This window comes from Marmota monax, unplaced genomic scaffold (assembly GCF_021218885.2).
Source record: "Marmota monax isolate L192 unplaced genomic scaffold, Marmota_monax_Labrador192_F-V1.1 WCK01_AAM20220418_F8-fsc00010, whole genome shotgun sequence".
NCBI lineage: Eukaryota > Metazoa > Chordata > Mammalia > Rodentia > Sciuridae > Marmota > Marmota monax.
Window position 1 is genome coordinate 17,649,078 of NW_026692321.1, and position 576,716 is coordinate 18,225,793.

The following is a 576,716-nucleotide window of genomic DNA, read 5'->3' on the forward strand; positions in this document are numbered from 1 at the left end:
AACAAATAGTTGAAAAGAATAAAAATGCTATATGCATAATCATGTTCATATGGCATTATTGGCAGTAGCTAAAAACTGGAAAACAACCTAACAACTGAGGGAAGGAAACTGGCTAAGTAAACCATTTTACACCCTCAAGATGGAATGCCAGGCCACCACTACGCCATATACAAAGGGCTGCCGAAACTTGTTTGTAAAATAATCTTCCTGGAAAATTGTTCAATATAAAATGGCACATATTTGGGGATCACAACTCCTTCAGAAACGGTTTTCCTTTCAATTAAAACAAATTAGATCAGTGTGGATTCACATGCATTTATAAGGAATAACATAAACCAGGCACAGCGTCCCACACACCCGGAATCCCAGCGACTCAAGAGCCTGAGGCAGGAGGATCACAAGTTCAAGACCAGCCTGGGCAATGTAACAAGACCCTGTCTCAAAAAATAAAAAATTAAAAAGGACTGGGGATGTAGCTCAGTAGCAGAGTGCTCCCAGGTTCCAGTACTGCACAAGAAGAGAAAGGAAGACAGGGAGGGAGGGAGGAAGGAAGGATTAACCTGGTGGGATTTGAGAGTTTTTTTTTTTTTTTAATACTGATTTTTTAGTTCTCGGCGGACACAACATCTTTGTTTGTATGTGGTGCTGAGGATCGAACCCGGGCCGCACGCATGCCAGGCGAGCGCGCTACCGCTTGAGCCACATCCCCAGCCTGAGAGATTTTCTTTATAATGTTTCTATGTTGTCAATGGAGGGAAGGTTGAGCAATCCAAGGCAGCTAGAAGAGAGGAGGGGTCCCTGGTGCATCGTGGGGAAGGCCCAGGTGCCCTCCCAGCCACTCTAGGCCTGCCTGTGTGATTTGGGCAAATCAGGGCACACCCCCTGGGCTGCAGTGTCCCCCAGCCGAGTGGCTCTACCTAACAGGGTTACTGTAAAGTCATATTGGCCAAGCTCAGGCAGCGGCCATCATCTGGGCCCGGAGCACAGTTAACTCACTAACCTGGACCAACTCACGGACATCTTCCACCAACCAGAAGAAGGACACTACAGGGGGCCCTTTGGCATCTCCCATCTTTCCCGGCCTTCTGGGCCTCACAGCCAAACCCGCAGGCTCACAAAGCAGGCGGGAAGGACTAAGCCCAAGCATGCCCTCAGAGTATCTTCTCCACCCCAGGAGGCCACCGGCCTTCTGCAGGGCTTCCTTACTTCTGCCCAAAGGAAGCATCTGGGTGACTTCTGGGAAGAAAGGATCCCTTGGTAAAGAGGCAGGGAGCTGGGGCTGGGTTCTAGCCATCTCACTGAACACCTGATATAGAGATTTTTTGTTTTTGTTTGTTTGTTGAAGGACTGGGGATTGAACTCAAGGCCTCATACATACTAGGCAAATGCTCTGTCTCTGAGCCACATCTGCCTCCCTTTTTATTTTATTTTGAAACTGTAAATTGTCCAGGCTGGCCTTGAACTGACTATCTTCCTGCCCCATTCTCCAGAGCAGCTTTGATTACAGGTGTGCATTATTGTGTCTGGCTCTAATATACAGATCTAAAGCCTCACAACAACCCTGGGGTTGTGCACATTTCATAGATGAAAAAACTGAGTCTTGAAAAAGGTTGATTGTCACAGGCAAGAGCTAGGATTTGGACTCGGGTCTGTTTTTTTTTTTTTATTCTGCTTGGCTAAACTATGTTCCTATCCCTGATTAAGATCCATACTCCTAGGTTTGATTCCTCTGGCTGCTGCAGTCTTGGAAATGTGAGCTTATCAGTTGTAGAGTTGGGACGTCAATGTTCGTGTTCTAGTTTTTCCAAAAGTCTTAAAAAGTCTGAGGCTAGCCAGCCAGTAACTAGTTCTTTCTATTGACTTTTGTTCACAAATCTGAGTCCCCAACTAGCCTGTGTGCTCTTTAATGCAGGCCCCGCAGCCAAAATCTCTGTCTTCCAGGGGCGGTTTACTGCTGTGGGTCCTGAGCCCTTGGACCTGCAATGACACCTCAGACGTTTATGCTACAATGCTCAGGTAGGGGCACCTAATAGTAGCTCCTTTAGACTGTGCTGCCCACCAGGAGACCTCAGCTGCACAAGGCTGAAAAGCCACATCGGTGTGCAGGGCCCGCCCAGGTGGGGAGGGACCTTCCTGAGCCTGCGGACAGCCCAGTTGGCTGCGAGAGGAACCGGCGATGCTGACCCCGAGGCTCCATTCCGGCGGAGGCTGGCGCGCATGCGTGCGAGGGGGGCCAGAGGCGTCCCTTGGGCTGCGCAGGCGACCGGTCTCGCTGAGTCCCTTAGTCGTGTGACATCGAGGGTCCCCACCAGCACCACCCTTTGCTGTTTTTCTTCCAACTATGCTGGGAGGTTTCTTTTTTTTTTTTTCTTCGTTTTGTTTTTTACAAAAATATATGTAAGTGAATGTTGATCAGTGAAGGAACATGCTAGAATGTCCACTCCAACAGCTAATGGCGCCTTCTAAGGAATAGACAAAAAAAAAACCTAAATGTCTTAAATTGTAGTCCTTCTAGGCAATAGAGTAGTATGCAGCCATTAAAATGTTTTCATCGCATCCCCTAAAAAATCTTTTAACAACACCATAAACTTTTTTTTAGAGATTTAATACAGGGGGAAAATGTTCATAATAAAATACACATGAAAATAATATCTGGCATGCGAGTAATCATTGCAAAGCAAAATATTAATTATCAAAAATCAATTAACAATATGATTTTATTTAATTAATTATGTTTATGGAGGTATAAGAGTGGTCCACTTTATGCTTTGAATATAACCCTTGCTGCTCTGCCATTGCAACTTATTTTTCAAGTGGAAATGTCTCTTTCCCTGCTCCTCCCTAACCTCTCTCCCTCACTAATCTCAGGGGAAACAGGGTTATCTTTCTTCCCCCTCCTAGGCAGAGTCTCTGTCCTTGAGTACACACCTACTATAGGAAGAAGTAACCCAGACTTTGGGGATGGTACCAGAAGATCTCAGAAATGACTATCTTCCAAATTAACAAGCAAATTATAACTTCAGAAAGACCCGTTCCAGCTGATGAACAGAATCACAGCTCCTGGGACAGGAATCCCCTGTGTTGATCCTTTGCTAGAAAAGCAATACACCTTCTTTTTCCTTTTTCTCCAAACCATGTCCTCATTATTGGATGGGCATCAGGGACATGGACAGAGTTTTCTATTACAACAGTGGTGCCAAGGACTGAACCCAGGGCCTGGGTCGCATACTAAGCAAGTGCTCCACCACTGAGCTATACCCTTGGCCCTAATATGATTTTATTTTATTCTAATATTTATTTTTTAGTTTTAAATGGACACAACATCTTTATTTTACATTTATGTAGTGCTGAGTATCGAAAGAAGTGCCTCAAGCATGCTAGGCGAGCGCTCCACCACTGAGCCACACCCCAGCCTCTAATATGATTTTATTTTATTTTTTAGTTTTTTTTTAGGCGGACACAACATCTTTATTTTTTATTTTTATGTGGTGCTGAGGATGGAACCCAGCGCCCCGCAAATGCCAGGCGAGCGCCCTACCGCTTGAGCCACATTCCCAGGCCCCCTAATATGATTTTAAATGAGTAAAGTTGTATATGTATCTAAATGAAGAAATTCCAACTGAGTATCTCCAGGAATTGGGACTTTGACTCTTACTGCCCTCTGTTTTGGGGTAGTTTTTAAATTACTGTAATCATTAAACACTCCCCCACCCCCGAGTTTGAGGCCCGTGAGCTAAGACCCCAACTCTTTTTTTTAATGTTTATTTTTTAGTTGTAATTTGGCACAATACGTTTATTTTATTTATTTTTATGTGGTGTTGAGGATTGAACCCAGGGCCTCACACGTGCTAGGCAAGCGCTCTACTGCTGAGCCACAACCCTAGCCCTAGACCCCCAACTCTTAAAAGAAAGGCAAGGTTGATTTTTAATTCAAGTTCAGGGACAAAAGTTCATGGTATATTGATTTTTTTTTTAAGCCTATGGCTCACTCTCATAATAGATGTTGCCTTGAACGCACAAGTCACCCTCCCTGTGGGCAGAAGCTGGGTGGGTGGAAACAGCCTGGTGGACTGGTAAGTCCTGCCCTCTGGCCAGCTTCTACCTGGAGGTTTACAAAGACTGTATGGTCCTCAATTGTTTCATCTTCAGAATGGACCTAATTGCCTAAGCACTGGCCTTCTCCTGAGAATTAAATGGGATAATTCCTGTAAAGGACTTGGCACAAGTCTGGATTTGGGAAGTTGAGCTGCTGCTGGCAGCTGCAGGGGGGCTGGCATGTACTCAGTGGGCGCGCAGTGACGGCTATTGCTTCCTTTCTCCTGGCCTTTGTGTGCTGAGGACATAATTAGGCATTTCTGCAGCTAAGTGGGAACGAATGCAGAGGTCCTGGACGTTAAGCAAATCTGAGCACAGTAGCCCCAAAATGTGAGAGGGAGAGTCAAGTGGGTGATTTGCAGTGCCCAGACAAGTTCTGAAATCCAGGCATTTTCCCTGTGCACCCTGTGCCCATAGCAGGGCTCAGATCAATCTGCAAAATGGGATAAGTGTTTCTAATGCAGAAAGTGGCGATGATTAAGTTGATAGGAATTTGGAGGTACAGAAAAGGAAAGATAGACTGAAGCTTAAAACGGGCTAGGGTTGTGGCTCAGTGATAGAGTGCTTGGCTCGTACATGTGAGGCACTGGGTTCAATCCCCAGCACCACATTAAAATAAATAAATACATACATAAAACAAAGGTATTGTGTCCATTTACTATTTTAAAAAATTTTTTTAAAGAGGAGGAGTTGGGATTCAGAAAATGCCCATGCACCTTTGAAATGCAAAACAAGCATTCCTGAGTAACCTAGCCCAAGTCCTTCACCTGCGCCCTTGACCTGCATCCTTGACTTTGATGCACAAGCCTAGAGAACTGGCACCAAGTTGGTGCAACTCTCCCTGGCTCCACCTCTAGTCTAGCCCTGAGCAACCCTCCCTCTATAAATATTACTGCTCCACACCAAAGGGTTGCATTGCTACCTCTAGAGAGCCCCCACATTGTCCCTTGAATGCAACTCTGCTTCCTTAGGTACATCTGTCTGTCTCTGATTGGCATGTGCTGAAATTCTTTCCCAACACATATTTCAAGGACTCCACTTGTCTTGAGTCCCCCTGTCTGGGAACTCCTTCAGACCTCCAGTGACAAATGAGTTGATACAGAATGGCTTCTGTGCACACGGAGCACCTGATGACTGCATAACAGTCATACCTGACCCAGCCAGCCCTGGGCACACTGTGGAAACATGGAGAAGGCAGACTGTAAACAGTAAGCATAATAATCAGTAGGAATCTCTGAGGTTGGCAGTTATGAAAATAATAAATAGACTAGAGAGCAGTGGCCATAGAGTATGTGGAGTAGCCAAGGAGTACCCTTCATGCTGGGCGCAGTGGCGCTCACCTGTAATCCCAGCAACTTCGAGGCTGAGACAGGAGGATCACAAGTTCCAAATCAGCCTCAGGCACTTAGACCCTGTTTCAAAATAAAAAAGACCTAAATGCAATGGTACACACCTGTAATCCCAGAGACTTGGGGTGGGGGGGCTGAGGCAGGAGGATTGCAAGCTCGAGGCCAGCTTCAGCAACTTAGTGAGGTCTTAAGCAACTTAGCAAGACTGTCTCAAAAGGGGCTGGGGAGATGGCTCAGTGGTACACCACCCCTGTGCTCAATCCCCAGTATCCCACCTCAAATTAAAAAAAGAAAGAGGGGTTGGGAATGTAGCTCAGTGATAGAGTCAGTGGGTTCAATCCCCCAATAACTCACACACACACACACACACACACACACACACAGAGTGCACCTCTCTGAGCTGAGACTAGATGATAGGAGGCAAGCCAGGGAGAGCCAGGCGATGAGCAAGGCCTCCAGGCAGAGAGCCCAGCATGTGCACAAAAGCCCTGCAATGGCAGAATTTGATCTGCTCACAGGAAAGAAGGCCCACGTGGCTGGAATGTTGTTGAGGACAGTGGGCTTCATAGGACAAGGTGGGAGGGCTTCCGCTTGTTGCCATAGCACACAACTAAAGGGTTTTTCAAAAAAGGTTTGATTCAGGCTGTGTACTTGCCCTGCATGTGCAAGGCCCTGGGTTCTAGCCTCAACTCAGCTAAAACAAAGAAACAAACAGAGGGTTTTGGGTTTTTTTGTTTTTTATTTTTATTAATATTTTTTAGCTGTCAATGGACCTTTATTTCATTTATTTATATGTGGTGCTGAGAATCGAACCCAGTGACTCCCACATGCTAGGCAAGCGCTCTACCACTGAGCCACAACCCCAGCCCCTAGGGTTTGGTTTTAATGAAATTATTGTGTGTTGAACAGATTGGAAAGGATGGGAAAAGAAGGAAGGAGACCTGTTGTGGGAGGATGGGGACAGAGACCAGTTGTAGGTTGTGATATTAAGAGGGGATCAAGGATGAGACCCAAGGTCCTGATGCCAGTTAAGTACAAGCTGCTAAAAGAACCGAAGGCTGGGAGCAAGTTGGGAAGGAACCCAGCGTTTCCGTTTTGACAGTTCACATTTGAGATGCCCACCCAACACGGGAGCCGAGAGGCCACCCAGGCCTTGGGTTTCATGAGCCGGGGCCTCCAGAGGAGGGCAGGGGAAGACAGGCCTGAAAGCCCTCCCACATTAGAGAACAGAAGAACCATGGGGTAGGAAGCCCAAGGAAGCAGGGGTTTCAGGGAGGTGAAAGTCGCGCAGGGCCCAGCGCCTGAGCAGTCAGGTGAGAGCAGAGGTGCAGGCCCAGGGCCTGGGGAAGGCACCCAGAGGGGAGGACCTCAGTGCCCTCAACAGAGTGCTGTCAGGTTTTGCTGAAAAGCGGAACAGAGAACTAGGCAGCGCCTGGAGAGGGCAGTGCTCCTCGTGCATGTGCATGTGCACGTGCATGAAGGCATGCTGGTGTGCTCCCGGGAGAGAAATGATGGCATTAGACAGAGGGAGGCGCCGCCTGAGAAGCAGCCAGGGAGGGAGAGCTGAGCTGAGCTGAGAGCTGGGGAGACAGCAGGCGGGTGGGCTTGGAGGGGGAGGCACAGGGAGATAAGGGCCTGGGGGACCAGAGCTGGCCTGTTGCTGTGCCAGGCAAATGGTGGCCTTTCTGGGTATTTCGCTCTGCCACCCTTTTCATAGGTGATGGGGAGGGCGGCACATGCAGGTGATTCCAGCAGGGCCAAAGCTTCTCTGGAGGCTCCGAGTCCCTCTCTTGACCCACGTTTGCCAGAATGGACCAGAGCCCTTGGTTGAGGGAGACAGGCTCCAGTGCTACCTCGTCCCCAGATCCTGGGTTACAGCCACCACAGGCTAAATGCTTTGGGAAAGAAGACAAAACTCAAGTTTCCTCTGAGAGGACTGAGGCCCAGGGTCACAGGGTTCAGACGGGGTAGGGTGGGGGTCTAAATGTGAGGTCTGTCTTCTAGGCAAGACGTAATGCAGGCACCTGGGCCCTGGGGTTGAATATTTAGGGGCTGGCCAGGTTGGTCTCTGAAGTTCAAGTCTCTATAAGCTACTATTTTAGTTGCCATTCCTCGGAGACCTCCCCACTTAACCCACCCCCAAACCAACAGGAGGGAGAATGTCACCAGGGGAAGGGCTGCATCTTTTTTTTTTTGGTGGTGGTGCTTGGGACCTCACTCAGGACCTGGACCATACGGGTCAAGTGCTCTGCCACTAAGCTACATTCCCAGTCTGGGCTGCATCCTTTCCAAGTTCATTGGAGCCAAGGAGATAAGGGAGCATTGTGGGTACACTAGGACTCCTGTCCCCCTTAGAGGTACTTTCCTGTGTCCTCACCTGCAACACGGCAGCTGTTCATCTAACAGCACCCCCTGCCCCCTGTCATCACCCTGCAGTTATACCCCCTGCCCACGCTGGGCTCCTCTACCCTGCTCTTTGCGGGTTTGGCCTCACAACCCAGCTGGCTCCCAGGCAGCCCTTGGTGACCCTCCCACCTCTGTTCCACTAGACCCCCAGGCAGCCTTACTGAACCCTAAGCCAGGCCTGAGTGTGCGGGATCCCTGCCATGGTCCCTGCCATACCTAAACAGAGTGCTGGGGCAGTGGGGGTTACCCACCTAGGCAGTCTCTGTGGACCTTCATGACTACCTTGACTCTTGCCAGCGCTGACCCTTACCGTGTCCTCCCCACCCCTTGGCCATCAAGTGACGCCTTGTTTAAACAAGCTTCACCAGACGGTTTTTACTAAGCAAATGACCCAGCTGCTCACCCACCGTAACTTCTCCCACCCCTGGCTCAGATACATGGCAAACCCCACCTCTTTCCACCCTCTCATCTCTCCTTAGTCTTGGAACTAATCTCGGAGATCCAATCTGAGTTCTGTCCCCAGGATTCCTCCAGGTAAGCTGATTTCAAAATCCAGTGACTAAATTGTGTTGCTGCTTCTTCTTGTGTTTCCCTAATTTCTAGTTTAAAAAGTCTTGAGTCTTCACTTCCCCCATGGCATTAATATGCTTGGGTTGACTAGGTTCCTCTCCTCTGAAACTCAAGTTGACATTCATTGCTATGTAGCCGTGCTGGAGACAGGGCCTTCAAGAGATGATTAGGTCATTCAGAGGGAGTTAAGCCTTTCTGGTGGGATTGAGTTCACTGTCATGGAGTCTGGCCCCTCCTGTTCTGTCTCTTCTGTATGTGGACACATTATGACAACATGAGGGCCTCACCAGATGTGGCCGCTGATCTTGGACTTCCAGCCTCCAGAACCATGAGCTAACTAAATTTCTTTCCTTTATAAATTACCCACCCTCAGGTATTCTATTGCAGCAACAGAAAACAGACTAAGACAATACATTTCTGAATTGGTGAAACTAAAGACCAGGTTTATTTCCGAATGGAGACCCTCAGAGCTGAAGCTATACTGCCTGTCTGCTAGCCTCTTGGAAGAAATCAAGTAAATGTCAGGAACCAATCAAAATATCCATCTATTTTTCTCCATTTAGTCTCATTTCTGGGAATCCATTTTAAAAGAAAAAAAAATACAAAATATAGGGGGGAAAGCCAAAACATAAAGACGTTTATTGAAGCTCTATTTATAGCTAAAATAAAATTATATATATATTTATATAGAAACAAACACTCAACAAGAAAACACCATGCAGCCATTTGAAAAAACAAAAACAAAAAAATAGTTCTACATCAACATTGAAAGATATTAAGAAAAAAGTAGGATAAAAGTTAAATGTACACTTACAACTTTGTAAGGAAAAAACGGAGAGAAAAGGTGCCCATGACAAAGCCGGTTAGTCTGGTTGGGGTCCCCTCTTTTGTCAAACTTTCCCCTAATGACGTGTTTGCTGCCAGGAGAGCGCTGCCGTCCTGAACCTCCCACGAGTCTGGTGAAGAAAGAACCTCAAGCCGCCCTCCTCAGGAGCCCAACCATGGCTGGGCCCACCGGGCACTTGGGAGACAAAGCCCAGCACAGAGTGGCCGAGGTCCTGGGGCTGAGTGTGAGGGAACAGTCCCAGTCCTTACAGTATTCAGACTGTCACTTTAGACGGCTAGGGTAGGGGCCTAGAGACTGAAGCAGAGTCACAAGGGGCTCTGCAGGCCACACAGCACTGGCCACTTGCAAGTCGGTTCTGAGGGCCAGGCAGCAGGGGAACCCAGACGTGGGTCTGAAGGGAGACCAGCAACCCCTCAGAGGGCCACCCAGTTCCTCTCCCTAGCCAGGGCTCCTCTGCACCCAAGGCACCTCCTGCACTGTGGGCCCGGGGGACCGAGGTCTGCCTTACACTGAACTCACACTGGCCACCAGCAGTGTGGCCCAGCCCTGCGGGTGTCTGCAAATATGTCCTCCCAATGCTGGCTCCTAAGACAAATGGCTGGGTTCCTCCAGGAATCCTCCCCAATCCAGACTGTCTACCTCCCTGGCTACTCCCCTCTGGACTCTGGTTTGTTGACAAAACCCTGTTGAGAGGGCACTGCTGCTGGTGACCAGGGGTCCTCCCCCACCGCCATCTGAGCAAGACACTGTCCCCTTTCTGCTCTGGTCTTCCAACACTGATTGCTCCACCCTCTCCCTCTAGTTATCTCTGAGCTTCAGATCCATAGGCCTCTGCCACATGGGGCCCGGGCCTCTGTGACACCCAGGCAGGGGGTGATTTAAAGAGTTGTCTGGGCCCAATGCGGCACCTCCCACTGAGGTACTTAAGCCCTCTGGAGAAGGGCTGTGAACAGCCGCGTCAGGGAAAAGGAGACGCAAGACAAAAGGACATTATCGGTGCTTTTTCCGTTTTTCTTTTTGCACAAAAACAGTCCATTTATTCAAGTGTTCTCCAGCACAAGTACATTAGAAAGGAGCTTTATTATATTCTTCTGGGCACAAAAAAAATGTGATGAAGGCGGAACTGACAGACTTTCTACATCTGCTGTACGCATTGACCTCTTTAATTATTTCATAAACAGCTATGTCACGAGCAATCACGTACACAGAGATACAACAGAACGCCGGGCGGGCGGCGGGGCCCTGCGGAACCCCCCGCGCCCCTCCCAGCTGTCCCAGAACCAGACTGTGAAATGTACATTATTATTGTCAATAAATAGAGAAGCAACCCTAAAAAAAATACAGTGGTGAAAAGGATGCTGGAACCAGGAAAAACAAAAACAAAACAAAGGAAAAGAGAGGAACTTAAGAGAAAGGAAGGAGGGCCAAGGAGGGAAGAATCTGGAAAGTCCTGCATTTAGCTGCGTGGAATGTGGAGTAGAAGTGCTCTGCCACCGGGGTCAAAGCGCAATCGTCTGTAACAGTAAAAGTTATTACCAAATCAGCTACGGAGTTTATTCTTCAGTATGAATACATGATTTCCCACAAATAAGTAAGCACCCGCTACTTCAATGCCTCAGCTAAAACACGTGAAATCGCTCACTTAGTTTTCAAGTACAAAGTTAAAATGCCTTTTTAATAATAATATATCAGAGTAAAATAATAGTCTCTTTTAAACTCCACTACAAGAAAACAAAACAAACAGTCATTGTCCAGACAGCAGACTTAATTTAACAATATATATTTTTAATAAAATGTTTTAGCACCTTGTTGAGTCACCTCCTCCCTCTGCGTATTCTAAGGAATTTCGGCATTTTTGTCGTCTGTTGGATTCTAGGGCTGTGCAACCAAATCGGTCTGTTAGTGAATGGGACTACAGTGACGCTTTAGACCGCTGCTCACGTCCTCAGGCACAGGCTGGAGCCGGGTGTCTGGGGAGTCCCCCTCTGCGCCCTCAAGGGAGCAGATCCCTGGAGCTTTCCAGTTGCTGGAGTTGCAGACGCCCAGGGGGCCTCTGGGAAGTTAGGGGGGAGTCCCCCCAGCAAGGCCTCCCTCCTTCCCCTCCCTACTCTGACCTGCTTGCTTCTTGCACTGCCCCAACTCCACTGCCTAGAGTTGGAGACAGGTCCCCAACCAAAGGCCCACCTTAGCCGGGTCTCTGAAACCCAAAGGTGCGAGATCCTCACTTCTCAAAGACCCCAGCCCTTCTTTACCAAAACGTAAAGATCCAAGAGCTTACACTAGAACAATAGGGTTCATCTATGTCCTTTCCTCTCCAGTCCTCCTGACCCCAGCACAAGGCCTGGCCACCTGTAGTTAACCCCAGAGGGCCACTCCAACTCCAGCCATCCCTTGGTAACCCCTTCCCCGTGCTGGGGGGAGTGGGAGGCACAGCGGCTCCCTGCCAAGAGGGACAACTCCTATCATATTCTAGTCACAAGCACTGGGAGCACGCAGACTAGAAAAAGATGAATGCAGATTGTTACCTTCCCAGGATCAATCAGTGGCCCTGCCTGGAAACAGTCTCCAGAATCACATCTCTCGGGTTCCCCTGACCAGAGCAAGCAGCAGCAGCAGCCTCCTCACAAGAGGCGCCAGGCAAGCCCCACAGGCCCAGCCTACAGCTCACAGGGCTCCTATGAAATGACAGCTCCAAAGACACTAGTCACAGCAACTCTGCGCCACGCAGAACAGCAAGAGGAATTCAAGACCTACTGATATAGACTTACATCATAAAAAATATGAACACTAATGATTGCAGTTTTCCTGTTAGCACGTCTCCGAGCAGGCTCAGCTGAACCACACTCCCTTGCTCCTCCTATGGACTTCCCTGTGCTAGAGATGGCAACACTCAGAAGCTCCCCCAGAGCAGCTGTGGCCTGGGGCCAGCAAGCAGGTGAAGGGAGCCAGCTGACTAGTTAGAGACTTTCAGCATCAGCCTGCCTTCCTGCTGGGGTCTGCCTTTCCCGACCACACCCCAGCCACTCACCAAAACCTTCATCTCCACCTGCCAACCATGCCCAGGCCTTTCAAAGGCTAAGAGGTCCTGGATGTTTTTTGGGGAAGTTTTTTTCTGATAGGATGTCAAACAGCAAGGAAGCTCTGAGGCCAGAGAGCAGACTTCAAGAGCCCTCTGATCCTCACCTGCGGGCTCCCCACTAGCCCACTGTTCCAGTCGGTCCCACAGGAAAGGGGTTAGCACCAGCCAGCCTGAGGCCCTTAGGCTCGCAGCCATCTGCTGGGATTGAGTGCCTCCTTAGGCGGGAGGCCAAGGCTTGTGACCCTGGCACTAGCACCCAGCTGCCTCCCCCATGCAAGGGCCATGGATCTCTTTGGCACCATGCTCCACTTGGCACCCTCAGGAGGGAGGCTGTCACCTGGGCTCCTAGCACCCTGGTTTCAAGAAGATGGGCCTGCTCTTTGGAAAGGAAATCCCATAGGGAACACCCTTGGGGATTATCCCCAGGCCCTTCTGGTTTCTCCAGATCCACTGCCCCCGCCCTTGGCTTCTTCTACAGCAAGCAACACTCCCCACCCCTAACCCTCCCATGGCCCACTCGGCTGAGGCCCCTTTAGAAGGTACCAAATACCTGTCCTCAGAAGTCCCCCACAGGGATGGAGGTGGATGAAGGGAACACCACTTGGACCAAGTTGGCACATTCCCCAAGTTCCCTTCACCCTACCAAATTCTACTGTAAGACCAAGCCCACAGGAAGGGCTGGAAGAAAAGCTGGTGATTAACTCCTGTCCCTGTATGGGGGCACCATGTCCATTTTGGGGGCCTTGGCAGGTTACTAGAGTGGGAGAAACAGGTGCTAAGTAGTCAGGCACAGGCCAATGTGCCCAGCACTCTCTCAGAACAAGCTGGCCAGCATGTGCTGGCCCCTGGCTCTTGCCACATTCACAGGTTCTTCCTGAGTCCCCATGCCAACCTTGGGGGAGCACCAGCCCCAGCTAGGGTGGAGCTGGGGCCACTGGGAAAGGCTGACTCCTTCACATAAGCAGTGGACAGAGGCTCAGGAGAGCCAGCAGTGCTGGAAGGGGAAAGCCCTGATGCAGATCTGGGAAGACCTTGGTGTTGGCCAGCAGGGGAGGGAGCACCTTGGACTGCTTGAGGCAGCCCTCCTCCCCTCAGCCCTCTGGAGCAGTGCTGGTAGACTCCAGGTCAGGAGGGAGCCCTGCAGAAGCAAGGAGGGACTCTGCTGGGGCAGGGGCAGGCCTCCCCCTCTCCTAGCTGCTCCAGCTACCACCTGCCATGTCAGGGAAGTGGCAGGGAGCAACTGGGTGTGATCTTATGAAATCCATCTACCAAGGAACTGAGTAGACTGGGGCCAGGACTACCTGCCCCAGCAAGGAGCGAGTGGCCACAGCTGTGAGCTTTACTCCTGAGCAATGAGCAAGGGGTTCAAAGCCTTGGTGTAGTTTTGTCACTAATTACTAATTTGCTTTATTGAAAAGGCGAAGTTCACTGTCCCATCATTATTACTTTTTTCCCAATGGAAGCCCTGTGGCCAAGACAGACAGGGATGTCAATTTGATTCTGTTTGGGGAGAATAGGTAGGGGGAGTAGAGGGCTGACTTGACTGGTGCCTAGAGTTGCAGGTCAGTATCACAGGTTGCTAACAGAAGAATCTTTGACATCACCAGGGGCAAAAGGGATAGAACACGACCTGCTAGAGGAAGCACCTTCTCCGGATCAAACCACCTCCTCTTCCTACCTTCAGCACCTAGCAACTTCTGGGATCGACAGTCTACCTGCAATCAGGGCAACAGAGGTAAAGAGCTGCTCGGGCTGACTCCACAAAGTCCTGAATCCTGGGGAGAAGTAATGGGAGCTCCCTGGTGAGTGACTCGCTATGCATCCAAATAGAAGTAGGTTCCTGTGCATGTGAGACTGATTGGTGTGGGGTTTATGCCTGCAGTAGGGACCCGGGCTCAGCACACCGAGCCCGTTTCCCCCCACTCCCCACTACATAATATTTCTTATACATGACCCTATCTATGTATTTATATAGCGCCTATCACCATAGGCCCCATCTTTTCTAGGGATGCGGACTTGGGACCATGTGCTTGACGGCACACCTCCCAGCTCTGCCGGTCCCAGGAGGTGCCGCCCCCCCTCCCATTATAAAATATATATCTCTATATGCCACATATCTACACCCCATCCATCCAGGCAAGCTCTGCCGGTTGGGCCCTCACCCTGGAGCCAGCAACGCCATCCCTTCCCACCGCCAACGCCAGGCCAGGCCAGGCCAGGCCAGCTGCCCCTAGGAAGCAGAACAAAGTGCGAGCACGTGGGGCCCCAGGCGCTGCTGACTTGAGGCAAGAGCACAGCTATCATCAGACCAAACACTAGAAAAGAAACGCACACCACTCCAAGCACACACACAGGAGAGAGACCGCAGGCCTCCCCCGGCCCTGACACACCTGACTCAGAGGAGGGGAAGTAGAAGAGAACAGCAAGAGCGACCAGCCCGGAGGGCAGGCCTGGGGGACTCCCTGGCCGTCCAGCTTGTCACCACACTGCCCAGTGGCCCACCTGGCCCAGGGGGAAGGGAGCCAGGGCACCAGAGCCACCGCTAACTTAGAAGCACCCTGCTCCCGCACCTTGGTTTGAAACCTAAAGGGTGTTGGGTTTTGTTTTCTTAAAGAAAATCTTAAAACAACATAATTATAACCAGAACCATAAGAATAATTATAATAAAAGGTGTCATCAGCCTCCCAGTATAAAACTGCAGCCTTTGGAGATGACCAAAAACATCACATTCCAGGGGCCCAGAGCCGCCTTGTGCACAGAGGGGAGGATGGTGAGGGCCTCATAAAAGAACACACAAAAGGCGACTTAGACAGGAAAGCACCAGTACGTTTTGTATGTTTTTTTATTTGCTCCAGGTGGGGTTTTTAACTGTCAATTTCCCACACTCTGGACTATTTCTGATCCCACAAGGAGCCCTCAACTCCACTAACATGAGCAAATCAGGAGGAGACTCCTTACCCTGCCATCTTGCTAAGGGAGTCTCTTTTTAGAAAAAATTCAAGTTATTGCCTGAGTCTGGATGGACTCCATGCTCAGCCTCCCAGGATCCCAACCACCTAAGCTGACCCCCATTTTGGCAGGGAGAAGTGGGAGAACGACACACCAGTTCTCCTCCTTCATCTTGTTAAAATCAAGGGGAAACCCCACCAGACAAAGCGCCATCTTCGAGCTGAATCCCTTTCTCCATCCTTGTTTAAAACCCTTTGCACATAAGGCCAGGTGGAAGCTGATGTTTTTACTCATCTCGCTGTTTTAAAGCACCATTATGAAGTCAGGTTGTACAGTAGTTAACAGTACCTTTTATATATATATCTCATATCTATCATATATATATAAACTGTAAACAAGAGGTAACAGCGGCTTCTAGAAACTGGTATTCTTCAAGGTTTCCTGTGTGTAGGCACCTGAAATACTGTAGAAAAGTATCTTATGTGGTGTTCGGTCTCCCTGCTGCTAGCTGGGTTCTGTCTGCATGACCAGGAATGGTGCTGGTAAGACAGCTCAGGGGCTGGGAGAGAATTCTGCCACCTGAGTGTCTCTTTTCTGTCCCCGCTTGTGCTCCTATCTGACCAGGCTAGAGACAACAACAAAAAAAAAAGATTTAAAAAAAATATATATACCCAATATATAGATTTCTATTTCCTTTTTCCCCTCTCTTCCACCTTTCCTCTGCAAGGTATTGTTACTATTTTTTTTGTCACTGATTTTTGCTGTAATAACCCTCTTGTTTCAGTCACAGCAAGAAACAAAAACCCAAACAAACAAAACCCCTCTGGAAAGAGTAGAAAACAAAAGGTTTTACAAAAAAAAAAAAAAAAAAGAAGGGGGAGGGAGGGGACTTGGTTTGTTTTTGTGTTTTCTTTTTTTAAATAGGACTGAAGATTAACATTGAAAAATCAGGAGATGATGTCCAACCCTTTTCGCAAGGCAAAGCCCTCCGGTATTTCCGTCTCTGTGGTTTGTTTTAAATTCCTTTTTCTCTTCTGGGTGCTGATACTTCTCTCCATCCTCACGTTCTTGGTGTTTTATTGTGTTTTGTGTTTTTTTTGTTTGTTTGTTTAACTTTGTGTCACTACCTCAGTTTGCCCCCATGTCCCTTACACACAAGCAAAATATTCCTTCAGCGGAGCGAAGAGGTGGCGGATGACTGGCACGCTCCACGACCGGCCCAGCAGTCTCTGCCTCGCCAAGCGGCTCATGTTGGAGACGTCAGTATAGTGGACAGGGAAGCCAAAAACCCTGGGGAAGAGGAGGCAGACAAGGCAGGGTGAGCAGGGGCAAGATCAAGCTGCCCCCAAGCCATCTGACCACATGCCAGGAGCACATGACCAGAAGCTGTCCACAACACCTGGGAGGGGTCGATGTGTCACCCAAACACTCATGATGGTGCCTGTTCTGCTGACTCCTTTGTTCTCTGTAACCAATTCCAACATTTGGATGGGTCACCAACTGTGTGCCTCGCACTGTGCTAGTCAAGTAGTTACTGTCGTCCCTGCTGTGAGCTTTACACAGCAGAAACAAAGCCAGGGTGCCAGGGGTGTGGCTCAGCAGTAGAACACTGGCCTGGCACGCGCAAAGCCCTGGCTTCCATCCCCAGACCACCCCCCCAAAAACAAGTCTTTCAAAGAGCACCCCCAAAATGCCTCCTAGACACACTATGTAGTTCCCCTGCACATGAGATCTAGGTACAGGGTGGACACAGCACAAGTCTGAATGTAACACACTCCACTTCTTGATTCTCCCCTGAAAGAGACAGGAGTTCCAAAAGGAGCTGAACTCCTGCCCGACTTCACAAGTTCAGGGATTTCCTGTTTGTGAAAATGTTCTCTCTGCCTGGCTAAATTCTAGTTATACCCAGAGAATGAGGAACTGATTCAGCCCCTTGCCTTAATCCCAGTTTTCACCCAACCAGGGTATAGAGGCTGTGCAGCCCACAAGGTCCCAGATGCTGTGCTGATTTACCCACAGTATAAGTTAAGGAAGCCTCCAGGGTTGCAGCATTTCTGGAGGGTGCAGCAGGCTCTCTCTCTCAGGCATTAGGAGCTGATTCCTAGACCCCTCCTGAGTTGTGACCAGCCAGTCATACCCTCCCCAGGGTCCTGCTATATTGGAAATGCCCAGCAAGGCCCTCCCTCACACTGAATCTATGGGAAACACTAGCCTGGTAGGAAAAGTGAAGACCCTTCCCTCAAGCACAGCAGTCAGGATGCCTCACTCAAAGGCCAACACAGTACCTTTCCATTTCAGTGCACCATAGGATGTCCTCTTTCTCATTCATGAAGACGGGGAAATGCTGGTCTTTGCCCTGTTTTATGGAGTTTGACCTAGTAGTAATGGTCCTCACTTTGCTGAACTAGAAGATGGAGAGAAAAGAGGAATAAGCACACATCCTCTGCACCAAACACTAGCGAGGAAGGCGAGCCTGGGTCCTGGCTGGCTCTGGAGGACCTGGGTTTGCAGGGAAGAACCTCCCCATCCCCATGGCCCTTCTCTTCCCACCTTGATGTCACCTGGCCACCCTGGATCCAATCTAGCTAGTCAGACTTAAGAGGCAACAGCTCTGGCCACTGTACTCTCTAAATCCTCCAAAGAATGGATTCCTTAGAGATATAGTAATTTACAGGCAAAAGCATATCATATGACCCACATGACCAAAGTTGGGCTCTGGGTGTCAACAGTCCTAAGTGTTGGAAGCTGCTGGCACTGGAACCTCACCCACGCACACAAGATTTCCCAGAGAAATCCACATTATAGGGCGTACCCCTCTGCTGTGAAGGCTCTTGTAGTAGGTTTCAACTAAATACAATTTTTTAAAAGAACACAGCAGGTCCCAGAATCTTGTAAAGATCCTTAGTGTGTCACTCCAAGAGAAGGTGGGAGGTACTCTCTAGGGATGAAGGGCTAAAGGTCAGTAGCTTTGGGCTGTCCCCAGCTGACAGGCTATGTGACCCTGCACCATCTCCTAAACTGTGTTCTCCACACTGGCTGTGCTCTGAGGGGCAGGCAGAGGGAAGGAGACAGCCCTGTCACTGTCCCACCCACCCCTGCCCCCTGCCCCCTGCCCCTCTCCCTGGAGCACAGTGGAGGGCCTGGGTGGGGGCTGACCTTGGCTATTCTGCCATGTTCCAGACACTCCTGCAGCTCCAGCTTATCATTCACAGTGGATGCCAATGGCCTAGGGGGCAGAAGAGAGCATGTGACAGAGACCTGGAGAATAGCAGGAAGGTCCCCAGTAAGCTGCTAACCCCCAGCAGCAACTGACTAAAAGGCAGATAAAAAGCCCACATCCTCATCATGTGTGCACACACACTGTAACCCTCTTCAAATTTCCCAACCACCCCCCCCACACACACACACACACAATGGCCATCCACATACACAAATCAACTGAACCTTCATCCAACAGGCAAATTCAAAAGTGGTCTCAAATTTACAGTAGACAGATAATACCTAGCCAAAAGGGGGATTGAACTCAGGGGCACTAGGCCACTGAGCCACATCCCCAGCTCTATTTTGTATTTTATTTAGGGTCTCAGTGAGTTGCTTAGGGCTTCACTTTTGCTGAAGCTGGCTTTGAACTCATGATCCTCCTGCCTCAACCTTCCAAGCTGAGAGATGACAGGCATGCGCCACTATGCCCAGCAGCACCTTTCTTTTTTTTTAATCGGTTTTTTTAAAATATGCCAAGTTTTCAGAATTCTACCACAGGTTTTGGGGATGACAGAATATTCTGATCTTACTTGAGGTGATGATTATATGGGGTGTGGACATAAGATGAAATCCATTGGACTGTATGCTTTAATGTACAGTGAAAGATTAATTATTGTTATTATTTGTGGTCCTGGGTATCTGACCCAGAGCTTCATCCATGCCAGGCAAGCGCTCTACCACTGAACCACAACTCCTGCCCTTACTCCCCTTTTCTGGCACTGGGGATTGAACCCAGGGTCTTGTGCTCTACCACTGGGCCACAAGCCTACACCCTATTTGTTTATTTTTTTGTATTGGAAATTGATCCCAGTGGTACTTTACCATTGAGCTATGTCTCTGGTCCTGTTTTAACTAATTAATGTTTTTAATTATTATTTATTGCAGTTCTGGGAGTAGAACCCAGGGGCACTCTACCTACCAGTGAGCCACATTCCCAGGTCTAGTCTTGTTAATTGCTCAGAGTGACCTCAAACTTGAGATCCTCCTGCCTCAGTCTGCCAAGTCTCTGGGATTATAGGTATGTGCCACTGCACCCAGCCTGTTTTATTTATCTCACTAAGTTGATGAGGGTCTTGCTAAATTGCTGAGGTTAGCATTGAACTTATAATGCCCCTGCCTCCACCTTCCGAGTCACTGGGATCATATCAAGGGTATGCGCTGCTGCACCCAACCATTTTATCTTTCTTATTTTTTCAATTTGAGATAGGGTCTTGCTAAATTGCCAGGTCTGGCTTCATACCTGTGATCCTCCTGCCTCAGCCTAGGACTCTAGTTTCTGAGATTACAGGTATGCACCAAAGACTTCAGGTTCTACACAGGCCTTGAAAAACTAAAATACTCTGACACTGAATAATATGTCACTTCTCAGCAGGTAGGTTGATGACTAAAGATCACCTTTAGTGCTGTCCTTTTCTGATTATTTTCTGAGTATTTCACGAAGGTTTCCCAGAGTACTACAGAATCTAAGTAGAGAAACAGGGGGCTTGAGGTCAAACCAGATGCCTCTGTTAGGGATGTACCATCCATGATGCCTTTGCTCCTTCCAGAACACTTCAAGAGTTCTGTATTTTATAGTTGGAAGAAACAGGTACAAATAATCGCATAGAACTAAGGTCAGCTAGGAGATGGTTCTAGAGAAACAATGGACCAGAAGCCAGGTGTGGTGTCACACACCTGTAATCCCAGGGATATCAGGAGCTCAAGGCAGGGGGATCACAAATTATGGGACAGGCTTGGCAATTTAGCAAGATCCCATCTCAAAATAAAAATATAAAAAGGGCTGGAGGTGGCTCAGTGGTAGAGTACCCCTGGGTTCAATCTTCAGGACAAGATGGGAAAAAAACAGAGAGAGACAGAGAAACACTGGACCATTTAAATCCACACTTTTCCAACACACACACATATCTTGGGGGCCCTGCAGGGGCAGTTTCAGGTAAGCTGCCTCCTCACCCATCTCCTCCTCAGCAAACCCTTGCAAAAGATAGCAGCTTTGCAAAACTGGTATGAAATAGGAAAGGCCCTACAACTTCACAAGAATGGCGAAGAAGGACCTTAGATGACTAAAGCCAAGCTAAATGATATTTTTTATTTATAGATTTAAAATCCCTGACTCAAACCTTCTGGACAACATATCCCCCTAGACTGGGCCTTGAGAGCAGGTGGTCATGGTTTTGCTTTTCAACTGCTAACGCTGGAACAGTTCCTTTCTTCTCCAAGGCCTTCCTATAATGCAACCATGACACCTAAAGAAATGAAATTTTGGGGTGGGGATGTGGCTCAAGCGGTAGCGCGCTAGCCTGGCATGCGTGCGGCCCGGGTTCGATCCTCAGCACCACATACAAACAAAGATGTTATGTCCGCCGAAAACTAAAAAATAAATATTAAAAAATTCTCTCTCTCTCTCTCTCTCTCTCTCTCTCCCCCTTAAAAGAAAAAAATGCTCCCGGATGCTCACTGCTCTTAAAAAAAATTCAGCCTCTTGTCTTTAAAAAAAAAAAAAAAAAGAAATGAAATTTCCTCTCATCCGGGAGCAAGAGTAGAAAATTCTTCCAATAAGGGGCCTGCAGCCAACCAAGTACGAGGAACACAGAATCCTCAAACGGGAAGGGTGCTGCTCCAGATCCTCTCTCCCCTCCACGTCCACCCCATCGTCCATGGCTTTTCCTCAGGACCTAAGGGACAGCTGGCTCTGCACACATAGATGAGGGCAAACCAACTAGAACTCTGCAGCACAGGACTCTTTTTGTATTAAAAATGTACCTTTAAAGGTCTTGGACCACTGGTTGCTGGCTTTTTTCTGGGACTTTTTAGATTTTGTTTATTTGTCTGTTACTAGGGATTGAATCAAGGGGCACTCTACCACTGAGCCACAACCCCCAACCCTTTTCTTGTTAGTTGCTGAAGTTGGCCTTGAACTTGTGACCCTCCCACCTCAGCCTCCTAAGTCACTGAGATTACAGGTATGTACCACCATGCCTGGCTGCTAGTTTCTCAAGGCAAGTATTTTCTATATCCAGATTTCCTTTTTTGCTCAAGGAATAAAGAACATGGCAGAACAGCAGGCATTCAGCAGAGAAAGCTGGCCTGGGAAGGACCCTCACTAACCTCACCTTGCAGACACCCTCCCACAGCCCCCTGGGCCCAGGAGCGCTCACCAACCTGTTCATACCGGGAAGGTTACCCCAGAAGTAGCGGGCCCTATGTGCGGCTGACACTTCTTTGGCATCAATCATCACAGGGTTGGACTACAAAATAGGAGATAGTTTAAAGATGAGCAAAGGAGGAAAATTAAATAGCTCTGGGTAATTTTGCTGGTTGAGAGCCTTAAGGCCTCAAAGCTTCTTATGACTCTCTGAGGAGGCCACACACTGGAATAGCCTGAAGCCCCTAGGAAAAGCTGGAATTAAACCTAGCCACAGTCCATATGCTTTTGCTGGATTATTCCAGGCTGGCATTGTCCGCCTGAACTTTCTGCAAGGATGGGAATTACCCTCTATCTGCATTATTCACTGCCATAGCCACTGGTCTACTAGCTACAGATATTCACTTTGTACTTGAAATGAGACCACTGTGATGGGAGAACTGAGAATTCTCATGTCAACGTAAATGGCCACCCATGGCAGGTATTGGACAAGGCCGCTCCTGACCACCCAGAGGCAAAGAGAGCAAGCTCCAATGAGCGTGGATATGTTCGCTGTGTCCACTTGATAAGCCAAGTAGATGCCCACTCACATTTAAAGTGGCAACAGCAGTTGGAGGTGTTACTGGCCCAAGATTTGGGAATGTGGACTCAAGCTCCCAGACAGCCCAACCACAAGATGCGTCTGGCTATGGAAATCCTGTGTGTGGCTCATGCTTGGCTCAGAGCTTAACTGGGACTCACATCATAGGAAATAAAAGAGTAAGCCATGTTTTTTTCCCAGGTGCCATAAAGCACCCATCATGGTACCAGGGAATAAGGACAAGTCGTTTCGGTCACAGAAAATTACATGTGCATCTCGAAGGTCTCATAAGTGTTAGCATCACACAGAATCCCTAACCCCAGGAGTCTGCTACCTCACCAGATTTAGAGACAGGTCCTTCAACCAGAGGTCCATGTCCACGCTACCACCTTCTAGAGCAAGCATACCCACTCCTTCACGCAAGGTGGGGGTGGGGAGCCTCCCTTTCTACTTGGGAAGCCCAGAGCTTCCCAAACAGGCCCCTTGCAAAGTGAAGTCACCAGTCCCCAGCTCCACAATGCAGATGAGACAGGGATGAAGCAGCAGTCCAAGGTAGAAGCCATTAGTGAGCTGGCCAAACCAAGGTTGCTGGCTATACCTCGAGAAATCGCGAGATGTCCCTCTTGTCACTAACGCCCATGGCCACCACATTCTCAAAGAGCCAGAAGAAGGGGCGGTCATCTCCCTCCTTGGGCCGCGCATCATGCAGGAGGCGGTAGAACTCAAAGAAGAGCCGGCCAGTGCCCTCTGAGAGGTCGGAAGAGAAAGCCATCAGCTGGAGCTGTCTGCATCAGACAGTGGTATGGCTTGGGCATGGGGAGGGCAAGGGAAGACAGGGTCATTGGGAGGAGCTGTCCCAGGGTAGAAATATCTAACGAGGAAACCTAAGTGCGAAAGCACCAGCTCAAAAGGTAGCGGAGTGAGGATAACACCTACCGTAGAGTCCCTTGCGGGCAGGGTTGACGATTGAGAGATCATTGCAGGGACTGCCCCCAATCACCAGATCGAATGGGCCCCACTCCTGGATCTGGGAAGACAAAGGCAACATGATGGGTCTGCTGCCCAGGAACAGAGGCAGAGGAACAATCTGTGGATGCGGCAGTCATAGAGGATCTCTGGGTAAGCAGACCAAACTGGGACCATCCCTGAGGCTAGCAGAGCAGGCTGTGCCAAGCAAGTGAAGCAGCCCCTGAGTGGGCAGGAGCCCCAGGAAGCTGGGCAGGGTGTCTGTGCCATATGAGTGCCCTCCAGAGGATTCCTGAGGTAGACCCAGAAAACTGGCAGAACAGAGGATCTTATGCCAAGATCCTGCTGAGCTCTCCTGGAAGTGGAAGCTGGTAAAGCTATCTGCCCAAAGTACTCAGAAGATGGGAACCCTCCTCTTCAATTTGAAGTGCTTTACCATAAAGGGCCAAGAAATCAACCCAGAGAGCAACTGAGCCCCAAAATATAAGCTTCCAAATTCCATTCCTACACCTGCTTGGTGCTAGGGATAGAAGCCAGGGCCTCTTGCATGCCAGCAAGGGGTGCACCACTGAGCTACACCTTCAGCCAAGTTCCCATTTTCAATTTGCCTATTTCCTTTGCAAGTCAAAGACAAAACTGGAAGATAAGGAGGCTGGGGGAAGGGTGAAAGGGAAACAGCAGATGAAGAGAAGGAAAAGGGAGGATGGGGGCTGCCTCCAGGAGCTGAATGTGCAGGGGCAGAGAAGAGGGGATGTGCCCCGCAGCACTGACGTACATGCTTCTGTGTGACACTGCGGACGTCCCCGACGTACATGATCTTCCCCTGATGTCGCACCATGCCCACTGTGATGGAGTCCTCACACACCTCCGAAGCTATGTAGCGGTCCACCTGGATGCCCAAGTCCTTCAGCACCAGGAGCCCTGTGCCAGCCAGACAAAAGGGATCAGCTGCAGGCCCATCTCTGCCCTACCTATGCACCTGTCTGAAATCCTTTCTCAACCAAGGGCGTGGTGGTTCTATTTTATACCTAGTTTGGCCTACTAGGAAGGTGGTCAAACAGTAGTTGGTTTGGGGATCCTGGGAGAACCATTTAGTTTTTGGTGGCCTTCTAATAGTTTCTACACTTAGATCTTTGTCCTTCCTCACCCCTGTATCATCTCCACCTGAAATTCTATCCCACCCTTCAAGACTTAACAGGAGGCCACCTGGTCTACAGAGGTTTTTTGACTCCACCTCCTGAGTCAAAATTACAGTACTTTCATTTGAGGAAATCCTCTAATGCCCCATCTCATCAACAGTCCCCTGGAATCACCTGCCCCTCATCTGGAATACCCTAGCACTTTCTATACTTCAATCTCATTAGAGTATTTTTCTAATTCAGTCCCTCTCTTGGTCTGCAAATGTCCGAGCCAAGTAAAAGGGTTCACATGCTGTATCTCCTCCTGAGCTAACTTCCTGACAACAATCCCTCCCCGTCAATGCTGAGATGAGGAAACAATAAGAACAGACCCAAGAGCTTCAGGAGAAATGGAGGACGGTGACACCATTTCTACTACTTCCGACAGGTCTCTCCAAGGAGCTTTTATAGCTTCTTGGTTGTGACATAATTTTGGAAAATCCCGAGGGTCTAGCCTGGGAAACTCAAATTGCATGTGAATTTCTCTATATTTGTAGGATATCAGCAGTGAGCTGAGAACAGAAGACAAACATCTGGGTGGGATGTCACTCCCACCTCACCCTTTGGCCAAGGCCCTCATGCTTATACCACCTGTACCACCCTCCAATCACATTTAGACACAAATTCTAAGGGTTGACCCAGGGCCTTGTGCATGCAAAGCAAGCTCTCTAGCACTGAGTTGCATCCCAAGCCCAGCAATTACATTCTTAGAAACAGAGAGGCCCTCAGCCTGGGGAGAGGGTAGGGGTGGCTGTATATATGTCAACCTTTTAGGAGAGTTTTCGGTGGGCATCAAGAGCTGCATAAAAATGATGATGATGATGCCGCCTGACCAAGACCCAGCGTTCCCTAAGAATTTCTCCTAAGAAGATTATGGCTTAAGTGAATAAAGATGTATGAAGCTGGGCGCAGTGGTACAGGTCTATCACCCCAGCAACCCAGAAGATTGAGGCAGGAAATCACAAGTTCAAAGCCAGACTCAGGAATCAGTCTGTCTCAAAAAATAAAAAGGACTGGAGATATGGCTGAGTGGCTAAATGCCCCTGGGTTCAATCTCTGGTACCAAAAAACAAACAAAGAATATATTTATAAGGAAGTTTGTCACACCACTGCTTATAATAATGAAAAAAAAAAAAACAGGAAATAACCTAATGGGGATTAGTTAATAAACTGCAATAATTTTATTTTTTTCCCTGCACTGGGGATTGAACCCAAGGACATTTTATCACTGAGCTACATTCCCAGTCTGGTTGAGTTGCTGAGACTAGCCTTGAACTTGTAATCACTCCTACCTCTTGCCTCCTGAGTCAAAATTACAGTGCTTTCATTTGAGGAAATCCTACATAGCACTAACGATATAGCTCTACATCGGCTGACGTGAAAAGGAAGCTGACGTGAAAAGAAGTTATAAGAAATGACAAGCCAAGCTACAAAACAGCACGCGTTGACAATCTTAATGTAACTAGAAAGGCGTGATTACATAAACATACACATGCACAAAAAAACAATTCTAAAAGGACATACACCAAAATGTTAAAGAATTATGGGTAATTTAAATGGCCTTCTGTAAATCACCTAGTTTATCCTGTTTTATTTATTTAATTTCTTTGTTTTGGTATTAGGGATTTAGTCCAAGAGCACTTTTACCACTGAGCTACATCCCCAGCCCTTTATTTTTTATTTTGAGACAGGGTCTCACTAAGTTGCTAAGATTGGCCTTGAACTTGGGATCCTCCCATCTCAGCCTCTTGAGTTGCTGGAATTGACTCTTTTGTTATAGCAGTCACTCCTTACTCCACTGCAGGATCTCTTTCCTTAGGGGAAGCACCACTGGGCAGGTTGGTTTGTCTTATTTTACTTTTTAGTTTTGGCTAAATCAAAGTTTTCTCTTTAGGATAATTCTCCCTGCAGTCCCGGGGATTGAACCATGGGGTAGCATTGGGCTACATCCCCAGCCCTTTTTTCAAAAATTTGAGACAGGGTCTTGCCAAGTTGCACAGGCTGGCCTTAACTGCTGACTCTCTTGCCTCAGCCTCCCAGCAGCTGGGCTTACAGGTATGTGCCACTGCGACCAGCTAGTGTAGGATAACATTTTATCATCTTTCTTTTTCTTTCTTTTTTTCTTTTTGTACTGGGGATTGAACTCAGGGGCACTCAACCACTGGGCCACATCCCCAGCCCTTTTTGTATTTTATTTAGCAACAGGGTCTCATTGAGTTGGCTTAGTGCCTTGCCATTGCTGAACTCGCAGTTCTCCTGCCTTAGCCTCCCGAGTCGCTGGGATTACAGGTATGCACCATGCCCAGCTAGGATAACATTTTCATAGCTCTAATGTCAACACACTTAGATGTCTCTCCTGTCAAAGGACAAAGAAGCCAGCACCTTTTGGAACCTATGCCACTCACCTGTAGCAATTCCATCAAAGAGAGACAGCACCCGGATGGGCTTCCTTTTCTCGGCTGGGACAGGTGGGTAAACCTTCGGAGGATCCTAAGCAGTGAATTCGGCGGTCAGGTCTATACCCACAACCATCCCACAGACCCCCACCCTGGGCTGGCCTTCCCAGCTGATGATTAATGCATTAGGTCTTATAGGTCTGAACACCCTATGCGTCGCTTGACCACTTCTGCTCACTGTCCAGGGGCCCTGCTACCCACTGAAGTGCTCTGCCTGGGTCAGCTAAGAGGATTTGAGACTACATTTTAGGTCCAGCACTCACAAATTCCTGGTCGTGGTTATTGGCGAAGAACATCTGAAGCCGTGAGGGCCAGTCGTCCCGCCGCCGCAGCAGCCCATAAGTGCCCTTGTGCCCGCACATGTAGCAGTTCCAGGGGTCTTCCTTAATGGCTGCTTGGGCAGCCCCCGGCCCCACCAAGAGATCCACGCACTCCACACAAAAACACCTGAAAGGAAACCCAGTGAGCAGGTGGGGCCTCTCAGTCCCAGCCCAGGAGACCAAAGTGTGCGACCTGGAATGGACACAGATAGTCCAGAGCGTGGCTGTTGGAGCACAGCAGGACAGCTTCAGGCAAGGAGGGAGGACCCCATATGTCTGAAGTGGGGAGCCTCACCTACAGCAGTTGTTGTTCCCACACATAAGCACCTCACGGCCCCCACAGCAGATGGTGCAATAGGACTGATAACCGTCATCATCATACTGGTACGCACACTCCAGGAAGCAGTTCTAGGAAGCAATGCAGAGGGTCAGAGACCACCGTGGTACGGCCCAGCACAGCCAGGGTCAAGGCAGGCCATGAACCTGGCCTCTTGGAGCCTTGACTTAGCCCTAGAGACAGAACCCTGCCACCCAGGGTCAGGCCTGAATCCCAGAACTAGGAATGGGAAGCCTCGTCTCCCCACATACCACAGGAGACAGACCACAGAAGGCTCAAGAGCAAGGCCAGGGGCAAAAGAGGGCTGCCCACCACCCTGCTCCATCCAACCTACAGCTTTCCTCCCAGGGCTCCTAAGGACACAGCAACCCACTGGGTCAGCCTGCTTGACCCCACCTCTCTGCTGCCTACCCCTTCAAACTAGTAACTGCCACTTAAGTCCCCCCCACCCCGCCATGCCCATATCTCAGGCCTAAAATGGGGCTTGAGAGGATCTCTGAAGACAGAAACAAGAACAAGCCAGAGCTTGGAGCCCAAGAGTCCCTTCACTCAGGACTCTGTTCCTGGAATTACCCAGAGTCTACAGCATACCCCCCCACACACTAGATGCTAGCCCCCAAGAGCCAGAAAGGCAGGCAGGCTCTCCTACCTTGCAGTTCTGGCACATTCCACCAATGAACAGAGGATGCTCCAGGGTAACATTGAGGCTCCCACAAGAAATGCAAATATCTGCAAAGCAGCATATGTTTTGTGAGCAACTCCAAAGCCCCTCACCAGAGCAAGGCCCAGCTCAAGAGACATTCCACAAAAAGGGGTACCAGGGCAGTAGCCAAAAAGGCAGGCAGAAAGAAGCCAGAAGCCCCCACCCTATAGAGCAGCAATGCCACCACCCAGCAACAGGGTAATGTGGAGGAAAACCCACTCGTGAGAAGAGGTTCCTTTCCTGGCTTTATTGTTCTGGAATTATTCCAGGGGCAGCCTGGTCCCTGTCCCCAGTCCTTCCAGGGCTACCATCAAGGTCACTATCATTATGGCAAGGAGATGGATTGGGATGACAGGCAGGGAAGGATTAAAGGCCAAGAGGTCATCCTTAGACCACATTCAATCAAATCCACCAAGGCCACACTTCTGACTCACTAGGGTATCACAAACCCCAAAAGCCAGACCATGCCATTGACAGAAAAGCAAATTCATGGCACTAAGATGACAGATGGCATGTGAAGCAGGCTGGCGGTGGCAGGACAAGCAGACAGGCCTCCACACTGAGTGCTGATGTCATGGGACCCATGGTATTCCAACCTTTCCAAAAACCTGTGCCAGTACCACTGTGTGCCCATGCTACACAATCAGCCAGAGTCTCCTGCCTGTGCGAGGAGTACCCTGACCCCAAGAGACAGACTCACCCTCAATGTTCCGGCATTTCTGCCGCACCTCATACACCAGCCGCTCTGCAGAGGGGAGAGAAGGCTGCATAAGAAGAGGCCACCCAGGCTATGACTGCCCCATGGCAGGCCACCCTCCTGAGGGAGGCCACCCACCTCTTGTGCGTTCATCAATAATCTCCTTGACCTTGGGCTTCTCAGTTGTGCTCTTTCGCGGCTTTTTGGCTGGTGGGGGTGGTGCATAGGCAGCTGCCTCGGGTTCAACCCACATGTCTGTGTAAACTTCCTTGTAGGGATTTTTCTCCTCTGCACCAGGAAGGCAGGTGACCAGGTCAGTTACAGGCTGACGTGGAACCCCAACTCCCTTGCCATGCCACCTATGTGGAGTGTAGCCTGGTCCTCAACTGATTCCTACCTCCCAATTCTCAGGGTCAGGCAAGCCAGTGCAGAGCAGGTTATTCTCAATTTCCAACACAACCCTGAATCCAGGTGAGGGAGGCCATGGCCACTCCTCTGGGCCCCTCTGTGGGACCTTGACAGCTCTCCCCAACAATGGCTCTCCCAGCCCTGGCAGGAATCTGGCTGGTAGGGGTGCCAAAAGGCTGGGCTGAGTACCCATTTACCTTCTGGTGGCTCTAGGCCCTTCGGGCCAGAGGGCTGGAACCCCCCGAGGGCCCATTCAATCATCTGCTTGTTCTGCACCTCCACAACCTTGGCAGTGTCACTCTCGTCACTGTCATGGCAGGCTGGGAACAGCTTCCCGGCACGGCTACTGGCCACCTGGAGGGCAACATATGGGACATGGGTCAGCACAGGCTGGATGGCAGGTGAGGCCTACTCAAGGGCGGACTCCAAGAGCAGCGAAGGTGGGCAGGGGTGGGGATGGGAGACCATCTGAAGAGGCAGAGCCTAGAAGCGGGAGGTGAGTAAGTAAGCTCAGAAGGAAAGAAGTCCCCGCCAAAGGGTCTTAAGCAACGCCCAATTTCACGGCAGCTTCCAGGCCTCCTGGTGGCCCCGCTGGCTAAGCTCTCTCCTCTGTGCCCCTGGAGGCACAGCTCACCTGGAGGACTTCGTAGATGGCTTTGCGGTACATGGGCTGCTTGTTGTAGGTGGCCTGGTGGAAGGCGCTGCAGAACGAGCTCAGCGGCATCAGCTTCTCTACACACACCTGGGGACGAGCAGACCGTTTGTTCCTCTCCCACTCCCAAGCTCCCTCTGAATGCCTCGCAATTATCAGGGCTGGGAGTACCAGAGTCAGTCTGGGCCTATAGGGCCTGAAGTATTGACAATTAATGACAAATGAGCAAAAGCGGGAAGACCACCTGAAGGCCGGGAAAGCAAAAGCGGGAAGACCACCTGAAGGCCGGGAAAGAAATTCCTAGGAAGGGACTCCTGGCAGCTAACAGGCTGGCAGAAGCACCCACAATCTGAGCCAGGGGTGCCACTTAGTCATCTCCAGGGTTTCTTCCATTCACCACATGCAGGTAAAAAGAGCCTACTTCCACCACCCCAATTCTAGACAAACTGCTACAACTACAGGCCCCGGGTCTGCGACCCCCCCAACACACTCCAGCCAACCCCACACTCACCACTGAGAACTTGCCGTCTCCGAACCACATGACCCAGCGGGTGCCTTCAGCTGCACGGCTCCGGCCCGTCATCCACCAAGACACAATGCGGCCTGGCCACCAGGAGAAGCCCCGCAGTTTCCCCCACACCAGCTCCCCAATGCCAAAGCCCCGGCCGTCCTGGAGCCCCAAGGAGCAGAAATAATTACACGGCGGTCATGATGCCCTGCCACCCTGATCCCCCCATGGCAACCCTAGCCCTGGCCATCTGGGGGCAAGACAGCCAGGAGAAAGCTCCACATGAAAGGAGGGAGACAGCAAAATCGGGGCAACGATGAAGACGAGGCCCGGGGTCAGAGTGAGCGGCCAGAGGGAGATGGAGAGCAGGATGGGAGGAGCTGGCAGGAGAAGGCCCCAGGAAAGAGCTGGACTAGGCTAGTGAAGTAGCAAGCCGCTCACCTCATACTCTGGCTCATCATCGGCTGATTTGGTGGCATTTTTGTCCCCAGCGTCAGCCCCCACGGGCTCGGGTGTGGTGGCCACAGTGGGAGATGCTGGGTCAGTGGGCTGCTGCACAGCAGGAGGGCTGGCCTCCTCCACCTTCTGAGCCTCCCCGGAGCCCTGGTTCTCTTCCACAGCATTCATTACTGCAATGACCTTGGCTTTCTTCTCAGCCTGAGGAAACAAAGAGCAAGTCACCTTGACCCCTCCAGGAATCAGCAAAGCAATGTGAGATGGAGGGGCTCTTCCCGTCTGTGGTCTGGAGACAGTGACGGGAGGTAAGGGGCCAGAGAGAACAGCTCTTCCCTTATCAACCCAACTGGCTCACCATGGAAATGGAAACAGCTGAAGTTGGGAGGTGAACTCAAATAACTAGATTCCATTCCAGCCTTTTTTTCTGCCTCTCAGGAAACCTCCCTCCATGGCCTAATCCTTGCCCTGGCCAGCTCATTAGTTGCCCACCCTCTGATCTGGAAAGGATGATTCTATTCAAATATTAATTATGCACCATTGTTCAGGCACAGATATTGGCTCCAGTCTCTCCTTTCTTCCTTTCCAATCAAGAAGGGGATCTCTCATCTTTTTCTCCACAATTTCCCTTGGCCACCATCCCTTCTTTTCCTAGTTTCCTAGTTTCTACATCACAGTTATAGTTCTGTGATGCCTACAGATTATTTATAGAGCACATCTCCCCCCAAAATCTGCTCCAAGTCTATAGAATGCTCAAGAGCCTGCCTGCTCCCATGCTCAGACTTCACAGCTAACGTACTGTATGCTGTTACCTTCTATGTGCACCTTTCATAACCGTAAATACATTGATTCATTCAATTATTTGCTGAGCACACAGATCAGGCATTCTCTGCCATCCCACCAACAAATTAATAATCCAAACCCCAGTTATTTTCCCATTGAACAGTCTCCAATCTTTCACCGTATCACACTCGTCTTTGAGGCTACGATCCACACGCCCATTCCTTCTCAAAACCTGCTCCAGGAGCCCTATAAAGGAGAATGAAATCCTTGATACTTAGTTCTGAGAACCATTCAACTTAATCTCACCCCCACTACTGAATCTAGCACACCCGGAACTCAAACTTCAAGACTCTGCAACCATTTTCCAGCACACTAGATTCAGAGGGAAAAAAAATCCCATTTCTGTGTGTGTGTGCGTGTGTGTAGGTCCTTGCACATGCCAAGCACATGTTCTACTACTGAGTTCCTTTTAGGAGAGAGTACCGGGCACTCAACCACTGAGCCATATCCAAGCTCTATTTTATCTTTTACTTAGAGATAGGGTCTCTCGAGTTGCTTAGCACCTGGCTTTTGCTGAGGCTGGCTTTGAACTCTCAATCCCCTGCCTCAGCCTCCAGAGCAGTTGATTAGAGGCGTGCGCTGCTCGGTCGAAATTCCATTTTCAACACAGCTTTCCCCTAAGAGCCTGAAGTTGCTAGTGCAAACCCACCCTCAAGTTTTCAAGTAATCAGAAAGCAAGCTGGAGAATAAGAGAACTAAACCAGAAGTCGGAACAGTCCATTCCTGCCTTAGCCTGGCAGCTCATTAGTAGCTGAACGGCCAGAGTCCCTTCTTTACAGAGTTGCCCCAACCTGAAAGGGCATTTGAACTGCAGGGTTTCTGGCCACCTGTTTAAGAATCTTGATGTACACACATATCAAGGATCCCAAGGACTCTTCCAAAGCCTGTCAATGAACCCCACATCCAAGGGTCCCAGATTAAGAACCTCTGTTTTAAGGTCAAAGATCTAGTGCATTGACTGGTAGGTTCACTTTATTTCGTTCAATCTTCAAGTTTTTGCCTCACGGCAACAAGTCAAATCTTTTTCTTGTGGCGACTCCTAAAACACGGATGATGTTAGTCATAGCTCTCTCTCACTCAACAAATTCTAAAATGAGATAAGGTATCCTCTGCCCCCAGCCCACAAACAGCTGGGAAAATGAGCTCAAGGTAGCCTGGCAGGGGTGGAGGAATGCAGAGTAATTGCTCAACCCACCGGCCCCAACCTCACCTGGAACTTCCTTCCCCTTCCTTCCAAATCAATGAGCTATCACCTCCTCCCCCAAGAAGAGGTACCCAGGCTAGATCTCTAGGAAAGCCACTTCTTTTCCTGGAATCACCAGCTAGTTACTCCAAATAACCATCCTGTCCTCCCCCCCACCTCCCACCCTGGTGTCTGCTCCCTCTACTGTGTTTTCTTGACCTTCAGGCAGGAACGACTGACCTAGATTGGGAGTTTGCCTGGGAAGTCCCAAAGACCCAGTTTGTAGGACTGATAGGCCCGTCAGCCAGCATAAGGCAAGCAGGTGGCAGGACAGGAGGGGAAGGGACCCCCTCTAACATCCACAGTAGGCAGCAGCCAGTGGATGCCAGCTCCCCACCAGGTTCCCAGGTCTAGAAGGGAGTCGTGCCTGCCACCACCTTCAGTACTCCCCCACAGCCCCTTTGTCTCCCTCCTCACCCCCTCTACAGCAGTTCCTGAAAATTCTTCTTCCCCCACAACTTCCCCCAGCTTGTCAGATGCTGCCGCTGATAGCTGCTCCGCATCCCCAACCCACTTAGTGCAGGAGAACAGGCGCCCAGTACGGTAGAGGCTTACAGAGGAGGAAGGGGGCCTCCACCAGGACCAGGCTGCAGAGGAGGGGGGTTACCAGCAGGAGGCCAGAGGAAAGGGGAAGGAGGGCTGGAGCAGCCGGTGGGGGAGGGGCCTCACGAGAATAGTCAGCCCAGGGCAAGAGAACCAACCTCCAGTCCTCCTTCACTACCCCAGGCCTTCTCCCCAGGGGAACAATAGGAGAGGGAAGGGTTAACTTGGGGCTCTCGACTTTGGACTGAAGGCTCCTCTCACAGAGAGCAGGCCGAGAGTCTGGGCAGGATCCAAAGAGGGACACTACGCCATCCCCCACTACCCCTGACTCAAGGAAATCACTTGGCCAGGAGTCTGTCCAGCCTGGGGAAAGCCACTGGTAATTCCACTGACTACCGCCTCCCGGCCCAGGTCCATTTCCTAGGGCAGCTGTCTGCCTCCAACTCCTCCTGCAATTCCCAGTCCAAAGGTCAGAGGTCTTAGCGCCTGTACTCCCAAGCCCACGAGGTCTCGGGCTATCCCTGTGTCACAGGGCATCAGGCTGCCCCCACAGCCCGTCAGGGTTGTATTGATCCCCGCCCCTTCTTCTGGCAGCCTGCCCTGTGGCTCCCAGGAACTTCATGGGGGGAAAACTATCCCTCAAGAGGCCACAGCTGGAAGGTCCCTGAGGGCAATGTGATCCCCCAACCCGGCACAGAGGTCAACGGGAAATCGCCAGGCACCATCTGCCAGCAGCTCAGCCCAGGCTGCTTCCAACCCAACTCCTGGTCACAGCTGCCCTCGGCCAGGCCGCCTGCTCCCCCAGCCTGCAGTTACCACTGCCCGGGGTGATCTTCCTGTCCCCTGAGGGCGCCAGGTGCCACTAGAGCCCGGGCCTTGGGGCTCCTGAACAGGAGTGGGCGGGACGGCACTAAGTCAGCATCTCCAGAACTCTAGCCGGCCCGGGACGCCGCGGCAGCTGCGGACCGGGGAGGCATACTTGACTCTTTTGAAACACAGAGGGCTGCGGGGATCCTCCCACCGGCCTGCCGCCTCCCCGCCCCCAGTCTCCCCAGGGCTCCGTCCAGGAACCTACCCATAAGGCCAGGTGCAGCCCCTCTGCGGTCCGGCTCAGGTGTGAGCCCCGGCCCTGAAGCTCTGTAAGTAGCTGCCCGTCTGGGGGGAGGGGAAGGGGGCGATGGGGCTGGGGGCGGAGGGGGCCAGAGTGAGGGGGAGGGGGCGGTGGGGGGGAGGGAGGGAACATTTTCTTTGTCTAGAACTCCAGGTCACGTGGGCCCCGCTGGAGTGCCTGGTTGGCTGTTGGCGGGCCGGGGGAGGGGGCCGGCCTCCGACGCTGGCAGTGGGCCAGCCCCTCTCCGGGGTCCGAGGGGCGCGGGGGCCTGGGGGCGAGGCCGGCCCGCGCCCGTTCCCAGGGCCCCGCCCCGGCCGGCCGAGCGCTCCCCTCCTCCGGCCGGCCCGCCCTGCCCCCGCGGCCCCCTCCCGGGAGGAGATTAGCGGAGCCGGCCCGGCGGGGAGCCGCGGGAGCGGGGAAGGAGGGCCGCAGGGAGGGGCGGTGTGCGCTGGCCGCGGGCCCTCGGGGAACCTGGTGGAGTCCAGGGACGGGAGCGGAGCTTTCGGACGGTCTGGAAGAGCCGGGAGAAAGTTGTAGAAAGTGAGTTTCGCAGAAGCACGACCGGAAAAAGAAAGAAAAAGCTCACAGATAAGCGAGTCCCAGGCAGTTCAGGGAAACTCCGAATACAGATGGAGGGACAGAAGGCAGCCGAAAGGAAACTGCGCGCTCCAAGACGAGAACTGCTGGGGCGTCTCCCCTTCACGCTACAGGTGGACAGAGAGGGTGCTTACGAAGAGTGGTTGATAGATTCGGACATTGTGAGCCTCTAACTGGCCAAGTCCCGGCAGCCCCCGGGTGGCTCATTTTCCTATTTGTAATGTTGAGTTGTAAAGTAGAGCAATGCCTCCGTTCCCAGCCAAGCCATGTGTAGCTTAAGACGACATTATTGTCGCCAGGAACCTCCAGGTGTAGCCTCCGCCATTTCAAGCTCCCTCCTAAGCAGAGGCACCTACCCACAAGGTGACACAAAGTCTCCACCCAGAGCCCTCCATTAGATGGGCTGTAGCATCAGATCCAGGAACAGACACTTGGCCCTGCCCTCAGGGAGCTGCCAGATTCCACTAGTCTTGGGGAGACTGGAAAATCCACTGAAAAACAAGTGTATATAAGATAACTGTACCACAGATCCCAAGCAGATGGCTCACAAGACAAAAAAATGGGTGGTAGGAATGATGAATGAGGTTACAGAGGTCAGAGGATGAATGGGATTTGGAATGAGGTCAGTCAGGCAGGATAAGAGATAGAGATATTAGGCAAATGAAGGAGGGAGAACCATGCTCACCTCCACCCTCCCAGTTCCACTAAAGCTAAGAGGAAGAAAAATATAAGGATAGATTGTAAGAAGGGTCAGGCATGTCAATGGATATATTCTGTAACAGTGAAGGATATATTCTGACAAGATAAATGGGTATTTTAGAAAAATTAGTCCTATTTTGAGTTTGCAAGATGAATTAAAAAGGACAGCAAACTGAAGGTGAATGCTCCCAGCAGGAGAGGGCTGTCTGGCTGCAAAATTGGCAGAAACCTGGACTTGAGTTCTGATGCCACCAACATGACCAACATAACCCCAAGAAGTCTGTTTTCTCATCTGCAAAACAAGAGAGATGACATCAGCTCTCTCAAGCTTGGAAGACCAGCATCCTAAGGACAATGAGATAACTCCCCAGGTGCCTGGCCCCCAGCCATAGTCAACTGGGACATACCAGCTGGAACAGGTATCAGAATAATGAGGACAAGAAATGCACTGTTAAGGACAGCCCACATCTCTTCAGGGTCTCAGCTTATCCTTCCCAGGGCCATCAGAACAAGTAAGCCCTGAAAAGAATGGAGGTCTCCATATCAGAGGACCTTCTGCATATAGGACTTGAGTTACAAGCTTCCCTCTCAACACTAAACTTGTTCACAAGGAAAAAGCAGTTCCATCAGCAACAAAAAAGTCCTCTTTCGTCCCAATCCATCTTTCAACCTAATCAAGTTATCTGTTTGAGACATCTTTTCAGGAGATGCTCCAGCCATCATGAGAAGCCCAGAATTTGGGGCTAGGTGTGTAGGTCAGTGGTAAAGCCTGTTCCTAGCATGAAAAAGGCCCTGGGTTTGCCCTGAATTTACCCCTCTTGCCTGCCCCTGACATTTAAGGAATGTGAAATGATTTGCTTAGGTGCTTGCCCTTCTGCTGCCTTCTTAGCATCTGGGCCCTGTCAACAACCACCTTAGACCTTCACCCCAGGCCTCCTCTCAAAAGGAAGTTTTTGATTTCTGGCTTGGCTCTTCTTTTCATATATCCTATCTCATCTGTGATACCTCCTTTTCCATCATAATACAACTGAACACCTCAGTCTGTTCTGTGGTCCTAGGACTTCTCCAGACAGTAATAAGGCCTGAATGTGCAGCCAATATTGAAAAGTGTCAGAACTGACCATTTGCTTTTCTCAAATGGCCCACAAAGAAAGTAGCCACTCTCCCCTAGCTGTCAAACTTATTTATTTTCTTCCTTTAAAATTCAAGTCAAGCCAGATGTGGTTATGGACACCTGTAATATTAGCTACTCTGGAGGCTGAGGCAGGAGGATTGTAAGTTTGAGGCTAGCCTCTGCAACTTACTGAGACCCTGTCTCAAAATAAAACTGAGGGCCCGGAGTTGTAGCTTGGTGGAAGAGTGTTGCCTAGCACTTGAGGCACTGGGGTTCAATCCTCAGTAGCACATAAAAATAGATAAATAAATGTATTGTGTTCATCTATAACTAAAACTATTTTTAACATAAATAAATAAAATAAAATTGAAAAAAGGGCTGGGAATGTAGCTCAGTAGTTGAACACTTGCTTAGCAAGTGTAAGGTCCAGGATTCAATACCCAATGCCACAAAGTTAATTTTAATTTAATTCAAGTCAAATCTTAGCTCTTCCACACAGCTTCCCAACTTAAGAAAAAGGAAGCCCAGACTCAAAAGTATCCCCTAACAAAATGAGGGCATCTTCCTTTCCTGTGGCCATGCAGACAAGAAACACTGCCCTTTTACGGACTGAGTCATGTAACCAGGCATGTGTCTTCTTTAGGATCAGTAGACAAGAATCAGACCCCAAAGCAGAAGAGACCCCAAGATCTAGGATAAGTAAGAGGTGATTTTGGAAAAAGGTCAGATATTTAAAAAAAAAAAAAAAAAATACAGGGTAGCCTTTAAGGAACCTCATGTCACATATGCCTTTGACCTTCCGGGTAATTCCTGAGATAGGTCTTTTGATTGAGATAAAGATAGTCAACTTAAAATAGCAGCTTAATGTAAAATAAGCCCTGTCCTTGGAATTATCATCAAAGTATGTTGAAAGGAGGGACTCTTGGATGAAAAGAATGTGGTGGATGTCAAGAGCCTAAAAGAGGTGCTAGAGAGGAAGGATCCACCCTGGCCCAACAGAGAGGTGACCTCAAAGACAGAGCATATTTCCTCTCTGGCAGGCAAAGGCAGCAGTGACTCAACCGGCCACAGAGATGATGAAAACCTCTTGGGGACACCTGACTCTCAGCCCTATGCTGTATTCATCAAGCAAACTCCTAACTTTAATTACATTTTCCAGTGGCGCTCATACCTTTTATGTTGCCAGAAAACCACAGGACAAGTATTATGATCTATGTGACCAGAACATGTCCTATTCTAAATTGCTAAATATACTCTTCTGGTATATGTCACTCTCTGGGGACTTTGAAGAACATTGTCATAAGAGTGCACCCTTGCCAGGCGCCTGCCTATGATGCCAGTGGCTGGAGAGGCTGAGGCAGGAGGATCGCGAGTTCAAAGTCAGTCTCAGCAAAGCAAGGCACTTAGCAACTCACTGAGACCCTGTCTCTTAATAAAATACAAAATAGGGCTGGGGATGTGGCTCAATGGTTGAGTGTCCTGAGTTCTCAAATCCCTGGTACAAAAAAAAAAGGACTTTCAGGCCCAGAGAACTGAGATGAGACCCTAGGCCAGGATATTGAACCAAAGAGCAGTAATGCCTGGAGGTCCAAGCTGCAATGGCCACTCCTACTTGCCTTGTTTTAGCTCAAGTTCAGTGTTCTGTAGCATGTCTTAAAGTGCCCTGCTGGCAGGGTGAAGGCAGTCTATTTGTTGCCATAACCAACAGGACACTTAACACCTGTGTCCCTTTACTCAAAATCAGAGAAGCCACGACCCTAAAAGCCATCTGCAAAGCAACACACTGGGGAGTCACTTCCTGTCCTCACTGACCCTACCAAACAAAAGACCGTGAGGTCAGGTTGGGTGTTCAAACCTGTCCTCCTGCCCCCAGCTTAAAGGCCTCAGTGCCAGGTGATCAATACTCTTTGCACAACACTCAAGGCCCCCACAAATCTGGAGGCCTCTGTGACATATCACGCAGCCCATGCTCTGCCACCCACTTGCCACTCCTCATGCTGCTCCTCTTGGAATGCTCTTCCCCTTCAACTTCCACCAGCCCAGATCCTGCCCATCCGTCTACGCCAGCTCACCAGTTACCTCTACCAGGGAAATTTCTCTAGCCCTGTGCTTTCCACTAAAGTAGCTACTAGCTGCATATAGCTATTGAAAATAAATAAAAATTAAAATATGGTTGTTTTTTGCACTAGCCACATTCTGAGTATCCAAGAGAACCACAAGTGAATGGGGGCTACTGTACTGGATAGCACAGATTATAGAACAGTTCCCTCCCCACAGAAAGTTCTTTTGGACAGGGCTGCTCTGGCCCTTTACCCTTGTTCCCGCTATTGTCCCTACCTTCCCCTATAGTCCCTTATCTACTACCTTGTCTCTTCCTTCTCCTGCTCCTCCTCCTCCTCCCTACCATGTGTAACCCTCCCTTAGATCTGCTGGTCTTACAGGAAGGCAGCTGTGTATACTCCTTTTCTCTGGGAGATAAATATCAGAAGGCCTGAACTGGATCTTAATTCAGTTTGATTTGGAAGCTCTGTGGACAGGGCACCTTAATGGAAGACTCAAACATTGGTTCCTGAACTGAAGGCAACATTGTCTCAGAAGCTTTATCCTAAGCCACCCAAGTTCCAGGTTGGGGGACAGATAACTTTCCACTGTAGAAATTCTAATGGTTGCCGAGGGTCTGGGTCTAGGCTCCCCAAAGCAGCCAAGAATCTTCATTTTCCTATTCCCCTGCAATCCATGGGGGGTTGCAAGCAAATGACCAGGACTGGGCTGCTGGCAGTGAAGCTAAAAATAGCCACAGAGCCAACAGCTTGGAGTTAGCAGGACTTGTTGCTAAGGAGACGGCCGCAGAGAGAGCAACTAAGCTGGAGAAGGTGTCAGACGTGCACCCAGAGAGCAGAGGCCATGCTGGGGGACTTTAAGTTGACAGGGGGGGTCCAGGGCTCCCACCTAGGGATGTGCAGCCTTCTAGCAGCTTCTGACTAATACTCTAAGTGGGGCAAAAGCCCCCCCCCCATCCCTCAGTACCTCATCTCCATGGAAACCACCATGACTTGGGTGAAGCACCAGCCCCTGGAAGGGAGGCCTCTGCCTGGAGCTGGTTGTTATGGCAACATCCCCCCCTTCCTGTCATTCTCTCTCTCCTGGCTTCTCCTGAGGGAAGAGGTGGGGGCCGGACTTGGCTTAGCCAGCATGACCAGGAAACACTGGCTTCCTGGCACAACTAACCTGCCGGGGGTTCCAGAAGCTCCTGGGAGCCTAGAAAGGCCAGTCAGCCCTCAGCCCCAGGTAGAACTTCCTTTTCTTTCCACGAGGCCTCTGCAGGTCATCCTGCCAGGAGAACCCCAAAACTTACTGGGTTTAAATGCGATTAGGATCACCCAAGGAGGATTTTAAAAATAGAGATTCTTGGGCCTTACCTATCAGCAGCACCCTTGGGGAGGGGCCCAGGACTCTAGTAAAACCTCTCTAGGTAATGCTGATGCCAGCCAGGTGTGAGAACCAGAGACTCTTTGTTACAAATGAGGAAACTGAGGCCTAGAAAGGACTGTGCCCACCTGAAGAGCCAGAATCACTAACTGAAGAGGAAGTGGGGTGGAGAGAAGACTGTAGGAAGGAGGACATGCGAAGGTGTGTGCCCATGCCACACTTCAGCCACTTGTCCCAGGCCAGCCACTTCACCTCCAGGGCCTTCCCCTTCTGCTCCCTTTCTGGTCATATCCTTTATTGCCTGATATTTGGTCATGATTTAAAACCGCAGGGCTGGACTAGCTTTGCCCTATGGAAGAAAGCAGAAGGCAGTAGGCTGGGAGTCTGGTTCCCAGAGTGTACAGAATGGTGGCAGTCCAGGCAGATGATTTGGACTGAAAAGAGAAATCCATCCTCCCCCTCCTCCTGAAGAAAAGCAAAAGGGTCACCATGGCAACTGCAGTGTGCTGGACAAGTTGGGCTCCATGCCACAAGCCCAAACCTGGGCCCTGAAGCAGAATCTCTCCCTGCAGTTCAGGAGAGGCACGGCACTTGTGTGAGAGCCACTGGGCAGGGACACCCCCACCCCCACTTATCAGATTAATTTCCTGAAACCAACCTCAGTGAGCCTGCCTGAAACACACCTAGGCCCAATATGGCCCCAGGGTGAGTCCCAGGCACCTGCTGGGTTGGCAGGCCCTGAGGAAGGGAAAAAGAAGTGGAGAGATGGGCCTCCACCTTCTGTTACTCACAGCCTAATTGTGTATCACAGACCCGCCACACATAAACCACAGCCCACGTTCAAGACAACCTGCAATTAGATGGCAAATTACTTGGTAGTGACGCTTCCTACATGTGCCCAGGGAAATCAGACACTCAGGGATCAGCAAAGGCAGGAAGATTCAAGGGAAGACAAGCAAGGGTGTACCAGAATGGGCATACCCTCTCGCTTTTCAGGCAGGAATGGCCAGATTTGGGAGTCGCCTACTGCTGCATTAGCCCCAGCAGATGAGGGGAAGAAACAAACACAGGCATAGTCACTAGCGGATCTGGTAAGAGGGGCTGAAGCATGGGACCTGCTCTGCCCGGGCTCAATGGTGCAAGCCTGTAATCCCAGTGGCTCAGGAGGCTGAGGCAGGAGGATTGCGAGTTCAGAGCTAGCCTCAGCAAGTTAGCAGAGGCACTGAGCAACTCAGTAAGACCCTGTCTGTAATAAAATACAAAATAGGGCTAGGGATGTGGCTCAGTGGTCAAGTGCCCCTGAGTTCAATCCCGGTAACTTCCCAAACGCACACACACCACCATCTCCCCCCCCACCCCCGCAAAAAAGAAAAGAAAGATAGAGGCCCTTGGTTCCATCCCAAACACCACAAAAATAAGTAAATAAGATGCAGGGTAGAGGCCCTGCCAGAAAGCCAGTCCTTCCCTTCTCACTGACCCACCTCCCCTCCCTGCCACCCCAGCTCTCTCCCAAGCAGCCCTCAGCCCTCCTCGCTCAGCCCTATGCTTCCCTAATGGCTTATGCTTGGAAGCCAGAGGGACCAGGGCTGCAGCTAGACCTCCTGCCTCCCTCTGCCCACCTGCATTCTCTTTCCTGAAGCTCCAGGGCTGATCCTCCTGTCCTGTCACTTTTGTCCACTAACAAAGAACTGCTGGGTCTGCATTGCTTCACCTGAGCCTGGGGACCTGGGCAGGCAGCAGAGATGACATTACAGGGGTGAGGTGTAGAAAGCTGCACTGACCCCAGGACTTACATGCTCCTTAACATGAGAATTAAGGGTGGGGGCAGGTGGTGGGGGGAGAGGTGTAGTCTGGACTAGGCAAGGTATAGCTGATGACAAGACCTTACCTCACCACCTAGCTTCTCTGGACCGGTTTCCTAGCCAGCCAACAGGACTATAAATATCTGCCAAATATCACAAATAAGATCAAAGGAGGGCTGGAGTTGTGGCTCAGTGGTAGAGCGCTTGCCTGGCATGCGTGAGGCCCTGGGTTGGATCCTTAGCACCTCATAGAAATAAATAAATAAAATAAAAGATCCATTGACAACTAAAAAATATTTTTAAAAAATTCAAAGGAAATCAGAGTGGGCAATACTTGGAAAGCAGAAAAACCTTATGACAAGTTTGCTTTAGAACATGTGGATGTTTTCACTTTGTTTTAGAAGCCAGTCCCGGGGAGAAGTGCTAATTCTATACTGGGAGGAGGGGCAAAGGAACTGGTACACCTTAACCACCACCCTTCCCCCACCCTGTATTCCAGAATCTGGGGGCCAAGGGGAGGGGCTAAGGGACCACCATTCAGATTCAGGCATGCAGACCCTCTCAAGTTTCAGAGTCCAAAGAGAAAGAAGACCTAGCAGGCCCTGGGGACAAACATGGCTACTGCCATCTCCATCAGAAAGGGAAAATTTAAATTCCTGTACCCAGCCCTTTTCCGGTCTTCCCCCACAACCCTGCCCAGGCTTACAAAGTGCCTGCCTCCAAGCCCATCTTTTTTCCTCCGCTGGTCCTTCCAGATCCAAGAGCCTGCATCTGGGCCTACATCAGAATGACCTGGAGGCCTTTAGCAATGCCTTGAGCTGGCTGCCACTAAATTCCCGGTGTGATTAATCCAGGCAGGTTGTACAGTTTAAACAAAATTCCCAGGTGACCCTACTGTGCAGAGGTCCCAGATGCAGGTTATACAATATTTCAGGGAATTTCTTCAGGTTTGGTTTAATTCTAAGCATCTGAAGCTTGGTGGTTCTCAGACTTTAGAAACCCCTGGAACCTTGTGGGGGGAACTGGTTGATATCCAGACCCGTCAAGCAATGCCCTGAGATCCTGCTGCAGTGGCTCGAAAAGGGACCTGTCTTTGGATACATTGCCCAGGTGATTCTGAGGGGTGATAAACAAAGCCACCTCCAGGGAACACTGAATTCTAGTAACACCTTCATCTTTGCTGTGTATAGAAAGCAGGTCTAACTCAATTTTCATTTTCTGATTTTTGCCTCACAAAGGTGCCTTTCAAACACCACCAAGATTCAAATACAGGGGAGTCTCAACGGTTATTCCTATTTTTGTTCAATCCATCTGAGCTGGAAGTGAAAATATAAATATTCGTACTGCCTACTCTTCATTGTTAAAGTGGAAGAAGGGAAGAGCCATGTTATCTGTAAAGTGTTGACATGAAGAATAGCTACGTCAGAAAAATGGTAAGGTGGGCAGGTGGTGTGGAGCGAGTGCAAAGTGACCAGTGACTGATGAGAGGGCTGGGGATATGGCTCAGCTGGTAGAGTGCCTGGCTCACATGCACAAGGCCCTGGGTTCAATCTCCAGCACCACCAAAAAAAAAAAAAAGTGACAGTTGAGGATAAGGGACAGACCTTAGGAAGGACTCCACAGATGGGTGAGAAGGGGGCTCAGTAGACCTTAGTCTTCTAGCTGTCCAAGAAGTCTTAAAGCACGCTGCTCTACCTTTCCTTCCCTTAATTTTTTGCAGTATTGGGGATTGAACCCAGGGCTTCACACAGGCTAGGCAAGTGCTCTATCATTTACCTATACTCCCATCCTTTTTTACTTTATTTTGAAACAAGGTCTCACTAAATTGCCTAGGCGAGCTTGAACTTGCATTCCTCCTGCCTCAGCCTCCACACCACTGTGCCCAACCCCAAAAACAAATTTTATGAACATTGTTTCATCAGAGTCCTTATAAGGATGTTTTGTATAATGTACCTCTAGGAAAAGCCTACGGGAGAGGTCTCAGAATTTGCTGATGTTTGGAGTTTTTGTACAAGGTAGTAGGGGTGACAAAGCGAGCTACAGGTCATGATTTAGTCCTCTTCACCACTGTAACATTTTAGAATCCCTGGAGTCATGGAGTCTAATTCTGTCCAGGGAACTCAAGTGCAGAGAGGAGAAAGAGCTCCTCAAATTGATCAACTAATCAGGGGCAGAAGCTAAGACCGGAAACCAGGCCTCCTGAATCTCATTCCAACATTGTCTTAATCCAATTTCACAATGTCAGACAGTCAGGAGAAAACAGCAAGTCAAGGGCAGGGCAAGGAACCAAGTGGAGCTGGGAGGGACAGGTCACAAGAGCTAAAAGGACCAGAGCCTCACAGAGTCAGGCAGCACTGGAGGGTCTCTTCTAAACCTGCTTGAATTCATGACAACCCACGACTGGAAATCAGGAAAACTACCTGCCTGCAGAACAGAAGTCTGAGATCTGGAGTCTGGTTTTGCCCAGAGGCCTCTCCACTGGGATATCCATCTGGCTCTCCCCTACTTATCTCGGGAAATCTTAGTTTCCCAGTGGTAAAAACAGGGATGAAGTGCTTTTTATAGGACTGGGGGCGTATCTCAACAGGAGCATGTCCTAAGCATGTGCTAATCATGCATGAGGCAGAAAGACCTAGTTTTAGTCCCCAGTACCAAAAACACAAAAACAAAAAATGAAAAACAAATGTATATAGTAATTGGGGAAAATATGTTTTAGGGGTATGGTGAAAGCTAATACTCTGGGTGTAAGAATGGTGCTCAATACAGTCTGCCCTCCACCCCCAGCTTGGGCTTTGCGGTGGCAGGCCATTGGATGCTGGATACATTGTGGATATATTACTAACCCCCATATACTTATTTTCTCACTACTAAAAAGTGGGGGTTGTTCAGAGAGCTATTCTCTCTGTGCCCCCAGAAGTGAATACTCCATTGTGCAAACAGCTCATCCACTTAAAGGATACTGGAGAGTTCCTTTGTGGCAGTTTTCACAGCTTAACACAAAGGTCAGCCCTGGAAGCCACTCTTGATTATGGGCTGTCACAGGAGCAGCTTTAAAAGGTGGCCAGCCTTTTGGTAAAGTGTACTTGTTGTGCCTGCTTCAACTGTCACTGGCTCCTCAAAGGGTGATGTTCGTTTGGAGGCACTTTTGCAGGCAAGGCAGTATTGTGAGGAATGTCTGCCTCAAATGCCCACCTCGGCTCCTAATTTGGTTGTAGCCCTTATTGATCTACTTTGCAAAAGCCCAGGAGATCACACCTTGGTCACCTTCTCTTCCCATAGCTCCTTGCACAGACGCCTACACAGGGGGCGCTGAGCAATTGCTTATTAAATGGAATATGGCCCAGCAGGAGGTAGTCCTCTAGACTTTCTCTCTAGAAGGCTGATCTTCCCAGGGCAGACAGGAAGAGCGGTCTTTTGGGACCACAGGTTGTAAAGCAAGAGGAAGTAACATTTGCTAAGCTTACCAAAGCAGCAGCACCACAAATGGCCAATAAACATATGAAAAGATGTTCAATCTTGCTTTTTAATCTGGGAAATGCCAATTATACTCATAATCAAAAAACATTCCCCTCCCATTTGATTAGCAAAGTATTGATGTTGGCAAAGGCAGAAGTCATCTCTACTCTGTTCTTGGAGCATAAATTGGTGCTGCCCTTTTTAGAGGGCAACTTGCCAAATTTTATAAAATGCAAACTGCACATTCCCTTTGAGTAGCAGTTTCTCTTTCTAGGTATCTGTCTCATAGAGACGCAGATGCAGAAAGAGACAGGATCTAGGATGTTCACTGCTGCAATAACTAGACAGCAAAATATTGTGCACAACATAAATGACCACTAATAAGAGGCTGGGTGAATAAAATCATAGTGATCTAAATGATGGAATGAAATAGGAATTACATGGTTAGACTGGCCAGGCTTATTGTAAATGAAAAACCAAGCTGTAAAATGGAATTAGTGTGGTTCCATTTATATAAAAGAAAAAAATCTGTGAAGAAAAATTATGTATTTGCATGTAAATCTAGATGGATAGGAATAATTGTGACATTTGTACACCAACCCAATAGCATGAAGCCCTTTAAAAAAAAATTTTTTTTTCCCCTTCATTGTAGTACTGAAGATTGAACTCAGGGGCACTCTACCACTCAGCTATATCCCCAGCCCTGTCCACCCCCCACCCCACCCCACCCCCCCCCCCCCCCCCCCACCCCCCCACCCCCCGTGACAGCATCTCACTAAGGTTGGCTTAGAACTTGCAGTCCTCCTGCTTCAGCCTCTCAAATAGCTGGCATTACAGGTGAGTGCCACCATGCCCAGCACCTAAAGTATATATTTTTTAATATTTATTTTTTAGTTGTAGTTGGACAGAATACCTTTATTTTTATGTGGTACTGAGGATTGAACCCAGGGCTTCACACTTGCTAGGCAAGCACTCCACCACTGAGCCACAATCCCAGCCCCCTAAAGTATTTTGAAGAAGTTAAAATTGGGGTGTGGGGGACAGAGTTCTCATAACATGTATTTATAAAGAGATTGTATAATACTTATGTAATTTAAAATACTTTTTTTTTTTTTTGTTTTGTTTTTTTGGCAGTGCTGGAGATTGAACCCAGGGCCTTATGCATGCAAGGAAAGCACTCTACCAACTGAGCTATATCCCCAGCCCCTAAAATACTTTTAAGAAACTTATCAATCTCCTATTACATGCTAGCTCTGTGCTAGGAGTGTTAATTAAGGGTTGTTTCCTCTTTAATGCACACATCTGCAGGACATCTTTGCCCTCTTGGTAACTCCTGCCTGCCAGCCCTGGGGGCAGAGGTGCCCAGAGGACCTGCACTTAACAAACTGTGGTTGGGTAGAGGCAGTAAACAAACTGTTGAGTGCTGCTCCCATGGATTTGAGATCTACGCAGAAGAGCAGCACTTGGCCAAGTCTATCCACAGAGGGACTTTAATTTAGTGGTGAGTTACAGTGATGTCTAAGGTCTCACTACCAGGAAGCCAGCATTTGAACTTGCCCCCAGAGGCCATAGTGAACAGCACCCTGCAAAACTTTGCTCCTTGCTGGACAGTCTGAGATAAGGGCAGGATTGTGTCTGAAGGTAGTAGGTGGGGAAAGAGGAGGAGAGACTACGATATTTGGGCCACAGATGATTCATTTTCTTCACTATTTGGTATTTATTTTTGTGGTGCTGGGCATTGAACCCAGGGCCTTGTGCATGCAAGGCAAGCACTCTACCAACTGAGCTATATCCAGTATTTATTAATATATTAATATATTCAGTGTTTATTAAGCTTCTAATTATCATAAGGATGAATGAGTTGAGGGTCCCGACCTTCAGGTTGGAAACCAGGAAAGAGACTAGGTCTTAGAGCAGTAGGACACGGTACCCCTGCCTTGAAGTAATTGATAACTTGGTTGGGGTAAAAAGATGAATGAGAGAGTTACAACATCGACAGGCTATAATGGAGTGCTAAAACCACTGGGTTAATGGTGGAAGTAACTGGGTTGAAAATATGAGAAATAGTCAGAGGCTATCTGACAGGATGGTGGACACAAGGGGGAGCCACTGTGGGTTCTAGGAAGGTCCTGGTCATGATTAAAGCAGAGGATTAGTAAATAGATGGAGGGAATAGGACATGGGACAAAACAGAGGACATCAGCTTCCTAGTTCCTGCATGAATCCCCAGCCTGAGGGATGGAGAAAATGTCATATTTTCCTCACCTACTTATTTTAAATTTCATGATTTATTTTGTGGTATTCTAAGTGTTTTTTAAGCCTTGGGCGGTAGGTTGGCTTGGGTAGACTGAAGAGAAAGGAGTAAGCCTTGCTCAGTAACTGTGGTCTGATTGACAAGGGAGGTCAAGGGAAAAGGAAATTAAACTAGAGGTGAGGGGAGGGGAGATTTTGAGTGAGGGTCTCCCAGGTGTGGCATTCTGACCAGGGGAACAGGCAGGCTGGGGTCTGGTAGAAGCTCCCCAGCAGGGCACACAAGCCCTTCAGGCCTGACCTGCTCCCACATTCCCAGTTGGGCTCCACCAGCACCCCCTGAATTCCAACACAAACCTCCAACAACAAACTTCCACTCTTAGAAGCCTTGGGACCTCTGCACCTGCTGCTTACCTTCTTCTGATATGCCTTTCCTCTCCACTCCCCAAATTCCAGTTCACCCTATACTTTTTACTTTTTTTTTTTTTTTTTTTGGTACTAGGGATAGAACTCAGGGGTGCTCTACCATGGAGTTATATCCCCAGTCCTTCCCCAGGACTTTTTAAATTTTTCATTTTAAGACAGGGTCTCACTAAATAGCTGAGGCTGCTCTTGAACTTGCAGTCCTCCTGCCTTGGCCTCCCAAGTCTTTGGGATTACTGCCACTAGGCCAGCCCAGTTTCATCCTTTAAAAAGTCTAAAGCTGTCTCTTTTTGATGCATGATGACCCCTGGAAGAATCAGTCAAAGCCCCTGTTCAGTACAATACACTTTCTGCAGGTACCCTGAGCCCTCCTCCTACGCTTCCAGTATTTTACATGGTGCTCAGACAGGAAGAGTTCTGGGAATGGGTTCAGTAAAGATGCCTGAAGGAAGTTTTGTTTGGTTGGTTTGTTTTTGTATTAGGAATTGGACCCAGGGGCACTTTACCACTAGTGGGGAGCTACATCCCCAGTCCTTTTTATTTTGAGATAGGGTCTTGCTAAATTGCTGAGGCTGGTCTTGAATTTGCAATCCTCCTGCCTTAGCCTCCAAAGTCACTGGAATTACAGGCATCCGAAGTTTTGAAAAGTGGTATTACACTCCCTGGTTGGGAAATGCTGGTTGCACCTTGAAGTGGCAGTGCCAGAGAAATAGGTGTAGCTAAGTCCTGGAGCCTGGGGGTTTTCTCAGGAGGGGAGATATCTTTCTGGGGAAGGGGTAGGTATTTGGATCTCTGAGACCAGATGAGTGGTAAGTGGATCAAGACTGGCAGAGGGTGGCATAGAGGTCTGGGTTGCTGTGGTTTAGGAAGTACAGAGGATGCTGCTGGGAACTGTAGCTGCCAAGAGATGGGAACCTGCAGGGTCATCAGGAAGGCAGTTTCAGAAGAAAGGGTCAAATGCTGAAGAGCTAAAATGAGACTAAGAAGATGGATTTCTGCACCACCTAGAAATCAGGTCTGATAGTAACCGTTAACTGCTCTTTAGTGTGGCAGAGTACGTAGGATGGGGGAGGTGTTTGAGCATCCTAAATCTACCTGTGTTTCCCCAACATTCTTGCTACCTGCAGCTGACCCTACCCTCCCCCCTGGATAGCCCAGGAAGACAGTTTGGGATTCAGAGCTGGGCCCACAAAGAAACAGGAAACCTAAATGCTAATTCCATGCCAACCCCAATCCCCATTTGCTATGTGAGCTGCGGCCAGTCATATAACTCTCTGGCCCAGTCCCCTAATCTGAAAATGAGGGGATCAATAGTTTTAGAACCTGACTGGAAACTACAGCATTCTTTATGACATCTTTAATTATAGCATAGGAATAAAGAACAATTTTACTGGCAGAAAAGATATTTTGTTTGGAGATCTCACATTATGAGACCTGTAGTATTTCATTTTTTTTAATATTTGTTTTTTTAAATATTTATTTTTTTTAGTTGTAGTTGAACGCAATATCTTTATTCTATTTATTTATTTATACGTGGTGCTGAGGATTGAACCCAGGGCCTTGCACATTCTAGGCAAACAATAACCCCAGCCCAGAGACCTGTATTATTTTCAATTGTGTATACCTTTATCTCAGCTACTAGGGAGGCTGAGGCAGGACAATCACAAGTTTAAGGTTAACCTGGGCAACTTAGCAAGACCATGTCTCAAAATAAAAAATTAAAAAGGGCTGGGGATGTAGCTCAGTGGTAGAGTGAAGCATGAAGCCCTGGATTCAATACACAGCACCACAAAATTAATCAATCAATCAATTAATTAATTAAAGAACTTGTAAAACTTTTGATTAAAGTTCATTGTCACCTTTATTGGTTGGGGTGTTAAATCTGCTAAATTTTAGTATCTATTTTGATACTAAAATTTAGCAGATTTACTAGAAAAATAATTTTTGGGGGGGGTGTTACTGGGGATTGAATCCAGGGATGCTCTACCACTAAGCTATAGTGGTAGAGCTTTTAAAAATTTATTATTTCAAAACCTATTTATTTTTTGGTGGTACTGGGAATGGAACTCAGGGGCACTCTACTGCCGAGCTACATCCCATCCCTTTTCAATTTTGAAACTGGGCCTTGCTAAATTGCAGAGGCCTTGAACTTGTGATCCTTCTGCCTCAGTTTCCTGAGACACTGGGATCACAGGTGTAGGCCACAGTGCCCAGCCCAGCAAATGTTCTTAATAAAAAAGGAAAGAAAAAGAAAAAAAGTGTTAACTTTTAGTAGAAAACTTATAATTTAAATATATATATTTATCCTTATTCCTGTGAGCTGAGAAAACCCTTTTCATTATTGTAACTGAGGGAGCCCAGTTTGAGAAGCTCTTCCAAGTCTAAAAGTCATAATCTCTACATTTCCTGCCTCAGGGCTTAGTGAGAACAGAAAAAAAAATGCATAAAATGGGTCAAGAACCAAAGCCCCTGTGTTTGAGTCCCAGGGTCCCAGGAGCGAAGCCAGAGCTGAGGAAGAGAGTCTACTTCCTGAATCCCCATCCCAGAGCCGCTCAGGGCTAGGTGGCTCTCCTCTCCTCCACCTGGTGCAGGCTGCTGCCCTTTTCCCAGGCTCCTTCAGGGGAGTAATTCCTGCCTTCCTGAATCCCAAAGGAATTGGGAACAATTGAGGAGCCAGGCCCCCCCCCCCATTGTTTGGAACTTTCTCCAGAGCCAACTCTCACACAATGGCAAATGGCCTGGGGTCAAGATGATGGAGAGCTAAGGTGAAATGCCCCACGTGGTGGCAGTTTCCTCTCAGCAACCCCACAGCCCTTTCTTTTTGTACTTTCTCTTCTCATCAAACACAGGAGACAACCACGCAACAAATTATGCTTGGCGGGCTGACTTCCCTCCTTGGTCTTCCGGTCTCCACTTCCTCACCTGCTCTCCTGGTTGAAGCCCTCGTGCGCTCCCCACACCCTCCTACCTTCCCCCACAGAAGCTGCTCTTAGACAAGCTCCCTTAGGCTTTCCCATGCGTGGGCAAGTCTCCAGGAGCTGAGTGTCACAGGGCGGCCAGCCACTCCCCCAGGAGCCTTCTGTTTTCTGACACAGGCCTTCCTGCTCTTCACCACTAGCCCTCCCTCAGGCCTCTGCCTGGGCGCCTCCCCCTCTCTGCATGGCCCACAGAGGTTGCTGTTCCTGGACAGGATTCTTGCTCTTTCTCTCCTCTCTGCTAGGTGAGCTCCTTGGTTCCTATGGATTAAAATGCCAGGTTTCTTTTGACTCCACCTTGATACCTGCAGCCTGTGCTTTCCTAAGCCCAGCTTTCAGGCACCTCGCAACTCATGCTGAACCCCTAAATCCCACCTGCCAACACCTCTTCCTCCCCTAGTGCTCCTACCAGAGTAACTGGCCTAACCACGGCCATGTCTGTGGGCCAGACCCCAAAGGTGGCCTTGCGGGTCAGTTCCCCATTCCTCCCTTCTGTCAACAAGCCCTACTGATTCTGTTCCAAAAAACAACCTAAAGCTGTCTGTCCTCTGTCTTCAGTGCTGCCACTTGAATCCACATCGACTCACTCCTCTGCACAGGTTCCTTCTATGACTCCCCAGTTCAGTCAGTCATCAGCTTTTGCTGGGATCTGCAAGGCCTGGATGACTGCAGCCTGCTCCTCTCCAGTCTCATCTGGCCCCATTTTCCCACTTGCTCACCTCTGGGCAAACGGTTTGCCAAAAAGCCAGCACCTCCTCGTTTGTACCATTTCCTCTGTCCAGAACATTCTCCCCCACCCCACTTCCCACAGACCCAACTCTTCAGTTCCTTTAGAGCTGAAGTGAAAAGCAACCTCCTCTGGGGTCACCCCACCTAGAGCAGGCCTCTGTTACCTTGTTTGAGCCCCTTGTTTGTTTCCTCGTCCCCCCCATCAGAATGTCAACTCCATGAAGGCAGAAACCATATACGCACACACAGCCTAGTACACTGCCTGGTATACCATAAGTGCTTAATAACCATTAGTCCAAAGAACAAATGAATCAGTCACTACCTAGAGATCAAGTAGTTCCCTGGAAATTCTAGGGGTAACTTGAGGAGGAAGGAGGCTTGACCAGAGGGTGGGGACAGGTACATGGGACAGGTGGGGGCTCAGGCCAGAAGGCACCTCACCTCCCTTTTCCAGCGTGCCAGCCACTCGTCCCGCTTGCGCTTGCTGATGTAGTAGGGGTCCCCAGCCTGGAAGGTGAGCCGCGGCATGGGCCGCTGGCGGAGGCTGGACTCCCAGCCCAAGCCACCCCGCAGCCGGCCCCGGGAGCCCTAGGACAGAGAGACGGCAGAGAGACAGACAGGCATTAAGGTGGGCACTGTTGCCCCTGTGGGCCCCTCCTGGAAGAGGAACTGAGGGGGCACTCACCTCAAACAGAATATGAGAATTCTGGCTGCTGGCCAGAGGGGGCAACCAGGGAGTGCCGGGCAAGCCCCGTCTGGGCCAGAGAGTGAGGGATGTGGGAGGTGGGGGCATAGAGACAAGGCCACAGGGAGAGTGCTCCTCCACAGGGGGAGGATGTGCTGGCTGCATGTCTGGGGAACCTCCAGCTGCCACCCCCATTTCCTCTCCTCCTCACAGGGGGATGTCAAAGAAAGAGCAGGGGTCCACCCTCAGGATCCCCTCACACACACTCGCTACAGTCGCTCAGAGCGGTGGCTTTCTTCTAGAATCAGGATCCACAGAGCCCCTGGGGGTGAGGAAAACACTTGCCTCCATTTTCATGGATTCGATGTTGGTCTCCTTCTGTTCTTTGCCTGTGGAAAGGGAAGAACAAGGGGACTGTCGGCAGAATTACAGGGGTAGCTCAGAGGTTGCACCTAGAGCCGGGGTCACTGCCTGCCACAGAGAATAGCATTTGGTCATTCAGGTGTTAACCATGTTGGCCAAACAGACTCAGAGGAAGGCCTAGAGCACAGAGAGAGAACTGGGGCCAGTTCAAGGACAAAGTATACAGAAATAATAGAAATTGCCAGGTGTAGTGGCACATGTCTGTAGCTACTTGGGAGGCTGAGGCAGGAGGATCTCTCACATTTGAGGCCAACTTAGGTAACTTAGTGGGACCCTGTCTTAAAATAAAAAGAGTTGGGAATGTAGCTCATGGTGAAGTGCTAGACTAGCATGAGCCCCTGCATTCACTACCCAGAACTGAGAAATAAAAGACAAAAGCTGGGTCTGTGATTTCTGGCCCACTGATTCTGCCTCAGGTACACAGAAGGGGCCTAAAAATATCTCCACTGTGCAGCTCACATTCAACAGAGTTCCCTTCCAGAGCAGGGAACAGGAAAGTAGAGAGGGCCCCAGACTGGTTGCCTTCTGAGGCCCTGCAAGGGAGAGTCTGCTTCTATGTGTAGAGTAGGAAGAGGTGCCTGCAGGTAGGAGGACGTGTGACCTGGTGAAGCAACTTGTGTCTGTGATTCTCAGTCTCCTCATCTGGAGTATAATGATGCTGGAGATGATTTCCAAGATCTCCCTGAGTTCTAGCTATGGTGGTGCTGTTATTAATATCTACCTGTGTCTTCACTGCCTCCCATTCTGGGTTCCCTGAGCTCAGTTTGTAATCTACAACTCTTGGTTTTAGATTCCAACTTTCCCAGTGTGACCTCCCTAACCTCTCCTGACCGGTTTTACTGAAAAAAAAAAAAAAGTGGATAACCTTCTGACCATTCTAACATGATTAATTTAGTGAAACTCGAGCCTAGAGCCCAGCTTGGTATATAGTAGGTGTTCAATCTGTGAATGTTGTTCCCCTTCCCTAAGACATTCCCTGGCACGCAGCATCTCCCTGCTCCTCTACCCCTGGCTGTTCTGGGCCTTGATTCCAGTTCTTTGAAGGGACATCTGGCAGGGGGAGCAGAAGCCCCCTTCACCCCTGTCTTTAGAAGGATCCTCCCTTCTTCAGGGCCCCTCCAGGCCACAGAAGAGGGCAGCCGCCTGCACTTCTGCCATGGTCCTCGCCCCTCAGAGGCCCTTTCAGGGTCAGCACAGCAGGCAGTTTTAGGGGGTCTGGCTGTGGGTTTGGGTGACAGCCTTCCCTAGCTTCCTGCGGGAAGTGGGGCCGGGAGGGAGCCCCCCTGTTGCCAGGGCCCCTGAACTCCTTCCTCTAAAGCCAAGAGACTGTTGAGCTGGGGCCAAAGCAGGAAGGTCACTAAAACAGGCTGTCGGGCCGGGGGCGTGGGGTGGTGGTGGAAGGAGACAAAAGGCCCAAAACGGAAAAAACAGCCCCTGCTTCATCCCCCGGCTCTGGAGCGGAAGCCCGCAGCGTTTAAGGCTCTGGATCCTCAGCCCGGGGGTGCTTCCCTCCCTCTCGCCCTGCACCTGCCCCACGGAGCCCAGGACAGCCATGTCTGTCCCCAGAGGCTCTCTTCTGGGTGACAGCTGGGGGAGGCAGGAAGGGCCAGCCCACCCTGCCGCCCCGTGGGCCCGCGGCCCGGCGGCGCCTGTCACTCGGCGCGCGTGGAGGCGGCGCGGGGGAGGAGAGCCGCGTCTGTCACGGCACGTGTGTGGGTGGGCGAGCGCGCACTCGCGGCGCTGTGTACGTGACCGGCCTTTTAAGGTATGTCTCATCCGTCACGTCTCTGTCTCTTCCTCCCTGCGTCCTTTACGTCCTGACTCCCACCACAACCAGCCCCCTAACTTTTTGCGGGGTTCCCCTTCCGCCAGCCCAGGGCCCCCTCCTCTCCGGCTAAGGCCCCGCCCCCCTCGGACCTCCGCGCTCTGCCGGCCAGGCCCTGGGCTGCCAGCAGGGGGCGCCTGCTCTAGATCGACAGCAGCCCAGCCACCGGGCTCCAGGTGGAGCCGCAACCGCAGTCACCGTGTCAGCCCGGCGGCTGGGGGCTGGTAGTGCGGACCCCCGCTCTGGCCCTGGGACCCAGAAGTCGAGGCCCTCAGCTGCATTCTCTCCCAGCCTCCCTTTGGCCCTAAACATTTCCTACCTGGGACCCTCCATGGCTTGCGATTACATTTACGGAGAAACATTTATTCATCAGAATGGAAGAAAATCAGGGCTGAAATGAATTGTAGAGATGTTTGAGTCCAACCCCTAAATTTTTAAATGAAGAAATAAGAAACTGAGGCCTGGGAAGTGGAGCGACTTACAGCCAGAGCTGTGGTCAGATTTCAGGGTTCCTAACTCCTAAACCAGTTCCCTTTCCAATGAACCACTAATTTTATTTCTTGAAGTACCCCCTTCCTGATTTCCAGTCCACAAGTTCCCCCAAACAGAATAACTTTTCCTTATGCAGTTTCCAACTGGCTTCTTTCTGGAATTTTCTCCCTGACAGACTGCGCATGCCCACTTGACTGATCTCCCCGCATGCCTCTCCCTCCCTCTCCTCTCTCACTCTCCCTCTCTCCTCGCTCTCTCAGCGAGCGCTTGCTCTCTCGGCGCTCTCTCTCTCTCTCTCTCTCTCTCTCTCTCTCTCTCTCTCTCTCACACACACACACACACACACACACACACACACACACACACACTTTCCAGCCTGGCCCAGCAAACAACCACCGGGCTGCCTCAGAATGCGGCACTTGTGGTGAGGCAGGCAGTCGGCTGCTCTCCCAGCGCTCCCTCTGCAGCCCATCTGCTCCTGGCCCAGTCCCAGGGTCCCAGGCAGGGCAGGTGGCTGTGCGCCTTCCAGGGTGGCCCTGGCAGACTGGAACATGACCCCCCACCACCACCGGGCATCTCAGGTCCTGGGAGCAGGGGAGGCCAGGGGCTTCTAATACTTACCTGTGGTTTCTGAGGCTATGCTCAGCCTGGTCACCCTAAGTTCTCTTTGAAATGAACCCAAATCCCCATGACAGGGCTGAGCCCAGGTTTACTCAGAGCAGTCACTAGGCCAGTATTGGGCCCCATGCTCTGTCTGACCAGAGAGAAGCTTTGTGCTGACCCTAATCTGGTCCTTTTATAGTTACATAATCTTGGGTATTTTAACCTTTCTGAACCCCTTAGTCCCCCATCTGTAAAATGTGGATAATAAGAATCTTCCAACATGCTCACAAAAATACAATATAAGAATAGGGTGCTGGCACATGCCTGTAATCCCAGCTACTCAGAGGCTGAGGCAGGAGGATTGCAAGTCAACCAGCCTGGGCAACTTAGTGACCCTGGCTCAAAATAAAATAAAAATTTAAAAAGGGATGGGGATACAGCTCAGTGGTAGAGTGTTTGCCTAGCATGCATGAGGCCCTGGGTTCTATCCCCAATGCTGCAAAGAAAAAAAATCAGGGCTTCTCAGACTTTACTATGCATAGATCTGAGGATCTTTTCAGATGTAGAGCCTGCTTTAGTAGGTCTGAGGTAGAGCGTGAGATCCTTCATTTTAGCTCCCCAAGCAATGCTGACACTGCTGGTTGTGGAACACTGAATAGTAAGGTAGCAAAGCACATCAACATCAGCTTGGTGATAGACAGAATGTTCCCTTGTCATTAGGATCCTCTGTGACATCAATGCCAGGAGTGCAGGTACAGTCACAGGGCCTGCGGGTGGCAGGCTCTTGACCTCATTGCTCATCTCATCATTTCACCTCTTCTCGATTCTTTCTCCTGGCCTTACTCTCAGGATCCATGATCCTTGCTCTCGGGATCTGCTGGAATACTGCCTAAAGTCTTCCGTTTTTTGCTGTATAGGAACTAATAAAAGGGGTACCAGGAGAGATGGGTGGGACTCCTGGAACGAGGGGAACTGAAAGGAGACCATGGCTGAGTCACTTCCTCCCTGGGGCCTTAATCTCCTTCCTCATCTGAACCTACCAGCTGAGTGTGCTCTGGGTCATCTGACTGCTGGACCAGGGGAGGCCTGCACACCCGCTGCCCCCTGGCAGAGCCTCCAGGAGGCCACTTCCTACCCCTCTCGGTAATGCCTCACCAATCTCAGCATTCTGGCTGCTCTGCAGTGGCCTCTGGGGATGCCATGGCTCTGATCCCTACCAACATTTCCACTTCCTGGATAGCTGAAGCCACTCAGAAGTGCCCCAAGGTCAAATTTTGGAGGTGGAGATGTCCAGCACTTGTGCCACCATCCATTCTAGCATTAAGATTCTGATGAAATCCTCCATGTCTGAAAGCCCCAGCCTAGGAATAAGGAATAGTCCTTAATATTCCCTTACCTCTCACATTACTGGCTTTCATCACCTCCTCCCCCTCTCATCAGAGCCAAACAGCTTCCCTTCAATGCCTGCAGCTGCCTCCTAACCTCCTTCCCAGACACTTCCCTCCACTGGGGGTCCAGGCAGCAAAGTGATCTTTTCAAACTGCAGAGCCTCTTGGGTCACTCTTGAGAGGCCTGCCTAGTCTGACATCTGCCACCCACTGCCTCTTACTCTTTCCCCTGGCTCTGTCCACTCCAGATTGGTGGCTTCTGTCAGATCCTGGGGTGCCCTACTCCTTCCCACCTGGGAGTGCACCTGGGAACAGGGATGTACTCACTCTGACTCTATCAGCCCTCGCCCGTTAGACTCTAGCTCATCCTTCAGCTTAGACAGGACAACCTGGGCCACTTTAGATTCCTTTGTCATAGCTCCTCAGGGCACCAGGTTTCCTTACCCTTACAGCATTACTTTCCACACATTTTAAAGGGTGTAGTCCCTTGGCCCACTGTGATGTCCTTGGGGACAAGAACCAGGCTTTTGTTCATGATAGCTTCCCTGACCAGCACAGGTCCTGGTACATTCTAAACAGTTTAATGAACACCTGTTGGCTGACTGAAGGAGCTCCAGAGAAGAACTGGAAATGCCAACAGGGAGACCCCAAAGTGAAGACAAACCCTCAAGGCTAAAGAGCAGCCTTGGAGCTCTATCTCATCGCTGGCAGGAGGGGCTGGCCCAGCCCTGGGCAGCAGCATGCTGCCCATCCTGGTGTGATCCCAGTGACCTAGAAGTGGAGCCACCACATCTGCTTGGGAAGGGCTGCTGGCTGTCTCCTCCTGCACCTCTGCACTGAGAACCAGAGAAAGGGTGTCTCTCTCCCTTCCCTCCTTTTCACTCTCCCCAGGCTCCCCCAACCCTCCCACAAAGTATGAGATAGACATTGGGAGGCCTGGGCAGTGTGGGAACGACCTATGACAAGCCCCATTCCAGAACAGCAGAGAACGGGAAGCAGAAGAGCAAGAGTCAGCAAATCCTGGCTCTGCCACTCTCAGGCGTGGGGGCCACGAACAAGGCACTTTATCAGCCACAATTTTCCCCCTTAGGATGGGGATAATAATACCTCTTGAATGAAACTGTTTGGAGCAGTAAATAAAACAACAAACGCAAAGTGCCTCAGAAAGTGCCTTGCACACAGTGGAGCATCATAAATATTTGTTGAATAGCAAATGAAAGATATTTTAAAATAAGTTTGGAAATCTTTTCTGGAAATGTTCTCTATTCTGCATAAATATTAGGTTTGGATGCATGCAAAGTAAGTTAAGCCAATTAATCAATTTACTCATTCCATCAGACACACTTGGAAGGAAGACTTTTTGAAATTAAAATGCACATATGCAAAACAACCTGGCAGGGCCCTGGGAGGAGCAAATGTGATAATGTCTGAGGAAGTGCAGTGTAAGCTGTGAAGCCCCACACAAATGCTAGTTGTCCTCATTACTAACTTGTTTACAGCTCGGTTGGCCCTGAAATCTCTGGCTTAACCTGAAAGAGAAAAGTGGGCAACACTCCAGAAATCCAGGACGAGGCCAGAAAGTCCCCAGATGAAGAAGCCTAGGCTGGCTGGGCAGTGCACAGAGCCACCCCTCCCCCACCCCGCCCTCTCCCATGCCCCATTGCCACAACCAATTTTCCAATGGAATCAACCAGACTGTGGTAGTGTCAGGGGTGGGGGTGGGGTGGGGATCAGGAGCTCTGTGCTGGGGGAGGCAAATAGGCTATCTGTTGCACTCACATTCTCAGGTCAGGGCAGATACACACACACATGGCAGTCCCCAAGAGCTGCCAGTCATGTGGAAGAGTAAGCAGGCCAGGTGGGGGCTAAGGGAAACTGAGGCACCTGGCCAACCGAGCAGGAAGGGGGATGCCCATTATTCTTGTCTAGCCACCCTTGGCATTGTGCAAACCCACTGATGCCAAATCTAGCTTTTTTTTTTTTTTTCCTTCCCATGAAAAGCCAAAACTCCAGATTTTTATGTGAAGTTTCTTGATTTTTAAATACTGGTAACTAATTTTTTAAATGTTTAAAGCACTGTGTGGGCCAAATAAGCCATGTGTGGCCGCTGCATTCAGCCAGCAGTCTGCAGGCCACAGCTTGGCAAGCAGAGCCCCCATCTCCCACCCTGGCCCATCCTGCCGGGACCTATCTGCCAGGGAACTGGTCTTGGCCCTCAGGGGATCAGTGGGCCCAGAACAGACTCACCCTCTTCTGCAGAGGCTCCCCTGCCCTCCTTGGGTGCACAGCAGCCATTCTCCACTGCTCTGGAGGCTTCAGGCGGGGACTCAGCTGCACCCTCTCCCTCGGCTGGGGCCCCGCCCTTCTGTCCACCAGCGGGGCTCCCTTCCTCAGGCTGGGGCTCACTCCGCTTCTCCAAGTCCCCATTGGGTAACAACTCTGCAGGGCCGGAGTCCTGGGCCATGGACAGGGACTTGGAAGTGGCCGCAGAGTCCTTGGGTGTGTCACTGCTTTCCACCTGGAAACAAAGGAAGATGCACAGGGAAGGGTTAGGCCAGGACCTTGGCCTCTTTTGGGTCACAGACTCTCTGACATTCTGGTGGAAGTTATGCACCCTCAGTCCAAGAACTGACAAGCAGACACACTGTTTGCTTTCGACATCAGAGGGTCTGTGGCCTGACCCCCACATTAAGGGGTCTGTGGACTCCAGTGTGAGATAGAGGGTAAGATGCAAAGCAGGTTGGCCAGCCTGGTCCTGCTGGCACCCCTGTGGACCCCAATTCACTAAGGTTCCTAGGGCTTCCAAGCCTTCTCTGCAGTCCCTTTTCAAAACAAATAGCATTTTCATGTTATTTGTCATCAAACCAGGACCCTTCCCTAGAAGATTCCAGTGCCTCCAGATCAGTTCTGGGAACCCCAGGCTGGCCTGACTTCTGTGGTGAGAGCATCCGCAGCTTTCCTCCTGGTGTCTCAAAGCTTGAGAGTCAAAGGAGGCCTCTCAAAGAAGCATTTCCTGGGCCAAAGCCCAGTACAGCTCTCTGCCCCTCAGATTAGGCCCCCATGGGTTCTGGGAGAGCCAAGGCCCCAGCAAGCAATCTGCAGCCTTTGCAGCAGCCACTCCTGAGCATGGGAGTCTCACTGCCCCCTCAAAAGGCAATGCAATGCTTCATCCCATGAAACCTGAGGACTGAGTTTGCTCAGGTTCCAGCTAATAGAAACCAAGTATGGAGTCATCCTAATGGCCCTCGCACGCCCCATTACAGCCTCTCAGTCTTCCTGGGAAGCGGGTGAGGAGCCCAAGACTCTGGGAGAATTTTATGACTTCTTTAAAGTCACTTAATTTGTAAAGACAGAACAAGTGCAGAAAAGCCAGTGTCCTTTGTGCTCTGTGCATGCATGCTCTGTCCTCAGCCATCTGAAGGGAAGAGGTCAGGACATCTTGGGAAGAATGCTAGTGGTCAGCTTGGGGAAGAAAAAGGCCAGGGTCCCTGCACTCACTGCTCTGCCACCCTCCTGAGCACCAGGTTGTACTCAGCTGCCCTCCATTACAGGATGCCCGGGGCCAGGAAGTAGAAGGCCAGGGGCAGAATGGGCTCAGCAAGCCTCCAGGAAGGCACTGCTCTCAGCAGGTGCATTGGTTTCCTCACCTGTGAGGTGAGACGACTAGGATCAACCAATGGGAGTTTTGTTTAAGTCTCCCCCCCCCCCATCATAGTCCTGAGTCCTGGGCCATGGATAGGGACTTGGCTGGGGAAAGGTTGATGGAAGGGAACTAATTTATAGTTAGAAGTAAGAAGCTATGGTGTGCAGTTGCACAGTAGCGTGATGATAGATATGGTACCCTATGTGTCAAAAAGAAGAAAGAATTTTGTATGTTTTTAGCATAAAGAAATGATAAATGTTTAAGAACAGAAGTATGTTTAACCTGATTTAAACATAATATATACATTTATCGAGATATCACATGGTACCCCATTAATATGTATAACTTTCTTTCTGGACTCAGGGGTTCTCTACCACTGAGTTATATCCTCAGCCCTTTTATTTTTTATTATTTTACTTTAATTAATTAATTGCAATACTAGGGATTAAACCCAGAGGTTCTCTGTCACTGAGTTACATCCCCAGCCTTTTTTATTTTTTGAAACAGGGTCTCGCTAAATTGCTGAGGCTGACCTTGAAATTGCAATCCTTCTGCCTCAGCCTTTGAGTTGTTGGGATTACAGGCGTGTGCCACCACACCCGACTTTATTTTTAATTTTGAGAAAGGTCCTCATTTAGTTGCCAAGGCTGGCCTTGCATTTGTGATCCTCCCACCTCAGCCTCCAAAGTTGCTGAGATTTTAGGCAAGCACCACTGTACCCATAATGTGTATAATTTTTATGTATCAACTGAGAAAAATTAGTAATAAAAAGACATATATTATTAAATTTTGGGGCTAGGGATGTGGCTCAAGCGGTAACGCGCTTGCCTGGCATGCGGGGGCGCTGGGTTCGATCCTCAGCACCACATAAAATAAAAAAAATAAAGATGTGTCCACCGAAAACTGAAAAATAAATATTAAAAAAATTCTCTCTCTCCTCTCTCTCTCTCTCTTTAAAAAAAAAATTCAAACTGCACAAAAATGAATGAGGTTAAGCAACCTCCTAATATAACTCCCCATGCCCCAATCACTCCCTACAAGGTGAACCATTACTAAGAGTTGGGCAAGCATCCTTTTTAGACTTTTTATGGTCGTGTGTAAGTCACACGTTTAACCATACATATTCACAGTGTATCCAGATTCAGAATCATGTTTTTATCAAAGGTGCGACTTGTAATGTTTTGCAACTCACTTTTCCCTTAATAAACAGTGGGCATTTCTCCACACAGTGCTTATGGATCTGCCTCCTGTTTAATGGGCGCTCCAGGATTTGTGTACCAGGTGGACACTTGGGCCCATTTGCTTTCTGCTGCAGTGAGCACCCTGGCACTTGCGGCTCCTTAAATGTGTTTGTGTCTGAGGGCAGAATCCCAGGAGTGGACTGGCAGGGTTAAGGGCATGCCTGTCTAAGTGCGAGGAGAATGGCCAAGTTCCCTTGAGAAGGTCGTCTTGCCTTGAGGAGAGCAGTGACTCCAGCCCCTCCCCTGCATGGCAGCTTCTGCAGTGCAGGTCTAGGACTTAGCCTCTGAGCCCACTGCTATCTGGTGAGGAAGTCTCAAAGGTGGCAAATAGGGGCCAGGGCCTGGAAAAAAAATAGCAAAACCAGGGTCCTCCCAGGTCTGCTCCTCCCCTGGCCCGGCTCCCTAGGTGAGCTCTTTCCTACGCTGCTCAGAGAGCTGGGGCAGACTTGCCTCTGGGAAGAGAGAAGTCCCCAGGAAGCTGTGCTGCTGCAAGCCCAGGAGGCTGCAGCAAGCAGAAGAGCAAGCACCTGGTAGGAGAGAAGGCTCCTCGGGGCTCGGCAGGGGCCGGGCCAGCAGAGCAGGGCAGCCAGACATAGAGTGACAGCAGAGCATGCAGACCCCTGTCCACGGCCTAGGCAGCACGACATCCTGTGTCCCTCCCTGCCCAGGACCCAGCCTGTCTCTCAACTCCAGTCTAGAATGCACCTCCCTAGTGTAAATTCTGTCACCCTGCAAGCTCAGTCACATGAGTGAGGAAGTCATACTGCCCACACAGCCAGGAAAGGGGCACACACTGCTGCCCCAGTAGCCACCTTCTGTGGTCCAGCTATGCCAGGCACCACAAGGTCCCCAACACAGCACTACAGGGCAGTGGCTGTGGGTCCCTCCTGGTCAGAGCCAATCTCTCACTGTGACTGTGTCTTCTTTTCCTTTAGCCACCTGCTGCCCCACAGAACTGCTGGAGGCCACTCCACTGTCACTTCCTGCTTTGGGATCACAAGACCTCCTCTTACCCTGGGACTCACTTCCTATTGACTGACAGCCACATAGCATAGGGACCCAGGAGTGCCAGCTCTGAGACCTAGCCCGGGCCCGACCTGCTGGGTCATTCAGGGACACTGAGTAGGCACTGCCTCTGCCTTGCCAGGAGAACCCCAGTCTGAAGCTGGCACACTGGGCACATGAGGAGAGAGGGACTCTGCACAGCTTCAGGCCTAGATATAGCTCAGCAGCTGGCCCCTCCACCTCGTCCCACTGGTCCACAAGGTCCCATCCTTCAGTCCACCGTCTCTGGGTTTGATGAGTCCTGAGTCAGCCAGAGCTTTCAGATTAGGGCAAGTTGCTGGTTCCTGCATGGTCAGCTGGATGTGTTTTGGAACCCCTCAAGAATGCCCTGGGCTGCCCCAATGAGTGACAACCTGTAATCCCAGCTACTCAGGAGGCTGGAGGCAGGAGGATCCCAAGTTCAAGAGCAGCCTCTGCAACTTAGTGAGGTCTGTCTCAAAATAAAAACTTAAAAAGGGCTGGGGAAGTAGCTCAGTGAGGTCCTGGGTTCAATCCCCAGTATTGAAAAAAAAACAAAACAAAAAAAAACGTGGGCTTTATGTGGCCCCTCACTGAGGCTCTTTGGAGCCCAGTCTAACTGGGCAGGGCAAATCCAACAGAGAAAACCACTGAGGGAAAGGAAGGAGGTGAGAACACATGGCCTGAAGCAGTTTTCCAAGTCTGGGTAGGAGCTGGGTGCTTACTCAGGTGAGAAGCCTGGGGGACTCACCCACCCAGCCAGGCCTGGACTCTTCTGCAGCCACCTCCGTGCCTGCCTGGCTGTTCCCACCTCTCTTCTTCTCTTCCCCACCCTTCTAGTTTGTGGACTCCTGGAGCTCAGTGCCTCTGCTTAATCCAGCCAGATTTAGTGTGGAGCAGGGCATCTGGCAGGTGCTCAATAAATATTCACAACTGACTCATTGATGGCAAAGACAAGGTTAAAAGTGTGAACACCCTGCTCATGATCTTGGAGGGAGCTTCAGCCCCATTACCATGCCAGATGGAAGAGCTGGAATTGTTTGCTCCATCCGCCAGCTGCCATCCTTGCCGTCCTGGGGACTGAACCCAGGGCCTTGCCCCTGCTTGGCTAGTGCTCTGCCATGGAGCTACTGTTTGCTTTTATTTTGACAGTGCCCTAGAAGGAGACACAGCACACCCCTGAGAATGCCATCTCAGATGGCACCCACAGCAGTTGCAGATGATGGCTTCAGAATGGGAACAGTGGCAGTGTCCACTGTTCAGGGACCACTGCAGGTCATGCCACTAGTATCCCAGATCTGAGTGAAGCTGGTCCTGTTGTCCAGTGCCTGCCTCCCCCACCAGGCGTGCCTCGTTTTGGGTATTCAAACACTGTCCAGCACCTCCAAGGTCCCTCAGAGTTCGCTGGTCTTTGTCTTCCTGCCAGGCAAGCCCCACCCCTACTGGACAACTGCCTCCTGTTCCCTGTTGCCCACCAGCTCCTCCTCAGGCCTGTCCTGTGAACAGCTCATTCCAATACACCAGGCTGATGGTTCTCAACTGGGGGTGACTTTGCCACCTCCACCCCAGGATATCTAGTAATGTCTGGAGACATTTTGGCAGGGGGGAAAGGAGTACTGGGGATTGAACCCAGTGACACTTTACCACTGAGCCACATCCCCAGGCCTTCTTATTTTTTATTTTGATGCAGGGTCTCACTAAGTTGTTTAGGGCCTTGTTAAGCTGGCCTCCAAGTTGTGATCCTCCTGCCTCAGCCTTCTGAGCCACTGGGATTACAGGCATGTGCCACTGCACTTGACTGGAGATATTTTTTATTATTAAGTGGCTGCTGGCATCTAGTGAGTAGGAGGCCAGGGTGCTGCTCTGCATCCTACAGGTGTAGGACAGCCTTTTTGACAAAGGATTAACCCCAGTGTCAAAGTGTCTTTGAAAAATCCTGAGCTGAGGCTAGGGGAAATGACTGGGCCTGCCAAGTATACACAAAATTTATCGTTTTAACCATTTCCAAGTATACATGAAGTTCTTTCCCATTATTGTACAACCCTCACTACCATCTATCATCTCCAAAATGATTTTGTCATCTGGAGCAGAAATTCTGCACCCATTAAACAGCAACCCCCGCCCAGTTCTCCCCTTCCTTAGTGACCACCACTCTACCTTCTGTCCTCTAAGGAACATTTCAATCTCTCCCATCACTGGGGGCTTGTGCTGGGCCTCCTGTCCTGGCAGCCCCAGCCTTACCCACATCCTCGGTTCCCAAAGCCCCCGCCATGTAGCTGGCAAGTGTGAACAGCTGCTGGTCCCAGCTTCCCCTGAAGGAGGGGGTGAAGTCCACGCAGCAGGCACTCCTGTCCCCAGCCCACAGCACGCCACGCTTGTTTGCAAAGCGCTTTCTCACCCGATCTCATTACACTGCTCATCACGCTGCACCTAATTATTTGTTTACCGTATGTCTCCTGCTAGACCGAGAGCTTTGCCTTATTTATCTTTTTTATTTCTCTCCACCTATAGCTCTCCAGCATCCAGCACAGGACCTGGCGTCCCTATGCTTATAAAATTAATAAAGTTAATGATCACGATGACCCTGAGGCAGCCAGTGTTGTCCTCACTTTTCTGAGGAGAAAGTCTCCAGGGCTCGCCTCGGAGCGCACACCTCCTCTGATGACCAAGACAGGCTTTTGAAGCCCCTGGGCTGGGTCCTAGGAAAAGCCCAAGCAAATCGCAAGGGTTCCAAGAAGGAAAGCAAGCCCTGATGTGCCCCAGAAGATAGCCTCTGTCTGGAGGAAAAGCAGGGCGAGGCAGGAAGGAGCTTCTGAGGGAACCCAGCCAGACCCAGACCAATGCCCTGCGCTGCCCCTCCTCCACTCCTGCTGGCCAGACGCCTGAACTCCTGACCTCTGTTTCTCCAGGTGCGGCCATGTGTCCCAAGGTAGGGCAGAGTGCTCACGATCCTAATGGGGGAATGATATTGAGACCGTCTTTATTCTAGTTTACTGTTTGCACGCAAAACCTAAAAGCCAGGCACACAAGAGGCAAGGGACAAGGGAGCTGGGGCCCAAGCGACTGAGGACCAGTGCCGGAGGTGGGGAGGCTGGGCAGCTGTCACACACACAGGACCACCGAGAGCCACCAGGATCCCCTCCCACCTTCTCCAGGACGGCTATTGTGCCTTTAAGGCGTTGGCAGGGTTCAGCCATCCGGGAACCCTGGCATCTGGCCAGCTATGGGCTCTTGACACACAATCGTGCACAGACACACACGGCGCTCACCCGGCCTGGCCAACAACACACACCCGACCGTGCTGGCAGGCAGGATGCTCAAGTGAAGGCCGAGGAGCAAGGAAACAGAACCCCACCCTCAAGCCCCCCCTCGCGCACTGCTGCCCCTTGCTCCCTCCACTCCTGAGCTGCCCCAGCCCCAGCAGCCCCCACCCAGCCTGGATTTTTCCAGGTTGACTCCAGTTTCAGGAAACAGCCACATGTCCAAGTAAGCCGGGCAGCCCCGCCCCTGAAGCACTGACCCAGGGCCAGCACTGCCCCCCATCCTGCCTGCAGCCCCTTCCCCTGGCAGCCCTCCCCCAGAGATCTTGCAGCTGGAAGTGGCCTGTGGCAGCAGGGGGAGCCAGAAAGAACCTCCGCCCTGCTCCCAAGAGAGGTTCCAGAGGCTCACCTGCTTTGCTACTCCCGGAGTCAGTGCAGCAAGGCTCCAACACTTGGGAACTAGGACTCTGACTCCTCCACTTTCCTTTTTTCCCAGTGGAGCAGCTTAAAGGGCCACCAGAGGGGTAAGGGAACAGCAGGACCAGTTGCCAAAGACGGCTACTCTGGAAACTCTGGCACCAGCCAGGGCAACTCGGCCCCACCTGGTCCTTCTTACCACTTCTGCTGGGAGCTGCCTCCTCCTCCCCAGAGATCTCTCCACCTGTGAGTATCAGGGCCGGAGCTCCAGGGCTTGGGAAGCCCTGGCCAGGCTGCCCCTAGCTATGGCAAATGGCTGCGAGAACAAACTGAGTGGCACGTGAGTGACTCAGCCCACTGGGTTCCATCTCCAGCAGGGACACCTGTCCACCTGAATGTGGGCCTGGCTGTGCTCTTTGAAGTCAACCTCAAAGGGTTTCGGGGTGAGCTGGAGAGCTCACATGTACCAGAGATCCACCATAGTCAGTCTCTATACCGCTACCATCCTGGAGGCGACCAACGTGGTAAGAAGGGAACCCACCCTGGCGAATGGTACTTTCTTCTGAAGTGTCAAGGGCTGTGATGGTCCTGCCCCACCTGACAGGGCTTCCTAGCCGGATCTCATCCCCACTTGCTCAGCCTCTGTGCCTGCAGACTGGAGAGCCCTACTCTCTTGGCAGCCTCGCCTTCCCTGGGTCACTTTAGCTGCCCTTCTCTGGGGCTTTCCCAGATCACTTAGGTCCTTCCTGAGGTGGAGAGCCCAAGTGCAGGAGCTTTCCAGATGGGAGGAGGACAGGGAACTGGGGTTGACACTGGTCAGTCAGGGCCTGCGCAGCAGCAGGAGATGCAGGTGCCACTGGCTTCTAAGAGGACACGAGGCCAAAACCTGTGGGTACGAAGGGCTTACTGGAGGTGGCCTGAGAGCATGTGACGCTGGGGAAGGAGTCAGGGAGGGACGCAAGTGGATAGAGGGATTTTTTGAAAAGCAAAATGTCGGTTCTGAGAACTCACTGGAATGCCCCTGTATGAGCAGCTAGCCAGGGTGGCCTCCAGCTGCTCCCTTTTAGGAGCCTCAGTGTCTGACAACAGCCCTGGCACCGATCCTGTGGTGCCATCACTGGGGCCTGTGGCATCGCCTTCCCTTCCTTCCTCTCCTCACTCCCAGTGGCCAGCAGCACAGGCCTTGCTAATCTGAACCTCCACTGCCACTCCCTTGAGACCCTGGGGTTGTTTTGGGGGTCCCCCACCCTCTCTTCCATGCTCTGGCTGCATGAGCTCCACTGGGCTCCTGGATGCCAGAGTCAGCCTCCCCAGACACCCCCACATGGCTTCACAGCCCCTCCTAACCTTCCTGATAGACACGCGCTTCTGAAAGAATAAGAAGAGTGAAACTCAGGCTGCCGGCTAACTCCCTTTCTAACCTGGACCGGACACAGTGTTAAAAAAATAACCCCCAGCGCACCCGCACGGCCAGGCCCGTCAGCTCTCAGTGCCTGCCTCTGGCCTCCCCACAATGCACCAGGCCACATGCACTCCTTCCTCACACCTTGCTCAGCAAGGTCACAGCAAGTGTCTGTCACTTCCCCCCTTAACTGCCACACTCTTTTTTTTTTTTAAACCTCTGAGCTACATCCCAAGCCCTTAAAAAAAAAAAAAAAACATTTATTTTTTAGTTGTAGTTGGACACAATACCTTTATTTTACTTATTTATTTTTATGTGGTGCTGAAGATGGAACCCAGGGCCTCGCCCATGCTAGGGGAGCACTCTACCGCTGAGCCACAAGCCCAGCCCCATCCCAAGCCCTTCTTATTTTGAGCCAAATTCTCACTAAGTTGCCCAGACTGGCCTTGAACTTGTGATCCTCTTGCCTCAACCTCCTAAATCACTGGGATTACAGCCCACCACCCTCTTTTAAGGCCCTTGGTACTGGATCCCAGTGGTGGGGGTAGACTTGACTGCTCAGGCTGGGGAATCTGCAGGGAAGAGTGCAAAGTCTTGACCCTCATGAGCTACAGTTTCTTCACACCTTCCACAATGTGAGAAGACAGGAGAGAAGGCAGCAGTGAACTGACCCTGCTGCAACGAGAGAAACTGTCTTAAGAAGTTTGGGGCCTAAAAACAAGGGGTTCTAAGTTAAAAAGTCACAATTGAACAGGTTAGTGCAGGAGCAATTCTGGAAAGAAGGGGATTTGAGCTCTGTCTTAACCTGGAGAAGAATTAAAAGGTCCTATTAGAAAATTTGCCCATACTATAAACTTTTTTTTTTTTCCTGTACCAGGGATTGAATCCATGGGTGCTTAACCAATGAGCCACATCCCCAGCTCTTTTTATTTCGAGCCAAGTTCTCACTAAGTTGCCCAAACTGGCCTTGAACTTGAGATCCTCCTGCCTCAGCCTCCTGAGCTGCTGGGATTACAGGAGTGTGCCACAGACCAAGCCCGTACTATAGACTCTTAAAAGTTGAGTGGAACTGCTGAGCTGACCTAAGTGGGAGCTCACGGGTTCCCAAGCCTCCAGCAGTTGGCATCTGAGTCTTCTGTCCTGACAGGGGGCAGTTTTGCCCTGGCAGACTCCCCTCCTCCTGGTGTGCTAGAGGGTGGGAGGTGGAGTAAGGAACCCCAGCTCGGCTGAGCTCAGCGCCAGCTCCCAGTCCCCTCCTGCCCTTTCTGGGCTATTCTTAGCAAGAGGTGACCTCAGAATGCTCCCTCCAAGCAAAAATAACCCTAGAGGAAGTTGGTGGGTATAAATCTTCAATGACAAAACGCATACAGCTAGTGAACAAGGCAGGTCGCTCCCCAGGGTCTGTGGGCAAGGGCAGAAACTGTCCCTCATATGCTCCAGCTGGAACCACCTATGAAGGACAAAAGGTTTTGAAGTGCTGTCTGGGCTTGTGACCAGGCAGGATCCGGCCTCTGACAGCTTCACTTGTCACCCTGCAACATCTCGGGCGCTGGTGGATAAGAAGATGCCCCTTCCTGCCCACACTGACACATGCAGTCCCCTCCTCCTCTTCATGGGCACTGGCCAGCCTGCAGTCCCTGGCCCAGGTGCCAGTTCTCTTCCTAAGCCCCGCCCAGCCTTGCAGCTGGCTTCCTGTTTCCTGTTGTCGGCAACATCCTGGCTCTGCAGCCAGAGCTGCCGGCAAGCCGGGCGCTGCCTGGGGTTAGGAGGCCCACTCTCAGTCCTCAGGCCACTGCAGCCTTCCCCACTTAAACACGGGCTTCCTGGCATGTGGTCTGATCACCTATATTTTTCTTGGTATGCACAGTTCTGTGCACTTTTTTTTTTTTTTAACCTCCTTGCATTCGTACACTAACTTACCCTTTGGGAACCCAGTCAGCCAGGCTGAGTGGCTGTAGTGGTAAGGAGGAGAGAGCACCGTGAGCCCCGCAGTTGGGAGGCATGGAATTCAAGTCCTGAATCCTCTCGGAACCTCAGCCTCTTCATCTGAATGTTGGGATGGTAATGATGGAGATCCCATAAGCCTTCATTCATGATCTGTGTCCTCAGGGGGGTGACTAGGCAAAGGGCATGACACCAAGGGTCAAAACTAGCAGAAGGGACAAGCTCTCTCCACCTGCTTTTCAGATTCTTTGAAGTGAAAGGCCAGGTTTTGGTTTTAGATTTTTAAAAATTCTCTAGCCACTGAGAAGTTAGACTTTTTGTAAAATCAAAGTCAGGCACATGGATGTGGCAACAATATCAAACTGACTAAGAAAGCTCCTAGGGCTGCAGTTGGCTCAGTGGTGGGACGCTTTCCCAGCCTGCACGGGTCCTGACTTCATCCCCGTACCCCCAAAACCAAACTCCTATATACTCATTCTTGAGTTCTGTACAGACAGGTAACCAACCAGCACTTCTCAACGTGAGGTCTAGACCACTGCTGCCAGCATCCGGTCCCTGGACTTGTCACTTGTCTTTGATTCCTCAGCAGTTCATTTGTACTAACTTACAGACAGGGCAAGAAGGGAGAGGCCAGAGTGGGTGACAGTGGCTGAACGGGGCTTCATTTTTGAGCCAGGCTTGGGCGGGTGATGGCTCTGGGGCAGGCTGAGACCAGGGAAGGCTCAGAACAGGAGGGGCAGCAGGGGAAGTGAGCCAGGCGCGTTCAGCAAGATGTGGTTTCTGTGGCCAAAGAGGAGGTATTGGGCACTGGTGAGGGTGGGGGTGGGGGTGGGGCAGGAGAGATCAGATAATAATGAGCTGCAATGCCAGACGGAATATTCCAGATCTTGTCCCATAAGAAAGTCCCTAGGACCTGTGAACAGAGATATGCTGGGCAAGATATTTAATATGACTATGTGTGGCCTCTTCTTTCTAGCACAATAGATTGGAAGATAAATCTTTTTTTTTTTGTACTAGAGATTGAGCCCAGGGGCCTAGGGACATTTAACACTGAGCTAGAGATACACCAACAGCCCCTTTTGTTTTTTTATTTTGAGATAGGATCTCACTAAGTTGCTTAAGGACCTCACTAAGTTGCTGAGGCCGGTCTCCAACTTGCAATCCTCCTGCCTCAGCCTCCTGAGTAGCTAATAGATGTGCACCACAGGACCCTGCTGGGAAGATAAATCTTTTTCTGGGTTTCTCCCCTACCTTGTGGTAGGTGCTCAGTAAGTGCAAAGTGTTCCTTGTGAGGGGAAGGAATGGGTGGGGGGTTCTAGAAAGCATGCTGTCCTGGGAACCCCAGGAACAGGTGGAGCTGGTTTGGGAGAGGGTGTAGCTAGAAGGCCAGCACAGTAGCACCCATAGTAGCATCCTGCTGAAGGCACAGACAGGCCTTGGGAGCAAAAGGAGGAGCAGTCCAAGACTTCTCAGCCTTGGGGCTGGAGAGGATGCCGGTGATATGCCTTTTCCCTCCCTGTCCAGTGTGGACAGTACAAAGTCTGCACAAAGGACCCTCCTGCTGTCCCCCATCAGGGCTAGCTGAGCTCCCTGCTCCCTCTGGGCTTAGTCCTAATCAGCTACTGTAATGGTCCCTGGCAAAGCTATTCTCAGAGCCACAGCTGAACCAGGACCCAGCGACACTCCCCCTGCAGCGCTCCTGGGGAGGGGAGGAGGCCCAGAGCAGCACCTGCCCTCCCAGGTGCTGTGTGCTGAGGCCCTAGTCAGGACCCAGCAGGCCAGACACGGGCCAAAGGCTGCCCCCTGGCTGCAGGAGGAATTTCCCCTGCAGGCTCCCAGGGAGAGAGGTGCTGCCGGTGTTCCCTGGCTGTGGTTCCTCTGTTCCCGAGTGTGGAAGATGTCCTCTCCAGCCACTGCCTCCCAGGAACGCCCCTGCCCAGGGCCTTTCCTGAGAGTCCTGGCAGCTGCACGTCTCACCTAGGACATGGCTGGACCACATCTCACCAGGACTCGCAGGATGCACATCGCCTCCCATGGCAGCTGCTCAGGGGCTAAAGCTGGGTCCCCCTCCAAGGCCTGCACCCCAGTCTGTGGACACTGGTCCCTGCAGTGATGCAGGGACTCATTGCACTGCCAGCTTAGCGTATTTGGAATCAGCTTTACTCTTTGCTTGTTTGTTTTGGTTTTTGGTGCTGGGATCGAACGCAGGGCCTTGTGCATGCAGCTTTACTGTTCGCAAAGTACCCCCGTAGGCAGACATGGCAAGTATTATTTGCAGCCCTTTTTTACCAATGAGGAAGCAGCTCAGAGAGGTTAAGTAACTTGCTCAAGGTTACGCAGCTGGGAAGCAGTAAATTCAAGTGCTGTTTCTTCTGTGAAACTGATTTCTGTGGCCTCTTAAAGAGGAAAGGCTGGTCAAAGGCAGGCCTGACATTGCTGAGCATCAGCTGGGTAGTGCTTCAGCCCATTTCATTGTCACTGTAGTCTACAAGGAATGCATCCTTATCACCCCTATTTTTCACAGAAGAACCTGAGATTTGGACCTCCTTCATGGTCACAGGTAGTGAGCTGTGGGGCTTGGCTTTGAACCCTGCTGGACTCCAAAGATGGTGTCTCTCCTGTGCTGGAACCCACTCTTCTTCCCCCTCGTTGTCCATTTGTGGGCCATGTCCTGTGCCCTCTGACCCTTCTCAGTGATGCCTTCCCTCTGATTTCAGAGACTTACAAATTGGAGTCAAAGAGTTGCTGGGTGTTTATTTGATACAGGTGGTGGTTCTTGTCCCCAGCAACTAGATGGGGAAAAGGAAGTTAGCTCTGCAGGTCTCAGCTGAGCCTCAGGAGGCAGGCAGGGCCCATGGGGAGCCAGGTGCGGACTCTGACTCCAGTCTGGCTCCCCACGCACCCACCCACCTTCTCCTTCAAGGTGCCCTGTGGCAGAAGAGTGTGCAGCAGCCTCCCAGGAATCGGCCAGTATTGCCCGCTGCAACTGGGAATTCTTTTGAAGTCCCAGTTTATCTTTCATTGCCATGTGAACTTTTCATTCCAAGCCATACAACATCCATGTTGGTTTAATGTTAAAGTGTTTACAGGTGCTTAATTCTACCCCTCTTGCCTGCTCGAGCAGATTGGTAGTGGTACACTCTATCGCGTGGCAGGTGCCCAAATCTCCCACGTCTAAGAACCTACCTCCCCAGCTCTGCTGTGCTCTCCCGGGCTCCCGGCCCCGCTGAGAGCATTTCCTTGAAGGGCTGAGTTACACAGCCAGAGCCCCTGACTCCCCCTCACCTTCTTGCTCCAAGTTTACCATTCTCAGCTGGAAGGGACTAAAAGAAAGGAACCAGCTGTCTTTGGTGCTGGGAAATAATTATCCACCTCTGAGTTTAAGCCCTCAGGGAGGCAGACCCTCCAGCCCACAGCCTTGCCCTCCGAGCTCCCTTCATCTTGGCAACCCCAGCACTCCCCCATACCTCAGCGGAGCCTGGTGCTTGCAGGGCAGCCTTGCAGCCTCCACCCCTGCGGGACTTCAACAGCGCCCCGGAGCTCCTCTTACAAAGAGAGGAGCTCAGCCTGGGTCCTCTCCTCTCCCTGAACAGACGCCCAACCTTAGGTCCCACTTGGAGTCCTCCTGTTGGAGTCTGAGGTCCAGGGTGGATCATAGGGAGGGGCCCGAGCAGCCAGGCCAGGGGCTCAGTCCAGTCCGGGGAATCCAGCAGACTCTTTGCTGCTCTTCCAGAGGGAGGCTGGGAGTCAGGGGCCTGTTTGAAATCCCAGCTCCAACACCCACCAGCCAAGCTCCCTGGCCTTGTAGGACCTCCAGTTCTCAATACTAAATAGGGAACTGTGCGGGTGGCTGTGGGATTGAAAGAATGGGCAACGTGAGCAAGCTCTGGAGCTGGGCTTAACATCCGCGGGTCCTTGCAGGATGTACATCACTGCTACCCAGGTCGTGTGTGTGTGTGTGTGTGTGTGTGTGTGTGTTGGGGGATGCATAGGACAGGACACTCACGGGTGGGTGCTTCCGCTTCCGGCCAGGCCTCCCCACCTTCCGGGCCGTGGCACTGGGCTCCTGGCGCTCCTCCTTGCCACGAGGCTCCTCCTGTTCTTCTCCCTCCTGTGGGCACAGACGACACAGCCAGTGAGCCAGAGCTAATCTAAGAGGCACTTCCTTCCAGACCCATCTGGGCTGGCTCTGGCCTCCTCCTATCCCATCCCCATGACAGCCACACTCCCAGGGCTGTGCCCTGCTGCCTGCCCCCACAGGGTGAGCGCCACCTCTGGCGGTCTGGCAAAGCTGATGCCACCCTGAATGCCACACTTAAATGTATCTGGGGGGACTTCAGGGGACCCCGCTGTCTCAGCAAAGCACTATTCCCTCTTGTGATCACAATTTCTCAACCACGAGATCATAACACATGCTTTGATAAAGGATTTGTTTCTGAATTAGGAGCTTTATTTATATGAAAAAAAAAATCTTACGCAAGTACAAAAAGTCAATGAGTAACCTATTTAATGAATCTCCTGAAAAGTATAAAATCACACGAGAAGTTAAATTGAGTGGTGCCTGTTTATAATGCACACAATACTTGAAGTGGGGGCTACTGTACAGGATGCAGGACTTTTATAGCTGCTGTCAATACCCCTGCCTTAGAGCCGGGCCACATGGCACTGGAACTGCACGTGGGAGGCACCCGGGGAGTGTCTTGGGGACCACATCTTGCCTCTTTTTTCGAGACCCTTTTGTCATCCTCCCCCCTGGCAGCAGTACCTGTGCAGGGCCAGGCCCTCTTGCTAAGTCTCCTGGGGCAGAGACATAAACCTAGAAAGTCCTGCCTCACTGCTCCAGTCTGGCCACAAACCACCCACAAGTCCCTTCTGACTCAGCCAGGCTCTGGCATGACTAATCACCACCAGAAATAATGTTGAGGAAGGAGAGAGAGACCCCGGCCCAGCGGAAGGGCAACAGGCTGCTCCAGAGCCCTGCACGCTGTGGAGCTGAGTTCAGGGCTCTCCCAGGTAACAACCAGACAGAGAGACAGCACCGCAGGGGAGAAGAGGAGGGTGCCCAGGTTTCCTGGAGATCCAGTTGAAATGGCCCTCGGTTTCCCACTCAACTTTCATTTCCTGTGATTTCAAAATAGCTTGTGGTTTGCCACATTAATGTTCAGGTAATGAAGGGACATGAGAATGAAAACCTCCTGCCACCAACTGCAGACACCAAGCCCAGGGGAAGAGTCTCGCTGGCCCCTCTACCTGTCCCCATCCATCAAGGCATGTCCCTGAGACAGACCATCACAGCTCAAGTCCTGGGGGGCCTCCAAAGACAGGCAGGGGAGGGTGACAGAGGCTCCAGGCCTTGGCACCCAGCGGTGGAAACGGTCATGCTGGAGAGAAGGCCATGCTCTTAAAAGAGATGGAGAATGGTCACCCATGCACTGTGGGAACAAGAAAGGTGACAGCTGCCACCAGAAACCAAAGTCGGCTGATACAATGATGTCAGGACAGAGATGGGCCAGAGCTCATAATGCTGGCCTTCAGGAGCACTGTCACCAGAATGACACAGCAATGAGCACAGAGGGCCTGGAGAGGGCTGGAGAGGACGATTTAAGGAGCTCAGCCCAGAAGGGTCTGGAAGGGGAGGAAGCCAGAGGGTAGAAGGGCCTGCACTGTCCGGGTCCAGTGTGGAGGGAGAGGCGGGCCCGAGGGGCAGAGGTCCTTGAGGGGTTCTCTTCAGGAAAGCACAGCAGAGGAGCAGTGCGACAGCAAGTCCCAGGGGTGGCAACCAGCTGGAAAGGGAGCTTTTTAGGGCCCGGAAGGCCCAAGCCACTGGAGGTCCGAGGGCATGTGCCTGCGGGAGGCCAGGTGGCTGGATCTGAGCCGTCCCCCAAGATCCCACAGACAGCCCCGCTAAGAAAGGATCGTGCACGGTGGTGTACACCTCCCGTCCCAGCTACTTGGGAGGCTGAGGCAGGAGGATGGCAAATTCAAGGCCAGCCGGGCGACTCAGTGAGACCCTGTCTCAAAACAAAAATTAAAAAAGGGCCGGGGGGGCTGGGGGGTCTGGGTTGGGGCTCAGTGGCAGAGCACTTGCACGTGTGAGGCACTAGTTTGATCCTCAGCACCACTTAAAAATTAAAAAATAAAGGTATTGTGTCCATCTACAAGTAAAAAAAAAAATTAAGACAGAAGTAAAGCACCCCTGTACCAAAAAGGGGGAAATGGGGGGACAAAGGTGTCCATTCTGCCTGCTTCCCAGGTTTCTCAGGAAACAAATGGTTTGTCCCTGATTTGTTTTGTTTCCTGCTGAATCCCCTGAGCCGAGGATAGATTCTGGAAGAACTCCTACTGTCCAGAAATTCTGGGCTTTGAACTATTTTTACAACAAACAACATTTATTACAAAGGGCCTTATTTGACTCTGTCACTTTTATTCTGAACTAATCAGAAATGTGAAAGCCAATTTGAAACTCTGATCAGCAAAAAGAAACCACGGTCACCACACGGCAAGGACTAAAAACAAGTACACTTGACGTTTCAGGACGGGCAAGCCCCAGCTCCCACCAGGCACAAGGGCAAAACCTTTGGGGTCTCTGACCGGCAACCCCACGCCATGAGCACCCACTGTCGGTCCTCACAGCACCTCTGTCTGTCACGCACGCTGTCCAGGCAGGCCGTCGGTGCTCAGCACATTTTTTCCCCTGTTGGATTCAATTCAGGGCAACCCAACCCAGGAAGAAGGGGCGGAGCCCCCATGCCAGGCCACCTCTCCAGGATCCCGCCCTGTCCAGAGAGGTGGAGAACGCTAGGCAGGGTGCTGTGTGCCCAGCATGAGGCAAGGTGCACTCAGGTCACATGCACCTCTGGGTTAGACTCGAGGAAACCAAGTCTCCATGGGACCCTTGCTCAGAATTCACAGCCAGGTCTGGCCCTTGCCCTTTGCATTTGGCCCTGAAGCACAACTTTATGAAAAGCACATTATCTTCTGCCAACACGTCCTTCTTCCATGATGGAGCCCAAGCACAGGGCAAAGTGGAAGGAGGGCTTCGGTCTCTGGGCCTGCTGTGGTTCACGCTGCCGGGCAGGGGCTGATGCACCGAGCAGGGTGAGCAGATGGCCGGGGCCATGCCCTCAACGGCTCCACGGAGGCGTATCAACTGGTTTATTTTCACATCTGTCACGGGGTCTGTTTTATTCAATATCTTTGCTGATGGGTTGAGCAAAGGAATGTAAAATATGCTTATCAAATCTGCAAGTAGTACTGAGTTAAGAGGCATCACTAATACTGTGAAATAGAAGAATCTGATCCACAGCAACTTGAGCAGCTGGGAAGCAGCAACGCGTTTAGCGGGAGCAGATTTGGGGCCAGGTTGGTTTCCTCGTCTGTCAAGTAAGGGACTGAATTAGCCCTTCCAGCAGCAGTGAAGGAGGAGGACTAGAGACAGGTGGGCGGGGATTTCTGCTCTGCCCTCTCCTTACTAGTCACTTCAAGCTCCTTCTTCTCTCTGTGCCTTGTTTTCTTCATCCATAAATTGGGGGTAATGATACTTCACAGCAGTGGGATACGTACGAACGGAGGTAATCAATCAAAAGCTGGCACGTGACAGTCACTCAGAGCTGCTCACTTCCTCCCTGCTCCACACGTCTGACTAGAACATTTCACACAAGCACGGCACTCCCACCCTCCTCCGGGTCCCTCCCTGCCTCTTGCAATCCCAGCTGGTTGCATGTGCAACCATCACTCAAGGCTCAGGCCCAGCCCAACATCTGGCTGGTGCCATGGCGATAAGATACTCCGCGCACTGGGACGCCTGATCTTTCCAAAATGAAACGCTGATTATGTCACTAAACACAGTGTTAACCCAAGGGGGACCCCAGGGCCTGCAAGTCAGGCCCACTCCTCAGCTCTTGTGCAGGAAGCTCCCCAGGATCACCTGGGCCTCCTCTCCAAGAGGGCCCAACAGACTGCAGCGGGCGCAAAAGCAGCTGCTCCCCCTGGCCCCTGGGCCGACTGTTTCCTCTGCCACCTTCCCCTCAGGCTTCCCAGCAAACCCAGACTCCCCTTTCCAGCCTTGCATCCCTTCCCCTGCACCCCCTTCCCCATCCCCTAGCTAGACTGGCCTGATAAACTGCTCCTCTCCCCCAGCACCCCATCCTGCATTCCATCTCTGAGCACTGCGCTGGCCAAGCCATGAGCTCCTCGACAGAGGTGACAGGCCTTCATACGGCATCATGCAGCATGAGACAGACAGTCCAAAACACTGGATGAGGGGCTGTCCCAGAGTAGGTGCTCAACAAATAACTGAGTCTGTACACACAGATGAGGAACATGAACAAGTACACAAATCCAAGCAAATACAGTGTGCCTGATTTCCCGGCGCTACTCAGAGCTTTACATCTCCAGAATCAGGAAACAGGATGACTAACGCGCACTTTCTAGGCTTAAACGCAATTGTCACTTTACATTTATGTAATTCTTTATGGCTTTCAAAGCACCTTCACATTTGGGTGCCTCTTAGATGAGGTGGTTCCCATCAGCCTCTCTCTAAACTTCTGAGGCTATGATCTGACCTACATTTCAGCGCAGCTCACTGGATGGATTATTTTAAGCCACATACAACTTCTCATTCTGATGAGCTGGGCTATGATGATAATAATCTCTCACATTCGTACAGTATAGGGTAATTAACAAAGCATTTCCACGTATGTTGTTTCATTTATTCTTATGCTTTACAGCAAGCAGAGGTGGTATTACTTTTTTCCATTACATAAATGGGAAATGAAGCCCAGAGAGGTTATCTGACTCTGAGAGATCAGAGGACTAGGGAGGCCTTCAGAACCAAAATTCAAATCTTTTCAGGGCTAGGCCTTGAAAACTGCAAAACGTGTCACTACAACCCACCATACTGTGTTATACACACACACACACACACACACACACACAAGACACAAACATGCAGGGAATGCAAGGGGAGGGCAGCCCCCAGGCCCGTCATGCCAGTCCCCTCCCTTAAGAGATATATGTCCCTCAGGATCTTTGCCCAGAGACAGTCAGAGAGACATGTGTGCTCCCTTCAATATTTAAACCGGATGCTACTGACCCGGCATCCGCTGAGCAGATGTCTCAAGTTGGTGTTTGAGTCGAGGGGATGAACTTGCCGGATCTAGTCAGCCACTTACCCGGGGTCCCCTGGGACAAGAAGCACGTACAGCCTCTGCCAGCTGGCTGGCTGGCCTCCCAGGGACTGTCTGTGGTTGTGGAATTCAGCGAAACGAATTGGCTTCTGCAGCTCACGGAGCCCTGGGCTGCCTGAGCACCAAGTTGCAGGAGCCACCCCCTCGGGATCTTGGACTCACATAAAGCACGTGGGACATGGGCAAACACTCGTATACAGGCGTGCCCAGGCCCACACTGCAGAGGTGGCTCTGGCTAGAGAGGCCAAGGGCAGAGGCTGCAGTGGTTGAATTAGGAATCGCTGGAGAAAGCTCACTTCCACAGCCCTCTAAACCCTTGCTTTACCTGACCTCAGTCACCCCCCAAAGCTCATCAGGCCTTTATTTCAATTATTCAATAAATTCAGCAAACATGCCAAGGGCGGTGGCCAACAGCTGTAATCCCAGCTACTCTGGAGTTTGAGGCAGGAGGGTCAAGTATAAGGCCAGCCTCAACAATTAACAAAGGCCCAGAATGCAGCTCACTCGTGGAACGCACTTGCCTAGCAGGCACGCACACACCCCTGGTTCAGTTCCCAGCACTACAAAAACATAAAATTCTGATGATGATGGTATTAAAAAATTCAGCAAAGATTCATTGGCTTCATATTATAACTACCAATGGACATCTTCGCTTTGCCCAAAGGCCACAGTCCTGGAGGACAGGGATCATGTCTTAGTAGACCCTTTGAGTCCCTCAGAGCTTCTAAGTATATGCACACAGCAGGTGCCTTATAAATGCTAAATGATTGAAAATGGTCATGCCTGCTGACTTCCACAGGTCACCCCACCTCCTTCCACAGCTGTCTCCTTGCTTGGAGGCACCCCACCTTGCTTGGAGGCACCCCAACTCCCTCCACAAGTTGCCTTCTTGGCCTTTGTTAAAACATCATCCGGTCTTGTTTTATTGACTACCTGGACAATAAATGTACAAAGTTGCTGAGTGAATGCCTGAATATTTTCAGCCTTTGTTACAGCATTAGAATAGTTTACAGTGTTTACCTATATTGTTCTGCAGCAAATACAATGCACATGGGGTGGGGGCCCTCACATTATTTTGGAAAGAAAATAAACACAGAGTGGGCAGGGCCTCAGCCCCACCAAGAGGCCAGACACAGGGGTGTGCTCAGAAAAAAAATCATTGAGTGCCTACTGTGTACTGGATAAAAAGGTAAGCAAACAAACGGAACTCAGTCTAGAGGGAGAGACAATACGTAAACAAGACCCAGCTGAGCCATGCTGAGGGCCAGAGGGGAGCGTGCCCACTGCTTGCTGGCAGCCAACTCCATGGGCACCCGGCCCGTTCCCGTCCACTCCTTCAACAGCCCACCCAGACTCTGTGCTGGCCTTGCTCTACAGAGGCAGACCAGAAAAAAGCTACTTCGTTTTTTGAGACACTTGCCAGGTATGTGAACCTTGCTAAGCCTCTCTTGCTCACCTGTAAAATGGGGTAACGACAGCAGGTGCCTCCGGAGGGACTGTGAACATTAAATACAGTTAATTGCGGTGCAAAGGAGACTCCTTTATGAGCCCTTTCCCATGGCCTGTGGCTCAGAGAGGCAGTTACAGGGCAGAATCAGGCCTCCTGGGCCCAGCTCAATTGCTAGAAATCAAGGGCCTGATGGTCCAGGGACACCTGCTCCACTTGGGTCCCCCCCTTCCCCTCTGCACATCTGAGTCCAGCCTTTCCCACTCTGTCCCTAGAGGACCCACCTTCTCAGCAGAACATGCTCTGACCCTAGCTTGCACATTAAGAGAAGGAGGAATCAAGTGACTGTGGACTTAGCCCTGGCCCCTCACCTGGATCCCTGAAGGTATCCACAGCTCCTGTCATCAGAAGGTGGGTCTCACTGCCACTTACCTTGGTTTTGCTTCTGTTCAATGGGCAAAAAGACCTCAGCCCTCTCGTACCTGTAGACCTAGCAGGAGGAGCTTCCCTCCATGTGCAGAGCTCACAGGGGACTCCAAACCCACACCAATGACATGCCTATCTGGTTCCTTGAGCTTCCCCACACCACAAAGGGGTAGGTAGGCAGACAGACAGATGGATAGATAAAGTGAAAGTCATCCAAAATAAAGTATAAGGCTAACTTAATATATATACCAGCTCCTTGCGTGAACAGCTCGCTCACACACACCATCTACTTAAACACCTCAGGCCAGCGAGGAGCCCTCTCCCTGCCCAGTGCTGGCGCTGCTGAGTCATGCACCAGAGGCCAGACTCAAACACGGGTCTGTCTCCAGAGCCCCACTGGCCCACCAAGACCATACCAACTGCAAGGCTAACTGCAGGTGACATTCAATAAGGTCTGTTTCAAGAAATGTCTAGACAATCTGAAACCCAAAATGTAGGTCCTGGGCAGGTCACAAGTGGTCAGTATACATCACAGACCTGTTGAATGTACCTGGGCATCTAATAACTCCATGAGTAAAAATGTACACATCATTATCCATGTGCTGTGTTCCTGAAGGGGAAAGTGGCTTTTTCTATTTAAATGTCCCCAAGGTTGCTTTTTTTTTTTTTTTTTTTTTGCAGTACTGCAATCCTCAGGGTCTCCTCGCACACACCAGGCAAGCCACAGAGTTACAGCCCCAGCTGTTTTCTCAAATTTTGAGACAGGGACTTGCTAAGTTGTTTAGGCTGGCCTGGAACTTTCAATCCTCCTGCCTCAGCTTCCCCAGTAGCTGGGGTTATGGGTGTGGGCCACTGCACCTGGCAGGGGCAAGTTTTTTAAAAGACTCCAGTGACTAGCCCAGCCCCAGGTGACTATGCAGGGGCATCTGAACGCAGTAAAGGCAGATCCTGCCCGGGAAGACCGCTTTCCTGCAGACCTGTGGATCTGCAAGAACCCCTGAGATTGGAGCTGGTGGAAACCCTGCCCAGGGACGCCCTTGAGTTTAGGTGCCAGGGCAAGGAAGTGCTCAGGGCCCAAGGGAAATCAATGCTTGCCAGCCCTCTGGGCTGGACTTTGACGGGGAAGGGAAGGAAGGAGCTCCAGCCCCAGGCTGAATGCACGCGTGCGGTGTGTGTAGACAGGCACGCAGGCGCTCCTGCATGCTCCCAGCACAAGGACACAGCCCTGCTGCCTCTCTACACAGCAGGACAGGGCACGGGTGTGTGTCGTGGGGCAAGTGCCCCAGAGTTCCTGCCCACTGCTGCATGGCCCAGCTGTCTTGGTATCTTCCTAGCCCCTGTCCTTTGCAAGGCCCTCTGAGAGTGCTCATCAGTCCACCTGACGGATCTGTGGAGCCTACTATCCCTTTCCCTGGAAAGGGATCTGAGTCTGAAAGAAAAAAGAGGGAGGGAGAGAGGAAAAGAGAAGAGAGGAATGGAGGGAGGAGTGGTAAGAAGCACTGTGTCCAAGGTGTTCAATCAGAAGAACCTATGGGGAGCAGATGTGCGCATGTGCAGACACGTGCAATCCTGCACATGAGCCTGAATATATGAGCTCCTGCTGCAGGTGAAGTGCCCTCAATGTCCCCCCCCCCACCCCACCCCAGGGCAAGAGCATGCTGCACAGAGACAGGCTTCTCTGAACACCCTTTCAGTCTAAACAAATACCCTTAAACCTGTAGCACCAGAAACCCGAGCAGGACTATGGTGCACCACAGCGGAGAGGCACTGTCCATGCCATTCCCTTTCACACAAGAGGCAACCAGAAGGGCACAGAAACCAAGAGCAAGGCTGCTGGGTTCCAACCTCTGTACTACCTCCTATAGCTGTTTGACTTTAGGCAAGTGACTTAACTGCTCTGAAACTCAGTTTAGTCCTTCGTAAGAAAGAATAATAAAAATAATAGTGCCTACCTTATCGGGCAATTATAAGAATTAAATAAGAGGCTGGGCGCAATGGCACACGCCTATAATCCCAGTAGCTCAGGAGGCTGAGTCAGGAGGATTTCGAGTTCAAAGCCAGCCTCAGCAATTAGAGAGGTCCTAAGCAACTCAGCGAGACCCTGCCTCTAAATAAAATACAAAAAAGGGCTGGGGATGTAGCTCAGTGGCTAAGTCCCTCTGGGTTTAATCCCTAGTACCAAAAAAAAAAAAAAAAAAGAAAAAGAAAGAAAGAAAATTAAATAAGGAAATGCACATACAAAATACCCAGCAGTCAGTGCTCAGTGCATCTTGGCCATTGTTTCTGAGGTAGAGGAAAGAAGAGGGCCTTAAGACCAGGGAGACGGCCAGAGGATCTGCACTCCTGCCAGCTCCAATGCTTATGTGGGGATCTGAAGAGATCCCCGAAATGTTCTCGGTCCCCTGTCCTGCTCCACTTGCTCCTTGCCCTCTCTTCACACAGGGCTGGCCCTCTACCTCCAGGTCCCCTCTAAGCTATTGGCCTCCGTACTTCTTGCTTCCTGGCCCGTTCCCCTCAAGGCCAGGCTCCTTCCCTCTGCCGTGTTACATTTACCAACAGACTCACCCTGACCACATCCCAGAGATTGCCCCCTCAGCCTGCTCCCCCTGCCCACCCGTGGATGGCAGGGGGTGGCTGGCAGGTGCTGGGGGGCACTTACATCCAGACCTGCCCGTGCACCCCCAGCCAATGTGTCCACTTTGGCTCCTCACCCCACCTTCCTGTCCCTGGGCCCTAGGTAATGACTCCCCTGTGGCGGGGTCTTAGCCACTCTCATTTTTCTTTCCATTGTATCCGTAAAACACTTCCTGAGCACACACTGTGGGCTATTGTCGGCCCTGGGGACTCCTACAGAAGAAAGGGCTGAGACCCCACTCCCCAGGGGCACCAGACATTACCCACACCAGTCATCCTCAACTGTTGGTGGCCACAGACCCCCTGCAGGCTGCTTAAAACCTGGACAGTCAGAGTTCCTGACTCAGCAGGCCAGGGGTGGGGCCTGAATGTCATCTTCAACACCCTCCCAGGTGGTGCTGATGAGGCTGGTCAGGGCATCACATTTTGATCACTGCTGTCCATCGCAAGCTGTAATCCAGGGCAGATGGAAGCCAGGGCTCCAGGGCGGTCAAGATCCAGACAAGGCCCGCAGGCAGAGGGAACAGCGTGAACAAAGGCCTGGCACCCAGGAAGTACTCAAGTGGTATCTGGAGGCGGAACTGGGACAGGCTGGAAGGGCAGGTGGAGCCGGTGATGGAGGGGCCAGTGGGCAGCCACACCCCTTCTCTCTGGCTCACCAAAGAACTCCTTTGTGCCAGGTGCCCCCGACAGCTTCACCAGGCTCTTGGGCTACAGACCAACCCGTGTCTCCCCTCTGTAGCACCCTGCCCCAGGGCTGGCTTTAATGGCAGCTGGCAGTGTCTCTACCCCCCCGCCACAGGCAGCTCCCTGGCTCTGCTGGAGCCAGCCCAGAGGTGCCATGGAGGTGTGCCAGGTGAGCCAGCATGGTGGTGGGGAGGAGGCACACAGTGCCAGGGCGCTTGTCTACCCGGATCACTGCCATCTTTTGGCATAATCACCTGCCCTGCTGCCTGTGAGTGCGCCTGCTTTATCGGCACCAGCATCTGGAGCTGGGGTGTGTTTGTTGCCATTGGAGCCAGAGCAGTTACTATGGGTAGATAATAATAGCAATCGTAATCCTTCATAATTGGACCAGACTTTGCTGTCTGCAGGGCACTTCCATGCCCATGACCTCATCTGACTTCCACAACTGCCCTGTAAGACAGGCGAGGCTAGAGTTACTATCCCCATTTTCCAGCTGAGCAAACACAAGCCCAGATGGCCTGAAGTCACTTCTCCAGTAAGTGGCAGACTTGGGATTGGGCAGGGGACTTTTGACTCCTGGGGCGGTGCTCTTTCTCTACCCATAACTGTCACAATGCAGAGCTGATCTGCTGTTGTCTGGGGGGATGGGGGAGGAGAGCTCTGTGGTCCGGTCACAGGAGGAGTCTGTCCACCTGTGGGGGATGGCTGGCCAGTAACTGCAGGAGCACTGGTATGAAGGTGTGCTAACATCTGTCAGGACATGGGACTCAGGGTAGGAGGAGGCTCAGAGTCACCCAATCCACTAGGAAAATGAAGCCAGGCCCCAGGAAGGGAAGGAATCATCCAGAGCCACAGCCAGCCCTGAGCAGAGGTGGACCCAGGTCCCTGACTTTGCGGCTGCAAGCTCCAGGTGTCTGTCCTGAGCAGGAGCACCCTGGGGAGCCAGGTGGGTGGTACTCGCCTGTAACCCAGTGACTACAGAAGCTGAGGCAGGAGGATTGCAAGTTTCAGGCCAGCCTGGGAACTTAGCAAGACCCTGTGTCAGAAAATAAAAAGGGTTGGGGATGTAGCTCAGTGCCAGAGCACCCCTGGGTTCAACTAACAAAAGAGAAAGGAAGGGTACCCCAAAAGGTCCATAGGACCACCTGGACTGTCAGTTCTTTGCTTGTGGGATTAGAAAGAAGGGAATGGACCTGTAGTCCCAAGAGCCCTGCACAGGGCCACAGCACACACTGACACCCCTGCATGCTCTGCCTGACTGTGCCCACACGCCCCTGGGACTCAGCAGGGTTTCAGGCTAGGAATGCAGGTCCCTGGGCTTTGTTTCATTCCTGGCCGCATGTGCACATGTGTGTGTGTGTGTGTGTGTGTGTCCACAGCAGGAACCATGCAGGTGGCCTTGGAAGGGCTCAGATCCGGGGGGCAGGAGACCAGGCTCTCATTTGGACCCACCACTGACTAGTTGGGCTCAGTGTCCCTATCTGGACATCAGGGCCATCTGTCGTGCCCTGCTTGTTTCAAAGGTTGTCCCTGAGGACAAATGGAACAATGGATGGAAACCACCCAAACCCAGAAACACACTCTAAGAACAAGCAAGTCCAGGAAAGAAGTGAGCGTGCGAGGGATTTCTCAGCACCGCATGCAAGGCAGGCAGAGCTGCCCTCCTTGGGGTGGGTGCCCAGGCTGCCTACTCGGGGGCCCCCCATACCTGGTGCCAGGGGTCCACCCTGTGGACAAACTGCTGCCCCCATGAATAGGCCCTGCCACTACTAGACACCACCCAGCATCCCAACCCTTCAGAAGGCAGAGGGAACTGTGGAGACAGGCCAGGAAGGGCCACTGTGGCTCCCTTGGAGGGTGACCACGGAGTTGACTACCCACTGACAGAGGGAAAATAGGGTCCCAGTGTTGGAGTCAGAAGTCTTTTTTCCCAAGGGTGGTCACAGCTTAGGAGGTCCCAAGGTGGCCTGTGAATTCTGATGAAAGCCCCTTCAACCGATTCAGGCTAAACCTGGAGTTCAGCAGAAGAATGACGAGGTTACCCTCGTGGGACTCTGAAACCAGGGGGCCACCAGCTCCATGGCCAGAAGCTACATCAAAGATCATGCAGTGACACTCTCTCGGAGCCCGGGGGGTGGGTGAGGAAACACCACCTCTAAGGGATGCTGCTGTCCCCAGCCACTGAGTACCTGAACATAGCAGTGTGCCTGTGTGGGTGATGGCCCTCGGGAAGTCACTGAGCACCCTGGGAAGCAGGCAGCTAAAACAGAGAGGTGGAGTGACTCACCTGAGGACTCACAGCAATAAAAGGCAGATTCTAAAAGGGAATCGGGCTGTGGGACTCCCTTGAAGACCAGCCCCTCAGAGCTGCTGGGACTGGGGTTTGAGTCTGTGCCCAATCACCATGGTGGCTGAAAGCTGGGGCCCTGGAACCAGGCTACTGGGTCCAAATTCCTGTTCCACCCCCAGATCTTCACCTCTCCAACCCTCAGCTTCCTCATCACCAAAACAGGGCCGTCAAGGGTCCAGACCACCCTGTGGAGGAGAACCGAGGGAACTGTGGGCCTGACCGCACAGGAGCAGCACTCAGCACAGCCGAGTGGTCACTCTGTGGGGACAGGGTGCTCCTGCTCCCCAGGCACCAGCCAGAGGGTGTCCTGGAGAGCCACTTGCTCACCTTCCGGTCTTCCTCGCGCTCCGGAGCGGAGCTGCTGGTGTCCCCGGGGCCGCTGGAGGGCATTGCGGGCAGCTGGGCGGTGGGAGGCAGGCTGGGGCTGCGCGGGGCTGGGGGGCTGCAGGGCTTCGGGGAGGGAATTATCGTGGCCTTGGTCAGCGAGAGTTGAGACTCAGCATAGATCCCAGAGGGAGCCTCGGGGAGACGCGGCCTCAGTTGGCGTGTGGGTCTGGGCCTCCGTGCCTCCACCTGTGGGGGGAAGAGAGCGTCAGCAGGGTGGCGCACCAGCCCGCTCCCACCTGAGCCCCGGGGCCAGCCGGGCCTGCGACCCCCTGGCCCTGCTCTCCCCTCGCAGCCTCACCAGCACCTCAGACGCAGGGACACCGAGGCCGACTGGCCGCCAGCACCTGTGCCCCCTCGGGCACCTCCCAGCCAGGGTGGCCTCCAGGCTGCTGTGGCCGTGGGTGCCACTTCTGGGACTTCCAGAGGCCTCCTGCCTCCTCCTCCTCTGCTCTCACATCCGTCCTTCCCTTTGAAAGCTTCCCGCACCCCCTCCCACTGCGACAGCCCTGGGAAACCCCAGCCTCCCCAGGCCCCCGGCCCTGCCTTTCCCTTCTCCTCTGTCCTCACCCGACCCCACCCCCACGGCTCCTGCCACGTGGAGGAAGTGAGTGGCAGTCACAGGATGTAGTGAAATGAATGTCACCTCACGTCGGGGGCTAGCGCCTGGGGGGGGGGGGAGCGGGCCTGGGCGGGGGGCCTGGTGCAGGCCAGGCTGGCGGTCCAGGGGGCCAGGTGAGGGTGCGGGCTGCCCGCTGGCCGCCCAGGGACAGGCCCCATCTGCCTGCAGAACTGGTGGGCTCCAGTGAGCCCCAGGCTGAATTTTAGGGGCTTTTCTTCCTCCCTGTTCCAGGTGTGGGCTTCAAGCCAGTGAAATAACAAAGCCTGGTGCCTCCGCCACAGCTGGGGTGGGGGTGCTGTGTCAACCCCCTCCCGCAGGGAGCAGAGGTCTCGCTCCCACCCCCGGAGGCAGCGCCAAGCCCCTGCCTCGAGTGCTGGCCCGCGGGAGGGGACTGGCAACAGCAGGAAAGTGGGAGGCAGGCTGGATCGGGGCCACCCACACCCTTCCCCTTCCAGTTCCCGGCTCTGCTTCCCAGCTCTCCTCCCTCTTGGGCTTTTCCTCCCTTCCCCCTCCAGCCAGGGCTCCCTGGAAAACCAGGAACTGGAGACAGCATAGCCATGGGCCCAGCTTCTTCAGGGGGCTGGGTGCAAAGCCTGAGAGGTGGGTGCCCCCTGTCCAGCTCTGCCCTGGGGTAGCATGAGCAAGCCGCAGGTGGGAGGAGCCTTCTTGGGGCAAGGACAGGAAGGGTCCCTCAGTTACAAACCCAGACAGGATGGAAAGCCTGGGTGCAGGGTGGGTGGGCAGCTGTGCCCCCCAGGAGGCCTCGGGGGCAATGCACCCTGTCTCCCACACCCGGGAGCTCGGCACCTTGCTGGGCTCCATGAGGGTCAGCTGCTGGATCCCTGAGAGTGTGGATGGCAACCGCGAGTGCCCCCCCCCACCCCGCCCCCCGTCAGATCCTGTGCTAAGCCCAGGACGGCGCTCCTCATGTGGGCAGCTGCCAGTACCTCCTGGTCTATGTTGAATCTAAGGCTCAAAACAGCAATGGATGGCAGGAGGCAGGAGGCAGGAGCCAGATCTCTTGACTCCTGTGTTCTGAGGGGTGGGTTTCTCTGGGAAGCTACATCCCTCAACTCACACGGCCCCGCAGAAGCAACTGCAGAGTCCAGTGGAGAGCTCATCCAACCCAGAGCACCCTGAGTCTTCAGCCATTATCAGTCATTGACTAGTCCTCAGTCATTGATTAGTCCTCAAGCAATCATCTCCAATCACCCCCAAGTCAAAAACTTCAAAGGATGCAGAGTCTGGCTAGAAGGAACATTTAGCCCAAAGCTAGCAGATCAGAGCCCGGTTCTGCCTGGGCTTCTCCTCTGGCCCTCAGATCTTCATCAGTGAGATGGGGAAGCTAGACTGGCTGACCTCCAGGATCTCTTCTAACCCTGACCTGTCACGCTGTGGAGGCCCCCCGGGCAACAAGGAGCACCCGTGGGAGGCAGGCAAGGCCAGGCACCTTGGGAGCCCCAAAATGGAGACAGGGAGACCCAGGCACAAAGTGAACAATAGGAGTTAGTCTCAATACTGCTCTGGGGCCCAGAGACACGAGGGAGTGGGGGCCTGTGACACCAGAGGTGCAGTGAGAGAAGTCCTTTCAGAGATCCTCTGTCCCCAGTGGCGAGGAGGGCAGATGGGAAAGCAGAGCATCACAGGGCACTGACCCCCGAGGGAGACATCCCGGAAGGGAAGAAGATATTTCTTCCTCCTCATCTTCCTCCACCCAAGTCCCTGACATCTGAGCTGCATAAATTGTCCTCACAGAAAATGCAGTTTGACTAGGTCAGATTCAGTCTCTTTGTGTTGCTCAATGGACCAGCCGTGACCATAGGTGGCTCTCAAAATCACCCAGCATGTGACCAGACCAGGCTTGTACTGCACAATCGAGGGGCCCCTGGGTGGCCCAGGTCCCAGGCCTTCACGCAGCACTCAGACCTTGGGAGCAATCTTCTCCCAGGCAGTCTGGTTGCCGGGAGCTCCGGGGCCACTGTCCCAGCCCAGCAGCCCGTGTCCCCCATGCTTCACGGCCCTGCTGCCCCCAGCACCAGAGCATGCACCTCACCTAGGCCCAGAGCTACACCACAAAAACCACCACCACAAAAAAAGTCCTTGCTAAGACCCCTGCCACCACAGCCAGCAGCTTTCACTTTCTCTCTGGCACTTTCCATTTCTACAGTGACCCTATTAATGTTTACGACAATGACTTAAAAGAAGTATAAAGAATCCCATCATGGAAACATCTCAGCGATGCCACTAACCCAGTCACCTTCGGCACCGCTTCAGTTACAAAGCAGCTCTGCCAAAAGATCCGGGACTTTTTTTTTTAATATATATTTTTTATTTGTAGATGGACACAACATCTTTATTTTGTTTATTCATGTGGTGCTGAGGATCGAACCCAGTGCCTCACACATGCTAGGCAAGCGCTCCACCACTGTGCCACAGCCCCCCCGCACCAAGATCCGGGATTCTGAAGATACACACTTCACCACCTTCTTCCGTCCAACCTCATAGAAAGGTTTTTTAAGAAGACGTAAAAAATCAAAAGATGGGGCTGAAGGAGAGAAGAGACACTACTAACAAAATCTGGGGATCTAGAAAGCAGACCTGTGACAGTGAAATTTAGAACAGGAGAGTGAAAGCCACTCTACAACACAGAGTCCTCAACAGACACGTGAAGTGATCACACCAGGTACTCTGGGACTCGGGTGAAGGGATGCGTGTGTGAAAATAAAGGGTCAATGAAATAAGTGAAATCCCTCCCCCACCCCTGAGAAGTCTGAAGGTCTAGAGCGTATAATAAAACAGGGGGCCTTGGCACAGATAGTTGATTGGCAGTACAGAGAGCAAAGATGGTATATGAAGCCAAAGAAAAGAAGGTTAATGGAAATGCTGATGTAGGATCCCTCAGGCTGTTCCCAGGCTGGGCTGGAGAGCAGTGGGAGCCTGACCCTGACCTTCTCCTCTGGAGAATCTAAACTGACCAAGAGAAAAAGGCCTAAGGATGCCAATACTAACATCAGTATCAAAATGGGCTCCAAATGTCTTGCTCAGGTCAACCAATGTGGATTTCAAAATTGTCAAGTCCCACCATCGTGCTGAGAGCTTACAATCAGCTTTTTTCAGTTCCCTATTCTTAACCCAGAAAGGACAACCAAGGACTACCAGACATTCAAGGGAAGTAGAAGATAGAGACCAGAACAGATAAACCAAGACTCAGCCCAAACCAAACATAACAATAACAAAAATCATTTGGAGGAAACAGACTTTATGCACAGAGAAGATACTATATCCATGAAACAAGACTGGGATGCTACTAAAAAAGAATAGTCAGAGAACTAAAAAAGAACCCCTAGAAATAAAAATCATACTAATAGAAATATAAGACTCAAAAGAAGACTGGAAATAGAACTACCATATGATCTAGCAATTCCACTACTGGGTATATAGCCAAAGAAAATGAAATCAGTATGTCAAAGATATATCTGCACTCCTGTGTTTATTGCAGCACTATTCATAATAGCCAAGATACGGAATCAACCTAGGTGTCTACCAATGGATAAATACACAATGTAGATACACAATGGAATATTATTTTATCGTACAAAGAACAAAAGCCTGTCATTTGTAGCAACATGGAAAAGCCTAGGGGACATTATGTTAAGTGAAATAAGCCAAGAATAGGAAGAAAAATACCATGTTTTCATTTATATGTAAAAGCTAAAAATGTTGATTTCACAGAAGTACCGAGTAGACAGTTGGGTGCAGTGGTGCACACCTGTAATCTGCAGGAGGATCACAATTTCAAAGCCAGCCTGGGCAACTTAGTGAGAAATTTTTCACATCTGAATAACAGGAGTTACAGAAAGAAAGAATAGTGGGGAGAAAATCACCAATGAAATAAAATAACTGTAAAGAATTTCCCAAAACTGAAAGATGGGAGTTGCTCCCTTGAAAAGCCTAACTGTCCAAAACACAGATGAACACAGCCCCACACCGAAGCCACACTGTGAACTTTCAGAACACTGAGACAGAGAGAAGAGCATACCCCTTACCAGAGAGGGAGAAAAGTGATATAAAATGGGTCAGGAATTAGAATGGCTTCAGATTGCTCAATAGCAATCTTGAAAACAAGATGATAAAGCCCTCCCCTCAAAACTCTTTTTTTTTTTGGGGGGGGTACTGGGAATTAAACTTAGGGGCACTCGACCATTGAGCCACATCCACAGCCCTGGTTTGTATTTTATTTTAGAGACAGTGTCTCACTGAGTTGCTTAGCACCTCGCTTTTGCTGAGGCAGGCTTTGAACTTGCGATCCTCCTGTCTTAGCCTCCTGAGAGCTGGGATTATAGGCATGTGCCATCATGCCCGGCTCCCTTCAAAAACTTTAAAAACAAAAATATTTACTTTTTAGTTGTAGTTGGACACAGTACCTTTATTTCACTTATTTATTTTTATGTGGTGCTGAGGATCGAACCTAGGGTCTCGCACGTGCGAGGCGAGCGCTCTACCACTGAGCCATAACCCCAGCCCCCTCAAAATTCTTAAAGATGAAACAAACCTTAATTCTCCAGTTAAAATTCTTTCCCCTGACAAATTATCTTTAAGTGCGAGTGGAATTAGGACATTTTTCAGACACTCAAGGTCTCAAGCCCTTCTCTCTGGAAGCCAGGGAAGATGTCCTCTGAGCCGCAGGAGACACAGCACAGAGAAGGAAGTGCATCTGGGGAAGAAGGTGAGGAGGCTGCCTGGTGCACAAGCCGTCCACCTAAGCGGTGTGACCAGTCTGAGGCCTGTGGGGTGCGACCATCACCATTCCCTCTGCTGCAGAACCTGGCAAAGCACAGGGAACAGGGAGTCACAGAACAGCAGCTACCAGGTGGCAGGTGCCTAGAGCGGCTGGCCGGAGAGAAAGAGTGAAACCTAGAACCGAGACCTTTTCTTAGCTGCTGAGACTGTCCTTGTGGACCACCAGACTGAGGCTCTTAGGTGTGGGAGGAATTAGCAACAGGTACAAAGAAAACAAGGCAGGGGAACAAACAAGGTAACGATTAACTTCAGGGGGTAAAAGGCAGCGAAAGACCAGAAACCACCCTACTACACCAGGAGGCTCCGCTGTGAACAGTGCTCGTACCAACACGAGAGTGGAAACACTGCGCTGATCTAGCAAACGTGTGTACACATGTGAGTGTATATGTACACACACATACATGTTGCATGTGCCACCAAATTAATGGCTTAATTCAAGACAAGATGATTATCTTGCAATTATTCTGCACGTGGGAGGTACAGCGGTTCTCAGTGCTTCTCCTGGCTAGGTGAACGTCCAGGTGTTCTCTTCTGGAGGCTCTAGGAAGAATCCATTTTCCTGACTTTCCCAGCTTCTAGAGGCCGTCCCTGTTCCTTGATTTATGGCCCCTCCCATCTCCAAAGTCACTGATGGCCATTCTCTACCCCATCATGCCACTCTGTCTCTACGTTTATCACTTCTTTCTGACTTTCTTTATGTTTCATGTCTTTCTTTCTTTTTGCTTCAGGGGATTGAACCCAGGGGCAACTCACCACTGAACTACATCCCCGTCCCTTTTTATTTTTTAATCTTGAGACTGTGTCTTGCTAAGTTGCTGAGGCTGGTTTTGAACTTGTAATCCTCTTGCTTCAGCCTTCAGAGTCACAGGAATTACAGGCATAGACCACAGTGCCTGGCTTCTTTATCTTTTATTTTTAAGGACCCTGTGGCTCCACTGACTCACCCAGATAATCCAGGATAACCTCTCCGTCTCAAGAGCCTTGATTTAATCACATCTGCAAAGGCCCTTTGGCCATGTAAGGCAACATATTCACAGGCTCCGGGATCAGGATGAAGCCATCTTTGAGGGGCTCTTATTCTGCCTATTACATGTTTACACATATATACTTCAATATATGCATACACATTTTTGAAAGAATATTGGAATGAGACTGTAGGAGTAAGCCTACCACAAAAAAAAAAAAAAAAAAAAAAAAAAAAAAAGCTATTTAGGAGGATGGCTGGAGGGGAAAAAGATTGGCCATGTCAGAGAATCTACCAAATAGGAAATCAAAGGAAAACGTCTACATAGATTAATTGAAAATGGGCACATTACTCAGAAATAGGAGATGTAGCCAGGCCACCGCTTATGAAAGTAGCTACAGCCTCCCAGTTAGTTACTCTGGAGGCTGAGGCAGGAAAATTACAAGTTCAAGGCCAACCTTGGCAACTTAGTGAGACCAGATCTCAAAATAAAAAGGGGTAGGGGTGTAACTCAGTACTAGAGTGTCCTGTGTTCAGCCCCCAACATGAAGGAAGAAGGAAAAGAGATTAAAAAAGGCAAACAAACAGGAGACGTAAAACTACTAGCAGAGCAGGCTCCCAGGGTTGAGAGTGGCCACTCTGAGAAGGGCCAGAGGAGCTGCGTTCTGTTAGGGCGGTGAGCACCACTGGACTCCTTAGATCGCGCTCTTGTGCTGCTGTAAATACAAACTAATTTTTAGAAAGAGGGAATGGGGATGGGAAAAGGCTTCACCCCACCCAGCCACGGTGGCATTTGCCTCCGCTTCCTCCCCTATCAATACGAAAGTGGCCACGGCCATCGCCCCTCCGTTGCTCTGTGAAACCAGCACATCCCACAGAGGCACCTCACCAGCTCCTCAGCCTACGCAGAGTTCCATCACCAGCTCCAGGAGAGGAGCCTCCCTCCACCCCCACCCGCCCCCTCATGAAATATTCACCCCTCCAGTGACGTCACTTCCCCAGGGCAGCCCTGCTGAGCACCTCCTTTCCGTTCCTCCCAAACTTGGTGTCAGGGCTGCGACGTTCCAACCACAAACTGGCTCCCTCACCAGCCTGCCTCAGGCCAAGGACCCGCCATTCAATGGCCCCCACCCCCCACCTCAGGACTGTCCCACTCAAAGAGTCAGCACCCACCCACTGTCCCCAAGGTCAGCCACCTTCCTCACCTGCCCCAACCTCCTCAGCACAGGCAAGCTGACCGTAGGTTGCCCCTCACAGCAGCCTTTGGCAAGGGCCCGCACATCATGACCCCTGTCCACCGTCAAAACCATCAGTGCCCACAGGCCAAAAGCTTCGCTGCACCAAAAAAAAAAAAAAATCCCAATGGCATCATCCTAAGGGCCTCCTCCCCATCTCCAGGCCTCTTTGGGAAGGCGGGTGAGGACATTCTCTGGGGGTTTGGTTGTGCCCCGCTGAGCCCACGCCACCCCATTGCAGAGTCAGGGCCTGTCCAGGCGCAGCCAATCAGAGGCCTCCCTGGAACTTCTTCACTGATGCTATGAAAGATGCTAATAGGGTGGCACGTGAGCCAGGGGCTACCAGCAGACTTCCTGTGGCCACATGGGCAATCTGGGCTGAGGACAAAGAGCAAAGAGGTGAAGACAGGGATCAAAGGTGGCAGGCACGGGGGGGTGCTGCACCTGGCTGTACCTGTGGTGGCCATCCCTGAGCTCCCGGCTGTGGGTGTCCTAACTCTCACACTCGGTAGTGAGCGGACCCGGGCCTGACTGGGGCTGATCACCACCTTGGAGTGTGCAGTGTTCTCAGCTGTAAAGTGGGGGCATAATAGCACTGCCTCACAGGGCCATGGGGAGGGTCAGCTCAAAATGCACTGGGAGTGCTCATGAGAGCACCTGGCACAGAGAAAGCACCCCATAAAGCTTAACGATTATTAGTGCCTGACTCATCCACCCACAGATTCCTCTCTTTTCTCAAAATCCCTGGAGTGCCTGTAAGTGGACGTCGCTCAAGCCGGAGCGTGTGTGTATTATGCTCCTGGTTGTGCCAGGCGTGAGCCGTGCTCTGCGATGTCAACAGTTTACTTATGCCTCACTGGTGCCCTCTGAAGTGGGTGCTATTTTTATCCCCATTTCCCAGATGAGAAAAATAAGGTACAGAAAGGTTCATAAAAACTGTTTTTTTGAACACAGTAAGAGGCGTCACAGTAAGAAGCTGTCCAAACCCAGACCCAGGCCTATACTGTTCAGAAGCCAGTTCTCCCCTCCATCTCAGTCCCTCGTGATTGCCAAGTGACTGGGGAGATGTATTAACTGTGGGCACGGTTGGTCAGAACAGTTTCCAGCCAGCCCCCTTCTGGGTAGGCTGGTGTGCACTGGGGCAGGGAAGCAGGTGGTGGTGGGCTTGCCACCTTCTAATCACAAAACCCTTCTAAGCCAGTGAAAGGTTTTGTCTGTTTGTTTGTTTTTGGTGGTGCTGGGGATTGAACCCAGGGCCTGTGCATGCAAGGCAAGCACTCTACCAACTGACCTATATCCCCAGCCCCAAGGAGTTATTTGTTCATTTATTCATTCAACTATTCACTGAACACCTACTGTCTGCCAGGCACAGTGCTCCAGGACACGCTGTCCCATTTAATCCTCATACCAATCCTATGAAGCCTAGGAAGTACGCCCCATCATTATTCCCATCTTACAGAAGAGGAAATGAAGAGGTTTATTACCTCTCTAAGATAGCACAGCTAGAGAGTTCCAGGGCGAGATTATGAATCCAGGTCCATCCAATCTGGAGCCCTTGCAAACACAGCGGCTCTCAGATGGGGACGTTAAGCACAGACCTCAGAGCCACTTCCACAGTGCTCTGTGCCCCTCGGATGACCCCAGCTCACAAATAACAGCCTCATAACAGAGCTTTCTATTGAGCTGGGAAGAGGTACAAACAGGTCCAGTGGGTGATGGAAGGCAGGAAAGCATCGTGAGTCCCCTCCCCCTACCTGTCCCATCGTCTCCCAGAGCAGTGACAGGCTCTGGGGTTGCTGTAAACTGGGGGCCAACAGAAGGCTGAAGGGGACCCCACGGACTTCTAGAGGGAGATGTCTATCTGCTAACACCCCCTCCCTCTGCGTCTTGAGTCAGGCGGGTAAGGAGGAGGGGCAAGGGGAGGCTCAGTGCCACTTTAGAGTGAGACGACATCATCACCCATTGCTCTTTCAGAAATACCACTTGTATCCACCCACCCACTGCCCACGGAACACCAAGAGTCACCGGTGACAGGTTAATAGTCCTGCCAATCTGTCCCAATTTTGGAGCCCATTAGTCTGGCTTGGGAGTCCCAATAAGGTGACTTTGGCTCTCACACACCCCTGGAGGCCAGGTCACTGTGCCTGCACAGGTACTGCCTGCAGGAGCATTTACGACAGCTCCACACCTGCGGCCAGGATGGCCGCCACGGGGCGGGCTGAGTCTGAGTCAGACTCCTCTGCTCACGCTAATGGTTACCATGACACAGCCCCAAAAGTGTGTGTGGGGGGAAGTTTATACCCAAAATAGATGCTGTTAAGGAGTTGGAATTGTTCTCAGGAGCCAAAATGAGCCACCAGAGATTTCCATAAAGGAGCCTCCATTGCCAAGGGTGTACCCACAAGGGGCCATGTGTGCTGTGGTGGTCAGGTGGGTTTCCACGGCTCAGGCATCAGGGGCTGAAAGTCCATGTGAAAAATCAGTCATGTGGTCGTTGGCAAGCTTCGTGGCAGTCATGAGTGCCAATCTGACCTTATCCTCCCCAGGAGGTGTGGCCCAGGGGCCACCCCATGTGCCTCTCTGGTGTAAAGAATGTTCCACACCTGCCAACTCCAGACCCTCTTCATGAATTCTCCCCTTAGCTCCCTGGGTTTGGCCCCTGCTCCCTACCCCATACCTCGGAAACCCTGTGGGGACACAGACTGCCTTCAACCCCCAAAGGAAAAATGCTTCCACCAGGGAATCCCAAAATGGTTCCATTGGAAAGTGAGATATCTTCCTGAGTTTTGTTTTTGGACCCCCTGGCCACTGAAACAACAGATAAAGGAGTTACTCTACTGTGGGGAGTGACGATTACCAAGGAGAAACTCTATTGCTGATACTCAGTAAAGCCAAAGAAGGCTAAGTCTGGAACCTGGGAGGTTCTCCCACGTGACTCTTAGAACTTCTGTGCTCTAAAGTAGGGATTCATGGAAAACTACAGTAACAACAGGATCAAGACAACTGGCTCAGATCCTTCAGGAATGGAGGTTTGGGTCACTCCATCAAGTTAACGCAGCATGACTTGCTGAGACACTGGCTGAGGGCAGAGATGCAGAATAGGAATGGGAGAGGGAAACCGGACAGCCAGTGTGGCCTTGTGAACAAAGGCAGAAATGGGAACTGTGGCATTTGTGCATATTTCCTATTTATTGGGATGTGTATTCATTTGCATATATAGTTACCATCGTCTTCCTCTTTTTTCCTTCTTCCCACTGTTTTCTATGTAAATTATTAGCGGTTAACTTTATAATTTACTTGTTAGGTAACAAGAGTCAGGGGACTCTGGCTGAGTTTGAGAAGTTATTTCTGTAGCCAGGGTTGGTACACCGATTATTGGGACTCTACCTGGGCAAGAGGATGAGAATGTCACAAGGATAACTATGTCTTGACAGTAGATATCTAGTCATTTTGCTGCTGCACAGGAGTTTGGATGAGTGTAAGGGGTGCAGAGGGAAGCTACATAGCCAAAGGGGTGGACTGTACCAGTCCACCTTTGTGAAAACATAGGCGGGCCCTTTAAATACCTTTCCCCTTTCCTGGCTGGCACAACATTAACTTTGTCAGTGGGGGGCACTGCAGAGACATTGAAGGAGGAAGGAGATTTCCTTCCCAGACCCAGTCTGCTCTCCTGGAGGGCTTCCACATTGTACACAACTCCTCCAGCAGCCAGATCCTGCAGCCTGGATGCTTTCCAGCATTAGGTTCTTGCAGGAGGTGAGCTCCCAGCACCCTGCTCTACTGTTGCAGCTGCTCTGGCACCTGGTTCCCACAGCCCAGCTTCTCCAACACCTGATTTTAGCAGTGCGTGCTAACCAGCAGCACCCCACAGCCAGCAGCTTCACCCAGCGCTCCCCTGGGGAGTTTAGGAGCAGTGTGCCTCTAATAAGATCCTTCCCCTTGAACAACTTCCCTTGGGACTCAAAGGATGAACTTCCAATAAGTCCCAGAGTGCAGATTTCTAGAAAGTTCCACCAACATGGCTCCAATGACTTTTCTGCCATCCAGGGAGCCACAGCATGCCCTCTCCATCCTGGTCTGAATCTGAGCCCTGGGGGCCTCTTTCTTGGGCACTCTATGGCAATGCTAGGGGTAGTGGCTATTTTTATATCTTCTATTTCTGTATTCTTTGGAGTTCCTGGCACTAACCAATCTCTCATTATCCCAATCCCCTGGTACCACTGATCATTCTTTAAACTTTCCTTGTTCAAAACACCGTGTGGTTTCTGTCTCCTGCATGGGCCCTCACTGAAGTCACCCACAGCCTCCCAGGGCTTTTTTCTATCCTTGTGGTCCTTGAGCTCAATTCAGGAGCCCTGGTAGCTAATGATGCCCTGCTTCAAGCACTTGCTCACCAATCAGATATCTAGTGCCACTGCTGTGTCAGGCCCGGGGTGAACAAGGGACCCCTGCTTCTGGAAGCTCACAAGCCAGTGGCCGCCTCCTCCCCCTTCCCTCCACCCTCCTTTGGTGTCTCCCCCTCCATTCCAGCGGCTCAGCGCAGACAGTTCACATGCAGCTTCCTCAACCAAACACCTGATGCCTAATGAGAAGTTTCTAAAATTGACTGTGACAATGGCCACACAATTCTGTGAGTGTACTAAGACCATCCAATTGTACACATACATGGGTGATTCGTATGGAATGTTCTTATAGCTTCTATTTCTGTACTCTTCAGAGTTCTTGGCTCTGGCCAATCCCTCATTATTCCAATCCCCTGGTTTAGCTGATCATTCTTTATATTAAACTTTCCTTGTGCAAAATCCCATGTAGTTTTTGTCTTCTGAATGGGCCCTCACTGATAGAGACAGTGAATAATATCTTTTTCTTTTTTGTGGTATTAGGAATTTAACCCAGGGGTGTTCTACTTCTGAGATACATCCCCAACCCTGTTTTTAAATTTTATTTTGAGAGGGTCTCACTAAATTGTCAAGGCTGACTTTGAACTTGTGATTCTCCTGCCTCAGGCTCCAGAGTCACTGGGATTACAGGTGTGCACCACCACACCCAGCATGAATTATATATTAGTAAAGTTGATATATATCTCTAGCTCTCCATCTCTATTTATTTGAACTCTGTGATGCCAATATTTTCCACACACGGTAAGATCTAAACTCTGGTCTTGTCTTACACCAGTGGGTGGCTACAGAAAGACTTGGCCTCCGCCTCTGGCCTCACCCTCCACCTCTCCCAGCCAACCCCCTCATTCCATGTCTAGTCATAGTTCTCAGCTGACATCCCCTGCTCCACACAGTGTCTGCCCACACCACTCTCTCCTCCAAAAGGGGGCCCCTCCCAGAAGTCCCCCAGTTCCTCTCTCCCTGACCCTTAGTCTGACATCTCTCCTTCCTTCATTTGCCCCCTTCTCCTTGACTACCCACCTGGGGTCTTTAATCAGCTTCCGTGGGGGGGTTGCTCAATATGTCACATGTATGTGGATGTTTCTATTTTCCCAAATAGATGAGGTCAGAATTCATGTCTTGCCCTTTCCTGGTGCCTTCTCCTCTCCCTGCAGCCCATAGTTGGGGCTGCTCCTGCCCCCCAATTCCGGGTGACCCTTGAGGTGGAGAGGACTGTGTGAAGTCACTCCCAGGCAGCTGCAACATCCCCAGCACAGTGCTGCGGTGCCTAGAGTGACCCCCCACAATCCCCATTCTAGGGGTCACTTGGCAGGGCCCCCCAGGCACTGTACCAATGGAAAGGCCATTTTCAGGAACCCAAGGACAGAACTGACACCTGCCAAGGAGGGTACAGGTTCTCCTATCCCCAGATGCAAAGCTGAAGGGGGTCATGATGGTTCCAGGGTGCCGGTGATCCACAGGAAACAGAGGGCAGGTGAGTCCCTTTCTCCTTCGACCACCCTCTCCCACAGTACCCACGGACGCGCTTCCCCGACCCCGACTGTGTCATCAACTCCCTAGACTAAGTGATACCCTCAATCACCCAGCTGACCCACTCCAAGGTCAAAACTAGGAGGTCCCCAAGGGTCTTCAGGGACTGGAAGCTGCTGCTGGGGCTCAGTCTCTCCCAACCCACTAAGGTAGAACGGAGCTGCTGCTCTCAGAACTACCCATGGCACCCTGAGCTGCTTTCCCCTCACCTCCACCCCAGCCATTTGTGGAGGAGATCAAGCAAGGAGGAAGAGCTCCAGGATTCTGAGCGGCATGTCCCAGAACCACCAGCCCCTCCCCCAGACCCCTGCTACAGCTCACCCAACCTTCCACCCTCAGGTGGCTCAGCCAGACCCCACTCTGGCTCTGTCACTCAGAAGTGTGGACCTCAGTTTCCCAATCTGTAAAACAGGCACAGTGCTGGCATGTGGTAGGCACTCAGTAAATGTTCATTTAAGACATTACATGGCTCAGGAAGAAAAGCCAGTATGGTTCTCAGGAAACCTAGACTCCCGCTTAAGACTCCATCCAAGGGTGCTGGCACGTGCTCCTAGAATAAAGGCTGTGGCTTCACCCAGAGCGATGACTTTCCACCCAGCAGTGTGGCCTAGGAGTCTCTCGCAGCCACACAGACTCACACACACACACACAAGCACACAGACAAATACCCAGCCATAAACACACAGACACAGATGCACACAGAGACAGACACAGATACAAACACAGACACAGATGAGCACGCAGAGATACACAGAAACAGACACATGAGCACAAGCACATGTGCACCCAGCTACAGAGACACACAACACCCGCAGACACACGCAGATGCACGTGCACACGCTGAGAGCAACCGACAAAGGCACGCACCCCCCTGGAGCCGCAAGCCTGGGGGCACCTGGAGCAGGGGGCTGGTGGCCACCCCCACACAGGCACATGCTTGCACATTTCACCTACTGTACGGGCCAAAGAGGCATTTGGAAACCAGCTTGGGAAGCTCATAACCATTCATAACATTGTTCTGAGAGAAAATACAAAACATTGCCCTATAAACAAACATTTGCAATCGAATTCCTCCAAAAGCTGGGAATTGCCTGTACCAGAAAACTAACAGAGCAAGAAGAGAAAAACCACATAAACTTGGTTTGCCTCTGCAAAATTAATACCAATTACAAAAACATTTATGTGAACTGCTTACCATTTACACCTAATTACCATGCAGCACAATTATGCATATCATTAAGGGTATGCCAGATTAATTATGCTGTACATTTCATTTGATTACAGCACCACACCCTGGGTTCAAATAGGCCCAGCCTCCAGAGGGGCAGGCTAAGGCCTGGGTCCTCTCTGTTCAAACCAGAGAAAAATGGATTCCACACTCAAATAAGCAGCAGTCCCCACCCAGGTCGCAGCCCTGGCCAGAGACAGCCTGATACTTGCCAGGCCTCCTGGCCCACATGGCCAGCACAAGAGCCCCTGCTGAAAAGCCACCCCCCGAAACCCAAACCTCTGGAATGCAGGGATGCTTCAAAGATCTCCCCCATCAGAGTGGCTGCAGATCACAGGTCCACAACACAGCAAAGAGCCACCATGTGTGTCCCTCACAGAGGATTCTGGCCCCACTGTTTCCTGAGATCTGGCTGCACAAGCAGGACAGCCCACCCCAAGTCCAGGCCAAGTCACCCCCAATCTCACCTCCCCAACCCCACCAGGGCTCTCACCCCTTTCCCCTGGTACACTGAGCCAGCTGCAGCAGGAGGTCCCAGAGGTGGTCCCACCGAATCTTGTGAGCCCTGGCTCCCCCGAACCCTCTGCTCTCCACACAGCCCTAGGCAGCTGTGCACCGACGCTCCCTCTCAGTTATTAAAACGAGAAAGGAGCTGACTCCCCTTCCCATGCTCAGCAAAAGCTCCTCACACACCAGGGTGACTCAAGTCGAAGGAAAAGAACTGGGAATAAGAGTCACTGGGACCTCACAAAAGGATCTTTGCAGGAACAGGGAGCTCAAAACTGACTATGAGTATGGGACTGGGGATGAGGAGGGGGGACAGGCCTCTTGGGAGGCAAAGCACCAGAGGAAACTCAGCTAGAGAGAGGGGAGGGAGGGGGAGGGAGGGGCATATACACCGACTCTGCTAAACAGGGAACCTACATGGCGGAATGTTAATCTTCTTACACCTGTGAGGCCAACTGGATAAGAATTCTTTTAAAAGATGAGTGAAATAAAATATCCAGGTTTAGCACAAGATGCAACATTCGAGCAAACAAACAAACACACACACACAAATCTGTGATGTTACATCCGCTCAAAAGATGGCAACACCAAGGCCCACAGAGGTTAAGAGGTCTGCCCAAGGATACACGGCTGGGAGGCGGCACAGGGAAGGTGATACCACTGCCTGTCCAGCCCGAGACTGATGGCACCAGCATGATGCCACGCTGGCCCTTGCCTCTGCCTGGCTTCGGTGCTGCTGATGTGGCTCAGGTCATTTTTCTAGAAATTCTTTGGAAACAGCTTTCAGATTATACTACATGTGACACACAAAAGACTCATTTCTATTTGAAAGAAACAGTTTTCATATCTTCTCGGTTCGCTTAGCAAAAATGCTGTCCCCAGCTTGTCCCCTCCTATCTTGGCCAAACAACCTCTCCATGGAGAGTGGCTGGAAGGCCCGACAGCTTTACCTCAATTTCCAGTTTACAGATCATTCTCACAGGGTGGTGGGACTTACCCATACACGCAGCCAGAGAGTGGAGTGACAGGGTCTAGGCCTTGCTGCTCATCTCTGGAGGGAACCACAGAGAAGCAGAAGTCTCAGCACAGGTCCCCAACATCAGCAAGTGCCTGGTTAAGTCACTGCCTCCCTAAAGCATCTGCAGGGCTGCCTACCAGTGACGAACCACATGCCCCTTTCTCAGCCATCCCACTGGACGCCCCCTCCAGGCCTGTGATTCAGGCTCTCTCCTCCTTCTGCAAGCCTGGCCCCTGTCCAGGCTCCTCTGAGGAAATCCCACCCACCCTCCAGCCCCAACTTCAATGCTGCTTCCCTGGGAAGCACCCCACCTCTCTCCCACGCAGCTGGCTGAGCTGCCCCCACTCCCATCAATGAGCAGCCCTTCCTGACTCTGCTTCCTGAGTGTCCCTCAAAGCATGCCCACCTCTAAGCCCACGCTACTGCCCCTACTTTCCTGCATCAGCCTTCCACCTGGGTTCCCAGTCACCAAACTTACCTGTCCCATTTCTCCACCTTGATGTCCCCAAATGATCTTTCTCACATATAAACACGAAGCTCCTGGCCCAACATCCCTCATGGATAACACCCCAGCCCCGGTGGCCTGGCCCAGCCCAGCCTCGGGCTTTCTTCCTGGCATTCCCTACACTCCAGCCACATCGGGCCAGAACATGCCCTTGACCACCTAACTAATTGCTCCCTGCTCTTCAATTCAGCTCAAGTGTCACATCCTTCAGAAAGCTCTTCCGGACCTTCCCTCCCCTCTGAGATCCAGTCAGGGCTTCTCCCAGCTGCCCGCACTGTGACTGGCCTCGCCACACTCCCACCTAAGCTACTGGCTCCTTGGGTCTCTCCTCTGTGTGGCCAATGCCCAGTACCCAGAGTTTCCTCACAAATGAACTGATGGGTGCTCTCTGTGGTCTGAGGCAAGGGACTTCCAGAGGAGAAGCTCAGGAGCCGTCAGGCCTGCCACTAGCTCTCAGATGCTAGGCTGCTGGGAGGGTGTTGACAGAAGAAGACTGAGAGGCACTGCCCAGCCCCAGTGGGCTTTGCAGCTGAGCTTTCAGTACCAGGCAGGGCCCTCAGGCCACCACCAGTCAGGCTGGGAAGCCAGGCCGCGAGTGCATGGCAACAAGCAGCGCATTGTTGCCGGTAATAAAACCATTAGGAGCCATTGCTGAGTGCCGCTGCCAGGCCGCTGTGGTCTAGACCCTCCCATGCCTCCAGGCCGTGGCACAGCCAGCCCTGCCAGCAGACCCAGAACCCAGAGCAGAGGCCTGTCTGGCCCCAAGGAGACCAGGGGACAGGGAGGGAAAGAGTGCCCAGAGCTTGCAGATACTATGTGGGCAGGGGTTCTACACAGTCAGATCCTGGCTTTGTGGAGGAAGAAATGGAGGTCCAGAAAGGCCAAACTCCTTGTTGGCACTGGAAAAAGGGACCTGGGTCAGACAATGAAAGCTGGTGGACAGAGATATCTTTCTCTGTCCTTGCCACGGCTCTCCCACCAGCCCAGAATCCGCTGTGGGCTTGGGGATCATTCTCAACGTGACTCCCTCTTCCTTTCACCTAAGGGTGATGAGGACAGCTCGCTTTTGCACCAGAGCCTTCACAGAGGTTGTCCTCACTCTTTGCCACCCAGGAACTACCCCTACTTGAAGAGGTGCGTACCTCCTTGGCAGCTTACTACATTCGGGCTGTTTCCATCAGCGTTTGCATTTTGTTCAACTCCAGTAAGATGAGGACACCCTTCTCCCTGAGCTACAGATGAAAACCCTGCATCTCACAGCTGTTCAGGGCTCCAGCAACTGAGCCTAATACAATATGATAATCCCCTGGTAGGGGAGGTCTGTCCCACTACCCAGTTCCTTTTTTGCCCTGCACATCTGTCCCTACCAGTCTAGAACTAAGGGACTGTTCTGCAGAGAGACCAGGGACTGGCTCTGCTTGCCTCCCCGCTGGGAGCCATTCATTTCTCCTCCTGCCTTCTTCCAGAGGAGGCTGGCAAAGACCCTTTCTTGTGCTGTTTAACACGAGGAGCTTCAGAGAGGAAGGGAGTTCTAAGACACACCTATGGCTGGGGAGGAGAGAAGACTGTAGAAGGGGAGTGGTCTGATATCTCTATGCCTGGGCTGGGTCACCTGCATGAACCCCTGGGCCAGGCCCCAGTCGTGTCTTCAGCTCCTGGAGAACATCTGGGCCTCAACAGTGCACCAAACTGATGTCTTTCAGGAAGATCCTCAAATTTTGTTTCTCACCCTGGGTAGGAACAGAGTTTCGAGTCACCATTCTAGAAAGCTAACTCTGTCCACTGTCCCTGGGGGACAGGGTTCAGGCAGCTGCCTATTTTCTGCTTATAGTCCCTGCCAGTCCAGGTCTTTGCCCTGAAAACTTTCTAGAAAAGATACTCCCTGCAAAGGTTTAGTTTACTCCAGTAACCTTGACTTGTCTCTAGATCAATTTCCTATCCGTTATGAAAAACAGCTCTGTTCTCCCCGCTGGGATGACTTAAAATTCTTTTTCACAATAATATCCATAAACTTTTAATATGTGTGATTTTTTCCCCTTGATATCTGATCATTGTCAATAACTCATCAAATTTCTCATTCCCATCCTTGGTATCCAATCACCCTGGCTGCCTTTAGCAAGAATCCCATTATCCCTATCTTATCCTGACTCCTAGCCCTGCTCCTGGCTAAGAATCTACACTGGTTCGGGCTATGGAGCCCAGTTCTACACTATGGACTCAGTTCTACACTATGGACTCTTTCCTCCTGCTGCAAAAGTTCCCAAATAAAAATCTGTTTTTAACCGCTTTTATTTTTTTTAAGGTATAGTTTTATTTTTGTTGTTATCATTAAGAAACAAACACATGTTCATTTACATTTTTTCAAAGAATACAAAAATGTATAAAGTAAAAAGAAGGCAAAATCCTTGCTGACAGATTGGGTGTATATCCTTCCAGGACAACTTTTTTATGTGCATACTAGTCCACGCATATATGTTAATATTTGTATTTATTTTAAAGGAGTTTTACAAAAATGAGAATATACTATGCATGCTGCTTTTTGGGTAAACCAATACCAATTCATGGGCATTTAACAAGTCAGAATAGACACCCTTCCTACATCATTTAAAAGGTTCTGGAGGATCTATTTAGATTCCTCTTTATCTATAAATTTATTTAGCCTTCCAAAATCTATAAAATTAATCACACAAGACCATCCCTTCAAGAAGCCTCCTTTCCAAGATTCTGCTTGCTAGCGTGTTGGAGGATTCCCTGGTCTGGCACAAGTTGGGGCACACTCCCCTGTGCCTCCCAGGGTCCTCTGGGGAATTGAAGGGAGGCACAGTCCAGGGCCTTGCAGACATCACGATGACATGGTTCATGTCCTGCCAATAGCTCAGTCAACCACAAATCTAACCCCTCAATCCCATAATCTTCACTCTAAGCATCTTTTTTAACACTTTCAAGTAAGGGTCATTGGAACGCTGTGATCTAGCTGAGTAGGTCTGGAGCATTTTCTGTACTGACCCCCAACTAATCTATAACAAGAACACTGATCTAGGACCCAGGAGACTCGAATCCCAGCTTCCCAGTTGCTGGCTAGAAAAGATGGTCCTCCATCCATCCCTTCTTTGCACCCAGATGGGGTGCTAACAACAGGCTGAGAATTAAATATGACCTTGACATTTGAAACAGAAACAGAGGAGCAGGATCAATACAGATGACCGCAGGAAAGAGAAAATAGGAACCTGGTCGTATATCTAAATAAGGTCGGAAAGGCTTAGGGGTCAGAGAAGAGCAGAGCAGAATAGGTGGGGGGACCTGCAGACACCTCTGCTGCTAGAAAATTAATCCACTCCCCACCAGGACTTGGCCAGGAAACCTCCAGGCATCTGCATCTCCTCCCCCACCTCTGTCCTCCAGACAGGCAGTGGCCATGGATGTGATCAGCAGGGGAAATGTGGCCTGGCTGGACAGTGGGCCCTGTCCATGGACTGTCCTCAGTAAAGGCTGCTAGGCACCTGCCCCCACACCTGGGGGCACTGGCTGCCTGCCCAGGCCCCTCCCCTCTGAGTAGGCAGCTGAGCTCTTCAGAGTGTGGGGGAGGAAGAAGAGGGCAAGGGGAGTCTGCATGTAGAGGCGGGAATCTGCCATTCCAATCCCATTTCCCTCCTAGCCCTTCATAGGAATGTCCTGGATGCTGGGGTGTCTAGACCTGGAGAGTGATCAGTGGGGGATATGGAAACCTTTGAAAGACCAGAGGAGGGACCCTCTGCCTCCAACCACACTGTGATTGCCATCGCAGGCATGGACACTAGCACTTGCCCTGGCATTCAGTGGCCATGACCCCCTGGGGCTGTGCACTTCAAGCCTGCTCAGCTCCTCTCCAAGTCTGAACTCTTGGGCTCTAGTCTATGGAATATAAAGAATCAATATCCTATTCCCAAAGAGCAGCTCAGTCAGCCCCTCCAGCTGCCCCCTTCTGTTCTGCCTTCTCTCCACCCTGCCCCCACCCTCAGACGCAGGCTGTTCAGAACTGCTCCAGGGGCCACACAGACTTTAGGAGTCCCAGGAACCTTCTCTCCAAACAAATTCAGGGCCTCAATCTGACCTCCAGCATACCCCAGGCCCCAGCCACTTCCCCAGGGGTGCTGTCTCCACACTGTGGCTGCTTCAGATGATACTCTTCCCCTGGCCCTTCAGAGCTCTGAGACCCTTCTGAAGTGTCCCCTCCTCCAAGAAGCCTTCCTTGACCCCCTCGGTTACTTATGGCCTCCCTCTCCTTTGAGCACGTCACTTCTCCCAAGATGTTCATGCTGCAGCGTTAATTAGTTGGGTACATATTCAGCTCAATGTTCCCTCAAAGCCAGCACAGGGCTTGCTCACAGGAAATGCTCAGCAAACCTCTGAAAAAAGGAAGCAAATGTGGGGGGGATAGTATTGACTTCAAGACAAAATAAGAGGGGCTGGGGCTGAGTGGTAGAGCACTCAGCACATGTGAGGCACCAGGTTCGATTCTTAGCACCACACAAAAATAAAAGAGGTATTGTGTCCATCTACAACTTAAATATATATATATATATATATATATATATATATATATATATATATATATATATATATGAATTAAAAGCTGGAGCGAGTGTCCGGGATTGAAGGTGGCAGCATAACAACCCACTGCCCCAGCACTTTGTTAGACCCTGGAACAGGTTGCTAAGTGGCCCTGGGGAGGCTCCCATCCCTCCAGATTTTCAATCAGAATCAATATTTGGCATATCTGACCAAGACTTTGCAAAAGAGGCAGAAGGGCAGACAGGACTTCTAGGAGACTTCCCATGGTGTCGGTCCCTGCCTGCTGCCCAAAGGAAGAAAGTGGTCACAACCTGCTCCCATGCTACAGCTGGGAAGTTCAGCTCCTTCTGACTTCAGGGCTCTCCCTTAACATTGCCTTGAAACCAGCTCATGTTGAAGCAAGTCCTGTCTGTCCACAAGCAGCCACACACCACACGAACACAGATCTGCACAGACCTACGTGCACGCACACTTCACCAAGTGGAGACAGCTCAGACACAAACACAAATCTCAGGTTGAAAACTGATCTGAGATTTGGTAGTTTTTATGGGAGACATACTGTACTCAAAAAGTCAAACAATTGACAATAAACCCTCCAAGTTGAAGTAGAAAGGAATCCGTACTCTTTATTTACAATTAAAGCCCACTTCGGAGCAGCACAGTCCCAGTAGAAACCCAGTCTTGACAGGCAGGCCAACGGCCTCTGACACCTACTAGACACCAAGATGGAAGTGGACACGACTCTCAAGAGCAGTGCCCTGTCCGTAACTGCTAAAAGCCAGACACATGCTCAACTATCAGCAGTACATGCAGGGTAGAGGGGACCTCAGGCCAGTAAGCTAGAGGCCGCAGAAGTGGTGAGGGGCAGGAGCATGTCATGGTACTCAAGTGGCTCTTCTGACTCAGGCTCTGTACCAACTGTAGGAAGAACTGGGCCTGACCCTCCCCACAGTCCTCAACCAGGTCTGAGTGTTGTCAGGGCTTACAGTTCAATCCCAAACTCTAAGGCCTAGAATCTTAACGTAATAGCTCAGAACCCAAGGGTGGAGAGACAAGATCCATTTTCAATCTACTCTTTAGAGACAGCAAGGCTGCTCTCAGTTTCCCTTTTCTATTTGCTTCCGCACGGAGGAGCCTCTAAAGGAGTATGGGAAGAGCTGACCTATAAGTAGGTGATGGCCACTGGACACAAGGACAGCAACAGTAGGCAAAAGAGAGTTGACCATAAACCTGCCTCCTGAGAGAGGGCAGGGACTTCAAGTAAGATTCTTTTCATTCGCAGAATACCCAGGGAGGCTACACTAAATGTCCAACAGGAGACTCAGATCGGCCAGGCAAGATGCCTTCTCAAACTGATAGGGGACCTGGACCCACAGTGGCAGCCCAGGACACAGCTGTGGTTGGGGCAGCCTTGGTCGCCCAGAGTGCAAGCCAGGGTCTCATGGCTCATCCTGTCTTCCTGGCTGGCTTGTAAGAGGACCAACGGCAGAGAGGTATGAAAGTGATAGTAAAATATCCTTCATGGACTGAGGGGCTTACAGTAAATTGGACTCAGGAAGGAAGGAATCTCAGACATCACCCACACGCAGATTTCCACAGGAGCCTACAGAAGGACACACACATATGAGGTCTTAATGAAGCTGCAATCTCACACCCTCTGCAGAGTCGGATGTGACAAACCTGTCTCCCTGCAGCAACCCTCCTTTCCAAGGCCAACCCCCTGGGAGGTCCTGCTCTCTCTCTTATACCTCCTCTCCAGGAAGTCTACCCTGACTACATCTGTGGTGAAAAACAGACCACTCCACCCCCATTCTGGGTCTGAAATTCCACCGCCAAAATCAGAGCCGTAGAATTTCAAAGTTGGAATGGGCCTCCAAGCTCCAGTCCAACCCCCACCCCACAGAGGAATCCTGTCCGCAGACACCCTGACAGATGGCCACTGGCGGCCTCCCCTAAGCTCCTCCAGTCCTGGGAGGGCAGCCCTTGCTCTGTGGCAGGGTCACTCCTTGAATCTAGAAGGAATTCACCTCCCCTGAGGTCAGGCTCTCACTGAAGGCACTGGAGCCTCCATGGGATAAGAAAGCAAGCCCAGGGCAGCTGCATATTTGATGAGGAGCTGAACACAAGCGCCAAGGAGCAGGAGGAGAGGCTGGAGGGAACTTCAGGGCCCAGAGTAGAAGGGAGCCAAGGAAAGGGAGCAAACAGGTGGCACACTGGCTGCTTGGCTTAGCCTGGAGTCCCCCTGCACACCTACACATGCACACATTGTGACAGAATTGCCTGTCAACAGTCCCACCAGCGCCTCAGTGGAGCCTAGAGAAGCAGAGGGGGCCATCTTGCCCCAGAAACGCAGCAGGAACTCTAGCAACCTAACTCTCCAAAGGCAAGCAGCCCCTGCCAGCAGAGGGGATAGCCCAAAGAGGGTCTGCCTGACAGCTGGGCTCCCCAAATCCCACAGGCCAGTACTAACATCCCAGCAACTCAGGGAGAATAGTTCCCTAGGCTGCAGCTGTCACATCTGCCTGGAGGGAGGAGGCACACTGGAGCAGCACACTGGAGCAGCACCTGATCCCAGGATCCCTTCACGGCCTGCCCAGGAGGCGGTTCAGCCTCTGGCAGCCCAGGGTGAAACATGAAGACTGAACTGTCCCCAGGGATGCTGATGGCAGTCTCTGGGCAGGGCAGTGAGGGGCAAGCTGGGTCACAGGGCGGAGGGTGCTTCTCCCCGAAGTCTCCTGTTCCTGCTAGTTTGAGAGGAGGCAGTTACGTGGTGGCTCCCGTCTCCAGCCCTTCCGCTCCTGCCTGACGCAGGCCTGAGCTGCCCAACTGGGTGCTGAACGCCATCTTGGGTCAAGGTGCAGCCACAGGGGGCTACACTTGGGAGCCTGGAAGAGAGCCCCTGAGAACTAGCCGCCCCCTACTTCTACCCAGGGTGCCCACACCTTGCACCTTGGCTTTGAAGCAGCGAGAGAGAAGGAAGGACAGAGGGGATTGTGAGAAGGGGGGAAACAGCAGAGGTGGGGAGGGAAGGGAGTGGGTGCCCCCAACAAGGCAGGCTGCAGGAAAGCAAAATGCAGTTTGGCAGCCGGAGGACCGCGGGCCCCAGCGTTGAGGGGCTGGGGGAGGCCGGGGGCGGGTCCTGGACACCGGCCAGCTTAGACCGCGCCGAAGGGGAGGGAGGGCAGGGCGGCCTGGGGAGCGGAGCCGGGGTGAGGGCGGGACACGGACCGCGGCCGCCTGCGGCTTGGAGCTCGGGGTCTCCCAGGGTGCGGGGACGTGGGGCCGAAGACCCCGATCCGCAGCCTCGTGAGGCCTCGTCCTTCACTGTACAGATGCGAAGCTTTCAAGGACACGTCTGCACCGGCCCGGCGGGGGTGCGTGTGCGTGAGTGTGTCCGCGTGCCTGTGAGTGTGTGCGGGGGTGCTGCTGCAGGGGGCGACCCCGGCGTCCCCACCCGCGCGGTTCCCAGCCCCGATGCTCCCACCCCCGCGTTTTCCGGCCCCCGCGGCCGGCCCCGGGATCCTCGCCCGCCCCCGCCCCGCCCCCACACTGCGGCGCCGCCACCACCGCCGCCCCGGCTCCCACGGCCCGCAGCGGGGGCAGGGAGGAGCCAGCCACGACGCCCCCCACTCCGCGCCGCCCGGCCCTCGGCTGGAAGGTGTGCCCCCCGAATGGGCACTCTCCCCACCCTCGCTGCCCCTCCCAGATCTCCTGGAGCCCCGCACCCCCAGCCACAGGTGGCCAGAGGAGGATCGCTGCGCAGCGCTCCCCGGCCCGGCCCCCCGGATCGCCCCCCGGCCCGCCTCCGGGGGCCTCCCGGGTCCCCCGCCCCGCCGGGCCGAGGAGGGCCGGGAGCCGGGGGGAGGGGCGGGGGGCCGGGTCGTGCCAGGCTGCCATTTTCTGCCGCCGCCGCGGAGCCTGCGCGGGGCCCGGCCCCCGCCCCCTCCCTCACTCCCTGTGGGCCGCGGCGGGGGCCGATTATTCCGGGTCGGGGTCCGCGCCCTCCAGCGCCCCGGACTCAGGCCCTAAGCAGGGCCCGGGGCGGGGGCAGAGCCCGGAAGGCGGGGGCGGTCGGGCCGGGGCCCCTGCGGCAGCGCGGAGCCGGGCACCGCGGCTGAGGCCCGCGGTGGAGAGGGCCCCCCGCAGCATTGTATAGACTTGAACTTGAGCCCGGAGCCGGGCGGGGGCGGGGAGGGGGGTCCGCGCCGGGAGCGGGCAGGACGGGAGGGGGCGCCTGTCGAGCCCGCGGGGACATAAACAAACCCTCAAATCCCCCGCGCCGCCCTGGCCAGCCTGGCCCGCCGTCCCCGCCCGCAGCTCTGGCCCCTCCGGCGCCCGGTGCCGAGTTGCAGGGGTCCAGGAGCGTGCCCCGAGCCGGGCACTGCCCGCCACCGTGTCCCTCTCCCGGCCTCCCTCTTCCCAGCCCGCCTCCGGGCCGACCTCCCGGGCCGCCACCGGCGGCGCTCATTACCGTGTGGCCGGTCGGGTCGGGCCGGCCCGGCTGCGCGCCCTGGTGCCGCGGCGCCGCGTCCCCGCTCGTCCTCTGCTCTCGCCGCCGCCGCCGCCGCCCGCGCGCCCTCCTCCCTCCCGGCCCGCCTGCCTGCCTGCCTCGCTCGCTCGCTCCCTCCCTCCGCTCGCTGTCGCGCTCCCTCTCTCCGCCTCCTCCGCCGGGTCCCCCCCTCCCACCCCTTCTCTCCGCCTTCCTCCTTCCCTCCCTCCGGCCGCCCGCGGGCCCAGGCCTCCGCCCGCCACTCGCCCCCCGCGGCCGCGCTGGCCCGGGCCCCGGCGCTGCGGAGCCGGCCCGGGAGGCAGCGTCGGCTGGGGGGCCCCGGGGCGCCGCGGCGGGAGCGGCCTGGGCGTGCGGCCGGTCCTAGCGCCCTCAGTCTGACTTCCTGGCCTCTGCGGCCCCACCGGGGTCCCCGCACGCTACGAGACCGAGTGCCAAACCCCGCATCGCTTCGACGGTGCGCCGGGCCTGAGCACCCCGCCACTGACGCGCTCGCGACCACTCAGGGCCCCTTGGGTAGGAGCTGAGCCCAGGGCCTTGCTGCAGCCTCCCCCCGCAGAGCGCCCCGCTACCTGGCGCTGCTTCTGCGCTGGGTCCCCGCATCCAGCACTGGCCGCAGGGACAGCGGCCCCTCCTCTCCCGGGCCGGTGTCAAGTGCCTCCCCCCCGCAGCCCACTGAGCCCCCGGCGGCCTTCGCCCTGCAGTTCTCCCGACCTCCACCAGAGCCCACTGCACTCTGCCTGCCTCAGCACTGGGGCTGGGGACAGCAGCGCTGGCCCGTCCGAGCCGCAATCCCCAGCCAGGTGCCGCCGCCGGAGTGGCGTCCGGTCGTTTCAACAGGGCCAAGGTCGGCGCGCCAGCCTCCTCCAGGCTTCCCCAGAGGCTCAAGCACCTCTATCAGATGCGCTGCCTAGAAGAGAGTGAGCTCCCCCTACCTTGAGGTGTCCAAGTAGAGTTGGGTACCATCAGGTGGGCACTGGAAGACTGAAAGATCTCGTGGGGTGGGAGGTTGGACTAAATGACATTGAAAGGTCTCCCAGCTGTAAGATTCGGTGTATACCTACACTCTGCCCTCACCTCTTCACCGTGGAGGTTGTTCTCAATCCCCAGACGGCTCTCTGAGCTCCAGGCTTCTGACTTGGGGCATCAGTCTAATGCCACCAGCACAGCCACCTTCTGCTCATCTTTCTTCCAAAAGTCACCTCTAGGACTTGGCGCTGGGCCCTCAGCTCTTCAGCTACCTTGCATGACTTCTCTGTTCTGCCTATCCCTCCATAACCATCACCCACTATGCACCTGCATTGGGCTCCCTCCAGGCACTCACCATCCCACCTGCTGGGGCTACTGGAGATGGGTGTCCAAGGCCCTCACTGCCAAAGCTGGTTCTACTTTTCTCTTGTCACCATGTAACATCCCCTCACCTACCAACTTTGCCCTTTTTAGTGTTAAGAAAGAGCTAATTTTGAAGAATACACAACTACTCTTTCATCTAAGAGAGCTAGTTTTCCTTCAGGAAGCCCTCCAAGTGTTTCCAGGTCTCCACCTGCCCCCCACCCTCAACCCCCAGGCCTCAAGACCTGAGACCCAGGCAACTGAATTGCCCTGGCTTTTTCATGTCACCCCCTCTGAAGTGACCACTCCAGGCTACTGATGCTAAGCTCTGCTATCCATGATCTCCACCAGGCCAATTCCAGAGACTCATAATGATGCTCTGTGAGGTTAGGGACCACATCTCTCATCTCTGTAGCCCAGCATCTGATGCACAGTAGGTCCTCAGTATACCTTGGTTGAATGACTATGTGAACTGCAGGTTTCTTTTCTTCATGGCTCTCTATATCAGGTTGGGCCTCCACATACTACATGATGCTTCCAACTTGGCTAAAGGGGAGGGCATTTTAGGGAAATGATTGACATGCCTCTGTACCTTTGTCAAGGGCTCATATAACAGTGCCCCCAAAGAGCAATAGTCACTTACTGTTTACCAAGTGCCAGCCACCTGACATGGCACTTTCCCCCTAGTCATCACTACCCTTTCAGGTAGTTTGAATTGTCCTCACTCTCCAATGAAAGAATTGAGGTTGGGGCTGGGGGCTGTGGCTCAGTGGTAGAGCACTTTTCTAACATGTGCAAACCCTAGGTTCAATATCCAGCACAGAAAAGAGAGAGAGAGAAGTGGCAGAATCAGGATTCAAAGCTAGGTTCATCTGACTCTGAAATCACTACACCACAACACAACCACAGCTTTAACACATTATAGTTGCTCTTATCAAACTGAAATTCTCAGTACCAAGATGGGCAAATGCATGTTACTATTACTAGGACTATTTATGATGACATCATTGAGAACCTTAGATGTGTGTGACTTTGGGTGTCTGTGTTGCTGGGGTCCAGGTGGCAAGGTGAGGGAGTTTGTGTTCAATAAGAAGCAAATGTGGCAACAGGTTTGTTCAGACCCTGGCCCTGCTATCTTTAGTCCCAAGAGGAGGCATATCGGTGCCAGCTAGCCCTCCTCACTGCACATCACCCTGAGTTCAGCTCAAATTGGATTAATGTTTAGGCTCCTACACCCCCCACCACTTGTATCTGCCCCTCTGTGGACTTGCCAGAATATTCAATTCTAGATACTGTGGGGTGAAGGGCAGTGGCAGTCTAGATAGACTAGGTTATCCTGCAGTAAGAACGCCAAATGTCACTGACTTAAAACCCACAAAATTCCTATGGAAAATAGTATAGTGGTTCCTCAGAAGAATTAAACAGAACTGCCATATGACCCAGCAATCTTTGGGGTATTTATCCAAAAGAATTGACAACAGACTCGAACAGATATTTGTGCACCAGTGTTCATAGCAACACTGTTCACAATAGCCAATAGAAACAACCTGAATGTCCATCAACAGATGAATGGATAAACAAAATGTAGTGTATACACTGAAATATTATTCAGCCTTAAAAAGAAAGGAAATTCTGACATATGCTACAACCTAAATGAACCTTGAAGACGTGCCAAGTAAAATAATCTACCCTCAGAAGGACAAATGATGTAGGATTTCACATACATGAGGTACCAAGAATAATTAACCTCAGGGAGACACAGTGGAATAATGGTTACCAGGAACTGGAGGGAGACAGGGATGGGGAGTTAGTGTTTAATGGGCCCAGAGTTCCATTTTGGAAAGATGAAAAAACTCTGGAAATAGATGACAGTGACATTTGCATGATGATGTGAATGTACTGAATGCCACCAAACTGAAAAATGGTGAAAATGGTAAATTTTGTGTTATGTATATTTTACCAAAATAAAACAAACAGAGCACTGTGCATGGTGGCTCATGCCTGTAATCTCAGCAGCTCAGGAGACTGAGGCAGGAGGATCACGGGTTCAAAGACAGCCTCAGCAACCCTGTCTCAAAAAAGAGGCTGGGAATGTGGCTCAGTGGTTAATCACTCTTGCGTTCAATCTCTGGCCCAGTGGTTAAGTGCTGTTGGGTTTAATCTCTGGTACCTAAATAAATAAATAAGAATAAACACACACCAGAGTATAGTGCAACTGTAAATTTATTATGATAATCAGTAGAACTGGCATATGACTCAGTGGGCAAGGGCTTGCCTGCCATGCTTGAGACCCTAGGTTGATTCCCAGCACTAGGAAAAAAAAATCTATACGGTTCTTGTTCAATTAACATGTATCCTGCATATCTGCAGTGGGGTGGAGGTAGGAGGCTGGGTCCACTGAATATTCAGGGACCTGAGCAGTAGATAAGCTACCTTCTCATGGAGAGATCTGGAGGGTATCACTTAGAAAATAGTTATTTGTCACTTGGTGACTAGAACCAGTCATTTGGTTCCATTTAACTCCAAAGATCCAGGAAGTAAATGCCACCATTGGCCTCAAAGATCCAGATATATTTACATCAGTGACCATCAGAGGCATCCTTCCAAACCTCTCGCCGACTTTGCCATCCTCCTCCCTGACTTCCAGACCTGGCTTACCTACCCAACCCTCCTGGTGACATCAATCTCACAGTGACTCACCACTTCAGTCATCTCAATATCCTCTTCAGGTCCCTCCTGGGACTGCTACATCCGGACCATTGTTAGTGCAGGTTCTTCATCTGAACCTACAAATGGTGATACTTCTATCTTCCTTCCAGGGAAGATTGTTAAGCTAGTCAAGACTCTGTTGCAAGAGACAGCGTCCCAGCCTGGGCCATCTTACACAAAGGGACTAAGTTGTTTAGAGTTTAGACAGCTGGGATCGCAGGTTGAGTTTTCAAGAGTAGGAAAATCCAGGAGTTTTAATGGCACTTCCAGAGGGTGTGCTCATTCTCAAGATATTTCTCTCTCTCTCTCTCTCTCTCATCACTCATATCTGCTTCCCACTGTGTCCACATCTACTACTTCACTACTTCAAACAAACCCCACAAAGCTTTGGGAGATGGCGGCCAGCCAGCAGGCTCAGGTTCCCCCAGCTTAGGGTTCTAATGGTAACAAACCACTTTCTTTTCCTTCAGGAAGCCCCCTGATGTCTCCAGGACATGAAGCTCCCAGTTCTTTAACATCCTCACAACCCTGAGCTTTAAGGTCTGAAACACACAATGTCCTTATTTTGTTTTTTGTTTCTTGGTCAGTGTTGCCTTCACTCCTGAGGCCATCCCTACCAGGAAAATCCCAAGAATTACTTCAGTTTTTTCTGGCTTTGGTCAAAAGCCCACCCTGAACCAAGTTCTATGGCCAGTGGGATGACATGGATCACATATTCATCCCTGGAAGTGGATAAAAGACATGACACATTGGGATGTACAGAACCAGTCAGCACCCTATGAATCAGGGGTGGGGTTGTTCCCCAAAGTGGCAGCTTATCCTTCTTCAAATGCACTTTCAAAAATGATCCTGCTACTTGACAGTGAGTGGCTGCACAACATTGTGACTGTACTAAATGCCACTGAATTGCACACTTTAAAATGGTTAATGTTATGTGAATTTCATCTCAATAAAAAGATATTATTTGGGCTGGGATTGTGGCTCAGTGGCAAAGTGCTAGTCCAGCAGTATGAGGCCCTAGGTTCAATCTTCAGCATCACATAAAGATAAATAAATAAAATAAAGGTATTGTGTCCAACTACAACTAAAAAATAAATTTTAAAAAATATATGATTTGTAATGCTCCTGCTGATATAAAGAACCCACCCCATCTGCAACCTCTTTCCCAGAGAAGGCTAATCCAATCCCAGTGGACTCTAAGATCAAGATCTCTTGAGTAATGTGCATTCTTGTCCATGAGGTCTCCATGTGGCTTCTTGTCATCCTGTACCCTGTGGTTAAATTATCAATTCAACCACCCCAAAACACCAAATATACAATGGTGTGAAGGAAATACATTATCCAAATGAGGACAGACTTTGGAAAAGAGAAGATAGGAAAGAACGCGCAGGGCTGCTGTCCCCTGGCCGGCACCATACCTGCTGGCAGGATGGGCGAGGCTCCTCTTGGCAGTGGAGCCAGGTCCTGTGTGACTTCCTAGTAGTATCTCTCTGGTTCATTGTCTGTAGCTGCACCTGGGGGCTGAAGGGAAGAATTCCCTTTAGGGAGTTCCTGCTCACTCCTCCTGGGGATTCCTTCAGAGGCTGAGTGTCCCTGGGGCTGGAGACCACTTCCTTCAAACCCTATCCAAATGCTAGTCAGCCCATTTCCTGGGAAGTTATGTTAGTCGGCTTTCTATCACTGTGACAAAATATCTAAGATATACAATTTAAAGGAAAAAAAAGGTTTATGTTGGCTCACAGTTTCAGAGGTCATGACGTCCATGGTTGCTTGTCCCTGTTGCTTTGGGTCTGTGGCAAGGCAGAACATGAGAGTGGACAGCACATGGTAGAGTGAAGCTGCTCACCTCATGGTGGCCAGGAAGCAGAGAGAGACCAGGAGCTGGGGTCCCAATATACCCTTCCAGGGCATCCCCCAGTGACCTAACTCCCTCCAACTATGTCCCGCCTCCTAAAGTCTCCTCATCCTCCCAATAGCACCACCAGCTGAGGACCAAGGCTTCAACCTTTGGTTCCCAGCTTTTTTGTGGGGTGGGGTGGGGTACAGGTACTGGGGATTTAACCCAGGGGCACTCAACCACTGAGCCACACCCCCAGCCCTATTTTGTATTTTATTTAGAGACAGGGTCTCACTGAGTGGCTTAGTTTAATCCCTCACTTTTGCTGAGGCTGGCTTTGAACTCATGATCCTCCTGCTTCCCGAGCCGCTGGGAATACAGGCGTGTGCCACCACGCCCGGCTTGGTTCCCAGCTTTGGGGGGACATTTTGACACAAATCATAATAGAAGTCCACAGACTAGTAACTAGAGTTTTCCAAAGACTCAAAGACACCAAGTTAATTACTCGGCATGCACCAGTGTTGGGAGAATTAAAACAAGGAGTCGGTATGGAAGTGCTTTGTCCCCCATAAAATGCCATATTGTCGTTCACAGAGGAAATCATAAAGACACAAATTCATTCCATATGGTTTTATATGTGAATGTACAAAGTCCTTCTCTTCAATTATTTTTATCCTCTTTATTGCGTTTCTCACAGCAGCTTCAATAAATGTTCCCTCACTTCTAAGCTGTTGGTTCAGCCCCTTCCCCAATAGATACCTCAGCCCCTGCCTCTCAGCCAAGTAGGAGCCTTCATCCTGTAAGAAAAATAGAGGTGGAGCTGGGGGCAGGTCTCAGTGGTAGAGCACTAGATTAGTGAATAGAGGTAAAATGTGATGTGAGATATATATATATGTATATATATATATATATATATGTGTGTGTGTGTGTGTGTGTGTGTGTGTGCGCATGCGCACGCACACCCATGCATTTGTGTGTATACCTCTCCACATACATGTATATGTGTATGTTGGTATATGTTCCCTTGTTGTCCCCTGAGAAGGCTTGAAATCAGTGAAATCTCAATAGCAATGAGCACACCTCTTATCCGGATCTTGGTTTCTAAATACCATTCTTTACTAAAAAAAAACTGAGTCAGGTAAGGAACAACCTGAGCTCAGAATATGTCACATGTAAAAGTAAAGAAGTAGTCAAACAACGATGGTATACAGAAGGGTCTCCCACTGGTGGAGCACCAAAATAAATAACAAGAATATCAGATTCGAACCCACAGAGCCAGGTGCCATGGCACAGACCTATAATACCAGCAATTTGGGAGGCTGAGACAGGAGGATTGGAAATTCAAGGCCAGCATGGGTAACTTAGCAAGACCCTGTCTCAAAATAAAAAATAAAAAGAACTGGGGATGTAGGTCAGTGGTAGAGCACCCCATGTTCTATCTCCAGTGCATGCACGTGCACACACACACACACACACACGCACAGATTCCATACAGACAGCAATAACTGTAGTAGTATGTTGTTTAATGAAAGAGACATGTTCTGAGAAATGCATCATTAGGCATTTTTTTTGTGGGGGGCACACTTTTTTATTGATTTCTTTTTATATATGACAGTGGAATGCATGACAATTCATATTACACATATAGAGTACATTTCATTAGGCAATTTGGTTGTTGTGCAAACATTGCCAAGTGCACTTATGTAAACTCAGATGGCTATGATATAATCTGGGTGATATAATCTTATGGAACTACTGTCATATATGTGTCATATATGCCATGTGCTATTGACTGATTTGTGGCCTACGACTGTAATGAACAAGACTACAGGTTTAATGAGGAATGCAATATTCATGTAGTCTCAAAATACTTCCCCACAAAATGCATATTAATTACAAAGAGGAAGAGAGTAACTTTACAATGGAAAAGACGGGAACATATCACTTTAATCAAGTGATCAAAATCAAAGTTAATGTCATCAGTCAGGTCATCATCAAAGTGGTGCACTAGGGGCTGGAGTTATAGCTCAGTGGTAAAGCGCTTGCCTTGCACGCAGGAGGTCCTGGGTTCGGTCCCCAGCACCACACAGAAATAAGCAAAAATAAAGATATTGTGTCCCTCTACAACTAAAAAATATATATTTTTTTTAAAAAATGGTGCACCAGCCAACAGGATACCATAACGACACAGCAGCATTTCTGTGATGTGCCACCACAGGTGTATCTGAATCTGATCTTGAGGAGACATCAGGCCAACCTAAGATGAGGGCTATTCTACAGATGAGCTGATTTGCACCTTTCAAAAGCGTCAAGGTCAAGAACATCAAAGAAAGGTTGAGAAACTCTTCAATATTGAAGGAAGCTAAAGACACATGAAAACAAAAAGTGCAAAAAATAAATGAAAAATAAAAGATAACAAAGTATGATCTTTTTGTTATAAAGGACATTATCTGAACTACTAGAGAACCCAAATGGGCTCAAGGGTTAGATAGTAGTAATGGACCAATGTTACTTTCCTGATTTTGATGTTTGTACTATAGCTATGAAAGAGAAAGTCCTATTTGCAAGAAAAATATGCTAAAATTTTTTGGTGGTCGGGGGGGATGCTGGAGTATCTGGTTAACAACTCGTTGACAAATGATTCAGAAACAAATAGTACTTTGTACCATATCTGCAACTTTTTTGTAAGTTTGAGATTGTTTTGCCAGAAAATATTTTCAAAATCATAGGGATTATGGCATTTTGCCTTTCCACCAGGAATATATATGAGTCTTACTAGCTGAGTACGCTGTCACACTCCTGGAGGTTTGCCCGTGTAACAGGTGAGCAGTGCTCTCTTGCTGTACATTTTCATTTGCATTTTTCTTATTATGAGGCAGTTGAACATCTTTTCATATGGCTAAGGGCCATTTGCATTTATAAACAGAACAATCCGTTTATATCTTTGGACGGTTTTCCTATCAGATTGTTGGGCTCCTTCTCCTTGATTTTTCGGATCACTTTATAAACTGAGGCGGCTCTTCCTGGACTGAGACAAGGCCACAATCGTTGTTGCACTTTTGTATTCTGTGCCTAGCATTGTGCCAAGGAAGTTGGTGGGTTGGTCTTTGCCAGGGGGGGTTTAAACTCCATCCAGAGAAATGTTAGCCATTTTCCCTGAGAGCTGAGTCGTGGTGCTCTGGAGAATGGTCTTGGTTGCACTGAAAGAGGAAACGGATCTGAGCTGGGTCTGAAGCTGCTTGGTTTTGACAGCCAAGGGCATTGAGGATACAGAACAAGGAGGCAGGCAGAACAAGGGCACGGCAGGGCATGCCTGCGGCTACCCCTTTCCCCTCTCTCCCTCTACTGCCTGCCCCACCCTGGGCTTGGTTGCCCTGTTGGACAGAACTCCCCCTGTCCAACTTGCCCTGTGCCCACCCTCCGTCTCCCTAAGGCCCCTCCCACTTCCCACTGCTCCTCCACAGAGAAGGAGGAGGCCTGCTGCCTCCGGAACCCGATCTCATTGAATCTGCGCCAAGCAGCAGTGCCAGGGGCTCATGGCTGGCAATCTCACTGTCACCTCACTTTCTCTGGGGTGTGTGCCTTCATGGCAAAATAAAAGATTAGAAAGCTGCCATTGTGCTCCTACTTTTCAGGTATACACAGTGCCTTGGGGGAATGCAGTGGAGTTTTTTCCCCATGGTATTCTTCTGGTAGGCAGTGTGTGCCTCCTGGGTTCTAAATTGAGTTTCATGTAATTCAATCAGGGGGGTGTCATTTTTTAAAAAATAAACGTTTTATTTTGAGATAATGTTGTATTCCTGTGCAGTTATAAGAAACACTGCAGAAGCCAGCGTGGTGGCACTAAATACCTCTAATCTCAGTGACTCGGGAAGCTGAGGCAGAAGGATCGCAAGTTCAAGACCAGCATCAGCAACTTAGTGAGGGCCTGTATCAAAAATGGGGGGCTGGGGGGTGGGGCTGTGGCTCAGAGGTAGAGCGCCCACCTCTCAAGTGCAAGGCCCTGGGATTGATCCTCAGCACCACATAAAAATAAATAAATGAGATAAAGGTATTGTGTGTAACTACAACTGGGTTCGATCCTCAGCACTGCATACAAATAAATAAAATAAAGGTATTGTTCCCACCTACAACTAAAAAACATCAGTGGTAGAGGGCCTCTGGTTCAACCCCCAGTTTCACAAAGGAAAAGAAAGGAAGGAAAGAAGGAAGGGAGGGAGGGAGGAAACACTACAGGGAGACCCACATATCCTTACCCAATTTCCCCCCGATTATGAGACCTCAAAAAACTGACATGTAACATCACAACCAAGAGTTGACATTGAAATGAAGATTTACCTCAACGCAAGATTCCTGATGTGGCCCTTGTAGAGATGCCCTCCTGTGCTTCCCATAACCCTGAGCAACTACCAATCTGTTCTCTGTTTCTGTAATGTCATCATTTCAACAACATTATATAAGTGGAGTCATATAGTGTGTGGCCTTTTTGGAATGGGATTTTTCACTCAGCACAATTCTCTGGAGATTCATCCAAATGATTAATTGTGTCAATAGTTCACCCCCACCCCTTTTGGTGTGTGTGGTCCTAGAGATGGAGCCCAGGGGCATTCTACCACTAAACCCATCCCTCAGCCCTTTTATGTTTTATTTTGAGATAGGGTCCTGCTAAGTTGCTGAGGCTGGCCCTGAACTTGTAATTGTCCTGCCTCAACCTCCCAAGTTCTGGAATTACAAGTGTGTGCCATGGTGCCATTCACTTACTAAAGGATATTGGGATGTTTCCAGGTTTTAACTGTTTTTCAGTTTTCATGGTTTCTAGGGTTAGAAATCTGAGACCAGAGAAGTGGACCAACTTGCATCAAAGGCCACAGGCCCCAGACAGGATGGTGCACACCTGTAATCCTAGTGGCTTAGGAAAGCACCTTGGCAACTTAGCGAGGCCCTAAGCAACTTAGTGAGACCTATCTCAAATTTAAAAAGAGCTGGGGATGTGGCTCAGTGGTTCAATCCCTGGTATCAAAAAGCGGGGTGGGGGACAGGGCCACAGGCAGAACTGGCATTCAAAGCCAGGCTCATTTACTGCAGTCACATGGGGCCCTGGGTGGGAAACAGACCAGGCAGGCTCAGTGGGAAATATGGAGACCTGAGAGTCATTCACAATCTGATGGCTTAGGGCTGGGGTTGTGGCTCAGCAGTAGAGCACTCACCTCTCAAGTGCAAGGCCCTGGGTTTGATCCTCAGCACCACATATAAATAAATAAATAAGATAAAGGTATTGTGTAACTACAACTAAAAATGATTTTTTTTTAAAATCTGATGACTTAAAAGTCATGTAAGAAAGGTGAGTTGGAATTGGAGGGAGGCCAGGAGATCTGTGGCCAGCATTGACCAGGGATTTGGGGAAGTTGTCAATCTCCTTCCAAAGGGAACAGCTATTGTTAATGGGAAACAGAAATGAGAAGGAGGGACATATTGGCTGATTTGGGTTGTTTGGATAGCATTCAGATGAAATGTATATTCGGGGGCCAGAGGAGAAATGGAGCCGGTTGCAGATAAGCTGGTGCAATGGAGGAAACTTCTAGAGAAACGTCACCATAGACATAGTCATCACTGAACCATGAGGATGGATGTCTAGGGGAGTGTGGAGACCAGAGATGCTGGGAAAGACCAGAACTCTCTCCCAGCATGGTGGCAAAGAAGAAAGAAGGAGGCTCAGGGAGGCAAAGAGGCAAAGGAAGAGCCAGATGAGTGAACAGAGGCCACAGAGGACAAGGGGACTCAGCATTGCCTAGGAGCGGGGTCCAGGAGAGGGGAGCGTGTTTGTTGGCAATCGCTGCATGAAGAATTGACCCAAATCTTGGTGGTTTAAGCAACAATTACTGTCTCACTGTTTCTGTGTGTCAGGCATCTGTGAGTAACTTAGCAGTGTCCTCTGGCTCCAGGTCTCTCACAGGTGGCAGTCAAGGTGTCTAGCTGTCATCCTCTCGGGGTCATCTTTTCTGGTGGGGAAGGGTCTGTTGTAGAGCTCATCCACATAGTAGATGTTGATGGGACTGAGTTCCACAGATGTTGTTGGTCCAGGGGCTTCAGTTTAACACTGGCTGTTGGCCAGAGGCTGCCCTCAGTCCCTCTTCAGATGGGTCTTTTCACAGCGTGGCTCACAAAATGGCAGCTGGCTTCATCAGAGTGAGGGAGCAGGGCAGAACCAGAGAGAGCGTGGCCAGGCGGGAAGGACAAGTCTTTTATAACAAATCTCAGAAACTTTTGCCCTAATTTTCTCCACTAACAGCAAGTCACTGGGACCAGCCCACACTGGAGGGGAGGGGATTATACAGGAAGCTCCCGGGGAGTGAAGGCAGCCTAGCTGGATGTGACCTAAGATTGTTCCAAGGTGGCCCACGACCAGACAGGGTCAGGAGAGTATGAGGGGACAGAGGACAGGGTGGCAGGCAGTGAAGTGGTGATCCCAAGTCCCAGCTGCCCTTAGCACCTCAGAGACCCCACTGGTTCCCAGAAGACCCCAGCTCAGTCACCTGCCTCAGTTCCTTCTTCCCACCCCCTCCCCCGGCTCCACCAGCAGAACCAGGAATAAAAGAATAATAAATAGCAGGGACCAGGCTGTGGCTTGTGGTAGAGCATGTACCTGGCATGCCTGAGGCCCTGGGTGCAATCCCAGCACCATTAAAAATAAATAAATAGCTGCAAAAATGCCCTCCCAGTAGCCACAGGAGCACACACCTGACTTGTCATCTCCGTTCCCCGTTCCACCAACAAGAACCTCTTGAGGGCACAGGAAGAGGGCACCGACTCCATGGACGTTTCCATGTGCCAGGATTGGCATCCTCTCAGCTGCTCGGCCATCAGTCCCCTGTCCCTTCAGGTCAGGGAGAGTCCCCCTTCCCTGGGAGCTCTCTCTCCACAGAGCCTGGACGTATTTCTTTGTCACCCTGAAGCTGTATGGATAGGAGTGACAGATGACATGGGAGATGCTGAAAAGGTGGCACTGAGGTCCTCCTACGAAGGATCTAGCACCACCCTTGCCTGGGGTACTCAGGGGGCAGGAATGAGGGGGAACCCTCAAGGGCTGAGATGGGGCTGGACAGAGACTTTTTGAGGAGGTCACAGAAGAGAGTAGCAGGTACAAAGTCCCATCTGAAGGCCAGGTGCAAGATGTAACCATTTGCAGAAGTCCCCTTGTGACAAGGGGCACAGGGTGGAAGAATAATGGCCCTCCAAGTCCTCCATGTCCTAATTGCTGGACCCTGTGAACATGTTAGGTCACATGTCAAGGGGAATTAAGGTTGCAGCTGAGTGAAGGTCGCTCCTCAGTGACCCAGAGATGGGGTGACAGCCCTCAATTATCTGAGTGGGTCCTCACCAACAGAAGAGGAGGCAGAGAAGTTGGGTCAGAGCCACACTGGGCAAGAAGGACTCCACCCGCTGTGGCTGGCTTGGAAGACACAGGACGGGGCCAGGGCGGAGGAGTGTGGGCAGCCCCTCAAAGCTGGCCACAGAGGGGCTGCCCATGGCCAGGAAATGCATCGCTCCAGAGCTGTGAGGAAGGCTCCCACATGCCCTCCCTACTCTTCTGCTCCAAGCCGGGGCCTGAGCCCAGGGACCTGGGCTAAAAGTTGGGAGACCTGGATTCCAACCCTGACCCTCCTTCTAACTTGCTCTTTGACCCTGAGAAGTCATTTTTCTTCCTCTGGCTCAAATTTTTCTGAAACTTGAGTGACCTTGGTGACCACCCACTGCCTCCCTCCTGTGGCACCCCATGCTGGGGGAGGCTCCCAGCCTGGGTGAAAATCCCAACACCGGTTTTCAGGGCCAGGTCCTCCCACTCCCGGTCTGACTCCCCATTTGCATTTTTATTCCTCCTCTAACTCAGCACAGGATTGGAACCAGGGATAATAAAAATGGCTCCCAGTGAATGAATGGATAAAGAAACCATGGTATAGACACACCATGGGATATTACTCGGCATTGAAAGAAAATAAAATCAAGGCATTTGCAGGTAAATGGGTGGAGCTGGAGAATATCCTGCTAAGTGAAGTAAGCTAATCCCCAAAACCAAAGGCCGAATGTTTTCTCTGATCAGTGGATTCATAATGGGGGTGGGGGGAGCATGGGAGGAAGGGAGGAACTTTGGATAAGGCAAAGGGGAGGGAGGGGAAAGGAGGGGGTAGGGGGGGAGGAAGGACGTGGAATGAGATGACCATCATTACCCTAGGTACAGCATGAAGACAGAAATGGTGTGACTCTACTTTGTGTGCAACCAGAGACATGAAAAATTGTGCTCCCTTTGTGTGGTATGAATCGAAATACATTCTGCTGTCATGTATAACAAATTAGAACAAATAAACAAATTAATTAATTAAAAGAAAGCAATGGAATAACACCTTTAATATGCTGTAAATAACTACAGGTCCATAATATTACACACAGCAAAGATATCCTCAAGGAGTGAAGGCAAAAATAAAGATGTTTTCAGACAAATAAAAATTAAAATTAAAAATGAATCCCGGAGGACAAACTCCTTGTTAAAAGAGGACATGGAAGACCAGAGAAGTCAAGTAAATTTTCCAAGTCCACACAGCGAATTGGGGCAGTAGTAAACTCAGGTCAGATTTCCAACTAGGTTATTTTCCCCACACTAGGGTGTCTTCTTCAGGGAAACGTTTGTCCCAGGATAGTGTTGGGTTCAAGGGCAGGGGCTTGCTGTAGGCAGTTGTGGATTTGCATGCTGGGCCTTCACCACCAGAGGTTGTAAGCTTATGTTGATTTGGAAGCCATGGACATGTCTAATTCACAGGGTTATTTGGAAAATTAAATGAAATAGTGCCCAATGGCACATAGCAAGCACTCCACACACGTCAGCTAACAGTACCGTTACTGACTGCCAGTGACTCAGGAGGCTGAGACAGGAGGAACTCAAGTTTGAGCCAGCCTGGACAACTTAGTGAGACTCTGTCTCAAAAATTAAAAAAGTAAAAAGGGGTGGGGATGTAGCTCAGTGGTAAAGTGTCCCCAGGTCCAAGGTTTATCCCTCAGCAGGTTTGTGCGTGCACACACACACACAAAATGAGCTCTTATTAGATCCTAAAAATCCCAACCACAAACCTGAAAGTGAACAAGCTTGTGATTGTTATGTCCATTTTAATAATGAGGCCACTGAGGCCCAGAGAGGTCTCTTGGAGGCAAGTCAGTGGCAGAGTGAGGATTTGCACCCTGCCTGTTGCCCACACAGATTTTTCCAGAGGGACCAGTGTTCTTTTGTGCATACGAGAATGGCTGAGAAGCAGCCAGCTCTCTGCCCACCTGCTGCTGCAGGTACTGGGTGTGGAGTTTGGGGCTTGCTTCTCTGTCTCTAAGCAATCTAACCCGGCCTCCCCTTGCAGTATGCACCTGTCCCCATGGTGTGCCAGGTCCCTGTATTCAACAAACACCTGAAAAACCTGCCTGTCCCCAGACATCTGGTGTCTCTCCTGGAGACCAAGCCTTTCATTCCACGTTGAAGGACTCGCGGGAGCTAATGAGCCCTGCAGCCCTGGGGAGATGGGGAACCATGAGCAGGGCAGGAGAGCTGTGGAGATGGGAAGAGAGGCTGTGGAGAGGAGGGAACCCGGGTCATGGGCACTCATGTTCTTGAGCAAAATGGGTCAGTGTGTGCCTGGGGACAGGGAACTGGATGGGAGATGGAGGCCAGGTGTTAAGGCTACACTGGAACAGGGAAGGAAAGGGTGGCCTCCGGTACTTCTCAGTGGCAGCCTCAGTGTCTCCCTAGCACAGGCCACAGTGAGCCAGGGTTGGGCCTTCTGGCCCAGGAAGTGGCAGGGAAGGCCTGTCTTACGTCCAGGGGTGCCTGCCATCTCTGCCAGGGCTAACTTGGATGCCCAGGAAGGAAGTCCTCTCTGCAAGCCCCAAGGCCATCCGCAGGGGTTTTGCAGTGTGCGACTCCCCACTGTCCTCTTGAGCCCCAACTCAGCAGATTTCCTAGCTAACATGGATCCTCGGTTCCCAGAAGCCAGCCCTGAGCAAGGCCCATGGGTTGCCCTGTGCACTGCCCCCTTGGCAAGGCAAATCACCCTGGAATTTCCACAGCAAGGTTTTTCCTTGCCCACCAGGGTGCTGCTCTCATAATCCCCCTGGTGCTACTCAGATCAGACTTCCTCCCACACCTCAGCCTTTCCGCCCTCCACATCCTGGTCGCCATTCCCCTCCACCGTTTCTTTTTCTGGTCATAAAATAGGGAAGCAGAGTCAAGTAATTTTGTACTGGGGATTGAATCCAGGGGTGCTTTATCACTGAGCTAACTCCCCAGACCTTTTTATTTTATTTTATTTTTTGTTTTGAGTCAGGGTCTCACTAAACCGCTTAGGTCTTGCTAAGTTGCTGAAGTGAGCCTTGAACTTGCAATCCTCCTGCCTCAGCCTTCTGAGTCGCTGGGATTACAGATGTGTGCCACTCTGCTGGGGGATACATTAATATATTTTGAAAACCAGATTTCTTGAAACTTTGTGAGGAGGATCCTGTCCATGTCAGAGATCTGTGACAGTGGCCTACAGTGGGTGCTCACCCCCACTCCTACTGGGGAGGAAGTCCCCAGAGCACCTTTACTTTCCAAAGTACAGGGGCCTGAGGCTAGGGGACAGAGACAGTCTGCCCTCCTGAGAGCTCTCAGACTTTATTAAAAAAGAAAAAAAAATGAAATTAGGATTGTTGTTAAAGACTCAACACACCCAGGGAACATGCCAGAAAAAAAATGTATCAGGACACACACACGCAAGGAGCATGAGATGAGCAATGGTTAATTTTAGTAGCACCCTGTGCAGGTGAAGAGGAGCGGGCCATTGCCACCCCACTCAGTCAGAGCCTGAGGTCTGGGTGCAGCTCGGGAGGTCAGGGGCTCCTACTGGGATCTCTGGGCCACTAGCTGGGGGGCTGGGGGTGGGAGCAGCCCTGCCTCATGGATTGGGAGCCAAGAGAAAAGGTGCCAGCCCCACCTTGGGCATCTGCTGTGTTTGATGGGCAACGTCCCCCAAACTGCTACATTTAAAACCTCTGTTGTGTCACTTTTCTGAGCCATTTTTCCTTATCAAATCCATTCTTTTGGCCAAATAGGGCTAATATGCCACACAGACGGGGAAAGCGATGGGGAAAGTGATTTGGGCCGGGAGGTTAAAATGGGTGATGGCAGCTCCCGGAGGCCCCGGGCCAAAGCCCTGGGTCCGACCTCTCCTCCCGCACCGCACCTGCGCTCCTCAACCTCCAGATGGCGCTGGAGAGGCCGCTCACTGTCACTCATGGGGGGGTGGGAGCTCAGAAATACTGACTTCTGATTGGCTGAGCTCAGTCTTGGTTTCTTTTCGCGTTCCAGCGGGTCTCCGGGAGGGCACCCGGGCACCCGGGGCTGAGCTGCGCGGTGCAAGAGTGTGAGTGTGTGTGTGTGTGTGTGTGTGTGTGTGTGCGCGCGCGCGCGTTGTACCTTGTTTTCTGGCATGTCCTCTGGGTGTGTTCAGTCCTTAAAGGCAATCCTAATTTTATTTTTTTATTTTTTTAAAGGCATTTTGCTAAATGTCTAATTAATTGATTTTCCCATTTTCATACACTTACAAGACATTTCATAAACTTACCCACCAGGGAAAATCCTTGCTGGGACCTGTTGATAATAAGGACATGGTTTCTTCATCAGGCAGCTGAGGTTCAGGGTCTCCCAGGCCTTCCCTCTTCACCTGTCCCTTAGTCTTTGACTGTACGTGCATTACCAATAGAATTGTATGTGTGGTTGTGTTTTGTTTGCACGTTGGACAGTGTTTGTCAAGCTTCCACTATTTGGTGACACTGGGTAAGGCTGCTTAGGGTCAGGAATGGAGCAGATATGGGCCCTGCCTGGCCTGGAGGAGCTTACAGACCACAGCACAATGGACACACACACACATTAAATACTTTAGAACCCTGCTAAGAGGAGGGGTGTGGTGGTGCATCCTGGGATCCCAGCAACTGGGAGGCTGAGGCAGGAGGATCCTACATTTTTAAGTCCAGCCTCAGCAACTTAGTGAGATCCTGTCTCAAAATAAAAGGACTGGAGATATATGGTTCAGTGGTAGAGCACCCCTGGGTTCAATCTCCAGAATGGAGAAAAAAAAATAACCCCCCTGCTGAGGGCCCTAAAGGAGAAGTGGTGCGAGAGCAGCGGGGTTCTGAGGAAGGGCTGTGGTAAGTGCAGCCACAGCTGGAGAGCAGCTCTGCAGTTAGACTGACCTTAGAGCAGAGGGCCCAGGGGCTTCTTTGGGGAGTTCCAGGCTGTGGGGCAGACCAAGGGAGAGGCTGTCGGGGGTGCCCATGGCAGCTGGGGGGGGGGGCTACTTGCCTTGTGTCTGGTCAGTACAGAGAAAAGCATTGGACCTTGTGTAACTTCCAGAATATTCCTTTCTTCCTCCTGATAGAAAGCCATGTTTGGGACTGGATGTGATTGGGGACTGAAAACCCAAAAGGTTGTCAAAGGAGGACTGGCAAGACTACCAAAGACTCCAGGTGAAACAAAGGCCTGGAATCCAGAACATGGTGGAGTCCAGAGGGCAGGAGAGAGGCAGGATGGTGTTGGCCGGAGAGTGGATTAGCCGCTTGGAGAATCTGGTGCAGGTGGCTGGCCGGGGTGGACCAAGACCCAGAGAGTCATACACTGTCCTGGATTGGAGACCTACCAGAGGAATTTGCTGCCAAGTAAAATTGTGTGTTTCTCTTTGCTCACCTAAAAAAGTTGCCAGTTACTACAGAGGAGGGGCAGAGACCATGACCAACGAGAGCTCACACACTGGTACCCCTCCACTGTCCCCCACTCCAGGCCCATGACTCAACTCTCAAACTTCCACATGCTTTTCCCCAGAGCCCTTCCCACCTCCTAGCTTTACACAACTGCTTATTGTCTATCTCTTGTATGGGAACGAAAGCTTCCTGAGGGCGGACGCCTGTCATTATTCTTTGCTGTTTTCCTAGGGCCTAGAATATGGCCGGCACATAGTAGGTGCTCAAGGAAATACTCTTGAATGACTGAATGAAGCAGATGCTTCCTGGTCTGCAGTGAAGGCTCCCTCAGTCTAGTGTAGGGTGCACAGAGCACATGATCCCTGGCAAAGACAGGGCTGTCCTTAATTTGGGGCAAACTAGCCCATTTGTCCTGGAAAAAGATTGGGATAGGACCTTGTGCTTCAGAGTCTGGAAATAGTAGACCCCAACCCCCAGTGAGGAGCAGCCAGGCCAGGGAGAGCTACATGTGTACGTGGTGATGGGGCTGAGTTCTGGAAGGTGGCCCTCCTGGGCCCCATCCTGGCCCTAACCTGGTACTCCTGGACAGCCCCAGGGGTGTTTTTTCCGCCATCTGGGGCAGAAGTGTGGCTCAGGGCTCTGGGCCTCTCCGTCCCCTGAAGGTGGTCCTTCCGTGTCTGTAGGGGAGATGAAGTGGTGCCCCGAGCCTGAGCACCCTCCCCAGTCTGAGGAGACCCCACTGGGGTGACTGAGCCACTTGGGACTGGGCCCGGGGCTCAGTCCCCAGCAGCACCAGGAGCCTGCATGACATCAGTGCAGCGTGGCCTTTGAGTCATGAGGCCTGGCCAGTGTGGCTTGGCGTGGCCTGACCTGAACTGCAAGCTGGAGGGGGAGGCAGACACGAGTGTCAGAGGAAGGAACGGGAGTAGCAGGGACAGAGCTGAGCATTTGCTGTGTGCCCAGCCTGGTGCCTAACAACTGTCTAGAGTGGAATGAGCTTTGTTTTATAGCTGCAGAGAGGAAGGCTGTGCCCTGTCTGAGGTCACACTCTTGAGAGGAGCAGCAGTGTCAGGATTTAAAGGCAGGCCCAACTGTCCCCAGAGCCCAAGCTGGTCCACTGAAACCCACAGCTGGGTAGGAAGCTCAGGGAAGTCCCCGGCTCCCGGCAAGGAGGCCGCCGGCCTCTGAGAGAGCAGAGGCAGAGGCACAGCCATCCTGGTGAGGCAGAGAGGGCAGTCTTAGCAGGGGCCCTGCAGCTGCAGGGTCACAGGAAGAGGAGCAGAGAAGGTCCAAAAGGATAAACTGAGGCGTGAGGTGGCAAAGATTGGCCAGGCTCAAGGTGGCCTGAGGTGGATGACTTGGGGACCAAAGCTGGAGCAGGGTCACACAAGAGTAAATACCCCCAGGAGTTGGACAGGTCACATCCCAGGGCAGGTGAGGAGGAGGGCAGGAGCAGACAGAGGGACAAGCAAGAGGCTGGAACCGAGAGGACTGAGCAGGGCCCGGAGCCCACAAGCCCAGGCCCAGGGCACGCTGCCAGGACCCTATCTTTCTAGGCAGCTGGAGAGGGGTGTGTTGGGGACACCAGATAGTCATAGGCCCTGGGCTCAGGCACTGGCTCCGGTGTGGATATCATGTGATCTTTTGCCTCCTCAGCCTCTTGGAGCTCCTCCTGCAGATGGGCATCCCTCTGCACCATTCTAAACCACACACCATTAGCCGCACTGGAAAGCAGCTTGGACTAGTCCACATGGTCATTAGGTTCTGCGTCTCATTTCCAGGCCAGCGCACCCCCTGGCATTGGCTCACTCAGGATTGTCCAACACGACCTTCCAGTTCCTTCCTCCATGTTTCACTCCGTGGGCACATCTGGGCACAGGTATAGCTCTTTGGGGTGTTCCCAAGTGAGAAGATCCTCCATGGTCACAGCCACAGAATGTAAAATTTCTTCTGGGGACCACGGTGATTGGCCCACCTCCCGCCCACCCAGCCAGGGCCTCACGCAGCCTGAGGTGATGGCTCCTTGCTCGGGGTGTACAGCTCCAGTGCCTCAGCACTGGGCAGAGTGAGTGGGGTGTCACTCAGGAAACCAGGTGTTGGCAAGTGGATTCTTCTCTTTTAAAAAAGCAGTGAAATACTATTATTATCTGTAAACTTTGTTCAGACACTATGGTAGCTTTCACAAGTGTTGACAGAAATTTAATCTACTCTATGTGTATCTATATTTAATGAACGATTTTGCTTATAAGCACTCATTTTAGTCCCCAGGGAGCTTAGAGAACATAGTATTCCATGTTGTGAGGACACCTGAAGACTGTCACTACCCCTGCCCTGGGGAGCTTGCAGGAGGCTCAGGGAGCGAGAGGAACACCAGGGCCTAGCTCAGTGGGGATGAAGCTCAATGGTAGGACACAGGCCTACCACACTCGAGGTCCTTCATTCCATCCAGAACCAAAACCCAAAAAACAACTCCAGGGCCCAAGTCCTACGTGAGGGAGTGCTCAGTGACATGAGTGACAGGCGGGGCTATGTACAGGCTAAACTCACAACTGTGACCATGCAGAAGGGTGTCTTTACCCCATGCTCTTCCTCGATTGCCCGCTTCTCTAAAACCACCTCTCCTTTCTTGCTTTGAACACAGGGTCACCCTGGACAGTCATTACGAAGCCTGCTGTCACTATGGGGTAGCCCAAGGACACATCTTCCAGGAACACCATCCTTCGGCATTTACCTATGCAAATTTTACATTAAGCAAAGTAGCACGGTCCGCATGTAGATTGGGGTGTGGGGCTTTTGCCACTGGAGTTCCCCCGGCTTGAGTGATGGCAGCAGAAGGATCCAGTGAGCAGGTGCCGGGAGCAGCTGACGGGGACCAGAGGAGCTCTGACTCAGCATCGAGGCTCTCCTGGTCGCATGCAGAAGCAGCACAGTAAGGGGGGTGGGTGCAGAACAGTGAGGGTGTGGAGGTTCCTCAAGAAGTTTGGTTGTCTCAGCTGAGTTCTCCTCAGAGCCCGAGGGCGGCTGCCTGGGAAAGGCCAGGGGTTTTCTCAGGTGTGGCCTTGAAAGATGCAGTGAGGGCCACAGGGAGGCAGCCCTGGAACACAGGGCGGCAGGCAGCAAGGCAGGTGGGCATCTGAGGGACTGCAGAGGGTTCCCAGCTGACCTGTGGGAACTGTGGGAGCAACCGAGCTAACTTTTCCAGGGATCCTGTAGGGCTGGATCTTGCTGTGAAATTTTCTGCTGTCTCACCATTTACAACCCATTAAATTGTTTATAAAACCCCTTTGAGGCCAACAAGTTAAGACTTTGGACCACACTCCAATGGACAATCCAGGAAGCAAGCAGCACCCGCTTCCCTAGCCTGCTCACAGCCCAGCTCCCAGGGTGGCGGACCCTAGGCACTCCCTCCCCAGAGGGCAAAGCTGGCAAATGACGTAGGACAGAAGCCAGTGCATGGGGTCACCTGCATACCCCCAACCCCGTGAGATTTCAGCTCTACTCTTCCCAGCCTTTGCCACCAACTTCTTTTGTGGCTAGACACCCTTCCCAGCCTGGTGTCCACGGTGGCCAGGATGAGGAGCAGGCGAAGTAATGCCTTTGCATTAGGCCACCCCAATCCTGGGCCCACATTGCCACAGGAAAGAGCCCAGTTTTAAGCCCTCCAAGGCCTGGCTCTGGTTTGGAGAGTTGAAATAGAGCCCTGTCCTTCTCCCCCAGTGAGACTGTGGGCTGCATCCTGAGCAGCCCTCTGCGCCTTGCTTTGCCTTTGTCATTTTTAAGGTAAATCCACAAAGGGATGTATTTATTTGCTTTGCGTGTGCTGTGGTTGAGTTGATTTTGTTTTGACATATTGGTTCAAAATAAGACTGACCCTTGGAAAATCAACTTGTTAAAGCCATTTACTCAGCTTCAGCTGGAGGGGCTTAATTGAAAACAGCTGAGGCACACTGACATCACCACAGGCCTCCAGACTGAAAGGGACCTCAGAGTCGTGTGGGCTTGCGAGTGACAGCACAGCTTCAAAGGCAAGAGCCAGCGAGGCGAAGTTGTATCCCGGGAGGAAGGTTTTCCTTCAAAAATAGTTCCTTTGGTATATATATATATATATATATATATATTTTAAATAAAGATACTAAAGGAGCTGACAAGGCATATTTAAGACCATGCAAGAAGAGCAGGAAACAGGAAAAGAACTCACTGGAACTGTCTAACAGCAGCCTTGGCAGAGCTGTGGGTGAGTTCATATAACTGGACAGCATGGTTTCTGCTATTTCGTATTTTGCTACAATTTTATTTGCTTCCACTTGGATTCTTCCTCCCTTGGCACTTTTCTGTGCCCTGTGCTTGGTAATTCGCAAGCATCACTTGCATGATTGCCTTTTACACCCACACCCCGCTGCAGACCCCAGAGGGCGTGGCAGCCACTGCTCACTGGGGTCCAGGATCTAGTGCTCTTGGTGTGGAGGCCAAGAACACTCTCATTTCAGTGCAAGTGCCTGCTTACCCCACCAACTTTGCAGAGGTTCCCCTCTGTTTGGCCAGATTAGTCCAGATAAGTTACTGGATGGCACACTTCTGGGAAGTTGAATGCCACGTGTATGGGGGGCATGTGACACGAACGTCACAGTCAGGTATGGGGAAAGTCAGGTAAGTAGAAGCAGCACCACTATCAGTTAATGAGGATGCCGGGAGTGGAGGGGAGTGGGCAAATGCTCATTTAGCTGGAGGCCAGGATACAGTGTGCCATCTGGGATTTTCTCCTGAACCTGTGAAGGTTCAGGGTGATCCCAAGTAGCAGGACCGGTTCCCTAGATGCACGTTGGCAACAGGAAGCCTGAAGGAGCTCCTCTGCCCCTCCCTGGTGGCCTTGGCCCCTCCGACTGCCTTGGAGTCAGCTCCCTGAGCTGTCCAGATGGTTCCTTCACCCTCTCACATCCTAGGACTCCGCTTGTCCTAACCCTGGAGAGGCTGGGGAAATGTCACAGCCTCTCTGGGGCTAATGATTACATTCCTATTCTCCCCTCACAGGTGTGGGGTGGGGTGTTGGTAGAGCCAGCAAGTGTGAAGCCTTGATTAGGGCTGAGAGATCCCTCAGAGGGTAAGGAGCCCCAAGCAGTTGAGGACCCTGGACGTTAGCATCGGTCCCTGTGAGTGGCTTCCTGAGGCACAGTAGGCCTGGTGAAAGACCACCTTGCTGAGTGGGAGGCTGACAACCTCCCCACCTTCCCCCTTCCTACTGAAGGGAATTAATATGCAGAAAGAACTAAGGACAGTGCCAGGCCCAGAAATCCTGCTCAATCAATGTCTACTGGCCATGGAGACGCACTGTGGTTTAAATATGGAAACTCACGTTGAAATGTGGTCCCCAGTGTAACATGTTGAGAGATGGTGGGATCTTTAAGGTGATTAGACTGCTAAGAGGGATTAATGCCGCTCTCATAGGGCTGGATTAGGTGCAGCAGGAGCAGGCTGGCAGACAGCAGGGCTGCCCCAGTGAGTGTTTGCACATACTCCTGGCCCTTCTGCTCTGCCCCCATGTTAGGAAGCAGCAGGAGGCCCTTGCTAGATGTGGCTGTCTGATCTTGGACTTCCAGCCTTCAGGACCATGGGATAAATCTTTCCTTTATGAATTACCCAGTCTAGGTATTCTGTTACAGCAACTGAAAATGCACTAAGATAAGGCAGTATTTCCCAGTGGGTCAGACACCTGTGGTGACAGCCCGTCTGGATTCAAACCACTTCCTGAGTCCCTCATTTCAGTTGCCTAATCTGGTCATAGGGGACTCAGGCGAGGTCGAAACACTGCTGGCATATGTAAGTGCCACCTGGGTCCTCTGGGGCTATCATTTCTACCTTCTCATAGCATTTGGTTTCCTAGAACCCATATTTTGGGAAAAACAAAGTCAAAATAAAGTCAATTGGCTGACATGTACAGGTTGGGTTGCACAGGAGAAGGGTAGGCCCGAAGGTAGAGGTGGTGCTGGGAATTAGAGACATTATCTTGGTTAAGATTTAAGAAGTACATCAGTGGTGTTCCTCCACCATTGTGGCCTTCAAGATGGAAAACCAGGCTCCACTAAACAAACTGGCTGCACACTGCACTCTTTACCTAAGCCGTCTCCCTGCTCTTCCCCCAAATTGGAATATTCTTTTTCCTTGAAATTTTGCTGAAATTCGACTACATTAGCAGTTGGGGGTTGTGAGACATGGGAACATCACAGTCAAGCAGACAGGTGCAACTGTGTCATCTTAGGGAAGGCACCTATCTCTCAGAGTCTTGTTCCCCTGGGAATTGATAAGCCTACATCTAGCTTTGTGAAGCAGATGACATTAAATGACACCTGGCACACAGCAGGCACTTAGCATATGCTCATTTCCTTCCCGTTGCAGCAAAAGCCTTTGAAGAAGCCCTCTTGTTCTGGTCAGCTAGCAATACTCAGCAAACCCGAGGCACACACATCTCACAGGACAACTGTGTGTGAGTCTCTCTCTCTCTCTCTCTTTTTTTGCTTTGGCACTGGGAGATTGAATCCAGGGGTGCTTTACTATTGAGCTACATGCCCAACCCTTTTTATTTTTAAATTCTGAGAAGGGGTTTTCTGAGTTGCTGAGACTGGACAGTGCTCTCTGGCTTGGGGCCTTGGTACTGGTGGTAGTTTCTGAGCCTCTAAGTCCCCCCAGGTCCCCACTGGGTGTGAGTTCCTGTCCAGGGTGTGCCCAGGTGTGCAGGGAGGGAAAGCCTTTTCTGATGGGAGTGTGTGTGCACAATGTGGCTAGAGTGACCTTGTCCCAGGGAGCTATCACCCCTCCACAGGACAAGCAGGGGAATAAAGATCCAAGCTGCATCATAAAATGTGAAGAGGAAAAGGCCAGCGAGGAGCCAGGCGGGGCCATGGGCAGGTTAGGGTGGGGGCTTCGGTAAATAGGAACGTTAAACAAGGCCCCTCGCAGCTCCACCTTAGCTTATCCTGCAAAGCTTGGCTCCAGAGGCCTCTCAGTGACCCCAATCTGATTCTCCCCACTCTCCCGCAATGGCTGAAGGCAGCAAGATAAGCGGCCTCCTTGAACGACGCGACCTGCAGGAAATCCCGTCAGCCCCCTGAGGGTGCAGCTGAGGGCGGGCGGCTGGAGCGAGGGTGGGTGTGGCGAGGAGGGAGGGGCCGGGCAGATAAGAGCCTTCGGGGGGAGGAGGCGTGGGGGGGAGGAGGCGTGGGGGGCAGGCCTGCCCTGGGAGTCCGAGGAGGGGTACCCAGGCCTAGATAATGAAGCCCCTGGTGGAAAGCAAGTGGGGATATAATTAGGGTAAAACCCAGAGCTAATGAGCTGTGGCAGCAACAGGACAAAGGAATTAATTGTGCCGAGCCCAGGGTGCAGCATGAGGGAATGCGCCCGACCCTGCCTCCCGGCCGGGCTCCCCTCGCGGGTCCTCCCGGGTACAGTGCAGGCCGGCGGAACCCTTCCTCTCGTCTTCAGCTCATCCCTTTGCCTTCTCTCCGTCCTGCTCCCTGTTTTGCCCGTGCCCCTCCTTTCACCCTGCTGTTCCCTTCCTCAGAGCCGGACTCTGGGCTCCCAGGGTGGGCTGGGTGGTGAAGGGTGAAACTAGGATGGTTGCCCAGGCAATGAGAAAAATAGGACAAACACCAAGCAGAGACCAGCGGGAAAAGAGGGACCAGAGGAGGGCAGGCGTCCCACCAGCTCCCTCCCAGCCAACACCGGCGGCTCCTGCTCCTGGGCCCAGAGCCCCCCTCCTCCTCCTCCCTTGGTGCATGGCCTCCTCCTCAGCAGATCCAGAGCGTTTTTTCTTTTAGGAGACCAACCCGGCACCGAGCCCTGAGGAGGCAACACTTAGCAAGGCCAGGGGCCACGGAGGCCGCTTGTCCCCTAGGCGCAGCTCTCCGACTTCACAACTAATTGTTGCCAGGTTTTGTGGAGAAGGGACAGCTGTAGGGCCTACTCTGGGGGGTGGGGAGCACACCAGGTCTGGGTGCGGAGGCTGCAGACCCAGGACCCAGACAGGATGTGCTCTCTGTTAGGGGGTGGGTGCCTGGTATGCAGGATGCCTTTTTTGGAGGGGAGGGCAAGAGACTAAGGTCTTGGGACCAGGCCATGGTGGTGGGGACAGTGATTCACGAGCCCGTCGGGCTAGATACTCTGTTCAATTCCAAGGGTCAGGTCCTGGGTCTAAAGCTTTGCTCGCCTCAGGCAAAACTGCAACTGCTGCCTACACTGCCCAAGCCAGAGGGCCTTAGGGGCCTCACCTGTGTGTGTGTGTGTGTGTGCATTCGGGCCCACGATGGGCCTCACCCAAACTGGGTGGGCCTTAACTGCCCTGCCATCCCCATAGGCCCACAAGCTCTGAGAGCTTGGCAACAGCTGGAAGGCCAGCTTGCTTTCGGGCAGGTTTTCTGTTACCTAGTTAAGGACTCTGGTTGCGCTGAAGCAGATTCAGGCTATCATTGGTTATGAATGGTAATTACTATGAATTACTAGTGAGCAGCAAGCAGAGGCTCCGGGGGCCATGGAGTCTCTGTTAGCCATGACTCTTAAACTCTCAGGGCCTCACTCTGCCCAAGCTGCCTTCCTTTCATAAGCCCAAAGACCAACACTTGTAAGTGACTGGAACAGACTTAGTAGTGACGGTGTCCATCTCCTCCTTTAAGTGGCCTCACTTTGCACCTACTGTCCTGAGTCTGAGGTCAGGGCGCAGTCCCAGCTCCTCCAAGTTCACCCCTTGTCTCAGTTACACGTTCAGACAGGGCTTCAACCTTAATCTCTAATACCCTGGACTCGGTGAGGCCTGAAGACTTGAGGAAAGGCTTTGCACTGAGCACAGTTTGTGCTCATTAGTATCCTCGTGGGCAGATGCCAGCCCTGCTTCCTCTTTTAGTAGTGACAGGCCTCATTCACTATGAAGACAGCTATCTGGTGTTGGCCTCTTCAAAGGCTCCAGGACCCTGGCAAGTCTTGGCTCCCTGAATTTCAAAATGAAAGAACCCATCATCCATCCAAACTTTCAAACTGGTAAACTAATTCTGCTTTCTAGAGCTGGTACCCACTCCTTGTATGCCTCAGTCCTACCCTGGTTGGCTGTCCCCTTGGAGTAGGTGGAAGAGAGATGGCGCCAGTAAACTCCCTGTTTGCAGATATGCCCATGCAGGGGACACTCCAAGCCCACCACCCGCAAAGACTTGCTTTCCCAGGCTTGGCTTAGTATGCAGAAAAGGCATCAGATCCCCGGGCCTGCTACTATTCCTAAGTGGGCGGATTTGTAGCATATAGCTTAGCTTCTCTAGAAATCATTCTCTCTCAGCTCATGACCAGGGGAGATGGAGTCCAAATGTTTTTCAGTGTGAAAAATAGTATTTTATTCTGGGGAAAGCACTGTGGAGTAGAAGCTCTAATTGTGAGGGTTAGGCACCTACACACCCTCTCTGTTATCCCTCCTATGCCAGGCATCCATTAACATGCCCCATGCTGAGACTGCAGACTCACAAATGACCTGCCTGTCCCTGGACATCTGCGATGGCATTCTCTGCAACTTAAAGGCTTTGCCTTCATGCTGCCCCCATCCTCTTTCATGTCTGAGAAGGTATTATTGATTATTGGAGACCAATAAGAGAGTCTGAGGGCCACCAGGACCAGAACACATTCCCCCAGGGCCCTAAGTCAAGAAATGGGACTTACTCTTTTTTCTTCTTCTAGAATAGACAACTGACCCTGGCCTTCTGCTTGACTGGCGATGTCTTCTGCACAAATGTGATCTTTTTATTTATTTATTTTGTCTTCCTAAAAATGTCGTGCAGTGGTCCTCCCACTGTGGTCTTTTAGATCAACAACACAACATCACTTGGTAACTTGTTAGAACTGAAAATTCTTTGGTTTCAGCCCAGAGCTACAGAATCAGAAATTCTGGAGGCATGACCAAACTGTCTTTGTTTCAGCCCCCCCAGGGGATTCTGATGCATGCTCAAGTTTTAGCACATTGCCTAAGAGCTCCAGGTAGAAAAACTTATTTCATTTCTGATCCACACAGAGACCTTGTCCAGGGCTATGTGGTTTGTAGCCACAGTGTCTTCCCAAGTCAGGCAGGCCACCTACCAAGCTTCTGACCCCTTAGAGTGCAGAGACCATAAGCCAGACATGAAGAGTGACTCTTCGCGAGCCCTTGTCTTCCAGGAGGTGCAGCTGAAGTCAGATTGCCATGGCAACTTCACCTTTCTGAAACTGTGGGCACCAGGAACAGGAATTAATCGGTGTGGGAGAAGAGAGTCTGCCATTGGATAAAGCATAATCAGCAGATGAGGTGTGACAATAAATAGCTCAGGATGGCTGGGACTTATGGTCCAGGGTTTGCCAGGGGGTCGTGCTTTCTCAAGGCCCAGGATCCATCTGGTTCCTCTCCAGGGTCTTCACAGTCACAAAACAGCACCAACCCCCAGTGCTGCAGGACAGCCTGACTCCCCCAGGGTTCATGGAGATGCTGACAGTAAATGCCTCTCAAAAGATTATCAACCTGGGTTAAATTGGGCTCCTAAATGGCCATGGAGCAATTAAGAAGAAAAGTGCTGCTACATCAGAATGACCACCTGTGTTCAGAGTCAGGGCCGAGGAAAGGAAACCAGCTTCAATGTGGATCTTGGCCTGAAAGCATATGCCAAGAAGCCATGAGGCACCTCAGGGGCATTAGACAATAGTGGATATTCTAACTAAAAGAAATCAACTGTGACAGAGAATTTATACAACAATGGCATGTTCAATGTCCAAAATACTGGCATCAGGGTATCCTCGACCCCAGCATTACCCTCCAGGGCTGGTCAGCAGTAAGTGCTTAGGAGATCTGGGCTTCTCCTACAGGCAAACACTGCTCCTTCCCAGAGACAGGAAGAGAGCAAGAGAACCTGCAGACTGGTCATTGGCCCTGAGGGGCCCAGGGGATGCTGCCTATGCACCACACACACCTCAGCTGGCCTGAGCACTCAGCTGCTCTGGAGACACTAGTGTTTTGAGTCTGAGTGTTCCTTTAACTCTTTCTGCTCTGGAAGAAGGAAGCAGCTCACATGAGGAGTCAGGAGATGGGACTCAACCCTGTTCTCAGGGAAAAGGTATATAGTGTGAGATGTCAGGATCATAGGGGGGAAGCAGTCCCTCAAGAGTGTCCTCTCAGAGACTGTCATATCTTCATGCATAACCTCACACTGGTGGGCACTGAGTGTCCCCAGAACTTTCCATATGTTTGTGTTCACCCTTCCCCTCTGTGGCCTTCCAGGCAAGTTAGGATGCCTTTCCCCTTTTTCCTGAAAGTGTGGAAACCTTTTCTTTACCCAAGCCCCTGCCGGCTCCTCAGGCCCTCAGTTTGGCTTGCCCACCCAGTGTGGGAGAGGCAGAGCTTCCTACTGGGGCTTGGAGGAATGGTGTCTTTTTCACAGATGAGCAGGAGCCATCTCCCAACTCCTTTTCCTCTTTGCCCCCAGATGGCTGCAGCACCCATGCCCCTCATACCTAGTAGTAGGACATCAAGAACCTGGGCCCAGCAAGGCACCCCACTTCCACATCTCCAGCCTTGACCTCTGTTAGAAATGGGAATAACTGAGGCAGAGACAGGTGAGAGGCTGGGAGTTAACATCCACCCTTTGTTCTATCCCAACGGGTCCTTTACGCGGTGCTCTTGGGACTCTATCCATGTGTGGTCACAAGTCCAGCCCAGTGGCTCTGCACATACCTCAAAGCCAGGGCAGGGGTCTGCAGAGGTGGTGGTGGGGGCAGCCAGTGGTGGGGCCTCTCGCTCCATTCCAGTCACTGCCCTTTATAAATATTTATAGCAACTCCTCTACTAAAAATAACATCCTGGAGCCCAGGGAGCAGAAAAATATAAATGAAAATCACCGGGAATTGGACTTGATCATGTGTCCCTGAGCCGCCTGGAGCCCCAGGGACAGGCTGCGCCTCTGGCAGCGCGCCCCCTGGCGGCCGCCCCCCGCGCTGGACTCTCCGCCCCGCCTCCTGGCTGCAGAGCCGCAGCATCTCCTTGGCGGGGCGGAAGCCTTAGCAGTGCAAGAAAGGAAGACGGCTATTTTTAGCACTACCATTGCGGCCAGGGTGTGAACGTCTACAGCGCTGAGCAAGGCCTGCAGCTTTCTTTTGCATAGACGGAAGAGAACCTGTTGGTTTTTAAAGGTCAAAGGTAAGGAGGAAACTTGTGCCTCCACTCTAGGGCGCGTACCACGTGTTGGCCAGACGCCAGATCCATCAGGTCACACACACACACAAGGGCTTAGAGCTTTTCTTTTCTCTTTTCAACCTCCTGATGCAGAGATGAGACCATGCCCGGAGGGGAGTAATGAAGATGCTAGTACATGCAGGGCTGCGCAGGGGAAGGCCCACCAGCTGCGGCTTTGCTCCAGGCAGGCCCTCCCCACTTCCCACCGGTTTGGCTCCCCTCTCCCTGGCGGTGGAGTGAAGTCTGACAGCCTGCAAGCTGGGTCCAGGTGTGCAGCAGAAAGATGGATAGGAATATGCCTCTGGGGGAAGACCGTGCCTTGGTAGTGTTGGTGCCAGCTTGCCACGTCCTCTGTGCCTGTGCAAGACAGACTTACCATTAGTCACCCGCACCACTTTGGCCTGGGGCAAACACTGCTAACAGCTGCTCTGAACAAGCTCATTTGCAGGGAGGGGCTGTGGGGCTCTAGGGGTGAAGTGGATTCTCTAATGGGGCCTAGTGTCTTCTGCAATCATTGCTTATGTCACAGAGTCAGGCAACGTTTCCATGGAAGAACTAGGTTCGCAATGACAGGTTTGGAGTGCGGTTGATTTTTGGGAAGAATTGTGGCTGAGCAAAGTAGAGAGGATGCCAAAGCATCTAGTAATACTGAGGAAGACAGGAGGGAAGGCTTAGCCTCTGTCCAGTAGAGAGCAGAACTGGTAGCCTTTTCATCTCTACATCGGTTTTTCAAAACTCCTGATGTGGGTCAAAGAGGACAGTGGCACTGAGCTCCTTGGTGTAGGCCTTGGTTTCCTCTTCTGTATCAAGAGGGGGTAGGCCAGGCGACGAGAGCACACGTCCCTTCTACTCCAGTTCCTCTGCCCCAGGGAGAAGGGCTCTGGCAGGCTCCTGCAGGCTAGTCAGTTCCTGACTTCCCCAGGGAACTGTGGTGCCCGGGCTTGTTTTGGAAGGGCCTCACCTGCATGTGCATGGCAAGTTCAGGGAGAAGCTGCTCTGCTCTCCAAGACCCTGTAGCTGCATTTCCAGGGCACGAGAGAACACCAGATGCTTGGGGACTGGCATCTGCAGCATGCACGGGCTGACCCACGCAGGCTGAAACTGCAGGAAGGTGTGTGTGGGGAACGCAGCCCCTGGGGACCTGGTCTGGGTGGGAGGGAGAGGTTGGGTCTGGCCTGGAGGCAGTTCCAGGGTGATACTACTTGGAAAGGTCTAAGGAAAACTTCTGGATCCTGGGACTGAGGCCCTGGCTTTTTTGCCCTGGAGATATGTAACTGAAGATGATGTCTAATTAAAAAAAAAAGGGGGGGGGAGGGGAAGAGAGGGCAGAAAAGAGCTCAACAGTAGACAGCAGTTTCATGGCTGCTCCACTTGAATGGATTCTTCTCCTGAACTGCTGGCTGGCCTTCGTTTCGATCCCCCTGCCTTTTTTTGGGTGGGGTGGTGTGGTGGTGTAGTTCTGGGGATTGAACCAGGGGTGCTCTACCACTGACTACATCCCCAGCCCTTCTTATTATTTGAGTCAGGGTCTCACTAGGTTGCTGAGGTTGTCACTGACCTTCATAAGCCTCCTGGATGGCTCTTCCCCTCCTTTTAGAGAACAAACCCAGAAGCAGCAATATCTTGGAGTTGGGACCACAGTGAGTTGTGGTCTCAAGATGGAAAAATAGGAGACTCATTCCTTAAGGCAGTGGGTGTACTTTGATTCATTTGTTCTTTTGGGGAAGTGGGAAGGTACTGCTTGGCCAGGCTGCATGGGAAGCCGGTTGGTCTGCTCTGTAGTCAGTGTGATCTGCATGGCTCCAACATGTGCCTGGGGTCAGGGCTATGCCAGGGGATAGTGCAGGGTGATAGGATCCCAGGGGTGCTCTGGCTGTCGTGTGGTATCTGTGGGAAACAGGAGCACTGGAGGCAGCCCAGGAAAGTGCCTGCTTCAGCCAGCAGCATTGGTAACACCAGACCTGTCTGGGGGCCAGGCCACACGGAAATCATGACCTGAGCAAAACAGGGCAAAGTGGGCTCACTGGCAGGGCTGGGGGAAGAGGGAAAGGTACACCTGGGCTCTTTCAAGAAAATCCTGATTGTAGCTTGGCTTGTTAAGATTGCTTTGGCTTGGGACCCACAACTGAAGAAAGAGGAAATGAAGCTGCTAAACAAGGAGGGGGAGGGGCTGCGGGAAGGTGGAGGCTGCGCTGGCTGCAGGCTCCCTACTCACCTGAGCGTCCTCTGTGTCTGGCTCCTTGGCTAACCTGGGGCAGCATGGGCAGAAACAACACCAAGGTCACACCCAGGCTCTTCTCAGCCCCTGGATCCTCCCCAGGGGGCTTTCCTGATCCATCCTTCCCAGGGGCTTCTGGATTGCCTCTCCCATGTTACCTTTTCCTGACCAGGGCCTGATAATGGGGAGACTGACCATCTAGAGTCAGCAACCACATCTGACACAAGACCGAGTGAGGACAAATGTTTCACAGAAGGAAAACAGTAATATGGAGGCCACCTTAAATCTAGGGGCAGTTACACTGCGAGGCAAAGCCCATCTAGTTCTGGAAGTGAGCAAGGTGGAAATTAACACCTTTGATCAGGGCAGTATTTCCCTCTTGCCTCTGTGTTAGATTGTCCAATCACGCTCCTGCTCCTACTGGGAAGGGCCTGTGTCTAACCTCATAGAGGGCCACTGCTGTCAAGACATTCACCAGGGTTCCTTTGGTGTGCAAATTGGATTGATAGCCACCAACCCTGGGAAGGCAGTTCCAGGAGAGGGGATTCTGAAGGACACAGGAGCATAAAATGAGGCTCTGGAGTGGCTGAGATGAAGTAGGCTACTGACATAATAGGGGAGAAGCGATGTCAGTCTATGCCTCATCTATGTAGTCTTGGTTATACAGAGTGAGGGGACCCACAATAGGAAGGGCACCCCAGCAGAGCAGAAGCATTCTCCAGAGCGTCACCAGAGAGCCAGGCAGAAACATAAGCTAGGGGTCGATGTGGCTGGAAGTCTGGCTTGGTCTGAATTCTTCACAGGTGCCCATTTGTATGCCTCATAGGGTGCTGACCAAATTGAACTTAAGATTATCAGTATGATTTCAACCCAAAGAAAGGAAATAATTCTCCCTCTTCCCTTTATGGTGGGTACTTACTGACCTTTAATAGCCAGGTGACTACAGTTGGTGCTGTCAGCCTACAGTAAAACCCCAGGTCTTAATCATGGCAGCGAATGGGAGGTCCACCCAGATAAACCCACAGAAAAGCTACTTGTAGCTACAGGGACATAGCCTAGGGCCAATGCAAGATTAAGAATCAAACATTTCAAAAAACTCTACCCATCTTTCACCCCAACACTCTTGCTGTCAGGGATGACATGTAAAAACCACAGAAATAGAAACGCAGGCATTCTCACGAGAAGAGCTCACAGACGTACAGAAACTCTAGTATGAGCATCAAAAGAGGAGAGACTGTGAACAAGAGGCAAAGAAAGAGAGGTGTTGACAGGGTAAGTCAGGTGCAAAGACAGAAAGTCCCTGAGTCAGGAAGTCCGGGATCATGACGCTGTCCCCAATTCCTATGGGAGATGTGGCCCACATTCAGGCCTGAACCAGAACTCTGGGCTAGGGTCACAGTCAGCGCAAGGCCTCAGTGGCTGGGGCATAGCTCTGGGTTTACTTTAGGGAATTGGAGGAAAGCTAGGGAGAGACCTGAACAAAGTTCCTGGGGCAGGGAGGGCACATGGGAAGGCAGGCCAAGGCCACAGCTGTTATTGCCTTCAGCCAAGAACATTCCAGAGGAATGCTGGGATTTGATTGGAGTGTGTGTGTCTGGGATCGGGAGTGGGAATTTCCCTCTGTAGCTCCCCTTCTCTCCTGCCTGGTTCCTCTTAGCATTGGATGTAGGTCTCATCGGGACGTCTGAACCGCGGCTATCCTGCTGACCACCGTGCGGCCCCATGCCATTGGCACCAACTCATCCTGCTAACATCCCTTGCTCCCAGGCCTGCCCTGGCTCCTGGATGGTTTCAGCACCTGTACTCTATTTCCCCTCTTCTCCCAGTTGCTCCCATGGCAATTTCAGTTTCTTCAGTGGCAAATTCCTTGCTCTGAGTCTCCCAAGACCTCTTCTCTAATCACGCTCACCCCCGTGGGCGCATGCTCCCAACCCACTGTCCAGGAGCTGCCCTCCAGCCATGGCTTCCTTACTATGGCTCCTTCACTGCTGCTTGCCCTTCCTGCAACTTCCCCACTTCAATACCTGTTCTGCTCAGGTGAAAGCCTGGAGGTTGGAGGTGGAGATTCCTGGGATAAATCCAGCTCTGCCACCCTCTACCTGTCCAGTTATTGCACCCCTCTGAACCTTGTCTAGAATTCTTCCTTGTGAAGCTGTGAAGCCGGGTGAGAAGGCAAAGTTATAATGGGCGCAGCACCTAGTAGGCACCTGGGAGTCAGTGCTGGCCCTTTCTCATCTTCCCTTCCCCACTCTCTTGGTCTCCTAAGGGTGGCTGACCACTTTTGTTCTCTCCCCTGACCAGGTCCTCTCTATTACATCCTATTTACTGCTACAGACTGATCATTTACTGACATCCTGCTAAGTGCCAGGTGCTGTTCTAGGCACAGGGAAAACAATACCAACAAAGTCTGTGCTTCAGGGGGCTTGTGTTTTGGAGGAATCCAGCAATAGACAGGTTACTATAGGACATAAATAAAAGGTAACTCTCATATGTTGCAAGAGAATTTTGTTTTCTGATTAGCATAACATTGAAGGATGAAGAGTAAGTTTGGAGTTAGAAGGACCCAATTCAAGCCCAGTGCTGCCATTCCATGGCTATGTGAACAAAATCTCCAGAGCCTATTTCCTCACTACTAAAATGGGGCTGTTATTATATATATATTTCACATGTTAAGGATTAAATGAGATTATATATGAAAATCATTTAGCACAGCTCTTTTCCCAGATAACAAGTTATCAAATAAGTTTTATGGATAACAAAATTAGGAAGGCATTACTGTCCTTTGCTGACACTGTGTGTTCCTGGTTTCTATTTTTTCCAATAAGCCCGAAAACTTTTCGCTATTCCAGCCTACAATGATCTCTTCCTTTCCAGAAATGCTTATTGTATATTCAAGTTTTGTGATGAACTTTCTGTTGCTTGTTTGGTCTCCTATTTAGTCTCCATATCTTAGTCTTGCTTTACTAACCTGATTACCAACTCCTCAGGGCAAGGGATCATGCTCTCTGTATTGCTGAATCTATTTCCTGTATCCCACCCATCTACCACAGTAGCAGGAAACCATGAAGCTCTGTCAGTCAGCTCACTTGACTACCTGTAGGTAAAGCCTGACTGTCAGGTGGGAAGCAGTAAGAGGAACTGTGGGGCTGGAGGCTTTGGGAAAGGAGGGCAGAAACAGAGGGGAGACGCTGATGTTCATCAGTGCTACATCTCAGGTGCCCTGTTAAGCCAGGGCTCCTGTAGAGCTGCCGTTACCTCTGTCTTTCCCATTCTGCATCTTCTCTTCCTCTTCCTCTGCACCTTCCTCTGCTGTGAAAACAAGTCCAAGGAGGCCAGTGACCCTTCCGCACAGCACAAGCATGGAAGGCAGGTGAGCAGAGTAACTTAGGAGTCTTGGGAAGAACTCTGGCTAAAGGCTCACAGTGTAGACCTCCAAGTCTGATGTCACCCACCCTGCTGCTGGCTTCTTTGGTGACCAGGGTGGGAGATGGGGAGTGCCTGTTTTTCCTAAGGTGATAACATCTGCCAGAGATGCAACTAATATCTCGCATTCGGGTTCAGGTTTAAGAAAGCGACAATGTAAGTGCATAGTGGAGGAACACCTAGGTTAACATGGGCTTCTATAAAACAAAATCAATGAACAACTAGAAGTTTTAGCTAACAGCAAACTTAAAATGACTTCACAGTGTAAACTGACCCTGTGGAACAAAGCTAATGCCACCTAATGTTGCTCTCCCAGGGGCCCCCTGTAGAACAGTCACAGATCCCCTATGCTTTGTAGGGACAGTCCCCCTATGATATGGAGCAGTGTGCTCAGCCCTGGGTGTTCACTTGAATTGGGGCTTTGGAAAACTGAACCACAGGACAGTAAAGTGAAGATCATGTTATATTCAGGTAGGTGAGGGAAGGGGTAGAGTTGTTTAGAGAAGAGAAAGCAAGGAAGAAGCCACGTTATCTGCCACCAGACACGTGGGAGGTGACCTGCAAAGGAGGGACTGAACTGATTCTGGGTACCATTAGAGAGGGAACAAGCGCAAATCAGCTATAGAAAGGCATATTCTGGTTCCCCAATAAGAACTCTCCAGTGACTAGAGTTGGTCATGAAAAAGTTCACTGGGAACCTGCAAATAGAGGACTTTTATATTGGGCAGAAGTTGGATTAAATATCCTCTCAGACCCCTTTGAATTCTAGCATTCCACTATTTATGAAACTATTCTTAAAAGATGAGGAGGACAAGCTATGGATATCTGTTCTACATGTGCACTGTATACAATATGTGAAAAAGATAATCTGAATATCTACTCTGATCCTAATAAACCCCTGTGAAATCAAGATCAAGGAGAGGTTAAAAATGTGATGGTGCTGGGCAAGCCTCTTCATTCATTGAGAAACTGTCACCTTTGCATGTAAAGGGAGTTTACTTCTGCATTTTTAAGGGACACACTGTGCCACATGAATTTAGTCCATATCTACAGGCTTAAGTGCTGGGGAGAAAAATGGGTACTGGGGGAACCCTGAGTTTGATGCCTGCCTTTTGGTGGGGCAAGAACACTGGCTTCATATTCTACAGACCTGAGTTCTTGGACCAGCTTTGTCCCTTCAAGCTCCATGACTTTAGGCAAATCACTTCTCTTTTTCTTTTTTGCAGTAATAGGGATTGAAACCAAGAGTGCTCTAGCACTGAGCTATATCCCCAGCCTTTTTTATTTTATTCTGACACAGGGTCTCCTTGGGTTTCCCAGGCTGACCTGGAACTAGTGATCCTCCTGCCTGGCGAGTCACTGGGATTATAGGCTTGTGCCACCGTGCCTGGCAGCAAATCACTCTTTTGATAATCACTCACCACATTTCTAAAATTAGGGTACTGAACTATATGATCTCTGAGGTACCTTCCAAATGACACTGCATAATCATGTTGTAATCATCCTTTGCTATTATAAGAGATGAATAACTATCCCTGTAAACACCTCATCTCTGTGACACTATTTGGTCTCTGGGTGCTTTATGTTTACTGATGTCCAATTACCCTCAGTTAATCGCACTCTCATCCTCGTGGATGAGCGCAAGAGCAACTTATTTTGCATAAATCTTAACAAGAAGCCCAAAGGAACAAGTATAGTTCATCTTCATGGCTGAAATTCCCTCTGTAAGTGGGATTTCTGGCCACTGTAGGAACTATATTCAGGAAGGGATCTTCTAATCAGCTGTGAAGTCATCTCTGAAGGCCACCACCTCCCCTGCTTATGCGTGTGTGTGTGTGCAGGGGGTTTTGTTTCACTAGGCATGAGAAACAGGACTAGATGGGGACAGGGGCACCATAAAGTTCCCTTGCCAAGGCCTGGGAAACACCCTGGGCTTGCCTCCCCTACAGGGTCTGAATAGTCCATGGAGGAACTCCTTCCTATTTTTATTTAATAACACTGCTAAATTACTGCTAGGTACTTACAAGCACTATGTTAGATGAAAAGGGACAGAGGAAGGCCCTCGTCATGAGGGACCCCCAGCCCTCAGGAAGGGAGCCCACTTGCTTAACATGACACATAGGGATCCCACCGCTGGAAAATTCACAAGTGTCGGGCGGCTATGTCACTGATGGAGTCGAGGGGACACTTGGAGGTATGATGACATGTGAGAAGCCTTTTATTTTCTCTTTCTTTCCTGGGTTTTATGTAAGGGGGAAAGCCATGAGGCAGAGGTCTCTGGAAAGTCACCTCAGTGGCCGGGTGATGGAGAGACGGAGAAAGAAGTCAGAAAAGACCAAACATGAGGAGCAGAGGAAGCAGCAGGTCTCGAACTTCAGGTGAAATCACAGCCTGGTCACGGACGAAAGGAGAGGAAAGGGTTTCAAAATCAAGTAAGAGAGCAGAAAGGCAGCTGGAGGGCCCAGCGCTAGTGGCTGCCTTGGCTGCCGACATCAGGACAGGTTCAGGAGGAGCTGGCGACAGGGCCTAGGGAAAGAGCTGCTGTGGACAAAGGTGCACGTAGGAGAGCAGTGGGGTGGGGTGGGGTGGGGGGCTGGCTGCACTAAGAGCTGAATTTCTTTAAATTGAGAACTACCCTTGCTTCACCAGGTATCTTAGGATAAACCTAAACGTGTGACTGTCCCGCTGTGACCACGTGTGGGAGGGAGGTGCACTGGGTGAAGATTCTGCACGGTCCTAGAAGGCAAAACCAAGTGGTGAAACCAGGGGGGTGCGAGTGGTGACCTTCTGTGGCGAGGCAGTGTGGGGGGCAGAGGGTAGGAGTGGTGGGAGCTCTGGGTTTCACCTGAATGGAGCTCCTTCACCAGGGATGACATGGTGTTGGTGATGGAGTCAGCAGCCACCAGCAGGTCATTGCGGAGGTTTCTCCTCGAACCTGAGGAGAGTCAGAGCAGATGGCAATGCCAGGGTGGTGGGCATGGAGAAGAGGGAGCCAAGCAGATGCCTGAGTCTGCAGGCCCTAGGACACAGGTGCAGAATAGCTAAGGGGAGATGGGGCCACAGCCGCTCCACTTCCTCCCAGGTGCGTCGGGAGTCCGCTGTTCCCACTCTCTGTCCTCTCTACCTGGAAGTCAGGATCTGGTCAAGTCCATGCTTTAGACACCATACAGTGAGAAAAGTCAGGTTCCCATCGAGGTGCTCAGCCTCAGAGGCGGCTCTACTCCACAACACCCCCCTCCCAACGCCTAGCCCCAGCTCTCTCAAGACTTCCTTCCCAACCACTTGAAACTGTGGGTCCCTGGATCCTCAGATGGTTGTGGCAATTCCATGCTCACTGTGCCGTTAACCAGGTTCCCTTTAGAGAACCACACTTCCCATGTTTGCTAGTCCTAAGGACCTTCTGGGACAACTGTATGACTGGATTATTCCATCTAATTCCTCTGAAGAAGGCACAGCCCGGAGAGCGAAGTACCTTCTCAACCCAGAACAAGAACACAGAACCCAAGGGGCCTGTTCTGCACACACCTGAAGGCAGACAGGGCTCCCGCAGAAGACTGGCTCAACTCCTAAGAAGGGGCCAGTATGCACCTGATTTATTTATACTGTCAATCTGATATCTACAGCTAAGACAGCAAGAGCACAAAAGGAAAGTAACTGGAAAATTTCAGCAGGAATCTTATACATGCTCCCAACCCCTTCAGCTCCCCATTACACTTGGGCCTGGAAACTCACCTTGGGCGAAGGCCTCCTGCACGTCTCCCCCAACCCCGCTCAGAGAGTCCTGTGGGCCATGGGTGGGGGTGGACCCGGCAGATGCAGAACGGACAGGCATGGGCATGGGACGGCTGCCTGCGTGAGTGGGCGATGTATGTGGCGATCCTGTGGCCTGAGCCTGGGAGATCAGAGATAAAATATGTCATCTCAAGGGTCCAACTTCTTTGAGGAAGGGGGAAGCACTCAGTCTGAGCCAGCCAACAGTCTGCTGGGGCATGATCCTATTTGAATGGATGGAGTCACACTGCCTCCATGACGAGGGAGACGAGGGAAAGGAAAGGGAACAGGGAAGAAAGGGAGATTGCAGTAAGAACGGACTGAGAATGTTGGGGGAAAGGCCAGCAGGGAGAGACAGGAGCCTTCGGGTGGACAGGCTGGGCAGGGCGGCGGCGTCAAGGATCTGGGAGGGGTTGAAAACACCAGAAGAAACAACACACAGATATCCTCCTGTTTGCAAACACATCCACATACTCGTTCTCGCCGGATTCTCCAACAACTCATGGGTAGAATGACATCTGTTTATATCAACTTTAAGATGCAAAGAGTGTGAGGCTGCACGGCTGGGCAGAGGCAGAAGTCAGAATAAGCTCCTGGACTCCAGGGGCCCCAACCCCGCACCCCAGGTCTGAAAGAATGGACACATAATGGAGAGAACAGATGCATGTTAAGCAGGAGGGCTTTATGTGTCATAGTTTTAGAGGGAGCTTGGAGCAATGGGGTAAAACAAATGAAAAGAGCAAAGGACGCGTTCAAAGCAGCTCAGTGAGCCTGGGCCCTTGGGAGCCAGGAGACTGGGTGTGGCAGGTCGACTGTAGAAGCAGGACTGGGAAAATACAAGCTGAATGTGAGAATGAGTTCAAATAGAGACCACTGTCCTGAGGGTCCAGCTCAGAAGCCCCATATCACCACAGATCACTGAGGCTGGCCGACTGCCCCAGGACGGCACCTCCCAGCACAGCAGAGAGTGGGCACCGAACGGAAGCCATGGCTTATTCTCTACCGTTCTTAATTTGAATCATTTGTGTGTGTGTGTGTGTGTGTGTTTATTTTGAGAAATACAAATGAATAATTGTTAATGTTGTGTCAAATTTGTTTCAACCTAAAAATAGTTCAGATAAATCTCAAGACTCCTTTTACTATCATTTTTTTTCCAAGCCTAGTTCCTTCCTTTTATCCCTACAGAGGTGACTATTTTTCCCCCCCGAGGTGACTATTACCAGAAATTCTGCTGTGAAACTTTTAGCTATGTGCACACATGTAACTATGAAGAATACACAATATCTTCATGATTTAAAATTTTTATGAACGATATTGTACTGAAAATATCACTTTGAAAGTTGCTTTTATCACTTAATTTACTCTGAGATCTACCCATGATATAAATAAATGAATTTAGACCCTACCTCAGGCCAGATAAAAAAAATAAAACAGAACACAGTATCTGTAAGAGTGAAAAGTACAAAATTTCTCAAACACAATATAAGAAAAACCTTATGACCTAGGGTTAAGGCAAAGATTTCTTAGATATGATACCAAAACCATGATATGTAAAAGAATAAATAGATAGGAGCTGGGCAGGCAGCAAGTGGTAGAGCACTTGCCAAGCATGCAAGAAGTGCTGGGTTCAATCCCTAGCACTGGGTGGTGGGTCCGGGGGAGGTGTTTATCAAGAATCTAAAACTATTTTCTTTTTTGGTGGAGCTGAGGATTAAAACCAGGGCCTCATGCATGCTAGGCAAGCGTTATAATCACTGCACTTCATCCTCAGCTCAAAAATCTATTTTTTTTTTTTTGCCAAAATAGCAGGAAGAGAGGATTTTGAATGTTATCTTTACAAAGAAATGAAAAATGTTTTTGATGATGGATATCCTGAGTTGATCAACACACAATGTATAAATGTACCCAAATATCACACTGTGCCTCATAAAAATGTTACAATTATGATCTTTTAATAATTAAAAAACTATTTTATTCTTTAAAAAATATCATTAAGTACCATATGGACAAGTCAACTCAAAATAGATCAACAACCTATATGTGAGATGCAAGAGCTAAAACTAAAACTTAGAAGATAACGTGGGTGAAAACTTTATGACGTGGATTAGGCAATGACTTTTTATATATGACAGTAAAAGCACAGCCACAAAACAAAACAAAACAAAAAAAATTATCAACACTGAACATCATAACATTACTTTTGTGCTTCAAAGGATCATCAAGAAAATGAAAGGACAATTCACAAAAAGAGAAGAAAAGTTTTGCAAATTATATATCTGATAATGGACTTCTATCTATCACATATAAAGAACACTTACAACTAAATAATAGAGACAAATAGTATAATTTAAAAATGGTCAAAGCAGGGACTGGGGATATAGCTCAGTTGGTAGAGTGCTTGCCTCACATGCACAAGGCCATGGGTTCAATCCCCAGCACCAAAAAATAAAATAAAATAAAATAAAAATGGTCAAAGCATCTAAACTGGTATCTCCATAGAAGATACATAAATGTCCAATAGGCATGCAAAAAGATGCTCAACATTATTAGACATTAGGGAAATGTCTGATAATTATAATAATTATAGCCACCTACTAAGATGACTATATTAAAATGACAGATAATAACAAGTATTGGCAAAGATATGGAGAAATTGGACTCCTCATACAATGACAGTAGAAATGTAAAACTGTGCAGTTCCTCAAGAGATTAATCACTGAATACCACCTGACCCAGTAAGTCTACTCCCAGGTATATACCCAAGATAAATGAAAACATGTTTGCATAAAAATCTGCGTCCAAAGGTTCACACCAGCATTATTCAGGGTAGTCAAAAAAAGTAGAAACAACTCAAATGTTCATCACCTGATGAATGATTTCAATAAAATGTGCTACATCCATACAATGGAACATTATTTAATAATAAAAATGACTGAAGTACTGATACATGCTGCAACATGGATGAACCTTGAAAGCATTTTGCTAAGTGGAAGAAGCCAGTCACAAAAGGCTATATATGGTGTGATTCTATTTATATGCAATAGGTAATCCATAGGGATAGAAAGCAGATTAGTGGTCATCTAGGCTGGGGTTGGGGATTTGGAAAGGATGAGGAATGATTGCTAATGGGCATGAGGTTTCTCTTTGGGATTGATGGCGTGTGTTGATAATGATAGTGGCTGCATAGCTCTGTGAATGTATTATAAAATGCTGAATTTTATACTTTAAAACAGTGAATCAGGGCTGGGGTTGTGGCTCAGTGGTAGAGCCCTCACCTAGCATGGGCGAGGCCCTGGGTTTGATCCTTAGCACCACATAAAAATAAATAAATTAAAATAAAGGTACTGTGTCCAACTATAACTAAAAAATAAATATTAAAAAAACCTAGTGAATTTTATGGAATGTGAATTATATTTCAATGAAATAATGAAAAAAGGACACCATTAAGAAAAATAAAAAGACACGGATTGTGGAAATATTTGTAAATTATGTCAAAAAACAAAACAAAACCCTTGTATCCAGAACATATAAAGAACTCCTACAACTCACTAAGAAGACAAACTACCCATGTTACAAAAGAGGCAAAAATTCAAAAGGATATTTCACCAAAGAAGATGTGCAAACAGGCTGATGATCACATGAGAAATGTGCAGCCAAGAGAAATCATGAGGGAAATAGAAACTTAAGTCACAATGCAACACCACTTAATGCCCACCAAAATAGCTACAACCCAAAAGAGTGACAGGGAGGCTGACACCCTGGACCCTGTCAATGAGACTGTAAAGGGTGTGTCTACTGTGGAAAACTTCTCAGCAGTTTCCTAACCCAGCAAATTCTGCTCCTGAGTATTGCCCAAGAGAAATGAGAATGGGTCCACTGAAAATAGAACCAAATATTTATTTGCAACAATTTAATAGCCAAAAAGGAGAAACAACTCCAATGTCCATTAACTCATGAATGGATTAACAATGCCATGTATCTATACTATGGGATATTATGGAATCTCTTTTTTTGCTATGTCAAGTATTTTACTATTAACTTTTATAATCACTTTCCACTGACAATTATTCTCTTCTATTTTTATCAGTGGTTCTAAAACATTTTTACGACTTTTTCAGGTTATGTTATCTTTTCTTAAAAAGTGGTTTACAAATCCTGTTTAGCCAGTTAATATTATCATATACTAATCACTGCACTTTTGGTACTTCCTCTACCTTTTATCCTATGATCACCATCACCCCCTATTTTGGGGCTATTTTTATAGGAGATGTGGTAAATAATAATGAACAAAATTCATGACTCTAAGATTTAAAGGTGCTGCCCTCTGGGCATAAGACAGAGCTGGGAAGTGCACACAGCCAGACCTGGCAGGTTCAGCCCCAGTCCACACTGAGTGAGGGAGAGCGGGAAGAGCATCTATACAGAAGGCAACCAAGTCTGATGTAGACAGTCTGGCAGTTGGGGATGGGAGACAATGGGTGGACACTGGCAGAGCTCCACTCCAGGGTCCCAGGCTCCCTAGCTCTGGTGGTTTTCCCACAGGCTAACAAAAAGTTGGTGGTAACTGTGTAGATGGTGAGCCTAGTGGTCTCTTACCTCAGAGAGGGATTAGACCCTTGAAGTGGCCACTTGTGGACTGTGGGAGCCGGGGAGCCTGGGAGTTCAGATGTATTGTCACAGAGCTCTTAGTACTGCCTGAGAGAAGTAGACCTCCCTGCAACCAAGGACATGACCCAACCACCCATGGTCCAGGTCTTAGCATCCATCAAGTTGAAAACACTGACATCTCTCCGCTGAGGTCACAGCACCACAGTTTAAGTCCCTGAGGCTCAGCATCACTCTTAGGTGCAGGGGTGGGGGATGAGAATCTCTGAGTGACTGGCTTCATGAAGAACTAGCCTGGAAATACCTGGATTAAGTGTCCAGTTCAGACAGAACGAGAACTTGAGATGGAAATTAGACCCAGTTAAAGAAAAAATTGGTCTGTGAAATTCAAACTCACTTTGCTATATGACAGTTATATGTTGTCCCCTCAGAGGGCTAACCCAGCATGAAGCATGTGGTAAGTCCTTACAAATTTCCCACGTTTTGGGCCAGACGTTGGACCTGAGGCCCCAGTGTCAGAGTCACAAGCCCCAAGATGGACATATTGCTTCTTTTTAGTAACATGAAACTGAACCTCTGCAAATATTTTCGTATGAGAGTGATGACAGGGAAGGGGACAAGAGGTGGGCAGCAACATGTGGTAGGACTCTTGGTCCAGGAAGTGACATCTACTGTCTCTTTTCAGTGTGAAAATCATCAGACCTTTTTCTAGGATTACTGCCTAGCCTGTGCCTTCTGAAGCAGAGAAAAACCAGACCCTTGAAGTTGTTCAGAGCAGTTGACAGAGCAAAGCTAAGGACACTGAAAAACATTTCCCCGTAGGTCTCACAACCCCAGCCACTGGCTTTAGGATCTTACTGGAATAAAACAGTGCCAGGACAGAGCTGCTAGGGGACCATGCAGATGATGGTCTGGGCAGAGTAATGCCACTTTAGGATCCTGGGTGGGTCAAAGAGACAAGGTCCCGTCCGCCAATATGTACCTGTTCTGGCCAGGTCCAAAGCTGAGGGTCAGAAAGCCTAGAGGCGAAGTTGGTCCTGGATGAGGAATACATGGGTGCAGGGGTGCCAATGGACTCTGTTACTGGCTGATTTTGATAAAAAAGCTAGACACTTCTTTCAACCTGTTGAAAGGGCTGTGCCCTCTCTCTTGCCCTCAGGCCCTTACCTGAGTTCTCTGCCAGGAGCACTATTCAGCTCAGCACTAACCTGCTCCAGATGGTCCTCCAAGTGGCAGTGAGGCTGCCCCCTCCTCTAGGATGAGGTTGCATCTGTCTGAGATGCTCCTACTACACCCTGCGCTTTTGTCCCAGCCCTATCTCGCTTCTTAAATTTCATTCTTGGCATCATTGTGCTCAGCACAAGTAAACGCTTAATAAATACTTGTTAAGTGACAATGAGGAGCATCAAGTTTCTGACCCTTTTTCTTCCGTAATGGAAAGTGGGAAAGTAGCCAGAGTAGGCAATAATCTCCAGGAAGTAATAAATCTATAGCCACCAGTAAATCCTTATATGAAATACTAACTAGATAACGAAATGTGGTAGCCAGACATCTGATGGCCCCAAATGATCCCCTCCATTCACATCCTGATCTAATTCCCTCTCCTGGAGTGTGGGCTGGACTTAGTGACTTGCTTCTAATGAATCAGACAAAGGGGATGCCACTTCTGAGATGAGGTTATAAATGAATGTGACTGTACTGCTCACATTCTCCTGCTTGCTTGCTCTGGTGAGGTCAGCTGCCATCCTGTGAGTGACCCCATGGAGAAGCACTGAGGGTGGCTTCTGTCCATCAGCCATTACTGAATGGAGGCCTTCACTTCAACAAACCATGACGAACTGAACCTGCCAACAACCACATGAGCTGTTGAGCCTTGAACTGACTACAGTCTTGGCCCACACGCTAACTGCAGCCTTGTGAGAGGGTCTGAGCTGAAGGACCAGGAAATTGCACCTGGGTTCCTGGCCCACAGAAGCTGTGCCATAAACAGCATTTGTTTTGCTAAGTCTCTAGGTTTTGGGGTAATTTTTTATGTAGCAATAGATAATATATACACTAGCTGGGAGCTATGGCAGATGTCTACAATCCCAGCCACTTGGGAGGTTGACACAGGAGGACTACAAGTTCAAAGCCAGTCTCAGGGACTTAGCAAGATCTTGTGTCAAAAATAAAAAAAGAGGGGCTGGGGATGTGGCTCAAGCGGTAGTGCGCTCGCCTGGCATGCATGCAGCCCAGGTTCGATCCTCAGCACCACATACAAACAAAGATGTTGTGTCCGCTGAGTTCTTAAATATTTTTTAATATTTAAAAAATAAATATTAAAAAAAATTCTCCCTCCCTCCCTCTCTTTAAAACAAACAAACAAACAAATAAAATAAAAAAAGATTGGGGATGTAGCTCAGTGGTAAACTGCCGTTGGGTTGAATCCCCAGTACCAAAAGAAAAAACAAGGTAATACATGCACTAGGGTTGATTAGAAAAAAACATCAGCAGATCAGTTGTATGTGATGGACATTTGATTGATAGCGAGAGAAAGGAGAGATGCAGGGATGTGAGACCAGGACCAGAGGCCCTCATGACAGGCCAAAGACCCCAAGAAAGATGCCTACAGATGAGGAGAGAGGCAGAGATTGATAATCAGGAAAACATTTTCCTAATGAGAATAAGCTAGGGATCTGAATATGTTAGTCTGTCCTGACATTGAACTTCTTTACTTTGTCAATAATTACCAGGACCTAGGGGTATTTCTCTGCTTTCCAAAGAAGAGGGGGAATTGCAGGCTCTAAGGGGCAAGCCTAGATGTTCCCACTGCCTTAGATGAGTGTTGAGGGAGGAAGAGCGCTTCAACAACAAAGGCATGGACCAGAAGCCCTGGCTTCTTTTCTTCACTGTGTAGCAAATATACCTTACCATTCCTGGGGCTCAATCTGCTGGTTTGTAAACTGAGGGAGGTCAGCTAACTGACTGTTGAGGTCTTTTTCAGACAGAACATTCCTTGACCTATCATCTTCACCAAGTTATATCCTCTCAGAAATGCCAAAGGAGCTCTGCTTTTGGCTTTAGCTGGAATCACTCTGTAAGTGAAGGACATGCTTTTGAGTGCTCCACAGCCATTTCACGGTCACATGATGACATATTCTACTTGCAACCTATACCTTCCCCATGAAAGGAATCAATACCAGAGATGCTACTCACTGAGGGCTCTTGCAAATGCAGTGGATGAGAAGTTGCAGGGAGCAGGCATTATGCAGAAAAGGGACCATCTCTCTCCACAAGACAGTATGAGACAGGTCCTTCTAATTACATAGGTACAAGCTGGAGCGTATGGCACACAGTTTGACACAGCGCCTGCAGTGCAGAGCAGCCCCCGCAACATGCTGACCCTCACTCAGGAATCTGGTACGTCTGTTAACTCTCTGCCCACCCAAAAGGCATGGGCCACAATGTGCAACTGCACCTTGCCTCAGAAGCACAGACGGGTTTTTATGCTGGAGAGGCAGGCCTTCTCCATGGAGACTGCCAAGCGCTCAGCTCAAGGCAAAGGAACCCAGAATAAGTGGCAGAGTGGGAGGCTGGGTTGTGCACCCCACTGTAGGCACTGAGATTATGGGAAACCTGAAAATCACACAGAAATCTGTATGGTGGAGGAATGAGTCAGGTGGCTCAAGGGAATGGGGATAAGGCTTCCAGTGGTCGGCATGAAAGCACTGAGTGATTCTGGGTTGCAGCTGTCAAGAGGGAGCATCAGCCTGGTGAAGCAGGGAAGCGCTGCAGCACGCCACTCAGGGTTTTAAGATTTCTTGACACAGGACAGTGGAATCTTGTGGTAACGCTACCTATAACTACGGCCTGAGTACACACAGGGTAGTACTGTAATCCCAGTTCTTCAGAGAACTTGAGTTACAGGACGCTATTGTGTTTAGTTCTAAGGCGCAACACAATACACGTCCTGTAACTCAGGTTCTCTGAATACAGAGGTCCCTTAGAGTGGAAAACAATTCTGCTGGGAAAGTAGAGCCAGAGATGCACTGCAATCTCTATAACTCCCTGAGCTGCTGGCTCTTCACTTTTCAAATCAGCAAAGACTCTGAGAACCTGAGAAAGGCGTGGATCACATTCCAAAAACAGTACTTAGAAATTATGCTTTCAATTTTAGAGGTTCATGACCACAGGAAAATAGCCTGTCTTAGGTCGATGTTCATTTTTTATTTGAGGAGACTGAGACCTAAAGAGTGACAAGGTCAAAAACAAATCAGTAGAAAGACTAAGAGGGTGCACAGATCTTCTAATGACATCAACTGCTAGGAGAAACCTAAGCACACAGGTCACAGTCCCACCTTCCTTCCCACCCCCCTCTCAGTACTGGGGATGGAAACCAGGGGTGTTTTACCTCTGAGCTACATATTCAGCCCTTTTGATTTTGAGACAGAGTCTTACTACGATGCTGGGATTATAGGCCTGGGCCACCATGCCAGACACAGCACCAGGTTTCTCAGGCCAGAAGGAATATGAACCAACCAAGACTTCTTACTGCTGAAGCCAACTATGATTTTCTTTCTTTTTTGGGGGGGATGCTGGGGGAGGGTACTGGGGATTTAACTCAGGGGTACCTAGTCACTAAGCCAGATCCCCACCCCTGTTTTGTAATTTATTTAGAGACAGGGTGTCACTGAGTTGCTTAGCACCTCATTTTTGCTGGCTTTGAACTCTCAATCCTCCGCCTTAGCCTCCTGGGCTGCTAGGATTACAGGTGTGTGCCACAGTGCCCAGCTGAAGCTAACCATGATTTTATAAGTCAATTTCATTTCCAGAGCTGAGCATGGTGGCACACGCCTATAATTCTAGTGACTTGAGAGGCTGAGGCAGGAGGATCCTAAGTACAAGGCCAGCCTCAGCACCTTAGCAAGGCCTTAATCAACTTAGTGAAACCCTTTCTCAAAATAAAAAATAAAAAAATGGCTGGGGACTTAGCTCAGTGGCAAAGCACCCCTGAGTTTAATTCCTAGAATAATAAACAAACAAACAAACAAATAAATTCCCAGTAAGAGCAAGACATGTGAAAGGAGAATATAGGAACTATGACTTACACCCTTATCTAGAACACAGATCTAACAGTGGAGCCAAAACAGGTACAAAGAATGCCAGAGAAGGTGAGCTGAGGACACAGTGTTTCCTCCCTAGCCCTCATCTGAGCACAGAGAGGGACTCACCTGCTGAGGCAGAAAGAGTTGGCCAGAAGGCCAGATGCACGCAGAGAAGGTGCTATCTTTAGCAGGAAAATGATATGGCACAGCTCTTGGCCTGGCACATAGTAGGGGCTCCATAAATAGAACTTCCTTTCCTTCTTCTCCCTCATAGAACAGGTAAGAATTTTGTCTCCTTGGTACACATTATACTCAAGTGATGAATCCCAGACAAGAGGCTGTGGCAAAAGCCTGCTGTTGAGAGTTAAGTTCTCAGCGGGGCAGCATCAAAAACTCTCAGCCTGGCTGTTATCATGGCAACAGGACGGAGGACACGTCAGTCTTCATCTCTCTCTCTGACACATGGATACCTGCCAGGGAGCAGATGGCCTGTGTGGACAATTACCTCCATTTTGCTGCAGTGTATTTAAATTAAACAAACTGGCTTCTGTATTGCCTATTTTTAGAGGTCCTCTCAGAAAAGCAAAAAATGATGTTGGGAGAAAGAAGTCGCAAGTCTGAAGTTTAGGCAAAGCAACCACGACTGTATGAAGAACTGGGATGGATAAAGAACAGACTTTGATGGGCTGGGGATGTGGCTCAGGCGGTGGCGCACTCGCCTGGTGTGCGTGCGGCCCGGGTTCGATCCTCAGCACCACATACAAACAAGGATGTTGTGTCCGCCGAAAACTAGAAGATAAATATTAAAAGATTCTCTCTCTCTCTCTCTCTCTCTCTCTCTCTCTTTTAGAAAAAAAAAAAAAAAGAACAGACTTTGAACACTTTCTTCGGCAAGAAGAGGTGACAGTCTTCAACAAATGGTGCTGGGAAAACTGGAAATCCATATGCAACAAAATGAAGCTGAACCCCTTTCTCTCGCCATGCACAAAAGTTAACTCAAAATGGATCAAGGAGCTTGATATCAAATTAGAGACTCTGTGCCTGATAGAAGAAAAAGTTGGCTCCGATCTACATATTGTGGGGTCGGGCTCCAAATTCTTTAATAGGACGCCCATAGCCCAAGAGTTAATAACAAGAATAAACAAATGGGACTTACTTAAACTAAAAAGTTTTTTCTCAGCAAGAGAAACAATAAGAGAAGTAAATAGGGAGCCTACATCCTGGGAACAAATCTTTACTCCTCACACTTCAGATAGAGCCCTAATTTCCAGAATATACAAAGAACTCAAAAAATTAAACAATAAGATAACAAATAACCCAATCAACAAATGGGCCAAGTACCTGAACAGACACTTCTCAGAGGAGGACATACAATCAATCAACAAGTACATGAAAAAATGCTCACCATCTCTAGCAGTCAGAGAAATGCAAATCAAAACCACCCTAAGATACCATCTCACTCCAGTAAGATCGGCAGCCATTATGAAGTCAAACAACAATAAGTGCTGGCGAGGATGCGGGGAAAAGGGTACACTTGTACATTGCTGGTGGGACTGCAAATTCGTGCAGCCAATATGGAAAGCAGTATGGAGATTCCTGGGAAAGCTGGGAATGGAACTACCATTTGACCCAGCTATCGCCCTTCTCGGACTATTCCCTGAGGACCTTAAAAGAGCGTACTATAGGGATACTGCCAAATCAATGATCATAGCAGCACAATTCACAATAGCTAGACTGTGGAACCAACCTAGATGCCCTTCAATAGATGAATGGATAAAAAAAAAAGTGGCATTTATACACAATGGAGTATTACGCAGCACTAAAAAATGACAAAACCATGGAATTTGCAGGGAAATGGATGGCATTAGAGCAGATTATGCTAAGTGAAGCCAGCCAATCCTTAAAAAACAAATGCCAAATGTCTTCTTTGATTTAAGGAGAGCAACTAAGAACTGAGCAGGGAGGAAGAGCAGGAGGAAAAGATTAACATTAAACAGAGACGAGTGGTGGGAGGGAAAGGGAGAGAAAAGGGAAATTGCATGGAAACGGAAGGAAACCCTCAATGTTATACGAAATCACATACAAGAGGTTGTGAGGGGAAAGGGGGCGGGAAAAAACAAGGGAGAGAATTGAACAACAACAGATGAGGTAGAGAGGGAAGATGGGAGGGGAGGGGAGGGGGGATAGTAGGGGATAGGAAAGGCAGCAGAATACAACAATCACAAATATGGCAATATGTAAAAATGTGGATGTGTAACTGATGTGATTCTGCAATTTGTATTTGGGGTAAAAATGGGAGTTCATAACCCAAATTGAGTCAAATGTATGAAAGATGATGTGCCATGAGCTTTGTAATGTTTTGAACAACCAATAAAAAAAAAAAAGAAGAGGTGAGAGCAGCACACACTGTTGCCAGCCATGCTGCCGCTGAGCTGTATCTTGGGGGACCCAGCTGCCTCATCAGCTGTGGGAGAAGCAGGAGCAAGGGGACAGGTTATCTGCTACCACACTGTATGTCCTGCTGCAAGATGAGAAATGATTGCCTCACCTGACAAGGGTTCAGACTGCTGGGAGTAAGGGCTGGAGACAGGAGCCACAGACAATAGGAGGCGACAAGAAAGACAGCCATGGGCAGCAAGCGAAGTGTAGGCTGTGGTTCCCTCTGGGCTGGATCGGATGCAGGGAAAGAAGGCACCTGCAGAGCTGTCTTAGCAAGGTGTCACCTGTGAGCTTGTGTCAGCAGATTTTTTTTTTAAATATTTATTTTTTAGTTGTACATAATATCTTTATTTTACTTACTTATTTATTTAAAGAGAGAGAATTTTTAATATTTATTTTTTAGTTTTCAGCGGACTCAACATCTTTGTGTGTATGTGGTGCTGAGGATCGAACCCAGGCCGTACGCATGCCAGGCAAGCGTGCTACTGCTTCAGCCACATCCTCAGCCCGTGTCAGCAGATTCTGTGGAAGATGAACCTGGCTCCTAAACACCCCAAATGGGGCTGAAGAGAGCCTCACGTCTTGTCAATGCACAGGTGTCTGATAGAAGGGTGAGGTCCCTCTGCAGAGGGCTGCCGCCGGCTTTTCCTGTATCACATCAGGAAACCAGAGCTCACACATGACCTCACTCTCTGTGGTGGCTTGCTGGTGTCCCAGGACTGACAATGTTGGCAATGACAGAAGGTGATGGTTCTCAACCCACAACTGTATCTGCTGAAGCCACACTAAATTATATAGAAGAGTGAGCCTACTCTGGGATCAGTTCTCGGCCAAATGATCAGGGACTTCACCAAGAGAAAAATCTCTATAAAACGAATATCAAACACTAAGATTCCATATTATAAAAGGGGTGGGAGGTAAGGTGTTGACTTAACTTTCTTAGTGAAGAGAGATGGCATACTGAATTTCTGGGACAAAGAACAACCTATTAAAATTTGCCATAAGCCCAAAGATCAAAAGAAAGTTTAAATTTGAACTTTCAGCTAGGGAAGCTCATAAACCCAACACTAGCATTACTCTTTCTACTTGTTTCTCTGGGATGCCCAGTACTATTTGGATTTGCTCTCCCTATTAGTCCTTACTGCAGTATTTCAAAGCCAGTTCTCAGCCAAATGATCAGGGACTTCACCAAGAGAAAAATCTCTAAAAATGAAGATCAAACACGAAGATTCCATATTATAAACAAATACTAACATAGGCTCCAGGAAAGCGTGGTCCTCATTCAACGCTAATCAGTTACCAGACCAGCAGCAGTGGTATTTTAAAATTCGGTGAGTGAGTGGTGGGTCCTTCTAGGGGGTGACATTCAGCAGGTCTTTTGGGGCAATGGACCTTCTGCCCTAGGACCATGGCCCAGTTTGTGTGTAACCACTCAGAGAAGGCCCTCGCACTGGTGAATGCTGCTGTGACTTACTCAAATCCTCAACTGGCCATATTTTGGCATTTTGCCAAGGTTGAGCTCTTCCTCCAACCCCTGCTGAGATCCCTAAGACTACTCAAGAGCCTGAAAAAACAAAAACCACCACCACCAACAACAAAAAACAGACAACAGTGCTCAAACTGGTAGCTTCAAACAGCTCACAGTTAAGGAAGCTGTGTTGGATGGTTTGGTGGCTACTGAAGTGTGGATGTGGTTTTATATTGGAGAGAGCATAGCCAAGCATGGCATCATTGGCTATAAAGTTTGAAGACTAATCTGTAACATCTGATTTTATTTGATTTATTGTTTGGGTTTTCTTGGACCATGTATGATTCGACTGCTATCTGAATAAAATCAGATGTGTCAGAAAAAAAAATTCAGTGAGTCAAATTTAACTGCATCTTACAAAACCTATGTGGTGGAGTATGGCATCTTCTCCAACAACACTCCACTCTTTGTTGAGTGCCTGTTTATATAATGTGGTGGTTGCCGTCCAGGCTTTGCCATTAGGTGGACCTAGTCTGGATTCCATTTACTAGCTGTGTGCCCTTGGGCAACTTAACCTCTCAGCACCTGAGATGCTTCATCTGACAATGGGGATGATATCTACTTCACAGGCTGATGAGGATAATTATGAAATACCCCACACAAATGGACAGTGGAGTGACCTGTGGGGAAGGAGACCAAAAATCTCTTCATATTCATGCCAAACCCAAATATCAGAATGGGGATTCTGAGTGTCTTGGAGGCTCACGGGAGGATCACAGAGAGATGCTCTGGGTTCAGTGCAGGGCTCCTTAACTGGGGCAGTTTAACCAGCTGAGGGCCTGAGGGTGGGGGCATTTAGTGGGTGAGTTTAAGGTTGCTGCTAAACATCCTGCCATGCCCAGGACAGCTCCTCCCAAAAGAGTTATCTGGCCCCAGAGTTATGGTCAGCCATGCCAAGGAGAAAAACCTGCCTGGAGATGACTCAGAGTCATGCCGTCCTGCAGAAGCTGATCCACGCAGTTGTTGTGCTGTGTTGTTGTTGTGTTGCCCAGGATCAGGCCCAGGCCTTGCCCATGCCAGGCACTGAATTACACCCCTAGCCCTGTCCTGGGCTTTCCTTCTAGGCAGTGAGCTGCTGTGGAAGGAAGGGAAACTACCAGTAGTCTCAGATTTAGTTAGAATCTTCAAGGCCAAGGATAGACTCCTGCACATTTGTCAGATGTGGCCACAGGTCTGAGAGAATTCTAGATTCTCTCTTAGTTTCCTGTTAAACTAGGAGCTAAAGTTAGTAGTTTCCTGGCTAAAGGCATGAGCTAAATTTTGAAGTGAGGAAGCAATTAATAAATAGCAAATTTCCTATCATTTTAAGTTACTAATAATATATAATAATAAAGGTACTGAAGGTCTCAGCCATCTCTACAGAGCAGGAGTGCGCAGCATGCACTCTTACTGCCTGTCTATTCTACATAACCTAATATGTCTCAAGTCAGATCAACCTCCGCTTCCTAATCCGGATCATATCCCTCCCCCTTTTTTAATGGACACAATTCCTCTATTTTTATTTGGTGCCAGATAGAAAACAGTGCCTCGGCACTCTACCACTGAGCCAGCCCCGGTCCTCCTATCCTCCTTTTACTTCTTCATTTTTCCAGGTTCTCAGGCTCCAAACAGAGATGGCATCTTTCACTCATCTTTTTCTGTTAATCCTTTGCTGAGATTCAGACTGGGGGAGTTTGTGTGTTCTAGAAGTTCAATATTCTTCCATGGAAAGAGAATTTCTCTAGTTGGGCGTGGAGAGAATTTTCCTGGAGACCTTGGAGCACAATTTTCATATTTTGTGTGCATTCTGGTTAAGGGAGGGAAAGTTAGGAATATAATACAGAAGGGAAATAAAAAGTAGGTGCGAGGGGCAGGAGGGGAAGCTCAGAGGTAAATCACTTGCATAGAGTATGTGAGGCCCTGGGGTTCCATCCTTAGCACTGGGGGAAAAAAGTAAATGAAAAACATTTTAGGGCTGGGGTTATGGCTCAGCGGTAAAACACTTGCCTATCAAGTACAAGGCCCTGGGTTTGATCTTCAGCACCACATAAAAATAAATAAAATAAAGATATTGTGTCCAACTGCAACTGAAAAAAAAAAAAAGAGAGAAACCTTTTAGCTTGTCTTTGATGAGAGTGATGATAAACACTGTACAGATGCCAAGTACATTTCCCCTTGTATCTTCATACTGCAAACTCCTCGTGGATATTCAGGGAGTTTTGGGGGTGAGATAGACATGGTAGTGCACACCTGTAATCCCAGTACTTGGGAGGCTGAGGAAGGGGGATTGCAAGTTTGAGGCCAGCCTCAGCAATTTAGTGAGACCCTGCCTCAAAGTGATAAGGGCTGGGACTATAACTCAGTGGTGGAGTGCACCTGGGTTCAATCCCTAGTTCCCCGCAAAAAAAAAGTTGAGGGAAAAACTTGGGGGAGTGACATACAGATATCTACTTTTGATATTGTAAATAGTATTTCCTTTTTTTTTTTTTTTTTTGAAAACAAAAACAAAAAACCCAAAAAGGAACTGAAGATGCCTACAGTAAGCACAGGTGCCAAAGAATGAACACACATGGCAGACAGAAGCCTCGGCGGGCAATTGGACTTCTGGACATATGTACATATCCTGGGACTGGGACCCAGACTAAGGGTTTGTGGGACAGTCATGTAAGATAGTACACTTACCAAAGAACATCCATGCATTGCAAACACAGGAGGGCAGCAGTGATGCAGAAGGCTCAGGAAAACATGAGCAGGCTTGAGTTACTACATTTAGGGCACTGTGTCAGCTGCAAAATTACTTTCATACTACTTGAGGGTGATATTATCCTTTCATCCTCTGAGAGCCCAAGCTTGTTGCCTTGAGCACATGTGGTAAAACACTGCTGAATAAACAAAGGAATGGTAACTCTTTACCTCTCAGGAAGAAGCAGAGTCAAGCTTCTAAGTCAGAGCATAGTGGGGCCAGAGAACCCCGACTTCAGAAGCATGTGAATCTGGATCACTTCCTGATGAAAGGTGAACAAAGGTGAAAGGAATCAGGAAGGGGAAATGACCGTGAGGCATGCTAGCATCAAGGGGTGCACCAACAATCTCTTTGATGGAAAAAGAGGAGGTACTTATTTGTTGTCATGTAGGGTGATTTTGGGGGGGACTTTCTCTCAAATTACAAAGTGAGTTTCATGAGGTTTGTGGGAGCCCTTGTAGGTTGGCCATGGGTTACTAAATGCTGAGTGTCCTTCCTCTGAGGCATATTTGGTGGAGCCATGATCAAAAATGCACACTTCTGGGAGTCAGCCCAAACCCTGCTTGCTTTGTTGTTGTGGACTGTCTGGGGCTTGGAGACCAGAGAGGGCGTGAGGGCAAGGTTCCACTTGATACCCCAACTACTGACATAAAAAGAGAGGTAGGTCCTAAGCATGGAGACGTCCTAAGCAGGGCAATAGTCTCTTAGCAGCCCCCAAAGGTTCCTCTAATTACATCATTTCCAGGGTGACAGCTACATTACCCCACTACTAACCTGGGTTACGGTCACTTCTGTGGCAGCCTCCTCTATCCTTAAATAACTTCTACTATCTAAAGCTGCCATCTTTGAGCCTCGTGTTCCCATGGATATGCCATGCAGAATGATCTGTCTAAGGAAACACAAACTTCATGAATAAACTCAACCCCTTGCCTTGGACAGCTCATTTCATTGGCTGCAAGAGATCCAGCAATGAAGTTTGATGATGTACTGAGTTACTGGGAAAAATGGAGCCCTGAGACATTCCTAGAGTGAATATGAACAAATTAAATTGAGATCTTGTTTGATCTAGAGTCAGGAGAGCCAGGGTTCCAGTGCACACACCAACAGTCATGTACATTACGGCCAGTAGGGTCCTCTTCAGCATGCTGTTGCATTAGTGTGTCCTTTGTAACATGCTGGCATTGAGCAATGATTAGAATATTCCCAAATGACTATAGATATCCTGCTCTTTATAGATTATCTGTGTTAGGAAAAAAGAGGGCAATTTTATTCTACATAATCATTATCTGTTCTTTAGGCAATAATAATAGAGCTAATAATACTAATATTTTACCTTGATGTTCCTATTTGTTTAGTAACACTGAATTTTGTTTTCCTAATTCCTTTATATATTTCTGAACTATAGTTTAGTTTCCTGAAAGGGTCTACCTATCATGTGAGAGTATCTTGAGCAAAATCAGTTATAGGTACTTAAAACCAGTTTTGTTCCTTACAATTAATACAATTATTAATTCATACAGTTTTTGGTTATTACTGGTTATCATTTAACAAATATTTATTGAGTATCTACTATGGGACAGGATGAGCTAGTGACTGGGGATACAACAGCAAAGAAAGCAAAGTCCTTTAATTGTATCCTGATGATGATCTTGAGCCTGACTGACCCTGTCCCATCTGACACAGTCTAATCCCCAGCCTCTTAAACCACAGAATGGGCTGGATACTCAGTGGAGTCTTATCTGACATAGGCCATTCTGTCCTTCATCATGACCCTTAGATCTAAGAAGGGAAAGGGAAGGAGAAAGGCAGGAGAATCACCAGTCCTGATGACACTCAGAGCACTTGGCTGAGGCTGAATGTAAAACTCTAGCAACAAAGCTTTTTAAAATTTGATTTATTTTTTAAAATTTGTTTTTGAGTGCTGGAAATTGAAGCCAAGGTTCTACGCTGAGCTATGCCCCGACCTTTGGCCTCAAAGTTCTTAAAGTAACAGTCATTCCCATTATTCTCAAGTTCCCCAAAGCCAAAGCAATCTGTGATTCTGTGAGACAGTAAGTATGCATTTGATCTTCTATTAGGACTTAGATTTGAAGGAGGTATCCCCAAAAAACTCATGTGTGAGATAATGCAAGAAAGTTGAGAGATGAAATGATTAGGTTATTAAGGCCTTAATCTAATCAGCGTATTAATCTGCTGATAGTTGTTGTTTGCCGGGGTACCAGGGATTGAACTCAGGGCATTCAACTACTGAACCACATCCCAGCCCTATTTTTATTCTACTTACAGAGTCTCACTGAGTTGCTTAGCTCTTCGCTTTTGCTGAGGTTGGCTTTGAATTTGTGATCCTCCCGTCTCAGCCACCCGAGCTGCTGGGGTTACAGGCATGCACCACTGTGCCTGGCTGCTGATAGCTATTAACTGGATGGTGACTGTAGGCAGGTAGGGCGTGGCTGCAGGAGGTAGACCACTGTGAGCATGACTTTGGGGTTTATATTTTACTAAATATAAACTCTAGTGAGCAGAGTCTCTCTGCTTCCTGACTGTCATGTTCTGAGCTGCTTCCTGACTGCCATGCCCCTCTGCCATGATATTCTGCCTCATCTTGGGCCCAGGGCAACCAATGTGGTCATCTATGGACTGAGACCTCTGAAACTGTGAGCACCACATACATTTTTCCTCTTTGTTGCTTTCAGATGTTTTTTCACAGCAATGAAAAAGCGGACTAAAACATCTCTCCTCTCAGATTCTTAGCAGAAGAGCTTCTAAAAAATCCTTGAAATCTCCAGGGTGAAGGGGGGTCCTTTACATTCTAATCAGATGGCTGGTGGTCAGGGCCCCTTAGACAGCTCAACATGGGAGGTGGCTGCCAGAAAGACCAGGGCACGATTACAAAGCTGGAACCTTCAAACCTCACGAGACTTCTGAGGAGGGGAGAGGGGCTGGAGATGGAGTTGGTCACCAAGAGCCAATGACTTACTCAATCCTGCTTATCTAACAGAACCTCCATAAACCCTCAACAAAGAGGCTCTGGGATTAGTGAAGGCACTCACAGCCCAGGAGGTAGAGAACTACAACACCACAGGGATAGAAGCTCCCGTGCTTCTGGACCCTTCTGGACCTTGCCCTCTTCATCTGGCTGTTTATCTGTATAATATCCTTTATAATAAATCTGTTAATAGCAAGTGAAGTGTTCCCCAAGTTCCAGGAGCCATTAGAGCAAATTATTGAACTTAGGGAAGGGGTCACGATTTGCAGTTAAATCAGACATAAGTGTGTGCTACTTATAGTTGGTGACGGAAGTAGGGGTCAATCTTGTGAGATGAGTCCTTAACCTATGGGTTCTGGGTAAACTCCAGGTAGTGTCAGAATTGAATTAAATTGTGGGACTAACAGTTGGTGTCTGCAGTGAACTAGAGATTGTGTGTCATGAAACCCCCATAAAATGTATGTTAGAAATGTTCTGTAAATAGGATCATGGTAGTAATAGTAAATCCCTGGGAAGGGGAGAAGAAGGTGGGCTATCTTAAAAGTTCACTATAATGTATTTATAGAGCCTGTTTTTGGAAGCATGTCTAGTAAATTCATTTAAAAAGTCTTTTATAGCTGAGCGTGGTGGTATGCACCTATAATTTTCGGGAGGCTGAGGCAGGAGGATCTCAAGTTCAAGGCCAGTTTGGATACCTTAGTGAGACCTGTCTCAAAAAATAAAAAGAACTGGGGATGTAGTTCATTGGTAGAATGCCTCTGGGTTCAATACCCAGTCCTGAAAAAAACAGGTTTTCTACAATTGCTTTATTACCTATATAAGATAATGTATTTTGATAGGAAAAAAAAATCAAACTATGCTAGCCAGAGTCTGGGATAAAGAATGGGTTACATCTTAGCCCGGTGTTTAATACTCTTACTTTTTTGTCTCTCACTCTACAATGATGTGGGTTAAAACAAAATAGCTAGGATATCTTCTCCCCGTAGTGGGGATTGAACTCAGGGGTGCTCTACCACTGACCTACATCTCAGCCCTTTTTATTTTTATTTTTGAAACAGGGTCTTGCTAAGTTGCTGAGGTCGGCCTCAAACCTGTGATTCTCCTTCCTCAGCCTACTGAGAAGCTGGGATTACAGGTAGGAGCTTCCATGCCTGGCTTATTCTAAAGCTTTATAGTCTTTTCAGCCACACAAGTGAAAAACTGCACTAAATTATGTAAAATTAGTCATTTAGTCCAAATTAGAGCCTCAGGGCTGAGCCTTAGGTGGGTCCAGTTTAAGCCTGTGAGGTGGACAAACGGGGATTTCTGCCTAGATCAACAGTGCAGCATCCCCTATCTCATACCATGGTGGCGAAAGCCATCTGTAGTGAGGACAAAACTATCTGTACCCATTGGTGTTACGAACAGACTTAGGAGACTGGGATGACTATGACATGGCTCAGGACCCTGTCTGTGGAGAATTCATAAGACCACATACAAGAGGCTTATGAGTGGCAGTCTGCAGCAATCCGTTTCCCATTTTGCCCACTTTAAGAGGATGATGATCTCATGCAGAATAAAAAGTCACTGAAATGAGTGTGCTTAATTTAATTCTCTCTCTGCTCAAGGTTATTGTTGTTGTTGTTATTATTATTATTAATATGGGGCTGGGGATTGAATCCAGGGCTTTATACATGCTAGGCAAGTACCCTTTCACTGAACTATGACCCCAACCCCCAGTGTTAGCTTTAACTTGGCCTAAGAAACACCCACAATGATGCATTCTTAGATTTCTTAGATTACATGTTATTCCATAAAATTTGAAAAAAACATACTGTAGGGAAGCTCTACTACTAGTGTTAAAATAAATATTCATGATGTCTACCCTCTTTGAAAGAGAGGTCTCAGATAATGGAAGGGCACTTCCCATTCTTTCACAGAGTGAAATCAGGAGATGCTAGTCTGGAAGACTGTTGGAAGTAGATTCCCAGCAAGTAGCTTTAGCTGTAAAGTGCATCTCTGCAGCTGTTGGGGGAGTGACACTTCAGGATCAGCACGAAGGCCATACTGCACAAGTGGGGATGAGACTACTAGGGAAATGGGAGGGGAAAAGGAGAGGAAGGATCAGTGGTCTGCTTCCTTCCCTCCACCCAGCTCACTCATTCTCCTACTTGGGAGGGGGGCTTTAAACTTCTGCTCTCTCCTATTTTTAAGCACACTTGAAAACTATACCTCCCTGCCCCTTCCATGAAGGTAAGTGTGGTCATGTGACTTGCTCTGAACAAGGAAGTGATGCATATCACTTCCTGGTAGAAGCACAGGAAGCCTGGGATTGAGCCTCTGCTTTGTAAATGTACATTTGTAAATGGAAGTGCCAAAAGATGGAAGAGATAAAACTTTGTGTGAATCAGGGAAACGGCAAAACCAATTCCAGGCAAGAACAAAACCAAACCAGTTTTTGTTACATTAAAGCTGTTGGGTTGGCGGCTCCCAGCCAGGGCCTCCTCCTTCTCCCTGACTTGCTGTCCCTTTTCACCCCCCTTTCCTGCCCCTCCCTCATCACCTGGCTCTTCATTTCCTCTCCTCTGCTCTGTGCTGATTCCACTGCTCTCCTAACTGGAAAAAAATGAGCATGTTTTATATTCTCATTCTTAATCTAAAACAAGGACAAGTTTGTGTTTTTATTAAAAAAGTGGGTGATTTTTAAACTAAACATTTATATTTCTTGAGTTTTAGTTTCCCTGAGGTAAACTGAGCTTTAGCTTATGTGAAAATGTATGCATTGAAAACTGGACTATTTTATATAAACAAATTAAGTTACTCCTGTGTATAGACCCTCAATTGGTTTTCTTGTGTGGCTATCAGGAAAAAGAAGAACATCCACCCTCCCTGAACATCATGCAGTGACAGCCACATAACTCAGAAACCCCAAGGTCCCCCTGCAGCTGCTCTGAGCGACAAACCACTTTCTGTGCAGTTGTCCTCAGTAATTTTGTTAATAGGGCTGGAGGAGCAGGAGTGTCCAGCAGCTTATTCAAGATTGTCAGACACCTTGGGTTACCTGAAGAACTAATCATTTCCATGCACATTCATTCATGCCACAGCATTTAGACCCAAGGTCACCCCCACCACCCGGAAAGTTGGTTCAAGCAATTAAAGTCCCTCTAGACATAAAAGAGCAGAACAGGAAAGGGCAGGAAAATGCAATGATAGCCTGGCTAATCATGCATATTTAAATAAACACAGCAGATGTGCACTTAAAAAAATTTAAACGAGCTCTGGTTTCAAGTAAGAACATGCTCCACTAGGTAAACAAGACCAGGACTTTTAGGCCATTTTAGACACCATGGAGGAAACTACTGAGGGTTTTACACATGACCAATTCCTCAGAGTTGATGTGGTACAGGAAGGGGAGAGGGAAGGAGGCAACATTTATATTAGGAACAGAAGAACATGCACAGGAGCAAGAGTCCAGAGGAGAATTCTGAAGTGCACTTACTGCCTGCTTTTGCTCTTCTTCCTAGAAGTGATGAACAAAAAACAAGGCAGAGGAGAAAAGGAGAGAAATTAATGCCATCACCACAAATGTTGGGAAGAAATGATAGAAGAAATGAGGCAAACCAAGCCAGACCCTGGGTTCTGAGATCAAAGGGCCTGTCCAGTAGAAGAGCATCAATGGGACACAGCAAATGGCAGGCCTCTGCCACAACCAGTTAATTCAATGCTAACTTATAGAACTGAAAGGAAAGAATCTCAGAAACCATCTAGTCCAGCTTCCTAATTTACAGATATTAAAGGCCAAGAGAGCCTCACTTTCTAAGGTCACATAACTATTTAGGGTAAACTGACAGAAGAAATTCAATCATAGCTTAAGATCCTAACCATTATTCTATGTCACCATTCATGATTTACAAGTGATTTGGTACACCTATCTAGTTCCAAGGTGTGGAATATAGGCCAACAGCATCAGCATCCCCTGGTAACTTACCAAAGATACAAATTTGGCCAGACCCACTGAATGAAAGCTCTAGAATGGGGCACAGCAGTGTGTTCCAAGAGTCTTTCATTCGAGTTTGAGAACCATTGCTCTCTAAGTTTCCAGGGAGCAGTTCCATTCGATCTTGGTCTGCTTCTTTTCTAGTTCCCTCGCCCCACTAAACATGTTGGAACTGCACCCGCTTCCAATTTTTTTTTTTTTTCAGGGGAGCACATGCCCACTTCCCCCAATAAACCGCAGATTGCTTCAGAAGGCCTTTCAAAACAGAATTCTCAGTCTTGGTTTTTCATTAATATAATGCAGGTCTATTTGGTAATTTTTATGCAGAAGGCATAAAGATCAGGTCTGACTTTTAGAACCCTTTAGTGATGGCCCTTGCTAATCCCAGCTGACCGACAAAATGAATGCACCATCAGACACTGCAGACAAAGTTCAAAGATGAGATAAACACTTTCGAGTTTCTTTCTCCTCGGTCCTTTGCTCTTTGGCTACCCTACTCTGTCTTTTAGTGGATTTCTTCTTCCTCTTTCTGTGCCTCATTGTGGGTGTCTGTGGTCAGGGAGCATCTGCTCTTTGCTCCAGTATGTAAATATTAAAGTGGCTGCAATGGCTCTACTTAAGTTGGATCCACATGTGCAGGCCATCTCCACTGAACACAAGTCTGGGAGTCTTAGCAATGGACATGTATTCCTGCTGTCACAAAGTGTGCAGGTCTAGGTGTGACAGCAGAGTGATTTTAGTTAAGCAAAGGAATTGCGAAAGAGAGAGAGGGTAAGTAAAAACTTGGGAGACAATATTTTTCACTTGTGCAATGGCCAGACACGAACTAGAAATTAAATGAACAGCAAGAAATTCCTTGAGGCAGTTCTGGTTCTGCCCAGGGAGGTGTTTTTCTTATCAGAAGTCAGCTGCCAGGTACTGACCAAATCTAACACCCAGGGAACCCAGACAGGTGGCCCTGAGTACCAGCTCATTCACCTGAAGAAGGCAGAGGCTTCCTGCCTATGCATGTGCACATAGGGCTCTAGTCCCAGGGGAGTTTTTCAGTTGGGAAGTTATCTCCCTTTGCAGCCAGGCTTCCCGCTGGTGCTGGACAATGCTTACATTCAGCAGGCAAGGCAAACAGCCATAGGAGAGTTATTAAACAATCTTAAAACATGTTTTTTATTGCTGCTACCAAGTATTGAAATGGAAATTGGGATGGTAGGGGAGAAATGGGGCAATTCTCACAGCCTGAAATCCTTTCTCAGCTCAAAAAACCAGTTTGTAATCTCTTAGAACTACTTCTCAGATACCTCCCAATTGTCACTGTTTTTCCAGCAATGTTTTATGCTTGCTCATGTGGTGACTCTGCTATATATGTTTGTTCAAAGACATGAAACCATTATGATTGGCAGTACACACATGTGTCACATTAGGATGGGGTTGGTGGACAGGCTATCATCCTCAGGACTTCAAGGTCCCCATGTGTACTTGTGGACTTTGGCAAAGTATTACCTAGGATGGAGCTGTACAACTTAAAACACACACAGTTATTCAGATAAAGTCTTTAAGGCTCTGTCAACACTGTGAAAAGGTTAGATATAAGGTCTTAGAACTTTTTGTTATCAATTAGTCAGCAGGAATCAGTAAACATTGACTGATGACAACGGACAGAGCCCAAACTTGATTTAAAGGGGTCATAATACCTTAATTTTAAAGTGCAAATCCTAGAACTGCTTATGATATCTAAAAATTTGAATTTCTTCCACATGGGGTAAGGTCTGGCCCGGTGGCCAAAGTAATGGCATAGTTTCTGGGATCATCTACACAAAAATATACATTCTAGCTAGATAAACATTTGCAAATGAGGTTGAAATTCAAAACATCAGTATTTATCTGTATATACATCTATTTATCTGTATATTATATATTTATCTGTATATAAGTGTATTTCAAAAGCAATATTGGAACTATGAGCTGGCACAGTGGTACATACCTTGCAACTCCATCTACTCAAGAGACTGAAGCAGGGGCTGGGGTTGTGGCTCAGCGGTAGAGCCCTTACCTAGCACGCGTGAAACAATGGGTTCGATCCTCAGCACTACATAAAAATAAGTAAATAAAATAAAGGCATTCTGTCCATCTACTACTAGAGAGAGAGAGAGAGAGAGAGAGGGAGGGAGGGAGGGAGGGAGGAGGGGGGAGACCGATCTGAAGCAGGGCCATCTCAAGTTTGAGTCCAGCCTGGCCCCCTTGCAAGACCCTGTCTCAAAATAAAATATATAAAGGGTTTGGGATGTAGCTCAGTGGTAGGGTACCTCTGGGTTCAATCCTCAGTAACACATACCCACACACACACACACAGAAAAACAAGAAAGCATGCATTAGAAACAGAAATACCAGCACACAACCATTTCTAGATTAAATAAGAAATTTGAGCACAGGTTATTGATATACTCACTAATCAAGAAAAAATGTAGGGAAAAGATATGTAGAGAAACATGGGTATTTGAAAATCAGTGTATATTATATCATCAAAATTAAAAAACAACTGAGAAGAAAGTCCTTGACACTCCTTGGTGATGGGGATTGAGTCTCTTCACCATCACTTACCAAAAACCTAGCATGCTAGGTTTTTAGGAACTCAACACATTTTTGTAAAATAAACATGTAGTTAGTTTTTACCATGCCTTGTTCCCCAAAAAGAATATTTGAGGAAAATTTTTATTGACTGAATTAATAAACAATGGTGCAACTTTTTATATATACTTACTTACATGATCACTTTTTCAGATAAAAAAATGAAGTACAAAATATTTTACTGACGCTATGGAGTGAAATAACTCCCTGTGAAATGGAAATTCACTGTGTGATGTATGTTAATTTATGAGCCTCCCAGACCATGTGTCTCAACTGTCCATTTGACTAACTGCTTACAGCTGTTTTATGAGCGAATTAAATACTAACAGACTGAACATCAATGAAAGGAGGACAGTCATTTGAAATTAAAATTAGGAGTCCAAAGGGTGTTTTTATTATGGGTTGGTATAATTTTTTTAATAGTAGGAAAACATCTTTGAGATTTTAATAGAAGCCACTGACTTCTATATATGACCTTTTGGGAATGTATATAATACACAAATTAAGATTGTGCTGTAATTCCTTTAGGAATCTGGACATTACTAAAGACATCAGATTTTCAACTGTGAATTGTGTTCCATGGATAAAAAGACAACATTTCTAGGCTTGTGTTTACAAATTCATCTAGTCTGAATGGCCTCAGCCCTGTCAGGTGGGTAAATGATAAGGCATTTAAATCTGGTAGGGGATCCTATAAGATGGGGTGGCAGGGTCCTGTTTGTTTTGCTGAAATTATAAGACAAAAGTTAGAAAGAAATTCGGGATTTGGGGTTAGGGAAAAAAAAGAGGAAAGGCAAACTTGCTCTCTCTTCTGGAATTGGGGCATTCATCTCTTCCTGCCCTTGGACACAGGAGCTCCTCTGATTCTCAGGCCTTACGATACCAGGACTTATGCCAGTGATCTAATACCCACTCCTCCAACACACTCCCTAGTCTGGGGGCTACACCATCATATCCCCTGGTTCTTAGGCCTTGGGACCCATGCTGGATTATACCACTGTGTACACAGAGAGCATATCATGGGACTTCTCTGCCTCCATAATTGAGTGAGCCAATTCCTATAATAAACCCCCTCTTCTATAAGTCTATATTTCCTGTTGGTTTTGTTTCTCTAAAATCACTCTGATACAGTTTGCTTCCATACTACTAATTAAATTGGACATGACATTCATTAAGGATTTAGGTGGAATATCTGAAAAATTATCTTAAGAGAAACTTCAGTTGAGAAATATTCCTTTATACATAGCTAATACCCTATTTATAAACATCCTTGTTTGTTTATAAAAGCAACTATTCAAGAACATTACCCTATTTCCAGTTACTAAATTTTTTTCATTGTTGATGAACCTTTATTTTATTCATTTATTTATATGCAGTGCTGAGAATCAAACCCAGTGCCTCACAGATGCAAGGAAGTGCTCTACCACTGAGCCACAACCCCAGCCTTTTTTTTTTTTTTTTTGTCTTTTATAGTACTGGGGATTAAACCCGGGACCTCATGCATGCTCTGCAAGAGCTCCACCACTGAATCACACCTTCAGACTTTTTATTTATTTTTTATTTTGAGAAAGGTTGAATTTGAGACTTAGTAAGTTGTCCAGGCTGGCCTCTCACTTGAGATGTTCATCTCAGCTTCCCAAGCAGCTAGGATTATAATTTCTGATTTCTCCACCGGGAACAAAACTTTGTTGTATTAACCTAGCTGAGAATTGGCAGTTCCTGGATTTATATACATTGATCAAAATGCCCGGCCGCTCCAGTTATTGACTTTTTATAATCAAGCTTTGAACCAATTTTGATAACTTTTATACCTAATTTGTGGAGATTTGCCTGAACACAGGTTCTAGGCCTGGCAGCCAAGCCTTTTAGCCTCCATGCTATTCTGACACCAAGGGCGGTCGCAGCTGCGACTGTGGTGGGAGGTAAAGCAGAAGACTGGTAGGAGGAGAAGCCCAGAGGGGCCCCTCTGCTTACCTTCAGCAGCTTCATCAGCCCCTCCAGCTGGACCATGAGCTCCCGCCTGCTTTCCTGTAGTGCCGACATCCTCTGCTCCAGCTCGTCTTTCCTTTGCCTGCATTAGAGGAAGAGTCCACCGGGAACAAAACTGTTGTATTAACCTAGCTGAGAATTGGCAGTTCCTGGATTTATATACATTGATCAGAATCCAAAGGATGTCAAATATTAACAAATTAAACCTGCCCTTTATGTGTCTTCCAGTGAATTAAAGTTCTCAATATTATTGTTGATGAATTTACCAATTTCATGGTTAGTAATTCTGAGAGATTATTTTCTATACCAAAATCCTAAAGAAATTCCAAGTGTTCTGGTGGTCTCAAAGTTGCGCCTTTGTGTTCACTCTGTTGGTGTTGGTTTCCGTGTCGGATGGAGGCCCAGTGTCTTCTGAACACTACCCAAGTGTCCTCCCTTCTTCATGATACAGAAGCATCTTACAAAGTCAAACATTCCTGATTTCTCAAGCTTGAAAATCCCTTTGGACTTACATAAATTCCTGCTTTTTGCTGCCTTATGAACACTCCTGGACTCAGCCAACCAAATGCACATTTTTCAGATCCTTCCAGCTTAGCACTGAACACTTTAATAATAATCCCATTTCCAGCAACAGTTAGATGCCAGGAGGACAGTTTTTGCTTTTCTAGATATAGAAATAGTTACTTGTGCCTGAACTGAACTAGGGAAGGAAAAAGATGTATATTACATATTATATAATTCTCTGCTGGAGTCAACACTCGTTTCCCCATCCTTCCCAGTATCACTCAAATCTCACTAATATCCCAAATATGGCAGAGTGAACACAGAGCAACCAAAATTTCCACCTGACTACATTTAGAAACTAAAATGAATTTTTAGGAGATGGGACTCTATATACCTCTAATGATTCTCACCTGCATAGTTTCAATTCTTTATTACTAATTATTGAGGATACAAATTTTAACAATAGGATACCTATGCAAAAACAATAATCTCCATTCTCTAGGAGAAGAAATCATGGTTAAGAGGCTAAGTGACCTAAACCAAAGGAAGAATTAAAAAAAAAAAAAAAAGGTATTCAGCTACACAGAATCCCAGATGACAAAACATTAGAAATTGATTGCGGAATGTCAATGCTACAACCTAACAGAAAAGAACTGCTATTTGGGAATTGAGAGTTTGGGTGGGAATCAATGGTTCCTCTAAAGTCTCTACTCACAGGAGGGTACACACTGTTTCTAAGGTAGAAAGGAAACAAGATCCTAGGTCACGTTCTTCATTCCCTCCAAAAGAGCATCAAACTCGAAGCTGACCTTGCTCTCTGCTCCCATGCTGATCCTATGTCTAGCTTCTCAATCTTAAGAGACACTCTATATTTTTGTAGAAGTGAGAAGGTACCATACATAGTCAAGGTATAAGGGAGGCTCCTGTGGTTTCACATCTCCGCTGAGGTGCACTGGAAGCATCCTTCTCCTGCTCTATGAAGAGCCAGGAGAATTACTCACAGGAAAGGGAAAGCGGGATGCCCAGCCAGAATCTCTAAAGCCAGACAACTCAGCAAGAGAAGAGGAGGATGGCAGTACAACAGTCATTTTAAAATAATCCCAGAAGTACAGACACTGCCCAGCTTGTCCTGGGAATTTAAGGAGATCAACTGGTATTTACCAGTTCTGTATTGATGGCTGAATTCTCAGCGTGATCAATAATGGACCTCCTGGGCAGGTTTTTCTAACGGGACTGCCTACCTACATGGCAAGAGATTCTAATTCACTAGTTTGTTTCCACTGTAGATTATAGCGTGGGGACAGAAGAGCAGTCTCACTGCCTACCTCAGCAACCGCAGCTCAGCCAGCAACGTGGGGTTCTGCTGGGCCTTCTCAGGAGTGGGCTGGGAAGCCTGCTCGTGCTCCAGACGGAGACGCTGGATCTCTTGCAGGATCTCTCTAGAGAGGAGGATGAAAGAAAGACAGCTGCCTGGTGCTTCTCAGCTCTCCTTCACTTTTTCCTGTTAGAACTTTTAACCCTCACAGTGTCTTATTCTGATTGCTTCCACATGACCAAAATGTGAAACAGACCTTTGTGATGGAAAAGTCAGAAAAACACTCTTCCCAATAACTTGCAAAATCTCCAGGGAAGGGAAATGACAATCAGAATGCTTTATTTACCCTGCTCCTCTCTGGGGGAAGGAAAAAGACTCCTTGCAACCTCCTCATGCAGGTCCCTATGCAGGTTTTCAGGTCTCCAGCCCCTGACCCTTTTCTCCTGAAGCCATGCGTGTGACTCTAGGTCCAGTCTCTGCCCTGGTTTCTACCAGTCAGTGCACAGTAGCCTGCTGTCAGGTCTTTATGCCTTTGAAGCGTTTTTTCCTAACCCAGAGACCAGTCACATGCAGTGCAATGGGCCAGGACAAGATGACCACACAGAGCAAAATTCTGCAGGGAAGCAGAGTGGAGAAAGGAATCCAGGAAGGGGTCACACTGGTGTGGGAGGGGATCCGGAGAAAGAATTCAGGGAGCACAGGAGAGAAGCACTTTGCACAGCCAGAATCAACAGCATGCAGATGTACACGAGGGTCCAGGGCATTCCCTGGGCTTCAGCCAGCCTCTGTGCGCTGGGGTGGGATCTTCCTGTGTGGTCGGAAGCCATCTAATCTGTGAGAAAGATGAGAACCAGATACACATGTGCTAATCCTGGACTTGAGAAATGGGCTTGATTTATGCATCTTACCTGTTCTTGTTTTCCAGTTCTGCAATAAGTTGTCTCTGCTGTTTGTTGGCATCAAAGTTAAAGCTCACATCAGCAGGAGGACGAGTCTAGAGGAGGTAGAGAGCTGTTTTTTCCTGATTCAAATGTACCTAGGGTCTGAGACTGACTTGATTTCTTAGAAACTGTTGTGTTTTTTTTTTTTTTAATTATTTTTTAGTTGTAGTCGGACACAATACCTTTATTTTAACGTGGTGCTGAGGATAGAACCCAGCGTCTTGCACGTGCTAGGCAAACGCTCTACCACAATTTACATACCATAAAATTCACCCATTTTAAGTATACAATTCAATGAGTCTTAGTAAATTCAAATGGTTTTGCAGCCAACAACCACAGTCCAGTTTTAGAACATTTTCCATCACCACAAAATATTCCTTCATGATAGTCTTCAACCACCACTCCCACCCCAACCACAGGCAGCCACTGATGGGCTTTCTGGCTGGTTTTGCCTTTTCTAGAAAATTCATATAAATGGAATCATACAACATGTAGGTTTTAATTCTGGTTTTCACTTAACATGAGCTTTTTTTCCCTATACCTTTATTTATTTTTATGTGGTGCTGAGGAGTGAACCCCAGTGCCTCACATGTGCTAGGCAAGCACTCTACCACAGAGCTACAACCCCAGACCCAACATGAGTTTTTTTAAATGATTAAATTATTGCTTATTTTCTTAGGTGTGTCAATGACATTTTGAATACAAGGAAAATATCTCTATTCTTAGGCAATGTATGCTGAAGTATTCAGGAGACATAATTAGGACATACGCAACTTATATTGAAGTGGTCAAGTAAAAAACATGGTAAAATATTAACAATCATGTAATTTAGGCTGAAAGTATGAAAAAATTCACCATACTACTCTTTGAGCCTTTTTGAATGTTTTAAAACTTTTATAATAAATGTAAGAAAGGGGCTGGGGATGTAGCTCAAGCGGAGCGCGCTCGCGTGGCATGCGTGCGGCCTGGGTTCGATCCTCAGCACCACATACAAAGATGTTGTGTCCGCCGAAAACTAAAAAATAAATATTAAAAAGATTTTAAAAAATAAATAAATAAATGTAAGAAAAATGTGAAGGACAAATAACCTGGTAGAAAAATGGGTAAAAGATATACTCAGACATTTCACAGATGAGAAACTATTCTCAGCTATTATTCATAATCAGGAAAATGTAAATTAAACCCACAAATGGCATTTCACATCTAATAGAGTAGTTAAAAAGAATGAAAATATCAACTGTTACTAAAGACAAAGAATAATGGGGTATATGCTGCTGGTACGAGATAAACTGGCTTAAAGACACCATAACTTCCATGCAACGGTAATGCCTTTTCGGTGGAAATACCTTGGAAAAACTCTTACATGTGAGCATCAGTTACTGGTACATAGATTTATGTAATCCTTGAAGTTTTCTATCCATTTTTTGGGGGGTGGGGGATGCTAGGGATTGAACCCAGGGATTTGTGCATGAAAGGCAAGCATTCTGTCAACTGAGCTATATCACCAGCCCCATCCTTTAAGTTTTATTGTAGCAGCACGTTTACCAGGGGGCTGCATTTCCCTATCTAAGAGATACCATATTTTAGCAAAAGTGGTCTATAGCTGGGGTGCCCTAGAGGAACTAGATGTTTCCCCACTGGCAGCGCCAGCCATCCTTCTTTAACCAATAACATGTTTGTTTCTTTCCTTTTTTATTTGGTGGAAGAGGGTGGTGGGGAGGGTTTGAACCCAGGGTTGCTTTACCACTGAGCCACCTCCTCAGCCCTTTTTATTTATTTATTTATTTTTTGAGACAGGGTGTCAGCTAAGTTGCTGAGGCTGGTCTTGAAGTTGGGATCCTCCTGCCTCAGCCTCCCAAGCATGTGCCACTGTGTCTAGCTAATATGGGGTTTTTGAAGTTCATCTGTATTGCTTCATGAACCAGTAGTTCCTTTTTTATTCTTTTTGTTCCTGAGTAGTATTCACTGTTTCCAGCTTTGGCTATTACAAAGGAAGCTGTATGAGCTTTCACTTATAACTCTATATCAATGTTTCAATTTCTCTTGAATAAATGCATTGTTGTGAATTGCTGAGTTATATGTCTCTCACTCTTTTTTTTTTGTGGTGCTGGGGATTGAACCCTACTAGGGCCTTGTGCATTCGAGGCAAGCACTCTACCAACTGAGCTATATCACCAGCCCCACTGAGTTAAATGGTAATGGTATACTTAAAAATATTTGAGAACTGTCAACTGTTTTCCAAAGTGGATGCATTATGGTACAGTCCCAATGATAATGATTGGGGGTTCCAATTTCTCTCACCTATACCAACACTTGGTATTGTCCTTTTGCTTTTAATCATCCTAGTGGATGTGAAATTCCCAATTGTGAGTTTTTGTTTTTTTTTAAACTGAGATACAATTTACATTCTACAAAATCTACTCTTTTAAAGTGTACAATGCAGCAGTTTTTAGTGAATTTATGACTTGTGTAAAACCGTTTCACAAACCTAAGTCCCCAAAAGAAACTCTGTGCTCGTTAGTAGCCATTCCCTATTCCTCCCGTTCCCAACAGACACCATTCTGCTTTCTGTCTCTTTGGTTTTATTTATTCTAATTATTTCATATATATCTGGCTTCTTTCATTTAACAAAAATTTTCAAGGTTCATCCATGTTCTACCATGTATCAGTACTTCATTCCTTTTCTTCTTTTTATTATTTTTTTAGTTGAAGATGGACACATTTGTTTTTATGCGGTGCTAGGGATAGAACCCAGTGCCACACACATCTAAGCAAGTGCTACCACTGAGCCACACTCCCAGTTTCACTTCATTACTTTCCATGGCTGAATAATATAAGTAAAATATAGATGTTTTATCTATTCAACAGCTGATGAACTTTTGAGTTGTTTCCTCTTTTTGGCTGTTTTGAACAATGCTGCTATGAATATCTGTGTACAAATTAAGTTTTCTTTCTCTTGAGTAATATAGAGGAGTGGAATTGCGGGTCTTATGGTAATTGCCTTTTGGGAAACTGCCAAACTGTTTTCCAAACTGGCCACATTGTTTACTCTCACCAGCAGTGTATGACATTTCCATTTTTTTCAAAATCCTTGCCAACAGGGGGTACTGTCTACCATTTTGACTAGTCACCCTGTGGGTGTGGAGTAGGTCTATGGAATCACTCTGCATTTTCTTAATGACTATAGCCTGAGCATACTTTTTTTTGGTGCTTATTAGCCATCTGTGTATCTGCTTTGGAAAACTCATGTGGGTTTAATTTGCATATCGACTGATGTTTCTGACCCTTGTTACGGTCTTGGAGAATACAGTAGCCAATTATCAAGAAAGGGGAAAAGGGACAAGGACGTGAGGTTTCCCCTCACTGAGAGCCCTGTGGTGGCCAGGCCTCACTCACACTCTTGGTTCTGCCTGAAACATGGCCTACAGCAGCAGAAACGTTGTTACCTTGTTCCTACCTAGAGTTAAGGATTTAATAAGTAACTCTTTTCATACTGTGTTTTCTAAATACACACCAAAACAGCAGAGCAAATCTGGGTGGGAGAATTTTGACCAAATTACAAAAGAATTTTCTTTTTTAAAAGATGATCCTTCTTCTTCCAAAGAAACATGGACCAGCAGCCAGCTGAGTAAATTTTCCATATTGTAATCAATCTGTGACAGCCCAAGCTGACCCTCAGAAAAATGCCTTGTTTTGAGACTGAATCTAGCAATAAATAATAGGGTTGCAATTTCCTTCCTTCCTTCCTTCCTCCTTCCCTTCCTTCTCTTCCTTCCCTTTCTTTCTTGTTATAATTTCTGAAAACAAGAGTTACAGGGTACATATAGTTGAGGAAATAAGCGCTACAGGAATTTGCTTCTTATGAAGACAACAACAAATGACTAAAGAATCCTTCCAGTTTTGAGTGTCCGACAGTGAAGCTGAGGCATCTTCCACAATGGAGGGTCAGCGTGGGAATGAAGTCATTATCTATAGAGATTGTTAACTAGGTACTTCTTTGCCTCCAGAAAGCACTACTACTAAAAAATATGAAGAAACAGGGTGTAGGGCTGGGCTCCTCCAGCTGGGTGCACCAACAGGGAGAAATCCCTCACCCCATTTTCAGGATCTAACAAGGGCTTATTTTAATCAGTGAAAATATAAACAAGCCAGGCTGCCATGGTGTGAACATCCCCACGCTTCCTAAGCTGAAATTTCATCCCCACACTGAGGTGCTGAAGGGGTAGAAACTGTTCATGGGACCTTTGGGAGGTGACTAGGACTAGGTATGGTCCTTGTGGTAGAGACCCCGTAACCTGGTGATCCGGCAAGTTGTAATCCAGTGGTGTGCATTTCTGCAGACTCGTAAAAGAGACAAAGGCTCTCATCTTTATGAAACTGGCAGGATGAGTCCTAAAGAAACCTCTTAGATTGTCTTTACACTGCACGGCAGTCTGCCCACCATCCAAACTCACAGAGACTAACTGAAGGGCTGCGGATTATTAATAGCTCTCAAAAACCCAATAATGTTGTTTAAGACAGTGGTTATAGCTAACTGTTAATCAGAAGACTGAACTTGACTCTTCTTCCTTCTTTTCAATAAAGATCGATGAGCCCTAATCCTAGAGGTTCTCATTCAGTAAGTGTGAGGCAAAGCCAAGGATCTCTATATTTATTAAATGTTTCATATACAAATGTAATATGTAGCCAGGGCTGACAATGCCTATTTTTAAAATGTGTGCAAAACACTGCATGGATACTGTTAATCTCTAATTCTAAGAAGCCATGAGGATGTTCCCAAGATGGTATGTGCCTGCAGCAGCTCAGATAGTGGGGCTATGAAGGCTGGGATACCCGGAAAAGCCTAGCACAGATGTTTTAAATGAGCAGGGTGTGGTAGTGCATGCCTGTAATCCCAGTAGCTTGGGAGGCTAAAGCAGGAGGATCACAAGTTCCAGGCCAGTCTCAACATTTAGCAAGGCTCTAAGCAATTTAGCAAGAACCTGTATCAAAAAATAAAAAATAAAAAAATAGGGCTGGGGATATAGTTCAGTTGGTAGAGTCCCTGCCTTGCATGCACAAGGGCCTGTGTTTAATCCCCAGCACCACAAAATAATAAATAAATGAAATAAAATGGGCTGGGGATGTAGCTCAGTGGTAAAGTGCCCCTGGGTTCAATCTTTGGTACCAAAAATAAATGAATAAATGAATGAATGAAGAATAAATAAAAGTTTTAAATATGAGGGAGTATGACAATGGGTGATGGTTTATCCTTCCTGTCAATTTCCTCCTAAATTTCCCACAGTGAGTTTTAATTAACACTTTCCAAAAAGGGGGTTGTAATCCAGTGGTGCTGGGGATTGAACTCAGGGCCTTATGCATGCAAGGCAAGCACTCTACCAACTGAGCTATATCCCCAGCCCCAAGGTAAACAAATATATGATTTAAATCTAACTCTGGTGACCTTTGTGATGAAACTTGGAGAATCTGCTGTTATTACTATGATTTATTGCACATTACAGTTTTTTTAAAAGATGGACACAATATCTTTATTTTATTTATTTTTATGTGGTGATAGGGATTAGACCCAGTGCCTCACATGTGTGAGGCAAGTGCTCTTCTGCTAAGCTGTAACCTCAGTCGCCACATTACAGTTTTTTGTTTTGTTTTCCAACTTTGTTAAAAAGGAATTTAGTATTTGAGAAAAAAGAAAAATGAGCTCTCCTGGTTCATCTAAGCAGCCTAAAATGTCTTTCTTCAAGGGTCGGTCAGCCTGAGTGGGCATGTTGGGCGTTTGGGGACAAGTCCCTGGGCTGATAGGGAGGCACTCTACAGGGTGCTTTGCTGACTGCTCAAATGATCTAACTGGCTCTCTTTGAAAAAGGTCTTTGAAAAAAATCAATACAAAGCTTATCTGGCAGGCTATAAATAAATTCTTTTGAGCAGTACACCCACTTTATGCAAAGCACTTGTATAGTTGTTGAGATTAGAGGATTAGGAGTCTTCTGTTTAACAGAAATCCAGTCAGGAGGAATCCTTCCTGAGAGGCCCAATACTTGTGAGATCATTGCACATGGCAAAACAAACACAGAGCGAAAGGCACCAGAGGCAGTACTCACCCTCCCCATCCTAACAACCATTTCACAAGAATTAGAGAACTGGTATCAGGAACTACCAGGTGTAAACAGCCTTATCTTGGTTCAAAGTTAGGGAGTACGGGGACCTCAGGGTCAAATGGCTTTGCAGTTTTTATTTACAACACTTTAAAAGCACGATGTGAGGTCAACAAGGCTATTTAACGGCATTACACATACTAAATTACTAAAATTCAATCGGTGTAGCCCATCTCAACAAATTTATCTATATATTTTTAATTTCTAAACTAGTGGTTGGGAATGACTGAAGACAGGTGTAAGGTTTAACTTACCTCATTGTACTTTTCTTTTTCCCCAGGCTTTTTTCTATTTAGTTCTGTTTCACTAACCTTTCCTGTTAAGAGTCAGACATGCAACCTGTTTCTAGCTTCTTGGGAAGAGGATTTGGAAATCTTTGGAAGAGGAAATTTGAAAGATTTGGAAGAAGAAATTTTAAAATTACTTCCTTGGGGAGAAACAAATCAAGAATTTCCATCTGCAGCTTTTGCAACTCTATTTTCCTATGAAAGCATAAAGTGGCACGCCTTGTTAACCTGACAGACTGTGTTTGTATGACCTGCTCCTGGGTGAGCTGTCCTGCCTGGCTTCATTCCAGTGCTGTTCCTGCACTCTGGTCCTGCAGCCTCAAACTTCAGGACTTACATTCGTTTAAACACTCCACTGGGCCATATTCCATCCCCTGCACCTGGTTAACACTTAGAAAGTCTGTGGTTTGGGTTTCAGATCGTCCCTCCTATCATCTCCTTTTTTGCTTCTAGGTTTAATTCCCTTCCTCCTGGATTACCATTTAAAACTATGCAACATGGGTAGTTTCTTTATCTCTCTCAGGCTTAGTTTCCTCACAAGATTATTCTGAATAATAAATTAGCTAAGACATATGCAAAACACTGAGAATAATGACTGGCACATAATAAATATTCAATAAGTGTTAATTATTTGTACTATTCTTTTAGCATGTTACAGGGACCTTTCCAGTCCTTGTCAGAAAGCATCTATTTCTCATGTTGACAGCTAAGCTTGTTTCTTTCAGTATGTTCAAGATATTCAATTGTCTTTTATTCGTGGAGAAAATTCGTAAAAGTTTTATCACAAACATCTTGCAGCACTGGATGTAATCAGATATTTTATTTGAAAATAAGGGGTTTTGACCAGTTGTGGTGGTACAGGCCTATAATCCAGCATCTTGGGAGGCTAAGGTAGGAGGATTGCAAGTTTGAGGCCAGCCTCAGGAACTTAGTGAAGCCCTAAGCAACTCAGTAAGACTCTGTCTCAAAATAAAAAATAAAAAAGGGCTGGGGATGTGGCTCAGTGGTTAGGTGCCCCTGGGTTCAATCCTCAGTACCAAAACAAACAAACAAAAAAACAAAATAAGTTTTCTTTTCCTTTATAAAGAAATTGTTCTATTATTGTTGTAGAAAAACTAATTGCCAATACTTTGCAGGAGGAAATTTAGAGATTTTCTCATCTCTGTGCTGCATAAAGCTGTCTTTTATACCATTCCTTCTCCAAGGAAACGATGCTTCAGTGGGCCAGGCTCAATATAAATTTGCATTCCTAGGATGAATCTCACTTGATCATGGAGTATTATCCTTTATACATCTTGCTGGATTCAATTTGCTAATATTTTGTTAATGATTTTTTTGCACTGTGTTTATGAGAGAATTTAGTCAGCAGTTTTCTTTTTTTGTAATGGCCTTACATTGTTTGGTATCAGTGGCCTGACAGAATGACCTGGAAAATCTTCCTTCCTGCCTTCAGACAGAGGATGCACTAAGATAATCTTATTTCTTCTTTTAGCATGATAGCAGTAAACAGTTAAGCCATCAGGGCTGGGGATTTTCTTGGTGGAAAGTTAATTATAAATTCAATTTCTTGGGCTGGGGATGTGGCTTAAGGGGTAGCGCGCTCGCCTAGCATGAGTGCGGCCCGGGTTTGATCCTCAGCACCACATACAAAGATGTTGTGTCTGACGAAAACTAAAAAATAAATATTAAAAAAAAAATTCTCTCTCTCTCTCTCTCTCTCTCTCTCTAAAAAAAAAAAAATCTCTAAAATAAATAAATTACATAAAATTTCTTTAACAGACATAGAGCTATTTGGTTTTGTTTGTCTTTTAAGAACTTTGTCTATTTCATATAAGTTGTCAATTTTATTGGCAAAAGTTGTTCATAATTTCCTTTATCACCGTTTTAGTGTAAGATCTGTAGTGATAATCCTTCTTTCATTCCTGAGACTGGTCATTTGTGTTTTTGCTTAATCAGAATTGTTGAGTTTATTGATTTTATTGATCTTTTTAAAGAACTCAACTTTGATTTTCTCTTCTTGGTGCCTTTTTTTTTTTTTTAAGAAAGAGAACACTGTAGAAGACATTATAGGTTTCTTCAATCTCCCCCCAAACATCCTCCCTGCTTCTGTCCCTGGGGTAATTTCTCTCTTGTTTCACGTTTACATTCCCCTACACAATGTGTACATTAATCAATGCTAATTTCTACCACACTGCTGGGTGGTAGAAATTACTCACCGTGTTTCCTGCTTCTGCAGCCAGTCGGGCAGCATAGCGGGCTATGAGTCGGTGCTCCTCATCCAGCCGGCTAGGACTTTCCAGGACACTGCCAATGAGATAAAAATTCAACAGGTGTCTATTAAGCACCCCCAATTGTTGTTCCATCCTTAAAAAGAAGACACAGGAGAAAAGCTTATAATTCAGAATAATAACAAAAGAAATGCAGGCCTGGATCGCAGGCAATAATGGTCTCCTGAGACAAAAGGGGACTCAGAGATGTGAAGCTGCACGTGTCACTCTTCCCCAGCGTATACCACACTCTCCCGCACCATCAAAGGGACACTTCTTTTTGAATGAAGGGCTAAGACAGGGTACTCAACAAGTTCTGAGTTAGGGATTTCTAACCAAATGTTGGGAAAAATTCATGACTTTTTAGACCTAGATCTTGAATTCAAAAAGACCAAGAGAAAACTAGAATATCATGAAAAAAGAAAGAACTGAGAAAAAGCATACTTGACATGGCTGAGCAAAAGTGGGGAACCCCGGTTGGAGCCAACCAAACTACTGTAAAGCCGGAGAAGAATCCATGGTATTCAACATTCCCTTTTAATGCCTCTCTCTTATTTTACTATGCTTATTCTACAACTTTAGCCCTTAGATTAGGCAACTAAATGAAAGAAGGGTTCTTGAGTAGGTTAGTCCTATGTAAATGGTTGACTTTTTTATTTTAGTAAGCTGTTGTTTACTCATACCAGCCCAGTCCTAGATTAACAGGGACTCTGTCAGGCATGGTGGTACACACCTGTAATCCCAGCAACTTGGGAGGTTGAGGCAGGAGGATCGCAAGTACAAGGCCAGCCTCAGCAATTTAACAAAACCCCGTCTCCAAATAAAAAACAAACAGGAACTGTATCCACATAATTATCTTTAAGACTGGAAGAAGCTTTAGGACAAAAGTGACAATGATGACTGACCAGTGAAGGTTTCTGTGGCTTGTCTCTACTTTGGCCCTAGTTTCATGAAGTTTCCAAACCTCTTGATCAGAATTTGGCGGCATGACAAGTAATATTTAAGAATTTAAAGATATGAGTTCAACACTCCCCCAACCTTGTTACAATGACTATGGGGATGCTGGGAAGGTCCAGGTTAAATCAAGAAAGGGAGTCCTGACTTTTTCTTGCATAGAAGCAACTGCATTTTTTCTATTTAAAAAAAAAAACAAAACAAAAACTTTCTATGTTTCTATTTCTGTGGCCAATTTAACCTTAATTTAGTCTTTCCTCTAGGATAGATTTTTTTTTTTTAAACATGTTTTAAGTCTTCTGGCTATAACCCCTATCAATGTTTTACAAAGTTTTAGGTGTGTGAATGTTCATGTTACTCAGTTGGCTGTAATATTTCAGGGTCAAGACCCCATAGTCTGAGTTGAACTACCATATTTGTGCCTTAAAGGTGTTTTGTCAGAAACAAGAGAGCTGTGTGTTTTATTTATTGACTTATTGCAGTATTGTGGAATGAACTCAGCAGTGCTCTCCCACTGAGCTACATCCCCAGCCCTCACTTTTTCAAAAAATATTTTATTTTGAAAAAGGGTCTTACTAAGTTGCCAAGGCTGGCCTTGAACTTGGGATCCTATAGCCTCAGCCTCCTGAGTGGCTGGGATTATGGGTTTACATCACCATGCCCAGCAAAAACTGTATCTTTTAATTAAAAAACAAAAATGAATGATTAACAAAACAAGTGAAATGACATTACAGAGGGAATGGCAGCCTAAGAGTGGGACCTCTGTAATATGGCAAGGCTCTCTGGCACAGAAGCTCCTTTTCCTCTATCACACTCCATCTCTGTAGGAAGGTTAATCTTACGTGCCATTTACACACAAGCATGGATGATAAGACTGCTTTAATTGGCTATGTTTTCTAGACAGAAACTAGAACTGTGTGTTAATGAGAATATTTTATTCTTGTTGTTACTGGGAATTGAACTGAGAGGTGGTCCCCAGGCCCCTTTTTAAAAGTCTGTCTTTATCCCCAGCCCTTTTTATTTTTTATTTTGAGACAGCATCTCAGTAAGTTACTGAGGGCCTTGCTAATTTGCTGAGACTGGCCTTGAACTTATGATCCTCCTGTCTTAGCCTCCCATGTTGCTGGGATTACAAGTATGTACCACTCAGCTAATGAGAAGTTTTAAGGTCAATGAAAATTATTTGATGGTAATTACAAAGGTTCCTTACTCTTCTGTTTGACTTACATTTTCAGAATTAGCCAGGAAATGCCTGACTTCTTCAATGAACTATGAGGCTCAGTTCCTCAGACTATAAATCAAGAAGAGATGCAGCATTCACTACTCATCATGTTCTCCCAGGACCACAGGCCACCAATTTTTGCTCAGGGAGTCTAGGACCTAAGCCTCGGGACTTGAACACCTTGGCAAAACCTACCATAAACGTTTGTGGGCTGAAATATCAGACAGCTGTCTCTGCCAACATCCTGTTGCTATTTTACTGTGGCATCTTTAAGCATCCTAGACAACTGCCCTTACTGATAAAAAGTAATTTTTCCTGCCTGGGGTAAAACAACTCAATTTCCAAAAACCAAGAGGCTGGAATGAGTGCACAGAAATCAGGTGTTGGACAAGAAGATGTTCTCTGTACTCAGCGTGCAATTATCAGCCTTACTTCCCCTTCCACAGAATAAGCCCCTTTGGACCCAACTGGGACTCCAGTGGATCCTAGATCTTCTATGGCTTTTGAGAGAGGAAAATGCCCCCAAATCACAATGCTTCTTAGTCATACAAAAAAAAAAATCATGGGAAATAGTGTGGCATACCATAGTAAAAACAGTCCTTTTCAAGTGTACGTTTCCCCCAATGACTACTAATTTATTCCTGTTAAAATGGGGGATGATGAGTGAGGTCAAAGGACCTTCCCAAGGAGCCATGCATGCTATGGGGAAAACTTGGATCAAATTTAATGTTCTACCTATTATATACATAGTTTATATATTATGATTTTCTCTTACAATAGGCTTCTCAAAGCAAGGCTTTACAAGTTCTTTGGCATCATACTCCTCTTTGCTGCTATGTAGAGGGAAGGGGTGGCTTTAGGTTATTTAAATTTCACCTGTCATCATCCTTGGGGAATGGTGTAGGCATGGAGTAGACAGGAGGCTGTGGTTCTACCTGAATGAAAAGTGCTTTGTTTGGTATTAACTTTTTTTTTTTTAAGGGATTAACTTTGCCATAGTTAGTGGTTACCTAATATTTTTCCATCTCAACCCACTGAGGGATCAGTCACATTCCCATATTAACAGTAAGTCAGAACTCTAGATAGGGAAGAGGGGTTGAAGGGCAAGGGGGGTGGGACATGGGGTTAGAAATGATGTCGGAATGTGATGATCATTATTATCCAAACTACATGTATGAAGACATGAATTGGTGTGAGTATACTTTGTATACAACCAGAGATATGAAAAATGGTGGTCTATATGTATAATAAGAATTGTAATGCATTCCGCTGTCATATATAAATTAAAAAATAGTAGCTTTTATTTATTTATTTGTTTTGCCATAGTAGTTTTTAGGGTAAGGAGCATGGAGGATTATAGTACATGTAACTATTATAATATGAGGAGGTATATATAGAGTTCTAAAGAAGCCTCTTAGGTGACAATGATCCAATACCACTATTGAAAACCAGTGGTTTAAAGAATCAAGAATGACAGATTTATGCCAACATGCTAAAGATGAAATAGGGTGATGGTAACAAAGCACCCATATTAGACAAAGTGAGATTGATTGGCCTTCACCTTCGAGTATCAATAGGAAGATTTCCTTCTTTAGAAGGAGAGAATGCATGAAATACTTCTGTAAACGATATCTGGAACTGTAGATCTCTAGGAGGTTTTATGCACTCTTCAAGTGCAATCTGAAGGGGTTAAACCCTACTTCTGGGGACTTTATAACTCCACGTTTAGGTAAATGCTGGGCTTGGCAAGGCTCCTTCTCTTGTGGAAGCCAATGCTTCAGCAATTGTTTTAACTCTGCCAACCATAGCTGGCAAGTTTTCAAGAGCACCCCACATGCAGAGCTTTTCCGGCTGGCAACCCCAGGTAACCCAGCTCTCACTCCCCTCCAATCAGCCCTGGCCACCCGCCTGGTGCTGCTGCTCTACCACTAACCGTGCACAGTGCTGCAGACGGGCCACATAGGAGGCTATCAGCGCATGCTCATCGGCCAGCGAGCTGGGTATATCCTGGCTATACTGAAACCTGGGAACGATGCAGGCAAGGACAGGAAGTGTGACACAAACACAGAAGGAAAAATGAACATGGATTAAAATGAGCAAACTTAAAAATAGGAAAAATAAATCACGATAAGGAAAATAATAAAAAACCACAATGCATAATGGGATAAGGTATTAGGCGATCTGGACTCCATCCCAGTCCTTTAACACAAGCAACCTTTTAGGAGATGATGTTGGCCAACTGACAACACAATCCTTGAGGAGGAGGACTGTGCTCTCAGATCTGTCAAGGTTCTGGGCTTTGCAATGGGTGTATGTTTTAGGGAGGCCCTCTGGCAGAACTTGAGCAGAATGAATCTATTTCGTATTACTAAGTGATTTCTGATCATTTTGCTTTTATAGCTTTTGTCTACCCTTAAGCATTTTCAATGTTAATGCACACTGCTATCTAAATATTATTTGTCAGAAAACCTCCTTTAGCTTCAGTCTATTTTCTCCCATAAAACTTGTACTTGAAACAAATTCACTGGAATTGTATCGAATAATAAGACATCTCTGTGAGGCTCTCAGAGATATGTGAAAAGTTCTTAAGCACATGCTCTTTTTAAAAAAATTTTTTTATTCTAATTTGTTATATATGACAGCAGAATGCGTTACAATTCATATTCACGTATAGAGGCCATTTTTCATATCTCTAGTTGTATACAAAGTATATTCATTCATATCATTCCACCATCATTTCTGACTCCATGCCTCTTCCCTTCTCCTCCAACCCCTTTGCCCTAACTAGAGTTAGTCTATTCCTCCCACGCTCCCCCTCCCAACCCCACTATAAATCAGCCTCCTTATATCAGAGAAAAACTCGGCATTTGTTTTTTGGAATTGGCTAACTTCACTTAGCATTATATTCTCTAGCTCCATCCATTTACCTGCAAATGCCATAATTCTATTATCTTTTAATGCTGAGTAATATTCCATTATGTATTTTTACCACATTTTTTTTATCCATTCATCTACTGAAGAACACTTAGGTTGGTTCCACAATTTAACTATTGTGAATTGTGCTGCTATGTGGCATGTTTTTTAAAAAATTTATTATAGAAATGCTAAAATTTGCATAAAATACAATAATCTAATGACTGCCTCTCAGGTACCCATCAACAAACATGAACAAATATCAACATTTCATCAATCTTGTGTAATCTATTCTTTCTTCTTTTAACTTTGGTGCAGGAAAGGTGGCTACAGCAAATCCAAGGCAATTATTTCACTTGGGAATCCTTGAGCTTATATATCTATCAGTGAATACATTTTACATGACCAACATTATCATCACACTTATGAAATTTGGCAAAAGTGTTTTAATATATCAGCTATTTTGAAAAATCTCTTCAAACCCTAAAAGTGTCCCTTTCCTGTTAAAATCAAGATCCAAACAAGGTTCCCACTTTGCATTTGGTTGATAAACTTATATTTGATGGATATATTTCTGTCTTTAGTCCATAATGGTTGCATCTTTTCCTTGTTTATTTTATGACATCTGTTGTGAAGAAACCAGAATACCTCGTAGAATACACTACATTCTGGATTTGACTGTTTCCTGTGCAAGTTATAAGACATTATAACTTATTTCTCTATCCCGTGTTTAGATCTAGATACTTGATTACATTTTTTGCTTGTTTTGTTCATGAGAAGTGGCTTGAGTCTTTGTATGTTGTACTCATAAACCAAAAAGAAGGCACATAATGGAATGGAATACAGACACTGATGAGTGGACTCAGATGTTATTGGTCATCTCTCTCCATTATGAAGCCCTTCTTTTAAATTTTAACTTAATGGTCTTTTTTTCCCTCTAGCTGCCTTTAATATGTTCTCTTTCTCATTACTTACTGTTCAGCAATTTTATTCTGATGTATCTTGGTTGGTATGGTTGATGTCTCTATTTAGCCTGATTAAATTTATTGAGCTTTTCTGTTGTTGTTGAGCCTATAAATCTGTAGATTTATAGTTTTTTTGCTTGACATTGTCCCACAGGTAACTGAGCCTCTGTTCATTTTTTAGGAATTTTCTTCCTTGTGCTCCATTTTGGATAGTTGTATCTCTCTGTCTTTAACTTCAATGAACTATTCTCCTGTGATTTCTGATCTTCTGTTAAGTCCAGCCAGCCACTGACTTTTTCAATTCAAGCATTGCCCTTTCAACCCTAGGCATTCCATTATTCTTGTTTAAATTTTTTTTTTAATCAAAGTAGAAAATATATTCAGAAAGTTTCAATTACATTTGGTTCTTTCTTATTTCTTCCATTTTGCTCATTATATACATATTTTTCTTTATATTCCTGATATTTACCATTACTGTTTGAAAATCCATGCCTGCTAATTGCACCATAGATTATTTCTAACTCTGTTTCTCTTGACTGATTTTTCTCCTGGATAGAGCTCATATTTTCCTGCCTTTTCCTGTGTCTTCTAAACTTTTTTTTTTCCTTCCTGAATCATGGAAATGATGAATTTATATTATAAATGTCTGGATTTTGTTGCCTTCCTCTAAAGAATCTGGCAGTTTTTTTTTTTTTTTTTTTTTTTTTTTTTTTTTTTTTGGTACTGGGGATTGAACTGAGCCACATCCCCAGCCCTAATTTTTATTTTATTTAGAGACAGGGTCTCACAGAGTTGCTTAGCACCTTGCTGTTGTTGAGGCTGGCTTTGAACTCAGGATTCTCCTTTCAGCCTCTCCAGCCACTGGGATTACGGGCATCTGCCACCTCACCCCACCAGGTAGTTAATTTTGAGGCTTGTTTTAAGCTTCATCAGCACAGATCTACAGTGGCCTTTATCAAGGACAATTTTCACCCTGCTCCTAAGGAGTGGCCTTCCTGATGGTTTTTACAGAGTAATGTTCAGTTTTCAATGTCGTCTCTCTACTTTGACTGGTCGGAACTCAAAATATTTGTGTGTCTCAGGTAATTACCTGTTCCATTCTCAGATTTTCAGGATTTGTTCTTTCCAAGGTCTTAGAAAGTCTCATTCTATACAAATACAGCTTAGTTTTCAGAAAGATTCAAGGGAACCTCCATGCATATTTATAGAGCTCTTTCTCTGCATGGCTTCCTCCCCTCTGGTATTCTGCCTGGGAAATTCCAGCTTTCTTGAAGTCTGACTTCTATCTCCACATCTCAGAAGAGTGCCTTGCTCTGCTAGTATCCATTGCACTATGGACAAATGCCTCTGGGCAGGATGCCAGAGCAAACACAGGGCTATCTCCACTTGCTTCTCTTCCCTCAGGGATCAGTCCTGTAGCACTTACTATCTACTTTCTGAAAACAACTGTTTCTTATATTTAGACCAGTTGTAGTTCATACTGGGAAAGCTATAATTTAATAACAGTTACTTCACCACAACCAGAGTGGAAGTTCCCTAATAACTCATTTTTATCATACCTTTGTAAAGTATTGATCCACCTCAAACTGGAAATGAAAACTTAAATAAAACTGCTTCTTCGTGGTGGATAGGTTGGGAAGTACTGCAATATAACCTTGCAGGCCACTATCTGGACATAAGCTTTTACTTTGATATAAGAAGCTATAGGAGGGTTTTGAAAAGAAGCAAGGAGGGCTGGGGTTGTGGCTCAGTGGTACAGCACTGGCCTAGCATGTGAGGTTCGATTCTCAGCACCACATACAAAACAAAACAAAACAAATAAATAAAGACCCATCAATAACTAATAAAAATATTTGTTTAAAAAAGAAAAGAAGTAAGGAATGATAAGATTTACATTTTAGTAGGATAATTTGTTTTGTGGAAAATAAACTGCAGAGAACAGAAGCACTCAAGTAGATTATTGCAACATTCCTGAGGGCATGGTGGTGTACACTTGTAATCCCAGAGACTCTGGAGGCTGAGGCAGGAGGATCACAAGTTCAGGGTCAGTCTCAGCAACTTAGTGAGGCCCTAAGCAACCGAATAAGACCTTGTCTCAAAATTAAAAATTACAAGGGCGGGGGAATGGATGTGGCTAAGTGTTTAAGCATCCCTGGGTTCAATCCCCAGTACCAATAAAAAAAATAAAAATAAAAATTCTGCAACATTCTAAACATTTCAGATGAGAGACAGGGTGTGTAGAAAAATAGTAATAGCAGAAGTGGCAAGAAATAGTAGGATCTTGGTGTTTTGTTTTGTTTTGTTTTGTTTTTTGATAGAGTTGATCTAATAATCAAACAGTTTAGATGGATGTAAGAGAATGACAGGAATCAAGATTTTTACTGAATAACTAAAAGAATGAAATTGCCAATAACCAGGAGGGGAAGACTGGGAAAAGTAGATTTATTGGGGAAGATAGAGAACTCAGTTTGGGACATGCACATTGTAAGACATGTATTAAACACCCAAAGAAAAGTACTGATCAGGAGGTAGACATAAGCAATTAGAGCTGAGGAAAAGGTCTGGACCAGAAAAATAAGACTAGAAGTCACCAGTATGCAGACAGTAATCATTATTTAATTTTTTTGGTAGTACTGGGTATTGAACCCAGGGCCTTGTGCATGTGAGGCAAGCACTCTACCAACTAAGCTGTATCCCCAGCCCTAAGACAGTAATAAAATCTATGAATACAGATGAGACTACCTATAGGTAAGAGAATGAAGATAGAAAAAAAAGTGGTGTCTACTGCCATACCACCCTGAATGTACCTGATCTTGTCTGATCTCAGAAAAGAAAAGCCATCCAGGCATACTACCATTCAGAGTTCAAAAAGGTATGAAGCACTAGCAAAGGAAGCCAGGAAGGAATGAAGGAAAACGAGCATGACACCTGTAAGCCAAGCATGACAGTGTTCCAGTAAAGCAGGAGAGATGATCCGTGCCAGACGCCACTCAGAGACCAAGCAAGGCCCTGAGCAGTGACCACTAAAGTCAGTGCCGTGGAATCCAGGAAGTTTCCATGACAGCGCTAGTTCTAGCAGAGTAGTGGGAGGTGAACATCTGACTGGTGTACATGGCAGAACAAAAAACAAAGATGCTTACTACAGATAACAAGAAGTTCTCCTAAAATGGTAGAGAGAGAGACACAGGGATAACTGGAGGGGAAACTGAGGCCAAGATAGGACTCCCCCCACTAAAAAAATAAGAAGAATGAGATGTATAAATTGACAGAAAAGATTCAGTTGAGATGAGGGCAAAGGATGACAGAGGAGAACTGCTTTACCAGAAGTCCTTAACTGGCCAGTGACGATGAGGCCCAGTGCACAGAGGGCCCTCTAGCCATGCACATGGGTAGACACAGGCGGAGGAGTACGTAAGGTGGGAGCTTAGCGGATTTTTTCTTTCTAATTGTTTCTTTTTTCTCAATGATATGGATGTGACAATCTGCCAAACTCCATTTTAAGTTTATAGAAAGACTGTTGTTTAGAACTAGTGTTATTTGTATTTGCCAGATAATTAAGCTCCTCCTCCTTCTCTTTTTTTTTTTTTAAAACAGTACTGGGGATTGACTCATGGGTACTCTACCACCAAGCTACATCCCTAGACATTTTTTTTTTTTTTTAAAAGACAGTCTCACAAAGCTGCCAGGCAAGGCTTGGGCTTCAAACTTGCTATCATTCAGACCAGACTCAGCCTCCCCAGTCACTGAGATTACAGTATGTGCCACTGTGTTGACTCCTAACTAAGGATCTAGACCGAAATGAAAAGCATTATCAGTAGCTGCCTGCAGTAGAAAAGGAACTGAAGTGTCCATGCATTTTCTGATCATTTTGCTTGATAGTATGCTCACCTTGAAAGCTGCACCTGTTTGAACAGATTTTTAACTCTTCTTTTTGACAAAATACAAATATACGTATGACACTAACTGAAAAATAGGTTAGAAAACTGTTTTTCTAAAGCCAAGTCAATAGTTTACAATTCAGTATGTATTTTCCTATAAATAATTATTCTAAGATGTCAAATATCAACTCAATCTATAAAAGTAGGTGATTTTCATGCCTAAATATATAATAGTTCTAATAGCATTTCTGATGGAAACTGGACATTTGAAACAGTGTGTGGAGCACCTAAGAGGTATCAGGCAGAGATGGGGACACCATAGGAGCATAACCCAGGCATGGCTACTGTCCTGTTGGTGCTACAGTCTAGGGGAAAAGACATGACCACAAAAATAGGTGCAAAATTGCAAATATAGCTGTTGAGAGGGATATTCTCTAAGAGGACCTAACAGAACTTTAACCAGTCAGGGAGATTAGCAAAAGCAAGGCCAGGGAATGAGCCTTGAAGCCACGATGGGATGAGCATACCCTCCCAGGATATGCACACAGCAGACTTTCACCCAAGACTCCCCTAGTGCCAGACCAACAGTAATGAGAACCAGCGCTGGGACAGAGGGCCCTGGTGGGACGCGGTAGGGTCTAAAGTCATTTTTCTAGTACTGCGTTTTCCCAGACTACCTCCTCCAGAACTTCCTGGCTTTTCTACTAGATCAGACTCTCTGGGAAAGAGGCTTGGGAATCTGCACTGTTTCATGGTTTCAGCAGAACTTCTTTTCCTTTCCTCCCTTTCCCTCTTTCTCTCTGGACTAGGGATTAAACCCGGGGTGCTCTACCACAGAGCTATATCCCCAACCCTTTTTATTATTTATTTAAAAACCATTTTTAGTTGTAGATGGACACAATACCTTTGTTTACTTATTTCTTATGTGGTGCTGAGGATGGAACCCAGGGCCTCATACATACAAGGCAAGTGCTCTACCGCTGGGCCACACCCCCAGCCCTTAATTTTTATTGTGAGACAAGGTTTAGCCAAGTTGTCCAGCCCAGTCTCAAACTAGTGATCCTCCAGAGCTGCTGGGATTACAGGTGTGTGCCACTGAGCCCAGCTCAGCACAGCAAAAAGGCACATTTGTGGGAACAGTTAAAAAAGAGGCAGGGATTTGTGTGGGGAAAACAGGGATGAAAGGCAAACAATGTGTGGACAAGGTCAGAAGCAGTAAAGCATGCTGGAGGTTGGGTGTGGAGCAGGGGTGTGGAGCCACCATAACGGTACTCTGCACCAAGTGGGAGCAGTGTAGAAAAGCACGAGAGAGTGTGGGCTTTGGGTTCTAATCCACACGGATGCTTGTCTGCTATGAGGACTTGGACAATAACCTTTCCATGCTTCAGTCCCCTCATCTGTAAAACAGGAAAGTTACATAAAGTCTATCTCCTGTAATGTTTATAGAGTGTCGGGAGGATTAAGTAAAATAATGTTGACAAAGCATCTGGAATACATCTGTAGTCACTGTCAACAAGGTACCTGAGATCTATCAGATGCTTTTATATGTGCTTTTTTTCCTAATCTCAGGACAATCTTACAAGAAATGTATTATTATAACATCTTTTGAGACAGGGTCTCTTAATTTTACATTTTCAGCCCTGACCTCTTTCCTAAGCTCCAGAATCATATTTTTGATGGCTTCCTCAGCTGCCTAATAGTCATCTCGAACCTAACATTCAAAACAGAATTCTCCATTTTCCCATCTTACTTTCTCACCTGCTATTCCCACATGTACCAGTTTAAATAAGGAGCATCATGTTTACCCAGCCATCAAGCCAAAAATGGAGATTCCCTAATTCTCTCTTCCTCTCACACCACATGCCATCTACTGCAAGTTCTGCTGGCTGTTTTCTCACCACCTCCCCTGCCGTCATGACACATGGCACAGTTTTTCACCATGCCTTATTTAGCCAAGGTCAACAGCCTCTTTTTTTTTTTTTTCAATGCTGAGGATTGAACCCAGGGCCTTGTGCCTGCTAAGCAGGGGCTCTACCTCTCAGCTACACCTCCACCCCTTTTTATTTTTTAGACAGGGTCTAAGTTGCCCAGGTTGGCCTTGAATTTGTAATCCTCCTGTGTCGGCCTTCTGTGTAGCTGGCATTATAGGAATGGGCCACCATGCCTGGTTCCAACAGCTTCTTGTCTGGTCTTTCTTTTGCCACTCTTTTCCTCGGCAGCTGATTTTTTGCACTGCACTGAGTGATCTTTTGGTAATAAATCAGTTCCAGGTGATGAAAATTTTTCTAAAATTGACTGTGATGATGATTGTACAACTGCATATACTAAAACCACCAAACTTTATATTCTGAATGGATGAATTATACAGTATATGAATTACATCTCAATAAATCTGTTTAAGAAATTGAGGAATCTAACTAACAATTCTGAAACTGCTACACATGCTTCTGGGACTGGAAATGGCTGTTGGATGAAAGGAATCAGGTTTCTCACCACTGGAGAGGAAAACTGCACATAATCAAGGGAGAAAAGCTAGAGGGAAACATGCAAAACAGAACTAGCAACAGACTCCTCGGTTTAACTCACGGATGGTGTGATGTAGACACAAGTGGATAAAGGACTTTGGATGCCTATGTATACAGACACTGATTTCTAATGTCATTCTCTAATAAAAGGAACCAGGTTCTGTAGAGAAATGTCTCATTCTAAGGTGGGGGTAGGACTGTATAAGAAAAGCAAGAGCATGTTGTATGCCAGAAAGTGAGGAGGTTCTAAAGAAAAGAAAAGGTATCAAAGGGACACAGGATCTGGCTTGAAGAAGTCCCAGTGGTCAGAGCCCCGGAAAAATTTCAGCAATAAAATGATGGCATTGGATTATAATCCAAAGTAGAAAATAAGTTTCCAAGAGTCTAAACTGAAATAAATAAAAGACCGAATAAACACATGAATGGGAGATACAGAGGACGTAGACACTTCCCCCAACTCCTGACCTTGTGTGGGTCTGTGCTGGGTGACCTGCTTCCAAGGAACAAAGTAGGAAAGGAATTAAAAAAACATACAGACACCTACTTGGGCAGGTGAACGGACGACCACACCGGTGGAGTCTGTCGATGGTATGGCCCTCTGACAAGAGAAGGGCACCTCACTCCTGTGATATTCTTCCCTGAAACCCAACCCCAATCTAACCATGAGAAAACCATGAAAAACCTTCTACAAAATATCTGACCAGGACTCCTCGAAACTGTCAAGATCCTCTGCACCTCCTAGAGGAAAATGTAGGCCCAACTCTCCATCATGTCGGCTTAGGAACCGACTTCTTCAACAAGACTCCTAAAGCACAAGTAAAATCAAGAATCAATAAATGGAATGGCATCAAACTAACTTCTTCACAGCAAAGGGAACAATCAAGAATGTGAAGAAAGAGCCTATAGCATGGGAGAACATCTTTGCCACCTGCACCTTAGACAGAGCATTAATCTCCAGAATACATAAAGAACTCAAAAAACTTGACACCAACTGCCCCCCCCCCAATAACCCAACCAATAAATGGGCAAAGGAACTGCACCTGCACTTCACAGAAGAAATATGAATGGTCAGCAAATATTTGAAAAAATGATCTTCAACATCTCTAGCAATTAGAGAAATGCAAATTAAAACTATGCTGAGATTTCACTTCACTCCAGCCAGAATGGCAATTATCAAGAATACTAGTAACAATAAGTGCTAGCGAGAAAGCAAGGGAAAAAGTACAGTCATAGATTGCTGTTGAGACTGCAAACTGGTACAACCACTCTGGAAAGCAGTATGGAGGTTCATCAGAAAACTTGGAATGGAACCACCATTTGACCCAGTTATCCCACTCCTTGGTACATACCCAAAGAAGTTAAAATCAGCTCAATTCACAATAGCTAAGTTACGGAACCAGCCTGGGTATACTTCAACAGATAATTGGATAAATAAAATGTAATATGTTTTTTGACTAATATTCCATTGTGTATATATGATATAGATAGACATGTATATATACACAATGAAATATTACTCAGTCATGAAAAAAGAATGACTTTATGACATTTGCTGGTAAATGGGTGGTCTAGAGATTATCGTGCTAAGTGAAATAAGCTAATCCCCAAACACCAAAGGTCAAATATTCTCTCTGATATGCAGATGCTAACATACATCAAGTGGGGGTGGGTGACAGAAGTTAAGTGGATTAGCCAGGCATGGTGGTATATACCTATAATCCCAGTGGCTCAGGAGGCTGAGACAGGAGGACAGTGAGTTCAAAGCCAGCCTCAGCAGTTTAGAGAGATCCTAAGCAACTCAGTGAGACCCTGTATCTAAATAAAATACAAAATAGGACTGGGTATGTTGGTCAGTGGTCAAGTGTTCCTGAGTACAATATCTGTTACTCCCCCCATCCCCAAAGAAGTTCAGTGGATTAGACAAAGGGGAGTAAAGGGAAGGGAGGGAGATAGGAATAGGAAAGACAGTAGAATGAACCGGGAAAATCTTTCCTATGTACATACATGAATACACCACAGTGAAACTCTACATCATGTACAACCACAAGACTGGGATACTAATTAGAATAAGTTATATTCCATGTATGTATAACATGTCAACATACACTGTATTGTCATGTATCTCTAAAAAGAACTAAAACATACTTTTAAAAAACTGTCAAGGTCATAAAAAACAAACATTAAAAAATTGTTACAGATCAGAGGAGAGAGACCAAGAAGACATGATGACTGAACACAATGTGGTACCCTGGGACAAAAAAAGGACATCAGCGAAAAAACTAGTGAATTATGACTAAAGTCTGGAGTTTCTGTCACTTTCTTAGAAGTGACTTGGACCAAGCTGTCAATATTAAACACAGTGATGGGCATATTGCAACTTTTCTTGAAATCTAAAACTATTTAAAAATAAGGTTTATTAAAAATATTTTTAAAAAATCAGATCACGTCTCCTTCATGGTCGGGCCCCTAGCCACCTCAGGGAACTGGCTTCCGACTGTTGATCCCTCTTGGTCACAGAGCCCTTCTGCTACCCCAGGAAAAGGCCAGGCTCGCTCTCCATGGGCCTTCACTCCTCCTGCTCCCTCAGTCTGAGCCTGCCTTCTGGGGTCCTTCATGGCTCTCCTTTTCCTCACAACATTCAGTTTCCTGGTCAAATGCCACCTCTTCAGACTCCTTTCCTGGACATCAAACTTGAAATCTAAAACTCTCCAACCCATTTATGCCCCATTTTTCTGCAAAGTATTTATCACGACCCTTTATTATATCATGAATTTACTATTTTTGTCTTCTACTCTAGGATGGAAAATACATGAAAGCAGGGACGGATCATCACCTCCTACAATAGTGCCTGGCCCATACGAAGTGCTCATCATAAATCTGCCGAATTAATAAATTGCTACTTTGTCATTAATTTATTAATTAACTACTACCCTGAAGGAGGCGATTACATATATGAAGCTCACATAACAGGTAAGTGACAAAGTTCGACCCTGAAACCTAGGCCTACTTGACCTTTGAACCGATGATCATTCATGCTGCACCAGGTTTTCTTTATCAAAGGTGAAAATGGAGTGGACAATGAATCAAGAGATGCAGGGGGGCACAGAGAGCAGGAGATCTCCTAAACCTGTCATGCGGCAGCTAAGTTGCTGGCTGGGCAGCTGTGAGCACGGAGTGCAGAGAGTGCTTCCTGGCTGTGCCTGGTAATAAGCTATTTGAGGCAGAAGTCTGAATTAAATTGACAGGTAAAGGTGAGTGAGATTTTTCTCATGGTACCTCAATTTTTTCATTTGTTACATATTGAAAGTACAGAATCAGGATTATTACAAAGTATTGTTATAAAAGAATTTAAGAAAATAATGTTTTCCAACTCTTTAATTTCTATTCAGTGAGAGTAATTTTAGCAACTACTGTTTCAAAGTGTCAGACATTTAGGGGTCTGACCTCCAAAGAAGGCTAAACAGCATCATCTGAAGGCTCTGGATGCAGAGGCAGGGCCTTGCTTGGACAGTCATTCACTAATGCCATCTTCCTCAGTGGAAGCGGTTCTTCCCCCAATTACTAGTTACCAACTGCTCTCTGTTCTCCTCTTAAGTTTCTCAGGAACTCCCTCGGCCACACTCATACTCCCCATTACCAGGCCCCTGGGCATGCTGAAGTGAAGTGATGGGGACTCATCTCCATATCTGATATTACAGATTTTAAAGGGGCAGAATTTGTTCCTTTGATTTTTGCTACCGCAAAACTCAGAAAGAGATGCTACTACTAATGAAACAGATGCAAAGTCTTACTAAACCTGCTATAATAGATCTCATTGTTTTCTATGTTGAGGCCAATAATGAACTACAACATTCTGATTTCTAAAATATCATTTATGGGCTGTGAAAATCTATGAGTCTATTGAGAACAATTGAGAGCTACATCTCATCTTTCTAATATCCTATTCTAACTCCAAGAAGAGGCAAAATGCTTGTTTTTCTTAAAGAGCCAGGGAGCAAATATTTAAGGCTTTGTAGGTCATAGGATTTCTGTTGCAAATATTCAACTGCCATTGTAGGGAAAACAGCTATAAACTGTATGTAAACAAGTGAACATAGTTTTATTCCAATAAAACTTTATTTACAAAAATAGGCTGCCACCTGTAGGCTGCAGTTTGCCAACTACTTCTGTAGTGCAGACCACAGGGTAGCTGGAAAGTATTCTGAGGCCAGGCAAATCACCTCTGTATCACACCAATATCTGGGTAGAATTCAGGAATCTTTGTCATATAATCCTGAATTTGGGACAAGGCCCCAAGCCATATCAGTGTTGACTTTGATTCCCAATTGGTTCTAGAGTCCTTCAATGTCTTGGATGAGTTTTAGTTGGTACCAGGGACTCATCGTAATGTTGGTGAGGAAATGATGACAGCTATACTCTTCCAAGGTGATGTAATCCAGAGAAGAGAATCTCTAGAATTGGCACACCCTTCTCCCTAGTGAACCCAGCCCAGGACCGACTCTGCGGTACTCCTAACCTAATAAGACTGCTCTAGGCTACAACACCAGAGGCCCCTGAGTGTAAGCAGGTGACACGCTGGGAAACTGCTGTTGAAGAATGACTCTCTGAGTGTAAAAAGCAGACTGGAGCAAGGTGAAAGAAAAGACAGGAAGTTCTGTGAGTAGACGCTGCAGTGTCTAGGTGTGAGGTGGCTCTTGGTGGCTTGTACCACGGCAGAGAGAGAAATGGTTGAATTAAAGAGATTCAGGAAGGAAAAGCCATAGTGACTGAATGAATTATAGGCCTTGGTCAAAACTCATCAAGTTGTATTCTTAATTGGTGAATTTTATTGCATACAAATTATAACTCAAAACAGATGAAAAAAAAAAAAGTCTGTAGTAGTGTCTGGCTGGTTGTGGTGGAAGCAGAGGTGAGGTGAGGAGACAGAAGGATTCCCAAATTTCTCGCTTCAGTGTGAAGGGGATGGTGCTGCCACTTCCTGAGTTGGAAGAGTGGAGGAGGACTAGGTACTGTAGGCCCAGGCTTACACGTGTTGAGTTGTTGGTGTCTGTGAAACATCTACCTGGAAATGTCAGGCAGCAATTTGATAAATAGTTCTCCAACCAGAATTTGAGATTGAACTGAACTGAGAATGAATTGATTTGGGTTGGAGATAAAATGCAAGACCACTAAAATGGGAGTCCAAGATGGCCCAAGACAGAGTCCTGAGAACATCAGCATTCCATAGATGGTACAGCTACAGGAATTAATGATGGAGCCTGAGGTCCTAAAGCAAGGAAGAAGGGGACCAAAAATTCACAACACACTGGAATTTAGGGTATAACAAAAAAGTTTAGGTTCTTCCAATCTAGAATTCAATTGGAGTGTCATTGTTTTCCTTTTCTGCTAAAAGGTAAGCTAGGAGGACAAACGACCATTTGGTTAAACACCTTCAAAAAGAGACCTCCTAGAAGTCTATCAGAAATGGTATATGATGAACTCAGAGTCCTCCATGATCAAAGTGGAAAGCCCACTGAATCCAACAGTAAATCACAAGATAATTCTCTGGCTCTGGAAAAGCCCTGGTATTTTGAGAAATGTCAGTACTGTTGTTACACTGGGAGAAACTTGTGGTGGGGTTCACCAAAGGAATGGAAAGACATCCAGAAAAATTCTAGTTAAAATCTCAATATCCATGACTCACTGACGTCAACAAAAGAGCCCTTTTAGAAGTGAGTATAGGGTAGGGATGCGCAGGGTAGGAGTTCTTGTAGAAGATGACAGCTTTGGATCACTGTGCCAAGCTACGTCCTGTTAAATCAATACAGTAATATGCATAAGCACAATTATTAATGTGCAGTAAGCATAGTAACTGGCTTCCAAAGTCTGAGACTCTCAGATCTATAAGGCAAAAATGTCATTCTTCTCTACATGTCACCATGCAGCACACCATAAATAATTCTGGGAGCAAATCAGTTACTTTCCTTCTCTGTCACTAAAATGAATCAAGGCATTAGTGTGGAGAGATGGATTTACAAGATGCAAGGTTGTTCCTTTTCTAGATTATCTGTCCTCAAAGGACCGCAACCTAGAGAGAGGACAAAGGAGTGGGGGAAAGACATCCTACTAACAGCTCACTGCCTCTGGGCCCTTGCTATATTACAAGCTCAAGAGAAAAAAATGCTGTGTCCAGTGAGAACCGTAAAAGAAATAAGCTCAACTATGCGCACAATTCTCTGGCTCCACCAGATTACAGAGAGGAGGGAGTGGTTGTTGGAGCTGAGACTTGTTCAACACTGTTCACTTTTACCCATGGAATGCTGAAGTGATGATGTTAGCTGAATTTGTCAGATTACCTCTTTTCCAATACTAAATGCATCAAAAACCTTTATTAAATAAAAATCATAATAAAAGAAAAAATATCTGATTCTTTCTCCCTCCACATTCCGTTTTTCTGCATTGCCACCAGCCACATGCAGCTGCTTAAATTCCACTTAATTCCAATTAAACAAAATTAAGGGGCTGGAGTTATGGCTCAGTGGCAGAGCACTTGCCTAGCATGTGTGAGACACAGGGTTCGATTCTCAGCACTGCATACAAATAAATAAAAAATAAAGGTCCATCAACAACTAAAAAATTATAAATAAATAAATAAATAAAATTAAATACATTTCCTCCATCACACTGGTCACATTTCAAGTGCTCAACAGCCACACATGGCTAGTGTCTGCTGTACTAGTAATGCATAAAATATGGAGAAACATGGGTAGCATGGAGATGCCATGACAAAGTGCTACAGAAAAGAAGAGCCTCCAAGAAGATTCAATTAAGGATATCACCAAACTTACATTTCAGAAAAGTCCCTCGGGTTGCAAAGAAATGTGGGGACAGAGAACATGGGATCCATGAGAAAGAAGGAACTGCACCACTGGACTGATTTGCATTGCGTGTTTGCTTCACTAGCTAGAGCAAGCTGCAATATTTTAATGGTTTGATACTAAAAGAAGTGAAAAATGTCTCTGGTTAAACATAGTAAGTTTAACTAAGTGGGATCACCACAGGGATTTCAGCTCTGTGACAGAGATGTTCTTCATATGCATCAGGCCATGGCACACCACTACCACCTGGAAGTGGCACTGAGCCAGCTCCTTAAGAGGAAATTAATTAAAAGCCTCTGTAGCATATGAGAAACTGCAAAAAGCAAATGTGTGTTCAGGGATGTATTAGAGAAACAGAGATAGGGAATGTGGATATGAGAGGAAGACAGTGTACTGGAGGGGGCAGGAGAAAATCTGTGAGTGTTTGTGTAGGGAGGGACGTTCTATCGGTCATTTGTCAGATCTAAGTCTGGATGCTCCCATGTCACCACCAATTCACTCAATTCTTTGCAACCAGAGGGACTTTTCTGAAATGCCATCTGGTGATGTTATTATTCTTATTAAAACTTTCCAGTGGCTCTTCTTTTCTGTAGAACTTTGAAACAGCATCTCCATGCTACCCATGTTTCCATGTTTTGTGCTAAAACCAGTACAGTTGCCACTGGCCCCATGTGGCTACTGAACACTTGAAATATGACTAATGTGACAGAGGAAATGAGTTTTTAATTCTATTTAACTGGAATTCAGTGGTTCTGCCAGATTAGGAGAGGTGAGACTGTGAGGAAGCTGGAAGAATCTGAATGATAAGAACTTGTGCTCTGGTCTTCCACAGCATCTCTAGCTCCACATAACCTGGTTGTCTTCCTGCCCAAATCTTCCTCCTGTGCATGACCAAAGGTACCTCAACCCAAGCCAGGAAGGAACCCAGAACATTATCTCTCCCTCTTCCTCAGCCCCCTGGGCCAGAATCTCCACAGCCTGCCTTCACTCCCACCACCCCACAGCCTCTGCAGTGAACATGGCAACACCATGGAGTGATTTCTCCCAGATCTGTTTCTTCCACCCTGCTCTACTGGAGTCCCTATGGATGGGACCTGCTCTCGCTCAGGACCCCAAACTCTACTCAGTGCAATGAGGAAGAAACTCTCTGTTTCTATACTTCTATCAACTTTAGTTTTTCAAACTTGGATTTTTAAGTATGGGCTTGGAAATATTCAAGTGTTCTGTTTGTACTAATTGGAGTTTGAATTGGTGGAAAGTTTACCTTAAATGCTTGAGTGGAGGTGAAATCTAATCCAAACCCCCAAACAGCTGAAAACTGGCAGTCTGCCCAAGCCCAGACGGGCCTTGGGAATCTGCCAACACTGAGGACCCTGCCATTCCATAGATGATGTGTTAATTTTCAACTATGCCACTTTTCTGTCTTAAAAACCAAAACCAAACAACAACAAAAAAGAGAAACAACAATTCCTATATTGACTTGGAGAGATTCTCAAAAATTCAAACAAGCCATTTTTTCCTGAAACCCTCATTAATTCCTGCTTTTCAACCAAATTCTATTTCCCCCACTTCACAGGTAAGAAGATCAGTGGCTGAGTTCACGGATGGTTAGTTTTTGACTAAAACAGTCTCATTTGCCTCATTTCTCAGTTTCTCTAATATCTCTGCTCCTCTCTATCTAAAAAGCTAACAGATTGCAGTTTTTATCATTCTACTTATTTTTTAGATAAACTGATAACCCTACCACAACTCCCAGTCAGAAGGCCATTAATACCATCACAGTATAATCTTCTCTTTGCTCAGTCACGTACACAGTTCAGGAACTGCATTCACACTATGGCATCTTCTTGCCTTTAAAAATGGCTTTTTCATGTGAAGTACACATTGAAGAAAAAAAGTTCAAATGATAACATCTGCCCTAACCTAAAATTTCTAGCAACTGGTGACTACCCGGAATTGATGTTCTGATATTTACCTGTTACCCTTCTAGGATAATATATATCAAAACAAAACATCTCCACACTCTGAACAAACAGAATGGAAAGCATTTTTTAACCCTTGACAGAAATAAAAATGAGGTGGTAGGCAGGTAGTGGGGGCAGTCTGACTGCTCTGTATTCTTCCACACGTTTCCTGTTCCTCCTTGAGGGGGCATCATCCATATGTCATTCTTATCTTCTACTTGCTGGTTCTTTCCTTTCAGTTTATTTCCAATAAAGACAATATATTAAATCTTTACAAGAATCCATAAGTAGAAATAAATATTTCAGGGAGAGCCAAGGAATACAGAGGATAAACTCTTATAGATAAAGAGTACCCCCATGTCACAGATTTAGAAAAATTGAAGCTAAAAACACATGTTCACATCAGGAGAGAGCTAGGATCCAAACTCAAGGCACTCTGGCTCCAAAGTCTGGGACCCAGTGTACAGCACCACGTGGCTCTGCGGAGGGGGAGACTGGTTGCTGCCCTGCTAGGAATGTCCCAGTGGGGCTGTACGCAGGGACTCTTACCTGGTCAGGGTCCTGAGTCTCTACAAAGATATAGCTATATCAAAGTTCCTCTGATTTATTCATTCCCTAAATCCTTTCTTCCAGGGTAGTCTACACATTGGTCTCTTGCTGCCTTCTAAGGTCATTTCCCTAACCTGCTTGATGGAGAGAAACACCTGGAATGTTTGTTAAAAATGAAACTGCTCAGGATGCTGTCCTTTGAGGTTCTGATCTATGGGGTCTGATGTAGTCCCAGAAATGCATATTTTAAACAAGTGCCCTGGGGAAAGTCTTCTCATCAGGTGGGTTTGAGAAATGTTGCTCTAGATGTTTTAGCCAATAGGAACAAACGCCATTGGCTTTAAGTATTATAAATTAAGTCAAAATATTATTAATTAGTGACATTTCTGCAGCTGAATTAATCCAAAGCAAATAGCGCATATGGTACAAATTGTTTGTTTTCTTCCAGTAACGACATGCTAGGTGGGCTGGCATGTCTTTGTGGCTTTTTCTTATTGAGTGATAACTATTAGAGAGAATTCTTTAATGGTGTGCCCTTGAGGGAGTTTCTGCATTGCTCTGGTCATGGAAAAGCTTAAATTAAGTAGAAAGCATGCTGTTTTATACAGTTCTTTTAGGTTCTAAGAGAATTTCAGAGAAGAGGAAATTTTAAAAGGGAGAAAAGAGTACAGAGTTCTTGTTCCTTGAAGGACTCTAAAGTGAATTCTTTAGAGAATTGTGTAACTGAGAGAGAAGGATTTAGGCTTTTCAACTTAAATGTTTATGAATCATATACAGAATGACTTATGAAAACATTTTATAAGGTTGTAGTTCAATTTACATAGTCTATCAGAAGCAGGGATGATCTTTGACACTTATATCAAATGCAAAATTTTGAAACTTGTGATTATTAAAATACTGTTTAGTGTTAATAAAAGATCTCAAATGTGCCTAATTTGCTCTGACACAGTGTTTGCTGCTTGTCACAATGAAGTTTCCACCTGAGGCACTACTCAGAGCGAACTTCAATTACTGTATGTGTGAGTCATTAGGGGAAAAAGAGGAAGATGAAAGCAGAAATAATACTAAAAGACACTCAAAGGGGGAGATAGAAAGCTGTCCTCTCTGCCCTGTGGAATGCCTTGTTTCCAAGGGGGCCGTTGCAAATCAGTGGCAGGGGACTGTTCCCAACTCTTAGGCACAAGACACACATACCTCTTGGTGGGGGTGGGCACTCCAGAGGACATGTGGCTAACCATGGTGTCATTCATATTGGTCAGAGGGCGAGGAGGGCTGAAAGAAAACACATTTAGGTTTATGTTAATAGTTACCAACACAACTAGTGAAACAAGAATGACAAGGGCAAAGGAACCAATTATCCCTGCTGACAGGCACAGTGGCACCATGGAAAGAGAGACCTCCAGCCTACATAAATCCATCAAGAAGGGGTTCTCTCTTGCAAGGCCATAGGGCTGTAGGGCTACAAAGTACCTGGGGAACAACAAAATATACCACCACCACAACCAGTGGAACCTCAGTGGGTTTTGCTTGTGGTTTTAGTGCACAAGGATGTGAAGTCTGCTACTTAATTTTGATTAATTTCTCTACATGTTATGTAGAGGACTGCCAAGTGTTTGGCAAGTGTATCACAAAGTTCTCGACATTGAGGCATGGACTTTTCTTGAGATTTGTTTACAGCTCACTGTTCTCCCTCACACTTAGTTTGCAAACTCTATTATGTAAACAATTAAGTGGTTAAACACAAAATTTAAAAATAAGACTCTGAAGCAAAGTTTTATTAATCCTGTACTAGAATCTTAATAATCCAAATTTTATACCTATCCTTCAATTAGAACGCTGTCTTTTGTAACCTACTCAAATTTAAAGGTAAAAGCAAGCATTTTTATAATTTGTCTTCCGGGGTTGGATTTCTATACTCAAATCCCATTCCTTCCTCTTGTGAAAGTGCAGAGTGAATGAATCCAGACTTATCAAAAAGAGTCTGTCATCGAAAACTTCAGGCCACTCCAATGCTTCTCCCTCTCTAGGGGCACAGCTACAAAAGGTTTCTGTCTTGCATCTGGAACATGACAACTACTTTCTTCTTGGGAAATCTGTCAGTTTCACTCCTAAACTGAATGAAGTACTTCACAGAAAGACTAGTCCCTCAAAACAGGAAAGTGAAGCCAAAAAGTCCTCTTATGTAGGTGCTGATTTCTCCTTACTTTTGAGAGACGTGCTGATTAGTATACTGCTCTTGGAGGCTATACTAGTGAGTGTTAAAGGATGTCAGCTGGGGCTGGGGCTGGGGTGGTGGCTCAGTGGTAGTGCGCTCGCCTAGCAGGCATGAGGCACTGGGTTCAATCCTCAGCACCACATAAAAGCAAACTGATGTATTCACCTAAAACTAAAGATACATAGTAAATAAATATTTTAAATAAAATAAAAGATGTCACCTATTGTTTTGCATGTTTTCTACTACATTCAAATAAAGACTCAGGGAAATACTTCAGGGAGAGCCAAGGAACTCAGGGTATAAAGAGGAGTTTCTCTCTCTCCATCTACCATGCACTCCTATTTTCTAAAAAAAAATTACATTTCTGGGTAGGGAGACTTTTAAAAAAATGACATCCCATTTAACAGAGAGGATCCAAAATGGAAAGCAATTTGCAGAGAACAGATTGAGGTCTCTTGATTTTTAAGCCACAGTACCATGCTTATTGTTCTACATTGCTTCCCTTGGGTGACAAGTCCCTAAGTAAGACATTCAGAACAGAAATATGCCTTCCTGGCTAGAGTTCAATTCCCAACTATTTGACTGCCCGTCATTCAGACAGATACCCAAACTTTCAAGCCTATTTATGTTGTGAGTTATAATCAACACATCAATTGTTTTAGGTTGACTAATGATGGAAGAGAAAACAGAGATTAGCTTACTTTTAGTTCTAAATTTCTAATTTTGCCTCTGGTTCTTTTAAATCAATTGTCCAGCTGAATCAAGGAGAAAATTCCTATGAAGTAACAAATTCAGCAGAACAGCTTTTCACACTTAAGGGCACTAGAAATTTTCTGGTCTTGAAATAGAATGGCTTTGCTTCTTTAGTACATTATTATTAGCAATCCATTTCCAAAATAAGATAAGAACACTCTCATGTTGCTTTCAGAACTAACACAGTTATCCAGATCATTTCAATATTATGGACACTACTGTATTCAATTTCCTTTCTGATATCCTCAGAGAAATATGACAATAGAATTTTTTTAAATTCCTTTAACATGGATCCACATGATAAAATTTTATGATTTGTAGCATTCTGTTTCATCTGATGTTACAAGTCTTTATAATCACCTCCATCTCAGCAAATATAATGTTCAACTATCATTTTAACACACAGAGAAGCCTCTTCTCTAATATTCAATACTAGGCAGTAATGATTACATTGTAGTCTGTAAACTCAGCAGAACTTCCTTCACGCGGCATAACCTTTCTTGACTTCTAATATGTTTTGCTAGAGATAAGTTTGTGTTTGCAAACCAAAATGGAAGTGGCCTTTGCAAACATCAAGGTCTTTAGTATAGTATCTTCTCCAGAGCCACAGTTTACAAGAAAAACCAACAGCTCCAATGCATTCTTAGAAGATGCAATACACCGAAAAGGATTTCAGGCTTAAAACAAAAAAATCTTCATGAAGACATAGTTGAAAACATCTTCATGTCCAATGAGCTGGGCACATGCATGCCTGTAATCCCAAGCAGCTCAGGAGGCTGAGGCAGAAGGATTGTGAATTCAAAGCCAGCCTCAGTAACTTAGCCAGGCAACTCGGAAAGACCCTGTCTCTAAATAAAATGTAAAATAGGGCTGGGGATGTGGCTCGGTGGTTAAGTGCCCTGTGTTCAATCCCTGATACCAAAAAGAAAAAAAAGAATATATAATGAAATAGCCATTAATAATATAAGTTATGGAAACTTATAAGACAGTAGAATTGGCAAAATCAGATGGGTTTTTTGATCTTTAATACTAAAACCCAGCTGAATACTCCGAACACATCACTAGCTGGTCCATGTCCTCCTTTAGTGTTACTTTTAGACAGTAACAAGTTCCATCTATGAATTCCACACTACAAAAAGGCTACCATAGTTTGGGAGGCTCCTTCTTTGTTAAAAAGATATGTTTTGTTTTTTAAAAAATAGGGCATAAAAGCAGATGGGTGAATAGGTAGAAGGTGGTAAGTAACTCACTAGTCACAAGAGGTGGCTTTTAAAAGGCTTGGAGAGGGGCTGGGGATATAGCTCAGTTGGTAAAGTGCTTGCTTCTTAGTCAAAGGATAAGAAACACACTTCCTGAAAGCCTGTGCAAGATAAGAAAGACCTTTATCTCAGTGAACTAACTATACAGATATGGAGACAGATCTGCAAACAAATAATTACAATGCCCAAGAGTGAGTGCAGGGGAGCAAGCACAGGCAGAATCCTGAAGAGCCACAGTTTACAGGGAAAGCCAGTACCTGCAATGCATTCTTAGAAGACGTAATACACCAAAAACGATTTCAGGCTTAAAAGAAAAGAAATCTTCATGAAGACATAGTTGAAACGTTTTCATGTCCAATGAGCTGTGAACATATTGCCTGGAGAAATGAGGGGGAGTCAGGGAAGGTCCCCAGAGGTGAAGTAATGGGGAGTTTTCCAGATGCAGAAAAAAGCTAAGTGACCCGAGATGGAAATGGTATGTAAAAAGGCACAGAAATACAAAAGTGCACGGCACACTGGGTCTAACTCACTCGATAAGACTCAAAGGGCCTGAAGGGGGTAAGTGAAAATGCACCTGGAAAGGTGGTGATAGCCAGGCTTATTCTCTCATGAGCTAAGACAGCTAGACTTTATATTAGAGGGCGAGGGGGAAGAATTGAATGTTTTTAATCTAAAGAATGATATGATTATAGTTGAGTTTTTAAAAATATAATTATAGGAGTTGTGGGATACTGGTTTTTATAAGGGTTATGCACAAAAATCATCTGGGAAGCGTTTTATAAAGCAAGATGCCCAAACTCTACCCTCAGTTTAGCAGGTCTGAAGCTTTAGAGGCAAGGGCAGTCTTTCTAAAGCACTTCCAACTAAAAATCATTAAGTAGGGTGGATTTGGAAGGAGGAGGGAATGGAAGCTATGAGACCAGGTAAGGTCTTATGGCAAATGTCCAGACTAGGGCTTATGAGGGTGGACAGTGGTAGTGAAATGGGGTAGAGACAAAAGGAAAGATATTGCTGGAGTCAGACAGACATAAGACATGGTGACTGCATAAGAATACAGGGTTAGGGAGTGAAGAATAATGGAATTTTTACCTGGCTGCGGGGGAGGTAGAGGTATCAATATCTGAACTAGGTAGTGGACACAGAATAAGCAGGAAGGTAAGGGTGAACAGGATTTTAGCTGTGAAACTGTAGACTCTCTAGTGCCACTGACAAACACAGGTAACTGGATGTCTAGAAAGCAGATGGAAATAGGAGAATGAAAACTAGGTGAAACGTCAATTTGAAAATATTAGAGTATCTTAAATGCTACCAATTCTTTGAGTACTATGAACACTAGAGAGGCACATCTTTATTTATTGTTTCTAGGTGGGACAGGATAGGTTTGGGAAGGTGACTTAGATAACAGATACAAAGCTTCCGGTTATTGGGAAGACCCCTCTCTCCTATAAAGTGAAAATTTAGTTTACTGGCACAAACCATTTTCATGTAGTTCTCTGCTACGTTTATGTCTCCTCTAAAATTCATGTTAAAATTTAACTGCCATCAAGGTGTCTGAAGAGGAGGTCCCCTCAAGCAGTGATTAATGCCATCACGGCAGGAGTGGGTTAGCATGGTGGGAGTGGGTTGACAAGAGGGTGGGCCCCACTCTTGCACTGGTGCTTGAACCTTCCACCAGGGGATGACACTCGAGGGCCTTTGCCAGCGGCTGGCACTGTGCTCTGACTTCCCAGCCTCCAGAACCCTAAAACAAACACACTTTTATTTTTGATGCATTACACAGTCTCAGATATTCTGTTATATAACAACATCAAAGAGACGAAGGCACTCTCTTAGGACTACACTATTGAAATTCATTCTGGTGGATGTTCTGGAATATACAATAATTCTAAATAAAATTTTCCACAAAATCTCTCTTAAGGTTTTAAAATTCGAATCTAAGACTAGATGATAAATAACTTGTGCCTTTAAAGATCTTCCAGAACAAAGGGTTGGGGATGTAGCTCAGTGGTAGAGCACTTGCTGAGTACATGTGAGGCCCTGAGTTCAGTCCCCAATACTGGGGTTTAAAAAAAAAAAGAGGTAGCTAAAAATCTTCCAGGACAGATTATATGCAAGTGTATATTTGATTCATTTTTTAATTGCTGTGTTTCTATGAAGTCGTTAGTACTGTGCTAATTTCTGGGGATCAAAATTTAAAAAATGAAAACTTAGATAAGAAAAATTCAGAAAAGAAATAATCATGATATAGTAAGCAATTCACACAGATTTATAAGAAAACAATTAGTATTTTAATCAAACAAATATATAAAATGGATATATATCTTTAAAAAGAGGTAACACAAATAACTCAAAAGAGATTCATATTAAATATTACCAAACATTTTCCCTTATAGAAATAATGATTTTTTAAAAAGGAAATCTTTAGCACTGGAGAGGATTTTGACTTAGGTCCTTCATTTACTTTACTAGTAGTCAAGAGTGAAAATAAAACGTCGAGCCAATTTGGCAATACATCCATCAAGACCTTAAATAGTGTTCAAACACTTTTGAATCAGGAATTCTTCTAGGAATTTATTCCAAGGAATTAATCAGAAATATAAATACATTTACTTTAACAAATAATCAGAGAAGTAGTATTTATGATAATTTGGAAGCAGATAAAATATTCACTATGGGGAAAGGAAAAGAAAACAATGGTATGTCCATAATCATAGGGTATTTTGCTGTTATTGAAAAATAATGCTGTGAAGAGTTCTTAATTTCTTTTTTTTTTAATTTTTTATTGTTGGTTATTCAAAACATTACATAGTTCTTGATATATCATATTTCACCCTTTGATTCAAGTGGGTTATGAGCTCCCATTTTTACCCCATATACAGATTGCAGAATCACATCAGTTACACATCCATTGATTTACATATTGCCATACTAGTGTCTGTTGTGTTCTGCTGCCTTTCCTATCCTCTACTATCTCCCCTCCCCTCCCCTCCCCTCCCCTCTTCTCTCTCTGTCCCCTCTACTGGCATTCATTTGTCCCCCTTGTATTATTTTTCCCTTTCCCCTCACTTCCTCTTGTATGTACTTTTGTATAACCCTGAGGGTCTCCTTCCATTTCCATGCAATTTCCCTTCTCTCTCCCTTTCCCTCCCACTTCTCATCCCTGTTTAATGTTAATCTTCTTCTCATGCTCTTCGACCCTACTCTGTTCTTAGTTACTCTCCTTATATCAAAGAAGACATTTGGCATTTGGTTTTTAGGGATTGGCTAGCTTCACTTAGCATAATCTGCTCTAATGCCATCCATTTCCCTGCAAATTCTATGATTTTGTCATTTTTTAATGCAGAGTAATACTCCATTGTGTCCTAATTTCTTGGAAAAGAGCTTAGCCTGAAGGAGGTTAAAAAAAAAAAAAAGGAGGCCAAGGGCTGAGGGTGTAGTTCAGTGGTGGATCTTTCCCAGCATGTATGAGAAAAAAGGGCAAGATAATTAGGGACAGCTAACAATTACTGAATATTGGTATCTACCTTTCAGACACTCTTTGGAGCTGTAAGTACACCATGTGTCTTCACAGCAGCCCTATAACATAAGACACAACTATTCATACATACACACAGCATGGTCTCAGCTGAGTAATATAAGAAGCATAAACCAAGGGAATAGGCCAAAATGTTAAGTGGAACTGTGAGCAATTTCTCCTGTTTGCTTATACTTTTCCTATACTTGCCTGATTTTCCAACTTTTTTTTTTTCCCAGAGAGAAAGGTGCTTAATGTAAGAAAAAAATTTACAAAGTACAGGGGAAAACAGAAAAAAAAAAAAATAACCTATAACGACACTGAGTCAAGTTTTGTAAAGTGAACCTATATTGTTTTTGTTATTAAGAAAGCAAAGTGAAAGTGTAATACAAAACACAGACGTGCATGCACACTCACACATGTGAGATGGTGCTGTACGAGTTCAATACCTGAAGAAGCCCAGTAAAACAGTCTGAGTAGATCCCAAGGTGTACAACCTCCAAGCATCCTCCCACCACCATCCCTCAGGAAAGGAGGTAAAGAAAACACCTCGGATCATTCTGGATTATCTATTCTCTTAGACTGTAGACATTTATGTGATTTTTTTAAAAAAACTGTTATATATTAAGTACACAGCATTCATGGTATGAGTCATGGTGTAGGTACTCAGTAATATTTGTTGATCATGAGTCACACCATGTGTGGAATATACAGTAGTGTAGAGAGTACAGAGTGTCATTTTTCTGTTATATTTCACTTTGGTGAGACTGTTCTCAATGAATGGAACCCTGACATTATTAGCTGTTGTATTTGGTAGATGTGTCCACAGTGTTTCCAGCTAGAGTAGGCCTCCCCCAGCCCTCAAATCGCAGACAGTGTATTCCTCTCTATTTAACTCTATGAGTGTCAACTACTTGATATATGTAATTTTTTTTCTTCTATTCTACCATCTGTGACTTAGTAATAGAATCAGCAGTGGAGTGTGTCTTTAGTAACAACAGCAATATTTACTGAACATTTAATATGTGTCAGACTCAGTGTGACTATTTTCCAGGGATTCACTCATTTAACAACCCCAAAAGGTAGAAACCATTATTCTTATTTTACAGATGGAGAAACTGAGGCATGGAGAGAAGTAATGTTCTTGTGGTCACAAGGCCAAATTATGGAATAACTAGTATTGAACCAAGGCAGTGAGGCTCCAGAGTGTGTTGTCAGTCATGATAATAGAGTCACTTCGGGAAAAACCTTAAGGCTGTTTACTTAAGTTTATAAATTAAAATTGGCAGCACAATAATAATTCTTGTAACCTTTCCATAGAAAGGTAAAACAATAACAGTCATAGAGTATAGTTTTTGGTGATTTATTTTTCCCCATCACACCATTAAAATACTGTATTATAAATGCCTATCCACATTCAAATCAACTTGTATGAGCTCTCATTTTTAATTATTGCCAGGCTGCCCCAAGGAAAACTAGATAAGTCAGAATAAATTGTTTCCTTCAAAAACATGTTTCCAGTTTATTAGGATGACTTTAAAATCTAATCATAACTTCAAAGATTTTCTAGGTTCTTAATCTCAGTCTAACAGCATATATTCATTTAATGAACAAGTTAACTATTATATCAGTCAGACTGCTGACTTAAAAAGAAATGCAAGCTTAACACTGGGCACAGGACCAATAGTAAGTGTTGTGACTTGCTTTGGCTTTCTGAGTTGATTTAGATCCAGGGGCAAGCACTGTCTGCATAAGACTCTAACCAAGAATGTGAACGTATGTTATCAATGTTGTTTAAGCAAGACTTCTACATGAAAATGGGCAAAGGAATAAATGCACAAAGCCCACTCTGAAGCCTGGGGTTGGGGCGAGATCTTGGGCACCTGTCAGAGCTAGCCCTTCTCCTGAGGCCCCTGGACAGAACCTCTTCTGTAGGAGGCCAGGGGATTTCAGCTGTTACCCCTGCCCTTCACATTTTAAATGGTTTGCACATTAGCTTGTTCTTTCCACCAGAGCATATTTTTAGTTGTAGAGATGGGTTACTGTCCTGCAATTCACTCTCACCTGGACAGCTGTCTGCCAGCCATGTACTTGGGCATTCTTGGCAGATTTTTGGTCTGTTTATTACTGTTAGTGTAACATAGAAACAGATTTTATTATGCCCCAATGCTTTCATTTTTGTGATTACTTCTTTTTTGTACTCCCCACAATAATGCTTTTCATAGGGGGTATACATGTAGTTAATACATTTAATCTCATTACATTTTTTTATAGCCAGCTATTTTGACTAGACTCTAGATACCTATGATACTTTTAAAATATTTTATTTATTTATATATATTTTTAGTTGTTGATGGACCTTTATTTTACTCATTTATATGCAGTGCTAAGAATCGAACCCAGTGCCTCATACATGCTAGGGAAGTGTGCTACCATTAAGCTACAATCCTAGCCCCCGTTACCTTTTTTTTTTAATATTTATTTTTTTGGTTGTAGTTGGACACAATACCTTTTATTTTAATTATTTATTTTCATATGGTGCTGAGGATTGAACCCAGGGCCTCACACATGCTAGGCAAGTACTCTACCGCTGAGCCACAACCTCAGCCCCCCCCATGTTACTGTTTTTTTTTTTAATATTTTTTAGTTGTAGATGAACACAATATCTTTATTTATTTATTTTTGTGGTGCTGAGGATCGAACCCAGTGGCTCATGTGTGCGAGGCAAATGCTTTACCACTGAGACACAACTCTAGTCCCCCATGTTAAGACTGTCTTCCTGATTCACTTGGATCACACTTTTAAGTCATGTAGCAGATTTTATCATACTTCAAAATAAAATAAATGGGGGCTGGGGATGTGGCTCAAGCGGTAGCGCGCTCGCCTGGCATGCGTGCGGCCCGGGTTCGATCCTCAGCACCACATACAAACAAAGATGTTGTGCCCGCCAATAACTAAAATAAATAAATAAATATTTAAAAATAAATAAATAAAATAAATGCAAAGCCCACAATTATAGACTTCCTCATTCTTTTACCCAGTGAACCACTCCAGCCCATCTCTCCAGCAAACTGTTCTTGCTTCATTTGAGCCCCTGCCTTGAGCTCTTCTCCCAGGTCCCCTTCCTGGAATGTCCTTCTTCACAGACTTGCCAAAATTTTCACATCTCTTATCAGAAAAACAGCTCCTGAAACTTCAGCATCTCCAGGAACTCCTATGATTATAAGCTCCATTTAAATAAATATGAGCCTCAAAACACAAACAAAAATCTATGCTTATCACACCTAGCACTGCTAGCTTTGGAGAAAACACAAAATAAAACAAGTTAAAGACTGTCATTGCCCTCAAGAAGTTTACAGTCCTGAAGCTGGGGCTGGGGCTCACTGGTAGAGCATTTGCCTAGCATGCATGAGGCACTGGGTTCAATCCTCAATATCACATAAAAATAAACAAATAAAATAAAGGTATTCTGTCCATCTACAACTACAAAAAAATAAAATAAAAAAGAAGTTTTTGTCCAATCATTTTCATAATTGTCACAGCAACAATAGATACTTAAGCTCAGTGTAATATATGATGATTTTCGGATCAAATCATACTTGACAATAATTTACAATCAAAATCATGTAAAACATTTAAAAACATTATGACTTAGTCTAGTTATTTCATTTGATATAATCAAAGATGAATACAATAAAAGAATATGAAAAGTCCTATGAAGGTAACAGTGAAGAGAGTTGTGTTATCTGCATATATTTCTTCACTTGGAGAACCCTGGGGAGAGCTGGAAGTAATGTCTGCATCTGTGGAGCATGAGCAATGCATCTGTGCTCAGTCAGGCCCTTCAGACACACATCTGAATTCCTGCTGCTACTCATGGTGGGATTTCTATTTCACAAATAAGGAAATGAAAATGAAAGAGGATAATCAATGTGTTCAAGATTATATGGTAGGACCAGTACTGGAACCAATTTTTATCTGGTTCTAAAGCCATAGAAGGGATCTAATCCATAGATCCACCCCCCTAATTCAGGCATCTCTGTATTAACCAAATTTTTCAGATCAGAGTTCTCAGGGGAACAATACATTCTCAATTTGAGAAAAACTGCCCTAATTTAGGATGACTGGCTTGAAATCTAACTTGAAGTCACTAAGGAAAAAAAAAAAAAAAACAGGAAGAATTAAGTATCATAACTGATAACTAAATCCATAACAAATTTCACAAAGGGTAGGGGGTGGGTGGCTTCCAGGATACTGGAATTTCATTAGGACACTTGCTGTTACCTTTGCCAAGCTCTTGTTTTGGGTCAGTGTCTAATAGGGCTCACAGCTGTTCATGCTTAACAAGAATGTTTCTGCCCAATATCCCACAGCTCCACCATCAACCCAGGCAATTACTCTGAACTACCCTTTGTGGCAGATGCTGAAATGTCAGCATCTACAGGAAACTCCTCTGATTATAAGCTCCCTTTAAATAAATAAGAGCCTCAAAACACAAACAACAATCCATGCATATCACAACTAGTACTGCTAGCTTTGGGGAAAACACAAAATTGAACAAGTTGAAGACTGTCCTTGCTCTCAAAAAGTTTATAATCCAATCATTTTCATAATTGTCACAGCAACAATAGATATTTAAGCTCAGTATAATATATGACAATTTTGGGCCTTGGTGGGTTAAAGAACAACACACTGAGATTGGAAGAGGATCAGGTCTCCAGAGAGACCTGTGAACCTCTCCAGCAAACTGTTCTTGCTTCATTTGAGCCCAACTTGACCTCTTCTCCCAGAGAAAAGGAAAGCTGCAGACCAAATCAACACAAAATGTTCACTTAGATTAACTTTCCTCAAAAGTTGGCAGCATTCAGGACACAGATATTTCTGCTTCATAAGGCTTCAGGATGTGTTTGTTTTTCTTCAAAATTTAATAGACCTATTCATGGACCCCAAATGTAACCAAAATATATTTGAAAACAACATATATTTGACTACTCAAGCCAGCTTATTGATTATGATGAAGAGGACACATAGGATTTATAGTGATTTATAATGTTGATTTTATTGGTGAAATATTAAGGAGGGCAGATTCTAAATTCCTTTTATTGCTACGATTCACCCTTCCCTCAAAGAGCACTCTGACTGGAGCAACAGTTAGGTCAAGTGCAGAGCACCTCTTCTTCCTAGACTAGAGTGAAGTTTTCTTCTGTGCAATGGCAAATTACCTCCTATTGTCAAGGCAGGTTCCACGTTTACCTACTGAAGCAAGAAGTTAAACAAATAAGGCAAACCATCTTTTGGGAAAGTCAAAGGTTAAAAAATAACTATTGCTACTGTGAATGCAGCATAAATATCATGCTACATATTTACAATGAGGTTTCTCTGACTTTTAGCAAGTACATTTTACTCTATTGGTCTTTCATAATAATTAACAAAGAAAAATGCAAAATTTCCAAAATGAACTACTAGTCTGAACAGGTTACAATTAACTTGTTAATAGAAAGAAACAAAAACCAAACAAAAAAAAAAAAGCCTTTCACCAGACACGTTTATAGCAATTTGACATAGCTATTTGTGGTATGGGCCTTATTTAATGAGATTTTTTTTTTTTAGGAAGAAAAGGTTTACCACAAATGAATTCTTAAACTTTCACCACTAAACAGGGTCTAAATATTTGCAGAGGAACCCAGGTATCTTTCTCTAGCTCTAGAAAAGGACAGAATTGTAAGATGACACAATGATCAGTAAATTAACTATTTAATAGTATTGCTCAGATTAATATGAGTTCAATATGTTGAAAAATCAGACAAGGATCTTACAAAACAGATATCCAAATCAACAGAAATGTACTATTTTATTTTCAAAACCTTTCAACAATGTATCTCCTCTTCCTTATTCTCCTTGTTCATTAAACTTAGAGAGGCAGTCCATACTACTTTATATAGATGTCTACTTCTGTATTTAAGAAAACTTAAACGCTTCCACAAGTTGCTGCTCCCAGAGAAGTTAGAGACACCTGTCATGCAATGTCATTTCCCGATCTATTTACATAGTCACTACTGAAATCTGTTTTCAAAAATAGAAACAAATACATTGCTAGAGAAAACAGGCTGACTCTTAAGTATTTCTACTAGACAAGGAGGATAGAGTGGGCTGTCCCTTATACAGTGACTCCCTGGAAAGTTCCAGGGGCTTTAGCACCTTATCAAAAAATGAACACGAGTATCTTCAACACAGCAGCTAAGGAGCAAAAACATAAAATGGCAAGGAAAAGGAAAAACTGCAACCTCTGTGTTCTGTAGCAAACGCTGCTTCCTTCTGCATGCACCTGGCATCTACCTCACTACACTGCTACTGTCCCTGAGGAAACAGCAATCACACGCTGAGGGCTCTTCTCCACAAGGTAGTTTACTTCACAGAGCACCTTGGGAGAACAGGTCTGAAACACAGGTCTGCACTGTGCTAGCAAGCCCATGCAGGAGGCAAATGCAGCCAACAAACAGGAAGGCAGTGCAGCGCACAGGTGCTACTCAATGGAGTTTAAAAAGGAAACACTCACCTGCAACAGAATCCAAGTCTTGCCATTCAGTGACTCAGTGAACTCAGTCAGCAAATGTATCCTGATGGGGACTTAAAGGACCTCCCCAAGGTCCTTTCTTCTTTGCCAACTGGGGGATAAGAAGTCGTGTGTAGGGGCTGGGGTTGTAGCTCAGTGGTAGAACACTTGCCTCACAAGAGTGAGGCACTGGGTTCAATCCTCAGCACCATATTAAAAATAAAAAAATAAAAATAAAGAAAATAAAGGTATTGTGTCCATCTACAACTAAAAAAATAAAATTAAAAAAAAAGTAGTAGTAGTAGTAGTCACCTGCAGACTGCATCTGCCAATCCACCTAGGGAGGTAGCGACTGGCAGAAGAGCAAGGCTTAATTTTTTATTGTTTGGCTGAAGAGAAGTTAATAGGAACACAAGCAGGACGAAAAAATAGGACAGCAGTGTCTATCTAACCCTTTGAAGCAAAGAGCTCCCTAATTCATAAAGGCAGCTCGTCAAGAGGGCAGCTGAAACACAAGAGCCCAACAGCGTGAGCTGCTGAGCAAGCTTCAGGAGGCACCTCTAGCAGGACGATCTGATGAGACCGTCCCTGCCACTCAGACTTATCCTGTGGTCTCTTGTTCTTTCATCTCATCCACAGCTCTTAAAACCCCTGTGCCTAGTTTCTGCCTCCTTCACATTTCAGCCCACACTTGTCTCGAGTCACTTGAGTACTGTCACACCTTTCTATTGGTTTGCTGGTGTCCAGAGAAGAATTCTGTTGTTATTAATGCGCATCTTACTCTTCTGGGCTGGCGTGTCTTTCTGCCCCAAGCTGTCCATCCTCCTCTGTGCTCATCTTGATTTTCACCACATCCTTAGCTTTCTAAGTGTCCCAGGTAAAAACTCTATTCAAACACGGGACTTACATTCTGGACTTTTCCACCACAATAAAACAAAATAATAAAGTATATAAAAGCACTTCCACCGAAAACAGAGCTAATCAAGACAAATCCCACACTAACCATCTAAATACCTGGGAAAGAATTCTATTATTTACTTAGATAAACAAAGAAGTGAGAAAAATCAGAGGACTAACACTGATTTTAATTTAAACACTTTGATGTAAAAAAATGCCTAAAAGATAAAGTGAATACACATACTAGAATGAAAGAGTTGATTTATTATTTCAGAAATATAAAACAAATAGTGAATAACATCTTTCAAGACTTCAAGTTCTAAGAAGGACATAGTTCAGAATATGAAGGGCATTTGAACAATAGGTAAAATTAACTTCATGGGGAAAAAAAGAACTACACTGGGCACAATATCTTTATTTTATTTATTTATTTTTACGTGGTGCTGAGGATCAAACCCAGGGCCTTGCACGTGTTAGGCGAGCGCTCTACCGCTGAGCAATCCCAGCCCCTGAAATACCATAATTCTATAATAAAAGTGCATCAAGAGAAAAAGGAGCAGCAAAGAGATGAAAGAACACAATCTTTGGAGAAACAGGTTCACGTTCCGACTCTGGCACTAAGCGGATGATGAGACCTGTGTGACGTGGGACAATGCATCTTTTGTGCCTCAACTGTTTGTCGGTGAGGTGAGGGGGCTGGTTCTAAAGCAAGGATCTTCACATGTTGCCCTGGGATGGCGGGGGGCAACTCAGTAACCAGGGTGGACAGAAAGGGCAGAACAATGCCGTGAGGCACCACCTTGATTCAGTAAGAAGCTCTACCTCAGATTTCAGATGAATAAAATATTCCACTGCTTATTTTAAAACTATGTGAAGTCCTTTCCTGACTATGAAATTTAAATGAGAATCTCCTGCTATATTCTTAGTATCCTGTTACCTTCTTTTATAGTACTTATCAAATTTGCAATCACATAGAACTAACGTTGTTTGTTGACTGATTTTACTCAAGAGCAGGAGCCACAGGGTTTGTTCTAGCTCTGTGTTCACTGTGTTCACACTGTGTATTTAAGACCATGACTGGAACCAGTGGGTGCTCAAGAACTATCCATTCAACAGCGAGTAAGTCCCTTTCACATCTGAGATTTTTCTGATTTTACTTACTGCTCTCTTCTACTTTGAACAACACATCAGCTGAAACCCCCAAAGTGCCAATGGGGAAGGGCTCACCTAAACTGAATTTTATTTTTTTTTAATTTTTTTATATCTTTATTTTATTTTTATGTGGTGCTGAGAATTGAACCCAGTGCCTCATGCATGCTAGGCAAGTGCGCTACCACTAGAGCCACATCCCCAGCCCCTAAACTGAATTTTAAATGGGACAAATGCCCAGACAGGGAATCCAAAGGCGAGCGGACAGACAGGACATTCAGAATGGCAAAAATTCTTGAGTGAGAGGAGTCTTGAAGACTAAATGATCCTCCAGTAGAACACAACACCTGAACATCGGGAGCGGCAGAACTGCTCATGTGTACTGAACATCTCAGGCCGAAACTGCCTGTTAAGTCAGCCTTGGTATTTAATTTCTGGGCCAAAAGAATCTAAAAGCAATTTTAAACATCATCATGTATTAGGGAATTTGCCAGGGGTGGAAAGAACCATCCTGCATTTCATTAAAACATGTATCAAAGCTGGGTGTGGTGGCACAGGCCTGTAATCCCAGGTACTCAGGAGGCTGAGGAAAATAAAAAGGCCAGTCTTAGCAACACAGTGAGGCCCTGTCACACAATCAGAAGTAGAAAGGTTTGGGGATGTATTCAGCAATAGAGCACCCCTGGGGTTCAAGTCCCAGGTACTATAAACAAACAAACAAACAAAATCCAAAGCCTCAGAGCCATTGGGAGACAATGCTATCTATGAGAGTAAACTATAAATCAGCTGCAGAAGTATTCTAGGAACTCCTGGTTCAAGGTGATAGGCTGTGCACATGCTGGGAATTCAGCCTCCTCTACCAAAGAAAACTGATTTAAACATATAAAAATAAATGGATGCATGCATAAGTAGAATACAAACAAAAATAAACTCTCTTTAAGAGAAAAAAAGGGGGGTTGGGGCTTTAGCTCAGTGGCAGAGTGCTTACTTAGCATATGTGAGGCACTGGTCCGATTCACAGCACCACATAATAAATAAATTAATAAACAAAGATATTGTGTGTCCCTCAACAACTAAAAAAAAAAAGAAAAGAAAGGTATGTCCAACATGAAAGAAGATAAAAAGGAAGCCATGGTGCTGGGCCAGGCTGCCTCTAGCTGGCATCAGCCACACACAGGAGGACAGGCCACCATGGGACTGGAAGATCTTAAATCCTGCCCCTACCCCCTTCCCAAAACAGCATCTGAATGGGTCTTTAAAATGAGTATATTAACTATCCTGTGGACCCTAGATGTTAGAATAAGAGCATAAAATGACCAATTAGAGACTTTAAAAGTGAAAGTCACAATTATTGAGTTTTTAAAAAGTCCACAAATGGACTTAAAAAAAAAACAAAAAAACTAAACCACCTAAAGACTGACAGAGGATTAAACTACCAAAAAAAAAAAAAAAAGTTAGGAAACATGAGAGACAGATCCAATAATTTTAAAGTCTACATCTTGGAATTTCGAAGAGTCCAAAGATCCCAGAGACTAAGAAACTTGGATATTAAAAAAGTAAAAAATTCAATTACATAAAAACTTAAACAGCTTATATCCAGATAGAGTATGGTAAAACCCCAGATTACCAATTCTATGAAGAAAATCCTAAAAAACGTTACCAGCAAAATATGAAACATTCAACAGAAAGGAAGAAGAATCAGACTGTCTTCAGCAAAACAGTTTACGAGTTAACAGAAGAGTGAGATCCTCAAAGGACAAAGGGAAACAACTTTTGGCTGGATTCTAAATCCAGTCAAATGATCATTCAAGAGTGAGGATGCACCACAATAATTAGACAAGAAAAATAAAGATATCCATATTGTAAAGGAAGAAGTAAAACTATCTCTATTAGTAGATAACATAATTTCACGTGGAAAATCCTGAAGATTCCACACAAAAAGAATTATTAGAGGTAAGCTCAGGACGTTAAGATCAATACACAAAAAAATAAGTTGTATTTCTACATATCAGTGATGAAAAAGCTGAAAATAAAATGTAAGAAAACAATGTCATTTACAATAGCATGAAAAGGAATAAAATACCTAGAAATGAATTTAATCAAAATGTTAAAAACATTATGAAAGACAAAAAGTCTAAGTAAATGGAAAGACACCTCATGTCCTGTCCAGAGACTCAAAAACTTAAAATTAAGATGGCAGTATTCTTCAGAGTGACCCTTGCATTCCACTTATAAAATACAGGTTTCAGTTTCATGACTCAATTTCCTAAGATCCTTGAGGTTCTGAGCAGCACATGATTATTCACACAGCCTCTTCCATGACATCAGGCCAGCTGGCACTTTCACCTATCATCTTTTAAAGTATTTTTATTTTTAACAAATAGTCAATAATTTCAATGCAATGTGCATGTGGAGAAACACACACTCAGCAATTTGATACTATATTTAAACACACAGGGGATAATTAGGAAAACTATTCAGATACTTGGCCCTGAAAGAAATCACAACTCTACTGAAGAATCATTATCTTACAGAGTACCACTCCAACCAACATTCAATAGTATCAGAGAGCATCAAAGAATACTAAAAAAGTCTCATGTGTTTGGAAATTTTGAAAACTGCCTTAACTATGTGTATTAGAAAATTTTTTCAAAAATCAATTAAATAAATAATCATCTAAAGAATAAGAAACAGGGGGTTTGATCCCTGTGTACTTTCTCTTCTCTACCTAAAAATCTATAAGTTGCCAATTCCTAAATTTATACTTTCAAGCACACACACACACAGACTTACATCAACTGCCTACTTGATATTTCTCGTTTCATGTCAAAAATAATTCAACATGTCCATAGTGGAGCTCTTCTGATACAATTCAAATTGGCTGTACCTATAATAATCCTCTTCTCTGTCCTTGTCACTGTTCATACTGCTCTTTCCCTAACTTCATGTCCAACCTGTCAGTAAACCTGTTGGAACAAATACATCCATTGATCATGTATTTGGTCACTTCTTGTTACTTCTATTGCTATCCTGGCATCCACTCATGTTCACCCCTCAGCTGGATTTCTTCAAAACAGTCTAACTAGTTTCCTTCCTTTCATCCTGACCCTAGGTCTTTCAAAACTGTCTAATTAATTTCCTTCCTTCCGTCATATCCCTCCTCTGTCTATTCCATAAAGACCCTCCTTTTAAACGGAAGTGAGAAAAGTCAAAACTGTCCAAATGCTACCTCTTCTCAGTTCTTACAATGGCCTATAAGAACTTATGATGCGGATCTCTTATAACATCTTTGATTTTATGTCCCCTTTGCTTATTTAATTTCCTCTACACCAGATTTCTTGGTGTTCCTTGAATATGCCAGGTATTCCTCCACAGCAGGGCTTTGTAAAACCTGTTTCTTCTGCAAGAATGTTCTTCCTCAGTTTAGCTATTTTGAATTGTGCTGCTGTAAACATTGATGTGGCTGTGTCCCTGTAGTATGCTGTTTTAAGTCCTCTGGGTATAGACCGAGGAGAGGGATAGCTGGGTCAAATGGTGGAATTCCAAGTTTTCCAAGGAATCTCCATACTGCTTTCCATATTGGCTGCACCAATTTGCAGTCCCACCAGCAATGTATAAATGTGTCTTTTCTCCCACATCCTCGCCAATATTTATTATTGTTTGTCTTCATAATAGCTACCATTCTGACTAGAGTGAGATGGTATCTTAGTAGTTTTGATTTGCATTTCTCTAATTGCTACAGATGATGAACATCTTTTCATATATTTGTTGATTGATTGAATATCCTCTTCAGCACAATTCACAATAGATAAACTGTGGAACCAACCTAGATGCCCTTCAGTAGATGAATGGATTAAAAACATGTGGCATATATACACAATGGAATGTTACTCAGCAATAAAAGAGAATAAAATCCTGGCATTTGCAGGTAAATGGATGCAGTTGGAGAAGATAATGCTAAGTGAAGTTAGCCAATTCCCAAAAAACAAATGGCAAATGTTTTCTCTGATATAAGGTGAATGACTCATAATGGGGTAGGGAGAGGGATCATGGGAGGAATAGACAAACTCTAGATAAGGCAGAGGAGTGGGAGGGGAAGGGAACAGGTAGGGGGTTAGCAATAATGGTGGAATGTGATAGACATAATTATCCAAAGTACATGTATAAAGACATGAATTTGTGTGAACGTACTTTATATACAAACAGAAATAGGAAAACTGTGTTCTATATGTGTAATCAGAATTGTGACGCATTTTGCTCTCATGTATTTAAAAAATAAAAGCAGTTTTAAAAAATGCTCTTCCTCCAGATACCCTCAAGGGCCATCCCATCATCTCCTCACAGCCTGTGCTCAAATATCACCTTTCTTTAACGTTTAAATGTAAACTATTAAAAACTGGGACTCCTCCACCTGCAGTACTTCTAACCCCTCTTTTCCTGTTTTAGTCTTCTCAAGGGTACTTCGTGACTTTCTGAAGTCCTCTATGCTTTACTATTTATCATTTGTGTCTATCTCCCTCCACTAGAAAACAAGATCCATGAAAGCAAAGTTTTTTTGTCTGTTTTTCTCTGAGTGGTGCCTGGAACATAGTAAGTGCTCAATAAATATCTGCTGAATTTCTTAGAAAACTCTAAAAAACAGAATAAAGACAAAAGCAGAAACCAGTAATTATTTTTCTCATTTCATAATTACTAAAAAATAATTTTGACATGGAGATGAGAAAGTTGTTAAAGATGATCTGTTCTGGATGCCTGGTATATCACTGGCCTTCTGACTTAAAAACATACTATCTCCTTATTTATTTGTGTCTTTTAACTTCTCTTTTAGCAGTGCCTTGTAGTCTTACATGTGTTTCATTATATCTATTCCTATGCTATCTTTGTGCAATTATAAAAGGTATTGATTTTTCTGCTGTCCTCTAGCTTTACCACAGGGATGGCTTTTCCTTTAAAAGTCTCAGTTGGAATTCATTGACATCTGCCACCAATTTGGGACAATTCACACTCATTATTTTTTTGCCTTGCCTCTAATTTTTAAATTTTGTCTTTCTGGAATTCCAATTACCTATGTGTTGAGAGCCACAGCTGAAGGGGCCCCAGCAAACTTCCAGCTGCCAGCTGATGATTGGCTCACAGCAGCCCCAGCAACTTCTAGCTGCCAACTGATTGGCTCCTCTGCGGTGATGCTCATTGGGCTGTTTCCCTGCCCTTTCAGACCATGGAGCTGCTCATTGGGGGACTTTTTTGGCTCCGCCCACGCGACCCAGCCAATGGCCTCAAGAGCAGGAGGAGTGGGGGAGGGAGAGAGGCTTGTGGGAAGCCGGTGGTGGCAGTTGGGCTCTGAAGGTTTTCCTGAGGAGCTGTTTTGTTTGGCCTGTGTGGTTCTAAAAATAAAGTTCGTTTCTTTTGACAAGTGGCTCCTGAATCGTGCCCAGCCAGACTGCGGCACCTATGTGTTACAACTTTCCCTTGTACACCATAATTTTTATCTCTTTGTCTCTGTGTACTGCATTCTGAATAACTTGTTTGGATTTATCTTTCAAGTTCACTAATTTTCTCTCTATCTATGTTTATTTTACTATTTACCTTATACTACTGAGGTCTGTGATTCCTCCCGTCCCCACCCAATTCCTAAAAGTTTGATTTGTTTCCTGTGGTAAGCCATTCTTATAGACCGTGGCCGCCATTAGAAGATGGCGCCGGCTTCCACTGTGGCCTGTGATAAACAACTCCTTTTTTGGAGAGTTGGCACACAATCCCTTACCACCCTATGAGAGAGATCCACGTGGCAGCTTGGGATTGGTATGCGGGAGGCTTTATTAGGCTGTGCTTGGGCGCTCGGCGGGGGGTCACTAGAAGATGATACTTGAATCAAGGCCTGAATAAACTGCTGAAAGAAGAATCCTGTGTCGTGTTTTCCCTTGCCGGCGAGGGGTCGTGACAATTGGAGGCCCGGACGGGGAATTATATTCCTCGAACCCAGGATCCAGAACTTTCAGCAGTTAGGGTGGTGCACCGGTAAGTTCCCAGGTAAAGTGGGAATCCGCAAGCAAATAGCGGGGTGCTCTCTCTGTAGATAGAGAGCGGGAAAAAGGGACGCTCCCCTGTAAAAGGAAGAGAGCGGGGAATTCATAGAACGGAACACTCCCCTGTAAAAGGAAGAGAGCGGGGACTTTTGTACTTTCACTTTCTTTATAGTTCTAAAAACATTATGGGCGCTACCTCTTCAAGCCCAATTTTGTTGGCCCTAGATGGGTTGTTACATTCAAAAGGACTTAAGATAAAGCAGAGTACTTTGCAGATGTTTTTAAGAGAAGCTGATATAGCGGCTCCTTGGTTTGCTTTTTCAGGGAGTCTTACGATTCCTAGCTGGGACAAATTAGGGAAAGATCTAGATTTCGCTCGTGAGCAAGGCACCTTAGAGGGTGGCGTTATACCGCTTTGGAAGTTAGTTAGAGGATGTATAACAGATGGTAAATGCCAGGAAGCTGTGAGTGAGGGTCAAGCTATTCTTGAGCAACTGCATGAGGAAAAATCTGAAGGATCATGTAGTGAAGTGGCAGAGAGTATTAAAAGTAACAGTAGTGAGAAGGCAAAAGAGCCTGAAGATAAAAATAGGAGAAGGCTCTACCCAGACTTGACCGAATTAAAAACGCCTGAGAACACAAGCGACTCAGAGAGTTCTGAGGACCTTGATATATTGTTACAACAACTACATAAGATAAAAATGAAAAAGAAGAAAAAGGAGACACAGGGCACACAGGCCTACTGTAAGAAGGGGAAGGGAGTTAACATCGGTCAACAAAACTCTGAGGAGGAGGAGGTAGAATATCTAGAAGAAGATATGGTGCCGATTGCCCCACCTCCGTATGTGGGGGGGAGCCAAGGTTCCGGGAGATCTTTTCATGCACAAGTTTGGAGGACAGTTAATACAGATATGGGACTTGCATACCCTGTATTTCAGGACAATAACAGGGGAAGATATCATGAGCCTTTAGACTTTAAGATAATTAAAACCTTGGCAGAATCTGTCCGCACTTATGGCATAGATGCCGCTTTCACTCTCACTCAGGTGGAGGGACTTACTAGATTTTGCATGACTCCCTCAGATTGGGCTAGTCTAGTCCGCGCTTGTGTTTCCCCAGGGAAATATTAGGAGTCCAAAGTTGGCTGTTTAATGTTTCTGGCAGTACCCAAGACTCGGAGCGAGGTAGGAGGCTTAAAATTTCTGCAAATAATTCACAATTATCTAATGCTACATTACCCTCCGCAGCAGTCTGTCTCCAATCTCCGTTCCTGTTTCTTTTGGCTAATGATACATCACAGGGGATGCTTAATTGTTCTAATATTACCTGTTATTTGTCTGAGTGTTGGAATGGCTCCTGGACTACGGCAGTGGTTATGAAAATTCCAACTTTTGTCCCGATCCCGGTTACTGCGGATCCAGAGTCATTTCCTATTGTTGAACTGATTAGAGTCCGTAGGGATTTTGGAATCACGGCAGCTATAGTGATAGCTGTGGCAGTGTCTGCTGCTACAGCAGTTACAGCTGGAGTAGCCATGGCCAGCCAGGTTCAAACTGCTGCCACTATTAATCAGGTCATCCAACAAACTTCCAGCATTTTAGAGTCTCAAAGTAAAATCAATCAACATATTTTATCAGGAATTTTGGCCGTTAATCAAAGGGTGGATCTCCTCCAAGCTCAGATTGAGGAATTGTCAGACCTAGTACATTTGGGTTGTGTTGATCATCGTGCACATCTATGTATAACCTCTGTCAGATTTAATGATTCCAGAAATACCTCTCAAATCATCGGACAGTACCTGGCCGGAAACTGGTCCATGGAAGCAGAGAAGTTGATCCAGACCCAACTGACACAAATTGCCATGTTGAACAACACTCGTGTGGACCCTGTGACATTGGGCCAATTTACGAATTGGCTGTCTTCTGCTTTTTCTTTCTTTAAGGAATGGGTGGGAGTAGGCATTTTTGGAGAGATGTGTTGTTTTGGGATTGTCCTTTGTCTGTGGCTTTTCTGTCGCCTTAAAACTCGCCATGCGCAAGAGAAGGCTATGATCGTACAGGCTCTTGCGGCCTTAGAAAATGGCATTTCTCCACAAATCTGGCTTGCACAGCTTAAATAGTGATTTCTGGGCATGGCCATTGCACCCCAAGTTAGTTTCACATTGCACTGGGATTGGCCTGTCCTCTTCCTTATTCTCTTCCAGTGCTGAATAGCCCTTGCACTCTGCAGGTCTTGTTACCATTGCACGCAGATGGGTTTCAGGATTGGTCTTTCTTCTCGGCTACAGACTCTTTACCTTCTTCTAGGGCTTGGGGATGGCGTTGCCAATTTAAATTTTGTCATTACTACCAGGCTACCTGTGTTATCCTACTTCTCGCCGTCGTCACGATGCAGGATGCGAGGCAAAGCACTGCACTTGAGTGATCCCTCAATGGACCTCAAGGAAAGCATGTCCTATTGCATGCGGGTTTGACGTCCACGCCCCGCCCTACGAAAAAAGGCGTCGGCTGATATGGGACCAGGTCTAGGGAAGGGCCCTCCTTAGGACTGAACCATACACTGCAGCCACTTCTGCACAGTGGGATAGGACCTCTACTTTCGCCTGCATTGTTTTATAAAATAGAAGGGGGAACTGTGGTAAGCCATTCTTATAGACCGTGGCCGCCATTAGAAGATGGCGCCGGCTTCCACTGTGGCCTGTGATAAACAACTCCTTTTTTGGAGAGTTGGCACACAATCCCTTACCACCCTATGAGAGAGATCCACGTGGCAGCTTGGGATTGGTATGCGGGAGGCTTTATTAGGCTGTGCTTGGGCGCTCGGCGGGGGGTCACTAGAAGATGATACTTGAATCAAGGCCTGAATAAACTGCTGAAAGAAGAATCCTGTGTCGTGTTTTCCCTTGCCGGCGAGGGGTCACGACAGTTTCCTCTTCAAATTTTTGGGGGAATTTTTATTGTCTTGTTTCTTCATAATAGTTTACTTTTAAACATATTCCTATTCTTTTTTAAAAAGATACATAATACATACATAAGTTCTGTATTTGACAATTCAAACTCTTTATGCAACTTTTTTATATTACTTCTCTTAATTCCTACTCATGCCATCATACTTTTTCTGTATTTTGGGGAGTCTTGAGTTCCTTGGAACTTTATCTGTGGACACTACTTGAAGCTCGGGCTTTTAAAGGCCCTTCTCCCTAGAAGATTTCTGTTTGCTTCCAACAGGCTTCTGGGAATGATACCCAAAAAGAAGAGCTTTAAACTTGATTTGAGCTGCGATTTGGGGGTTAAAAGTTTCAAATCCATGTTATGATGGGCTTGTGGTTAGGAAGCTCTCTTTTAGGCCTTTGCTATTTAGAGTTAATTATGGTATGTTATGGTTGCTGATTTCCTCAAAGGGTCAAGAATAAAATATTTATGTTTCCTACCTAACAACTTGGCAAATGTGAGAGGGAATTTGAGATAATCAGCCTATAAATCAGGATGCCCTTACAATCAGATAAACAGGACATAATAATGTCCTAAATCTTATGGAAACATGAAGGATACTTAAAATGTATTATTTTATGCAGCACCACACCATTCCTTTGTATTTATTCATTTTATGTGCAAAATGAATATGTTATAACATTAGTATAAATTGGTTTCATGCATTAAATTCATGCTGGCTCAATTTTGAGGGTACATTTTTTTGGGAGGTATCAGGGATTGAACTCAGGGTCACTCAACCACTGAGCCATATCCTCATCCCTATTTTGTATTTTATTTAGAGACAGGGTCTCACTGAATTGCTTAGCACCTCGCTTTTGCTAAGGCTGGCTTTGAACTTTCGATCCTCCTGCCTCAGCCTCCCGAGCTGCTGAGACTAGAGGTGTGCACCACCACTCCTGGCTTGAGGGTACCTTTTTTATCCTCCTATATAATATATCAATTTTAGATTTTTAAGTTTTTTGAAGGGCTAAAGTCACAAAGATAAATCAATAGCAGTTTAACAAATTTTTCAAGATTAATATGTTAAATATCACAATGAAGTTGTGATAATCTGGACATAGGAAATGAACGGAAAGTAACAGCTGGATTTACACAGAATTAAACATGAGGTGGTGGCAGCTTGGAAGAAATGACTAATGAGAAAAAAGAAGTCCCTTAAATTCCAAAAAGCATTTTACTAAAAAAGTGAAAAACCAAGGAGGAAGATTATTCAATATAATTTAACAAAATATTTCCTTAAATTCATGATTAAAATTAATGTTTCTAATTTTATTCTTACAGTTATTTCCCTAATGCTATCCAAAAGGAAAAAGATAAATGAGAAGAGCCACTGTATACCAAAGGAGAAGATGCCTTATTATGACCTTATGTTGACTTCCAGGATTATTTCAAGAAGTTAAAGAAGGTTTCTCTCCAGAGGATCATTAAAAAAAAAAAGGACTTTTATAATATAGTAACCTCTATTTGATTGCCTTCCAAGGCTTCAGGAAGATGAGTAAAGGCATACTGAATAAACAAGCAAGGTACTGTAATGTGGTCTTCAGCTAGAATTTACAATTATTCTCTTACTCCAGAGCACAAGTGAGTAGAGGCCCATAAACTGCTGGGATTTTCCAGGCACTAAGGGTATACAATCCCACCTGCTTAAGAAGCTGATGGTTAATGTTAACAGTGGATACCAAAGCCCTAGGTGGGAATAAACCAGGAAAACAAAAGGGCACTTAGCTTATAATTAATAATTAATAAATTAATTAATAATTAATACTTCTAAATATTCTTTACATATATCTAACATATGCTTTTGTAATATTTATTTTTTATTTTTTTAATATTTATTTTTTAGTTTTCAGCGGACACAACATCTTTGTTTGTATGTGGTGCTGAGGATCGAAACTGAGCCGCACGCATGCCAGGCAAGTGCGCTACCGCTTGAATCACATCCCCAGCCCTATTTTTTAATTTTTAGGTGGACACAATATCTTTATTTTATCTTTATGTGGTGTTGAGGATCGAACCCAGCGCCTTGTGCATGCCAGGTGAGTGCGATACCACTTGAGCCACATCCCTAGCCTATCTAACATGCTTTTAGAAACAGTTAACTTGTATATTAAGTTCATACAAAGAGGCACATCTTTGAAAGACCTCAAAAAGATTTTAAATTAACATTATTATCTATAAAGCAGAATATAAAAAGGAGACTGAATCACAGGGAATATATTCAGGGTTGTAGTTAAGATGACTGTGTCTAAGACAGGATTAGCTACTCAAAAGCAAACACAGAAGACAATAAGACAAAACAAAGAACAAACAAGTACCAAAAAAATGAGGGAGAAGGAAGTTGGAGTATGAGGAGAAAGAAGACTGATTAGTAGGCTCAGTGGAAATCCCTGTCAAAATTCCAGCAGAGGGGCTGGGGTTGTGGCTCAGCGGTAGAGCACTCGCTTAGCACGTGCAAGGCCCTGGGTTCAATCCTCAGGACCACATAAAAATAATTAACAAAACTAAAGTTGTTGTGTACAACTAAAAAATAAACATTTAAAAAAAAATTCCAGCAGACTTCATTACAATTGATAGGCATACCCTAAAATTTACATGGAAATAAAAAAAGGGGTTGGGGTTGGGGAATAAAACTAAGAATTTTGAAAACGAAGAAAATTTACACAGCTTGGGAGGTTGAGGCAGGAGGATAGCAAGTTCAAAGCCAGCCTTAGCAACAGTGAGGCACTAAGCAACTCAGTGAGACCCTGTCTCTAAATAAAATAGAAAGTAGAGCTGGGATGTGGCTCAGTGGTTGAGTGCCCCTGAGTTCAATCCCCAGCACACACACACAAAAAAAGAACTTACATGAAATTTCAAGACTTACTATTAAGTTACAGTAATGAAGACCATGTGGTGCTGGCATGAAAACAGAGAAACACCAGAGATTTAAAAAAAAAAAAATAGAACTGGGAGCCCAGAAATAAAACCATACATTTGCAGTCGATTGTTTTGACAAGGCTTTTCAACAGAGCAAAGGACAATCTTTTCAACAAATGGTGCCTAGACAACTAGATAGTCACATATCAAAAAGGAAACCTGGACATTTACCTCAAACAAAAAATTATCTTAAAACTAACCCAAGAGCTGAGTAAGGTAGCACATTCCTGTAATCCCAGAAACTCAGGAGGCTGAGGCCAGAGAATCTCAAGTTTGGGGTCAGCCTCAGCAATTTATCAAGGCACTAAGCAAGACCCTTAGCAAGGTGATGGGGAAGTTCGGGATGTAGCTCAATGGTTAAATGCCTCTGGGTTCAATTCACAGTTTGTAAAATTAAAAAAAAAAAAAAAACTAACACAAAAATTGATTCAAGACTGAAATGTAAGAGTTAAAAATATAAAACTTCTATGAGAAAACCTTTTTTATTTTGGGTTAGGCAAAGATTTCTTAACAAAAATACATTACATAAGAGAAAATATTGATAATTTTACTCCCTCAAAACTAATTAATTTTTACTCCTCATAATATCACTCAGCAGTAGAGCGCTCGCCTAGCACGTGCGAGGCACTGGGTTCGATCCTCAGCACCACATAAAAATAAATAAATAAAATAAAGGTATTGTGTCCAACTACAGATAAAAAATAAACATTAAAAAAAAGATGACTAAGAACCAGGTGTGATCCCCGCTATTCAGAAAGCCTTCTGAGGTTTCAGTTACCTGTGGGGTGTGAAAATATTAAATGAAAACTTCTAGAAATAAGTAAATTATACATTTTAAACAACTTTTATCACATTATTTTGTTATAATCTATTTTACTGTTAGTTGTTGTTAATCTCTTACTTGCCTCAATTATAAATTAAAATCTATCAGGTTTGTACATACAGGAAAAAAACAGTACAGAGTTTGATACTATCCAGTTTCAGGCATCAATCACGGGACACCTCCCCCACAGATGGGGGACTACTGTCTAATGTTGTTTGTGTTGGGCTGGAGATGGGAGCTGGGATTCATTACAAAGGGTAGGAGCCTCTTTTGAATGATGGAAATATTCTAAAACTAGATGACAGTAAAGAATACAAAACTGTATGAATTTAGTAAAAATAATTTAATTGTCACAGTGGGTAAATATAATGGAACATAAATTGGACCTCAATAAAACTGATGCAGGAAAAAAGACAAATCAAAATTGTAATATTACTTCAAACCCATTACAATGGTTGCTATAAAAATAAACACAACTACATAAAATGTGTTGGTGAGCATGTGGAGAAAATGAAGGCTTGTGCACTGCTAGAAGAATTGTAAAATGGTGCAACCTGTGTGAAAAAAAAAATTCAGAGGTTTCTCAGAAAATTAAGAATAGAACTACCATATGATCCAGCAATCCCAGTTCTCAACACATAATCTAAAAGAATGAAAAGCAGGGTACTTGCCCACCCATTTTCATAGCAGCACTATCTACAAGATCCAAAACACAAAAGCAACACAAGCCAAGCACCCATTGACAGATGAGTGGATACGCAGAATGTATAATAAATATTCAATGGGATATTATTTGGCCTTAAAAAGAAAGGGAATCCTATAATGTGCTAAACATGGTTGAACCTTAAGAGGACATTCTGCTAAATGACAAAAAAAGACAAATACCATATGATTTCATTCATATGAGGTACCTGAAGTAGTCAAATTTATAGAAACAGAAATTAGAAAGGTAGTTACCTGGGCTGGGGGAGAGGAAAAAGGGCATTGTTCTTTAATAGGGATATAGTTTTAGAATTGGAAAAATAAAAAGTTGTAGAAATCTGTTTCCTAACAATGTGGATACACTTAGCACTCCTGAACTATTCACTTACAGTGGACAAAAACTTAGATATTGTGCTTTCTAATCCAATTTTTTAAAAAAGGAAAACCAAGAGATGATGACTTTAGGCCATGTGAGAGTAAGAGTTTAAAGTAGGTGGTAAACAGGGTGAGAAAATCTCAAGGGCATGGTGAAGCTCAGCAGAGCAGAGTCACAGACACTTGTAAACAATTACTCTCCTAGGATTGGGCTTTGAGAGGTCTGAGTCAATTTGATTGGGCTTCAAATTTATGATAGCAAAATACAATAGAGTTAATAACAGACGAGCCAAAATCGTCAGAAACACCTCAAAATTATAATCTTCCAAATAGGTTCAGTCTCAAGAAACCAAGACACCCAGAATGAATGTGATACTCTTCTTAAGTGACTGTAATATCAGATTCATCTGGTGATCTAATAAAAGAATCATCAGTGTCCTCAGAGGAGACTCTGTCCCCACACCATACATACAGCCCTGCTCACAACACCTTCAATAAATACTTGTAGAAGACTGATCATTATTACAGGTTCTATAACATCTGTCAATTTTTCTTTTAATATTTTTTTGTCATACATGGACACAATATCTTTATTTTGTTGTTTTTATGAGGTGCTGAGGATCGAACTTAGTGCCACATGTGTGCGAGGCAAGTGCTCTGCCACTGAGCCAGAACCCCAACCCACATCTGTCAATTTTTTACAGATTTTTATTTACTTATTTTACATGTGACAATTTGTTCGTGAATACAGTTGAACTCAGTTAATAACTTTGAAAAAATCTGACTTTTAAAAAAAGTTGCCAAGAAGCATTTGGTTTGATACATTACAATTGGCTAGAAGTGTCCTTGTCACAAAAGGTACTTCCAAACACCAAACTCAGTCATCATCTTAAAACAAGTGACACAAAAATGTGCTTTATTAACTCAACACAACATAAACAAGAAGTAAGCCCTATTCATAGGGTTACAAATGGTTCTACATGCTTCCTGATCTAGTAAATTTCACTGATCTACTTAAAGTCATGAAAGACAAGTATAAAATAGGCAGATTTATTGTACTATCCTAACCAGTTCACAAACACGGAAAGTACAAGTGTTTAAAACATAGTTGTCTAAAGTTTAAAAAGAAAATCCATGAGGTTGGTGTAGTGGGGAAAAAAAAGATATTTTTTAGATCAAATCAAAGCAATGCACATATATAGAGTTCAAGTCAGTGTTAAGCAGAAGAGTAGTTAATAAGAGCAACACTAAAGTATGGCTTTAGTTATAATTTTATAATTGTAGTATAATTTAAATAACATTAGTTTTCAACTGTCTAGGTTAATTAAGTTTTGATGCAAGGTATGGAAAAAAGTGGTTGGCTTAGCTGTGCAAATATGCTATATATTTATGAATGCAAAGGTAGTAAGAAACAAATGAAGGAGCTCTCTCAATAACAGGCAGTCTGGTTCTAGTAAGAAACCTAAGAGATTATCAATTATCCTTCACCCTTGAGTGGAAAAAATCTGGACCATCCAACCAAATATAATACCATTTGGAAAAAAGAACATCAAGAAGCAGAAAGTCCAGTTTTTATGCACTCTTTCTTAAGAGCAGAGGTCAGCAAACTTGTCCTGTAAAGAGCCAGACAGTAAATATTTAGGCTTGGGCAGGCATGCGGTCTCAGCTGCGGCAAATCTGTTCTGCCAAGGTAGTACCAAAGTGCTACAAACAAGACATAAATGGGTAAATGTGGCTGTGGCCCAATCAAGCTTTGGATATGAACAGGGACATTTCAATTTAATATAATTTTCACTTCACAAAATATTACCATTCTTTTATTTATCTTGAACCACTTAAAAATATAAAAGTCACTCCTAGATCATGGGCCATACAAAAACAGATGACTGGCTGGGTTTACCCTAAGGGCTACACTTTGGCAACCCTGTCAAGAAATTAGATGAATCCCAGGTGTATGTGGCAGGACACGGTCATGCTCTTTCTCTCTGGAATTTAAGAATATAGACACTAAGCCAACACCAGCAAGTTTTGCTTTCTCTCAGTAATAAATAACCACAAACTGAAATGTAGTGGTGACTAACCTCTAATTAAAGAAATTAGGTTTAAGAACTACGTGGTTAAATAATTAGATCCTAAGCAACAACAAATTGCTTGAATTAGAACAGAAGAGAATCTATCAGAGACGTCAAAAACCAGAAATTGTATAAAAATATTCTGGCCAAAAGCAGCAACTAATTTTTTCTCTTAGAGACTTGGACTTAGTTACTAGTATGCTGGTAGGAGAATCTTCAAATCTTTGTTTTGAAGATAAGGCTTGAGATTTATTTGACAAACCTCATTTACTCAATATTGTCAACTCCCCCAAAGATCAACAGGAGGAATTGTACCTGACATCTAGTGGAGGCTTCAGGAAACTGAAGGGACATGTAAGACTCTCTGAAGGGGAAAACAAAAACAAAAACAAAATGCAGAAACACAGAAAGGGGCAGGGCATAGTCACCTGTCCACAGGAACCAGGCTTGCTACCCTTACTTCACTTCATGCTGTATAAGAAGCTAACATGCACTGGGCAGCATTGAAGGCACTAGGGATTTGGTGGAGATATTTATAACTAAAGGTTGCTGTGAGGGTTAAATGCTGGATATGAAGAAGTGAGCAAAGGGCCTAGAGTACTGTGAGTCCCAAATAAATATCAACAACACTTCAATCTCAAACATGTGAGGGTCTGAATAAATGTCTAGTCTATGTCAACAATGAAACATTAATGTATATTTTATCTCATAGTTTCAATTTCTGTCCCCAATTTCTATTGGGGTTTTAATTTTATTTCTTGGTATGCAATAATGGTACCACATAAGGTTTCTTACATGTTTATAAACTTCTCTATGGCCACCATGACAGTTCAAAGCACCATGGTCCCTAACCTGGTCTTTGAAGATTCTCTAGCTGGCCTCTTCCCTTTCAAGGGTCTGGGCAGTGGTTTTCTTTTCTGTTTTTGCACTGGGGATTGAACCTGAAACACATTACCACTGAGCTACATCCATAGCCTTTTTTAATTTTGAGACAGGTCTCACTAAATTGCCCAGGTTAGCCTCAAATTTGGAATCCTTCTGCCTCAATCTCCCAAAATGCTAGGATTATAGGCCTGCGCACTGCACCTCGCCAGGCAGGGGTTTTCTAAAGTGGCAGGTCTGCCATACCCCTCCCCTCCCCACGACTCCTAACTCAGGCTAAAGTCAACACCTAGCAGCTGTCCTTCTCCTTGACAGCAGGCCCTGGCTCCACATGGCTCTGGTCCCTGCTCTCTCTGCCAGAGTGTCCCATCCACCACCTTCCGCAGGTGAATTCCTGGCTACACTCTGGCTTCACTGTAAATGCTGTTCTTCACAGAAGACTTCCCTGGCCAGCCAAGAAGGTAAACATATCTTGTTAGAGAATAATTTTGTGTAAACAGGAAAAATATGTGATTTATATTATTTTTCAGAGCTTCAAAATGAGTAGGATAGTTCTTTGAGATACAATAGTAGAATCTTGAAACTGGTCAGAGAGCATAGGAAGAAATTATAAAGAACTTTAAAGAAATCCCGAATGTTAAAGTTTTTAGAACAAAACACAACTGAGGATTATTTAAACTCAATAATGCTATTCTTTCAAGTAAAACTACTATTTCAGACCTTTTTTGAAGACATTTATTGCTCCAGTTATCTGGTACAAAATAAAACTTAATGTTGAAGTGACAAATGCCACAGAAGGCAATTTCAAGTTGTACTGTCCAAGTTGTTACTGTAGAAATTTTTAAGGAAACCTTCCAATGATCTGAAGAGAATTTCTGTAAGTGGAAAATATCTGATTTTAGAGCATCTAAGAAGACTGCAGATTCCAGATAGATGTTAAAACTCATGGAGATTAGTATGCATGTTTGTTTTTGTACTGGGGATTGAATCTGGAACGTTTTACCACTGAGATACATCCACAGGTCTATTGCTAGAAGAAATAAAATATCATATTTACATACCACATTTATATAATTTACATTATAGGAAAATCACTTTCCTATACCTGAAAAGGTTTAAGAAACAATTATTCAGACCACCCACTCTTCTCTAAGGGGAAGATAACACCCCATTTTTTCAGAGGAAGAGTGTGATCTCAGTGGTTCAGGATCCATAAGTACTGACGGGGTGTGGGGAGGGGGACCTGGGATTGAACTCAGGGGCACTTGACCACTGAGCCACATTCCTAGCCCTATTTTGTATTTTATTAGTGACAGGGTCTCGCTGAGTTGCTTAGTGCCTCGATAAATTGCTGAAGCTGGCTTTGAACTCACGATCCTCCTGCCTCAGCCTCCCGAGTTGCTGGGATTAGAGGCATGTGCCACCGCAACTGGCCTCACTAAGGAACTTTTAGGTGTAGACTCTCAGGCCACCCCAGAATAATAATTAAATTGACCCAGAATGGAAGTAATGTGTACTTTGCAAAGCTCTCTGAGTTTTAAAATCAGCTGAGATGGGAAACCACTGACATGTAGTGAATGTAGAAAAACAAAAATCTATAAGACATACAAAATCAAAGTTGAAAGGAATTTTAAAAGTTATCTAGCAAATCCAATTAGGAGTAACTGTTCCGAAATTCATTAGAATCTAAAAAAGAACCTATCACTGCTTTTTTTTTTTTTTTTGGGGGGGGGGGAGACCTGCTAACCATATTCTTGGTTTGGGAATAATTCAGATTACCAAATACTTGAACTGTAAAATTTAGTCTAGGTGAGACCAGGTGGAGTTGAAGACACTTACAGAACACACTCCTGAGCTGACCATCTCTGACTCTCCTCCCCAGGAACCCAGAAGACTATACACTGTTGAATCTGGTGGGGGCACAGAAGAGCTCAGTGAGCTCAAATTCTCTCAATTTGAATCTGATTGTAATGAATGATGTTAACCATAAACACTGTTACTGGATTCTCAACTTTTATGCTTATACATCTTGGAACACTTTGTTATAGACCAGAACTATTATCCATATTGGCAAAGTGAAAATCATGGCATAGATGACAGATTAGGAGGCAAAAAGAGAAATAAAACACACTGATTTTCTCAGTTTATGCAGTAGAAGTTGAAGGGAGTTCAAAGAAATTGAGTTTTAAGAATATTATTTAAAATCACTAAGGAAGCCAACTTAAAAATGGTGATACAATTATGAAAAACTGGGATGAGTTAGGGTTAGGATTAGGATGGCATCTATTTATAAATGAGGTTGATTCCTTACACCCTTGATGAAGTTCAATAATATCTAAAACTGGTAGGTCAAGAAAAATGGTCTTATACATATAAGACAGAGAAACATAGAGGTAACTACTGGTAGACCTAAAACCCAGGCAAAGGAAGGTCAAGTGTTGGAGGGTGTGTTGTGTTAAAACAAGCAGTTCTGTATTACTGAATTTGTAATCCACATGCATATATTATTTTAATAAATACCAAAGTTTTTAAGATATTTAAAATTATTTTAAAAATTATTTGATATCCCCAACAGCTCATTTGGTCAAACCATCTTCCATCAGGTAGGTAAAAGATAATGAGTGCTGACTATAGCAGAGAAACTTCCACACTCGTGATGACGACTAAAGATCCCAAACCTGCCAACTTTATTGACCAAAGTATACTTACTATCACCATTTAATTCAGAATGAAGAAATCATTTTAGAGACTGAATCCTGTGCTTTTCTGTCTCTCTTCCTCCATACCTCTGGTCTTTATTTCTCAAACTTTTTGTTCCCCAGTAGCTTTGCTTTATTTACCGTGCGTGCGCGAGTGTGTTTGTGTGTGTGTAACAGCCTTATATACACATACAGCGCCTAATTTTCTCTCAATTTGAAAAGGGAAAAGTAAGTTGGTTTTTATTTCCATGTCATGTAAACTGACTCAAGTCCCTGTGGGCACTACTGCTGAGGAGAAGAGGTGACTTCTATCACTAATTTAAGGGCAGGACATATAAAGAGCAAAAGGCAACTCAGCTCAATAGCACAAACACTCCTCTTCTAGGTATTCCTGTTCTGAAAATGCTGTTTCTTAGGCTTCAGGAATCAGGAAGCTAGGCTTCCATGTAGATGTTTATGGTGATTTAAAGAAATTGGAGCTTGGCGTCTAAAAAGGGCAATGTTCGTGTTAGGAGATTCTTGGTTTTGATCCAAAGGAATTTCACAAGACCTCCATTTCAGAAGGGTCCATATTCAGGTGCATACTTACACTATATGTGCAAGGTCAAGTGGTTTCTCTGGTTGCTCAGGAAAAACAGGATGTGGGGGTTCTCTGGAGGGCACACACCCCAAAGATTTACTAATTGCATGGCTCAGCTTCTTTGCAGGGGATTTCTGTGTCAAAGTAAAAAATAAACAAAAATAAGGAATTAACTCTTCAAAATAATGATAAAGAACTTCAAAAGAACTTGGTGACAACAGCACAGAAAATATCTTTTCAAGTACAAATCAAGTTTCATTGTAGTCAACATTATTGGGCCTTGCAGGAAGGAACCTGCAGTGGTCCCAAGGTCACTGTGGTTCCTTCATTTCTGTGGCCTCCCTCATTTCTATTCTAAGGTCACACTATCAAGTTAATGTTAACTTCCCTATTGGCCATCACTACATGCCCTTGGAATGAATTTGCTCTTTTGATGCTTCTGGATTATTTTTGGAGAAATGTTAAAAAGTTAATTCCTCATCAAAGTCAAAACTTTTTGATGGCCACAATACTCAAAGGTTAAAATAATGCTAAGACCACGTGGCTTTAGGGATGTTAGCAAATAAACTAACTGAGACACATCCCAAAATGTCAGAATACTTCCAAATAAATGTGAGGCAGAAAATTTGGTATTAAGGGTCTGGCTATACAGGCAGATACAAACTCACATACACAGGTCAGCATCAAACCTATGATATACTAAAAGTACAAAAATAAGTTGGTATACCAACCATTCCTCTGAAAGACAGAAACAAGAAATCCCAAGATTATTAAATCTAAGTAAATAGTCACAGAAGCAACAAAATTAAGTTACATAAAACACTTCTAAAGCCTCTGTTTACCTTTTTTGGCTTCTGTATACTTTACTTTTGGTGCTGGGGGTCAAATCCGGGACCTCCTGCTACCGAGTTATAACCCCAGGCCTTTTAAAACTCATAAAGGAGGCTATTCATATAAAATTTTGTTGTCTACTCAAACCCCTTTAAATAACACCATTATCTGAGATTTTGGCAGGTTATCACCTGCAAAAAAGAAAAAAAAAAGTTTAAAGATTTCTTTCTACTGTCTCTGCAATTTATTACAGAATGTGCCACTTGAATTTCTCATCAATACCACATCTCCACTTGACTTTTATATGCTGCTTCCTATAGTAAAATAATACAAAATAAGGGCCAGGGTTGTAGCTCAGTGGTAGAGCCCTTGCTTAGCGTGTGTGAAGCACTGGATTCAATTCTCAGCACCAAATTAAAAAAAAAAAAAAAGGTACAACAACAACTAAAAAATAATGTAAAAACATAAAATAAATAAAAATCTCTTTGCTGTTAATATAAGGTAAGGTTAATTAATACTTGTTTATCAATAGACTGAATAATATCAATGTCTTCAGCAACTTCATATGTTGGCTCCAAATCACCTACTACTATCTCCTTCAATGAATTAAGTTCTAGGAAAAGTCAAGATGTAACCTAGCTTCCTGCATATCCTGAAAACTGAAACAAAGCAGAATCTCTCCCCAACTGCTTCCCACTTCCCTTTGCCCAACAACCAGCCATAATGTGACACTTACCCTCTAACCCATCTTCTGCACTGCCCCAGAGAACATAACATGACCCTCTTCTGCTTAAGAGCTCTCACAGGGTGATAAGCCGTAGAGGATAAGATCTAAGAAAAGACCATCACACTCCACATGGAAACCCTCAAGACACCCTCATATCAGGTCCTCAACCCTCACCTCCAATGACGAGCTGCTTGCTCACAGTTAACCCAATACGCCTCGTCCTTTTAGGTTTCTGTACCTTGGCATGTGCCTTTCCCAGGTGTCCCTTTCCCAGTCTGTCATACTGTAAATTTTCTGCTCATCTCTTAAACCTCCTTCCAAGTGCCCCTTCCTCAGTGAAGAGTCCCTTGCTCTCCATGGTCAGTATCGCCTTCCCAAGCTACCTACCAACTTACACATGCTCCTCTAAAGCACATACCATGCTGTGTCAGGTTTTATTTTACTTGCCTATTCTTATTAGGCTGGTGCTTCTGAAGGAAGGACCCATATCTTATCATCTTTGCATTACTAGAGCAGTTTCTACAACAGAATATGATATCCAAACAGGATTTTCTAGATTGCTTTTTCCTAACAATACCACATCAGAGTTTTTTTTTTTTTTTTTTTGAGAATTACAAGTAAGAGACAATCAAAGGGAATCAAAAGAATGCTTTTTTTTTTTTAAAAAAAAAGAGAGAGTGGGAGAGGGAGAGAGAGAGAGATAGAGAGAGAGAGAATTTTTTTAATATTTATTTTTTAGTTCTTGGCGGACACAACATCTTTGTTTGTATGTGGTGCTGAGGATCGAACCCGGGCCGCACGCATGCCAGGCGAGCGTGCTACCGCTTGAGCCACATCCCCAGCCCCAAAAAGAATGCTTTAATTCACCTTTATATCTAAATATTACATGTATAAACCACACAATTTCATGATTTGTTGCTGTATCTGAGAACCATTTCGGCCATGAATTCATGCAGTCTATGTACGACTTATATTACCTTCATCTAAGAAATAACAGCCATGAAATCACAGGTTTCATGAGTGTATTTTATAAAAAAGACTAAAATAACTAGGTGACTATTAAAAATTATTTGCCTTGGGGCTGGGATGTGGCTCAAGCGGTAGCGCGCTCGCCTGGCATGCGTGCGGCCCGGGTTCGATCCTCAGCACCACATACAAACAAAGATGTTGTGTCCGCCAAATACTAAAAAATAAATATTAAAAAAATTCTCTCTCTCTCTACCTCTATCTCTCTCACTCTCTCTTAAAAAAAAAAAAAAAAGATGTAGGTTCTCTACTCGCCTCATAGATTGTTTCTTTTAAAAAAAAAAAAAAAAAAAAAATTATTTGCCTTTGTGAGGCTGGGGTTGTGGCTCAGCGGTTTAGCACTCGCCTAGCGCATGCAAGGCCCTGGGTTTGATCCTCAGCACCACATAAAAATGAAGAAAATAAGGTATTGTGTCCAACTAAAAAATAAATATTTAAGAAAAAAGTATTTGCCTTTGTAGTCCCTGATATTCTTAGCAGTATGCTTGTGATGATCTTGGAAATACTGCTTTAAGTCAAAGTTTCCGATGAGATCCAATTTCAAGCCTCAAAAGCATAGATATAAAGATAAAAATCAATATATTGGGTTCAACTGATACATATGGGAAGGGTAACTAAAAAAATTGGAATGCATCAGACATAGTGGCACATGCCTGTAATCCCAATTACTCAGAAGGCTAAGGCAGGAAGATCACAATTTGGGCAACTTAGCAAAACCCTGTTTCAAAATAAAATTTTAAAGAAAGGTCTGATAAAGGATATCTGGGTTCAATCCCCAAATCCCCAGTACCAAAAACAAACAAACAACAACAACAACAAAAAAAAAAAACCCAACATTGGAATAACTATATGTAAGAATTAGGCTATTATCTAAGATATAGATCCAGATTAAAAAGGATGTTATCCTGAAAAATTTAAAGCCGTGCATTTCATTAGGTTTGTCTAAACATATAAATAGGGATTTATTTTAAAAGATCTCAAAGAGTGATTATAATATGTACCTGAAGTGAATTTTGATGAGTTAGTTTAGGAAGATAATATTATCAGTCTCTAAACAAGAGTTTAAAAAATGTTTTAAGTGTCAAGACAGGAACATTCCCTGATTTGTCTATTCAGCTCCTAGGACAGGTTTGGTAATTAAAGAACTAAATATTTAAGGGAGTGAGAAAGGGAGTGGTAGAGGAAGAAAACCAATCCAGGTCGAGGACGTGTGTCTCCAACACTTCCCTTACACTACCACACCAGAGATGTTATTTTAGGTCTCTACACTCTCCCTGAATTTGCATTCTAAAACTGCTAGAATAGAGAGGCCTTAACTTAGAAAATTAAATCAATCTTTTTGCATTTTAACACCTTAATTCATTTTACCTAATTTAAAAACATCTCCTATTATCTCTAAAATTACTACAGGTTATATTTCTCTTAAATGTATCAAAAAAAGGTATAAAATGTGCCATGCAGGGGCTGGGGATATAGCTCAGTTTGTAAAGTTTGCCTCACATGTACAAGGCCCTGGGTTCAATCTCCATCACCACCACCAAAAAAAAAGTGCCCATTGAGTTTTAAAAGTCATAAACCCCATCAAAGTTATAATATTCACCTTGCACCATTCTGCCTGAGAAACAGAACCATGACAGTCACTTTGAAGCTTCCTTGTGCACCCTTATGCCAATATACCTGACTCCCACACCTTCTCCTCTCCTGGCAATCACTGCTGGAATTTTGTGTTAATTATTTCCTGAATTTTACTAGTTCCACAATTATGTATAAATAATATATCTTTAGACTGTTTAAAACCTGCACATATACATATATTCTTCTATAACTTGCTTTTTAAAATAAAAAATTGTTACAATTCACCTACGTGGATAAATATAACTTTAATCCACTTGCTTTACTGCTTGATGTATTTCATTGCTTAATGACTCATAATTTATGTATGTATTCTACGGCTGGTGAACATTTGGGTTGTTCCCACTTTTTTCCCTATCATTCATAACACGCCTATAAACGTCCTAGTCTGTGTCTCTTGGTGTCCACGTGTCAGAATTTCTTAGAGTGAAATTACTGGATCAAACGGTTACTCACTTTCAATTTAACAAAGTATTGCCAACTTGTTTTTACAAATTGGTTACACTTTCCCCTCCCATCTGAGGTGTGAGAGAGTTCTTGAAACTCCACATTCTGGCAAACCCTTATTATTTGTGTTTCTTCTGTGAAAGGCCTGTTCCTGTCTTTGCCATAGTATTGCACAGATTGTCTTTCTCTGGTAGATTTGTAAAAACTCTTTATGTTTTTATTATTTTAACCCTAAGAAAGTTATGTTGTAGAAACAATTCTTGCTTTAGGACTATTTTTCAAACTATTATGTTTTTGGTGAACAGTCATCTTTAAATCTGGGTAGTCCCAAACCAGTAACTTTTCTTTAATTTTTTTTTGTTTTTGTATCTTAACAGTTTCCTTCTTGAAATTATAGAGTCTCTCCCACATTGTTTTCTAAAGTTTTGTAGTTTTTACTTTCATATGTAAGTTTGATTCTACTTAGAACTGATTTTTTAACATATAAGGAAAGATCCATTTTTATCCTATGTGCATAAGGAACTGCCTTAATGCCATTAAATAAAATTCTGTTCTTTCCTGCTAGATATTCTATTTCAACCCTGTACTAGTTCCACAGTGATTTAATTACTATAGCTTCTTCTTATCTTTTCAGAGGCCAATGCCCCAAACTTACATTTTTCTTCAAGAGTGTCATTATTCTTGATTCTTTGCACTAAATTTTAGAAGTCAGTTTGTCATTTACCATTAAAAAAAAAAAAAAAAAAACCCTTGTGGGATTTTGATGGAAACTGATCAAATCTATAAACTTTGCAGAGAATTGACATCTTTGTGAACTAAACTTTGTCTGAGCCTTCTTTAAACATGAAGTTTTACATTCCTCTATGCATTCATTATTTATTCCTATTTTATAAATAGATTTTATCCAGCACAACTGCTCTTTTATTTGTTTGCTTATGGTGAGATACATATAACACAAAATTTACCATCTCAATCATTTTTAAATGAGCAGTTTAGCTGTTAAGCATGTTTATTACACTGTTGTGCAATCCATTTCTAAACCTCTCCAACCTACAGAACTGAAAGTATACACTCATTAAACAACACCTGTCCTTTGCCCCATCTCCCCAGTCCCTGAGCACTACTGATGGACACCTAGTTGCTTCCACCTCTAGGTTACTGTGAATAGTGCTGCCAGGAACATGAGTGTACAAATTCCTCTTTGAGACCCTGCTTCCAATTCTTTGGGATACATACACAGATGCAGAATTGCTAGATCATATGGTAATTCTATTTTTAAGTTTTTAAGGAAATGCTCTACTGTTTTCCATAAAGGTTGTACCATATTACAATCCAGTAACAGTTCCCCAAAATTCCAACTTCTCCACATCCCTGCCAATGTTTTTATTATTATTATTATTATTATTATTATTATTATTAGTTGTTGTTTTAATAGTAGCCGACATAATGAGTGTAGGTGATAGCTAACTGTGGTGATTTCCATTTTCCTACTGATCACTGATTTTGAGCATCTTTTCATCTACCTGTTGGCATCTATATATATCATCTTTGGAGAAATGTCTATTCAATTGTTTTGCTCATTTTTCAGCTGGACCATCTGTGAGATTTTTGTTGAGCTGTAGTTCTTAACATATTCTGAATATTAAACCTTGTCAGATATATGATTTGCACACATTTTCTTCCACTCCACGGGTTGCCTTTTCACTTGCTGTGTATTTAATGCACATAAGCTTTCAATTTTGATGCAGTTTATCTATTTTAACTTTTGTTTTATCTGATCCCTTTTCATTTTAATGGTTAATCCAGACACTCTGCACTGATAGTCATCATCAAATAATAATTTTCTTTTCTTTCCTTTCAATTCAAACCCCTTTATTTCTTTTCCTTGTTCTCTATGTGGTTTAGGATTACCAACAGATTGTTGAATAAAAGTGGTGATAGTAAGCCTCATTTTATTTTCAATCTTTAAACAAAGAGTTTTGACATCTCACCCATAAATATAATGGATACTACTAGTTTTTATAAATATACTCTATTAGGTTAAGGAAATTTCTTCTACTTCTAGATTAAGATTTTGTTGGGGTGTGTGTGTGTGTGTGTGTGTGTGTGTGTTCAAATTACTAATGGATGCCAATGGATGTGGTCTTTTATGAAAAGTCATTTGGTCTTGTTTGTTTCCTTTGTGTCACCAAGTAAGTTTCTTTAATGACTCTGCTTCTATTTGGGTTTTCTATTCCATCTTGTGTAAGTCTTGGTAAGCAATGTTCTTTTAGGAATATTTCACAGCTAATTTTTTTTTTTTGCACACAACTAAACTTTCAATAACCAATGTACGGTTGTTTTTTATTGTTGGATTTCTCAGAGAATACAGTCTATTGCAATTAATTCTTTTTTGAGACTTCCTTTATGTAGCGAATTTTTATATTTGAAAAGAATGTGCAATCAATAATTATTATTAAGTACAAATTTTTTACATTCTTCATTTTTGCATAATGGTTCAAACAGTTGTTGTAAGAGATGTGTTAAAATTACATATTTCAATAATGTATTTCTCAATTTCTTATGGTGCTCCAACTAATTTTTAATTTATAAATCTTTATACTTACATTACTAGGTATATACATTAATAGGTGTATATTAGTATAGAAGTGTTCATTTCCTCTTTATAGCTTTGGTAATTTTTTAATCTCTGGAAGAACTTTTAAAAATTGTGATAAAATACATGTATCACATAAGATCTGCCATTCTAACTTCCCTGGTAAAGTTTTTTTTATTTTATTTTAACCAGAAATCCTTTAGAAATCCTTTTGGAATTAATATAGTGTCGGCAAATGTTTTTTATTAGATTTTGCCTGGTATGGTTTTTTTTTTATCCTTAACTTTCATTTGTCCTTACCTTTCATAGGTCCTTACCTTTTAGCTCTCTTGTAAACAGCCTAGAGCCAGATTTTTTTTTAACAGTCACTAGTCAAGTAAAAAATTCTGTTGATTTGTTCATTATTAACATTTTTATCTATCTCTGTAACTTATTGTGCCACTATTTGTCCTTTTTAGGTTTTATTTTTCTCATTTTGTCTTCCACTTTAGGTAATTTTTCTGAGTTGATTCTTCTAGCAACTGCCCCTTTTTTCTTTAAATAAAAGTAATATTTATTGAGAACCTACTAGTGTCAGGGACTCAACAGGTACTTTTTGCACATACACAGGCTCATTTAACCCTCAAAGTAGTCTTATCAATTAGATGTTAACAGTGTCAGTCTTATAGATGCAGAAATTAAAGTTCAGTGCAATAACTAAAGCTCATATAAGAGGCCTATCTTAATTCTTTTCAGGGTCATTTTCGCCTTGACAACTAAAATTACTTAGGAAAGTTCACATAGAGATTTCAAGAGACAGCCCAAAGCAATGGGACATTGAGGAGGAGCTACAGGCACAGACACCCACGGCTCAGGGTGGGAACACATGAAGGTGATGGTTGCAGGACACAGAGCTTCCACTGGATGGGCAGACACCAACTGGGGGAGTGGGAGGTGACTTGGGCTGCAACCGTTGCATGGTGTGTTCCTATGCCAGGGCTGGGACTTGTTTTCCTCACATAACCAAGGACCAGGCACTAAGACACACTGAAATAATTTTTTTCTTGAGCTCAGATCTCTGTATTTTCCATCAGCCTCAAGCTAATTCCTTGCACAGCACACTCCTCAGCTAGGGTACATGCTGACAGGCCCTGACACCTGGGAGCACAACAACCGAATAGAAAAAGCTCAGGACTGCTGCCTTTGAGGCCATTCCTGTCATCTTCACTCCCATTACTCTAAGTGCATCACCCTACGCTCCAAGCCACAACATCTGAAGGGATTCATGTAAAAAATTACCCCTCAGTGGAGGGCTTTTAATTCCAAAGCTTACTGAATCCTCACAAAAGGAAGGAACCTTCTCTATTTTAACATGAACACTTAACTACAATCTTAATCAGTATTTCTATCCTCATCCAGGAACTTAAAATCCTTTACATCTAATCATGCCTCCACCAATCCCAAGTCACAGTCTCTGAGTGCTTTAGCTGTACCTTGTCTTAAGTCCATCAAAATCAGTCATTATTAGGCAATGACCATTATTATTATTTACATTTGGTGCTTATTATACTTACCCACATTTATCAATTCCACTATATACCGTCTCTTCTTGCATCCCAATTCTTCCTTCTTGATTCAGTTTATTTTTTCCTCTAAGTATCTTTTTTTTTCTTTTTTTTATTAGTTGTTCAAAACATTACAAAGCTCTTGACATATCATATTTCATACATTTGATTCAAGCAGATTGTGAACTCCCATTTTTTACCCTGTATACATATTACAGATTCACATCGGTTACACATCCACTTTTTTACATACTGCCATACTAGTGTCTGATGTATTCTGCTGCCCTTCCTATCCTCTATCCCCCCTCCCCTCCCCCCCACTCTCCTCCCATCTTCTCTCTCTACCCCATCTACTGTAATTCATTTCTCTCTCGTTTTTTCCCCCTTTCCCCTCACTTCCTCTTATATGTAATTTTGTATAACAATGAGGGTCTCCTTCCTTTACCATGCAATTTCCCTTCTCTCTCCCTTTCCCTCCCCCCTCTCGTCCCTGTTTAATGGTGATCTTCTTCTCACGCTCTTCCTCCCTATTCTGTTCTTAGTTGCTCTCCTTATATCAAAGATGACATTTGGCATTTGTTTTTTAGGGATTGGCTAGCTTCACTTAGCATAATCTGCTTTAGTGCCATCCATTTCCCTGCAAATTCCATGATTTTGTCATTTTTTAGTGCTCCTCTAAGTATCTTTAATTTGTTTCTCCAGCAATGTTTTTTTTGGTGACAAACTTGTTGAGATTTCTTCTGAAAATATCTTTGTTTTTTGCTCTTGAATAGATTAGATATAGAATTCTAGGCTGATCTTCCCATTCTATTCTTTGAATCCTTTAACTGCCTTTCATATCTTCTATCTCCTTACATATGTTCACAGTATTCTGTATCCTGACTAATTTCTTCAGATCTATTTCCCATTCCATAATTTTTATTATCTCTAATTGGCTATTTAACCCCTTTAGTGAGCTTAATCTTTTTTTTTTTTATTTCCAGAAGCTCAAATTGGTCTTTTTCCATATCAGCTTTAATTCCTAACTATACTTAACTTTACTTTAACTTTTTTTTAATGGACCATTTTTTCAGAGTTCTTGGAATGCTAAACATACTTTTTTGTATGTTTGCTGACTTTCCCTTAGAATGTTTAGTGACTGGGTTTGCAAGTTTTTATAATGAGCTCACCTTCAGGAGTTATTGTTTTCTGCATAGGAGCCCCATTTGACCAGAGCATAGAAATTGGATTGCTGTAGAGGGATTTTTGTCTGCTTCTAGTAGGTACATAGAGCACTGGTATCCAATAGAACTTTACTGAACTGTTTCTGCATTGGCCAGTATGGTAGCCACTAGACACATAATTATTGAGCACTGGCAGTGTTGCTTCTGTGACTCAGGAACTTCATTTTAAATTTCATTTAATTTTAAAATTAAACACCCACATGTGGCTAATGGCTACCATATTGGACAACACAGCTGAGGCTTCTCTTCCCTTGAATGTTTTTTGGTTTGGGAATTTCCATGCAATTTCACTGGTAGAAATCTGGATTGAATACTTCTGGTTAGTAAACATCATGGCTTCAGTTTTTCAAAGTTGACTTTGTTTTTTTCTCTCAGAGCCTGGCAGTTACATATTTCTTTGTACCTTCTCTAAGCCAGTGGGTTTTTCCCTCTAGTCCCTCTTTCTTAAGGAGACAGCTCTTTTAAAGTCCTAGCCTTTATAATATCATTAGTTCTACTTATGTTGAGTAAACCAAAGACAGATTTCCTGTGTCATGAGACAATAACCCTCAATCTTGGGAACCTAAATCTACTATCCAGTCTGACTGACCCCTAGAACACCAGTCTGGGGTTTAATTCTGATTGCCAGGGATTTCTCTGACTTGTATTCATGCTCAACTCTGCAATTCAATCTTGTATTTAATCTGGCACGCATGTCTCTGTTACTGGGGAAAGAAGATATAAATGCCTCAGTTTAACAAGTTGCTGAAGTTAGCAGTTAGGTTGCTGCAATGAATAGAACTTCTATTCAATTATCTTAAAAGCAACTTGAACTATTCTTGCATATCCAGAGTAAGTGCTAATTGATCACGCTTAAGTTAATTCTCCATTTTTAAATGTAGAATTTTTGCATCTATATTCTTAAGTGAGAATAGCTTACAGTTTTATTTTTTGGTGCTTTACTTGCCTGTTTGGAGATGGAAGTTATACTAGCTTAGTAAAATTGGTTGAGGCGTTCTAGTGTTCTGGAGAGGTATACATAAAATGAAAATTATCTGTTCCCCTTGAAGGTCTGAGAGAATTCCACCTAATAAACAGTCTGAGCTTCCTTTGGAGTGCAGACCTGTGATTCTCATTACAATATTTTTAACCTACTTGTGTATCATTAAGATTCTTTTTATTCTTCTTGAACCAAATTTGGTAATATCTATTTTCCTGGAAAATAGTCCATTTCACTTAAATCTTCCAGTTCATTAGCATAAAGTCATTGACTCTCTAATAATCACCAAAAAAGCAAGATTGCTCTGTATACAAATTCCTATTTTCATTTATGACATTTTCAAAAATATTTTTTAGTTGTCAATGTACATTTATTATTATTTTTTAAACTGATATTTGGTGCTGAGAATTGAACCCAGTGCCTCACACATGCTAGTCAAGCACTGTACCACTGAGCTACAACCCTAGCCCCATTTATGACATTATTTTTGTTACTTTTTAAAAACTACTCGTTAATAGATCTATTTCACCATTTTTTCAAACAACGATTTTTTTATTGAATTAATTTCTTATTTCTATTTCAATAAGGGGTAATTTTATTATTCCCTTCTCCTTCAGATTTATCAGTAGTTCTTTTCAGTTTAGAGAGTTAAAAATCTAGTTTCATTTCTTTTTAATCTTTTTTCTCTAGACTACATATAGTTACCATTTTTCTTTTGAATATCATGTGAAATGTAAGCATAGGTTTAGACATGTTATATAGTTTTCCAGTTAATTTGTTAAATCTGATTATGAATTTTCCTTATTCCATAAAGTTAGAAGTTGTTGTGGTTTCTTAATTCTAAATGTGTGTTAAGGTTATTTTTTTCTTTCTGTTGATGACATCTAATTTTACTGCACTGTGGTCAGGGCAGCTTCCTTCAGAGTAAAGGCCGGAAGGAGGTGAGGCAGTGAGGCATGTACACATCTGGGGAATGAGCTTTCCAGGCAGAATGAAGAGCAAGTGCAGCTCTAAAAATGCAAGCCTGCCTGATGTGCTGAAGGACCAGCAAGAAGTGCAGCATGCTTGATGTGGAGTGAGGGGGAGAAAGCAGGAGATGAGGTGAGAGGTAAGGGAACGGGGAAGGCGGAGAAGCAGGGCCCTTTAGGCCACTGTAAGGATTGTGGTTTTTATCCTGAAGATGGGCAGCCCTTGCAGTGTACTGAGCAGTCTAGGGTCTGATGTGCTTAAGAGAATCATCTGATTGCACGATTTATTTATTTACTTACTTATTGTGGTACTGTGAATTGAACCCAAGGGCCCTCTACCACTAAGCTACATCCCCACCCCTTTTATTTTTTATTTTGAGACAGTGTCACTAAGTTGTTCAGGCTGAGCTGCAATGTGATGCTCTCCTGCCTTGGCCTCCCAAGTTACCAGGAAAATACAGGTGTACGTCACAGGGCCCAGTTGGCTGCATTATTTAAAAAAGACTGAAGAAATGAGGGAATAATTAGGACCATCATTTAGGAAGCCTCTAATAATTATAGACACACACATACATACATATATACACAAATATCCAATATTGTTGAGAACAAACAGACTTGCACTGATTCTTGGTAAATTCTTTTTTTTATCATTTGGAACTCTTCCCCTTATCCTTCTAATGCTGACTGCCTTGAATTGTCACTTCATATTAATATTTTAGAACATTTATAATATTTGTAATAAAATTTATCAATTGTTTTTGTCCTTCTCTAAAGCAGCATATATATGGGGTTTTGTCATTTTTTAAAAATGTTTTTCTTCTAATAGTTTTAAGTTTTCTATTTTATTTCTTCCTATTGGACTATTGTTAACCTTAAATTTTGAATGCATACTTAAAATCATATTTTTACAAGATATATTTTATATTCCTTTCCTGATAGTTTGAGTATGTTTTCATTCTCTCTTTTAAAATTTTTAATTTGTTACATGACAGCAGAATGCATTACAATTCATATTACACATATAGAGCACAACTTTTCATATCTCTGGTTGTACACAAAATAGAGTCACACCTTTGTGTCTTCATACATGTACTTAGAGTAATGATGTCCATCTCATTCCACCATTTTCATTCCTTTTATTTAAAATATATTTTTGTTTATTTATTTTTTCATATGACTACTTTCCTTTCCCCACCCTGAGCCATCCCTGACTTCCTACATTATCTTTACATTAAGAACGGAAACTGAGGAGCTGGAGTTGTAGCTTAGCCTTAGAGCACTTGCCTCATCTGTGTGAAGGACTGGGTTCAATTCCTAGCACCACATATAAATAAGCAAATAAAATAAAGGTCCATCAACAACTAGAAAATATTAAAAAAAAAAAAAAAAAAAGGACGGAAACTGAAATGTATTTCTATATCCACAGTGCCAAGCTCAAACCTGACATGTCCTGGTACTTAACCAGGTTTGCTGGAAAACTTCATCCCCTTTGTGTTCTACCTAGCCACAAATTCCATGTTGCTAGCTATGTTGATTTAAATTACAACTAATTTAAAATCAGTTTACATTTTACAGACAATATTTACTTAGATGAAATGATGTTGCTTTCCTGATTTCTCTGCCTCTCCCTTTTTCTTTGTATCCCCTTACTACCTTCTGGGCTAATTTTTTCCTTATTGCAGTACATCCTTAAATAGTTTGCAGTAAAGAACTTTAAAGGTCACTGAGATCTGAAAAGGCTACTATGGCATACTTGCTGTTAAAAGACAGAGTGGAATAGAACTTGATTTTCTCTCAGCACCTAGAAGATATTGCATATTGTTTGTTTGTTTTTAAAATCAGTAACTGTCAATTGAATTTTCATTCTTTTGAAGATCACCAGCCTTTCTCTCTAGTGTTTTGTAGGAATTCCTCTTTACTACTATCACTATGATGCATACTCTGTCTGAAGGCTCAGAGTTTTTCAGTTCCGGAAAAACTTAGAATGTTATTTTTTCAAACATTGTCTCTTGTCAATTTTCTTCACTTATAACTCCTATTAAACACTGGAACTTCTGTGCATCCTAAATGCCTAACTTTTCTCTCATACTCTATTTCTTGGCTCTTGATGCTGAGTTTTGGGAGAACTTCTCGTCTTGATCTTTTTTTGTTGCTTATTAAAATATTTTTGGGGGGTTGTAGATGAACACAATACCTTCATCTTATTTATTTATTTTAATATGGTGCTGAGGATCGAACCCAGTGTCTCACACGTACCAGGCAAGTGCTCTACCACTGAACCACAGCCCCAGCCCCTCTCACCTTGATCTTTTACTTCATTCTCACTTGTTTCTCAACTGCATCTAGTTTGCTCTGCAGCAAATCCAATGAGTTTATCTCAACAACTGTATTTTTTATTTTCACTACTACCTGTTTTTGTACCTTCTAGTTCTAGTATTAAGCATGAAAGTCTCTTTCTACTCCTTGGAGGCCATTAAACTTTCCCTTAAAGTTTCCTTTTGCTTGCTCTACAGTTCGTGTTTTGTAAGTTCATACTACACATGGTGGTGCTAGGCTGCTTCCCCCACATTTTCATGGTCCTGGCCAAGCTTGCAGCCCTGGTCAACAGCGGTCCCTGATGAATTTGTTCTAAAAGAGCTGGCAGCGTAGCTCCAGGGTCCCAGAGGTAGTACAGGCAGCTACTTCTGCAGTGTCTCCTTCATTGGAAGATATCTGATACATTTAGGTCTGGAACATTCCTTTTCTTCTTTTCAATCTTGAAAGGAGATTTATTAATCTAAGTTGGTGTTTTCTCTCTTATTAGATGGAACTCCTCAGTCTTTCTTTCATGCCTTAATATCATTTCTATTTTACTTTATCCTTATGTGATGTGCTTAGGAACAATGCTCTTCAGCTATAAACACTGTTAATCCAGCCCCAAGGTTAAACTTCTTATTTTGACCATCAATTTTTCATTTCCAGGATTGATAATTAATTGTTTTTAGTAGGGAAAAAAATGTTCTTATCTTTCCAAGGACTGAACTAGATTTACTGTAAAATCCAGTTCCTCATATTCTATGAATTCTATTTCTAAGACAAATTCTTTTGCTACCGTCTCTGCATCATTGTGTTTCTCTATTCAAGGTGATTTTTAAATTTTTTGGGGGGGGTGCCGGGGATTGGACTCAGGGGCACTCAATCACCAGCCACATCCCAGCCCTGTTTTGTATTTCATTTAGAGACAGAGTCTTACTGAGTTGCTTAGCACCTCACTTTGAACTCATGATCCTCCTGAGTTGCTGGGTTACAGGCGTGCACCACCGATCCCAGCTTCAGGGTGATTTTTAACTAAGAGCTTATCTCTGCAGTCAGGACTTCCTGCTCAGGCCTTCCACCCTCTCAGTTTGCAATGCCTCCTTGGAGGGGAGGTGTGGGAGCTGTTCTTAGTGAGGTGGAGGGAAGACAGAAAGTGCCACCGCATGGAAGAGCTCTGTAGTCTCAGCAAGGGAACTCTGCCCTGTCTCTTCAGCACAAACTCCTCCATTCATCATACCTGCCTGATACCCTCTGCCCCTGGAAGGCCACCAGACCCATCTTCAGCAGCACTGCTCTCCTGCCTTGCTTTGGATCTAGGTCTTCTTCTCATACAAATATCATATGCTTTTCAGAGATTCTTCACAGTCTGCAGCTTAATAAGGCCTTCCCTTTCTTTTTCACTCCCTTGAGTATATTTTCAGATAATTTTAAAATTTCTTTCTTTTTTTTGCAAGCACACTACCAACTGAGCGATATCCCCAGTGCCAGATTATTTTTAAAATTCTAATCTATTATTTCTAAGTATCTATGACATGATGAAAAGGCTAGACAGCGTGTCCTCATCCCACCACCCGGAAATGGAATTACTATCTTTTTTAAATTAGAGCTAACAAAAATTTATTTTGAAAAATTTGTAATATCTCTTGGGATATATTATTTTAAAAACACTTCAGAATAACTGCTTTAATAAGTGAAAAATTAGAGAATTGATAAACTCTTGGTTAACTTAACTGGTGAAGCTATTTTTGATTGATTGATATATGAGTAAAAATAATTCATGTAATTTGTTAATCTTCCAAAATTAAAAAGTATTAGCTCTCTGACATAAAAGTATAACTAGGAACAATAAAATGTAATTGGTTCACACATGGCTTCTGAAACACGCCTATAAATTACAAAACCCCTTAATGCACACAAAAAAGAAGCCACTACTATTCCAACTGGTTCAACCACAGCCAAAGCAGGCGCTATAATAAAGAGAGGAGTGATATCTTGTACTGAATAGCAAACAGCTTCAGTTTCCCTCTCAGGAAAAAGAAGAAGAAAAGATTTGTTGGAATTCAGCCTCAACAGACATTCCTATGCCACGAGAGCCAAAATAACATTTATGATTCTACACACACCAACCCTGGGGACAAGGGACACCCCTGAAGTAGGAACAATTGGTACATTACAGGCTGGTAATTTAGACTGAAAGAGTTGTGAACACATACAGGTTAAAAAAAAAAAAAAAGTTTGAGGCCAAACTTTGCTCCTAATTGAGTTGTCACATCAATCTGGCCTACATTGGAAGCATTCAGTCAAGAGGGTGGGGTGGCAATCTTCACAGCATGTACAATAGGGAAATAAAACAGTTCATTTTCTCATTTTCTTCAAGCAATTTGTTTAGAGACTTATTGCTTTATATGAGAATTAAAAGTAACATATTACTTACAAGTGAGAAGTGAACAAATAATAAATTTCCTACAAGGAGGGAGTGTGAAGTAATAAAGTAACCTTGAAGAGCATTTTAGCAACACCTAGGAAAATTAAAAACACACATTCCTGTTGTCCCAGGGATCCCATTCCTAAAACCATGCCCTAGGAAAACTCTCCATTCTGCACAAAAAGACCTGTCTCCAAAAATCTACCGAAGCTATACTTGGAAAAACAGAAAACTAAACCCACGCTGAGTGTATATCACCAGGAGAATAAATAACCTTTAGGACATTCATAGAAATAAATTCCATATGGCATTTAAAATAACTATACCAACATGGGCGATCATTCTAAAACAAAGTAGGTAAAAGCAGAGAAGTTATAATAGGACACATGCACTATGACGCTATTCTAATGAGGTTTAAAAATGTGAGACACAGCATTGTAGACTGCTAATGGTCACATACACATAATAAATAAAAAGTACAAAAATATGAACGAAATTCACCAAATTCAAAACACAGGTTTAGGGCTGGGGTTGTGGCTCAGTGGTAGAATGCTTGCCTAGCATATGTGAGGCACTGAGTTCAATCCTCAGGACCACATAAAAAAGTAAATAAATAAAATAAAGTTATTATAAAAAAAAGAAAGCCTTTTTAAAAAAAGAGGTTTATCTCTGAAAGGAGAGGGAAGTGGGTTTGCAGGATATATATGGAATTCAACTTTTTCTGTTTTATTCCTTTAAAAAATATATAGCCAGGTGTGGTTGCACATGCCTGTAATCCCAGAAACATGGGAGGCTGAGGCCAGAGGATCACAAGTTTGAGGCCAGCCTCAACATCTAGTGAGATACTGTATTTAAAAAAAAAAAAAGACTTGGGGGTTGGGTTTGTAGCTCAGTGATTGAGCACTTGCCTCGAATGCGTGAGGCACTGGGTTCAAGCCTCACTACCACATTGAAAACAATAAATAAATAAAATAAAGATATTATGTCCATCTACAACTAAAAAAAAATATTTAAAAAAAAAGACTGGGGATGTAACTCTGTGATGACAATCTGTTAAATCCAATATGACCTTCTCTATGCTTAAAATATTTAATTGTAAGATATTACTTATTACTTGCTAGTTCAGAAAAGAACAACTTAAACATTTGGGGGAAAGAAATAGCCAAATTATAGAACCAGCCTAGGTGTCCATCAACTGATGAAAGGATAAAGAAAATGCAATATAAATATGTTACACAATAGATTTTTATCCAACCCTAAAGAAAAATGAAATTGTGTCATTTGCAGGAAAATAGATGAAATTAGGACCATTATGTTAGGTGAAATAAGTCCAACTCAGAAGGTTAAGGGTAGTATATTTTCTCTCATATGTGGAAGCTAGAGAGGAAAAAGGAAAACAAAGGTAAAGCAGATCTCCTAAAAAATCAAAGGGAGATCAGAAGAGAAAAGGGACCAAGGGGTGGGGAAGGAGGGGGAAAGTGCTAGGGAGGGATACTGGCCAAATTATATTGTTATACCGTGAATTGTGTGGATGAACAAATATGTAACAACACATCCCATCATTATGTACAACTGTAATGTACCAATTAAAAAATGTATGGGCGGGGGGAGTCTTCTTCTCTATACCCTTGCCAAAACTGAATATTATCAATCACTTACATTTTTTGCAAGTGGGGTGGACATAAAATGAATATTTTCATGATCACACGTAATTTAAAACTGAACAAATGATAAATGGCAACTTTCATTAAAGTTCTTTAATAAAAATTGTGCACATCAAATAAGTAATATATTAAGGCTAAAGGCATACAAAGGACTAATGATCTAATGGTATATACATGACAGGAAACAGAGGAGATAGAGGCAGCTAGAATAGCAGATTCAAAAACATAAAAGTAGAAAATACAATATGTCAGGTAACTACAAATAGTCTCATAATGTTTAGTGTTGCCTGTGAGTGGAAGACATAAAGAAAAGTTCCAGACCAAATACATGACTATAAAAGCTTTCAAAACATTCCTCTGCGAGGTAAAACTTCAGTGTGCTATTAGCCATCTCTGTTCTGGAAGGTGCTTCTAGCATATGCTGAGTGGACAGTGTTCTGGCACTCACAGATGCACTCACAGATTACATGGCAGGAGAGAACCAGGCAGCAGCGTGACCAGTACTGCAGGTCTGGCAAAGGTACAGCCAGTTAAAACAAAAGGGAGCAGAGTACACAAGAACCATGGAAGTGGCCACAGGCAGGCACTGTCTCAAGAAAGCAAGGCTGGTGGGAGGCCTGGAGAGTTGAGGGTGCCCAGGTGCATCTGCATATGAATACCCGCTCCAGGGCTGCAGAACCCAGGCTCCAGTTTACTGAACAGATAACAGTAAAGAAAACTTGTCTGGGTCAGGCTGTCCACTGTATGACCACACCTGGGCACACAGTCTCTCCAAAGCTGTCACAAATACTGCCACAAGAAAAGCTCAAGAAAGGGATTGAGTTAGCAGTCTAGTGACATCAACATGGTACACCAAAGTCAGCAACAGAACAGACTCCTCTGACAGAGTCTCCCAGTACAGTCTGAATATAAGAAATTTTTGGACACTTGTTTAAAAACAAAACAAAACAGACTTCTCTGCCTCAACCTGAGCCTACCAGGTTAAGATCCCCAGGAGTGGGCCTGGTGCTCTACATATTTCACATGCAGTCTGGGGAAGATTCTTTTCAAGAACTGTCGGAAGCATTGCTTTAAAGTTCTTGTCAATATAAAGAAGTAAAAACTAGATAAAACTATCAGAGAGTGATTCAGTTCTTGTTTCCTAGAAGTGACACACTTATCTACTGAGAAGTCCAAGGAAATGAACTGGAAAATTCCTGGAACTCTGTTGTTAGAAAGCGAGCGAGATTTCAGGATGGAAGAGTCCAGCAAGTCAGTGAACGAGACAAGCACCAAGCACGGACTGGAATTAAGAACTGGAGACACTTGTCAGTGCCTGGGGCAGGGTGGGGGCATCTAAAATCTGGAAGTGTGTGCAGCAGGGATGTGCTTCAAGAGAAGACAGCTCAGGAAAGGGAAGACAGGGGAGCACAGCAGCCAGTTGACCAAAGGTGATGGAAAGGTCCCACGGGTAAGTAACCTGTGAAGTTTCATAATTGGAAACTTTGTAGTCACTAAATGGAGATAAAGTGTAATTAATATATAATACACATTTATTAAATTTATTGAGAAAGAACTCTGCCCTAAATCTGTATCTACAGAACTCAGAAAGCTCTAGGCAAGAATCACTGATGTATTTGAGAAAATGCAGAGACAAAGCAATTCAAATGACTGGGTCGCATTAAGACCCCCTGATCTTCCTCACACATGGAAGGAGGGTATAGGCCCTCCAGTTCAGCTCTGGTGACCACCTGTGAGAATACAAAAAGATCTAACATTGAAGAAAGGGTTGTGGGTGAGTGCTGACAGCAAGAGGAAATTGCTCATTTGAAGAACTGTTGGATTTCAGCCACACTTCCCTGCAATGGCTAAAACTCCCTGTCATCTCTCTGTTCTAAGAATAATCAGGCTACAAATGAAAAAAAAAAAAAAGCCTTATTATTTCATAAAGAACACACCAATTCTTTCTTTGATAAGCATCCATCTTTTGAAACAGCTGGGTCCACTTCAAATATTCTGTTTTCAAACTCAGCACTTTTGCAACTATAAATGGGTTTAAGAATAAACAGTAAAGCCAAATACCACAGGAGAATTGGGCAATGTTCAGATGGTTGAAGGGGCAACATCTAAAACACTTCAAGCTATAAATGTTGTCAGGAGACTTCTAGCCTATTCCCTCAGACAATGCTAGAAAGCCAAACATTTCAGAGGAAGGCCTTTGGTCCACAAAATGATCTCATCCCATAAGATTTGTACATCCTCTCACATGACCCATCTCCTACTAATGCTCAAGTTTCAAAACGCTCCTGCTGGTGTGTGGACATATATTTTTAATTCTAAAGGGTATGTATTTAGAAATTAAACTGCTGGATCACATGGTAACCCCACTCTTAACATGCTTAGAGCTTGCTAAGCCATTTTCCAATGTGGCTGCACAATTTTACACCAGCAATAATGTATGAGGCTCCAATCTCTCCACATCCTTACCAACATTTGTCATTGTCAGTCTTCATTATTTCAGTCATCTTGTGTGAAATGGCATCATCTCATGTGGTTTTGAGTTGCATTTCCCTAATGACTAATTGGTCATTTTATATCTTCTTTGGAGAAATGTGTATTCAGATCCTATGCCCATCATTTCCCCTGAGTTTATCTGCCTTTTTAAAATTGGGGTAAAAGAACATATAACAAGAAATTTATCAATGAACCCATTTTTAAGTACACAGTTTGGGAGTGTTAGGTGTATTAACACTGTTGTGAAACAGATCTCTGGAACTTTTCCATCTTGCAAATCTGAAACTCTGTACCCATTAAGCAACAACTCCCTCTCCTCCTCCCTATAGCCAGTGGTGATCTCATAATCGCCATGCTACTTTCCCTTTGCCCAGTTTCATATAGGGTTATTTGGGGGTTTTCATAGTTGCTGCTGGGTTTCAGGAGATCCTTATAATTTTGGATAAAAGTCCCTTTAATATGCAAATATAACTTACAAATATTTTCACCTATTCAGTGTTTTTTTCTTAGAGGGGGTGGTTACTGGGGAATAAACCCAGGAATGCTTTATCACTGAGTTACCACAATATTCCAAATTTATTTACCTCACTAAGTTGCCCAAGCTAGTCCCAAACTTTTGATCCTCCTGCCTCAGGCTCTGAGGACCTAGGATTAGAGGTGTGCTACACTCCTGGCTCTTTTTCACTTCCTTAATGGTATCCTTTGAAGCATTGAAATTTTTATGTTTTTTTAAATACTTTTTTAGTTGATGATGGAGCTTTATTTTTTATTTATTTATATATAGTGCTGAAAATCAAACCAATGCCTCACACATGGCTAGGCAGGTGCTCTACCACTGAGCTACAATCCCGGCCCTTTTATGTTTATTTTTTTGTATTGAGGATTGAACCCAGGGATGCTTTACCACTGAGCAAATCTCAAGTCCTTTTTTAATTTTGCAATAGGAGCTCACTAAATTGTTGAGGCGGGTCTTAACCTTGTGATCCTCCTGCCTCAGCCCCCTATTCGCTAGAATTACAGGCATGCACCACCATGTCTGGCTATAAAGTTTTTAATTTTGATAAGGTCCAAAAATGTCCATTTCCTTCTGTTGCTTGAGCTCTTGGTGTCCTATCTAAGATGTCCCTGTACAACCCAAGGTCTTGAGGACTTACAACTGTTTTCTTCCAAGAGTTATATAGTTTGAGCTTTTTTATACTTGGGGGTCTGTGACCCATTTTGAGTTCATGTTTCACGTTGTATATGGAAGAAGTCCAAATTCATTCTTTTGCCTGCGAATATCCAGTTGTCTCAGCCCCATATGTTAAGAAGACTATTCTTAGCTTGGCATGGTGGTGTACACCTGTAATCCCAGTGGCTTGGGAGGCTAAGGCAGGAAAATTACAAGTTCAAGGACAACCTTAGGAAGACCCTGTCTGAAAAGAAAAGAGAAAATCAATTGACAATAAATGTAAGAATTTGTTTCTGGATTCCCCCTCTACTCCATTACTCTATACTTCTATCTTCATGATAATACCACACTGCTTTGATTACTGTTTTTCTGAGTAAGTTTTGAAATCTGGAAGAGTGAGTCCCCCAACTTTGTTCTTCTTTGTCAAGTTTGTTTTAGCAATATAGGGTCCCTTATGCTTCCACATGAATTTTTTTTTCAGCTATAGATGGACACAATATCATTCATTCATTCATTCATTCGGTGCTGAGGATCAAACCCAGCGCCTCACACTTGCTAGGCAAGTGCTCTACCACTGAGCTACAACCCAGCCCCTTCCACATGAATTTTAAGAGCAGTGCACATGGTCATACAAAAAAAAAGCAGCTAAGATTTTCATAGGGATTACAATGAATCTGTAGGTCAATTTAAGGAGTACTAACATTTTAACAGTATTAAGACTTCCAACTCATGATCACAGAATGTCTTTCCATTTCCTTAGGTCTTCTTTAATTTCTTGCAGTTTTGGTAGTTTTCAGTGTCTAATACTTCTTTGGTTAACTTTATTTCTATTTTGTTCTTCTTGATGCTGCTAATAAATGAAAATTTCTTCTTAGTTTCATTTCCAAATTATTCATTGCAAGTGTATAAAAACAATTGCTTCTTTCTTTCTTTCTTTCTTTCTTTCTTGTAGTTGTAGATGGACAGAATGCCTTTATTTTGTTTATTTTAAAAAATATATTTATTTATTTATTGTAGTTGTACACAATCACTTTATCTTATTTATTATATTTTTATGTGGTGTTGAGGATCTAACCCAGGACCTTGCACATGCAAGGCGAGCACTCTACCACTGAGCCACACTCCCAGCCCTTATTTGTTTATTTTTATGTGGTGCTAAGGATCAAACCCAGTGCCTCACACATGCCAGGCAAGCACTCTGCCACTGAACCCCAGCCCCAACCTGAAACAATTGGTTTTTGTACATTGATTTTATATCTTGCAATCTTTCTAAACTTTATTTCTAACAGGTTTTTTTTTGTGTGTGTTCCTTATGATTTTCTTTTTTTTAAGAGAGAGAGAGAATTTTTTTAATATTTATTTTTTAGTTTTTAGTGGATACAACATCTTTGTTTGTATGTGGTGCTGAGGATCGAACCGGGGCCGCACGCATGCCAGGAGAGAGTGCTACCGCTTGAGCCACATCCCAGCCCCCTTATGATTTTCTATATAAGACACCATGTCATTCACAAACAGAGAAAGTTTTATTTCTTTGTTTCTAACATGGATGCATTCTATTTCCTTTTCTTGCTCAATTTTCACCTGGCTAGCACCTCCTGCATAATGTTGAAAAAAGTGATGAGAGCAGACATTGTCTTATCTTTATCTTAGAGGGAGAGCTTTTAGTCTCTCATCATTAATTATGATGTTCACTGTGGGGTTTTTATAGATATTCTTTGTTAAGTTGAGGAAGTTCCTTCCTTCCTGTCTGTCCATCTATCAATCATCTAACTAGACAGGTATTCATTACGTTGCCCAGGCTGGACTTGAACTTGTGTTCCTCCTGCCTTAGCATCCTGAGTAACTGGGATTATAGTCACATACCACCCACCATGCCTGGCTGAGAAATTCCCTTCTATTCCTAGTTTGTTGCCTTTTTTTTTTTAAATCACAAAAGGGTACTGAGTTGTTCCCAACTCCTTTTCCACATTTATTGAGATGATCATGTGTTTTTTTGTCCTTTGTTCTATGAATAGTGTATTATGTTGATTTTTTTGCCTATTGAAAAAACTTGCATTCCTGGGACAATTCCTACTTGGTTATGTTGTATGAGACTTTTTATATGTGGATGAATTTAATTTGCTAATATTTTGTTGAAGGTGTCACCACTTAAATTCATAAAAAACATTAATCTGTAGTTTTCTTTAGGTATCCTTTTTTCAGTTTAGGTAAAGCTGCCCTTATAGAATGAGTTGGAAAGTTCTGTTTCCATCTATTTTGGGAAATTTGTGAAGGACTGATATTAATTATTTAACTGTTCAGTAGAATTCACCAACAAAGCCACATAGGTCTGGCCTTTTTTTTTTTAGAGATGATTTTTGATTACTAACTCCATCTCTTTACTAGTTATAGATCTATTCAGATTTTCTATTTTCCTGATTCAGTAAAAGCAATTTGTTGATTACTATATCTTTGGTAGCTAGTCATCTTTCTGTCATATCACTACATTTTACTTTTATCCACAGAACTTATCATCACTTGATATCTTTTTAGTTCACTTTTTTAGAACTTTTTTTAAAAATGTTTTTAATCCAACTACTCTCTTTTCAATGTGAGCTCTATGAAGGACAGGCTTTGTTCCAGTTTATTCTAGGTAACCCCAACATCTAGAACAGTGCCTGCCACACGGCAGGTACCTAGTAAGAATTTATTAAATAAGCATATGTACCTATGAGTAACCCTGGAAGAAGAAAGTCAAGGGAGCTCCTGTCTAATGGCTGTTTGCTCTGTAATAAGAAAGGAAGTCATCTGCTTAAAGAGGAAGAGGCAGATACTTAAAAAGAATGGTTATGCTTAAAAGAATGATTACTTAATCACTGCAAAAAAAGGGAAAGCAAGGTTATAAGAGAACTGCAAAAGGATCATAATGCTGAAGCTAACTGAAGCAAGTAATCATGAATGTATGTTAACATTAATCTGCCCTATTAATCATTTTCTTCATAAATACTTAAAAGAAAGCAGACCAGTTCATCTATGAATTTGTTTGATTAAAAAAAAAAACTGGCTGTATAAGAACAAATGGTCATATCTAAAATGGATAAGGAGAGAAGTATCAGCATACACCTGTAATCCTAGCAACTTGGGAGGTTGAATCAGGAGGATCACAAGTTTGAGGAAAGCCTCAGCAACTTACCAAGACTCTGTCTGAAAATAAAAAATAAATAAATAAAAGGGTGGGGATGTATCTCAGTGGTAGAGCACCCCTGGGTTCAATCTCCCAGTACCACAAAAAAGAAAAAGAAGAGGGGGAAAAAAAGGATGCTGGACAGAGAGAAAGCAGCTAATGGGTTCAAAATTGGAAGAAGATTAAAAGATAAAGTGAAAGAAGTTGAACGAATCAGATCAAATGATAACAGGATGTCAATAGAAAACAAGATGTCTAAATCACAGTGTGGTAACCGAGCAGTCAGAGGTGGTGAAAATGTCCAGGGTGTAAGTGGGAACAAAGGTGTGAGGTTCAATGAAGGAGATCATCAGAACTGAGGAAGTCAAGAAATTGCATGGCCACAGTGTTAAGACTGCAGACCCTGAAATCACCCATGAGATGACCAATAAGTCTAGTACCAAACCATCTGACCCATGGAGAGAATAGTCATGACCAGGAAGTTAGGAGATAGCTGCAATTAGGAAAGGAGGGTAACAGAATTAATGACATAAGCCTTAGAGTTAAGTATCTTGCTTGCTTTTTCTTTTTAACTTTTATTTTAACCAAGAGATTCACGATATAAAATTGTAGAAGTAGCAAGTTGGAAAACAAGAAGTAAAATAACCAGGGTGACTAGCGTAGGCAGATTTCTAAATTAACCCTCAGTAACTCTCATCCTTGTATAATGGCTTCCCCTCTGAGTGTGGGTGGAGCTTGTAAACATGATAAGCTATTCAAAGCCCTCTGAGTATGTTACATTACATAAGGCGAAAAGGAGACCACACTGGGTGGACCTGGTCTGGCCAGGCATTTTGCTGGGGGCTGGGGCTCAAGCGGTAACACGCTCGCCTGGCATGCGCAGGGCGCTGGGTTCGATCCTCAGTACCACATAAAAGAAAAATAAAGATGTTGTGTCCACCGAAAACTGAAAAATAAGTATTAAAAAATTCTCTCTCTCTCTTTAAAAAAAAAAAGAGCATTTCGCTGATGGGCTGCAGAAGAGGAAATCTGAAAGACGCTCTCCAGACTGGAAGAAAGTGAATGTTCATACTATAAACTGCCTATGGAAGCCACATGGCAGGGGAGGCCTCTGAGAGCTGAGAGTCAATCTCTCAGCACCACAGCTGCAGGGAAAGTAATTCCCTCAACAATCAGTGGAGCCAGCTAGAAGATCTGCAAGCCCCAGACAGTAAACCACAGCCTCAGGGGCACCCTGATTGCAGCTCAGTGAGACCTGGTACAGAGGGAGAATTCGGTCATGCCACACCTGGCATTCTGACCTACTGAAATCAAGATGGTAAATTTTCTTTGTTTTAAGCCACTAAATCTGTAGGAACTTGTTATGCAGCAATAGAACATTCAAGCAGTGAGCCCAGTCCCAGCTAACCGCAGATAATCCTGGTCGATGCATGTGGTCCCTCCATAATCAGCAGTACTCCTTTCCACTCTCAACAGGGTCCAGTTCACATGGTAAGTTACCTGGTTCTCTTATCGATTTCACATCCCAACCCCTCAATATGCAAGTAGGCAGGAGAGCATTAACAGCCACACCTGCAAGGGGGCAGAGGAGAGGAGCTCTTAGAGGGGGCCAAAGTTCAGCTCATCCCAAGGAGCTTGAGATGAGGAGGATGACTGGAGGAAGCTCAGACCAAGCTTGGAACTGGGAACATTGGTGCCCACAGGACAGAGAAGCCAGGCAGCTGCCCCAACATGGCCTGATGAGGCAGAACAGGAACCCAACCTTAGCAGTTTCTGTGAGGAGAGATGAGTAGCGGGCAAAAGGACCAGAGTGCCATCAATCACTTAAAAAAAAAAGGACCGACTTCACAGAGTTTGGGTTTAATTTGTGTGTGTGTGTGTGGTGGGGTATGGGGGTGTGTGTGTGCGCGTGCGTGCTCTTTCTGTCCTACCTCCTGCTTGCTACAAGTGGAGACACTGTCTTATCTTTAAAAAAAAAGAATCCTCCTTCCCAGTTTTGTGCTATGTTCAAAGTAGTTATTTAATTGTGACACTTGACAATTTAAACTGGACAGAAGTGCAGTGACAGCACACCTTTTTCTTACTGAATATATATTATCTTTTATAATTTGAGAGATGCGAGGAGACAGATGCTAGTTACAAGAAAGTTAAACATCCCCTCTAAAAAGAGAAGTCAACAATCTTAGCTATACCAGGCCGGTAACAACATGATTTTGCACTCTCACTCATTAAATGATTTAAATTATGTCATCACCAACTCCCCCCAAAACTACACTGGACATAAATGATATGCTCGTTAACATTTATTTTAAAAATTAAGCATTAATATTTGTTTAACAGAGCGCTTCCTCATTTACAGTGGATTCTGAAGAATGGGATAAGTACCATGGTTCAGAGGTGGAGTCTGCCATCTGCTGGGAGGAAAGGTGAAATTTTTCTATCATCAACCAGTCAATTGTATAACTACCTCCACTAAGGCACTATGCTAACAGACTACCTGTATTACAAGTGTGTTTTTATAAATAAACAGGCACACATACACACTTCCTAAAGGGAACAGCTAACCGGAATCAGACTTATCTTGGTAGAGAGGTCTGATGGAGACAGGGTCAGGGAATGAGTAGCAGGCTGTGTCTCAGGCCCTCCTTAAGAATTTCAGTTTGGGGGGGGCTGAGCGCTCGCCTAGCACCTGTGAGGCCCTGGGTTCAAACCTCAGCACCACGTAAAAATAAAATAAAGGTATTGTGTCCAACTACAACTAAAAAATAAATATTAAAAACAAAAACCTGTAAGATTTAAAAACAAGAAGAATTATGTCAGTTTGGGAAGAGGAAAAAGTTCCGCAGATGGACAATGGCAATGACTGTGCGAGGGCTTAATGTGACTCAACTGTACACCCACAAAAGGTTAAAGGGTAAATGTTGTGTTATGTATATTTCACCACAATGAAAACAAAGGAAGAACCAGTGAGAATGAGCGAGAAGAGAGGAAGGTGAGGGAAGAAAGAAAGACTGGTTGAAAAGGAATCAGCAAAGTATTTCCAGACCAAGGAAAATGAAGAGTAGAGTTAAAGATCAATTAACAGCAATTTAAAACAAAAACAAAACTGTATCCAAAATATTTTACTTGAAAAATCTTTCCCCAAATCAAAATCACTTAAAGAAATAAAAATCCTAGAGGATTAGTTGTTTTAATAAAGGTCTTTTTTAAAAGTATGATTAGTATAAAAAATGAAAACCTCTGTGGCTAAATTAACCATTGACATGGGAACCCCGGGCTCAGATGACAGGGTCTCTCTTCCTGTGTGTCGCAGGCTGTGTTTCCCAAACACACTGTGGTAAGAAGTAACTCCAGCAGTTTCTGGCACCACAAAGGCGCCCCTACAATATGACTGCCTCATGGGATGGGGTCCAGGCCTCCTCCCCTGCTTTGGGCTGGCCCTTGACACCCCTGGAAACCAGAGGGCACAGCGGGAATGGCACTAAACACCTTCTGGGGAGGCAAGAAAGGCTTGGCAGCTCTGCCCAGGGCTCTGGCATCACTTGCTCTCTAGAGGCCTCTGCTATGACACTCTCCCCTAAAACACAGCCACCAGGCTGTGAGAAGCACACACCAGGTGAAGAGGCCACACATGGTCGGCTCCAGGCCACCCCTCTAGTTGAGCTTGGCCTTCTCACCATACCATGGCAGGCAGGCAGTGGACATGGCAGTGAAGAAACCTCTGGTCCCTCGAGTCACTCCCACCCCACCCACCCCATGTTTTAGTGATCCCAGCCGAGGCCCCAGACAGCATGAACAGTCACACCAACCCCTCTATCCTGTCCAAATTTCTGATACATATCCATGGGTGTAATCAAAAGTTGGTATATTATGTCACTAATTTCAGGTGGCTTATGATGCAGCAAGAGAACCCATAACCTGTCATCTGCCTAATTCCTGGCTGCAGTCTTGGGTGGGGAAAAGTGATATGGGATTAGAGGCTCCTCCAAAACCCAAGAAGAACTGCTATTAGAAATGGTGTTAGAAATAGACGTTCGCTGGACAAACCCTCTGGACTTGCTGTCTTCATCTCCTTTCCTTCTTTAACCCACTTTAGTCAGGTTTTTGTCTTGACTGGTCCGTGAAAGCTGTTCTGAAGGCAACAATCCCCACAATGTTGAACAAAGTGCCAGTTCTGTCTTCCTAGTTACTATCACAGCATGTGACACAGCTAATGGCTTTCTCCTCAAAACACTTCCTTTACATGTTTTCCAAACTCTATACTTTCCTGGTCTTCACCCCCTATCCCTGGGCCCCAGGTTCTCTTTCAGATCTCATCATGGTGGAGAACTTAGCTCTTAGTCCTCTCCTCTTTTTTTCTTCACTCATTCACTTATCATCCAGTCTCCTGACTTTAAATATATGCCAATGACCCCCAAATTTATATTTCTATCTCAGACTTTTCTCTTGAACTCTAGACTCATACAAAATCGCCTACTCAACAACTCCCTACAGACATCTACTAGCAACTTAAATTCAACATGGTCAAAACTGAACTCTTGATCTTAAGAACTAAGCGCACTCTATCCACAGCCCTTCCCATCTCAGCCAATGGCAATTCCACACTTCTAGCTGTTTAAATCTTAAGTGTCTCCCTTGACTCCTCTCATATACTCCAGCCATATCCTACTCATTATGCTGATTTATAAAACACATCCTAAGTCAACCCTTTTTACAACCTCTATTGCCTCTACCCTATGGTGTTTTAATTGCAATAGTCATTTCTCCTAAATGATGTCTCTTCTCCTTCTGTTTACTCATTTTTTAAAATTTTTAGTTGTAGATGAACCTTTTTTATATTTATTTATGTGGTGCTGAAGCTCAAACTTAGTGCCCCATGCATGCTAGGCAACCGCTCTGCCACTGAGCCACAATCCCAGCCCTGCTGTTTACTTTTTATGTGGCATCAAATTGATAATTTTAAAATATAAGTCAAATCGTGTTACTCTTTTACTCAAAATGTTATGAAGACTCCACATTTTTTGAGCAGAAGTCTCTTTACAATGGCCAACAAGGCCTTCTTAACATTCTGACCTCCTCTCCCACAATCCTCCCCTGTCTAGTCCACTCAGGCATTATTGGATTCCTTTTTTTTTTTTTAATTTTTTTTAGTTGCAATTGGACACAATACCTTTATTTTTATTTTTTTATTTTATTTTATTTTTTTAATGTGATGCTGAGGATCGAACCCAGCACCTTGCACATGCTAGGAGAGCGCTCTACCACTGAGCCACATCCTCAGCCCCTTAATGGATTCTTTACCTGGCCCAGACCCTGATGCTGAACACTCCTGTTCTTTCCCAAAGTCTCCTGGCAGACATCTACATCTTTGCTCAAGCATCACTTTCCCAACAAGGCCTATATGACTTCTGTACTGAATTTATAATCTCCTCACTATGTACTCCTGATTTTTCTTCCCCATTTCTTGTTCACATCAGAGTCTGAAGTAGATTGGCAGAGGAATACCACTCCATTCGTTAGGTATCCAGCCTCATTTCATTAAGGGTTCCTGTCTCAACTAGTTCTTTGGAGGCCTTTCCATTGGGCCAACAGATATCAGCAGCAGGAGGATAAAGACAGAGAGGATGGAGAAGGTGCAGCTGCTTGGCTGAGAAGAAATATGTATGTCACTTCCAAATAAATTCCTCTGGTGAGACCCAGTCACATGGTCCCTATCTGGCTGTAAGAAAGATAGATTATATAATCTGGCATATATCCAGAAAGAAAAGGAAATATGGATCTTAGTGAGCACTTCAATTACCAAGTATCTTTTTGCTCCCTTTTTTATGCTTAAAGCACATTCAACACTTCCCACCACACCATACATGCTCCAAAAGAATACCTGTGGTCATTCACTTGGTGTATCCAGACTATCTGGACACAGCAGTCTCTTCATCAGGATGGCATGCCAATACCTTACATGTAACCCATGAACTGCAAGGGTAAGCGACTTGCACTTCTTTTCTCACTCTCTATACACGATGGTAGAACAGGAGTTTCTCCCTCACCCAGGATCTTCCTTGGTCCAGTGGACTCTGGCATACCCTCCTTTGGGGTGATATGACCTCCTCAACACACCAATGCACCTGCCACAGAAAGTTCTGGGTTTTCTCACAGCTGTTGTACAGTTCAAAAGTCAAATCAAGTCAGTCCAGGCACATGGATTCAGTGCTAATATAATTCCCTCAGTCGCTTAATAGGCCTTTGATCTACTTGTTTCCCATTAGTTCCATGTGCCAATAACCACAGAGTTCTTTCCTGGACACAATTCTCAAGCCTGATTGATTTCTTTGCCTCCACGCCTCTTGGTTTCAACTGACAGAAGCCACCTGGAGGCCATATGAAACAGGTCCTAACTTTGGCTGCACAACAGAATCACTTGGGGAACTTTGAAAAACTGACTGTCTAGGTTTCCTGGACCTCAGACCAATAACTCAAAAGCTGTACAGGTGAGATCAAGAACCCACACGCTCAATCTGATCTCTGCCACAGAACTAGTCACTTTTCTCAATAGACAAAGTTTTCCAGGACATCCTTACTTAAAGCCTTTCGCAACTCCATCTCTTACTCCCTAGGGTCTAGAAGTAGCATGTTCTTCCTCTCACTGCCCAAGTGTCAGAACTTTCTCTATTCCCTTTCATTTTTCGCTGGCATACTAGTCAATCTTTCCTAAGCTGTCTCTTTCTCTTGAGACCTTAGTTAACATTAATAGACTCTGATCCTTTCCAACATCTAACCTTGGCTCAGACGGTGCAGTTACGGTCCATGTTATCAAAGATGACAACTTTACCAAATTGGTTATCACGGTATAATATGGGTTTCTGTCTTTCTCCTCTCCATATCAATTTTTTCATCAATGTGCCACCTGATTGCTAAGCCAATGCAATGAATTTTAAGGTTTTAACAGAACTCCATTTCTAATATTATTGTAGAAACAACTAAAACTTAGTGACTTAACACCAAAGTTTTTATCATTCCCCCTCCCGGTCAAGCAAGTTGGCAGATATTCTTCCCTACCAGTAATTCAAGGACCCAGTTTTCTTTTGTTTCATGCCTTCAATCTCCCCTGGGTCCCAATGGAATTCTCCCATCTAAAGTATCAAAGAGGGTAGAAAAGGCAATCTGGTAGTAACTGTCTAATTCTGAGAAGACACATATCACCCTGTTTGCATTCCACTAGTGAGAACTATTCACATGGCCCTACTTAGATAAGGGGGGAGGGCTGAGAAAAGTAGCCTAGATGCCCAGAAAGTGTAGGAAATAGTAGTGTTAGCAAGCCATAGTGGTCTCCTTCATATTCTTTAAAACTTAAGCTGCAAAATGGAGGAATCTTTGAGGGGTTCATTCACAGATGTATCCCTGTTCCTATTACATTGCCTGGCACACAGAAGGTCAAAAAAAATACCTTTTAAATGAATGCAACGATGAATGGATAAACAGAATGAATCTCAAATTCAGTGCCAGATGCCACTTTTGGAATAAAAGCAAACTAACTGAATTGAGGATTAAAAGAATATTAAAAATTATACACCATAGTTACTTACATAAAACATTAAACAGAACCTTTTGGAAAAATCAGAATAAATTCCCAGGTACCAAAAACTACAAAGATCACATCTACAATGTAAATTCATACACAAGCTGGTTAAACACACTAAATTCATCTGTTGTGAACACAGAGTCACAGTCACTCAAAATATTAGTACAGACAACACAATGGACAACCTTCAAAGAAATTACCATTAAACTGACCACTCATCTTTCTGTTAGATGGAAATTTCTTCACCCAGACTCAAATTCACCCACATCTTCCTCAAAGGGCTGTACTGTATACACACAGTCTTAATTTTGAAAACAGTTACATAAAGACACACAAACTGCCAGTACACACCCACCATACACAATGTACACATCCACTGAAATTCAGAACTGATACGTATCTGGTATCAGCTTCAAAACTATGCCTGATGATAAGAGTAGATTTTTCATAGAGTAGTACTCAGTCGCTTACCTTTAAACAAACGTAAAATATCCCCTTTTGAAAGGGTTATATATTGGCAAAAAGAGCAAGTTCAAACTAAGAAGAACAAGAAATTCCTCATTCTCCTCACTCCAACATCAGAATGGGAACTGTCAGTAGAAACACACCAGTGAACCCAATCACTGTGAAACTTAATAGAGCAAAAAGCTACCTTAGCATCAAAGAATTAGACTCTAAACAAATAAACAGTAAGAAAACATGCACACACCACTTAACACTGTGAGTACTTCTACTTCACGAAAGGAAAAAGAAAAAAGTTGAAAATCTGAGTCTTCTTACTCAATGAATAAGAAAAATACTGGAGTTCCCCTCTCCTTTATTTTTTTAAAGACTTAAAAAATGACCCTTCAACCAAAAAAAAAAAAAAAAGTGTTAGATTTCATAACACAAACAAGACCCAGGGCAGGATGTTCAGTTTAACATTTTATAGTTAATTATTATGAAAAGCCTATCTAATAATAAAAAAACACCTCACTAATACTTTGTCAGAGATGCAAGAAACAGACTTAAGTATACAAGTGGATTGAAGTTTATTTAACTTTTTTTCTTTAGCTAATCCCTGTTATGAGCTTATTTGCTTTTTCTTGGTTGAGTTTTAAGAAGACTAAAGTGGGAATAGGGGGTGGTTATGAAGGCTTTTTAATACCTGAAATTCGAATATTAAAGTAGGATGACCAGGGTTAAGAACCAAGATCCAGAATTTTATTTCTGACCTACTATTTTCTCTTAGCAATGCTACCAACAAACCAACCAACAAAAACTAAAGAAAAGGTTTTAAAACAAAAACTTGAGCAACTTTATGGAAAGATAAGGATGACATTTTCAAACCCCAGAAACAAATTGATATACACATTACATGATTTATGAATACCTCAGGGGAAAAAAGATATCAACCTCCACCCAAATATTGCTATTTTAAAAATACTTTTGAAAATAAAGGCATATGTGGCATTGATTATAAAATACAATATTTCCCCCAACACAGGAAACCCCAAATGTAACTCTTTTATTTACATCACTTGCTTTATAACATGGAAACCCTTCCAAAGTGAAGAAAATTTGCTTGAAAAGAGAACTTTAAGCCTACTAAAAGCTCAAATGAATAAGCACTGGGGAAACACCCTATGTTTAATTCTAAATGCAGAAGAAACTTTTTCACTTTGGAAAGGGAGCATTGTCACATTTAATTTTACTGAATAAAAAAGACCATTTCAAATGTAATAATATCTCCACTTCCTGGAACGCTTTAAATTTCTGCTTTTAAAATCAAGTGAGGGAGCATAACACTTCTGCGACCCAGTATCACCGTGGAGCTACTTCATTATGCCGTCCCCTCATCCAGTAGGGCAACCTTTAGGATGCTGGCCCAGGTATCACTACAAGTGACAAGATTCCTGGTCTGGGGCACAGACTGAAAGACAAGGCAGTTACCCAAGAGGAATGCTCCTTCATCTGGTGCTGGTTGCTGTGCGGGCCGCTGGCATGGCCACGCCAAAAGCAGTTCTGGCAGAGCTGGTAGTTGTGGCACTGCTGGCATCGGTAGCGGAAGCCCATCATGCTCTCGCAGCGGCAGTAGGAACACTCCACAGGATGGAAGACTTGTGGCCGGTCAGACATGGAGCAGGGAAGGGAGAACAAGGACAAAGACACAGTTCACCTGGAGAACAGTCGATACAGAGGAAAAGCAAACCTAATAGAAAAGCCAAGCTCAAACCAAACTTAGAACCAAAAAATCTCAACTGTCTGCTTTTTGTCAACATAGTTTGAAGGAATAACAAAGTGCCCATAAGAGTTTATACTAAAAATTAAAAGCACACAATGTGGTATAGTACCTCCAGACAGTATCAGTGTAGCCAATATATATAATTCTAAGTAAAAATTTGGGTTAATATGAAATGTATTTATAATTCTAAGTAAAAATTGGGTTAATATGAAATATATAGGTATATTGGTATTAATGAATGCATTCTGATAATTTTGGTTGAACATATATATGTTTCTGTGATGTTCTTCTATTCTCTTCTAAGCCAGTCAAGAGCCAGTGCTCACTTATACTGGTAGAATAGGTGGGCAGGGAGGAAAGTGAGAACCAGGGAGGAAGAGGGAGTACACTGATTAGTTACTGATAAGACAATGACTGGGGCTGGGGATGTGGCTCAAGCGGTAGCGCGCTCCCCTGGCATGCGTGCGGCCCGGGTTCAATCCTCAGCACCACATACAAACAAAGATGTTATGTCTGCCGAAAACTAAAAAATAAATATTAAAATTCTCTCTCTCTCTCTCTCTCTCTTCCTCTCTCTTTAAAAAAAAAAAAAAAGACAATGACTATTCATGACAATACCTGATGAAAGTATTATTTTGCTAAAGTGCAGAGAAGTGAGAAATTGTGCTATTTGTGTACAATGAATCAAAGAACATTCTGCAGTCACGTATAGCTGATTAGAATAAATAAGAAAAATTTTAAAAACTTAATGACATATTGAAAATGTTAATGTAATGGGAAGGATGATTTATTCCTAGATATTTCAGTGGTTTCATAATATTTCTCTGTCTCCAAAGAAAAGTAATATCACTAACCACATAAGAATACAATCAGGGGCTGGGGCTAGAGCTCAGTGGTAGAGAGCTTGCCTCGAATATGTGAGGTACTGTGTTCGATCCTCAGTACCACATAAATATATTTTAAACAAAATGAAGACATCATGTCCATGTATAACTAAAAAAAAATTTTGAAAAAAAAAAAAGAATGCAATCAATACATAATATACCACACAAAATCATAACAAAATATTCAATATGGATAATAATACATCTTGACAAAAGAGGTTCCTTCTACTTCTCATAGCAGACACAAAATGATGTTTATGAAAATGAACTGGATATGAAATTACTAAAACACTTAAGGCAAAAGAAAGCATTGCTCCTCAAAAAAACAATAATATTCTGGCAATTTAACAATTTAAATCTCTATTTGAAATCCTATTAAAGAGGTTAGCTTTTTTATCCAGTCAAGAGAATCTGGTCACCGGGCATGGTGGCACACACCTATATAATCCCAGAAACTCCGGAGGCTTAGGCGGGAGGATCGCAAATCCAAAGCCAGCATAACTACTTAGCAAGACCCTATATCTAAATAAAATATTAAAAAGGGCTGGGGATGTGGCTCAGTGGTTAAGTGCCCCTGGGTTCAATCCCCGGTACCAAAAAAAAAAAAAAAAAAGATTCTGATACTTTAAGAAAATACTCCTGAATCTGAGAAATAAGTGAACTAAAGCTATTATTGAGCAAAAGCCATGAAGATAGAAAAAAAAGTATGCATAGAAGGGACAGGTATGAATACAAGGTATGGACAGAAGGGACAGAGTATGAGAAGGTGGTGGTGGAGGGCGGGGGCGGGGGGAGGCTGTTTTTTAGTGGCTTCTCAGCTCCTCCTCAGTCTTTTTTGTGTAATGGAGAGAGCCAGACAAGAGCCTGAAGAGAAGGGAGGCTGCACAGAAAGCTTCAGCCTTCCCTTTAATAAATCCCAACAACCTAAATGTAAACTGATGGTGATATCAGAAAACATTAAGAATTTGTAAGAAATTAGTATCATTTCAATACAAAGCAAAGAGTCAAGTCACATGACTGAGAAGAACACTGAGGGGACACTCAGGTAGATGGTGAGGAACAATGGCAGCTGTGCCACCTAGTACAACATTGCATCTTAGCGATTATCTTCAAATTATTCAAAAGTAATTATAGTTTTAGTGGTTGATAATGTAAAAATCCATCTCTTTAGAGCTACGATTTTGCTAAATTAAAGAGGAAACAAAAAGGAAGTCACGGCAAAATCAGGCCAGCTCAAGGGTCAACCATCCTCTGTGATCTCAGGATGAAAAGGCCCAGTCTAAAGCACCAAGTCTCAAGACCTGGTACTATTACTTCTTGAAATCCAAGCTGAGTACTGAGTCTCTCCCTCAGAAAACTATTCCTCTTTTGAATGCTAAAACCACAAATTCAAATAACGGTGTGCCAGCAAATGTCAATTATGATTTTCAATAACAGCCAAGGATACTGTACATAATCAGTTCCTTATTCCCTACAGCACAAAAAAAAAAAAAACTGAACAATAAATTTTCCACTCACCATTCTCGACATGGGCAAGCCTGTGCATGAGAGGTAGCCAAACAAGGCACTGTGGGGGAGGGTCTGCCATCATTGTGTCTAAAAACATATTTAGCATTATCTTTTTCTGTAAAGAGAAGAAAAACAAATACACTTCATATCTTTCAAATATCTCTAAACTCCAATATTAAGTTAACAGGATTCTCCCAAATAACCATTAGTAATTTGCATGTGACACTGTAATAAATAACAAAGTAATATTCTGCACTACTAAAGTCACATTACCACTATACTACACATGACTACTATATAAAATGTATTTCCACATGCAGTATTTGAGTCTTATAACAACTGTATCAGATAAACAGATCAGGTGTTACTATCTTCCTTTGACAGAGGAGAAAATAAAGAAGCAAAGCATTTAAATGACTGGTAACGGTCCTACCCAAATCAGACACAGAGCTAAGACTAGAACTGCAAGTCCTTCCAACCACTATTTTTGCTGTCCAGTGGGGTAGACAGACATCCCACACCCCACATGAATGTCTGGTTGCCTCCATAACTCCAGCATTCCTAAAACAGTGCCTGGTACTCAACAGGCACTTGATAAGTAATTGTTGGATAAATAAATAATAAAGTGAGAAGCAAATACGCTTAGATATCATTTAACAACTTTCTCATTTACAGGTGAGAAACAGAAGCTCAGTGCAGTTACATAACTTGACAGTCACAGAGACAGTTATAACAGAGATGAGACCAGAACCTAAATACCACATGCCCATCACAGCACTCCCGCCAGCTCCATCGCAAGGCTGCACTTTTCTTTCTAACTTTATTTCTCTCCAACGGTAATCTTCCATTGTATGTGCAACACTGACATAATTATGTCCCACATAGAAAAAGAAAATCAGAAAACAGTCCAGAAGGACATGATAGAATTATATGATATAAACAGAACAAATTCTCAACAATATTTCAAGTTCATGAATTTTCTTTTTTTTTGTTTGTTTGTTTGTTTGTTTGTTTGTTTTTCCTTCAAGCCATAAACTTTCCAGTTCCAAAGGAAAAGGAAAAAGGAGCTGAGATCAGTGCCATGCGCTCAACACAGGGTTTGTTCTGATAACCTGAACACACACAGCCCCATTTCAAACTCTACTCTGAGAAGAGCACAGACAAAAGGCAACACAGTAGATGCTGCACAGCCTAAAGCCCTGTCCATGCCCTGGTCCACCACATTGGGTCAAAAGGACCCCAGAATTTCATCTCTCACTTACTTCCTAGTAACTGTGTTCTCAGCCCTACCAACAGGCTGTTAAAAATGGATGTTCAGCAATAAAAGCTTAAAATAATTTCCTCTAGAGGGAAAAAAACAGAAAAGATAAAATTGGTTTGAGCCAGTTCATTGCAAAATAACTTGGATATTTATCTCTAATATATTTAACACACACTGAAAGGAAGGAATGAAGGCACCAGGGGGCTTAGGACAGAGAATACTAGGACTGCAGCTGGGCCCACCATGATCCCTGCCCACAATGGTCCCTTAGCAAGCCAAATGCAAGGCCACACATACTCACTCCCACATCGTTTGGCAACTGTGAGAATCCCGACTCCAGAACTTACTGAGGATAACTTTGAAGGAAGCTAGGAAGTAGGGCTTGGGAAAGGGAGGCAAAGCAGAAGGCAGAGCAGGAAAGAAGTGCTGCTAGAAACCTAGAAAAGATTTAGCAAGCTGAGGGGAAGTCAGATCCAGGGATGAGTGGAGCTATGGGTGGGGACTGGGATGCATGCAGACTAAGAGGGCAGTGGGGAGCCACATTCCCAGGACCTCTCAATACCAGTGTGCGCCCAATGCCAGGTGAGAGAAAGGCCCACCCAACCGGGCCTCAAAATGGTGTCCCGAGTGTTTTCCATATCAGTATCCAAATTTCTACTCTTTTTCTTTATTTGAGGTGGGTACATATTAGCCAGGTGCTCTATCTACTACTGAGCTACAACCCTGCCCCCAAGTTTCTGCTGTTTCTGAGACTCTGGTGGAATATAGGAATGATGAGATGAACACCAGAATGCCACCCAACATCTGAATGGAGGACCAGATAGAGAAAATACCCCAAACCACAGACACGGGAAAAACCAACAAACCAAAATGAAACCAAAGTGTCTCTTTGAAATAACTGAGAAAAAGATACTACCAAGGATTTTTTTTTTTTCAGCTAGTAAGAGGCAGAAGGCTAAAATTAAACTGGATCTTACCCTTTATTACAAATCTAGTTTAATATTTCTCTTTATGTTTGTTAAAATTACATTTTTTACAAACCCACTTATAATTTTAATGCTACTTTCTCTAAAAAGTAGTTTGATTTTTTGAAGAGTTTATAAACCACAGAGTTCTTGGGACTGGGATTGTAGCTCAGGATCAGAGCACTTGCCTAGCTCATGTGAGACCTGGGTTCGAACCTTAGCACAACATAAAAATAAATGAAATAAAATAAAGGTATTATGTCCATCTACAACTTAAAAAAAATAAAAACGGAATTGTCTAAAAAAAAAAAAAACAAAAAACTTCAATCTGTGTGTGTTGTTGCATGCCTATAATCCCAGTGACTCAGGAGGCTGAGAAAAGAGGATTACAAATTCAAGGACAGCCTCAGTAACTCAGCGAGGCCCTCAGCAATATAGCGAGACCCTGTCTCAAAGTAAAAAAAAAAAAGCTGGGGATGTAGCTCAGTGGTAAAGTGCCCCTAGGTAAAATCCCTAGCACTAAAAATAAAAAATAAATAAAACCTTCAAAATGAAAAAAAATCTCATCTTGTCTACATCCCTCCGGATACATATTTCTACATAATTATGAACATAGAGTAGATATAAATTTATCAACTGGTTTTCACTCAACAATTTATTAAGTATCTTGTTTTGTATAAGGTCTTCATTTCTAATCAATCTAATAGTTGCCTGATGCACTAAGGAAAAACACCATGATTAATTTATGCTTTCCTCTGTAAAACATTGAGGCTGTTTCTATCCTTCTACGTGGTCTCATGTTTTTTTCATAGAAATGTATGTTTTTATGTGTTGTATCTTGTTATTCTGATCCTTGATGCTGGCAATTATTATTCTATATTCCATTCCCATTTCCCTTCCTCCAACTCCCACTATCTCTTCCTTTTCTAAAATGGGGGCGGAACCATCCCTTTAAAAATTATAAATCTAGTATTACTAAAATAACATTAAGAACTAAATTAAGGGGCTGAGGCTATAGCTCAGTGGTAAAGTGTTTGCCTCACATGTGTGAGGCACTGGGTACAATCTTTAGCACCACATAAAAATAAATAAAGATACTGTGTTCATCTACAACGAAATAAGTATTTTTTAAAAAAAGAATTAAGTTAAATAACTTAGCAACAGCTAATCATTGCTGTAATCGCCAAATTCATTTTCAATAAAAATTTCTATTTCCTGATATATAACATGTAAATATTTTCTATTCACTGTCCTATCACTTAAGCATATATGACATTTAGTTTGCCTCAGAAATGGCATTTTTGAAAGTTTTCAAATTAAAACAGTCTTATACAAACTTCTGTGTAGAGTTGTAGTACAACTTTTTCCTGGCAAGGAAAAACCTACACTAGAGTTATAGAAACTGGTGTTGTGGGCTGCCTTTCAGTTACTATTGGACATTGAATTTGCCCATATCACGGATTTATTTTGGACTCTGAAAATACAAGTGTGTTTTTTTTCGAATATTTATTTTTTAGTGGTAGTTGGACACAATACCTTTATTTTATTTATTTATTTTTATGTGGTGCTGAGGATCAAACCCAGGACCTCACACGAGCGAGGTGAGCGCTGTACCGCTGAGCCACAACCCCAGACCCAATACAAGTGATTTTTTAAATGACACAACAATATGATGGTGCTGTGCTTTTTTTTGGGGGGGGGCGCCCTCCGGGGCACGCAACCTCTGAGCCATATCCCCAGCCCTATTTTGTATTTTATTTAGAGACAGGGTCTCACTGAGTTACTTAGTGCTTCACTTTTTGCTGAGGCTGGCTTTGAACTTGCCATCCTCCTTATCACTGGGATTACAGGTGTGCGCCACCACACTGCTGAGCTTTTTTATAAGAGATTTTTTATTAATTATAGCTGAAAGAAATATTGTGAAAGCTCTTTTAAGAATTCTGAAATACTGTATTTCCCTATTTGCACTGACTATTACATCTGAGAACACCATGGCATAATATGGATAAAATTAAGGTTGCACGTACTTTAAACTTTCAGTTAGAATTCAAGCCAAAAATACTAATACAAAAATACTAATCTTGTTTCATACATGATTTAAAATCATTATTCAACTAATCCAGCAAATATTTAGTAAGCACTGTTCATTTTATAAGCATTCTGTCATCACTGGGAAGTAAAGTTGGAGCCAGGTCTCTCCCTCAGGACATCCCTAAACTATGTACATGCCTCCAAGTGCAGAAGGGGCACAAGTCATCCCACACTGAAAGACTCAGAGCACTAAGAGGAGGGGATATCTTAGCTTGGATCTGAAACAGGAGGCCTTGATGAAGGGGAGAAGGTCAGGGGTTTGTAGGCCTTTCATTTTCATTGAGCACTAACAGCATAAACAAAGACAAGAAGTGTGACTACCTGATCAAAATGCAGGCTACTCCAAACAAGAGAAATGAAAATCACTGAGATAACATTTCTCACCTATCAGATCGGCCACCATTCACAAGTGTAAGAACATGAGTGCTGGCAGGTACCTGTGGAGTGGCTGCAAGCAGCACAGCAGTGGAGGAACCTGTGGTCTAAAGAGGGGTAAGAACAGTTCAGGGCTGGGGCAGGGGAACCAGGAATGAAGGCTGGGGTAGGGTGACAAGAACTACCATGTCACACCAGGAACCTTATCCAGCAGGCAATAAGGACTTAATAAATTTTTTAAAGAAAAAAAGAGACAACAACAGCTATATAGCAGTATCTGAGCAGCAGAGTCCTCTTCTTTAGAATGCCATTGAGCCATATAGGGATCAGGAGCCCAAGTCCTTTAGCTTTTTTTTTTTTTTTTTTTTTTTTGGTGGTGGTGCTAGGGATCCCTTGGCTTTTTGAGTAACAAGGTTTTCTGCTTTCCCTGAAGACTAGAGAACCACAAGGCAGAAGGGCAGAAAGGACTCCAGAAGGGGAGTATCTGCTGGGTTGTGCCACCAGCAAAAATACCAGAGAAGGAATAAGGCCAACAGCTTCCACCACTTCAAGCCTGGCAGCCTCCCTCCCTGCCCATGGCCTTTAGGCAGGGACACATGACCAAATACATCAGGGCTTGCATTCGTCTCATAAGCAGTAACTGAGAGGGGCCTTTTCTACAGCATGCAGATAGCAAGCACTGCTGACAAAAATGCTTCTCAAAAAAAGAAAATTAGCCAGGCATGGCGGCACATGCCTGTAATCCCAGCAAATTGAGAGGCTGAGGCAGGAGGATCACAAGTTCGAGTCTAGCATTGAGGCATTAAGCAACTCAGCAAGACCCTGTCTCAAAATTAAAAATAAAAAGGACAGGGGATGTGGTTCAACTGCTTCTGTGGGATCAATCCCTGGTACCAAAAAAAGGAAAAAGAAATCATAGAGTCACCTGTCATTTCTAAGGATTCGTTTAGTAAGACATTCCTCACCACAGATCAAATTAAAAAAAAAACCCAATGCTGTTTAATCTAATTGATGCCAGTGAGAAAGTCCTCATTATAGTAGATCTTATCATAATAAAACCCATTCTGTATACTGCATTCCATCCAACCTAAGATGCACTTGAAGGATCACTTATAAGATACATTATATTTTTTCAACCATTAGTAAAGAAAAACACTCAATTAAACTAACTCAATGGCTTAATTAACTGTGCTACTTCATGTGGTGTGAATCCATCACACATCCTCTGGATGAACTGAATTTCTTTCATCTATTCAGAGGGATTAGGCAGTTTTGTCTACCTTCAGATGCACTGTTTGGTTTGACAAGAAATTATTTAAGTCATATCTCAGTAATTAAAATAATATAGTTTCATCAATTTGGTGAAATCCTTCTTTTAAAAAAGATCTGGAAACACCTGCTGTTGCTTTGCAAGAAAATATGAAATTCCTCTAATGACGAATATCTGTTTGACCAACACCAAATATATTCCCCTCTGCTCCATGTTCATTCCTTTCTGTGTTTACACAAACTATTTTTTATTGCCAGATCACAGTTATATTCTTAAGAACACGTGAAATGACAACACATATCAAAAATGGACCTGACTCAGATGAAGTGACAATCTGATTGGCTATGATCAACTTCACACATATGCAGGAAATGACAACCTGTCAGACCACTGCCTACCAAGTGCCACTTATGATGCCACTGGCTACATGAAGTATCTCAAATCTGCCTCTGAATCACTGAAACCAGTGGGACTAGTCCACATCAGTTTACTGGAAGATGAAGGGTCACTAACAAATGCTTAAAAAAGCTCCTTAATTAGAATACCTGTGAAATAACACAGATACCCACATACTCATGCCAGGGAATTCCTACCAAACTTTCTTCAATGTCCAGAGAAGCAAAGTGAGGACATCCAGAAAATGTCTCAAAGTGAGAACAAAAGTTATTTTGGCACATAGCCAAAGAGAATAGGTTGGTCAAAGTGTAATCAGAAGACATTTCCAGATATAAAATAGTCTTGTTTTTCTGAAAATCAACCAGAAATAATATAATCCCATCTCTACCTCTTCCCACTTCCTCTGTGAATCAAGAAGAGTGTGACACAGCATCCAATACAGTGTCACCCTGCAAGACTGCACCTACTTCCCTGTCACTCTACCTGCTCCACTCTGCTCACTCAGGTTTCTCTTTCAGGCAGAGAGCAGTGAACCTAAAACTACTGGAGGGCAGGTGGAACTCTTCAAATTAAAGTCAGATGAAGAACTAGAAAACAAATGGTAAAACAGCCTTCAAAGCAGAAATACAACCCTTCCCTAAAATTCTGAAGTTTGGGGGAAATATGGGAGAAATTTAAATATATTTACTGTTTATTTTTTTAAATATTTTTTTTTTAGTTGTCAATGGACCTTTATTTTATTTATTTATATGTGGTACTGAGAAGCAAACCCAGTGCCTCACACATACTAGGCAAGCACTAGACCACTGAGCTAGGAACCCAGCCCATACTGTTTATTTTTGATAACTTTTAAACCTTTAAAGTCCATCTTTTAACTCAAAGACACTGAAAAAAATCTTAATATATTTGATCTATTTACCCAAGTATTAGGCTTGGAGTGCTACATTAATATTGCAATGAATGTACAAATGGAATTAATTTTTCTATTATTATTTTTTTAAATCTACCACAGTAAAGAGAATGGAATAGTATGCCTATTATCCAGCTTCAACAATTCTCAACATACAACTAATTTTGTTTTATCTATGCTTTCAAACTCCTTCTACCTCCATTATCTTAAAATTAATTCCAGTCACAGTATCTCATAAACATTTTATCATGATAGATACCGAGGATGGCTCCAATTTGGGGGTATTATGGATAAGGTTGGTAAGAGTATTCTTGTAAAAATCCTTTTGAGGACATGTTTTTATTTCACTTGGCAAAAACCTTGGAGTAGAAGGTCTAGGTCATGGGTAGGTTCTGTTTGAGTTTATGAGAAATCACCAGGGCTTCTCCCAAAGTGGTCTATATGCAAGGTCTGGTTGCTCCAAATCTTCATCAACATTTGGTGTCAGTCACTAATTTTTATCTATTCTAATGGGTGGGTTCTGTTGAGCTAACATAAATACTTTAACTTTTCTTATTTTAAAAACTACTAATTTTCCAGAAAACTTGGTCCCAGTATCTGAGGACCAGCCCCAAGGTGCTGTGAGACCAAAGGAAGACAGGTAGACAGATGCAGGACTGCAGAGTGCAATCTACTGGGGGCCTTACTGAAGTTTAGTCCTGGGTGGCAACTGGGCCAGCCAATCCCCAAATTTTGGGTCAGAAGGAGGGGCATATTTATGGATTAGGAAAAAAGTGATTTTACCCATCTGGAATGTACCTGGTTTATCTTAATACTGATGAGTCAAGTACATCTCTGGAGCCATGGTCCCATTATAAAGTCCCTCAGATGGCTCTAGTGGCTTTATCTACTTTTGATTTGTTGGGAAACTATGCAGGGTTTCTAGGTCAGTCGTGGTGGTTATGACTCAAGATAGCTGCACTCATGTCAAGCTTTATCCTTAAAACTAAACCACATGACTCCATACATCTTCTATTGGGTATGAAAAACAGGAACAAATATGTTTTTTGTTTTGGTACTGTGAATTGAACACAGGGGTGCTTTATCACTGAGTCACATCCCCAGCCCCTTTGCATTTTTTACTTTTGAGACAGCGTCTCACTAAATTGCTAAGGCTAGTCTTGAACTCAAGATCCTCCTGTCTCACCTTTCTGAATCACTGGGATTACAGGCATGTTCCACAGCACCCAACTACAAATATCTTAAAAATGAATTAAACTGATACCTGGAACTAGGGATATGGTTCAGTGGTATAGTGCTTGCCTAGCATGCATGATGCCCTGGTTTCTTTTTTTTTTTTTTTAAATCTCAGGACTGTCTTTTTTTTATTTTATTTTTTATTTGTCAGTGGACACAACGTCTTTGTTTGTATGTGGTGCTGAGGATCGAACCCGGGTCGCATGCATGCCAAGCGAGCACGCTACCGCTTGAGCCACATCCCCAGCCCGATGCCCTGGTTTCAATCCCCAGCACTACAAAAACAAACAAGAAAATACACCAAAACCAAAAATCTATTAAAATAAGCCAATATGTAATTATCTTCATTTCATTTTTTTAAAAAAGCATTTCTACAGCAATGCAACACACATATTTCTGGAAACAGAGACCAAACAATAATAATGCACTAATGATACCAGCCAATTAGACCTCCGCAGGTACTTTCACCAGGAGTCACCCTCAGGTATCACCTTTCAGCCTTAAATCCTGATATTTTCCTGCTTCGTGATAAGGGCAATACAATTTCCAACACAGATCAGTCTTACAAAAACTACACACTGGATCCCAGGGATAGCTGATTTCATCAGTTATTTTAGCATGGCAGGGGTGCCTTCACATATTATTTATCACTTGCAGTGCAGCTTCGTTGTTACAAAGCTGTGGAAAGAGAAGCAGTTCATGAATCCTCTAAACCTATTACTTCTTTCTCTACAGGATTTCCGGTTCTTTCTTAAAATATTTATATTTTTCTCTTTAATTGTAGTCACTTCTCTGTTCATCACAGAACATCAGCATGCTGAGGAAAACTGTGTGTAAGAACCAGCAAAGCAACTTCCACTTTGTCTTGGTTCAGCTCTGTCTGGCAACAATATGATCCAGCTCACTTGAAAGAAGCACTGCATGAAACAAACTGTGCAGGAAAGGCCCACTTTCAAAAAGAAACCCAATATTCCGTGAATTTATTCTTGTCGCATCAAACTTTATTCAGTCTCATTTTTTGGTCATTCTGTTCATAGTTTATATTTCTTCAGAAGCTTTGTTTAAACATCTTCAAGAAGTTAGGAAAACTCAAGCTTCTCTAAACGGAGAAGAGCTTCTTAGACTTCTCCAAATTTGCCATATTTCCTTTTTTAAAAAAATATATTTTTTTAGTCATACATGGGCACAATATCTTTATTTTGTTTGTTTGTATGTGGTGCTGAGGATCTAACCCAGGGTCTCACACATGCAAGGCGAGTGCTCTACCACTGAGCCACAACCCCAGCCCCAAATTTGCCATATTTCAAAATGTAGATTGCTTTTTTACAGGAATCTGAAGCACAATCAGGCTGTGAGTTGGAAGGCCTCACAATCATACCCTTCATGAGGTAACTTGCAGAATCTGGAACAGCACTCTCAGAATTAACAATTACAATTTTTAAAATGTCTTTAACATTTTAAACTGTTATTCCAACACTGGATTCTTCTCATGGCATTCAGATTACAATTTACACCGAAGGCCACTTTAGAGTTACCACCCATAACTGTCACCCACTTGTCAGACGCTGTACTTCACTGTGTGTGAACACCCTTCTCCATTCTGATGCCATTTCACTCAAGAGCAGCTTCCCAGGATTTGATCACCATGCAGCCTCCAGGAAGCACCCTGAGAGGAGAGCCATGTGCACATGACCCACAAGTTCACCCCAGGGGCCTGGTGGACAAATATGCAAGGTGCTGGGCCCACTTCAGGCTATGTTTTGGGTTGAACTTCGTAAAGATCCCGAGAGCAGTTTATCTCTTCACTGGTGATAAGCATTCTGATCACTTGGTTAAAGTGATGTCTGATAGGCTTATCCACCTGTAAAATCACTGTTTCTCTAGGTAATTAGCAAGTATCTTAATACTTTCACACTATGTCAATATCCTATTTCCATTAACTTTTTTTACCATTAGTTTTAACGTGTATTTTTTTTATTAATTTCCCACTTTCCAGAACTGTCTAAGGTAGTTTTAAGCTTCTTTTATCTAATCTGAGCCTTCACTAGTGTCTACTCTAACCCCAGTCCTTTGAGGCACTCACCCCAACGTCTAGGCAAAGGCCTCAGGAGGAAGTCAAATCCATCTTCCTGTCATGAGAAATTGGCAGCACACTTGAGGGGCAGGTGCTGGCAGCTGAGAGCTGCATGGCTCTCCCATCTCTGGCCCTGCTACAGTTTTATGTCAAAACCCTGCATTTCACAGTTTAAAAAACCCACATGGAAAAGAACAAATGTCCAGTGGCAATAATATAAACACTTTTTCAAACTTTTTTTTTTTTTTTAATATTACAAATGTGATCCTTTTTTCAGAAAAGACCCCCTTCCCCACAGGAGTTCTCAGGTGGTTTTGCCCCTGCTGTACTCGCCCCACCCCTACCCCTGCCCCTGCCCCCACAAAGATGCTCCTCTTCCCCTACACAAGAGATGACATCCTAGGCTGGAAGAATCTGGTAGAACCTGCTAAGTGGTAGGATGGAAGAGAGCTCTGCTAGCCCTAGAGTCTATCCATCTGTCCTTACCTGCTGTGGAAAACAGGTGCGGACTGAGTGTTCTGTGTACCCAAAAGATGGCCCTTCAAAGACAGCTGTTGGGAGCTTCAGAACTTCCTTCAGAAACTGGTCAAACTTGCTAAATATCATTAAGCCATTGGAATCTGACATCTGGGAGAAAATATCTATGAGAACAAAACCAAATAAAGTCAAACTACAAGAAAACATTAAGTTTTTTCACTCTGTCATCTAAAAAGAACAAATTAAAAAGAAAATATTAGATTTTTTAAATAAATGGTGCTATGTTATCTCTATACCAGTAAAAAAAAAAAATCATTAAAAAGTACCATAAAGTCATGATTCTTAGTTAATATTAAAACTATTCTCATTCTTATTCACACTGTGTGGTTACTTTACTGACAGGTCCCCTCAATCCCACTCACTTAATACTCCACCTACCATTGTATACAATAACATTCAGGTGTATCTACCTACATACTCTTTTTGAATATGAAAACTGAATGATATATAAACTTAAATTCAATTTATGACTCACTTTATTTCAAGAAAGATTCACAACAGACTGTCTTTATCCCTCAGTGTCTGTGTTTATATAGAACACATACATGTTAGGTTACATGAACACAGTAGTATAGTAGTGATAAGACATGACATGGTACTGTCTTTACATATTCATGTATAAATCAAGGAATCGTATACATGTGAGGGAATAAATTTGACAAAGCATGGAAAATGTTTAAAATATTCTATTTAGTGAATTCTAAAGTACAATAAAAAGGACCCATATAAACTCTTCTATCCCAAAATACTTTAATAATATAAACCTTATTTTTACATAAAGTCCAGCTAAGCAAAGTAAAAAGAAATTTCCAGTAATATTACTCTTTCTTTACTTTCATGCAGAGTTCGTGTCTCTAGTTATCCCTCTCTTTTCATCCACAGTTGGAGAGAAAAAGACAAATGATCAGGAAATCAAAACAACACAATGAATGAAGAAACATAACCTAAACTGTTTTTCAAGTTACTGGGCTTCCTTACCCCCCCCAAAAAAAAATTAAAATAATTAGTGAATTAAATATGCACAGAAAATCATTCCCTTAGGATTTTTCAAACAAAGCATTTTGAAAATTTATGTCTATCTATTCATAGTGAACAGGTGTATGAGAAACCTACATATATATATATGAAATATACATTACTATTTAGGTTCAATTTGGGGAAGTTATCTCAAAGCACAAGGTAAAGAAAAAAATATTTTTAAATACATATATCAAAAAGAGACAAAATGCTAGATTGTCACTTCATAAGATAATTTTTTTTTAAAATATTTATTTATTTATTTTTCGGTGGACACAACATCTTTGTTTGTATGTGGTGCTGAGGATCGAACCCGGGCTGCACGCATGCCAGGCGAGCGCGCCACCACTTGAGCCACATCCCCAGCCCCATAAGATAATTTTTTAAGATATGAGAAATTATCAAAGGAATGAAAATCTACCCTGTCACAGGCCCCCCCAAAAAAGGTTTAAGCCACACCATGTGGCAGGCACCACACTGAGTCAGCCAGCAGCCACTCATTATTTATTATTTTATTATTTTTCTCTTCGTTAGTGACAGAACAGACTAAATTTCCCAGCCTCCATTTGCAAGGTGTGATCATGTGACTAAGCACTGGCCAATAAAACTGTAATCAGAAAGATGATGAGAGACTTCCAGGAAGGCTAAATAAAGTTAACTGACTGGAAATCATGCCTTTTTCCCCCTATTCCTTTCTTCCTTCTGCTGATAGCTGGAGCTCCAGCAGCCACTTTGGACTATGTGGTCATCTTAATATAGGAATCATGCATCAGAACTGTAGATAAGAAAGACAAAGAAAGCATGCATCCTAGAAAAACATAAAGCTTCCAAAGTAGCCCTGGACTCCTTTTATGTTAAAGAAAAATAAACTTTAAGACACCATTATATTGAGTTTCTGCTTTCATGCAACACACCCTAATCCTAAATGCTACTATATTTTACCAAACATTGCCTTGTTGTACTTTTATAAAAGGTTTATGTATGAACATATACATGAGCACACACACACACACAATTACTTAAATTTTATGGATGAAGAAATTGTAGCTTAGAAAACTTAACTTGTTCAAAAAGTTAGTAGGTGGCCAAATCAAGTTTTAAACCTACACTTGATTCCAAAGTAAATTTCATTATGCCATGTTCCTTCAAGATATAATTTAGGGGGCTGAGGCTATAGCTCAGTAGTAAAGAGCCTGCGTCGCATGTGTGAGGCACTGGGTTCGATCCTCAGCACCACATAAAAATAAATAAAGATGCTGTGTGTTCATCTACACTTAAAAAAAAAAAAGGTAAACAAACTGTTCTTTAAATATTAAACAAAAGGTATAATTTAGACTAGATATGAAAATATATAGGCACAGGAATATAGCTACCTTGAAAGATCAACAAACAGGACAGCATGTATAGATTTTGGCAACATATATACTAGAACAAATGGGCTAAGAACTAAGCATAATAAACATATTAAAAGGAACACTATCTATATGAAACAGAAAACAAATCATAAAAAAGAATGAATCAGAATAGAATAGACATTGTGATTGCTGTATGTACATAGGTGACTGTATGACCAATGTGATTCTGCAATCTGCACAATCAGAAAAATGAGATATTATACCCATTGATTCAAATGTATGAATTGCCAAGATCATTGTAATGTCATGTGTAGCTAATAAAAAAAAAAAAGAATGAATCAGATATATCATACAACAGCTACAAAGCAAAATGACAGGTGGGGCTCTCATGTTCATTCTACATAATAAACAGTAGCCTGGCTCCAGACGAAGGGCAATTAACAAAGAGAAAAGCAGACAGATAAATGCTCCTAAAGGGAAGTAGAGAAATGTAAAGAAATTGAACCATATGTGAGAAACACCAATAGATAAACAGAATAGATATGTCAGCAATCCAAAAGAAAGGAATTTGAAGCTATGCCCTGAAAGCTGAGGTCTGGAATGATGAGGTAAAAAGAGGCTGATGTGGGATGAGGAATCTCAGTAGAGAAGAGCAGGACCAGAGTCTCTGACAGGAGAATGCAGGGTCAGTCTTCACTGCAAGGAGGAAGCAGGGCACAGAGAGCACATTCTCTCTCTGACATTCGATTTATGTGGAGAAATAAAGACTGAATAAGAAGAATACTTCTGTTAATGAAAGAAAATTCCTAAAAGATGAAAGCAATTTGGATTTGGTATTCAAGTGGGATGAAATGTTTCGAAAACAGGTGTCAGGAAGGTTAGAGTGGCCAGGTGCAAAGGCACCTGTGATCCTAGCAATGCAGGAGGTAGAGGCAGGAGAATGGCAAGTTCAAAGCCTGCCTCAGCAACTCAGGGAGGCACTAAGCAACTTAGCAAGAACCAGTCTCAAAATTAAAAATAAAAATAACTGGAGGTGTGGCTCAGTGGTAAAATCCCCCTAGGGTAAGTCCTCAAGAGGAGGAAGAAGTGGGGGGGGGGGAGATGATGATGATGATTAGAGTGTAAATGACTATGACTAAAATAGGAAGAATGGAATTGGAGGTGGGGGGGAGCCAACAGGTCTCAATGCTAGGAATTGTAGTTGGTGGGAAAATGGATTAGGAAATAAAGGAATTTTAAAAGTTAGGATTATTCTTTAAATTTCTACCTTGCGGAAATGCTGACAACCCTCACTAAATCAACAAGTCAAAACAAAGCTTTGAATTCAACTATATTTGGACCAATCAGCACATTTTCAAGTGGAACCATCCTAGTATATTGGGCCACAGTTCAAGATGGACAGCAGATAGACAGGTCTGAAATGTTAACGCTGAGGTGAGCACTCGATGCTCTTCAAATGAGGGAAGAGCGTAAGTGATCCAATCTTTGGGCAGCTGGTTACTGTTCTTATGATGAGGAAAATGATCCTCCACTCAATCTGAGTGAAAACCATGGAACACAGCAGACACTTCAAGGCATCCCCTCAATACCTGTAGCCCCTCTTGCTCACTAAGGAATGCTGAGTTCAGGATGCCAGTGTGCCTGCTTGAAAAATGACTTCCCAGCCTCCTATGCACATTGTAACAGAACAGATTTCTGAAAAACCTTCAGCTTTCCTAATAGAAATACCTTTCTTCTTTCTTCCCAGAATGAGTATATGAGGCCTATGACAGAGTCATCTTAATCGTAAGGAAGAAAGCAGAGCAGGAAGAGGGAGGAAGGGGTCTTTGACAATATCCTTGGGTCATTGTACCAACTTGGAATTTACCAGCCCTTGGACTTATTATTACATGACAAAAATAAATCTCAATATATTTAAGTCTCTTTGTTAAGTTTTCTGTTCCTATTTAATTTATTCATAACTGATAAGCAAGTAATTAACTTATAGGCACTAATGGTAGAAATATTCAACAGAGAGTTTAGCTATCAAATATATTAATACACATATGTATAGCTTCATAGTAACAAAAGCACATATGTATAGACCCACATCAATGAGTCTACACTCAGAGTAACACATTCAGAGTAATAAAAGGGAGTGACTGGATATGACATGACTAACCACACCCAGTAAAAAGTATTATTTTCAATTATACTTAGTTGCTATGTCATATGAAGAGATCAAAAGTAAATTTTCTAATTCATGAAAAAAAAAACTATGATTTAAAAGGCCATGTTGGAAGAGAACAAACAGAAACATCTATATTTGTTTTAATTTTTTAAAAATTGCTAGATCCAAAAATTAAAGGCAATAAAAGAAGAAAATGTAGGCTCAAATCTTCATCATGTCGGCTTAAGACCTGACTTCCTTAACACAATGCCTAAAGCATAAAAAATAAAATCAAGAATCGGGTTGGGGTTGTGGCTCAGTGGTAGAGCACTTGCCTAGCATGTATGAGACACTGGGTTCAATTCTCAGCACCACATATAAATAAATAAAATAAATAAAATAAAGGTCCATCAATAACTAAAAAATATTTTTTAAAAAATCAAGAATCAATAAATGGGATGGATTCAAACTAAAAAGCTTCTTCTCAACAAAAACAATCACGCAAAGAGAGAGCCTACGGAATAGGAGAAAATCTTTACCACATACACATCAGATACAGCACTAATTTCCAGAATATATAAATAACTCAGGGGCTGGAGTTGTGGCTCAGTGGTAGAGCACTTGCCTTGAATGTGTGAGGCACTGGGTTCGATTCCCAGCACCACATATAAATTAAAAATAAAGGCCCATCAACAACTAAAATGAATAAAAATTTAAAAAAAAATAACTCAAAAAACTTAACACCAAAAAATAAAAAATAACCCAATCAATAGATGGGCTAAGGAACTGAACAAGCACTTCACAGAAGATATACAATCGATTAACAAATACATGAAAAAATGTTCAATATCTCTAGCAATTAGAGAAATGCAAATCAAAACTATTCTAAGATTTCATCTCACTCCAGTTGGAATGCAATACAAATAGCAATAAGTGTTGGTGAGGATGTGGGGGAAAAGGTACACTCAAACTTTGCTGGTGGGACTGCATTGATGCAACCACTTGGAAAACTTTAAATGGAACCACCATTTGACCCAGCTATCCCTGGGTTTATATACCTAAAGGACTTAAAATCAGCATACTACAGTGACGCAGCCATATCAATGTTTATAGCAGCTCAATTAACAATAGAATCAACCTACATGCCCTTCAACAGATTAATAAAGAAAATGTGACATATATACACTATATAATTACTCAGCTTTAAAGAAGAATGAAATTATGGTATTTGCTAATTAATGGATGGAGTTGGAGAATATCATGCTGAGTGAAATAAGCCAACCCCAAAAAAACAAAGGCCAAATGTTTTCTCTGATATGCAGATGCTGATCAGTAAGGGGAGTAGGGGGGTAAGGAAGAATGCAAGAACTCTGGATTATGCTGAGAGCCATAGCCAAGTTGGAAATGATGCATGGCATTTTTGGGTTGAAATTGTTCAGAAAGGTGACCCTGCTCAGGGATTAGGGTGGCTCCAGGTTTAGGGTGGATCCTGCTGGATTAGGGTGGCTCCCGGTTTAGGGTGGATCCTGCTGGGAATAGCCCACTCCTTGAGTTCTGAGAGTATTGGTATGCAGAGCCCAGTGGAGGGAGTGTGATTTTCCCAGAAGGTGCGTGTAGAGAGCCGGTGAGAGTTCGGGAATAAAGAGTTGCTGTTTGAATCTACAAGGCTTTGTGGTGGCTCGGTTGTTTTGTGCCCAGCCAGACTGCAGCAGGATTGGGCAGAGGGGAGTGAGGAAAGGGGAGGGCGTGTCGGATGGGAAGCATGGTGGAATGAGACAGGCAATATTACCCTATGTACAGGCATGACTGCATGAACGGATATGACTCTGTATCATGAACAGCCGGAGAAATGAGAAGCTGTGCTCCACTTGTGTACAATGAGTTGAAATGCATTCTGTTGTCATGTACAACTAATTAGAACAAATTTTTTTAAAACTTAAAGGCAAAATGAAGTAATCTGTTATTTCTAATTACTGGTTAAACTTTTTTTTTTTAGAGTAGGCTTATCTATAAGAAAAACAGTACAAAATTATTTGCAAATTTTTAATCTTTTTTTTTTTTTTGTACTGGGGATTGAACCCAGGGGTGCTTAACCACTGAACCACATTCCAAGCCCTTTTTTGTTTAAGATACAGGGTCCCACTAAGTTGCTAAGTACCTCGCTAGGTTGCTGAGACTGGCTTTGAACTCTCCATCCTCCTGCCTCAGCCTCCCAAACTGCTGGGATTATAGGCATGCTCCACCACACTGGGCCAATTCTTAATCTGAAGCATAACAAATAATGCATCTAACAGTGTAATTTACTACATGCATATAAGATCTAAACAAAGATATAAATGAGACAATAAAATTTAATTAAAAAAAATTTTTTTTTGTACCAGAGATTGAACCCTTAGGCCTAACCACTGATCCACATCCTGGAGACAGGGTCTCCTGAGTTGTTTAAGGCCTCGCTGAGTTGCTGATGCTGGCTTTGAACTTGAGATCCTCCTGTCTCAGCTTCCAAAGCCCCTGGTATTACAGGCTTGCCCCACCACACCCAGATAAATAAAAATATTTTTTTTAATGTTTTAATTTTAACTAGAACTGGGGACAGCTTTGTGGTAGAGCATATGCTTAACATGCTGGGTTCAATCCCCAGAACTGCCCCCCACAAAAAATTAATTTTTACTTTTTAAATAGTCCTCTAATTAAAGCCCCACACTCTTTTGGTATTAAGGGACTAAGTCATTTCCTAGATCATCCTTAATTCGCCCTTTAATTCTTTTTCTACTTATATACCTGTGAAAGAAAGAATGCCAGCTCCTTACAGCTGTTTGCAGTTAAAAACAAAGTTAGGCTTTCTCCCTGGTGAAAACCCAACAGCTGAGCCCTTATGTACACACATGCATACAATCATTAAACTATTCTATCCTTTGTGAAATAAGCAAATAATACCATCATCACATGTTTCTTTTTTCCCACTGATAATGACCCTGGTTTTCCTGGTTACATCAACCCTCCTACTTCTTCCCCTTTCACCCCAACGGACCAACCCTATACTTCTGCAAGGTGATAAGGCTGTTCAGACTGAGTCAAATCTATAAATAGAACCCATTTTCTTTTATGTTAGCTTTCCCTAGCAAATGACTCTCACTCATCATCCTCCAACCAACTGAGCAACTTAACCCAGAAAAACATGTACACATATCTGCATGTTTGTGGATACCCATACACATCTAACTCCAAGCTCATAATGCCTTCTCAAATGCATTAAAATTCTATATCATTCATTAGGTCAGAATGAAGCGGCAGGAGAGCCTATCAGGATGCCTGGAGCTTGTGGAGCTGCTGCAGCCAAGGCTACTTTACAAAAAGTTCCAGGTGCCTTTGGCCTTTGTTTTTCCTTCTTATTATTTTTCCTTATTTATGAAAATGCAAATGTGGGGTGTACTCCTTACTTTCTTCCAGTTCTTAAACATTTTGGTTATTCAAGAAATATAAACATGGGCATCACCCGTCAGATTAACAGTCACTTCCATCTGCTGAGGAGAAGGGGTGGCTAACAGAAAACAGAGAAGGTAAATCTTCAGTGACATATTTAAAAGACATAGCAGAGGCGGCTAAATTTACACAGGTGAAATTTAATTGTGACTTCAAAGGAAGCCCCCTCTACAGTCTTCTAATGAAACATTAAAGAGCAAAAGATTGATGTGTCAGTGAAAATAGTCAACTCTTGGCAAAAAAGACAGAAAGAGCCTTGGGGCACCTTTTCTGAATACTCAAAATGTGGTCTCTCAAAATCATGCAAAAATATAAACAATATATATTATTACTATTATAAAACCATTGTGCTACAACACAGAGAAAATCCCCATTAGCACATAAGTATATTTTATTTACTTATTTTATTTTTTTATTTCTTGTTTTTCTATGTGCATAATCAATTATTGTTGAAAACCACACTACATTTATGCATTCTGATCTATAACATATTTTTAAAGGCATTATATTCAATCATGTGAATGTCTCAAAACTTAACTGAGCTCTCCCTTTTGAACACTAAACTGTTCAAGTTTCTGTGTATTATAAAAAATGTTCCAACAAATATATCTAAATATATCTAAAACTTAAGCTGTGTACAGTGGTGTCCACCTGTAGTCCCAGAAGCTTGAGAGGCTGAGGTAGGAGGACTACTCTGACACCAGCACGGACAACTTAATGACATTTTCATCTCAAAAATAATTGTATTTATACATGTAAACGTACACACACACATACATATACCTAAAATTTAAGGTGCACCTCTGATTATTCCTTAGGGAAAACTGCAGAAGCAGACTGAACAAAGGGATCTGAATATTTTTACAGCCTTCCCTGCACTCTTCAAAACGGTAACACTAGTTTTTTAATGAATTTAAAATAACTTTACAAATCACCCAGTCCTATTATTTAGTGCAACTAGATGAGATTTGCATAAGAGGTGATTAAATTAAATTTCTTATAAAACAAATAGAATTGTCAGGTAACTAACAATTAAGTGTTGCTTAATAATAGACTTTATATTCTGAAAGTTTTGTTCTCATTAGTTATATTTTGGAATTCTGATATTACTGTTTAAATTATACTTTAAAGTTTATATTCTGATTATAAATCACTGCTATTTATAATCCTGATGTAAGTTAACTTTCACTCTAAGATACAGTCCCTAATAGTACCAATACGGAACCATTTGTGCAAATGAATGACACCCATGGACAGAAATGCTTTTTGGGGGGGGAACTGGAGGTTAGAATCAAGGGTTGCTTAACCACTGAGCCACATCCAGGCTTTTTTTAATTTTTTAATTTGAGACAGGGTCTTGCTAAGTTGCTGAGGCTGGCTTTGAACTTGCCATCCTCCTGTGTGTCACTGGGATTATAGGTATAAGCCACAAAATCTAGCTCAGGGAACAAAATGCTTTTAAGAGGAATCTAAAAAAATCCAATCAGCAAATGTTTCAGACTAAAGGCACAAGTCATTTCAAATGCTACCTTGACACTAAAACAAACGTTAAGAAGTCAAATGAAAAAGATGGGGGGAAAATTCAAAGTTTTTAAATTCTAAGAGGTAAAAACTAAAAGATCAAAGTAAAAAGAAAAAAAAGTACACATGCTAAGGTGTATTCCATATACTAGAAAACCTAACATAGTGAAAACATGAATAGAGATAGCAGTAAAAAAGCAGTGAGGAGGAGGAGGGTGGAGTAGAAGAGAGTGAATAAATGATGTGTCCTTCTGTGATGTTACCAGCCAGAGTTATAGTTCACTTTGGTTGCCTCCTTATTCAGCCACCTCAATTAAAAACCAAGGGAAAGATTCTCACAACAGCCAAAACTGACAACCAGGTGCTTCTCTCATAATGGAGAAATCACTCTGAATCTTTAGCTTAAACAGATACTAAGAAATTTCATTATGATTTTCTTTTTCAGTAGCATATGAAAAGTAGTAAATCAGAAGCAAAAAGACTTCTAGAGACTAGTATACTGTTAACATCACATTAACCAGTGATAAAGGATACACGCATTCTACCTCCAACAACAATCAAGAATTTACAAGGCACAGTACAGCTGACCCTGGAACAACATTGGTTTCAACTACTCAGGTGCACTTACTTATTTATATACAGGATTTTTTTTTGTTTTTATACCTGGGACAATTTGAAAAAACTCACAGATGAACCTCATAACTCAGAAATACTGAAAAAAATATGAAAAATGTATAAAATATATGTAGATAAGTCTATTTTGTCATTTATACTCTATACAAATCAACTATGAAAAGTTAAAATTTATCAAAGCTTTTACACAGACTACACATGGCACCACTTGCAGTGGAGAGAAATGTAAACAAATGCAAAGACACAGTATTGAAACACACTGCATAAAATCAACTGTAGTACATAGTGTGCTACTACCATGTTTTGTAGCTACCTCCTAGTGCTATCAGAGTGGGCAGGTGAGCCCATCTTGCATCACATGAACACGTGTGATACTGATCATCTCCGCAGGAGCAGTCCACTTCTCCAGAGAACTGCATAGCCATCTCTCACCATTCTGGCCTATTTCCTACCATACAAAACACATACAGCATACAAAGTGTTAATCAATCGTTTATGTTATTAGTAAGGCCTTTGGCCAACAGCAGGCTACTATCAGTTAAGAACTGAGGAGTTAAAAGCATTTTGTGGATTTTCTACTGAGGGGGGGGTCAACACCCTTAACCCCATGGGCCAACTACAGTCTCAAGAGAAGGGACTAAACAACCCTACACTTTACTTATCCCTAAATAGACTAAAGAATGACATCACTAACAAATGAAAGATGCTTAAATTATGATCAGTGAGTTCTGGTAAACAGAAGAAACTGGCCTCATTTTAAAGGGGTTTACACCCTGGGTGGTTGAAATTTAAAACTGGAGACAGGCTTTCAATACCCAAAATGTCCACTTAACGTTGAACAGCTAATTCCCAAGCAAAGATAATTACAGTACAATAAAAATTAAACAGAGCTACATTGGTAGAAAAACCATAATTATGAGAATAAAGAAAATGTATCTTTATGTATCTGAATAAGATAAACATGGTGCTTAAGAGATCAGTAATCAAGTACAACTTGTATCATCTCAATCTTTATTCTAAGTGTAATGAAAGCATTTTGAGCACACCAACACATCCCATTTGCGGTAGCATGCATGTTCTTGTGCCCCCTGAATCTTGGTCAATTTGTGTTTTTCCAAGAAGTTCAAAGCCACACCAAAAAACCTGCTGTCAAGTGCTTGCCTAACTAGCATGCTTGGGGCTGTAGGTTGGACCATCAGCATAGAAAACACAAACTGCCACCACATGGGTCCTTCCATACTTTATATACTAGAGAAATTTGCACTTTTTCACTAAACAGTTAACAACAAAAAATTGTTGTGATTTTTTATTCGATCAATAATTTATATCTGGCAAATTTCTAAGTACTCACAATGTGCCAGGGGAGCCGACTACATGTAAATGTAGCAAATTTAATCACAGAAATGTAAAGACTCTAGGATCATCTAAAATATGCAGTTAGGGGCTGGGGCTATATTGCCTAGAATGTATGAGGCACTGGGTTTGAGCCTCAGCACCACTAAAAATAAATAAAATAGAATATGAAGCTAAATAAAATCAATCAACCTACTACTATTGTCCAACCAGCCTCTTCATCTGGTAACATCATCAATTTAAAACTCAAACAAGATTCCAAATTTCTTGTGTATGTCAATGAAATATAAATTCATCTATATATTATCTTCCTCAGAAAAACACCATTCCACATTAAGAAAATATGAAAGATTTCAGTCCCAAAGAGTAATATTTTCAGATATCATGTTTTAAAAAAAAAAAAAAAAACCTTAGAAAAGTATCTAAATAAAAAATTAATTTTTATGACCACTTTACGTCATTGCAGCCAATTTTGAAATGAAGTTAAACAGGACAAGAGTTGATCAAATACATGATCTAAGATCGTTCTTTAGAATATCTAAATCTGATCTTGTGGGTGATCTAACTTTCCAACTTTCAATGTCAATGCCTCACATAAAAAAAAACACAGAGAGAACAAATGTGCCTATGAGGCAATCTCGTCCAAAGCTCACTCAAATCTGAGATGATCAAGCCTCTGTTTTTTCAATTAAAAAAAAAAAAAAAGCAGAACCCAAAGGAATATCCCAAGGATGCAATCATCAAGACCCAGCTTATGAGACATGCTACAGCACAGTTGAATTCAGAGAGTATCTCAACACTTGGTTAAAACACACAGATTCAACTTCATCTCCCTGAAACCTGAGGCAAGCTCCTTTGTCTCTGGTGCTTGTATGGAAGCACTTGAACATGGTTCTGTAACATGTGCGCCTCACATTACAGTACTGGCGTGGGGGGAAATGACACAGTAGCCTAGACCAGTGCTCTGAATTCAGATGAAATCCCAGCTTTCCCCCATTAAAAAAAAAAAAAGCCACCTTCTGCTTGAAGGAATTTTTAAGGATTTCATGGGAAAATATATAAAGAACACTTAGCACAATGCTTGGCACAGTCCAGAAGCAAAAGTCACCTAATGATCGAATAAATACAAACCACAATCAGAAAAATTAAATAGCTGTAGTTCTTGTCTTCACTGATTTCATCTAGTCACATTCTTACAATATCTACTGGATAATAAAATGCCAAACTGGTCAACAGAAAACCAAAACAACAACAAAGAAAAGATAACTTGCAGGAAGGAAGGCTATCAATTTCCAAATAGCTGAGCCTGACTATAAGTACTGAGAATAGTTTAAACACAGCAAATACCACCTGACCAAATGTTGTCATCAAGAAAAGGCTGGGCTTGACCAGACCCCTCAAAGGCAATCAAATTTATTTTCTAATTAGGTAAAAGTTCTCAACATAATCATCTTCAAGCACATTTTAGTAACATGGAAAACAGTTTTTGAAGGATTTTTAAAATGTCAACATTATTATTCTGAACCTCTTTGGTTTTTTCACTTTAAAAAACAATTAAATCAACCAACTTCTCCATTTGAACAGTAGGTGGCGAAACTCACATACTGAGCCAGCTGCTGCAAAGAGAGGAGGTAAAATAAAATACAAAAGCTCAATAAGGCATCTTCCAAAACATTCATCAAAACTGTTTAAAGCTCCTAATTTGAAAAGAAAAGTTTTCAAATAATATGAAAATACTTACATCTCAATTTGTCCAGCATTTTTCCACCACACATGGTTGCTAACATAGCTTTAACTGAAAATACGGTCAACTTGCCTCGGCCCTCACTGAAAAATAAATATTAGAAATAATTGCTATCTGGAACCACAAAAGCAATCAAATGTATAACTAAATATTGAGCAACCAGTAAGCTGATTCCTGCCGTTACACGTTACAATTCGGCAACATTTGAAAGCCTGGATTTTTTCCTTTGTATAATTAAGAACTTCATCTGTACTAGATGAAGAACGCTAAAGCTAACCTGAATAATCTGGAAATGAGTTTTAGAAACTACATAAAAAGTAACTTCTATTGGTTCTGTAGGCAGAGGCCAGATGGATGAACCCGAATTGTTTCCTACCCCCTAAACCCATTAAATCCACCACTGAGGTGTTTTAAAGCAGTCAAAACTGAGGGACCATCTGGTTTGAAAATAACTCAGAAATGTGTCCTTATTTCAGGATAACAAGCTTATTGTTATGCCCTAAACAACAGGGTGCACACTGCTTTAAAGATTTTATAGTACATTCATCTTTGTTTTTACTGTAACAACCTTTGTCACCACAGAAATGTTTATTCTAAAAATCTTAATCCTGCCTCTCTCAGATCTTCCAATATACCACTGTGAAAAAAGGGGAGAGGATGGTAATATTAATTCTTTTTTAGGAACTGGAAAAATGAATTCCTAAAGAAATGGTGCACACCACCAGCAGAACCAAGTAGCCCTGAGGCTCCCTGTCCATGGCTGCGTTCCACCCTGTCGGCTATGCCCTGGTCTCATTCAGGTAAAAACGTCACCAATTGATTGTTAAATTTGGCATACGTAAGTTAAAGATGGGTCTTTGTGTTAATTTTACAAAGCTTACGCTCATAGAGCTTCACAGTGACTTAAATAAAATATTTTTACAATAATGAGAGCTATATCACCTTGGTCTTGAAAAGCAAATATCATTCATTTATATTCACTAAAAGAAGCCCTAACACAGTGTTTCCCCTTTCCAAACCACCTTTGTACATATAAAGATCACATCTGAGAAAAACAAATGGTCTATAAAACAGAAGATTCTCAGTAAAAACACAGCCAGGAAATACAAATTTTTGTTACACTCAGATTTTTCTTGGGGCTGAGTTTATTCATCAGATAAAAACATAACTCTTCAGAAATAAAAACACTGTTCCACATAAAGACAATACAGCACCTGGAAATGATGAAGAATACCTCATGGTACAAGAAAGGCAAAAACCAAAGGATTACTATGTTAGGAGGAGTGGAATTTTAGGAACCTTAAAGAGCTATCAGTGAGTCAAAGTCAAACCAGTGGCCTAAGATCTGGCAAGATACTAAAGACTACACGCTGGGAATGCCAGGAGTCTGAGATAACCGTAAGGGAAAAGCAGGCACCTAGGAAATGCCTTTGCAAGGAAAAGCCTTCCTTCCTACTGACTTCCAAGGTGATTATCACTGATGGCTCTGATACTACAGGAAAGGAATTATGTCAAATGTGAATTATGTTAATGATAGGTGAGGAGTCACCTCACACCTAGACCAAGCACAAGAGCTGGTGTGGAAACGCAACAATTTTATTCTCTCTGTGGTAACTGAGCCCTTTACAAAAGACAGCATATTATCTAGACACAGTTAAAGCAGGAAAGCAAAGGGAGGAGAAAACTGTTTCCCTCCCAAATAATTTACACACTCAAGAAGTCTAAAATGATGGCTTCAAATGTGCATATTCATAGTCATTTATTGAAGTATTTTCTAAAGGCAAAAGACTGGAAATTCCCAAATGTTCATTAACAAAAGACTGACTATGCTGTCAAAAAAGAATAAGAACAGGGCTGGGGTTGTGGCTCAGAGATAGAGTGCGTGCCCAGCATGTGTGAGGCACTGGGTTAGATCCTCAGCACCATATAAAGTAAAAATAAAGACATGTGTCCACCTATAACTAAAAAATAAGTATTTTTTAAAAAAGATTGAGAATAATATATGAAAGCTAAAGAATAATATATAATACTGTTAAATTTTTTAAAAAGCAAGCAAGAATGTATACATGTATAGAACAAAATAGTTAGAATATTGTCTAGCAATCATGTTTAAAAGGAAGAAGAAAAATATATCCTCACATACTATTTGTACATGTATAAACCATCTGTGAAATAGTAAGAAAGCAAGAGCACTGGCTGCCTCCAGGGTATGAGGAGGCACTTAACAAAGAAGAATTAAATTCAGCCTCAATTCCTAATACTTTCAGAAAAGTAGGAAAAGAAATTTTCTCTATCTGGCATCTTTAAGAATAGTAATAACAGCACCTAACACCAAACTTACTTTTGAAAAACTGATTGCTTTTGCCCTAAGATCAAGTCAAGAATGACTGCTCCTTTTAAACATGATACTGGAGAACCTAGCTGGTGAGAGAGGACAAAAAAAGGGAAAGGGTTAAAAAGCATGCAGATTGGAAGAATAAAACTTGTCTATTCCAGAAAATATGACCAGGTATTTATAAAATCCCAGCAAACCTACCAAAAGGGAGAAAAAAAAAACTATAAAACTTGGTAAAAACACTATAACACATGAGGTTTAGCAAGGTTGCAGAATACAAGCTCAAAGCACAAATTCAATTTTATTTGTAAACTAAAACATACTAGCACATAAAATATAAAATACTTTGATAAAAAGCCTTTTAGGGGCTGGGGCTGTAGCTCAGTGGTAAAGCGCTTGCCCTGCATGTGTGAGGCATTGTGTTCGATCCTCAGCACCATATAAAAATAAATAAAGATACTGTGTGTTTATCTACAACTAAACAAATATTTTTAAAAAGGCTTTTAAAATATTTTCAAGATCCATATGCTGAAAACTACAAAATACTGGCGAAAGAAATCAAAGAAGACTTAAAGATATACCTAAGATATTCAAGTTCATGAAACAGAAAATTCAATATTGTTAACATGTTAGTTCTCCTTAACTCAATTAGAATCCTGTTGTTATTCAATGCAATCCTCAGAGGTGAGGAGGAAAGATACTATTTTTCCTGCCTTTTACACAGCACTTAATTTAGCACATCACTCTGACACCAGATGTGTGGGGATATCTTCCCATACACCAAGCAATTCTGCAGCAGACACTAGCTCTTCCAAGTCAATTCAATTCTGCTACTCTCTACTTGGAGATGGATCAGATCTTGAAGTAAGATAGAAGAAAGAAGAAATGAGTACAAAGGAGACATAAAGAAGAAGAACAGGAAAAAAAATATTTTATTTCATAAGTTCCACATACTCTTCCAAAGCCCGTCACACCCAAGCCAGTCTCTTTTTCAGATGTGTTACTTCCCAAATTTCTGGGAAATCTGTAATACCTGGGCACTGTTAAATTAACCCCGTCCCCTGAAAAATAGATTAAGAGACATGATATTTCAAAAAACCTATAATTTAGGAGACTTTCCAATGCTATCTCTTGATCAAATAATGAATACCACATCAGCCTAGGAACCCTGAGACTGACCACACTACCAGGAGCTATCGTGAGATCCCCAGAATTATATCATTTCTACATGGCTGTCCATATCCACCCCCAAGTTTCCTTTACAAAAATTGGGAACCCCCAAAATGCATCTCTCACTCTCAAGACAGCTCTCGTTCTCCCTTGAATATGTACTCCTTGCTTTACCCCAAAAGACTTCTCTGGAGATTGCCCTCATTCTCACTTGAATGTGTATCTACTTTCCTAAATTAACCTCTGTTTCTACCTTTGATGAGCACATTGAAATTCTTTTCTGTCACGTATGCCAAGAACACTGCTGGTCCTGAGTCCAGTTCCCCTTCTCTCCAGGAAATCCTTGGACCCTTCTTCAGAGACCCCTCATCTCCCATGATATCTTACAGATTGAGGGCTCAATCCCACAACACTGCCCTTACTTTCAAAGCCAGCTGAAGTTGTAGGTGGTCATTTACACTTCTGACCATCCAGCTATACATCAAGGATCCCCACAACCCGTTCCTTGCATTCAATTAATTTGCTAGAGTGCTTACAAAATTCAGGGAAATATGTCTACTGTTTTTCACAAAGGACACTACCAAGCACACTGATGAAAGAGCTGCATAAGGGTGAGGTATGTACATTTGGGGTTTTTTATACAGCTTCAATGCATGAGCATGAATGATGAAATCACTGATTAACTTAATCTTCAGTCCCTCTCCACTCCCCAAAGCTGGGAGATGGGGCTAAAAGTTCCAACCCTCTTATCACACAGGTCAGTTCTCTTGGCAACCAACCTCCATCCTGAGGCTATTCAGGGAGCCCTCCTAAAATCACCTCATTAGAACAAAAGATGTTCCTAACACCCAGGAAATTCCAAGGGATTTAGAAGAGTTGTCAGACATTCCTATCATCAGGAAATTACCTAGGTCTCAGGAGTGCCCTGCCAGGAGGCAGGGTCAAAGATCAAGAATCTGAACAAAAGATTCCCCTATTGACACTATTTACCCAGTATTAAAAGCTCAGTCTCAAGAACCAGGGCGGAGACCAAACTTTAAAGCTGAAGCTTCTCCTAGTATCCCATCTCTGAGAAATGACAAAGGTTTCAGAAGCTCTGTGCCAAGAACTGGGGACAGAAACCAATATGTATATTTCTCTGGTTTTTTTGGAAGGGGGGGGGGGGGTACTTTACAACTTGAGCTACATCTCCAGTCCTTTTTATCTTTCATTTTGAGATGGGGTCCACTAAGTTGCCAAGGTTGACCTCAAACTTGTGATGCTCCTGACTTGACCTCCCTAGTAGATGGGATTAGAGAAATGTGTTACTGTGCCCAACTTACATTTCTTATTATTTCACAAATCTTAATAAAACTCACAAAAAGGGAGCCGGGCATGGTGGCGCACGCCTGTAATCCCAGAAGCTCAGGAGGCTAAGGCAGAAGGATCACGAGTTCAAAGCCAGCCCCAGCAACTCAATGAGGCTCTCAGTGACTCAGTGAGACTTAGTGAGCCCCTGTCTCTAAATAAAATATTAAAGGGATGGGGGTGTGGCTTAGTGGTAAAGTGCCTCTGGGTTTAATCCTCATGTTTAAAAAATTCCCCATGTAATTTTAATATGGTCCAGAGCTGAGAATCGCCAACACAGAGCTTTGAATGTGATACTAAGACTTAGTTCTTATTTTGTTGTCAATAAAAAAAACTGAAGATTTATCATAATGAAAGATTTAAGAAAATTAACATATGTTTGTATAAATCTTTCTGGTTCCAAATCTCACTTTCTTCCTTCAAAGAGACCAAATAATATCTGTTCCTTGCTATACAGAAGAAACTAATGACACCTGCACAAACAGGAGAGTGTAAAAGAGCCCAACACAGTAAACAAGGGAGCCAGGCTGACTTTAAGCTCCTCAGTGAAAAAGGTGGTGTGACCCAGGAATGGGTATCTGTAAACTCCTTACAACAACAGGTCTTACTGGGTACTATGATATCTTTACTTCTAAAAATTATTATAATAATTAGCACTTACCCAACATTCTTCCTAATCTTCAAAATATTTTAGACACTAATATTTTATACTTCCCAGTCTTTATTCAAAACATTCTCTAATTGGACTCTGATGTTACATATAATAGTCCTAAGATTTGGTCTTATATCCAAATATAGAATAATAGATACAATTTTCAATTAACCTGAAGCAGAAAAAAACACTTTTATTCTCTTCCATTCATTAATATTATTACTAGTCTCCATGGCTGGTCTTCAATCAAAGAGTCTGTTCATTTACATAATAAGCTAGATCAGGATGTTTACAGTAAGAGGACTCACCAACCCCTCAATTATTACCAGCAATGTATGGTCCTTTAACAAGTTCATCTCTCATACCCATGTTTACAACCATTTCTCTTGTCCACAACAGCTAAATGGCAATCTCCACATAACCCTCCACCCAACAAACCACAGAGCTCCTCTCCTCTCTGCCAGTGCTTAATGTAAAATGGTTTATTGAGGGTGAAGGGATATGCATCAAAGTGTCAGTGTGTACTTCCATGAGACAAAGAGAGTGTGTGTATATATATATATATAGCTGAAGGAGTTTTAGGTGTCAGAAATTAAAGGTGAATTTACCGACAGAAGAGATTTGGGAAAATGCTAGTGAGTGCTTAAGTTTAAGAATCTGTTCAGCTGGCATGGTGGCACTCATGTGTAATCCCAGCAACTTGGAAGGCTGAGGCAGGAGGATCACAAGTTCAAGGCCAACCTTGGCAACCTAATGAGGCCTTAAACAACTTAGCAAGACCCTGTCTCAAAATAAAATAGGGCTGGGGGTATGGCTCAGTGGTAAAGAGCCCCTCAGTTCAATCCCTAGTACCGAAAAATAAAAATAAAAGGCCTGGCTTCAACACTGAGCCCTTTGCCATGAATATTTTTCTTGTCAGTAAAACGTCAGTCTACCTTAAACCTAACTGCAACTTCCTATACAGACACAGTCCCCAAACAAAGCAAAGGGAGAGTCTCACTTTTACATTTCTAACACTTTTCACAATTCCTGCATCCTTCCTCTGCAATTAGGAGCATGCAGAGAGAAACTGCAGTCATCCAGCAGACCAGTGCCCCATGATGATGCTCTTGAGCTAACTGATTCTTCCTGGAAGAATTTATACTTGATCCTTCCCACCAGACATCTGACATTATTCTTTATACACTGGTCAAGTTGCACTTAAAATTGAATAGTCAGTTGCCCCTGGTCAAGGCATTTACAACCACACAAATGCCTATGTTTTCACCACTTCCTATGTAAATAAGAGCCTGTACAGAATCAATTCAAATCAAACAAAGTTAGGGAAAGACACTTAACCTGATTTCATCAAAAATAATATAACTCACTTAACATGTGACCTACAATACCCTGCATAGTTGATTAGTAAGTCAATATTTAAAATGCAGCTCAACTAACAGGGAATATTAACTAACCCCTATCCAAAGACAACAAAATCAAAGGAGAAAAAGGTACTATCTGACTAATTAAAACATAAAATACATAAATAATTTTTAAGAAGGTACTGTCTGTCAAGGATGGCTATACACAGGAAACTTGCTATGTTAATATTTCAACCCCACCCAGAGGGAAGCCTTCCAGGGACACCCTCCCCCAAGGAATATACAGATTCCCAGACTTCTCTGCATGGTTCATTTCCATAGACCTATCATTTTACACACATAACCACTCACATGACTTCTAAAAAGAGTTCTTATTATCCAACACAGAAAACACCATCAGCTCTGCGCCAAGTAAAGCAAACAGTGAGTCACTCTGAATAAACACGTGTATCTGAACACACAGGTATCATCAGAAGCCTCTGCAATCCTCGCCTGTGCCCTGTGACTGGGAAATTGTTCATTTCAGTTTAATAAAGTCCCAAATTCTGCCTTTTGGTATTTAAATTAACCTCGTCTTAACGATTTGTTTCTTGGCTGTGCAGTGCCAAATATGGGCTTGCGATTCAAATTAATACTTTTGAAAACAAGGCTATGGGGAATGTCTTTTTACTTAAGAATACAAGCTATTTCGACATCTTTAGCAAACAGTTGTGGATGCTGCCAAGCATAAATAAGTAATTCTTGTATGAAAATAGACTTCTACTTTAGAAACACTATTACCAGTCCAATTATCACACGTTGCTAAGAGGAATAAGCATTTCTCTTTGATTTTCAAAAACTCATATTTTTCCAATTAATCTTAATTTATAAAATTCCACAGTGAATAGATTATGCGATAATCAACTGCAAATCAAGAACCCACTTGGCAAAAAAAATGTCAAACAGCTTAATCAAGTAAAATCAACTTGGAATATTATTCAATTTTGCCACAATCAGAACGCCTGCTGCTTTTCATTTCTACCTCAGACATTTATGAAAAACCCAGCACTGTACTAACTGAAGAATCAAATAAATACAAAAGAATCTGTACTCTCAAAAACTTTCAGTCTCATCTGTACACTTCGGATGTAGTTCAGAATATCATATAATCAAAAAATCAAAATGATATAGACAACTATAGGTCATCAGAGGGGTGAAAATGAGGCTGGTGATAATAAGGAAGGCAATGCCATAGATAAAAACTTGAAGCGAACCCTGAAAAGGACAAAAGATTTGGATGACAGATGAAAAGGAGATGGTACTCCGGGCAGAGTGGGCAGGGGTGAGGTTGGGAGCAGCCACATGCAAAGGCGCCAGAGATGAGCATGTCCAATGGAAAATCACAGAAGCACCTCAAGGAATTTAACTGAAGCCTGGCGAGCAGGAAGGTGAGGACCAGTGCAGTCAGACCCACAGAGGAGTGGCTTAACGCAAAACCATGAGAGCCTTGAAGGCTTCTGAAGGGTGAGTTACATGATAAGAGTAGTGTCTTCATCAGATTATCTGGAGGTGATGCACCCTGTGGCCTGGAGAACAAAACAATGGCAAGGAAAAGGCAATACCTCAGAAAAAGTATCCTCTGCCTTTTATGAAAAAAAAAATACATATATATACACACACATACATACACACACACATATATATATAATACACACTATAAAAAGGCAGGATGAAATAAGCACAAAAAATAAACATAAAGAAATCTGAAATATTAACAAATAGTCAAACTCTCCCAAAGGTCTGCCTATCTTGAAACCAAAAGATTCTTGTTTGGAAATTGGCACAAACAATGACTTCTTTGAAGAAAAGCTACAAACCACAGAGTAAGGTGAAGAGTACACCCCTCCTTCCTCTCTGCCCCCTGATTCCACCGATGGGCGGCACTCCAGAGGAGCTGCAGGCACACATCCCATCACATCCTACAGTAGTACGCAGTCACCAACCCTAAGGAGAGATGCAGGCCCCAGGCTCCACTCCTGTCCTCCTCAGAGCAGCAGTTTTTCTCCATTTTGTACTAAATCCCCCCACTTAGGATTTCACTATTTTAAACATTCAAGACCCCTAGCCCATTCCCTATTATTTCTTGGAAATGTCCTAAAACAGTTGTGATCAGAACCTAAAGAGTGAAACCTGCTGCGGGGGTGGGCGATTTCCCATTCAGCACATCACCCTAATTTTATTTGGCTGATATTTTTCTTGTCATCTTGAACACTTCTAAGAACAAGCAGGGACATAAGTACATACTGTAACCAAACACATAAAATGTTTGTGCCGCCTAGGAAATTATAGTTTTGTTTGGAAATCACTGAGGCAGACTGTAACCTGATATTATCATTTTTTCAGCCATGTCTACTCTGTACTCCACTAGTCAGGCAGATTCAGAATTCAATTTGCTTCGATTTTAAATGGACTAGTTTATTTCTGCTTTGCGCTTTTTAAATAGACTAGTCTGTTTCTGCTTTGCGTGTGTGCGTGTGTTGCTGGAAATTGAACCCAGGGCCTCACACAGACGAAACACACACTGTTTTATACTATTTTGTTTTAAATGTCTACTATTAAAAGGCAACTATAAAATCATTTAAAGGTATTCAAGGGGCTGGAGTTATGGCTCAGTGGTAGAGCGCTCGCCTAGCATGTGCAAGGCCCTGGGTTCGATCCTCAACACCACATAAAAATAAAATAAAGATATTGTGTCCAATTACAACTAAAAATATATATATTTTTTAAAAAGTATTCAAATTAAACTGCTAAAAGAAGACTATAAAATTATTGCTAACCATATTTTCAAACAACAGGAAATATCTCATATAACTCTATCATAAATTTTAAAATAAAATAGATGGTCCCCAACTTATAACAGTTTGACTTAAATATTTCTTGACTTTGTGATGGTGTGAAAAGCAATACACAATGAGTAAAAATCATACTTCCAATTTTGAACTTTTTAAAAATTTAAATACTGGGGACCAAACCTAGGGGCACTCTACCACTGAGCTACATCCTAGTCTTTTTTGAGACCTCACTAAGTTGCAAGGTTGGCCTCAAACTGGCAATATTGTTGCCTCAGCCTCCTAAAGATCTGGTGTTACAGGGGTGCACCAAATTTTCAATCTGGATTGAAATTAGCAAAATGTAGCCAGCTCAAATTTTCAATCTGGATTGAAATTAGCAAAATGCAGTAGGTCATGCTCTCTTCATTGCAGGACAGAGTCTCCAGCTACATCTCCCAGTCACGTGATCAGCTCCTGGTGGGCCATGTGGTCATAAGAGTAAACAGCAGGTACTCTAGGTGCACTGTGTTGCTCAGCTAGGATGTTTAGTAGTTTAGATGTATTAAATGCATTTTCAACTTATGATGTGCTCATTGGGATATAACCCACAGTAAGTTAAGTTAAGGAACATCTTTATGTATAAGTTATTACCCTAAAGGAATCTTTAGGTTGTTCAAATTAGCAAAGATGTTTTCTATTAAGTATTATTTTAGATGGCAAACACTAAGCCTGGACTGTTCAACAATAAGTTCAATATTCACTGTTTATAGATTTTATCCAAACCTAGTTTCAATAGGTATATTTTATTTTCTTATAGGTTTGTTTCATCTTTATTTTTCTTATAGGTTTGTTTCATTTTTAAGGTGGAATTTCATCATACCTCTGAACTAACACTTTTGGCAAAGGCCACAGACTCATTTATAAGGCAGAAATTGATGAAAAAACACAAGAGGAGGGCTGGGATTGTAATTCAGTAGTAGAGTGCTTGCCTCGCATGCGTGAGGCCCTGGGTTCGATCCTCAGCACCACATAAAAATAAATTAAAATAAATATATTATGTACATGTACAACTAAAAAAAATGCTTAAAAAACACAAGAGGAAAAAAGATATTCAATTGTCAGAAATAAAGTATAAAATAAATTTCTCAGGAACTCATGAAATATTATCCTCTCCTACACAGGAGCAAAAAAGAGAAAAAGTAGCTATCAAAGAAGAATGCCCTCTCAGAATTAGTATATGAAAATTTTAGAACAATAACTCACAATAAGATAGGTCTACAGCTGCATGCAACATGAATGCATCTAAAATAATGTCAACTTGAATCAAATGTGTGAAATATGATATGTCAAAAACTATGTAATGTTTTGAACAACCAATAATAAAAATTTAAAAAATAAAAATAATGTCAATAGGTGAAAAAATAAAGCAGATAATAGTATATACAGCATGATGATACCTTTTTATTATTATTTTTTCTTCTGCAGTACTGTGGACTGAACCCAGGGCCTTGCACATGCTAGGCAAGTGCTCTATCCCTGAGCTATGTATCCCCAGCCCCATAACACCTTTCTTTTTTTTTGCTGGGGAATTGAATCCAGGGCCTTGTGCATATGAGGTAAACATTCTACCAACTGGGCCATATCCCCAGCATAACACTCTTTTTATAACTAAATAAAAATAATTAAAACAATAATCAAGCTGAGTGCTGTGCTTTGGATATGATGTATCCTCCAAAAGCTCATGTGTGAGACAATGTAAGAAAATTTAAAGGTGAAATGATTTGGTTATGAAAGTCTTAACCTACTCAGTTCCTTAATCCACAGACATGGATTAACTGGGTGGTAACTGAAGGCAGGTAGGGTGTGGCTGGAGGAGATAGGTCACTGTGGGTATGCCTTTGGGGTTTATATTTTGTCCTTGATGAACAGAGCTCTCTCTGCTTCCTGATTGTAATGTACTGAGTTGCGTTCCTCCTCACCACCCTTCCACCATGATGTTCTGCATCATCTCGGGCCCAGAGCAATGGAGTCAACCATCTACGGACTGAGACTTCTAAAACCAGGAGCCAAATAAACTTTTCCTACTCCAAAATTATTCTTATCAGGTCTTTTGGTAACAGTGAAGAAAAGCTAAATAAAACACTGAGGATGTAACTCAGCAGTAGAGCATTTGCCTAGATGTGTGAGTCCCTGGGTTCAATCCCCAGTACTGCAACAAAACAGAATACTCACTAAACAATACTTTATCCCTATATATGTGACAAACTGTATTTCAGAAGCAAGGAAAGGGTAACACAAATCAGGATAGTGTTAACCTGAACTAGGTTCAGGTCAGTGGGACAGGACAAGACAGCATAGAGATAAATGGAAGTTACTGCCAATAGTAGTATTTCTGGATTAGATAGTGGGTGCATGGATGTTTATTATCCCTAAAACCAAATAAATGAGGGAGAGAAGAAAGTACTACAAAATGATCAGTGAGCAACCAGGGCAATAGTCCAGGGAAAGGTGAAGACACACTGGAGAAAAGCATCACACTTGAGATATCAGGAAGCAGAAATGACAGGACTGAGTAATTGGTTGGATGTGGGGACTAGAGGAGAAGGAAGACTTATAAATGATTCTCAGATTTCAGGTTTAAGAAACTGAATGGACAGTGGGATCACTTCATGAGAAAGGGTTCCACAAGTTTATGATGTACTGCATGAAGCTTAGGGTGACCACTGTAGTTGTCTCCCTCATATTTAATCTACCCATTCCCACCACAGAGTAGCATGTGGTCAAAGTGAGATTAAACCATTCTCTGCTCCAGAGACACACATCCTGATGTGTTTGAGCTAGCAGATACAACACCTCCACATATCTGACCTAAGGGCACAGTTCCAGAGGGAAGTTCAGCTACTTCTGTTTAATGCTGAGAAAAGGTGACTCTCTCCCTCTACCTATACCTAAAATGGGATGCATTTGGTGGCTGTTAGCAAGCATTTCTTGAAGTCAGCCTAAGGGTGAACCTAATAGGAAAGCACAGCTGGAAGCAGAGTAAGGAAATGAAGCCAGGGCTTAATGCAACCAAGATCCAAGCCCGGCCTCCCTCTGGCCCCAGTTACTGTAAAAGCCCATGTAAGCAGCTTTCTCTTCCTCACAGCTAAAGACACTGAACTAATACCAAGAGCTGAAACAGAAAGGGGTCTGTAAGTAAAAAGCACTAGAATGTGAAAGTGCCTCAATGCAGAACAGGAAGGCAGATCTCTCCCTCCTGCTGGGAATGTGGATAGTCAACTTCTGCCCCATGGTTGGACCAGACCACAGGATAACCTGCACTACAGTGGTGCGGGACCCAAGAGGTGGGAAGAATGAGGCTATCCATGTTTTTGCTAGTTTTTGTGGCCTTTGCCAAGGTTGTACACACAGGTGTTTGTAATGGAAATCTGTATTTTTCAACGTTTTAAAATGTGAAGTGTGTTAAATGTAACATTACATAAAGTATGTGATGTTAAAATGTAAAGTATTTAAAACTCAAGCATTTAGAAAATTAAATCCTCAGAAAATACTATTTCTGGAAGGAAGTCTCAGACCCCATTTGTTCCTGTTGTTTTAGGGTCTTATAAACTATTATAATAATCAGAAACCATTTGGCAAAAAAAAAAAAGAATATAAATTTGAAAGTGAGGAAAGTTAAGATTAAATAATATTTGCCTTCAATTTTAACCTTGAGGAATTATGAAATACAAAACCTGACTCAGTCGAAATAACTAGGTAATCTGCACATCAAAGGGACTCTTCAGCCTAAATAAATTGACCATTCAATAAAAAGACTAATACTTGAAGTATTCAACAACATAATGCTCTGATTTTCTAAAAATTCTGATAAACAGATCCTTTCTTTTTTCCAGTATAAGAAGGTCAATTTTAGCTGGACATGGTGGCACACACCTGTAATCCCAGGGGCTTGGAAGGCTGAGGCAGGAGGATCAAAAGTTCAAAGCCAGCCTCAGCAACTTGGCAGCGCCCTAAGCAACTTAGTGAGACCCTCTCTCAAAATAAAAAATAAAAAGGGCTAGGGAAGTGGCTCAGTGGTTGTGTGCCCCTCAATTAAATCCCTAATACCCACTCCCCCAAAAAAGAAAGAAAGCCAATTTGGTTTTTTTTTTCCTAATATTTTTAGTTGTAGATGGACACAATGCCTTTATTTTATTTATTTGTTTTTATGTGGTGTTGAGGATCGAACCCAGTGGTTTACACGTGCCAGGCAAGTGCTCTACCACTGAGCCACAGCCACAGCCCCAGAAAGCCCATTTTAAATGTCTAGAGAGTTAAATAAGTTCTTATCATATGCAGATGTCAAGGTTAGTGAAGACAGGATAACAGATTCTAATACCCATGGTCAAGTGTTAAACATGTGGACTTGAATATCACCAAACTCACTCTGCTACTCGTCACTCACTCATCTTTCTGGATTTGCTAGTGTTTTCAGCGTGCTCATCTACCCATCTGTCTTCATCTGGTTGACTGTCCAGTTATTCTTTTGGTCTTTTTCTGCACATGTCCAGTTCTCTCTGAATCCATCCCAGGATATCTCTGTGCCTTCTGCTCCTATGTTTCTATCTTTTTACTCTTCCTTTCCTCCATTCTTTAGCCATTTGCTATAGTCTGAATGTCTCTGTCACATGAGAGCATGAGAAGGTGGGGTATTTGGGGGGGGGGGGGGTTGACTAGGTCTTGGGAGCGAAGCCCTCATGAATGGGATTAGTACCCATATAAGAGGCCGGGCTGGGAACATAGCTTAGTTGGTAGAGTATTTGCCTCCCATGCACAAAGGCCCTGAGTTTGAGCTCCAGCACCAAAAAAAAAAAAAAAAAAAAGAGGTCCCAGAGAGATCCCTTGCCCCTTTCACCACATGAAGATACAGCCAGTTGTGATCTAAGAGCCAGAAAGCAGGACATTACAACATACAATCTCTCCCATGTTCTTGGACTTCCAGCCTCCACAACTGTCAGAAATATATTTCTGTTGTTTATAAGCAACTGTGTTTATGGTGCTTTTTTTTCTATTTTTTATTGGTGCATTACAGTTGTGTATAATAGTGGAATTTGTTATTACATACTCATACATACACACAATGTAACACTATAATTTGGCCAATATCATTCCCAGGTACTTCCTTTTCTCTCCCCTCGGCCCTCCCCTTGGTCCCTTTCCTCTACTCTACTGATCTCCCTTCAATTTTCATGAGATACCCCACCCCCACCTTTCCTTTCCTTTACCTAACTTCCACATACGTGAGAAAAAATATACAACCCTTGACTTTCTGAGTATGGCTTATTTCATAATGTTCTCAAGGTCCATCCATTTTCCTGCACATGACATAATTTTATTCTTCTTTATGGCTGAATAAAACTCCATTTTGTATGTGTACCGTATTTTCCTTATTCATTCATCCAATGATGGACACCTAGGCTGATCAGTTTAACATATTTTCTTACAGCAGCTCAGATACCATAGTATTTAACTTGATGTGACTATTGAATGAAAGTTTTTAATCCCTGCTTATCATTTTTAGATAGTAGATTCTTTTTTAATATTTATGTTTTAGCGATGGTTGGACACAATACCTTTATTTTATTTTTATAAGGTGCTGAGGATCGAACCCAGGACCTCATACGTGCGAGGTGAGCACTCTATCGCTAAGCCACAATCCCAGCCCAGGTAGTAGATATTTTTATTTCTGACTTTTTATAAAAGTGCTTCTTAAATTGATTTGTGTTGTGACCCCTTGAACTGACATACTCAGTGGGTCAGTGTCATGATAAAGCGCTGCTTACTCATCACAGAATAACAATTTTCACTAAGGGTTCTGAATCAAAATTATCCTCAGAAAGTGTAAAATTAACCTTATGGATTCACTGATCTACTAAAAAGTGGCATTAGGATTCTGGGACTCATGTCTCTAGGATATTCTGATTTTAATAATATAAATTTCCTTTAAATAATTTTCTATTAAATATCTATAATATATAATCAGGTAACATCTTATAAACATGTTGTACATTTAGTAACTATCTAATTGTGACCTAACTTTGATACAAAGTTTTACTTTGATACAATTAGTTTCATCACTAACTCACAGAATTTTCACTATTTAAAGTATAATTAATAACATTTTACAAAGGTATGAACTCAAAGTAAGCCATAGAGAAAAAAAAAATGAAGCAGATAGAATTAATCTATCCAAACCAAACAGCCAACAGAGTAACAGAAAGCAAACATATGAGCTCTCAGCTCCTGGAATGTAACTGCTAGCTCTGCTTCCATCCTGCATGATTGGTTTGGTTTTCTTTTTCATAACATCAACTTAATTCTCTATGAATACAAGTGTCTCAAATCATTTACATTTTAATTTGGGATACATTTAAATAATTTTCTTCTCTTGTTGTAAGTTTACCAACGTCCTGCACTGAAAAAAAAAATTTTTTTAATAGGTTCCTCAACATTTATAAAGACAAAACAAGATACTTTAGTCCAAAGGCACTTAATGTTACAGATTAAAGAAAAGATATCTTAAAAGTCAACTAGAAAGCCTCATAATCACACTCACAACTTAGATATGTCACTGGAGAGGGAACAGCTATTGAACTCAACAACATGTCAAGCATTGTGATTCTCCTTGATACTAAAGAGCTTAACATGAGGTGCTCCAGGACAGTTAAGTCACTGTTGACTGGATAGAAGAGACTTATACTGACTAACTTCCCTTTTAACTGTGATTCTAAGTGGACTAGCCTTAGGCAGTTTGGAAACAGAGCAATGAAGTAAGTGACAGGTGTTCCTAGAGTGAAGCAAGCGTGGAAGGTACTACCTGTCATAAGCGGCAATCATAAAGTTGAGGAGGAGGCTGATGGACTGTTCCACACTGATTTGGTGAGTAGAAGGAAGGCGCTTATTCAACTGATAGTAGATGGATGAGATGACGGTTTCGAGGCGGGACACACTCATCTCGGTGCTATGGTCCAGTGTATTAAGGCCATTGTCTCGAAAGGCTTCAATCATGTTCCAGATATCAACCAGATGAACTAAAACATGAAGAAAATAAGCTGTCAACAATTTTAAAGTATGTGCTCCATTCACAATTGGACACTTACATTTATCAACTAGTTTTTTAAGTTTAAAATATAGAATCTCAGGCTGGGGCTCAGCAGTAGTGTACTTGCCTGGCATGTGTGAGGCACTGGGTTCAATTCTCAGCACCACTTACAAATAAATAAATAAAAATAAAAAATTTCATCAACAACTACTAAAAAATATTTTTTAAAAAATATACACTCTTTAGTCAACAAAGAGAAACACATTCTATGGAATGACAGTCTCAGAAAAGAAGCCACTATAAACTGGGTGCAATGGCACTTATCCCAGCAACTTAGGAAGCTAAGGTAGGAGAATCTCAAGTTCAAGATCAGACTCAGAATTCAGAGAGACCTTCAGCAACTTAGCAAACTTTGTCTCAAAACTAAAAACTTAAAAAAGACTGAGGATGTAGCTCAGTGGGAAAACACCCATGGGTTCAATACCCAGTACAAAAAAGAAGCCACTGTGGACCAGGATGGACCATCTGCACTTTTATATTTGAATAACTGGTGAATTTGAATAACGTGCTTACCTAGCATGTGTGATGCACTGGGTGTGATTCTCAGCACCACATACAAATAAATAAAAATAAAGGTCCATCAACAACCAAAAAATATTTAAAAAAAAAAATTTAATGGAGTGATCAAGAAATATTCATAATGGGGCTGGGGCTGGGGCTCAGTGGTAGAGCACTTGCCTGGTATGTGTGAGGCACTGGGTTTGATCCCTAGCACCACATAAAAATAGAAAACAAATAAAATAAAGGCGTCCACCTATGACTTAAGGAAAACAAATTATATATATATATTCATAAGAACTTTCGCTCTTTTTAGTAACTTGCTACATTATCTCAAGTCACCTTATTTTATTACTTTAGCCTAGAAACTCTGGCAATATTTTACAACTAAAACTTTACTCTCTATAACCCTAAGAAGAGAGAAAATACAATAGTAAAACACTAAATGCCTCATGGACCACTCACAGCTCTGAACAATGGTAAGCAGAAAATAAATTTATCTTTTGTCTCTTTTCTCCATGACTTAAGAAGCTGATTTATTTTAAATTTCATTTCCAATAACAAAGCAGCCTTGTACCTGGATCTACTCTCCCCTTGAAAATAACTAAAAATCCAAGGGGGGCGGGGGACACAGAAACACCATCTTCAGTGCACTGGTGACTCAGGAAGAAAGTACACAATACTCAACTAGACAGAAAAGAGACATTTCCTTGATAGTTAGAATGAAACTCGACTTCACTCAGGAGACTGAAACTTCTACCCAAAAGAAAGTTGATGTAACTACAACAGAAAAAAGAGGGGTTGGAAAACCACATGATCACCTAGATGGACACAGAAAAAGCATTTGGCAAAATCCATCACCCTTTCCTAACACACACAAGTTAGGAACAAAAGGAAAATCCCTCAGCTTGATAAAGGACATCTACAAAAAAAAAAAAAAAAAACCACAGCTAATGCTCTCCTTAACTGGGAAAGACAGACGCTCTCCCCTCAAGATCAGGAGCAACACATCTGAAGAATGAGCAACCAAGAAAACAGATACACTGGGTATTATTCAAATTTAAATTTGTGTTTCAAAAGATAACAGCAATAAAGTGAGAAGGCAAGGGATGGAAGAAAATATTTGCAAGTCATAATTAAGAAAGATCTATGTCCAGAATACATAAATACTCTTAGAACTCAACCAAAAAAGACAAACAATTTAAATATGGGAAACAGCAAAGACACTTATCCAAAGATATTCAGATGGCCAACAGCACATGAACAGATGCTATACATCATTAGTCTTAGGGAAATACAAAACAAAAGCTCAACGATATACCACTTCACACCACTAGGATAACGATAAATTTTTAATAGAAAACATCAACTGTTGGTAAGGATTTGGAGAAACTGGAACTTTTGTACATTCCTGCATTATTTAGCTGCATTATTCACAAGTCAAAAAGGAGAAATAACCTGAGCTGGGACTGTAGTTCAGTGGTAGAGCACTTGCCTGGCATGTGTGAGGCACTGGGTTCCATTCTCAGCACCACATACAAACATTAATTAATTAATTAATTAATTAATAGAGGCATGCTGTCCATCTACAACTACAAAAAAATTTTTTTAAACACATAAACAACCCAAATGCCTACCAACTGATAAACAAAATCTACTATATGTACAGAATATTATTTGGCCATAAAAAGAATGAAGTACTGATACACGCAGATGAAACTTGAAACCTTCATGCTAAGATTTTAGACAGTAAAGAACACATATCACATGATTTTACTTATATTTATAGTACAGAAATGGAAAATCCATAGAAGAAGTAAATTATTTGTAGCCAAGGAATAGGAGGATGAGGGAACCAAGATAACTACAAATACAACAGGGAGACGAAGTCGTCCTGGAATTAGACACTGAGGAGGACTGCACAACTAACTCTCTGAATGCACTAAAACCCACTGAACTGCACACAAGAGTGAATTTCAGTATGAGAATTATATATACCTCAATTTTAAAAAATGGTGGAACAAAACATTCCCAGAGATAGAGTTATCGCATAATGATAAAAGTTTAAATTCAACAGAAGCATGTAAGAACTTTTTATTTGTTTACTCCTAACAGAATGGTCTCAAATTATACAGAGCAAAAATGAACACATGCTAAAGAGACACCAAACTCATATTCACAATCTTAACAGCAGATACTAATACACCTCTCTTATTTCTAGTACAATCATAGAAAACCAACTCTGGACACAGTGGTTAAACTCCATGACTAACAAAGTAGGCATAAGGACAACATATGGATCAATGCCCTCAGTGATTAGGATAATACGCAGCACACAACTATAACCCCAGCTACTCAGGAGGCTGGGGCAGGAGGATTCTAAGTGACTAAGCAAGATTCTATCTCAAAAATCGTTAAAAGGGCTGAGCATGTGGCTCAGTGGTGAAGTGCTTGTCCAGTATGCACAAGCCTGTGTTCCTTAGTAGTAGAAAATATTTAAAAGATAATTTTTTAAAATTAACTTTTAAAAATTAAGAAACGGGCTAGGGATGTGGCTCAAGCGGTAGCACGCTCGTCTGTCATGCGTGCGGCCCGGGTTCGATCCTCAGCACCACATACCAACAAAGATGTTGTGTCTGCCAATAACTTAAAATAAATAAATAAATATGTTTTGATAAATAAATAATAAAAATTAAGAAACACCCTACTACGGAATATTCTTAACCTAATTAAGGCTATCTACAAGGAACCTGCAGTAAATGAACTACTTAATAGGAAATGTTGAAAGCCTGTGTTCTAATGCTGATAATAAGATGTGGATGTACACCATCACCATTTCACTAAACTTGAGGCCTAACCAATAGAAATATGCAGGATAAAGTAGGAAGCAGTAAGAAAGACAAATAAATACAATGGCCATCTACTAGATATGACAAAACTATGCATGCATAAAATCATAAATATCCAAGAAATAAGTTATTAAAATTAATATATGGATCTAAAACAACTGATGGAGGGTCAATATATAAACGTCACTGTACTTCCATATATCACTAACATACAATGAAATTTTAAAGTGCTATTTATAGTAGTACATAAGTCAGAAAGACTATTGACAAATTCAATGAATGCGCTACATTACTACAAAGAAATCTATAAATATAATTGGCAGAAATTAAAGACCTAAATAAATAAAGGATGGATTTACCATGTTCACAGAGAAAATGTCAATATTGAAAATATGTCAATTCTACCCAACTTGATCTATTTATTCATTCAGTCACAATTAAAATCCCAAGAAGACTATATATTAAAGAAGTGAATTATATGTAAATTATACCTAAAAGAAAAAAGAAAAAATCTCAGCAGTTCTTTGTTTTCCTTGAGTTGTAGTAGAAACTGTCAAATTCAAAAATTCAAAAATCTGTATGAAAAGTGTAAAAGAGTGTAAAAAGGCTACAAATGTCCCAGAGAATCTTAAAGAAAAATAGAATGAAGTAGGAAGACTTGCTTTACAAAGAAAGCTTATTAAAAGCTATCATGATGGTTACTGTACGGTATTAGTACAAGGACACACAAACCCACAAACACAAGAGGTCTCAATAGATCTTCTTACATACAGACACCACTATGAACATTCTTGCATATTTCTCCTAAGGTGTATGAGAGGATTATTTGGCAATGAAAAAAAAAAAGGATAGCTTTCAAAAAACAGGGAGGGGCAATGGAACGTGGATATGGACAAACATAAGGCTAACCCTACTTGTACTGTACACCCACACAAAGTTAAGGGAGAGTGTAGGACCATAAGTAAAAAGTAGAACAACGTATCTTCTATTCTGCATTTCCAACTCCACTACCCGAGTTCAGGTTCTCAAAGCTGCACACACAGGATACTATTTCCCAAAAATAACTACGGGAGGAATGACAGAAAACAAGAATTGCTCCAAGTCAGTGGTTTTCAAATACTTTGACTACAACCCACAGAAATATATTTAAACCAATACACACACACACACACACACATTCACAAACACTTTTTTTTACCATAAAAACTACATTCTGATACTTTTCTCTTTCTTTTGTATAACATGTTTTAAGTTGTGACTATAAAACAAGATTTCATGAAGCATCAATGCATGGGTCACAACACATGATTTGAAAAACCATGCTTTGGGAAATCAATGAAGAGAGAAACACAACTTTGATGTAGTATAGCATAATAAACTTCTTGGAAAGAATTTTAAGCTAGGCTTTGTAAGGATGAAAGTCTGGTAGACGTTATCAGATGTAACATAACTTGCCCAAGTTGTTTGTTTCAATAAATGGCAAATTAGGTCTAAAACCTAGGTTAAAGAGCTGGGGTTGTGAAGGCATCAATAAATTCCTTAAGGCATATGAGCTACCCAGATTGAGTCAGGATGATATAAACAACCTAAACAGACCAATATCAAGTGAGGAAATAGAAGAAGCCATCAAAAGACTACCAACCAAGAAAAGCCCAGGACCAGACAGATGTACAGCAGAGTTTTACAAGAACTTTAAAGAAGAACTAATACCAATACTCTTCAATCTATTTCAGGAGATACAAAAAGAGGGAGTACTTCCAAATTCATTCTATGAGGCCAACATCACCCCAATTCCAAAACCAGATAAAGACACTTCAAAGAAATAAAACTTCAGACCAATATTCCTAATGAATATAGATGCAAAAAAAATCCTCAATAAAATTCAGGCAAATTGGATACAAAAACATATCAAAAAGATCGTGCACCATGACCAAGTGGGATTCATCCCTGGGATGCAAGGCTGGTTCAATATACGGAAATCAATAAATGTAATTCACCACATCAATAGACTTAAAGATAGGAACCATATGATCATCTCGATAGATGCTGAAAAAGCATTTGACAAAATACAGCATCCCTTTATGTTCAAAACACTAGAAAAATTAGGGATAACAGGAAATTACCTCAATATGGTAAAAGCTATATACGCTAAGCCTCAGGCCAGCATCATTCTAAATGGAGAAAAATTGAAGGCATTCCCTTTAAAATCTGGAACAAGACAGGGATGCCCTCTCTCACCACTTCTATTCAACATAGTTCTTGAAACACTAGCCAGAGCAATTAGACAGACGAAAGAAATTAAAGGCATAAATATAGGAAAAGAAGAACTTAAATTAGCACTATTTGCCGATGACATGATCCTATACCTAGCAGACCCAAAAAGTTCAACAAGAAACTTCTAGAACTAGTAAATGAATTCAGCAAAGTGGCAGGATATAAAATCAATACCAATAAACCAAAGGCATTCCTGTATATCAGTGACAAATTCTCTGAAATGGAAATGAGGACAACCACTCCATTCACAATATCCTCAAAAAAAATAAAATACCTGGGAATCAACCTAACAAAAGAGGTGAAAGATCTATACAATGAAAACTACAGGGGCTGAGGATGTGGCTCAAGTGGTAGCGTGCTCGCCTGGCATGCATGCGGCCTGGGTTCGATCCTCAGCACCACATACAAACAAAGATGTTGTGTCCGCCAAATACCAAAAAATAAAAATTAAAATTCTCTCCCTCTCTCCCTCTTTAAAAAAAAAAAAAAAACTACAGAACCCTGAAGAAAGAAATAGAAGAAGACCTTAGAAGATGGAAGGATTTACCTTGCTCATGGATTGGTAGAATTAATATTATTAAGATGGCCATATTACCAAAAGCACTTTACAGATTCAATGCAATTCCCATCAAAATCCCAATAACATTCCTTGCAGAAATAGAAAAAGCAATCATGAAATTCATCTGGAAAAATAAGAGACCCAGAATAGCTAAAGTAATTCTAAGCAGGAAGACTGAAATTGGTGGTATCGCGATTCCAGATTTTAAACTATACTATAGAGCAATAGTAACAAAAATAGCATGGTACTGGCACCAAAACAGGCTGGTAGACCAATGGTACAGAATAGAGGACACAGAGACAAATCCACAAAATTACAACTACCTTATATTAGACAAAGGTGCTAAAAATATGCAATGGAGAAAGGCTAGCATCTTCAACAAATGGTGCTGGGAGAACTGGAAATCCATATGCAACAAAATGAAATTGAATCCCTTTCTCTCACCATGCACAAAAGTCAACTCAAAATGGATCAAGGAGCTAGGAATCAGACAAGAGACTCTGCGTCTAATAGAAGATAAAGTTGGCCCTAATCTTCATCACGTGGGGGCAGGCCCCAAATTTCTTAATAAGACACCTATAGCACAAGAGTTAAAACCAAGAATCAACAAATGGGACGAATTCAAACTAAAAAGTTTTTTCTCAGCAAGAGAAATAATATGTGAGGTGAATAGGGAGCCTACATCCTGGGAACAAATTTTTACCCCTCAAACATCAGATAGAGCTCTAATCTCTAGAGTATACAAAGAATTATAATAAATATAAAAAATTAAACAACAAAAAAGCAAATAACCCAATCAACAAATGGGCCAAGGAGTTGACAGAAACTTCTCAGAAGAGGATATACAATCAATCAACAAATACATGAAAAAATGCTCACCATCTCTAGCAATCAGAAAAATGCAAATTAAAACTACTCAAAGATACCATCTCACTCCAATAAGAATGGCAGCCATTATGAAGTCAAACAACAATAAGTGCTGGAGAGGATGGGGGGGGGGAGAGGAGGTACACTCATACATTGCTGGTGGGACTGCAAATTTGCAAACTGGTGCAGCCAATTTGGAAAGAAGTATGGAGATTCCTTGGAAAGCTGGGAATGGAACCACCATTTGACTCAGCTATTCCCCTTCTCGGACTATACCCAAAAGACCTAAAAAGAGCATACTACAGGGACACAGCCACATCAATGTTTATAGCAGCACAATTCACAATAGCTAGAATGTGGAACTAACCTAGATGCCCTTCAATAGATGAATGGATTAAAAAAAATGTGGCATTTATACACAATGGAATATTACTCAGCATTAAAAAATAACAAGATCACGGCATTTACAAGCAAATGGATGGCATTAGAGCAGATTATGCTAAGTGAAGTTAGCCAATCCCTAAAAAACAAATGCCGAATGTCTTCTCTGATATAAGGGGGTGACTCAAAATGGGATAGGGAGGAAGAGCATGAGAAGAAGACTACCACTAAATAGGGAAGAGAGGTGGGAGGGAAAAAGAGGGAGAAGGGGAGTTGCACGGAAGATGGAAAGAGAACCTCAATGTTATACAGAATACATATATGATGTTGTGATGAGAAAAAGAAAAAAAAAGTGTGTCACATTAGATTGGATAGAGAGAAAGGACGGGAGAGGAGGGGAGGAGTAGGGGGGATAGGAAAGGCAGCAGAATAGAACAGACATTATGTACATTCCATATATGTATTATATGTCAAAATACATTCTGCTGTCATGTATGACTAAAAAAAAATAAAAATAAATCGTATGGTTAAAAAAAAAAAAAGAGCTGGGGTTGTAGCTCAGGGGTGCAGCACTTGCCTAGCACGTGTGAGGCACTAGGTTCGATCCTCAGCACCATATAAAAATAAATAAAATAAAGGTATTGTGTCCATCTACAACTAAAAAAATACCTAATAAAAAATAAATAAAGTCTAGGTTAATGTTCTTTTCATTATATATTATTATTTTTCATTAATAGTCCCTCTCTCCCATCACCATATACATAAGAAAAATATAATAATTCATACAACAGTTCATCTTCATGGAAATTAAGAGACTATATACATATATACACACATATATCCACCTACACTTTATAGTGCACATGAAAGCAATTACTTATCAAAAGGTTAATTTTTTATATTAACCTTAATCAAGAAAATTCTTACTACATATTTACCAAAACATCGATGTTTTTCTTTTTCCTCAGAAGCTGATAAATCGTATTAAAGTTTGTTTAACACATTTCTTTAACATTAGCAACAAGGAGAATTCAATTCTCATGCTTAAAGAACATTCACCATCATGCCAACCTCAAAACATTCTGTTCAACATTCTGGGGACACAGGAGTAAAATGACAAGTTCTTGCCATTATAAAGCTTATATTCTGATAAATACTTGCAACAAAAAGAATTCAATTAACATCACAATGTGTCCAAAAGATATTAAAATATTTTACAACATTGATAGCCCCATCTGCCCATCAGAGAAATGAGAAGAATGACTTACGGTTGCATCGTTTCTGTACAAAGCGTAATTTGCAAGCTGTTCTGTAAGTTGATAATCGTATGACATCAAAATTCTGTGCACCTGAAAAAAGGGCAAAAAAAAATGTTCAACTGGATTTACCACTGAATTTCTAACGCTAGGAAGTGGGGCTCCACCGCGTGGCCACAGCACTCAGCGGTCGGCCAGGCCTTCTGAGAAAGCCAATGTGCAGGGAGAGTGGGAGACACTTCCTCCCCTTCCCACTATAGGCAGGCCTCTGCCAGCAGCCTTGCCAACATCACCCTTAGGTTGGGCTAAGTAAGCTGAGGAAGGCTGGCTCACAACTTGAGGGACCTATGCGATCAGGAGAGGGGAGCAGGTGGGGTTGCAGGTGGAAGAGCAGGCTAAATTCCAGCCCCCAAAAATCGAATGTGACGCAGCCACACTGCATATTTCTTCTCAGCCTTGGTGTCCTCATCAGCAAATCAAGGGGACTGGACCAGCTGACCAGTAAGCCTCCCTTCCAGGACTGTGGGAACCTGTACTTTCCTAAAAATGGCCACAGGGGTATTCCCAGAGCTGTGCTTTATGTACTTCTAGTACAACATCCCTCCCCTGCACTTGAACAGGAGACTGTAACTGCCTTAATGATCAGAATTCAACAGAAGTGACAGTGGGACTTTCTGGAGGTAGGTGATAAGACACAGCTCAGCTTGCCCCTGCTCCAGCAGGATGCCTGCCCTGGGAACCCAGCTGTCATGTTGTGTGGAAACAGAGACCGAATGGCCAGTAGACAGGGGCCACAGAGCACGGTTCAGACATAGAGGAATGGAGACCATGCACCAAGACACTCTCAACTGCCAAACCTGTGAGTGAGTGAGTGAGCCTTAAAAATGACTCAGCCCTGACCAAGACCTGGAACATTCAGAACAAAGTCAGAACTGGATGTCTATACCCACAAAACTAGAAACAAAATAAATGATCATTTAGGGTAACACAGTCAGAGTAACTAGAATGACACCTAAAATTACATGTCTACAAATTAAACTTTATTCTCACTGTATAATTTGCTGTAAATAAAGTCTCCTTTGATTTTAAGGTCATTTCAGATAGGTTTGGCCTCCAATGTGAGTTCCTTATTTCATCTATGCTGCCTTTAAAATTCTTGACTCACTAAGGAGAAACTGAACTGGGATAAATTATCTTCTACAGTATTCACAGGCATCGCTCATTTCCACTCCACAGTATATAAGGAGAAACAGGATTCTCCAGGTTCTGGGGGAAAGTAATTGACCAAAAGTAAAATATTTCTTTTAGTCTCACTTCAATCAACCTTTACCTTGATGCCATGATTAAAATTATTTCTTCTACACCTGGTTCTCACAAAAATTTCTATACTTCTATACCATTATTATGTAGTCCCATTTTTTTTTTGAGATACAAAAACTTCTTGTTTGGTGGTGCTGGGGATTGAACCCAGGGCCTTGTGCATGCAAGGCAAACACTCTACCAATTGAGCTATATCCCCAGCGTGAGATACAAAAGCTTTATTTAAGCGGGGCACAGTGATGCATGTCTGTAATCCCAGCACTTGGGAGGCCGAGGAAGGAGGATCATGAGTTCAAAGCCAGCCTCAGCAAAAGCAAGGTGCTAAACTGAGGATCTGGCTCAGTGGTCAAGTGCCCCTGGATTCAATCCCCAGTACCCACTCACCCCCCCAAAAAAATACTTTATTTAAATATGATTTAGGCCAGGTGCAATGGTGCATGCCTATAATCCCAGCAACTTGGGAGGCTGAGGCAGAAGGATTGCAAGTTTGAGGCTAGCCTTAGCAATTTAGCAATGCCCTAAACAACGTAGTGAGACCCTGTCTCAAAATAATAAATAAAAAGGTATGGGGATATGGCCCAGGTTTAATCCCTGGTACCAAAAAAAAAGGAGAAAAAAATTCATATACCATACAAATTATTCATAAAGTATACCATTCAATGGTTATTATTACATACATAAAATTGTGCAATTATCATTGTAATTGGTTTACAAAATTTTCATCATCCAAAAGAGATCTCTTCTGTTAGCCGTCACTTTGCCTATTATTTAATTGGGTTATCTTACAACCAACTAGGGAGAAGTCACAAGACATATGATTTGCAAATATTCTCTCCCGTTCTGTAGGTGATCCTTTCACTCTCTTGAAGTACAAACATTTATCATTTAAGTCCAATTTATCTATTTATTCTTTCATCATCTGTGCTTCTGATGTCATATCCAAGAAGATTTACACCTGTGTTTTTTTTTTTAGAGTTTTTTCTCTTGTACTTAGGTCTATGATTTTTAGTTAATCCGATATATAGTGTGAGGTAAGGACCCAAATGCATTGTTTCACATGTAGTTACCAAGTTTCTCCAGCACCATTTGTTCAAAAGACTATTCTTTCCTCATTGAATAATCTTGAAATCCTTGCCAAAAATCAATTAACCAGGGGCTGGGGTGGTGGCTCAGTGGCACAGTGCTAGCCCAGCATGTGTGAGGCACTGAGTTTGATTCTCAGCACCACATATAAATAAATGAATAAAATAAAAGTCCATCAACATCTAAAAAAAAGAAAAAGCAATTAACTACCATTGACTCTGATGACATAAGCTTGTAATTCCTGCAACTCAGTAGGCTGAAGCAGAAGGATCACAACTTCAAGGCCAGCCTCAGTAACTTAGGGAGGTCCTAAGTAACTCAGTGAGATCCTGTCTCAAAAAATAAAATATGAAGGACTAGGGATGTAGCTCAATGGTAAAACGCCCCTGGGTTTATCCCCAGCACCAAAAAAGAAAAAAAAAAAAATAATCGACTGACCATAAATATATGAGTTTAATTCCAGACTTTCAATTCTACCCTCTTAAACGTCTCCCAAAGGCCCATGTGTTAAAGGTCAAAGTCTTATTCCCCAGAGAGATGTCACTGTGGTATAGTCATTAAGAGGTGAACCCTACAGGCCAGGACATAGTTCAGTTGGCAGAGTGGTTGCCTTGCATGCACAAAGCCCTGGGTTCAATCCCCAGCACCAAAAAAAAAAAAAAAAGAGATGGGAAGATGGGAAGTCTTCAACTCATGGGGATATGTCCTCAAAGGGACCAAGGGACCTTGGTCTCTTCTGTCTTTCATTTCTGGCCATATGAATGGCTTCCTCTGCTGTCTGCTTCTACTATGATACACCATTTCACCAAAGACCCAAAAATAATGAGGAAAAGAGATCATGGACAGAAACCTTCAAAACTATGTGCTGGGGCACTGAGCCACATCCCCAGCCCTTTTTATTTATTTATTTATTTATAAGACAAGATTTTGCTGCTACATTTGCTCCTTTTTTTCCTCCACAGTTGCTCTTTTTAAAATTGATTGTTCCAGGTATTCTGTTACAACGATGGAAAGCTGACTATGTGTGTATTCTTATGGAGGAGCACATGACCTAGATTAATATAACTTTGCAGTAAGTTCTAAAGGCAGAACATGTGAGTTCTCCAACTTTTTTCTCCTCTTCCAAGATTCTTCTAGGTCTTTCAAGTTCTCATATGAATTTTATAATCAGCCTCCCTATTTTGCAAAAAAGCCAGCAAGGATTTTTTTGATCCTGAAATTGAATCTATGAATCAATTTAGGAAATATTGCCATATTAACAGTATTAAATTTTCCAGTTGATTAACACAGAGCATCTTTCCATTTATTTAGGTCTTTCTTAACTTCTTTCAACAATGTATTGCAGTTTTTAGCACACAGATTTTATACCTCTTTTGTTAAATTTATTTCTATTTTCTTTTACTCATTTAGCTTCTAAATATATTACCATCTCAACCTAAATATTTTAAATAGGGACCACTAAATATTAACTAATCAAAAGCAAACCAATGGTTTAAAGAAACAATGTTGACAAATGTAAAAGTTCATTTAATAAATAAGTTGTCATTAGATCACTATGTTAATTTTAATCTCTATTTTTATGAAAGATTTTAATGAGAAATATTGACAAAACAAATGAAAATAACTAGGAGAAGAAAGTTCTCATTCCCAGTTCACAAAGAGAAAGATTACCAGTCTGGTCAGACTACAGGGTATTCATTAGGCCATGTTTGCCTATGAGGCCATGTTTGGAGGAGAAAGTCAGTGAACTTGGTATAACTTGTTCCCTTCAGACTCTGGTGCAATCAGAGTCAGATTTGGGTACTTCAAAAAAAAAAAAAAATGAAATACAGCAAATATTACATAAGTCCAAAGCTAAGTAGTTTTGGAAAATGAGAAAGCTATATGCTCTAGCCCAATGTGTCAGAGATCTCTACCCTAAAGTTCCAGGTACTAGTGAAGAATCAAGTGTCACTCTCCTTTCCTTTGCCATTGTTCTTGTGAAAATGCCTCACTCTAAAACCCAGTAGAAGAAGGTTCAGACAATGGGATAGCCCAGGATTCTGCAACTGTAGGGAGTCCTGGTCTCACTTTTAAAGATCTAATAGCAGTCACATGCCAAAATAATTTCTGAAAGTAATAATTTCTGATATAATCAATACCTTAGAAGTTCATCAAAACTTTGTTGTGCCAACATTCCACCCACCAGGTTCCAAAACTTCCCACATGTCTACCTACTTCTGGATTTTTTTAAAAAATATTTAGTTTTTTAATTGTAGTTGGACACAATACCTTCATTTTATTTATTTATATGTGGTGGGCTGAGGATCGAGCCCAGGGCCTTGCATGTGCTAGGCAAGGGCTCTACCGCTAAGCCAAAGCCCAGCCCCTGCTTCTGGATTTTATAAGAATGAATCCTCATCCACTGCCTCTAGGACAGCCTTCACTTTTTTTTTTTTTTTTTCTGGGGATGTGGTTACTGGAGATCTAACTCAGGGATGCTTAATCATGAGCCACATCTCCCGTTTTTATTTTTTATATTGAGACAGGGTCTCGCTGATTTGCTTAGGTCCTCATTAAATTGCTGAAGCTCTCCTCGAATTGGAGATCCTCCTGCCTCCGCCTCCTGAATTGCTAAGATTACAGGTGTGCACCACCACACCCGACCAGCCTTCCCTTTTTTTTTTTTTTTAATACAGGCTGAATATCCCGTATCCAAAACTCTGGGGACCAAAAGTATTTCAGATTTTTGAGCTTTTCAGATTTTATCAGTTGTGCATCTCTAATGCAAAACTTTTTTTTTAATCTTTTCGTTTTGTATTTTTAATTATACACAACAGTAGAACGAATTTTGACACACATACATGGAGTGTAACTTCCCATTTTTGTGGTTGTACATAAAGTGGAGTTACACTGGTTGTGTATTCATATATGAACATAGGAAAGTTATGTCTGATTCATTCTATTGTCTTTCCCATTCCCATCCTCTCTCCCTTCCCCCCCTTCTCCCCATCTAATCCACTGAAGCTCCACTCCCACCCCCACCCCGTCCCCCGCCTATTGTGAGTCAGCATCCACACTTTCAGTCTTCGGTTTTGGGGGATTGGCTTATTTCACTTAGCATGATAGTCTTCACTTCCATCCATTTACCAGCAAAGGCCATAATTTCATTCTTCTTTAAGGCTGAGTAATATTCCATTGTATATATGTACCATATTTTTTTTATCCATGCATCTGTGGAAGGGCGCCTAGGTTGGTTCCATAGCTTAGCTATTGTGAATTGAGCTGTTATAAACATTGATAGGAAGGGCAGCAGAATAAAATAGACACTAGTATTGCTGTATGTATATACGTTGCCGTATAACCAATGTGATTCTGCTACCTGTACACTTGGAAAAATGAGAAATTATACCCCATTTGATTCAAATGTATGATATGTCAAGATCATTGTATTGTCATGAGCAACTAAAGAAAAAAAAAATTGATGTGGCCGTGTCACTGTAATATGCTTATTTGAAGTCCTTTGGGTATATGCAAAGGAGTGGGATAGCTGGGTTAGATGGTGATTCCATTCCAAGTTTTCTGAGGAATCTCCAAACTGCTTTCTAGAGTGGTTGCACCAATTTGCAGTCCCACAAGCAATGTTTGAGTGTGCCTTTTCCCCCACATCCTCGCCAACATTTATTGTTACTTGTATTCTTGATAACTGCCATTGACTGGAATGAAATTAAAATCTCAGTGTAGTTTTAATTTGCATTTCTCTAATTTCTAATAATGTTGAACATTTTTTTCATATGTTTGTTGACGTATCATATTTCTTCTTCGGTGAAGTGCCTATTCAGTTCCTTAGACCATTTATTGACTAGGTTATTTGTTTTTGTGGTGCTAAGTTTTTTGAGTTCTTTATATATCTTGGAGACTAATACTCTATCTGAGGTGCCATTGGCAAATATTTTCTCCCATTCTGTAGGCTCTCTTGATTGTTTCCTTTGCTGTAAAGAAGCTTTTTAGTTTGATACCATCCCATTTATCAATTCTTCATCTTACTTCTGTGCTTTAGGAGTGTTGTTGAAGAATTTGGATCCTAAGCCAATATGATGGAGACTTGGGTCTACTTTTTCTTCTAGCAGTCGCAGGGTCTCTGGTCTAATGCCTAGGTCCTTGATCCACTTGAGTTTGGGCAGGATCTGAAATAGGGGTCTAATTTTATTTTATCACAAATGGATTTCCAGTTTCCCAGAACCATTTGTTGACGACACTACCTTTTCTCCAAGGTATATTTGTGGTGCTTTTATCTAGTATAACTATATGTATGAATTTGTCTCTGTGTCTTCTATTCTGTACCATTTGTTTTCATTCTGTTTTTGTGCTAATACCATGCCATTTTTGTTAATATAGCTCTGCAATACAATTTAAGGTCTGGTATTGTAAGGGCCTCCTGTTTCACTTTTCTCCCTGAAGATTACATTGGCTATTCTGGGCCTCTTATTTTTCCAAATAAATTTCATACTGCTTTTTCTATTTCTGTGAAGAACATCATGGGTACCTTAATAGGAATTGCTTAAATCTGTATAGCACTTTGGGTAGTATGGCCATTTTGACAATATTAATTCTGCCTATTCAAGAACATGGGAGATCTTTCCATCTTTTAGGGTCTTCTTCAATTTCTTCCTTTAGTGTTCTGTAGTTGTCCCTAATGTAAAACTTTAAAATTCAAAATGCTCTGCAATGTGAAACAGTTTAAAGTGTGAAATCTGAAACTCTTTGGACTTCTTAGTTTCAGATTTCAGAGTATTTTGGACTTTAGATTTTTAAATTAGGGATGTTCAACTGCACTTGGCTCGTGATCATTATCAGTTTAAATACTGGGGGCTTTAAAATTTTTATTTGTGAGACTGTAATACTTCTTTTTTTTTTTTAAAGGGTCAAGTTGATTCCCTCATCAAGAAGTATTACAGTCTCGGGCTGGGGCTGGGGCTCAGTGGTAGAGTGCTCGCCTAGCACGTGCGAGGCCCTGAGTTCGATCCTCAGCAAAATAAAGATATTGTGTCCAACTAAAAAATAAATATTAAAAAAAAAGAATATTACAGTCTCACAAATAAAAATTATAAAGCCCCCAATATTTAATCTGATAATGATCATGAGCCAAGTGCAGTGATACACCTGTAGTCCCAGCTACTCAGGAAGCTGGGGCAGGAGGATCACTTGAGGACAGGTGTTCAAAGCCAGCACAGGCAACACAGAAAAACACTGTTTCAAGAAGAAGAAAGAAAATTACTATATTATTGGTTTCAGGTGTCTTAGGTAGAAATAATCATTCTTCACTTAGTTATAAGAAATACAGTAAAGTGTCATTTTACTTTTTTTAGTATTTATTTTTAGTTGTAGTTAGACACAATACCTTTATTTTTTTATTTTTATGTGGTGCTGAGGATTGAACCCAGGGTCCCACATATGCTAGGCGGAGCTCTAGACTAGGTCACAACCCCAGCCCAGTGTCATTTTAATACTAATGTCAAACAATATGTTTTAGGCTTATCAAGAAATGGAGCAAAGGATACTAATTTAACACACAGGTAAAACTCTAGTCCCAGTTGGAGAATCCAGGTAAGCTCTTCAGCAAACAGGAGCAATATGAGAGCCCTGGGAATCCCAGGAGTAAGGGAGGAAGATGGAAAAAGGACAGGAAGGAACTAACCCTTCCTTCTACATTACAGTTCTCCTCATTCATGGCATGGGCTGTACGTTGTATAGGATAACAAATCCCAAGAAGAGCATAGTGACAAATGGAAGAATTTTATTAAATCTACTTGTATCCAAAACTTAAACTCCTATGGGAAACGACAGTCTAGCAACAAAGGAAAACAGCACTGAACTACTTGTAAAACCCTCTCCTTAGAAAAGTCTCAATTGGGCTCGGGATGTGGCTGAAGTGGTAGCGTGCTCACCTGGCATGCGTGAGGCGCTGGGTTCGATCCTCAGCACCACATAAAAGAAAATAAAGATATTGTGTCCACCTAAAACTAAAAAATAAATATTTTTTTTAAAAAAGTCTACAATATACTAAGATGTTATTTGAGATACCAGCCTGGAGCTTATTCTCTTGACACTTCCTATATTTCCTGTAACTCTATTTCCACTAAAAGAAAATGTAGTTCTATTCCATTAAAATGTTGAAGAAATATACACCCCAAAATGCTATTTTAGTGCACTACAATTGCCTCCTTTGATTTCAGGGCAGAGAGAGTTCTTAGGGAATAACAAATGTGGAAACCAGATCAACTTCAAAGCCTTTTTATCAGTAAGGAGACAAAAAACAAATAATAGTGAGCCAACAGGAGTGTGTGGTAGCAGAAGAACATGAAACACGATATGGTAACTGTGATCACAACAGAAGATGATGAGTCTAAGGGTCAATTAATATCACCTGACCATAAACATTCCCCAGAAAAACAAAGAGAGATTCCAGGCCCCACTCTAGGTTACTTACTGAATCCAAATCTGGAGGGAGGCAACTAAAACCTTCATTTTTAGCAAGTGCCCAAGAAAATCTTACAATTAAGCCAAGTTCAGAAAACACAAGACCACCCAGCCCAACTAAAAGGCCCAGTTCATGCATTCATTTCAAATTGCACCTCATACCCACTCCAACCAGGGTGGACTACATGCAATCACCCAGCAGTGCCACGGCCTCTCATCTTTGGGCCTTTGCAAGTGCTACTGCCTTAGCCCTTTCTTCACCTCATCAACAGGCTATCAGCCTGGACATCGCTTCTCCCAGGTCCTTCCTGGGCCCCCATGATTCTCCCATCATAGTCTCTAAAAATGGTATAGTTACCTACCTAAGGAGAACTCTACAAACTAACCTAATAAGACTTAATAAAAGAGTACAGAAAGATCAATAAGTTAAAATTGACATATTAAAATCAACCCAAAACCTAGATGATACACCCAAGTGACTATCAGGCAAGTGACTGGCACCCACAGAAGGTAATTACACTGGAGTGTCAATTGATATTACTGGGAATGAGGAAATGGGGCTTCCAACAATGGGTACAGTGGCCACCAATGCACCTCTTCTGTGAAGAAAAAGGGGAGGCTCACAAAGCCACACTTAGCAAACAACTCCCAGGCTGACTGAATCCTTGAGTTTGTAACAAAGAATAACTAATATAAGGAGCTGGAGTGATAACATTCACTAAGCAGTAGAACCAATTCTTTGCAGAACTACTTCAAGTATCTCCTGGAATCACAAATCCTCACATTCATTCATTCATATTCTCTCTCTGTCTCCCCCCACCTCCCTGTGCTCATGTTTATTTATATAAGGCGCCTGGGCACTATTTAGTATCAGGAGTCACTGTATCTATTTATTTGGTTTCCTTCATTGTCTGCTTCCCTTTGCTAAATAAAACACCAGCCTCACAACTAAAGTCAGGAACTGTGTTTTCTTCTCCCCTGTCACCTTAGCACCCAGAACAGTACCTGGAACACAGTGCATTCTCAATAAATGTGCCAAAATTGACTGGGAAAAACCCCTTGCAGGGCAAGCAGGAGATGTTTGCCAGATGAAGTTCAGGCAACAGTATTAACAAAGGCACAAAGGCATGGAGCATCATGATCCAGCCACAGAAAAGTCAGTAAGCATTGCTGGGAAACGATGTGATGTGCAGTGCTCAAGTCTGGATCTCAAATGTGTCCCAAAGGTCCATGTGCTAAAAACATGGTCCCCAGCTTAGCACTCCTGGGAGGCCATGGAACTAGAGGTGAGGCCTAAGGGAAGGTCTTCCAGTTGCTGCAGGTATGCCCTCAAGGGGAGAGTGGGGCCTCAGCCTCTTCCTGTCTCTCTTTTGAATCCCAGTCCTGGATAAGCAGCTTTTCTCCACCACAGGGTCCCCACCATAATGTGCTGCCTTGCCCCAGGCCCAAAAGGAATGAGCAATAGTTTTGAGAACCACAGCCCAGTGGGAATGGCCCCTGGCATTTTGCCAGAAGTAATGGTTGCGAGGTGAGCCATTAAGATGATGCTGGATTGATTCAATTGTATATAGACCCCTGCCCCTACTTTGGGATTTCCTGGGGAGTTGGTGTTGGTTGGTTCCTGGGGGAGGGAGTTCCGGTTGGTGTGGTGTGAGGGGCCGCTTGGGTGGCATTCGGGAGAGTTCCCGGGGGAGTGTGCGTGGAGTGCTGTTGGAGTTCAGGCAATAAAGTTTCCTGTTTGAACATACAAGTGCTTTGTGGTGGCTCGGTGATTCGTGCCCAGCCAGACTGCAGCACAATAGACTAAAGCCTCTAAAACTGAAAACGAAAATAAATATTTTCTCTTTAAAAACTGATTATTCTGGGGTATGTATTACAGTAATGAAAAGCTGACTAACACATAAGGCATGTGAAAGAAACTGGGAACTTGTGAACTGAGCAAAAGAGAGAACTAAGACATGTTTTGGAGCTAGGACTTTCTCATAAAGGTGATAAAAAGTAACCAAAGGGATTGAAGCAAAGAAGTGGCACAAACTTATACAGTTCAACCTTGCACACATAAATAGCAAACTTGAGAGTCAAGTCTGGAAGAAGGTATAAGAAACACATTGCTTCTATTCATAAAAGCAATAATGACAAAAAAAATGTAATAAACACAAAAACACATTCACTGTTTACTACTCACTATTGCTCGGGCACTGTGAAAAGTGCTTTATCCTCATTGTCCCACTTAATCTTCAAAATTCTATAGTCAGTACTATTCCATTTCATGGATAAGGAAACTGAGACAGAGATAGATTAAATAACTTGCCTAAGGTTATATAGTAGGTAAGAAAGACAATACCCTAGCCAAGCAGCCTAACTGCAGAGCCTGGACTCAAGGCTTCTGTGGTTTGAGCAACAGACAGATTCTAGACTCAGTTATAAACAGGCACAGTGGCACACACCTGTGATTCCAGCTACTTGGGAATCTAAAGCAGAGGACTGCAAGTTGGAGGCCAGCCTCAACAGCTTAACAAGACCTGCCTCAAAATTAAAAAAGGGCTGGGATGTAGCTCAGTGATAAAGCACCCATGGGTTCAGTCCCCAGTACAAACACACACACACACACACACACACACAAAGACTAACTTATAAGGTAAAATTCAGCTGTACTCTGTGATTCCTTTGGAGGCAGAAGGTGAGATGACAAAAAAATACCTGGCTTGAATGACAAACAATTAGACTCAAACTGTAAAAGTCCTTGAAGACCACCCAGGCACAGCAAATGGTAAAAATTTCTTCTCCACCATATCTAACAAGAATCACCTAGCCTCGGTTGACAGGACAACATGGATATAGGTTGAGCCCAGCTTTACCTCCTACAACCGTATTTCCAATGAACTAAAATATGTACAGTTGAAAGATCTTCTGGGACCTTAACCATTATACTGTGATACACAGAATTCTAGAATTCTCCCAAGTGCTTCAGGGCTATTCTAGGCTGGGATTCTGCCTCCCATCTCCTGCTTTAACCATACAGTACCAATTTTGTAATATGTTGATAGTCCTTTTAAGATTTCATTTGAAAAAGAGTAAAAAATATTTTTAGGGCTTCATACTTACTGGTCCAGACCAACAATCCCATATCATGGCAAAGGAATCAGAGTTGGTCACGGTCACAAAGACAAGTCGTTACACAGCAAAATAATCTTTCAAATACTAAGAACAGTCCCTTGCTCTCTGAAATCTTTCATTTTTGTTGTTTTTTATGTAAAAATATACTTTTTTCACAGATTTTGTACAGTTCATTCATTTCAGTTTTCCCATCAGCTCTAGCTACTAATCTAACACTATTACCCTGACTCTCTACCTTAGGGTTGATATCTAGTTGAAGATAATTTACATAATGTATTAATCATTAACTACTTACCACCATGTACAAGTTCATGGTAACAACAAAGTTACAGCAAGAGGTCTAAACTAACTGGTTCGACTCAAGATCACAGGTATTCCAGGTGACATTATTATTTATGACGGTACTTACAAAAGCAACTCAAATCAATTTAATTAAAATGTAAGTTCTGGCTTGGAGTCCTCCAACTCCCATTCTTCCATTTCTACAGCTTGTGACATAAATCTTCTGATTAAAGCTATGACTGATCATGAGAAAAAAAAAAAAAAAAAGACTCAACACTTAGGAGGACTAGAGACTCACGCATTTCTATGAACAGCTGCCTCTTCTCTGCCACGGTCTTCCGCTTGTTCCCACCTTCCTCAATCATCCTAGGAACAAAGAAAGACACAATAAGCCACTGTATAATTGAACAATTAGAACAAGTGCACATCATTCTGTTGTGAAGAGTTACAGGAAACCAGGCTCAATGTGTACATTTTAAGACTGAATCAATAAAAATAAAGTGGGAGCCTGATGTATGAAAAGATAAACCATTGTCACTTTATTTGAGAACTTCTAAAATATTAAACAGCTAATACTTACATCAGTTTATAAACATGATGAAAATATGGGGTTATGCCTTATTTCTAACTTAACTATTTTCTCTGTAGTGTCCTGCATCAGCTGAGACATTGTGTCCCATATCACCACTGTTTTGCATAAACATGTTACTAAATATAATTTAGAAAATAATACAATGAAAGGCTATAATAAAGAACATAACAGTCCATCTATACTTAAAAGACATACATAAAAACATTGTTTGTATGTTAAACAATATTAAACAAAAAAGGTATTCATTCCCAAACCCAAAGAACTCCTAAATATAACTTTTCTATTACATAATAATAGCAGTTGCGCTGGGGATGTGGCTCAAGCGGCAGCGCACTCACCTGGCATGCATGCGGCCCGGGTTCAATCCTCAGCACCATATACAAACAAAGAATGTTGTGTCTGCCGAAAACTAAAAAGTAAATATTAAAATTCTCTCTCTCTCTCTCTCTCTCTCTCTCTCTCTCTCTCTCTCTCTCTTTAAAAAAAATAAAAATAAAAATAATAGCAGTTTATGTTGACAGATTCAGGCTATGCCAGACACTTGTTAAAACTCTTTACATGCATTGAGCTACGCAAGTTGGTGCATGCCTGTGGTCCCAGCTACTCAGGAGGCTGAGATGGGAGGATCACTTGAGCCCAAGAATTGGAGGTTAGCCTAGGAAACACAATGAGACTCAACCTCAAAACAAACAACAACAAAAAAAAACCTCATTAAATGCATTCATGCATAATCTCACTTAATCCTCACAAACCCCTATATGTTGGTATTGTTGTTATTATTATCATCATCTCTATTTTATAGATTTGGAAACAGAAACCCAGAAAAGAATACTAACATGCCAAAGGGCACACAACGCAGAAACTACAGAGTATAATCCCAACCTTTGAATTAAACTTCCTATATAATTGTTGCTTTCAGTTGCACATTTTCAATCTCTGTGTCTAAAAAGCTATAACACAAATAGCACATGATATGGACCCTACTGATAAGAAATTTGTGACAAGGAACTGGGGATGTGGCTCAAGTAGTAGCACGCTCGCCTGGCATGCTTGAGGCACTGGGTTCGATCCTCAGCACCACATAAAAATAAATTTAAAATACTGTGTCCACCTAAAGCTAAAAAGTAAATATTTAAAAAAAAGAAATTTGTGACAATTTTTAATGAAATTCGTCTTACTGAATGAAGAAATGAAGGTATTCATTCCCAAATGAAGAAATATATCTACATAAATAGCATAAGTCAGATAATTTCCCTAATTAGATTAAACTGTTGTAATTCATTCTCGGATGTGATTAAGCTGTTGTTGATTAAACTATTCTCAAATAATTTTAATCACAAATTAAATGATGACTATATGAATTACACATCCATTAAAGCAAGTTGGCTGGTTATAGAAAGTTTAGTTATAATATATAATAAAAATATTTCTTAACATTACACAATTTATATTTTGATCATTAGGACTAGTCCTCTCCAGTCAGGCATGGTGGTACACACCTGTAATCCCAGTGAGACCCTGTCTCAAAATAAAAATAACAATGGCTGGGTATATGTATAATAAGAATTGTAATGCATTCCGCTGAAGTGTAGTTAAAAAAAAAATCAATATTTAAAAAAAAAAAAGAAAGGAAAAGAAAAAAAAAACAAGGGCTGGGGGGCTGGGGATGTGGCTCAAGCGGTAGCGCGCTCGCCTGGCATGCGTGCGGCCCGGGTTCGATCCTCAGCACCACATACAAAGATGTTGTGTCTGCCAAAAAACTAAAAATAAAAAAATAAATAAATATTTAAAAAAAAAAAAAAACAAGGGCTGGGGATGGAGCTCAGTGGTAGAGTGCCCCTAGGTTCAATCTCCAAAACAAACAAAACTGGTCCTTTCCTAGGTCACTTCTAAATGTTCCCAGTAGGCTTTCACACACATGATGGTTACTTAATAATTTGCTCCCAAGTCAAAAGAATTTTGGACAGACAGTAAGCCAAAGAAAAAGCAACCAGAAACAACAAAAATTGAATAAAATCTAGGCACTAAAGAAAAAACTGGAGTTGGTACCAGTAGCCTATAATTACAAAGGAAAAAGATACTGAAAAGCTTCCTCTCCCACTCTCCAACACTGGTCTCTCACTAGGTAACACAAATTTAAATTATGAACACAAATTAAATCAGAGTATACCACAATGTTCTATATAATATATCTCATGTATTATATTTACTATTCCTTTCTATCACTTTTCCTCAAAGTAGGAATAAGAATTCCTGGAAATGGCTAAATTCTTCATGACAATTTTCTAAATTTTGTTTCCATTTCCAGATTAATCTTGGGAACAATAAAACCATATTCTGGGTCATGTATATGACCACCACACTACTACGAGTACTGCTGTGTGATTTGGAGGCCAGAATCTGCATGTGTCATTTACTAGTGGCATTAGTGGCAAGAGATCACCGAAGAGCAAAGGCTGGCAAACTACAGAACCTATATACTACCTCAGGCACTTCTAACCTGTCACCTGTTCTTACAAATGAAGTTTGTTGGTATTGGTGTCCTCATGGGGTTTGTTTCTATTGTTTCTTCTGTTTTGGCTTTTGACAGTACTGGGGATTGAACCAACGACAGTCAACCACTGAGCTACATCCCCATCCCTTTTAATTCTTTATTTTGAGACACAGTCTAAGTTGTCCAGGATGGCCTTATGATCCTCCTACCTCCGACTCCTGAGTAGCTGGGATTATAGGCATGCACTACTGCACACAGCTGCAAATGAAAGTTTTATTGGAACACAGTCACAATAATCCATTTCTATATGGTCTAAGGCTGCTTTCATGATGCAACAGCAGACTGGAGTAAATGTCACAGAGAGCATTTGTGTCACAGAGAACATTTGGCCTTCCAAGTCTAAAATACCATTGTCTGTCCTTTTACAAAAAAAAAGTTTGCCAACCTGACCTACAGCAATAATAATTAACACCGAATTACTGCACATCTGGCTATAATTAATTACTATGTCTCCACTGTCACAATGACAACAATCATCCCACAATGCTCCGCAAAGTAAGATTCACTCCTCACTGCTAAAATAGCATTCGAACTATTCAAACTCCACTAACCATTCACTGGACAAATATTTATTGAGTAGCTCTTATGTGGCATTTGTATGAATGAAAGACAAAGTCCTCACCTGCATGGAGTTTGCATTCATGTGAGAGGATTAAATAAAGTAATTCACTAGACAGCACCTGGCCTAAACAGGCACAGGTTGAAGGCTAGCTCCTATTATTACTACAATTATTATTACCACTACACAGGTAATTTATAAATCTAGTGTGGGAGCATCTCATTTGTAATTAATGAGAAATGTTATTTGATTCTTTTAAGAAAGTTTTTGGCTTCTAAAACTAATAAAGCAGAAAATAGACACTTCTGAAATTTACTTATCTGAATTGACAAAATATATCTTTAAGTCACACAGACAATTATCACAAACCTGAATCAAATAACACATAAAAAGAGATACCATATGAAATGGTCATATCACATCTGTAAGGAACAAATATTGTTAAAAACACCTGTTCTATTGCCTAGTGTGCTTGAGGCCCTAGGTTTGATCCCCAGCATGCAAAAACAAACAAACATCTGTTACATAAACTGGGCTTTAATTTTGTTACTGTTTTGAAACTACCTAGTTGAGGACTGGGGATGTGGCTCAAGTGGTAGCGCACTCGCCTGGCATGTGTGCGGCCCGGGTTCGATCCTCAGCACCACATACAAACAAAGATGTTGTCTCTGCCAAAAACTAAAATGTAAATAAAATATTTAAAAAAAAAAAAAAGAAACTACCTAGTTGAAAAATTACAAATTCAACTAAGTATATACTCTCGGCTGAGGCAGGCAGGAAGAAGACACAGAGGGAAGAGCAGGGGGAGGGGAACGGAAGAGGGAACCCTCCTTCAAGATGGGCAATTATACCCCTGTCTCTTCTGCAGGAGAAGAAAGCAAACTGCACTTCACCACTGAGTCGAAGTTCCCTCTGGCCTCCGAAGGTAAACACCCCCAGGCTGTGTAATGATAAGTGCTTTTCTTTCTTCAAAAAGAGGCCCTGAACAAAAGCCAACTGCTGGGCCTGATGATCAACTTCAGAAGTAACCATTTCCAACAGGAAGAAAAAACCTGGCCATGCTGGACTTAACGACAGAACTCTAGGTTAACCTCCACCATGATATCTTTGTTAAGAAAATTTCAAAAAAGTATTTTTATGCATATTAGATTTTCCTCTTACTGATTTCAGAAAAAAATAACCAAGTAAGAGCTGACTCTATGAAAAATAATTAAACACTATTCAACTACAGAGATACTCCTGATATTCCCACTTCAGAAACAAGGCATCAAATGTTTTAATTACTTTAGAAAATTATACTCTTGTGATGATTTTCTGTATGGTATGTAAAACTATTCATAGTATTTAAAAATCCTCAGGCTGGGGTTGTGGCTCAGCTCGTCTAGGTAGAATGCTCTTCTAACACATGTGAGGCTCTGGGTTCAATCCTCAGCACAAGAAAGAAGAGAAAGAGGAAGAGGAAGAGAAGATCAAAGGTTTTGTGTCCAACAACTAAAAATAAATATTTTTTTAAAAATCCACTAAATTTGGCCTATAACATAAAACTACAATTAGTTCTTTTAAAAATAATTATTAAGGGCTGCAGCTGTAGCTCAGCGGTAGAGCGCCTGCCTAGCATGTTCCAGGCCCTGGGTTTGATCCTCAGCACCACATAAAAATAAATAAATAAATAAAATAAAGGTACTGTGTCCAACTACAACTAAAAAATAAATATAAATAATAATGATTATTATTAGTATTATTACTATTATTATTATTAAACTGGGTAGTCCCAGCTCTTGGGAGGCTGAGGAGGGAAAATCTTTTGAGTTCAGAAGTTCCAGATCAGCCTAGGCAACATGGTAAGACCCCATCTCAAAAAAGGAGGAAGAAAGGAGGAGGGAGGAAGGAAGAAACAAACAAACCAAACTGCTTATGATATATCATGTGGCAGAATTAAAACACCAAATTTTACTTATAGTTCAATTACTTAACAGTTACATGTGTATATAAACAAAGATGAGAAGTAAATTTCAAAATAAAACCACATTTGTAGCTGAGTGCTGTGTGCACACCAGTAATTCTAGCAACCCTGGATGCTGAGGCAGGAGGATTGCCAAATTCAAGGTCAGCCTCAGCAATTTAGAGAGGCCCTAAGCAACTTAGGAAGACCCTGTCTTAAAATTTAAAAAGGGCTGGGGATATGGCTCAGTGGTAAGAGCCCTGGGTTCAATTCCTAACACACACACACACACACACACACACAATTTGTAGCCCACAGTGGTGGTACACACCATCACTGCGGCTGAGGCAGAAGAATCACAAGTTCAAGGCCAGCCTTGGCAACTTCATGAGACCCTGTCTCTAAATAAAATTCAAAAAGTGCTGCAGATGCAGCTCAAGCCTAGCATACACAATGGCCTGGGTTCAATCCCCACTACTGTAAAAATAAATAAATAAATAAATATAATAATAAAACAATGTTACTAATAATAAAAAATAAAACATTAATAATAATAATACATTTGTAAGGTGTGCTTGTTTTTCCTCCTTAAGATTTAATTTGGTGCTGTGTTGCTTGGCAATCTTTAGAAAATTAAGTATATTTTATGTTTGTATTTACATTAGTTTTTAAATGTTTAAATGAATGCTTGGAGGCAATAAGAAAACAGACACTCAAATTGTCAGTGCATGTATACTGACACAGCATTTTGAAAGGTAATAGCTACTAAATTTTTAAATGTATACTAACTTTATCCCAGTAAAAATGTGTAAAGATATATTTATTTGCTTAAAAAAAAAAAGGGAAGATAAAGAGAGGAGGAAAAGGAAGAAGAAGAAGAGAAAAGGGAAGGAAAAGGTCGAAAAGGAGGAAAGGAAAATTCCTTATGAACCTGTTTAAGTAACTCAGGATATACAATGAAATCACATAGTTCACAGACACTGAAGAGAATGCAAAAGGCAAGGTGAGCAAATCCCACTTGTGAATCTTGAAACAGCTCAGTCAAGGCAGAATGAGGGGCTAGGGCTGGGGTTGTGGCTCAGTGGTAGAGCACTTGCCTGGCATGTGTGAGACACTGAGGTCGATTCTCAGCACCACATATAAATAAATAAAATAAAGGTCCAACAACAACTAAAAAAAAATTATAAATAAATAAATAAAAGGGCAGAAGAACACAGTACGACAACACAGCAGATGCTGCCCTACCAGTCCAGGTTCCCTCTCACTGTTCTGACCTGAACCAGACCACAGCTGCTGCTTCTCTAGAAAACTGCCCTCCACTGACTGAATGACCTTAACAAAGAAAGGCCTGGAAAGCTAACCCATCCCATGGGGGGAAACAGGCAGCTGCAGCAGATCTGAGGCTGATCTGAGGCAGAAACACTCAGCTCCAGCAAGTTCTGGATCCTGGTAAGATGGGTGAACACATACAATCTTATCCACTGAATACAACTATAAAATCTGTATAGAATACATGATGGAGTTAATCAAGATCTACTAAAAAAGCAAGCATGAACTGGTAAATTGAGAAAGAATACAGAATTCAAAGGACTACTGAACATGTGGTAAATTTGCCTTTTTTCTCTCTTGAATCCCCAGACCTAAACTCAATACAGCCAGGACCCCCAAACAGTATTGTGGTACAAACAGAAAAAGTCCAGGAGAAACCCTTTGGTTCTGCTCAAAGGGAAGAAAAGAGATATAAAGCACAGAAAGAGTGGGAGAAATCCCCCAGGTTTTTTCCTCTCCATTCTCTCCCACAACAGTCCACAGATAATCTCAGAGAAGGCAACATGGTAGGAAAAGCTGCTGGCACTAGAAAACTACAGGGGTCAAAAATGTGGGAAAAGAAATTAAAGGCACACAAATTGGCAGGGAAGACATAAAACTGTCTTTCTTTCATAGGGGATATGATTATCTATGCAAAAAGTCCAAGACAAAAAACTCCTGGAACTAGTAAGCAATCACAGCAAGGTTGCAGGATACAAGGTACATATACAAAAGTCTATCACCTTCCTATATACTAATGAACAAGTAGAATTAAAAGGACAATAGCACAATAAAAATAATAAAGTAAAAATAAAACACAATCCACTTACATTAGCACCCCAAAAAATGAATACTTGGGGGTATAAATTTAGCAAAACATGTAAAAATTAGTATGAGAAAAACTATGACTCCAATGAAAGAAATCTAAGTAGAATTGACTAAATTAAAATTAATTCCATGTTCATAAATAGGAAAATTAAGTATTATCAAGATGCCAGTTCCTTCTAACTTGATTCCAGTTTTAATACAATCCAAATCAAACTCCCAGCAATTTATTTTGTGGATGTTGACAATCTGATTCTAAAGTTTATACAGAAAGACAAAGACTGTGAACAGTCAATGCAATATTGAAGAAAAGGGTGGAGAAATGAGACTACATGGCTTCAAGACTTACTATAAAGTTACAGTGTGGTATTGGGAAGAAGAAGAAGAAAGAAGAAGAAAGAAGAAAGAAGAAGAAGAAGAAGAAGAAGAAGAAGAAGAAGAAGAAGAAGAAGAAGAAGAAGAAGAAAGAAGAAAGAAGAAAAAGAAGAAGAAAAGAAGAAGAAATCTTATCAAGAGAACTGAAAAGAGTCCCCAGAAATAGATTCACATAAATACTGTTAAAAAGGCAATTCAGTGGAGGAAAGATGGTCTTTTCAACAAATGTTACTGGAAGGACTGGACATCCACATGCAAAAATATGAATCTAGACGGTGACCTTACACCCTTCATAAAAATTAACTCAAAATGGATCACAGGCATAATTTTAACATGAAACTACACCAACTCCTCAAAACAACACAGGAGAAAATCTAGATGACCTTGGGTGTGCTCATGATTTTATAGTGATAACATGACTGGCATGATCCATGAAAGAAGTGATAAACTGGACTTCATTAAATTTAAAAAGTTCCAGCTGGGCATGGTGGCACACACCTGTAGACCAACCTAGGCAACATATGGAAACCCTGTCTCAAAAATTAAATTTAAAAGGGTAATGGGTGTAGCTCAATAGTAAATGGTTTAGCATGTACAAAGCCCCAGGTTAAATGTACAAAGCCCCAGGTTAAATCACCAGTACTGCAAAAAAATATTTTTTTTAAATTATTCTTATAAGTTCTGCTTTGCAAAAGATAGTGTTAAGAGAATGGAAAGACAAGCCACAGACTAGGACAGAAAATTTGTTAAAAAACATATCTGATAAAGAACTGTTGTCCAAAATATAGAATTATTAAAATTCAATAATAAGAAAACAATCTGATGAAAAAAATGGGCAAAAGATCTAAAAAGACACCCCACCAAATGAAATATACACTGATGGCAAATGTGCATCTAAAAAGCACTCAGATTCAATGTGTCATTAGAGAAATGAAAATTAAAACAAGGAGACATCACTATACACTTGTTAAAAATGGCCAGAACTGAGAACCAGTGTTCTCAGTAAACATCAAATGCTGAGAAGGATGCAGAACAACAAGAACTCAATTCATTGCTGGTGGGAATGCAAAACAATATATAGTCACTTTGAAAATATGATAGTTTCTTACATAACTAAACATAACTATTACCATGCAATCCAGCAATCAAGACTCCTTGATGTTTACGCAAAGGAGGTGAAACATATTCGCTCAAAAACCTGCACACAGATATTTAAAACAGCATTATTTGGAACCAAGATTTCCTTTAGCAGGTAAGTAGATAAACTACAGAATGTTATTCAGCATTAAAAAGAAATGAGCGGGGCTGGGGATGTGGCTCAAGCGGTAGCGCGCTCGCCTGGCATGCGTGCGGCCCGGGTTCGATCCTCAGCACCACATACAAACAAAGATGTTGTGTCCGCCGATAACTAAAAAAAATAAATAAATAAATATTAAAAAATTCTCTCTCTCTCTCTCCCCCCCCACCTCCCTCTCTCTTTAAAAAAAAAAAAAAAAGAAATGAGCTATCAAGCCATTCAAAGACAGGAAGTAGTAGGGCTTGGGGGCACACACCTGTAACCCCAGCAACTCGGGAGGCTAAGGCAGGAGGGTCGAAAGTTCAAAGTTCATGGCCAGCCTCAGCAACTTAGCAAGACCCTCTCTCAAAATAAAAAGGGTTGCTGATATAGCTCAGTGATAGAGCGTCCCCAGTACTGCAAAAAATAAAAGACATGAAGGAACTATACAAATATATGACAGTGCTTTGCCCCCACTCTCCACCCCCCCACACACACACACTACAAAGCATTCTGAAAAGGGCAAAACTATAATCAGTGGTTGCTGAGAGTTTGGGGGAAGGCTGTGAATCAGCAGAGCACAGAGGATTAGGGGGGCTGTTGAAATACTTTATATGATACTACAATGGTACATACATGTCTTTATACAATTCGAGCAAATTCATAGAATGTACAACAAAAGTAAACCCCAAAATAAACCATGGCCTTTGAGTGATTATGATATGTCGATGTAGGTTCACTGATTATAACAAAAGTACCTCTGATGAGAAAAATTGATAATTGGGGAGGCTATGTGTGAGGTGGGGCAGAAAATTTATAGAGAATCTGTGCAATACAAGAAATTGTTAGGGCTGGGGTTGTGGCTCAGCTGTAGAGCACTCACCTAGCATTCGTGAGGCACTGGGTTCAATCCTCAGCATCACATAAAGTAAAATAAAGACATTGTATCCATCTATAACTAAAAAATAAATATTAAAAGAAAAAAAGAAATTGTTAGCAGAGTTCTCTTCCTCTTGCTACAAAATGGCAGTCTCTCCTACCCAAGGACTATGTAAAGACTTCCTCTGAGATGCAAATTCTCAAAACATAATGTGCCTCCCTGATCCTACCCTGCCTCCTTTACTGCTTCTAGACTAATAACTAGGGGCCAGTCTTGGCATTTTGAAATAAGGAGATAACTAACTATCCCTGCTTCTGGTGGAAAGGACTGATTTACCAAAAGAGCTGCTGAACCTGATATGAACTGTCAGGAACTGGGAGAACATACCTGAAAAGGGATCTTGAGAGTGCTGAACTTGGGGGCCAAGTATAAGACTGGTAAGGAAGCTGGGCATGGTGATCCACACTTGTAAACCCAGTGATTAGGGCCAAGTTCAAGGCCAGCCTCAGAGACTTAGTAAGGTCCTGTCCCAAAATTTAAAAAAAGACCTGGAGATGTAACTCAGTGGTAATGCATCCCTGGGTTATAATCTCGAGAACTGTAATAAGAAATAAGACTGGTAAGGAAATGTTTGTTGATATGGGGGGACTCTCTCAGAACTCAGACTTTAATGTTCCAAAAAGGACACCTGGAGTCAGACTGTATGTGCTATTGTGATCACTCATTTAAACCTGAAATAAAGTTTTTAGAAGATGGCCTGTAGAAAATGAGTTGGAAAAAAAAAAAAAAAGAAAAGAAAATGAGTTGAAGATGCTGGAACTGACAGAGTACTAAGGAAAGAGTCAGAAGGGTGCTCTCTCCCCCAAGACTCCTACCTTTTACCAATTCCATGTCCACTGGACTAACTGCAGCTGCCCTCTCCTTTTTTTTTTTAATTAAACCTGACTTTTTCTAATCTCTGGAATTCACCTTGTATCCTGTATGGTCAGGCCTGAAATACATATAAATACATATTTACATATATACTATTATAACATATATTTATATATTATATAATTAATCTATATTTATAAATACATATAAAAATAAATACATAGCTCTACCACCCCATAAAACAATCAGCCAGTGACTGATGGAGGTGGTGTGTAAATAGTACAGCTACCTCACCCTCTCTGAGACACGTTTTACACTGACTCTTTGGTGTTCCCCAGTGGGAATAGGCCTGTCATTACTAAGGCAATGTGCTTTATAACAAACCCCTTATTTGCTATCTTCCCTTTCCTATCTCACTTCACACTCCTCTATTGGTTTTTCCTCCAAAACAAAATACTTGCACTGAAATCCTTATCTGAGTCAGCTACTGGGGGAATTAAGACATCAAGTCTTTTCATTTAACCAAGCTCATAATTTGATTACGTAAAATCCAAGTTTATGGGGTATACATAAACTAAGATTAGTATAATTGATGTCCCTAGCTCAGTGCTTTATGTACACTAATATCTGTATCTTTGTAATTCTGCTTTTAACAGTTTCATACCCAGCAAGGAACCAACCAATCCTACTACCATAGCTATTATACGCCCTTGTCATTCTGACATGACCTTTGTAAACTAACACTAACACTTTCACAAACGTAAGCACATCTCTCTACTTCCTTCCACTTGGACTCCTGGCACTCAGCCTTTTCTTAGCCATACAACTCACAGATGACCAATGGTTCCCTATCATTCCTTTCACACGCCAACTCTAATTTCAAACCCTGCCATTTCCTTCCTCATAATCACTCTCATATCCACCCTTTTTTTCCCATTTCAATTGCCAAAATCTTCATGCACATTAATGAACAAATAAAATTCTATGACCTCATGATCTCAGAACTCTCCACTCCCTTTTCCCTGTAGTTTATCCTGCAGCCATACAAAAGTGTATCTACACTAGGTGTATTTACTTAAACTTGTCTAACCTTCAGTGAGTCCGAATAACTCTAGTCAAGCAGGAGCTTCTTTCCACCTAAAGACTCTGAACACAGGCTTAGTCTACAAAGCATCAAGACCAGAGAACAAGCTCTGAGAACGTAAGTAACGTGTCTTAAATCTAAGAGAGGCTAAAATTGGAAGTTGTAGAAGAAGCTATTTGATGTTCTAAACCCAAAACTAAACTGAATTAACAAGTTTTTAAATGTACCACCAAAGCAACAATCCATGAAATTAAAAAATTGATAAGTTGAATTTTATCAAAATTAACTGCTCTAAGGCTGAGTGCAGTGGTGCACAGCTATAATCCAAGTTATTCAGGAGGTGGGGACAGGAGATCTCAAGTTCAAGGCCAGTCTGCAACTTAGCAAGACCCTATCTAAAAATAAAACAATTTAAAAGGAATTAAAAAAAAAAAATCAACTGATCACAAAAGATACTGCTAGGAAAATAAAAGGACAGACCACAGAGAGAAAGAAAATATTTTCAAAACTAATATTTTACCTGAGGAGAGACTTGTATCCAAATAATATAAAAAACTCTGAAAACTCAAAAATAAGAAAACAGCCCAATTAAAAAATGATCAAAAGATCTGATCAAGGGCTGGGGATGTGGCTCAAGTGGTAGCGCGCTTGCCTGGCGTGCGTGCGACCCGGGTTCGATCCTCAGCACCACATACAAACAAAGATGTTGTGTCCGCCGAAAACTAAAAAAAAAAAATAAATAAATATTAAAATACTCTCTCTCTCTCTCTCATTCTCTCTCTCTTTAAAAAAAAAAAAAAGATCTGATCAAGAATCACAGCCTTAGGGCTGGGACTGTGGCTCAGCGGTAGAGCACTCACCTAGCACGTGCGAGGCCCTAGGTTCGATCCTCTGCACCACATAAAAATAAATAAAATAAAGGTATTGTGTCCAACTACAACTAAAAAATTAAAATTTTTAAAAAAAGGATCACAGCCTTGGGGCTGGGGTTGTGGCTCAGGAGTAGAGCGCTCACCTAGCATGTGCAAGGCCCTGGGTTCGATTCTCAGCGCCACTTTAAAATAAAAGTATTGTATCCAACTACAACTAAAAACTAAATATTAAAAAAAAAAAAAAAAAAAGAATCACAGCCTTACCAAGTGCAGTGGCACATGCCTGTAATTCCAGAGGCTCAGGAGACTGAGACAGTTTAAAGCCAGCCTTGGCAAAAGGAAGGCACTAAGCAACTCTGTGAGAGCCCGTCTCTCACAAAATAGGGCTGGGGATGTGGCTCAGTGGTCGAGTGCCCTGAATTCAATCCCAGGTACACAGCCTTTGGAACAGGAGTCCCCTGTGATTTTCCTTTGCTAGCAATGCAATAAACCTTCTTTTTCCTTTTTCTCAAAAAAGAAAATAAATTAGATCAACCACCTCACCAAAGAAGATATAGACATGGCAAACAAGAGAAAAGATGTTCAACAGCATTTGTTATTAGGAAATTACAAATTATAACAATAAAGAGATAACACTATATACCAATATTAGAAGAACTATAATCCAAAAATCCAACAATATCAAATGTTGAGAAGGATGTAGAACACAAGGAACTCTGGTCTATTGCTGGTGAGACTGCACAGTCACATTGAAAGACAGTAGGCAATTTCTCACAAAGTTAAATATGGTCCTACCTAAGATCCAGTGATTACACTGCTAGGCATTTACCCAGCTAAACTGAAAATTTACATCCACATAAAAACTGCATCAAATGTTTATCTAACTTAATTCTTTATTGCCAAAAACTGGAAAAAAAAAAACAAAAAATGCCCCTCAACAGATGAATGTATAAATAATCTGCAGTATTTCCATAAACAGAATATTGTTCATCAATAAAAAGTATGACATATCAAGCCATGAAACAATATAAAAAAGCTTAAATGCATATTACTAAGTGAAAAAAGCCAGACTAAGAGGGTTAATACTGCATGATCTGAATTGTAACACCAACTAAAGAAAACAAAACTACAAAGACAATAACATTATCAGTGGCTGGTGAGCTTTAGGGGTAATGAAAACTGAGTAGATGAAGCACAGAGAAATTTTTAGGGCAATGAAACTATTGTCTAAGATACTACAATGGTGGATATATGATATTATGCATTTGTCAACACTTAGTGAACTCTACAACACAAACAGTGACCCTAATTTATGCAAATCTATAACAAATCAAAAGATTCCAGGATAAAATGCAGACTACAACAAAACAATCCAACTGTATTAGTGTATAAAACAACCTCACTGAAGAGTGGGGAAAAGGTAGTGAGGAAAACATGGAAAAAGCAATTCATCAGCCAACTAGATGCCTGTTCTCTGTAGGACACTGTACCCAACAATGACAAAATGCACATTCTCTCCAAATGCATATGCATCAAGAAAGATCATATCCTGAACCATAAAACAAACATTAGCAAATTCAAAAGAACTGAAATCATACAAGGTATTTTATCATAATGGATTTAAACTAAAATTCACTAAGAAAAAGACAAATCAATGAAACCAAAACCTGATTCTTTGAAAAGATCAGTAAAACTGATACACAAGACAAAATACAAAAATAAAAGCATACATTACCAACATCACTAATGAAAGAGGAGGTATTACTACAGAATCCATGAACATTAAAACAAATACCATGAGAATACCATTAACAATTCTGTTCAATAAACAGAAATTTGACAACTTAGGTAAAACTAATTGATTACTCAAAAGCTACAAATTACCAAAATTCATCCAAACTTCACCAGATAACTAGAATGATCCTATAACTATTAAAGAGATGAATTTGTGTTTAAAAATAAACTTTTATATTCTGTATATTCCAGACTCAATTCTATAAGATCTCTTCCATAACACAAAAGACAAGGAAATACTTTCCAATTCATTTTGTGGCCAGTGCTACCCAAATACAACACCAAAGGAAGGAAGTACAAAAAAGCAAACTACCAATCAGTGTTCATGAACACAGGTGCAGAAGACTCAACGAAATATTAGCAAATCAGACTGAGGGTATACAGCTCAGTGGTAAAGCATATACTAGCATGTGTGATGTCCTAGGTTAAATCCCCAGCACCACAGAAAACAGCATCACACACATATACACACAAATACACAAATTAAATCCAGCAATGTATTAAAACTTCCTACAGAGACATTAGTCATAAAGAGGGCATAGTATTGGCACATGGATAGCAATACAAATTAATAGAACAAATTGGTCAACTGATTTTCAACAAATATGACAAGTTAATTCGGTGGAGAAAGGATAGTCTTTTCAACAAATGATGCTGGAATCAAATTATGATATATTCATACAAATTGTGGAATATCCATAAAATGGAATACTATTCGGCCATAAAAATAATATATTGATGGGGCTGGGATGTAGCTCAGTGGTAGAGCACTTGCCTAGCGCGGGTAGGACCCAGGTTCGATCCTCAGCACCACATAAAAATAAAGGCATTGTGTTGTGTCCATCCACAACTTAAAAAAATAAATAAATATTTAAAAAACATATTGAGAGCTGGGGTTGTGGCTCAGTTGTAAAGCACTTACCTAGCATGTGTGAGGCATTGGGTTAGATTCTCAGCACCACATATAAATAAATAAAGTCCACTGACAACTAAAAAATTTTTTAAAAAATAAAAATAAAAAAGTATTGATGCATGCTACAACATGGATGAACCATGAAAATGTAACAAATGAAAGAAGTCAGTCACAAAAGGCCACATATCACAAGATTCTGTTTATATGAAATTTCCAGAATAGGTAAATCTATAACAAAGAAATAAATAATTGGTTTCCAGGGATTGGTGGGGAGGAAAATAGAGAGTTACTGCTAATGGGAACAGAGTTCCTGTTTTGGGGAGATGAAAATGTTCTGAAATTAGACACTAACGATAGTTGTACAACTCCATGAATGTTCTAAAAAACAGTAAATTATAGGGTGAATTATACAAATAAACAGAAAAGGGACCTTAGTATAGATAAGCCTTTGGGATTGATCCTAGGTTGTGCATTGCTGTTGCTCATTCATTCTGACTTTTACATAAGCCTATAAACTACATTTTAATCATCTACTCCCCTGCTGATGGAAATCTGGATTATTTCCAGTAAGTTTCTTTTTTTTTCTTTTTCCATATTACAGGCCATGTTTATACATTCTTGTACCTGTATCTTATTGCACAAGGGTAGAGTTTATCTTGGGTATACACCTAGAAGAGGAACTGCCAATCTGTTTTGAAAGTTCACCTGGGTACATTCCTGTCATCGATGTATTAGAGAGCATGTGGATTCACATCTCCAATGCTTAGCCCACTGGGTTCAGCAAATCTGGCAAATAGTATGGGTATATGTCAACTCACTGTAGTCTTGATTTGCATTTCTTCAAGTACTTATATGTGTTTCCTTTTTTGTGAAGTGCCTATTTGTCTTTCGCAATAAGTTTTTGTTACAGTAGTCATTTAAATGTGTGTGTGTGGGGGGGGTTATTTTGTTTTCTTTTTAGTGTAGGGAATATAACCTAAGGCCACAGTATGCTAAGCAAGCACTCTACCACTGATCCACATCCCTACCTCCCTGCAATTGTGTGTGCATGCATGTGCACACAAACGTACTTGCGGGCATACTTTTTAAAAAAACAACTGGGGACTGAACTCAGACTCATTCTACTTCTGAGCTATATCCCCAACACTTTTTATTTTATTTTGAGACAGAACTTCTCTAGGTTGGCCTCAAACTTACAATCCTTCCTGCTTCAACCTCCTAGGAAGCTGGGATTACAGGCATGCCCCACCATGCCCAGCTCCTAAAAAAACATTTTTTTATATTTATTCTTAAGTTTTAGGTGGCCACAATATCTTTATTTTAAATTTATGTGGTGCTGAGGATCAAACCCAGTACCTTGAGCATGCTAGGCAAGCAAGCACTCTACCACAATCCCAGCCCCCTAAAAAAATTTTTTTTAATTTTTTTTTTTTTTTTTTTTTAGAGAGAGAGAGAGAGAAAGAGAATTTTTTAATATTTACTTTTTAGTTCTTGGCTGACACAACATCTTTGTTTTTGTATGTGGTGCTGAGGATCGAACCCGGGCCGAACGCATGCCAGGCGAGCGCGTTACCACTTGAGCCACATCCCCAGCCCCCTAAAAAATATTTTTAAGAACAGATTTTCTAAGTAAAAAAAAAACAAGCACAAATAAAAATAAGACTGATAAATTAACCTACATGAGCAATCTATGTATCAAAAGACTCATGAGAAAGATGGTAAGACAAGTCACAGACTAGGAAAGGAGATCTGCAATCAACATAACTAAATGAGTGGTAATGGCACATATAGCCTCTACGGGCTGATAAGAGTCTACTTTTCACCTAGGTGATGAGTATTAGGTGTTTACTATATAATAATTCACTAAGCTATAAATATTTTTAGTATCTGTTTTATTCGATAATTAAAAGCTTATGAAAATATAAATTTACCCAATCACACTCATCAAATGAGAAAAAGTCTGAAAACTATTATTTATGTTAACAAAAATATAAAGCCATATGAACTCTCACATACTGCTGTTGAGTGAATAACAGCCATTTCAAGCAGCAAAGGCAGTATCTAATAAATGTTTAAAATGTACAAAACTGATCACCTAGAAATGCCCCTTCCATGATTATGTCCTAAAGAGACACATTCAAGAATACTTAGAACTATATTTTTATAAACACAAAAGAGAAACAACTTAAATGCCCATCATCAGAAAAATAGGAAAATAAAATCCTTGCATAGTTAATCACACAAAAGAATACTCTACAGCAAAGCTACATAGTGGTAAAATGGATCAGTTTCACAATGTGAAGTAAAAAATGTTGCAAGAGAATACATACAAAAATGTACTATTTGGGCTGGGGTTGTGGCTCAGTGGTAGAGTGAGCACACGTGAGGCCCTGGGTTCAATCCTCAGCACAACATAAAAGAAATAAAGATATTGTATCCAAATACAATAAAAAATGAATTTTACAAAATGTACTATTTATGCAAAGCTTAAAAGCATGTGCATTAATATAAGCAAGACTGGGACTATGGTGAGACAAGCTAAGTACTTCAGGTACAAGATTTCAGGAAGCATCAATCTCAGAATCACACAAGCCCAGGAATGAAGGCCTCTTATGTCGGGGGCCTAGGTGCCTCCTTCATTTCACCCTTAGCCCTGGCTGTGCATACATGATATTATATATGAAATATTTATGAATTTATGAATTCATACATATATAGCAAAAGTATGAAGAAGCACCCAGGAATAATAATCACTAAATCCTACAAAGTGAAGACTGCTAGAGATGAAAATAAAATCACACGACTATAAAAGGCACTCTACTGGCTATTCTTCATTCATTAGGCTGGATTCTGAGTACACTGTATTTATACTTGACCCTTTTGTATGTCCTATTTCGTTATAAAATTTTAAATCATGGGAGAAAGGGAGTATTTTATTATTGAGCCAGAGTATACCAAATACCATAAACTCTGTGCTTCTATCCAAACACACAGGAACTCTCACAAACTCTCTAACTTAACGTATTAGTCATCACTTCAAGACTTATGATCGGAGCCTCATTTTTATACTTTGGATTTCACTGACAACAAACTCATAAATAGAAGTATCACTCTGCTTTTTTCTTGCTCTTCAAGTGTGTTTGAATTACTATTTCAATCTTTAGTTGACTCTAAAGCTTCACTCTGTAGTTTCTTTGCAGAATCTTGTTAAGCCATTCATTTTTTGGCAAGGTTCACTTCATTCAAATCAGATAACATAATCTGAAAGATCACTAAGCTATGTGCTGCTCTATGTTCTAATACAGTGGAAGCAAACAAAACAGGAAGATCACGTTACAGATGCCCCAGGTTGAGCTGTTCGTGCCCCAGGTTGAGCTGTTCCCACCACCCTCTCAGGCTCCTAGCCTATGCAGGCACTGAGGCGTTTCATCAAACATACAGATGGAGTAAAGTGACAGTCTTCAGGTTAATTATCAGTAAAACTTAACTGCTCATACTGTCTTGTTACACCCTCCCTAGAGGATCATTTTGCCTGCTTCCTACTTTGGAGACCACTGCTTCTTCAAAAAAAAAAATGGAGTGAGAAAATAGGATTGTGCTAGGCTTAAGGAGCAAATCAGGACTGTGGCTGTTAGAATAAGATAAGGAAATTAAGAGCCTATGTGGTTAGGCAACTTGGCCTGAGGTTACAAAGCTAGTAGTTTGTGCAGTTAGCCAATGATGTGGTTCCAAAGCCCATTCTCTTCCCATTGACACATCATCTCCTCCAGGGCAGGCACGTGAAGCCAAGAAATAAGGAAAGAAATCAGGTCCCAAAACTATGTGAGTTAACTAGATCTGGAGGAGAGCACAACAAGAAGTCCTTATACCCTGATCTCTAAGAACACAATGTGTTCCGGAGTTGGACAAAGTCTGCAGGCAGAGGTTAAGTAATTGCTTCAGTAAAGACTACAGGAAGGGGAGATAAAGCTTTGGAAATGTTTTCTGAACATCTCTGCACTGAACCTAAATGTTGAATACCCTTCATTCTGTTGGTTTCTTAACCCTTCCCAGCTCTCAGTTATATCAAAGCATCTAGGTATCAAAAATTCTTATGTAAGTCAGGCACTATGGTGCATGCTTGCAATCCCAGCTACTCAGGAGGCTGCAGCAGAAGGACTGAAAGTTCAAGACCAGTCTGGTCAATTTAGTGAGACCCTGTACCAAAACAAAAAATAAAAAGGGTTAGGGACATAGCTCAGTGGTAGAGCACCCCTGGGTTCAATCCCCAGTACCACCAAAAAAAGAAAAAAAAAAAACGTTCTCATATAAATTCACAATCTCCCAGCAAGCCTCCACCAGTTAGTCTCTGGATGTCCACTTGATACCGGAGTCAGTGGGGGATGGGGCTGGGGTTGTGGCTCAGTAGTAGAGCGCTTACCTTGCATGTGTGAGGCACTGGATTTGATTCTCAGCACTGCACATAGATAAATGAATAAAATAAAAGTTTATCAACAACTAAAAAAACAAAAAAAAGAAGTCAGTGAAGGCTGAGAATGTCCCTAACAAATACTTTGTTACAACTAGCCAAACTTTTTTGAAAAAATAGCTAACTTCCTTGCTTATCTCAGGAAAATTATCAAGTATCCTTCCTCTAATACTTCTCTTTCAGATTAAAAGAAATGCCACAGAGGGCTGGGAATGTGGCTCAAGCAGTAGCGCGCTCGCCTGGCATGCGTGCGGCCCGGGTTCGATCCTCAGCACCACATACAAACAAAGAAAATAATCTGACAGCATTCTCTAGGTTCCTAATAAAAAATATTCAATAATTGCTCTCCACTACTACACAGAGCTCTGAGTAGCTAAATATAACCTCACAGCGCAGATAAAACATTTAGCACAATACTTGGCACAAAATAAGAACCTAGTAAACATCAGCTGTCGTTATTGATATTATTAGGACTATTTGATTATGCTAGAGTAGAGAGCACATATTTTATGTATAGATTATAGATTATTTAGTCCAACCCTGAATATCACATTTCAGTCCTGCTTTAACTTATATACAGTGCATTAGAACACAGAAATTCAAAATCAAAATGCATTTTCTTTAAAGACTATGTTTGTTAAAAATGAAATAACAAGTAAATCATATACAACATACCTGTTTCTCTCAGTTAACTATAATGCAGAAAGTTCTGTCCTACTTCTGATATATTTTAAAATATAATAATTTCAACAAATTCCCTCCCCAAAAAAGGCCTCGATAAAATTCGACACCCAACATAAACACAAACCAGGAAGAGAAGAAAACTTCCTTAAATTGACAACAGACATCTACCAGAAACCTTCAGAAAACATGCTATCAAATAGTGAAACACTGGAAGCTTTCCCATTCAGGAATACGATTAAAATGCCCATTATCATCCTTGCTATTCAACGTTTATACTGGAAGGCCTAGGCAATGCAATAAAGAGGAGGGAAAAAAACAACAGGTATACAATTGTTAAAACCCTGGCCAATTAAGTCTTCTAGTCAAAGTAGTCAGTAAGTAGATACTTTGATGTATCCTCTCTGCTCAAATACATAGTAATAGAAAAAAAATTACATAAAAATCAAAAGACATAAGGTTCAAAAATAAGAGAAGCTTTCACTTGGATCAGAAACAGAACAGATACACGAAGTTGTGAGTAGGATGAATCTGCAAGCTTGGGGGACTGAAAAACAGACCAGGCATATACAGTACTTCCTGCAGAGCCATCATGGCACAAAGCAGGGGAGAGTGGAGAACAGGAGACATCTGAGCCAGACTCACTACTGAAAGCCAGGGATGAGGCTAAAGCTGAAAGGAAGCTAGAAAATCTGCTGCAAGTCACTGCCTAGAAATGGCAGTTTATTTTTTTTTTTAATATTTATTTATTTATTTTTTTAGTTTTTGGCGGACACAACATCTTTGTTTGTATGTGGTGTTGAGGATCGAACCCGGGCCGCACGCATGCCAGGCAAGCACGCTACTGCTTGAGCCACATCCCCAGCCCAGAAATGGCAGTTTAGATAATGTTCTATGCTTAGGAAAGTAATAGGGTAGAAACCCAGATTCATGGCCAAGAAACTGAATCAAAAACAATCTATGAGTGGATCTAAATAACCCAGTTACCTCCAAGGGGAAAACCTCTGACCCATCATTATCATATCTGTTCTAGACTGGGGTCTCAAAGGCCAGCTGAACATCGAAATACTACCACGCAAAGAATGAGCACAGAGATTGGAAACAAAACCAAAAGCACTCAAACTCACGATGAAATCAGTGAATCAAAACTTCAAAACACATTAAGAAATAGAATGCTAAGAAAAACAACAGTAGCAGAAATTTAATATGACTTCATTATGGATGAAGCTTAACTTTACAAAACAGCCTGACGAAGGCTTATTTTATAGTCAATTTAGGGTACCTGGACATAAACGTTTTACATTATTGGGAATGCAAAATGCTACTGTCATTTTGAAAGCCAGTTCACAAGTTTTCTACACAGCTAAATATACTCTTATCATATGATCTAGCATCATTCAAAGTATTTACTCAGGCAAGTTAATAACTTGTGTCACACCAAAACCTGCACAGAGATGTTTATAGTAGTTGTATTCAGAATTGCCAAAAACTGGAAGCAACCAAAATGTCCTTCAGTAGGTGAATGAACAAACTGGTACTTTCATACAATGGGGTATTAGTGCTAAAAAGAAATGAGGTAAACAGATATGGAAGAACCTTCAGTGAACATTACTAAGTGAAAGAAGACAATCTGAGAAAGCTACATACTTATGTGACATTCTGGAAAAGGTAAAACTATACAGATAGTAAAACAATCAGAGGTTGCCAGGGGCTTAGGGTGGGACAGAAAAGAAATGGAACAGGAGGGGCTGGGGTTGTGGCTCAGCCATAGAGTGCTTGCCTAGGATGGGTTCAATCCTCAACACCACATGAAAATAAATAAATAAAATAAAGGTATTGTGTGTAACTATAACTAAAAATAAATTTTAAAAAGAAAGAAAGAAATGGAACAGGAGGATATCCAAGCAGTAAAATTATTCTTTATGATTCTATAATCACAGTATACATAATGTCATGTAATGATATTAATCATATATGCCATTATGCATTTGTCAAAATCCAGGGAACTGTATAACATGAAGAGTGAAGTAATATGAAGTTCATACATATAAGTTCTAATATGAACTCTAATATATCAGTTAATAATAAATATATCAATAATGTTCATCAACTGTAACAAATGTACCACACTAACACAAAATGCAGACAATAGGGGAAACTGTACAGGAAAGAGATGGTACACGGGAACCCTTTGCATTATCCAGCCATTTTGGTTAAAGTTGTATTGATCTATTTTTATTCAGTTATGTACACTGTTTTAAAAACACCACTACTGGGTATGATGGTGCATGCCTGATATCCCAGCAGTTTGGGAGGCTGTGGATCCTAAGTTTGAGGCCAGCCTCAGCAATTTAATGAGACCCTAAGCAACTTAGTGAGACCCTGTATCAAAACAAAAAATAAAAAAGTCTGGGGAAATGGCCCCGTGGTAAAGTGCCCCCAGTTCAATCCCCCAGTCCATATATATGTACATATATATGTATATACGTATGTATGTATATATGTGTATATACACATACATATAATTATACTTATAAATATATATATATATTTTTATGTGTAAAATGGTCAGTTATATATGTATATGTGTGTATGTATGTGTGTGTGTATATATATGTGTGTGTGTGTATATATAATTTATATATATATATATATATCTGGAGATGAAATGAAATCTCTGTGCTCGTTCTTCTCTGTGTGGTGGAATGTATATGTGTGTGTGTGTGTGTGTGTGTGTGTGTGTGTTACACACATTCCACCACACAGAGAAGAACGAGCACAGAGATTTCATCTCCGGGAATACACCAAAAGAATTAAAAACACAAACTTTAACAAACACATATATATCTTCATAGCATGATTCAAAATTGAGGAAAAGTAAAAATAACCCAAATGTCAATCAACGGATTAATGAATAAATAAAATGTACAAGTACACACACACACAATGGAATATCATTCGGCCCTAAAAGAGAAATTTTGCTGGGCACAGTAGCACACTCTTGCAGTCCCAGCTCTTAGGAGGCTGAGGTAAAAAAAAAAAAAAATCACTTGAGCTCAGTAGTCTGCAGCTAGCCTGAGCAATACAGCAAGCGCCCATCTCAAAAAATTAAAAAAGGGAAATTTTGACATAATATGGATGAAGAAGACATTTTGCTAAGTGAAATAAACCAAATACAAAGGACAAATATTTAGGATTCCACTTAAATGAGGTCCCTAGTACATTCAGTTTCATACAGACTGAAAGTAGAACAGGAGTTGCCAGGGAATGATGATAGGGGAAGATTTGGGAGTTATTCTTTTGGGGGGAAATGAGAAAGTTGTGAAAAATGAATGATGGTTTGGTCGCTAACAATGTGAATGTACTCAATTATCATACATATGTACACTTAAAAATGGCAGAAGTGGCCAGGTGTGTTAGCACGTACCTAGAATCCCAGCCACTCAAAAGGCGGAGGCATGAGGATCACAAGTTCAAGGCCAGCTTGTGCAACTTAGTAAGACCCTGTCTCAAAAATAAAATAAAAGGGCTGGAGGGGTAGCCCAGTGGTGGAGTGTCTGCCAAGCATGTGGGAAGCCCTGGGTTCAACCCCCTGCACTAAAGAAAAAAAGAAAAAAAATAGTACATTTTATGCTATGTATATTTTACCAAAATTATTTAAAAAGTGCTAGAAAACTAGTTATATGTGTATGCACACACACACACACACACACACTCTCACACTCACTCTTCTTCATTATACCATACATATAAGCAAATTCCACAGCAAAACTTTTTTTAAACTTTTGGGGAAAAAATTGAGGAATATATAATTCATACCCTGAGATAAAGAAATTTTTCTTGACCCCCCCCCAACACAAAGACAAGCCACTTGAGGAAATTTTTCATAAATATAACATTAAAACTTATATATAACTAAAGACATTCTTAACAAAAGGAATGGAAAGCCTCAAACTGATAAGATGCATTTGGAACACAAAAATCCATCATAGAATTAGCAGCCAAAGAAACAATTATTCTTCAGAAGTTAAAAGATGCAGAAACTGTGATCTAAATCTACACGTGAATATGCTCTGCAGTTAAAAACGGGCCATATCTATAAGTATCAACAAGGTTAAATCGCCATTAATTATAATTCAAAAATGTGCACCCCTGTGATCCAGCAATTCCACTTTTCATCCACTGGACAATGGCCATTAATAAGGAGAGGACTGATAACTACAATATAAGACAACATATACTAACATAAGAGATTGTTAAGAAGACTCAGATCCCTATGTTCAACCCAAAAAAAAATCTTTTAGGAAAGAGAGTTGCAAAATGAGGTGGACAGTATGATGTCATTCATGCAGGGGGACATGATTTTTTTTTCATATTATCTATATATTCATGAAAATGCATAGAGAAAGATCTGGAGGAAGTACAATAAACTGCCAATTACAGTTCCTATAGAGGACTAAGTAGATCAAGGGGGCTTTTACTCTGTCTGTACCATTCACAAGCAAGTGTGCATCCTGAGCCACTTGTAGAATCACAGCACACAACCACACAGACAGCGATGTAACTCCAGGAGCCACCAGACATAGGGACTCCAATTCAAACAGCACCCCTAAGGCTGGGCAATACACAGCCTGCACAACTACACACCACAGATTTAATATTTGTATAGTAAGAAATGTATAAAATGGGAAGCTGACTGCAAACCAGCATGAGGAACTTTCTATACTTTGACTAGAATAGTGGTTACAAAGTACATATACTTTTCAAAACTTCAACTCTAAACATGAAGTCTGCATTTTATCATATGTACACTATACATCAAAAAAGTTCATTTTAAAATAAATACAAATTGCCAGGCACAGTGGCACATGCCTGTGATCCCAGCAACTTGTAAGTCTGAAGACAGAGAATTGTAAATTTGAGACCCGCTTGGACAATTTAGCGACACCCTATCTCAAAAAACAAAAAAAATATATATTTTTTTTTTTGAAGGGTTGGAGATGTACATTAGTGGTAGAGTACTCCTGGGTTTTATTCCCAGTACCAAAATAATAAAATTAAATAAATATAAATTAAGTATCTAAATAAAATACTGGAAGAGTCAGTATTTTATTTAGATATTTATGCTTAAGGAAAGCTTTGTATAACATAGGCACCCCAAAGCAAGAACTAGTACACACGTGCTGGTACCCTGAATTACACAGTACTAAAATGAAAATTAACTTACTACTTCAAGGCTTACCACACAATGCCAAGTTGTCTCTCAGGCCAAATTTAGTGGAACCTAAAAATCTTGCCAGCACTACCTTGACTGCACAACCCCCTTCAAAGGCAATTCCACTTAAGTCTGATAAAAATCCTCAGAGAACTCATAAAAGGTCAAGTTTTAATTTGGCAGACAAAGTAACCCAACAGGCACTGCAACCCAGGGAACCAAAATAGCAGCTTGGAGCTGGAGAGTCCAATCAAGGCAGAGGACAGGTAAAATTCTGGCCTTGATTTCAGAGCAAGAACACTTTTTTTTTTTCCTATGGATCTAACATCCAAATCCAAGAATCGGGATAAAAATGACAAAGTATTTTCTAGGCAAAAGCGCTCTCTTTCCTCCTCAAAGGACAAAAAAAAAAAAGCCAATGCTAGAAGGATCAGAATAGGATGATCTCGAGCAACTGTCCCAGGAGCAAGCTCCTCACAGCCAACCTACAAGGAACACGAGAAAGTGGTAGCATGGTCACAGGGATGATTCCATCGCCTTTGCCATTACTTTAACATGCCCAGCTCTAAGAACCTACTGTTACCTCACAAGGCAAAAGACAAGAGTGTGCGCTTGAGGGACATGGTAAGTCCATCAACCATCCCTAACACTAGAATAATTGTTACTGCTCTGTATAAAATGTAGGGAAATCTTGCTTCGTTCATTCATTCACGGCAATGGGCATTTATTGCACGACTGTTGTGTGCCAGGCCACATTCTGAGGATTTAGCAGCGAACAGTAATGGAGCTGAATTCCAGTTGGGAAGGAAGGGAACTTCCTTTCTTTCCAAATTTATTTTCCCCCTCTCCTTTAAATGTCACGCAGAAGAGCCTTCAAAACTTTCCCAAATTCCTCCCACAAGCTTTTCTTGACCTTCCTACTTTATCCCAAAACCAAGCAATTCACAGATCCAATTTCCCAATACTGAGAAAATACGAAAGAGACCTAAAGTGAGTAAGTCATGAAACATAAAATTCAATGCTACTTGGTTATTTTACATGCATACCTAAATTGTTAACACCTCGACAGCAAATTATGGTTGTGTTTTATACTATTTCGAGGCCCAGTGCTGACCACGGTTTTCTACGCACAGTAGCTAATCAATAAACGTTTGCTAAGAATGCTGAAAGGTCTACCTAATCCCAAGGCCTGGCACTGGAATTTAATAGCGAGCATTCGTTAGCTGCATCCTTCCTCCTCTCAGGACACTTTCCTTTCCAGGATGACCTCGTGAGCAGGTTGGCTATTAGGCGCCTCGGGAAACAGCGTTTGGGGAATAAATTCCTTTCTCTCTGCCAGGGCCTGCCTGCTCACCTGCCCTCTGCCAGGACCTGCCTCATTCGCCCCCTTCCACACCTAACGCACAGCCTCCTCCCAGCGAGTCTGGCTCAGCAGCATCTGCCCGGCGTCCGCACCCGGCTCCGCCGCCGGGAGCCCACGGCGCGCTTGGGACCCGAGAGACCCCTCCCCAGGGGGGACTCTCTGCCCCGCCGCGCGGCCGGGACTCCGCAGCATCCCCTCGGCTCGCCCCTCCTGGGCCGAGAGCGCCGCGCGCGATGCAGCGGCCCCGGCTCCCAGCGCGCCGTCCCCGCCTCCTCCGCCCCGCACCCAGCAGGCTCCCGCGGTCCGGACGCTGCGCGGGTTCCCTTCCCGTTCTTCGCGGGCGCGAGGCTCCAACCCCGCTCTCCGCTCCCGCAGCCCCGGCGGCCGCCACGGACTCCGTACCTGGCTCGCTTCCCGGGGAGAGCTGGGGGCGTGGGGAAGGTCTCCAGTAGCCGCAGCCTCCTCCGCCTCGTTCGGCCCGGCCCCCTCAACTGAGGCGGCTGCGGCGCCCGCTCAGGCCCCGGAGCCGCCCCCGCGACGAACGTTCCCAGCGCCCGGCTCGCGCCGTTCCCCGCCCGGCACGCGCAGCGAGCCCGCCCCCGGCGCGAGGGCGCGAGGGCGCGAGGGCGGAGGGGCGGGCGCGCGCCGCCAGCGCGAGCGCGCGGCCGGGGCGGGGCTTCCGCCGCGCCGGGGAGGGGGCGGGGAGGTGGGCCGCGTTCCCTTCGAGCCCCGCCCCCGCCGCCCAGCGAGACCCGCCCCCGGCTCTCCAGCGGGTGTGGGGCGCAGACCGACCTTGCCCGCTCCTGGCCTCTGCAGCTCTGGCTGCGGCGGAGTGGCGCTTCAACTCCACAGGTATCTGCCCCGCCAGGTGAATGCTCTGCTTGATGTGACTACAAGGTAAAGAATGCAAAGAACCATCCCCGTGAATCATTCATCCGCCCCTCTCTGGATAATCCTGTCCCGGTGACTTTCCAAATTAACTCAGCAAGCTTACTGAACACCGACTCTGCGCCTAGCGCTGCACCAGGTGCCGTGTGGGTACAAGGTCATGGTCACGGCCCCTGGTCTAAGGAGCGCATAACTTAGAGGGAAAAGCAGTCGTGTATAAACAACCAGGTCTAGTGACCCGTGCAAAGGCAAGCCACAGTCAGATGCTATGCTAGGATGAGGAAGAGATTACTTCCGCTTGACGTGCAGAGGCGTTCCTGGAAGAGGTGCATTTGTGTTCAGCCTAGAAGAAAAAAAAAAAAGAAGTCCTAGGAAAAAGCCAGGAGGGCATTAAGACTCGGTAGAACTTGAGCAAAGAAGCACAGGTGACCAAGATTTACCAGCTCAGCACCTTTTTAATATTGTGTGTATGTGTATGTGTGTGTGTTCCTTTCCAAACTGTGTGAAATATAGGAGAAGGTGCCAAATTAGGAACAGCCAAACCTTTTTAATGGCCCAAGTGATCATTTTTCTCAACATTTTTTAAGACTCAAAATGGCAACGTCCTTTAAGAGTTATAAAGCAACCCCAGGTCAATGCGCTTTGAGTTGAGTGGTTTTTACTGCTTTTTGGCACCTTATGGTAAGGCAGATCGAGCCACCTCCTGCTGCGGTCTGCCTGCCTGCCTTTAGAACACCCTCTTCCTTCTCTCATCTGCCTATTTTTAAACTCCTATAATGAGGAAAATGCTTATAACCAACTTTAAGTAAGAGTAAACAGTTTCTTCAAAAAAGAGTATCACCTTTCACACATGGCTTGTGCAAATATTTTGCATACCAGAGAGGACTAAGATACTAAGATACTAAGACTAAGATACTCAGAATAGAGGTAAGAGACATCTAGTTTATTTTTTTTAATATTTTTAGTTGTCAATGGACATTTTATTTATTTATATGTGGTGCTGAGACTCGAACCCAGTGCCTCACACATGCTAGCCACTGAGCTACAACCCTAGCCTCTAGTTTATTCTTTGACCAATTATTGAGCATCTATTACAGAAAAGGCATTGAAAGGGTAACTCACTGATTCTCTTCTTTAAGAGAAAGGTGTAAGAGATACAAAATAAATATGTAGAGGCTGGAGTTGTGACTCAGCGGTAGAGCACTCACCTCCTACATGTGAGACCCTGGGTCCGATCCTCAGCACCACATAAAAAAATAAATAAATGAAATAAAGGTATCGTGTCCAACTACAACTAAAAAATAAATAATATTTAAAAAATAAATAAACAAATATGTACATATTGCTTGATGTGTTTGCCCAATTGATAGAAACCAAGGTTTCAGTATGTGAGCTAGACTCATAAATCAATTTTGGAATTAACTACTTCAGGTGCACTTGTCCTCACATCTTTCCATCTCTGTGTTTTCATTACCTCCACGTCCTCAGAAAACCTTTCAAACATCTTTCACTAATTCTTTCCCTAATATTCCAAAATTATTGACTTTTCTTGTTTACCTGTTCTATTTCCTACCTCATCTATATATGTTCAAGCTCTTCCAGTCCTGGGGTAGGGGCAGAAGGAAGAAGTTTCCACCATGATTACTATTCCCTCTGTATTTTTCTTCTCAAATGTCTTGAAAGCCATCTGAAGTCATTACCTCCTCAGAGGCTTCTCGCTCTTCAGTCCGTGGCTCTGCTCCACCACTCCACTGCCTATTCTTAGTCATTAATGCTTCTTTTGATCCTAAATGCTATGGCCCAGTTAAGTCTTCATTTTACTAGAACTTCCAGTGGCACTTGACTATACAAGCGTGCTACTCTTTTTGAAACATGGCTCCATGACATGATTCCTCTTTTAACCCCTTTAGCCACTCAGTTTCCAAAATTCTGTCCTCAGCTCATCTCACCCCACACCTTCTCCCTGAGCCATTTCACATACTCCATATCTTCATCTATCACCCATGGCTGCTACTCCAAATTGTATTATCACTAACTTAGGCCACTCCTCTAGGTTCCTCATGCACAAAAGCCTACCAGAATATCCTAGAGACCTCAAGCTCTGCATTTCAATAGTGTATGGCACTACTGTCCATCCAGTTGCCCATTCAAACACCTCTAATTAACCTTTATTCCTTGTTTCTCCTTGCTGCTTCCAATAATCAAAGTCCTTTCCTTTTGTTGTTGTTATTGTTTTGTTTGTTTGTTTGTCTTTATACCAGGGATTGAACCCAAGGGCACTTAACCACTAAGCCACATCCCCAACCCTTTTTATGTTTTATTTTGAGACAGGGTATTGCTAAGTTGCTTTTAGCCTTACTGAGTTGCTAATGCTGGCTTCGAACTTCTGATGCTCCTGCCTCAGCCTCCCAGGTAGCTGGAATTATAGGCATGCATCACTGCACCCAGCTACAAAGTCCTCTGGATTCTACTTCATTAATACTTCTAGAACCTGTCCCTCTTAGCTCTTCTCAGCTAGGCTAGTGCAAGAACCTTTTATCTGCTTCCCTACTCTTCCTGTATCTCCGGTTTCTTCTAATCCATGTTCCATATGCGGGTTGTAGAAAACTTTCCAAATGTACCGCACATGGTGTCACTACACAGCGTGGCACACAGACCCTCCATTAATCTAGCCTTTGCCTATCTATCCATTCCATCTTGTGTTGCTGTCTCCACACACACATCACCCAAATTCCTGGAATGTTTCTGCTTTCCCTAACCTCCATACCTTTGTGCTTGTTTTGCTTTTTGTTTGGAATTTCATTTGAATAAAAGCAAAGGGTATGCAATGTAAGTGTAGTTGAAGTTCCATGTATTTTTTTTTCTCTTTCCATATGTTTTATTGGTACAATGTAGTCATACATAATAATGGGATTCGTTGTTACATATTCATACATACATACAGCTTAACTATAATTTGGCCAACATAACCCCCTAGCACTTCCCACCTCCCTGCATACTCCTGCCCCCTGGTTCCTTTCCTTCAGTGATCTCCCTTCTATTTTCATAAATCCTCTCTCCTTCTTTTCCTTTTTCCTCTCTAGTTTCCATATATGAGAGAAAACATGCAACTCTTGACCTTCTGAATTTGGCTTCTTCCACTTAACATAATGTTCTTAGTTCCATCCATTTTTCTACAAATGACATAATTTCATTTTTCTTTGTGGTTGAATAAAACTCCATTGTGTACATATAACACATTTTCTTTATCCATTCATCTGTTGATGGACACCTAGGCTAATTTACAATCCCACCAACAATATAAAAGTGTTCCTTTTTCTTCACATCCTCTCCAAGCATTTACTATTACTTGTATTTTTAAAAAATATTTATTGTAGTTGTACACAATATCTTTATTTTATTTATTTATTTTTATATGGTGCTGAGGATCGAACCCCAGGCCTCCCATGTGCTAGGTAAGCACTCTACTGCTGAGCCATAACCCCAGCCCTGTTATTTGTATTCTTGATGACTGCCATTCTGACTGATATGAGATGAAATCGCAGTATAGTTTTGATGATGTTGAAAAGTTCCATGTATGTTGAAGCTATACTCCAAGAAACTTTCTGGAAATAAGAACACATAAACCTATACAATGGAATGGCTCACATGTACCTGAGGAACTTACCAGAGAATGATCAACTCTGAGAGCTATACTATTAAAATTATTAGATATAATAATAAAAATAATAATAACAGCCTCCAAGGCCTTCAGGCAAAAAAAAAAAAATCAAATTGTTTAAAAGGAAAATTAGGCTGCAGGTCATTAAAGATGGAGACAAATTCTTTTCACTCCTTTTGATCTAGGCTAGCCTTAGTGAACTACTAGTCAATACAATATGTGATATTCTAGGATTTCCAAGCCCAGGGCACTAGAGCTCTTAAGTTATCCACCTGGGTCTTTCTTTTATCCATCTGGGAACACTTTCTTTTAAAGCCCTGAGCTGTTATGGAAAGTATCTCACTTCCTGTGGAAAGGTCCTGAGACCACACTGAGAGGGAGGACATGGTCAATCCTGGCTGATACCAAGTGAAGTCATCATTAGCGCTCTGACTCAGCCCAGACATCAGCTGAATACCTCTGAGTGACCTCCTCTGAAGTCATGTGGAACAGAAATATCATCCAATCAAGACCTACCTATGTAGGTATGTGGTTCCAAGGAAGAGAACTTATCTAGCATGTACAAGGCCCAGGGCTCAATTCCCAGCACCTTAAAAAAACTAACAAAAACAAAAGATCTATATATCAGGTATTTAGTGCATGCCACCAGTGAAATGACTGGAACCCAGCCCCAGCTCCCTGCCTCTTTTCCAAGAGATCCTTGTTTTCTAGAAGTCACCCAGATATTTCCCTTGGGCAGAAGTAAGGAAGCCCCACAGAAGGCAGGTGGCTTCCTGGGATGGAGAAGATAATCTGAGGATGTGCTTGGGCTAAGTCCTTTCCCGTCTGCTTTGTGAGCCTGCCTGTGGCTGCAGGTTAGGCTGTAAGACCCAGAAACCCACCTAAGCTTTTGCAGGGACACAATTAAACCCTTAATAAGTGTCCATCAATAAAATGTAATAGCTCCAGATGTTTACTTGCACATGCAAGTAAACTGAGCTACTCAGAAGGCTGAGGCAGGAAGATTGCAAGTTACAGGCCAGCCTAGGCAACTTAGCAACACCCTGTCTCAAAATGAAGAATAAAATTGGCTGGGGTGAAGTTCAGTGGCAGAGCATCCCTGGGTTCAGTCCCCAGTGCTGGAAAAAATTTTTAAAAAGTAATGGGAACACAGCCCTGCTCATTCAAGGGCTATATGTGACAGAGATTGTACACAAAGCTTCAAGAATTTACTGTGTGACCCTTTACAGAAAAAGTTTGTCATTCCCTGCTTTAAAGGATAGGGTGGGGTGGGAGATACAGTTCAGTAGTAGAACACTTGCCTACCATGCACAAGGCCTTGGGTTCAGTCCCCAGCAACACCTACACACACACACACACACACACACACACACACAGATTCTTACTTTAAGGCATTCATTCTAGGGTAATTTATTGTGAGTCTGTTAGCCAAAACAGCTGGCATCAGACTTCCCAAGAGCAACATGCCAAGCAAGGCAATAGTGATGCAGTGTCTTCTAGAAACTTAAGGAAAGAAGATGCAGGCAAAGGATTTTATATCTACCCACCCATGCCATTTATCAAGCATCAAGACTATAGGAAAAAAATGTTTATAAAATGCAAGAAATTAAGGAATAGTGCACATATAAGCTTATCCTAAGTATCCGCAAAAACACAGGCCAGCAAATTTTTCGAAAACATCAGATAGTAAATATTTTAGATTTGGCGACCTGACTACTCTACTCTGCCATTATAGCACAAAAGCAATGGTAGATGATATGTAAATAAGTAGGTATGTTCCAGGAAGCCCCACAGAAGGCAGGTGGCTTCCTGGGATGGAGAAGATAATCTGAGGATGTGCTTAGGCTAATAAAATTTATAAATTTTATTTATAAAACAGGCACAGGCATAAAAATTGGGCTGGATTTGCTGCCTCTTTACTAGAGGAAAAGAAGTAGTAGGAAGTTCCTCACAAAGAACCATGAGGCCCATATGGCTCAAGAAAATAATATACCATGGCCAAGTGGGGTATGTCTTAGTCTTCTAGGGCTACCGTAAGAAAGTCCACAGGTTGGCTGGCAAGAGAGAGAGAGAGAGAGAAAGGAAGGAGGGAGGGAGGGAGGGAAGAAACTAACTTATTTCTTTGCAGTTCTAGAGGCTACAAGTCCCAGATCAGGTGTTGCGAGGGTTGATTGCTCGTGAGCCTCTTTAACTAGTAGATGGGCCTCTGAATCTGTCTTCAAATGATCTGCCCTCTATTCTTGTACACCTGTGTCCTAATCTCCTCTTCCTATAAGGACATCAGTTGTTGGGTGCAGGGCAGGCTGAACAGATGTTGACTGCAAGATAGCCCATGCACTCAAACCCCCCTCTATCTGGTCCTTTATCACCTGTTTGCCTCAAGTCTGAACATTCAACCCTGCTTAAGGCTGAACACTTAACCCCCCCTTGGGCCAACAAGGCAGCTTGCAGACCCAGAGGCCCCATTAGATTTGGGCTATAAAAACTCCCTCCTGCCAGGCCCCCCTCTCTCTTGCTCTTTCTCTCTTGCTCTTTATCTTTCTTACACACGCTCTCTGTCTCTCTCTTGCTCTTGCTCTCTCCCTGTTCATCTCTTCTCTTTTCTCTCTCTCTCTTTCCTTCTTTCCTTTCTCTTTGTTGCGCTGCTGCAATAAAGATCTTTTGGTTGCTCCGAGTGTTGTGGTCACTTTCCTTTCATCAGTCATGTGGGACTAGGGTCCACCTCTAAAAACTTCATTTTATCTTAATCATCTCTCTAAAGACCCTATCTCGGGCTGGGGATGTGGCTCAAGTGGTAGCGTGCTCGCCTGGAGTGCGTGAGGCCCAGGTTCGGCCCAGGTTAGGCCCAGGTTCGATCCTCAGCACCACATACAAAAAAAAAAAAGACCCTATCTCCAAATACAGTCACATTCTGAGATACTGGAGATTAGAACTTCAACAACCTAAATATAAAAGCTAAAGCTATAAAACTCTTAGAATAAAACATAGGTATAAAATATTTATTACCTTGGGCCTGTTAAAGTCTTCTTAGGCACAACACCCAAAACAAATGATAAAAGAAAAAGTAGGTCAGTTGGACTTTATCAATTTAAAACTTTTTTTGTGGGGTTTGAGGAGTAGGGATTGAACCCAGGGGCATTCTACCATTAAACTACATTCTAGCCCTTATTTTTTATTTTGAGGCAGGGTCTTGCTTAGTTACCTAGGCTGGCCTCAAACTTGGGATCCTCCTGCCTCATCCTCCTGAGTCACTAAGATTATAGGCATGTGCCACCATGCCTGATGGTATGTTATTTATATCTCAATATATATTTTTATTTTTTCTCAATATATATTTATCTCAATATATATTTTTATCTTAATATATAGTTGAAGAAAACTATTAAATACTCCTGGAAGATACAAATATATACTTGGTTTTGATTAAAATATCTGATCATTAAGGTAACAATTTTTCTTACATTAATTTATAAATTCTGTAGCTGAACAAGTCGATACCAAAGCTGAAAGGAAAAAAATTAACACTCAAGAATAGCACAGTTTGGGGGCTGGGGATGTGGCTCAAGCGATAGCGTGCTCGCCTGGCATGTGTGCGGCCCGGGTTCGATCCTCAGCACCACATACAAACAAAGATGTTCTGTCCGCCAAAAACTAAGAAATAAATATTAAAAAAAAAAAAATTCTCTCTCTCTCTCTCTCTTAAAAAAAAAAAAAAAGAATAGCACAGTTTGGCACATGAATAGGCAGACCAATGGAACCAAATAGAAGACCCTCTGGGTGTGAAATTCCTGTAGGTGAAAAACAACTGAGTCAAAGTGGGACTTTGTAATAAATGGTGTTGGGGCAACAATACCTCATACTCCATTGGTGAGATAGGAGGGAATAGAGTGCTGAAGAGAATGAGAAATAGTGCCATCCTTATGAAGAAGCATTTGGCAGGATCTCAATGAGACACTGTGTACATTCACCTTTCATCCCAACACTGTGGCTTCTAGGAATTCACCTCAAAAATACTCCCAAACCACATGTACACTCTTACATATGCAGGCGTCTTCCTTATCCCATTATTTGGATTTGCAAAATATTAGAAACTACCTAAATGCCCAAATATGGAAGATTTATTCAATAAACTATGATATACACAATGTAACACAAGGAAGCATTTAAAAGAAGAAGACCTTCATTAACTGCTAGTAATATATATTGAAAATGAGAACCTAAGCTATAAAAGCAAAGTACAGAAACATTTTTTTGTGTGATAAAGACAAGAAATTAGAAAATGTAATGGACTTGCTTATTTTAGTAAAAAGAAATACAAGAGCCAGTAAACCAGAATACAGTAAAAATTGGTTATCTACAAGGAATTTGGTGAAAGGACAAGATAGGAAGGATGAGGAGGAAGAGAAAATTCTGAGGTTATCTTTTGGTGTAGGTAACCTACTTACAAAGCACATCAATGTTACATACATTCAGAAATAAAATTAAATCAATCAACAAAGGAAAAATTGAAAACCTGTAACAATGCAAATAGAAACAAATGAATCCAATGGTATGTTAATAAGTGACATTACTGCAATGAAGAGGGAAGAAAGAAGTGAAACCAATCAAGTCATTTTGAATACAATATTTTGATATACCACAGTCTAATGCAGATAATAAACTACGGGGGGAAAAAAAATCAATCCCAGAAAAGAAGAAACACAATGGACAATAAACATTTTAAAATACTGGTTATCTTAATTGCTGGGCTAGGGATGTGACTCAGTGGTAGAGCACTTGCCTAGCACGCCCAAGGCCCTGGGTCCAATCCCCAGCACCACAACAGGGAAAAAGCAAAAACAAAACAACCACAACAACCACCCTTGCCATTCTAGTGGGTGTGAAACATTATAGTTTTAGTTTTTTAATTTGCATTTCCCTGAATGCTAATGAAACTGAGCATCTTTTCAAGTGAATTTGACAAGAAAGTTAAATTAGCAAAGTGTTTGAAATTTAGTATCCGGTGTTAAAGAGTTTTTTGAGGAAATGTAAATTAGACAATCTTTCTGTGGGGTGATTTGGAAATACATATAAAAATCTTTAAGAATTTCGAGATCCTTTTGTTACCGATATTTACCAGTGACCAGTCCTTGTGTCCCTGAATGCTCCGAGGCATGTGTAGAGTGGAAAGTGGAAGCTTTATTAAAGGACAGCAGAAAAGACTTCTCCCCAGAGGAAGAAGGGGACCCAAAAGGTGGAATCCGTGGAAGGGGGAGGTCTTCTCTTTTTCATAGCTAAGGGCTTCTTTTAGTCCTCCCACATTCCTGTCCTTTGTTTCCCTTTATATCGCAGTGATCGAATGCAGGTGGGAAGGCCAAAAGGTGGGAGATAGGTGGGCTGAAGGAGTAATCTGGGCAGGAAGGGCCTGGGGTGATTTGATTAGCACCTCCCTGCTTGCTGGGAGCTGCTTCATTAACAGTTCCTTAGGATGGGTTCCTGGACTCCATTCTCAATAATGGTCTTCATTTTCTTTATCTTACTCGATATTAGGCCCCATTTACCTAACTACACTAACTATCTCTCTTTAAATCTGGCTTCACTTTGACTCAGAAATTCCAATTCTTAGAATTTATTTTATGAAAATATTCAGTGATTTATAATTAAATTTATGCATTAGAATTATCTTACCAATATTACTCCTAAAATCAAAATGGGGGGGGGGCTTTAATTAAATTATAAGACTTCCATGAGATACAAGAGTTCACAGCCATTAAAATCATACGTGGTGTCACAAACTTTTAATCCAAGCTACTCAGAAAGCTAAGGCAGGAGGATCTTAAGTTTGAAGCCAGCCTGGGCAACTTAGCAAGACATTGTCTGAAAATTTAAAAATCAAAAGGACTGGGTGTGTAGCTCAGTGGTGAAGCACCCCTGGGTTCAGTGTTGGAAAGGAGGTAAATCGGGAACTCAGCAATGCTGGCTGGGAGCATGAATCTGTGCAACCATTTGGTTACACTTCACACATTTTAAATTCTGTGTACTTTATATCTAATAATTCCATCCAAAAGACACTACTGACATCTGTGCCAAAGAGGGATATATAACCCCTACTCTGTCTTTAGTATCTGTAGTGGTGAAGTAGTAAGAAAAATTCCTAGTGTCCAGCAAGAAAAGAATGAATGGCTGTACGTATGCCCACAGTAGAAATGTTAAGCCGCCATGAAAGTGAAAGAAGCACATTTTCCTAAAGCAACATGGATTAGCTGAATCCTTTTTTTTTAAGTGAAAAAAGCAAGAGACATATGACTAGTTCTACTATAATACCATTTTTATAAAGCTCAACATCAAGTAAACCAAATAATTTGTAAACCCAAACTTCAAGAAAATAGTTAGCCCCATGGGAGGAAGTGGTAGATATAAAAGGTAAATTGTGCCCGTGATCACCATTATTTGCAATAATTTGCTTCTTGGAGATCATACCTACATGCGCATGTGTTGTGCTCTCTGAACAAAATACTGGACAAATGTAAACCTACATATTAGTAGAGGTTATTTCTGGGCTAAAGGATTGAGTTAATTTTCTTTGTTTATAGTTTCTTAAATAGTCATGAACTTTTTTGAAAGCAGTGAAGAAAATTATTAAAATTGCAAGATCTTTTTTGATTTTCATTCTGCAGCCTGAACAATTTAAGTCTTAATTATCAAAGTTGTAAAGTTATAAATGAGCTAGAGGAGGAGGTGCACAGAGGAATCTCTAAGGTCATGTATGACTCCAGGTTTGGGCAGGAAGTGAGCTGAGAGCAGTAGGAAAGAAGCTACTGAAGCATGTTTCAGGGCTACGTGGGAGGCAGACATCTGTCAGCGGAGCATCAACGTGGGCAAGAGGAAGGTAATAGCAGCTTGGGGAAAATCATTTAATGAACCTGAAAATCATTCCTTGAAGTCAGAAATCCTTGTTCCAGCCTGCCTGACTTCCAGCCTCCTCCTCCCTAACCCCAATAGCATTCAAATAAGAATACAGGAAACAAAGGGCTGGGGTTGTGGTTCAGCGGTAAGCACTTGCCTAGCACATGGGAGGCCTTGGGTTCCATCCTCAGCACCACATAAATATAAATAAAATAAAGGAATTGTGTCCAGCTACAACTAAAAATAAATAAATAAATATTCTTTAAAAAAAAAAAAAGAATACAGGAAACAAAACATCACAATCCCATCCTTGTATCAAATGATAGGAAACTGACACCATAATATGTACCCTTCTCTTCTCTGTCTCTTACAGATGTCACAACAGGACTGGAAAGAGTCCAATAGCAAGTAATTAAAATGAAAACCAGAAAGAGGGTCCTTGACAAGAGGGCAAGCAAAGACCAAACTCCAACCCTCAGGAGAATGAGAGTTTAGACAGGATGTGCCCGAGGTAGGCCTATCAGAACAGAGTGTCACACATCTTGCCATGCCAGCAGTAAGGCGTGGCTGTGGGTGGCTGAAAGAGACAGATCTGGAAGACAAAAATAGGAGCTGCTGTTTTGCATGGCAGATAACAATTTGGAAATCTTTAACACCAGAGGCTGAATCATTGGTTCTCAGTCTCATCCAAACATGGGACAAAGATGGAAGGAAAACAGACTGGGGGCTTCTGGGTGGGGTGGGGATGGCCAGGAAGAGAGGCATGGCTCCTGACTCTCTGTGATCTCCTGTGGGTTCTGAGTCTGGGACAAATTGCATACAGAGGCTTTATGGATAAAATTTTCCAAGACTTATCTCGTGAACAGTGGTGATTCTTCAACAAAATTGCCCACGGGATCAAGCATAGGTTGGTCTGGACTAGAAGGAAGACTCATCCTTGGTGTTGCCTGTGAGCTACAATCACAGCTGAACCTGCCATTCCACTGGATGCACAGTGTAGATCTCCTGAGGCCAGTGGCTATCACCTGGAAGATCCTTGAGAATTACCCCAAGTAGGCAACCCAGAGGCCTCTCTTGACTTCTCAAGAAAGGGTGTCCACAGGTTTCGCTGTTTTCCCAGATGTATTTATGGGGTATTGTTAGGCACCTGAAAAGGTCAACAAATTCTGTTAATGTAACTTTCTAAACTGGCTCAGACCAGGCTCCATGGCGCATGCCTACAATCCCAAGATCCAGACCAGCCTAGGTAATTTAGCAAGACCCTGTCTCAAAATAAAAAATAAAAAGGAATGGGGATGGATCTCAGTGGTAGAGCATCCCCCAGTACTGATGACTGATTCCAGCTGTTCTCAATCTGGCTGCATACAAGATATGGTTTTGAAAAACTATCTACAGCTGGGCCCTGCCTTAGATGAACTGAATTTTTTAAAGTGATATAAGGTGCAAAGGGAGTGGAGAACCCTGAGCACCTCCATTTGTTGAAGTTAATTATTCCAGGAGTTTCTGGCTGTAGGAAGAGTGCGAAGGGCAATGGAAAACAGGCTGAGTGGAAGTTAAGAATCCAGTTCTGCCAGGTAACTAGAGCAGGTGCTTAAATAGGGTCCAGGCTGCCCCTAGGTAGGGGATGTGGGAGAAAGGGGAGCTTGGAAGCCTCCAGAATGTTACTGGACAGCTGACAGCCTTAGATGCTATCTTCCAGGCCCAGGACAAGGAGGTACTCTCTAGCAACTTCTGCTGAGCTGTGCCTTCTCCTTGTTTCGCCTTCTTTGCTTCTCCATGTTGGTCCTGGACTGCAGCAGGCCAATCTCCTGTGCTCTGTGTCCGCCTGCCTTAGCATTTCAGAGCTCAGTCTGCACACAGCCCACCCCTACCTACCCTGCAAACTCATTCTTCACTGTCTTCAGTCAAAGTTCCCTTGAGGCCAGAGCCTAGGGAAAAGGGTATTTCCCCCTGGCCTGCTCAGGGGCCTCTCTGGTTCACTTCACATCACATTACAGATGCTTCCTAGGCTGGGGTTGTGGCTCAGTGGCAGAGAGCTTGCCTTTCACATGTGAGGCACTGGGTTCAAATCCTCAGCACCATGTAAAAATAAATAAACAAAATAAAGATATTGTGTCTGAAAGAATTCCCCACGCAAAGACACTTCTCTGGGAGAATTCCAATTTTATTGCAAAAGGCTGTGTGCTTATATAGAACTAAGGGGAGATGGTAGGGCTTAGATAAATGGCAGGCCACCTGTTTATTGGCAAGTTCTTCCAGATATCAGCTCCGGAGCCCAGGAATTAGTTCTCATTGGGGCTAAGGTTCCCCGCCAGCGAGATTTGAAATTGGCACCAGCGGGAGAGTTCACACGGGCAGGGAACTTTTCGCGCCACTGCAAAAAAGAGGAAGGTAGAAAGAAGAGGTCCTGAGGCGCCATGTTGGGGTTTTTCTCTGGGGTACGGCTGCCGTTTATACTTTTCCCAACATTGTCCATGTATAACTAAAAAATATTTTTTAAAAAAGATGCTTTCTATATGGGTTAGGACAACTGTTTGCCTAGAAATGTCCCTCCTCTTCCTCTAATGAGATGCTTCCATCTTTTTTCCAGGACACAGGAACACAGAGTACAAAAAGCCACCTGGTTATTATCCAGATACCCAGCTGGGAATGGAGGGGCCGCTGCAGCTAGTGCAGTACCTGGGAAACCGGAGCCCCAGTGCTCCCACATGCTCACGTGCTGACCCTGCTACACAGCAAATCCCACCCCACCCCACATTACTTTTTCAGATGCTTATATAAAAAATCACTTCACTGTAGGGTACAGAAAGCTCCAGAAACTTCATATAGGGAGACACTTTCAGGTACTCAGATGACCTTCTGGGGACAGCTTGGTTTGCTGAGGCTTCTCAGACAGATCCCTCACTTTGCTTATTTCCCCAGGTCACTCATCCCATTATTTTTTACCCCCACCATCTGCTGGCTCCTCCACACATCAAGGGTTACTTTCCTGCTAATCTATTTGGCTTCAACCCCCCATTTCCATCTAGATCATCCTCTCCTGTCTCCAAGGATAAATACTTATCCATAACCTGCCCCAAGATCTGACTGAGACTTCACCATCTGTGAGAAGGTTGATTGTTTAGTGTGACCCTCACTCTTCTCTGATCACGACCTGGTGGTGTCCCCTTCACCTTTAGGCCCCATTAAGGCTATTTTTGCATTAGTTGGCACATTACGGGATAAACAGCTTGGGCTGTTACACTTTTGCCTGCTGTGTTTCCTCGCCTAGATTTCAAGTTTCTCAAACCCAGGACTCATGGTGAGAACACAAGAATATACATGATCTTGGCAATGGGTGATGAGAGGTGGGCAGGGGTCCCACTGGGACCCCAGAAGATCTGTCCCTGGCTGTGGTGCAGTTGTTAAGTCTGAGTATGATGAATAAGATTTTTTTCCCCTACATAAACAAACACCCTATGGCACATTTTTACCAGCCAACATTCTTTCATGACTTTTCAGAAACCTAGAAAGGTCATAAACCTGAGGAAACTCAACCTTGCCGCATTTTGGATGGTTGGTGAGAAACACCAAGGAAGACTGCAAAATATGCATGAACTATAATTCCCTGCACTGTTAGTAGGACTGTCTCACTGGCAGGTAATATTTAACGGGCACCTCCTATGTGCAAGGCTATGAAATGGAAGGTGAGAAAATACGTAGGGCAATTTCTGCTTTAAGAAGGTTAAAAATAGCAAGTGGGTTATACAAAACAGATGATTTTCAAGAGATTACATAAAGGACATTGAAATCAAGATTTAAGGGCTAAGGGAGCCCAGAAGATGACTCGTTCCATCCAGAGGCAGGGTGGTAGGCTGTAACAGTACTGGTCCCCAGTGAACCACGCCTCTTGGTACACATACTCTTACATATTCCCCTCCCACGTTGACTCTGCCTTGGCCACATCACTTGAAGCAACAGCACATATGACACAAGCAAAACCATTGTCCTGTGAGCACTGTATAAGGAAGCCAGTCTAGCCCAAGGGAGGATGAGAGGCCTTGTGGAGAAAAAGTGAGTGGGCATCCCCTGCCAGGCATGTGGGTGAGGCCATCTGGGTGTACCAGTCCAATTGACCTTACACAGAGGCCTCCCCTTGTCCATGGTTCTGTTTTCCAAGGTTGCATTTGCCCACCATCAACTGAGACCCAAAAATAATAATGGCAAATTTCAGAAACAAATAACTCCTGAGTTTTAAATTGTCATTCTGAGTAGCATGATGAATCTCCCACCATCCCTCTGTATCCCAGCAGGATACAGATAATAAAGAATCCCTCGGTCCAGCTGTTCACATTACTTGTGGTAGTTGAGTGAGAGACCACATTCACATAACTTGTATTACAGTATATTGTTCTAATTTATTATTAGCTATTATTAATCTCTTATTGTGCCTAGTTTATAAGTTAAACTTAATCATAGGTATGTATAAGAAAAAACACCATATATACAATTCACTGTTCTCTGCTGTTTTGGGCACTTACCACATATCACCCATGGATAAGGGTGGCTATGTGTAGCTAAGTGTAGCTATGTGAGTGGGTCCTGGTGACACCAGCAGAGGAGCTTCCCAGTTGATCCAAAGAATTGACAGAAGTAGTAAGTTGATATCAAAACTAAATGTTTTGGGGTAATTTGTTATGCAGTGTAGATTACATACAGAAATTGGAACCTGGGAGAAGGCAGAACTGCCACAAAACAAAGCCTGTGGTACTTATTGGCTCTAGACTGTGTGGCAAGGGGAGGCTGGGAAGGCAAGGAGGTTGTGCATGCAGGATGCAGGATGGAGAATTAGAAGGAAACTGCTGCTGAAGGTTGGAAAGCTGGTGACGTGTGTCACAGCAGTGAGACGATGAGCAGTGAGAACAAGCATAGTGAAAGTAGTGCTGCAAAACTGTCACCTGAAGTAACTTGGAAGACAGAAAACACCTAAGGAGCTTATGAATCCAGCCAAGGAAATTTCCAGGCAGAATGTTAAAAGTATAAATTGTCTTTTTAGCAGCTTTAACTGTAAAGGAAGGGAAAGAGGAACTGTTCAGCTTGTAAACAGGATTTAGAAGAAACGTGGAGGGCCAGGGATGTGCTGGGTTGCAAAATAAAATGTTTCGTATGTCCAGGGTCCCCAGCCCAAACATCTCAAAGACATAGCGTCAGAGTAAAGACAAAGTTAAGTTTGAGGCTATAGGACTATTTTCTAAAACATAAAAACACAACAAAGTTTTTGGGGAGTTTTGGAACAGGATGGTTCAAACTGAAAAGAGGTTTCTGAGATCCAAATTTTCTAAGGGAAGAAAGCATGTTGAGAATGCTACTTGCTGCAGACACAGGACAATTCTTTTCAGAAACAAGATATCTCTCAGAAGGTGGAACCAAAAGGCCACAGGGCAATGCCAAGGGCCAAAGAAAGCAGTGGACTGAAAAGTCCGTCTCCAGGAGCTCACAGGACCCTCCTGCAGGAACATATAAGAATGGGATTGTAAAGTCAAAGGATGAACATTTTTTTATAACTCTTGCTTCATATCCCCATGTGATTTCTGGAAAATTTGTATTGATTTATAGAAAATAGGATTTGGGTGATGCTCAGTCAATATCTTAAGTCATCAGCCCAGTTTATCCTGCACTGAATGACTATTAGGAGGCTAAACCAGCAAAGGAACTACCTGGCCAATTCACAGAATCATAGGAAAGGCTAAATCATTGTAAGATTGTATAAAAAGTTTGGGGATGGATTTGTTAGGCAGCAATAGATAACCAACACACAGGAAGACTGAAAAAAACCTTCTCTCAGGAGCTGGAACTTAAAGATCAGAGAGGGAAAGGGTGTCCCTAGCATTGCAAGAGAAGGTGGAGAGCGAACACAGGCCCAGGGAAAGGACAGGGCATTAGGAGCCACTTTGTGCATCTTATGCCACAGTCTGTAGGAACTACTCCAAGGAGTGAAGAAGTCTCCTTTTAGAAAGTAGCATGTTTAGAAAGTCTCTGCACTTTGAGCCTTTCTTTATTTAACAGAGGTCTTGGTGTAGCTGTGGGGATCATAAAGGTCCAAAGATTTTTCCACTTCTACTGTCCAAACATATGTCAGGATGGTGCTGACCGAGGACAAGCATGAGCTGTCCTTTCTCAGCTGTGCATTTAGCAGAAAATAAATACACCCAGACTGCACCAGCTGGGCATGATAGAACTTGAGGTACAAAGATTTACATTTACTATATATATACTGTTGTTTTCAAACTAGGCATCATGAATTATGCCCTTAATTTCTCTGGGTCTCATTTTATTTGTAAAACAAGCAGATGTCTTCCAACTTTGAAAGTCTAAGGTTCTAGAAAGAGACTTTAATGTATAAATAAATATGAAAGTGCCTCCCACATAAGCAATCAAATATTTGTTGACTATGAGTAGACATGAGCCATAAAATGGACTATGGCAGCACCGAAATCTTATCTATAAACCAATAATACAAACTTTCCAGAAATCAATATGAGGATAAGAATCAAGAGTCATAAAAATGTTCATCATTTGACTTTACAATCCCATTCTTGAAGATTTATTCCAAGGAAATAATTAAACATAAGATCAAAACTATATGCATCGTCAAAGGAGGGTAATTAGCATATTAAATGAAATGATTTAAAACTGTTAAAAAATTGCATGCATCACCTATAATGAAAAAATTAAAAGAAATTAAAAATATCTAGCAAAAAGGATAAATGATTGCATGTGCAATATCACGTAGCTGTTGCAAGGATTATTATGAAAGCTGTTGATTTATGAGCAAGTGATTGAGATTTCATAATTAATGAAAAAGGCCAATTATTAGACTATTACTTGAACTATGTAAAAATAGTCTCTGCACAGGGACAAAGGCTAGAAAGAAACATGCAAATATGAAAATAGTTCTAGGGTACTGGGGGGTGTAATAGTATTAGCGTTTGACTAGCGAACACAAAGCCCGGGGTTCAATCCCCAGCGCCACAGAAAAGACAGCTGAGATTACGTGAAGGTTTCTCTTTGTCTTTCTTTCCCCCTACATTATTATCCTGAAGGGTCTTGCTAGGTTGTCTTTATCATAGGGCTCTTTAAAAAAAATTATATATATATATATATATATATATATATATATATATACATACACACACACACACACTGGGCTGGGGATGTGGCTCAAGCGTTAACGCGCTCGCCTGGCATGCGCAGGGCTCTGGGTTCGATCCTCAGCACCACATAAAAATAAAATAAAGATGTTGTGTCCACCGAAAAATAAAAGAAAAGAAAAGCATTATTTAAAAAAAAATATTTATTTATTTTAGTTTTAGGTGCACACAATATCTCTTCATTTTATTTTGATATGGTGCTGAGGATAGAACCCAGTGCCTCCCGCATGCTAGGCAAGTGCTCTACCTCTGCGTCACAACCACAGCCCCCATAGGGCTCTTTTAAAGGTCTCATGATGTAGCTGAGCCCTTCACGCTAGTGATGCACCAGTGTTCCTGCAGGAGCATAGCAGGAAAGCCCACCACACTGGCTCTGAGATGGCCTGGTGCCCAAGCTGGCAGGAGCCTTGAGAAAGGCCTAAGCCTCTCCTGGTGGCCTCTAAGAAAACTATTGGGATCCACAAGTGGATGACCAGTGTCCCTAAACCAGACAAGGGTAATCCAGTCTGCAGGACCATGGCACAGAGGTGAAGCCAGGAACAATAACAAGGCAATTCAGAGACTCTCAGGTGCCCAGGCCTCTGCAGAAAACCAAGGAAAACAAGGAACCTATGCTACCAAGAAGTAAACTGACCAAGGTATTCTTGTTGCTGGAAATCAGAGAGAGGAACTGAGAGAAAAAGCATCACCTCACCCCCATCTGAAGGGAAGATCATTTCTCCACAAACCATGTGTTTTAGTCAGCTTTTTTGCTACTGTGATCAAAAGACCTGACAAAAACCATTACAGGAGGAAAAGTTTATTTGTGGACTCATGATTTCAGAGGTCTCAGTCCATAGATGGCTGACTCCATTCCTCAGGGCCGGAGGTGAGGCAGAACATCATGGCAGAAGAGTGTGCAGCAGAAAAAAGAGCTGGGAACATGGCAGCAGGAAGGAGGGAGAGAGAGAAAGAGAGGCCTTTGCTCAACAAGGACAAAATATATACCCCAAAGGCACACCCCCAGGGACCCACCTCCTCCAGCCACACCCTGCCTGCTCAGTTACCATTCAGTTAATCCCTAACAGTGAATTAACACACTGATTCCGTTAAGACTCACAACCCAATCATTTCACCTCTAAGCTTTCTTGCATTGTCTCCCACAGGAACTTTGGGAGATACCTCACATCTAAACCATGACACCAGCTGACTTTTCTTCAGCATCTACTTCGTGTAGGACACTGAAGAGGACACAAAGGCAAGTCAGGGTCACTGCTGTAAGGAGCTGGCAACTCAGAATGGGGTAGGAGGAAAGAGGAGCCGAAGGGGAGAGGCAAGGACAGAGAGACCAGCCATGGGGCAGAACATTTGAAAGACAGGAAACCAGCACCACCAAAGAGAGGAAGAGAAAGAGGCTGCATCCCTCTGGAAAGATCCCTTGAAGGGTCTTGAAGGGTGGGTTGCATTTGCCAGAGATGGAGATGAGGAAGGCATTACAGGCTGAGCAGCCAGAGAAAGTGGAAAGCAAAGGCGGGAAAGCTGGCGAGGCACTTGGGCAGGGACCCTGACCAGGCCAGCCAGAGAGCAACTTGGTGACTACACTGAAAGGTTTGGTGGGAAAGAGAGACTGGAGTCCCTGGGGGATGGATGCACCTTGAGTGGCGCCCTGGCTGTGCTTTAACATGGAGACCCAATCAGAGTAGGAAGGACTCAGGCAAAAAAGCAGGGCAGGGTAGAAGCAACAAAAGCTAATGTCGGGGACTGTCCTGAAAAGGAGCTATGCCCACATCTTTAAGTCCTGACTGAAGAGGTCCTGGACTGGTATTGCACCCTGCAATGCAAGTGGACTTGACCTCCAATGGGATCAGAAAGGTGCAGCTCTGGGAGTGGGCGTCACTGGAGGGGTTGAATTACACCCACCTGTTTGTTGTAATCCTACCCTTTTGCCCTTTTTTGGATAGAATGTTCCCTGGAACAGTTCCCCCCTGTGATAAAAAAGTCGAGCCTCAGAAGGTACTCCCTCTCCCTCTCTCTCTCTCTCTCTCTCTCCAGCCTCTCATGTTTTTCTCTTGCCCCACTGTAGAAGCTTGAGGCCGGGGAAGCCGTCTTGATGTCCAGAAAAAGGTATATCCATGTCTGCGTGGTCATTTCATGTCACCCCAAATTCACCCAACTGACCCCAGTTCAGTAGCCCGCGCTGACAGGGGCTCCAAGCTAAACTGGACCAGGGCTTCAGCAGCTGGAACAGAAAGGATGAGGCATGCGTGGGGTGTGGGGCAGGTGGGAGTCAGTGACTCTCTTGTCTTGGGCTTGAAGCTGGGAGATAGAGCACTAGAGATACCCAGATGGGAACAGTAAACCCAGGAGGAAGGGACTTGAAGACCCTGCACTAAATGCAAGCAGCCTCATCCAATGAGCAGTTGAAACCGCAGTGCGAGCTGGGGAGCAGTCAGGGGGAGGTCTGACAGCTATTCTCTGAAAAGACTGCGGTTGAAGAGGTAGAAGTGTCTGAGAAGGAGGCTAAGGACAGAAACTTAGAGAACAATGTGTAGGTGTCAGAAGGAGAAGCAAATGGCAGATCAGTGGAGAGGGCCCAGAGGGGACAGGGTGCCCTGAAAGCTTGGACACTGCAGGGATCAGCAGAGTGAGGCCGCTGGGAGAAGGGGTCCTCAAAAGAAAAGCTTAGGGTCAGGCAGAAGCGGACTGTCAGGATCTGAGAGCTCAGGCACAAAGCGGGGAAGCACTTGGACAACATTTTCCTTACGACTTGTGGTAAGGACAAGAGAGCTGGGAGAGCAAACTGAATGGGTTGGCCAGGTCAAGGGAGGGTGCTTTTTAGGGTGTAGCCTTTGAGTGCATTTGCAGGTAAGAAGTTGGTAACAGCAGTGTGAGCCTCAGTGTGTGCAGGAAGGACAGGGGCTTTGATGAGTCCGTTTTCCCAGGAGACAGATATTTGAATCTCCAGGGCAATACTGTTAAAAAAAAAAAATTCAAATAACCGAAATTTTAGTTCATGCACTTTATTCAGAATCCCAATCTATATAAAATCATTAACCCTGAGTTGAAATAGTGAGTGGAGAGGCTGTGTAAGATCCTTGTTGTCCCAGGGCATCGTCTCCAAACAAAACAAAAAGTATGGAAGAAGACAAGATGGATGATTCCATAATAAAGTTAGGAAATAGGGAGCAATTTTGCTGTGGGCATGATGGAGATGTTGAAAAACTGTAAGCTTAAAAAAAGCAGAATTTAGAAGAGTCACAGTGAAAAATGAGTTGCTGGTCCAACTTGAGCTGGGAAAAATGGGATTTCCAAGCAACACAGAGGTCCCTGTTGAGCTGGGAACATGATCCAATTGCAGCCAGCTGGCACGTGCTTTTCTTCAGCGATGCTGGCAGCGCCAAGCAGAAGCAGCATCTGACAGTGATTATCCATGTTGCGGACTGACACAGCAAGTCTAATGGGAGGTTGGGGGATGAGGCTCTCAGGAGCTCTCAAGGACATGTTAGAGAGAGCCAGCCTGTTCTGGGGCCCCCTATTTGCTGAGCCAGACAGCAGGGCTCTTCCACTGTGCACCGGGATGTGCTCCTTTAGCCTGTATCAGTGAGCAAAAGAGCTGCCTTAAAACACAAGGATCTGACAACTTTCAGTGGCTTATTTTTCAATGTGTTAAAATTGTGGCAAAATGTGCATAAACATGTACTTTCCCATTTTAATCATTTTATGGATACACTTGTATGGCATATTGTCTATCTCTAGAACCTTGCCATCACCTCCAACTGAAACTATTGCCCTTGAACAATAATGTCCTCAGCCCCAATAGTCACCGTTCTACCTTCTACCTTTATGAATGTCTTGACTCAGATTTCTCTTATAAATGAAATCATACAGTATTTCTTTCTGTGACTGGCTTATTTCACCCATGTTGCTGCAGGTGACAGGAATTTCTTCCTTTTCAAGGCTGACTGATATTCTATTGTATGAGTGTGCCACGTCATGTTTATCCATTCTTCAACAGAAGGATGTTGGGGTTGCTTCTGTCTTTTGGCTATTGTGGATCAAATTGCTATGAACACTGTGGAATTAATATCTGTTCAGCCCCTGTTTTCAATTTTGTGGTGTGTATATCCAAAGTGAAAATGATCTGTACTATATTTTTAAATGATATACATAAGTTAATAAAAATAAATCAATATAACTTTGACCCAAATGGGTAGCACTGGCTGTGTGAATGCTGGGTCCAAGGAGAGCCAGGCACCAGAGTCATGGCAACCTCATCCATTCCTGGAGTCCCAGGCTGAGCGAACTGGTGAGTCTTTTAGGATTCAAGGCTGGACCCTAGAAGGACATCTGGCTGTTTCAACTTGGGGAAAGAAAGGAGCCACACCAGGTTCCAAAGCACCCTTCCTGCTGGCTCATGAGCACACTTGGCTGTGTGAAGCATGATATATGCAGCAACTGTGATTTGGGAATAGAAAGAATGGAGTTGGTCATTGGTAAAAATAAAACCAAGGTTTTTTAAAATTAATTTTTTTAGTAGTTGTAGATGGACAGAACGCCTTTATTTTATTTGTTTATTTGTATGTGGTACTGAGGATCAAACCTAGTGCCTCAAATGTGCTAGGCAAGCGCTTTGCCACTGAGCTACAGCCCTAGCCCAAAAGTTTTAAGAGTCCCCTCTCTGGTCTATGTGTGCATCAAAGCACAGCTTGAGGTCAGATAGCCTTCTGGTACAATCTGCTCTGCGTGACGTTTTAGCTCCGTTAGCTTGTGCAGGTCATGCTATTCGCCCCCCATTCTCAGTATCCTCATCTATAAATTGGATTGCACTGGGGGCGGTGTAAATGCTCAACCCAGAACTGAGCTTCAGTGAGCAGTTTCCTTCCTTGCCTTCTACTTTCTTTTTGACTTCAGGAGCCCAGGACCCTTCAGCTCCATGGCACCTTCCCAGGTAGCTTTAAGCTACCCAGAAAAGAAAAAAGCAAAAACACTGCCCCTTTGCCTTTTACTGGTGAAACGAGCCCATTGCAGGGACTTCAATAAATCACAAGCTCATATTTTATTGGTTTATGAATCAGAGGTCAGATATAATTTACAAATATATATCTGAGTCATCAGCAATATATCACTATAACTAGAGCTTACTGTTGGTGTTAAATACCATATGGCAGAATAATAATAAGCCATCATTAAATATATCACACTCATTTGTTTGACTGACTGTAGCACTAACTCTGCACACTTAATCTCATGCTCATCTGCTGATAACTATTAAAAAGCACATGACCGAGAACCACAAGAGGCCACTGATTGTGCAGTCTGGACTTCTTGAGCCCAGAGATGTCATAACACCCTAGACAAGAGCAAAGGCAAGAACATGGTGGAGGTCTGGGAAGATGTGATTTGGAAGATGATCAAAACGGACCAAAGAGATGGAGGGTGAGACAGAGCAGGAGCTAGAAGACAACTCAGCAGCTGCGACATCACACTCACGATGACTCCAGGCCTGTCTGTCTTGGTCCTGACTGGGGAGCAGTTTTTCCCCAGACGGGATGGACACAGCAGAGAGGAACTGAGAGAAGAGACCAGCTGGGGGGTGCAGTAGAGATAGCACCTGGGAGTGACCCACCCAGCAGGGGAAACAGGAGAAGGTCCAACACAGGGTTCCATGTGTGGAGGGTGGTGCTTGGAAGGTAGGAGAGGATGTAGACTGGTGGGTGTCACTGCAAGTGTCACCTGTTGAGTCCTCTAACAGGCAGTATGACCATGTTAGCGATGCAAAGGCTGTGATCCATATTTGAGCAGCTGGTATCACAGAAGTGAGCCAGTAGTTGGGCCTAGCTAGAATTTGAGAGGGCACAAGGAGTCAAGCAGAAGCCTCATTTGCTGGGCACTGGCAGAATACACTGGTAGGAACCCAGTTACAGCATCAAGAGGAGGTTCCAATCTGAAATGGTTCTTCTTTTGACATGGCTCCTGGGCTGGGCAGCCAGCCCACTGGTACCTTCTGACAAACAGCAGGGGAGTGGTGGAGCAGACAGTGGTGGTCGGGGTTGGCTGGAGCACAGGTGGCAAGTATGAGCCACAGCTGCATGGAGCTGCCATGCCCGCGCACGCCCGAGGCGCAGAGGGCCTGAAGTGGGGTGGACCAAGGCCAGAGGCGAGCCAAGGTGCACAGACCTGTCATCCCACCACACCTCATCCCTGCACAGTGCAGACACCACTCCAAGTGGGCACTGCAGCTCCAGACCCTTCCCCACCCAGAATGCACCCTTCACTGATCTCAACCTCAGGCTTCCAGGATGTTTTAGTCAGCCATTTCCCTGCTGTGCCTAAAAGAACCCAACCAGAACAACTGTCAAGGAGAAAAGGTTTATTTTAAGCACTCATGGTTTCAGAGGTCTTAATCCATAGAAGCTGGCTCCATTCCTCAGGGCTCTGGGTGAAGCAGGGCATTAAGGCAGAAGACAAGGCCACGCCCCCAAAGAACCACTTCCTCCAGCCACACCCCACCTGCCTCCAGTCACCACTCAGTTAATCCCATCAGGGATTAATTCACTGATTAGTTTAAAGCTATAGCCCAATGATTTATCCTTCAAACCTTCTTGCATTGTCTCACATGTGAGCTTTTGGGGGACACCTCCCATCCAAACTGCTGGGTTTCTGTTCGCAACTAAAAGGCTCAGGGGTTACTCCAGGTAAACTGGGCTGACTGGGCTGCACAAAATAACCACACAAGAGACACAAATACCTTTTTCTTTGGAGTCGCTGTGATGGCTTCTCTGACCTTAAGGGTCCCCAGGAAGGGAGAGAGTGAGAGCACTCGCTGACCCCTTTTATTGAGGAAAAGCTATTCAAATGAGGAAAGGGGTCAGGTTTCAGGGGGCTGAGTCTATCTTCATGATGCCACTGTCAGCAGGTTGCTGACACCTGGGTAGGCCATACCCAAGGGCACAGTAAGAGAAGGGGACACACACAAGGCATTTCCATGGAAGATTCTATCCTAAACAGGGCAGGGGTTATATTACAAAGGAACAGGTGAGCATAGCTTCACCCATGGGGCTGTAGCAAGACACGCCCAGGCACAAAGACACCATCCCTCGAACCCAAGAAGGATGGGGAAAACTCTGCCACATTTCTGTGACTGAGCGCCTCAGCACCCAGCCGGGGAGTGTGACTCAGTCACGTGCAAGGTTGGTCTCCCCCCCCCCCACCATAACCCCACAGGAGAAGTGGGGAGAAAATGAAAGGAAGCCAAACCATTTGAATGGGATTCAGGGTTAATCAACAGCATTAATTATTTTCCAAAGCCTAATTAGCAGAATTTTAGACCAACAAGTATTAGTACTTTTTCAAACCATGATTAGCATAAGTTTAGACCAACAGCGGTTACCCAGATGCTATATAAACCCCTAGACTAGAACACAGATGGCAACCTCTGTCTGGTCCCCTCTCCTCCTGTGGGACTTTGTTTCTATGCATACTCGATTATGCACAGTTGAATAAATCCTACTCTTATATTCTCTTATCCTGGTCCCTGGATTTCATTCTTTTCCTGAGATAAGAACCTGGAAAGAAGAAATTGATGGTGAGCTACATGGAGCCTGGCCCGGGAGCCATGTCAAAATTGATGGTGAGCTGCCGGGGTCTGCTGCAACACTGAGGGGCAAGCACGCCATTAAGGGCTGCAACACTTCTTGGCTGCAGAGGTCTGCAGCGTGGGCAGACTCCACCTGCCAGCCGAATCAGTGAATGAGTTTCATCTGAAAACTCTGCTTCCACTTTCAAGTCCCTTAGCTGTGTCCCATCTGGCTGACTACCTTATCAGGGTTACTGGTGGTCTTGTCAAAAGGATCATTCCTAGGCCCCAACCCAGGCTCACCTCTCTGGGGTGGGGATGAAGTACACCTTGAGTACTCCCTCCTGTGATGATGCCTATCAGACAGGAGTCAGAGAATCACAGACTGAAGACCAACCAAGGGCTGTAGCTATGGGATAAAGTACTGAGGGACCAGGGAGTCCTCAAACCACAGGGCAGTCCAGTGCTGCAATGCCCCTCCCTGCAAACAGAAAGGCTAGCAGCAGCCAACGCCAGTCCTGGTTCCTAACAGAAGTTGAACAATGGGCTCTGGCTTTTGGACCCTGGTCATGCATCTTCTGATTCATTTAGTCCTACAAATGGCACATCCTCAACTTATTTTTTCATGAGTTTATTTTTTATTTTTATTTTTATTTTTTTTCATAGCCTTTCTTTTTTTTTTTTCTTTTATTTATTTAGTTAGTTCTCAGCGGACACAACATCTTTGTTGGTATGTGGTGCTGAGGATCGAACCCGGGCCGCACGCATGCCAGGCGAGCGCGCTACCGCTTGAGCCGTATCCCCAGCCCATGAGTTTATTTTTTAAAAGGATGGAGCATGAGTTGATATGCATAGAACCAGAGTTAGTCTCTGATACAAACAGAAGAGTGGTTTGCCTCTCGTGTCCTACAACCCCACCTCCTAGGGTACCATTGGCTACACATGAATGTGGGCACCCCAACCTTCCCACTCCCTAGGGAGTATTTTCTGGCACTTTCTTTTGCTTAATGTCTTCTCCTGAAAAAACCTAAATAGGCAACAAGGAAGGAAATGGTATTTCATCTGTGATACATGTCGACTCAAGGAACTAGGGAGTCATTAAGGTTATTAAAAGATGGTATAGGAATTTAGGGTAATATTTATAATGTATTATTAAATAATATCAGATTTTAAGTATACAAAATACTGGAAATAAGAACAACAAAACTACACAAATATAAAAAAACAACATATAAAAATTATACTTGTGAGAGTTGTGACAGATAATTTTTGTTCCTTAAAAATTGTGAAAGCCAAGGGCTGGGGTTGTGGCTCAGTGGTAGAGCGCTCGCCTTGCATGCATGAAGCACTGGGTTCGATCCTCAGCACCACATTAATGTAAAATAAAAGATATGGTGTCCACCTAAAACTTTAGAATAAATATTTTTAAAAAAATTGTGAAAGCCAAGCAAGACACAGTGCTGCATGCCTGTAATCCCAGCAGCTTGGGAGACTGAAACAGGAGGATCATGACTTCAAAGCCAGTCTCAGCAACAGTGAGGTGCTAAGTAACTCAGTGAGACCCTGCCTCTAAATAAAATACAAAATAGGGATTGGGATGTAGCTCAGTGGTTCAATCCTTGAGTTCAATCCCTGGCACCAAAAACAAAATAAAAATAATTGTGAGAAATAAAGTCAGCTGCAGTGGGGCACAACTGAAACCCCAGCTACTCGAGAGGGTGAGGCAGGAGGACTGCAAGTTCAAGGTCAGCCTTGTCAACTCAGCAAGACCCTGTCTCAAAATAAAATAAAAAGGGATGGAGATCTGTCTCAGTGGTAGAGTGCCCCCTGGGTTCAATGCCCAGTACCAAAAAAAATTTTTTTTCCTAATGTGTTACAGTTATTAAAAGCTACCTTTCTACAGTCCCTTTCTTCTCTAAATCACAGGATGATAACCGGGTACAGTGGTACATGTTTGGACTCCCAGCTTCTTGGGAGATTGAGGCAGAAAGATCACTTGAGCCCAGGAGTTTGAGGCCAACCTGGATAACACATCAAGGCCCGGACTCAAACAAAACAAAACACAGGATGATGAACCATACTCAGCACCGACACCTACAATCACAGAACTGCATGTAACTTGTCAGTGTTCACGAAGTTTGAAAGGTCAAACAAGATCCCCCAGTGAGGTCAACCATAAACCTGCCAGCTGGCAGCTCTGGCCTCCCTGATCTTGTAGCTGATTAACAGCTTCTTGGGGACACAGGTGAGGCAGGAAGAGCAGCCCCTCTGCAGTGTGGGGACATGCTGCCAGCCTGAGGATGAAGTCTGGTAAACAGTGTGAACAGCTCAAACTCCGCCTCAGTCTGGGGGTAATTTCTGGTTGAACTATACAGTTCGTTGACTCACGCCTCGTCCTGTGTTGAGCTCCTAACTGACAGATGCCAGCCTCTGCCCCACGTGGATGGAGAGAGAAGCCTGAAAATGCTGGACTTCAGTGGCAGCCAGTGAGGTGAGGGGCTTGGTGACAGCTATAAATGCCTGAGGCTGGGGATGCCTGGGGCGCTGCTCCTGGAAGGACTTGCATAAGCAAGTGGTGAGGCTCCACGGGGACCTATAGTCAGAGGGATGGTCAGGCTTTCCTTCCATGAACCCAGTGAGACCGCAGAATCATCTTCCCTTGGGCAGTGGGAGAGAACGCCAGCTCTGGGACACAAGGAGAGGTTCGGAGGATTTTGCTGGAGAGCAGGGGCCAGCATGAAACATGAAGGGGTAGGCTTAGATATTTAAAGAGGGTTATTTCTGTGGTGATGTTGGTAACAAAGCGGGAAGGAGGTGGCAGAAGGAGGAGAAAAGCAACTTTTCCAAAGGGAAATGATGAGATAGCGTCTCATTATAAGGCTTTCCATTTTCAGACTTTGGCTTTTGTTAATCCTTAGGCATCCTAAGGACATAAACACTCCATCCTTATCCTGGCATGGTGGCACAGGACCATATTCCCAGTGACCTGGGAGGCTGAAGCGGGAGGATGGCAAGTTGGAGACCAGCCTCAGCAGCTTAGTGAAATCCTATCTCAAAATAAATAAATAAAAAGGATTAGAGATATAGCTCTCTGGTAAAGTGCCCCGGAGTTCAATTCCCAGTAACAAAACAAAAATAAAGGCAAGAAGACAAACAAAAACTCCTTCCTCCTTAAAACACAGGAAAAATGGGGCCAGAGTTATGACTAAATGGCAGAGCACTGGGTTCAATTCCTAGGATGTACACACACACACACACACACACACACAGAAGAGCAAACTAACACAAAATAAGAATAAGGAAGAAAACAATAAAGATTGGGGAGAGATTGATGAAATAGAGAATAGAAAAAACAATAGAGGGGCTGGGGATGTGGCTCAAGCGATAGCGCGCTTGCCTGGCATGCGTGCGGCCCGGGTTCGATCTTCAGCACCACATAGAGACAAAGATGTTGTGTCCACCAAATACTAAAAAATAAATATTAAAATTTAAAAAAAAAAAAAAGAAAAAACAATAGAGAACTTCAATGAAATCAAAAGCTGTTTTTTTTTAAATGATCAACAAAAATAACAAATTTTCACAACTAGACTGACCAAGAAAAAATTACTTAAGGTATTTAAATGACTAAAATTAGAAATGAAAGCGGGGACATTATTATTGATTTTACAGAAATAGAAAATATGCAGAATACTGTGGCAATCGTACACCAACAAAAAAACAGTGACTGGTTTAGGGGTAGCCAGGAAGGGGAGCTCCACTGGACACCCCCTGGAATGGCTTTCTCCTTCTTGATAAGACAAGTCTTCTCCCCCTGCACATTGTCATATCCCAAAAGGGAGCTGGGCAACCGTGATCTTCTCAGGGTCAGGAAGAGAAATGTAGCGAAAACCGGTGTTCGAAGGTGATGAGTGAAGGTAGGACGACCAGTTAGAAGGTTTTGCAGGCGAGAAACAATTGTGTCTTGACCAGGGCGGGGAGCCAGAGCGGGGAGAAGCTGCTGGTCTGTTTTGTCGGTAGTATTTTGTACAATGTATATTTTGAAGGTAGGGCCAAAAGGATTTGGAGGGTGGGTGTGGAGTGTGAGAAATAAATATGGGGACTACTCAAAGGTGTTTGCTTGTGTGCCTGGGAGGACCATGTTGGCATTCACTAAGGTGGGGAAGTCATCGAGAAGAGCAAGTTTTGGGGGAGCAGGAATTCACCTTGGAGAGATTAAGTTTGAGGCTCCACCTCCAAGTGGAGCTGGCCAATAGGCAGTTAGATGCATTTGGGGTACAGTAGAGAGGCTCAGACTGGAGACAGGAATTTGAGAGCTCCCGGCATGCGGAGAGTATTAAAGTCATAAGACTAAATGAAATCCCTTACACTGAGGATAGAAGAGAGAAGGGTCCAGAGGACTGAGCTCTGGGGCAGCAGCCAGGACTACAAAGGAGCCACCAAGCAGATGAGAGAGAATCGCACATGGTGCAGGAGTGCAACCTATAATCATCCCAGCTACCAGCGAGACCAAGGCAGGGGAATCACAAGTTTGAACCCAGCCTGGGCAACTTAGCCAGGTGCTATCTCAAATTTAGAGAGAGAGAGAGAGAGAGAGAGAGAGAGAGAGAGAACCTCAGCCTCAGCAAAATGCATAAGAAAAAAATACAAATATATAAAACCAATATCTAATAATAATAATAATAGCTTATGATGTCCCAGGTCTTTGAATATATTAGCCAATTTAATCCTCATAAGAATGTATTAGCAATTTGAAAATACCAAACAATTCCAAAGTATCAAACCAAAGGAAATAAAAATAAAACCCAGTTTAAGCACTGCTATGGGAAAATAGATACCCTGCAAGGACTGGTGGCACTTTGGCTGAAAAGGAATTTGGGAAAAATTGTAATAAGAGTTGTAAGTTCAGTGTACCTTCTGATCTTATCTGAGAAGTAAAAGTTAACTGTTACAGTTGTTCATTGTAGCTCTATCAGTAAGCATAAGAAACTGGAAATGACCCATGTCACTGTGAAACAAGTCATGATACATTTAAGAATGGCCACTTAACCATTAAAAATGACAAGAATGTGGACTGGGTTGATGCTGGCACTGTGCTTTGTCTTGGTTGGAGATTACTTCCTTCTGAGGATAGGATTTCAGCCAATTAGCTTAAATAAAGGAAAATTTACTACTAGAACATAGGATCCTGTGACTCCTAACAGTAACAGACCTGGGTCTCTAGAAGGACCACAAGGACATAGCAACAGTTCAGACTAGGAATCTTTCTGTGGCTCATTTGCGTCTCTCTGCATGTCTGTTTGATTACCTTCTTTTTCTTTTTTGCTCCTCAGTGTCCTGGCCCATGATGGTTAATAATTGTCCTCAGTTCATGTGACTTTACACCTCTCGGGGATTCTGCTGTAAGGCAGGTCTGATTCAGAGGGAGGGCGGACTCCCTGTTCAACTGAGATGCTTGCTGGTGGCAGGGGATGCGGTGGTTTTCTTGAGCAGTCTTTTCAACACATGTCCACTGCAACTTTAAGAAAGCAGAAAGCATCAGGCTGGGGTGGTGGCTCAGTGGTAGAGCGCTTGCCTAGCATGTGTTAGGCACTGGGTTCGATTCTAAGCACTGCATATAAATAAATAAAATAAAGGTCCATTGACAACTATATCCAGTTTTGTGTTTTCATATATATAGAAAAGCAGAAAGCAAATAACACATTAACACATTTCAGGCAGAGGAGAAAAGACACAACAATGTATAGTTGAGCAGCCAGCAATGCTGCGCCATGAATCTCCTTCTTCACCCTATCAGTGCCTCTGCCCCTCACATGGCTCCATTAAAAAGATAACATTAAGCGTCATGGAGAAAGTGTGGGAAAGAGTGCACAGGTGCTGCGGAAACTGGCAATCAGCAGTGTGTGTCAAGGACCATTTCCTTCTAAATACAGAATTACTGGGCTCAATTGAGTGGCCGGTTCGCCTTCATTTATTTCTTTTGTATTATTCCAAATCCACCATTTAAATCTTAATCCATGTTAATATGTAAATCATTGATAGCTGGACATTTCTCCCTTTATAGTAATGTGGAAGCCACCACATAAATGTTCATAAAAGCATCTTAAAAATTATGAATACTAGAAATTTTATGGAAGAAAGGGAATTTGATAAATATCTATCTTGTGCATGGTAGCATTCTTCTCCTTCTGGCTTTTGCCAATGCACAAAAGATCAAAACTGGGGTTTCTGGTGGACTGGGGCTGTGGCTCAGTGGTAGTGCACTTGCCTGGCATGTGTGAGGTACTGTGTTTGATTCTTAGCACCATATATGAATTAAATAAATAAATAAATAAATAAATAAATAAATAAATAAAAACCTGGGATTTCTGGGGACTGGACTGAGGGCTTTGTGCTTGCTAGGCAGGTGCTTTAATGCCAAGCTGTATCCCTTGCTTTATTTTTTTCTATTCTTTTTTTATTGATTTTATTTTTTCAAATACATGGCAGCGGAATGCATTACAATTCTTATTACACATATAGAGCACAATTTCTCATATCTTTGTATATAAAGTATGTTCACGCAACCTTGCTTTATTTTTGAATACAGGGTCTTGCTAAATTGCCCAGGGTAGTCTCATCCTGGTGATTCCTCCTGCCTCAGCTTCTGCAGTGAGGCTGAGATCACCAGTGTGAGCTCACCAGTGTGCACTGCAACCTGCCAAGACCCCTCACTTACCTGACACGAGCCTTGTTAAGGAGACAGTGATCTACCCAAGTGGTCCTGACCGCAGCAGGGATGTTGAGAAGTGCTGGGGTCCAGGTCTGCTTCTCCTTGTTCAATCCCAAATGGCTAGGGCAGGCTTGGCCTCTGCCTGTTCCTGCTAGGCTAGCCCAGTCCTGCCTGCTGCTCACCTTGGTGTTGCTGCTGTCCCTTGGCGTGGCACAGCGTAGGGGCTGTTAGCTGCACACCAGGTTCTGGTCTTTGCCCCTCCTAGGTCCACACAAGGGAGAATGATCCCTGCAGGAATTGCCATCACCAGCTCTGGAAGTGTGTGAGTGGAAAGAGTTGGCCTGACCTTGTGTGGTTCAAATCCTGGGTTACCACAGCCCCGTTTTGTGATTGGAACCTCCTAGGGCCTAGGTTCCCCATTTGTACTGTGAAGATGCTACAGTAATTAGCCAATCTTGTAAAAGGCAAGGATGTATTATAGATAAATGACTTGGATTTCCAAGAGTCTGTGAGTAAAATCCTTTCCAGTTTCAGCTGTGGTTTGGTGCCACCTGGGTTTACTATTTAAATATTGATGGGGACAAGCAGCTGGCCAAAGTTCCTAGGACAGCAGCAACAATTCCAGGAACCTCCTAGTTATCTGGCTCAAATTATGTCTTTTTTTTTTTTTAATATTTATTTTTTAGTTGTAGTTGGACACGTGGTGCTGAGGATCGAACCCAGGCCCTCGCCTGTGCTAGGCGAGTGCTCTACTGCTGAGCCACAACCCCAGCCCCACATTGTCTTTCTGATCAAGGGAAATTGGGCTGAGAGAATACCAAGGACACAGGGAGTCACTCTCATCCTCCCCTCTTTCCCAGAGAGAATCAAATCCTTGATTGATAGGAACTTTAGTTCATTCCCACAGAGGACAGGAACTGAGAGTCAAATAACAGTGATGTGATATCTGAATTTACTTCATTGAAGAATTTTACTTTAATGCCTAGCCTATAATTGTTGTAGGATTCAGGGATAACAGATGAACATGTCATTGTACTTGGTGGTTCAGATAGTATTTGCTAACTAAGTGGTAATAATTTCACACAATTTTTTTTTCTGGTACTGAAGAGTGAACCCAGGGGTGCTTAACCACTAAGCCACATCCCCAGCCCTTTTAATTTTTATCTTAAAACAGGGTCTCACTGAGTTGCTTAGGGCCTCACTAAGTTGCTGAGGTTGGCTTTTGAACTTGGAATCCTCATGCCTCAGCCTCCCGAGCCACTGGGATTACTGGTGTGTGCCACTGTGCCTGGCTTCACAAATGATTCGTAAGCACCATCGTGTTCTAGGCACCACACTGGGTCCTGCCATTATGGAGGTTACAGTTTAGCAGAAATAATTTCTTGGAGCAATAACCTGGAAGCTGGGAAGATTGTTATCATTATATTTTTCTAAAACATCATCTTTCCCTACACACTTTAAAACACAAGATATATATATATACTCTGGAGCATAATATGTTCCATCCCCTTCTCTAAAGCAGTCACTCTCGATAGGGATGAATTTCATTCCCCATGGGACCTTTGGTAATGTCTGTTGTCATGACTAGCTTACACGTGTGCACTACTGGCATCTAGTGGGTAGAGGCCGGGATGCCGCTGAAGGCTCTGCAATGCACAGGACAGCACCACGGCAAAGATGTACCTGACCCCAAATTTCAGTAGTGCCAAGGCTTCGAAACTGAGGTCTAGAAGTTATCTGCTTAGTCCAGGTCATTTATTTCAGGATGAACAGGACAGAAACATATTTCACTTTTAAAAGTCTTAGAAAAACCGGTCCTGTATTCTGTGTTCTGTGACATCTGCCCATGACTGACGGGGAAGAGGGGAATGGGGCTTTTCTAACCTGTGGATTAAGAAACACATTCTTCTTGGGGCAGAGAGAGTGGACCTGAGAATCTCGGTGCTCTAACGTCACTCCTCCTTTGGTGAGGCTTATATTTGACTGTCTTATACAAACAAGTTGTTCAAACAAAAGGCTCCATAAAAAGACCTTGTCTTTTCTCCGCTTTGGAAACCCCACCAAAATATGCAAATGAGCCAAATCATCTCAGGGTCACTGAACCCAAGTTTTCAGTTCACTTGGTTTCCTTTCTTTCTTTTTAAAGAGTTTCAAAAGCTTGTTTGAGCATAATTAATCTAATTTGGTCTTTAGGGCAGCCCAGACTTTCAGAGTGACTGGTTTGTATTGCTGATTTTCTCACACATGTCTAGTAAAGCAATCAGATTTGGGACAAAACAGAAGATAGGGAAGAGTGAGATAAAGTCACAAAGCCAGGTGGGGAGAGAGGGAGGGAAGAAGGAAGATAGAGAAGAGAGAGGACAAACATACCAAAGGAGTGGAAGTTAAGGAGCACAGACCAAAAATGGCCAGTCCTCGCCTTGAATTCAAGCGCCCTGGTTTACCTATCTTAACTTCTTTGCTTTCCACAGAGCTTTTATTTTTGGCACCAGGAATTGAACCCAGAGGTGCTTAACCACTGAGCCACATCCCCAGATGTTTTTATATTGAGACAGGGTCTTACTAAGTTGCTGAGGCTGGCCTTGAATCACTGGAATTACAGATGTGCACCACCACGTCAAGCCCTGCATAGCTTTTCAGAAACAGCGTGTTGGATTCTAGCCTACTTCCCTGTCTTCCAGCTTCTGGGCAGAGATGACAGCTCTGGTCTCATAGCTAGTTTCTGAAGCAGAATCCTGTCTAGAGGCAGCATACATTTAGAAAGGAAGCTAGAAGCCAGGCTGGGTAGTGTACACGGATAATTCCAATGACTCAGGAGGCTTAAGGAGAGGATTCAAGGCCAGCCTCAGCAAATTAGCAAGGCCCTAAGCAATTTAATGAGACCTTGTCTCAAAATAAAAAATGAAAAGGAGTGGGGATATGGTTCAGTGGTTAAGCGCCCCTAGGTTTAATCCTGGTACAAAAAAAAAAAAAGAAGAAGAAGAAGAAGGGAAGCTAGGATGTGTGTGTGAAATTAATAATGTCGGTCTGTCCATTTACCTCACCATAGGGCCTTATTAGGAAACGTGTACTGTGCTTGTTGTTGATACAGCCTGGATATCTACTAGCTAGTACCACCTGCGGGATGTATGAATCAAGTCTCCATTCTTTGGTTGGATGATGATTCAAACTATGACATGAATACTCTGGATTCTGCATTCCACACCCCATTGGCAGAATAAGCTACATCCCTTTTATTACAAATGAGATTTCATTTTAAAATGGGTAATAACTGATCTGAAAATGTTTTTTTTTCCAACAAAGCCTTTTACTTAGAACTTGTTGCTGATGTTAAATGTACTATTATATTTCTTACAATACACACATAACAATTTCTGAGTGTACCCACAGATATTTTGTCTGTGTCGTAAAATCATCCACAATGGAAACTAACCAGTTAACCAGTCATTTGTAATGCTTGTGGTTAACAGAATTTTATTTGCGTCCCATTTAGCATCATTCTTTTAAAAAGTTTTGTTACTGGTTGATGCCAAGTGTTCTGCAGTTCTTCACTAAAATAAACAAAAACTTAATAAAAGCTTCTTGAAACCATATTTTATCACTTAAACTTGTCCCTATTGGCCTTCAATAATGAGATCCTTTTTAGCCCCCAACTTTTTTTATATATATGCATTTTTTTAGTTGTAGATGGACACAATACCTTTATTTTATTTATTTTTACAAGGTGCTGAGGATCGAACCCAGTGCCTCACACATGCTAGGCAAGTGCTTTACTACTGAGCCACAACCCTAGCCCTGGTCCCCAACTGTAATGGCTGAATCATTCCTTCTTTTGAATTTTTCTAACTTTGGTTTTGGATTCAACTCCTGGGGATCTGGTGAGTGTTTCTGCTGACTTTCTTGTAGCATGATGTGCACAAAGTGTGTGCTCAGTGAGAGTCAGATGGAAGAATAAAGAGAGCTTTGCAAAACGGGTATCAACGTACTGTGCAACTGGCTCTCAGCTGGGTCCTTCTTTGAAGGTCTTTCCTGTTCTTTAACCTGGGCATTGTGAGGGCCAAGGATCTCTCACCAGGCTAGTCTCTCCAGTTCTAATGAAGTCCTTGTGTCAGTGTGAAGCATTATCCCCATCACCATCATCTTCCTGAACAGCCCAGACCCTTCTCAGCCAGCCAGCACATCCGCTCAGTAACATGTGTCTCCAGGCCCCAGGGTCAGGCAGATTATACAAAAGACCAAACTGGTGAAAGGAATGGAAATGATGAGGCTTGAAAATTCTTCACTCTTTGTTCTTCTGGTGGGTGACAGGATAATTAGTCCAAATGAGATGCAGCCTCTCCCAGACTATATTTAGCCTAATTGCAGAGCTTTCTTTTCCCTGGAGGAGCCTTGGATCCCTCCCTGGTAAATGGTAATGCCAGAAGGGAATAACATCAAGCAGGCCATCCATGAGCACAGCAGGGCATGCTCTTTCCTGTTCAGAAAGAAGGTGAGGGCAGAACAGCTCAGGAAACTGGGTTTGGCTGGGAGCAATGGTGCATGCATATAATTGCAGCGGTTTGGGAGGCTGAGATAGAAGGATCACAAGTTCAAAGCCAGCCTCAGCAACTTAGTGAGGCCCTAAGCAACATAGGGAGACCTTGTCTCAAAATAAAAAATAAAAAGATCTGGGGATATGGCTCAGTGGTAATGATAAAGCCAGGCTAATTCCCTCTTAAGATCAGGAGCCATCTTGTCAAAAGTTATAAAAAATTCATTTCTGTTTTCTGTAAAATATTAGGATTTGTATTTGGCCTGGCCATATTTTAATGTCTTAAACTTACTTGGAATGCCTGCTCTAGCCTTGAATTCACCCATGCCTGGCTTTCTCTGACCAGATAACAACCCTCTCTGAAACCCTAATGGCACCTCATAAATTCTGATGTTGGGATCTAAATTTACTGTCTAAGTGCTGAACCATTTAGACCATTAACCTACTACCTGCCTTTGTATTATGCTTGTCAAAATTCTGTTATCTGTAAGTTCTCAAGACACCTGCCCTCTTTTTGCAACTTTCTGTGCTATAATGCTGCGCTCCTAGAGAGCTGGAGGACTGTCTTCTATTCCCATGGGTTTCAGGAGAAATAGTCCCGGTTGGCTGGAATTATAAGCTTGGTTTTATATGATTTAAAATTGGAGTCAGTGGTCTTTTCTTTGTGTTATGGTTTAACAGTAAAGTACCCTGGGTTTACTCCCCCATGCCAAAAAAAAAAAAAAAAGATTTCTGGTCAAAAGTCTATCAAGCAATCTAACCTTACTTATATTGTTTATAGCATCTAAAATTATCATCTCCACATAGCTTAAAATCCACCAAATACTCATACAGTCACAATTTCCAAAAAGGTCTTGCTGTCTGTCCCAAGTCACAACCATTTTGTCACTAATTCCCTAGACTCAGGGATGGAACTAACTCGAATTCCTACATAAACTTAACTTTATTCCCAATGGGCATTTGAAGAAAGACCCTGACAATCCCCAAATTGCCAATCTTCCTGAAACTTGAAAAAATATAGAAAAGCATATATTTGAATAAAACTACCCCCCCACAGGAATATATTTTCCTTTATATATGAAAATTGGAGAAAACTGAAAGTATTTCATCAGAATGTAATTTTTCAGTGAGTCATTTCAACTGCTTAGGGAAAAATGAAGAGGAGAAACTCATATTCAGCTATTTGACTCTAACACCACACACCAAAGAAAAATAAATTCAAAATAATAGCATCTATAGAAATGAGTGTTACATAAAAATGTGTATGTGTTCGTGTGTGTGGTGTGTATGACTCCTTACTAGGTATTTGGTAACTTAGCAAAAATATCTCATTTGACAGGGCAAATCTTGAGTAAAGTATAAGAGTCAATATATTTCATTTCCTCCTGGATCTATTTATTTATTTATTTAATTTTTTGTTGTGTGTGTGTGTGGTCTGGGATTGAACTCAGGGCCTTGTGCATGTGAGGCAAGCACTCTACCAACCGGGCGCTGTCCCCAGCTCATGCCTTTATTTTATTTGATTCATTTTTATGGTGGTGCTAAGGATTGAACCCAGTGCCTGACACATGCTAGGCAAGTGCTCTGCCACTGAGCTACGGCCCCAGAGCTACGGCTCCATACATATTTCTTTTTCTTTTTCTTTATTTTATTTATTTATTTTTGGTTCTGGGGATTGAACTCAGGGGCACTCAACCACTGAGTCACATCCCCAGCTCTATTTTGTATTTTATTTAGAGACAGGGACTCACTGAGTTGCTTACTGCCTCCCTTTTGCTGAGGCTGGCTTTGAACTCGCAATCCTCCTGTCTCAGCCTCCTGAGCTGATAGGATTATAGGCGTGCACTACTGCGCCCAGTTTAAATATGTCTTTTAACCTTTTTTTCTGCACCTTCCCCTTTTGGATATACCAAGATAGAAAATCCCAGGCTTGCTCAATCATGTCCACTTGTATTTTTTTTTTTTTTTTTTTGAGAGAGAGAGAGAGAATTTTTTAAATATTTTTTAGTTTTCGGCGGACACAACATCTTTGTTTGTATGTGGTGCTGAGGATCGAACCTGGGCCGCAAGCATGCCTGGCGAGCGCGCCACCGCTTGAACCACGTCCCCAGCCCTGTCCACTTGTATTTTTGCTGTTATTTTATGATAGCACTTTCAAAAAGGACATAAAATGTTATTAGCCTATTAACTTATTCCAATATTGCAAACTTTGTCCTTACCTGCAATTCCATATGTTATGGCCCTTTATTATTCACATGGTCTCCTTAGAAAATAAAATTGAAGTCTGTAACTGAAAAACATATAATGTAACTGCTACATGTCTTTAAATGTAATTATCTTGCATCTGTCTAGGTAAAGGTTAAAAGCTGACTAAAACACATGGCAAGTAAAAACATTCAGCAAATAACTGTATTTTAAGTTTGTTTTGGAGGTTACATATTTATTTCTTCTAAGAAATTCTAATGCTATGATCAACTCTATTAGAATAAAAATGTGTGGGCTGATCTGTCTCCTTGATGCCAAAAAATAAAAAATAAAAATATTTTGGTGCATTAATAATCATACATAATGGTGAGATTCCTTGTGCCATATTTGTACAAGCACATTAGCAGTTTGATCAATATCACTCCCCAGCGCCTCCCCTTTCGCTTCCCTCCTCCCTCCCGCCTCCCTGCTCTACTCCACTGATCTCCCTTCTTGTTATTAAAAAGAAAGAAGAAAAGTTCTCAAATTGATGACATCACTCCTGATTTAAACATAAGACATTAGATAATGATGGATGAACTGAACCTAAAGTAAACAAAAGAATGAAAAATAGCAAGAATCAAGAGTGGAAACTGGGCCGGGTGCTGTGGCACATGCCTGTAATCCCAGCCGAGATTAGGATGCTGAGACAGGAGAATCATGAGTGCAAAGATTGCCTCAGCAACAGTGAGGGGCTTAGCAACTCAGTGAGACCCTATCTCTAAATAAAATACAAAATAGAGCTGGGGATGTGGCTCAGTGGTTGAGTGCCTCTGAGTTCAATCCCCAGTACCCCCTAAAATAAATAAATTAATTAAAAAAAAAAAGAGTGGAAATCGGTGAAATAAAACACAGAAAACCAATGAGTCCCAAATTGGTTTCATATTCTGAAGTCAATGTAATTCACCATTAACAAGCTGAAAAAAGTCAAATATATCAATAGATGCAGGGAAAGCAGTTGGCAAAATCCAACATCCCTTCCTGATTAAAAAGAAACAACAAACTCAGCTGGTAACAGAAGAGAACTTCATCATCCTACCATAAGACATCTATGAAATCTCCACAACTAACGTCACATTTAACATGAAATACTAAGTGCTTTCTTTGTAAGATCAGCAATAAGGAAGGCCACTCTGGAAGCTGTAGCTAGTGCAGTCAGGCAGAAAAAGAAAAGTTATCCAGAATAAATCTTTCCATCTTGGGACTGGGGTTGTGGCAGGGGTAGAGCGCTTGCCTAGTACATGCAAGGCCCTGGGTTCGATCCTCAGCACCACATACAAATAAAATATTATTAAAAAAATATATTTTTTATATTTATTTTTTAGTTATTGGCGGACACAACATCTTTGTTTGTATGTGGTGCTGAGGATCGAACCCTGGCTGCACGCATGCCAGGCGAGCACGCTACCGCTTGAGCCACATGCCCAGCCCTAAAAATATTTTTTAAAATAATATTTTTTAAAATAAAGGTATTGTGTCCAACTACAACTTAAAAACCAAACAAAAACTTTCCATCTTTGGAGAAGGCATTTGTTGTTTAAATAGAAAATCCTGCTGGGTGCTGCTGGCACATACCTGTAATCCCAGCTATTTGAAAGAATTGCAAATTTGAGGCCAGCCTGGGTAATTTAGTAAAATACTGTCTCAAAAAGGGCCAGGGATGCAGCTCAGTTGGGATTACAGGTGTGTGCCACCATGCCCAGCTGAAAAACAATAATCTTTTAAAATGTAATGTAACTATCAGATATTAACATGCAATGGAAATGACTTTGCTATATACACTTCTCACCATATAAAGAATTAAGTAATGAAAAATTAACTTTATGAAAGAAGATATATGGATGTCAAAGCAGTACATGAAAAGATGTTCAATAACATTACTCACTAGGGAGATACCATGACCCACTTGTAAAAATTGCTAAAATACTCAAATGTTGACAAGGAAGTGAAAGGATTGATCTCTCCTACTGTTGGTGGGGATGTAAATTACCAATCACTTAGGAAATCAAGTTAGTAGTTTCTTACAAAAATATATAGCTACTGCATTATCCAGTCATTCCACTCCTACGTTTCTGTCCAAGAGAAATAAAAGCATGTGTCTATTGAAGACTTGTACAAAGTGGCTATTTGTGTAATGGCCAAAGATTAGAAGCAATTAATAGAAACACCTTCTGACCAGCTATAGCACTCCTTGAAAGTCTACATGCTGTAGTGATACATGCATACCCGTGTTTATAGCAGCGCAATTCACAATAGCCAAAATACGGAACCAGCCTAGGTGTTCAGTGGATGAATAGATAAAGAAAATGTAAGTAGATATACACAATGAAATTTTATTGAGCAAAAAGAAGAATGAAATTATGTCATCTGGGGCTGGGGATGTGGCTCAAGCGGTAGTACGCTCGCCTGGCATGCGTGCGGCCCGGGTTCGATCCTCAGCACCACATACAAACAAAGATGTTGTGTCCGCCGAAAACTAAAAAATAAATATTGAAAAATCTCTCTCTCTCTCTTTAAAAAAAAAATTATGTCATCTGTAAGGAAATGGTTGGAAATGGAGAACATTATGTTAAGCGAAATAAGCCAAACTCAGAGAGTCAAGGGTCATGTTTTCATATGTGGAAGCTATAGAGGAAAAACAAAAAGAAAGGTGAGGGACCTCATAAATACCCAAGGAAGAGCAGTAGAATAGAGGAAAGTGTCTCAGGAAGGGAAAGGGAACATACTAGAGAATGATATTGGCCAAATTATATTGTTATATTGTGTGTATATACAAATATGTAACACCAAATTCCACCATTATGTACAACTATAATGTACCAATAAAAAATGGTGGAAAAAAAAAAACTAGATGCAACTTAAATGTCCATTGACAGGTGACTGGATAAACAAACTGTGGTATATCCATACAATGCTACCCGGCAATTCACAACAATGAACTGTTCATACACATGACAACACAGATGAATGTCAAAATAAATTGAGCTGTGGTAAAAGACAAGCAAAAAATGCACACTGCATGACTCCATTTACGTAAAATTTTAGAAAATGCAAACTAATGGATAGTGATAGAAAGATATTGGTTGCCTGGGGATGTATCAGGAAGGCCAAGGACTATAAAGACTAGCTACACCACATGGGAGGAGTGGATAGATATGTTCATTATCTTGATTGTGGCAGTAAGATGTCAACAATTTTTTATTTACTTTTTTTTATTTTTTAAAGAGAGAGAGAGAGGGTTGGGGCTGTGGCTCAGACGTAGAGCACTCGCCTACCATGCGTGAGGCACTGGGTTTGATCCCCAGCATCACATACAAATAAAATAAAGATACTGTGTCCACCTATAACTAAAAAATAAATATATTTTAAAAAAGAGAGAGAGAGAATTTTTTAAATATTTATTTTTAGTTTTCAGTGGACACAACCATCTTTATGTTTTATTTGTATGTGGTGCTGAGGATTGAACCCAGCGCCCCGTGCATGCCAGGCAAGCGCGCTACCGCTTGAGTCACATCCCCAGCCCAACATTTATTGAATTGTACACTTAATGTGAAGTTATATGTCAATTATATTTCAAAAGAGCTATAAAAATTAAAATTAGGGGTTGGGGATATAGCTCAGTTGCTTCCCATGCACAAGGCCCTGGGTTCAATCCCCAGCACCATAAGAAAAAAAAAATTAAAATTAAACCACCAGAAAAATTAGGAAAATGGCCAAATGTAACTATTAAAAAAATCATTGCGTGCTTAAAGTGTTTCTTAAATATTATCATGAAAACAAAATTTCTTTTTTTTTTTTTTTTGGTACTGGGGATTGAACCCAGGGCCTTGCATATTTTCCTCTATCACTGAGCTACATCCTGAACTCTTTTTCATTTTGAGACAGTCTAAGTCATCCTGGCTTTGAACTTGCAATCCTCCTGCCTCTGCTTCCTTAGGAGCTGTGATTACAGGCTTGTGCCACCACATCCAGTGCCACAAAAACAAACATCTTAAAGGAAAATGATAATTGCAGAAAATTGGAAGGCTTTTGTATGGCCAGATTACAAACAAGAATGCAGGGCATAAAATATTAAGAAAAATGTGTGCACCATATGTGACAAAATTTTAGTATCTACTAGATTAAGAGTGAAGGTATTATAGGACACCATGGGGTTGGGGGAGGAGGGAATGGAGCATAGCAAACAGAGAAACTGCCCAATATTTCAATAAGGCAATTCATAAAGAAATAGAAATAGTTTATATAGAGGTGTAAAATTTCACTAAAAATTTTAAAATGCAAACACAAAAACAAACAAAAAATATCCAAAACCAACTTTTCCCCTCAAATCAGCAAAGATTTGAACTATACTAGTCACTGGAATTGTTTACTACATGGGAGGGGCTAATGATTTTGCTTATTTTTAAAAGGTGCTCACTTTCGTCATCCATTCTTATGATATCTTGGTCATCTCCATCTTCAGGTCTCATCCCACGTTCTGGCTTCTGGCTGTCCTAGGATGCTGTAGTTGATTCCATTCTCAGCTTCTTATTAGGTCCTGTGACACTTTCCCTAATCACTGAATGTGTCTCAAAGATCTTTACTTCCTCCTTTCAAGATGCACAGCTGCTGGTAACAACATTATTAGTTTTTCTGGGGGGACACTTTTTTTTTCTTTTTAAACTGGGAATTGAACCAGGGACACTTGACCACTGAGTTACATCACCCCAGCCCCCGCCCCCACCACCTCTGCTTTAAAAAATAATTTTTAGTTGCAGATGGACATAATATCTTTATTTATTTCTATGTGGTGCTGGGGATCGAACCCAGTGCCTCATGCATGCAAAGCAAGTGCTCTACCACTGAGCTACAACCCCAGCCCCCAGCCTTTAAGAAAAAAAAAAAAATTGAGATGGGGCCTGGCGAAATTGCTGAGGCTGGCTTTGAACTTGCAATCCTCCTGCCTCAGCCTCCCAAGACACTGGGATTACAGGTGTGCACCACTGTGTCTGACTGGGTTTCATTTTAAGTGCATACACCTGTAGCATTAAGTCTATCTGCTCTGTTCAACCCTCAACTACTGTTCATCTCCATAAGTTCATTTTCCCTAATACAAACTCTGCCCATTACAAATAATTCCCCATTCTCTTCCCTCTTCCAGCCCCTATCATTATTTTGTTTCTATGAAATTGACAACTCTAGGCACTTCTTTATAAGAATTATAAAATATCGCTGGGCACAGTGGCACATACTCATAATCTCAGTGACTCAAGAGGCTGAAGAAGGAGTACAAGTTTGAGGCCAGCCTCAATGACCTAACAAGGCCCTAAGCCCTGTTTTAAAATAGAAAAAAGGGCTGGGGTTGTAGCTCAGTGGTAAAGTGCCCCTGGGTTCAATCCTAGCAAACTGTGCCCCCCCCAACAAAAAATTATAAAATATTTATCCATTTGTTTGGCTTATCTCACTCGATCCAGGGCCTTCAAGGTTGATCCATGTAGTTTGTCAGAACTTCCTTTTTTAAAATTAATTTTTAGTGATGAACACAACATCTTTACTTTTATGTGGTGCTAATGTTCAAACCCAGTGCCTCACGTGTGCGAGGCAAGTGCTCTACCACTGAGCCACAATCCCAGCCCAGTTTTCCTTCTTTTCTAAGGCTATTATCCTGTTGTAGACACATATTGTTTCACCCATTCATTTGTCAATGAACATTTGGGTTGGTTCCTAAAGGAACCACTATTAATATTACCAGTATCTGTTTTGAGACCTTGCTTTCAATTCTTGAGTATATACTCAGAGATGGAATTGCTGGTCATCCTTGCTAACACTTTTTGGTTTTGCCATCTGGAAAAATGATCAAGTCCTTTGCTATTTCTCTTGTTCTTTATAAATTTAGAATTTGCCAGATGATTTGTACATATTTTCTCCCATTCTGCAGGTTGCCTTTTCACTGTTTTTAAATATATATACACACACACACGTTTATGTGTGTATGTATATATTTTTTGTTGCTCATGATTTTATCATATTCAAATTCAGTTATAAAAGCTCTTCCTGTTTTCCTGAGTTCTACAATTTTTGTCCTTTTAAATTTTTGTATATGGTGTTAGGAATCCAACTCTATTCTTTTGCATATGAACATCATTTTTCTTAATACCACTTGTTGAAGACTGTCCTTTCCCCACTGATGACTTGGCACTCATTTGAAAATAATTTAGCCAAACATGTGGTGGTTTATTTCTGAGCTATTCTTTTCCATTGATCAGTCTTTATGGTAGTAACAACTGTTTTGATTATTGTAGCTTTTAGTATCAGGTTTCCCTTCTATTTTTTAAGATATACACTTAGTCAAATTGATTTCTTGAACCTCTCTTCAATATTTAATGAAGAGATCAGTACTTTGTAGTTCCCAACATTAGCAATGGCCCATGGACAGTTGTGCCATCAGGGACAGGGGAAGGGGCCACAGGCAGGTAAGGCACCTGCTGCGTGTCTGTTTCCTTTAGAAAAGAAAAGGCACAGTCCGTAGAGTAAAACTGTATGCCTTTATTCAACATGAGTCATTAAAATAAAATACAGGTTGTCCATGTGCAGAAACATTGTTATACATTCAACTCTGAAGAAGGTAGTTTCTATATGACCAATAAAAGGAACAGTCAACAAGTGAGAATAAAGTCAATAGTGAGGAGCTAAAAGGCAAGAGTTTTATCTGTCAAAGTGCTAAGGCCTATGTGCACAAAAATTTGAAAGTGAACAAGACCAACATAAGGTCTTTTTTTCCCATTCTGATTTCTCTTGCTGCTGGTGAAAGGTGTGATGCAGTGACTTACTGAACTGAGTTTTGAAAAAATAGGTCAAAGCACTTATGGCTACGAGAAAAGTTCTTAATTTCTAGTTTCATTTGTCATGTACTCCAGATCTTCCATGGGTTCTAGAGATTTTGTGAATTCTCAAAGAACATATTTGCTCTTTAATCAGTACTTTATTATCAGAGAATAAATTATATCCTTCCCAGTCTAGAACCCATCTCCTCATCTAACAAAGGGGTAGCAAATATGAGACTCGGGAAGAATCAAGATTGTTTGAAAACTTGATACGTAGATTCAGCTGGGCACTACTGAAGTCTCCAAACTGCTATTGCCTGAAAACCTAACATTGCTGACTTAATCTGCTTTTTAAAAGAATTAACCCAACACACATGAAGTTTTATATACCATATGCTCCACTGGAAGGACATAGGCTGTGTAAAATAAGTTCTAAAATACTTTTAGATATTCTGGTATGACTTAATTCATTATTTTCTTATTAGGATATTTGAATTTAAAATATTCAAAATGAAGATCCCTGACTAAACTTAATAAAACGAAGCACTGAGTCACCTGGGTCTAATAAGAGTGCTTATGAAGCCAAGTTCCATTTCACTTAGCAGATATAGGTAGATACACAACCCCAAATTCAAATTAACACAGCCCAACAGAAAACCACCCCTTGGTCCATAAATGTCTCAAGCCAAATTCTGTGTTATATTCATGGCAACTGAAAATCATGTTAAGTGAACTCAAAATCTTTTTAAAAAATTAAGCTGCTTTAAGTTCAGTTAAATCCACTTAAAATCACATTTGGTTTATCTCCCCCTGCAAAGTATCATTTATGTTTTCCAGTTAAGATGAAAATCAGGATGTTTTCCCTTTGGCTTTTTGGGTTTGAATGGAGTTAGGAGGGGGGGTTTGAAGTTACTGTTAGGAAAACCCACTATCTAGGCACAGCCCATCTCTATAGTAGATCAGGTTTCCTGTCCTTCCTTAGGAAGAACTGTGTAGGGATTCCCCTTTGTAGGTTAAGGCTGAAATCTACATAGAAGTATGGAGTATTTATTCCTTAGTCCATATGGTCTCTATGAAAAAAATCCAATCTTCCGTTGAAAGTTACCAAGTATTAGGAACATAGATTATATCCATCCTCCTAGTTCTTGGGCAGAATTGAGACTATGTGATACAGTGGAATACACCTAACAACTCTTTTAACTGGAACATAAATAGATAATTTGGCATACAGAAGTTGAGTTGCAAATCCAATAATCTGTGTTAAAGACAAGTGGTAAGTAAAATTCAAGTGTAAGCACTGAAAAAATGTAATTATTTATCCTTTGAAACCTTTTCTACCTCAAACTTTCTAGAATAAGAATTAGGATTTTAATTTTATACTAAAATTAAAAGGTATAGGGTCATGCTAAAGCCCTTTTTAATTCAAGTTCTGTGACTTGAAAGAAAAAAAAAGGTCAATTCTATAGTATTAAGATAGAAAACCAATAATATTAATGTATTTTTTCCATTCTTGGAGAAAACAGGAATGTAAATTCAAAATGAAGGGATTCAGTTCCTTCTCAACTGCAAGGTGAAAATCACATTTTTAATAAAAAATTTCCTTGAGTTTCTTTTGGATTTGAAACTGTGTTACTTGCCTAGCTGTTATCTTGAAAGGGTTAACTGAACTTAGTACTTGCCTGGGGTTATCTTAAAGCATTACATTTGGCCTGCCTCTCTCCAATTTAGATTTAATAGATTTCTTATATATTCCAATAACAGTTCTCAAAAAAGGTAAAAACTTTTTTTTTTTTTTTTTAATTTTTAAGTTGTAGATGGACAAAATACCTTTATTTTTATGTGGTGCTGAGGATTGAACCCAGCGCCTCACATGTGCTAGGCAAGTGCTCTACCACCAAGACACAACCCCAACCTCAAAAGTAAAATTTTAACCTGGCTCCTCACTTCCATGCTGCCTGGTTTTACTAGGGACAATACCTTTTTTTTTTCTTTGTGTTTCACTTAGTGCCTCAAATGCTTCTATTTTATAACTCATTCATGCTCTTTTAACATGTCTTGGAAGCATGTAGCACTGACTATTCCTTGAGTCCTGAACATGCTATATAGTTACTACTTTAGGAAAATATTTTTTTTCAATTTACCTAATATTGCTTACCTTATATAATCAGCACTTTAGTACCTAATCCAACAAATACTTGAGTTAGTAACATGATTTGCACACAAAAAGTGAGAAACATGCCATGAAACGACTTCTCAGAAACAGCAGATGTCAAGTAGTGCATAAAATGAACACAGGCTTCTAAGACTCTGAAGTAAATAAAGGGTAGCTGAAGCTGTCTTGTGTTCTGGTAATTGCTCTTTCTCTCTGAACTGCAGACCAACTATACCTTTAGGTTCCCTGAATATAAACTTTATTTCCCATGAGGTAGGTAACCTGTTTAAATAATGATAAATATATATTAGAAATGGAGAGTCAATCTTTGAAAAATGGTCATTATGGGCTAGTTTACACACATTTAAATATTTCTCCTTCATTCCTATTATATATGGAATTATGGAGGATGCTGATGTTCCCTGAGACTTATGAAATATTTCCTTTCGAAACAGTACATTTTCAGCTAAGCTATAGAATATTCTTCTCTTGGATGGCTGAACTATCTCCAATGTCTTTGGGTAATCCAGATATTTGAAATTTCAGTTTTTGAAAAATAACATTGTCTAAAAAATAACATTGTCTATTTAAGTATTGCTATGTATCTTTACTGTTACAAAGAAAAAAAATTTTCCCCCAGTGAAAACAAAATCAGAGCTGGGCAATTTTAGGGAGAATGAACTAGTGAATCATAATAAATGGTTTCATGGGTCATCAAGACACATTCTTGAAAATGTAACCTTTCCAACTTTTCTTTCTATGCATTACCCATTTAAAAGAACAGGCTACATATTTGCAAAGACCATCTATTTAGGTATCATTTTGTTCCCTCCCCATCACATCTAAAAATCAAGTATTTCATAACCACAAAATGAGTCCTCTTGGACAGCATTCTAGGTATGGGACTCAAGACATTTGACCTCTCCAGACATCTGGCTCAGTCATCTCCCTGTCATTCCTGACAGGAGAGAGTTCAACATTTCAAGAAGTGTCAGAATCTAATGCAAGCATAGCTATCTCTCTTCACAAGGTTCTCCTGGCTCTCTGAACTCTCCAGATCAGTGAAGCAGGCAGGACATGAGATACACTGGTTATGAAACTCACTTCTCAGAGAAGAACTGGGAAACAGGAAACAAGTTTTCTGTATCTTCAAGAGATTATTTCTTCACATACTCCTAGGGCCTGGAAGATGGTGACACTGACTGCCTGCTAGTGAACTATTAATCATTGTGAAGAAAGAAAAACTTTATATTCCTTACCAGTTTTTGTTTTAGAAGCAAACAATAGGTACATTAAAAAATGGACTGCCCTTTGTTTTCTTCCACTTTCTAGTAACATAAAGTTGTTAGGAAAACATGGAGATGGGGAGGAGAATTCAATATTTTTCTGTAAGTTCTGAAAGAAATGCACTATCCTAATCTATCACCAAATACCTCATTTCACACTCTTCCATAAGGTCTGTGGTAATCTTTTCTCATAATACTATAAGGCAATAACTGAGGGCCCCTCCCCATGCCACTCTCAGATAGATGTCAGACCTCAAGATTCACCAAAAACTCCAAGGTTTTCAATTTCACTTTTAATTATCTTTTGCTTAATAATAAAATGAAAAATAAGAATATATGAATACATACAATCTATATACATATATTTATTGCAAATACTTAAAATTCTTATGTAAAATGATTTTTCTATATTTGTGAAAAAATATGACTTATTAAATGGTGTTGACACCAACTTCTCTGTACATACCCTCAATTCCAATGTTAACAATTCCTTTAAAAAGGCAAAAGACACAAAAGTTTAGCATTTACCAAACCAGTCTGTACAAACCTTATAAGCCAGTGGGGAAAAAATAGCTTGTGGAAAGTTAAGTGAATTTTCTTTTAAAATAAAAATAAACCCCAAAACTATTCCCCTTATTGCATTTTTTTTTTAAAATAATCTGAGTGTCTTCGGAGTAACTTCCTTTGAAATAATTTGTGCCTTAAACAGTGAGGTCCTACATTAAACATACCATATATAAGAAATTCAGTCTTCCACTGTCACTTTTTACATAGATATTAAAATATATATTACTTAAAATATATTACTGGAAAGCTATTTTTAAAATTGATCTTTAATATTTGTATCAAATGTAAAGCATTAAAAAAAATAAAGTAACCAAGACTCTATGAAGCTATTGCTTCAACTTTAGGAAATGTCTTACTACCTACTGTTTTCTTTCAATAGGTTGTAGGTATTGAAACATGTAGGAAGGTCCCTGCCTAGCATCATGTTTCTCAGTCTCTTTGGACTATTCTATAAATTGAGCTGAAAACTACTCTTAGCCAAGTTTTTCACTTAGCACACTGTTGTAATGTAGTGGGGAGATTTTCCCTCCTTGCTATGATATCAAAGAAAAAATACCCCTGTTTATTGACAGTGAATTTCAGAAATAAATAGCAGTATAATGACCAACCCCATTAAAACAAATCTTTTAATCAAAGGGTTCTTTAAGGATCTCTAAGGTAAAGGAAGGCAATAATAAACAATTAGGCTAATGACTGGCAGGTCATTAATATGAATGACATTGCACCTTCACCTGGAAGGCAACAAGCTCTTCTTTTGGCTATTTAAATCTGAGATAAGTTCTGAACCACCTATATCCGTGTGCCTTCCCAACTAATGTAAGCATGCTTCCCTCTAACCCAGAAAAATTCCCCATTACTGGCCAGCTCTTACTCTTTAAATTAAAATGTTACATAGATTAGCACAGACAGCTTCAGTATCTTGAGCACAGGGGTTAAGAAACTGAAGCAGGGGAAACAACTCCAGGTTATTTGGCTTTATTTTCCATTTAGTAGGATAAAGAATTTTTATTAATCAAAAATCTCTTTTAAGATTCAGGGAACATTCTACTAGACAACTTAGAACATTTAAAAATCAGACTGAGATGACCTGCAGTGGAGGCTACCTAAAGGCTAGAGGGCATAAGGGAGGCAAGTGCTCAGGCTTGTCTTACTAGTCGTGGGAGCTGTGCCACCTGATATCCTAAGAAGAGCTTAGCACTTATTAAAACATTTCAGAAATAATCTAAAGGTAAAACCAATCAAAAGCTAAGATAAACACTGATTTAAAGGTACTGGAGTACCAAATTCTAATATTGAAAGGGCCAGACTGTAATGCATTTTTTCTGTTCAGCTTATAAAACAAATGGCTTTCTCCTTGAAACCACTGTTTGAAACAATAAACTGATTCATATTTAATTTACTACCAATATAAGAGAATCTTGACTCTCATCTGGTTGAGTCTGAGGCAATGTATCTTGCTGGCAATTTGTTTTTGACGCATTCTTAAATGCAAACATTTAGCTGGGTATTATTATTTAGAATCTGGAGGATAGCAATGCTTAGAACTTATCTGCCCAGGAGCCTGGGTCAAGGGGAAGAAGCAGGATGTGAATTCCTCTCTAAATGGACCTGAAAATCCCTGTTGCCTTCTTCCTGTCCTGGTTATAGTCCATCCATTCTTAGATTAAAGGTATCATGAAAGAAAAAGTTTCTGGCAACAAAGGAGCAGAGCAGAAAAGTTGTCTTCATCAATTCAAACTGGTAACTGATATTTAGTGCAAGGTCAATTCTGAAAAAACTCCAGCACTCAGTGCTGCTAACAAGGTGAGGAAGTGAACAGGCTGGAACCAGCGACAGGTCTTTCTAAATCTACTAGGATTAATCAAAGTTACTCAAAGTCTGGGAGCAGAACCCTGGTTTGTTTCCTACTAGTTTTTCACACGAGAATTTCTTATCCCTGGATCCCTTAGACCCTTTCTTTTTAGACCTTAGACCCTTTTAGTTATGTGTGTGCTAGAAGAAAAGGAGAAAAGGGAGAGATGAAAGGACATCAAATGGTCTTGTCTGAAAGTGCAACACAAATATTAATCCTATATTGGTCTTGGGCTTCAACAAAAGAACCAGAAAAGAAGAATGAAAATAGCTTCCTAAGTTAATTTTAAGAGATTTTGATGCAGGGAATGGAGTGGGCAGGAGCAGGTAGCAGAACGGGCAAAAGAGATAATTGCCTCCTTTTTCCTAATCTGGAATGTAACTTATTTAATAGGTTTAAATTATTCTGAATTTTGTAAGTATCACATCTTGAGTATTAAGTACAAATACAACTGTACTAGGTTGCACTAATATTTTTACTTTACACACTTCTAATTAGGAGACTTGAAATCGATATGCAAATAATACAAATCGATAATCTCCTATTTCATGCCAAATTCTGGTAAACTAAATTTTTTTTTTAATGTTCTTTAACCATGACATAAATTGTACATACTTAAAACTTTTCGGTCACTAGAAAAGGATTCAAACCACAACAAAAAGAAAAGAAAAAACAAAACTTGGAGCTGTTTTTCTTCCTTTCCAGACATTCCTTAGCCATTCACCAAAGCCCCTTTATATTAAGCATCCTTAGAGCACAGATAGCAATAATTCCAAATTAGGGGACAAAAATAAGAAAATGTCTTGTATTGTGTGTGCACATGTGGTGTTTAAGATTTAATAAAATCACTCCAACCTCCTTATATGCTTGGGAGGTAAAACAGGTTGCACAGAAGGAGCCAATGTGCCACTGAAGAGCTTTTCTAGCTGTGACAACAGCTGACTATATAACATTAGATTAAGGGCTGGAAGAGGAAGAGAGGCTACCTTGTTTCTAGTGTGAAAATAATTTTCCTTTATGTTTAGTTTAACAGTTTCTGCAATTTCATTCTCTTGTCCAACAAGACAGTTTAAATCACCCCATCACTAACACTTGCCTGCTTTCATCTTACGCTAGTATTTCAAACAGGTTTGTGGGCTCCCACGAATGACAAAGTATTATTGCTGGAACTGCTAGATCGATTGCCATGAAGAGACTACAGTCATACAGTGGGGCCCACAGAGGCACTCCCTTCACAGACCACAATCACTGTCTCAGGCCACGAGGGTGGGATTAGGGAACAGCAGGTCTCTACTTCATGACAGTACTGGTTCACAGAAGTCAAGAACCAAGCCAGGGCTTTCAGGGTTGGAAACACTGCCTGTGATGGAAAGAAGACTTCTACTTCATAAGGTCCCATTCTAAAGTATAGGGGCTGTATAAATCCTGAATTCAAATTGTGCAAAGGCCAAATAACCTATATAGATAATCTGCAACCATAATGTGAAGACATCATCAGTGTGAATAATCATTGGGTTTAGACCACTCTTTCCATTTCCTATTCTTAGGAAAGGTCAAAAGAGAGATAGCTTCCTTTTACCATGCATGACAATCAACTTTTCTCAGTCACATAAAATGGAACATAAATCTGAATTTAAAGTAATACATTATTACCTAAACACTTGGAAAAATGTTAAACAAATGTGACATATTTACATGATTTATAAGTGCAAACTTGTCACAAATTCACAAAAGTCTTGCTTGACTTAGACTTACTATACAAGGTGCTCTTCCTCTAGAATGTAAATGACCTGTACTCTCTATTCCTGATTAATATTTTTCTTAAGAAGACAGATGAAACCTTATTTCTGTGATTCCAAATAATGCAAAAACACATCTTGTTAACCCTTTCTTTCCCCCTTCTTTACAGTGCATTATCTTTAAGTCTCATTACCGAACCACAAGGCAGGAGACACACAGTTTAGAGGGGCCGATGCAATCATCATGGCAGAAAGCTCCACACCCTTTGCACATGATCATGGCTTTCAAGCGGCAGTAACATTTTGAAGGCGTGTCCTCAATGCTATTTTCTTCAGGAAAGGCTGGAACAGGCATTGTCTGGCCATGGCTGCTGGGATTTATAGCTTGGCTAGCAGGGATGGTAGTGACCGTCACTGAAAAGGACATGACATCACCTACATTGCTAGATACCTGGCTACCTGGTACAGCAGAGTTATGGTCCATATCGGATGAGGTAGAGACATTAATCATGCCTCTGTAACTTGTCCCTATCTGTGTGGGGCTTCCATACAATTTTGGAGTTTGCAGTGATGAAAGGAGCAAAGGCTGATGGGTGGGACTGTCTGCAGGCAGAGAAAGAGCAGTAGAATTGAACAGCTCAGGGCTGCTACGTATTGTCTTACCTCTTACTGCATGAGCCATTTGTTTCTGTGCTGCCTGAATAAAATCTCTGGCTAGGGTCTTCTCATCAAATGTTTGGCCTCTAGCAAATAGGTAATTCTCCTTGCTTACAGTGGCTTGCTCATTCACTGGTTTCTCAGCCTTCACAATCTTGTTAGCTAAGCAATCATTGTTGGATGGGGTTTCCCTACTATGGGGTCCTGAACTTGTGTCATGCTTGCCAGAACTCTGGGAAGCCTGGGGCTCCTCCTTTACCAAGACAGATTCCTGTTCATCGCCAGTACTCTCCTCATCAGTTTCATCTTCTTTGCTGCTGCTACTATCTCCTGTTGTATTTTTACAATCTGTATACCCCATTCTCAAGGCTTCAGTGGGGCTACTAAGACAAAAGCGGTCTTCAGGATGTATAGAATGGGTCCTCCTAAAGCTCTCTGAACCCCTGCCATAGGTGGAAATATTAAGTAAGTAGTGACCTGCCATTGCAGGTTTGGATGTCCTTCTGCCAGCAAATCCCAGCATGAACCTCTGGCTTGTGGAGATGTCTTCTAACTGGAAACCTGAGTGAGCGAAGTTAAACTGTGAAGGCGGCACAAATGAGAGAATGTTCTGCCTCCGAACCCTCTGGATAAGAGTTTGAAGGATCTGATCTTGAGTTGTTTTACTTAGTCCTTCTTGGTACTGGTGTGTGTCGATGCTAGAGTCCCTTAAATCCTTAGTTGAAAAGAGTTGCAGGGGCCTTGGAACCTGGGGAAGCTGCTTACTCTGCACGGTTTTCCCCAGCTGCTGGATAGCTGGATGGGACTGTCTGTCATTAACTTCTTCTCTGGTGCTATTTTCTGTTATGTTGGTGCCTGTGAGTGCTCCCATCCCTTTATCCTCTTTAGTTGTCAGTGGTACAGTTTTCATTTCAACTTTGGTGAGAGGTTTAGGCAGAATTTGCTCCATGGGAACATCTTTGCCTTGGAGCAGCTGAGTAACTAAAGGATTATTAGCTGGGATACTAGAGCTTGGTCTTGAAATGGGCCCATTCACACTTGCAGAAGTTCCTGGGGTTTTAAGGCTAGAAGCTGCTGACAAAATGTTCGAGGACAAAGCTGACCCAACAGATGCTACAGGTGCACTGACCTGGGGTACAGGAAGCTTTTCTAAAGTGGCTGTTGTCAATAATGATGTTAAAGGGGTAGGGGATGTATCCACTACTGCACTAGCAGTTGTCTTGGCTGAGACTGAAGGATTTGGTGTGTTCATATTAGAATCTGCTTTGGATTCAACTGTGCCATCAGCTACAATAGAAATGGGCAAAGCTCCTGAGATCAGAGCAGAGCCTGCTGGAGAAGAAGAGGCTCTCTCCTGTCTGTAACTACTAGGCCCTTGTGGGTGGCTAGGGGAAGCCACTGTGACTGATGCCCTGGCAGGGTTCAGTTTTTCACTGTTCAATTTCTCTATGTGAGCTGGTGATGGGACACTTGTGCATGCTCCACTGATGGCAGATGCTGGAGGCACTGAGGGGGTTTGCTGTAGTTGTGCTCCAGAGACACTATGAGGCTGTGCCTGGCCTGGGGTCTTGGTCTCAGATTGGGGCTGAGTCTCTGGACCACAGGGTAAAAGCTCTCGCGTACCTCCCCTGCTTCCAGTTCCTGCCAGTTCCAGTGTGGGGCCCTTTCCAGTTGCACTGACTCCATCTGAGCCTGGACTCCCTCCTCTAGCAGTTTTTCTTTCACTACCCTCTCCTGGACCTTGTCCACCCCCAGGGCCAGGTCCTGGAATGGTCCCTCCAACTGAGGCGGCTGCAGCGGCGGCTGCGGCAGCTGCAGCTGCTGCCCTCTGTGCTTTGACCAGCTGGGCTTTTGCTTTGATGTCTGCAAGAGTTCTGGCTCCTGTTCTGTTAGGACTAGTGATGGAGATTGGAAAACGAGCCCTGGGAGAGACCTGCGATGTAGGAAACGGCATGGGGGAGATTCTGGAGACTGGGATCTGAAAGAAATAGGGGAGGAAAAAAAACACAACAAGGCTTAGTTTTCTTACATTTTTAGAGCAGGTAAACAACACCCATAAAAACATGGGACATCTAGGACTGAGCAATTCAAGTTTGCTTCTAGGTGCCTTCTACTCTGCCCACTCATAAGGGAGTAGGTGCACGTTTGCGAGTCATTCTCATGCCTGGCTGGTATTATTTGTGCTTTGGGTCCTAATCCCAAAATTTACAAATTAGAACCTCTAGAGAAAAAAAATTTGTTTCTAAAAAGCTGCTTGTGCTAATGACTATCAGATTTGAAATCACTAATTTTCATATCATAAAAGAATCTGGGGCTGGGATTGTGGCTCAGTGGCAGAGTGCTTGCCTCACACGTATGAGGCACTGGGTTCGATCCTCAGCACAATATAAAAATAAATAAATAAAATAAAGACATTGTGTCCACCTACAACTAAGAAAATAAATTAAAAAAAAAAAAAAAGAATCGGACTCCTGTCCTACACAGTATTTTGCAGTGCATCACAAAATGTGGACACTTCTAATAGATGACTGAGTTTAAAGGAGCAAATAATTCTAAGTCATGTTCTAGAGCACCTTGTTTAAAAAAAAAAAAAGAGCCTTTAATTTCCAAAAAACACATTTTTTCTGGAAATCCTTAAGAGGTCACTGAAGACTTCTATTAATTTCTCAAGTCAGCAGTTCTGAAAAATTGATTATTAACTCAGAAGTTAGAGCTGTGGGATTTCATAACAGTGTCAAAATTTCACATATTTTACATCATATATTATAGTTAAAACTGAATTTTATATCCTACAAGTGTTTCTACATTAAGAAATACCGTTTATTACTTGAAATTTAGTAAGAATATCAAAAACCTATTGTTTAGGCCATCTCTCCTTTCCAATTCTCTCTGTTCTCCTACCTTGAGAGGTGGTACTTTGCGCACCTGGCCCCTGTCTCCTCTATTGAGAAAGGGCTGTGGCGAGACCTGAAATGGCTGTTGGCGATTCTCAGTGACACGTGGCCTTTTCTCCCAGCTTCCAGGGACCTCTTCTTGAGTCAGAGAAGATTTTCTCTTTAGGCTTTCTGGGCTCTGATCAACAAGAGTTGTGGGAGGTTCTTTGCTGCTGGTCTCCTGGGGTCCTGCTTCTGCTGTGGACTTCATTATTGGTTTTTCCAGCCCAGGACTCTTGGGTTTGGTTAGGGATGTAACTACAGCTTCTTGGCTTTCACTTTTATTATAATTAAAAACTGTGGTATGATAATTCTCTTTCTCAGATTCCTGTGCAGCAGAGGCAGTTGGTTTCTGCTCCAAGGGATCCTCATCCTTTGGGCACTTGATGGGAAAAATGCCAGTAAGCTCATTTGCACTGGTAGCTGAGGCAAGAAGGGGCTCTGTGAATTTGACATTTGGCTGTGCCTCATCTTGGCTTTCCTGTTCTTCTTTTTTGACTGGTGAAGGCATTTGTACTGCTTCTTCTTTACACTCTGACTGGGAAATGCCTGGGAGTATTTTGACAGGAGAGGCCTCTGAAGGAAGCATAGATTTTGGTTGCTCAGCTGTGGTTTTCTTTACTTTGGGATCACTGGGGGAAGCTGTCAATTTCTTTGAATCTTCAAGGCTCAACCCAGAACTAAACGGTGAAATAAGAAAATATTTTAATTGTGAGATAGCACATGTTACTGAAGCATTATGAGAAAATGGAACAGGACAAATGTTTAGAAAAACCCCTCACACATAGTAGCTAATTTTCATGTATTATCTTCATTATTCTTTTTTGTTTTGGGGTGTACCAGGGATTAAACTCAGGGGCACTCAACCACTGAGCCACATCCCCAGCCCTATTTTGTATTTTATTTAGACACAGTTTTTTTTTTTTTTTAAATTTTTTAAAGAGAATTTTAATATTTATTTTTTAGTTTTTCGGCGGACACAACATCTTTGTTTGTATGTGGTGCTGAGGATCGAACCCGGGCCGCACGCATGCCAGGCGAGCGCGCTACCGCTTGAGCCACATCCCCAGCCCTAGACACAGGTTTTCACTGAGCTGCTTAGCACTTTGCTTTTTACTAAGGTTGGCTTTGAACTTGTGATCCTCCTGCCTCAGCCTACTGGGCTGCTAGGATTACAGGTGTGCACCATGATGCCTTGCTTATCTTCACTATTATTAATAATAGTGAATGTTCTTGAGCCAGAGTGCCCAGTTCAAATCTTGGCTCCGATACCAGATGTCCATGTGATATTCAGTAAATAGACTAGCCTTCTGCACCTCAGTTTCTTCAATTGTATATTGGGGTTAATGACTTCATAATGTTGCTATGATGATTATTTCATTGGAAGTACTTAAAACTCAATACTAGTGGTTATCATTATTATTACTTCTGCTTATGGGGGGGTCATACTGTCTAGAGATATGTATTACAGATTAACTATGAGGACCTTAAAGAAAGCCAAGAACCCTGACCCTGGGACTTGGTTTGGACTGTGACTAATTTTGTTCTGCAGTATTTGTAGAAAGGCTGGCCCAAGAAATCTAAGGGAATCCAGAGGAAACTATAGGAAACTGGTTATTGATATTCTCCAGAAGCTGAGAATTACAACTGAATTTTCAAAAAGTCTATTCAAATCTTCCTTGGTCTAGCTCTAAAATTTTGAGAGTGTGCTGCTACATTGTTCTATGGTGTAACTGGGAGTTCCACAGTGTGGCCTGGCTAAAAAGCTAAGCTAATCTTTAAGGGTCATTAATGATTCTTCTTAATATTTTATAATATTATATAACAGTCAAAAATCAATGAAATCCTCTCTGGTGACTTCAAGTCAGTACAACACATGAGAGAGTATAGCCAACGGCAAAACTAGGCAGTTATCAAAAACAGTCCTACTGGGCTGGGGATATAGCTCACGACACAACATTTGCCTAGTAATCGTTAAGGCCTGGGTTTGATCTACAGTACCACACACACACAAATCCCAAATAACCCCCCCAAAAACTGTCCTATAACAGCTGGCAAAAAGTAATAAGTGAAAATGTATTCAATTGCTGTAATGTGTTATATATGCCTAACAAGGAGGAAGCAAATAAATATTAACAGAATTACTGTTACCTATAATATGGTCCAAATATATACACCATCATTTACATAGCTCAAAACTCATATCAATAATGTAGGGGGGGTGCTGGGGATATGGCTTAGTTGGTAGAGTGTTTGCCAGGCATGCACAAAGCCCTGGGTTCAATCCCCAACATCACAAAAAAAGAATTAGGTGTTTCTGAGTGGTATGTTTGCATATCATATGCATTTAGGCTTTGATTTAATCTGGGGGAAAAAATAGCAAAGAACACAGAAAAAATGAGAGTTTGAGACACTTAATCTCAAAAAGAATATACCCTAAAGAACTGTGAAGGGGATCAATGAACACTACCTGGAGATTAAAAAAAAAAAAAACAAAAACAAATAGCAACCTGGGTGTTCAATCCTATTTCAAACAAAGACACTCCATTATTATATATTTAAATATCTTCATCAAGATTTTATTTAGCTGTCATGTATAACTAATTAAAACAAATAAAAAATGATTTCACTTAGATTTTTATTGGAAAAAAACTATTTGACCACAGTTCTTTGAAAATAAGGATGTATGCTGGGTGTGATGACACAAGCCTATCATCCCAGCTACTCAGGAGGCTGAGGCAGAAAGACTGTAAGTTTAAGTTCACTTAGCAAGATACTGCCTCAAAAAACAAACAAACAAACAAAAAATCAAAACAAAGAAAGAACCCACCTATAGGAAACTGGTTATTGATGTTCATATTTTCCAAGGAATGGATACTAATTCAAGATGATTAAAAAACAAAAACAGCAGCTCGAGAGGCTGAGACAGGAGGGTCGTGAGTTCAAAGTCAGCCTCAGCAACGGTGAGGCACTAAGCAACTCAGTGAGACCCTGTCTCTAAATAAAATACAAAAATAGAGCTGAGATGTGGCTCAGTGATCAAGTGCTGCTGAGTTCAATCCCTGGTAGAGAAAACAAAAACAAATACAAAAAACAGCTTCTTGGTAAAGAATTGTTGAAATAAAACTTGAAGGAAAAATTTCTGCTCAGGTAAAGCATTATATAACATATGTGCAGGAATTACCATATGGTTTACAGAATTTGGCTTATTAATTATTACCTCTGACCATAGTAGCTTTCAAAGAATTGTTCCTTCCATGGTTCCACTTTTTTCTCCTTCTCAATCTCTTGTCGAATTCTCACCTGCATCTCAGGTGTAAACTCACCTGTAATGTAACAAAAAAAAAAAAAAAAAAAAAAAAAGATACTAAATAGAAAAATGCCCTTTTGCAACTTTTGACTATTTATAAATCAAGAAAAACTCATACGGAAATCAGAGTACTATTATGTGAAAGTAACAGAAACTTCCCCAAATACCTCACTGTAAGGTAGACTTAAATATCACTAGATGAAATAAAAACATGTTTATATACAACTCCATGTAGTTTTCAATACACAGCTGAGGACGACAGTGCCTTTTCTCTGGACTTCCCCCCAGTAGTATCTCCCTCCTACATGAAACATCATATTCATCATATTCCATACAAATTTCTTTAGTCTCTAATCTTGAATTTCTTATTTTCTTTTTTTTTAAATATTTTTTTATTTCTTATGTGTAGATGGACACAACATAATGCCTTTACTTGTATGTGGTGCTGAGGATTGAACCTGGGTCCCACCAGTGCTAGGATAGTGCTCTATTGCTAAGCCACAATCCTAGCCCCTCTAATTTATTTTCTACCAGAAAAAGAATGATATGTTTCTCTAAGGAAAATTTTATCTTAGGTCTTTTACCTCTAACTACATAATGAAAAGTGATGGTTTGCTTAAAGGCATTTGCGATTCCAATTAAGAAATCATTCCAAGTAGGAAATTATTATGGAGTTGTTAGTTATCTAATTGTTTCAGAAACCAGCAATCTAATGCCCTAGCAACAGGATACTCAACATGCCCCAAACTGAGCTATTCTGAATATGCCTTTTATTTGCATATACTACCAACCACCTCAATCCTTCCCACTCCTTCAGCAGAGAACAGTAAATGTGTTTGGTAGGCCATCTTCAAACTTATGGCTCAGAGAGGCTGTACCCTTTCATGCTCTAATACCCAGGACCATCAGAGAGTAAGAGATAGAAATGTAAGAATTTGAAGTTTAAGATCTCCTGAGAGTAAGAAGGAAAGGAAAAGTATTAGAGGACCACATACATCACAGTCATGAGTAAATAAACAGAAAAAGAGAAATTTAGCTTACAGAATCTGTTCTAGAACTTGTGGTATTGGTTCTACTATGTATCATAGAATGAGGGATAAAGAGTATTGATCTCTGTTCATAAATGTACAGTGTTCAAAGTTTTGGTTACTCATAAAATATGATCATATGACAACAAACAATCATTTGCTTGGATGTAAAAAAAAAAAAAGAATACGGATAACTATTGAGGTATCATTGTTGATAGTACCTATTTATCCTTAACTAATTTATTGTTTAAAAAAAGTATTGGCAATTGACATGTTTTAAAGTGCTTATGTTTTCAATTTCTTCAGAAAAAGGAAATCTGAAGATAAGAGAAAGGACGAAAGCAATCAGCAAGAAATTCTTTCTAAAAAAGGATGGGAGGGGGTAGGAGTATCATTCAGTAGGAGAGCATAAAACCTATGACATGCATGAGGTCCTCAGTTCAACCCAGAGCACAAGAGAGGGGTAGGGAGGAGGGGAGACACTAACAATCACAGTGACCAATAACAGATATCTATTACCTAATCATTTTAACTGTTGAGATGTGACAAAAACTAAGCAGCGAACAGCATTCCTAATGCTCTCCTTACAAATGTATTTACTTTAAAGGTCTCACACTTGTTTTAAGCTGTTCTTTGGCATAATATAACTCTCAAGTATAATTTTGTATTCCAGGTATACCAAAGTACAGATGTAATACCCAGCGGTTTTAATTATTGTTGAATATTAGCCTCACATGGGAAAACCTTAAACAACAATAACAACAAAAACCCACATACTAACCCTCGGGTACTAACCTAGAGTAATTAAAATCACTCAGGGAGGTACCTGGACATCAATGTTTATAAAAACTTAAGAGGTGTTTTGAGCATTCAGGGTTAAGAATTTCTAATGCTGACAAATACTATATACAGTGCTTGCAAAATCAATCAATCAGTAACTTTTTTATACTCAATTATTTGCCCTCAATAAATCTGTTAAATCAGGATTAGAAGCATGGTACACAAGGCACTAGTGACCATGGTCAGTAATTCTCAGTCATGGTCCATATTTATTAAAATGTACTGACACCACTTAACTGTATGCTTCAAGTAAGTGAATTTTACAGTATGTACATATATCTCAATAATACATTTTTAAATGTTCTGATTCCTTTTCTGTTGGTTCCATTGGGGCTGCCAATAACAAAGAAGTTATCCTAGGAAAGGAAAAGTATTAGATTAATAATTAATAATTAGTATTAATTATTTTATGGTGCTGTGATGCCCAGCACTATAAAATAATTGTACACTTTGCTTATTATTAGTAAGCTTAGAATTTCAATTCCCAGGCACTAATGTAGAATTACTGAATCAAAATCTTTAGTAACAGGGCCTGCAAATCCATTTTTTAAGTTTCTAAGATGACTTTAAATCACTGAAGAAACACACTTGCTGGACTCTATGTGGAGTGTACTTGGTTATAGAGGCTCCAGATACAAAATTTAGTAATATGTTTCATACAGGATAGCTAATTCTATCTTTTAGAAACTTCCTGTCTCTTATCTTCCAAAATGGTTAAATACCCCACAAGGCGGAAAAGTGCCAATATACCATCACTGTTGTTCCAAGTGCAGATTCTGAGCAACCAGAGGCAGAACACTTACCTTCTGATAGTCTTTCCTTCCAGCCTTGGGCTGCTGAAGTGAAGAACTCATTATTAAGGGCTGAGCCATTCAACTTCATCAAACCATCTGGACCAACCTGGTTCAAAGAATAAGCCAGGGAAAGCTTACAAACAAAGGGAAAGGTGTTTGTATGGTATTTGGCTTTCATTTTAGAAAAGAATGTATGTTCATTTAATTATACAGAGGTGCACTAGCTATCTCCTATCAAGCTGCTTATTATGGATGTCTTTTTTAATTAATTATTTATTTATTTATTTTCATATTGAGACAGGATATTGCTAAATTGCTGAGGCTGACATTGAACTTGTAATCCTCCTGCATCAGCTGCTGGAGTTGCTGAGATTACAGGCATGCACCACTGTGCCTAGCTTTTTTTATTCACTTGGTACCAAAGATTGAACCCAGGGACACTCAACCACTGAACCACAAATCTGGCCCTTTTGTATTTTGGTACAGGGTCTCATGAAATTGCTTAAGGCCTTGCTAAGTTGATGAGGCTGGCCTTGAACTTAGAATCCTCCTGCCTCAGCCTCCTGAGTTGGTAGGATTACAGGCATACATCACTACTCCTGGTTGATGTCTATATATATTTTTAAATTTACACACACACACACACACACACTCATGTATTTTTTTAGTTGTCAATGGACCTTTATTTTATTCATTTATTTACATTTAATGCTGAGAATTGAACCCAGTGCCTCACACATGCTAGTCAAGTGCTGTACCAGTACCACTGAGCCACAACCTCAGCCCTGATGTGTGTGTGTCTCTCTATATGTGTATAAATGTAAATATATATTTTATATGTATGTATTATTTTTTGGTACTAGGGATTGAACTCAGGGGCACTCAACCACTGAGCCACATCCCCAGCTCTATTTTGTATTTTATTTAGAGACGGGGTCTCACTAAGTCGCTTAGTGCCTCCCTTTTGCTGAGGCTGGCTTTGAACTCACAATCCTCCTTCCTCAGTCTCGTGAGCTGCTGGAATTACAGGTGTGTGCCACTGTACCTGGCTTGTCGATATTTTTAATGTAATATTTTGTTCTTAAAAAATTCCTTTGCAGGGCTGGGGTTGAGGCTCTGCAGTAGCGTACTTGCCTGGCGTATGTGAGGCACTGGGTTTGATTCTCAGGACCACATATAAATAAAAAAAAATTTCCTTTCCAAACAGGTTTGGTGGCACATGTCTGTAATCCCAGCAACTGGGGAGGCTGAGGCAGGAGGATCAAAAGCTCAAGGTCAGTCTCAGTGACTTGGTGAGACATTTTATTATCTCAGAATAAAACATAAAAAGGGTTGAGGATGTAGCTCAGTGGTACAGCCTTGGGTCTCAATCCCCCCTACAGGAAAGTAACATCAAAACAAGCTCTTCCCATTTACTTTTCCTCTTCCTCTCCTTTTAACTCCATTCTTTAATGATTAAAAAAAAAAAAAAAAACAACTGAAAAGGGTTTATTATTTGTTTTACAGAAGTGGTTCCAAGATATGTACACAGTTTATGTTTCTCACAGATTAAACCACTGAAGTCTCTTCAAGTCATCTGGCCTAGATTTTTTGCGGGGGAAGGTATAGGGGATTGAACGCAGCAGCACTCAGCCACTGAGCCACATTTGCAGGCTTTTTAAATATTTTATTTAGAGACAGGGTCTCACTGAATTGCTTATAGCATTGCTAAATTGCTGGGGCTGGATTTGAACTCGCAATCTTCCTGCCTCAGCCTCGCAAGCCACTGAGATAGATTATAGGCATGAGGCACCACACCCAGCTCATTTGGCCTAGTTTTTACCTTCTTTAAAATGGCTACATATTATTTTTGTTATATGAATATAACTCAATTTACCAGTTTCCAAATGACATATACTTTTTTCCCCTAACATTTCCCCATAATCAAGAAAGCTGCAACTAGTATTCTTATAGAGATGTATACTAGTGCTTTTATTTCTGTACGTTCCTAGAATAAAGAATATTAGCGTGGGGCTGGGGATATAGCTCAGTTGGTAGAGTGCTTGCCTAGCATGCATAAGGCCCTGGGTTCAATCCCCCCACCCCCCCACCCAAAAAAAACCCACACACAATGTATCGGGCTGAGGTTATAGCTCAGTGGTAGAGCATTTGCCTAGCACGTGGAAGGCATTGGGTTCAATCCTCAGTACCACATAAAAATAAATAAAGTTATTGTGTTCATCTACAACTAAAAAATAAAAAAAGAACATTAGCGTGTGTATAACTAGATATGTGAGATTACCTTTCAAAAAGACTCAAACAACAGACATTTCTACCAGCAGTATATGAAATACTCCTTTCCTCGGCAACAATTTTTTCACGCTATTGAATTTCTGAAATGGTAAAAAAATTCTGTTGACTGCTGTTGTGATTGTGCACCTTATTAAATGTGTATTCAATATTTAAATTTGCAATCTTGTGAAGGGTCAATTCCTATCACTTTCTCATTTTTCCAGTAGGTTGCTCATCTTTATCATCAGTTTGTAAGAACCCTTTGCATATTATATACGGTAATGACTATAATCACATGTTAAAAATATTTTCTTCAAACTCACTGTCTACTGAATTGATTTGTGATGCTTTCCCAAAAGGTCTAAAAAAAATTTTTTTTGGACAGGGGATGTAGCTTAGTAGTAGAACACTTGCCTGGCATGCATAAAATTCTAGGTTCAATCCTCTGTACTGCAAAAAATTTAAAAAATAAAAAATTTTCTGAATATTAGAAATATTGAATTTCCTACCTTGGTTAAAACCCATAACATCTAAATTATACAAAGCACAGATCTAAAAAACCTGGATAAAAAAATAAAATTGTCATTCTCCCTAAAGTTAATTTTTATAATTTTATCAGAATCCCTACATAGATTTCTAATGAATTGAATGAAATTATCTTAATGCTCATATAGGAAAAAAGACAGTAAGAAAAACTGGGAGAGGGAAATTGCTTTATGATTATTAAACACACTACACAAAGTCACTGCATCAAAACTCTTATTACTGCCAGGTGCTGTGGTGCATGCCTATAATCCCAGCGGCGTGGGAGGCGGAGGCAGGAGAATTATGTAAACCCAGCCTCAGCAAAAGCGAGGCGCTAAGCAACTAACTCAGTCAGACCCTATCTCTAAATAAAATGCAAAATAGGGCTGGGGATGTGGTTCAATGGTCAAGTGCCCCTGAGTTCAATCCCCAGTACCTCCCATGCCCCCCACAAAAACCCCAAGCTCTATTACTACTGGTATTAGAATAAACAAAGAAAAAAATGGAAGAGGATAGAGTACTTTAAGTATAAGCTACATACATATTAATGGAATGCAAAACATTAATGTTATTTCAAATAGTGAGAAAAAGGATCGTACAAATATACAGATAGGTAGTGCATCCAGAAGAAAAGAAAGTTGGACCCTAAATTCAGATAATAGGAAAAAACAAGCAAACAACAACAACAAGAAAAACAACTAGATGGTTTAAAATTCTGAAGAAAATTTAGAAAGTGATCTGGCAACCTTAAGAATTGAGGATCACTTCATAACTCACTTTACTTTTCAAACCTGTCTGGGCCAATGTATTTTCCCTTGGCTCTATAGCAGAAATTGAAAACTTGTTATAAAGGGCTAACCTGCAAATGCATTAGACTTTATAGGATATAGTTTCTGGTGCAACTAACTACTCAACTCTCCCTAATACAAAAGTGACAATAATTAACAGGAGTAGCTGTAGGCCAATGAGACCGCTGAAAATTTGGTAGGGTTATAGACTTTTTCCTATAATACATTATCCAATCTCCATTTGAATATACCAGTGATGAGCAAATTACTCCACTGTCAGTTAACCTACTCCATAGGTTAACTCTCTAAATTTTTAAGTTGTTATTTTAACCCCAAATCTGCTTTCAGAAGAAAGCTTATATCTTCCATATGGTAAACACTGAATTATATCAGAAAATATAACCCAACCCTCTGATGTAAATAATAGTTTTCTGCTGTTCTTTACTGAAGATTCCATATACTATAGTTTCCAATTTGTAATCTTAATAATCAGAATTCTGTATAAACACTTCAAATTTCATTTTAGAGTAAAGTTGTAATTTTACTTAATTATAACTGCATACTCCACACATGAGGATAACACTGCTCAGATTACAGTGTACTCCCACCATAACAATAACTATAAAAAGACTGGCCAAATAGCCTTCCAATTAAGATTACCCTATGTGGGAAATTTAACTAGAAACCTCTAAGGTTCCTTTTACTAAAATTATATGTGGCAATCTCCATCTGAGGGCCATGTGTCAGATAGAACTGAGTTCCAAAAATAGACCATCAGTTAAGGTCCTATACTATTATTCTAAGTTTAATAACCCTGAGTTTAAAACAAAAACAAAAACAAAAAGGAAAAACTCTCAATGAGGTTCTTTAAAAACACTGATGAGTGGGGCACAGTAGTGCACACCTGTAATCCCAGTGACTTGAGAGGCTGAGGTATGCTGATTTAAAGTTTAAGGCCAATCAGGGCAATACAATGAGACTCTGTCTCAAAATAAAAAAATTAAAGGAAGCCAGTTGTGGAGGCACACATCTATGATCCCAGCAACTAGGAAGCTAAAGCTGGAGGATTTCAAGTCTGAGGCAAACCTCAGCAACAAAGTGAGGTCCTGTGCCAAAATACAAAATAAAAGGGGCTGGGGAGATTTAGCGCAGAGGGAAAGCACCCCAGTTAAATCCCCAGCACCACAAAAAAATAGATTATAAAAATGAAATGAAATAAAACAAAAGAAGGGATGGGGGTCTGGGGTTGTAGCTCAGTGACAGAGTGCTTGCCTAGCATGTGTGAGGCACTGGGTTCGATCCTCAGCCACATCACATAAAAATAAATAAATAAAATAAAAGTATTCAGTTCATATACACCAACAACAAAAAGAAGGGCTGGGGAACATAGTTCAGTAGTAGAGCTCACCTGGGTTTAAATCCTAGTACCCTCCTTCCCCCCAAATAATTTCTTTTTTTTTCTTTCTTTCTTTCTTTTCTTTTTTTTTTCCCTTGGTACCAGAGATTGAACCCAGGGGAACTCAACCACTGAGCCACATTCCCACCTATTTTGTATTTTATTTAGAGACAGGGTCTCACTGAGTTGCTTAGCATCTTGCAGCTGCTAAGGCTGGCTTTGAACTCTGGATCCTACTATCTCAGCTTTCCATGCTTCTCGGATTATAGGCGCCTGGCCCAAATCAATTCTTCAAGAAGAGTTAAGGGAGAGAAAGTAATACCTTGGAAGTATATGGTGTATGTCACTTGGAAATTGGTAAATTAACTGGAGAATATTCATAAGATGAAATAATATGCAGCCATTTATAAAGAAGGTAAAACTAGGTCAAATGGCTTGAAGAGACCTCAATGGTATTGTCCATGGTGATAAAAATAAGTTGCATAGTAGTGAACATGTCCTGTCACTACTGCTGGAAGAATACCTGATTTATCTGGATTCTCTAGACAATAAACTTTGAACTGTTCTGACACATGCTGATTCTCAGCATTAAAAAATTGGTATCAACGTCATCCAGAAAACAAGTCCAGAATTAGCAAGTTTTAGTTTTGACTTTATATTAGCTATAATGATTTGCGTGGCTTACTTATGCTGTTAATCTTTCTAAAAACTAGGGAATATATCCAACTAGTCCTTTACTGTAAAGTAAAGAATAACACTTTCCTCTCTTCTTGTTTTCATAATGATTTAAGGAAGGAGGAAGAAAACCATTATCATTTAGAACATAGCTGAAATCTCATAAGTGAAAAAAATTAGAAAATCAAAATGGTGCCTGGCAGGGTGGTGTACACTATAGTCCTAGCAATTTGGAAGGCTGAAGCAGTAGGAGCACAAGTTCAAGGTCAGCCTCAGCAACTTAGTGAGACCCTGTCTCTAAAATAACAACAAAAAAAAGGCTGTTGTTTGTTTTTTTCACAAAGAGGGAAACAAAGATCAGAATAAGAGTGAATTACTAGTCATCACTTTTTCCTTGATAAAAGCTGAAGTCTCACCTTCATCTTATACCTGGATTATGCTAAATCTCTTTGGTCCTTGCCTTTCCAATTAAACCTTTTACTTTTGGTACTTTTTTTCAAAGTACAACTTATACTGGAGTTTTAATTCTTTATTATAAAAGCAATAAATGTTTCTTTTAAAAGAATTTAATAAAACAATAAAAATAATGAATATTCCTAATTCCACCACTATTATTCCATGTGCTATGTCCTTTTAGATGTATGTAATTTATCTGAATCCATTATTTTGGCTTATTGTTGGCAGTTCCCACTTCACTGAGGCACTGACCTACATCCTGCTGATACTGGACCAAGACAAGTCTTCATCCTGAACTTAATTCTATGGATGCCAACAACTTAATAGGAAAGCTACTCAAATTTATTCTATAATTTGACATTCTAGTAATAAAGTTCTGATCCCCATCATAAGTGTTATAAAGCCCTCCTATTAAGACATATAAATAAAAATATTTTTGCTAGGAACATGATGCATGCCTGTAATCCCAGGGACACAGGAGAATCAAAGTTCAAGGTCAGCCTGGATAACTTGGTGAGATCCTGTCTCAAAATAAAAAATAGAAAGGGCTGAGGATGTAGTTCAGTGACGAGTTTTCCTGGGTTCAACTGCCAATACACAAATATGTATGTGTGTATATATACTGTATTTGTGTATATATATCCCTAAATACACACGCATACATATATATATCTGTGACAGTTCCCACTTCACTGAGGCACTGACTTACATCCTGCTAATACTAAACCAAGACAAGTCTTCCTCCCAAACTGGATTCTAGTTCCCACTTCACTGAGGCACTGACTTACATCCTGCTAATACTAAACCAAGACAAATCTTCCTCCCAAACTGGATTCTATGGATGCCAACAATTTAAAAGGAAAGTTACTCAAATTTATTTTATAATTTGACGTACGTGTGTGTGTGTGTGTGTGTGTGTGTAAGAGAGAGAGAGAGAGAGACAGACACTACTTTTTAAAAAATATTTCTGCAGTAATGGGGATTGGACCTAGGATTTCATACATGTTAGGCAAATGCTCTACCACTTAATACCACTTCTTTACATGTATACATAAAAAGAAAATTTAAAAATGTTAAGCTCAAAAGGTGATGAAAGAAACCCCATAAGGGTAATAAAGTTGCTTATATGGTTGGAATGACGCACCTGTCGATCCACCTCTGGAAGTAGTAAAAGCAGTCGCTGTTGGCAATCTCCAGGAAGGACTGAAAAAGTGTGTTTGTTGATCAGTGCTCGAAGATTTGTGTTAACTAGAATGGAGTCTGGTGTCTCAACATCAATATCAGCACATTTAGTTCTTTTCATTTGCCCTAAAAAAAAAAAAAAGGAAAAAAAATCATTTGAAATTCCCTTAAAGTTGTGTTTATACCTAAAATATAGTTTGCTGGACAGTGTAAAAAACCACAGTTAAATAGTACACAATGAAGAAAGTAAAACTTAAGGCTCTTAGAAGATAAATGAATATAATTTATCTTTTCTGCAAAAAGAGAATAAAGTCTATAAAAGTAGATTTTTCACCATATTAAAAGAAAATTATCTCCTCCTCTCCCTAAAAAGCTGAGGAAGTTTTTTGTTTTGTGTGTGTGTTTGTTTTTTGGTATTCGGGATTGAACTCAGGGACACTCAACCACTGAGCGACATCCCCAGCCCTATTTTGTATTTTATTTAGAGATAGAGTCTCACTGAGTTGCTTAGTGAGACTCTGCTTTTGCTGAGGCTGGCTTTGAACTCGAATTTCTCTTGCTTGAACATCCCAAGCTGCTGGGATTACAGGGATGTACCTGTGCCCAGCAAAGCTGAGGAAATTTATGATATGATAAATGAGAGTAGAGTCTATTTTGACAAATTAATACAAACATGGAATACATCATATTCTAGTTAGGATCCCAGTCTTGTGGTTGTACATGCTGTGGAGATTCATTGTGGTGTATTCATATATGTACATAGGAAAGTTATGTCAGAATCATTACACTGTCTTTCCTATTTCTGTCTCCCCTCCCTTCCCTTCATTCCCCTTTAATCTACTGAATTTCTATTCTGCCCCTCCCTTTTTGTGTGTTAGCATCCACATAACAGAGAGAACATTCCACCTTTGGTTTTTTGGGACTGGCTTATTTCACTTAGCATAATAGTCTCCAGATTCATCCATTTACTGGTAAAAGTCATTCTTTTTTATGGCTGAGTAATAATGTTTAATTATACTCTACTGTGATGTGTAACTATAAAGAACAAAAAAATTGCTAAAAATTAAAAAATAATAAATGACACATATAAAGAATGTCTTTAAAAAACAGAAACCCAGAATGGGGCTTTGCCTAGCCTGAACCATGTCCTGGGTTCAATTCCCAGTACTGATACCTTTTCCCTCTTCTCATGAGAATTATTCTTCACTGATTGAATTTGCATAGCTAAAAATGTGATTGAAAGCTTAGCAGATGTAAAATATCTGTTTACAACCAAAAGCTTACAGTCTTTCAAAAAATGGACAGTATACAAAAGGTTAAAGTGTAAATGAAAAATATATGTAAATAAAAGACTAAGTTTGTTGAGCTGGAGCTATAGCTCATGGGTTGAGTGCTTGCCTAGCATGTGTGAAGCAATGGGTTCAAATCTCAGCACCACATAAAAAAAGTAAATAAACAAAATAAAGGTATTGTGTCCATCTAAAACTAAAAATTTTTTTAAAAAGTTGGAAAAAACATCTACAAATCATGATAAAAATTTACTATTCTTAGTATAAAATGTGCCCTTACAAATCAATGAGGAAAAAAAACAAATACCACCAAGAGAAAAATGGGTAAAGGAAATTGACAGGCAATTAATTCACATACTTCCCTCACCAAAAGCAGATGCTAAAATTTTAATATTTAAAGAAATGCAAGTTAAACAAATAAATAAAAATTTTTCAAATATATTAAAATGGCAAATACTGCAATATAGTGATGGGAATATGCAGGGAAAAATAAACAAACATTTTCAAATACTACTGGTGGAGCTAAAATTTATAACATTGTATTACAGAACAAAATATTAACAGTATCTAACAAATTTTTAAAGTACATGAGACTCTGGGAACCAAAAATTCTAAATTTAGAATAACATGAACAAAGTCACACTATCTTTGATGTGGCACCTACTCAGGGACACTCAACCACTGAGCGACATCCCCAGCCCTATTTTGTATTTTATTTAGAGAGTCTCACTGAGTTGCTTAGTGAGACCCTGCTTTTTCTGAGGCTGGCTTTGAACTCGAATTTCTGACTGAAGCACAAGAAAAGTCAATCTGCAAAAGAGGAGAGGATTTCCCTTGAATTAAGCCCACAGGATTCCTATAAATTAAAATCCCAAAACTGGGCTTGGTGGCACATGCCTATAATCTTAGGAGGATGACAAGTTCAAAGCTAGCCTCAGCACCTTAGCAAGGCCCTCAGCAAATTAGTGAGATATGTCTCAAAATAAAAAATAAAAAGGGTTGGGGATGTAGCTCAGTTGTAAAATACCCTATGTTTAATCACCAGCATAAAATCAATCAATCAATCCATCCATTCACCCAGCACTATATCACAAAAATACACAACAAATCAGAAGTTATATCACTACAACCAAAGTCATTAGAAATCAGAAATAATGACTTAGATCTAGAAGTACTAAAGTTATTGAATATGTAGAATACAGAACAGCTATGCATGAAATGTTTAAAGAAACAGAGAATATAATTACAAAGACAAAGATAATACAGTCAGGGAGAGACTTTTAAAAAGTGAGACTTTAAGAAATGTTATGATATAAATTTTTAAAATCAGATACTATGAATGAATAAAACAGCAATTTGGGCAATATTAAAAAAGGATTAATAACCTAGAATATAGAGCCAAATAATTTATCCCGAGTATGAGAAATAGAAAACATATTTTGAGAGGCTTAACAAAAACGAAAGAAAGCATGAGAACATCTAATATGTTGACTGGAGACCAAGAATTAGAAAATGGAAAAAAAGGTGATATTTAAGAACTGACAACTGTACATTTATCAGAACTAATGAAAACCCACAGATCTTTTAAAGGGCTGGGGATTTAACTCAGTGTTAGAGCACCCCTGGGTTCAATTACCAATATCAAATAAATAAATAAAAATGCAATTGAGTGGATTTTTGTATATTCAGAATTGTACAATTCTCACCACTATCTAATTATAGAACATTTTCATCACTCCAAAAAGAAACCCCAGACCCATTAGCAGTCACTCATTCTATGTAGCCTTCCCAGTCCTAGTAAACTAATCCACCTTCTGTCTCTATGGATATGCCTATTCCAGATGTGGAACTGTATGATATGTGGTCTTTGACTGCTGTCTTTCACTTGGCAAAGTGTTTTCTTCAAGTTTTGTCCATGTCCTACCATGTATCGGTACTTTGTTCCTTTTTTACCAATGAGTAATATAGCATTCTATGGGCATGCCATATTTTGTTTGTCCATTCATCAGTTGATGTGTATTTGGGTTATTTCTGCTTTGCGTATTTATTTTTGTTGTCCTGGGGACTGAACGCAGGCACGCTCTATCACCGAACGACATTCCCGACCCTATTTATTTACTTAAGACATGGTCTCACTAAGTTGCCCAGGCTGGCCTCAAACTTGCTAGGTCTCCTGCATCAGCCTCCCAAGTCACTGGGATTACAGGTATGCACCACTGTGCCAAACTTACTTTGGGACTATTAGAAATAATGCTGCTATGATCATTTGTGTACATGTTTTTTGGGGGAGGGGGAGGGCTAGGGATTGAACTCTCAGGGGCACTCAACCACTAAGCCCTATTTTGTATTTTGTTTGGAGACAGGGTCTCACTGAGTTGCTTAGTATCTCACCGTTGCTGAGGCTGGCTTTGAACCCACCATCCTCCTGTCTCAGCTTCCTGAGCTGCTGGGATCATAGGCGTGTGGCACGGCGCCCGACTACATGTTTTCAGTTCTTTGGAGTATATGCTTAGTAGTGGAAGTTCTAGATTATGTGTTTAACTTTTTTTTTTTTTTGGTATTGGGATTGAACCCAAGAGTGCTAAACCACTGAGCTACCTCCCCAGCCCTTTTTAAATTTGAGACACATCCTCACTAAGTTGCTTAGGGCCTTGCTAAATTGCTGAGGCTGGCCTCAAATTTTTGCTCCTCCCACATCACTGGGATTATTTGTGCTACTGCACCCAGCACATGTTTTAACTTTTTGAGAAACTACCAAACTGTTAAATTTCCACCAACACATGTTATTGTCTCTTTTTAAATTATAGTCATCCTCATGGCATCTCATGTGGTTTTGATTTACATTTTGCTAGTGACTAATGATGTTGAACTTCTTTTCATGTGCTCATCATATATTTGTGTGTGTGTGTTTTGGTGGTGTACTAGGACTTGAACCCAGGGCCTCCAACATGCTAGGCAAGTGTTCTACCCACCAAGCCACACCCCAGCCCTCACCTAGCAAGTGTGCGGCCCAGGTTCGATCCTCAGCGCCACATACAAATAAAGACGTTGTGTCCGCCGAAAACTAAAAAAAAAAATATTAAAATTCTCTCTCTTTCTCTCTTAAAAAAAAAAAAAAAGACAAAGGAGTCAGGTGCAGTACCACATGCCTGTAATGACTAGGGAAACTAAGGCTGGAAGATCTCAAGTTCAAGGCCACCTCTGGAAACTTGGAGAGACCCTGTCTCAAAATAAGAAATAGAAAGAGCTGGGGATGTAGCTCAGTGGTAGAGTATTTCTGGGTTCAATTCCCAGTACAAAAAAAGAAAAGTACAAGAAGGGTCTGGGATTATAGTTCCACGGTAGAGTGCTTGCTAGTATGTGCAAGGCCCTGGTTTGAGCCACACCACCAGAAGAGGAAGAAGAAGAAGAAGAAGAAGAAAATCCTTGCAAGCATCCTTAAGGAAGGGAAAGATTTCATAAAAAGGAAAAACAAAGTGGCAGTAAACTTCTTCACAACAAAGGAATTAAGAACAAATAGATAGGATGTATAAAATGCTGAAAGAACTAGGAATCCTGGAATGCCCACCAAACTATCCTTCAAAAATGAATGTGGAATAAAGGCATTTATAAAGATAAACAAAAGGAGAGGACATTTAATATCAAGGTACCCACACTAAATAAAGTTCTTAAAAATTTATACTTTAGGAGAGAAAATTGTAGAAGGATGGGTTGGAATACAATGGAGAAAGGTTAAGCATGTAGGGGCTGTGGTAGAACGCTTACCTATCATGTGTGAGTCACTGGGTTCAATCCTCAGCACCACATAAAATAAATAAATAAAGCATGTAGAAAAATCTACACCAATGTTATTTATATATTCTTGTAGATGATTCCAAGTAGATATTCTGATTTGTGGGACTGAAAACGAAAATACTATTTAAGTCAAGATAAAAAGATTAGTGCTAAACTGTAAAATACTTCCACAGTTGTAAAGGAATATCAAATGGTTTTTTTCTTTTTTAATTTCTTTTAGTTGTTGATAGACCTTTATTTATTTATACGTGGTGCTGAGAATCGAACCTAGTGCCTCACACATGCCAGTCAAGTGTGCTACTGCTGAGCCACAGACCCAGCCCATCAAGTGGTTTTCTTTGAAGAAACAACTCCAGATATATTAACAAACACAATAAAGTCAGAAGGGGTAGTACATACCTGCAATCTCAATGATTTGGAAGGTGAGCCAGGAGGATAGCAAGTTTGAGGCCAGCCTCAGATATTTTAGTGAGGCCCTAACCAATTTAGTAATTCCCTGTTTCAAACAATAAAAAGGGATGGGGAGCAGTGATAAAGCACCCTAAGTTCAATCCCCAGTAACAAACAAACAAACACACCACCACCAAAGGAAAGAGATTGTCACATTCAATTAAAAACAAAACACAGAGCTGGGATTGTAGCTAAGCGGTAGAACACTTGCCTAGCATGTGTGAGACACTGGGTTCAATTCTCAGCACCACATATAAATAAATATAGAGAAATATATAAAGCTCAAGCATACAGAAATAAAGTATGAACAAAGTAAAAATAAGCTAGGCAAAAACTAAAGCTGGAGAGGTGTCATTTATTAATATCAAAAAAATGACTTCAAGTAAAAACCTATCAGTAACTGATAAGGTAAATGAATAATGATAAAAACCTGAATCTAACAAAGAATTTAAACATGAAAAACATGTAACACAAATAGAGCCAGGCACAGAAGTGCACATGTATAATCCCAGGGACAAGGGATCAACTTCACAGATGAAGATCAACTGTCCCAGATATGAAAGCTTGCTCAATCTACACTGTTAAGTTATATTGTAGGACTCTTAAGCCCTGACACTGTGGCTTCGGAGTCTTTTGCTCTGTATAACACAGCCTATGATTTCATTTCGGTTTAAAGTTCATAACAAAAACAAAAACAAAAATCCCTATTGTACTTGGAAATTAAAAACTTCAAAATAACTCCTGAGACAAAGAAATTAAAATATACACATATATTTAACTTTTCAAAATGAATGATGATAAATACCGTACCTGAGAGGTAAAGGTAAATGTAAAAAAAAAAAAAAAATCAATTACCAAGGCACAAAATGAAAAGTAAAGGCCCTATATTCAAACCTGTCTTTCTGCCAAAAAACATCTTAAATTTGGAGAAATGAAATAACAATATACATACTAATTACATTTGCTTAATTGCACTAAATATCTTGAACATCTTTAAAATAACTACCAACAAATTTATCTATCTATCTATCTATGGTACTGGGTATTGCAACCAAAGGTGCTTTACCACTGAGTCACATCACCCAACCCTTTTTATTTTATTTTGAGACAGGGCCTGGCTAAGTTGCCTAGGCTGCCTTCAAATTTGCAATCCTCTGGCCTCAACCTCCTGAGTTGGTGGGATTATAGGCATGTGCCATGGTGCCCTGCTCAGACTTCCTTTTAAAAAAGCTTATGTATCACATTCTAAAGGTTCTATTATGATCAACTTAACCGAACTCCCACTGATGATCATGTCAATGATTACTAGTTTCCATTTGTAAAAACAATGTTGCAGGGTTGCGGATATAGTTCAGTGGCACAGAGAGCACTTGCCTAGCATGTTAAACACCTGAGTTCAATCCCCAGACCCAGAAAACAAAAACAAAAACAAAAACAAAACCATACAGTGCCTGTATACACTAGAAAGCAACGGCCTACCTTTCCTTTCACACTGCAACTCATGAAATTAGAGGTTTAGCAGTCCTGGTATGACTTTTACTATTTTCCCATTCATTCTATCTTTAAATCGGAATCAAACTATAGCTAAAATTTGAACTTTGTGATTGAGAAGCAGTTGTAAATTATTCCCTAGTATTGATCAAACTGTACCCTGAAAACACTTTTACGTGCTTGAGTGGCAGACTAGTTTCTATCTTGAATTTTGGTAAAGTCAACCTTATTTTGTTTCAGTTTAGGCTGCCTTAATTTATTCTATTACACTTGAAATCTAAGTCATGTTTCCTCCGAATCTGGGATGTAAAAACATACAACATACTATCAATTTTAATGACATTAAAAATCAACTTTACCAATGTTAGCTTAAAAATATTTCATGTAAATCATCTACTTTAATTTTTATCATTTTAAACACAAAATATAGAAATTCTTCCATGAATTTTGAAGATATTCATTGTGGCTACATTGTAAAAGTTCTTATAATGCTCATTGCAAAAGAGAAAAACTTTCATTTACTTCTCAGTTATTAGATCTAACTTAAACTACACTATGGTTTCATTTTTTACAGTTAATTTTTCCTAGTTTTCCATGAAAGAAATTCTTGGTTCATCATTCTCTCAGTTCTGTACCTCTATATTTCTACTGCAATATGAATAAAACTTTGTTCAGCTTGACATCAATACCCTTAAGGCTCAAAACATGTATTTGACATATTAGTATAACTTAAGTTTTGTTTGACAAATGAATACTACCTTTAAGAGAATTGATTATCAAATGTTATTCTCTTTCTATATAGGAAATACTGCCTTTAAGAGAAAGTACCAATTCACAACCCCACCTAGAATCAACACCACCCCCCACTTTTAAACTAAGCATTTCTCTGGAAATATTATTAATTAATTATATTCTCACACTTTAATAGTTAAAATGTATCTGGAATACTTAAATGAACACAGAATAAATTTCCCTCAGATGTGTAGGACTGCTGCACATTTTTTCCCCTCTTTTTGGTGCTAGGAGAGAACCCAGGGCCTTGTAAGCATGTGCTCTTTACCACGTATTCCATGCCCTGTTGTGCTATTTTTTATCTTCTGTGTAGCTCCTGAAATGTCTGTAATCCCAATTCTTTTTTAATCCTATGACTTGTGATGAATTTAACGATATGTTATGCATGTCTTTCCATGAAAAAAATATATGGTATTTAAAAATTATTTTTAAGGGGCTCAGTGGTAGACTGCTTGCCTAGCATATGTGAGGCACTGGGTTCATTTCTTAGCACCATACAAAAAAATAAATAAATAAAATAAAGGTATTGTGTCCATCTACAACTAAAAATATTTTTAAATTGACACAAATAGTACATCAGAACTTATTTCATCTAACTAGCTATAACTTGTACCTGTTGACTATGATGTTTTCCCCATTTCTCTCTCCTTCCTACTTTCCCTACCTTCTGGTAACCTCCATTCTACTCTCAACTTCTGTGAGACCAGACCAGCTTTTTTTTGGGTACTGGGGGATTGAACTCAGGAGCACTCAAATACTAAGCCACATCCTCAACCCTATTTTGTATTTTATTTAGAAACAGGGTTCCACTTACTTTTGCTGAGGCTGGTTTTGAACTTGCAATCCTCCTGCCTTAGCTTCCCAAACTGCTGGGATTACAGGTGTGCACCACTGTCCCAGCTATGAGACCATACTATGTGATCTCACTCATGTGGAATCTATAAGATTGAGATTCCACATGAGTGAGATCACATAGTATTTTGTCTTTCTGTGCCTGCCTTATTTTTACTGAAAAGAATGGCTTCCAGTTTCACCCATGATGTTACAAAGGACAATTTCATCCTTTTTTTTTTTTTTAAATTTTAATATTTATTTTTTTTAGTTTTCGGCAGACACAACATCTTTGTTTGTATGTGGTGCTGAGGATCGAACCCGGGCCGCACGCATGCCAGGCGAGCGCGCTACCGCTTGAGCCACATCCCCAGTCCCTAATTTCATCCTTTTATGTCTGAATATTCCATTGTATGTAAATACCACACTTTCATTAACCATTCATCAGTCAATACACACTTAGGTTGATTCCATTTCTTGGCTATTGTAAATAGTGCTATAATAAACATGTGATCCTAATTTTAAAAATCTTTGAATGAAAAGCATTTTTTTTGTCTTTCTGGAATCATCTGATTATTTTGGATGTTTTCAAATTTTAGAACAATGTATCTTGGCATACTTTTCTGTTTTGTTTTTATTTTTAGTACTGGGGACTGAATCCAGGGGCTCTTTACATCCCCAGACCTTTCATATTTTGAGACAGGGTCTCACTAAATTTCTGAGGCTGGTCTTGAACTTACAATTCTCCTGCCTCAGTCTTCTGAGTCACTAGGATTAAAGGTGTGAGCCTGCATCCATCTTTTTTGTTTCTTTACATCTAATCTCAACTTTCAATCTGGAGTCCTGTGATTTTCAATTCTAAGATGTTCTCATAGTCTTTTCTTCACATTTAGTTCCCTTTCAACTTCTCTTCTGAATAGTTCTACTTTTTGGGACAATGAACAACGTGGATTGGTGTTTCAATTTCTTACCTCTTCTCTGCTATTGAACATCTCTTTATTTTTTTGATTCACCAATCAGAAGAATCACTTCTTAGTATTTGTATTTAACTTGATCTCTCAAATTTCAGTACAGTGCCTCACTGTCTGCCCTCAGCTATGTGTAGTGTCCCTAAAATGGAATTTCTTTCATCCAATCTCACCTCAAAATAAACTTCTTTTCTTCTGCTAAGGTGAAGCATAAAACTGGTTATTTTAAACTCTTCACCTCACTTTTCTCTTCTATAATATATCATCTCTTCAGTTCTTGTATTTCTATACTCTTATGTTAGTGGGATTTCCAAGAAAAAGAAAAAACTTTCAGTTTGTCTTATTTAATTATAAGCCTTTCTATTTTTCTGTCTATAGAAATGACATGTAAATAATGCAGGACACAAAGCAACTTTCTGGTAGAAAGAAATAACCACAAAATGACTGATGACAGATCTTTCTCTGAAATAAAGTTTGATAAGGGGAGCACAGGAAGAACATGAAGATATTTAAGAGTACAAAGGTGAACATGGTAAAAAAACAAAACAAAACAAAACAAAAAATCACAGGAAAAAGACATACTACATTAATTCTGTCTTTATTTCTTTTCATTTCTTAGAAGTGATTATGTCAGACTGGGTATGTAGCCGGGTGGTGAAGCACTTAATATAGTAAGTGCAAGGCCCTGGATTTGATTCCTTGCACCACACAAAAACAACGAAGAGTCATTAATAAATTATTTCTAATCTGTGCTATATAACCCAAATCATGCACTAAACATAAGTCAAATGGCTGATGAATTTCAAATCTATAACTGACAAATCATGGCAATGAAAACAAAAATCTTTGTAAACTAACTTACTTGTATGGAGTCTGTCAGACCTCTGGAAAGACTTCTTCCCTAAGCCTAGTAAGGGACTTTCCACTTTAACTGAGGAAGAAAAGCTGGAGTTTGGATTCTGGGGGCTGCTTGACTGTCCATCAGATTGCTTTCCTTCCCATATTGCTAGGGAGAAAAATAAGAAAGACTAGAGGCACGGAGGTTATAAACAGAAATTAATTAATTAATCAATCATTCAATGTGAACTATAGGGAGTTATGTATGAGGAAATTCTGGCCCTGGCTAATGTGTTTTCAATCTGAGAACTGAAGTAAAAAAATAAAATCCTTTCCTTCCTCCTAACACACTTTCCATTTTTGTTGATAAGTCTCCTTTCTATTAAAAAAAGAAAAAAAAGCAAAGTTTTGCAAGGCTCAGAATTTTTTTGGCAATTCTATAGAATAAGCTTATGGCATCAAACTGAATTATATAAGAAAATACAGTCTTTCAGTTAGTCCAGTTTAGATTAAAAACAAAATAAGCACAAAATCCAAAAGCCTATTGACATATCCAACAGAAACTGAAAGGTAGTATGTATAACCTCTTACTTTTAAGGAAGAGAACTGGTAAAGAGCTTATTTTGACTTTTTTTTGTTTGTTTGTTTCCTCCTGGAAACAAAAGATTTATAATGTTACTGACTGGGATGCTTCCAAGTATTATAGGTTAGAAATAGTGGAAATTAGTCTTGATTTATTTCTTACATACTAATCTTATTTATAAACTTTTAAATAACTGCATGATATTTTACAGAAAAACTCCTTTTATTTTAAAAGAATTTATATTGATAATTTGGCAATACAGGGTCATATAAATAAATGTAGCAATTTAAGAATAAATTTCCAGATTTTAATAAGGAAAATATGAGACAACTTTTTAAATATAAATTTATAACACCAACATGAATACACTGGGATAAAGAAACTTCCATTGAAAAAAAATGCCCAAACTACCTACCAGGTTTGGCAGTAGCAGAATCACTGGATTTGACAGACTTGAGAGGAAGGTGTTGGTTGGAGGAGATGGACATGCTTGGTCTGCATTGCTGCTGCTGCTTCTTTTGCTGTTGTTGCTTTAAAGCCTACAAAGAGAAAACTGACTATAATACATAAATTAGCTTTTAGTAAAAATAAAAAGTAAAATGACTTCTTTTTAAGTTGTAAGAAGAACGCTACTCATTATTCAATTTCTTTGAAATTTATCAGAGCAAATAAAACCTAAATTAGACAAATTAAACACAAGACGGCAATGATCCCTAGAGTTTGGTTACTTTTTGCCAGTATTATCCTTTATATATAATTGTGAGGAACAGCCAGTTGATATCTTTTAGAACTTAAAAATTCCCAGTAAGTCAAGGATAAAGGACTTAGGAATCTTATAAGAGAACTGTATATGTTTTACCATTTTTTTGTAAACAATTCTAAGCCCTGTACCAAGAAGAGCCCTATTTGCACCAACACTATAAAGAAATGCAAATATTCAACTTATTTATATGCTTCAGAGGTACTACATTTGAAAAAAAGGTAAATAACTACTTGAATTATCTTGGGAAAGAATATTGAGGCTTATTTCAATTTACCATATTTCCGCAATTTATAATAATGCAGTAAACAGAGGGGAAGGAAAACTAGAAAATAATAATTAAAAGAATAGTATAGCTCCTTCTGGCTACTTGAGATTATTTTCATTTCTATGAGATTATTAATTTATAGACTAAGTAATACTATTTAGAATGAACAAAATCCAGGAAATTTCCAATTTTTAATAAGGAAAATATGAGACAACTTTTTAAATTAAGGTTGGGGGGAGGGAGGGAGACAGACAGGGTGATGGGGGATTATGAATGTGCATAAGAAAGCAATTTCCAGGTTTTCCGGGAAATGACTTTGTGTTATGGTTTGTATCTGGAATATCCCCCCAAAATCTCATGTTTTGAAAGCATGATCCCAACACAGCAAGGTTCAGAGGTAGCAATTTTAGGCAATAATTAAGGCTCTGAACCCATCAGTGGAGCATTAATATACTGACAGCTGAATGGACTAGTGGACTGTAAGCAGGTGGGGGCATGGCTAGAAGAAGTAGGTCATTGGGCGTGTGGCCCTAGACCATATCTGTCTCTCGTGCCTTCCTTCTCTCTCCTTCCCAGCTGCCATGAGCTAGGCAGTTTTCCTCTGCCATGCCATTTCTGCCTTGGAGTCAGTTGACCATGGACTGACACCTCTGAAACCATGAGCTAAAATAAATCTTCCTCTTATAAGTGGTTCGTATCAGGATTTTGGTCACAGCCACAAAAAGCTGACTTGCCCATTTTAAGCTTTAACCTTCAGGACCATCATGCAATGTTAAATAACTGGTTACTTCCAAGATGCTACAAGGCACAGTGGCAACCCATTGTCCATTCCAGGTTAATGCAAAACTTACCCCATCTATTTCTTCTGTGATCACGTAAATTCACAAACATTATGGAAGCAGAATCATTTATAGCCCATTAATTAAGAATTACACACAGTTCTTGTCCTACCTTAGTAGTTTACAAACTCTGTTCCTAATTCGATTTTAAAACAAATAAATACATAAACAACAAGAACCTCCTCATTTGTGGTAAAGAATAACAGTAATTATGATTACTATGAAAAACGTACACTGTAGACAAAGACTTAAGTTAACATAGCACACTGATTTCTACAAAGAAATCACAACATTTCATTCTTAAGATTACAAGAGTATACCAGAGTAGCATACGCGTCATTAATTAGTTAACAAGGATTGAAAAAAAATGCTTGCCTTTTCCCTGTAAAAAAAAAAAAAGAAGCACTTAAATTTCTTAAAATCTTTCAAAAATTTATAAAAACAAATATGCTACAGGATATTAATGCAGGCAGTAATCAATTTTATCAAATTTATGGATAGCTTTTCATAAAAGTACTTTTGGTTTAAATACTTTAAAATCTTGTGTTACTTTTGATTATATACATGATACAAAAATACATTTTTAATATTAAATTCAAACTCAAAGCTAAATTCTTTTTTTGACCATCACTCCTGGTGTACAACCTCAAAGGTAACCAGTCATTGATTTGTTTTTCCCTACTGAACTTTTTTTCATATTTACATATATTTGTGTGCAATAAACATTCATAGTTCCATTAAAAACAGCATTATTTTGTGGATATGTGTATATTTTTATAATTGGTATCATGCCCTATATACTGTAGTAAAACTTAATTTTAATGATTCAATATTATTTTGTGGTGATTTTTCCCTATGTAAAGTGTGTGCAACTCCATCATAAAATAAACCTCTTTTATATAATTGTCTACTTTATTGATATATGATTGCTTATTAAGGAATTTTCTAATATATATGTAAATTAGAAAATTTTAGATTTTATACATGTTTGTTAAGTCTATTTCCAAGTTTGCTATAATAAATATATGTGCAAATACTTTTCTATATTTGTATATGTATTTTTTCTAACATAAGTTTGAAAATAGTAAATTGCTTAACCATGGGGCATGTGCTTTCAAAATTTAATATATGTTGCAAAATTCCTTTCCAAAGTGGCTACAATAAAATATTCCACAAGCAAATCAGTTTTCCTGCACACTTGCCATGCTTGATATAATTAAGCTCCTCAATTTACACCAGAATCTGAAGACATAAGTAACCTGTCATTTTAAAGTCTGCCTAAATTACTATCGAGTTTATATTTATTGATCACTTGCATTTCAAAAAAATTAAAAGCTAGTTCTTTAAAAAGTTCAATAAGACACTGACAAGTGATACTGGGAAAAAAGAAGACATAGTATAAATGAACACCACTGAGAACAAAATGGAGACATAAAAGAGCACTGTGCACAACTTCATACCAGTATTTGAAAAAAAATTAGATGAAATGAACTGTTTTCTAAGTTTCCAAAATAGGCTCAAAAAAAAAAAAAAAAAAAGTCAAGAGACTGTAAATAACAGTTTACATTGTAATATTAGGAAAATGATTTTCAGTATGACTTAATAAACCTAAGATCATTTCTAAAACTTTGTTCCAAAATCTAAAAAAAAAAAAAAAAAAAAAAAAGAGCTACACAACTTATTTTATGATGCTAGAACAATCATGATTTCAAAACTGCTCTTGGATAGTATAAGAATACTATACAATCTAAACTACAATATTAATAAAATTTGGTAGCATTAAAAAAATATGTAATGACCATGTAGAGTATTCTAGAGTTAAATAGAACATAATATTAGAAAATCTAGCTATGTAATTCAGATTAATGAAAAAAAATCTACCTAAACAAATTTAAATCATCTACATAAATTTCAAAGAAAACATACCTGAAAAATTCAATACTTATTCATGGTTAATACCCCACCACACACCTCACCCTCAAACTTATTAGCAAACTAGGAACAAGTTAGGAACTTCAAAACCGTGATAAAGAGTTATCTATTGAGCTGGGATTGTAGTTCAGTGGTAGAGTGCTTGCCTAGCACTTGTGAGGCACTGGATTTGATTCTCAGCACCAGAGAAATAAAAAAAAATAAAGGTCCACTGACAAATTAAAAATATTTTAAAAGAGTTATCTACCAAGGGGGCTGGGGTTGTGGCTCAGTGGGAGAGTGCTCACTTAGCATGCGTGAGGTGCTGGGTTTGATCCTCAGAACCACATAAAAGTAAATAAATAAACAAACAAATAAATAAATAAACAAACAGAATGGAGGTGTCATGTCCAACTACAACTAAAAAATAAATATTAAAAAAAAGATATATAAAAAAGTTATCCGGGCTGGGGATGTGGCTCAAGCGGTAGCGCGCTCGCTTGGCATGCGTGCGGCCCGGGTTCGATCCTCAGCACCACATACAAATAATGATGTTGTGTCCGCCAAAAACTGAAAAATAAATATTAAAATTTCTCTCTCTCTCTAAAAAAAAAAAAAAAAGTTATCCACCAAAAATCTCTAATGATTATTATACACAGAAGTACAAAAATTACTAGCACATAATTAAGATACTTCATAAAATTTTCCCTTTAAAAGGGTCTAATGTGGGCTGGGGATATGGCTCAAGCGGTAGTGCGCTCGCCTGGCATGCGTGCGGCCCGGGTTTGATCCTCAGCACCACATACAAACAAAGATGTTGTGTCCGCCGAAAACTAAAAAATAAATATTAAAAAATTCCCTAAATTAAATAAATAAATAAATAAATAAAAATAAAAGGGTCTAATGTGGGGCTGGGGTTATGGCTCAGTGGTAGAATGCTTGCCTAGCATGTGTGAGGCACTAGGTTTGATTCTCAGCACCACATACAAATAAATAAAGGTCAATCAACAACTAATAAAATATTAAAAAATAGGGACTGGGGCTGTGGCTCAGTGGTAGAGCACTTGCCTGGCATGTGTGAGGCACTGGGTTCGATCCTCAGCACCACATAAAAAAAAAAATAATAAATAAATAAAATAAAGGTCTATAAACAATTTAAAAAAAATTTAAAAAAAAGTAAAAGGGTCTAATGTAAAAGCTCTCAAGGAACTTTCAATAACTTCAGAATCATGCACTGCTACTGTGTGAGATCATCCTCTGATACACAGACTAGCAATGCTTACCTGCTTTAGTGCCTTCTTGCTGTGCTTCTGTGATGGAGAAATGACTTTACCTGCTGGAATGGTGGGCGATGGGCAGCCTGAATGTGGGGAGGATGGCTGTGACAGTCTAGACGATACTGAGGGAAAAAGTGACAATGAAAAATTCTGTTGTCAGCATTGATATCAAGCACCATTCCTTCCCCAGATTATATGCTACCTGTGTTAAGAACTGTGACCAAACACTTTTGGAAAGGATCTTCTTTTTGTAGTTCTACTGCAGCCTCCCTGTTCATTTATTTCCTCAGAAAGCTCTAATGAAGGGTGATAGGATGGGGAAAGGATGGGTGTTAGTATGCATTAATTTTCATTCTTTACATTTTCAATAGAACTGAAGCAGCAGGAAGTAAGAGTATAAATCACGAGTCATCAAATTAGATAGAAGGTAAAAAAGATCCTAGGATGCTCTGGATAGTACCTATATTCTAAAGTAAGCCTGAAGATGAATTATGACGACAGGATACAGGGGGAAGTCTTAAACTGACAGTTTAAGACAAAGGCAATAAGGCCATTCCATCTGAAAAACTTTCACAGTTTTAAACCTTACACTCCTTTATTTCTTCAATCAATGGTAGTTTAAAGCTTATCAATATGAGATGCCATTTGAAGACTTCTCTAATGGAAGGAATGTAAATGTGTACAGGATGTAACCACTTTCAACTAATGAAGACTAGTTGTTCTACGTAGCCTGTTGAAGCCTGGCCGAACCCAAGTCATACATGAAGGAAGGTACTTGCTTTCAAGAGCCTATATTTCTTATAAAAAAAACAGCACTTACATCTATCTTTATTTTCTTTAAAATTTGGCAGGATGTTAGTTCTGTTTATGTTAAGGAAGAACACAGAAATAGCTGATTCAGACTTGTTAAAGAAAAAGAAGGAAAAAAATGAGAGAGAAAATTATAAACATATTTCTTAGGGATGACTCCTAAAAGTCACGTTTACTAACATCTTCTTCCTTTCAAGATAGGCATTGTTGGCAAAATGACATCCCATGTTAAATCCCATAAGCTTTAAGATATCATATATTTATTGGCAGGTAGCTAACAAGAAAATTGAGTACAGTTTATTAGAATATGCAAGTTTGGAATACAGCATTTCAATTTACTTAGATTTCTCAATACACAGTAGATACACTTATAGAAGATAACAGTAACAACATTAAGAAAATTTAGCGCTAGTTTTGTATCCCAACTTTTATGAAAAGGCTTATATATGGGAAAGAGTTGATGTACAATAAACTTGATATTAAAAAACCCAAATTATTCAGTGCAACATATCATATAAAATAAAACTGGATAACTTTGGAAATAGCTGAGCAGCAAAAAGAAATCATATCCTCAGTGTACTCTGATGTTGATCAATTTTTGGAAAATAGCAGCTTTACTGAGATGTAATTTACGTATTATATATTTTAAGGTATAAAATTTAATGACTTTTAGTACGGTTATCACCACCATCAGTTTTCATCACTGTCCACACCCACCCTCTCAAATGTCATAACTGCTAGCTATCATTCTTCTTTCCCTCCCCTGATGCCCTCAGGCCTAGGCAATTATTTATCCACCTTCTGTCTGTATGGATTCACCCATTCTGCATGTTTCATATAATGAAATCATAAAATATGTGCTTCTTGTGATGGATTTTACACAAAGCACAATGTTTTGACTACTCTTCTACATTATGACATGAACATTTCAATCCTTTTTATTGTTGACTAATATTCCAATGTGCATAAGCTGCATTTAAAAAAATAATCAGCTGATGAACATCTGAATTGTTTCTACTTTTTGGCTATTATGAATGATGTTATGAACAATATTCATGTGTAAGGTTGGTTGATTTGTTTTTCTTGTGGTACGTTGGATTGAACTAAGTATTTTCAGTATACTAGACTAGCACTCTACCACTGAGCTACATTCCCAGGCTGTTTTAATTTCATTTTGAGACAGGGTCTTGCTAAGCTGCTCAGATTGTATTTACAATCCTGTTGCCTTAGCCTCCTGGGTAGCTAAGATTATAAGGGTGTGCCACCATGCCTATCACATGTGTAAGTTTTCATATGTACTTGTTTTCAATTCCCTTCACTTTATTTCTAGGAATAGAACCGCTGGGTCTTACTGCAATCCTATTTTCCAAAATGTCTGCTCTTATTTTATGATGCCAATGGGAAAGCACGAAGGTTTCACTTTCTCTACATCCTTTCCAACACTTGTTCTTGTCTTTATGTATTCCTCACCTCCCCCAAATACTGTTTCATTATAAACAGAAAACCAACCAATCAACCAACTAAAATAATGGCTTCAGAAAGTAAAATTAATCTACTTGGTAGCCTGGAAATGAAACAATAAAGATATCTGTAGTTACCAGGATAAACTGACTGAAATGTTCCCCCTTAAGGCAAAACACTTTCTAACAAATTAAAACCACAAGCTTACCACTAAGCCAACTGAAATAAAAAATGAGAATTGTGAGACTTATCAGTAAGAACTACTTCCAGAGTTGACTTTATGCCAAGTATTGGTCTCAACTTCTATGAAACACTGTTCTAACTTTTTAAATATTAAAGGCTCAGAATTACAAACAGCAAATAGGACTTAGGCACATGTTGAAACCCTTGTGTCTCCAAATTCCTTTTAGAGGCTAAACTAAATGTCTTTGAGGATACAATTTTATTAAGAATAGTAACCAAGTACTTCTGTGTACCTAAAACTGTCCTGGGTTGATTTTAACAGGATTTCACTGAACTCACATAACTACTCTCTAAGGTAGACACAAGTTCTTTTTCTATTTACTACTCCAAACCCTCAAATTCTACTTTCAGAAATAACTAAATAATCTGATTTTTTATCATCCTTATGTTTTTCTATAAAAATACAGAGTCAAGTTCTGAATTTTATTTCAGAATAATGAATAAGTACCTGCAGTGGGCTGATAATGGTGGCCACCAAAAAGATATGTCCACATCCAATTCCCAGAGCCTGTGAATGTTACTTTATTTGGGGAAAGGGTCTTGGCAGATGCAATTAAGTATCTTGAGATGAGAAGATCAACCTGGATTATCCAAGTGGGTCCTAAATCCAACAACAAAGTGTCTCTATAAGAGATACATAGAAAAGACAGACACAGAGAAGAAGGCCATGTGAAGACAGAGCCGGGGACTGAAATAATGTGGCTGCAAGGCAAGTTAGCAACCACGAGATGCTAGAAAAAGCAAGAACAGATTCTCCTTAAAAGCTTCTGTAGGGAGAACAGCTCCAGTGACATCTTGCTTTCAGACACTGGATATTCAGCCCTGAGCAAATAGATTTCTGATGTTTAAGCTACCCAGTTTATGGTAATTTGCAGTCTTAAGAAATTAATACAAGTACCTACAACTAATGAGTTTATTTTTCAAAACTATTTCATTTTTAACTCAGATGTTTACATATTTAAAATTAAATCAAAAACTATTATTAAAAATTTGGTACTGAAAACATCTGATTTTGAGCTACTGGGTGCTCCATGAAGTTGTAAACTACCTTTGAGACTTGGTCCTGCAGTATTTAATTGCTTTCTGGCACAAAAAAGGAAAGTCCTTAGCAAATCTTGCACATTTTTTTCCTCAAACCTGGATCAGCTAATTGTCCCATAGAGTACTAGTATTATTTAATTAGAAACAGTATTGAAAGCTAGGTTTAGTGGTCCATGCCTGTAATCCCAGTGACCCAGGAGGCTGAGGCAGGAGGATTCCAAGTTTGAGGTCAGCAAGGGCAACTTAAGACTCATCTCAAAATAAAAATAAAAAAATTAAAAGGGTTGGGAATGTAGCTCCATGATAGACCCCCTAGTCCAGAAAACAAAAACAAAAAGCAGGGGATGGAGGGAAGAAAATAAAAGAAATAGCATTCAAAAACCACACTCTGCATGTTAGATGTGTTCACTGTTACTGGGTTACCAGTGGTTCTAGGACTTATCAATGGTTGGAACAGAAAAACAAGTCTTGTTTTAGAAAGAGAAAAGTAAACTCAAGCTTAGATACTAAATTTTAACATAAGAATACAGGGTTGTCATTTTTTTATTTTATATTTCTATCCCTCCTGATAATTCTGGTTCTTGGTAATATAATTATATTGTTTCTACTACAGATGTGGTTTCAAAGGAAGCACACCAATACAATTTCCAAAAATAAAGACTAATGAATGCAGTTTAAGGTTTGTGTCTGAAATCCTACACCTAAAATATATCCATAGTCATCTATGTATGTCATTATATAACAAATGACATATTTCAATTTCCTATTTCTAGAAAGTACATTTAAAATGTTAATTATGTAAAGCTATAAAACAATTGCCTGTCTTATTAAGTCTAGATCCCCTTCCCTGATTACGCTTCTCTTTCCCTATAGAAAAATCACTTTTATTAGTTTTATTTTTCCATTGTTTATTTCCATTTTTGCTTTTCTTGGGTGGAAATATGTACAGATAACACTAATTTTTTAAAATTAGAGTATTAGAGTTATACATAGTAGGTCAGTTCATTTTGACAAAAATCACAATACATGGACTTTGATTTATTCCATTTCAGTCCCTGTTCCCTCCCGCCTCCTTCCTCCCCAATTCTCCTTCCTCTATACCACTGATCTTCCTTTTGGTCATTTATTTATTTTTGATTGGTGCTTTGTATATATACATAAAAATAGAATTCCCTGGTTACACTAATATTTTTATTTATTTCTTTTGAAAAAGAGATTAAGCTGGGCATGGTGGTGCATGCCTACAACCCTAGTGGCTCAGGAGGCTGAGGCAGGAGGAATGCAAGTTCAAAGCCAGCCTCAGCAATGGGGAGGCAGTAAGCAGTGAGACCCTGTCTCTAATAAAATACAAAAAAGGGATGGGGATGTGGTTCAGTGGTTGAATGAATGCCCCTGAGTTCAATCCCCAGTACCCACCCCCTACCAAAAAAAAAAAAAGAGAGAGAGAGAGAGATCAAATATTAACTTCTCAGCACTTTTTCATTTATTCTGTCCTGGAGATAGCCTGGAACACCATCACTCACTAAAAATCCATTAGAAATGAAAGTTATTGGGTCCAAGTTTGGATCTATTGAACCAGTAACTCCAAAGGAGGGTCCTAGAAATCTACATAATAGTTCATGTGATTCTGATGTACACTCCAGTCTGAGAAACAATGGTCTTAATCTTGGTACTTCTACTTTTGAGATTTATTCTTAGAATTGGGGGTTAAGCCAAAAGATAAACACATAGGTATCCAAAAGTAATATTGAAAAAAGTTTCACTACTTTCAGGTTTTAAAAGAAATTCGCCCATGTTTTCTTTTAGTGTTTGATTTCATGTTTTATTTTCCATCCTCAGTATGGGGGACTGAACCCAGAGGCATTCTCTTATTGAGCTACATTCCCAACCCTTTTTCTTTTGAGATAGCTCACACTTAATCACCCAGGCTGCCCTCAAATATGTGATTCTCCTGTCTTTGTCTGCTGAATGCTAAGATTATAGGCGGTTATATTTATTATACATCTAATTTGTTTGAAATTTATCCTATAGTATTGTGGGAGAAATGAACCTACTTACATCTTTTTGATTATTTCAACATCTTTGTATATATCTTATAAGGTAATGCTCAGATTCTTTTTTCCCCTTGCTGTTGTTGATGTTATTGCAAATGTTTCTTTTCCCCCATGATCATTTATAATTTATATATATATATATATATATATATATAAAAATTATATACCATATATATATATATATATATATATGGTGGCTGATTGCTATATATTAATTTTATTTACATCCTGCAACTTTATTATATTCTGCTTTATCAGTCTCAAATGATTCTTTTGTGTTTCTCAGATACAAAAATCATATAAAAATATAGTTTTCTGAGTCTTGTTGCATATTATTTCAATTGCTTTCTCTTGCTTTATATAGAAATGAATACTTCTAACAATGTTAAATATAAATGGAAATGGTGGATACTATCTTGTTTTCTGGTTCTGAACTTGTTCTGGTTAAAGAGTAAACCAATGGTATTTCCCAATTAAGATGCTAGGTTTTTTTTGTTTTTTTTTTTTGTACCAGGGATGGAAATGGAGGCATTTTACCACTGAGTTACACTCCTAGCCTTTCTCCTTTTTGGGACAGGGTCTCACTAAGTTGTTGAGAATGGCCTTAAACCTGATATCCTCCTGCCTCAGCTTCCTGAGTCACTGGGTTACAGGTATGCAACACCACACCCACCTTCTTTTGCTTTTAGTTGATGCTACTGAAAGGGGAATATAAAAATTTCTTAGTATGTTCCAACATTTTGCCTTACCTCTCTAGTAGTTTCTGCTTTATGCAACTTGTTTTACATAAATCTTAACTATTACCATCTAATAGTCATTAAAAAGTGATGCTTTTGATTCTTTTAACATTTTTTGTCCTGAATTATTCACTGTCTGAATACTTCAAAGCTACTGTTTTGGTCTTACTTACTTTTGCTTAATGAATCTTTATCCTCCTTTTATTTATTTGGTTTTGGATGGTACTGGAGATTGAATTCAGAACTTCACTGAGTTATATCTCTAGCTCTTTATATCCAGTTAATCCCTGTACTAAAGTGTTTGGAATAACAGGACATCTTATTCTCAATCCAGCAACTCCGAAGATTCAGAAAAATTTTTCTATTTATTTTCAACTCTGGTATTATTTTTGGACTGCTTTGTAACTTAAAGGAAAAAACACACATTAAAAATATAGTTCAGCCACACTGAAGTACAGAGAAAAAAAAAAAAGAAAGAAGGAAAGAGAAGCAACATGGCACAAGTGGGCTGAGTAGGTTTTGAACACCTTCCCGTTTCCTTATGAATAAAGAGAGTGACTATAATAACAAAAGAAAAAGACCATGGACAATATCTTTAATGAAATGAGGGGACAAGGTATTCCCCCAAAAACCCAAGAATGAAAGCAGGTTGCACCAAACCCTTGTATGCATAAGTGTCCTTCAGCTTTGACTGCAGGTCTCACTTAAGACAATGAAAACAGATTTTTAATCATAAAAAATATTATGGCAGCTGAGATGATGAACTAGAAAATGTTTCAAAAGGATTTCACTGTAATAATGCTTGTTTGTATAATAAGGAATGCACTTTATTTCCTTTATTAGTTTTCCAGGGTTGCTTTAAAAAAGTATCATAAACTAGAGCTCAAAACAAAAATTTAGTCTCTCACAGTTCTGGAGACTGTAATTCCAAAATCAAAGTATAAGGGCTGGTTCCATCTAAGACTGGGTGGGAAAAAATCATTCCAACTTCTCTACTATCTTCTGGTGTCAATCCTTGGTGTTCCTTGGTTCAGATGCAGCACCTCAACCTGTCTTCATCTTCATATGGGGTTCCCCTTGTGTCTCCTTGTCTTCACATGGCCATCTTATATCACCAGTCTTATGGGTTAAGCATCCACCCTATTCCAGTTTGACTTTATCTTAATGTATTAACTCTATATCAACTCTCTGTCTCTCGTTTTTTTTTTTTAAAGAGAGAGAGAGAGAGAGAAAGAGAGAGAGAGAGAATTTTTTTTAAAAAAAATTTATTGTTTAGTTTTCGGCAGACACAACATCTTTGTTTGTATGTGGTGGTGCTGAGGACCAAACCCGGGCCAAACGCATGCCAGACAAGTGCATTACCGCTTGAGCCACATCCCCAGCCCTATATCAACTCTTGTTTCTGAAGTTACATTCTAAGGTTCTAGGGCTTAGGACTTCAACAATCTTTTTGAGGGTACAACTTGAATCCTAACACTCACCTTTCTTTCATTTAGCCTATTTTCCAGAGCTATATAGTAACTTAATACTTTCCATTCACTGATTATAAGCTGCACTGCTACTTGAATTTTCTGTAAGGTCCAGAAATTAGAGCATATACTCCAATTTATTCAAAATCATATTCTCATCTATGTTTATAAACCAGAGACTTATAATCTGTACACTTTACCATAGTCATGTCATGTCAAGCTTTAATTAATATTAATAATATCCCCATCACAAAGGAATTCTAGCTCAGCTAGCTTTTATCAGTGAATTCTCCCAAACTTTTTAAGGGGGGGAAAAAAATCTTACACAAATTTCTTCAGAGGACAAAACCCAGCAAATATTAACCAACTTGTTTTATACCAAATTTTGACATTAAAATTATGAGAAAAAAATGCTAGCAAATATTTCTCACCAATAAAACAAAAATATCAGATGCAGTGGGCTAGGGTTGTAGCTTAGCAGTACAGCACTTGCCTAGCATGTGTGAGGCACTGGGTTTGATCCTCAGCACCACATACAAAAAAATAAAGGTATTATGTCCATCTACAATTAAAAAGATATTTTAAAAAATCAAATGCAAAATATAAGCAAGTGAGTCTATGGATATGTAGGGTTAATAATATACCAAAATATTATCTCCATAGATGAAGGAAAATGACTGAAAAAATTCAAATCTGTAAAATTTCCTCATAAACTACCAATAAAAGGGAAATTACTTCAGACAACCCACGATAGAATCAAAAAAGACAACTGATATTCCATTTCTATTTCACTCTTTAAAGAAGCCCTAGCTACTACAACATGGCAGGAAGGGAAAGAAGCAAGGAAAGAAAGAAGAAAAAGAAAACTGCCATTATTCACAAATCACATGTCTGTATAAGGATACAACCCTAAGTGTATGTGTATATATGTGTGTGTGTGTATATATATATACCATCAGGTTTTTAAAATTTAGCAATATTATTACATATAATGGGCCCTGAGTGGTGTTATATATACTTGCTAGATATGCCAAGAATGCAAGTACATACATAGTCTTTATCTAGGGTTATGTTTGCAGTCAACAATCTCTCTCAATCTCTCTCTCTCTCCTTTTTTTTTTTGGTACTGGGGATCAAACCCAGAGGTGTTTCACCACTGAGCTACATCCCTACCACTTTTTAAATTTTGGGACAGGGTCATACTAAGTTGCTGAGGCTGACGTTGAACTTTCCGCCTTCCTGGCTCAGCCTCCCAAGTCACTGGGGTTTATAAGCATAAGCTACTGTACCTGGATGCAGACAACAATCTTAATGAGACAGTCTCTTCCCAGGCAAAGTGTACTTGCTTCTGCTTGAATCCCTCAAGCTCAATGTTTCTTAGCTGAGAAGTAAAGCCCACATATGAGTAACATGTATATGGACCTTCATCTTATCAACCCTGTGAGACCTGGGGTAAAGGGAAACTGACACCTAAAATGTATGCTGGTACTGATAGTGCTTGCTATGCTGTAAGAATCTTCTTTTCCTTTGATCTAGAAGTCTTGTATCTTTTCTCAATATCCATGAACAAATAACATTCATGAACTCTATGTGCTAGCTAAACTTAAAAACAGGCTTAAATCCAAGACCCTTCACAGTATTCAGAATCAGAGTCCAATTCCAATAGCCAACACAGAAAACCAACTTACAGTCACATGAGATACTATTACAACTCACTGAAGCCTAAAATTAGGAAGACTGACAATATCAAACATTGGTGATTGTGTGAAATAATTGAAATTTTCATGTACCGTGGTATCACTGCTTTGGAAAATTGCTTGGCCATCAATAGACTATTTAATTCTACTTGGGGGTATATACTCAACAGAAATGAGTATAAAAACATATTTTTAAATGTTCACACAATTTTAATACAGAGAGAGAGAAAAAAATAACCTAAATGTTTATTAATGGAGGAATGAGTAAATAAATCTGAGTAATTATTTATACAATAAAATACTATACAAATTTTAAAATCTGATATAGTGCTACACATAAGACAATGAGTAAATGTTATGAACAATATTAAAAGCAAAAAATATATAAACATGATTTGATTTACATAGGTTTAAACACTGTCTCTGAATTCTATCTGTTCCAGAAAAAACTCATCTGTGACATGAGAAGTTATTATTTGGGGCAAAGGATATGACCATAAGGGAATGGGGGCATTATTTTGCTCCTTGGTCTGGGAACTGGTTCAAGGTGCTATTCCATTTGTAAAAATTTAACAAGTGGTATACTTATTTTTTTAAAAAAATATTTTTAGTTTATTTATTTATTTTTATGTGGTACTGAACCCAGTGCCTCACATGTGCTAGGCAAGCGCTCTTCCTCTGAGCTACAACCCTAGTCCTTTATTTGTATTTATTTATTTTTATGTGGTGCTAAGGATCAAATACAGTGCCCACACAAGCCAGGCAAGTGCTCTACCCCTGAGCTATAACCCCAGCCAACAAGTGGTATACTTATGATATGTCCATTAATGAATATATATTATGACCCAATAAAAATCTTAAAATAGGCAAAATCAATCTACTTTGACATAAGACAGTATTTACATTTTTAGCTTAAATTTATTTATAAAAATTGTATGGGAGTACCATATATATATATATATATATATATATATATATATATATACACACACACACACACACACACACACACAATAAACATGGAATTGCAGGATCATACAATAGACCTGTTTTTAATTTTTTTTGAGGAACCTACTTCTCCTATGTCTTCTCCATAATAGCTGTATTAATTTACATTCCCACCAACTTACTCTTCTTCAAAACAGCTGTATTAATTTACATTCCTACCAACCATTTGCAAAGGGTTCCCTTTTCTTCACATCTTCTAGTTATCTTTTGACTTTGAGAGTAATCATTCTTACTAGAAAGAACTGATATCTCATGTAGCTTTGATTTACATTTCCCTAATGATTAATGATGCTGAACATTTCTTTCATATGCTTATTGGCTGTTTGTCTTCTCTTAAGAAATGTCTATTTAGGCCTATTGCTCATTTTTAGTTTTTAGCTGATGAGGTGTTTAAGTTTTTTTAATATATCCCAGGTATTAATCCTTGTCAGATGGACAGTTGGCAAATATTTTCTCCTATTCTGTAGGTTATCTCTTCATCCTATTGACTATTATCTTTGCTGGGCAAAGATGTAATCCCATTTGTTTCTCTGCTTTGGGAGTCTTGTCCAAAAAATCCTGACCCATTCCATGTCCTTAAGTCATTCCCCTGTGTTTCCTTCTACTGGTTTCATACTTGCACGTCTTATATGTTTAATAAGACATTATAATTATTTTATTATTAATAAAAATAAATCCATTTATTTTTGCAACTGGTTAGAGATAAGAGGGCAGGTGAAGGATGAGAAGAGGCTGGGAGATGGCATGATGTCTCTGCAGTGTAGGTAAAGGATCATAAAATTACTTACTCATGGTGGTAAGGGTAATTTTCTGTGCCCAACTCAAAAAGAAGGCAAGACAATTTTATACTTTTTCCTCCTTTAAAATAAAAGTAGGGCTGGGCACACGCCTGTAATCCCAAAGACTCGGGAGGATGAGGCAGGAGGATCACGAGTTCAAAGCCAGCCTCTGCAACTTACCAAGGCACTTAGCAACTCAACAAGACCCTGTCTCTAAATAAAATATAAAAAAAGGGCTGGGAATATGGCTCAGTGGCTAAACACCCCTGGGTTCAATTCCCAGTACAAAAAAAAAAGTAGAAAGGTCTGGTGGAGTATACCTGTAGACCCAGTTACTCAGGAGGCTGAAGCTGGGGGAATAGGATGAGGATGGCTTGAGCCCACAAGTTCAAGAACAGCCTGGACAGCATAGCAAATCCTGGCTTAAAAAAGATAGAAAAAAATTTAAATTCTGAAAAAATGTTGGTATGCCCCCCTTGCTTTTTTTTTTTTTTAAATAAGGTTGAAAAAGTAATCTAAACCAATATGGTCTACTGACTAGTCTGCAACAAGGTCATTACAAAAGTGAGAACATTTAGATACTTCCGGAGAAACCTGACATTGCGGAGCCATTCTTAATCATTTTATAAAAGTACTGGTCCACTGGGATTGAAGGGTCCTTTGTGATGAACAATTTAAGAGTTACCTGAGGAGTTTCCTGAGGAGATAGGGACAGAGATAGGGAGTACATAGGAAAGGCATGAGAACAGTTATAAGAAAAGGGACCCTAGGACCACAACTTACAGAGGAAAAACATCCTGTTTGAAACTTAAGGCTACATTTTAACTATATCAAGGCCCTGTTTATAATCTTTTCTTACCAAGTGGCACTAACTAACTAAGTAATCACTCATAGTTTAATAATTAACAGTTTTACTTCAAACAAAACTGATTAATGTCATACCGTACCAAGGAGATATACTTCCTACAACAAATGATTATAAATAAATTGAACTGCCATGCACTGTGGCACATGCCTTCAATCTCAGCTTCTGGAAAGACTCGGGTAGGAGGGTCACAAATTCAAGATCAGTATGGAGCCAGGCATGGTGGCGCACGCCTGTAATCCCAGCAACTTGGGAAGCTGAGGCAGAAGGATCTAGAGATCAAAGCCAGCCTCAGCAACTTAACAAGGCATTTATCAACCCAGGGAGACCCTGTTCCTAAAAATACAAAAAAGGGCTGGGAATATGGCTCACCGATTAAGTGCCCCTGGGTTCAATCCCCAGTACTAGGAAAAAAAAAAAAAAAAAGATCAGTATGGACAACTCAGGAAGACCCTGTCTTAAAATTGAAAACAAAAAGTAAAAAGGGCTGGGGGTATATAGCTCAGTGGTAAAGCACTACTGGGTTCAAATCCCCTGGAAGGAAAAAAGGAAGGAAGGTAGTTGGCAGGCAGGCAAACACACAGGCAGTAAGCAAGCAAGTAAGGAATTGAACTAACCTAAACACTATTGATTAGAAAAACTAAAAAAAGCTCTTATATCAACTCAAGATATTTAATGGATAAGAAGATACAACCAACAGAAAAAAGCCTATAAACAATCTTTTTCCTCTTGTTATGTAGTAACAAAATTGCGAAGTGTCACTAGTATTGCCATTTTCTCTTCTCTGATCCACCTTAATTGTCCTGAGAAATTACTTTGTGTACACCAATAACATATAAATGAGACTAAGACTAAAAATTAATAGTCTGATGCAAATTTTTTTCTGTCCATGAATTCCCTCTCCCAGTCAAATTTATCCTCCTATGGCTTCTGGAAACACTGTACACATTCCTCCTTCATGTCTTTTTGGTTTTATTTTCATGGTATATCTTGTTTTCCCTAGAGAAGATGACAACGTTACCTAAGAACTTTCTATGTTCATAAAAATAGTAATCCAGGTAAAGTTAGTACTCATTTTCCAGTGATGACATAATATGATAAATATACACGCATATAACTTACTAGACTATCTGTTAATTATCTGCTCCTCCCACTGTATCTCTAGATATGCTGACAGAACTTTAAAGAAGAGGTGCACATCTTATTTTTTTTTAACCTTTATTTTATTTATTTATTTTTATGTGGTGCTGAGGATCGAACCCAGGACCTTGCACATGCTACCTGAGCGCTCTACCACTGAGCCATAACCCCAGCCCCAGGGTGCACATCTTATTCAAATATGTTTCTCAAGTGCCTGGCAAACTGTACATACTGTGGAGAAAGAATGAGTATAGAAAAAAGTTTAAACAAATTTGTTACTTTGATGGCTATTAAAACAACAACAACAACAACAACAAAAAAAAAAACCTAATGGCTTACACAATGCTTTTCAGAATTATAACCTGATTATTCTCCAATGTAGAATGCTCAACAGATTTATTTACGAACATTCTTTTTTAATCTTATCAGAAAAAAAAATGCTTGCTCTCATTTAAACATATATACTTAACAAAAGATAAGTTCTGGCCAAAAGATCAACAATTACTATTTTTGAGTAAAACACAGCTACACACAAAATCTATAAAGCTTAATATTATTTTCAGAAAAACATTTAAAACAACTTCTAGAACCTCTGTATCAAAGGAATTTCATAGTTATGTATCAGTGAGTATAAATTTGATACATTTAAATATCAGAATTTTCCACTTCCACAGACAACTGACTGTAATACCAAACAAAGTCATGAGGATATGGACTATTAATATGAGATACAGCTGAATGAAAAGGTTTAGAATAATCACTGTCTTAAAAGTTTATTTTCGGGCTGGGGCTGTAGTTCAGTGGCAGAGCGCTTGCCTTGCATATGTGAGGCACTGGGTTCAATCCTCAGCACCACATAAAAATAAATAAAATAAAGGCATGCTGTCCATCTACAACTACAAAATAAACAAATAAATAAATAAATAAAATTTAAAAAAGCTTATTTTCTCCTGACAATATCTGATGGGTCTCTCTGAAGTACTAGGGAGATTATTGGAAATACTGGAGCAGTATTATAGTTTCAGTCTATAAAAAACAGTATGACTTCTAAGGAAGAGGTTTTATTCTAATTCTTTCTTTTGAAGAATTTCATTTCTAGAAGTAATAGACCTGTTTTAATACTAAATCCCAAGTGTAGTCTACTCCAAACTGAGCAGATTGTGGCTCCTGATTATGTTCTAAGATTTCCCTAACCAAATAGGAAAGGCCATACCTGAAAAACTTCCTTGCTTCTGGGTACCTTCACAGTCCAAGTCCTACTAGTGTGGCCATCTTTAATATAAGACAGAGCTAAAACCTTCAACTTACTCACAACTAAGGAAGAGAACATTTCCAAAGGTGTTTGTACCTAAATTAACTTGGCCAAAAGTCCTGTCCCTAGGATACTTCTGAAAGGAAATATCATTTTCCGCATTCAGTAACTTAACACATATATAAATGTTAGAGGGCATGTAGATCTATGGTATGTTAAGTAACTCCAGACACTATATACAAAATTCCTGATTCAAAGGAGTTTTGAGTAAATAGTAAATTAACATTAGTTCATACTCATGGAATAATTCCTTATAGTGAAAAGGAATATTTCATATAACTGATTGTTTTCTTAAGATACTTTAAAAGCAGACCAAAACCTAACAAAACTTTTCTCTTTCAAAAGATAAAAATAATACCCCTGCAGTGGCTTCAAACTGCAGTATTTTAATTTCATTCTAAGAAAAAGGCAGAAGCTTCATGTAACTACAAATTATAAAAAAGCAAGGAAAACAGATGATTTTAATAATTATTTCTCTGGAATTATTCCACCTTACCTTGGCTTGAAATTCCATAAAGTTCTTCTCTGAACATTGTTTCCTGTCTAAAAACTAAAAATTACAACTACGTTTTAAGTTTCTCTACTTTAAGTTAGTTTTAATACTGGACTGAATTTCAAAGTTCTATTCTCTGTTCTTATTTAAAGGCATACATTATTCTAGAGAGTTTCTATTGATTTTCAACTACAAGTATCAGTTTTGCTGTCAGAACTCTTTATTTTTGTACATAAAAGGAAGTGGGTTTTGATACTATCTCAGTGTTCTTCCTGTCTTACAATGCATTTGAAATAAAGTGATGTCAGATTGAGAATAAACCCTAAGTAAGAAAAAGGAATAGGCACAATAAATTTGCTTTCCCTTTGTTGATAACTGCAACTGATTTAGAACTGCTTTGCTGCATGCTGCAACTGTCACTGCTGGCTACAGATTGTAAGGTCTGTCACTGCTGGCTACAGATTGTAAGGCCTATCACTTTAATTTCTTACTGGAGTACAAAAACATTCATAAATATGTAACATCTTACTGTAATCCAAGAATAAATAATGAGTACTAGGGCTGGGGTTGTAGCTCAGTGGTAGAGCACTTCCCTAGCATGTATGAGGCACTGGGTTCAATTCTCAGCACCACATATAAATAAAGGTACACTGACAACTAAAAAAAAATATTTAAAAAATAACAATAATGCAATGATTTCTAGGGGGAAAAATAAATCAAAAACAGCTCAAAAATAATTTTGAACTTGATATTTGCCTTGTTGTTCAAGTCTATTATTATGCAGTGTAGAGCACAGGTTATGCTATTCAAATCTACCTACCAAGATACTTACCATAATAGGATTCCATTTCTTAGATCTTTCTGTATCTTAATACATTTACCTCAAACTCTTAAAAATACAATGATTTTGTTCACAGTTTACTCCTTTAATACTGATTTTCCTATTCCCAATTCCATCCAAAAAATATGATTCTTAGTAACTGTTTCCATTGCCCAGTGACTTAGTTGGCTCCTAATCTTCGATCTACAATTTCCAAACTTAAAAAGTTAAAACTGGGGAGAAGAGATTAAAGGGTGTTTACAGTTTGGGCTTTATACTTCCAAAAACGGGGACTAGAAAGTCCCAAACCACACCTCTTTCACTACTGGCAGGGACAACTTAAAATTATACATCAAGGATTATGCTCAGAGGCCTCAATTTGTCTTGCTTTCATTCCATTTGTCCTTAACAAGTGAGGTCTGGATGGCTCTCCAAATGGTTGTGGTCTTTAAAGTAAAATACTTTGATTACAAAGTTTGCCTGCATTGCACATATAATATCTAAGCCAGAGCCAGAGAGCACATATGCGGACACCAATTATCTCAATTCTCTTCAGGAAAAACACACACATTAACAGTGATGGTAATTTATCAGAATTACTTTTTTTTTTTTTAGGCAGGGGGAGGGGGTACCAGGGATTAAACTCAGGGGCACTCAACTACTAAGCCATATCCCCATTCCTATTTTGTATTTTATTTATAGACAGGGTCTCATTGAGTTGCTTAGCACCTCAGCCTCCTGAGCCACTGGGATTACAGTCGTGTGCCAGTGAGTCTAGCTTAGAACTGTTTCTTGATATAGGCCCATTAACAGTTCTGAAAGCACTTCAAATTAATGAGCCTAGTATTTTGGGAAATATAATCTTAGCTACTAGATTCAAAGATGGCTCACCTATCACTCAAATCTAAGAGGATCTTCAAGCCAAGGAAAATCTTGAATGTCTATTTTACTCAGGAATATCAGTATCTTTGTAAATGATTCAAGAGTTGACTTAAAATTTGCCTTGCTATATACAGCTAAATTAAATATTGGATTAAAAAAAAAAAGGATTTACCCTCTGACAGAGTAACTGGAAGGAACAGGTAATAAAATGTGTCCTTAATTGGAATATCTTTTCCAGTGAAGCTGCTGCAAAGCAGACATTATTCCCTCAAGAAAGCTTTCTGGGTGAGCTATCAAGTAGACACCAAACATGAGGAGAGCAAAGACAAGCAGACTAAATTTGGTGTTTGCTGGTAAAAATAAAAAGCATTCTTTTCCTACTAGAGAGCAAAGTGTTACAGCAGTAGGTGCTCAAAGTTTAGACCTGAGGATCACAGCATGTTTTATAAGTCTTAAAAACAAAAAAGCTATGAATGGTTAACCACCATGAGAGCAAAACCAGATAACACTTGAAGTTTTATGGATGGTATCCAACATTTAGCTATTTAATTTTATCTTAAATTAAAAATTCAGTTTCTAGCTGACCATGGTGGCACATACTTGTGATCTCAGCAATTTGGGAGGCTAAGGCAGGAGGATCACAAGTTCCAGGTCAGCCTAAGCATGTTAGGGAAGCCATAAGCAACTTAGTGAGACCCTGTCTAGAAAAAATAAAAAATAAAAAGGCTGGATATGTAGCTAAGTGGTAAAGTATCTCTGGGTTCAAAAAATAAAATCATGCTGGGCATGATGATGCACACCTCTAATCTCAGCGGCTCAGGAGGCTAAAATAGGAGGATTGAGAATTTAAAAGCCAGCCTCAGGGCTGGGGTTGTGGCTCAGCGGTAGAGCGCTCGTCTCGCACGCATGGGACCCTGGGTTCGATCCTCAGCACCATGTAAAAAATAAATGAGTGAAATAAAGGTATTATGTCCAACTATAAAATAAATATTTAAAAAAAAAAAAAAGCCAGCCTCAGCAAAAGCCAGGCACTAAGCAACTCAGTGAGACCCTGTATCTAAATAAAAGATACAAAATAGGGCTGGGGATGTGGATGTGGCTCAGTGGTCAAGTGACCCTGAGTTCAATTCCCAGTACCAAATAAATAAATTTAAATAAAATAAAATCAGTTTCTAATTGGATATCCACATACCAAAAAATGAATAAGACATAGACCTTACACTCTTCACAAAAATTAACTCAAAATGGATCAGACCTAAAAACAAAACTCAAAATTATAAAAGATAATAGAAAAAAAAATCTATGTGACCCCAAGTTTGATGATGATGAATTTTAAATACGAGACCAAAGATACCATCCATAAAACAAAGGATGGATAAGCTAGCCTGCATTCAAATGAAAAACTTATACTCTATGAAAACAAACTGCAGGAAACTAAAAAGAACACAGTTTTGGAGAAAACACATGCAAAAGACTGCTGCTGGGTATGGTGGCTCATGCCTATAATCCCAGTGGCCTGTGAGTCTGAGGCAGGAGGATCGCAAATTCAAAGTCAGCCTCAGCAACTTAGTGAGGCCCCAAACAACTTAGTGAGACCTCATCTCAAAAAATAAAAAGGGCTAGGAATGTGGCTCCTGGTTAAGCAACTCTGCATTCAATCCCTTAACCAAAAAATAAAACAAACAAACAAAAAAAGGGTCTACTACTCAAAATATATAAAAAAAAACCTCTTCAAGTTCAATAACAAAAATCCTGATAAAAAATAGGTCAAAGACCTGAATAGACATCTTACCAAAGAATACATACAGAGGGCAAATAAAAACACAAAAGATGTCCCACATTACGTGTAATTAGAGAAATGCAAATTAAAACATGAGATACCACTATTCACCTAATAGAATGGCCAAAATCCAGATCACTGACACCACCAAATGCTGGTGAGGCTGAAAAGCCAATAGGAACTCCTATTCACTGCTGATGGGAATGCAAAACGGTACAACCACTTTGGTAGACACTTTGGCAGTTTATGAAAATAAACAATACTTTTACCATATGATCTATTAATTATAGTCCTTGATAATTACCCAAAGGAATTGAAAACTTATACCCACACAAAAACTGCACATAGTTTTATTTGTAACTGCAACCTGAAATGTTCAGTTGGAAAAGGGATAAACTATGCTAAAAAGAAATGAACCATCGAGCTATGAAAAGACAGGGAGGAATCTAAAATGCATATTACTAAATCAAAGAAGCCAATCTGACAATGTTTCAACTATATGACATTCTAGAAAGGGTAAAAACTTTGTAATCGGTAGAAAGAGTAGTGAATATTAGGGGCTATCAGGGAGAGAGGGTTGAAGAGATGGAGCACAGAAGAGTTTTTAGGACAATTAAACTATTCTATATACTTTAATGGTGAATACATGTCTTTTTATACATTATTTTCTAAAGCCTTAGAATGTATACCACTAAGAGTGAATTCTAATGTAAACCATGGAGTTTGGGTGATAATGATGTGCCAGCGTAGGTTTATCATCTGTAAAAAAATGTACCAGTCTTGTGGGAGATCTTGAAAGTGGGCAAAACAATGCATACATGGGGGTGGGGAGTTTTTTTATTTGTTTTTGTTTTAAGTACTGGTGATTTAACCCAGGGGCACTTTACCACTGAGCTACATCCCCAGCACTTTTTATTTTAAAACAGGGTCTCGATAAGTTGCTGAAGTTGGCCTTGAATTTCTTATCTTCCCACCTCAGCCTCCCAAGTCCCTGGGATGACAGGTGTGTGCCATTGTGCCTGGCTCTCCACTGAGTTCTTCTGCGAACCTAAACCTGGCCCCCAAAAGAAAGTATTTTTTAAAAGTATTCCTCACACTGGAAGTAACAAGTCCATGAGACTAGTGGCCACTGTGTTGTACTAGACAGTATAGATAGAAACATTTCCATCATTGCAGGAAATTAATGGAGAGTACTGATCTAGAGGAAAGAGCAAGAGCCTGGGTGTGGGAAAAGAGTAATTACTAAAAGAATGTTTGTCCTATAGCATGCAATACTTTATTGAAGGATCAGGTAGATTTACCTTTCCTTTTCCACCTGCTCTTTTTCCCCTCTTTGTTGCTGCCACCGTCACTGCTGCTGCTGCTGTTCTCAGAACTCTGGGAATCTGACTGACCATCACTGCTTTCTTCTGAACCTTCTGATAGCTCTTTCACCCCATCCGGCACATCTTTCTGAAAATGTAGGCATCCAATTAGGATTAATTATTACCATTTTCACAAACAGGCATTAAATTTCTGATATGCAATGTTGCAACTTAGTTGCACTAATTTTTAGTATTATAAAACAAAACAGCAGATTAAGCAAAGTTATCTGATTTCTTGCCATCTCCCTTTTTGGCTCAAATAAGTTAATGTTTCTATTTACATCCAAAGATAAAAATTATACAAAATAGTCATGAGCGGGCACAATACACAGGCTAAATTTAGACAGAAATTAGGTAGATCTAAGTCCAGGTAAATGATAAAATATTCAGAATGAAAAAAAAAAAACTATTTAATAACTGTTTTGTTAAATATATGTACAATTGTGTGTTTTTGTGTTCACCACCATGTATTCTGAATTCTATTAGAGAATTAGCTTCTGGATAGCAAGAGATAGTATATTACTTTAATCATATTGGTTCTTGAATATAGGCTAATAAGTGCCGAGGGTCAAACAGAAAAAAATAATTTTTAAAAATAATTTTATCAGGGCTGGGGTTGTGGCTCAGCAATAGAGCACTTGCCTTGTACCTGTGAGGCATTGGGTTTGGTCCTCAGCACCATGTAAAAATAAATAAATAAAGGGAAAAAAATCATATCAAGTCTTTTTGGTTTCAGCATTTAATAAAGAGAATGCTAATCATAAAAGATAAGTGTCAGCTGAGTATGTGAGAGAGAATAATGTGGTTATAAGATCAAGGACAAGATGGGGATAGGAGAGACAGTAGAATGAATTGGACATTATTATCCTATGTGCATACATGAGTACATGACCGGTGTGATTCTATATCATATATAACCAGAAGAATGAGAAGTTATATTCCATTTATGCCCGATGTGTCAAATACATTCATATCATGTATAACTAATTAGAATGACAACAACAATAACAAAGATCAAGGACAAGGAAAACAAAGATATTCTATCTTTATTTTCTCTTAACTGTTAAGCCTTGGTCAAAGTCTCAACCTCTTATAACTTAATCTCTATAAGGTATAAAAATACCTACCTTAAAAGATCACTTGGAAATTAAATGAGCTAATAAATATAAAAATGCTTAGAACAGTGCCTGACATAAGAGCTCAATAAATATTAGTTACTAGGTATTTATGTACTAAAAAAAAATATATATGTATAAATCAACAAACTACTGAAAGTTATTTCTAAGATATAAGACTACGGATTTTCACCCACTAATATTTCATCTTCCCATATAATTTGGTTTTGTAATCAAATAATACTGACAGACACAAGACATGACCCCTCTAAGACATAATTGGCATCCATGACATTATATCCAAGACCGTATAAACTCTAATCTAGGAAGAAACAGTTATTTTCCACTTAAATTTATGCCCTGAGCCATTTCTCTCTAAGCCATCTTTTATGTTATACACTTTCTTAAAATACAGACCCCATAATTTTCTATTCTTTCCTTCAAAATGCAGGACAGCTTTTATAGAGTTAGTTGCCAGCCAGACATCTTGACCTGAAGGTTCAACAAGTATCTGAAATACAAATATAATTATCTTCTTTTTGTAAAAAACTTGTGATCCCTTTGGGATCAACTGCTCATGTCCCAAATCTTAGCATCTTTTCACACACACCCGCTTTAACCCACTCCAAATACAAACTATTCTATTTCTCTAATGTCCCTTGCTTTCATCTCTTTTACCATTGTCTTTCTTTAGGGTCTGAGTTTCTCCTCCAGACAACTATAACCAGCTTTTTTTCCTGCTTTGCTCTGAAAACTATCCTACTTGAATTATCTTCTTAAACACAGATTTGATCAAGCCATTCTCCTATAAAACCTATGCCATCTACTCAGCACACAAACACACACATACACACATATGCCAAACTACTCAGTCAGGTTCAAAGGCCTCAAAAGTTTGATCTCCACCTATTTTTACTATACGTTGAAGACTCCTTACCACAGAAGCTCATACACAGATTATGGTCTAACTACTCCAAGTTTCACTACTTTCAAGTCCATTCTGAATCTTATCTGTACCTTTGCTTGGGCTATTCTCATGTCCACAAAGCCCTCACTACCATTATTTATCTGTCCAAAGTCCAATTAAAATCTTACAAGTTAATAACAACAACTTTTTGGATCTCTTTATTTGAACACTTTTTTCACTTAATTTTCACAATACTTTACAGCACATTACATTTTTTTTGAACATACATTTATTTCAATAACTACAATGTGAGCTTCAGAGATCAAGACTACAGTTTATCTTTTTATAATTTCCATTTTTTTTTAGCATAGAAGCCACATTTTTTTTAGAATATTGATTTTTCAGTTGTAGTGGACACAATACCTTTATTTTATTTATTTATTTTTTATGTGGTACTGAGGATTAAACCCAGGGCCTCGCACATGCTAAGTGAGTGCTCTACCACTGAGCTACAACCCCAGCCCCAGAAGCCATATTTTGATAAAATAAATACATTATTTGGTCTGTGACCATGGTTCCTGACATAGAGCTCCCAAACTCTTGCAATTTCCTAAGAAATACTGGCAGTACAAGAATCTTTTATTCTGAAATTTGGTCTTGGACCCCAGTTCCTAACAGAGCTCGTAAGACTTCTGTAACTTCTTTAGTGATAGGAATGTCTGACACAGCTCCCAAGTTTCTTGGACTCTCCTGGGTAATGGTAGTATCTTTTGTTCTAATGAGATGATTCTGGTTTTTGGTTTGTTTTTGTTTTGGGGGTACCAGGGGTTCAACGCAAGAGTGCTTTACTACTGAGCTACATCCCTAGTCCTTTTTAAAGTATTTTATTTAGAGACAAGGTCTGAGTTGCTAAGGGTCTTCCTAAATTGCTGAGGCTGGCTTTGAACTCATGATCCTCCTGCCTTAGCCTCCTGAGCTACTGGGATTACAAGCATGAGCCACCTTGCCTGGCCTCATAAGATAATTCTTGATGGGACCCCGGACAGTCTCTGACAAGGGAGCCAACCAACTATGTAATGAGAAAGCTGGAACTTTCAGACAAAATCTCCCAGGAAGAGAGAAGGGCTAGAGATTGAGATGATTACCAATGGCCAATGAAATAAACCTCCATAAAAACCCAAAAGGCCTGAAGTTCATATGTACTTCTGGAGAATTCATGGAAGTTCTATGTCCCTTCTCCCACACCTCAGTCTATGCAACTTTTCCATCTGACTATTCATCTGTACCCTTCTTATTATCTTTTTAAATAAATGGGTAAATTAAAATGTTTCCAAACTTATGCCATCTTAGCAAATTAAATGAATCCAAGGAAAGACTCATAAGAACCCCAATTCCAAGTGTTGTGTCAGAAGTACAGGCCACAACTTAGAACACATAACTAGGATTTGAAGTTGGAGGAATGGGCGGGAGGTGGGTGGTCAGTCTGACAGTTTATGAACTGAACGAAATGAGGGGGTACACCCCAGTTGGTGTATGATGGAAAACTGCTTTGTGTGTGGGGAAAGAAACCACCACACTGGATGACAGAAATATACTGAGAATAATAAATTAGGGAAGATCTAAAACAGCTAAGAAATCAAAGAAAAGCAGAAGTTCCATATAGTGAATAAAGTCCTATAACACTAGTAAGTTAATCACAGTACACAAAAAAGAAGGTATTACAGGGAGGTTAGATATTTTTAATAATAATGGGCTACATACAACCATGGAACTTGTGATGACTTTAGTTCAGTGCAAAAAAGTAGAGAGGGACAGAGTCCCACACAGATACAAACACAGTCACTGACTTCCAACCATTAATTTTTCATCTGCTGGTAAACCTCCTGTGGAAAATAATTCTTCTCCTCAATTCACCTGCCTGTTGCAGGTTTAATCTCAACCCCACATTAAACCAATACGAAGAACCTATGGATTTGGTAAAAGCCATTCAGGTATGGTCACATGGGTAGGCCAAACTAATTAAGACAAGTTCAAATTAAGTGGGAGGTTTTGGCTGTAGTTCCTGGACTCTTCTCCCTCCAAAATTAGAGACTGCAGAGTAGGGACTAGGAGTGAAGTCATAAATGATGTGAAAAGTCTGACTGAAAACGAAGCCAAAAGGAAGTGGCGTGACCAAGTCCTGATGATGTCATTTAAGCAACAGGATCTAGCCTGAGCTTCCCTAGATTTTGAGTTGCATGAACTAATAAATTCTCTTCTTATTGAAGCTCATTTGAAGTGGTTTTCCTATTTGTAAGCAGAAGGATATTGGTAAGTAAAGGTTCCTTTTCTCACTGTTGGAATTAGACATTAGCCAGCTTATTATGGTAAAAAGAGCATGGTTTGGAAGTTAAGTCAATTCTGGGTTCATATTCTGATTCTGAAATTAACTGGCTAACACCCGTCAAGAAAATTCAGTCTTCAGAACTTTGGTTTTCTCCATTACAAAAAAGAAATAAGTGTGATTGTAGTATACAGTTAAATAAAAGTAATGTAAAGCATCTATGCAGTATGCTCTAAAGTAAAACCCAATTATCACTGAAATGTTGTACAGTTCTTTTAAAGAATCACTGGGAGCTGGGCATCAGTGCACACAATAGCCTCAGGAAGCGGAGGTAGGAGAGGATCTCTTGAGGAGTTTGAAATCAGCCTGAGAATTGTAATAAGACCCCATTAAAAAAAAAAAGTTATTATCTTTTCAATAAAGAAAAAATTCTTTTGAAGGATTACTGGGCACAGGGGCACACAACAGTAATCCCTGTAACTCAGGAGGCTGAGGCAATAACAACTTAGGCCCTAAGCAACTTAGACCCTGTCTCAAAGTAAAACATAAAAAGGGCTGGGGCTATGTAGCTCAGTGGTAAAGAGTCTCTGAGTTCAATCTCCAGTACATGCCCCCATCCCAGAAAATTATAAAGAATAAAGTTGTTTGTCTGATCTATCTATAGACAGTTACAGATTAGTAAAAATAAATAGATACATAAATAAATAAGTAAGTATTGGGGATGGGGGCTGATAGAGTATGTACTTAGCATAAATAAGGCCCTGGGTTGAACCCCCAGCAACAACAATTATATATATTTGGTACAGTTTGAAAATATTACCGCCTGTTGAAAATAAGTTCTTCAAAAACAGAATTCTGCCTCTACAGCTCAAATATTATTTATATACTGCTGCTTGCTGTTTAATTAAAAATTAGCCCCCAACACAAATATTTACCTTTAAAGTATATACTCCCATTCTACCTGGAACTTTATAGAAGATACCCTCTTCACCTCGGGAGTTTGTGTGGAGCATTGCATTCAGGCAGGCAAGAGGGGAAGTCCCACTGCAAAACAAAAAGATGATGAACACAGTGATGACTTCCTATCTCTGGAAAATATTCTATGTAACACCAATTTGATTTTTTAATTGGTTAATACTCCTTTGATTTAAACATGTTTTATTAGCCTAACAATCTAGAAAGAGGCTATCATGAAGAAAATGGATATAAAAATCATTCTCTTATATGTAAAGAAAAAAATAATTCCTCAATCCCAATCATTATCTAACATTTAAGTCAAGAAAAATACAGAAGTATCACAAATACATTTTGTAAACATTCTATCTTATTTTGCACAAACTTTACAAATGTATAAGAAAAAATAGGGAACACACACACAGGTTCAAATAAACAATATTTATCCTCTTGTGTATTGCTATATCAAATTAAATCTGATCTGTGAAGCTAATAGACTGCCATGATTTGTTATATCTAAACCTATAATAAGATCATTAAACACAAATTAAATAGGCTTCTGAATTATTTTACATGAAGCAACTTGAATAAATATATATTAATTCTAATTTTCTAGAATTTTAGGTACATAATAATCATTTCAAACAACATATTATTTTCCTTTCCAATCATAATCAGATTTTACTGTCCCGTTCCTAACAAAATAAACTGTAAAAAAAATTTCTGATAGGCACTATTGGTTTGTCTTTCCTTTTTACTGTCCTTTCATCAAGAAAATGACACTAACATTTTACCACTAAAGCCTAATGTTGATTTTTTTTTTCTGGTCAGTTGCTTGAATATTAAGAAAAAGAAAAGAGAATTATACACAAGGTGCATTTTAAAATACAAACCACGTGGAATCACTTGTATTAAAGAGCATAGTATAAAATATCAGACTGACTAGCAAAAAACTGAATAAAATAATTGAAAATCAAGAAACTAGATGATGTTAAAATAAAAGCTTCAAATAAGAACAGTTTTAAAACAGAAAACAAAAATAGTAAAAAATTGTTAAAAGTAAGCATAAGGGCTGTAGTATTTAAAGGTAGTGCTATTATACTTAAAGACAATGTGTTTATATACCTAAGAAAAATGGTAAAAATGTCACTGTATAGAATATTAGGTCTGGGAATAACTGGATGCAGTGTTGCACACCTATAATCCCAGAAGCTCAGGAGGCTGAGGCAGGAGGATCACAAGTTCAAAGCCATCCTCATTAATGAGGAGGCACTAGCAACTCAGTAAGGCCCTGTCTCTAAATAAAATACAAAATAGGGTTGGAGATGTGGCTCAGTAGTTGAGTGCCCCTGAGTTCAATCCCTAATACCTCCAAAAAACAATAACAAAGACAAATCACACAGAAAATGGTAAAGCCAAGATTTCAGTGAGAATCAAGAAAACAGAAGAACAGGAAAGAGATCGCTGGGAAAAAAAAGGGAACATAGGAAAACCAAGAAACAAATAAAATCCATGTTCAATAACCTACTTGTTGAGGATTCAATTTCAATATTAAGCACCTACTCTGTGTAGGGTGATAAAGGTGATGGATCCAAAAAGCAAAGGTTTTCTAGCTCATAGCCTAATAAGGAAGATAGACAAGGGAACAAATTGCCACATCACACTGTGATCACTGCTATTGATATGTATATACAGGCCCATAATCCCTGATCCAAAACACTCAGGCCAAATATTTCAGACATATATATTTTTTATTTTGGAAAGCTAATATATACCATAAATTATATAACACTGCTAAGGAGATGAGGGGGTGTAGCAGCCCATAACTAAACACAATGAAACATGACAAACTAACTGGAATAAACAAAGATTATGTACACTCATGTCAGAAATGGTGTTGCCAGGGTTGGGGTTGTGGCTCAGCCGGTAAAGCACTCGCCTCTCACGTGTGAGACATGGGTTGGATCCTCAGCACCACATAAACATAAATAAACAAAGATATTATGTCCATGTATAACTAAAAAAATTTTTTTTTAAAAAAAGGGCTGTGGATGTGGCTCAAGTGGTAGCGTGCTCGCCTGGCATGCGTGCGGCGCTGGGTTCGATCCTCAGCACCACATAAAATAAAGATGTTGTGTCCACCGAAAACTAAAAATAAATGTTAAAAAATTCTTTCTTTCTCTCTCTCTCTCTCTCTCTCCTAAAAAAAAAAAAAGAAAAAGAAAAGAAATGGTGTTGCCAAATGAATTTTGGTGCTAAATATATGAAAATAAACTTCATTTTTCAAGCATCCGGGATATTAGAATCATGGATAAGAGAGTGCAGTCCTCTATATTAAAAAATGTTTTAAGACAGGGCTAAGTATTAGTATTCAGAACAAAATACTAACAACAAAAAACAGTTCTTAAACTGGGTACAGTGGCACATGCCTGTAATTCCAGCAAATCAGGAGGCTGAGGCCAAAAGATTCAAAAGTTCAAGGACATCCTATGCAACTTAATAAGATCATGTCTCAAAATAAATAATAAAAAGGACTAGGGGAGTAGTTCAATGGTAAAGCCTCCCTGGATTCAATCCCTAGTATCAAAATTAATAGTCCTCGGGGCTGGGTTTATAGCTCAGTGGTACAATGCTTGCCTCACACATATGAGGCACTGGGTTTGATCCTCAGCTCACATAAAAATAAATAAAATAAATAAAGACATTGTGTCTGTCTTAAAAAAATCTTAACAGAACTGGGATTGTGGCTCAGCAGTAGAATGCTCGCTTAGCACATGTGAGGCCCTGGGTTTGATCCTTAGCACCACATAAAAATAAATAAATAAAGATATTGTGTGCAACTACGACTAAAAAGTAAATATTGAAAAAAAAAAAAAAAAAACACCTTAACAACAACAAAAAATTAACAGTCCTTAAAGTGAAACCTGTAACATCAAAGTAAAGGGCACACACATCTGGTGAAAAGATGTGGTGAAAGAGTTAACTCTACAGACACTGTCATAAAATTTTCCTTGCAAATCTGGGTATGATTTTCCTCTTTAGGAAACTAGAAAGATTTGAAAAACTCACAACATACATTATTTAAAACAAAATTCAGATTTGACCTCAGGAAAATACAAAACCAAACAAACAAAAGAGAATCCTGGCAGTGTTTACTTGTTACGAATAATGAAGAAACAACAAAGGAATAAAATAAACTACAATGTTCATGATGGTAAGACTAGGCCTTCAAAGGATGAAGCTCTAGAATTCTGTAATTACATAAAAACTGAATGACTTTAAGAAATAAGACATCACCTGCACGGGTGATAAAATCCTAGCAGAAAGGAGATCAATACCACACATAAAAGTCAAGTAAATAAAGTAGAGGGTAGTTGCTGACACCTGAAGCAGCTCAAACAAGAACCACTTCAAATAGATTATAGAATTATTATGAGAAAGTCAGCTTCTAACCTTACTTTTCTCTGCTCAAGAAATAAAAGGTAGGGGTTGTTTAAAGGAAATGAACAAATGTAATGCTATACTTTTATGCTGAATCTATTTGGACACAAGGCTCAAAGAATGGCAATAACTTGGAGCATACTGCCACTGACCTTTTTAAAATTCTTTTTACAGAAAAAGTTGTTCTTAGCAATAGCTAGTAGTGCTGAGAGACACAAGGTCATAGTTACACTGCTTAGATAAAGCAAATATACTCATGAAACTCATGAAAGACAACATCACACTATACTTTTATAGAGAGAGCCAGTTTAAAGGATTCATGCCAATATGAATTCAGATATCAGTGTGGACCTAGCTAAATCACTTTAAGCACCTTTAATCTTACTCATCTATAAAATGGAGGTAACATCACCCACCTTTAACATGATTTTACAGATACTGTGTGTGTGAGTGTGTGTGTGTGTGTGTGTGTGTGTGTGTCTGTCAAGACACAGATAGAGTATGTCATGGAATCCAGACTCAGTAACTATGGTGGTTACTTTAACAATTTGCTCCTTGGGCTGGGGTTGTGGCTCAGTGGCAGATTGCTTGAGGCACTGGGTTCGATCCTCAGCACCACATAAAAATAAATAAACAAAATAAAGATATTGTGTCCAAGTATAACTAAAAAAATATTTAAAAAACAACAACAACAACTTGCTCCTCCACCTCAGTCTGGTGGTGTTCAACTGTCCCCTAATTCAAGTGACAGTAATCTCACTCTCACCCAATCTATTCGCTACTCTGAAATCACAGTAACCTTTTAAAAATAAATCATGCTACCTTCTGTCCAGCTTAAAATTAATTCATATCACAACATTCTAAGAATAAAAATTTTTTTAAAAAATCAACATGATTTGACCTTGACCATTCTCCTACATTCTCTGCTCCAGATTCCTCAGGCCTTTTTCCATTTTGTAACTTACCTAACTGGCCTAATGACTGTTCGCAAAGATAACCCTGACTTCCTTTTCTCCCAGCAAGCACTAATTCACTCTTCAGGTTTCAGGCTTAATATCTTGAAGCCACTTCTATAATCTGTACTTCTCAGAAATACATATCACTTGTAACTACATATGCTATTAGGAAAATATGTCAGTTTAACATCTGATTCCACTGGGCACCGTGGAACACACCTGTAATCCCAGCAATTCAGGAGGCTAAAGCAGGATTATCACAAGTTCAAGGCCAGTTTCAGCAATTTAGCAATGCCCTGTCTCAAAATAAAAAATAAAAAGGGCTGGGGATGTCACTCAGTGGTTAAGAGCCCCATGGTTCAATCCCCAATACCAAAAATAAATAAATACATACAAATATACATAAATCTGGCTTTATAATGGGCCAGCCAGATTCATTAGTGTGTAAGTTTTATATAGGGTCTCTAGGAAGCAGATTCTCCCTATTTGTGATATTCAAAAACATCCAGCTCCAGGACCTGAGAGTAGTCATCTTGTAATTATGATGGAGGAACTTGGTGAAAATGAAACAAACATGAGGGCAGAAGAGATAAAACTGCTAAAGCTCCTGGATTAAGTTTTGCCTATTGTTTTTTTTTTTCCCCATTTGCATTAAATAGTGAAATTTCCCTTATTAAGCTAGTTTACTTTGCATTTTGTTATTTATTACTGAAAATATTGATACAAAGCAACTAAGGCATTCAAATCTATAGAGATATGAGGAAGAAACAAAAAAGAGGTATAAGAGAATATTCAAAGAAAACAAGTCTATTCCATTAAAGAGAAAATATTACCTTTATGAATCAAAAATATATATTAAATGATAATGTGAGAAGAGGCAAGGTGCTACCTGAACCCGTTACACACTAATTCAGTACTCAGCAACATTTTTCTCATATTCTCCACTAAATCTTGAGCTTCGAAGATTTAAAAAGTACCAAACTGAAATACAGGCATGAAAAAACGAAGTGGCAGCTTACATTACTGTTTTTATCAATCATTTACTCCATCATGTGACCTCACAGTATATTAGATTAAGTGAAATATATTTCCCTGCCACAAAGATGTTGATTTGGTGTTGACTACAAGACTTGATTTGGTCAGTGAAATGATACAAGAGTGGGCATCATTCAGCTTACTTCTGTGATTGCTATAAAGAGCATGGCCACTGATTCCAGGAGAAAAAGAGAACAATCTACAGTCAATTATCACCAACAATAACTTAGCCTAATCTAACCAAATGATATGAAGAAGGGGGGAAAGGGTGAAATTTTGAGACTGTTATGCAGCAAAATCTGACCAATAAAGCCAGTCCTATATAACACACGCAAGAACAACTGTTTTCTTAGCAATGCTCAATGCCCAAAAATAGTAAACAAAATTATTTTTTAGTTGTAGTTGGATATATCTCTATTTTATTTATTTATTTTTATGTGGTGCTGCTGATTGAACCCAGTGATTCACATGTGCAAGGCAAGTGCTCTACTGCTGAGTTATGACTCCAGCCTCAAACAAAATTCTTAAGAATAAGTGTGAACAAAAAATTTAAAATCCAGTCTAGATGTCATACAAAGAGACAACAGAAAACAAGAACTTTGGGAAAATGACCCATAAACATAAAAATTCTATTTGATAATGAAATCCAGCCAACAAAGAAATGAAACAAAGTAAACAATTCAGGAATTCTAAAACAGTGTTATTCAGCTTCAATTAGGTAATATAATAGAAATATAAATCTTTATTTTTTTCCGACTTTCATACCTTCAGACTGTTTTTCTTTTTCTTCAATTTCAGAGATCATTTAGGAATTAACATTTTCTCATAGTGAAAAAACTGAAATCTATCAATTTTCTTAGTTTCTTCAATTAATGCAGTAAACAATGGTTATTCCTAGAGACTTTCAGAGTATTTTCAGTGAACATTTTTCACTACTGATTAACTATAAGTTTTGTTATTAGGTGTAATTTTTACAAAAACATTTTATTAGTCCAAAAATATGTGAATAAACTATTAAAACAAGTTAAACTCTGAAAGAGTATGGCTCTCTTTCAAAAATCAGTTCCTTTTTACAGGGCATGTTATTGAAAACAAAAAATAAAACAGCAGGTAAGAGGGTAAACTGCATACAGAGTGAAGTAAAGGACATCTAATCAAAGAGAAAATACATATTAAAGAGCAAGATATTTTTCATTAAGTACAAAAAAACACATATTCAAAAAGAGAATCAGAGTCCCATATTCCCACAAACACAAAGAAAGGGGGTACCTAAACAATGACAAAGACTAAGAGAAAAACCAAATATGAAGAAATTGAGATCAGGTTGTTTTCTATTTTGTTTTGGGGGTGTTTGTGCATTGTACTGGGGATTGAACCAGGGGGTGCTTTGCCAAAAATTTTTATTTCCTTTTTATTTTGTGACAGTTGCTGATGACCTCAAACTTGTGATCTTCCTGTCTCAGTCTCCCAAACTGTTGGGATTACAGGGATGCACCACTGTACCCCCTCAAAATCAAGCGGTTTTAAAATGAGTATATTTAAATCATATTACCAAAATCTTTGCTCATTTGAATAACATGATAATAATCTTGAGGGAGGAAATTAGTTTTTCAATTACAGAATATCAACATGAAAGCATTTTTGGCATTCTGGTGATAACTTTAAAAAGTTTGTTTCAAAAAGAATTACAAAAGCTTTGTAAATCCATGATAGAATGGCTTACATGTTTACCTTTAATCTATATGGCTGGGGTTGTGGCTCAGAGGTAGAGTGCTCGCCTCGTATGCATGAGGCACTTGGTTCAATCCTCAGCACCACATAAAAATAAAATAAAGATATTGTGTCCACCTATAACTAAAAAATAAATACTTTAAAAAATATTTTAATCTACAATAAACTGGAAAAATAATTCAGTATTTAGATATCCAGACTAAAGATTTCTCTGAATGTTGTTCTTGGGAGGGATTAAACTGCTACTTATCCTTAAGTAATAAATGATCATAGTAGAAATAGTAACCCAAAGAATAAGATAAAAATTCATGAGTTCATAGCGATATAAGCGACAAATCAATGACTGGGTGGGGAAAAAATAAGGAAAAATTCATTGTTGTACAATTCCAACAAAAGGGAATGATGTAATTAGAAAATCATTATTATATGGTAACTACCATAGTAAATTTTAGACAAGTATTATTAATGATTACTGTGGTAGACAGACTCCAAAATGACCCTCAATTCTTACTACTTCCTAGTACTCACACCCCTTGTGTAATCCCTTCCCCTCTTGAGTGTGGGCAGGAACTTCTCCATTCTAGCAAAGGTGATGGTATGTCACTATTTTATGTGGTCATTTTACGTAATACTGCAGTAGGGTTGCTGGGCAACTCTCTCTTCCTGGCTTTGAAAAGGTAGCTATGATGGGGAGGCACTCAGGACAGCCTACAGCCAACAAACAGGAACCAGGGATAACCCAGAAGGATCTAAATCCTGCCACTAACCATGAGAACCTGGAAGTGGATCATTCCCCAATCAAGTCTTTAGATAAGATACTTAGTATATTTCAAAGGGGAAAAACTGTACCCACAGTGGAGAAATGTGGTAGATAACACATAATACAAGTGATCAAATTACTATCTACCAAACTAGGGTAAACTGAAATCATGTGCCTCCTAATGAGATGTAGTAAAAAAGAAAAAAAGAAAAAAAAAAAAACATTAATTCTGTGATATTTACCCCCCACCAAATGTATGAGAAAACATTATAGAATCAAATTGCAGAATAAACTACAAAACATTCGGCATGTTAAATAATGTTCAGATCAAGCTGGGTAAAATGGTGCACACCTGTAATCCCAGCAACGTAGGCCACTGATGCAAGAGGATAACAAGTTCAAGAACAGCATGGGTAACTTAGCAAGACCTTGCATCAAACTAAAATTAAAAAGTGACAGACTCAATCTCCAGGACCACCAATCAATTAATCAATCCAGGACAAGAAAGAATGACAGATCAAAAGAGAATAAAGAGATATGAGAACTAAATGCAAACACAACATGTGATGCTGGATGAGAAAATTAGCAGAATTATTATCAAATCTGAATTATTATTATCAAGTCTGTTGACTATATAATACTTTGTCAATATTGATTTCTTATTAACTATTTTGATATTTACCTTGTGGTTATGTAAAAAGAATGTACTTTCCTTTAGAAAATGCATTCTCAAGTGTTGAAAGGTAAATGGGGCATCATGTCTACAATTTCTTCTCAGACATTTCAGAAACAAATTAGAATAAACAATAAATATTAATATTGGGCAAAGTGAGGTAAAGATTTTCTTTGTGCTACTCTTGCAATTTTTCAACACAGCAATTGATAAATAAAAAGGTAGAAACAGTATTACATGCCTGAGAAAAGTTTATAAACAATATAGATCATATGGACCAATAAAAAGGAATGAAGTACTTACTAATAAATTCTACAACATAGATTAACCTTAAAGAACCACATGTTATATGATTCCATTTGAAGAATGTCCAGATATGGTCAATCTACAGAAACAGAAAGCAGCTTAAAGGCTCACAACAGGAAATAATTTAACAGTATACGAGTTAGAGGAATTTTTATTGGAGTGACAAAATATTCTAAAACTGGATTATGGAGACGATTGTAAACTCAGTAAATTTATTAAAAATCCCTGAGCTGAACTGTACACTGAAAATAAATAAAGTTTGGCATATCAACTATACCACAAAAAGTTAAAAGAAGGAAATAAAGGAGGGAGGAAGGGAAAAGGGGAAAAGGGGAAAGAGAAGGAAGGAAAGAAAGGGAAGGGGGCACACTGGCACCCAGCTGTAATCCTAGCTACTTGGAGGTTCAAAGTCAGCCTGGAAAATGTAGAGAGTCCCTGTCTCAAAAGAAAAAAATAAAAAGGGCCAGGGATGTAGCTCAGTAGCTGAGTTCAATCACCAGTAGGGGGTGGGAGAATAGTAAGAGAAAAGAAGCTGACCTTGGTTTCTCATTCACTGACTATTTACATAAGACTTATCATGTGGCAATGGACTGGAAAGTGCATTAAAAAAAAAAAAAAAGGTAGAAACTTCCTCAAGAAGTACATATTCCTACATTTTAAGAATGTAAGAATGGGGACTGGGATTGTGGCTCAGTGGTAAAGTGCTGGTCTCGCATGCATAAGGCACTGGGTTCGATCCTCAGCACCACATAAATGTAAAATATATACATTATGTCCACCTAAGAAATAAATATTAAAAAAAAAGAATGTAAGAATGAATTGAGCCAAATTTGTTGGTACACATACACACACTATACAGTATCATTTATGATTAAATTCACTGTTTTTTTTTTTTTTTGACAGATGATGCAAGTTGATACAAATTTAATTGTGACCCATATCAAAACTTCAGTCACTTTTGCAGTTTTGCTATAGATTCAAGAACTGGACAAAGTCAGAAATTCAGGTTTAGAACCTATTATGTTTTCTAATTTGTTAATCATTAATCCTCTCGTTTACAAAGAATATATTTAATGGTAAATGCAGCAGCACTTGTAGCAAAATAACCATTTTTTTAATATTTATTTTTTAGTTGTATTTGGACACAATACCTTCATTTTTATGTGGTGCTAAGGATCGAACCCAGGGCCCTGCACGTGCTAGGCAAGCCACAACCCCAGCCCCATAACCATTTTTTTTTCCCCCAATGTCTTTATTTTACTTTATATGGTGCTGAGGATTGAACCCAGTGCCTCACACATGCTAGGGAGCGCTTTACCTCTGATAGGGCATGTTTTTATGTATAGGAGAAATAGCCATCATGCTGTATTAGTAGGAAATAATAGAACATTTGCCTAAGGTAGAATAAGCAGAGTAACTTTTAATAAAAGTCAGTAAATGTTCATTTTACCCTGTTATATTAAAAATCTGATAGAAGTTTATAGTTGTGAAGGATGGAAGTGGGGATTTCTTTTAAAGTATGCCTACAATCTGATGATCAGAATTAAGAAAACTAAGGAATAGACTGAGTTTTGGCAAGAGCCTTTCACTGAGGAATACTATGGACAAGACAAAGCAAGCTAAAGCTGAGGAATTGACTTTGATTTTTACTGAGAGTTGATGGGCCCTAGCAAACAGCAACAATATAACTTTTAAAATTGTAATAAAATATATCTGACAAAAAATTTGTCTAGTCTTTTGCACAAACATATGATGTGGTGGAGACTTACTATGCCCTCAAGCATTTCCAATTACTCACAAGTAAGCTACACCATCTCTGTCTTCCTATATAATTCTATGTACTAGGTTTGATTTGATGATGGAAATCAGTAGTTAACAAGGTGACAAAATCTTTCCTCTTTGTGATTTTCCACAGTCTGAATTTTCCAAAAATGACCTTGAAACAAATTATCTTTGAAAATGAAGAAAAAAAAATCTTAACATTCTTTCTATGTTATTCCAATAACAGTCTTTCAAATATTTTAAGAATTCTCAGGAAGCCCTGCTCCTTTCCAGATTATTTTTGGTCTCCTGACTGGCATTCCCGCTAACAACCAATCTAAAGAATCTTAATATCATTAACCTTCACTATCTGTCTCAAACTTCACCACTGTCTTCCAATGTTTATTGTTGCCATTTCACACTTTTGATAAAGAAATTTAAGCGACTCCATCGGTCTAATTTATTTAATCCTAGAGATAGTCTCCTTTGCAATAGGTTACCCTGCCTAATTCCTACTTTAATTCTCAACCTTGTTCAAAAATAGTTTTTTTTTCTAGCATGTTTACTTGACTTTATAAACAGAACACACAGAATAAAACTGAACTTGGGCTGGGGTTGTGGCTCAATGGTGAAGCACTTTCCTCACATGTATGAGGCACTGGGTTCAATCCTCAATACCACATAAAAATAAATAAATATACCCTAAGTACATGTATGAAGACATGAATGGTGTGACTCTACTTTGTATACAACTAGAGATGAAAAACTGTGCTCTATTTGTGTAATATGAATTGTAATGCATTCTGCTGTCATATATAATAAAATAAAAATAAATAAGTAAGTAAGTAAAGGCATTGTGTCCATCTACAACGAAAAATATATTAAAAAAAAAAACTGAACTAGGGGCTGGGGATGTGGCTCAAGCGATAACGTGCTCGCCTGGCATGCGCAGGGCGCTGGGTTCGATCCTCAGCAAAACATAAAATAAAGATGTTGTGTCCACCGAAAACTAAAAAATAAATATTTAAAAAAATTCTCTCTCTCCAAAAAAAAAAAAAAAAACTGAACTCAAAAGCACCTTTATGGAATTGGGGCTGTGGCTCAGTGGAAGAGCACTTGCCTAGCACGTGTGAGGCACTGGGTTCAATTCTCAGCACTGATACAAATAAATAAGAAAGCGGTCCACTGACAACTAAAAAAAATTTAAAAATTTTTAAAAAAGAGAACCTTTATGGAAAATAGTGAGTTTAGAAATTAACTACTTAATAGTCTTTGTAGATTTCAAACGCATTGAAAAATTTGGTACCCCTACATTCTTTTAATCAAACCTATGTATTTATATGGATCATATTACATACAATTCTACCAATGATAGATTCATTTTGGTTTACAACTAATCTGCTCTTAAAAAACAAATAACATAAATGTAGTTTTTCAATTAAAAAGTTTAATTCAAAAAGTAACATCAAGCTCAGTAAATTTGTTTTTTCAAAGTGTTTTTCTCCCAAAACATGCCATCAAACAAATGGGAATTTAAGCACTGGAAACAGGAAAAGAGAGAGGGTGTGCAGGACAATGTCCAAGCAGGCATTATAGAGGAAGTGCCCCAAATGAAAAGTTCCAGGCCAACAGAGCAGCAGAAGGGCAAAGGACAAATAAGGAGGATGAGTGTTTTAATCTGAAGAGGAAAGTCACAGAAACAAAAAAATTATTCTTTGAAATTTTGCTTGCTCACCCTATCCTCTTAACACTGGGCTACATATCTTAACCGTCTAGTCACCCCATTATTGTCTTTTTCTCCCCAGCTATTAACTATTTTAAAAATATGCCTTGCCAACTAGCAGTAACAAAACAGTTTCGAGAAAGGGATGAGAGTTCAGAGAAAAAAGGTGTACGTGAGGGGCTGGGGTTGTGGCTCAGCAGTAGAGTGCTCGCCTAGCATGTATGGGACCCTGGGTTCGATCCTCAGCACCACATAAAAATAAAATAAAAGCATTGTGTCCAGCTACAACTAAAACTAAAACAAAATACTTTTTTTAAAAAAAGGAGTACAGTGATTCTATTCTCCATTTTTAAGTAAATATATAGAACTACAAGGTTCAATTACACTTAGATTAGATAATCACAAACTCTTGGTATAGAAAGACCTTGGAGAAATTCAAAAGTTTTCACTCAAAGAGGATATAAGAGTTCATTAAGATCTTTGCTCAGGGGGCTGGGGATATAGCTCAGTGGCAGAGCATTTGCTTAGCATGTGTAAGACACTGGGTTGAATCCTTAGCACCGCATAAAAAACGAAACAAATAAAGGCATGCTGTCCATCTACAACTACCAAAAATAATAATAATAATATCTTTGCTCAATCAACTAGCTCCTGCTCAAAAGTGAGGAAGCAGAAGCAGTATTTATGTTTTAGAATCATACACAGATATGAATTCATAGAAGTCATGGTATTCTAATCAGCTATAAAAAGAAATGAGGTATTCACACAACTTGGAGGAATCCATGGAGAACTACATTGAATTGGGGGAGAAAAAAGTCAATCCCCAAAATGGCTACATATTGTATGATTGCCTTAACATAACTTCATTCTTGGAATGACAAGAATATAGAAATGTAGAACAGATTAATGTCAAGGAGGAAGGAGAGATGAAGCCAAAAGGAAGGTAGGTGTAGCAATAAAAGACGAATATTCTTGTTGGAAGTATTTTGTATCTTGATTGTAGTGGTAGGTACACAAATCTACACGTATGGAAATACATACATATCCACCAATTAATTCTCACTCCCATACACACTCAACTGAATACTAGTAAAGTATGGTAGAATGTATCAAAAGCGATATTCTATTCTAACATTGTAATATGGTTCTGTATAATGTTTGGAGAATCCATTTAAAGGTTATTTTCATTCTTTCTTTCCCCCCACTTTTTTTCAGGGTGTAGGGGTGACTAGGGATTGAACCTAGAGGCACTCTACCACTAAGCTACATATTTTATATATTTTATTTAGCCTATCTGGTCTATGAAGCTGCCTTCATTCTCCTAATTTCAGAGCCCATTTCTTTCCTTAAGAATGTAAGATTGCCCACATTCTTCCAACATCTTATTTGCCTAAGTTGACATTTGGCTCCTATTATCTGCACCTAAAGAACCCCTTCAAACAATAAGCATACAAAAAATTACCTAGTTTTTAAAAAAAAATTTTTTTTGGTTGTATCTTTATTTTATTCATTTATTTTTATATGGAGGTGAGGATCAAACCCAGTGCTTCACATGTGCCAGGCAAGTGCTCCTACCACTGAGTCACAATCCAGTCCAAATTACCTGCTTTTTAATTAGGACTTCTGCTACGACCTTAAGAAAGCTTTCTTTCAGGGCTGGGGTTGTGGCTCAGTGGTGGAGCGTTTGCCTCACATGCGTGAGGTCCTGGGTTTGATCCTTAGCACCACATAAAAAAATAAACAAATAAAAAATAAAGATATTTTGTTTACATAACTAAAAATTTTTTTAAAAAAGAAAGCTTTCTTTCATAAACTGTTGTTCAAAATCAAATAGGTTCTTATAAAGGAACTTAATAGAGTACAAATTTAACTGGAGTTTAAAGAGTTTAATTAAGCTACAAGCCAACTAACTCTAAGCCAAGCATGCCATGTTCAAGCGATATGAAAATACATGAATATGGTTCCTGTTCTCAAGTCTCACAGGCAAGTCAGAAATCTGTAATAAATAACTATGATATAACATGGGCACTGCTATAAAGAGGGTTATCTAAAATGCCAACAGAGATAAAAAAAATCAATTCAGTAATGGATTTAGACTATGAATTTTAACCTATTCTCGTCTGGTTTTAAGATAAGAATTTGGGGATAAAAGGAGAGATACTGAGTCTAAAAGGAAACACCCTGCAAAAGTAACATAAGGCAATATGCAAGTGCAGGGAGAAATGGCAAGAAATTATGAAACTCCATCCTTGCTCTACATGTAGTCCCTCTAAGTATTAACACACCCTATCAACAGGAGCTGTCTCTCCCTCTAGAGATAGCCTGCATCCTAACCCTTAAATGTGTATTCCTTGTCTTACCACAAAAACATCTTTCTCTTGAGATCACCCCAATCTCCCTTGAATAGTTATCTATTTTCCTAAATAAACTTGTCTATGCCTTTGACTGGCATGTGCTACAATTCTTTGACATCAGGTGTGCCAAAGATCCTGCTGGTCCTGAGCCAAGTTCCCCTTCTCTCTTGAAGTCCACCAATCCTTCTTTGGAGACACGGATGCTCTCGTGATCATTTGAAATAAGTATCATTCCTGTAGAAGATTTACGAATATTTTCTCTAAATCAATTCAAGCATTTACATTTTCAATCTTATAGCCAAAAAGCAAATCTTAACATACACATTTCCAATCTCTTAAATATTTTCATTATCAATCTTATTAGATATTTTAATACTAGTAAATCAAGTGATGATTTTAATGAGCCTTAATGTAGATTAGATTTCTAAAATTATGACCAAATAATGATTTTAAAGCACAAGGGATAAACAAGCATATTATTAATAAAAATTTACATAATAATATCACTATTAGTTTCTGTGTTAATTATTTAGTTTTATAAAGTAAAAATCATGCATCCAAAGGTAAGATCAATTAAACTTTAAGAATGTTGTATAGCTGCATAATATTTCTTTAGAATAAAGTAGTACTTCTTACCTTCTGGAGTTGGAATGCATCCCAAGAAAATGAAAGGAGGGGGGAAAAAGAGTATTTAATTTCTCTTTACAAAGCAACAACAATGCCAAAAAAATAAACTGTCCCGTGCCCTCCCAGCAATATTCATAATCCCTCCACCCCCATTTTACTATATAAAACATTCATTTCTTAAAATTGACAAGTTAGCCCAAATACTACTGTCTAAAAGTACAAGATTATATTCAGCTGAAGCATCTAATCCACTCCAGAAAATAGTTGCAAAATTTTTACTATGTGACAGAATAAACCTATTAGAGCAGTTTGGATGTGGATACGATGAGTATTTTCCATTCTTTAATATTCTTTCCATGCGTTTCAGTTTCCAGGAGCCATCATAAAGCCATCAGCTATGGACTCTAATGTTTATTAGCTTCCCTTTGATCCGTAATAGAACTTGTCCCTCCAAATAACAATGGATATGACTACTTTTTCTGTCAACACCCAAGTTACTGTTTCTTTGTTTTCAATATTATTCTTTTTGACATCTCTACCAGCTTTGCAAGCTGGAAAGAAGACTACACTAGTGATCAGAAGATGCAGGCTTAACCACAAAGGTATCAGCTAACCTTAGATAAACATGATATCAACTTAATTTTAAAATGTTCTTAATTCTTAAACTGAGCTCTCTAAAGAAACCACTTCAAGGCATTTCACCAGAACAAACAATCAAATGACCTACTCTGCAGGGATAATGATTTCTGCAAGTAATGAGAATGTAGGCTTTATTTCCTTTGAATACTTTTCCATAATGGGGGGTGGGGATTAGGTACTTTGATTATTTTTTTGGTAGGAAGTAAAACAAAACATTTCACCTTAAATAGCATAAGAGATTTTTTCATAAATATTCTAATAAGATGAGAGATCCCTCCCAAAAAAGTTAATATTTCAGTATGTTTATTGGGCATGGTCTTTGATGGATGGTTCCCAGAGTTCTTTACAATCACAACCCTATAGGAGCTTACTGCTTTGGTTGGAACACTGAAACATGAGAAAAAATTACAAGGCAACAATTTTGAGCTCTGCCAAACAGCAATACATAAAGATCTATTTAATCCAAAAAACAATTTGTAATTAGACAAAAATTAACCTAAAGCTGTTATGGCAGCACACAATGTTAAGTCTGATTTGAAAAATAATAAAGCCAATATACTAATCAGAAAAGCAAGCACATACTAAAAGAACAAAAACCACAAACAACAAGCCTAGATTGCTAGTTTCACTAAGCTAGTTGTATAACCCTTGTTAAATCTCAATCCATGGGTATGTATGTATATATTTTGGTGCAATACTAGAGATGGAACCCAGGGGTGCTCTACCACTGAACTATATCCCCAGCCTTTTTTATTTTGAGACAGGGTCCAAACTGATGAGGCTTGTCTGAACTTGTAATCTTCCTGCCTTAGCCTCCTGAGTAGCTGGAATTACAGGCATATGCCACTGTGCCCATCCTTATTTCTCCAATAATAAAATGAGATGTAAACTATAACAACTTTTTCCATCTGCAATATTCTACAACTGAAATAATATGACTGATGTGGGGAAAACGTGGGAGAGAAAGAGATAAGGACTGCTACAGAGATTATCCATTTTGGAGTATTGTTCAAAGGTATCATGTTATAATTAGATAGAGTTTAAGATGAATGCATAATTCCATATATACAATGGAATATGACTCAGTCATAAAGAAGAATGAAATTATAGCATTTGTAGGTAAATGGATGGAACTGGAGATTACCATGCTAAGTAAAATAAGCCAATCCCCAAAACCCAAAGACCAAATGTTCTCTCTGATATGAAGATGCTGATCCACTATGGGGGCAGGGGGATCCACTGGATTGGACAGGGTGGAGTAGGGAAAGGTAGGGGAAATAGGAATGGGAAAGAGAGTAGAATGAAACGGACCTTTCTTATGTTCATATATGAATACACAATCAGTATAACTCCACATCATTTACAACCAGAAGACTGGGAAGTTATACTTCATGTATATATGATATGTCAAAATACATTCTACGTTCATGTATAACCAAAAAAGAACAAATTTTAAAAACTTAAAAAAAAAAAAAAAACTAGATACAGTTTATTGGCCAGTGCATGTTCAAGTCATCTATTTATTCTCAAACTTGTCAGTACTACCTATATAACTCACACATAACCTTCTTTTTTGGATCATTTTTTAAAAAGAAGTATGCTTTTAAACACTCCTTGACTTGCAACAGAAGTAACAAATAAGTAAAAAAAAAAAATCAACATAATTGAGAAGGTAGGAAGCTGGCCATATTCATTCATCAGCTACATAACTTACCATACCAATTTGTGTGTGCAGATTCAAATAAATGCCACATCAAAATTATTAATTATATACCATGTAATCTTAGAATCATTTATGAAGGGTCTAATTCAGAAAATGCTCAATTTGTGGATGACAAAATTCACAAACAATCTTCCTAATTCCTTTTCACTTCTACTCATAAATGAAAAATCAAGAAATAGTAAGACAATACTGTCTCAGGAACTGAATACTTCTTCCTTCCTAAAATATCTACTTAGCAGATATAAGAGTTAAGATAATACTGTATAACTAATAAAATGAGCAAAACAGGTCACAAAAATTCCAATGGGGGAGAAAAGAATTAAAGATAATGGCCATTTCAGAAGACTTGAAGTCCTCCTACACTTACTGTTGTAGAAACATATCTGCAGACATTAATGGCAGCCATAGTTGATGAAGGCGGGAAAACCTGTTCTGCATCTCATCTATAGATTACGGTAAAGGAGTGGTAACCATAAAGGTTTAGCAGAAATGGCTTCAATATAGAAACTCTTGTTTTATATGCCACTCATTATGTGTGTTGTCAACAGTATTTGTTGAAAGTAAATGTTTAGTCGGTCTATTTTTGATAAGCCAAAATATCTAAATTGCATACAAATAGCCTCTGAATATTTATCTATTAGATAATGTCTGAATCATATAATGCCTGTGACTTACCTCAAAATAATGTGGAGTAGGAAGACTATCTATAATTTATGATGGAGGATTTATACTTTTTAGTTTGAATTTTTCCAAAAGTAAAAAATTTACATTTTAAAAGAGTATCTTTGGTACCTAACTTATAAACCTATGTTTGCAACAAATGTGTAGGCAGAATGACTCCTACTATTATGTATAATTATAGCATACTATTAAAAAATAAACTTAAAAAAACAAATGTGCGGGCTGGGGATGTGGCTCAAGCGGTAGCGCGCTCGCCTGGCATGCGTGTGGCCAGGGTTCGATCCTCAGCACCACATACAAAACGAAGATGTTGTATCCGCCGATAACTAAAAAAAAAATAAATATTAAAAAAATATATTTAAAAAAAAAAAACAAAAAAACACAAATGTGCAAGTATATCATCACAAAATGAAAAATTTTCCTAGATCTGTAACCCATCAGAAACTATCTAATTAGATACTAATCTTTAAAGACAGATATTCTATGCCCAGATGACTGCTACCCTTTAATTGCTGACTTGATATTTTTAACAAAATCATTTCGCTACACTTGAATATCACTACTTACCCCTCAATGGGTCTCAAAACATTGGGGGGCAAAATAAACCCTCAATGAATATTTAATCAACCCCCTGACATTACCAGTTTAACCCTCAGATCTTCACTACAGTAAACTGCAACTGTTCAATCAAGATACCTATAAATCATTTTTCTTTTCCTCCTTTATTTTACCTCCCATAGCCAAGCCATCAGAATAATCCTGTGTATTCTCCCCAAAACATTTCATCTCAAATCTTTCTACTCTCTCCAGATCAAACTTATCTTCACCTAAGTCCAACCACCACTATATCTTGCCTAATCTACAATAGCCTCATTAGTCGCCTTAATACCTTCAACTCCTGCCACAGCCTATTCTTCATAAAGAAGTCTATAAGCTTTACCTGAAATATAAGCCATACTACAAATCATCTTGTTAATCATCAGATGCAAATTTCCAAGGGAGGTATATTATTTCCCTATGAGGATCAGTAACTCATTTGGACAGGTCCATGTTTAAACATTTCACCTTGCCAATGGATTCAAACTACTTTTTGTATTCTAATCACATCCACTTAGCTTACTAATACCAAGAACAAAATTCCAACTATAAACTTAGTCACAGTAAGGTTCCAAATATGTAATTATAAAACAACTGTGGTAAATGACCTATACGAGACTATTTGTGATAATCCCCCTTACGCACTTCTAAAATGATTGACCAGGCTAGACCTCATGGCACATGTCTATAAACCCAGAGGGAGGCTGAGATAAGAGGAGCTCATGTTCTAGGTCAGCCTTGGAAATGACTGACTGGTCTGAGCGGTGGCGCTCATCTGTAATTTCCAGCAACCTGGGAAGCCTCATGAGACAGGAGATCACAAGTTTGAAGCAAGCCTTAGCAAATTAGTGATAACTTGTCTAAAAATTATTTACAGGGTGGGGCGGGGTTTCTAGGACAGTAGCTCAGTGGCAAAGCACACCTGTGTTCAATTCCTAGTGCCACAAAAATGAATGAATGAAATGACTGGCTAAAAAAAGCTACACACCAAAATTTACAATCCTATTCTAAACAAAACAAGAACACAAATCATTCTGATCCATAGTTTGTGGTTTGATGATGGAAGGCTCCAAGAATTTCAAGCTTAATCCAACTTTATGATTTAAAATGAAATTTCTACCCAATGATAATTTTATTTTTTTCAAAAAAGGAAACTGTCAGGCTGGGGATGTGGCTCAAGCGGTAGCGCGCTCGGCCCGGGTTTGATCCTCAGCACCACATACAAAACAAAGATGTTGTGTCCGCTGAAAACTAAAAAATAAATATTAAAAAATTCTCTCTCTCTCTCTTAAAAAAAAAAAAAAAAAAGGAAACTGTCTAGATAAAACCAGATATATAAAAGGGTACAAAAAATCTTTAAAGGTTCTAACAGTACTTCAAATTTGGAATACATAACTCCTGTTGAAGAGCTCAACCCTAGGGAATTTCTGCCATGTCACTGTTGGGATTTATTTTAAGAGACATGACAGGCTACAGTATAGCCATAGAAACTCAACATGGAGCTATCTTTAAACTGAACATGAGGTGTATTTAAAAAGTTTTTCAACAAATTATAAACTATTTAATGATTTTCTAAAATAACTGTTACATGGTAAATAGCATAGAAATTAACTTTTCTTTTATGTACAAATAACAAAAACCACAGGTAAAGCATCTATCTACATTATCAGTGATGTTTTATCTGTTCCAAACAAAATTAGACTACTTCAGAATACTTCCACCATTCACTCTGACTACTAAGTATACCAGAATCAGTCTTAATCTCACCTGTCCTAAACCAGGTCCAATTTGACCTGAAACACCAAATCTGTATCTTCTCTTCTATATGACTCTTCTTAGAGGGGATATGAGGGTGAAGCTCAAAGTCAGAGTGTTTACCTAACATGCAGGAGATCCTGGATTCAATCTCCCATGCCCCCGGAGAAAAAAACAAAACAAGATTTATGACTCCTACCCAGGAGCAGTGGTGCACATTTGTAAACCCAGCGATGTGGGAGGCTGAGGCAGGAGGAACATGAGTTCAAAGCCGGCCTCAGCAAAGGTGAGGCGCTAAGCAACTCAGTGAGACCCTGTCTCTTAACAAAATACTAAATAGGGCTGGGGATGTGGCTCAGTGGTTGAGTGCTCCTGAGTTCAATCCCTAGTAGCCCCCCCTATCAAAAATGAAAAGATTTGACTCCTATGAGAAACTCTAAATTATCTTTAAAAGGGATGCATATTACACTATAAAAAGAATATAATCAAGTACATAGTCATAGATTATTTTGAGGGGAAAACTTTTAGGACTTTTTCTTTCCTATATTTTTAAAATGCTAAGTTTAACAGTTATAGAAAGATATTTAAATATTATAAAACTTTCTTCTAAAAGGGATAGCTATTTCTAATTAACTCATTCAAAATTCCACACTTTGGTAACAATTTTCAATCTTACCACCTAACTTCTTAAAGTCACTAGTACCTCAATCTTTCTCAGTCAGGAGTTAACCTCTTCTCTTATTTTTTCTTTAGTACTGGGGCTTGAACTCAGGGGCACTCAACCACATCCCCAGCCCTATTTAGAGACAGGGTCTCACTGAGGTACTTAGGTGCTCACTTTTGCTGAGGCTGGCTTTGAACTGTCGGTCTTCCTGCCTCAGCCTCCCGAGCTGCTGGGATTACAGGCATGCACCACCGTGCCTGGCTAATCTCTTCTTTTTTAATACTTGCTTGGTGATTGCAGAAAACCCAATATAACATAAAAGTGACCATTTTTTAATCATTTTTAAATACAATTCAATGATGTTAAAGGCATTTGCAATGTTGTACAGCTATAATTACTGTCAATTTCCAGAACTTTCTTATAATCTCAACCAGAAACTCTGTACCCATTAACAGTAACTCCCTATACCAGTACCTGTTAACCTCTATTTTCTGACTCTGTAAATGTACCCATTCTAGATATATCATATAACTGACTCATACAATATTTGTACTTTTGGATAACTTATTTCACTTAGCTTGTTTTAAAGGTTCATCCACATGCGTGGATATATCAGAATTTCACTTCTTAAAAAAAAAAAAAATTCCATTTCCTCTTAAGGCCGAATAATATTCCATTGCATGTATATAGCACATTTTGTTTATCAATTCATCTGTTAATGGACATTTGGGTTGTTTTCACTTTAATATATTCTAAAATATAACAATAATCAGAATCAAAGAGATTCTTTAAAATGTGGGAGCAGAGGGAAAAATACAAAGTGAAAAGACATAAAAGATATACTGAGGTCTAAGGAATGAAAATAAAACAAGTAGCAGCACACTTTCAATAAGCATACTCTGTGTTTTATTCTATAATCTCTCTAAAAACTGTAAAGATTATAAGACTTGACACTTGATTGCAGCAAGAAAAGCTATTTACTACATTTGAATATAATCTTTTAACCATTGATATTTTTCATATACTCATTAACAAGTAAGTTTTCAATGCCTACTATGGCAATACACAAAAAGAAGAGATAATATCACTATCCTCACAGAACTACTTTAATGTATGGATGGATCTCTCTCTCTCTCTCTCTCTCTCTCTCTCTCTGGTGGTGATGCTGGGGATGGAACCCAGGACTTTGCACATGTTAGGTAAGCACTGTATCACTGAGCTATATCCCAAGCACTGACTTTTCTTTAAAATTACAAAAACTTACCATTTTAAACCTTAGTGCTATAAAGAACAAGAAATACTATAATAAACTAAAACAAGAATATGTGATCTAGACTACAAAGTCAGTCAAAATTCTTTAAAAATGAAAATTTCAAACTGATTGCCTAAAGAGTTAACCTCACAAATAAAGCTAAGTGGTCCTCATGTACAAAGGCTGAGATTGATGTAAATTCCCTACAAAATTGAAAATGACAAAACATAAAAGATATATAAAACTATGAGAATAGACAGAAATATACTTAACTTGGAGAGGAGGTTATCAGAAAAAAACAAACATTAAGGAAAAAAACTCCAAAGAGGAAAGAAAAGTAAAAAAGCTTGTGGTATCAATTAAAGTAACAAGTTTCAAGAAGGAAATAGTACTACAGTGTAATAATAATAATAATAATAATAATTCTGAGAAGTAAAAGAGGCAAGAACTTAAAATCCAATTGATTTTGTAAAAGTAAGTCACAGATGACCTTGAAAGAACTGCTTTATGGTCACAAAACTATCTAACCACATCATCAGAGTTTAACCAAGAAGAACTACTTGTAAACTGTTAACACGTGAAGCCAAAGACATTTCTAATTACTCCACAATTTTGATGCATACCAAAAATATAAGAAATTCCTTTTTCTCCTTTTCTATTTATTTATTACTATTCTTTACTTATTCACTAATCTTGACTCCCTCTGGAAATGATAATGGAAAGTTTAAAGTCCTAGAGCGTTACTACATTAGACTTGTATGACACTACAATGCAATTTCAGACCAAAGAGATTATTGGAGCTTGTTCTCTATATATCAGATTTCCTGGTGTATTTGCCTGGTATGTATCAAAATCTAAATTTATAAAAAGAAACAAAATCTCCTACCCATTCCCACTCTGTGCGATCCAACAGTGCTATTAAAGGATATTAGAATACCTTAACAAAATTTCTCAGTGACAAAAATACTATTATCTTCTCCTGTAGCTTAGTATTAATTGATCTATGATCAAATCTTTTTTTTAATATTTTATTTTTTAGTTGTAGATGGACACAATATCTTTATTTTATTTTTATGTGATGCTGAGGATTGAACCCAGGGCCTTACACATGCTAGGCAAGTGCTCTACCACTGAGCCACAACCCCAGCTCTGTGATCAAATCTTTTTCTGAATTAGCCCTAATCTAATAAATCTAATTCAAATAAAATTTAGAAATATTATGCTAATAAATTAAGAGTGATCATTTTTTTAACGGATTACAAAAGAGACTTTGAAAAGCTAATTTTTCAAATGCATTTTCATGTTTTAATTCATGCATGCTTATACTCAACGTTTTTAGGAACATGTTATATAAAGTAGGATATGATCATTCATATTTCCTCTTTTCATAACCATAAAGCAAACCTAATTTATTTACTGCCTACTGAAATTTGGCAATAAATTAAAACAACCAAAAAAATTAACTGCTTTAGAAGAGAAAAGCCAATTTTAAAAACTCAAGTAGAACTTCATGTTAAAGAAAAAAACAATGACAAGTAAAATCTAGTATATGAAATGGTTATTAATCAAGAAATATGCTGCTGGGTGCAATGTCACACACCTGTAACCCCAGCTACTTGGGAGGCTGAGGCAGGAGGATCACAAGTTCAAGGCCTGGCTGGGCAATTTATAAAGTCCCTGTTGCAAAATGAAAAAGGGCTGAGAATATAGTTCAGTGGTAGAGCACCACTGGGTTCAATCCCCAGTGCCCACCCCCCTCACCGCCCCAAAAAGGTGCTGTGGATTTAGTTTAGTGGCACAGAACTTGCCTAGCACGTGCAATGCCTGAGTTTGGTCTGGGTGTGGGGGCTGAGGGGCAACAAAAGAAAGCGGGGCGAAGAAAGAAATAAATTGTTGTCCATTTGCAAATATCTACCCATAGGCCACTGTTTCTCAATGGAAACACTACTGGCATCTGAAATGAATGACTACTCAATATGGACTGTGCAGTACCAAATATTTAGTATCCCTGTTATCTACCGTTTAAATATCACAGTGTAATCCCCTCACCAATCACTGTGATTATCAAAAAATAGGACTCCCAACATACTGTGTTACACTAATGGTGTTACACAATACCATCCATAGTTGAAAAACACTAGAAGTAGTTTCAAAGCACAGCAAACTTCCTACCATAATGAAAATCTTTCTAATAAAAGGGGTTGTGGCTCAGAGGTAGAGCGCTTGCCTAGCACACATGAAGCACTGGGTTCAATCCTCAGTACCACATAAAGTAAAATAAAGACATTCTGTCCACCTGTAACTAAAAAAATACATATTAAAGAAAAAAAAGACTGCCACATTTGTCTTACTAAGCAAAGCAAACAACATAATTTCAACATTTCTTAAGACAGAGGGTCTTGATTATGAACAGTAACTGTTATGTGCTATTGCAATATGTATCTAAGAAACTAAAAGTATATGTTATCTTTGATGCTATCTATGCCCCATCTATGTATTTAAACATAAAAAGATTTTTTAATTTTTGTTTTTGGACATAGGGTTGTTCCAAGCTGCCCAAGCTGGTCTCAAACTTGTGAGTTCAAATGATTCCTTTGCCTCAGCCTCCCAAGTAGCTAGGACTACAGACATGAGTCACCATACCAAGCTAAGAATTTTATCTGACACATCTAGTACATTATATTTTTTCTATTTATTTATTTATTTATGCATGCTGGGAATTAAACCCAAGGCCTTGAACATGCAAGGTAAGCATTCTACCCAATGAGCTATTTCCCCAGTCCCTATTTTATTCTTTTTGGCTAATGTTATTCCTTCCTAGAACGTCTACCTCTAGCATTCTCTCTTAAGTCACAGTAATTTTTATCTGCTAATGACCAAACATATTAAATGAAAAGTCTGAATTGATAGATGAAGGCTTAAAGATGGCTCCAGGCCTCCCTGAGAATTAAAGTGCATGGACTTGAAAACAGCTACCGTCTTTCTCATTAAGAATTTTTTTGATTTACTTTTTTGTTTTATAACTGTTATAATTTAAAAACTTCACAATGATCTGACAGCTGAATACAACAAGAAGTTAACAAAGCACTTAGTACTAACTAATCAACCTTGAGGACTAAAGTACACTACTATATACTATCAAATATTCCAATCAAGTATTATAATTGTTGCTAATAATATTTAAATAACTCACCTGATTTCTTTTAGTCCTTCTCTCTGGATAACTTGAAGAATTTCTTTATGACTCATAGGTGTATTGGGGTATTTTTCTAAGACCTGAGAAATAAGTATATAATAATAAATTATTACTTATTTTAACTTCCTATCCTTTTAATTACATATGTAATTGTATTTAATAATTGTCTTAATAGTTACATACAAAACATACACATCCAGAGAATTTTCAACCCAGATCTTCTTCCCTCAATCCCAAACAGACATATCCTGAAGCAGAAATAAATCGAAAAAGCTAAAATTAATAATTTGAATATTCACTATTGACTTGGAAGACTAAATAAGGAGGATCCCAAGTTTGAGGCCAGTGTCAGCAACTTAGTAAGACCCTGTCTCAAAAAAAATAAAATAAAAGGGCTGGAGAGGGGCTGGGGCTCAGTGAGAGAACACTAGCATAGCATATGTGAAGCACTGGGTTCGATTATCAGCACCACATATAAATAAATGAATAAAATAAAGGTTCAGCAACAACTAAAAAAAAAACATACATATGTAAATTTTTTAAAAAAGAATACAAATAATAATAATAATAATTAATTAATAATAATAAATGCTGACGAGGATGTGGGGAAAAGGGTATAATTATAAATTTGTCAGTGAGAGGCCAGGCATAGTGACGTATATCTGTAATCCCAACAAGTGGGGAGTCTGAGGCAGAAAGATCACTCAAAAGTTCAAGGCCAGACTCAACAACTTATGAGGCCCTATGCAACTTAGCAAGATCCTGTCTCAAAATTAAAAATAAAAAGGATTGGGGATGTATCTGAGTGGTCAGGCACCATGAGGTTCAATCCCCAGTACCAAAAAATAAATTGCTGGTGGGATTGCAAATTAGTATGACCATTTTGAAAAGCTATATTCCATAGAAGACTAGAAATGGAACCACCATATGACACAGCTACTTTCACTTTTTAATATTTATCCAAAAGAACAAAAATCAACATATTATACTGATACAAGAACATCAGTGTATATAGCAGTGCAATTCACAATAGTGCAATTCACAAATTATGGAACCTGTCCAGGTGTCCATCAACAAATGAATGAATAAAGAAAATGTGGTAAGGATATACAATGGAGTTTTACTAAGTCATAAAAAAGAATGAAGTTATGGTATTTGCTGGTATAAATAGATGGAAATGGAGAACATCATGCTAAGTGAAATTAAGTCAGACTGAAAGTCAAAGACGGAACATTTTCTCTCACATGCGGAAGGAAGCAAGAGCAAAATAAGGAAAAGTGGGTGGGGTGCCCCATGAAAACAGAAGGCAAACCAGTGGAGTAGAGAAAAAGGGTTAAGGAGGAAGGAAAAGGAATGGGAAAGAAGAGGAACTATGGAATGAAATTGACCAAATTATGCTATGTACATACATACGTACAGGAATATACCACAGTGATTTTCACGTTCATGTGTGTATCTATAAAGCACTAATTGGGGGGAAAAAAAAGAGCTAAATCAAAAGAAGGAAGACCAGTAGAGAAAAGGGAATCAAGGAGGAAAGAGGGAAAGGAAAAAGAAAATATTGGGAACTAAAGTAGAACAAATTACATTTCATGCATGTATGACTACATCAAAATGAACCCCAATATTATGTATAATTATGATGTATTAAAAAGATTTTTAAAAATAAGATAAAAATTAAAAACCCAGTTTTCTAGCCAGATTACAAGAAAGGGTTTCTAGGAGGAGTTTCTAGTAGCTGTGTTATATGGTGGTTCCATTTCTAATCTTCTGTGGAATCTCTACACAGTTTTTCCAAAAGTGTCAGAGACCGGGCACAGTGGCGCATGCATGTAATCTCAACATTTTGGGAGGCTGAGGCAGGAAGATTGAGAGTTCAAAACCAGACTCAGCAATTTAGGGAGGCCCTAAGCAACTCAGCAAGACCTTGTCTATAAATAAAATATTTTTGAAAAGGCTGGGGATCTGGTTCAGTGCTTAAGCGTCCCTGGGTTCAATTCCTGGTACTCTCCCCTGCTCAAAAAACAAAACAAAACAAAAAGTATCAGGGACCTCGAAGAGAAAAGAGAGCTCAAAAAAGTGATACCATACAGTTGTTGTTCTTCTTCTCTCCCCTCCCCAAATCCCCCAGGGTACTTTACCAATGAGCTACATTCTCAGCACTTTTTTATTTTACTTTGAGGCAGGGTCTCACCAAATTGCCCTGGCTGGCTTCCAGCCCTTGTAATCCTCTGCCTCAGTCTCTTTAAGTAACTAGGATTACAGGTGTGTGCCACTGCATCCAGCTTATCATGAAGTTCTACTTTACTCCTGGGGTCACCCAGTGCTATACATCTGTGGATTTGACCCTAACCAACATTACTATCAAGTATACCAATACCAAACACATAAAGTAGCCACAAGGTGACACAAATGCAGGGCAGATCCAAGTAACCATGCAAAGGATCTGAAAACTAGACATTGGAATTATAGTGCACAGAAGATGAACAGAAACTTGTGACTTGAACCTAATAAGGTCAAATCCTGCTTTAAAAAACCCTACAGAGTCTACATTTTCCATAGGATATTTTTGGGGGAGTGAGGGGGGATCAGGGGTTACCAGGGATTGAACCCCGGGGCAGTAAGTTATATCAGCAATCCTTTTATTTTTCATTTTGAGACAGGGTCATGCTAAATCACAAGCTGGCCTCAAATTTATGATCCTCCCAAGTTGCTGGTATTACAGGTACACACCACCACAATCAGCTTTCCCTAGAATTTAAACAAGAGTACAAAGAGTATCATAACACAGCATCAAAATGTCTAATATAAAATCCAAAGTCTCTAAACACATAGATTAGGAAAAGATCAATAACTGACCAAAAAAAATGACAAGCAACAAACCAAAAACAAGGAAATGTTGCTAAAAGCAGCTAGTACAACTTTACTTCAAGAAGTCAGGGTAACCAGGAGTGGCCAGTGCCTTTAGTCCCAGTTTGAGAGGCTGAGGAAGGAGGAGATCACTATAACTCAGGAATCTGAGGCAAGGAACCCTCTCTCAAAAATAAAACAAGCAAAAGACTCAAGAGTGAATATTCTTGAGACAAATTAACATGTTTTATTTATTTGCACTTATATATAACATTTTAGAATGAAAAACTATAATAATCAAAACTTAAAAACTAAAAGTTTCTTAGGAGGACTAAATAGCAGAATGAAGATGAGAGGAAAGAGTGATGAAGGGGGGGATAAATGAACAGTCAATGGGTCAAAATCAAAAGCTCTGACATTCATGTTATCAAAGTAACAAAGGGAAAAGACAGAGTGTAATACAGAAAACAAATTGGAGGGAATGACAGCAGTAAACTTCAGAAGATCAGCAAATGCCACACAAGACAAATACCCAGATACACCACAAACTACTGAAAACTTTAAAAAAAAAAAAAAAATCTGTAAAGCCATCAGGGAAAAATAACTCATTCCCAATTAGGAGAATGATGATTCAAATGACTATGGGTTTTTCATCAGAAATCATGAAGGGAAGCAGCAGGAATATTTTTAAAAAATATATTTTAGTTGTCAATGGATCTTTATTTTATTTACTCATATGCGGTGCTGAGAGTTGAACTCAGTACTTCACACATACTAGGCAAGCAAATCTACCACTGAGCCACAAACCCAGCCCAATGGAGGAATATTTTAAAGTGCAAGAAGGGACTGGGGCTGTGGCTCAATGGTACAGTACTTGCCTAGCGTGTGTGAGGCACTGGGATCGATCCTCAGCACCACATAAAAATAAACAAATAAAATAAAGGCATTCCGTCCATCTAAAACTAAAAAAAACCCTTTTTTTAAAAAAGTGCAGGAAGAAAAAAACTACCGACCCAAAGTGCTATATCTAGCAAAAATATCCTTTAAGAATAAAGGAAAGGGCTGGGATTGTGGCTCATTGGTAGAACACTTGCCTCACACATGTGAGGTACTGGGTTCGATCTTCAGCACCACATAAAAAATAAATAAAGATATGTGTTCATCTACAACTAAAAAAAATATTTACAAAAAATAAAATAAAGGAGAGAGCTGGGGATATAGCTCAGTTGGTACAGTGCTTGCCTCACATACACGAGGCACTGGGTTCAATCTCCAGCATCACAAAAAAAAAAAAAAAAAAAAGACAGAGACAGACAGACAGACACAGAGAGAGAGAGAAATCAGGATGTTCTAAGATGAAGGAAATTACCAAAACACTTGCACTAAATTGACATTTTCTGCTAGGCATCCTGGCACACAATTATAATCCCAGCTATTTAAGAGGTTGAGGCATGAGGATCTCAAATTTGAGGTAAATCTGGGAAAATTAGTGAGACTCTGACTCAAAATTAACATTTTAAAAAGAGGTCAGATACAGCTCAGTGGTAGAGCACACACCTGGGTTCAATCCCCAGTACTACCAAAAACTGACATCTTTTTAAGTCAATTCTGGTATAAATGTTCTTCCTATGTGTTTCTCTTTAAAAGAGGAACTTCTTGAGATGGATACTGGTTGTTCTCATCATCTTTCTCTTCTAACAGATTAATGTAAGGTCATAAATTCCTTTTATTCACAGCTTTTGCTATATCCCACAAGTATTAAAATTAGTATTTTTGTTATCAGCTCAAATGGCTTTCTAAATGGAATCATAATTTCTTCCTTCACTTGTGTGCTAGTTGAAAATGTATTGCTTAATTTCCCAAATTGGAATTTTCTGTCTTATCTTTTTTTTCCTAATTATCAAAGAATTCAGAACACTAACCCCAATTACTGCCCTGACCTCACCTTACATGACATTTTTGTTGCTGCTGTAAATAGTAGGCACTTAGACTTATGTACTTATTTGCATCTTCTAAGAATTTGCATCTGTTCAGCACCGCTTCAAGCTTCCATCTGAAATTATTTTTCTTCCAAAATAACTCAGTTTAATTTAACATTCCTTCAGTGTAAATTGCTAGTAACAAAGCGGGGCATCCCTTATTCCCCAACCAATCTTCTGCTTTTCTGTTACTCTTTGCTTTAGTTTTTACCACTTTTATTATCATGTGCCAAGAAGTAATTTTCTGCTAGACATTTATTCACAGGGCTCCTGGAGCATTCTTACCATTAGGTCTTCAAAAATTGCTTGTGCCCCACTTTCTTCCCTCCTTGGAATCCAATTACTAAGTGTTTGACTGATGTCCCTTAGCACTTGATTCTATTATTATATTTCCCCGTTTCAGAAAAATTAGCTTACTTTCCAAATTAGCATGTTCCAAAAGTTATGAGTGATGATGGTTTATCTATTATGACAATCACATTATACAATACTAGTATAAAGTCTAATGATGTTTGTAATTACTTTTATGACTTTATTATTTTATTATAATAATTGCACAAAAATGTGAATATACAAAGAAAATTTAAAAATAATATTTAGTATTCCTCGCCCAACTACAATAACAAAATAGTATGTAATATTTCATTCTAGTCTTTTTACATTTGCATAGCATTTTAAAACAAAACTAGTACTGGAAATTACTTTTTTCCATTTCATATCATACAGCAACCATTTCTTTAGGACATTTAATATTACATGAAAACATGATCCTCAGCTGACTGTTTTACAATCTAATTAAACCATAATTGACCTCCAATTGTTGGATAGTTTCGTATACCTGTTATTATAACTAACAATAACTATTAAATATTCCTCTTCATAATTTTTTATATGTATTTTCAGAATTTTTTAGAGAAATTCCTAGGAGTACCCAACGAAGTGCATAAGTATTTCTAAGCCTTCTGATGAATTTTTACCAAACTGCTCTCCACAAAGATTTTACCCATTCACAATAAAAGCCAGTGTCCCATTACTTCCTCATATTTCTTGGCAACACAGGAAAATGAATATCACCCTCCAACCTTCATTGTTGCAAATTTAGAAAGGGGAGGCAAGGTGAGAATGTTACCTTCTAGGGTTCTTTTTCCCCAAAAAATGTAAGAGTTCCCCCATGTTTATTTTGCTTTTCCTCTGTGTTCAGGAATAAGTCTAAGTCTTTCAGGTGGAGTCTCCAATACATGCAATGTCTTTTCTTTCTTCTTTTACAGGCAAGAACATGAAAGCTTCATGTCTTCCCCAAGATCTTTTCCCCCTTCAAGTTAAAATAAAATACCCAAAATGACTGGAAAGTCTTCTTTTCTTCTGAGGAAAGAAGAAAAGTATCTTGGTAATAAACCAGCAAACTGTGCCATATGTGTATGGAAGGTTTCTGATCATTCCATGGGCCCTATCTGAGGTATGGTAGTGAGGAGAGTAAACTTTTGGCTTTACTGGCATTTTATTTCAAGGTCTTTAAAATCTAGTCAACTGAAACTGCTTCCTTGAACTCCTTCCAGCGATCATAATCTATTGCCATGGCAATGCCTACATTCCAGTCTCCTCAGCAAGAAGCACCTCTGAAACTGTGATCATATTGAGAGCATCCAATTACTCCCCTACCCCACCACACCCAGTTGTGGAACACAAGCTTTCTGCTCAGGAGCTAAAACGAGATCCCTCAATTTTGACTACTGTTTCCTTTGAGTGCCACCAGAGTCCTAGTTTCTTATATCCTTTTATGAGGACCTCTCTCACTTGGGGGGCAAAATGGCTTAGCCAATGAAAAATGGTACACTCCTCTAGCACAGGAATGACTTCCATCATAGAAGCTTTGGGGCCTTGGAATGCTCCTGTCAATGAACTGATCAATGATAACGTTATCTCTGGGCTGAATCTACTGTCATCAGTATGACGCGTAGAGTCCTCTTCCTTCAGAGCCCAGATATTCACCTGGTAGTTGATTTCTGAAGGCATGATGGTGCTCTGCCTCCCGTGTCTTGCAAGGAGGGTGCAATCAACATTTTTTATCTTCCCCCAGATTAAGGTACCAGATGTAGTATCAGCATATTTTTCAGTCCTTCCTACTAAAATTTCTAGATCATCCAGGCCTGTTCTGCCAGTTATTCCAATTATCACAGGCCATGGTAGCAAGGAACCCTGAAGCCAAGTCTGCATGGGAAGGAAGATGCTATGGGCAAGCACACTTATTATAATAAGACCTAATGTTTGTACTTTAATACCTATATTTCCTTACTTGTGAACTGGTTATTCATGACCTTGGTCTATACACCATTTGTATCAGCTCTGTATTTCATATTAAAACTTTTGCTATTGTACATACAATAAAACACTTTTTCTAGTTTATTATTCATTTTTTTATTACTATTCATTTTCCATAGAGGTTATGAACTGTTATTTTTTTTTTTCAGTACTGGGAATTGAATCCAAGACTTTGTGCATCCTAGGCAAGTGCTCTATCACATTTCCCAATCTTTCTTTCTTTTTTTTTTTTTTTTTTTTTTGAGACAGGGTCTCATAAGTAGCACAGGCTATTTCAGAACTTTAAATCCTCCTGCCTCAGCCTCAAGTAGCTGGGATAACAACAGGCCTGTGCCACCACATCCTGCTTAGTTTTTTCTTTTAGCACTTCTACAATTAAATGTACCTTCCCTCCCCTTCAATAGCTTAGTAATTTTTGCTTTCAACTCTATTTAATTCACATAACAAAACATACACATAGGCCAAGGAGGCTGAGGCAGAGGACTGTGAATTCAAAGCCATTCATAGAAAAAGTGAGGTGCTAAGAAACTCAGTGAGACCCTGTCACTAGGACTGGGGATGTACCTCAGTGGTTGAGTACCACGGAGTTCATCCCCAATGCAAAAAAAACCAAAAACACATAAGTGAGGAAAAATTAAGGAAATGCTAGAGGGAGAGGGAGAGAAAGAGGGAGAGGGAGGGGGAGGGGAGGGAGAGGGCAAGGAAGGGGGAAGGGGAGGGGGAGAGGAGAGGGAGGGAGGGAGAGGGGGAGGGAGGGAGGGAGGGGAAAGAAACAATATGGCCATATATTTTTGACTAAAATACTACACTCTAAGGGCTGGGGTTGTGGCTCAGCGGTAGAGCTGCCTAGCGTGTGCGACGCCCTGGGTTCAAGTCTCATCACAATAAATAAATAAATAAACAGTATTGTGACCAACTATGACTAAAAAATAAATATTTTTTAAAAGTACTACCTCTATTACCACAAGTTTAATGTGAGTGAAAAGAGTAGTTTGCAAAGCATTTACCTTACTCTAAACACAGGAGGGCAGTGTTTATCACACAAAACCTCATTCCACTAGAATTGTTTATGAAACTACAAAACACATTTTTTTTTTTTGAAGAGGAAAAATTTTTATTTCAAACAGATTCCATGGCATGCATGCTACAGCAAAGGCTGGCTGTGGCAAACAGTTTCATTTCAAACCTGCATGGATGTATAAATTATACATTACCTGGGAATGTTTAACTTTTGTTAAAATGTAGATTCAATCCAACATTACACCAATTTTTACACTATTGTAGATGCTGTATTAGTGCTAGAGGTTAAATTTTCATCAAAAAATAATAACAACCTTACAGCTATCTACTAAGGTAATGAGCTGAGAAATTAATTCCATAGTATTGCTCTGAAAATATACCCTTAGGTTGTTAAGAGAAATTCCAGCCCCATCCAAATGCATTATTTAACTGGGATTCTTTAGTCATCCTCTACGGTTGGCTTGATTGTCACTCCTCTTACTTGACCCATACCAATTAAACACCAATGTTTCTCAACTCTTTGGCTAAGGACAATCTTTTCTCCTACTTCTGTGCACACAGGATTAGTCAAAACAATTTTGCCCAAATCGGCGTTGACAGCACTAACGCTCCCTCCTGTTGACAGTGATCCTATGTTCACCATGAGCACTTCATTCATAGAAAGTTTTTGGACTTTTGCTGTTTTCTTATCTCCATCAGTGCGTATACCTACAAGTCGTTTAAGCAGGAAATAGGAAATTTCCAATTCTGTGAAAATCTCAGGTAAAGCTCCAATAGCACCAAGTACCTGCCCCACCATTCTGTCAGCATGGCACAAAGTAGGGACGATTTTTGTTCCAACTCCAGTAAGACCCCCTGGAGCAGCATACTGAAGATCATTATGTTTGATAAAAAGGGATACAATTTTGGAAAAGATTGGTTTACACATGAGTTTTCCTTCACGGTCTTTGGAAACAATACCAGGTCTGACTTCTATCTCCTGGCCCACCTTTAATACTTCTTTTGGAATAAATACTACCACCAGCAACACCTCCCTTAAGGTTGTCAACTTCACAACCAGGCTTGTTAACATCAAATGACCTAATAAAAAGGTCAGGGTTCTGAAGTAAAGTCTCTTGGGGTACTGGTACTTTCTTTACTATGTATACTCACAGATGACTTCAATAATGTATTTCAGCTGAGCAGAAAATGGAATACTGGGAACTCCTTCTGCTACCTTGTACAAATGCTGTTCTTTAGCCTGACAAATCAATTTTATTCTGTAGAATCAAAATATGCTTCAGTTTCATGATTTCTATAGCAGCTATGTGTTCAGAAGTCTGAGGCTGAGGACAAGATTCATTACCAGCTATCAAAGGAAGAGCTGCATCCATCACTGCTGCACCATTCAGCATAGTAGCTATCAAAATATCATGGGCAGGACAGTCAACAAAGGAAATAATAATCTGGATAATCTGAAGTTCCCTTTGGTCCCTGGAATATCTATATGAAACTCATCAGGTGTGCTACTTCCACATGTCTGGCCGAGGACAACTTGGGTCATCAAGTTTATAAATCTTTGCATTAGCATATCCAAGCTTGATTGTAATGTTTCTTTCTAGTTCGTTTTTGAACCTGACAGTGTGAACTTCAGAAATGGCTTTTACAACTGTGGACTTCCCATGAGCTACATGACCAATTGTACCTATATTAATTGTGGCTTGTCTGCTGATAACTTCATGTGATAGTGGTGTCAACTTGGTAACTAACATCCAAGGTGGCAAGATTCTGCCGAGAAAGGTGTGTCTGCCCCAGAGTCGCTCCAGCCTTGCCCCCAGCCATCTTGCCCAGAGAGGGACAAAACACAATTTTTAGAAACTACTATGTGGCAATATGAATAATCACTCAGATTTAAAATTAACACTACAGAGAAAGTACAACTAAATATGTTTTTAAAGTGCTTAATGTACTTACTTCTTAGCTTGCAGGTTCTCATTTCAGCTAACAAAAAGGATTTTAAAATTTTCTAGGTAGCTTCTAAGATTTGAGTCCAACTCTAGCTAAATAACAATATTTAAATTGGTGCATTTATAAATTAATTCCAGATACACAAGAAGTACAGTATAAATTTTGCATAACCTAGATGATTTTATTTTATATTTAAAATGTTTAAATAAATAACATGGTAATCTTTATAAATTCCTATCAGTGTTATAAGGCTCACTTACTGTCCAAAGGCTTTAATTAGGATAAATAATTCCATAACAGTGAACCAGGAAATTTGAAAAGCGAAAAGATCAAAGTTATGCTATAGAACACACTAATGTTTAAGACCCAGAGAAAAAAACACACTAAACTAAGGAATGGTGGGGGATAGGAAGAAAACCATAACGCTTTGGTGCCTCAGAAATTATTCTAAGGGTGAGGGGTCAACATGTCAAAAGTTTACCTACTTAAAGAACAGAAATACGCGGGTGGGGTTGTAGCTCATGGGTAGAGCCCTTCGCACGTGCAAGGCCCTGAGTTTGATCCTCAGCACCACACAAAAATAAATAAATAAATAAAATGTATTGGGGGGGGGAATATACTCTTAAAAAAAAAAAAAAGAACAGAAATACGCTGTTAGCAAGAGGAGATCTTAAGCTTTGGAAGTTCAGATTATATTTAATCAGGAGCAAAGAAATCAGACTTGTGAGGTCTTAGCACTGAATGAAAGTCTATTATAGATGGAACAGAAAGATAAAACAACTCTTCAAGAACAGTGAAGGTGGGGCTGGGTTTGTGGCTTGCATGCACAAGGCCATGGGTTCAATCCCCAGCACCACAAAACAAACAAACAAAAAAGCTTATGATAAACAGGTTTCAGAATCATATATAGTTATTTACTGTATATATCTTTTTGGGGAGGAAGATTCATAACTCTCATCAAATTCCAAAAGGGAACTATGGCCATTAAGTGTAATTATATAATAAAATTAAGATTACTGGGCTGGAGATGTGGCTCAAGCGGTAGCACGCTCGTCTGGCATGCATGCGGCACGGGTTCGATCCTCAGCACCACATACAAACAAAGATGTGTGCGCTGAAAACTAAAAAACAAATATTAGAAGATTCTCTCTCTCTTTAAAAAAAATAATAATAATAATAAGATTACTTTTTCCCTGCTTCTTTGTTTTTCTGTTTTCAAACTTTCCACAACCCACATCAGTCAGACAATTGTTGGAAGAGAGGAATAACTTAAAGTATCCATAATTCACAAAAATAAATGACAAATCTCTAACAAAAAAGTTTAAAAACCCTAATTCTAAGACATTGCCTTAAAACATTCCTTACCTAGGAACATAATAGTTTCATGTTGTCTTAAAGAACCAACTTTGATCCACACTAGAAGATCAAGATTTCATACTAGGTTCAGTCAACCAAAAAGAAGGGATATGGGTAGGAAACCAACAATGTTAGTATCACTCTACAAAACAATCTCAGTAAAAGGACTTGATGTTTAAGGTAAAAAGTGAGCTTTAAAATCTAGGGATGTTGGGCCACTCCTGATAAAAATATGGACTAAAATACATACTTTAAAGATGGAGCTGGTAAGGTTGGGGCTGTAGCTCAGTGGCAGAGTGCTTGCCTAGCACGTGCAAAGCATTGGGTTCAATCCTCAGCACCATATAAAAATAAACAAATAAAGGCATTCTGTCCATTTGCAACTACAAAAAAAAATTTTTTTTTTTTAATGGAGCTGGTATAGAAATCTCAGGTCCTAATTAGTGTTAGGCTACATCTCTCATTCCAACTTTCCCTATACTACAATTCTCACTTGTGACTATATGGTATAAAAGCTGATGAATAATAATTTTGATTTTAAAAATGTAAATTTAAATTTATGGCTGGGGATATAGCTCAGGTGGTCGAGTGCTTGCCTCACACACACAAGGCCCTGGGTTCCCAGCACCACCAAAAAAAAAAAAAAGTAACTTTAAACTCTTCAGAATTTTTTTTTTTAATAATCTATTTGAACAAACATTTAAGCATTACTATAGTTCCATTAACTAGCGAGTCAGGTAATACGCACTGTATTAAGACTAACCAAATATACACTACACTGTCTTCAACACCTTATTGTCACTGGATTAAAGTAATCCAATTCTATTACCCCTCAACTATGATTCTCATGAATTCCTCTGTTAGTTGCAGACTTCAGTTAAAATGACATTTGCTCCCTAGACCCGCTATCAATACTGTTTTTGGTTGGGGGTATTTGGGGCACTACAGAGAACTGAACCCAGGGACACTCTTACCACTGAACTAGATTCCCAGCCCTTTTAATTTTTAAATTTTAATCTTTAAATTTTAAATTGCTGAGGCTGACCTCGAACTTGCAATCCTCCTGCCTCATCATCCTGCCTTGCTGAGATTACAGATGAGTTGCTGGGATTACAGGCATGTACCACCATGCCCACACATTCAGTGGCAAAGTGCTTGCCTAGCATATGTGAGGCCTTTAGTTCTAGTCCCAGCACTTCAACAAAATAAATAAATAATACTTTTTAAGAGTACAGACCACTTTGAGAGTCTGATGATAGGTTAAAAAAAAGATCTTTCTCAGTCAAAAGTGTTATTTTTATTGGTAAAAAAAATACTTTTTAAAGGTACAGATGACTTTGACAGCCTGATGATAGGAAAACCTTTCTCAGTTAAAAGTATAATTATTTTTGGTAGTTGCTACTGAGGCCACAGACCCTATGATGCTTAAGGTATGCTGTGTTCTTAGCAATTTAAGGATATTCAATTTTTTGGGGGGGTGGGGTACTGGGGTTTGAACCTAGGAGCACTTAACCACTGAGCTACATTCCCAGCCCCTGTTTTTTTTTTTTTAAGACAGGGTCTCACTAAGATGCTTAGGGTCTCACTAAATTGCTAAGGCTTTGAACTTGCAATCCTCCTGCATCAGATTCCCAAGGTGCTAAAATTATAGGCATGTACCACAACGCCCAGCCCATTCAACATTCTTGTGAGAAAAAGATTCATTCCCTCCTCTGTGCTCACTCTACAAAGTGGGAACCAACACTAACAGTAAAGCATTAGCACTTTCCATCCTCCTGGCCACAGTAACTGGTTTAGAAATGGGCAAGCTCAAGCCAAGGCAGGAGTACAATGAGATGAAATAGTTTTTTATTTTCACTCCAGCAGCCACTGGACTTAAACCTGATGACATGAGGCTGAAGCCAACAGATTTCTTGGTCCATTAAGGCCCAAAGCAACATCCTAAAGCAGAAAAAAGAAAAAAAAAATCTTTATGATGCTTCTATTTAAACAGTGAATTCAACCATATCTAAAGTTCCTCCTTGAGATTTTTTCAGTAACAAACCAATAAATTCCCTTTTCTTCCTTCTACCACTGTGAGATAGGTTTTCTACTACTTTGGAAACAGTTCTTAAAATAGTGCCCATTACCCATACAACAAGATTAAGGGCTGGGGTTGTGGCTCAGTGGTAGAGTGCTCGCCTAGCATGCATGAGGCACTGGGTTCAATCCTCAGCACCACATAAAAATAAAACAATGATATTGTGCCCACCAAAAACTAAAATATATTAAAAAAAAAAAAAAGAAGAAGAAGAAGAAGAAAGAAAGAAAGAATTTTTGGGCTGGGGATGTACCTCAATGGCAGAGTGCTTGCCTAGTACCTAAAGACCTGGGTTCAATCTCCAGCACTAGGGGTAAAAAACTGGAATAGAGGCCATATCTATATACAGAATCCACACAGAGAGATTAACATAAAATTAACTATGCTGAATAGGCTGGCAATAATTAGAGCCTACTAGTCAGAAAAAAAGCTCTCAACCATACAAGCAAAAAAATAAATTTTCACATGCTATTTTATTTAAGTTTTGCAAATTATCAAACTATTTGATGAAATATTCCCAAAAACCAGTCAAAGAAATGCTCTGAAGCTACCAGGACAAGGCAATTGTCTCTGAAAAGCACTTTTCCAGATGTCAAACATAATCAGTGCTTCCACATTCTTGCTCAAAACAACCAAGCCCAGATAAAATCTCACCTCTCCTGGGAGGTGTGCTCTCATCCTCAATGCCACTCTTCCTTTTCAACTACCTTAAAGTGGGCAACCGCAGTAATTAATTGATCATTTTTTATTGTAACAAGTTATCTTTCCAAACAATAATAATAATAGAATTGCATGTAGGGTATGCATACACAAACACAGTCATAAACAAAGTCTAAAGAAAAATGGGGGGAGGATTAGAAAACATCACACATGGGCTGGGGATGTGGCTCAAGCGGTAGCGCGCTCGCCTGGCATGTGTGCGGCCTGGGTTCGATCCTCAGCACCACATACAAACAAAGATGTTGTGTCCACGGAAAAACTAAAAAATAAATATTAAAAAAAATTTTAAAAAAAAGAAAAAAGAAAACATCACACATAGACAAGTACACAAGTACTTAAAGTGGGCAACCGCAGCAATTAATTGATCATTTTTTATTGTAACTAGTTATCTTTCCACATAATGAAATGTACTTATTGAGGCAAAATAGCCAAGATTTTACTCAAGACAGAACTAGAAGGAAGCCTTCTGAAGTAGAGAAGGGCAACTAAACAGAGATTTACTGAATTTTATCTTCCTTTGCAGAGAAAACGGTTTTCTCTGTATGTTTAACACTGCTACCACTATGCACAGCACACTCCCAGAGGCACAATGATTTCTGTTTAAAGCTCCAATTCAAATATGGAATAAAATTCTCTTTTCTATGTCTGCCATTGCATGTTTAAAAGAAAAAAGCAAACGCAATGCTAAAAGAGAACATTACTAAACAGTGAAGGAAAGTTGTACAATAGAAGGAAGGAAAATAAAATACAACTTGCAGTCACTTTTACATGACCAGGTTTCTGAATTCATCATAATGACCTTCTAAATATCAATACTCCCTTTACTCCAGCTCACAAGTATTAAGAGACATCTATTCCTTCTTAGTTTAAAAACAAAACAAAACAAAAAAAAGTGTGTCATTTCCTGGCATGATGGCACAGACTTGTAATCCAGAAGGCAGGAAGATCACAAATTCAAGGCCAGCCCCAGCAACTTAGGCACACTGCCTCAAAATAAAAATTAAAATTAAAAAAATCTGGGGATATAGCTCAAAAACAAAGTACCCCGGGTTCAATCCCCAGTGGGGGGAGTTATCTTTTCAAGGTCAGTGAACACATTACATAATAATGACACCACAAACTAAAACAAGTAGAAAGAAAAGACTAGGGGAAAAAAATAAGTATGGTGAAATATCAATGATGTTTGCCACTGAGTAAAAGATTTGGATGATTTTTCTCCTTTTTTACCCTCCCTACACTTCTAATCATGTAGGAGTAATATTTTGACCTAGAAGTTTTTTCATTCTTAGGTAATCAAGTCTTGACTTTAATGGATTCTATCTTACTTTTATTAAGCCTGCTTTCAAAAAAAATGAGACAAAACCGAGAATCTTATAAGGAAAAATATTTACAAATGTGACAAAAAACATAATAAACATGAGGCCGGGCACAGTGGTGCATGTCTGTAATCCCAAAGGCTCAGGAGGATGAGACAAGAGGATCCCGAGTTCAAAGCCAGCCTCAGCAAAAGCGAGGTGCTAAGCAACTCAGAGAGATCCTATCTCTAAATAAAATACAAAATAGGGCTGAGGATGTGGTCAGTGGTCGAGTCCCCCTGAATTCAAGAGCCAAAATAATAATAATAATAATAATAATAATAATAATAATAATAATAATAGAAATGCATGTAGGGTATGCATACACAAACATAGTCATAAACAAAGTCTAAAGAAAAATGGGAGGAGGATTAGAAAACATATCACACATAGACAAAGCTGTAACAAATCAATGAGAAAAACACCAACAATTCAAAGAACTGGCAAAGGATAAAGAAACAATTCAGAGAAACAGAAACAGAAGTGGCCAATTAACATCTAAAAAAGATGCTAAACCACAGCCATATAAACATAAATATGAAATCAAAATAAAAAAACAGATTTTTTTCATCTAGTGACTTACCATAGGTACAAAGAGCTATCCTCCAATGATGTAAAATCTTATATCCCTTTTGAGCACAACTGGGCACTCTTCAGCCTTAACTGGACAACCTTTGACCCATCAAGTTCAACACAAAAATTAATTACGAGACTGCTACAAGTACGTAAAAAATATGTAAATAATATTTCCTGAAGCCATATTTGTAACATTATAAATCTGGACATGATCTGAATTCCCCTTAGGAACTAGTAAATCAGACTGCTGAGTAACCAAATAACAAATGAATATGCCTCCATCAAAAAGAGGACCAGAGCCAGAGCTGGGCATGATGGCACAGGCCTATAATTCCAGCAACTCAGGAGGCTCAGGAAGGAGGATCTCAAATTCAAGGTTAACCTCAGCAATGTGGCAAGGCCCTAAGCAACTTAGCTCCCGTGTCTGGAAAAGGATTTTTAAAAAGCTGGGCGGGGGAATTAAGGCTCAGTGATAAAGCAACCCTGGGTTCAATAACTGGTACCAAAAAAAAAAAAAAAAAAAAAGAAAGAAAGAACAAACAAACGGTACTATATAAAAAATTAAAACTTCTGGGTATCAAAGGATGCAATCAACATCATGAAAAGACAACTAATAAGTCATCTGATAAGGGATGTACAAATACATGAAGAACTCCTACAAGTCCACAACAAAACAAATAACCCAAATCAAAAATGGGCAAAGAATTTGAATTGAAATTTCTCCAAAAATGATATACAAATGGCTAAAAACATAGAAAAAGATGCTCAACATCACTAATCATTAGGGAAATGCAAATCGAAAACACAAGTTATCATTTCATATTGATTATAATGGCTGCTATCAAAATTACAAAATAAAACAATGTAGGTGTGCAGGGCTAATGGGAATATAAAATGATGCAGACAAATAGAAAGTAAAAATAGTATGGCAGTCCCTCAAAAAATTAAAAATGGAGCTGGGCATGGTGTTGCACACCTATACTCCCAGCTACCTAGGAGGCTGAGGAAGATGGATCACAAGTACAAAGCCAGCCTCAGCAACTCAGTGAGGCCTCCAAAACACAGTAAGACCCTGTCTCAAAATCAAACATAAAAAGGGCTGGGAATATGGCTCAGGGGTTAAACACCCATGGGCTCAATCCCTGTTACTAGAAATAATTCATTAATCAATCAATTAATTAAAATGGATATATAATCTCATAATACCATTTCTGGGCATATATACAAAAGAAAACAATTCAAAGTAGGGTCTCAAAAATATATTTATACACCCATGGTCATAACAGCATTATATCAAAAGCCAAAATGTGGAAGCAAACCAAGTGTCCATAAATGTCTAAAAGAATAAATGTAATATATACACACAATGGAATATTATTCAATCTTTAAAAAAAATCTGGCTGGACAAGGTAGTACAGATCTATAATACCAGCTACTTGGGAGGCTAAGGCAGGAGGATCACAAGTTCAAAAACAGCCTGAGCAGTTTAGTGAGACCCTGCCTCAAAAATAAAAAATAAAATGGGCTAGGGAAGTAGCTCAGAGGTAGAACACCCCTGGATTCATTTCCCCCATAGTACAGGGTGGGGATTCTGATACCTACTACAACACAGGTTCCCCCCTCCCCCCCCCTTACCAGGGATTGAACCCAGGGGTGCCTAATCACTAAGCCACAACCCCATCCCTTTTTTGAGACAGTGTCTCCCTAAGTTGCACAGAGTCTCACTAAATTGCTAAGACTAATTCTGAACTTGCAAATCTTCCTGCCTCACTTCTCAAATGGTTGGGATTAAATCTTGAAAACATTATGTTAAGTGCAATGAGTCAGTTGCAAAAAACAAATACTGCATGTTTTCACTCTGATGAGGTCTTCAGAGTCAAACTCAGAAATGAAAAGTAGAATAGTGGTTATCAGGAGTTGAGGAAGAGAGAAAAAAGTTGTTTAATGGGTATAAAGTTTCCATTTGCAGATAAAAGTTAAGAGATCAGTTGTACAAGAATGGGAATATAATTGACACCTCGACATTTATAAAATGGTTAAATGGGTGTGGTGATGCACACCTGTAATCCCAATGACTCAGGAGATGGGCAGGAGGATGACGAGTTTGTCAAAGCCATCCTCAGCAATTTAGCATGGCCCTAAGCAACTTAGCAAGACCCTGTCTCAAAAGAAAAAAAAGGGGGGTGGGGGTGGGCTGGAGAAGTAGCTCAGTTGTTCAACACCCCTGGGTTCAATCCCTTGTACCAGGAAAAAAAAAAAGTTAAGACAGCAAATGTTATGTTATGATACACTGCCCATGATTCTAGAAAGAGTTATATGGATAAAGAGAGAGAGAGTAAAAAGTTAATAAGATCTAGGTAGTGAGTATGTGAATACTCACTGTAAAAATCTTTCAAATTCACCACAGGGTTTTAAACATTTTTAAATGTTTTGAGAAACAAACCATAGTGCTCTACATACAGATATGCAAACATAATCACATATTATGAAAAATGAAAGCTGCAGAACTGTACAGCTTAACTTCTTAAATTATTAAAGGAAGAGAGCACTATATGTATGTAAAGAAAATGTTTGAATATATATCTTAGGAACCATTAGCAGTGTTTACAACTCTGAAAAGATGGAATTGTCTTTTTTTTTTTTTTGGGGGGGGGGTAAATATGTTTTTAGTTGTAGATGGACACAATACCTTTATTTTGTTTATTTGTTTATGTGGTGCTGAGGATTGAACCCAGTGCCTCACACATGCTAGGCAAGGGCTCTACCACTGAGCCTTGGCCCCAGCCCCTGGAACTGTCTTTATACTCTGAAGTATTTGGGTTATTTTAAGCCACAACATCCATTACTTTTATTGTAAACATACATTTATATAGCCCAATACATACTACCTCTCTCACCACCACAAAGCAAATATTTATTTACCTTATTGGCACCTACTTTTGGGGTTTTTGTTTATTTGTTTGGTAGCAAGGATTGAACCCAAAGGTGTTTTACCATTGAGCTATTTCCCCAGCTCTTTTTATTTTGACACACGGCTTCCCTAAATTGCTCAGGGCCTCTATGAATTGCTGAGGCTGGCTTTGAATGCATGACCCTTCTGCCTCAGCCTCCCGAACTGCTGGGATTACAGGTGTATGCCACCACCCACAGTTTATGGCTTTTTTTTTTTTTTAAGTTGTAGTTGAACACAATACCTTTTACTTTTTTTATTTTTATGTGGTGCTGAGGATTGAACCCAGCACCTCACGCCTGTTAGGCAAGCGCTCTACCACTGAGTCACAACCCCAGCCCCAGTTTATGGCTTTTTTAAATGGAAAAAATCCCAATCCTTCTTTAATTTATATCAGAATACAGTATGAAGCATGCATGTAATTTTCTTCCTCCAGATAATTAGGTTTCTCAAGGACTACCTACACTTAAACAGTGAATTCCTGCATATATTTGACCATTTGACTTTAAAACCTAGTCTAGTGAGCCTTTTCCATTCTCACATCAGTACCATGCTATGCTGCTTTATTTACTGTATCTCTGCAATACATTTTAATATCAAGCACTACAAACTCTATCTCCCTGTACTACTTTAAAAAAAAAAAAAAAGGTACTTAAGCCAGGTACTGTGGCACACCCATATCCCAGCAGTTCAGAAGGCTGAGGCAGGAGGATCGCAAGTTCAAAGCCAGCCTTAGCAACTTAGCAACACCCTAAGCAATTTAGCAAAACCCTTGCAAAATTTTTTAATTTCAAAAAGGAATAGTGACTGTTATAGTTTGGACAAAAGCTCCTGTCAATGCAGAGGTGAGGCGATTAGATTATGAGAGCTCCTGGGGCCATCCTAACTGGATAGTTAGGCAAGTGGGGCCTGGCTGGAGGAGGTGGGTCACTGGAGGCATGCCCTGGAAGTGTACATCATCCTGGGGGCCCCTACCCCTTTCACTAGATTTCTGCTTCCTGAGCCCACCATGAGCTGAGGAACTTTTCTCTTCTGGCCCTTCCCCTATGATGTGTTGCCTCAATTTATTCCTAGAGCAATGGAGTCGGCCATCTAAGGACTGAAAACTCTGAAATCATGAGCACCAAATAAACTTTTCCTCCTCTAAGTTGTTCTCATCAGATATTTTGGCCACAACATTATCTAAAATGAAAACAGGAAGATCACACTTCTAGGCCAATCTGGGCAACTTAGTAAAACTCTATTTCAAAAGTTTAAAAGGGGGCTGGAGAGATGACTCATTGGTAAGAGCATTTCCCTAGCATGCTGGAAGCCATAGTTTCAATCCCAGCACTTGAGGAAGAGGGGGGGACCTCAAAAATTTAAAAGGGATAGTGCACTGATAAAGTACTTGTCGAACATGTGTAAGGCCCTGAGTTTGATTCCCAGTACTTAGGGTAAAAAAAGAATAAAAGGAAAAGGAAAGAAAATTACAGGTCAGGGATGGTGGTGTACACCTGTAATCACAACAACTCAGGAGGCTGAAGCAGGAGGATTCCAAGTTCAAGCCCAGCCTGGGCAACTTAGCAAGACCCTGCCTCAAAATAAAATAAAAAGGGCAAGGGATGCAGCAGCTCAGGGAAGAATGTCCCTGGGTTCAATCCCCAACACCACAAAAACAAATAACAGAAAAATTTACTATGTGAAAAGTATGAAGCACTATAACCAAATGAGATTTTTTTCCCAGGAATGCAAAAGCGTTTTAACACTAATTGAGTTGAAAATTGATGTCACCCAACATACTGGCAGTCGATATAAGTCAAATGATTCCATCAATTCACAAAGCATTGGAAAAAATCCATCACAACTCAAAAGTTTAAAAACACATGGCAGGGCTAGGGTTGTGGCTCAGTGACAGAGTGCTTGCCTAGTATATGTGAGGCACTAGGTTCAATCCTCAGCACCACATAGAAATAAATAAATTAACAAACAAATAAATAAAAGAAATAGAGGTGTTATGTCCATCTACAACTAAAAACAATTAAAACAAAACACATAATAAACTAAAAGGAATTTCCTCAACCAGATTATAGGTGTTTACAAAAAAACCTACAAAAGTCAGAATATTAATTATGAAGAACTAGTCCCTAAAATCAGAAAGAAAATATTCATAAATCACATATGCAACTAAGGACTTCTATCTAGAATACATGAAGAATTAAAACACAACAGCAAAGCCAGGCATGGTGGCACATGCCCATAATCCCGGCTCAGGGGCTGAGGCAGGAAGATCGCGAGTTCAAAGCCAGCCTCAGCAAAAGCGAGGTGCTAAGCAACTCAGTGAGACCCTGTCTCTAAATAAAATACAAGGACGTTGGTTTTGGCTCAGTGGTAGAGCACTTACCTAGCATGAGAGGCACTGGGTTCGATCCCCGGCACCACATAAAAATGAAAACAAATAAAGTGAAGGTATCATGTCCATCTACAACTAAAATAAATAAGTAAGTAAGTAAATAAAATATAAAATAGGGCTGAGGATGTGGCTCAGTGGCCAAGTGGCCCTGAGTTCAATCCCTGGTACCCCCCCCCCAAAAAAAAGCAAACTATACAACAGCAAGAAAATAAACCCAAGGGTTAGGGATATAATCCACTGATAGGGTGCTTGCCTACTAGCACTTGCCTGAGGTATTGGGTTCAACCACAAGACCAAAAAAAGAAATATTAAGATACAGCACAAATGAATTTCACATATATTGGTAGTGGGAATGCAAAATTACATAACTACTCCGAAAAAGTTATTTTCTTTCAGTACTTGGAACACAGCATTCCAAGCCCTTCTGGATTTCAGAATTTGTGTTGAAAAATCAGAAGTAATTCTGATTGGCTTCCCACTAAATGTGACCTGATTTTTTTTTTTTTTTTCTCTTGAGGCTTTTAAATTTCTATTCTTGGGCTATGGTTGTGGCTCAGTGGTAGCGCACTCGCCTAGCATGCCGTGAGGCACTGGGTTCGATCCTCAGCACCACATAAAAATAAAATGAAGATATTGTGCCCACCTAAAACTAAAATAAATAGATAGATATTTTTTAAATGTTTTTAAAAAATAAATTTCTATTCTTGTTCTATATATTAGGCAATTTTAATATGTCATGGAGAGTTTCTTTTGGATTCTGTCTATTTGGAGTTTTCAATGCTTCCTGTATCTGGATGTCCACTTAATTCCCAATATTTGGAAACTCTTCCATTATTATTTCCCTGAAGAGGTTACCCATGCCATTAGCCCACATTTCAACCCTCTTTGATTCCACTGGTTCTTAAATTTTATCTCTTAATATTGTTCCAGGGTTCTTGCATATTCTGGTCATGGTTACTTTTTTTTTTTTTAAATAGTGTCTGACTGTTCAAGGTCAAGCCACTTTGTCTTCCAGCTCTGAGATTCTGTCTTCTGTATAGACAAAAAACTAAACATTTTATTTACCTTTCATTTCCAAAATTTCTGTTTGGTTCTTCTACAATATTGCTATCTCCTTGTTGAATCTGTCATTCATATCTTGTAATAAATTCCTAATTCTTTCAGGCTTTTCCCTGAAAAATTTTCTATTTATCATGGAAGGTTTTTATTTCTACTATGATTTTGAAGGATAACTGCTGCATATATCAAATTGGTTCTAACTCTCAAATTAAAAAACATAGGCAGCACATAGAATAGATTGGAAAACAAGTCCGAACTATAGGTTGTTTGCAAGAGACTCATAGGCAAAGATAGCAAAAGGCTGAAAGTGAAAGGATAAAAATTGATATACCATGCAAAGAGAGCCTGAAAACAAGCAGGAGTATCTGACAAAGCAGACTTCAACTCAAAATTAATCAGAAAAGACAAAAAAAAAAAAAAAAAAAAAAAAAAAGGCCACTTTGTACTGGTTAAGGAAAAAATCCTACAAAAAGATATAACAATAACAAATATTTATGACTCAAACATGAGTATACTGGGTGATTTCAACTTGCCTCTCACCAATAGATAAGTCATGTAGACATCGACTCGGTAAAGACTCTGCAGACCTAAAAAGTATGATGAAGCAAATGAACTTAACACATATCTATAGAATATTTCATGCAAACAGCCAAATATATATTCTTCTTGGCTGCTCATGGAACCATTTCCAAAACAGACCAAAATTTAGGCCACGATACAACTCTTAGCAAATTTTTAAAAAAGAAAGAAAGAATCATATAATTCCTTGCATCTTATCTGATCAAAAGAGAATGAAATTAGGAATTAAAAAAATTAGAAACCAACAGCAAAATAAACTACAGAAATTATACAAACACATGAATTGAATAAAATATGTCTGAATGATGAATGGGTGATAGAAGAAATCAAGGGGAGGGATTTAAAAATTTTTAGTATCAAGCCAAAATAGTGATGTAACACACTGGAACCTCTGGAACATTATGATGGTGTTTCTAAAAGGAAAGTTTATAGTTGGCCTACATAAGAAAATAAGATCCCCAAAAAAACTATATAATGATGCATCTAATGGCCCTTGAAAAATACCAATTCCAAAAAAAAAATTCCAAAACCAGTAAAGGAAATCGTTAATATAATAGCTGAAATCTATGAAATAGAGAATAAAAAACTACAAAGGATCAATGAAATAAAGTGTTGTTCTTTGAAAAGATAAACAAGTCCTTAGCCAAACTAACCAAAAGAAAAAGAAGACCCATATTAATAATTAATACAATTAGAGATAAAGAAAAATCACCACAAACATCTCAGAAATCCACAAGACTTTGATCCAGAGGATCATTCAGGCTATTATGAAAACTTATACTCCAATAAATTGGAAAGCCTAGAAGAAATGGATATGTTTCTAGACACATATAACCTGCCAAAATTGAATCCAGAGAACACAGAAAACCTAAACAGACCAATAAGAAGCAATGAAATAGAAGTGCTAATAAACTCTTCCAACAAGGAAAAAGCAAATGTATTCTCAGCAGATTCCTACCACATCCTTAAAGAAGAGCCAATACCAGTGCTCCTCAAATTATTCCATGAAATTGAAAGGGGTAGAACACTTCCAAACTCATTTTATAAAGCCAGTATCACCCTGATACCAAAACCAGAGGACACAACAAGGAAAGAAAACTACAAATGAATATCCCTGATAAATCAAAGGGAGGGATTTAAAAATTTAAAAATTTTTAGCAAAAATCCTTAGAAAAATATTAACAAATCATATTCAACAACATATTAAGAAGACTGTACATCATGACCAGTTGGTCTCATTCAAGGTTGCAAGGATTCTTTAACATACACAAATCAATAAATGTTAATTCACACAAATAGAATTAAGGACAAAAATCACACAGTCATCTCAAAAGATGTAGAGAAAGCCTTCAACAAAAATCAGCACCTGGGCTGGGGTTGTGGCTCAGCAGTAGAGAGCTCGCCTAGCACATGTGAGGCCCTGGGTTCAATCCTCAGCACCACATAAAAATAAATAAATAGGGCTGGGGTTGTGGCTCAGTGGCAGAGCACTGGCCTAGCACGTGTGAGGCACTGCATTTGATTCTCAGCACCACATATAAATAAATTCTAAAAAAAAAAAAAAAAAAGGGCCCATCAACAACTAAATTTTTTAATAAATAAAGGTATTGTGTCCAACTACAACTAAAAAATAAATATTTTTTAAAAATTCAGCACCCATGCTGGGCGTGGTAGTACACACCTGTATTCCCAGCAACTTGGAAGGCTAAGGCAGGAGGAGGATCACAAGTTCAACCAGCTTGGGCAACTTAGCAAGATTCTGTCTCAAAATAAAAAAATAAAAAAGCATAGGGTTTGGGCTGAGACTGTAGCTCAATGATAGAGTGCTTGCCCCGCACGTGAGGCACTAGCAGTGTTCAACCCTCAGCGCCATATAAAAATAAATAAATGCACTAAAAAAAAAAAAAAAAAAAGCATAGCGCTCAGTGGAAGGCTGCCCCTTGGTTCAATCCCCAATATCAAAAATAAATAATTTTTTTTTTTTTAAATCTGCACCATGGGCTGGGACTGTGGCTCAATAGAACAGCGTTTGCCTCACATGTGAAGCACTGGGTTCAATCCTCAGCACCACATAAAAATAAATAAATAAAAAATAAAGGAAGCCGGGTACGGTGATGCATGCCTGTAATCCCTGCAGCTCGGGAGGCTGAGACAAGAGAATCACGAGTTCAAAGCCAGGCTCAGCAATTGTGAGGTGCTAAGCAACTCCATGAGACCCTGTCTCTAAATAAAATACTAAATAGGGCCGGGGATGTGGCTCAGGGGCCAAGTGCCCCTGAGTTCAGTCCCCAGTACCAAAAAAAAAAAGATAAATAGGTATTGTGTTCATCTACAATTAAAAGAATATTTAAAAAAAAAAAAAAATCAGCACCACTCATGACAGAAATGCCCAAGAAACTAGAGAGAAAGGGCTATATATCATGGCCAGGCATGGTGGTGCATACCTGTAATCCCAGCATCTTGGGAGGCTGAGGCAGGAGGATCATGAGTTCAAAGCCAGCCTCAGCAAAAGCAAGGCATTAAGCAACTCAGTGAGACCCATCTCTAAATAAAATACAAAACAGGACTTGAGATGTGGCTCAGTGGTTGAGTACTTCTGAGTTCAATCCCTAATTAAAAAAAAAAAAAAAAAATCTAACTGGAACTGGAAACGGGAAAGGAGAAATGGATTTCAAAATTTAATAAGGTTTTTAGAGGCAGATGACATTAAAAACACAGAGGTTTTTACGTTTTTGCTAAGAAAGGAAAATAAAATACAGAAGGATGAACAAATTTTATTTATTTATTTATTTTAATATTTATTTTTTAGTTTTAGGTGGATACAATATCTTTATTTTACATTTATGTGGTGCTGAGGATCAAACCCAGTGCCTCGTGCATGCTAGGCGAGCATTCTACCATTGAGCCACAACCCCAGCCCAGATGAACAAATTTTAAATTTGCTAAGATTGCTTTGAACATATGTTAATTTAATCATTACCAAATCACAGAACATATTTAGTATATCTTAAATTTCAGTAATATTTACAAGAAAAAATAATCTCAGAGCTCAACCCCATTCACACATTGATTTACATTATAATGCTTACATATACACCAATAATATGCTAGGTATACACCTTGCTTATTCTTACATAGTTATAAAAATAAAACAAATTTATAAATTAAACCCAAATATAAAACAAATTTCAACTTTAAGTAAAAATTAAAATAATGCTACTTTTGCTGTTAACTATATCACCATGGTCTTTCCTCTCACACCTCCCACAACACTCCCCATCCTGGGGAAATGAAACTAGGGACACAGACACCAGTCCTTTTTAAATTTTGAGACAGGCTCTCACTAAGTTGCCAAGGATGGCCTGGTACTTGCAATTCTCCTGCATCAGCCTCCTAAGTAGCATGGATTACAGGATGTGCCAACATACCCAGCATCACCATGGTCTTGGCTGCTACAACACAAGACCTTTTGAGATGTCTTGAATATGCAAAACATGTTTTCTTATCTAAGCTATGGTGAAAACTTCATTACATTGATATACCATGATAATAGCTATGAACCTCCCTTTGTGAAAATACTCCAATTAATACAGACAGCAAAATGACACCAAAATCGCATGTCAAGTAACAAATATACTCAACTTTTAAGATTAACATTAAAACACAAAACTAAAATATTTTCACTTAAAACCCCAAGTAACCCCATAAATTCCTGGTAAGAGATTCATGGGAAATTTAGTTTGAGAAACAATTTCATTAAACCTTTGTCACGTTGCCACCTGTCTGCTAGAAAATAGACCTGGAAAATATACACAAAGCAATCCAATAGTAAATAAAAGACTGAAAAAGTTTTCCTTCTTACCTCCCACATCTATTCTCCAAGTACAATTTTTTTTTTGCGGGTTGGGGGGGGGGGGGGGGGGGGGGGGGAGCGGGGTGGTACCAGGGACTGAACTCAGGGGCATTCAACCACTGAGCCACATCCCCAGCCCTATTTTGTATTTATTTAGAGACAAGGTCTCATGGAGTTGCTTAGCACCTCGCTGTTGCTGAGGCTGGCTTTGAACTTATGATCCTCCTGCCTCAGCCTCCTGGGCTGCTGGGATTACAGGTGTGTGCCACCATGCCCAGCCTCCAAGTACAATTTTATATCACAAACTCATAACAGGTTTTTCTCCTAGCAAAAATGTCCTTAATTTTTGTCAAAAATAAATATATCACTATTTAATGGTGTTTTCACAAATGGTATCATGATTTCCAAAGGCAGTATCGTATACAATCCCAAGACATAGTATTTAAACAGAAGACAGCTGTACAACACACTGCCTTGATGGTTCTACCAGCTGAACCTAAAGACAAGAGATATATACATGGCAATGGTATGTATGAAATGAACAGTGTTGCAGAAATTCAGAAAAAAAAGAACATCCAACATGAGCTAGAGTAAATGGGGAAAAGAGTTTTGTTTTTCCTTTAAGAATGGTAGGATTTGGGCTGGGGTTGTGGCTCAGCGGTAGAGCCCCTCACACGTAGGAGACCCTGGGTTCGATATACACCAACTACAACTAAAAAAAAAAAGAATGGCAGGATTTGGAGCTAGGGCATTCAGTGGTGGAGTGTGGGAGGCACTGGTTTGATCCTCATCTCCACATAAAAATAAAGACATAAAAAGATACTGTATCCATCTACAATTAAAGAAAGAAAGAATGGTAGGATTTGAGCCAGGCACAGTGGCCCATGTCTATAATCCCAGCAGCTTGGGAGGCTGAGGCAGGAGGATCCTGAGTTCAAAGCCAGCCTCAGGAAAGTAGAAAGGGCCTAAGGAATTCAGTGAGAACCTGTCTCTAATAAAATACAAAAAAGAGCTGGGGATGTAGCTCAATGATTAAGCACCCCTAGATTCACTCTCCCCAATGCAAAAAAATATATCCAAACGTATGTCTCCTTAAAAAAAAAAAAAGGTAGAATCTTATTGTGTTAAAGAGCACTGAAGACTCTCTTGTATATGCAAAAACATCAAGAGACTGGCAGAACATAAAAGGCTGGGTACAGTGGAACACTCCAGTAATCCTAGAGAATCGGAAGGCTGAAGCAGGAGGATTGAGATGCAAGGTGAGCCTCACCAACTTAGCAAGACCCTGTCTCAAAATAAAAAAGGGCTGGGAATGTAGCTCATTGGTAGAACACCCCTGGGTTCAATCCCAGTATTGGAGAGAAAAAATCTGTTGGACAAGTCTGAGTAAATAAAGGTAAAGCAGTTTTAAAAAATGAGAAAAATTTGAGGCTGGGATTATAGCTCAGTGGTACAGTGCTTGCCTCACATGTGTGAGGCACGGGGTTCAATCCTCAGCACTACATAAATAAATAAAATAAAGCTACTGTGCGTCTATCCACAACTAAAACTTTTTTAAAAAAACTCAAAAATGAGAAAAATTTGAAGAGCAGGAAAAGTAATATATACTCCCTCACACTATACAGCACTCAATCTGTTTAAAACAGATATGATATTACCTCCTCCATAAAACCATTACTCCTAGAATAAAAACACTAGTCAGCTCAACTTTCCACAACCCTCCACATTTTGGCCCTAACATACCTTTTCTGGCTTAATCTTCCACTACACTTCACAATCCTCAAACGTAAATTCACTGTGCATTAAACACACCCTGCATTTCAGTGTACCTTCTTTTCAGCTCTTCCCTGTCTGGAAGGACCTTATCTATTATTCACCCACAAATGTCAGCATCTATCATCTTGAACACCTTCTCTAAGTCCAACCCTGCTCCCTTATCCCTTCAATTTTTTTTTTTTTTTTTACTGTTGGTTCATTATTATGCAGCTTCAACAGAAAATATATCCATGACTTTAAGTCTTATTATCTAATCTTAGATTCAAATATCTCACAATTTCTATGTGTTGGGATGCTGGGTACAGATTAGCTGGTCCTCTGCTTAGAATCTCATTAGGTAGAAACGGAAGCACCAGCTAAGGCTGTGACCTCATCTGATCCTTGGTTATTACTAGTTATCAGCAGATTTCAGTCCCTTTCTGTTGTAGGACTCAGGCTCTCTTCTCTTGCTGGCTCACTCAGCTCCTAAAGGTTGCCTGTGTACATTGCTACAGGGCCCTTCTCCACTGGCAGCACACAATAGGGCTGTTTGTTTCTTTTCAAAACCAGCAAGAAAACCTCTACTGCTTCAAAATTTCTCTTGTACCGACTTCTAGATCCTGTTGAAAGGGCTTGCCTGATTGGGTTAGGCTCACCAAATCAAAGTCAAACATAATTACCCCTAGAAAATCTCTTCATCTTAGCCAGGCATGGTTGCACACACCTGTACTCCCAGCAGCTTGGGAGGCTGAGGCAGGAGGATAGTGAGTTCAAAGCAAGCCTCGGTAATTTGGTGAGGCCCTAAGCAACTCAGTGCTTGGGATGCTAGGCACAGATCAGCAGGTGGCACTACTAAATAAGATACAAAAAGGGCTGGGGATATGGCTCAGTGATTAAGTGTCTCTAAATTCAATCCCTGCCCCCCCAAAAAAATCCCTTCATCTTTTCTGTATAATATAACCAAATATTAAGACTTATATCCCATTATATTCATTATCCCCATCCACTCGGAGGGGAATATATGGATGGAATCTTGGGACCATTTTAAAATTCTGCCAACCAAAACTATAATCTCGAAAGACTAATACAGGGCTGGGGATATAGCTCGGTAGAGTGCCTGCCTCACATGCACAAGGTCCCGGGCTCAATCCCCAGCCCCCCCACACACAGAAAAAAAAAAAGACTAATACATTTTTAAATACACTTTCATAAATATCAATAACCAAATAAAGGTATAACAGAAAACAATATTTTTGGCAGAAATCAAAACATAAAACATAAAACATATATGCATTACATTTTGCCTAAATTATTAGTCCACTTCTTACTAAATAGCAAACTCTTAAGAGGTCAAGAACAATATGTTCATTGTTTCTCATAGGCTCCCACACAGCACAGAATAAGCATTAAGTATTCAATAAACATAAACGGATGGTAAAGGGAATTTGCAGTTCACACAAAAGAAAAACAAGCAGAAGATGAAAATTATATTATTGTTACACATGGCCAAAAACAAATAAATAAGAAAATACAGTTGGACTCACACATAAGAGTCCCTACTAACATGGGGGAAGACCAAGCATGTGAAGATACGTGGCAAAACAGGGTTAGATTTAGGGTAGACACACCTGCAAATGAAGTATAAAGCAGAAGAGGGATCTTTCCTGAGTTCCCTCGCTTGTTCATAGCTCACTTAAGTCTCTGATCCCACAATGACCCTGGAAAGTCACAGCCAACGAGGTGTGCCAGAGGTTAAAAGGCTTATGATTACAACTGTCTCATATCTCTGCACTTATTTGCTAAGATATAACATCTTTACAATATCTACTTTTCCCATTCAGAAACAAAAAATGATACATATTTATTAACTTTTCAGAAATATTAACAAACAATGCTTATAACATACCAGGCATTATACAAAAATAAATAAAACTTCATACTTTCACTTCATCACTTAATACCCAAAATAGTAGGTTTTACTATCATTATCATTTCAATTTAGGAAAATGATGAAAGCTTTGGCAGTGTTAAAGCCAGGGCTAGGGCTGGGGCTAGGGCTCAGTGGTAGTGCATTTGCCTGGCATGTGTGAGGAATTGAGTTGATTCTCAGCACTGCATATAAATAAATAAAATAAAGGTCTATCAACAACTAGAAAAATATTAAAAAAAAAAAAAAAAAAAAAAAAAAGCCTTACAACTCCAGGTCCTTGGACTGCAGCACCAACATCACCTGGGAACTTGTTAGAAATGCAGAATCTCAGTGAGGTGTGGTGGCACATGCCTGTAATCCCAGCAAATCAGGAGGCTGAGGCAAGAAGATCCTGAGGCAGGAAGATCACGAGTTCAAGGCCAGCCTGGGCAACATAGCAACATCCCATCACACAAACACACAAAAAGGTACAGAATCTCTGGCCACATCACAAACCAAATGAATCTAGAGCTGTATAACAAGATCCCCTGATGATTCTTTTTGTTTTTTTAAGTTTACTTATTTTATTTATTTATTTGTGGTACTGAGACTCGAACCCTGTGCCTTATATATGCTAGGCAAGCGTTCTACCACTGAGCCACAACCCCAGTGCCCCTAGAGATTCTTACACATTAATGTTTGTACACTCATTTAAACAACTTGTGCAAGATGACACAACAAATAGTAAAGGCAACATCAAATCCAGATTTGTATGATTCAAAATTCATGTTAATAACCAGCTAATAATTATGTAGTTTTCCTATATAGGGTAATCTATTGTTAAGGCTATTCACAAATTGCTATTTAAAAATTGTCCCTTTTGCCAGGCATGGTGGCACACACCTGTAATACCAGAAGCTGGGGAGGTTGACACAGGAGGATGGTGAGTTCAAAGCCAGCCTCAGCAAAAGTGAGGCATTAAGCAACTCAGTGAGACCACGTCTCTAAATGAAATACGAAATAGAGCTGGGAATGTGGCTCAGTGGTCGCGTGCCCCTGAGTTCAATCCCTGATACCAAAAAAAAAAAAAAAAGTCCCTTTATTCCCATTATCGGTTTCACAGTTTATTAATGATACATATAAAAATTATTATTCTGGGCTGGGACTGTGGCTCAGTGGCAGAGTGCTTGCCTAGCATGTGTGAGGCACTGGGTGATTCTCAGCACCACATATCAATAAATAAAATAAAGGTCCATTGACACTAAAAAAAAAAAATTATTCTTCTATGCATGTGGTGGCATAGGCCTGTAATCCTAGCAACTTGGGAAGTTGAGGAAGGAGAATTGACTGCTTTAGCCTACAAAGTTGAAGGCCAGCCTCAGCAACAGAGTGGGACCCTATCTCAAAAAAAAAAAAAAAAAAAAAAAAATTTGCATTTTCTTAATTTAACAAAAACATCAGCGGTGCACTATGGCTCATGTCTGTAATCCTAGTGACTCAGGAGGTTGAGGCAGGATTTCAGATTCATGGTCATCCTTAGCAACTTAGCAAAGCTCTAAGCAACTTAGCAAGACCCCGTCTCAAAATAAAAAAATAAAGAGAGCTAGGAATATATAGCTCAGTGGTAAAGTGCCCCTGGATTCAACCTCTTGTACCAAAAAAAATTTATATATATTACTTTCTATATATCTTGTAGTTCATCCATATCATAGAAAAATACACAAATGTACTTGAAAGGAAAAATCTTCATAACATACAACACCTTAATATATTTCATGGATATATCCAAATTAAACTTAGAAAGGCCAGGCACAGCGGCACACACCTGTGACTCCAGAGGCTCAGGAGGCTGAGGCAGGAAGATAGTGATTTCAAAGCCAGCCTCAGCAACTTAGCAAGCCCCTAAGCAATTAAAGAGAATAAAGGGTTGGGGATGTCACTCAGTGGTTAAGCATCCTTGGGTTCAATCCCTAGTACCAAAATAAGTAAATAAACTTAGAAAATTTGGCAGAACCTCTCAAGTCAAATATGAAATTAATCATTATTCTGTCAAATAGCAATATATATATATATATATATATTTTTTTTTTAATTTTTTGATAGTTGTGTATGGACAGCATGCCTTTATTTTATTTGTTTATTTTTATGCAGGGCTAAGGATCAAACCCAGTGCCTCACACATACTAGGCAACCACTCTGCCACTTAGCTACAGCCCCAGTCCCAATAGCAACATATTTTTAAATGTTGTGTTACTATTTAGAAATGTCATTAAGGCCTGGGTTGTAGCCCAGTAGTATAGCACTTGCCTAGCACGTGTGGGGCACTAGGTTCAATCCTCTGCACCACATATAAATAAATAATAAAGGTATTATGTCCATCTATAACTAACAATATTTTTAAAAGAAATGTCATTAACACCATTGAACATTTTATTTATTTCAGTACCAGGGACTAAACCCAGGGGCACTTAAGCACAGAGCCAGATATCCAGCCCTTTTTAGTTTTTATTTTGATACAGGGTCTCACTAAGTTGCTGGGGGCCTTGATAAATTACTGAGGCTGGCTTTGAACTTTGGATCCTCTTGTCACACCTTCCAAGCGGCTGGGATTACAGGCGTGCACCACTATACCCAGCCTCTTGAACCCTTTATTTGAAATTGAATATAGCTAACCCATGTATTAAATAATTCAAATATCAATGAACTAAAGATTCAAGATGATAGGGGCCATCCCAAATGGTAAACTCCAATGAAAGCTGTTCTAAATGTAATATCAGCTACTACTGTCAGAGGCCAAGGAATTTTCACATGAAATGTCTTTCATAACATAACTTTTGCCAAAATATGGATCAACTAAGAAAACACTAAAATTAATAAGTCTTAGCCAGGTGTGGTGGCACATGCCTATAATCCCATCTACTTGGGAGACTGAGGCAGTAAGATCAAAATTCAAAGTCAGCCTGGACAAGTTAGTGAGAACCTATCCCAAAAAATAAAATGGGGTGGGCTGGGGTTGTGGCTAAGTGGTAGACTGCCTGCTTAGCATGTGCAAGATGCTGGGTTCAATCCTCAGCACCACATAATTAACAAATAAGTAAATAAATAAATAAATGAATGAACAAATTTTAAAAATAAATAAAATAATATGTGAGCTACGATTATAGCTCAGTGCCAGAGCACTTGCCTAGCATGTGTAAGGCACTGGGTTTGATTCTCAGCACCAAATATAAATAAATAAGAATAAAAGGCCCACTGCCAACTAAAAAAATATTTTAAATAAATAAATAAAAATAAAGCGGCTGGAGTTGTGACTCCGTGGTAGAAGTGCTTGCCTAGCATATGTGAGACACTGGGTTCTATCTTCAGCATCACATAAAAATAAATAAAGGTATTATGTCCACATACAACTAAAAATATTTTTTAAATAATTAAATAAATAAATAAGATAAAATGGGCTTTGGATACAGCTCAGTAGTAGTGTACCACTGGATTCAATCCCCAGCAGTACACAAAAAGAAAGAAAAAGTCATACAGTGCCCTCTGATGCCCAAGACCAAGTTCATGTGAATTCAATACAAATCAATTTCAGTACTGTCAGGCAGTCAGAAGAATTATCATGGACATTTCCCAAAATCCACTTAGGTTAGAACTTTGAGTGGGAGAAACCTTTCTTAACAGGACCTAAAATAAAAAAAGAATAAAAGGTAAATATTGATCAATTTGTTTATATTAACATTAAAAATGCTTGGGCAAGCCAGATGCCATGGTGCCAGCCTAACTCAGGAGGTTAAGCCAGGATAATAATAAATTCAAGGCCAGCCTCAGCAAATTAATGAGGTAACTAAACAACTTAGTGAGAACCTGTCTCAAAATAAGAAGGGCTGGCCAGGCTCGGTGGAGCACACCTGTAATCCCAGCAGCTCAGGAGGCTGAGGCAAGAAGATCGCGAGTTCAAAGCAAGCCTCAGCAACAGAAACACTAAGCAACTCATTGAGACCCTGTCTCTTGAATAAAATACAAAATAGGGCTGGGGATGTGGCTCAGTGCTTGAGTGCCCCTGAGTTCAATCCCTGGTACCCAAAAATAAAAAATAAAAAGGGTTGGGACATAATTCAGTGGTGAAGCGTCCATAGGTTTGATTCCAATACTAAAAAAGCAAACAAACAAAAAATGTAGGGGCAGCAAAAGAAAAACACAACTCCATAAATCAAGGCAAAAGGCAAAACAAGGAAATCAATCTGCAACACACATGACAAAAGGCTAGTTACTTTTATTCACAAAGACTTTTTAGCAAGGCCCTGAGCAACTTAGCAAGACCCCGTCTCAAAATAAAAAATAAAGGGCTGGGGATATGGCTCAAGCGGTAGGGCGCTCGCCTGGCATGCGTGCCGCCCGGGTTCGATCCTCAGCACCACATACCAACAAAGATGTTGTGTCTGCCGAAAACTAAAAAATAAATAAATATTAAAAAATAAAAATAAAAAGGACTGGGGACATGGACCTGAAGTGCAATCCTCAGTACTAAAAAAAAAAAAAAAAAAGAAAGAAAGAAAAGAAAAAAGAAACAAACAAACAAATTAGTGGGAAAAAGACCAGGATAGGGAGTGAAGGTGGGAAGAGAGACAAGTGATCTTAACACACAAGTTTACTGGAAAAAAATAAAAAATACAAATAGTTAGCATAGGAAGTTACTTTACATCTGTATCACAGACAAATGTGGCTGCATGAACTTTACATAATTAAAATTAAGTAAAATTTAAAAACAATTCTTTAGTCACACTGGCCACATTTTAGGTGCTCAAGGAACACACATGACTAGTGGTCACCACATCTGATAGCAGATCAAGTTTCCATCAAGTTTTACTGAACAAAACAATTGAAAAACTGCTTTGTTACTGAATGAAAATGCCAAGAATAAGATAGATACTCTTTGGACTACAGGAAAAACTGGAGAAGAAAAAGGAAATTTCAAATTTTTGGAAGATACCTATAATCCCAGTAACTCCAGTGACTTGAGAGGCTGGGGCAGAAGAACCTCAAGTTCAAGGCCAGCCTCAACAACTTAACAAGACCTTATCTCAAAATAAATTTCTAAAAGAATTGGGGATATAGCACAGTGATAAAGTGCCCCTAGGTTCACTCTCCAGTACCACCAAAAAACAACAACAACAACAACAACAACAAACAGGGCGGCGGTGGGGGGGGCGGTGTACAAATTGGCACAAAGTTGGGGGTTTTTTGTTTTTGTTTTAGTTTTAGTTTTCGGTGGACACAAACATCTTTAATTTATTTTTATGTGGTGCTGAGGATAGAACCCAGTGCCCCACGCATGCCAGGCAAGCGCGTTACTGCTTGAGCCACCTCCCCAGTCCCAAGGCACAAAGTTTTAAAGATATGTAAAGACATATTTCAAGTTCAAGTGTACATTACTGGCCCTCCACTGGGAATCAAACCCAGGGCCTCCTAGGCAAGCACTCTACCACTGACCTACATCCCCACTCTTTTTAAATTTTATTGTGAGATAAGGTCTTGCTAATTGCCCAGACTGGCCTTAAAATTTGCAATCTCCCTGCTTCAATCTCTCAAATAGCTAGGATTACAGACATGTGACACCCTGCCAGCTAAAGTAATCTTTATCCTAACTATTCCATTCACACAAATACACATATACATGTATACATACATATACAAGAATGATACCAGAGGAAACAAACTATAAATGACCTATTTCTCATAATTAAGGATCAATTTTTTAAATGATGACATATCCAAAAAAAATGGAATACTAAAAAAAAAAAAAAAGAAAGAATAGGGAATGTAGCTCGGTTCAATTCTCACTTGGGTTCAATTCTCACTACTGGAAAAAAAAAGAAAAGAAAAAGACCAGGCATGATGGCACACTCCTGCAAACCTAGCAGCTCAGGAGGCTAAAGCAGGATTATAAATTCAAGGCCAGCCTATGCAACCCAGGAAAGACCCTGAACCAAAACAAAACAAAACAATCTGAGAATGAAGCTCAGTGATAGAGCATCTGCCCAACATGTGAATGGTCATGGGTTCAATCCCCAGAACAAAAATAAATAAATACATACATACATACAAATAGTAAGTTTGCTGAATACACTTTTTCAAACTGCACCCTACCTCTTAGAGATTCTGATACAACTACAAACTTAATACAAATACAGGTTGGGCAAACATCTGTAATCCCAGCAACTCTGGAGGTTTAGGCAGGAGGATCACAAGTTCAAGGCCAGCCTCCAAAATGTAGGGAGACCTTGTCTCACACACACACACACACAAAAAAAAAGGTTGTGGGAGGGCAGTCTGGAGAAGTACCTAAGTGTAAAGTGCACCTGGGTCCATTCCCTGGTACACCCTCTGCCCATATTTTTTTTCTAGAGACTTAAAATGAATCAACATAATTAGGGATCTGCCTAGTTACAATTAAAATTTACCTTCTTTTTGAAACAGGGTCTTGCTCAGTTACCCAAGCTGGCCTCGAACTTGTAGTCGTCCTATCTCAGCCTCCGGAGTCATGCACTGCCAACCCAGCCCATATTTCTTTTATTAACAGACACTGTGAGATAACCATGAAGTAGAAGGCAAAATAGCGGGGCTGGGGTTGTGGCTCAGCGGTAGAGCGCTCCCCTAGCATGTGCAAGGCCCTGGGTTTGATCCTCAGCACCACATAAAAATAAATAAATAAAGGTATTTTAAAAAAAAAAATAGAAATACAACTATCAAAAATTATTTTTAGAGTTTTATCTTTTATAAGGAAACTACCAGCACAGTCACACAAAAAGATATGTGAAAACAATAAAAAGTACTAGTTATTTCTGCACTTTTTTCATATTTCCAGCTAAAACAAACATAAGTTGAAAGCTCATTAACCCTCTAACACACGAAATTTACAAAACAAATGCATAAGGTTCACAAAATAAATACACCAGATTGAATAAACAATAGGACCCAGATTTGGGGAAATAAATGACTATAGCAATATACCCAAAATATTAAGATACAACTGATGGGTAAAAATACGTGATTTTTTTTCTTCTTTGTGCTTTTCTATAATTTTCTAAATTTCACCACAATAAATATTTAACTTTTTTTTTTTTTTTTTTGGTATAGGGGATTGAACCCAAGGGCACTTAATCACTGAGCCACATCCCCAGCCCTTTTTATTTTGAAACAGGGTCTAAGTTGCTGAGGCTGTCCTCCATCTTGCCATCCTCCTCCCTCAGCCTCCCAAACTCCTTAGATTACAGTCATGCACCACCACAATCGGCTATTTATTACTTTTGTATTCAGGGGGAAAAAAACTTATTTAATAAATAACCATCCGACATTTAGTGTGCTGTCCATGTATTAAAGAGATGAACACCTCTCACTTTCCAACACTGAAATGCTATTGTTTAATGCTCTGCTATTTTTCTGTTGCACCCTCAACGAAGGAATAAACTTCACTTTCTCCCTTTTTATTTTTACATACATACACGCTTTTTATTTTTTTTCTTCGTAAAACACAGAAAAAGTTCTGACTAAATATCCTTTTTTAAAAACCTACCTCTACATTTCCTTATGACAAAATTGGGGGAAAAAATGTTTTGCCCAAGAATCACAATTTGCGGGCCACCATCACTTTGGCTACAGAAAAGTGAAGGACGGGTAAACTACACGTCCCACCATGCATTGCTGCCTTGTTCAGAGTAGGTCTCTACGGAAACTGAAAAAAAATATATATATATTCTACAAGTCCCACCTGTTACTTCGTTTCTAAACACCTCCAGCACTTTCAGCTCCAACAGAAAACAAAAACAAAAGCCTCGTGACCTCACGTCGGCTCCGAGAGCCAGATAAGCAGGGGGTCAGGCAGAATGTCGGCTGTAGAGGGTAAATTCTACAAGCTCCGGCGCTCCCTTCTTCTTTCCGGAGCTAGATGCACGCACAAGCCTTCTCCTGTCTGCATCCAATGGGGGCTCTCCAGGCGCACAAGGGAGAAGAACCGGTTACTGTGCAAGCACAACAGACTTCCCCTTGCCGGGGCGGAGGCTACCAAAGAGTGGGGGCGACAGTGACATGACCCCAGACAGCCTCCAAACACCAAGAGGACTCGTCACAGATGCTGGGAGAAGCCGCAGCCTGACGGCGAGCCCCTTTTGCTAGCGCCTCCATTCCCACAGGGACCGCAACCCCGACCCTAACTGCCGCCTGCTCGGCGCGGTTTTGTGCCTTCAGCGGGGTCGCGGGGCCAGTGACCTCCCTTCCCCCGAGACCGGCGGGCAGCAAGGGAACGAAATCCTCCCGGCCTTCCCCTTCGCTCCCTCCCCCTTACCGTCTTGGCGGCCTCCGCCCAGGTCCTGCCCTTCTTCCTACGGCCCTTTTCCCTCATGTCGGGTCTTGAACTGGACTAGGAGGTTCCCGTGTCCCGGCTCCGGCCGCCCTCCCTGCCTTCTCTGCCCTGTGCTGCTTTTCCCGCGGTGCCGGGAAAGGTGGGAGAAAGGGGAAGTCAGGCCGGAGGAGCAACCTAGCAGAGGAAGCGGCGGGGGAGGTGCGCGGGGGGGTTTATGGGGCGGCCGATCCTCCTGCTGCCGTTGCCACTGCTACCGCTGCTGCCATATTGGGTTCTTACTGTACAGGCAGCCGCTATGGTCATGTGACCGGTCCCGCGCGGCCGTCAATACTGTACGCAGCCGGCCCCTCAGCCCAGCCGCAGAGCCAGGAAGCCGGCCGTCCGCGGCTCCTCGCCACGCCCCCTCCCTTCCGGTCTCCGCCTTTCCTCAGGCGCGTGCGCAATGAGGACGGGCTCGGAGTTAAAAATCTCCCGCCTAGCGCTCACACGCTCAGTGAAAATCTGCCTGCGGAAGCGGAATTTGATCTCTCAGAGGAGGCAGGTTAAGCGCTGTGAAACCGCGTGCGGGTTGCCGCGGTGGCTCTGGACACTTAAAAGCGACAGCGTCTTCCCTCAAGGGTGAACCTACCAATTATTACTTCTCAAAAGCCTAACATTTGTTTCCTCGTTTGTTTATATTAGTTTTTGCAAAGGTTGTGTTTTTGAAGATTTGCAAGTTCTCGTGTACTTGTTAATCCTATTGAATAGATAAGGCCGTGACGTTGACTAGACCAAACTAGAGTCGGATGTAGAGAAACCAAAATCAAGTTGTTGCCCGGTAAGAGCCCTTATTGTCTTTCAAGAATGCCTCTCAAAGTTGGATGACTTTATAAGGCCCAATTAGTAACTCCAGTCACGTTTTTAGAAGTGAATGGTCTTGTAAAGATAGAAATGGAAGAACTCTTGTTGGTCTCTCACAGAGTTCAGTCCCTGGCACATTGCCTACATATATCAGGCGTTTGGTAAATATTTACTGAATGATTCAGCTATGTCTGTGGTCAAAAACCATCGTTTATAATGTCCACTACAGTCTCCTGAAAGACCGAGAATATGGCATCTTTCATTATCTGTGTCTTTATACTTTGCAAAGTAAAAAAACGAGGGACTGAGGGGAGAATGTAACCCAGTGATAGAGTACCTGCCTAGCATGAATAGGTTTCAGCAGTTTATGGACCCCCCTATAATTATACTCAATATTTGTAACACGTGGATTTTTTGAAAACAGGGTTCATAACTTTATCTTAGTAATTCATAGCACATCGATAATACTCATAGTGTGTACCACCTCGTTACAAAGCCTATAGAGGCCCTGCTTAATCCCCAACTCTTGAATGGGCTTGCCATCCAGTCCTGTTGCACTGACATGGGAGCTCCACCCAACTTGTTCTGAGACTCTACTAGACCACAGTCTCCACTATACTTATACTTATATTGTGTTTCTGCATCTACATCCCCAGGTATTTTATTGTGGTGGTTTGGTTTGGGTTTGGGTTTGAGTTAATATTATTTCGGTTTTTATTAGAAGGTCTCACCGAGTTGCCAGAGTCTGGTCTCAAACTTGTGACCCTCCTGCTTCAGCACTTCTGATTTTAGTTTCAAGGTTCATGATTGTGATATTGCAGTTCCTACTTTTTAATCTACAGATCTAAATAGTTTATTAGTACTGTAAAATAATCTCCCAGAGAGTATCTTTGCCTATTAGTGCAATTTGTTAATGAATATTTACAACTCTCTCATATCTGCCCTCCTTCTGGATTTCCTTTAATATCTTGTTTCTTCTCTCACTCTCCTCAAGCCCACCCTTCAGAAAATGCCAGCTCTATTTTAAAACCCCACCTGGCAGTGGGCTGTGTTGTGGCTCAGTGGTAGAATACTTGCTTGCCTAATATGTGTGAGGAACTGGGTTCATTTCTCAGCACCGCACATAAATAAACAAAAATCCATCAGTAACTAAAAAAAAAAAAAAAATTAAAAACAAAAAACCCACCCAACTAAGACATCACCTCCCAAAGGCTGCCCCTGGCAAGCTTCACAGAAGCAATTTCTATATTCAATTTAGTCATGCTTTGACATCCCTACTTACTTTCTTCAGCATTTGCCAGTCTCTTGAAGACCTCTACTTCCACTTTTGCCTCTTCATTTAACTAGTAACATTGCTGTATACATCATGTAAAAATTAATGACCACTAGTTGCAACCTTCCTTCAGCTCGTAAGTTTATCCATAAAACTGCCAATCCTAATCTCCGCCTCTCCTTAAGGTAGTATACTACATAGCATATATAGGACTCCATCCTTTCTCACCTCCACATGCTCCATTGTTTTTATTGCTTTGATTCCCCTCTACCTCCTACAAGCATGCCCAGGACCACTCCAGCTTTAATGTAGAAATCATTTTAGCCAAGTGTGGTGGCACACACCTATAATCCCAGCAGTTAGAGAGACTGAGGCAGTAGGATTGCAAGTTCAAAGCTAGCCTCAGCAACTTAGTGAGGCCCTACCTAAGTAATGCAGAGTGAGACCCTGACTAGGAAAAAACTTTAAAGGACTAGGGATATAGATTAGTGGTAAAGTGACCCTGGCTTCAACCCCCAGTGTTGAAAAAAGAAGAAGTAGAAGGTCTGTGCCTATAATCCCAGCTATTCTGGAGTCTAAGGAAAGGAAGGAAAAGGGGAGAAAGATATCTGACTCCTCCACGGTAAAATGAATGAGCCCCTTTGACAAACTTTAGCTTAGTGTACTACACACAGAAAACAGAATTTTTAGGCTACAAATATCCTTTAGGCTTGGTTTATCTTGGAACCCGTGCAGATTTCCATTTTCAAAATAAAAATAATTTGTTTTCATTTTTACAAAATGTCTCTGTAAAAATTTCATAGATATTTGGTCTGTCAAAGGAGATACTGAGATTCGACTTCTTGTGCAAGCAACTTATTAGCTCTCAGAAGAAACCTGTAAGGGTATGAAGGAAGTATGATGGAGAAGTAAAGAAGCTGAGAAAGTCTAGCCTCAACCTGATGCATCCATCTGCTGAGCAAGAATGGCCAGCATTAGTTAAGTTTGTCTCCTTTAGAAAACCAAACTGTCACTCAGATGTAATAGCCTCCATTCTAGACTTGGAGAAACTGAGGACAAGAGTACAAGTAAGCCTATTTGGCCTTTGCACCAAAACTGTTTTAATCTTCATTTTTTATAGTTAAGAATGTGATATTTTTTTATCTCCATCTGCTTGCCTCCTTTATGTATCTTTCAATTACTCTTTTGCCAAGATTGGGCAAGCTGACACCCTCACAATCCAACATACAGCCAAAAAAATAAATAAGTTTAAATATCTACATATCATTATTACTTGACTTATATACAATAATTTTAACCAATCTATAGTTATTTCAGTACTAGTATTTAAAACTGAAATGAGTGTCCTTGTGTACACATTGTTACTCATTCATGGAAAGAGAATTAAAAAAATACTAAAGTAAAAAAAGACAAGATATAGAATCATATGCATATGTTGTTGTTGTTAATATTTATTTTTTAGTATTAGGTGGACACAGTATCTTTATTTTATATTTATGTGGTGCTGAGGATCAAATCCAGTGCCTCGTGCATGCTAGGCGAGCACTCTACCACTGAGCCACCACTCCAGCCCCCCCAGCCCTTTTAAAAATTTTATTTTGAGACAAGGCCTCATTAAGTTGCCCAACCAGGCTCCAACTTAAAATCCTTCTTCCTCAGCCTCCTGAATAGATGGGATTACAAGCATGAACCACCGTACCTGGCCGGAATGACTTTATGATGTGGGTCACTTTATGATGTGCCCCACTCTAAGACAACAATAGTGAGCTATCCCAGTTCAGAGCTCTCATGAGGATAACTGTGACTTTTCTTGATACTTTACTTGAGCTCAAATTATCCTGCTCAAACTTCTTTTCCTCCCCTGACAGGTGTTGTTGCACCTAAGCATACTCCTCAGTAAACTCTATGCACCCTAATGTCATTTTGCAGCCTGTTTACTAAAGATCCAGAGCGTCATCCTGATCCCATTAGAGTGAGTGGGACCATATGTTGGGCCAGGTAATAAATGGAGTCCTGAACCATCTTTGACTCATATTGGCTCCACTGTTGGGTCCATGTAGTGACCATTTCACTAGTCTCCAGATAACTAGAATAGACACTTTGAAGTTGACAACCTTCACATTGGTTCATTGGCCTGTAAGACATAACAAAGAAAGGAAAGCCGGGTACAAGTTCTAAGATCATTTCTGCTGCACTTCCCCCACAGCAGTCAAGATAGTTAATGAAAATAATATCCCAATCCTGGGTAAATAGCAGATACTATTTCCATCCCTAAAGACCTAAATTATTCAAGAGAGTTAGTTCTTGGGGCTGGGGTTATGACTTAGTGGTAGAGCACTTGCCTCGCACATGCAAGGCACTGGTTTTGATCCTCAGCACCACAAAAAATAAATAAATAAATAAAATTAAGTTATTATGTCCATTTACAACTAAAAATGTTAAAAAAAAAAAAAGAGTGTTAGTTCTCATCTTATTTTCATTTCATTCACTAATCTTGCCTCTACCCTAGCTGGCTGGATGCTGAAAGATGACAGTAGTCTACCATAAATAGAATCAAACAGTGTTGAGAGCCACAGCCGAAGGGGCCCCAGCAAACTTCCAGCTGCCAGCAAACTTCCAGCTGCCGGCTGATGATTGGCTCACAGCGGCCCCAGCAACATCTAGCTGATTGGCTCCTCTGCGGTGATGCTCATTGGGCTGTTTCCCTGCCCTTTCAGACCACGGAGCTGCTCATTGGGGGACTTTTTTGGCTCCGCCCACGTGACCCAGCCAATCGGCCTCAAGAGCAGGAGGATTGGGGGAGGTGGAGAGAAGCTTGTGTGGGAGAGAGAGGCTTGTGGAAAGCCGGTGGTGGCAGTTGAGGCTCTGAGGGTTTTTCCTGAGAGGCTGTTTTGTTTGGCGTGTGTGGTTCTAAAAATAAAGTTAGTTTCTTTTGACAAGTGGCTCCTGATTGTGCCCAGCCAGACTGCGGCATTTGGTGGCTCGCACGGGGAGCGACTGAGGGTAAGTGAAACTGCTCGCCCCTGAGGGCAGGGCGAGAGGATGGGTAGCCATTTTAAGATTCCTCTTTTATTTTGCTTCACTTTTGTTTTAAGTTGCCTGTCCCTGGAGATGAGTGAGACGGAAGAAAAACCGCTCACATCTGAGGAAAAACTATTTACGTCTGAGGAACAGATAGGGAGAAAGGACGGATGCACATGTCAGGAGGATAGAAAGGCTATAATGACTTTTTGTTGTTCCCTTTTTATTTCATTCTGTCTCGGTTTTGTTTGGCGTCATCTTGTTGGGTTGTATTATAGTAGAAATACGGGATCAGAAATTAGTAAAAAACAAACTGAAAGAGTGTTAAGTAAATTGTTAGAGGAAGGAGGCATCTCAGTAAAATCAAGAACAATCAGGGCATACGTTGATACAATACAAAAATGTAGCCCATGGCTTTTTAAGGAGGAGTTGTTAAATATATCACAATGGAACCATCATGGTGAAGATTTAAAAAGAATAGAAAAGAAAAGCCCAGGGATTCTGCCAGATGGCACATTGCCATTGTGGACGTTCATATCTTGTTTGCTTAGTCCAAAGCCTTCAGTTCAGACAATGGTAGAGGAAGAAGAAGACATAATGATTCAAGTAAAAGAGAAGGTCTCTCAAGTTAGTCAGACAGAGGAAAAGATTCAAGTAAAAGAGAAGGCCTCTCAAGCTAGTCAGACAGAGAAAGAAAGTGTAAAACAGAAAAAGCCATCAGAGGGAAAGTTACAACAGGAGACTGCTACTAACACCTTTCTATCACCAGAGGGTGTAAGTGTCCAACCAACAGCACCACCTCTACAGGAGACTGCTACTAACACCTTTCTATCACCAGAGGGCGTAAGTGTCCAACCAACAGCGCCACCTTCATATGCTGGGAGGCCCCCAACCCCCGCAGTTGATAGTTGGGATCCTGAGACAAGATCTCAAATATTAACATGCCCTGTATTTGAGGCAGGAGGGCAGCGATTTTACCAAGTTTTAAATTTCAAAACAGTGAAGCAGCTAAAAGAGGCTGTAACAACCTATGGTCCTCAAGCACCCTTCACTGTAAGCATGGTCGAATCCATTAACAACTTGAACATGACGCCAGCAGATTGGGCTAATATGTGTAAAGCTGTGCTAAATGGAGGACAATACCTGTTATGGAAGGTTGCCAATGAGGAATTTTGCAAGGAGACGGCTAGGCAAAATGCAGCAGCTGGTTATCCTCAGAGAAATCTAGATATGTTGTTAGGAAAGGGACCTTATGAGGATCAGCAGCAACAAATTGCATATGATCCTGGCGTATACGCACAAATTGCTGCAGATGCAATTAAGGCATGGAAGACTTTACAAGGACATGGAGGTTTACAAGGTCAATTATCTAAGGTAATACAAGGAGCTAATGAACCTTATGCTGAATTTGTAGATAGGCTTATTCAAACAGCTACCAGAGTTTTGGGGAATACAGAACAAGCAATGCCATTACTAAAACACCTGGCTTATGAGCAAGCGAATCGTTGGTGCAGAGATATCATTAGACCATGGAAACATGAAGATTTAAACACATATTAAATTATGTAGAGACATTAATGAACAAGAGCAAGTCGTGGCAGCTGCAGTAAAACAGGCTTTAGATGCCAGAGACATTAATGAACAAGGGCAAATTGTGGCAGCTGCAGTAAAACAGGCTTTAGATGCCAGGCCAAGAACATGCTACAATTGTGAACAAACAGGACATTTTAAAAGGAATTGCCCCATTGGAGGAGGGTTTAACAAAACTAGGTATCAAAGGAGTAGAATACCAGGTATTTGCCCACGATGCCGTAGAGGGAGACATTGGGCTAATGAATGGCGTTCTCAAACCACCATAGAGGGTACTCCATTATCAAAAAACGAACAAGGACCAGGTGTTTATCCACGATATCGTGGAGAAAGGCATCGGGCTCCATTGCCAAAAAATGGACAGGGGGGCCCAATGCTCCAGGGCCCAAAACCACAAATATACGGAGCACTGGAGGAACCCAGCAACCCCATCAGGGTAGTGCCCAGGACACATTGTCCATCAGATCCCTCATCAGACAAACCAGAGGGAGCGCAGGGTTGGACATCTGCGCCTCCGCCAGAGCAGTACTAACTCCAGAGATGGGAGTTCAAATCATTCCCACAGGGGTGAAAGGACCTCTTCCCAAAGGAACAGTAGGCTTATTATTGGGACGCAGCTCTTCTACTCTAAAAGGACTTATGATAAGTCCTGGGGTAATTGATCCCAATTATGAAGGTGAAATAAAAATTATAGCCAGTTCTCCAAAGGGTATATCAGTAATTTCACCAGGAGATAGAATAGCACAGTTACTAATAATACCCAGCCTACATGATAAATTTTCCAGTCGTACTGTGGAAAGAGGTTCCAAGGGATTAGGCTCCACAGGTGTAGATTGGGCTATGCTTTCTTTAAATTTAGATTCTCGCCCCATGCTAAAACTAAATATTCAAGGACATGAATTTAATGGACTACTGGATACAGGTGCAGACCTTAGCATCATCTCTCGTCAAGAATGGCCAAAACATTGGCCATTACAACAAGCCACTCAAACGCTTCGAGGCCTAGGAGTGGCAACTAATCCCCATAGAAGTGCAATGGTATTAGATTGGAAGGATCCTGAAGGATGTGAAGGAACTATACAGCCATATGTATTGGATCATCTTCCTATAAATTTATGGGGACGAGATGTCCTAGATCAATTAGGTTTGACATTAACAAATAACATCAACCAAAATGCACCCACTATTATGACTAGACAAGGTTTTAGGAAAGGAAAAAGATTAGAAAAACAAGAACAAGGTATAGCAGCACCAATACAAATAGATCAAGGAACAGACAGACATGGGTTGGATTTTCAGAAAGGGCCACTGAGACAATAAAAATTACTTGGAAATCAGAAAGACCAGTATGGGTTCCTCAGTGGCCCCTGACTAAAGAAAAGATACAAGCAGCCCATGACCTGGTCAAACAACAATTAGCAGAAGGACATATACAACCTTCTGTATCTCCCCATAATACTCCCATTTTTGTCATCAAAAAGAAATCTGGTAAATGGAGATTATTGCAAGATTTAAGAGCCATTAATAATGAGATGGTTATTATGGGACCTGCTCAATCAGGGATTCCTCAGTTGTCTGCTTTGCCAAAAACCTGGTATGTTTTAGTTATAGATATTAAAGATTGTTTTTTTTTTCAATTCCAATTCATCCTGAGGATAGTCCACGTTTTGCATTTACTATCCCTGCACTGAATCATGAAGGTCCTGATCAGAGATATGAATGGAAAGTACTCCCTCAAGGGATGGCTAACAGCCCAACTATGTGTCAAATTTATGTTAACAAAGTAATCCAGCCACTGAGAAATCAAAATCCTGAACTACAAATATTTCACTATATGGATGATGTATTATTAGCACACAAAGATAAAAACACATTGCTAGAATGTTATGCCACACTTACAAACTTATTAAAAAATTATAATCTAGAGATAGCAATAGATAAAGTACAATTAAATTTTCCAATTAATTATTTAGGAGTTCTATTATCCTCAACCATGGTCCGTCCACCAAAAATTCAAATACGAGTAGATCAACTCAAATCACTTAATGACTTTCAAAAGTTATTAGGAGACATAAATTGGATAAGGCCTTATTTAGGTATACCAACAGGAGAGTTGGGACCTTTATTTGATATCCTAAAAGGTCCATCAGATCCAAATTCACCCCGAATGTTAACGCCTGAAGCAAGAAAGGCATTAAAAATCATTGAAACATATATGGAAAATATGCATTTGGATAGAATTGATATAAGTTTGCCTTTATTATTTATTGTACTACCAACAAAAAATATTCCTACAGGAGTATTTTGGCAAGAAGGTCCATTATTATGGATACATTTATCTTATTCTCCTAACACTATTCTTACTAGGTATCCTGAGGCTGTAGGACAATTAATACTCAAAGGAATAAAAGCAGCAAAGGGAGTGTTTGGAATTTCTCCCAATAAAATTATTACTCCATATACTATGAATCAAATTGATGAGTTAGCTAATGAGTTAAATACTTGGGCAATAATCATGTGCAAATCTAATGTTTCATTTGATAACCACTTACCATCTAATCCTTTATTGTCTTTTTGGTCATTGCATCCTGTAATTTTTCCAAAAATGACAAGAAAAACACCTATCATGAATGCTCCAAATATATTCACTGATGGGTCAAATAATGGTACAGCAGCAGTAGTTACCCCTGATCAAACTTTTACATTTTTAGTACCCAAACAATCAGCTCAACAGGTAGAGCTTAATGCAGTTTTACAAGCTTTTGTGATGTTTAAAGATTCTGTATTTAATTTATTTTCTGATAGTATGTAGTTAATGCTATAGTATCTCTTGAAGATGCTGGTAGGATTTCCCCTTCTTCTACTGTTTTCTCTTTGCTTTCCACTATACAAAGTCTAATCTGGGACAGAAAAGATCCATTCTTTATAGGACATATCAGGGCACATACAGGATTGCCTGGAGCCCTTAGTTTGGGCAATGACTTAGCAGATAAAACTACACATGACATACATATTTTCTCTACACTAGAAGAAGCTATAAATTGTCATAAAAAGTTCCATGTCAATGCTAATACTTTACAAAAGCGTTTTAAAATAACTAAGGAACAAGCTAGACAAATAATAAAACAATGTCAAAATTGTGTGACCTTTTTACCACAAGTTAATCTTGGAGTCAATCCTAGAGGATTGATACCTAACCATATTTGGCAGATGGACGTCACACACTTGCCAGAATTTGGAAAATTAAAATATTTGCATGTTACAGTTGATACTTCTTCTGGATTTTTGATGGGCTCCCTTCATGCCGGAGAAAAAACTAAAGATGTTATAGCTCATTGCTTACAAAATTTTGCCACTGTGGGTGTTCCAAAACAGTTAAAAACAGATAATGCCCCTGGTTATACTTCTACCTCTTTTAAACAATTTTGCTCAACATTTGGCATTACTCATATAACAGGAATCCCATACAATCCACAGGGACAAGGCATAGTTGAAAGAGCTCATCAAACTATTAAAATGTACTTATAAAAGCAAAAAGAAGGAATTGGGAAGGGGTATATATTCCCCAAAGATAAACTTAAAATAACCCTTTTTACTCTAAACTTTTTAAATTTGGATTCATCAGGACTTAGTGCTGCGGAAAGGCATATGTGTCCAAAAAATGTACATAAGCCCAAGGTACTTTGGAAGGATATTCTAACAGGACAATGGAAAGGTCCTGACCCAGTAATTGTCTGGAGTCGGGGGTCTGTTTGTGTGTTTCCACAGGGAGAACAGCAGCCGATTTGGATTCCAGAGAGATTAACCAAGGTCCTGACCCAGTGATTGTCTGGAGTCGGGGGTCTGTTTATGTATTTCCACAGGGAGAACAGCAGCCGATTTGGATTCCAGAAAGATTAACTAAAGCGATTTCTACAGACCAAAAAGAAGATGATTTGGCTCAAATCCATAACAACTGATATCCAAAACTCCAGTTTGGCTATTCTTCCATCTGCAACAGAACCAGGATGCTTTTTTCAATATCTATTTTATTATTGCCCTTTGCCATATCATGAAGTTCTATTTTGTTTTTTGAGCTCATACAGACCTAGGTTAATGTTTTGCTGATCAGTTCTATTTTTTGACTATAGAGTTTTTAAACATTGCAATGGAGATTTCACCTGTAAAAAGTTATAAGGCCTTTACTATAATGTTATGTGTTGTATGTATTATATTATGTGTGCACACTTGTGTTTTGTGTTATATGTTTGAATGTATGTGTGTCCATATATCATATATGATGAGCGCTCATGATAAAATGGATCCAAATATTTTTTTTCACGTGATTTATATGGTTTAATTTAAATTGGGTAAACAACTGTTGAGGATTGTTTTAATGTGTAAACAAAAAAGAAGGTTAACAGATCTGTTTGTTTACTTTCACCTTTCCTTTTCATTATATTTAATAATTCTCTTAAAGATAATGTAAATTGTTAAGAAAATTGTTTTCTTTTAGTGCCTTCTGTAATGTTACATAATTTTTTCTTTAGCCATTATTGCCAGAATTCCTATCTTCATCCCAGTGCTGGTGAAGTCAAAGATAAAACCAATCTACAGCTTCTACAATAGCCATCACTGAACTGCTTGCAGAACTTGCCTGGACACATTGTGAGCTCACCTGTATGCATTGTGAACTATCTGTTGGTGCAGCGACTTGTGGTAGTGTTGGGGTATTTTTGCTGATGATGTCACCGGTGGTACAATTTTTCAAAGGAGCCCTCAATTGGCTTAATGTCATGGCATTTTGCATCCTCCTCTACTAGTGATGGTCTAAAATTTGGGGGCCAACAGAGGTGAGGCAAAGAACCTCACCCCCCCACTGGTGCAAAGGCCTATCCACAAGTATAGCTGTATGCTGGACCGGTAGTCAGTGACGGGTATGATCCAAGTGCAGTGGTACCAACCTAAGACAGGAGGCTGATGCCTAGAGGTCAGTTCATCCGATGACGGGTAAGGACCATATGTTGAATTGGACTGCCTAACAGACACGGTCCCTAAGCCACATGCTTGTTGTTTAAACAGAGAGGGGGAGATGTTGAGAGCCACAGCCGAAGGGGCCCCAGCAAACTTCCAGCTGCCAGCAAACTTCCAGCTGCCGGCTGATGATTGGCTCACAGCGGCCCCAGCAACATCTAGCTGATTGGCTCCTCTGCGGTGATGCTCATTGGGCTGTTTCCCTGCCCTTTCAGACCACGGAGCTGCTCATTGGGGGACTTTTTTGGCTCCGCCCACGTGACCCAGCCAATCGGCCTCAAGAGCAGGAGGATTGGGGGAGGTGGAGAGAAGCTTGTGTGGGAGAGAGAGGCTTGTGGAAAGCCGGTGGTGGCAGTTGAGGCTCTGAGGGTTTTTCCTGAGAGGCTGTTTTGTTTGGCGTGTGTGGTTCTAAAAATAAAGTTAGTTTCTTTTGACAAGTGGCTCCTGATTGTGCCCAGCCAGACTGCGGCAAAACAGTATTCCCAATTGCCACATGTGGTGAGGAAATGTATGTTTGGATTGGGGAACAGAGTTTCATACCATGGATTGAACCCAGGGGTGCTTAAACACTGGAGCCATATTCTCATCCCATATTTATATTTTATTTAGAGACAGGGTCTCACTGAGTTGTTTAGGGCCTCACTATGTGGCTGAGACTGGCTTTGAACTCAAAATCCTCCTGCCTCAGCCACCCTGGGAGGGTGGATTACAGGTGTGCTGGGATTACCGGTGTGCACCACCACACCTGGAAGAAATATATGCTTTAAGAAAAAATAGCTCCTAGGCTGAGATTGTGGCTCAGTGGTAGAGCGCTCGCCTAGCACATGCGAGGCCCTGGGTTTGATCCTCAGTACCACATAAAAATAAATAAATAAAATAAAAGTATTGTGTCCAACTACAACTAAAAAATAAATATTAAAAAAGAAAGAAAGCTCCTAGCATGATATTAAATCCTGATAGAAATGGAGCTCCTGAGGGCTGGGATTGTGGCTCAGCGGTAGAGTGCTTGCCTAGCATGCGTGAGATACTGGGTTCAATCCTCAGCACCACATAAAAAGAAAATAGATATTGTGTCCATCTATAACTAAAAAAAAAAAAAATGGAGCTCCTGACCATGTAGCCAGAAAACTATCACAAACCTGTTTCATTCATGTATGCCAAATCATAAGGTCAAGGGGCACCATAGCAGCCCACTGTACAATGTAAGTGGTACATCTGGGATTAAGAACAAGTAGGATGGGCTGGGGCTGGGGCTGTAGCTCAGCGGCAGAGTGCTTGTTTAGCATGTGTGAGACACTGGGTTTAATCCTCAGCACCACATAAAAATAAAATAAAGGCATTATGTCCATCTACAACTACAAAAAAAAATAATAAAAAAGAACAAGTAGGACAGACAGCACAAGTCAGCTGTATAAACAGAAGGTTCACGTTCCCCATTCATACACCACTATTGTACTGATACCACTCCATCAGCTCAAGTTATGGCTATCTGGGAGGTTTTCTTATGACCAGCTGACATAGGAGATGAAAAGTGAAGTTTGGTTCATGGATGGATCAACTTGGCCTTATAGGAGCAAGATGGCATCATTAAAGTCCTATTCAGGGGTGGCTGTGAGAGACAACAGTGAGGGGAAATCCTCCCAGTGAGCAGAATATCAGGCATTATACTAGATTATCTACTATATGTAGAAATAAAAATGGCCCAAAGTCAGAATATAAATAGACTCGTGGTTATTAGACAACAGCTTGGCCAAGTGATCAGGTATGAGACTAGAGAAAGACTGTAAGATCAGAGATAATGAGGCTGGAATTGAAGTCTGTGATGGACCTATGGACATGAAATATCTCATGTTAATGCTCACCAGAAAGCATGTACCATGAAAGAAGCACTCAGCTAACATGAGTACAAGATAGCTCAGCCCACTGCCATCATCCAGCCTCTGCCTTTGACCACAAAGGCTTGCATAATTTATCCATGAGTATAGTAGACATGGTGTCAGGAATGGAGGCTATGAATAGACCCCAAATCATGGGCTTTTATTCAGCAAGACTGATTTCCCTATTGCTGCTACTAAATGTCCAACCTGCCAGAAACAAAGCTGAAAATTGATATTTTGGTATTAGCTCTCATTTGGTATCATCTCTCAAGGTGACCAATCAGCCACTTGATGGTAAATTAATTATTTTAGACCCCTGAAGCAATTTACTTTTAGCAGAATAGACAGGTATAAATTTGCCTTTTCTACCCGTAGAGCCTTAGCCAATACTACTTTCAAGAGTTTACTCTCATGGGATCCATATATCTCGTGCATCATAACAAAGAGCCAGTTTTACAACAAAAAAAAGATATGGTGGCAGACACGTGATAGCATAATCTTCTGGTGCCAGGTGTTATTTCTTTTTTAAAAAGATATAATTCTGGGGCTGGGTTGTGGCTCAGTGGTGGAGCACTCGCCTAGCACATGCAAGGTGCTGGGTTCAATCCTCAGCACCACATAAAATAAATAAAATAAAGGTATTGTGTCCAATTACAACTAAAAATTTTAAAAAAAAGATATAATTCTTCACACAGCAATCAAGGCTACTACTTGACTAAATTGCCACATGTCATCCTGCTCTGCAATGATGCTAGAACATACAAATAAAATTTCTGGAAGGATACACAAGAAATTATTAAAATTAATTATTCTGAAGTTGTAAAACTGGGAGTTGAGAATTATGATAAAACTTTTTTATAATAAAACAAAATTAATTATGATTATTACTGAGAGCCTAATAGTTTTTTTAAAAAAGAAAGCAGGATGGACACAGTGTCACATGTCCATAATCCCAGCAACTTCAGAGGCTGAGGTAGGAGGCTCTTTCACGTTGGAGATCAGTCTCAGCAATTTAGTGAGGCCCTAAGCAATTCAGTGAGACACTATCTCAAAAAATAAAAAGGACCAGTCATGATGGCACATGCCTGTAATCCCAGTGGCTCAGAAGGCTGAGATAGGAGGGTCGTGAGTTCAAAGCCAGCCTCAGCAATGGCAAGGTGCTAAACAACTCAGTGAGACCCTGTTTCTAAATAAAATACAAAATAGGGCTGGGATATGGCTCAGTGGTCAAGTGCCCCTGACTTCAATCTCAAGTACCAAAAAAAAAAGGTGGGGGGGGCGCTTGGGAATGTAGTTCAGTGGTAAAGTGCCCCTGGGTTCAGTCCCCAGCACCCTCACAAATAATTCTTTTGTTGGTTTGTTCTGCTGCTACATGGTAGATAGTCTAAAATTTATTGAATTATTTTCATTCCATGGGAAAATGTGCTTTATCAACTTCTTGCTAAAATAGGATACAGTAGCCCCAAATGGAAAAATAGGAACAGGTAATCCACAACACAAGAAATTTAATTAGGTAATAAACATGTAAAAACAATGTCTACTTCATAAATATCAGAAAAATTCTAATTAAAAAGTTACTTAGAGAGTTAAGTTAAAAACCTGATTTAAAATACTTCTATAAATATTAATGAAGCCAGGTGCTGTGGTGCATGCCTGTAATCCCATTGACGAGGGAGGCTGAGGCAGGAGGATTCCAACTTCAAGGCAAGACTCAGCAATTTAGCGAGGCCCTGTCTCAAAAAAAAATAAAAAGAGCTGGGAAGAGAGCTCATCGGTAGGTAGAGTGTCCTTGGGTTCAATCCCCAGTACTGAAAAAACAAAAACAAAAGCAGTACAATTCAGCGGTATGAAGTGCATTCATTTCGTTGTGTAACTGTCACCAGTATCCATCTCCGAGAGTTTTTCATCACCCTAAAATGAAAATCTGTGCCCATTTAACAGTAACTCCCTATCTCCCTACTCTCAGTCCCTAGTAATGTCACTGGGGAAGAAATATCTCCAGGATAGGGTCCCAAGAAATTCCCAGAGAAGCATAAGAACTAGTCAAGGCAAGAGGGATCCGTGGCGTACTTAATGGAAAAGAATTTTAGCACATGGCATTAGAGGTATAGAAGCTTATTTAGGGGAGCAAGAAATACATGCTTTCAAGGGGTAATGTAGGCCATCTCCAGAGGGAGACATAGCAACCCGTTGGTCTGTGCTTGTTAATATTTATACAGGGACAGTAGCTATGGGCTGAGCTAGAAGTGGAGTCGGGGCAGAGTTACACAATTTCAGGTCAGTCTCTCTGGCGGTCCAGCATTACCCTTGTGTTACTTTTTGTAGCCAAGGGCATGGGTCAAAGCTATGGGCCAAGGGCATGAACTGGGTTGCTCATGAATTGCTTGTTTTGTATTTCAAGGGTTCATGAGTGGTTTCTCTTTTGAGACTCAGTATTTCTTTTTATGTATCCCCAAATTCCTATCTCAGTAACATTTGTTAATTTTATTTTTATTTTTATTTTTATTTTATTTTTTTGGCAACGCTAGAGATCAAAGCCATGGTCACGCTACCACTGAGCTACATTCCCAGCGTTTTCCATTTTTTTGAGATGGGTTCTCACTAAGTTGCCAAGTTTGACCTGCAACCTGCCATCCTACCTCAACCTCAGAAAGTTGTGAAAACAGGTGTGTGCCACTATGCCTGGCTCACATTTGTTAATTGTTTTTTTTTAATATTTATTTTTTAGTAGTTGAACACAATATCTTTATTTTATTTATTCATTTTTATGTGGTGCTGAGGATCGAACCCAGGGCCTTGCATGTGTGAGGCAAGCATTCTACTGCTGAGCCACAACCCCAGCCCCTTAAATTGGTTATTTGTTTGTTTGTTTGTACTAGGGTTTGAACCCAGAGGTGCTTCACCACTGAGCTACATCCCCCACCCTTTTTATTTTTATTTTGAGACAAGGCCTCTCTAACTTGCCCAGCTAGCTTAGAACTTGCAATCTCCTTCTTCAGCTTCCCAAATTGCTAGGATTACAGGTATGTGCCACGGAGCTCAGCTAAGGCAGGACATGTTAACAGCAATGAGTGAGCCAGATGTAAAGTTGGAAGAACATAATCTCAGGACAAAATACAACATTTGCTTTTATTATTCTCTCTCTCTCCTTCTCTCTCTCTAATGAAAGTCCAAAAACAATGCCACACACACACACCAGGAACTGAAACAAGGGTTCACACTAGGCAAGTGGTCTACCCCTGAGCTACATTCCCAGCTTTTTAATTTTATTTTGAGACAGGGTTTCACTAAATTTCTCAGGCTGGACTTAAATTTGTGATCTTCCTGCCTCAGCCTCCCAAATAGCTGGGGTTACAGGTGTACACCACCACATGCAGCAACAATTTCCTTTTTGAAGAAACTTCCTGTCACCTCACAGATGGTAGAGTCAATATCAGTTTCAAGTGGAAATAGTTTGATTGTTTAAAAAATACAAAATAGAGCCAGGTACAGAGGAGTACCCCCATAATCCTAGCTACTTGGAAAGCTGAGCCAGGAGGATTGAAAATTCAAGGCCAAGCTGGGCACAGTGGCATGCTCCTGTAATCCCAGCGGATGGGGAGGATTGCAAGCTCAAGGATTGCAATTTAGCGAGGTACTAAGCAACTCAGTGAGACCTTGTCTTTGAATAAAATACAAAATAGGGCTGGAGATGTGGCTCAGTGGTTGAGTTCCCCTGAGTTCAATCCCCAGTATCAAAAAGAAAAAAAAAAAAGTACTGGGGTTGTACTTCAGTGGTAAAGTGTCTCTGGGTTTAACCCCCAGTATTGCAAAAAAATAAAAAATAAGAAAAAAACAGGATAGTATGACTATGCCAGAGCACAAAGCTACGAAGGCCCTGAATAATTCTGAACAGACTTCAGCCTTGCCCAGCTCACCATCTCAAACAAGCCTGCCTCAAGTTATGTCCTGATCAGGAAGCGGGCTCTATCAATGGGTCCCTTTCAAAGTCCATGCCTTTGACCCCATGTAGGTCAATAGCATAGGCTGCACAGAGCAAAAGATTCTAGAATTTAGCTGTCTATACTGGAATCCCCCCATCTGAGTACATACCTATGGGAACTTGGGCATGACACTTAACTTTTTTTTTTTTTTGGTGCTGGGGATTGAACCCAGGGCCTTGTACATGTGAGACAAGCACTACCAACTCAGTCATATCCCAGCCCCGACACTTTACTTCTTTAAAACTCAGTTTCTTCTACAACGGTTATCTCAGAGTCTCAATGAAGTAGCACACATAAAGTACTTAGAACAGTGCCAGGCACATCAATAAATGTTAGCTATTCAGCTGGGCATGGTTGCATATACGTGTAATCCAAGTGGCTTGGAAGGCTGAGGCAGGAGAATTGCAAGTTCAAGGCCAGCCAGCAACTTTTAGCAAGACCCTGTCTCAGTGGTTAATGTAGCTCAGTGGTTAAGTGCCCCTGGAATCAATCCCCAGTACCAAAACAAAAGATATAACTTTCATCTTTAATAAGATTTAACTTACTCAGAAAAAGGACAGTAGGATTCTAAAGAAAAGAAAAAGAGGGCTGGGGTTGTGGCTCAGTGATAGAGTACTTGCCTTACATGTGGGAGGCACTGTGTTCGATTCTCAGCACCACGTGTAAATAAGTAAATAAAATAAAGGTCTATCAACAACTAAAAACAATAAAAAATTAAAAAAAGAAAGTAATTGACTATTGAATGTCTGTCTGGTCTAGACCCAACAATTTATATCAGGATATGAATATTGAAAAACTTAAGAAACAGTTCTTTTAGGGACATATACTGTGACCAACTAGTACCCTGACCTTGAAATAATCATTCCAATTCAATTAAACAGATTTAGTATCTTCCAACTATGAAAAGAAAGGAATGTAAGATTGCAAACAACGAGGACAAGGACTGTGTCTGCCATGTTCATTATTACACTTGCAATGCCCAGAACAGCACATCGTAACAGACATTATTGTTGTTGTGTTTTGTTTTGCAGTATTGGAGATGGAACCCAGGACCTTGCACATGCTAGTCAAGCATTCTACCACTGAATTGCATCCCCTGCGTACAAATGTGTTTTTACTGACTACTATTTTCAGACATGAACTAAACCTCATGGGTGTTGAGAGAAAACCAGAGCACTGACAAACTGGACTGGACTACAGGTGGTGAAAGGCTCAGAGCCTGTAGGAAACAGGAAGGAAGGCAGAAGAATTGGAGACCAGCCAGGAGGGACTGGGAACAGCCGGGCTACACTGCTCCTTAGTTACCAAGGGCTTTGTCCAGCCAGATGTCCTCAGCATCGCCTTGGTGTTCTCCCTGAAGAATTTGACTATTCATTCTAAAGTCGTCTCAAACGCTGACCACATTCACAAATACTCCTCAGAGGCCAAATACATTTTTAAATGCTCATTCTAGCAAGACATTTTTATACAAAGTGGGGTATAGTTTAGCTGTAAAGAAATTTAGACTTATCTCAACCTTGTTATTTGCTAGCTGAATCAACTTTAGTAATTTATTTAGATTCTCTAATCATCAGTGCTCTCATCTATCCAAAAAGTGAGACAATTTACTCAATAAATATTCATTTTTTAGGGATGGGGTTGTGACTCAGTGGTAGAGCATTTGCCTAGCATGTGTGAGGCACTGAGTTCAATTCTCAGCACCACATGTAAATAAACAAAATAAAGTCCATTGACAACTAAAAAAGTATTAAAAAATATTCATTTTTTAGCTGGGCATGGTGGTGATAAACTCCTGTAGTCCCAGAAGGACTTGTGCTCAGAAGGCTGAGGAGGGAGGTGAGTCCAGGAGTTTGAGGCTACCCTCAGTTAAAAAACATAGCAAGACCTGTCTCAAAAAGGGTAAAATAAAAATAAAATCATTTTTGAGTGCCTATTGTAACAGGCTCAGATGTGGATATTGAGAATGCAGAAGTAAACCAGGTAGATAAAGCACTGCAGTCATGGAGATTTGTTCAAGTGGAGATGGGGAAGAAATTAATCAAGACGCTATTAGGTCAGGTGCAGTGGTACACACCTGTAATCCCAGTGGCTCCGAAGGCTAAAGCAGGAGGATTTCAAGTTTGAGGTCAATTTGGTGAGTCCCTAAGCACTGAGCAAGACCCTGCCTCAAAATAAAAAGTAAAAAAGGGCAGGGGATGTGGCTCAGTGAAGTGTCCCTGGGTTTAAGCCCTATTACCTCCCTGCCAAATTATTTTAAAAAGTGACTTGGCTAAAGTAAGTAAGTAAGTAAATAAATAAATAAAATAAAAATTGTCTTGGCAACATTTAAAAAAATAAAAAGGGCTGAGGATGTGGCTCAGTGGTAAAGTGCCTCTGAGTTCAATCCCCATTCCTCCCCACCCCTCAAAAAAGACAATAACAGACATTTACCAATACTTGGAAGACAATAAAACAAATTGATATGCTAGAGGTTTTTGGCTGAGAAGGAGCATCTTTAGATCACAAAGAAAGCCTCTGAGAATTTGTTTTAGTATTTTTTTTTTTTAGTTGTAGTTAAATACAATGCCTTTATTTTATTTGTTTGTTTTTATGTGGTGTTGAGGATCACTCTACTGCTAAGCCACAACCCCAGGCACCCACCCTGCGGCCTACCCCCACCCCGGGAATTTGACGTGAGACTGAGAAGACAAGAAAGAACTGACCCTTGAAGATCAGGGTGTGCAGCCTTCTGATGAGAGAGGGGGAATTTCAAAGGCCTGAAGGCAGAGCAGAGAGTTTGGTTTGTCAGTGGAACATGAAAAGCTCTAGAATGGAGTGTGATGGAGAGGGATCTGGGAAGAGGTGAGAGAGGTGGGCAGGACTGAGAAAGCAGAGGAGGATATGGGAGATTTTCAGAGATTGTGTGAAATAGTTGTTTTGGAGAAGGGGGTAGAGCATACTTGGAGAAGTGTAGTAGGGTTGCTTGGCAGCATTGAGAGCCCTTTTGAGATGTGTGGTCATGCATTTAAACGAGCTGGTTGGCATAGTGGATGTCTTTCTGAGGATTAGATAAAATGAATGGAAGTTTCTGATTTATAGTAGATGCTCAAAAATTTTAACTACCTGGGCTGGGATTGTGGCTGAGCAGTAGAGCACTCGCCTAGCATGTGCAAGGCCCTGGGTTCATTCCCCAGCACCACATAAAAATAAATAAATATAATAAAGGTATTGAGTCCAACTACAACTAAAAAATAAATATTTAAAAAATTTTTAACTACCGGTTGGGCAAGGTGGCACACACCTGAAATCCCAGCAATTCAGGAGGCTTGAGGCAGAAGGATTGCAAGTTTGAGGCCATCCTCAGCAACTTAGTGAGGTCCTAAGCAACTGAATGAGACCCTGCCTCAAAAAGAAAAATAAAAATGGCTGGAGATGTAG

At 41.9% G+C, this 576,716-nt stretch overlaps 3 protein-coding genes, 3 long non-coding RNA genes, 1 other non-coding gene and 3 pseudogenes across 35 annotated transcripts; 4 read left to right on the top strand and 6 right to left on the bottom strand.

Annotated features, from left to right (window-relative positions):
• Window positions 1-10,257: 10,257 nt before the first annotated feature.
• Dnmt3a (DNA methyltransferase 3 alpha) lies at window positions 10,258-114,216 on the bottom strand. 7 transcript variants are annotated; one of them, XM_046441391.2, is made up of 23 exons: window positions 114,072-114,216; window positions 87,576-87,821; window positions 74,523-74,627; window positions 59,834-60,104; window positions 53,201-53,244; window positions 52,612-52,758; window positions 30,945-31,160; window positions 30,507-30,665; window positions 29,978-30,085; window positions 29,541-29,697; window positions 29,074-29,223; window positions 28,939-28,983; window positions 28,185-28,264; window positions 27,494-27,606; window positions 27,142-27,325; window positions 26,828-26,912; window positions 24,020-24,165; window positions 23,215-23,305; window positions 22,877-23,025; window positions 21,716-21,801; window positions 18,452-18,521; window positions 17,581-17,699; window positions 10,258-16,585 (listed from the first exon to the last, which is right to left on the bottom strand). In XM_046441391.2, exons 2-23 carry the CDS (start codon window positions 87,636-87,638, stop codon window positions 16,444-16,446), a joined length of 2,730 nt encoding a protein of 909 aa, XP_046297347.1. In that variant the 5' UTR covers window positions 87,639-87,821; window positions 114,072-114,216; the 3' UTR covers window positions 10,258-16,443. The 7 variants fall into 7 exon arrangements, with proteins under 7 accessions (XP_046297347.1, XP_058434382.1, XP_058434383.1 ...); XM_058578399.1 differs by lacking the exon at window positions 114,072-114,216 and adding an exon at window positions 103,916-104,049; XM_058578400.1 differs by lacking the exons at window positions 52,612-52,758; window positions 53,201-53,244 and having other exon boundaries at window positions 59,834-59,934; window positions 59,981-60,104; window positions 114,072-114,215.
• On the top strand, window positions 34,099-50,259 carry LOC124090673 (uncharacterized). Its single transcript, XR_006851199.2, has 3 exons — window positions 34,099-34,724; window positions 43,576-43,770; window positions 46,928-50,259. It is a non-coding gene; the product is annotated as an uncharacterized LOC124090673 (long non-coding RNA).
• Window positions 114,217-144,611: 30,395 nt separating the features above from the next.
• Window positions 144,612-379,093, bottom strand: Dtnb (dystrobrevin beta). Of its 18 annotated transcripts, XM_058578405.1 has the most exons (22): window positions 378,914-379,092; window positions 351,868-351,938; window positions 351,236-351,303; window positions 338,689-338,769; window positions 329,708-329,921; window positions 313,174-313,259; window positions 299,871-300,025; window positions 288,816-288,921; window positions 286,122-286,288; window positions 251,433-251,557; window positions 216,210-216,287; window positions 197,298-197,387; window positions 193,138-193,225; window positions 184,450-184,535; window positions 183,552-183,665; window positions 181,708-181,804; window positions 176,614-176,634; window positions 153,733-153,892; window positions 152,846-152,935; window positions 149,833-149,886; window positions 146,575-146,608; window positions 144,614-144,716 (listed from the first exon to the last, which is right to left on the bottom strand). In XM_058578405.1, exons 2-21 carry the CDS (start codon window positions 351,876-351,878, stop codon window positions 146,604-146,606), a joined length of 1,896 nt encoding a protein of 631 aa, XP_058434388.1. In that variant the 5' UTR covers window positions 351,879-351,938; window positions 378,914-379,092; the 3' UTR covers window positions 144,614-144,716; window positions 146,575-146,603. The 18 variants fall into 18 exon arrangements, with proteins under 18 accessions (XP_058434397.1, XP_058434388.1, XP_058434395.1 ...); XM_058578412.1 differs by lacking the exon at window positions 197,298-197,387 and having other exon boundaries at window positions 378,914-379,093; XM_058578413.1 differs by lacking the exon at window positions 152,846-152,935 and having other exon boundaries at window positions 378,914-379,093.
• LOC124090676 (ATP synthase subunit g, mitochondrial-like) lies at window positions 166,802-167,647 on the top strand (annotated as a pseudogene).
• On the top strand, window positions 263,403-280,214 carry LOC124090677 (uncharacterized). The gene is made up of 4 exons (XR_006851200.2): window positions 263,403-263,529; window positions 270,929-271,233; window positions 277,607-278,101; window positions 278,970-280,214. It is a non-coding gene; the product is annotated as an uncharacterized LOC124090677 (long non-coding RNA).
• On the bottom strand, window positions 340,123-340,195 carry Trnaa-ugc (transfer RNA alanine (anticodon UGC)). The gene has a single exon. It is a non-coding gene; the product is annotated as a tRNA-Ala (tRNA).
• Window positions 379,094-379,276: 183 nt separating the features above from the next.
• Window positions 379,277-394,257, top strand: LOC124090859 (uncharacterized). Its single transcript, XR_006851251.2, has 3 exons — window positions 379,277-379,408; window positions 390,319-390,456; window positions 392,536-394,257. It is a non-coding gene; the product is annotated as an uncharacterized LOC124090859 (long non-coding RNA).
• A 30,422-nt stretch (window positions 394,258-424,679) lies between these two features.
• Window positions 424,680-556,058, bottom strand: Asxl2 (ASXL transcriptional regulator 2). Of its 6 annotated transcripts, none has more exons than XM_058578418.1 (13): window positions 555,685-556,058; window positions 516,645-516,727; window positions 490,755-490,863; window positions 485,412-485,562; window positions 468,482-468,634; window positions 465,526-465,641; window positions 460,880-461,003; window positions 459,907-460,050; window positions 449,391-449,554; window positions 442,145-442,241; window positions 439,384-439,489; window positions 436,132-436,843; window positions 424,680-435,208 (listed from the first exon to the last, which is right to left on the bottom strand). In XM_058578418.1, exons 1-13 carry the CDS (start codon window positions 555,739-555,741, stop codon window positions 432,764-432,766), a joined length of 4,461 nt encoding a protein of 1,486 aa, XP_058434401.1. In that variant the 5' UTR covers window positions 555,742-556,058; the 3' UTR covers window positions 424,680-432,763. The 6 variants fall into 6 exon arrangements, with proteins under 6 accessions (XP_058434401.1, XP_058434402.1, XP_058434404.1 ...); XM_058578419.1 differs by lacking the exon at window positions 555,685-556,058 and adding an exon at window positions 516,831-516,917; XM_058578421.1 differs by lacking the exons at window positions 516,645-516,727; window positions 555,685-556,058 and adding exons at window positions 487,007-487,100; window positions 497,937-498,158 and having other exon boundaries at window positions 468,482-468,657.
• LOC124090814 (S-methyl-5'-thioadenosine phosphorylase-like) lies at window positions 521,218-524,438 on the bottom strand (annotated as a pseudogene).
• Window positions 524,597-534,451, bottom strand: LOC131424077 (eukaryotic translation initiation factor 2 subunit 3, X-linked-like; annotated as a pseudogene).
• Window positions 556,059-576,716: the final 20,658 nt, after the last annotated feature.

What these genes read in the sequence shown, in the direction of transcription:
- Dtnb (XM_058578402.1), bottom strand. An exon ending in CGTCTGCAGCACTGTGCACG is followed by an intron (nt 193,226 to 197,297) that starts GTTAGTGGTAGA and finishes TCTCATTGGCAG; the next exon opens with TGTCCTGGAAAGTCCTAGCC. An exon ending in AAGAAGAGCAAAAGCAGGCA is followed by an intron (nt 153,893 to 176,613) that starts GTAAGTGCACTT and finishes CTGATCTCCCAG; the next exon opens with GCTCAGGCCACAGGATCGCC.
- Dnmt3a (XM_046441391.2), bottom strand. Translation starts at nt 87,638, where the DNA reads ATGCCCTCCAGCGGCCCCGGGGACACCAGCAGCTCCGCTCCGGAGCGC. An exon ending in ATGATGAGCCAGAGTATGAG is followed by an intron (nt 30,666 to 30,944) that starts GTGAGCGGCTTG and finishes TTGGGGCTCCAG; the next exon opens with GACGGCCGGGGCTTTGGCAT. An exon ending in AACATGGCAGAATAGCCAAG is followed by an intron (nt 17,700 to 18,451) that starts GTCAGCCCCCAC and finishes TCCATCTTCTAG; the next exon opens with TTCAGCAAAGTGAGGACCAT.
- Asxl2 (XM_058578418.1), bottom strand. Translation starts at nt 555,741, where the DNA reads ATGAGGGAAAAGGGCCGTAGGAAGAAGGGCAGGACCTGGGCGGAGGCC. An exon ending in GGGCGGAGGCCGCCAAGACG is followed by an intron (nt 516,728 to 555,684) that starts GTAAGGGGGAGG and finishes CTTATTTCTCAG; the next exon opens with GTCTTAGAAAAATACCCCAA. An exon ending in GCAAAGTACCACCTCTCAAG is followed by an intron (nt 435,209 to 436,131) that starts GTAGGAGAACAG and finishes TATTTCTTTCAG; the next exon opens with ATCCCAGTCTCCAGAATCTC.